Below are 576,716 nucleotides of genomic sequence, written 5' to 3' on the forward strand. Positions count from 1 at the left end.
CGTCAGGGATGACGTGAATCTACAGGGCTTGAAACGAGAAGGCCTGGGTGAGGTGCAAGCTGTAGAAATAGCCCATAATTTTTCATGACAATGATTTATTTAAAGCTAATTTATTTTCCACATAATACTATAATATATTCCAAATATTGGTCTGCTTAGTTGGCCATGGCACCAGCCATACAGGCCGACATGTAAGCAGTTTGAATTTACACTTTCAACCCCTAAAGTCTAGCAATTTTATTATACATTGCTCACCCATAGCCTTTAAATACAGCATTTTGTTAGCTGATTTCATGCATATATGGTGTCAAAAGTTCTACTGAATGCTACAGGTACAGTAGGTTATCATTGCTGATAGTCGCCAGATTGTTAGTAAAATGAGAGCAGAGTCGACTGTTATGAGTCAGTGTGTTGACTGCAGTGCTAAGAACCATTAAGAATTCAAAGGAAAATGGCAAAGTTTTCATGGTAAGAATGTTTATTAACTTGTGAATAATGTGAATAACAGGAGCAAAACAGCACAGTTCCATGAGATTATTCATAAAAAAGTTCTGTCTTTAGCATTGATTTATTCTATAGAAGAACAGCTTTATGTAGTTTAAAGAAGACGTAATAAATCTCACAGCTATAAATATTTCTGTTGAAAGTGAAAGGAATAAGAGGTAATCATTTTACAACAAGAGAATTCTAGACAGCTCTATTGAACAGGACTAATGGATTTAAACATAAGGAGTGCAATATTTGCAATATTTGATGTTCTTCTTAAGGCCAGTCACAACATTTACAAGAATCAACAAAGACCAGGCCAGGCTGGCATTTCTGCAGGTATGTGTTTCCACGGAAGCAATGGAAGTAAGTGGTCTCATCAGCAGGGTTGGGGTACAAACCATCTGGTTTACCAGCACAGAAGGAGCTGAGGGGGTCGGCGGTTGTGGTAGGTCCTGGTGTAGTGGTGGGTTTGGGAGGGAAACCTGTGAAAATAGAGAGGACAGAATGAATTTCAGACTGCTTTATCTACACAAGTATGGCTTGAATGAAATGTTCTGCATCATCACATGATTATCCTTTCAAAGTGTTTATTAACCTAATGAGTTGCGCAGATGGTTGACAAGAGGGTAAGCTCCTTGATAACAGAAACGGCCAGCAAAATCGTCCAAATCTAAGGTGTACACTGAGGCTCCACCCAAGTTCATGGAGTTAAGCCACTGCACCTGTTTAAGCAAATGTCACAGAAGAGTAGTCAGAATAAGGGGACAGCTGTCAAACCTTGCTTTGTCTTACATTTTTCTGCATATTTGACAGACAAACATTCATTTACCTTAGCAGCAAAGCTTTCACGGTTGTCATAGCCCACCCAAGCATTTCCTTGAACTGCATAGGGCACCTTCTGCTCCTCAATCCATCCCAATGTGGCACTTGATTCCATGGGGCAGATCTGTGGACCACAAAACATTCCATGATCTTTGTGTTGTTCCGACACATCTTGCAAAGTCAAACTTCAAAATGATTGGACCTAGATTTGGTGAAGTGTTACACTTAATGTGATGTGAATAAAGTGGTTCTCAGCTGGTGGATCGTGTTTTGATAAGGTCACAGATAGCAGGGAAAAAACAATGCTAAATGCAAATATTAAAATGCAGTTTACCATTTAATTGTGCATAGTTTGGACAGCGAAATAAACAGGCTTACAAGGTAGAGAAAACGCTTCCCACATCTTTTGTTGTTGACATCATAGGCTGAGCATCAAATCAAACTTTATGGTATTTTGTTGCAAATTTATTTGTCACTTGGTAATATGGCTAATACTGAGATAATATTTGGCCAAGTGTTTGTTCCATGTGTTAAGCGGCTTTCACATGACTCGGAGGTGTGAAAATGGAGGCGGAGGTGTGCACAGTAATCATTGAAAACCTGTATTAAAAAAAAAAAAAAAAAAAAAAAGAGTCCTGGCAGTTGCTTTGATACAGTACTTTTGTTGTAGAAAGCAATAAGAGGAATCATTTATGTAAAGGTATTAGGATGTTCTTGCTGATTTTACATTAGTTAAAACAACTGCGGTCTCGGGAGTTTTGCAAACAAATAAGTAAATATTTACGTATAAAAATCAATTATGAAACATTCTTTTCAAGAAGTTTGAAAAAAACAGAATTTGCATTTATGCAAATTGTCTGGTAATCATTGGCTGACACTTCGAAAGGTCATTGGCAACTTAAACAGAACATTGTCCTGTGGTTATTTTTTAGGTTTTATTTGTATAACCATAAACTAACCCTCCTAGAACATTGCAGGGATGCTTCAATCTAAAAGTTACTCAAAATAAGCAATCCGCTACAAATTACTAATTACTTCCCTAAAATTTTTTTTTATCAGATTACTTTACTGATTACTTAATGTAAAAAGTAAACATATTACTAATTATTTCCTTTTAAGTTACTTTCTAAATAACTTTTCCTAGAAAAGTTTTTGGTTTTCCCCTCAAATTCAAAATGTCTAAATTTCCTCATTCATTGTCGCACATCCTTCAGCTGTCACAGACACCTACTATCTAACAGACATACATACAAATTAATATTTTAAATGTGTTATACATATTACTTTAGTGCAAGTAATGTACTTAAAAGCAATTACTTTAATTGAAAGTCAGTAACTGTAATCTGATTTCAAGAATTTAAAATGTAATGCATTACATTTCTTTTTCTTGAATAAAAATTAATTCGATTACAGTAACTAATTACTTAGTAATCGGATACATCCAACAGTGTATTTGGCAGTGTTGATGCGGGTCATATGGAAGCCAGTGTCATGTTAATAATTATGCATATTGTTGGGCCTATGCAGTTCATGGTAAAATTAATGCATTTCATGTTTGTTCTTAAGGACATTTTTGTTACTTCTTGTGCAGTGCTGGGTCGACACTTCATGTCTTTGTTGTTTGTCCAAACAAGTTGAGAACCACTGATCATATATTTTCATATACTTTTGGGACTAGCTAAGTAAATGTGAAGTAATGTGTTAAAACCTCATAATAGGACCAGTATCCTGCATCACGTGTGTAGGGACCGGCACCAGCAGGGCCATTGGCTGGTGCACCGAGACCTGTGTCCGCAGTTTTGAGTGTGAATGTCCGTCCGTATGTGGGGAAGCCAACGAGCACTCTATCAGCAGGAGCGCCACCATTCAGCCAGTATGTCACAGAGGCGTTCTAATGAAGAGAGTGAAGATTTTACATTGGACACTATTTTAGATTTTGAATGTGAATTTATGGATGTCACACTTACAATGTTCATGTCAACGTCATTTCCACTGTCAAAGGAGCTCCGGTAAAGGGGGCTGTTGTGTCCTGTCACTGGATCCCAGTGGCCGTGGTATTCATGGGTCATGATGCTCAAGAAGTCCAGCAGACTATAATGACGGGAAGATTGAGGAAGTTTTGCATACTTTATATGTGCATTCACCTTATTTTAGCTTGATGGAACTTGATGGACCTCAGTTGTAGCAAACTTACCCTGAAACTGCAGCGATCTCATAAGCATTTTCAATAGTGGACGTAAAGGCGGCAACTCTGCAAGACAGCACAAAAGGTGTTTTCTTCAAGTCTATGGCCTCCTGCTCGATTGCTAGCCTCAATTCCTGGGGATTTTCACACAGAAGAGACAAAGTCAGTCCCAAAGTCATAGAAAGTAAAAATTACAGAGACAGAATGAGACAGTTCACTCAAAAATAGGAAACTTCTGTCATCATTTATTCAACCTCATGTTGTTCCAAACTAGTATGAATTTCTTTCTTCCATGGAACTCAAAATGAGATGTTTGGCAGAATGTTAGCCTCAATCACCATTCACTTTCATTTTATGGGAAAAAAGATGCATCATTCTGCTTAGTCTTACATCTTTTGTGTTCCATGGAAGAAAGTAAGTAATACAGGCTTGGAACAACATAAGGGTGAGTAAATTATGACAGAATTTTTATTTTGGGGTGAAATATATCTTTAATGCAAGCGAACAAAATTAGTAACATTTATGAACATTTATAGCCTTCTCACCTTGATGAATGTAGTAAACCTCTGCTTGTCCTCAGGTGGGCTGCCATTGTGGCCAGGGTATTCCCAGTCAATGTCCAAACCATCAAAGTTGTGGGCACGCAGGAACAACATTGCAGAACGGATAAAAGCCTTGCGGGTTTCTGGAGTCGACACCATTTTAATAAATCTGGAGTGCAAAGAGTGGCAGAGTAACTCATGTTTAATGTGTTGGCAGAGGAAGCCTTGATTACGATATAAATGAAAATTTGAAGCAGTTTTGTAATTATATCCATTTACTTTATTGACTTACAAAGCCAACATACTGTTATTGTACAAATTTGGATTAGAGTGTTTTCGAAATCCCTAACCTGGCCAAGACCAAATTGTACGAGACTCTAACCCCTCCTAGAGCTTTCAAGCAACAGCACATACGCCTCATCATTACTCAGCATTCAGCCTATTCTAATTCGGGTTGTTTCAGTGTATCTTTTCTAGCTGATCAGATTACCCAAAAATCCAAAATTCCCATAAACTTCCATTGAACAATTCTGACTATAACTGCTCCTAGGACTTTCAAGCTATTTTCTTTCAGCCCGGTCTGACATAGTATTTTTTTTCTCCGAAATAATCATGTTTTTCCGTAGAGAACAATCAAAAGTGCACACTATTACAGTTTATATATATATATATATGTATATATATATGTATATATATATATGTATATATATATATACATATATTAGTATATACTATATGAAAATTATTTAGTTCAGATTTTTGTGTTTATTTCACAAATTATAGTGAGAAGGTGGATATGTATACACTGTATGTCATATGTTTCAAGTTTTAGGACATGCACATGATGTAAACTGTGTATCACTTACGGACTAATGCCATTGACTGTACCTCCAACAGACAGCATCGTCTTCAATTGAGGATTTCTAGAAATTAGATTCAAATATAAATGCTCAAAAACTCGAACTTGATTCATGGACCACCAAAACCTTTAAAATCTTGATTCATGTTAGTTAAATCTTGTTCGTAATTACAATGCACTGTAATGCTTGTTTATTTACTATAGAAACAGCCTTTGCTTACACATTTTTCAAGTCGTTTAGTGACTTGTACATGATTTCATCATTATATTCTATGGTTGTGAGCTCATTTTCGGGGCTGATGGTGGCCAGAGAATAGATGACATGAGTGCAGAGGAAGGGATCAACATTCTCCGGGGTGAACTTCCCATTGCCAGGTCTGTATTGGGCCCAGTTGGCCATGTAGCACACCAGCTTTGTAGAGGCCACTATAAGAAATTCTGATATTAGCAATAGTTCATAAACCATAATCCATAATTTTCTTTTTTTTTTTTTTTTTTTTTTTTTGACAAAGCATCAGTGAAAGAGTTTTAGTGTAATGAAAAATGTATTGATAAGTGATTCTTACCAATCTGAAGTGTTAGCAAGAGTCCAAGCCCTACACAAAAGACAACATAGTTAAGTATAGAGTAAACTGTTCATAGTAAAATACAATATCATTTAATATAAGTATGGAATGTACCTGCTAAAAGAGTTAATTTAGTCATTTTGATGTTGAAGCCAAACAGGTATTCTTCAGAAATTGAGCTGGAAAAAATGAAATAAACTATAAATCAAATTACATTTTTTTCACTAGCCTGCCTTAGTACATTTTGCACAGTGGAACCTTCATGGTTGAAAAGAGCAAAAATTAGCTGTGTGCAAAACCATATGAATATAACTTACTATTGCAAACTATTACAATTATTAAAGTAACAATTAAACATTGAATAATTGAAAAGCTTTTCTCTTTACCTGTGTCAGCTGCACTGAGACTGAGCTGTTAATGCTCATGCATATTTATACATTATTAATAGCTCCAAAGTACAAGCGATAAGTGCTGGCTTCATCATTTTTGGGCAATAAATTAATAACTAGTCATATAACTGGCATGTTGCTGTACGGTGTGATTACCTTTGTAGTAATGACATTTTTTTATCACCACAAAATGTAATATCCACAATTTTAAAGAAGATTAAAATATGCAATCAATGTGCTCAGCAATCAGAAATCAATAAATCCGGGCAAAAGATTATCAGATTTAGTTTTATATTAATTGTATAAGGGATAACCTCTCATTTACATTAAAACTGCCTAAACCATTGTGGCAAAAAAAAAAAAAAAAAAAAAAAAAAAAAATGCTTTTACCTGAAGAGTCACACAGAAACAAGTACATGCATATTGTATAATTTAAACTAAGAATGTGTGTGTACAGTATGACAGGCATCTAAGAATCTTTGCTTGCCAATATAGGCCTGGTGGTGGTGTAGTGGACTAAAGCACTGAACTGATAAGCAGAAGGTTGTTGGTTCAATCCCCACAGCCATCACCATTGTGTGTTTGTCCCTGTAATAAGGCACTGTAAGTTGCTTTGGATAAAAGTGCCTGTCAAATGTAAATGTAGCCCTAAACATACATGTGGAGGTATTGGTATTTGTGCACTGTGAATGATTACACCTACAGTATGTCCACTGTTTACAGATAATTTACATGATTCTTTAGGCTTATAAAATACTTTACATGGCATATTTTAGCCAGCATGTACGTGCTGGGTTGTGCATATCTGCATTTATGTGTGCAAAAAATATGCCAATAATTACCAGACATAGTTTCCTCAAATACAATCAAATGGTTTTTTTTATTTTTTTTTATTGAAGAATATTTACAAATGCTGCATTATTCACATTTAGTCCACAGTGGACAGGCTCAGCCTTTACAACAACTGGGGTACACTGTAGTTCAATGAGACAACTTGTTGACAACCTGAGTGACCTTCAAGGTAGCAATCTGCAAGCTTACATACAGCCATTCTGTATAGTGTAAAATGAGACATTACCGATCTGAGAACAAAGCCTGGCAATGGAGCTCTGGATCAACAAAAAAGGAAAGTGTACACAACGTGAAACAGCAGAATGATTTCATTAAGGAAAAGGTGGTAAAAAAGAAAGTCATTGGAATTTTACATAGTGCACACATAATTTGATTACAAAATGCATGTAAGCATAAGAACAAAACAAACGCAAGGAGAAGAGGACATTCTTGTCTAAACAGTACAGTAGTTTTGGTTTTGTAATCCTAGCATGACTTTTGAGTGCTTCTACATGCTCACATATAACTTTTACTCTGCTACTACCAGTGTTTGGTTCTAGAACCACTAAACAACTATTGATGATGCTTTTTATGTGTGACAGCTTCTGACTAACACTGTTCTAAATGCAAATGAGTGATCATGAAGCATACTTTACAGTTAAAATCACGTAGACAAAATATGGAAGGAATTATTGGATAATGATGTTACAGAAAGTGTTGCAGATGATGTGTAAAAGTGATTAAGCAGCTCAAATCAAACAATTCTTACACATACAGTAATAGTGTTCTGTCAAGGTGAAAATAGCAATATTTACAGTAACAATTTATTCAAACCACGAGACATTTTCCCTTGAAAGTAACATATAAAATGATAATACATTAATTTAGCTGAAGCTGCCCTCAAAGGTTCCTAAATAAAAAAACAAACAATTAAAAGTATCATTTTAAATGAATGAAAACACCCCTTTCAATCGGCGTCAGCGAAACTACAAAGAGAAAATAAAATACAAGAAAAAAAATCTAACATTTATAGTGTTGAATTTTACCTTCTTGAACTGAAGGAGCCTCTGAAAGTCTGTATTATTACAAATAAAAATGGACATTAGAGGGATGTACAACTATTTTATAATAAGCTGTTGATGCCACTGTGTTGAAATAAAAATGTAAATGACCTGTCTTAAATAAATACAAATTATATATATATATATATATATATATATATATATATATATATATATATATATATATATATATATATATATATTCAGGGATGCAAACTCATGAGAGGTGAAAAAGGTGAGAAAGTCATAGCAGGTGTCCCAGATGTATATTTTAATTTGATTTGTTTGTTGTATTGTAAGCTTTTTTATGTTGTATTTAAAGCTTTTTTTAAGCATCTAATGTAGAGAACACACACAACAGTTCTTCTGTTTATGATGTCTCAGTTGCTTCTGTCTCAATGTAATCCCAGACTGACTCGATGTTCATTGAGGGGCTCTGTGGGGGCCATGGTGTCTTTTTTTTAAGTGTCTAACGTAGAAATGTAACCAAACCTGGGCAAATCACCTTCAGAAAAGGTGGCTATAGCTGAAAAGCGAGTAGTTTGCATCCCTGTATATAGGTTTTCAGCCAACAAATGGCTTCACGTGTACCTTGTAGGGAAGCAAACAATACCTTATTATACAGTATAACAGGATTATGATTAACTTGGATGTCCATGAACGTTATCTTCAGCATTGTTCAATGTCCAGTTTTATGCTGTTTTAATGTGAAATTTGTGCCAAGAAATTAAATCACAACCCATGAACGTCATATTTATGTAACACTTGAGAAACAGACAAATGGCAATAATAATGACTTAGATAACACAGAGTGATAACTTTGACAAGCCAAGCCTCCTTTATCAGCTTCTGTTGTACCGCCTTATTCATCTTTAAAAAGTAGAACAATAAGGGAGAGGCAGAATGCTACAATCATTCTGAGGTCTACAAAGATACAAAACATTATTAATAAAAATAATGGTCAGCTCTTGCCTCCAATTACATTACATTACATACAATCACAAAAAATAATAAATAAAACAATAAAAAAGTAAACATTCATTTGGATCATTTTGCAGTCCACATACTGTAATGAAGTAGCAACAACGTTTAAAAAAAAGGATATTTGCGTTTTTGTCCAGTATGGAAATTTCACCAGTACACATGTGTATTTACACCAATTAGGGAAATCAAATCTTGACCATGTTGTTTGTCTGTGTGACATGGTTGAGGCTAACCATGTTCAAGAAGTGGCAACTAACCGATTGCTGACATAACCACTGCTTAAGTTTGAGTTTCCATAAGGCAAGCTTCTTGTGATAAAACTTATAACACAATCAAAATGTCTCAAAGACTCGCTTGTATTCTACAACCAATCATCCTTGTAAAAAAGCCTTTTTATACAAAATAATTGAATGACTTTCACTCTTGTTTCGCTACTCAACCATTAAAATCCCTCTCATCAAAAAAATCCCACCCCCCACAGCCCTGCCTCTTTTGAGGAAAACCTGCTCAATTATCTGTAATATTTTTGGGAAATGCCTAGTCATTGGCTTAAATCACAGTCCTAACAAGCCAATGAGAATGAGTGCAGTCAACCCCAGAATTGATGCGGAGAGGGGCTCAAAAGTGGCAGCTGTGTTCTGGACCATCATTCCAGTTCCTGTGGATGAAACAGACCAAAGACTTAAAGGGATAGTTCACCCAAAAGTATTAATTTTCTAATCATTAACTCACCCTTATTCCTTCTTAAACTCATATGACTTAATTTCTTCCATGGAACACAAATGAAGATATTGTGATGGAGATATGAGGTGAATGTATTGATACAATGCGGTCCAAACGTTACATTTACACTTCCTCGCGCTTGACGCATGCGCAGAGCGCGAGGAAGTGTAATCGAGCTTCAAATCATGATTGTGCTGAAGACTGCAGATTAATAGTGAAAAAGGAGATACATTTTGTTCTGTTTCTCACTCAGAAATGATTATATCTCTTCAGAAGACATGGATTAAACCACTGGAGTCATATGAATTACTTTTATGCTGCCTTTTTGGAGCTTGGAAGTGTTGGGCCCCATTTACTTGTATTGTATGGATATATTCTTATCATATCTCCATCAGAAATATCTTTGTTTGTGTTCCACGGAAGAAAGTCATAGGAGTTTGAGATGGATTACTGGTGAGTAAATGATGAGAGAATTCTAATTTTTGGGTGAAATATTCCTTTATTTAGTACTTAATACTAGTGCCAGAGTTCCTTTAACATGCCAAGCCTATGTTTTCTTGGAAAGCAGTACTTCCTAAAGTAGTACTGCTTTCCAAGTATCATATACCTGAGTCTCGAGACACAATGGTCTCATGGGCTGCTCCATCTCCACCATCTCCCCAAGAGCGGATCTCAAGAACCACATAACCATTGTCCTTCGGTAGTGGGAGACTGATGGATGTTTTGCCTTTCTCCAGTATCTTCAAAGCAGACTTTCCTTCATGCTTGTACAGGACCTAGCAAAATAATATATATATATACAGGGTTGGGAGGGTTACTTTTGAAATGTATTCCACTACAGATTACAAAATACATGCTGTAAAAATTAATTTGTAACATATTCTGTTAGATTACTCAAGGTCAGTAATGTATTCTAAATACTTTGGATTACTTCTTCAGCACTGGTAGATTTTTTCACTTGTTTTGACTATAAAAACTCTGCCAGTACAGTAAGACAAAATACACGTTAAAAATAAATTCTCTGAAAAACCTAAAAATCTTATGCAGTTGTTTCTAAAACAAGATAAATCAAATTGATCTTGTTCTAAGGATTTTTAGATATTTTTACAGGAAAACAATACAAAAATGATTATCAAGAATACTATTTTTGCCCTAATATCAAAGGTCTTACTAGAAAAAATGAAAATAAACGTAAATTTTCTTGATAAAAAAAATATGATCGTGCCTGATAACGTGCAATTTCTATGTCACAATGTTTCTGTGACTGTGTCAAACGATTATCTAGATCTCAAGAGTGATAACAGAGAATCTATCTGAGAATCAAGAGCAAAATTTTATTGACATGTGTTTTTCTGATAGTTCATTTACTTTGTAGAGTTGGTATATGACATGCTATCTTGACAAAAGATGACCTCAATTCTGCAGCAGATCAGATATGAGATATACACATGATATCACCTGTTTTTAGAAGTTTAATAGTTTATGTTTCATAATTTGTTAAAGGGCACAAATTAAAGTTGGTGGGTTAATTTAGCAAAATAGTGACAACACATGTGTCCCCTTCGCACGTGGCTGCCCATTTATTAAGTACTTACCTCAGAGGTATGAAATTATATATTTCGTCTTTGATCAAAATGACTGAATCTGAGCAAATATTCGGATGACATACAGACAGATGACCCAACACAAACATACATGCAGCCGTAGTTTCAGGTGGCTGTATATGTCACTCACTTTGTAGCCCAGCACAGCAGACTCATTGTCCAAGGATTTAACATGATCCCATCTCACAGTAACCAAAGAACCATCAACCTTCCATGAGACATTACCCGGAGGACGGTTAGGGGCTAGATATGAAGAAAGGAGCAAAGTAAGTCCACAAAGCACACTGTAATTTCCACGAATTGCAAATGTACAAGTTAAAGTACATGTAGGATTGCTGGAGGAATTTGAGACAAAATGTCCAAGTTAACAATTGCTTGGGTCAAAATCAAAGCATTTAATTAGACTTTAGATCAAATTTCTGCGATTGTAACAGCAATCTGCAAAAGTAGGTTAAGCGACCAGATTAAGTGACAGTTTATTTCCTTTACAGGGAGGAGGATGAAAATTAAGACAGAAAGCTTGGAGTCAACTGTAGAGATGGCGGGTGGACATTTCATTTGGCAATCATATTCTAGGGAGGTCTTCTACAGAAAAATTGCTATTTAAGATTTGTAAGCAGTTTGCAAGAGCTTACACAAGCAGGACATGGATCAACAACCTTTGTGGTTCCTGGAACAACATTCTTATCAACCAATCACTGCTCTCTCATTTTAGAGTTAGGGTTCATGTTAGGATTACAGCTATGATATCTTAATAGGCATTTTGTTCCAGAAACAGCAAAGTATTTTGATCCAGAAACAGGTCTTACTTGTGTGTATCACATTGTGCTAGGCTACCACCCCTCCTGCAGTCCCGGAGCTTGCAAATGATCTTACGGGGTTTTTTGGTGATGACTGTGGTTCTTGGGGAGGGTGGGCCGGTGCCAGCACTGTTGTAGGCCAGTACGGTGATGTGATAGAGAGTATTAGGTCTCAGGCCCGTCACCCGAGCTGTGTTTTCAAGTCCTGCCGTTCTCACCCGGTCTGCTGCTGCTTCCCGTTCATGTTGCCGCCAGTAACGGATCTGTAACCAGAGCAAGACAGCGAAGAGGACATTCTCAATCCTGATACTATGTATTGTTAATATCAAAACAGCCAGTGCGTGAATTCTTTACTCAAAACTTGCATAATAGTCGGTAAACAAAACTGATAGAATCATATATTTTGTTTCTGATGGACAGATTATAAAAATGTATATTCTATTATGTTAGTCTATAGACTGTATAAATTGTAAAAATATTAAGGTTGATTGCTGGATTGCTGTTGGCTTATGTTCAATGACACTTTTTGTGTCTTTGTTTATTCAATGCTTTAATATGGGAAAAAATTGGAACTTTTCTAACAAATATTGACATGTGATTATTTGAAATTAATTAATATTATAATCATATTTAAATTGACAGCTGTAAAATATATCCTTTGATACCACTAAATTTAAGACAGTGGTTTTATCTAAGGCTGGGTCATGTGTCTTATCTAAAGCACATGTTTGATGCTGCTTTATTTAATCTAGACATGCTGATCATAAAAGGGAACAATCTATATCAAATAACAGCACCTCTATTAGGCAGTACTTTGCCAACAATGATATAGAAGTGCCACCATACGACCTTCAACTCTGTCATTCTATATATGCTGACGTTTGGGTCATTGACAAATAAGGTTGTTCAAAGTAATAAAAATGAGTTAAATCACGTGTTAATTTCAAAGAAATTAAATCTTTGTTTACATTGGTTTGACAAATATTTGAGAAACACTTATAGTTTTTCTACAAATATATATATATAGATAGATAGATAGATAGATAGATAGATAGATAGATAGATAGATAGATAGATATACACACACACACTACCGGTAAAAAGTTTTGAAACACTTACTTATTCTTTATTATAATTTTTTTTCTTCACATTTTAGAATAATAGTAAAGTCATCAAAACTATGGAATAACATAAATGGAACTATGGGAATTATGTTGTGACTAAACAAAATAAAAAATAAATCAAAACTGTGTTATTTTAGCATTTTCAAAGTAGTCACCCTTTGCCTAGAATTTGCAGAAATGTACTCTTGACATTTTCTCAACCAACTTCTTGAGGTATCATCCTGGGATGTTTTTTAAACAGTATTGAAGGAGTTCCCATCTATGTTGGGCACTTATTGGCTGCTTTTCTTTATTATTTGGTCTAAGTCATCAATTTCAAAAACATTTTTTTTAATTATTTTTTTTAACATTTTTATTACATTTTAGTTTTATAATGAAATAAATTAATATGGTGGCACAATTATATTTTTGTCTACAAAACTAATTTCAAACATTTTAGCATACGCCTTCAGAACAAAAGATTTTTAAGATCATGAGAAACATTTCAGTCAAGTATTTCAAAACTTTTGACCGATAGTGTATATATTATTATTATTACTATTTTCTTTTTATTATTATTTTTTACAAATATCATGAATTTTTGAATCACGAATATCAAGATGTTTTCTTAGGGTTACTCCATTTGACCTGAACAAAATGTGCCTTTTCATAAAACGTCAAATTGTCTGATATTTTACTCATCACATCTTTGACCCATTTATCAATCTGCTTTTAAAATTACAACCCACATACAAACATAAGATTAAAGTAAAGGAAGAATGTTGTTTGTTCTGACCTCATAACCCCGAAGAACTCCATTAATGTTAAAATGCTGAATGGGGTCCCAGGACACCTGAATTTCAAAAGCGGTCAGTGCAGTGGCGTTAATCCTTCTTGGGGACACGGTAGGTTCTAAGGGAGACCGCAATATATTAAGATGACAATCAAGAGATGATCTATGAGGAAATACAGGGGTCATATCAAACAAGGTCCACTTTTAATGACAGTTTAGTGTTTTTGCGTCAAATACAGCCATAATTTAGTTTTTAATGAACACTGTCTCGCTCTGTGACTCTTAGAATTATGTAAATGCCCTCTTCACACGTGCAATGAGAAATAGCACTTTTCTGAGCATATGCATGAGTTGCGGGTGTGTTGTCGGTTCTAATATATTTTTTCACTGCCTTATCCTTCAAAAACAGCCTCTTTTCAAAGCCTGCTTTGCATTGTGTCAGGTTCACAAAACAGTCCACACTCAAATGTGCCAGAAAAAACTATTTCCACTATTCTATTATAGATACTATATTATTACGGTGACTGGAAAGGCTATGTAGCTGAACACTGAATAGGCTTCGTTAATGTAAATGTGGGCAGTCATGCACCTGTTTATTCATCTGTCTGACATTAGAAAGTTGGGGAAGTTCAGAACGAGCCGTCTTTGCAGCTTGATTTCAATAAATGGTCTTTTTGGACAGGTGAGGAAGTTTTGAGTTCTGAGAGTTACAACATGTTATAATGAACTCGCTTATTTCAAATTATCAAGTAAAAATTTGATTCCTCATGATATGACCCTGTAAACGAAAGCTGAGTTAACTATCTAGGTCTCTAGTGGTTTACACTGTAAGCAATCCCACCCAGAATATAACAGAAAATATGAGCCTCACAGGGATAGATTTATAACACATCAAGCCTTTAAATTTTTTTATTATTTCTCACCCTCTTCCGCAGAGTGCACTACAGCAATCTGGCTGAAGGGACCTTCTCCTTTCTTGTTGTAGGCCTTGATTCTGACCTCAAAGGGACAGTAGGCGGACAGACTCTCATTGCTGTAGACATATCGTGAAGACTCCACGTGTGGCACTCTTACCACCGTCCACGTGGGCACGCCTTGTATTCTGAAGGCCAGGATATAACCAAAGCCATCTCCATTCTGATACTCCCTCGCCATGGGCTGTAATTCATATCAGGAGAAAACGTTTTTTGCTCCGCTATGTAATATAAGGTAAAGGTTGTGTAATAAAGCCAAATTGTTTAATATGTTAGCAATTCTTGCTGCTAAATACAGACTTACAGTCATTAAGCAAATCTAATATAAAATGAAAGCTACAGAGGTCCATGACACTTACTGTCCATGTTATGATAAGTTCATTACGGTTTCCTCCACCTCCACCAAGTCCGCTGGGTGCCACGGTTGGCGCTGCACCACAAAATACACATCAGTTTACAGTGAAACACTCTGCTCTAATTTCTGTTCAATACTAACAAATTTGCAATGGTTGTCTGACCTGCTTGTTTGGTTCGGACTGTCTGGGAGGGCATGCTTGGTTCTCCACTACCCAGGATGTTGCTGGCAATGACCTGGAACTCATAATCCATCCAGGGTCGAAGATCTGTCACACGTGCAGCCTCAGCATTTCCTTCTATGCTTGTTGGGTCTGGAGGGGCCAATTATACAGTATGTAAAGATTCAATTAGTGAGAAGGACGCTATCCATAATGCTCTTAAAAGTCGGAAATGCACAAGAGAGTTATATTTAACATCATATCAGGGTTCCCACATTTTTTAATCAATGAATTTCCATGACTGTATAAGCATTTTTTGTAGAGATCACTTTAAAAGATTTGTGTGTCTGTTTGAATGAACAGATTTAAAGGAAAATTTCGGGTTGAAAACAAGTTCAGCTCAACCAACAGCCTTTGTGGCATCATTCTGGTTACCACAATTTTTTTTATTTGTCCCTCCTTTTCTTTAAAAAAAATCTAAATTTGGTTAACAGTGAGAAACTTACAATGGAAGTGAAATGGGCCAATTCATAAATATTAAAATACTCACTGTTTCAAAAGTATAGCCACAAGACATCAAAATTATGTGTGTTAACATGCTTTTAGAGTGATAAAATCGCAAACTAACCATTTCTGTGTAAAGTAATATCCAATTTTACAACTTGGTTGCCATGACGACGTGACGTCGTAAACCGTAAACCCTAAATTACCGTAAAAACTACGATTTAAACAACTTTATGACTCAAATAATATACCAGTTTTAAAAGATGGATTAATGTAAGTTCTTTTATAAAATTATTTGCTTCACATTTCTGCCTTTAAACCCTCCAAAAATTGGCCCCATTCACTTCCATTGTAAGTGCCTCACTGTAACCTTGATTTTTGCTGTTTTTAAAGAAAAGGAGGGATGAGTCAAAATAATTTTTTGTGGTAATCAACATTATGCCACAAATGATGTCAAATGAGTTACATTTTTTATTGAACCAGAAGATTTCTTTAAATGATTATACTTATTAGTCTACAAATGTCTTCAATAAGATCCTCAATGGACAGACTGATGTTTCATGCTGGCTTTTACTCACAAAGAGCAATATCAAAACAACAAAATATTATATACTAGCCTATATATTAGAAATAGATAGAAAAATCCAATGACTTCTCTTTTTGGAAATCATAGTTTTTTTTTTACATTTCCTGATATTATTAAGCTTTCCATCACTGTTTTTACCCTGTCACATGTTTTGATTATAAGATGTCTTATAATCTTATATTATGCAAATTGCTAATTCTTATGCACAATAAAATAGTTCTCTTTCGGGCATTATGCAGCAAGTGAAAAGTGTGGTTGTATGACACCTGAGTGGCCCGTAACCTCACCTGTCCTCATCCTCTTCCAGTCATGAGTCTTCGCAGTGCGGCCAATGATGACATATTTGCCAATGGGACTATGGTTGTCATATCCACGGCTCCATCTTAACTCAACAGATGTGTCATTGAAACTTGTCACCACTAAACCTCCAGGAGGACCTGGTGGGCCTGCAAAGAGAGGGAGAAGGGGTTGAGTCTCAACTTTCAGCTTCCAGAGAAAATCTACAATAGTTTTCATCTTCTCTGAGACACATAGCAAAATAAATGATTAAAGTGGCTTTGTTGCGGATGCTTTTGTTTTTTAAAACTACCCTGCTGAATAAACAAAAAACAAAAAAACAAAACACACATCTTAAACCATCTTAAAGAAATAGTTCACCCCAAAATGATCATTAAATAACCCTCATGCCATCCCTGATGTGTATGAATTTCTTTCTTCTGCTGAACACAAACAAAGGTTTTTAGAAAAATATATCTCAACAGGGTCCAAAACTTTGAAGCTCAAGAAAGCACATAAAGGCAGCATAACAGTAATCCATTTGACTCCAGTGGTTAAATCCATATCTTCAGAAGCAATATGATTGGTGTGGGTGAGAAACAGATCAATATTTAAGTCCTTTTTTACTATTAATCCTCCTCCCTGCCCAGTGGGTAGTGATCTGCACGAAGAAAGCGAATCACCAAAAACAAAAGAAACTCTTAAGGCCCAGGTATACTTTGTTTTTGCGTGTTCTGGATCAGATCACACCTGGCCGACTGCGTTACATTTGTGAGTATACTTTTCTGACCGCGAGTGAACACGAACGCGTTCGACGCATTACAGCACTACAGCTGCTTTGTGATACTCTTTTAGTACAGTCACTGGCCAGCATATGCGCAGATGACGTGCACAGCCGAGGACCGCATACGTAAGTCAAGAAAATCTAGGCGGTGCACGGTCAAGCCATGCAGCTGTACTGATGATGCAATTTGCGTCACACATACTGAGTACGGAATAATCCGCAACACACACACCTGAAGTATACTTTGGCCTTTAGGTGAAAAGAACGCTTAGAAGGGCTGTTTGAAAGTGGAGATGTATAGTAAACTTGCATTGACTTGCATTGTATGGACCTACAGAGCTGAGATATTCTTCTAAAACTCTTTGTTTGTGTTCAGCAGAAGAATGAAGGTCATACACATCTGGGATGGCATGAGGGTGAGTAACTGATAAGAGAATTTTCATTTTTGGGTTAACTGTTCCTTTAAACTTGGTCTGTTTGCTGGTTTTAGAGGGAGTTTGGGCACTTGTCAGCTGGGTGACCAGACTAGCCAGGCTGGAAAACCAGCTAGACAAAGCTGGTTTAAGCTGTTTTTGTGTGTGTGTGTTTTCAGCAGAGCTGTATGAAACAAGTTTATGGGTATCACATCCCGATCTGCTAAGCTTATATTTCATGACTTGTTGATTCTCACAAGGCAGAGCGATGACCGTTGCCAGAAATGATCAAGTTGAGCTAAAATGAAAGAAAACAGAGAGGTCCACGTCAGCCCTCTAAACACTGCTCAGTCAGTTGGAAGTCCTCACCCCTCACAACCAGCTTGGCTGAAGCCACTGCGCTGTCCACCACCGTCTGGGCTGTGCAGGTGTATGTGCCAGCATGACTGAGCTGCCCGTTGACTATTACCAGGTCACCAATTGTCTCTTTCTGCAGAGAGTTAAAGAACGTTGAAACAGTCAAAAGTAAACTTTATTAAAAAGGAGTATTATCCCAGCTTAACTTCACAAGAATTATAACTGTTGTTTTTATTACGTGTTTAATCTGTGGAAGCTTCATGTGAATTTAAATGGACTGTGCATTTAAATTTAAATCCCGTAGCTCACATAAACAAGCGAATAAATAAATAATACAAATAAATTACTTTTAAGTAAATCCTATTTATGCTAATCTCGGAGTTTGAGAGGAGCCTGTGCTGGTATCTGAATATAAATTCAGATGGTTTTACTAATCTTGCTAATTTTAAACAGTAAGCACATAACCAGATTTTCACATTTAATGAAGAAAATGAGAGTGGTGCTTGCCCATTCAAAACCCGCCACTACAATATTTGTATGCAGTGGGTGGCAGTTGCTAAGGTGTTCTGAGTGGTTTTAGCTTTTTGCAATGTAGTTGCTAGGGTGTGTTTGCTTACTTACCCAAGTCAAAAGAGCCCACCAACAAGTCTCTATGACATTTCCTAAATATGGCTCAGGCCCCTTCTTCAGTTTTAGTGTAAGTAAATTGTAACTCTGATCACTTGAAAAAAGAATAGTACACCGTTCCTCGACAAGCCGCATGATTTGATACATCATTAATGTCCACAGCAAGTGGTTTGATGGCAAAAGATTTGGGACGAGTTATCCACTGAAGTTTATTACTTAGGGTTAGGGGTTTGTTTAAAGCAATTATAGTGTTGCTTACCTTGTGTGTTTGGTTAGAAAACAGGATGGTAAATTCATCAGTTCTTTCTGATAGAAGAGCCAACAACCATGCACTCTGTCACAATTTTATAAACTAATGCCGAGCAGTACAAAATCAAACTACTATGACAGATTTAGTGTACTCTGTGCATGGAGTATTAGTATTCAAAGGCTCTTTCAACAACTTCAGAAATACGTGCTCACCCCCTCCATGCGACGATAGTGTCCATTTGGTACCTCCAGATCCAACAGAACCCCATTGAGATACCAGGTGAAGGTGAGGTCCATAGTAGGGTCATGTGATGCGTGGCATTGCAGGGTGGCATTTTCACCTTGATTGATGTCAGCATTAGAGGGCGCTAATGTGATTTTTGTGGCATCTGTTTGGGAAACCAGGTAGAGCAGAAAAAAACTTTGAGATATAACTTTGCATTTACATGTACAACAAGCACTGATAGCTACCAAAATCAAGTCATTGTAAAGAACTGTTTTCATGGAAATCAATAAACCAACACTGCAAACACTGTTATCATGTTACCTCTGACAGACAGATGTCCTGTGCTGTTGGCTTTGCCCAGAAAGTTTTCTGCAAAGCATGTGTACTTCCCCTCATCTGCCCGACTAATGTTGAAGATCCACAGAATCCCATCTGGAGTGACTGTTATCCTGGAGAGAGTTCATAAAATGGTCTTTCTGAGAACACAGCACCTACACACAAACTCACAAAGCCATTTTTTGTGTGTGTTAATAATGAAATATTCAGTTCACTATTCTGTGTGTGCAAGGCATTGAGGAGGTTTCTGAAAGTATTTTAATACCGTTAAGTCAGTGGTTTGCAACTAGTTTTGCTTCAGGACCTAGATTTTACATTGGGTATCAAATGGCGATTCAACACAGTACCAAAATTGTTTAACGTAGAAAGTAAACAAAAATGTCCTTAAAATATCTATTTATTATACGCTTACTGAGCACTTTATCAGAAACACCTGTAGACCTACTTATTCTTGCAATTATCTAATCAGCCAATCGTGTGGCAGCAGTGCAATGCATAAAATCATGCAAATACGGATCAGAAGCTTCAGTTAATGTTCACATCAATCATCAGAATGGAAAACAAATTTGATCTCAGTGATTTCGACCATGGCATGATTGTTGGTGCCAGACGGGCTGGTTTGAGTATTTTGGTAACTGCTGATCTCCTGGGATTTTCTAGCACAACAGCCTCTAAAGTTTACTCAGAATAGTGCAAAAAAAAAAAAAAACCTCCAGAGAGTGGCAGATCTGCGGAGATCAGAATGCACAACACGTTGAACCTTGAGGTGGATTGAATATAACAGCAGAAGACTATGTCGGGCACTTTATTAGGACCATAGTGTTCCTAATAAAGTGTTCAGTGAGTGTTTGTATTTAGCCTATAATTCACCACACAAACCCACTGTGGTCAGCAAAAGCGATGTTTATCGTTGCTGTACGTGTACCTGTATTTAATGTAATCTTGGATTCATTTTCTTTTGCCATGCATAGTGTTGTTCATGTTGGTCTAATTTAAGTGAAAAAATGAATTTTCATCAGAATTCATAGAGTTTGATTGAACGCATGGCCTTCGACATCAACAACAAAAGTTATTGGAAGCACTAATTTTGCTACCCTAACTATGCACAATTGTATGCTTAGTTGTGTTTTATTATTTGCATTTAGCATTGCTTTTCCCTGTTGTCTGTGACCCTTTCAGAGCAAATCTGCGACCCACCAGAGAACTACTGAATTAAAGCGAAAGTGTGTAATTTCTGCTAAACTAGTGCCACCGAATGGAACTGCAAAATTAAACATTGTTTTCAAAACAGCTTTCCGAATACAGCCCCAGTTTGCAGTTAAATGAGCAAACAGATAGTCCCACCCCCAACTCACGCCATTGGTTGAGTCACTATTGCTGTGTAAGGTCTAGATGGGTCGCTTAAAACAATCAGGGGAATTTTCATAGCGCCACAGAGACACAGTGTTTACAGTTTTTGAGAACTTTACCTACAAATGGCTTACATATTATTGTCTCTATATATTAAGCTGGGATAGGAGAAAGTATTTTAACACTGAAAAAGCTACACACTTCAGCTTTGAATCATAAAGTTTGTGCTACGACTGTGTTACCTGCTCCTATTGGTCAGAAGCTCTGTGCCACGGCTCCAGAAGAGAGTGGGTTTTGGCGCCGCTCGAGGTTTACACTCCATTTTAACCTGTCCTCCACGGGCAGCAGGGACTAGCTTACGCACTGGATTTAACCTGAAGTCTGGAGCCTGGACTGAAATAGGGCGATGGACAGGGAGAGCAGGGAAGGAAAGGGACAACCACACAGCGAGCCGTTACGGGAGAGGTTTAATCACAGATCACGCTACAACTAGGGGGTTAAGGCAAAACTGGGTGGATAGAGGCTGATTTGAAGTGTATTAAGGTAGATAAAAGGAACAATATATCAATGCTTATATACAAATTTTCTAATTACAATGCTTGCAAAGCAGAAATGTATTGATACTCCTCAAAATATTCTGGTAAGGGATTTGTACTAAACTCCATTTAAAATCTAACTTACAGCAATAATCTTGTTTTAATGTTTCCAAACTAAACTGTGATTCGTCTTTTCTTTCTTGCTTCTATTTTTCCATATAGAAGCATTTACACTGCAAAGACTGTGTCATGTTATTTGCTGATTTTCGAGCACAGTCGACAGAAAACAAGATGCATACTGAGTGATTGAAAACAGCAAAGTGGCTCTGATACTCCATTTCATTCGCACAGAACCAAAGTTTTAACTTACCTAACACTTTAATACTACTCTTTTGCTGCCTTGCAAGCACTGCTATTTTCTTCTTGAAATGTAAATGTAGTTTATTCTATAATTTGGCTTTCATGATGAAATTCAAGGTTGCAGATTTGTGTTTTTGCTCACCTTGAACGCGGAGCTCAGCGTTTGAGTAAATTGTGCCGTGTTTGTTTTCGGCCACACACTGATACATCCCTGAATCCTCCAGGGCAAGGTTACTGATCCTCAGTCGCCCATTATTGACTTCCACACGGTCCTGCATGCAGGTAAGTGTAAAATTAAGAGGTAACACTTTACAATAAGGATTGTATTTGTTAACAACACTAGTTAAAGGAATAGTTCACCCAAAAATGAAAATTTGTCATTATTTCACACACCCTCATGTCATTTCAGAGCAGTGTGACTTTCTTTCTTCCGTGAAACACAAAAAGAGGAATTTTTAAAATACTTCACAGGGTTTATTTGCCACATAATGAAAGTGAATAGTGAACAGAAAAGGAAAATCATGGCTTGACTAAAGTCACTAGCCACTCATCATTTTCACTAGCCAAAATCCCCTGCCTTGCAAAAACTGATAAAGGTAACTGGAGACTGTAACTGCATGCATTTGTTTGGAAATTTTATTTGAACGAGAATGAAATGAGTATTAACAGGACACAGACCTAATCATTTAAGTCATTTCCTGGAATATCTGAAGGCAAAAATGACTAGTTAGAACAGAAGGAAAACCTTGTCATTAATTTTCCAAAATGTATGGAAGTCCAGATTTTAACCCCTTTATTCTAAATTGTACTTTCCTTTATGGAAGTTTACCATTGTACTTCCATTGTTTAACAGTGGCATTTATAATAATAAAGCCATAACCACAGGCAAGAACATGGATGGCTCCTCATTACCATGGTTAAGTCAATGTAGATAGTCTTTCCAAAAAAAAAAAAAAAAAAAAAAATTGCATTTTTAATTTATTATTAATTTTTAATAGCATTTATTATGAAAAAATAGGCTTAACTTAGAAACCTTTAACTACAACTTTAACTACAGTTTTAATAAAAATTAAGTCTTAAAGATTCACCCAAACAGATTTAATATGAATCTAAACCAGTTACTAATTAATGTTACTACAGTAAAAAATATGATACATTTTAGTACGAATGATGATGTGTATTTTAAAAAGCCTTGTAATTGATGTTTGTCTCCTCCTCAGTGCTTAATGCTCAGTAAGTTTTGTGGTCTCTGCCACGGTATCGTGCGAAGCCTGACTGACTCAAGTTCTGCCTGTTTTAATAAACAGCTGGTCTTGATAACCAATTTAAAAGCTCTAATAAAGATTTCACATAATTAATTTGACAACTTGATCCATGCATCTGGCACTGTCAGTACTGGGATTTTGTTAGTCAATGGATAAATACATGAATCTGTATATTTAAGTTAGCATGATCAAATGGCCGTATAGTAACGTTTTTGCCTCCAATACAAGGAGTTCCAGGTTCTAATCCTCCTTAATAAAACTTTTGATTTTAACAAATGAAAAGTGCACCTGTATGTCGATGGATGTATATATTATGAGCAGGGACATCTGAAATCTGTTTACATTATGCTTTGCGGTTTACTGGAATGGAGCGCAAGTACAGCACGCACCGGCATGCACGAGAGGACGTCGCCTCCCACTGTCACTCAGTGCACTGATAACAGCTATTAATGGGAAATAGCAAACTTTCAACATCTGCCGCTACCCACACATCTACTGTATAAACATATTTTACTTCAGTGCAAAATTTTCCATTAGATGTTTATCTATGATGCTTAACTGTTTTTTTTCCAGAACTCTATGAGATACATGTGAAATGTTCCTTACATTAAGCCATCAAAAGAATAGTGAAGAAAACAAATCACCTGTCCTTGCGCTCAGATGCCATTGTCTATTTAAAGCCCTAATTTTAAGTTAAGTGTAAATATCAGTTAGCAAGTTAAGACTTTCTAAAACTACCTGAGAGCAGAGATAGACTGAACAACCTGGCACTCTTTTCATTTCAGAAATGTTATGGTGATTTTGCCAACAAGAAAACTCCATATATTTAAACATGTATTATTTATATTGTTTATATGAAGGCTTTGTTTTTGTTTTTTTGTTTTTTTATAATGTATTGCTTGATTCAAATAATATTTGCATTTGAAAATAAAAAAATTATAAATTAGCACTGTTAAATATCTAAAATGTTTATACTGGATATTATCCCCACTACAAACCCTAATTGGTCAGGGGGTCCTAAAATAGTTCTGTGCTCGGGGCCAAAATTTGGTGCTACGCCCCTGCAATCAAGTACACTGCATAGGTTGCACATTCACCACTACAACCAGCAGAGGGCCATACAGGATTTCTCCTCTCTCAATATCTCACATACTTTCAGTTATAAAATATATAATGAGAAGGTAGGTTATTCACTATCGCACCTCACTTCCCCTGAGACACGAAGAGTTTTCCAAAAAAGAGTTAGCATATATCAGTCTGAGTCTTGACAGCTAGAAGTCCTGTTCAGTTCTGATAACACACACAGAGTTTGATTACGATCCAACCACAGTTGTGCGAGTGTGTGTGTGAACACTCAGTATGGCTGACCTGTGTGCTGAGTGGCTGTCCGTTACGGAGCCAGCGGATGGTGGGTCTTGGTTTTCCCGCAGCGGCGCAGCTCCACTGCAGCTCAGAACTGATCTCCACCTCAGAGTCACTCATTACCTGCAGCCACTCCGGCTGGGCTGGGGAACAACAATACACCGAATTTTTTCTAAAGTCGAACTAGAGGAAGAAGACTGCTTATCTTTTTAAATTTATTTAATAAAAGAAGCATGAAGTCAAATTAAAGGTCCATTGGAAAATCATTACTTCTTTCTTTTCAAATCAAAATTGGAGTTTTATGGCTTTTAGTCCATGTCTGTTTGCTTTGAGGATATCTATAAGGTAGTGCACTAGCAGCAATAACAAACAGCAAATAATTGAGTTAGACTAAAGCTTTCTGGTCAATGCATAATATATTGAAGCATGCATACTATTCACCAGCTGTAATTCACTTATTCACCAGCTCTATTCACTAAGTCTCCAACTTGTTACCCTTTGTACAAGAACCTGGTTTTACTCTTTCAACAATGCATGTATCTACTGTCGATACACTGGACAAAGCCAGGGTGAGCACATAATATTGCCATAACTGAGATGCAATAGGAAAATCACATTGTATACAGTCTAAAATTTACCATTCTCACATGTTTTGGACACTTACCTTCCATTATAAAACATGTTCATGTAATTTCAGCATTGCACATTTGTGTCTATGCCTGGAAATAGCTGACTGGTGCTGACGTTATGCCTACCCTGCACAGAGATTCGTCCCTGATGTGTCTCCCGGCCCTCTGAGTTATAAACCTCGCATTCATACATGCCCTCATCATCAAAGTTCAGTTCAGGAATAATCAGGGTGGGTCCTTCTGCACTGGCTCCAACCTTAGGGGATAAAACCCCATCCAACTTCCTCCAGCGGGTTTTAGGAATGGGACTAAGTGGGGAAATCAATGAAAGAGGGAAAGAGAGTACGTTAGGGCAAAGTTCTATTTTTATAGCTGTGGATTATGTTAAACTGATGTAGCAGTGTTAAAGAGGTCATGTCATGAGGAATCAAAATTTAGTTGATATTTTGACATACACAGCCTGGCCAAAAGAAAAGTCGCATAAACGAATATTTCGTTGGATCACATCTAGCTTTGATTACGGTGCGCATTCGTCATGGCACAACCTTATGCAATGTCACAACATTTATATCTGTGGTATCCGTGGTTTTTGGCAGAGATTTTATATTGATGACGGGAGAGTCGAACCACTCTGTAAAGTCTTCTCAAGCACATCCCAAAGACATTCATTGAGGTTAAGGCCAGGACACTGTGGTGGCCAATTCATGTGTGAAAATGATTCCTCGTGCTCCCTGAACCACTCTTTCACAATTTGAGCCTGATGAATCTTGGTATTGTTGTCCTGGAATATGCCCGTGCCATCAGGGAAGAAAAAATCCACTGATGGGATAACCTGGTCATTCAGTACATTCAGGTAGTCAGCTGACTTTTTATTGCCGCATAACGTTGACCAATTGAAGCAACCCCAGATCATAACACTGCTTCCAGAGGCTTGTACAGTGGACACTATGCATGACGGGTGCATCGCTTCATGCGCTTCCCTTCTTACCCTGACGTGCTCATCACATCAGAATAGGGTAAAAAGACCACATGACCTTTTTCCATTGCTCCACAGTTCAATCTTTATGCTCCCTAGCAAATTGAAGTCGTTTTTTCCAATTAGCCTCACTAACAAGTGGCTTTCTTGTGGCCACACAGCTGTTTAGTCCCAATCCTGTAAGTTCTCGTCGCATTGTGCGTGTGGAAATACTCTTACTTTCACTATTAAACATAACTGTGAGTTCTACTGTCAATTTTTTACGATTTGACTTCAACAAGTGTTTTAGTGATCTCCAATCACGATCATTCAAGATTTTTTTCCAACCACATTTCTTCCGTGAAGCTGACGGTTCACCACTATACTTCCAGGTTTTAATAATGCGTTGGACAGTTCTTAACTCAATTTCATTGATTTCAGCGATCTCCTTAGTTGTTTATCTGCTTATTTAAATCCAAACAGTGAATTTTTTTTTTTTATTTTTTTTTTGGCCAGGCTGTGTATAAGAGGTCATAGTATTATAAAAACATACTGTAAGTTTCAGATTTCAAAACTTCCTCCAGGCCAAAAAGAACATTTATTGTTTCCATCTTGCAAAAATGACTCATTTTGAAATCCACCCCATAGTAACATAGTTGTACATTTGAATATCCTCGCCTCCACAACATATGTTACAGTCGTGGTGAACTGATAGAGAGAACGGCTGAGGTACTTCAACAAAGAAAGTTTTCACCAATGAAAAGAAGAGGATGTCAAGTAAAATCCCCAGACGTTGTTCTGTTCCTGGTTGTGGAAAAACTGCATCTCAGCATAGCCTTCAAGTATCCTAACATTAGGAATGAGGACAAAATTTTGTTCTGCACATTTCTCTATGGATTCTATTGAGCACCATTATGATTTAGGCTTTGCAAAGTAACTTATAATGTGCCAACTATATCGACATGACAGTAATGCTGGTGAGCAGGGACTTAAAACAGTTCAATGAACGAAAACGAAAAACGAACAACATTTTTAGCAGAACGTAACCGAAAACCGGAACAAAGTGATTTTCAATTGTTCCGGAATGAAAACGATATTTTAAAATGCTGGAAACCAGTTATAACTGGTTAATTTTGTTCCGATATTTTTTTCATGAAACTAAAGATCAAACAGTTTATCACAGTATATTTTTGGAACTACACCACTTCATGTTTTTTATATGGGTTAGTTTAGGGTTTCTATTGTGATAAATTGCTAATTTGTTTGTTTATTTTGAGCTTGTTTTTCTGGACCAGATTGCTAGCTTCTTTTGTGAGATCTGGCAACGCTGCAATTGGTATTTCACCCACCCCTTAGCGCAGAGTACAGTCATTTTAAAAATAACATTATTAACCGTTCTTTTATTTTGTTCTAACTGGTAACCATTTGGAAAGCAGGCTGCGGTTTTGAACCGGAACGAAAAAATACAGTTTTTGCTCAGAATGAACCGAAATGAAAAACATTCCGTTTTTAGTCCCTGCTTGTGAGTAAGACTGTTTCTGTCTGTGTTTGTTTAATATGTAAAGAATTGTATAGTCAGCCATTTTTATCACAAAATAAATCATGATCAGGACTCCAATGCGACACGTGCTTATTACACATTTACTTACAAAAAAAATAAAATAAATACATAATTGCTTACAAAATATTGATGTGAGATTAAATGATGTTATTATGTAAGAAAAACACAAAACACAGAGTGAAATGAAAGACAGTGATGTAGTACAAGCTAGTGGCTGCCGTCTCTTCTGTGTTGTACCAGCCAGGACGTCTCATATTTTTGGCTGAAACGAACATATTTAAGCAGGGAAATGAGTCCGCCGGTGGACATCACATATTTCCCATTACACAGGATGCGTATTGAAGTGGCCACACTATGGACACCCAGGTCGACCATCCATTACAATTTTCACTGGACTATTTTCACAGTTCTCATATTTATATACTGTAGCATTATTGTATCACCATATCTTGTATGCCTAATAATGTAAGTATTCAGGAGCAACAGTATGCTGACTTTATTCAGTTTTCGATTGTTATTTCAGTCGGAACAACTGTAGTAGTTTGATTGCATGCTTCACATTACAGTAATTGGGACATATAGCTGTTAATGATTGCCTGGACTGAGTGCTTTTTGGGGGTTTTGTAAATTGCTTGCATGTTTTCATTCTTTTATTCTTAGAAAAAAACAGTTTCACAAGTGTTTTGGCAGGAGGTGTTTGCATTGCAAATGTTAGCCAATCATAACAAAGTAGAGGTGTATACTGAAATCTTAAAGGGGACGGCACAGAAAACCGAGCGTTTCAGACAGAGGGCCAGAGACAGGGTGGAAAAAGGTAATTTAATACTATATCATTACTGTTTTGTGCAAAAACCTTTACTAACATTATAAGTGAACCTCAAGGAAAATAATAAAGTAAAAAAAAAAAGCATGACAAACACCTTCCATGAAAACTAGTAAAAGATTCAAATGAAAGTGTATCTATGAGTTGAGGTTGGACTTACTTGCCATAGGCAAAGCATTCCAACTGTGTGGTCTGTCCTGCTAATGCATATGTCTCAGCGGGAAAACGCACTCGAATGTTTGGGGCAGATTTTCTTAAGTTCACTGTAGAATAAGGGGGAAAAAAGAGCACTGTATTGTATTAGCATAAACAGTATATCAATGGAGACTCTTATTGGGCAACAGTGCCAATTATTTAGAGAAAGACATATTTTTTTAAAAGTCATTCTGACAACATCAAGTGCACTACATGGCCCAAAGTATGTGGACATCTGACAAAATAAGGCACATTTTCTCCTGAAAATGTTTGGTATTTTTGGTGCCAATTGATGGTATGGTTGTATGCTTGATTTTATTCACCTGCTAATAATGGGCGCAGCTGAAAAAGTCAAAATTGCTAATTTGAAAGGGGTGTCTACATAATTTTGGTCATGCAGTCTACATGAGTTTACTGGCCAAAGCAATGCAAATGTGTTTTGTTACTTTTGCACAGTCACTTTGTTACTTTTGTTTTGTTACTTTTTCAAACTAACCGTCAGGGTAAACGGTGAGCTGGATGGCTTTGCTGAAGATGCTCTTGGTACTGATGTCCATGTTGATAGTGGTGAAGCAGAAGTAGTTGGCCGTGTCATTGGCTCTTGCATTAGCTAGGTATAAGTTACCAGTCACCTGCGACACAAACCATCTGCCCCCCTCTGGCTGGATGAAGTTGGGAAATTCATTGATGAACCAGCGGTAGGACAAAGCTAGGAGTCAATAAAATGGACAGAAGATTTACTGTTTGCTGATTTGCATACATTGGCAGTTGATAGTGACTCACTTTAAAGCTTAAAAAGGACTCAAAAATATTAGTGTGACTCATGCATCATATTCCAAATCTTCTGAAGACATATGATAGGCTTTGGTGAAAACATCCCAAAATGTAATTTATTTTAGAGTGAAAATCTTGACTTTGCCATAACTCTTCTATAAATGAGAGAAACTTGTTCACTATGTCTCATGCTTAAAGGAATAGTTCACCCAAAAATGAAACTTCTCTCTTTATTTACTCACCCTCATGCCATCCCAGATGTGTATGACTTTCTTCTGCTGAACACGAATAAAGATTTTTAGAAGAATATTTCATATCTTAAAGTCCTCAAAAAACAAGTGAATGGGTGCTCCAAAAGCACATAAAGGCAGCATAAAAGTAATCCATACGACTCCAATAGTTAAATCCATATCTTCAGAAGCTATATGATAAGTGTGGGTGAGAAATAGATCAATATTTAAGTCCTTTTTTTTAACTCTAAATCTGCACTTTCACTTTCACATTCTTCTTTTGTTTTTGGCAATTCACATTCTTACGTGCAGGGAGGAGAATTTATAGTAAAAAAGGACTTAAATATTGTTCTGTTTCTCACCTACACCTATCATATCACTTCTGATAACATGGCTTTAACCACTGGAGTCCAATTTATTATTTTTATGCTGCCTTTATGTGCATTTTGGAGCTTCAAAATGTTGGTACCCATTCACTTGCATTGTGAGGACCTACAGAGCTGAAATATTCTAAAAATCTTTGTTTGTGTTCAGCAGAAGAAGAAAGTCATACACATATGGGATTGCATGAGGTTAAATGAGAGAATTTAAAATTTTGGGTGAATTATGCCTTTAAACCATGCAAAAGCAAAAACAGCGCAAACTCTCACGTGAACTAAGTAAACTTGCGTGTGAACACATGAACACATAATAACTTTAATTCTGTGCTGTTTATCACTTCATCGTATGCCTTTAGAAGACTTGGAATATGACAGACGAGTTGCATGGACTATTTTAATGACACATTTGGATGTCAGCTGCCGCTGTATGGACATTAGCAAATGAGACATCCTTTAAAATTCCTCTATTTGTGTTCTACAGAAAAAAGAAAGTCTGTTTGTAAAAACATGAGGAGTAAATAATGACAGAATTGTAATTTTTTTGGTAAGCTATTTCTTTAAGAATGACTACAATGTTTTGCTAATTGATAATTTGTTGGTCATACCTGGGTAATGAGCAGGTGGTTGACAGGCAAGAAAGGTTCCAGTGCCCTCATGGACAGTCTGAGGGCTTCTACTCTCAGGGGGGAAATCACGGAGGTCTAGAAAGCACATGACAATAATGCAATGGTGATGTGCGCAATTTTCACTCTCGGAGTAAGGTAATCAATTGGTTTGTACTTACAGCCAAACTTGAGGTTAGCAACACGGCTAACAATGGTGCCACAGCGGTTGATGGCGAGACACTGGTACGACCCACCATCTTGCCCATGTTGCGGGTTATTGATCACAAGGTTTCCCGCGACCAGCACATAGTGTGAATCCTCTCCGACAGCTACATCTGTGCCATTCACACGCCACCTGGCAAAAACCACACTCAGAATCTCATTTCAATACTCATAATAATAACTCTGTAAATTTGGGTAAACATACTAAATTTTTATGGAGACACTGAAAAAAATGTTTTCTTGATATTTTTACTTCAAGTAAATTTATCAGTAAAAGCAAAACTGCATTCTCAGAGAAAAAAAACATTAAGTTAATTAATCAAGCTTCTTTTTCTTATCCCAATAGCAAATTGTTTTTTTTTTTGTTTTTTTTTTGTTTTAAGAATAAATCTAACCAAATTTAGAGGTTTATACTTATAAAAAAAATTCAAGAAATATTCTCTGTAAACAAGTCTTATTACCCTTCACAATTTGTAAGTAAATTTATCTTGTTTTAAGGATGTTTAGATATTTTTACTGATAAACAAGACAAAAATTATGACAAAAATGTAGTATTACATCAAATATATTCAAAAAAAGAACAGGTCATATTAAGTAAATTAGGTCCTGTTTTGTTTGATAAAGTGTAAATTACAAAAATGTGATCCTAATACCTGTACACAGCAGCAGGGCTGGCGCGAGCCTGGCAGCTCAGGGTCACCTTGCCTTCTGGCATCCCCTCTGGGTAGATCAGACTAGACGGCTGCTCCTCAAACACTGGCCCACTGTTGTGACCCGACACACACACATCCCCACCTGAAAAAACCCCCCATACAAACACACACAAGAAAGATTTTAACAAACATTTTCACACCTCAGCAAAAATGCTTGAAGTAAAAAAAAAAATCTTTATTTGAGTTATGGTACATTATCATACTTATATAGGAGTGTAAAGGGGTAAAGGATGGGCAAAGAGGAGGCGGGAACCGGCAAAACAGTCAATATAAACTTTAATGACAGAAATGAAATAAAAAAACATAAAACACATAGATGCACACACACACAGCGGCCACATATGGCTATCACTCTGACTACTCTGGCATGTTTGGCTGCTTTTTAAGGTCTCTCTCAGCCATCACTGTAACAAGAAACAGCTGTTAGAAATTACACCGACCAGCTTGACGAGCCACATCACTCCCTCTCTCCCGCAAACAGACACACGCCCACGCCCCCATTCCCACAACATCTGGCCTGCCAACTCCCCCCCGTTTCTGGAGAGAAAGTCAGCTACAGCCATCTGTGCCCCCAGACTGTGGATCACCTCAGATTTTAATGGCTGAAGTGCCAGGTACCAACGGGTGATCCGCGCATTGGTATCCTTCATGCGGCGGAGCCACTGGAGTGGGGCGTGATCAGAACAGAGGGTGAAGGCCTGCCCCAGCAGGTAGTAGCGGAGAGTAAGGATGGCCCACGTGATTGCCAGACACTCCTTCTCAATGGAACTGTACCTTGTTTCCCTAAGAGAGAGGGAAACAATATTGCGGATAATGTACTCCTCCCCCCCCCCCCACCTCCTGTGACAGCACTGCCCCCAGCCCTCTGTCAGATGCATCTGTCTGCAAAATAAAGGGGAGAGAGAAGTTCGGAGCATGTAAGAGCGGTCACACACAAAGTGCAGATTTTACTTTTAGAAAAGCCTGTTGGCACGACTCCGTCCACTGGACTGGATCAGAAGCCCCCTTTCTAGTGAGATCAGTCAGCCGGCTGTTGGCGTCAGAGTAACTAGGCACAAACCTTCAGTTGTAGCCAGCCAGCCACAGGAACTGTCTCACCTCCTTTTTGGTCTTGAGCCTTGGGCAGGCCACGATCGCTGCGGTTTTGTTAATTTGGGGTCGCACCTGCCCATGACCCAAGTGGAACCCCAGATACCGAACTTCCACCTGCCCAATTGCGCCCATCACGAGCATCGCCTCTAATTCTTCCTGAACTACCTTTATTTGTGCTCAGGAAGGCCGTAGGGGCAGCTACGAACCACCAGCCCCAGGGTGGTCTTGATATGGTGCTCTATTAGGTTTATACGACTGGGGAGAGTCTGCGAATTCTGCTTGCAACTTGGCCACGTCCGTGAGCTGCGACTGTGAGAGGTCGTCTCCACATGGGACCGGGGTGAACTGATTAGGTTTGAGAGTCACCTCCGGCCCAAGCTCCGCCCTCTCTGGAACTACCGTCGCCAAGGCCACAGGGGCCGCCTCCCTCCAAGACTTTAGGAGGTTGACGTGGTAAATTTGATGAGCCCTGCCTCTATTTGTTCGCTTAACCTCATAATCAAGATCTTCGACCCGCCGTGTGACCTCAAAGGGCCCTTGCCACTTGGTGAGTAATTTAGAGCTTGAGGTGGGCAGTAATACAAGGACTTTATCTCCCGGTGCAAATTCTCGTAATCGTATTCCCCTATTATAGAGCCGGCTTTGCTGTTCTTGAGCTTGGAGCAAATTATTTTGTGTTAAATGCCCCAATGTGTGTAGTTTTACTCTAAGGTCAAGAATGTACTGAATTTAGTTTTTGCTCTGTGAAGACCCCTCCTCCCAAGTCTCCCATATGATGTCAAGCAGGCCACGTGGCCTATGCCCATACAGGAGCTTGAAGGGGGAAAACCCCATGGAGGCTTGCAGGACCTCCCAGACCACAAATAATAGTGGTTCCAACCACTTATGAATCATGTTTTTCATGGTTTTATTAAACCGTTCCACCAAGCCGTCCATTTGCGGGTGATACATGCATGTGTGAATTGATTTAATACCCAATAATACATACAGCTCGCGTAGTGTATGTGCCATAAAGGTAGTGCCTTGTTCGGTGAGGATTTCTTTCAGAATCCCCACCTGGGAGATGATTTTGAAGAGTGCCTCCCCAACACTATGTGCTGAGATGTTGCACAGGGGAACCATGTCTGGATATCACATTGCACAATCCACCAGGACTAATAAAAAGCGATATCTGCGTGCCGACCACTCTAATGGCCCGAAGAAGACCATGTCAATTCTTTCAAAGGGGACCTCAATTAGTGGTAGAGGGCGCAATGGCACTTTTGGGGTGGCAGGTGGATTCACTAACTGACATTCACGGCACGCCGCACACCACCTGCGAACGTCTCTGTGAATGCCCGGCCCAAAAAACTGGGCTATTATTCGGTTGAGTGTTTTTTCCTGTCCTAACTGGGCAGCCATCGGATTATGGTGAGCCGCCTGGAAAAGAGTTTCCCGACGGCTCTTCAGTACTAATAACTGGGTTGAACTTTCTTTTGTTTGAGTGTCCTGCATCACTCGATACAACTGTTCTTTGATAATTGAAAAATATGGGTATGCGAGCACGATGTTAGGGTGGAGCTGTTGATCATCGATTACTCTCACTAGGTCAAACGCGTGTTTGAGGGACTTGTCATGTGACTGCTCTAGAGGGAAGTCCCCTTCAGGGAAAACACTAGGGGTGGGGACTCCCTCCCTTGCGTCATTTTGACGCAGATGTAGACGGCCCTGGCACCGCCTCTCCCACCACAGCATCGCACGTCACACACTGAGACATTATTTCACAGGACCCATCCACACATATTTCCCTCAATAAATTCTTAAAATCAGGCCAATTCATCCCCAAATTCAATGGATGGGTGAGGCAGGAATTAACCATGGCCTCTACTCTATGCTTTCTCCCCCTGAATAGTATCTCAATGGTAACCACCGGATAAGTGTGAATATCCCCATGCACAAACCGATGCCCATGCTTCCCTGCCACACACCTGGGACTGGGCTCGCCAACCTGGGAGGGATAGCGGAGAGACAGGGTTAGCAGGGGACACGGGTGAGAGGGAAAACAATCCCCTAACCAGGGAAGAAATTTGGGCATGGGACCTAGGGCAGAGATGGGACAGAAAAAGGACAGGCAGGGGTGGGGTTTGGGTGTAGGAGAGAGAGAGAGAGAGAGAGAGTGAGAAGAGAGAGAGGGAGAGAGAGAAAGACTCCGGTTCACTGCTTCCCAGGAATGCCATCATGTAATCCTCAGCCAGCTGGACAGCTTCCTTCAGCGATGCCGGACGGTGGCACTGGACCCACTTGGCCATACCACGGGGCAGCTGGGAGATGAATTGTTCCAGTACCACCTGATCTACGATGTCTCGAGCGCCGTGGGGTCCCTCAGCCAACAACCATTTCCGGCAGGCGTCACGGAGTTGCTGCGCAAACGGGCAGACGTGCCTTTCCAGCCTCAAGGAGCGGAAGTGTTGACGGCTCTGTTCAGGGCTCCGGCCGTCCCGCTGCAGGATGGCTCTCTTCAGGTCATTATAGAAGAGGAGGTTGGCTGCGGGAAGTTGTTGGGCGGGAAGTTGTTGGAAAGCAAGTTGTGCTTCCCTGGAGAGTAGTGGCAGCAACCGGGCTGCCCACTGGTCATGCGGCCTTCTCCACACCACGGCCATCTTCTCGAAGAGGTCGAGGTAGGCTTCGGGATTGTCGGCGGGCCCCACTTTTACTAGGGTAACTGGTGGTACAGTCGAGGTGGGCTCTGGGGTCGCAGCAGCAACCCCCTTGTGGGTGATCAGGCTCCAGAATGCCTGTCTGTCTTCCGCTTGGGCCTGGAGCAGGAGTTGAAAATGCTGTTCCTGCTCCAGTCGCAGCTCGACGAGGGCTTGGTGCTGGTTCTGCTGGATGCCGGCGAGGGTCTTGATCACTTCGCCCAGTGATGAAGATTCCATGATGACGTATCTCCTCAGAGATGTCCTGGGTTTCGGTACCAATGTAACACAGTTCAAGGTTTGGTATGGAAAGGAGGAGACGGAGAGCCGTGACATAGTTCAGGTAAGGCTTTATTTTTCTGCCTTTAGCATACTGTTAGCACTCTTCTCTGTGCTTTTCTTAGCTCACTCAGGTCAGTAGCAAAACTCTCAATAAATGTAAAATTCTTAATGACATAAACTTCTTAAACACTCAGAAAACACTCCAATGCTGCACTCTCGTATCGCTCTCCCTCTGACTTCTCTGACATATTTGGCTGCTTTTTAAGGTCTCTCTTCATGCCAAACAAAAACTGCATATTTGTACTCAGAGTGGGAGTGTGCTCTACCCAGGGAAAGTCAGCAGGGGATTCAAGCTGTCAGATATAATTGCAAGCACTCAGCTATTTTGACAGAAGAGAGGGTAACTAGGGAGTTTGAAAACATACAGTAAAGTCTCCAGGTAGCCGTGAATTCATCTGACTGATATGAATTGGGTCAGATTTAAGTTTGTATTATATATGACTTTGTGTTTGCATTTGTGTCAGTATGTGTGTTTATACTTTGAAATATATAGGTGTTTCATTACATATTTTAGGACTGTCATAATATATGTGTTATTAATTAGTTTTCATTGTTAAGGTGATGATACTCAACTTTTTCCTCAAGACCTGACAAATTTCCTGTCCATGATATAAAAAATTTGATGTATTGTTATGTCGTCTTCTACAGTTAAGATCTTGAGTGTTATGTTTGATAGCAATCTTTCCTTTAAAAATCACATTTACAATGTTTGTAGAACAGCTTTCTTCCACCTACGACACATGCTCTCTGTTTCTGATGCTGAAAAGCAAATTCATGTGTTCATGACCTCGAGACTTGATTATTGCAATGCACTACTGGGGGATGTCTTACAGGCACATGGAACAAACTTCAATTGGTTAAATATGTAGCAGTTAGATTGCTTCCTAGAACTAAGAAATATGATCATATCAGCCCAATTTTATCATCACTACATCAGAAATCTGTTAGGTTTCTAATAAATCTTTTAAATCTGCTAACTACCTACAAAGCTATGAATTCTCTAGCTCCTAAGTACTTAAGCAACCTTCTATCATGCTTTAATGTGTCACATTCACATACAGTTGGAAAATTCTGACTGCTGATAGTACCTAGAATAACTAAATGGGGGCAGTGGTAGCTCAGCGGTTAAGGCTCTGGATTACTGATCAGAAGGTCAGGGGTTCAAGCCCCAGCACCACCAAGATGCCACTGTTGGGCCCTTGAGCAAGGCCCTTGACCCTATCTGCTCCAGGGGTGCTGTATCATGGCTGACCCTGCACTCTGACCCCAGCCTAGCTGGGATATGTGAAAAAGAAGAATTTCACTGTATATGTGCAAATGTGTGATGAATAAAGAAAATTATTATAATTATTATTAATTATAAATCCTCAAAAAGAGGTAGATCCTTTTCCTATTTGGCTCCTAAACTATGGAATAGCCTTCCTAGCATTGTTTGGGACTCAGACACACTCAGTTTAGGTATAGACTAAAGACTCATCTCTCAAACCATAGTTAAGCTGCTTTAGTCAGGTCTACCGGAACCGAAAACACTTCTCATATTCCATAACTCTGCTTCCAAATAAAGTGAATGGCATCTACGTTAATATTATTCTTTTTGTTTCTATGTCTTATCCTCAGGATACATACATTACTTGACCCTCTGGGAGCCAAAAGACAAATAATGTTAAGGCATGATTTTCAATTACATTTTTCAATGAAACTGCTTAATGAGGACTCTAAGGCATTTAAGACATTACAGACATTAAAACATCATTCAAGTGCTAAACAAATAAAAAATGACTTGACTTAATGTGTGATTTCTGATGGAATCTGAGGGGGAGGTCACTAAGGGGGCTTTCACACTGGGCACGTTTGCTGCGGTCCGACTCCAAGTTCGATTGTTCCCGGTGCCCCCCGCAGCGTTGGTCTGGTTTTACACTCACTTGATTCTATCGAACCCGGTCCATTTGTGTTCATCTTACATCATCACAAACACACATGGTGAACGCAATGTGTTATTTTGGTCCCATTATGCACAGCATAGTGAACGACAACTGCGTATATGTGCGCTTCATGGCGTAACTCATCAGATGTCAAAGGGAAGGCTCGCAAATGGTGTTTTTTGAGGAGACAGCTGATTGCAAGGAATTAATTTGCATCTTTGTTTACACTGCACGCTAACTCACGCTCGTGTCCAAGGTGAAGTTATCGCCACTGTCATCTCCTATTATACCCTATAATAGTATTTATATATAGTATTTATAAGTTGTATAGATAGATAGACAGACAGACAGATAGACAGACAGTATTTATAGTGTTGATTGTACTTGTATGTCATTGTGGTGTCATTACTTTTTTGGGACTTTCAGGAATGTGTGGATCCTCGTGTCTTGTCGAAACTAATGATGTCGTCATTGGCTAAAACGCATGCACAGGTTACTTTACTTCCTGAACGAGTGCACACCCGAGTCCGAGTTGCTTTCACATTCACCTGAATTGTGCTGCAGTTCCATTGCAACCGAACTCAGACCACCTCCTACAGGTAGTCTCGGGTTCTGTACCGCGGTGCGCTCCCCAGTCCGCATGACATCTTTCACATTACCAATTTTTCATGCAAACCGTGCTCTGTTTCAAACTAAACTGCCAGTGTGAAAGCACCCTAAGAATGAATTGATGCCATTTATTTGCATGCACTGTTGTTTAAGTGCCTGATTCACTAAAAGGAACTATGCAAATCACATTACGACACAAACACGGCTCAAAATTCAGTGCCGAACACTATTTGCATGGTGCAATTCCTGATCGGTTTTGGAGGATGCAGAAGACCACTGTTATCTTGCATACTTTACTGGACTGTACAGCAATACTCCACCACTGTGACCATGTGCCTATATCTGTATGCCCAGTTTTAGCACTTTTCTCCATCAGCGAGTTCACTGGTTCATATAGTCCTGGAGTGCATTAAGGTAAACAGATTTGGCATACTGTCCATAATGGATAGGCTCGAGCACATGAATGGGTTTGAGCTCTGGGGAGGTGGAGGGATGCCTAGATGGAAAATCTCCTCCCTAACTTTTGTTTGGAGCCTTATTTAAAAAATTTACAAAAGCATCTTTAAAAAAAAAAAAAAAAAAAAAATCTGCAACATTAATTGCACCAGGCAAATAGCGCTTAGGCTTGTTAACAACATGCAATCTATAATAGGCCTAATTTACAAAGAAAGTAGGAAAAGAATGACAATGACAATGACTTATATACACAGTGCAGCTCAGGTTTTTACACTGAAAAACCACACACAAAAGTTCTGCAAATGTTTAATGAATTCACCCCTAAGTGCGTGTTTGTGGTCTTTGATTTGTGAATTTATAATTCACAAATTGAATCCACTGGAGTGCTGCATGCATAGGCGTGTCTGTAGTACTTGTGTGTATGTGCGTGTGCTCACATGTTTGAGTGTGTGTATACAGTGCATCCGGAAAGTATTCACAGCGCTTCACTTTTTCCACATTTTGTTATGTTACAGCCTTATTCCAAAATGGATTAAATTCATTATTTTCCTCAAAATTCTGCAAACAATACCCCATAATGACAATGTGAAAGAAGTTTGTTTGAAATCTTTGCAAATTTATTAAAAATTAAAAAACGGAAAAAAAAATCACGTACATAAGTATTCACAGCCTTTGCCATGACACTCAAAATTGAGCTCAGGTGCACCCTGTTTTCACTGATCATCCTTGAGGTGTTTCTACAACTTGACTGGAGTCCACCTGTGGTAAATTCAGTTGATTGGACATGATTTGGAAAGGCACACACTTGTCTATATAAGGTCCCACAGTTAACAGTGCATGTCAGAGCACAAACCAAGCCATGAAGTTCAAGGAATTGTCTTTAGACCTCCAAGACAGGATAGTATCAAGGCACAGATCTGGAGAAGGGTACAGAAAAATGTCTGCAGCATTGAAGGTCCCAATGAGCACAGTGGCCTCCATCATCCGTAAATGGAAAAAGTTTGGAACCACCAGGACTCTTCCTAGAGCTGGCCGCCAGCCAAACTGAGCGATCGGGGGAGAAGGGCCTTAGTCAAGGAGGTGACCAAGAACCCGATGGTCACTCTGACAGAGCTCCAGCATTTCTCTGTGGAGAGAGGAGAACCTTCCAGAAGAACAACCATCTCTGCAGCACTCCACCAATCAGGCCTGTATGGTAGAGTGGCCAGACGGAAGCCACTTCTCAGTAAAAGGCACATGACAGCCCGCCTGGAGTTTGCCAAAAGGCACCTGAAGGACTCTCAGACCATGAAAAACAAAGATTGAACTCTTTGGCCTGAATGGCAAGTGTCATGTCTGGAGGAAACCAGGTACCTATCATCACCTGGCCAATACCATCCCTAGAGTGAAGCATGGTGGTGGCAGCATCATGCTGTGGGGATGTTTTTCAGCAGCAGGAACTGGGAGACTAGTCAGGATCGAGGGAAAGATGAATGCAGCAATGTACAGAGACATCCTTGATGAAAACCTGCTCCAGAGCGCTCTGGATCTCAGACTGGGGTGAAGGTTCATCTTCCAACAGGACAACAACAAAGGAGTGGCTACGGGACAACTCTGTGAATGTCCTTGAGTGGCCCAGCCAGAGCCCAGACTTCAACCCGATTGAACATCTCTGGAGAGATCTGAAAATGGCTGTGCACTGACGCTCCCATCCAACCTGATGGAGCTTGAGAGGTCCTGCAAAGAAGAATGGGAGAAACTGCCCAAAAATAGGTGTGCCAAGCTTGTAGCATCATACTCAAAAAGACTTGAGGCTGTAATTGGTGCCAAAGGTGCTTCAACAAAGTATTGAGCAAAGGCTGTGAATACTTATGTACATGTGATTATTTATTTATTTATTTATTTATTTTTATTTATTTATTTATTTATTTATTTTATTTTATTTTATTTTATTTTATTTTATTTTATTTTATTTTATTTTTAATAAATTTGCAAAGATTTCAAACAAACTTTCACGTTGTCATTATGGGGTATTGTTTGTAGAATTTTGAGGAAAATAATGAATTTAATCCATTTTGGAATAAGGCTGTAACATAACAAAATGTGGAAAAAGTGAAACACTGTGAATACATTCCGGATGCACTGTATGCAGTTTTGGTGAGACCCACTGGAAACTAGGGCAATGAGAGAAAGGCAGAGGAGGAGAGATGAGCTGAGAAGCAGAGCTGGCTCCCCAGGAGGTATTTTCGCTCTGGGATTAGAGTGAATTTCAGTGGTGTGTTGGCTGCCTCCAGTAATAAGGATAAACAGCTCAAAACTGCCACTTAAGTTATTTTCCACTGAAATCTCTGAACAGCTCATCACACAGTCTAGTGTAGCTACTGATGTGTAATAGACTAGAAACCCAGTGATTGTGTTGTTAGCCAATTCAACTTGAATGCCTGCCATTTTTGCTCTATACATATGTGTGCATTTCTTTCAATGTCCATTATACCATTATGCTGTTTTTACTATAACTAAACACTTACCCTAATAAGTAATCTAGTTCTAGCAAAGACTGGAAAGGAGCAGTATACACACTGAGAGTCACAAAAATGGCAGAGCTAGCAGAAAACGTGCAGTTCAAATCTGATTGGCTGATTGGCCAGTCTGCCTGGTACAGAAGTCGTGTTTACCAGGTACCAGGTTGAAGCAATAATAACTGAATGTGCCAAAGTATGCCTGGTTAGTGGCATCAATGTTTGAAGGATAAGATTTTTTTGTATTTGTGTGGGAGCGCAACAGTCTATCTAAATATCCCATTCAGACGAATTGATTTTCAACGCTATCTTAGAAGCCTTTAAAGACAGACCTACCATGAGCCATCCATCTGCCTTATTTCAATGTCATTGTCTTTAATAGCAGTATTCCTGTTGAACAACTACATTACCCAAGCTCAAGCAGAGAAAGCTTCACCAATCAGAGAACCGCCGCGGCCAACATCGCCTGCAAAATAAAACTGGAAGCGACTACCCACTCCCATGATGCACTCTGAGTGATACAAACGAGACAATCTCCCTGCACTCTTAAACTACTTATATTTTTGTGTTTATCGGAATGTTTTGCAATAAACATTAACTGTATTGCTTTTATACTTATAATCAACAACCTAAATCAACAGTTTTATATATTTCCTAGATTTTATATTCAAATACGTAATTCGCATTTCTTCATGGGATTGTAGTCTGTGCCCTCATGAAGGATGGTAAGTACACAGACTACACAGTCAGATTTTCAAAATACTTTTTTGCTGTAAAACAAAGTCTGTAATGTTACGATTCACCTGTTGTAGGTTGGTTTGGTTCATGTTTTACAACTCTTTAATGGAGAATTTTTTGAAAAGTGTTGATGAAATCCATGGTAAAAATACATCCGGAACCTAGGCGGCTGAAAAAGTGGGCAGGCACTGTTGCAGGCACTCTATATTCCATTTTATTTATCTGAGATATGTCAAGGGATGGGTTTATTGATCCTAAAGTACTGATACTGCAGTTGTAATGAGAATATCGATCCACACATAAAAAATATTGATCCTGAAGTTTTTTTTACTCTAGTGATTTTATTATTTATTAACCATGTCAATTAATGCATAGCTTTAAATTAAAAAAATTATTGTTCAAACATAAGCAGCAGTGCTTGGCTGACGCAATGACAGAAAAACAGAGAAACAGCATCTGGAGTTAATTCACACTAAATAATGATGAAACTGAATGTGACATTTATTTAAATGAATTTGTGTGATGTTTTTTTAATAAGTTGATTTAAATGTAAAGTTGTTAATACTTTGATAGTGTTCCGTAATTGTTGTTAAATGATAAACAAAAACAGAAGTCCGTTTAGGCCGATAAATGTTGAAAGTTATTTTTTAAATATAATATTAAAAATGACACATTTTATCCTCAGAAGTCGCAAAAAGTTTCTATTTATTAGAGCTAACGGTATTGGTATGGGTGATATTGGCATTGACAGTACTTGATATCAGATCAAAAAGAAAGTAAGTGGCATTGCCCATCCCTAGTTATGTCTGTGAAATACTGTAATCAGTTTATATAACTTTGGTTGGCCATAGGTCTGAATTCTAAATGCAAAGTCTTCACACATTTCAACTAATTTCTTCAGTGTTTTTTGGCATCATTATTTGAATAGGATTTTTTCCTGGCAGGCCTATTATTGTCGTATGAACTATATTGGCGGTCACACTAGGCTTTGAGCATGCACATTTTTTTTCGGACAACGCAACGAAACAGGATATTATGTGACGCAGGAGGGCCTCTGGTGTAAGTAAATAATACATCACAAATAACAAATACTGTATAATGTTATTTTTAAAATGTTAAAATATATTGTCTACTCACTTTCCTGCAACAATAAAACACGCAGCTTTGAAATATTCTTTGTATTGAGCCAAATGGTCAGCATGTGATGTTTTGATCTTTTTTTGGTCACGCATCCTCTCGTCATACCAAACTTGAACTTTCGCCTGCAGCCGAATGCAAAATTTCTTTACATGAGCTTGCGTTTTGGTCTCCCGCATTCGGATGCATTTGAATGGGAGTGAATGGAATGCAAAGTGTAGTGTGGCCACCCCTTATTTCAGATAACCCTGCCCCTAAACAACACATAAAAACAAACTGTAAACTGAGGTTGCTCACTTCACATGTAGGCCACACAGTCTCTTCCTGTCTCAGTGGGGGGTTCCTGGACAGAATTTGTTGCAAAGTGGACCAGACTTTATGCCGCTACTCAAAAGTGTGGCTCTAGACTTGAATGTGGTTTGAAAAGTTAATTGCATTACGGATAAAACCACATTTTTATTCATGTTTAATAGGGCCTAGATTTCTTTGACCATCATAAACACCTCTCAAGTAAATCAAATCCTTTCTGCCTAGTGATCTAAAATAACATAATGAATAATTCATCTGAATTCTTGGCTCCCCACAGATGCAAAATCCTAAAACCATGTACGCCAGACACATTAGCTGCCATCAAAGTGACATGGTACATTTCAATGATGTTTCAACAAGGAAATGGTGGAGCAGAGAGAATACAGAAAACAACTGGGTGAGTGCTAACGAAATGTCCCAAATGGGGGAAAGGGCGAGACCACTAAGCATACTTTCAAATGGGATCTTCAGTGAGATGAGATGGTAAGAGACAACAGATCAGACCATACTTACCCTGTGCGTAGCTCAGAGCCAGAGAGCTGAGAGACAGCAGACACAACAGACTCGTCATCCTGCTACTTCAACCACACCTAGATAAGCAATGGAGGCCTGTTGGCTCCTGGGGAGAAAGAAAAGAAGCCAGATGACACCCCTTAAAAACATTTAAATGATCACTTCCTTTGTTGAGATTGAGGCTATAGTCAGGAGACAGTTTTATTTTTAGGTGAGCTTTCTTGAGTGGATATAAGCTCATGGTTAATTTGGTTTTGTGTCTGACTCATACAGACATGTTTCTGCAATCCTTTCTGTGATGAAAAAGAGGAGATAACTTTAAAGGAATAGTTCAGCAAAAAATTTATATTCTGTCATTATTTACTCATTTTCATGTCATCTCAAACCTGCATGACTTTCTTGTTTCCATGGAACACAAAAAGTGAATTTTGGAAGAACATACTGGCCACTTTTTTCAGTAAATGAAAGTGAATGAGGACTGGGCTGTCAAACTCTGAATTAGCAAAAAAGGCACCAGAAAAGCATGATACAAGTGCTCCAAACGACTTGTGAATTATATTCCAAGTCTATTATAGTCACCCTATAACTTTGTGTGAGAAACAAACTGAAATATAAGTCTTGGAATATGGCGCAGGAGTCATTTGGTCTACTTTTATGGTGCTTTTGCATCCTTTTTTAAGCTTGAAAGCCTCAGTCCCCATTCATTGTAATTGTGGGGGAAAAACAACCAGTACAACTCTTCAAAAGAGAAAATCATACAGCAATCCATTTACTCAACATCATGTCATTCCAAACCCATGAGGGCTAGTATGGCTAAATTTTCATTTTTAGGTTAACTAATCCTTCAACAGCATGGGTTGCAAACCTCCACTGGTCTCTGTTCACATATTATTTGGGTCCGAACCACGGTCCGATTACATCATCAACATGAGTACAAGCGGCAGCTGTTTACCACTGTAACTAAGTAACAACTCCAGAAGTCGTCACTGTGTTAAGTATTAAAGTTTGTCTCTTTGGAATTTCCACGAAAACTTGCCATCCACAGAACAACACTTGTGTTTGTCTGCCGCGGATGCATTGAATGTGCAATGATGTGACGAATTTTAGCGTTTGTCTGCCGTAAGCCCACGGGTGCATTGCAAGAGATGTGAAGAATGTGAGCTGCTCTTTTAATGGTATTTATTTGGACATAAGCAGGTATGTAAAATGCATTATACCACAACAATTGTGATCGCGAGCCTGCAAAGACGCAAATTATACATCATCACAAGCATTTCACTTCTGCAATTTGGTATGGTTGTGTTCATCTCAGCAGCGAAGAGTACAAGAGTTCAAATGAACCATACCCCAGACCACCTTTTCAAGCGGACTCGGGTGCGGTACGCAGGTGCACACATTAAAGGAAAACATCGTTCACATTATCTTAACGAACCGAAGTTTGACTTCATTCAACCCGGGGTGCATTCAAAGTCACTGTTGGTTGATTAAGATTTAAATGAATAAACTTGTGCCTCCACTGGACTTGTCTGTTTAATAAAGTGGCGCCAACGACCTACTTTTTCCAACAAGTAGTGATGTAGCATCAAAAAACACAATATTTATATTTCTCATATTTAGGGTTAGAAAAGTTTAAACATTTAAGTGGATCAGTTCATTCTTACGGCTCATGTAAATGAACCGGTTAAAATAAACAACTCACCGATTCACTTATGTGAAACGCTGCGAAGTCCAATTCATGTTAGTGAATCGGTTCGTTTGGACAGTTAATGTAAATGAACCAGTTCAAATACACATTGATATACTGTAAAGTTGATAATGATAACACAACAGAAAACAAGAAACACGAGTCTTTAAATGTAATCAGGTTTTAAAGAGTTTCTCTTGTAGTGTGCCCTGGGAATTAGCAGTTTATAAAAAATGTGCTGGCTAAAAGATTCTGCACTACTTGATGTGCATGTCCATGTCATAATGTGTAGGCATGCAGATCTGGGTGGTACACCACAGTAAATGCTTGTATGGGAAGGAGAAGGCAGTTTGTCATGGAATGCACAAATTACCAAAGCTACAAATTCACAAAAGGCCATATACAGTAAATCAAAGTGTAACAAGAAACTCAAACACACACATATAGCAAATAAACTTTATCTGCAGTTGCCCAGCATGCCTAACATCTACCATACAGTAATCTCTTAGTACTTCCTTTTCTCTATAAAAATTCATATTACTTGTAGGACCCAAGGACTGCCTCAGGCAATGGAGCTTTACTGCTGCCCTGACATCTGCTAATGGGACTAAGGCCCCAAAAATGGATTTTTACCAGCAGGTGGCCTGTTTAAGTCAGAAGTCTGTGTAGGGACTTCACAAAAACACATCTAAGGAATTTTTGATTAGTCTACATATCTCCTTCAGGTTCTCTTGGGTACCTTCTTTAAAAAGACTGGGTTATGCTTTCTTAAAAGGGAAGCACAAGAAATGAAAGAAACACAGAAATTCTAATTTTTCAAACAACCAAAGCATTTTTTTTTTTTGGCTGATACAGCAAGTAATATCTTTAGGGTCAAAATATTCTCAGAGCCCATCAAATTGGTATTCAGTGAACCAATCCAAGCCTGATCTAATATGTATGGATTAGTGTCCCCAAGTCATGGCCTTGTCACTGAATAAATATTCAGTGTTTGCAATCCCAGTTTGCAGATAAAGTTAGAACTTGATAGCTGGGTCTACAACCGCAGTGGTGGGTGGAATTATAATGATGATTCACGCTGGAAAAGCACATTTCTATTCTTTGCAAAAAAAAACAGATGTCAAAAACTTATTTGGAAACTACATTGGGTTCTGGTTTACTGCATTGCATTAAAGGTGTCTCTTTTTCCAATGCCTAAGGAAAATTTCTAATTTCTTTTTCATGTAAATATCAACTTTGTCTAAACATTTTTAGGAGAAGTAAAAAAATAGAAACAAATGAGGCAATAGTTGATATACAGTAAGAGTATTAACATGGAAAGCATAGCCCAAATAATTTGGTCTTGGAAGAGTTTGATCATATTAAGTTTCTAACTTTTGGTATCTTTGCAAATCTGAGCACACACAGTTTGAGATATTGTTGAGATCTCATATGAAACTCTAGCGGAGATGCATGTGAGATTTCTAGGGTATTTTTCCTCAGGAGGTGCTCCCCATTTAATCTAATTTCTGTCTAGGTGAGGAGAAACAACTGAGTTTATTAAAAAGAGATCTGTTTTGTTGGTATTCTCTAACAAGAAAAAAAATCTTATGAGCCATTCCATAGCAAATCTAAAACAATCGGTCAGCTGGTTATGTAAACAGTGGTGGTTTGACACCATGGGCATCCTTTAATGAGTATTTATGTCATGATTAGCAGTTTGTTGTGATTGTTTGCATGTTTGCGCAGAGCAACGAGTCATCTCCTGTGACTGTTTGAACAGTGACACAAAGCTCGAACCTATTGTTTTCACACTGAAAATCTTGGGTACATTAAATCCAATCATTACAATGACTATGCCATTAAGTCTAGAGTCTATGAACCAAGACAACAAAGCAGAGCAGAGAGCATAATTAAATTTTAAACAGCAATGTGTAATTAACAGATACTACTGAGTGTTTACTTAAGCTGATGTATTGAATACAGAAATGAAACAGAAGGCAGCAGGTTGTTTATTTCATGGGTTTTCAAACTTTTTGATAGCAACTTTTTGACCCCCTATCCTAAAGAATAAAGGCAGATATATATTTTGATGTATAAAGCAAACTTGATATTATTAAGACAACATGTAGTTTACAAACTAAATTAAGGCAAATTAAATAATTGGCCTTTATATTGTCATTGTGCTTAAGACAAAAGAAATAAAATATCTGTGAAATATTTATGCTGTTTTATTACTGCAACAACTAATCGCTAAAACAGATAATAGTCGATAATGAAAATAATCGAAAACAAATTTCATTATCGATTAGTCGGATATGTGTGGCGTGCATGGAGAAACTCTGTCAGTGACATCATTTTACAGTAGTGAAAAATTAGTTTTTATGATAAAACTTGTTTGAGGCAAGCTGAAGCAGAAAAAAACACGATCCAAGTTGTCCAGCGCACGGTAGCACTTTATTCACTTAAAAGATCATAAACATTCAGTTTAATGTTGGCCGGTTGTGAAAATGGGGTGTCACTGTTCTTTTCTGCATATCGCGGCCACCTTCAGCATATCGCAGCCCTCTTCAGCCAGTCGCAGCCCATTCATGTCAAAGGGTGAGGTGAGACAAAGGGACCCAAACGCGGATGGGAAACAGTCAATGAGTTTATTAACAAAACGTTTGTAATCAAGGACAGGCACACCCGGCACCGGCTGCAGTGATGAGCAGAGTCAAAAGCTATAACCGCTCAGTGGGCTAAGGAATGAGTGAGTTAGTATGATGAGTGTGTGCATTGTGGAAGTCAGGAAGAGAAGAGAGAAGAGAGTCCATTGAAGCTAGTGTGGTGCGAAGCAAAGCCCAGGCAAGTTTCTCATGCGGGCAGACACTGAGGAATCCTCCTCAAAGGGAAATGGGCGACAGTACAGGCGAAGGTGAACAGGAAGGTAACCACACCTCTAGATACAGGCAACCAACAGACACACGAGCAATCTCCGACTAAACAAGAGAGCACGGTTAACACTTGACAGCAAACAATAAACTGGCAAAGAAAGAGGGAAAACACAAGGAATAAGTAGGCAGTGCAATCAGTGAGAAGCAGGTGGAACAGGCGAGTAAATCATTGCCATGATCAGCGCCTCCACGGGAACGATCAGCATTCTCATGGAAACGCTAATCACGCATGTCGGCTCCACCTGTGAGACACGAGGGAGAGAGAAAAACAAACAACAGTGTGAGCCTGCACAAATGCCAGAACCGTGACAGTTCGGCATAACACGGCGGCCCGTTTCAGCTTATCGCCGCCTGTTCAGACCCGTTTCAGGGCTGGCCCACTGGGAAAAGTCCCGGTTCTCCCTATGGCCAGTCCATATATACACACTGACGATTCAGCATCACACAACATACAGTATATGTAAAAAAAGATATATATATATTATTACATATTATCTCCAAAACAGCTCCACGTGAGGCATTATAAGGCATATAAATCCATGTTTAAAAATAAATAATAATAAAAACATCCCCAACACTAAACCGCTGCCCACCCTGGTTGCTATTGCTAGGATAATTTTGGACTTTGTCATTGTTCAACAATGCAGTTTAATTACAAAACAAAATAAATAAATAGAAATCCCCCACTGAATGTTTGACAAGTTCAATTAGTGATAGCTAAACTATTAGTAGTTAAATACTAATTGTTAAATCATTAGTTCAATAAAAAAAAAAAATAAATAAAACATATGATTCTGCACCTTTAAAGACTTGCCATAGCTCTTTATACCAATTCATTTACATATGCAAATTTGACGTCTTACGTAATAAATGACATCACGTGATTAGCTACTTTTAGTAACATTTCAGCGAGCCTTTGGTGACTTCCCATGAGAAATAGTTGGCAACACTGCACACACACACACACACACACACACACACATGCTGATGCAGCGCAGGAGATAGCAGTCCAAAGTAACAAAGGTTATTGTACTTCTTCAAGAATGAACAAAGTGACATTGATGAGCAGGTTAGTTTATGAAACTGGTAAAACTGCGCAAACTGAAAAATTAGAAATGGCAACGTTTATTATGCAATTTCTCTGTTTGTAGGTCTTTCATTCAAACTGTCAAACCACAAAACAATATACTTGTAATTGAAAATAGGCTCTATGAAAAATACATGTACACAACAGATGATCCAGTGATGACTAACGTAAATAATCTTTGTCCTTTGATAATGATTTGTGTCGAATTTAATGAAAAACTATGCAAGTTACGCTCCGTGGCACTTCAGAATGTTGACACTAGCGTTGGCGGTGTACCTTTTGGAGAAAATAAATAATTGTTTTCAATTTTAGAATGCGTCATGTCGTCCGCCAGACACGTCCGGGGTGCGACCCCCTTTAATTTACCCTGCTGCTCACACTTTATTAAAGTTGTGTTGAGAAACATGTCTGAAGAGACAAAGACTGTTGTGCAACGAGCAGCCCAATTTACATCTGAAAAAAATCCAGATATATATCGATAATCATCAGAAAATCTTCCGATTACCGATGCGTGAAAAAGGCATCGATCCCAAGCCTATTTATTAGGTCTCTATTTCCCTGCTGAAAAAAACTGCTTAAACCAGCCTACACTGGTTTGCTGGTCTTAGTTGGTTTAAGCTGGTCTCCCAGTCTGGCCAAGCTGGTGCACAGCTGGTCAGCTAAACACCCTCTAAAACCAGCAGAACAGACCAGCCTGACCAGGCTGGGAAACCAGCTAAGACCAGCAAACCACATTAGGCTGGTTTAAGATGGGGTTTTTTTTATTTAATTTTTGTATTTTTTGTACAGGTTTATCTTTCACAACTTTAAAAAATTGTTGCTACAAAAATTACACATTCCATTTTAAACCCAACACTTTTAACAATGGCTTTAATTTTGTTACACTTTATAGCTGATTAGGGCCCACAAATCCAACACATCAGGTCTTGTTGACCCCACTGACATGCATAATCTTAGGCCTGTGCCATGCATTATTTAAGCATTGCCTTTCCCAATATTTCACCTAGCTATCACTCACTGAGGCGGCAATAATCAAATGTAATGTTAAATGAGGGTTCGAGTGCTGCTATACAAAAAGCAAAGAGCACACGTCTTTATCTTGAAATAAGCCTAAAAAATAATGCAACTTAATATGTGAAAGATTTGACAGTCATAATTATTTTGAGCGTATATCTGCTGGCAGTTTTCTGCTTGAGTGTGGCGCATAAAGAAAACTACACCACCAATTTAATTTAGCTTGTATACATAGAATATTGTGTGGCTGTCCAGGGCATATACTGTATATTGAGCTGTCACCTACAGGCTGATATAATATACCTTTGGATTACCTTACTGTCACAGTCGCTCTAATTGGTGCCAACACAAGGGAAAGGAAAGCACAGACAGACACAGGGGAAAAGTGCTGAGGTTGGGTACAGCATATGGCCTTAGACAGCAGAATGACAGCAAGTGTTGAAGAGAACCGACTTTCGTGGATATCTGAAACCAGATCTCTGTAGCTCAGATTTCACATTTTCAAAGATCAGTACTAAATTGAGACACAATTCTTGTGAATTTGCTTCATCCACATGACAGATACAATTTTGTAAAGCCTGAACCCTCTCAATTGAGTTTAAACTGCACTGTGGTGCCTCTGCACTGTGAAGTTCTTTTCTGGTGTACTAAAAACAACATATAAAGTGTGGGCAGGAAGGTTGCCTCATGTTGGAGACCTTAAGACACATAACAAAGACATAATAATGCATACCCAGCTGAAAGAAAAACAGCTTAAACATGCATAAGTTGGTTTGCTGCACTTTTCCAGTCTTGTCAGGCTGGTCTGTTTGCTGGTTTTAGAGGGGTTCTGGGTAGTGTACCAGCTGGCCGATCAGCTGATTTTTTCCCTATCAGAATATACATTATAATATATACATTATGCATACATTCAGTACATAAAACTACAGCAGCAGCCTGCGCAACCCCAGTTTCAAATGTCTTAATGTGTATCCATGGCACTTAATTCCTCCTCTGACCTGCAGATACGTACGGTAGTACCAGTCTGGACATTGAAGGCCACAGCCATGTATCAAACTCAAGAGAGAGTATAAGAGGGCAAGAGACCTGAGGAAGACAAACAACCTCAAGTAGACCCTCTAGCCCTCTGGTAACTGCAATATTAACAAGATAGTCTGTGAGTGTTGACAGACAGCCAATATAAAATGTCCTTTAATAGCCTGGCTTACTTCATAGAGGACGATGATATGCTTGTCCTTTTGAAATGGGACCATGCTGAAATTTGGTGACTTTCAAAAGGCTGATTATTTCATGGAATGATATTTCAAACATTGATAAATCTAATTCTTGTTAATTGACGTGTTAACACTAAAACTTCTTATTAGTGATAGTCTGATTAGGGCTGGGTATTGATATAGATTTCGATTACGATTTCGATACAATATCGATATTGATTCATGTGGGTATATTTCAGTTATAATGTCCCTTTTGCTTACACATGAAAGAAATTATCTCCCAGCTAATGCTGTTAATTATACAGGGGACATTCTAACTAGGTACATTACGAAAATATTAATTTGACAAATTAAATTTTATAAATTTTTTATCATTTTAACCAGTTGCCGAACATGTATATATTAGTCACATAGCACGAAATTTGGATGCAAATGTGAGTGATTTCCTCTCATTGTAGTAGAGTGTTGTGTGTAGAGTAATTTAACAATCCAGATCGTTCAAATAAAGATCCCAATGCATCAGAAAATCGATATTTTTGCCCACCCCTAAGACTAATAAAGACTTATATACTGTTTTGTCCAGTCCAATTAATCAAACGATATGTGGCTATTTCGAAATGATCAGCATTAGCTGATTAGCAAAAGAGTTAAGGCTCCGATAAACTCACAGCAAAGTTCTTGTTCGTTCTTTGCTCAGAGCTAAAAAGGTCAAAGAAATCTGTTTGCGAAGATTCGGACACTGCCATCACACTGGCGTTTAGAAGAGCATTTTAATATGAGATGCACACTGACAACAAAACCAATGAGACATTAAAATGAGTTATCAGTTACAACATTCTATCAACTGAATTAACATGAGATCAGTAAAAGAAGCTGTTTTAACCACTCAAGAAGCTGATTTTTTAAAGTAATATATATGCAGCAGATTTTGTGTAATTTATCATGTTTACATTCCGCATTCATGGTGCTAACACTAACATGTTATTTGTGGTTATAATATTCACCAGTTATCTTCTGTTATTGTATTTTTATGATTAATTTTGTGACAAGAATCCACATAAGATAATAAATATAGTTGTTTTTTTTATTATTTTAATTTTTTAAGAAAGACATGCATACTACTGTAAAGGTGTATAAAAGGGTGAAAAAGGTGTATAAAAAAAAAACAAATGGAACAAATGGCGTGTAGGTGGAGCACTGGGTCACATCCAGGGGTGTAGATTCCAGGGGGAGGTAACCCCCCAATAATCAAAACAAGCAAGTACAACCCCCCCCCCCGGCACCCCCAATTCATATAAATATGAATTATTTATACCATGATCAATGGAAACATGGGCAATGGCAGTAAGGTGTTTAATTGCCGGCACAAAGTTTTAGTGTGCATCTCATATGCTTTTATTAAAATGATGTATAGAGAAAAAAGTGCAGAAGTAATACAACAATAATAATACAATAAGACAACTGTTGCCAATCTCACAGTGAAGTGCAATAAGACCCATTAAAACAGATGACGCGGGATACTGTAGACGGCCGTACCGAGGGAGACAGCAATTACGATGCCCAGTGATTTCAATTGAAGCATGGCATGTTCTCACCCTCAGATACAGCATCTGCAGCAGGGCTGCCTGGAGGAGAACAATGGCTCCTCTATGTCCCATAAGTACTCATTGCAGGACACAAAACAGAGGCTCATCTGTACTGGAGCACTTCACAGTAGCGATCAAAGAACCATTTACCACCTCCGCGGTCACATACAGGCCCGTCCATTATTTCTCATGCCCAGATCTCAACAAGAGCTCCATAACCCAGCAGATGTGGCAGTTCTTGACCTTTACCACCCTCTGAAAAAGACTTTTGGCCTTCTGATCTCTGCCCTTCCCAGTGAACTATCCCTCTCTATTTGATCAGAAATTTTTATTAGTAATCCCATTAAAAGCTGGACTGTGAATTCTGGACTGCTGAAGGCACTCATGACCTGGATAAGTGCGGATCAGGGTTAAGTAAGTACACACTCTTGTGGATGAACACACTGTTCAATTAAATGTGACACTTCAGTTCAGATTCAGTTCAAGGATAATTTTTCAGCACTTTGACAGGAATGTACTTCCAGCTCCCATACTAATATAATTTTCATTTCACATTAACACAGATTCTCACTTCACTGTGGATGCAGCTAATTTTCATTCTCATCCATGATCTATGAAATGACTACTGGGTCACCTTCGTTAAAAAAATTTTTAAGCTACCACTTACACTGAAATATTTAGAAGGAAACACTAAAGAACTAAAAAAGTACAATGGTAATTACAGTAGAGGTCTGCAACTTGAACCAGGCTCGATGGGACCTGAGAAACCACGGGTTTCGGGCCGGGTTCAAGGCAGTTTTTCAAGTATGACTTCGGGTTAGTGTTTGTGTGTGCACTCTCAATCACAGACAAGGGCAAACAGACGAGTTAGTGTCTCGCTGTTTCTTCAGACACTGTGTCAAGTTAAAAATAATTTAAAGTTTAAAAAATGTATGTCAAGACCTGTGTTCTGTTTCCTTCATTGTGCTGCATCTACCTTGTTTTTAGCGCAGGTTTCACAAAGATTCAACATTCTGAACAAGTTCAGGCTACAAAGAGGTGACTGTTACATTGTTTCACATGATTCCAGATTGTTCTGCACCAAGCAAAGTTTTGGCACTTGATAAATGGAAAGCCAATGTGTTTTCCTTCTGCTCTAGTGTGCTGAGGGGTCTTGTTAAAACGGTATGTTTACTGTTACAATACGGTTATGAATGTTGTCTACAATGCTTACATAAAATCCAGCCTATTGCAACAATACTTGCTTGGAGACAAAATTATAAAGAGAGTGAGCGATTTCAGGTTCGGGCTTAAAATCTGACGGTACCGTTTGGGCCGGTTAGGATCGGGTCACACGGTCTCAGGTAAGGATTGGGTTTCATTGTAATGCCCTTTAACATACAGTTGGTCAAATAAAGGGCCAGCCCCTTCTAATTTGGCCCTGTTCAGGTTAACTGTATCTTCACTCTACCAGACCTATTTGAAACCAGCCAATCTCGGGTAACACCTCAGTTATTCCAGAATTCCTAATCAAGTCCATTTTATCTGTATAGTGTTTTTCACAATACATGTTGTTTTCACATTTGGGTAGGAATGCAATAAAAGCAACAAAACTGTACAATGTGAACTTGTAAAGTTGTCATCTAGAGCTATTTGTACCTGATTTGACCTTTAAAAATTACTTTTATTAGTGTAACACAATATACTGTAAATTGATTCCGTTATATTAAATAATACTGTATTTGATTTGAATAAACATTAATCCTCCATAGCAGAACCAGACCCAGCATAGCGGAATTGCAACGTTTGTTTAAACAATACCTTTTTTATATATAAAATATTGGTGGTATTGATGGGAAAATTGCATATTGAATGTCACCGATTTTCCCATAGACTGTCAATGTTTTCTGAAGTCACACATATTTCACCCCAAAACAACATATTCTTAAAAATCAAAACTTTTATAATCAGTGGCCACCTAAAAATAATATCAAAGTGGAAAAAAGAAAATACATCATCAATCTCTATGCTTGGGTTTCTAAGCTTAATTAAGCTCTTATCACATTTAATATACATTTTAAGGTTATTTGACTTTTTTTTTTTTTTTTTTTTTTTACAGAACAGTTTTGAGCTGTGAGTAATTTAAACAATCATATTTGCTCTGCAATATGAACAAATCCAGATTTACAAGGTTGCCTGCATGGTTAGAAATAAGAGAGAATAGAGGTTTATTGATTTTAGATGTATTTTAGGTCCTAAACTTGAAAATGCAGAAACAAATCGCATGGAAACCATAATATTTTTAGGCAGAAAATCAGTTCTTGGAACTAAATAGCATTCAGTTGCAACAGATATGACATAGACTGGTAATCAAAAGAGTAGAAGTGAAGACTAATCAAGCATAAAGCATGAGTGTATAATCTTGGATCTCCCTTTATTACCCAGCTATCCGAATCTGCTCAATCACTCAACCTCATCTCCTTCCGAGCCCAAAGAGGTAATTTGAATGTTTCATGAGGCTGTGTGGATATAGCACTCGCCCTCATTCCATGACATACTGAAGCTATATTTACATGAATTATTTTACAAATCCTTCTAGGTCATAAGCCTGTCAAAATCAGAGCTTGGTTGAATCAGCATCACAGAGTCCAAGAGCTGCTGGTGTAGATTTCTGAAATACATAATTCCGTTTCTCTCTCTCTCTCTCTCTCTCTCTCTCTCTCTCTCTCTCTGTCTCTCTGTCTCTCATTTTTGGCTCTGGTCGAACACCTGAGCACACTGATCGAGCTGCTTGTAGCCACAGGCAGGCCAGCATTAGCAGTCTGATGTGTGGTTTTCTACAGTGCTTCACTGAGCTTTAATTTGCTGCTGCTGCTCTGTCTGTCACTTTCAGGTTTAACCCCTGGCCATGACTGTCCCCTACCTTCAAAACACCTTTATATCACTACAACCATCACCAACAAACCTGTGTTTTCCAAGATGTGGTTGGACCAAAATTAAAATTCAGGCAGGTCATGTTCAGTTTGCACAGTCATGCTTATTAAATTAACATCTGTAAAATATGTTTTAGTGTGTCAAATTGTATTGAAAAAGAGGTAGGCAGAGATGTAAGAGCTCAAAGCCAATTCAATGCTTACAGTGAGGGTCTAGCACAAGGAAAACGCTGAAAGAAAGTGGAAGAAAAAAAATGAGTGAGCACAAAGACTCAAAGATGAACCAAAAGCAAAAACACTGAGATGCATAGTACTTCAAGTGGAGCCGACACTTATCAATCAGATTATACTGATAAGAACAGAAAAATACCCCAACACATTAAGCGACAAGTCTCTCATTCCACTGGGCTGAGTCACAGAACAAGGCGGTTAGTGACCTTGGTGAGCTTGGTGAGTTTATGTGCATGCTCAGAATTTATGAATTGAAGCAGTTTGTTACAGCACTAAATTCAGACTCAGGCTTACACTCTTTAATCTTTACAACATGTTGCTGAAGAAGATTTAATTGCAAATACAGTACATTTTACTGTTTTCCTTTCAATGTATTTAAACTCCCTGAACAATGGAACAATGTTTTGGGGCTATAATACAGACATATAATATACCTCCATAAATGTATTCCTATATAAAAATGTATTTTTTGTTATACAGTCTTTTAAGTCTTCTTCTTGTGGAGTTTCCCTTACAAAAAAGTACAGTGGTACAGTTTACCATGGTATGCCATGTTGATGTTATCACATTAATACACTGGCACATGATATATACCATGATCCTGAAGAATTACCATATTTATATACCATGGTATTCACACGGTACTCCATGTACTTTACTTGAGCCCCTGCGCAGAAGTCAATGCATCTCCTTTAAGTGAAATAAATAGAAATATTTTATAAATGCATTTATGTTCAAGGTTCAGTGTACTAAGATGTAAATTGTTGTTGTGTTCAGTTTAATGTTGCCACCATAATTTACCTTTATTAATAAACCTTTATTATTATTTTAATTTTTTTTTTTTTTTTTGTGCCAGACAAAGATTAATTATTATTTTAATTAAAATAATATATAATCTGATTATTAATAACTGCACATATGAGGACGTGTTCGGAGTGACCCCCCCCCCCACCAGATGACCGAAATATTCCAAATATAATTCCGGTAGACTATTTATTGCGCAATCCTTTGATGCAAAATACTTTATGGGACGCTTTCTATACTTAGAACAGTCTAGACAAACGCGCTTGAGACGATACCACATTAGATCACAAAAACTGAGAAATTATCGGAATATAAATGCTCATGTTAATTGAATCGTTTGAATGACAATGTATTTGAAACCGCTTTCTTACCTTTGAAAGAGCAGCTATGAATGAGGACGTGCTCGCAGTGTCTCTGCCTCCTTCAGTGATGCTGCTGATGCTGGACGGATGCTGCGCGCCTCAAACGCCCTGCGTCAATAACAGAGACTTGGCTTTTCTAACGTTGCAAGATTTTTTTTTTTCTCTTGACCGAGCTTTGCAGCCCCCTTTCGCAATAAGGATGTGTCGTCTGTACGACACGGGATCTCTTCCTCACTCTCTGTCTCTATCTTCCTTTCATAATAACCTAAAATCATTCTTCCTCCTCCCTCCCACTCCATCTCACTCTCCTACCACGTGCCAATCTACCTCCCTCTCCCCTCCCTCTCACTGTCTGCTTGCTTCAAATGGAAGATTAAGACAAATGCAATCCAAGTAAATTAACCTGTTTTTTTCTTTAGTGGCACCACAAAGAGGGTAGCTTTTCACAAAGGAGATAAAGTGTGTACCCTTCCCCCAACACACATACACAGATGCACTAACACACCCCTTCACACCTCTCAGATGAAAACCACATGGCATACAGGCTCACACCTCATTGTCTGAGTTCTGCTTCAATGAATTAGAAAGATTTAGATAACACATGCTGCATATAAACAGTTGCTGACAGTAGAATTGAGCATTAATGAAAAACATTAATAGCTACTTATTTTATTGTAGAATGCTGAAATTAGTTTTGTTTCTTCCTGTAGAAAAATTACAAATGAGATCACTTTGATACCTCAGTTGTTTCTCATAGACATTTAATTGAGAGAATGGATATTGCTTCTCCAATTTGAATTAATCTCACATGTCTTCTTATTGGGTTTTAGAAGAGATCTTAATAAAGTGTCAAAATATATTTAGATTTGATCAATGTCTGCAATTAAAGTTCATTGATTTTAATATGAATTTAAACATAAAATTCTTCCAGGACCAAATGATACAGTATGTGCTATCCACATTCATTTTTATAATACTACACTCTAACTGAGGACTTGTTAACTTGAATTGTTAAAGGAATATTCCGGGTTCAATACCAGTTAAGCTCAATCGACAGCATTTCTGGCATAATATTGATTACCACAAAAAGTTAATTTTGACTTGGCCCTTGTTTACTTAAAAAAAGAAGAAAAAAAATCTGGGTTCCATTGAGGCACTTATAATGGAAGTGAATGGGGCCAATCTGTAAACGTTAAAATACTCACTGTTTAAAAATTATAACCACAAGACATAAACAATATGCATGTTAACATGATTTTCATGATGATGTAATGTCAACAAACCCTAAAACAACTGTAAAAATTCAGATTTAAACAACTTTACAACTCAAATAATACATGAGCTTTAACAGAAGAATTAATGTAAGTGCTTTTATAAAACTATAACCTTCAGATTTCTTCCTTTAAACCCTCCAAAAATTGGTCCCATTCACATCCATTGTAAGTGCCTCATTGTAACCCAGATTTTTTTAAACAAAAGGAAGGACGACAAATGCTGTCGATTCATCTTAACTAGAACTGAACCCGAAATATTCCTTTAACTAACAGTGTATTAAAAATGTGTTTTAAAATTTATTTTAATTTCTCACAAGGAATTTTAGAAGAAGCATTTGATACTTTAATGAAACAGATAATAGAGAACTAAATTAAGTCTCCTGATCTATAAAAGAGCAACTTCTAGTCTGAGCAATAAAATTAAAAGTAAACTGTCACAACTTTTTTTATTTACAATACTTGTTTTCAGTATATCTGAGAGAAGATGAGAAATGTATTTTGAGGGACTTTTGTTGAAGCCTAATAATTTTACTCAAGACTGACGACTGAATGATGAATAATGTGCATTAGTCCAAGCTTGGATTATTACTCTTTTTAATAAATGACAAGTGCCAGAGGATCTATTTTTTAAATAAAAGAACGAAGACAGACAGCAAATAGATATGCCATTCAATTTCTTTCTCTATTTAATTGGTTTTTGAAAAATTGTACTATATAGCACAAATATATAGACATGGTGTGATTTAAAAACTAGTTTTAGGCAAAGGCCTAAACCAGTAATAAACTAATCTGGAAATTGAAGTACAGATGCCTATGTGAAAGAACAAGAGAAAGAGAAAAATGCAACAACAGATGCTTGGCACAGATGAGGAAAAAGAGATTTGTTAATTGATCACGTTGCCTCGGTATAAAGTCATGAAAGGAGAGATAGCTGTCTGACATACTGGAGTGAAATGGTTTTTAAATTAATTTATTTGACAAGATTCCAGGAAGTTCCAGACACCTCATTCTCCCCCTGCCTGGTTGAACACATCCAAGAAGATTTTTCAGTGCCCTGGTCCCCTGGGACCGACACTGTCCATCTAAGCTGGACCTCATCAGGCCAGTACTAAGAGCCTGTAGCCCCATGACTGACTGTGTGTCGGTCCCTGCTGTCGTATTAATTTTCATTTTGACTGCTGGAGCCTCAACAAATCTCATCAATGCTGTCATGGACATGGCAGTGTGTATGTGATTCAGGCACTGAGCCCATGTGTGTGTGTGTGTGTGTGTGTGTGTGTGTGTTTGCCTGGCTGATGTGATACACCATATCCTGATTTTCTTTGTTCTGGCCATGTAATGAATAGCTATTGATGCCAGAAGAGAAGCTGTCAGTGTATATTTGCATGTTGCAGAAAAACAGGGATCTACAATTTTTTGCTAAAAATGAAAACTTATAACACTAGGCACTTTGCCAGAAGGAAAACACTGGGCTACTATACACACACTATACACTGTTTACAGATATTGCGTAGGCTAGATCTTTTCTTAAAGATTCATATTTAAAGAAATCTCTTTTTTTTAACTCTTAATTAAGAGTATGTCACATTTAAGTGTTGTTTTATCAGTGAGAAAACATGGAGGATGCCAGGGTCATTCTTGCATATTGCAAATATGCATTAAATGATTTCTGATACACTGAACACGATAGCTGCATTTAGAAAATTTTATAAAACCTTTCATTTACTACAGAAGCTGTACTCTCCTATGCCATGTTGATAGTTTATATCTCCTCCTAACTGAACTCAGGTATCAAAATTATCTCCAAGTTTCCCAGTTGTAATTACAACTTTCAAGTCAGAACCTCGTATTTACGATCATTCTGATAGCACATGAAGGCAGCAGTATTCTCCATCAGTTTGGTCCAACCTAATAGTGGCCGTCATGTTAAGATTACATAACTAGGTGAATACAACCTACAAATACTTTGTTCACCCCTATTATTGTACAATTTTGGTTGTGAAATAAATTAATCATGTGTGACAAATACACCTCCAAATAAGGTCTTTCTACAATTGCGTACATTTGCATCGAAAACTTTTGTTTTGCATGATGCTGCATCCATGCCAATAGGTGTAAGTATAAAGACCAGTGTCGTAACCAACATGATCACACGGTAAGTCATCATGTTGCTACCTAAGGTTCCAGTACCCTGACATCAAACCCATTCTGCCGAGTTACTGACAAGCGGCATTTCCCATCAGACATTCCCTATCTGTCACTCACTCGAAGTTGTGTCGATGTATTGACACTAGGGGTCACTCTTGGGAGCCTCGAACACCTCTGCTTTTTGAAAAAAGGCCAATGGGAATTGGCGAGTGGAATTTGCATGCCACTCCCCCGTACATACAGGTATAAAAGGAGCTGGTATGCAACCACTCATTCAGATTTTCTCTTCGGAGCCGAGCGGTTGCATTCAGTGCACTGAATTCAGTTCAAACTCAGATCTCTTTACCATTCACCTAAAACTGCTGGATTTATGGTGCATTTCAGTGGCTTCTCCCCCTCTGCACATGTGGAGTGCAGAGAACGCCCCTGGGCGCTTCGGCAGAGCAAAAGAGTATATTCTAAAAGAGTATATTTTCTTTCTAAAAGAGCGGCACACACGGAAACATCTTTTTAAAGATGCCTTTCTGTTTGTGTGTTATTCCTGGTTGCGGTCGTTATTGCTCCGCTTCTGACAGCCACGTTCGCTGTCTTACATGTCTGGGCGCTGCCCACACGGAGACATCGTTCGTGGATGGGTCTTGTCCTCATTGCGAGAACATGACCATGGCAACATTGCGGTCGTGGCTTGCATTCGTAAGAAAGCAAGCAACCCCAGCGGCTCCCCACCTCTGTCCTTCTACCTACGGGTATGAGGCCGTGCCAGTTAGCACTGGGGGCGATTTGGGGACCTCAATGGGAGCACCTCCGCCGGGTAAACCCCCACGGACCTCCCATTCCCCAGCATGCTCGCTTGCCCCGGTTGGGCTCACGGATGAGACCGCCGGCTCGTCTCATGGCGAGTTAGAAATCTTATTCGGAGCCCGGGAAGACGATGAGTTATCGAGCGCAGCATCGGAGAGCGGGCTCGTCCACTCTGACACGGATGCCTCGGCTGGGCTCCCTCCTTCGGGTGTGGTCGCCCAGTCTCAGGCCGACGTGGAGATGACGGACATGTTTTCCCGGGCAGCCGTGAGCGTCGAGCTAGAGTGGAACCCTCCACTATCCCCTGAACCCTCGTGGCTCAATGATTGGTTCCTGGGCCCAGAGTGCCACTCACTGCCAAACCCTGCCCCGGTCCCTTTCTTCCCAGAAGTACATGAGGAGCTGACAAGATCATGGGGGGCACCTTTTACCCCCAGGTGGATAAGGCGCACGCGATGCACTTGTGCCCGCAGAGCGCCGCCACCTGGCACGGGTGCCCGAAGCTCTCGTCCAGGGCCTGTAGGTTTACGTCGTCCCTGACGGCTAAGGCCTACGGTGCTGCTGGACAAGCCGCCTCTGCCCTGCACGCCATGGCTCTCCTGCAAGTTCACCAAGCCAAGGCGCTAAAAGAGATGCACGAGGGTAGTTCTGACCTGGAATTGATGCAGGAACTGCGCTCGGCAACCGACCTCGCTCTCCGGGTGACGAAGGTAATGGCGCGGTCTCTCAGGCAGGCGATGTGGTGGACAGCAGAAAGGAAGCGCTGTCTCCAAACAGAGGATCGCCCACTGGATCATTGACGCCATCGTGATGGCATATCATGCTAAGGATATGTGGCCCCCCCCCCCCCCATGGTGCTACGAGCCCACTCTACTAGGAGTGTAGCGGCCTCCTGGGCCCTGACCAGTGGCGCCTCTGGCAGACATCTGCAGAGCAGCGGGCTGGGTGACACCCAACATCTTTGCGAGGTTCTATAATCTCCGGGTTGAGCCGGTTTCGTCCCGTGTGTTTTCAGGTCCGAACAGGTAAGTTCCGGGACAGCTGGCCTGGTGTACCGCTTGCGTATAGTGCCTTTCTCCTCCCATGAGGTGAAGACGTGCGCCTTTGACTCCCAGTCATGTTCACAAGTTGTGATCCCTGGATGACTTTCCTCCTTAGCCCTGTGGCAGACGAGTTTGCAGAGAAACTCGCTGCCGGCCCAGTACATGTGCTAACTAAGCCCTGTACTGGGGAAGGTGCTCCACATGCGCTGGTTCCCCATAGGTAACCCCATGTGATATATCTTCCGCTAAATCGTTTCCCTGTCGGTAAACTGCATCTTCCTTGGGCAGAGGTCCCTCTGCCCCCAGTCACCATGCTTGTAGAACTCCTCCCCCCTCGGGTAGGACCTACCATGCGACTTCTCCACATGATATACTTCCGACAAGACTCGGTAAGACCATGTGACGTATTTCCACTTGAAATACCCCCCCTTCTCTGGGCGGGGTGTGGTCTCCACTGTGTCTTCCCCTTGGGAGTGACACCCCCCTGACATAGACATTTATGGCCCCCAGTTGGTTAACAAATTCCACTCTTTTGGGGAGAAAAAAAAAGAGGAAAAGTGGCCACGGCTGGGCTAGCCTGTCCCTATTTGTTGGGCAGTCGACTTGTTCCCAAAGGACAGTTCGACGCTCATAAGAGCGTTGGGGGAGGTTATGTGACAGCCTGGTGCGCTGGCTTCGAGGCACACAGCGGTCTTCCCGTCTCGCACTGCCAGTCCACGTAACACAGTTCAGCTAGTTGTGGCGTTTTGTATAGGGACCCCTAGTGTCACCACATCGACACAACGTTGAGTGAGTGACAGATAGGGAACGTCCTGGTTACTTTCGTAACCTCCGTTCCCTGATGGAGGGAACGAGACGTTGTGTCCCTCTTGCCACATCGCTGAACTACCCGCTGAAATGGCCGGGATCTTGTCTCGGCTCCTCAGCACAAAACCTGAATGAGTGGTTGCATACCAGCTCCTTTTATACCTGTATATCCGGGGGAGTGGCATGCAAATTCCACTCACCAATTCCTATTGGCCTTTTTGACCTATTGGTGTCCGGGGCTCCCAAGAGTGACCCCTAGTGTCACTACATCGACACAACATCTCGTTCTCTGAATCAGGGAACGGAGTTTACGAAAGTAACCAGGATATTTTTGCACCTGTTCAAATGTGTTTACCTTCTTCTGTGGCGTGACTGATTGCATGTTGCGTTAGCAGAATTGGAGACCCGTGTTCTCTTCTCACACTGAATCAGGAAGTAAATGTTTTCACTTAATCAATAACGAGCATGATTTGGAGGTTCATTTTTCCCTTCTAAGATTACATTATGACTCCACGGATGGTTAAGTTTAGGGTTGGGGTATGGGTTTAGAGTTGATAAAATATGAATTCCTCTTCACTGTATTAGATCATTAACAACTAAAAACAACTCACTTTACTACTCGTTTTTGACGCACCTCTGGACATTTCACCCGGAAACTGGAGCTCACACGTGCCCATAACTTCAAAAACACGTTCGGATTCAGCCACTCGTATGCACAGACCAACGTATCTGAACAAATTTTGACCTACTGTCGTCAAAATCACTGTTCAGTCAGTTTGGTCTTAACTTCCAGCGAAACATAAACAAAAAAATTACTTAGTAAAAAAAAACGACTGTATTTCTGGAGCACCTTTAAATTGAAAACTGAATAATAATAATAATAATAATAATAATTATTATTATTATTATTTTTTTCATTTGTTTGTTTGTTGATCACTCTGGACCCAGCAAGGAAGTTCAGAGATTAGCAGTACTAGTGGAATAGAAGCATACTTTAAATATCACCACTGTATTGCACAGTGAGTTTTGGTGTTAAGACAGCATGTAAATATATAAATGTAATAGTATGCTGATAGTGTTTCTGTCTAGTTGCTATCACTCCAGGCTTACTGTATCGGCTGGCTCCAAACCCTCTGAAATAGAGCAGAGCTCCATCTGTTGCTTTCAGAAGGATCAATATTTGTAATTTCTAATGATGTCTAAAAGCTCTGGGTAACTCGAGCATTTTGCCCAAGGCCCCACTGCTTGCCTTCAACTGCCACTAAAGAACAACCCTTTTTGTCCATGCAAGGTCAACCAATATCTCTGCTAGACAGATGAAAATGCTCTGTTATAATTGTGTACAGGGGCGGGTTTACTATTTCTGAGGCCCCAAGCATCCGACCAAGCCAGGGCCCCATTTCGAAATATAATATAAAATAAATTAATCCTATCAACCACTGTAGTCAAGTACATTAAAAATGTTTAATGAAATAAAAATCTTGTTAAAGATAATGCATGCATGTTTTCCAGTTTTTCCACAATACAGTGATAAAAAAAAAAATATATATATTTACCAACATATATATTTTTACAAAACAAATTTTTTTTCTTTTTTTTGTGTGTGTGTGTGTGCAAAACCTCCTACTTCACCCAGTAACATTTTGGAATTCAGTTGTTATTTATTATTATTATAACCCAACAATTATTTATTGTTGTCCAGTTTGTCATTATAATATGATACAGTATTATTATTACTTGAGGATTTGTTGTATACAATAGTAATATATTCCTGTTTTATACACTTTACTTTCACCTGGAGTTTATATTCTGATGCTGAGGCTGTATTTTATGTAAGCATCGTAGGCAACGTTCATATTGTAACAATAAACATACAAAGCATGGCGGCCCCTCAGCAGACTAGAGCAGAAGGGGAAAAAAAAAAACATTGCCGTTTATCAAGCGCTGAAACTTTGCTTGTTACAGAACAATCTGGAATAATGTTAAACATTGTAACAGTCACCTCTTTGCAACCTGACCTTGTTCAGAATGTTAAATCTTTGTGACACAAAACAATCTAGACACAGTGCAATGACTGAAACAGAACGCAGGTGTCTCGGCATGCATTTTTGAAACCTGAAGCTCTTATTAACTTGACACAGTGTCTAAAAATGTGCCAGTCCTCCGTGAGACACTGAAGAAACAGTGAGACGCGGTGCAGCATGTATGGACGTTCATCCAGCGCGTTTACACAGGAAAACAATGGAAAAACAGAGTAGATGCAGGCAAAAACACGTTTTTTATTTTTTTTTTCATAAATTACAAACCCGAACCCCACTTAAAAAACTCACCTGTCCCAACCCCGGCGGCTTCTAACGTGAACTGCTCTAAGATCGCTGACAACAGCGTATTTGCACATGTACCCAGAACGTCATGTCACCCCTCAAGCGTTTTTTGCAGAGCTTTTCCACTGGGGCAGGGGCCTCCCTGACATCCGGGGCCCCACGCAATTGCACGGTTTGCGTGGTGGTTAAAACCGCTACTGATTGTGTAGAGCTAATATGGGAGATAAGAGTGTTTTGTCTTATACAGGCTGAATGTCAGCTTCTTACAAGGAATATAAAGCCACGGAGAACCATAATTCAACTCGCAAAGAAGATATTTCATGGTCTGCGTTTTTATTTATCAGTTCAATAGATGAGTGAGTACTATATAGAACCAAGAAAAACACTCATGCATGAATGAATGAATGAATGAATGCAAACACCCACATGACATACACATAAATGTTCTTGGCTAATATTTCTCTTTGTTGAGTTCTAAATATTTAGTCTCCATCCTCTGTTATTCAGATGTCCAATTGATGGAGCCCTTTTCATTCGGTTCCCTTTTCCTCATCTCCAGGCAAAGGGACAATTAGCATTTAGATAGAAGTACTCTAATAGCACAGACAGCGGCTGGATCTCTCTCGAAAACTCTTCAAACCCTGGGGATGCAGAATCAGCACAGCAGTCTAAAAGAGCGCTGCTACTCTTACCTGAATGGAGGCACCTGGACACAGTCCTCTAGGGGCTGTCTGTCATCTCTCATAGATGGTCATCTTGGCCCCAGGCTGTATATGTGCATATGTGTGTGTGCATGACTTGATCAGAAGTCCTACGGCTCTGTCTGTCAGTCTGCAATTGCCTGTAAAGTAAACATTTTCACAGTGCAAAAAAACATGTACTATGTTTCAAATATGGTTCATTACCTTGCTAAAAAGACCAGCTTAGACAGAATATAATTCCCATGGTGGTCTAGACTGGTTTATGCTGGTTTCATGCTGGTCTATGTGTTCCTCCTTTGTAAGTCGCTTTGAATAAAAGCATCTGCCAAATGAATAAATGTAAATGTAATTGTCTAGCATAGCCATGCTATTAAGGTTTCATTGGAAAGAAGCTGAGAATACTCAAATCTCAAATCTCCAAAAATAACCAAAACTATGAAAAATAATTCTGTTTACTGCCTGCTTTCTGTTAAAAACCATTGCGTATTTTGAAAAGGGCACAATCTGTAATAAACCTAATTAAGAAGGTGCGTTTGTGCTACACATGCACTACAGGGGTGCAACTGTTAAAGCTGAAGTATGTAATTTCTGCACCACTAGTGCCAACAAACAGAACTGCAAAAATTCCCCCACCCCCATCTGCCATTGGTCAAACAAAGAGGTAGTCCCACCCCCAACTCATGCCATTGGTTGAGTAACATTGTTGGGGCTGGTCTAAGCGGGTTGCTCAAAAGCAATTTTCATAGCGCAACAGAAACACAGTTATTTACAGATTTCATGAAAATTAACCTGTGAATGGCTTACTTACAGTTGTCTCTGCATATTAATCTGGGATATGAGAAAGTATTTTATCACAGAAAAAGTTATATACTTCAGCTTTAAAGGAATGTTTTAGGTTCAGTACAAGCAATGGCATTTATGACATAATATTAATTACAACAAAAATAATTTAGACTTGTACATTGTTTATTTTGTTTATTTTTTTAATTGCAGTTTCAATAAGACACTTACAATGAAAATGAATTGGGCCAGTCTGTAAATGTTAAAATACACTGTTTTAAAAGTATAGCCACAAGACATAAACATTATATGGGCTAACATGATTTTAGTTTTATCAAAATCAGGGATTTACCAGCGTTACGGCATTTACTAGATTGTAGGGTTTACTGGCGTTATGTTGTCATGAAAACAATTTTTTTAAATTGGATATAACTTTACACCGCTAAGTTTAGTAACCGATTTTATCACACTAAAATCATGTTATGATGTATAATGTTTACATTTTGTGGCTATACTTTTGAAACACTGTGTATTTTAACGTTTATAGATTGGCCCCATTCACCTTCATTGTAAATGCCTTAATGTGCCCACAATTTTTGCTTTTTTTAAATAAACAAGGGACGAGTTGAACCATTTTTTTTTCTTTCTTTTTGGTAATCAACATTGTCAAAAATGCTGTTAATTGAGCTTAACGTGTATTGAGCCTGGAATAGTCTCTTAAGTGAATTTGCCCCTCAGAGATTATTCACTCTAAAACTTGGCTTCAAAATAAGACATAAAACTCTGACGTGAATTCACAAGTGGTCAGCCAGTTTGCTGTTTTATGTCTCGTGCTCAGAATGTACACCATGCTCTATTTCTTGAATATAACATCTCACAGTTTATCCCAGTCAGTCTCCCTGTTGTTCCCGGCTGGCGCATACAATGCTCAGACCAGTTTGAGCATCTTCATCTTTAGAATGTGTCAGGCCGGGCAGCCTGCCATGGAGCAACAAATCCCTGAGCTGGGAATTGTGGATGCGGTCTTTGGCAGTCCAAATACCATCTGCCAGCAGGGCATATTGTGATGGCACACCAGGGTGCTGCCAGTCTGTAGTGTAGCACGTGACGTGATATAGAGTCAGCACACACCTGCGACAAGACAACTGGAACAAGCAACAAAAATAAGATAATACATTTCTGTAGCATTGTGTTTTGACTCTGCATCAGAGTGCATTAGCACCACAGATGCACATGTGCAACTGTAATGCATTTATATTGACTTATTAGGCATTTCTACCAAGCTGATGTGAGCTTGCTGTTCTAGTAGTTTATAAGTGCCTTGGATACAGAATGAGCTACAGGATTTTGTGTTTAGGGCATTCAATGTGAATATTCCTTGAACAAAATTCAATAAAAGTTATTTTTATACAATTGTTATAAAAATAATATTGAAGTGAGATCTTAGGATTTTTTTTTTTACTGCTGCTATGCCTCTTACTCATCAATGTAATCATGACATGGCTGTGAATTTTCTAATAATGTAAAAAATTCTATAAAACAGATTCATATACAGGGTGCTGATTGGTCAATACAGTGTTCCATGAATAATCCACGAATGACTAAAAGCAATGATGGTGGACCAGCATAGCCATACTGTTAGGGTTTCATAGGAGAGCTGCTGAGAATCATCAAATCTCCAAAAACAGCTCTTAAAGGGACCAGTGAAAAATGTATCATCATCTACTCATCGTCATGATGTTCTTAGTCCATATGAAGATCTTTAAAATGCCAAAAATGCTCTCGACTACTCCAAGCATCTGGCTATTTGCCTTGTTTTAGTGCTCTTTTCCATTATTTGATCATCATTTGACAAATTATTGCTACACCGTTAACAGAAAATGTCAACAAACATCTAATATAGGAGGCTAGTTGTCATACTTTTACTCCAGTGAACATTTCTCAGGATAAAAAAAGTGAGTTTCGGTATAGCCACACACCTTAAAGTCTTGACAACAGAAAAACTATTGAATAACCCTTAAATGCATGAGAATTTCACCAAACATTCTTACATATTTGGGTCTTTCACTCACTGAGCACTATGGTCATAATACAGTGCCCGACGTGGTCTTCTGCTGTTGTAGGCCATATACCCCAAGTTTTGACATGTTGTGGATTCTGAGATGCTATTCTGCTCTCTGCAATTGTACAGATTGGTTATCTGAGTTACTGCAGCCTTTCTGTCAGCTCGAACCAGTCTGGTCATTCTCCATTGACCTCTCTCATCAACAAGAAGTTTCCGTCCACAGAACTGCCACTCACTGGATATTTTTTGTTTTTGGCACCATTCTGGGTAAACTCTAGAGTCTGTTGTGCGTGAAAATCCCAGGAGATCAGCAGTTACAGAAATACTCAAACCAGCCCATCTGGCACCAACAATCATGCCATGGTCGAAATCACTGAGATCACATTTGTTTCCCACACTGATGGTTGACGTGAACATTAACTGAAGCTCATGACCCCTATATGATTGATTTTATGCACTGCACTGCTGCCACACGATTGGCTGATTAGATAATTGCATGAATTAAGTAGGCGTACAGGTGTTCCTAATAACGTGAGTGTATATCTATACAAATGGATCTACAAAATTCCCAGTGTCTCATTTTCAAAATATTTTCAATACAATTAGAAAATAATAGACTGAAATATATTTTGATATATTCTTTGATGTTTTATTTTTCATTTATCAAAGAGAAAAGGCAAAACATCAGGAAAAATCTAGAACAGGATTACTTTCACACTGAAATTTCTTGAGACGCAACTGGCTGTAAAAAACATATTGAGCTGCACATAACACATAAGACACACATAAGCTCAACATAAGTTACACATAAGTATTTTCTCAGGCACTTATTGAGTCTAAATAGACGCACAACTTATATCATTTCAGTAGTACACGCAAATGGCAATAGTCATGTCATACTGTTCATGTGTTGTACTTGCTTTAGTTTACTTCCATGTTGTTTCTTCATCAAATAGCAATGTCAAATATAAATCAAGTCAGTGCCACCTTGAATAAGAAATAACATGTATAATGCGTATGTGTAGATGCATATGGAATACTGATAAATCACCATTGTTGTTAATTAATTGTTGCACAAAACATATATGTGATATAGTGTTTATTTTTAGGAATAAAGTACTCATTCCTGTTGTAATAAACAAAGAAATAGATATTATGTGATAGTAAACGTATACAGATATGAAATAATCATAAAAATATCATTTATGAAAGTGCAAATAAAATAAAATAAAAATAAATAACGACACTCTTACATACCTAAGGTCTCTAATGACCCTATAGACTTTTGGTACTCAATCCATTATAATATTTTTTTCCTTTTGCAATTTTGGCTTTTTGTGTGTGTGTGTGTGTGTGTGTGTGTGTTTGTGTGTGTGTGTGTGTGTGTGTGTGTTACACTATTTACAAGAGAGAGTTTGAGGAATAGTAAAGAGGTGAGGGCACAACTCCAAAAAATGGATGAGGTACAGGGGGTGGAATGAGGTCCCGGGTCTCTAAAGACACGAGGTATGCGTTTAAGCGTAAATACAGCTTTCTTTCATGCTACAATGTACAAACAAGTAAAAGCTATGACACTTAACACCTGTTTACCATCATTGTGCAGAATCCATAGCAACCATCTGTTATGACATGGAGTACTATCTTTTAGCAGAAAGATGGCACGTAATGAATGTGCGAAATGAAATGTCTCTTTAATGGACATTTGCGACCTAGTAACTAAAAAGCAACAAGGCTGTGCTATATTGTAGTACTCACGTACCTTATTTTTAAATTGAAGCATAGAACAAAATTATAACAATTATACATTTATGAATATATTCACACATTTCTGGAGCGCATTGTGGATAAACCGACTCTACTTTGAAGCACACTTCAATAGCCATAGGCACACTTGACTTCTTGCATTTTTAAGGTAGCTCCAGGACAGACTATGGGTAATTATCTAAATCTTTTGTAGAGAGATCTGTGTTCATACTGAGGTCAAGATAGATTACAGAATTAATCATGCACACAGAACTCATATCTGTCATTGTAAGCAGCATGTGCAGATGGTTGCATATGTAATTTGAGTCTGATTAATTCTGCTCTTTTGATGTGTGTATTGAAAATGTAATAATTTTTTGACATGAAAAAAGGAATGGACCACGCATGGCCACAGAAGGAGTGGAACCACAACAGATGAGCCGCCCGGGCCCTAAACATTCTCCACCCCTTAGCTCTTATCACAGTGGATGAATCCCAAGGGACACGACTCATTAAACCCCATTATCTACATAGAGAGAATATGAGAGAGCAGAACCATTGATCCGACAAAGGAGGGGGGAGGAGAGATGGCTATCATCTGTTGGCTGATCTTCCTGGGGAGGCTGACATTTTTGGTGGTCCTCAGAAGCTTGGAGGTGACTCCGCTTTGTCATAAGACAGCTGCTTTGTGTCCAGCTGATGTCGAGCTTAGAACAAATCTCTGCCCATCGACCACTTTTCAAATGGACATTGACTTTCACCAGGCCAGACACCCGTTTTACTGATCTCAACCACTAAAGTGAAGACTTAATTGTGGAATGAGATGAATTTCCTTTCAGTATGGTGCTATGCAAGAATCACGCCAGATGAAAGTGATGTGCAAGCTCTGTGAACCGAGGATCCGGAGAGACAGTGGCATCTCTGGAGTCAAAGAGCTCCAATGCAGATCTAAGAACCCCTCTCTGTGACAATTAGTGAGAATGACAGAACTGCAGAATGCACTTTCTTTCCATGCACATTACATGCAATCACAAATCTTGACAGCCAGATGTAAGAAAGAGCACTTATTCTTTTCTATTCACCCTTACCTTCAACAAATAACATTGTTGATCAACTGCATGTTTTGTGTTTTGGATGCTGCTGTGCTAGTGTCCCCACCAGGCCTTTTAACTATAACCAGCAAGCCTTCCTTGGTCAACCAGCATGTTAGTGACTTCACAGACAGTGTTTATTTGTACGAGGCTCACTTTTAAGATTTGGAATGGCTTCCAAACTGCAAAAAAAATAAAATAAAAAAGATTTCTGGTTTAATACAAATTAAGATGAATCGACAGCATTTGTGGCAAAATGCTGGTTACCACAAAAATGTATTTTGACTCGTCCATCCTTTTCTTTAAAAAAACAAAAATCAAGGTTACAGTGAGGCACTTACAATTGAAGTGAATTGAGCCAATTTTTGGAGGGGTTAAAGGCAGAAATGTGAAGCTTATAATTTTATAAGCGCACTTTCATTAATTTTCTGTTAAATTATTTTAGCCGTACAGTTGTTTGAATCCTCATTTTAACAGTCATTTAGGGTTTGTTGACATTACATCATCATAGCAACAAAGTTGTAAAACTGGCTATAACTTTACACAGTAACCCACATTTGACTTATTTTAAATAAAAGGAAGGGCAAGTCAAAATACATTTTTGTGGTAATCAATATTACGTCACAAATGCTGTCGACTGAGCTCAACTTGTATTGAACTCGGAATATTCCTTTAACCACTATTTGTGTCTTGTGTTCTAGTGAAAAACATGATAAATATACCAAACAAAATGACATAAGATATTAAATCTTGTTGTCAGAGAAATAGAACAAAATTTAACAAGGTTTAAGCTTATAAAAAAATGCCAAAGGTGTAAGAAATTTAAATCAAAGGAAAAAAAACATTTCTTACCCCATTGGCATTTTAGACTTAATATATTGCATCATTTTGCTTCTTAAGAATAAGTATCTTTCTTTAATGTCAAAATACAATACTGACAAAGAAAATTATATTTTTGCAGTGAAAATCACAATTACGGAAACTTGCCTTCATGTCTTCCTACATGGCCTGATCAGGCACAACTTTTAACATCAAAAATAATAAAAATGTTTAACACATATTTGCTTTTCCATGGTTCAGCTGAACTGTATTAGCAGGTTCTGTTTTGTCAAATTATTTTTTACATTTTATTTTATCATCCAATTTTACCTACACTTTGATACAGTCGATTAATAATTTATACTGATAATAAATATTAAAAAAAAGCTCAAGAAGTTTAAAGTTATAACAGGTAGAAATAAAATATGCCATAACTTACGCTTACATCCGAGAACTCAGTTATCCAGTGACTTAGAAATAACCAGATGACAGTGGAAGTAATGAAATGCGTATTTGAAAGATTAATATCTCTGACTTTGAGGACCCTTAATTAATTATTAATAGCATATGTATTTATTTTAGAGCGCCTCCCTCCCTTCTTAGTGGGATGATTAGTAACTCTTCACTTCTTTATGCTCAGTGGTGATGGTACCCGTGGCACCACCCCGTCACGGATGGAGAGAGTGAAGAAAGTGTTGGGGGAGGGTGGTCTCTATGAAATGTGAGCTAATTGACTTTCAGTGGCATTCACCCATTGTGCCAGCTGAGGTAGTTCATTCTGATCCGCTTTCATGTGGCCTGAGGGACCAGAAAAACGCCCATCCTCCCGCTTCCCCTACAGAGGTAATGTGGATTTGGGAGAATGGATGGATGGATGGATGGATAAAATGATGGAAAATAGGCAGAAAGATCTGAACTACAAGCTTTGGATAATTCCACATCTTTGTGCCATGAAGGATGTTGGTGTCAGCTAAGGAGCTATAGTATTTCTACTTGATCTATCCCATAAAAAGTACTTTCATTGGTGGAACCTGACAGTTCAGGTTGATTTAGTCAGATTAAATAAAATTTTTGACTTGAATAAAATCTGTTAATTTAGATGTTACCATATGAAGTACATTTTTGGGTTACCTGAAAAAACTCTTGTGAAAAAAGTGTACCGTTAAAATCTTTTTTTAACTGAAAATTGTGATTTATGTGGTAAATCAACTAAATCAACTGGTTTTATTCAAGTCAAAAATATTTAACATTAATGGATCAACTAGTAATCAGCCAACTATCAATCTCCACCTTCGCTTCCACTTTCACATTCTTCTTTAGTTTTTGGCAGAGAATTCATTGTAAAAACTTAAATATTGATCTGTTTCTCACCCACACTTATCATATAGCTTCTGAAGGTACTGGAGTCTTATGGATTACTTTTATGCTGCCTTTGTATGCATTTTGGTGCTTCAACATTTTGGTCACCATTCACTTGCATTGTGAAGACCTACAGAGCTGAAATATTCTTTTAAAAATCTTAATTTGTGTTCAGCAGAAGAAAGAAAGTCATACACATCCGGGATGTCATGAGTGTAAATTATGAGAGATTTTTCATTTTTGAGTGAACTATCCCTTTAATGTATCAATTGCAGGTTACCACTTTTTACAGTGTACTTATACTCTGTCATGACTGAAAAAAAGACACTAGAGGCACCATTTGGAGAACCATGACACTGAAAAAGCATGTTAACCTGCAACTGTTAACTCAAAGATATATTTCTAATTGATCTTACCCATAATAATTACTTTAATTGGTGTAAGCTAATTTGCAATGTGTTTTGAACAGATTAAATTAAATGTTAGACTTTATTAAAACCAGTTGATTGAATTAGATTGTAGAGCCGAGGAGGGCGGGGCCGGGCTGGAATGAGACACACCCGGTCCCCAATCAGCCTGATGGGGCGCGCGAGGGATAAGGGCGGCCGGGGACGACAGTTCGAGAGAGAGAGAATTGCAGGCAGCTGTACTGTGTGTTTTTGGTTGTGTGTTTTGTTTAAATTGTTTATTAAATTATTATTTAAGTTGTCAAGCCGGTTCTCGCCTCCTCCTTTCCACTGAACCCCCTTACACTGGTGGTTCTGATGTAGGCTGGCGAGGGCTTGGAGGATCTCCGCCAACTGGGAGGACTCTACGGGACGACCTCCATCCATCTTCGACCCAAACTTCAATCCCGGGTTTCGGCACCAGTGTAAGGGGGTTCAGTGGAAAGGAGGAGGCGAGAACCGGTTTAATAATATAAATAATAATTTAATGAACAACTTAAACACAACACACAACCAAAAACACACAGTACAGCTGTCTGTAATTCTCTCTCTCTCTAACTGTCGTCCCTCTGTCGCTCCGTGTTGGCCTTTCCCTCGCCATTTTGTGTTGTTGTTAACTTTATCCCTCGCGCGCCCCATCAGGCTGATTGGGGACCGGGTGTGTCTCATTCCAGCCCGGCCCCGCCCTCCTCGGCTCTACACTCCTCCCGGCGTTGCCTCAGGCCGGGGAGCCCCCGGCATGACGTACATCCCCCCCACCCTTCCTCTCGGGGGGGGGGGGGGGGCTGCCTTATGCCCCGACTGCCGGCGGGTCCCCCCGCCTTCCTCGACCTGGGAGGAAACAGGAGGGGAAAAAAACAACAACAACAACAACAACACAAAACGGCGAGGGAAAGGCCAACACGGAGTGACAGAGAGAAAGAGAGGAGAGAGAGAAAAAGAAACTCACCGGTTCTCTGATGCGCCGTCGCGTGGTCCTCGATCACTACTCCACCCTCTCAGGCGGACTGCAGCCGCTCCTCCCCGGGTGGACCGGAGTCAGACCTCTGACCCCCAGCGGACAGAACGCCCCTCCGCGTTCCCGGGTTTCGGCACCAGTGTAAGGGGGTTCAGTGGAAAGGAGGAGGCGAGAACCGGCTTGACAACTTAAATAATAATTTAATAAACAATTTAAACAAAACACACAACCAAAAACACACAGTACAGCTGCCTGCAATTCTCTCTCTCTCGAACTGTCGTCCCCGGCCGCCTTTATCCCTCGCGCGCCCCATCAGGCTGATTGGGGACCGGGTGTGTCTCATTCCAGCCCGGCCCCGCCCTCCTCGGCTCTACATAGATGTTACCACATTAAGCACATTTTTATGCTACCTGACAAAACATATTTACCTTTTCAAAAAGGGCAGTTTTTTTGAGGAACTCACCTCTAAATTCCTGTAGGAACTCTAAATCAGAATCAGAATCAGAATGAGCTTTATTGCCAAGCATGCTTACACATACAAGGAATTTGTCTTGGTGACAGGAGCTTCCAGTGTACAACCATACAAAAACAATACAAAAACAGCAGCAAGATGTAGACAATAATAATAATAAAAAAAAAAACTAATTATACACATATACGTACAGACACACACATACATACATACACACATACACATGGGTAGTGCAAATCTAATATAATCTGTTATGTACAGTGTAGATACAAATCTGTTATGTACAGTGCAAATGTTTTTTTTTTTTTTTTCTCCAGAGGAATGAAATGGCAGAGGAGGTTGGATGTGTTGGATAAATATAATAAAGACTAAACTATGTATTGCACATAGTTATTGCTCAATGGGGCAATTTAACTGTTCATGAGATGGATAGCCTGAGGGAAAAAACTGTTCTTGTGCCTAACAGTTCTGGTGCTCAGAGCTCTGAAGCGTCGGCCATAAGGCAACAGTTCAAAAAGGTAGTGGGCAGGGTGAGTGGGGTCCAGAGTGAGTTTTCCAGCCTTTTTCCTCACTCTGGAAGTGTATAGTTCTTGAAGGGAGGGCAGGGTCAACCAACAATCCTCTCAGCAGTCCGAACTGTCCTTTGTAGTCTTCTGATGTCTGATTTCGTAGCTGAACCAAACCAGACAGTTATTGAAGTGCAGAGGACAGACTCAATGACTGCTGAGTAGAACTGTATCAGCAACGCCTGTGGCAGGTTGAATTTCCTCAGCTGGCGAAGGAAGTACAACCTCTGCTGGGCCTTTTTCACAATGGAGTCAATGTGGGTCTCCCACTTCAGGTCCTGTGAGATGGTAGTGCCCAGGAACCTGAATGACTCCACTGCTGCCACAGTGCTGTTTAGAATGGTGAGGGGGGTCAGTGTTGGGGTGTTCCTCCTAAAGTCCACAATCATCTCCACCGTTTTGAGCGTGTTCAGCTCAAGGTTGTTTTGACTGCACCAGACAGCCAGCTGTTTAACCTCCCTTCTGTATGCATACTCATTGTCATCTCGGATGAGGCCGATGACAGTGGTGTCATCTGCAAACTTCAGGAGCTTGACAGAGGGGTCCTTGACGATGCAGTCGTTGGTGTAGAGGAAGAAGAGTAGTGGGGAGAGCACACATCCCTGGGGGGCACCAGTGCTGATTGTACAGGTGCTGGAAGTGAGTTTCCCCTGTCTCACAAGCTACTGCCTGTCCGTCAGAAAGTTGGTAATCCACTGACAGATAGACAAGGGAACAGAGAGTTGGTGTAATTTATTCTGGAGTATAGCTGGGATGATGGTGTTGAAAGCCGAACTGAAGTCCACAAATAGGATCCTTGCATATGTCCCTGGTCTGTCCAGATGTTGCAGGATATGGTGCAATCCCATGTTGACTGCATCATCCACAGACCTGTTTGCTCGATAAGCAAATTGAAGGGGATCTAGAAAGGGTTCAGTGATGTTCTTCAGGTGGGCCAACACCAGTCTCTCAAATGATTTCATGACCACAGACGTCAGGCCGACAGGTCTGTTGTCATTAAGTCCTGTGATTTTTGGCTTCTTTGGGACGGGGATGATAGTGGAATGTTTGAAGCAGCATGGGACTTCACACTGCTCCAGTGATCTATTGAAGACATTTCCTTATCCTTTGCTTGCAAAAGACGCAGCTCACATCATTTTTACAGATCTTAAGTGCAGGTTGAGTAGCAGGAGGGGGAGGAGGGGGGTTGCAGGAGGTGTTGGTGTTTGTGTGAAGTGAAGGTCAGAGTGGGTGTGGGGTGTGAGATTGGGCCTTTCAAATCTACAGTAGAACACATTCAGGTCATCAGCCAGTTGTTGGTCCACCACAGGTTTGGTGGCAGGAGTCCTGTAATTGTAAGTTGTTTCATGCCACTCCACACTGATGCAGGGTCGTTAGCTGAAAACTTGTTTTTCAGCTTCTCAGAGTATCTTCTTTTAGCCACTCTGATTCCCTTATTCAGTGTGTTCCTGGCCTGATTGTACAAGACTTTATCCCCAACTCTGTAAGCATCCTCTTTGGCCTGACAAAGCTGCCTGAGTTCCGCTGTAATCCATGGTTTGTCGTTGATAACTGTTAAATAAGTCCTAGTAGGAATGCACATATCCTCACAAAAACTGATATATGATGTAACAGTATCTGTGAGCTCATCCAGATTGGTGTCTGCAGCCTCAAAAACACTTCAATCAGTGCAGTCAAAGCAGGCTTGTAGTTCCAGCTCTGCTTCGTTGGTCCATCTCTTTACATTCCTTAATACAGGCTTAGCAGATTTTAATTTCTGTCTGTAGGTTGGAAGAAGGTGAACCAGACAGTGATCAGATAGTCCCAAAACTGCTCTAGGAACAGAGCGATATGCATCCTTTATTGTTGTATAGCAGTGATCCAGTATATTTCTGTCTCTGGTGGGGCATGTAATGTGCTGTTTGTGTTTAGGCAGTTCACGTGTGAGGTTTGCTTTGTTAAAATCCCCAAGAATAATAATAACTGAGTCCGGGTATTGTTGTTCCGTGTCTGTGATTTGATCAGTCAGCTGTTGCAGTGCTGTGTTCAAACACGCGTTTGGTGTGATATACACACTCACAAGAATAAACGAGGAAAACTCCCGCGGCGAGTAGAAAGGCTTTCAGTTAATAAAGAGCGCTTCCAAATTAGGACAGCACACCCTCTTTAATGTTGTTACATCTGTACACCAACTTTCATTGATTTAAGAGCATGTTCCACCGCCTCTCGTTTTCCCCATTAACTCAGCGATGCGATCCGCTCTGAACAGCTGAAAGCCCAGCAGATGTAACGCACTGTCCGGAATGGCTTCACTCAGCCAGGTTTCTGTGAAGCACAAGGCAGCAGAGTTTGAAAAGTCCTTGTTTGTGCGGGTGAGGAGATGTAGTTCGTCCATTTTGTTATATTATTGTATATTATTGTTAAATACTGTCAACAGTAACCCCATCATAAGGGAAAGGTTTTGAGGCACTTGTAAATATGCACTGAATCTTCTTAAATACACAATAGGATATTTGAGGCACCTTTTAAAAGGGTGCCTAAGGATTCTTTCGTAGGTTCTGTGACAATCTGCAGAACCCTGAACGGTGCCTCAATTTTCTTATCATTTTAACAGTGAGAGTATATTGGCGCACTGCACTCTGGTCAGATGCCTTAAGTGATATTAATTATTGAGAGCTTGCTGAGTGATGGAGGCTGTGGCTTTTAAGCATGGAGTACTGTCTGACGTTTAGGCCTGACTGGTTTGACAAATGAACAGTAAAACGATTACTCACAGCAGTTTTTTGTTTTTCCTCTTTGATTAATGATCAATGGGTGACAAATGTCACATGTCCCTGATTAATTGTTGAAAGGTAGAAAGATACATTTATCAAACATAGCATCACTGGAATGCCTGGCACTCACCCAGTTCCTTTGCTAAAATTCCTAGATTTTCCCTGTTTGTGTACAAGAGGTTGGACAAATGTGATTTGATGGTTTACTGGTGAGACACATATATGTAGTGGATATTTATAAAGAGACACTCTGCTTGATAAGCACAAACACAGAAGCTGGGGTTTAATATAGTGGACTGGAGAATGACTGAGTGCACTCATAGAGATTGCACATGTGACATGCCATAGAGTCTAGAGCAGATGTCATCTGACAGACAGTGACAATCAGTTTTGGTCGTGTATTTGAGAGTGACCAAAGAAAAAGTTTGGAGAACAAGGCATGATATATACAAGGGCTCTTCAACTACTTTCTTGCTGGAGCCAGATTATCCAGATGAAAACTTGGCAGGGGCCCAAAAAAAAATCCGTATTCATCTTACTGTAGCTAGCACTTTCATCGCAAGAAACATGCTACTTAAAAAAATAAATAAAAACACCCTTAATACTGTGTGTTTATTTATTTTAATATAGGCACTCTTAACTAACAAATAATTTTTGATCAACTAAACTAAATTAAACTAAACTAAAATTAACATAATGATCATTTTAACATTTTAGGGCTGTTGTTTACAAATGATGAACATTTACATCTGCTAAAGCCCTCTCACAATATCAACTCATAAATAAAAACAATGGCCTTATAGGACTGTCATGTTTACTTAAGAATACATTTAAATGTCATTTTCTTTTTGAAAAAAATAAAATAAATAATAAATAAATAAAATGTTTATTCTTTCATTTTCTCCTATTCTTTCAAGTATCTATCAAGTATCATCCTATTCAGTGAGGGAAAAATTAGTCCTGTAAATATTTTGAATTTGCACACAATAGCCAGTGCAGGAGCCAGATATTTGTGAGGATAATAATTTTTTTTTTTTTTATCAAAACGCACAGTGATGTCTAAGACATTGGCTTTATTTTCTGTTATAGCATAAGTTCCTGTACAGCTGCTTTGAAACAACATTGTGAAAAGCACTATACAAATAATTTGACTTGACTTGAATTGAGTAGTTGATGATGTTCATGATTGAGAGGGCTGACTCACAGCTGTACAGTACAGTATATAGAACCAAATATAATCAGGATATCTGCAGGTTCAGTTTCACGTTATCACTTTTTTTTCACAAGCACTACAGACCCTGAACAGATGAGACATGCTTATTTGACACTTCAAGAATAGTGAAAGCAAACTTTTAAGTGCATTTTCTTTGAACGTTCGGTTTTCATCATCAATTTCTGTTTTGTTCCCTAAGATGTGCATATGTGCTGAAAACATTTTTGTAACAACTGCGGTGATTACATTTTTTTACATCTTTTGACGGCACTCTACTGTACACAACTAGGCAATTTATATAAATACATTTGATTGAAAAAGATGTGATCAAATGCTCACCTAAATGGTGCTTCCATGTTTAGCAAAGCAGTGAAACTGAACTATCGGCAGAAAAGCTTAAACACGCTCCGGTCTGGACAACTGATGATGGCTGAATGCTGTTGCACGTGGCATTGAGCATTGTTAAACTCACAACTGATCGCCGTGGCTCGTGCCTATGAATACTGAGTTATGTGCAGAGAGCGCTCTGGTATTTTAGATGGCGTGGCAATTTAATCAAAAATCAGTCAGAGGACCAGATAAAGATGATTGGCGGGCCGGATTTGGCCCGTGGGCCACCAGTTGACTAGCCCTGAAATACTGTATACCCATGATTTTCTTGTTTCAGGTCTGTTTGGTGGTCTACTCTAGACCTCTGTGGATAAGAGATTTTGGGAAAAGCTATTAGCTACACAATGTGACTCTCAACTAATTTCTTTAGTCTGACACCCTTATTAGAATGGCTGGCATTACATTTCAATGTGCATTTCTCTTCTAGTGCTTTTAGATGTTAGTGCTGCCTTTGACACCACAGATCACGAAATTCTCTTGGATAGGCTTGACAATTATGATGGCATTTGTGGACAGGTATTAGCTTGGTTTAGGTCCTATTTATCCAACCGCTACCAATTTGTCAATGTAAGCGAGGAATTGTCAGATCAAACTAAAGTGAAGTATGGAGTGCCACAGGGATCAGTTTTATGGCCTCTGCTATTCTCCTTATATATGCTTCCCCTGGGAGACATTATCAGGAATCGTGGAATTAGTTTTAACTGTTATGCCGATGACACCCGACTTTATATTTCCTCAAAACCCGATGAAATTTAAAAATTCTCCAAGTTAGTAGAGTGTATCAATGATATCAAAGACTGGATGGCCAGAAATTTCCTTCTACTTAATTCCGACAAAACAGAGGTACTAATTATTGGACCAAAAACCTCTAAAAATAAGCTGCAAAAATATAATTTGACTCTCGATGGATGTGCTGTCACATTGTCGTCTACTGTGAAGATCTTAGGTGTTATATCTGATAGCAATCTGTCCTTTGAAAATCACATTTCCAATGTTTGTAGAACAGCATTCTTCCATCTCAGAAGTATTGCTAAGTTACGACACATGCTCTCTGTTGCTGCTGAAAAACCAATTAATGTGTTCATGACCTAAGACTAGATTATTGTAATGCATTACTGTAGAGGATGTCCAGCAGGTTCAATAAATAAATGTCAATTGGTTCAAAATGCAGCAGCTAGAGTGCTGACTAGAACAAAGAAATATGATCATATTAGCCCAGTTTTATTGTTGCCACATTGCTACCTGTTAAATTTCATATGAATTTTAAAATTCTGTTAAATACTTACAAAGCTTTGAATGGTTTAGCTCCACAGTACTTAAGTGACCTTCTATCATGCTATATTTCATTACGTTCACTACAATCACAAAATTCTGGCCTGTTTGTAATATCTAGAATATTAAAAATTCATAAAAGGAGGTAGATCCTTTTGCTATTTGGCTACTAAATTATGTACTAGTCTTCCTAACACTGTTTGGGACTCAGACACACTCTCTCAGTTTAAGTCTAGACTAAATACTCATTTTTTCAGCCAGGCACACACCTTTTTTTATCCATCAACTCATAGTTATGCTGCATTAGTTAGGTCTGCCGGAACTGGAAACACTTCTCACATTCTATAATCCTGTTTTAAAGTGAATGGCATCTACGCTAATATTATTCTATTCGTTTCCCTTTCTTAACCTCGAGATACATATCCTGAGTTTACCAGAGCCAGCCAGATCCAGCTCCGGTCATGCTTGATAGCCGACTTCCACTACTACGTGTTGCTGAGTGAGGACGACTAACTGCAGCCAGGGCCAGCCAGATATCACTTCGGTCTACTATGATGGACTTCACAGAGGATGAACTGATGCCAGCACCAGCTGTCAGACATGGGATACTCTACTGGACACTACATGAAACTTGGACTTAAGATGGACTTCACCGGAAATTAATCTGCCACAAGCCTACAGTCGAACTGCAGTGCACATCACTGACCTCTGCCTGCATCACCTTGGTCAAAGGATGGACTACACTCTTAAAATGGAATAAATAGATAATCAATTAATTACCAACTTTTATTTACCCACAGTTATTCTGGTTTCCCCCAAGGTCATTTTTCTCCATTAACCAACATCTTTTGGAGTTTTGTGTTCCTTGCCACAGTTGCCTCTAGCTTGCTCACTGGGGGTCTAAATGCAAATATAATTTACTTATTTATTTATTTTATTATTTATTTTGAGGCAGAATTTGCAATAATGTTTTTTAAACTGCACTATTATAACTCAAAGATATTACTATATTACAGCTTCTTTTTCTGTTAAAGCATAATTTTCTATAAAGCTGCTTTGAAATGATGTGTGTTGTGAAAAGCGCTATACAAATAAACATGAATTGACATGCATATAAGCAGTCAGTCACTTGGACAGTTAGAAAGAGAGCATCATGTTTAACTGGAGCGCAGTGGCAGACTGGTCATTGGGAGAACCGAGTGAGCCGGACGCGAAATGGGGCCGCATGGGCCGCCGCGTTGTGCAGAACGTGCCACAAAACGGCGCCACGATATGCGGAAGGGGGCAGCGATATGCAGAAAAGGATAGCTAACACCCCCACCCAACAACATTTGGGCCAGTTTCTATGTAAAATCCCGGGCAAAATTTTCTTCCCAGTCTGCCCCTGCTGGAGTGTTTCGTGCTAAATGAGGACATTGGGACAGTCAAGGGGCTTTGACTGTTGACTGGTGATATAACAAATAATGGCATTATATTCATGTTGTATAGCCAGAGGGGAACTGGCTCCCCCAACTGAGTCTGGTTTCTCCCAAAGTAATTATTATTATTATTATTATTAACTAACATCTTATGGTGTTTTGTGTTCCTTCCCACAGTCACCATTGGCTATGTCACTGGGGGCCTAAAGACTAGGGTTTAAAGCATGATTTTCAATCACGTTTTTCATTTAAACTGCTAAATGAGGACTTCACAACATTATAGATATGTATTTAAAGCTACAGACACTAAAACAGCCCATTTGGAACAGGGCTACAAAACAGGGGTATAAAGGCATGGTAGAATAAACGATCTGTGAGGTATTTTGAGCTGAAACTTGACAGACACATTCTGGGGACACCTAAGACTTACAGTTGTGCTCAAAAGTTTGCATACCCTGGCAGAAATTGTGAAATTTTGGCATTGATTTTGAAAATATGACTGATCATGCAAAAAAAAAAAAAAAAAGAAAATGTCTTTTAAGGATAGTGATCATATGAAGCCATTTATTATCACGTTGTTTGGCTCCTTTTTAAATCATAATGATAACAGAAATCACCCAAAAGGCCCTGATCACAAGTTTACATACCCTTGCATGTTGGCCTTGTTACAGACACACAAGGTGACACACACAGGTTTAAATGGCAGTTAAAGGTTAATTTCCCACACCTGTGGCTTTTAAAATTGCAATTAGTGTCTGTGTATAAATAGTCAATGAGTTTATTAGCTCTCACGTGGATGCACTGAGCAGGCTAGATACTGAGCCATGGGGAGCAGAAAAGAACTGTCAAAAGACCTGCGTAACAAGGTAATGGAAATTTATAAAGATGGAAAAGGATATAAAAAGATATCCAAAGCCTTGAAAATGCCAGGCTCAGTATGTGATAATATATGGCTTCATATGATCACTATCCTTAAATAAAAGACAGTTTTTGTTTTTTGTTTTTGCATAATCAGTCATATTTTTGTCTTTTGTAATCTCGATGTTCCGAGAGAGAAGCGAATGGGATCCAGACACAGTATTTATTAAATGAAGAATGCTAAAGTATAAAAAAAAAAAAAAAAAAAAAAAAAAAAACTAAAGATCACACACCAACAATACATCCAAGAAGGACAAGACCAGACAAAGAACACAGGAATCAAGATGGCAAATTAACTAACTAGGCACACCTTGACAACATAATGACAGAAAACAAGAAACAAGATTTCAAAATAAGAGTTCACACACACCAAAAACCAAAAAAAAAAAAAAAAAAAAAAAAAAAAATATATATATATATATATATATATATATATATGTGTGTGTGTGTGTGTGTGTGTGTGTGTGTGTGTTTAATTTTTGTGATTTTTTTTAATAATCTTTAAAAGCATTTATAGCTTTTTCTACAAAAAATATAAATAAAAAAATTATGACTTAAAAATGTCAAGTGGTGTAACCATAAAGCAAAAGGTATAAAAATACTTTCTTTGCACTTTAAATACACGTGAGTGTACACAACTTAATTATTCATTTCCAAAAAGGTTTTCAAACATATTTTTCTGGGTGATGAAGGTAAAACATATTTGTATGTAATATAATATTTTTGAGTCACAAATATCAAGAATTTTTCTTATACTCCATTTGATCTGAACAAAATATGCCTTTTCATAAAAATGTAACTGATAACAAATACCTGATATATATAGATATATATATATATATTAAGGGGTCTTCTCTGTTTTATTTATTTATTTATTGGCACATGACAACAGAATGACTACCTACATGTTGGTTACACCACCTGACTTTGAGTTAGTGGACAAAAGTTTCAAATATAAAGAATATTTGAAAACATATTTATTGACTGTTTTTTTATTTTTTTATTTTTTTAAGAAATAATAATAAAAGATAATTTCAGACATCACCTGTCAGCCAACTCTAGAACATGCATGCGCATTAGCTATACAAGCCGGGAAAATTGTGTTTTTTAGCATAATATGAGGTAAAGAATCACAATTTATGATACCAATATTGTCAGATTTTATTTCTGATTTGAAATATATTCTTGGATCGTAATCTTGACCAACCATATTTGAGATTTTGGTCTTTCTCCATTCAAGCAGATAGGAGCTGCACTGGCATGACTGGAAATAACCTCTCGAGAGCATTCCAAAATATGGCCGGTAGTGGACTGATTTGCTAGAAAGACTTTGCACTGGTGGCCTGCATCATATCTACTCAGCTCTTAACACTTTTCAGCTCACAAGCAGCTTTGTCAAACGATGTCTGAATTATTGAAACAAAATTCCAGAATGTATTTAAAGCATAAGTAAGTCCAAGCCAAGCATGATTTTCAGTGTTTATTAGTAGTTTTAGGAACCATCTTTTTTTCAGACTGTCTCTAAAGTGGTCTACTGTCCTGAGACACTGGTGGTTTTATTATTCATTTAAAGCAGAGGTAATGTTTGCAGTTTATAGAGAGGAAAAACACATGATGTCATGTGAAATATGGTTCCCTAAACCAGAGAATAATCAATAAACACAAATGGGTGCACTCAAGCATCGTGAACATGGATGAGTTAAAGTGTTTTTCGGATGGAAATCCTGATAACATGTAAAGTTCCTTTGATGTATTCTCAACATACATGTATCTTTCAGTAAACAATAGATAAGAATGTTCAGCCAGTCTGACTCATTGAGAGGTTTAAGTTCAGTCAGTTAAATTCAGTTCCATTCTATTGTTTAGTAATTAAATCCAATGCCATTGTTAAACTCTCTAGAGGCCTTGTATACTGTCACAGCAAGACCTTCGGCTCTGGCAAAATTAAATAAGTAAAAACATAACACATCAGTAAGGGTTTTGGCTATGATGTCTAGACCCTTGATGGAGGCTAAAATAAATTAGAGAGTTACTTGAAATGCAGGGAGAAGTGTGGGAGCACTCTGCAAGATTACATGAGGTTGGAAGATCAGAACAGGTTGTAATGTGACACCTGACATGAGTTTGTGTTACAAAAAAAAAAAAAAAAAAAACATCTGCTGTGTTTATCCTAATTGTCCCTGGTGTAGAGATAGGTTGCATTTGCAATATGGACGGAGTTAGGTAGGAAGGCAATATTGCACATCAGAATCAGAGATGGTACTAGGATGCAGTCTTTAAAGTGGGCAACCGGCCGTGATCTGAATTCACTGTATTAGTAACATCCTTTCTACATTTTGTCTATTTTTGAAGGCATAGCTTATGATTTTCCAAAATGTTTTACTTTGGAAAAAAAAGAAAAAAAGAAGAAAAAGCCATCTGAAGGAGCAATTGAGAATAAATATATTCCTAAATTAATTTATTTATTCCAAATTGTGGCTCAATTTCTACTAAGAAATAAGCATTGTAGTCACTAAATCTTTGCATGGTCATCGAAAAAGCTCACTTGAATTTGTTGTACATCATTAGAGATGACGTTATCGTGCCTGGAAAGCCTGTCTGAAACCAGTGTTCACACAGAACGAGTTTTTCTGTCCGTCTGCGCTGTTTTGAAATTGTTTGTCTATGTAAACATGCTCTAGATGGACATATTTAACTGTTGTGCTGCATCTCGCTGTTTTTATCTTCAGCGTTTGCACATGAGTGCCAAATTTTTAAAGGAATATTCCGGGTTTTATACAAGTTAAGCTCAGTCGACAGCATGAGTGGCATAATGTTGATTACCAAAAAATATTTTGACTCATCCCTCCTTTTCTATAAAAAAAAATAAAAGCAAAAATCGAGGTTACAGTAAGGAGTGAATGGAACTGAATGGGGCCAATTTTGGAGGGTTTAAAGGCAGAAATGTGAAGCTTATAGTTTATATAATGCACTTAAATGAATTCTTCTGTTAAAACTTGTGTTATTGTAAATTTATTTAAATCACCATTTTTACGGTCGTTTTATGTTTACGACATTACGTCATCATGGCAATGAAGTTGGAAAATTGGATATAACTTTACACAGAATAGGTAAGCAATTTTATCACACTAAAATCACGTTAACACACATATTGTTTACGTCTTTTGGCGATACATTCAAACAGTACGAATTTTTATGTTTACCGATTGGCCTCATTTACTTCCATTGTAAGTGCCTCACTGGAACCCACATTTTTGCTTCTTTTAAAGAAAAGGAGGGACAAGTCGAAATAAATTTTTTTTGGTAATCAACATCATGCCACAAATGCTGTCAAGCCTTAAGTTTTGGAGAGGCATTCCCAATCTTGTATTTTTTTAAATATTTTTTGTCAAGGTTCAAGGACTGATGACGTTTATGTGCATCTCTTCTGTTTACTGAATCTAGCAAAAGGGGCTCCATTGACCCTAGATGGAATCTCCTAATCGAAAACCATAGAAAACCCTGTTCTTATAACTGAACAACTAACTAACATTTATTTGCGAAAGTAATTACCGGATCTTATCTAGAACTAAGGGCATCAGGGTAGCTTCAAGCTCCGTCCATGGATATTTAAGCTAATGGTGTCCGTGGGAGATATATGTGACAGGTGTTTAAAAGGCCTGGTTTTTCTTTCAGACGGCGGAAGGCAGAAGACATTAATATTTACCAGTCTAAGGGGGGTCAAGGCAGAATGTATTCATTTCCCCTGAATAAAATATGTCTGTGGTGCACTTTTTCCTGTGTCCACAACAGATTTATCGTCATAGGCTTGTTAATTTCACTACTCGGTTTTGTGCCTCCTGCCATCCGAGTAAAAGAGGGAAGTCTTATTGGCTACATTAAGCTGTGTAAGTCATTATGGACTTTGGGATGAGGGGAAAATCAATAGGAAGAGCTGTTGATCATTGAATTGTTGTGTAGATTTTGACCTGGCCAGTGCAAATACGAGCGGGCACTTTACTGGTGAGATAGAATAAAATTGGAAATCTAAATTGAGATCTATATCTTTTAATTGTTTTTTTTTAATCTAATTTGAATATGAATAACATAAATATGACTTCAACTTTTAATTGACACTCTGAGTAAACATTTTTGAATTCAACATTTACAAATACTATTACCAGCATAAACATTTGGGTGACAAGTTGAATTGAAACATTAAGATTAATTTTAGAATTTCTTACTGTTACAAATTTAATGTCATTGTTTACACTTTTTCAAAATTTTATCTTTAAAAAAAAAAAAAGAAAAAAAAAATTAGTTTCCAGATTTTCTGCTGGCGGACCCGCAAGAAAAAAATTGTCAAAATATTAATAACTACATTCATGACCAACACAAAATAGGTATCGTTTGAAAGCTTAAAATCTTAACTTTACAATGCATGTAGGCATTATGACCTAATCTGAACAGGTGCTTCCAAATTTGCAGACAAATCAGAAGTGTTCTGTTTTGATAATTTATGAAAAAATGTGCATTGTACATGTTATTGTAATCAGTAAAAACATCAAGCTCATCAAATAATCATGTGTCATCTGTTGTTGGAAAGTTCTCAAAGAGTAAAATCCAACCGGCCCATTTGTTTTAATCACAGATAAAAAATATAGCGAGTAATAGCTTAGTATATGTCTGACATTTATGTTGGTGTTGCTTATATGCTGCGTTTTCGCTAATAACTGCATGAAAAATAAACCGATCATAAAATACCACATACCATTACTTAGAGGAGGTGATTATTTTTCAAACGAGCCCACATGCAAGGTAATTTGAAGATAGATCATCAGATAATCCACACGAAGAACAATGTTACATATGGCCACCAGGAGATGGCGCTAAGTAAATGACACAAACTCAATGATTCAGACTCATTGAGTCAAAAGGCACTCGTTCTGTGAAATCTCATTCCTAAAATCATGTCTCTATGCTAAGCAAACCTTTAGTCATTGTGTTTTATGTGTAATTAGTTCTTTTGTACAATTATTATGTTTTCTTTGTTTGGAGAGACTTTTGGATACTTTGAGATGTTTTTGTACACTAGGATAAATTATATTTGTAATGCTATAACTTTTGATTGCTTTGTCATATCAACACAAAATTTTTCTCAGTACAGTAACAAAACAAAAGCAGTTTTTCGGAGCCAACTTATTTACACCCAGAGATATATAATGTAAAATCAGAAAAATTAGGGGAAAAAAGCACAATTTAGCTCAAGTTATTTGTGGTTTTTCAGCAGTTTCTTAGGCAGACCCTCCTTGTTTTTGCTTTTTCTGTTTGTTTTTTTCATGTCGAGTTATAAGCCTTTCATTTTGGGTATGCCACTGAAACAGGAAATCTTAAAAACAAAACACCCTCAGAAAGTTTTTTTTATTCGATTTTCATTCCAAGATTTTTAATGTGGTCACAAATGTTTGAAGACTATACATAAGAGTCAGTAAGAATGTGAAAAATTTTCAAAACAAAGTTGCAGGTTTTGATAAGTTTATCAAAAGCACAACAAGAGTAAATGCAGTAATGAGGCAAGGACAGATCAGAAGGTTGAGAAAATGACAGCTTTAATTGAAAGAAAGGCGTCTTGAGCAGATTAAGTTGCAGCATCTCATCATACACGCATACATGGTGAACATAATGATTGGCCATATTTCTATGGCCAGATTTACAGAAAAACACTGTTAACCTGCATGATATGCAATTTATAAAAGCTGCTTTGATGCACAAGTGGCTGAAAAACACAATATATTAACTTATCCTGGACATAATAATAATAACCAGCAAACCACCATAGGCATTTTTGCTGTATTTAAAATAAAATAAAATTTGACATGGGGTCCGTTGTGGAAATTATCATCAATCTTGTTTTACGGTAACGAAAATATGTTGCCAGTTAATAAGTACACAATGATCTGACATTGGGAGAAAGACAGAGTAAGCAACATACCAACCAACAAATATATAGTAGTATATATTTAATTAACTTTGCCAGTCCACCACAACTGGTACAGGGACAACAATCTGTGCAGATGTTAAAAGTGGCTGCAGAAGTTCAAGGCAAGGTGGGGTGAAATGGGTTCAAGCCAACTTTGAAATTCCATCTCTGAATAGCCTTGATGTTACGCTGCGACACTCACAAAGCTACAGTCTGTGAGCACACTAGAATGTGTGATCTAAAGAGTTGTCTTTGTATGTAAATCACTATATGAACTCGAAAAAACTGGTAGACTAGGCCTACTGTGCAGTAAACAGAATAGCAAAAAGGCAAACGAGGATAGTATTGCTTTGAGGTATTGGAGAAAGCAGAATTGATGGAACGGTCAACAGTGTGGCCCGATGAACTTCATAAACACATATTACATTAATGTGAAGGCATTGTATAAGACATCACAGCCCTATCAGGACGTTACGACCTGATATTCAGCCCTTTCAAAGAGCAGTCAGCTGGGCCTAGTCGTGCAGTAATACATGAACAGGAAATGATAAAACATTTCTTTTGCGTAACACAATTCAAATGTTGTTTACAAAAAGGTTTCTCCTCAGTAGGTTTGTGCAGAATGCTACAATGGTACAATTCTACAGCATTTGCTATTTACATAATCAATAATGGTGCTTTCAAATAAGGACATTAGGGAAAATCGTTTAAGAAGGTTCAATATGTCACCTCGAATCCAATAAAAATGGCAAGACATAAAAACAAGTCTCTTTCAAATACCAAAGGCAACAGCTAAGCCACCCATTTGGCTGAATTCAAATCCAAACCTGTGCATGGAGTCTTCCATTTTGGGATGCACCAAAAGCTTTTTTATTATGAATCATTATGGATTCAGATACTTTACTGTAATACAGTAAACCTGCAAAAAAACAAAAAAGGAAACTGATGACTACATAGGTGATTAAAAGATTGAGGCCCTATTCGAGAAAAATAAATACATAACTTTTCCATTTTTGTTATGTAAAAGTTACATTAAATACATTCTAATATATTAACACAATAGCTGTGATACAACAACAACATTAATACTAAAAAGAGCAGCACAATTAACAAATAAGACATACCCCCTTTCATAGTGATATCAAATTGAATAATTTTACATGGCCACAAATATGGTCCTAATATAGCTTGATCTCTGAAGTTTTTTATCCTACATTACGCAGAGAAGCTTTCACAATGTGCTAAAATCACAGCTGAGTACCTCATATCAAATTAGCTGTTGCATTTGGATGTGCAGTCATCAATAAATTATAAATATATTAGTCCCTATTATTTTTTACAAATAAAATCTATAAATAGTGTGGGATCCAAAAGTCTGAGACCATTAGTTTGCTTCTTTTTCTAATTGAATACAAAATGTTTCATTATAAATTAAATTATCAGCATAGTGATTTGAGTGAAAAGCTGAATTGAAAAATGAACATTAATTAACATGAAAACCTGATGATCCGTTATCACAGCATGATTTGACAATGTTCCAAATTTGCTTATATTTGATTAGTGACTTGAAATAGTGTTCTACATCCCCATTTTTTTTTTTTTTTTCCAGGTTTAAAGCAAAGGGCAAAACCTCCAGATTTTCAGTGTGATCGCAGACTTTTAGACCCCACAGAGTGAACTTGAGAGAGAATGTATGTAGTGCAGAAAAAAGTAATGGTGGTAGTGTGAGAGCACAAGCTATAAAACAACCTACCACCTTGAGTGGCACTAGAGTTACAGTGGCATGTTTTTAGGGCAGTGTCTCAGCCACGCTCCAAAGAAAGAGAATGCAACACTAGATAAACCCCTTAGCTGGAGTTGCCAGTTACAAACATATATAATATCAAATATGTACACTTCTCTGCACTGCATTTTGTAGCTACAATATTTACTTCTGGGATGATTGAGTAGTGAAACTCTAAGGGGCTATCTCCTTGTATTGAGTCTTTCTTTCATTCTTTCTATTTTTTTTTTCTTTTGACAACTGTATACTAACAGTGAATGATTCCCAAATGCTTAGTTCTTAGTTCGGTGCTTATGGCTGATACTCTATATTGAGTTATGGATACTTATACTACCTCAATACCCTTAAATGACAATCCACCAATGTGTTGATGCACCCCAAACTTTTTTAGACTCCCTGAATAAATGTATTCTGACACCAAGATCTTAACAAAGCAGATTAAAAAAAGAGTGTAAAAAATTAATGAGAAACAAATGATATAAGTTTAACAAAAAATGTATATATCCTTGCGGCTCTTCTTAGTACAACCTCTCCATTGTCCTGTGCACTAAAATACTACCATGCTTCAAAATGATGTATTTGTTTCATTATTTACAAGTGACGCCCTCTAACCTCAGCCTATAAATATTGGTGGCAATAGTGGCATTTTATAGTTGCAGCCAGTGAAAATAAAAGCATGATATCCGTTCAGTTATAGTATAGATCTTTTCAAGGACCACAGGTTTTGTTTTTTGCAAAGTCAAAATAAACAAAAACATGAGATTATAAAGTCCAATTTCAACCCAAAAGCAAGATGTGATAATACCTAGTGCATAGTTTTATATTGCACAGCAAGCTGTGCCAGCACTCTATACAGAATTCATGTTTTTGGACGCATCTATCTGCTGGATCATTCACTGCGGAAATATCAATATGATAAACGTATTTGCCGACATTCTGCAGTTGAGTCGACCCACAGTTGATATGTCACAGGACTGGTGCTTGTATCTCCTTTTCTTTGATGCTAGCTACAATGAGTTGGAGGGACGGGCCAATTAAAGATTTTCAAAATAAAAAAGAAGAGCATAAGCCACACAAAAAGCTTGAAATTCCCACATTTCCACCCCATGGCCCTAAAGAAACACTAAAGTCTGTGTGGGGCATGGGGACCCAGGTGATACTCTGAATTCCTCAAACACAGGCTCTTTAACAGTTTCCAAACAACAGCCGGCTCACCTGCATTTGTTTTTTCCCTCCCATCCCTTGTTCAGAAGGATCATGCACTCCAGTGCTTTTAATGTGAATACTTTTTAATAATTCTCTCTGAATATATATTTATTTGTATGCTTGTAGTGCCACCCTCCGGCCTGCTGGGGGTGCCGTCCCTTGGCCAGGGTGCTATGCCAGAGAGTAGATGGCATTGACAGGCGATGTGGCCTCTGAGCTTTCGTTTCCCTCCGTCTCCTCCTTGTCCTTCTTAACTGTGTATTGGCCAATGAAGGAGCCATCCTCATTGAACTGACCATCTCCTCCTTCACCATAGTCTACCAGACTGTCATCACTCTCTTTTACGTTCCCATCCAAGGAGGTTTGGCTACCCTGCAATGGCTTGTTGTCCTCATCGCTACTGTTGGGGGGAAGATAAAAAAGAAAAAGTCATATATTTTCAAAATTTTGTAGTTGGTGGATTGCCTGAACGTCTAGTTAACTAATCGGTCCCCATTTAAAATGGCTGGATAAGGGTCAACCAGACCCAATCAGAATACGTTTCTTAGGGGGCGTTCACACAGGACATATTCTTGTGTTCGAAAACAGCTGGATGGAGCGAAATTAGAAATTCTTCCCACCTTAAGTCCCCTCATGCTTTTGGGTATCCGATAAGGGAGAAACATGGCAAAGAATATCAAAATGTAAAATTCCGATTTTATCAGACATTGAAATATAATGAGTTTTTTCGAGGTTGTACTTGACAGTTTTGCATTTTCTTCCATATCCTAAATAGCATAAAATATTCTAACTGATCCTTGCTGTGAAAAACATCTAAAAAGACACTTTTGAACAATACCAAGGAGAAAAGAGAAATCTCAAGGTGAAATAACCACAATACATTTATGACCAAAGAAGATGACAAACACTTTGCTATTTACACTCTCTGTATTAAATCATGTCTATAAATTATGCATCTTTCAGCTCCTGTCCTGTGCATGCCCTATCACATGCTTCTGGTACTGTAATGGACCTCTGCTGGGGGGTAATTTTGTCATGCACTGTTCTACATTAATTGGTGAAGCACCAGGAAATAACAAAAAAGAAAGCAACACTTTTCAGATCTTAAAATTCTATTATAGAGTGGAGGTCTATCTTTGTTTAATGTAATATCTATGGACCTCGTTGTAAACTGACCTACAGCAGGTAGGCTGTTAAATGGAAATGTTATAAATGAACTACTGTATCCCCTCACAAAACATGGTTTACAACCAGGCTCCACAATATCACCCATCTCTATGGATCATAAAAATGCTTTTACTAACTGCATATATCCTCTCTATAAACAAGAAGCATTTCTGTGTCATAAAAATGTTTAGATTACTCATAAAAAGTATATTACCAGATGACATGGTTCTCTGCATGCGCCATGGCAACTTGGAAATCATGTCAGTTATATACAGCTATATATATATATATATATATATATATATATATATATATATATATATATAATTATTATTATTTTTTTCAAAAAGGAGCATTCAGTAAATCTTGCACTATCCGACCAAACAGGAACTATAATTTGTTTTTACTTAATTGATCAATCCTCACACTCATAGTATCACCTTATTTTCACCTCGAAGAGTTCTACAACTGAAAATCCTCCAAACCTGTAGTTCACCTTTTACATAATTTTATGAAGATTATATGATCACATCATAATAAGCTTGTAATGGCTTTTTAGTGTTAAGAAAATGGCCTTTTTTTCTTAACCATGCTTAATGCAGCGCTACGCCTTATCCAATTTTCATGAGAGCACTAATTCTAAGCACAATTTTCATGCCAGCATAAAGCGCAAATGGGCGTAGGTGAGAGTGTTTGCACTGTCCGTGGGTGTATGCGCGCAAACTGGAGGTGTATTGTATGTAAATGAAGTGGCTCTAAGTGCAATTTGCTAATTTCCAGAGAAATAGGTCATTGCGCTAAGATGTTTGAGAAGCACGTCTAATCTCAGCACAAAGTCTAAAATCAGTTCCTGCATTTGCAGTTTGCAGATTCCACCAGCAGGTGGTAATATAGTTAATGTCCAAACTTTGAAAATTTGTGTTAAACTTTCTAGAGGTCATGGTTTATTTTTTCAATTATTATTATTATTATTATTATTATTATTATTATTATTATTATATTTAGGCTTGTAATTATGATCTAATTTATATTGGTATTTTTCCACCTGTTGCCAGTGGGAGACATTGGAGAGGGTAACATATTTGGATTTGGTATTATTATTTTTTTTATGTTATTTTGATTATATTTTTGTTTAGTTTCAAGTGTAATTTGAATTTAGAAATATTTTTGGTTTACTTTTTTCATGTTTCAATAAATTAATGTATTTTTTCAAAATCAAAATTGACCGATAGAAGTGAAGTGCGTGCCAAAATCCCTCAATCCACAGCCTAACCTGAAAGACCAATACAATCACTGTTAATACTAGCCATGATTTGTGCATTCATACATACAATTTAACGGAGCCTTCATCCAAATCCTGACGAGAACCACTTTCCCACGCATATAATAGGAGCGTGTCACTTTCATAGAAATATGCCTGACATTCAACAAGGATGCAGTTAATCCACAAAAGAATGCAAGTCCGTATTTTAATTCTTCTAATTCATTGCTTAGTCCATTTACACTACCAACTTCTTATAAATATGTTGTCTTTGTTTATATTGCTTGTTATTGACAGGCAATGGACTATATAATAGGATGCAGACGATGCAATAAACGGAGAAGAAGCTCCTAATTTAATTGCACTTGACCCAGCCCATTAGCGTTTTGCATGCACAATTTTGCCAAACTCGCTTGCGTCTAGACTTAGCGCATACTTGCACAATAATACCAAAAACAAAAAACCAAACTAGCACTCTTAAAATAGGGCCCAAGTAGTATATAAGTTAAGTTACTAAATTCACTACAAGACTAAATTGAAATATTGTGGCAAAATCAAATCACATTATAATTAATGTTAAAATGACAGGTGACAGGAAAATAAACAGAATTAGTGTGTCTCGTGGGTCTAGGAGTTAATCATACTGTAAATGTACCTTATTTATGTCAATCGATTACAATACCAAATGGCAAGGACATGTATTAATCGATTAAGATCATACACATAAAGCAATAATTGCTTTAGTTCATAATTAAGAAGTCCAAAGCCAGGTGAAAATAGAGCCTCGGTTTCATACCTTTCCCTTTCAAGGGACCTTCAGTGGAACAACAGGAATGGAAAACACCCGAGAATAACAAACGTTGAAGGGAGAAAGGGTGAGAAAGAAAATTATGAATAAAACAAAACATTTATTTAATCAAAGAGGCATTAAGAAAAGAAAAACAAAGAGGAGAAAGAAAATGATGCATTGAGGATCTAAATTTGTAAACATCCTCGAGCACTCAATCTGTTACAAATTTTTGTTTGTTGATGTTCTAAATGAGACATCCTATTGAAACTTTAATTTAACATAGATTACTGGCAAACATCGAAGGGTTCTAATCTGCAGCAGAATTGTCTTTTCTCAGGTTGTTGGAAATGCATTTAGAATAAGAATGCCAAAAGGTATTGTAAACTCAATGAACTGAGAATAAAATCCAACATTTTGCTAGTCCAGTCCTTGCATGCATACTTGTAGTTCAACTGGGTTTCTTCTTAACCAAGAAGAATAATTTCTGTGTTACATGCAAGAAAATATTTGTGCATTTGAGGATGGTTAACTATTATTGAATATACTGCGATTTCCATTGAACAGCATTTCAAGGGTGTTAAACTTGTGAGGAAAAACCTTGATCCCTTTGCAACTCCTGAGGAATTAATAAAACCCTGACATCACAGAATTGGCCTTTTAAAATGAGAACAATCGTGATTATGTTTTTATTGGATGTGCACAAAATAATATTTAGGGGGAATAAAAAGGTCCAGTACTTTACATGTTATTTCAGGTCAAATCAGTTAATATGTGTTCCACTTTACTCTCAGAGATGTTTGGCTTTTTATGGACCTTAATAGAGAGGATGCGTATTGTTTTAAGTGGTACACTTAATGTTTACAGCAGTTACGCTGTAACCTAACAAGCCGAGATGCGATAAAGCAACAAGCGATAAAAGCTCTCTCTCTTCCATTTTAATGTGTTGAAATGTCCATTGGCGCGGAAGAAATCTGCTCAATCGTATATATGGACAATCACTGTTGGAAGCATGCAAACTATATTTCTGAATGCCCAAAGTATATGTATACTGAGTGGATTTATTACACTTTCGTTAAAGGAATATTACAGGTTCAATACAAGTTAAGCTCAATTGACAACATTCGTGGCATAATGTTGATTACCACAAAAAATTATTTCAAGTCGTCCCTCCTTTTCTTCAAAAATCAAGGTTACAGTAAGGCATTAGAATGGAAATGAATGGGTCCAATTTTTGGTGGGTTTAAAGGCAGAAATGTGAAGCTTTTAATTTATAAAAGCACTTAAATGAATTCTTCTGTATTCGTCTTGTATTCTTTGAGCCGTAAAGTTGTTTTTGCAGCAGACTACTGTTCTAGGCGGTTAGTTATTTATCACTGACGTAATATTTGTGGATATTGCTCTTGCGAGAGCAACAGTGTCACACACCTAAAGTGTTTAGCAGGGCTGGGTATTGGCAACCACAATACGATATGCATTGCAATATCATAATTTGATTGTGATTGAAACTGTGTCAAACACTTAAGAGAGACTCAATGTGTCAGCAAGAAAAAAGTATCAATACAATATCATGAGAAAAAGTATTGTGATATATTGATTACAGTATGATTGTGTCAGCACAGTTCTAGTGTTTAGTCGCCAGCTGCAGCAGTTATGGGTCGCCCGTGTGCTTTTAGCAACTGCCCAAACACTATGAATTGAAAAAGTGTAACAAGGACTCCCATTGGAATCTCAAGAGACACTCAAATTGTGGCTCGTTGCGCTGCATCACCTCTGCTTCTGTGTATCGTTGCATGGACATTGTGTGAAAGTTACCGGGATAACAGGGTTTACGGCGTTACGTCATCATTGTAACAAAGTTACTGTATAAACCCTTACAGAAATCTAGAGTTACAATTTTTTTGCCACAATTTTGCAGCTCTCTATTTTCACATGAAAATTAGCTTGTAATTTGCCGCAAATTATTGCCAGAAGTTTGCAGCTCTTCAATGGTAGTGGTGGACCTGCAGAAAACCTTTGGCAACAACGGAAAATTTGCCACTACTGGCAAACACTTCTATGGCAAACCTGTGGCAACAATGAAGAGTTGCCGCAAAGCTAATTTCCATGTTAAAATAATGAGTGGCAAATTTGCCATAGGGGCTTGCAAGAATACTTGATTTGTATAAGGGAAACTTATACACAGAAAAGGTTAGCAAGCAATTTTATCACACTAAAAACATGTTAATATGCATACTGTTTACATCTTGTGGCTATACTTTTGAAACAGGAGAGACAGGTCAAAATTCATTTTTTGTGGTAATCAACATTATGCCACAAATGCTGTTGATTGAGCTTAACTTGTATTGAATCTGAAATATTCCTTTAACCCAGCTACAGCCTAGTCAAAAATGAAAGCATGCAAACTGCTAATGAAATCTGAATTAATATAGAAATATGTAATGATTTGACTGAGTCCACCAGAATCTCCATCACTTTCGGCAGATTTTGAAACACTTACGACAGACGTCACTGCCTTCAGCTCACAGTTATTGTTGTCTGGTGTTTTTTGCTCCTCATTTGCATAAAGTTGACCCCTTTTTCTTTTTTTTTAAAATAGCCAATAGGCTTTGATTACTTCACAGCCATGAACTTGATTTGCTAATTGCTACTCAGATGCAGGTGGTATTTGGGGGAGGGACATTCTCATTCTACAGAGCATTTAATTGGACAAAAATCTGCATAGTGCAAGATGCCATCTATATTTATTTATTTATTTTATTTTATTTTTCCATGAGAGAAAAACTGTAAAGTTTAAATGTGCATATTTGTAAAAAAAAAAAAAAGTAAATTTTGGTCTTTATGAGTACTCTAGCTAGCTAACAAACATACATGGACTAAAAGCCACAAAACTGTAATTTTGATTTCATAGGCTCTTTAATAATCAAGTATGTTCTGATTGGCTATGATTAGCTGTGTTTCCATCCAACAATTTTTCTGCAAATTTTGAAAATGCGTGTAAGAAATCCTGAATGGAAACGCTTGACATGAGAGTAAACTCTCAAAATTCGCATAAAATTGAATGCGCTAGGAGGAGGTGGATTTTCTAGAGTTTCGCATTAGTTAAAATGCGCACTAAAGTGGAAACATCTTATTCGCATGAACGATGATGTGTCATGACCATTTGCGATGGCAATGCACTCGTTGAATGGTATAGGTGTGCGAGAGTTTTACGTGACTGGCTCAACAAAAGCCCCGACCATGGCACACAATTCTTCAAACGTAGTCCTGGTTAGTCAAAAATGCTTCACCCACAGATCGTCAATAAAGTGGGTCCTTACAATCCACCAGAACTGTTTTGAACGCAGGTGTCCCAGGTATGTGGAGGCTGTCGGCGAATGGGAATAGCCATTTGAGCTATTGCACTTATTCTGTGACGTCTGGCAGCATTTAATAATGTACAGTTGCTTAATTACAGCAATGTATCTCTCCCAGAAGCAAAGAGGTTGCTCAGCTGCTCCATGAAAAAAGGCGGTTTCCCTCAAAATAATGCGCATTTACAGTTCACAGGAACATGCGATATTTAGCATTTTCTTTAGTCTAATTTTTAGAAATGTGCTTTAAAAATGCAAAACATTTTGATGGAAACCCAGCTATTGTGTGACCTCGTACAGCATTTTCACTTTTAATATGGACAGACTACTTGTTGCGGCTAACTTGTTGTGCTGTGACTGGTTAAGACCCAGTGCAATATTTACTCACACAACTGCTGGGTTATGTCCAAAAAATGAAGGACCAAGAGTTTAACACCTTTGAAGAGCATGATCACTATTTAGGCAGCAGCTTTAGTCCCTGATCTGTCATCCACAATGTATCCAATGACATGCTCAGGCTCAGATGATGTGCTGAAACCAAATACCTGTTCTCGTTCCTTAACAACCCAGCCGCCAATTTGAAAGAGGAGAGGAAAGAAAGGGGTTCATGAAGATGGAGTTGACCACATCATTCACATGTTACATGGAGAGAGAAGTTAGCGCTAGAGCCACTGTTAAGTGAAGAGGGAGGGCTTAGCATAACTTAGCATTGCTAGCATTAGCACATCTGTGGTGTTTGCTAAAAAGAGTTTGCATTAGGTTTAAAGCACACCACTTAATATCACACAGCTGTTAAACTGATGGAAGACTGTCGTGACATGACGAGTAGTTTTGTTCAAATGCTAGTTGGCAAACTTGTTAAAGCATGTTTTTTATTCAGTGGTTAAGAGGATTAACCGAAAACATAAAACGATGTTTTGATCAAATGTACAGACACGTTGAATGTTAACATAGGCAGTGTTGGAGATGCTTGTTACAAAACAGGCTACTTAAAGTATTTAAAGGGATAGTTCTCCAAAAAGTGAAAATTCTGTCAACATTTACTCACCCTCATGTTGTTTCATACCTGAATGGCTTTCTTTCTTCCGTGAAAGAATGTTAGCAGAATGTTAGCCTCAGTCACCATTCACTTTCATTGCATCTTTTTACTTACAATGAAAGTAAATGGTGCCTAACATCTCCTTTTGTGTTCCACAGAAGAAAGACATTTGTGTTTGAAACAGCATGAGGGTGAGTAAATGATGACAGAACTTTCATTTTTGGGAGAATTATCCCTTTAAACTACAGTCAAGCTACCCTTTTGAAAAAGTAGCAGGCTAGATTTTTGGCAACACTACAAGTTACTAACAAAAAGTAGCTACATTTAAGCTTAAGTAAGCTATATTTTTTTAATTATATAATTGTTAGAAATTTGAGGAATATCTGGTTTTTCACACTACACTGAAACTACTTGGAAAAAGTAGATTTTTATTGGACAAGCAACAGTATTATTCGAACAGCTAAGTTAGAAGTGTCGCTGCTTCTTCAACACTGCGTACAGTAGGTAACATGACACTTATTTGCTTTAGCAAACTAGACCTATCTGTGCACACTTATAATTTAATTTGTCATTTGTAAATGTGATGTGTTTCCTGAAGCTTCCACTTATAATTTTCTTTACTCTGTGACTAGGTTGCAATATTCACACCATCATGAAAGATGTGGGTTATACAACAACTTGGAAGGACGCTCAAAAGACGATCTGTCATATTTGCCAAATGACAGGTTGAAAAACTGCAGAGTTGCACGCTGATTTCTCCCTTACACATCCGATCAGACATAGGATGAGGCTTTATCACACTTTGGGACTTGAAGTGGAGATCTGTCTGGTTTAGAGAGCAGAGGTAGAACTGTACACGGAGGACACATTTACAGTAGCCATGATTGCTTTTCTTGAATCATAAGGCGCACACTGGATATTCTTTAACAGCAAGGCAACCACAGTTTCCTGAGAATCTGATGTTTTGCTTTTTAGCCAACTGCTGGCCAGAGTACTGACAGCTTACTTTGTGCTTGAGGAAAATTACAGCCTCATCTAAAATGTTTTCCTGAAAAGCATTCAGGTTGGTTTATGGAGCTTGTTATTTAGCATTTGTTTTGGTTTACAAGGTTAGTCAACCTGGTCTCACAAAAACACATTACTATACCTACATTTGCAAAATGATTTTTATGTGGCGCATTGTATGAATAATGTCTGTTTCCTGGTGAAATGAACAGAAGAGGCACTGATGATTTTTACATGGCTCGTTGTATGTATAACGTCTGTTTCCTGGGGAAATTAACAGAAGAGGCACTAATGATTTTTACGTGGCTTGTTGTATGTATAACGTATGTTAACTGGGGAAATTAACAGAACAGGCACTAATGATTTTTACGTGGCTCATTGTATGTATAATGGCTGTTTCCTGGTGAAATGAACAGAAGAGGCACTACAACAACAATGACCTTTATTCATTTTCACACAAATCACGAGTAAAATGGACGATTATTTGTTCATTAACACTTACTTTTCTCTCTGTTCCTCACACAATGCTATATTATGACATCTAAGCACTTTTACAACAGCGCATGACTTGTAAGGCGATACATTTTTACATTGGCATTACATAGCCAACTACATTTACAAACTCATTTAGGCACGATCAAGTAGCGTGGTAGCTCAACTTAAGCATACGGATCCAGAATGTGAGCCAAAAGTATCATAGAAGCGCCACAAAATATCGTGGTTGCTTCAGCAACTGCATTTTTCCTCTCACATTTGTTTTGTTATGCTATCTTTTAGGTTTAGGTTAAAGATTTAGGGTAAGGAGGTAGATGTTGTTGATTTAAAACTTGATACAGCATTAAACTTTAAAACCTCATCTGTTTGGGAGAAAATTTCACTCGCTTTTATCGCTACAAAGTGGACGTTTCACCTCGGAACTGCCGCGATCCATGTAATGTCATTCTGCAAATATGTTGCCAAAGTCATGTAATTTTCATGAGATCAGGCTGAGGTTAGTTGTTATTTTTGTTAAGAATGAAAAAGACTCATGTCCCTCTGCAAGGTCAGAGCTATTTTCTGGACCTGTAACAGGTAAAACAAAGGGATTCATCAACAGGTTCATCATCATAGTATTGAGTGTATTTAAACACTTAAAAGCCCTTTCCCTCTCGGTGAACCAGAATAGCTTTTTCCTGTTCATCGCTATAATGGTAGAAGTGATCAATAGTGCAGACTTACTGATAATCAAATGATCCGTCTTGGTCTTTATGGTCAACAGGATCTAATGGGAGGTCTTTCTTTTCTCTCACTGAAGAAAAACAGACAAAACATTATTAGCATAAGTTAATCATCTGCTGCATCAGTGAATCCAATCGTGAAATCCAATCAGTTTGATTTACAAGAACAGTTTATTCGTTTTAGCATCACTTGTTCTCACTGTGAAAAGCAAACTTAAAGGTGATGTGTGAACCTTTTTTGTTGCAATACTTTCTCCTATTCAAGCTTAATATGCAGAGACAACTATAAGTATGCCATTTTTTGATTCCCCCAAAAAGTTTAACACTATCACAATCAGTGATGGTTAAGTTACTAAATAAAGTAATCCACAACAAATTACTAAGTACTTCTCTAAAATTATAATTAGATTACCTTACTGACTGCTTTACTGAAAAAGTAATCACATTATTAATTACTTTACTTTTAAGTTACTTTCTAAAACACTTGTCACAAACATTTTTTGTTTTGTATTTTCTCCTTGTTCATTGTTGTACACCCTTCAGCTGTCACAGAAATGCAAACAGAAGTACATATGAATTCACATTTTAACTGTATTACACATAAATAATATTTTTTAGAAATATCTGTTACCCAAGTAATGTACTAAAAAGTAATTACTTTCAATGAATGTTAGTAACTGTAATCTGATTACGGGAATTTAAAATGTAATGTGTCACACTACATTTTGTGCATAAAGTAATTAGATTACAGTAAATAATTACTTTATAATCTGATTAAACCCAGTACTGTTCACAATGTCTCTGTGGCACTATCAAAACATTGCTCTGTTTGTTAGAGCATCCTGACCAACCTGACACAGGAACATTGACTTAACCAAATGGCCTGAGTTTGGGGTGGAACTATCTGTTTGTCCAACCAGTGGAAGATGGGGACAGTGTACAGGGAAACGTCTTTGAAAACAATCATTATTTTAATTTGGTGACACTATTGCTGCAAAAATGTCACACTTCAGCTTTAACTGCCTGTAGTTTACCTGGGTATTTTCCTCCGCGACTCCTCTTGATGAAGCAGACGATGAGAAGGATAAGAACCAATAGAGCGACGGCACACATCAGCCCAATAAACCAGCCCTGAGTAGCAATGTCCTCCTGCTCTTTGTAAGCTGTTCACAACCAAACACACAACCAAACACACACACACACACACAGAAGGCAAGGAAAAAAGAGAGGTAAATAAAAAGTTTACATTTTGTAACAGAATACCCCTAAACAACAACAGCCGAAACTAATCCCACAGATTATTTTAAATCTAAAGAGCATTTTCTCTTCCTGCATGACTGACTGAATCAGGAGAACAATATCTGAACACACTAACACCAAATGGAGACCCTAATAAATCTCACTGACTTTCAGCAGTATTTTGACAAGCATCCTTTATCAAAAACACATTAGTGGAGAGAACAGTGGATCTGGATTTAAATTACCCATACTTATCCTCTGACAATAACGAGAGCACAGGGCACTCTCTCTGTTAACAGTTATCTGATGAAAAAGGAAACCAGGTAAAGCAAGCAGCTCAGTTTAACCCCACCATCCAATATATTCCAACTGATTTTTTTTTTTTTATAGCTGTATCTCACAAAGCATATGTAGTCCCTCATAATTTTATCATGTCATTTTTGAATGTGCTCTAATTATGTGTGCCTTTTCTCTCCATTTAATAGAAATATGGGGTTAAAAAAAAGTCTCCACTTGAATTCACCTTAAATTGCCTCACAATAATAGCGGATGCACTTCTATGGAAAACTGTCAACTTGGGACCAATCATTGATAGCCTTATACAGTATCATAAAGTTAATGGTTCGGATAATTATGAGCTCAGTGTAAACCTAAGTTGCACTGAAGTTGCAAAAAAAAAAAAAAGAAAAAAAAATACTATTTCTACAAGAAAAAATATTTCCTCTGAATATTGCGACATGATTTAGTTAAAAGGGAGACTCTCAGGGACACTTAGTTGCTTTTTCCTATGAAAAAGGAAATGCCTAGAAATAATACTTATTTACAAATATATAAATAAACTGTCCTGCAACATAGATTTTTAAAACTAACCTGCATCATATAGAAAATAGTCATCCAAAAAGACTTGTGTCAAAGAATTTGAAAATTTCTGTATTCTACAGCAAAATGCCATTTACAAGGACTCTTATCATGTTGAGGATCAATATCGCATTGAGGATGCTGTGAGATTTAATCCTACTTACCACACCTGAGGCACAAAAGCAGGCGTCAGGTGAAGACAGTTGTTGCTAGAAAAATAACTGTTTGCTCACCCTGCTGAAACGACCAGCTTAAACAGGCATGAATTTCCAGGCTGGTCAACCAGCATGGTCTTTCTGGGGAAGCTGGTTGACCAAGGCAGTCTTGCTGGTTAAGCTAGTTAAGAAGCATACTAGCATCCCATGCTGGGGACCAGCATCTAAAACACAACATATGCTGGTGACCAACAATGCTGGTCTTTTCAAAAAGGCATAGATCTGGGTGATGACACAAAACCAATGAAAAGATCCTCAAAGAGAAAGAGATCCTCAAAATACGTTTATCAAGCATCACAATCTCCAAAAACATTTATATTTATTCATTTGGTAGGCACTTTTCTACCAGTTCTACCAGTTACCAGCTAAAGGAACCCATAAATAAACAGAAACATGACAGAATGCCAGGGCAGTCTCATGACGAAGATGTCACCGTAGGGACTTTTTGCCTGTATCATGAAAACGTCCTTGCCATTTAGTTCACAGGCTCAGCAATCTTCAGATTTATGTGTTTGTGCAATATGTTTTATTCTACTTAAAAATATATTAGTTTAGTTACACTACACTATTAAAGTGATATTACGAGTTCACTGGTTCAAATGGTCCTGTAGCGCATTAAAGGGATAGTTCACCCAAAAATGAAAATTCTCTCATCATTGACTCACCCTCATGCCATACCAGATGTGTATGACTTTCTTTCTTCTGCTGAACTCAAACAAAGATTTTAAAAGAATATCTCAGCTCTGTAGGTCCATACAATGCAAGTGAATGTTGGCCAGAACTTTGAAGGACTCCAGTGGTTAAATCCATATCTTCAGAAGCGATATGATAGGCGTGGGTGAGAAACAGATCAATTCTTCAAGTACTTTTTTACTATTTATTCTCCTCCCAGCCCAGTAGGTGGCGATATGAATGAAGAATGCAAATAGCTAAAACCAAAAGAAGAAGAATGTGGATGCGAAAGTGGAGATTTATAGTTAAAAAGAGATTTGTCAACATTGCGAAGAAAGCAGACGCTTTTATATCGTTGGGATGTGATTGGCAGGCCTTGATTAACAAGCTCCTCCCGAACTTACATTTGGAACTTTATTTAGATCCCCTAACCCAACCCTATCCCTAAACCTATCCACTTATCAACAATATAAAACATGTAACAGGCAAGTAAATGTAATTACAATAATTTTAATTACATTACACAATTATATAGATATTTTCGAACACCCAAACCAACCCAACCCCTACGCCTAAACCTAACCTAATCGCAACAATATAAAATATGTAACAAATAGACACAAGTACAGTCAAAATAATAAAAACTGAAAAATCATTCCAAACAACTACTTCTGCATTTAAAGTCTTCTGAAACCATATGATAACTCTGTGTGAGGAACAGAGTGAAACTGAAGGTTTTAATTGCTGAAAATCTTCCTCTCCATCAAAAAACATACATCCAAACATTAGAATGAATGGCACAATCGATCACAAGACATGCGAGAACCAATGGAATTTGACATCACTGATTTCAAAGCTGTCGTAATGCTTCTTGTGGTGGCAAGTTTTTAATATTTAAATGAGTGCGGGTCGGGATCTGACTGTCATGTCGGATGGGATGCTGATCTTCAAATAAAGACCTATGGTGCTTTTCTCATTATTTGAGCCACAGATCGGATAGTCAGAAAACTCCATTTATGTCCCATTGCAATCAAAATAAACATTAAATAATAATGTAGCCTTGGGTAAAGTATTGAAATCCTCTGTAATGAGTTGAATACGGCACCAGAGTGAGATTTAAATAAGGACATTTTGGTGGTGCAGGCAAAAAGTCGATATTATGACGTATCGTTTTAAGAGTGTTCCAAAGTACACTTGAATACACTGTGTTGAAGTTCAGCACTAGGTGGAGGCCACATGTTGAACCTTCTCTTAGTCCTCCCTTGTGTCTTGCCCACCCCCTCACCTCTGCCTGTCTCGAACGTGACATAGTCGCTGCTGATGGAGTGGTGCTCATGGGAATACACCCGCAACCGATACTTGGCCCCGGCCACCAGCCCTGCCAGCTTAATGGGAGGCTGATGGTTTACTTGTACACGTCTCATCGACCCATTACCTTCAAGGGGAGACACAAGAGAGGTGGCCATCACAGAGAAAGAGAGGTCCACTAAGCAACTACGCTGAGCGAAACTAAGCACACGACATTGCCCTCTTCCACAAGATAGTGGGTCATGTTTGTTAAATGAGAAAAATCAGTGCATCCCTCACACTCATTTACAGTTTTATATACAGTTTACAGTTTTATATCCCTCATACACACATTTATGATAGAGGGCAATGTGAAAGTGAATATTTTCAGCTAGGAAGGATCATTCGTAAAGGGATACATCCAAAACTGATCATTTACTAACCCTCATATTGTTCCAAACTCATGTGTCACTTTCTTCAATGGAAAACAAAAGGAAATGTAAGGAAGAATGTTGGTCTCGATTACCATTCACTTTCAGTGCATCTTTTTGTCAGGGTTTTGGATTGATCTGTCTATCTTCCTTGTCTGCTGTGTTTGTGTCTGTGTTTGACAGCTCGCCACACGGCCGGTTTACCTTCTGTTTGACAGCTGTCACGTGGCGGCGCACATGTGTTGCCATTCGGGTAATCAGCGCGTCGGCTCGTTTCTCTGATTGTTGTCACCTGTTTGTTCCTGTATTTATTTGCTTCCTTTCCTTCATTTCTTCACTGGATTCTGTTCCTTTGCTCACTACTCTAGTCAGCTCATGCGTTTTGCTTGTAGTGTTTGTGTTTCATCGCTATTACGGATCCAGTTGGACTATTTCTTTACAGTTTAATTCTGTGTAATTTAATTTCCCTATTACTGGCGGCTAACTCCGTCAACCCTGTGGATCATTTGGAGATTACAAATGTACCCTTCAGTTTTTCTGTGTGTGCCAGCCCAGCGTGTGCAAGATTCCTCTATTCTCAGTCCTCGGGAGGTGGCCGGCTTCAGAACATTCCTCTCCACATCTCACGCTCATTCCTAGCATGCCTAAAGTCTCTGACTGTTCTCCCTGGTTGACGCAGATTAACTTTCAGAAGACAACCATCGAAGCCTTCATCTTATTTATGTTTTTTGTCTTGTTTTCCCCTTCTCTGCATCTACAATAAATAATGGTTATTGCATCTGCTATTGGATTCAGCCTCCCTTCTTCCAGACCTTGTCACTTTTTCCATGCAATGAAAGCGAATGGTGATTGAGGCTAACATCCATTCCCGATGGAATCAGAAAGTCATAAGGGTTTGGAAAAACATGAGGGTGAGTATGTGATGAAACTGAGATAGAATTTCTGAAAATAATATTTTAAGGGATGAGAACATGGCGCTGGGAGCAAATATACTAAAATATCTTTGCTCGGCACACATTAAGGTCTGGCACCAGTGATCAGTGATGCTTGTTAAAAGCTTTAATGTTAAATTGCTGCTTAATATCTCACATTGGATTTGCTATAATGAACACCAGTCTAGAGTGGAGGGAGATGCACCTTGCCTCAATTAACCAGAGACCTCATCTAATCTCTGAGGAAGTTGAAGAGTGGAGATAAAAACCCTGGTGCATTGTCAAAAGGTGGGCATGATGTTCCAAAGAGGTTCCATGATGTTTATAAGTAACCCATAAACATCATGTACCATGCAACTCATGGGTATCTGAATATGCCACATATGAAAACTGTGACCATTTACGCATTCAAGCATACAAGCAGCCATTTCATCTTAAAATATGCATTGCAAAGCATTTTAGTATCTGAGAGTGCCATTCTGAAGGTGAAACTGCATCCTTATGAAGCTGAAGCTGGAAAAAGGCCTTTTTATCCATTTAAGACAATTCATATATATTATCCATATATTGCTACACAATGTAACCTGACTAAATAAATAATTAAAAAGCTTTCAGTGATTTGTTTTTTAGCTTTAGCATAAATTACAGTACTTGCAAGGCAGTACTGTTGATATGAACAATCTGGTTAGGGTTTGAGCTAAACCGCTAACCCCATGTATTAAGCTTCTGCCATTAATTCAGCAAGTTAACTTAATGTACATACTCCATTCAGACTAAGTTTTGTAGATAACTTCAGCATTGGGTGTGCTATTTATTTTGGGATTTTGTAAACTTTCTACTTTTTGAGAAAGTTAAGATTTAATTTGTCCAGTTGTTTTATGTCCAATTAAAGCATCATACTATTTGCATACTGAATTCCTATTGGTCTTCTTTCTTACATCTATTTGGATACTTAATTCTGATTTGCCTTTGCGTTATGTGTTGATTCTCTCACTCAGCCGACAGTGAAGAAGAAGAAAAACAAGTGTCATGACAACAGCAAAGCAGCTCTGATGCAGCATTTCATTTACACAGAGCCAAAGCCTAAAACACAAATGTACCTAAAACTTAAACATTATTCTTTTGCTGCCTTGCAAGCACTGGTATTTCCTTCAGGAAATGCAAATCTAGTTCTAAAGATGTGTTTGTAAATATAAAAATGTTAACTGACAGTTCCTGAAACTTCTTGAATCGCAAATTAATTGTGATTAATATTACTTACTATTAATATTATTTTGTAAATATCAATAATACTTAATATTATTTTATAATATTAGGAGCCTAAAATATAATCATCCCCTTCATAAAATATATCTATTTTCATGTATAAAACCGATTTACACTATAACAGAAAACAAATAATTGTGATATTATAAAGACAACACGATTAAAGTCATGATTTTTGTAGTATTCCTCAGAGAACGTAACAACATAAGAATTGGATTCGGTCATTTTTGTGGATGAAACTCCAGTATAGTATAGTATAGTGTGGTATAAAATTAATGTGTTAAACGTAATAAATTAATCTCTCAAGTTAACGGTAACTTTGAAAGTCCTAAAAATGCATTTTGTAATCATTAAATCTTTTTTTATATGGACACCATAGTGCCCCCTTGCAACCCCAAGTTGGAAACCCCCTGTCATAGGTAGCAAGTACAGGATTCCTTGATATTGGGTATGGAACATTAACCCTATCTTTATCCTTCTCTTTCTGAAACATTTCCACCCAAGAAAGAGAAAGAGAAAAAACAGAAGCCCAATGCAAGGGGTATCATTCAGATTTGCCAGGCTCTTCAGTATATTGGATGGGGCAATCGTGGACAATATGAACTATGAGCCAAGCAGCAGTAGGCAGCCAGACAAAGAGCATTGCTTGAAAGCCAATGGCTGGGGTAAGGGTGGAGCGAGCAATCGCATCTGATAAGATAACTAAAGGACAAAGGAGCAAGCGAGAGCGAGAGAGAGAGAGAGAGAGAGAGAGAGAGAGAGAGAGAGAAAGTGAGAAAGTGTGAGAGAGAGAGACTTTTGTATAGGAAAACACACTGCAGACAAATACAGTTACATGTAAACATTACATATCTTTCCATGCTGTGACCGGCTCACACATGCATGGGCACAACAAAACATTGGTCCAGTGCAAAGAAACAGGCTTTTCGATTTGCATCTACGTATGTACCTGCCTAATAAACTGAGAAAAAAATAACAACTTGGTTGTTTTCTGCCTTAGTTTAAGTCTAAGGGTGTCTCTCCCCCTCATAGACTCTCTCCCTGTTCTAAGCCACCAGTGAGAAATAGAGCTTCCTAAAGGGAACATGCACGATGACACAAAGCAGCAAGCAATATTGCACCTAGACATGATATTAGCATCTATCAGTGAGTAACATGCTGGAGAAATAAGAACTGCTTCAATAAGGTGCTAAAATATGGTAGATTAAAAAATAAATAATATACAAATACTTTGAAAAAAGAACATTACAGAGAATCATAGAAGGGAGATCTCATAAACGTTGAACAATTTCGAAATAGCATTTACAGTACCTCCCTTTCAAATAAACTTAAGCTCCATGTAATGTTCATTATGATGTTCTTTAAATTTGGGCCAAATTAAACACATTATGAGAGGACGATTTGGGTCTCCAGCATGCCCAGTAAAATCTACTCTGTTCCCTTTACAAGCTCTCCGTAGGTGTATCTGGCTCTTACTGTCCAGTGTGAACTCTAGCACAAACTCGCTGCTGTCAACGGAGAAGTTGTGCTTCCAGCTGACGTTAGCATAGTCATTGTTAGCATCCACGGTCAGATTCCAGATCTTTACATTCGGGGCTATGTAGAACAGGTGGGAGAGGAGCACACTGGAATATTTTGTGGTTAGGCTAGGTTACATACAGAATGCTTAAACTTAAAGTCCCCATGAAATCTAAATTTGACTTTAGTGTCTTTTAGTTGATGTTTGTTTGCTTTAAGGATATCTATATGCTAGTATACTCCCAAAGGCCAAAGTATACTTCGGTTGTCCGCGTTGCTGATTGTTCCTCACACAGAATGCGTGATGCAAATTCATCATCAGCACAGTCTTCACGGACTGTCCGCGCACGGCCCAGATTTTCTCCACCCGTGGACAGTCCTCATCTGTGCGCATCATCGGCTCATGGGCCTGCCATTGACTGTACTGAAAGAATATCACAAAGCAGTCGTAGTGTGCATGCTTCGAACACGTTCTTATTCACTCGCGGTCAAAAAAGTATACTTTGAAAGGCAACATGATCGACCAGGCTAAACAAAGTATACTCGGGCCTTAAATCTTGTAAATCTTGCAGATTTACACATTAAAATTTTCTTTCGGGAAAAAAGTTACAAAATGTTTATGACTCATCTTACACTCAGGGGCCTATACAAAGTTTTGTCCAATGAAATGCTTTCTAGAATGCATGTAGCAAATCATGGATCATGGCTGTTATATAAACTACATTCGGAGCCCCTTGTGGACAGGGAGGGAATTTGTTTTCTGAAATATCTTTGCGTTCCCTCACAGCAAGTTTTGTGTTCCCTTGCAATAACTTTTGCGTTCCCTTGCAACTGTTGTGGGTTCCCTCTCAATAGCTTTATTATGAAATTTAACCATGGTTCTACTACAGTACCATAGTTCAACTATGGTATCTGTAGTAAAATCACACTAATCACAAAATTTACCATGGTTTTACTACAGTAACCATATTTTAACCATGATATTTGTTCTAAAACAGTAATAATGCAGGAAAACCTAAAGTATGGTAATAAAAAATCATAATCATTCTGCCAAAAAAACCTGGTTAACACCATGGTAAATTTGTGGTACAAAAAATTGGTTACCACAGTCATGGTTACTGCAGTTTTACAACACTGAAACCATGGTTAATAGTAATAGTTACTGTCGTAAAATGGTGGTTACATTTCATAAGAGATGGATAAAGCTATTGCGAGGGAACCCAAACTTATTGTGAGGAAACGCAAACTAATGCAAGGGAATGCAAAACCTTTGCGAGGGAATGCAAGACTATTTTTAGAAAATAATTTCCTTCCCTGTCTTCTAAGGGGATCTGTAACTAAAGTCTATTTGCTATTTTTTAAAAAAGACCGTTGCCCTTAGATATGTCCCAAATTTCCTGTTTCAATAGAAAATACTTCCAACACAGGAAGAAAACTGCTTGCTAGGCCATTTCATGGGGTCTTTAAAGTAGTTCAATACCACAGCTACAAAATGTTGGCAATATTTGCTCATTTGTTTGATTTTACTTATAAACTTCTAACGTATTTCTTCTAATGTTTGCAGCTTGTAACACGAAACATCTTATAGACTACCCTCATAGTTGAGGGTGCAAAATCATGCATTTAATTTTCTAAAGCAACTAAATATCAGGCTATTTGTAAAGCAGATGTCAATATTAATTCTGAGTAATCTGAGTATTTTGCGTCCGCAAGGGCACAAGGCAAACATCAATCATGCCCCTGTCCTACATGGGCCGCTAATTGAGTCAAACATAAATAAAATATGTAATCTGAACAGACGGACACACTTTGATTTCATCTACGAAGCTGCAGTGTACTAAGCTATTCCAATGCACACAGGTACCCAGCATTTTCCAATCCACTGTTTTATGAGTGACAGGCCGAACAGGAAGAATTGTGGTGGAAGCTGTCGTAGTTGTGGTAGTAGTAGTAGTAGTAGTAGTAGTAGTAGTTGTGGTAGTTGTCGTAGTAGTAGCGGTAGTAGTAGGTTTGGGTGGAGCAGCAGTTGTAGGGGCTGGTGTGGCTGGTTCTGGGGCAAGTATTGTTGGGATTGGGGTGGTGGAGAGGGGAGGGGGAGGGGGAGGAGGAGGGGTTTCGAACATCACTGCATCTGTAAAGTTAACCGCTGAGAGAGGAAGAGAACAGAGAGAAGTTTAGGTGGAGGATCCCAGGGTTAAGTACAAGAGAGACAGAAGAGCTGAGAGATGCGAGAAAAGACAGAATAAGAATGAGTCTGTTCATGGAATTCCCACAATTCCCTTTTTCTAAGTCTTTATATAGTTAAAGAGTGTGGCTGTGTTCGGAATTGAATACTTATGTACTGCTTATTGCTTACTGCACAGTATATACTGTATTCTGCCAACTATTTTTTTTTTTTTCATTTTTTTTTTCATTTTTTTATGTGAAACATAATATTTATAATAAATAAGTTTCATGTCTTATCAAACCAATAGAAGCATTTACATGTCAATGAAGCCATAATTTTTTAATGCTGGTATTGTTTGTTTTGCTGATCCATGAAAATGCTACAACAGCCAGAGAGAATTTTATGAGCATGACCATCAACTAATGTACAGTTCAATACATTAAAAATACTGCAAAGCTGGCATAGAGGGTATTCTATAATTGGCAGTTGAGCACCACCATGGGGAAAAACGGTGTCACTACAGACCAATGTGCTTGCAATGTTATATTCCCATAAATAAAACTGCAAAATTCAAAAGTATTCTCAAATCTCTCTGTTAACATTATGACAAATCTGGAACGATTCAAATAACAAAATAATATCTACTAGGACTTTATATACAATACATTTTCAGAGCTTTTAACTTATACAAAAAGAGAAGATGTGGGGAAATCCATTAGAACACATAGTGGATAGAATTATTACTATTCAAGATGCGTATTTCATAATGAAAAGAAGTCACTATTGTGCATCTTTGCTTACTAAGCTTTTGCCTTGAAAACAATGTTACTTCAGAGTACCAGTAACAAGTTCAAACCCCTAATTCACAATCGCTCAACATGTTTCTCCAAGACAGACATCCAAAACATGAAACGTGAGCAATCAACACTGTGTTGCAAAGGATAAGCCAGCCAGACCATGTGTCAGAGAGCCCTGGAGCGCCATACCAAGACAGGGACATAATGAATGTGCTAGTGGATCTTTAGCTCAGGGGTGTGGTTTCCAGTAGTGGTCGACTGATATATCGCTGAGGCCGATAAATCGGCTGATATTCTGACTTTTTTCATTATCGGCATCGGTCGATACATTTTCCCGTTTGGCCGATATTTTTCTTGAGGGCGCCAAAAATCGCCTGCTTGCATGTGAAGCGACTGAGATATGTAAACGACCAGTTCGTTTTGTTGTTACGTGCCATTGTGTTACTACAATAATAATCAGAGCCGCGGCAGACGCGTTTGAGCTCATAATGTTAAAGTGTTCGCCTGTTTCATTCTCCCTCTCTCTCCTCAACAGTTCCCTGTAACTTTAACTGTCTTGTCTAATAATAAAAGACAAATATCAGTAAAACTAATATAATATATACCATCTGCAAATAAGCATATATCTCATTTAAACAGATGTAATAAACCAACCTCACACAATTCAGCATCCTGTGGAGCGCTCATTTATTTACCTCTAAAGCACGTATTCTATCAGCCTCTCCTCAACAGTTCATCAGCCACCCTGCTCTCTGGATATCGGCATCGGCCATTAAAAAACCCATATCGGTCGACCACTAGTTTCCAGCCAATCAACAAACAGATCAGTGCACTCTTACCTGTTTGTGTCCAACCGAAACGGAATAAAATAAATCTCTGACCAAAGAAGGTGGCACAAGCAGAAGCAGCAGCGTGCTTTGAGAAAGCAATGGTTTGTGACTTGTGGCAAGCTGATTCAAGGTTTATTCTTTTAAAAAGTGAAGTAAAACAGTCATTATCTGCAAAAATGTATTGTAAGTGCCTCACTGTAACCTTGATTTTTGCTTTTTTTTTTTAAAAGAAAGGAGGGACAAGTCATTTTTTGTGGTAATCAACATTATGCCACAAATGCATTTGATTGTGCTTAACTTATATTGAACCCAGCATTAAGACTAGCAAAAAAATAAAATAAAATGCTTCTATTATTTTTTCTCATATTTAACTCTTAATGACTATGCAAGCTATTGCCATGATTCAACAGGCTAATAGTGCAACAGCTATCCTTAACTACAAAATTCTATTGATTCAGTATTCGTGAAAATCTGCCATAAATATTGGCAGCAAAAAAATACTAAAAATAAATATATAATAATAATAAAAGAACATTGAAATTTGCATTTTATCAGCACAAATGCTTGAATGCGTGTGTGTGCTATCTATCTATCTAATCTAGTCTTAATTTAAAAAATACATTTTGATTATTTACTAATAAAAAGCTTAACCAGTGACAATTTAGTATTAACTAAACAAACCGATAAATTGGCTTGGCTTAGTGATAAAATGTAGTAAGCACTGTTCTCTTCACAGCTTGGTATGAAAAGCAATAATCTTATTTTTCTTTAAATCTCAGAGGAGATGCTCATTAAGCAATATGATGGGATGATGAAACCCGTTTTCAGATATCCAAAAAATAGAGTAGGCTTTCTACTGTGTAACAATTTTAATATTCATAATTTAAAAAAATCTCCTGATACTCTTCAGGCTATGTTGGGAAACTAAAAATAAGTTTTGTCCGCTTCTACTTAACGTCTGTATCACGGCACACCCACAAGAGGTCACTGTTTCTCAAACTATAACAGCAAAGTGGTTCAATCTGCTTTCTCAATAGATTTCATTTCAAAATGATGAGAAAAGCATGCTGGGACATGCCAAGCAAGTCATCTGGCAGGAAGTGATGTGAAGGCTAAAGTAGTGAGGTGCCATCAGGGATTATGGGTTAAAAAAAAAAAAAAAAAGGAAAATCCCATCATATTTACCTTAAAGCAGAGCTACACATTACTTTAACCTTATTTGTATAGCTATTAAGGCATAATAAAGGAATTTTACCAGCATCACAGAGAAATAAAACTATAATCATCTACACTGAGAGCAGATTCAGTGACTTCACAAAAAGGCAGTGAGTGTAGCCCATCCCTGAAAGCACACATGGATGAAGGCAGATGGACAAGCAGAAAAACTGAGAGACAGATAGGGACAAACATTAGTAGACAGTGCAGCTCTGCACATTTCATTAGTGTTTTCCATCAGTGGAAATTTTAAGTGTTAAAGGTGAAGTGTGAATCAAGTAAGTCCTTGGTAGGTTATTTTTCTCCAAAAAGTATCAATCAAAAGTTCAAAACATTGCTCTATTTGTTTGAGAATCCCGACCAGCCTGACACAGCAACTGACACAGCAACATTGGTTCGACCAATTCAGTTTGGTGATGCTAGAGCCACAGAAATTCCACACTTCGCCTTTAAGTAAACAAATACATCCTAGTATGGATAAAACTATCTAAGGGTGTGTTCACACTTGTAGTTCGGTTCTCTTGGTCCTCTTGGTCCAGACCAAAAAAGAAAATGATACATTTAGTCCTGGTTCGCTTAGCGTTCACAATGACATTTTTAACACCGAACCTAAAGATACGAAACAAAAGGCATCAGGAAAAAGTCACAACCTGATTGGACAGCTTTTATAACGTATATTTTGCGACGGAACTTGCCGAACATCCAAAACAATACTGGCTGCTGGGCGAAATGCGCTCATTCAATTTATATATGTATATATGGTGGTATTTTTACCAGCTGAGAACAAATGAAGAGCTAATAAAATGTGTAAAGGAGTCAAAACAGCGCCAGGAATTCCTCCATTGCACACACAAGCGAAGATATGCTGCAAGGACCGCTGACAGTGGTTCCAACGCCTGTACCGAATTATAATGGGCAACATAACTCCTATGATGAGAATAACCAAGTATGCTTGAGGTCAGTTTTAGGCAAATTACTTCCTGTTTTTGGTCCATTTAGACGTCTTTGGTCCATGTTGTGTACATATATCAATCGAACCACTCCAGAGATCGTTTGGAAGCGGACCTAGACCCACTATTCAGGTGGTCTCGGTCCGCTTGTTTGGTGCGCACCAAGGTTCGGATGGCAGCGTTCACACTTGTTCAAATGAACCGCACTAACAGAACAATCGCACCAGAGTTCGAACCAAACCTGCCAATTGTGAACACACCCTAAGTAAGGCTGTGGGCTATTGCTGTTTAGCTAGGAAGCTCAGTTGAGACCATGAGTTTTAGTACTGAGCTGCACTGTCGCATACTGGAAAAAGTGTATAGACTGGGAATTTGAGATAGAGAGAAAGATAGACAGAGACTGAAGCAGGGCAAGAGATAGACGAGCAGGCAGGCAGTCCATTCCCCCATTACCTACAACTGTAGAGTCAGTATCTAGGGTGCCTTCAGTCGACACCAGAGGAAAGACAGGTGGAGAAGAGGGGGAGACAGGTGAGAGCAATACGAGAAGAAATCAAGAAGTTAAGAGAGAAACCGACAGAGTTAAAGACACCATAAAGCACAAAATCACAAAGTGTTTCCTACAGACTTCTGTTTTTGCAACATTTTTCTTTTTTAATTTAAAATCAAATGTGTATCTTTAAATTGTCATATGAACAACCAGTCAGCAACTATACTGATTTGATACTATGTTTTTTAAAATTATACTAAGTTTCACAAAACTACACACAAAACCGTTGCTTCATTTAGAGTCAAACATGACTGAAAGTAACAAGATGTGGTTCAGTAAGTGAATCAGATTTTAATTTAATAACCGCTTGTGAGTTCGTTCAGTGATTTGTCAGATTCAAAGGAAAAAAAGTGAGTCTTTTCAAGCGATTCAAAAGAACCAATTCATAGAGTCATTCTTTCATGAATCGGACTACATTAGTCCATTTGGTTTTGCGTGCAGCCAACAAAGACAGTAGTAAGACACCTTGTCTTGGCTTTATTTCACGGTACAGAGTTTTAAAGGGATAGGTCACCCAAAATGAAAATTCGATCCTAATTTACTCACTCTCATGGTGTTCCAAACATGTATGACTGACTTTATTATATGGAACACAAAAGGAGATTTTTTTATGAAAATCTCCCTCTGTTTTTTCAATACAACATGAGTAAATAATGCCTCACTTTAAAGCTTTAAAAAATACCTAAAAGTATAATAAAAGTAGTCTATGTGAATCCTGCATAATATTCCAAGTCTTCTGAAGGCATCCAATGGATTTTAAGTAACTTTTCAGGGAAAATCTTGTCATTCACAGTGACACGTTTTCATGCAAGCTTGAGATGTTTATAGCACAAAACAATGCAAGTTCTCACGTGATGACATAAGCCACTGTGAACAAGCTCCTCTCATAGCACTTCAGAAGACTTGGAATATAATGCATGAGTTGAATAAAATTATACTTTTGGGACCTTTTTTAAGCTTTAAAGTGAGTCACTATCAACTGCCACTGTATTGAAATTATATTGTATGCTCCTTAAACATCTCCTTTTGTGTTCCGCAGAGAAAAAAAGGTAATGGGGATTGGAAACGAAATGAGGGTGAGTAAATTATGACAGAATGTTTGTTTTTGGATGAACTATTCTTTTAACTCTAAAAATATGTTTTCTTTTCCGTGGTGCTGTAGATTCATACCCCTGCAGGAAACACAAAGCATCAGGAAAAAACAGTGTGAATGAGACAGAAAGTATTACAAGGCGAGATTAAGAAGGAAAGAGAACAACAGGGTGGAGTGCAGACAAGAACATCCAACGATTCTGCTCTCAGATTCACTAACAGTTCACACAAACAGTACACAGCACAAGACTTTGTTCACTAACCTTCATTTGCAAAATGTGGCGACTCCACAGCGTACACCTCTCCTGCCCCAACCTGCGTGCGAGCTGCTAGGTAGAACTTGTAGCGTGTGAAACGGTGAGGCACATTCATTATGTACTCCGTCACATTGGGTGGAAAACTCTGGACCTTCCTCTCCCCCGCTTGAGTCCCATTCACTGGAATAGAACAGAATGGAGAAATTTTGTGAAACAATAATAACAGGAATCCTCCACTAATGAAAGGTTTAAGATAGTTAGATCCAATTTAGTTAGTTTGGGGTAATTCCAACCCAGAAAATGAACTTTGTATGTTTACAGTGGCTAAAGCCAAGTATGTATGAATGTCATTGCATTAAATAACAAAATATAAAACCAAGTGGCAGGATGCAAAAAAAAAAAAAAAATGATGTTAGTGCTTTTCTCATAACTTCACTTTTTTATGCCATTTTTCAATTACTTCTGTTAGCCATTTTTCAAATATTAATGAATAATGTCAGTTCCCATCAATTTCACACAGGTTTCCAAGCAGAATAATTACTATTTACAGGCACTGTTTGAGCTTGTGTCTGAAGTTTGGTGTAAGGTGTGCTCACCTGTGTGGTACTGGAGTGTGTATCCAATTAGGATACCATTTGGCTCGAGAGGCTTGTCCCACTTCAGGTGAACCACGTCTGTGTGCCTCTGAATCTTGAAGTACTTTGGAGCCCCTGGCTCTATGAAGAGATTATGAAAGCTATTCATACTCAGTATCATATATTAGATATCTAATCATAGCTAGACATTAAAATATTAGTAATAAAATACACTAAAAGTCACTGAAGCAGGTGAAAACTTTATACGATGTAAAGCACACAGTGTATGGTGACTCCTACCTCCCTCCTTGGTGTAAAACTCCACAGTGTTGCTTTGTGGTCCCTCGTATTCTCTATTAGCCACCACCATGTACATTTTGTATTTGCTATAAGGAAAGAGTTCAGTCAGAATGCCAGATGGATGGTCTGCTGTTGTGAAGAAACCTTTATGCAGCTTTGTCTTGTTCACCCTCTGGCCCTTTATCAGGCTGGCCTCCCGCCAGTAGTACAACTGAAATTGTGATGATAGACATGCTAGTTGGTTCTGTTATCAGATCTGTAAATGTTGTCAATATTGCCTTGTAAAAGCAGAACAAGTAGCAGATGTGGCCAATCACCTTGTACTCCCTAAACTCTCCATTCACAGTGCTGGAGTCCACAGGGGTCCAGTGAACATTTACTTTTGTGCTGTTTATCTTCGACACTCTAAGTGCTGTTGGTGCAGCGGATGGTTCTGAGAATGAAACAAATAGTATCAGTGCAAATAAAAACAGTAAAAATGCTTAACTGATAAAAGTGTGGTTAATGTAAGTGAAAATTTACAATTTCCTGAAAATAAACCCAAAATAAACCTGACAGGGTAATTAGGACCATAAATTAATCAGAGAGGTCTTGAATCACCCTGAAATGGTTTATTTTGCAATAATTGTGGGCTAACTGTATCCTGCCTATAACACACCTACTTCAATAAAAGGGCATGAAATATTGATTTTAGTCAAAATTATGGCTGTCAATCAATTCAAACTGAATCTAATTAATCAAATTAATTACATGATATCGCGATTAATTAATCAGATTATTCACATATATAAATATTAGCAGAAAAAGTCCCCCAAATAAAGATAATAATATAAAAATAATTAGCAAAAAAAATAGCAAAATAATTATAAATTTAATATGAAATATAATGATTTAGATAATTAAAAGACATGACATTATTGTGGTAGATAAGTAAAGCATTGATAAGACAATACAAAGAGTGAATTTAAAAGTCAATATGTTTGGTTATTTCCATATCGTTACTATAAGACTTTCACTGGCCAACAGCTACGTCCACAGCAATCCATTTTGCAACTGATTTCATCAATCTATCCAAGGTAGATTTAAGAGATGTTCTCACAGGATGCGTTCTTGCAATTGTCTGTACACGTTTGGAGCGTCTCACTGTGGTTGCATCACATTCAATTGGTTTTCAGCATCTCTAGCCATACATGCCACGTTTTTAGGACAGTGTGTCAAGTTAAATGTAGTTGGAAACTTTAAAAAACACTCGAGACCCCTGCACTCCACTTCGTCCAGCTATTTTTGACCAGATTTTGGTTAGTTGTCTGTACAGCTGCTCGTTGCCTATACAACTGGAGCTGCGCTTACTGCCCCTACTGACTGAGACTCTCAAAAACAAGGAGGTGGCACTTGAAGGTTGCCGTTGGTAGGAAAATTCCTTATTATGTTGGAGTGATTAATTGCGTTTTGTTTTTGTTTTTTTACGCATTATTTTTTATATAATTAATTGCATTAAATTAACGTGATAAATTGACAGCCTTAGTCAAACTAATTTTATTATGTGAGAAGAAAGACACCATGGAATGCAATAAGAGACAATAAAAGTAGTAAAACTGTGGAGGTGAGGGTATGGTCGAGCATTCGTCTGGAAAGAGAGTAAGCGGTAAGGGTTGTCACCTGAGATGAACTGCTGGTAATTGCTTGTTTCTGTGTTCGCAGTGAGAGATGGGGGAAATAAAAGGGGTATGACCTCAGAGTGTAGAGGATGAGTGAGACAGACACCCGAAGCTATTAGTGTGTTGGCCGCTGCCATCTATTATTTGAGAGGCTGAAGCTTCACCGTTACGCTTTAGGCAAACGTGTTTTATTTTGGGTGCATCAATAAAAAATGACATTCCTGAGTTGGAAACACCATCTCCCGCTTCCTCATTCCATTGAACACGTTTCAACAACCATGCAGGAAATCGGTTGCATGGGACAGCGGTCAATTATACACTTTAACGGTCATTATATTAAAAATATTTGACTGCAGAGTGCTGCGATTGACCAGTCAGAATCAAGTATTCCACAGAGCCAAAATATCTGTACTTACTGTCTTCCCCAGAATAACCAATGACTACGTTTGACTCCGGACCATGTCCAAAGTCATTCACAGCTTGTATTTTGATCTCATAAGGAACATAGGTGTCTGCAGTATGAACAACGTGCTTCGCTTTGGTGGTGGTTATGTTGTTCCACTCATCCTCTGTGTCTTTCATTCTCCAGCAGAGCACATATCGCAGGTTTGGCCCATTCCTTTCAGTGTTCTGCAGGGCCTGTGTAGCATACAGATTCATCAGCTTAGAGTCACATCTCTCTGCTTTTTTAAGATTGGTTTTACAACATGTGTCTGGTCTTTTTACCTGCCATGTGATCTCCATATTGTTTTTCTTACTTCCCCAGCCTTTAAGATTACTTGGGACAACATCAGGAGCTGAAATACAGCACCACAAGTTAGTAAATGTATCAAAACCTAGTGAGCTGCCTGTTGCTAAACTAATGTCACAATACTCAAATATGCATTTAAACTCATAGCACACACACATATTTGGGAAACATAATACATTTTTAAAAGGGCTGTCAATCAGTTAACATTTTTAATAGAATTAATTACATGATATGCTGATTAATTAATCAAATTAATTGCAATTAATCAACATCACATAATCAATATTTTCAGAGAAAGGCCCCCAAATAAAAATAATTAAATATATGATTGAATAATTATATTAAAATGATTATACTGTAAATATAATATATCTAACAAATAGGCCTATAATAATTCAGATAATTCAAATACATTACATTATTTTGGAAGACAAGTACAACACTGACAAATACACTATAGCAATATAGCATTGTTTATTTCCACTTCATTGAACATTAGCCTATCAACTGGCCTACTAACCAAAGCAATCCATTTTGCAATTGAAACTTATTTTAAGGGCTTTTCTAAGGTCTATGTACATATACATCAGACGGACACTTTTGGAGCGTCTCACTTGGGTTGCGTCTCGTCATAAACACAGCGTTTTAAGGACGTGGTGTCAAGCTAAATGTAGTTTGAAATCTCTCGAAACCCTTGCATTCAGTGTTGCGCTCCCAGCTGTGTTTGAACGCCTGAACATGACCTCATCTTGGCATGTCTGCTGTCACTAAGTGTGATTTGTTGCCTGTACAGCTGTGCATTGCCTGTTCAGCTGGAGTTGCACTTACTGCACCCTGCTGAGTTGGACTCGTGAAAACAAAAAGGTGGTCCTCAAACTTGAATTGCTCCGATGGTAGTAAAAAATTCCTTATAATGTTCCCTTTTAATGTTTGTGTCATTTAATCACACTGAATAAGCACGTTAAATCGACATCCACAATCTTTAATTAGATAATTTTTTTTATTGATAATTTTCAGTATTGAATGATGTACAAGTATATTTATATATATTTAACCAACAATCTCTAATACCATAATTTCTTATCCTTATGCTGTGCATTCTATTTAACTGAATACTTACGAGCTCCACTGGTCTGATAGCGTGCAGAGGGGTGGCTGGGTTGACTCTGGCCCACAGCATTGATTGCAATAACTCTGAACTGGTAGTTGACAAAGGGTGATAGCTGCAGGTTAACTGAGTTTAGGTTGCCATCATGTGTAGACAGGTTCTGCCACTTCCCCGGCTCCCACCTGTCCTCTTCAAATTGTACTAGGAAATCTGTAGTAATGTATGAAGTAGGGTGTTAAAGGCGGGTGTTTGAATAAGGTCAAGTATCAATTTGTTTTATTGGTCTTACGTGTAACAGGGCTGTTGTTTTCATCCCCAGGCACCCAGGTGAGTCTGACACTGCGAGCTGATGGGTCAGATAGCTCAAGATCCTGAGGGGGGTCGGGTCGACCTGCAGGAGGATAACAAGCTAATCAGGCATGTTAACTTAAACAAGCACTTGCTACTCTTCATTTCAAAAATAAACAATCACAATATAAAAAAGATATTGATTATTAGATCCTTTCATTGGATTTTAGGAATAACTGTCCTAGATATGTTACCTGCAGAGGCACTACGATTTGAGGCAGATGAGATGTCATCCTCTATGATGTAAAGGTCAAAGGGCAAAGGGCAAGGGTTAGGGTTATTAGTAAATAAATATAAAAAAAGAAAAACACTAAAGCTAAAGCAGGAGCCATACCTTAGTATTAATCTTCAAGAAAACTATTTAAGGTGCTACATTTTCATAACAGAAAGTATTGTAGTGTTAATTTGAAAAGTAAAAGAGACAGAACTACAAGTTACAAAAGAAAAATAATAGTTTAGGGCAGTTTAATATTCTCTTGATATGTCACATGTTACTAACCCACATGTCCATATCTATTTAGTAACCATTATGGAGTGAGTCAGTACCTAGCCATTAGCAACGTGAAAAAAGATTCATACAAATGGAACTGACAACATTGTCAAAAGCAGTTTATCAGACTGTATAGTAAGTGTATGTATGTGTGTGTACCTATAACTGTAAGGCGAGCTGAAGCAGAGTCTTCATCTATTTCAGTTTTAGAAGTGCATGTGTAGGTTCCCCCATCATCTGGATTTATATTGGTAATAATCAAGGATTGATCATCCTTTTTCAACCGGCCCCTAAAACATGCAGACATTAGACATCAGATTCAGGATTTTTCAGCTATTACTCCATGTCTTTTAACTTTGAAGCTATCTATTTATATTCTAATGTACTCCTAAAATTTGAAAAAAATATACGATCTTTCTTTTCCAGGAAAACTGACATAAAAATATTGATGACTCATCTGGCACTCACTCAGGGATGCATTCAAATTTCTTCCCAGTAAAATGCTCTCTAGAATAAAAATGTCCTTCCCCCTAAAATTACCTGCAACCAACTAGCAATAGCAAGTAGCAAATCATGGTTCACATCTTTAATGTAAACTAAAGGCTATAAACCAATACTTTGGCAACGTCACTTTGGTCTATTGGCTATTTAAAAAACAAGGATGAGCCCTTCGTTATTTCTCACCCCAGTGTCAGCTGTTCAACAATGATTTCACTGGGTCTTTAAAAAGTAAAAAAAAATTAAAGATAAAGAATTTATCCTTTTAAAGTCTAAAACAGTAAATAATGATAATGTTAGATTTAATTACTGTAATATTAAGTATAGTGTTATGTTGTATTACATCCAGCTGAAGCTTAGAGGCTTATCATCTTTCAGCCATGTGACTGTAGCAGGGAGGGATGGATCATGTTTTTCTTGACAGTCAAAGCGAACCGTGCTTCCTCTAGGTTTGGTGACATGCTCTGGGACTCGCACTATCCTTGTAGGCTCTGGAATGAAGAACAACACACATAAATATCAAATATGAGGGCATTCACAGGTTCACGCATGTATAATAGGGTTGGGTATTGATACAGATTTCCTGATTCGATTAGATTCAGATTTTAAAGCTTTTGATTCGATTCCAATTTGATTAGAATCCAATTCATTTAGGTATATTTCAGTTATAATGTCCAGTTTGATTAAATATAAAAGAAATTCTCTCTCAGCTAATGCTGTCATTTTTATACAGGGGACATTCTAACTTGGTACATTATGACATTTTCTGTACATTTTATTATTATTGTTTCGTCATTTTGGCCACATGTTTACATACATATTCATACTGTTTGCAAGTATTTACAGTACATTGACTTGTAGAACAAGTGCTCTTTAAGAATACCAGCAATGGTGCTATGTTTGATTATAATTAAATGTTTCTATTGTTTTTTTTATTTGAACAACAACTGATTGTAAAAAACAGAAAGGGTATTTTAGAGACATTATTCAATTACAAATGGATTGCTTAGATCTCGTCTTTGGACACACATTACATGGAACAAGCCAAACCAAATTTTTACTCTCAAAGTTTTCACGCAGTGAAAGGATCTGGATGCTGAACTTCTTCACTGGTGAGTGAAATCTGAACATTTACCAGCCAATGGCTAATCACTGGCATTTTCAGTTGCACAGCACAAAATTTGGTCACGTATGCAATTGGTTTATTTGCATCGATCTTGTGATTTAAGAATCAATATTGGGATCATTCAAATGAAGATCGTAATGCACCGGAAAAGCAATATATTCACCAACCCCTAATGTATAACATGCAATGTTTGATTTGAATGTTTAATAATGAACTGCAAGGCATTATTGTTTCTGGTTAGTCTGAGTCGTACCTTTGACCTCCAGGCGCACCTGATTCTCCATCTGGCCCAGGATGTTGCTGGCGACGCAGGTGTATGTGCCCTGGTCTTCTGGCCGAGCTTGTGTGATCTCCAAAGTACCATTGTGGTACAGTTTGTACTGACCACCATCCAGACCACTGCCTAGGCCATTCTTAAACCTGAGCACACACACGTATACAGTATGAATTACATTAAATTCTCTTATCTAATCTCTGTTTGTCTAATCTCAATAAATCAAAGTCAAGCTCACCAGCGCAGTGAAGGGATTGGTGAACCAAAGAAAGGACAGTCAAGGAAGGTCCTGTTATTTTCAATGACTTTGATCAGCTGGTTCTTTGGGCCTAGCATTCGTGGAGCCATGTCTATGACGATGCAACAACAACATTTCACAACCTGTGTCTGAATATTATGTATTCTGATTGACTCATGATTGAATTATTTCCTACCCAGGATGTTGACAAATGCATTGGTCAGTAGGTAACCATGCTCGTTGGAGGCATTGCACTGATACACTGCACTGCTGCCAATCTGCACTGAATTGAATATTATGGTGTCACCAAGAACTTTTTGGTTTGGGTTTGGCAGTGAACCTAAAGTTACACAAAGAGAAGAGAAAAGGATGCATCACTGTTTTGATTTGATACCTTAAAAAGGTCTTATGTTATGATAGCAGCTAAAATATCACGTTACTAAGTAGTATCACAATACCGCTAATGTTGTTTGGATACATTGTTGGATGTATGGGCTGAATGTAGTGTCTATTCTGTTCTTGTATTCATTCTTGTTGTTTTTCGCCAAAATATTATTGTTACTGTATTAAATATAAAACTATTATTATTTAAAAATGGTATAGTTCTGTATTAGGCCACGGCCATTTTTATTTAAAAATAGTATAGTTCTGTATTAGGCCTTTATGAATATTCTAAATGATGTGCAGAAAGCATGGATTAATCAGCTGTGAGCTCGAGAAGTCTTCAGCAAGAGTTAAACAGGAAAAATAACCTTTATTTTCAATGGAAAACTACTGGTATAAACATTTACTTATTATATAATTATTATAGTAATGTTATTGTTGCTAAAGCTGCGTAAACATGTGGTTAGACACAAAATAATATTTAAATAAGTAGCTAAGAGACCAAAAACATCACGAGCTGGCTTTAACCTCTTGCGACCCCGTGTCCACATGTGTGGACATTGTATTTTGGCTTCGCTTTACGCAACACATAATTTAAATACATTTAAACCAACTGAATACTGTTCACAAGACTCTAGACAGTCTTTTAATGGTTAAATATATGGCGCACCGAGTCATGTGACATAACAGCATGGCGTTGATTTCCTTGAAGTGCTTCTACTGGCGCAGAGCCAACAAAAGCACCTCTGGTAAGATAACTCTTTTTGTTTTTTTATTGAAACCATTTTGGGTGTAAAGAATACATTGTATATTGAATACATTGAATACTCTAGTTTTGTTTGATACGCCGCTTTCAAACATTCATTCATTGTTTGTGTGTCAGCACGCTGATAAACACGACATCCACATACATGGATTTTGGGACATTATTCCCTCAAAAGTTTAAAAAACTTTAGTTATTTTGAATAACTTTCCACATTAACACATCTGTGGGTCATTTCGCTTCATTTTTATATAAATTTTATTATATTTGATTTTGTCATCACTGTACAATATGGTTCTATTCATTAACATTAGTAAATGCAGTCCTATATTTACTGTGCATTTTCAGATTGAGGATCAATGGGTTCTTCCAAAAGCTGAAAAATTTTGCTTTCAGAGGCTTTATATGGAGTTTAGATGAAAGTAAGGTGCATTTCGAACTGCTCTGAGACCAGTGCAGACAAACAGCACACTGGAGGTAAAGTCATTCACTAAATAGGGAGCAAGGGAGCATCCTATAGCTCTCTGTATGCAGTGCATCACTGCAGATATTGTTTGGCAGAAAGGGAAAATGGTAATCAGTACATAGATTCAGAATTTATAATGTACAATTTCATTTTAACATACTTGGCAGTGATTTGATGATACTGGCCAGTCCTTTGAATCAGAATTATTAATGCTATCTTTCTATGTTATGTCTGCAATGTCTCCAAAACATGAATAACCAACACTGCTGAAAACATAATAAACAATTTGATGAAAAGAAATCTGACTTTCTATAGCTTGGTATTATTTAAAATGTCACAACTTAGTCCCAATGTCCACATATGTTTATTAGGTGCTACTAGTTACAAATCAAAAAGGGAAATGGAAAATGCACAAAACAGTCAAGCTCGGGTCTCAGGAGGTTAATGTAGCAGTCAGAAGTAATTTAAATATGTAACAAACTAAATTCATGATAAAAAGATACTAAGGTATGATATTTGGTAAGTACAATTATTTTAATTCAGACAGATGGGATGATAGAGTAACTGGAATAGCTCTGCAGGGCTTCAGCAATAGAACTGGGCTTACTGTTGGTGCTACCCTTCGTGAAGCTCGCGTCCAGTGTAGACAGGGTGTTAAGAAACACAATACGGAGGTTTGAAACTTAAACGGATTAATGTGGATGTGACCTTAATTTCTTTACTTTTATGTAGCATTGCCATGTATTCCAGTGACTCTTTAATTTCACAGAAAACTGAAGGAGGACTTTGCTCTATTACAATAATACCATTTGAAAAATACTGTGGTATACTGTGGTATTTTAAAGCTTGAGTTCCGCGGTAGCACCGTAGCACCTGTATACCGTGCAACACTAGTTCTACAACAAGAAAGGAAACCACTGACTCACTCTCTATAGGTTCCCCATTTACCAGCCATTGGATAGTGGGTTTAGGGTTCCCACTGGCACGACACACTAATCGTCCACTCTCATCAGGAGCAAGCACCAGATTGGTGGGCTTATCTAGCCAATAAGGAGCAGCTGTACACAGAAATAAGGAATAAGTAGAAGTAAGACCAAAAAACAGTACCAATCTCATCAACAATACACATTAATCATCTCTATGGCTCACCTTTGACCTGAACTTCAACCGAGTGGCGAATACTGCCGATCTTGTTGCTGGCCATGCAGGTGTATCCACCAGAGTCTTCTTCGGATACATTGTGGATGCGTAATGTCTTATTAAAGTTTTCAAGCTTGACTTTTTGTAATGGCAGGTCTCCTCCTCTTTTAAACCAGTTAATGGTAGGTGTTGGGCTGGGTGAGTAGATAAAAAAGGAAAGACAGGTAAATTTGTATGTTGTTAATGATTTGATTAAATCAGCAAATAACATGTAATCACGAACTAATGCTAAAGAATGTTGTGTTTTTTAGTCGACACTCACACTCCAGCTGCTATACACTCCAGAAGAAGCTGCTCTCCTCGGAGGACCATCTTGGAGCTGGATGACCCCTTTGGAGACAGAAAGCTAGGCTGGGTTTCTGGCACATTACGTGCTGTGAAAAGAAAGGACACACTTGGTAACATGCTCTGAGAAAGACATCCTTTAAGTTAGAAACTACTACATACAACTTTTAGGGTGCTTTCACACTTGGTTCGATTGCTTGGACCAAACCCGTTTATTTCCTCCCCCTCCCACTGGTCTCTGTTCACATCGTATTATTTGGGTCCAAACCGCAGTCCGATTACATCATCAACGTGAGTACAAGTGGCAGCTGTTTACCACTGTAACTAGGTAACCACTCAAGAAGATATCACTGTGTTAAGCGAAGTGTTAAAGTTTGTCTCTTTGGATTTACCACGAAAACTTGCCATGCACAGAACGACACTTGTGTTTGTCTCCTGCGGATGCATTGAATTTGTAATGGTGTGATGAGTATTAGTGACTGTCTTCCGTGAGCCCGCGGATGCGTTGCAAGAGATGTGATGAATGTGAGCTGCTCTCTAAAGGGGATTTATTTGGAGACAAGCAGGTATGAGAAATGGATTATACCACAATAATTGCGATCACGAGCCTGCAAAGATGCAAATTATATGTCATCAAAAGCGGTTCACTTCCGCAGTTTGGTACAACAGCAGCAAACCGTACCAGAGTTCACATGAACCATACCCCAGACCACCGTTTCAAGATGACCCGGGTGCGGTTCACGGGTGCGCACCCGAGTTTGGAAAACAGTGTTCACATTATCCAAACGAACTGAACTTTGATGTCATTCGACCCCGGGTGCGCACCATAAGTGCTAGTGTGAAAGCACCCTTACAAACACTCTCAGGAAAAATGGTGGTTGAACCCTCAGGGGGACCTTTTCTCTATCTCTAGTTCAAATATAAAACTTGTTTTGGGTACACAATTGTACCCTAAGGACCTATTGTGTACCTTTTAAAGGTACATTCATATGTTTTGTTCCTCTGAGAATAACAGAAAAAGTACTTTTTTGTATCTTTAAGGGTACAAATATCCAAAACAAGGGTACCACAGTGATGGCCTTGTACCTTAAACAGTACCTTTTTTTTCTGAGAGTGAACAATGAGTAAGAATTGTTGCTCTCTCTGCTGTAAAGACCAGCCTAACCTAGATCTAGCTGGTTTATGTGGTTAGTGCTGGTCTAGCTGGTGGACCAGCATAGCCATGTTGTTAGTTTCAATGGTCACATACACAATATGTTATTTATTTGATTAATACATAGTCTTGATTAATCACCACTAATTTGTCTTACAGTAAGACAGCTATTTGGTTTCTAACATTGCAAATACAGGAAATATTTTTACCTCTTTCTAGTATTTTTATATTTTTTTTATTTTCATTGAAAAGGCAAGAAAATTAATTAAATGCTGCATTTCCAGCGAAAGAAGTACATTTGTTACAACAACAACAAAAAAGGTCTGGACATATAAAGTAATTTATTTTAAACAAATAAAACAAAAATACATACGTTGTTTTGTAAAACAACTCCATCATTATTATTGTAAATTCATTTGAAATTCATATACATAACATAAGCATAAGAGAAGAATTACATAACTGTGACAACAGACAGATGGTTAGTTGTGGACATAAACCTCTTTTTATGTGCAGACACAGACAACTGTCTCCCTGAGGAAGACTTGATGAGCATGGCAGTATTAATCCCTATTGTAATGTATATCTAGCAGTAAGATTAGTTTTGCCTGCAGCTATTAGAATTGCGAGCAGTGCTTGTGTAAAGGGAGTGACAGCAGCCTTTGTTGGTGACATTAAGTGGGAGGAGAATGCATGGGAGATTAGACCATGAAGCTGCCAGAAACACATGTTCCACGCCAGTGTCACGTGTGTCTGTGGTGACAGTGGTGCCAGTTTCCTGTCAGTGGGACATCACAATGCCTTGATGGAGACTATGGAACTACATTTCTGTCAGGAATCAAGATAGCCCTACAAAGCTTGTGTCTGACAAAGAACCCTGATCTTTACGATATTTTCATAGATGGAGATTTACTGTAGGTGAATCTCATGAAGCCTAGATAAATGAACATTATTTTCATGTTTGTTTATATTTTTTTTTAAACTCAAAGCAGAAAGCATAATCTTTTAAAATTATAAAGTTTCACTTTTCTTTTTTTAATATAAGGTATTGATACATCATGGTAGTATTAGCTGTATGGTAATGTTTTTAATTTAATTTATTAAAAAAAAGAAAAATACAGTCTTTACAGCAGAGAGAGCAATGTCTCAGTTACTGTTGTAACCTCTGTTCCCTGATGGAGGGAACGAGACGTTGTGTCGATGTAGTGACACTAGGGGTCACTCTTGAGAGCCCCGATCACCTCAGATCTTTGAGAAAAGGCCAATGAGAATTGGTGAGTGGAATTTGCATGCCACTCCCCCGGACATACGGGTATAAAAGGGAGCTGGAATGCAGGATTCATTCAGGTTTTGTGCTGAGGAGCCGAGACAGGGTCCCGGCCATTTCAGCAGCTAGTACAGCGTTGTGACACGGGTCTGCCAACAGGGAGACCGAACCGCGGAATATACATTACCAGAGTAATCGGCACCTGTGGAGCACCTATCCCAGTACAGGGCATATTAGACCCCGTAGTGGGGCTGGCTGCGAACTCCTCCGCCGAGTTCGTGAACCATAGGGCTAGGGAGGAAGGAAATCCAGGGTCCACGACTTCATGAACTCGACTGAGGGTAAAGCGCACTTTTTCGCCTCAGGGGAGGGGAAAGGCGCTATACGCAAGCGATTCACCCGGCCAGCTGTTCCGTATCACCGAACTCTACCTGTTCGTACCTGAAAGAACACGGGACGAAACCAGCTCAACCTGGTGATTGTAAAATCTTGCGAAAGTACTGGGTGTTGCCCAGCCCGCTGCTCTGCAGATGTCTGTTAGAGAGGTGCCATTGGCCAGTGCCCACGAGGACGCCACACTCCTTGTAGAGTGTGCTCGAACCTGCAAGGGGGCAGGCACGGCCTGGGTCTGGTAGGCCAATGCAATGGCATTCCCTTTCCGCTCTACACCAAAGCAGACAAAGAGCTGCTCAGAGCGTCTAAAGCTCTGCGTGCGATCCAAGTAGGTGCGCAAAGCACGCACCGGACACAGCAACGACAGGGCTGGGTCTGCCTTCTCCCGGGGCAGCGCTTGCAGGTTCACCACCTGATCCCTGAAGGGGGCCGTGGGAACCTTGGGCACATAGCCCGGTCGGGGTCTCAGGATCACTCTGTCGCTGACAGAAAATGATTGCAGGTCCCTCATCCTCTTGATGGAGGTGAGCGCAATCAGGAGGGCCATCATTAAGGAGAGGGCTTTCAGCTCGACTGACTCTAGCGGCTCAAATGGGGCTCTCTGAAGGCCCAGGAGGACCACGGTGAGATCCCATGAGGGGAAGAAGCATGGCCTGGGAGAATTAAGCCTCCGGGCGCCTTTGAGGAACCTGATGATCAGGTCGTGCTGTCCAAGGGACATTACCGTCGACTGCGTCGTGGTGAGCCGCTATAGTGGCTACATAAACCTTCAAGGTGGAGGGGGACAGCCGCCCCTCCAGCCTCTCCTGCAGAAATGAGGGCTCTGACCCGACTGCGCATCTCTGGGGGTCTTCGGCTCGGGAAGAACACCAATTTGTGAATAAGCACCACTTTAGGGCACAAAGTTGCCTGGTAGAGGGAGCTCTGGCTTGAGTGATCGTGTCTACGACTGCTGGTGGTAGACCGCTTAGACCTTTCGTGTCCCGTCCAGGGGCCAGACATGGAGATTCCAGAGGTCTGGGTGCAGATGCCAGAGGGTCCTTCCTCAGGGGAATCCGCAAGGGAGGTGCTGTCACGAGGAGCGTGAAGTCTGATAACCAAGTCTGAGTGGGCCAGTATGGGGCCACGAGGGTGACTTGTTCCTCGTCCTCCCTGATCTTGCACAGGGTCTGTGCAAGAAGGCTCACTTGGGGGAATGCGTATTTGCGCAGCCCCCGGGGCCAGCTGTGTGCCAGCGCATCTGTCCCGAGGGGGGCTCCCGACAGGGAATACCAGAGCGGGCATTGGGAGAATTCCCGGGAAACGAACAGGTCTACCTGTGCTTTGCCAGATCGACTCCAAATCAGCTGGACCACCTGGGGGTGGAGTCTCCACTCTCCGCTGAGTGTTGCCTGCCGTGACAGCATGTCCGCTGTGGCGTTGAGGCTGCCCGGGATATGAGTGGCCTGCAGTGACCTCAGCTGCTGCCGACTCCAGAGGAGGAGATGGTGGGCGAGTTGCGACATGCGACGAGAGCGTACGCCGCCTTGGCGATCTATATATGCTACTGTTGCTGTGTTGTCAGACCGGACCAACACATGCTTGCCCTGGATCAACAGCAATAGCCTCCGCAGGGCGAGTAGTACAGCCAGCAACTCTAGGCAGTTGATGTGCCAACCCAGACGTGGTCCTGATCGGGAACCGGCGACTGCATGCCCGTTGCACACAGCACCCCAGCCCAGTTTGGAGGCGTCTGGACACTTGCTGTAGGGGAACTCCTGCCCATAGAAATGCAAGGTCTGTCCAAGGGCTGAATAAATGGCGGCAGAGCGGCGTGATAGCTACGCGATGTGTGCCGCAGCGCCATGCCCATCTCGGGACACGAGTCTGAAGTCAGTGCTGAAGCAGTCTCATATGCATCAACCCGAGCAGCGTGACTGCCGCTGAGGAAGCCATATGCCCCAGGAGCCTCTGAAAGTGTTTCAGTGGAACTGTTGTCCTCCGCCTGAATGACTTCAGGCAGTTCAGCACCGACTGCATGCGCTCGCTCATGAGGTGTGCTATCATTGAGACTGAGTCTAACTCCATACTGAGAAAAGAGATGCTCTGAACTGGGGAGAGCTTGCTCTTTTCCCAGTTGACCCGAAGCCCTAAACAGCTGAGGTGCCTGAGTGTGCTAGAATCAGCCAGTCATCAAGGTAGTTGAGTATGCGGATGCCCACTTCCCTTAACGGGGCAAGAGCTGCCTCTGCGACTTTCGTGAAGATGCGAGGGGACAGGGACAGGCCAAAGGGGTGGACCTTGTACTGATAGGCCTGGTCGTCAAAAGAAAACCGTAGGAAGGGTCTGTGTCGAGGTAGAACCGAGACGTGAAAGTACGCGTCCTTCAGGTCTACCGCCGCGAACCAATCTTGATGCCGGACGCACGCCAGAATGTGTTTCTGTGTTAGCATCTTGAACGGGAGTTTGTGTAAGGCCCGGTTCAGAACTCGCAGGTCCAAGGTTGGCCGCAACCCACCGCCTTTCTTTGGTACGATGAAGTAAGGGCTGTAGAACCCTTTCCCCATCTCGGCTGGAGGGATAGGCTCTATCACCCCCTTGTGTAGAAGGGTCGTGATCTCCACATGCAGGGTGGCGGCATTCTCGCCCTGCACTGAAGTGAAGCGGACGCCACTGAACCAGGGCGGGCGCCTGGCGAACTGAATCGCGTAGCTTAGTCGGATGGTCCTGGCCAGCCACTGCGACGGGTTGGAAAGCGTTAGCCACGCGTCCAAGCTCCGGGCGAGGGGCACTAAGGGGACGATCGCATCTGACGTACCTGGGGGTGGGGCCTCACGGCAGGGAGGAGCAGGCAACGCCACGTCGAGGAGCGTTGCTTCGACCCGAGGCGGCTGCGCTGAGGGGGACCTCAAAGCACTTACCTTGCTCTGCGTACCCAGCATAGGGCGGGTTAGCGACTGAGGAGGAGGGCCTCTTGGGCCGTCCTCAAGACTCGTTACAACTGACTGGCCATAGGTGTGGCTCGGCCGGGCTCGGGATCTTGAGCCGCGCCGGGGCAAGATGTGCTGGATGGCCTCCGTGAGCGGCACCCCAAACCCAGGAACCAATCATCAAGCTGCAAGCACTCAGGGGAGGCTGGAGGGTTCCAGTCCAACCCAATACTCGCGGCGGCCCGGGCAAGCATGGCAGTCAGCTTTGCGTCGGCCTCAGACTGGGCGGGCAGACCCGAAGGTGGCAGCCCAGTCGAGTCCTCAGCATCTGACATCGCCAGTGCGCTTTCCAATGCAGCAATCGAAGACTCATCCTGCTCGCGGGCCCCAAAAGAGACGTCAAGCCGGCCATGAGACGGGCTGGTCTCATTTCAGAACCGGACGGGTGCAAACGAGCATGCTGGGGAACGGGAGGTCCGCGGGGAATTACCCGGCGAGACCGCGCACATTGAACTCCCCAAATTGCCTCTAGTGCCAGCCGGGCCGGCCTCACACCCATGGGTAGAAGGCACAGTGCGGGGGGCGGCTAGAGTGGCTTTCCCTCGGAAGAAGGAAAGCCGCGACCGCAACGTTGCCATGGTCATATCCTCGCAATGAGAACATGAACCATCCACAAATGCTACCTCAGTGTGATCGCCACCCAGACACGTGAGGCAGCGCCCGTGGTCGTCGGAGGCGGAGAGATAACGACCGCATCCAGGAATCACACAAAGACGGAAAGGCATCTATAAAAAGACGCGTCTTTAAAAAGACATTCAACGTCAATGTGTGTGCTCTAATAGAGAAAATATACTCTTTAGCAGGAATATACACTCTTTAAGCGCTGTCGAAGCGCCCAGGGGCGAAATCTGCACTCGTCATGCAGAAGGATAGAAAGCCGCTGGAAATGCGCCGTATATCCAACAGCATACGCTTCTTAACAGGTGAATGGAACAGCAGTAGTATTCAGCTCGCTGATAGTACAACCGCTCGGCTCCGAAGAAAAAATCTGAATGAATCCTGCGTTCCAGCTCCCTTTTATACCCGTATGTCTAGGGGAGTGGCATGCAAATTCCACTCGCCAGTTCTCATTGGTCTTTTCTCAAAGCTCTGAGGTGATCGGGGCTCTCAAGAACGACCCCTAGTGTCACTACATCGACACAACGTCGAGTGAGTGACAGAAGGAGAACAATGCTTACTCATTGTTCACTCTCAGAAAAAAAGGTACTGTTTAAGGTACAAGGCCATCACTGTGTTTTAAAAGAAAATAAATAAATCAGTTTTTATTTTACATATAGAAAATGAAGCCTTTCATTAAGATTTTTTACACTGTGTCATTAAATAATGAATAATTAAAAAATCTTAATGAAAGGCTTCATTCATTACACACTTTTTACCCTCCAATTCTCAATACCGCAATGCGAAAAAAAAAAGATGGTCATTATGATGCTCTCGTTACCGCAACCTGAAAAAAATGATATATTCTTTAAATTGTAAAGTATTTATAGATCATAGTAGTACTCCCTTGGTACTGCCTTTCATTTTGCATGATTAAATTATAAAACAAATAATTGTACAACAGCACAATAATAAAAAAAAAAATTTAAACGGCTGTTGTGTTATTAGAATAAAAAATTATTTGTGGTCCTAAATGCAGGCATGATTTTCTTTGTGCAAAACATAACTTGATATTTTTTTTTATTGATTTCAGGTTAAATATAAGAATTACCCAACTGTCATAAAAATAATACAGAAAATCTTCATGGTTCTCTTTAAAAAAAAAAAAAAAAAAAAAATGTTTTGTGCAATATCTATATATATATATATTATTTTTATTTTTTTTTTTATTTTTTTGAGATTACATTTTCTTAACAGGCTTCATGAGAAACCCCCATTTTCTTCATATCCACTACCACCCTTACAACCTTTGATATATGTAAGGATTTGCATATGGTTATCACTGGATTAGAGTTGCTGAAATATTAATGAACACAGAAAGGTCTCTTACATCTAGCCTATCCTCTTACTTACATTATCATATCTCTAACGAGCTAGGTGATTAGGATAATTAAAGCAATTACAAAAGAAAATGTGACTATTGGTCCCTCAGAATACAGCCAGGGCTGAAATGTGTTTCACCTTGTGATTAAACTATGAAAAAAAATTAGCAATAGGACGTTTCTTATCTTATCCCATTAAACATCTTATTAAAAAACACACACAAAGTAACCTAAGCACTGAGTGATAAGTTCTGCTGTCTATAAATGCTATGTTAAGCCAACGTCTTTGCTTGTGTATTATATAACACACAGTTAATGCATTTCCTCAGGTGTGTGTGGTTAGAAACAGAAGCACTAGCTCGGTTAAAGTGTTTTTTACTGAAGCGCACAGACAATAGGCTAGCTGTGTGTGGAACTCACCACCATACAGGTCAGTGGAGTTGAGAAAGGTGTCATTATAAGGCTCCTCTGTGAATAAAGTTGCATTTTATGAACACAGACACCAATACAGGAAACATAAAATGCACTGAATTGCAATTGGGATGATAATGCAGTTAAAAGCTCATAATTTTTTTTTAACTACATGGCTGGTCTTGGTAGTCTGCTCTATGGATGCCCTGAAACAAAGACAGTCTGTAAAGGCGGAAGGGGGATGGTCCCTCAAATCCTAGCAGACATTATGAAAGCTGATTAGATAAAATGAATCCCTTTGGGGTCTTGATGAAAGTATCACAAAATAAATACTTGACTTTGGTAAACCTGTGATCAATAAACAAAAAGAATCCAATCATTTGTATGGATTAAAGGTGAAAAACATCCTGCAAATAAAATGCAAAAAGACAATATATAAATGGCCTCTGGCATACTGCAGTTTTACTTCCTTACCACTAGATGGTAATATTCACATTCACCTTGCACTGCAGCACAGCAATAGCTCAGAGGTACATCATACTAAGGATGACAATGGAAAAACAATATCCTGATTCATCAGAAATCTCCACTCACTTGTTAGCACTTTAAGGATGAAAGGGTTCTTCTGCTGAATGGTGTGTGTGAACTCGAACCGAGCGTTGCAGCTGTAGTCTGTGCTGGCATCCTTCGCCAAAACATTGGAGAAGAATAGGTCACCATTCAAGCCCATTGAAACCCGCTTGTCCTGCGCTATAGGCATAATGGCTGCAGATATAGGAAAAAGGAGAATTCAGTCTCATTTGTTGCAATAACATTTATGGACATGCAATAACCGACAAGTAAAGTACGCAGTAGCGGATTTAGGCATGGGTGACATGTGCAGTTGCCCAGGGCGGCATCTTGCGGGGGGGCAGCACGAGGCACCCACACAGGGTCAAGAACTTTGAGGGCATGTTGAAGCGGGTTTTGCCCAAGGCACCATACAACCCCCCTACCTACAGAAGACATGGATTAAACCACGGGAGTCGTATTGAATACTTTTATGATGCCTTTTTGTGCTTTTTGGAGCTTCAAAGTTTTGGACCCCATTCACTTGCATTGTATGGACCTATAAAGCTGAGATATTCTTCTAAAAATTTTTGTTTGTGTTTTTCAGAAGAAAGAAAGTCATATACATCTGGGATGGCATGAGGGTGAATAAATGATGAGAGAAATTTCATTTTTGGGGGAACTATTCCTTTACCGCAGGCTTCGACTTTATCACTGACATGTACAAGAGTTAAAAATCACAAACACAGTCAAGAAGTGTGATATGTGTATTATACATTGTATATTGTGCATTTGTGTGTGAGTTTATCTATGCTGCATGACTCTGGGATTGTTGAAACGTCTCAGAGCCATGCCTGTTTCTGCTCTCTCAGCTTTTTGTCAGGTAATGCAGATTCGCATACATGAATTAGCTCAGCACTAATGCAGTAACAGACACTGCTGACACACAGAGAGAGGAAGAGATTAGAGTGAAGGATGGTAATATAGACTAAAGGTAAAAACTGAATGAAAAGATGGCCCAGACAAGGGGTAATGTTGTCCAATGAGACACAATCAATCACAGGAATAAGTAAATAGATGGGAACATAATAATTTACATACATTTAAACTTATATTTGTCCCAGTGAAATGTGTGAATAAAGGTAATGTTCTTTGTCATTACAGGTCTTTGTAAGACATCGTCGATATCCGACTACATCGTCCTATCGCCCAGCCTTAATATACAGTAGGTATGTATATATATATGATTTGTATGGTTCGCCACCCACAGTTCGGTAAGCATTGGCACTGCGGTTCACCTCAAGTTCATTGTCACATTTTGAGCACATGGTTTTGTGAAGAAAATAAAGCCCCGCCTGTGTTTTACGTGGGTCAGCTTGATGACATCACTGTTCTGCAAGCGTTGTGTGTAGTTGAAAATGGTAAGTGGAGAAAACGAGCCGCTGATAGAGAAGCCCCCTGCGTTATTCAGGTCTCCTGTCTGGAAACATTGTCTTTTTGCAGTCACAACAGCAATGGTCAAAAAACCTTTACAAAACAGGCACTGTTTGCAGACATCGTTCGACGCGAGTGCTGAATACTGGTAATTACGCTGAAATCACTGGGAAAAGATCTGGGCACAGAGCCGCAGATGAGCCTAAACTGCACACACTCCCTTTAGTTTTTAAGCAGGCACTCAGTGCTAATTCGAACAGGCATAAAACAATAACTAAAGCGATTGAGGTGTTCACTGCCAACGATATGTTTCCTTACTCTGCTGACGAAGATGTGTGATTTCCAAGAATGATTAACACACTCAAACTGCATCACAACATCCCTCGTATCCATTTTAATAGCAAAGTTTCTTTTATAGCTACATAGTACATAGCTTATATAGTACAGCTTCTTGAATATTGAATATATGTGCAGTAAAGTTTGAAATGCATTTTATGTTGATGCATGTAGCGCAATAGTGCAGGTATTAAGTTAAAATGTTGATTTAGTAATTAGAGAACATTTGTTTTTGTTTTTTTCTGTTTATTTTTAAGACCCTAACGAAAATTAACCATGGTTTTCCTGTAGTAATATTTTAGTAACCATGACTGCTGTCACCATGGTTTTCTTTGCAGAAATCATGGTTTTGATACAATTAACCATGGTTTTACAACAGTAATACTGTAGTTTCCATATAGTAACCATGATTATACTATATATTGTAAACATGACAGTAACCATGTTGATTTTGTGGTTACTATGTTTTTACTACAAATACCATAGTTAAACTTTGATTACTGTAAAACAATGATTTTTATTAAGGGCAAACCTGTTGAAGTGTTTGTTACCAAATAGAGTATTCTCACTTTGGATTTGGCAATAATATTTTTTTTTTTCTGAACATGGCAAATGCTGAACTGTACCGAAACCATGTCCCTAATTTTATATATATATATATATATATATATATATATATATATATATATATATATATATATATATATATATATACATACACTGGTGGCCAAAAGTTTGGAATAATGTACAGATATATCTGTTTTGGAAGGAAATTGGTACTTTAATTCACCAAAGGGGCATTCAGCTGATCACAAAGTATAGCCAGGACATTACTGATGTAAAAAAACAGCACCATCACTATTTTAAAAAAGTCATTTTTGATCAAATCTAGACAGGCCCCATTTCCAGCAGCCATCACTCCAATATCTTATCCTTGAGTAATCATGCTAAATTGCTAATTTGGTACTAGAAAACACTTGCCATTATATCAAACACTGCTGAAAGCTATTTGGTTTGTTAAATGAAGCTTAACATTGTCTTTGTGTTTGTTTTTGAGTTGCCACAGTATGCAATAGACTGGCATGTCTTAAGGTCAATATTAGTTCAAAAATGGCAAAAAAGAAACAGCTTTCTCTAGAAACTTGTCAGTCAATCGTTGTTTTGAGGAATGAAGGCCATACAATGCTTGAAATTGCCAAAAAAACTGAAGATTTCATACAAAGGTGTGGTTCCCAACCCTGTTCCTGGAGGCCCCCCAACACTACATATTTTGGATATCTCCCTAACACCTGATTCAACTCATCAGCTCATTAGTGGAGACTCCAAGACCTGAATTTGGTGTGTCAAAAAAAGTAAAAACACAAAATATGCAGTGTTGGGGGGCCTCCAGAAACAGGGTTGGGAACCACAGGTGTACACTACAGTCTTCAAAGACAAAGGACAACTGGCTCTAACAAGGACAGAAAGAGATGTGGAAGGCCAGATGTACAACTAAACAAGAGGATAAGTACATCATCTAGTTTGAGACATAGATGCCTCACATGTCCTCAGCTGACAGCTTCATTGAATTCTACCCGCTCAACACCAGTTTCATGTACAACAGTAAAGAGAAGACTCAGGGGTGCAGGCCTTATTGGAAGAATTGCAAAGAAAAAGCCACTTTTGAAACAGAAAAACAAAAAGAAAAGGTTAGAGTGGGCAAAGAAACACAGACATTGGACAACAGATAATTGGAAAAGAGTGTTATGGATCTTAACCCCATTGAGCTTTTGTGGGATCAGCTAGACTATAAGGTGCGTGAGAAGTGCCCGACAAGACACATCTATGGCAAGTGCTACAGGAAGTGTGGGGTGAAATGTCACCCGAGTATCTGGACAAACTGACAGCTGGAATGCCAAGGATCTGCAAAGCTGTCATTGCTGAACGTGGAGGATTTTTTGATGAGAACTCTTTGAAGTAGTTTAAGAAGTTCTGAACATTTTTTTTCAAACTGTAATAGTAATTTTTCACGTTATTAATATTCTGACCATACATTGTGATCAGCTGAATGCCACTTTGGTGAATAAAAGTACCAAATTCTTTCCATAAGAGCAAAATCTGTACATTATTCCAAACTTTTGTCTGCCAGTGTATGTAATTGTGGAAATGTTAATATTTTTTACCATGCATGTTATTATCTGAAGAGGTCTGACTCTTTATGTGATAATTACATGTAAATTGAAGAGTAAAACTATGTAATATAACTTGTATGTTAGAATTTACACAATAAACAAAAAGAAAGAAATCCCAGGAAGAGATGTGCAAGACTCACAGCTGTCCATCCAAAAGGTTTCTGGAGGGGGGAGGCCTGGAGGTGGGTTGCAGGGCAGGACGAGTGAGGCCCCCTCACGCACAGTCACCGGCTCCAGTACCTCCTTTGGCCACAGCGGAGACTCTGAGCAATGGTGACAAGTGCAAATAAATCACCCTATGAGAGTGATGCATTGTGTAATCTGTGTGGATATTACTGTTAATTCACCCCCAAAATCAAAATTCTGTCACTATTTACTCATTCTCATGTTGTTCCAAACCTGTACGACTTTCCTTCTAATGAACACAAAAAAGATAAATAGCAGAATTGCTCTTTTTAATGCAATGAAAGTGAATGGGGACGGACAGTCAAAAAACACCATAAAAGTGTTATATTCCAAGTCTTACAAAATCATATTATAGCTTTGTGTGCTAAATTATACATTTGAATGACATATTCAGAAGACTTAGCACAAATTGTATAGACTACTTTTATTGTGCTTTTTTGTCATTTCTGGTGACAAAGGAATAGCACACAAGAACAAAAGTCAAATGAGTTTGGAAAGACATGAGGGTGAGTAAATGATGACAGAATTTTCCTTTTTGAATGCACTATTGCTTAGTACCCTGATAGCACACATACATCACCCATATGTCTATTTGATATGTGTTTAATCTGGAAGATGTATTTTTTACATCGTTTGCTCTTCTGCAAAACGTCTATAAGACTTATGTCAATTAGTATGTCACAGAAGTCAATAAGACATTCAGCAGATGTCTTTGAGATGTTTATGATTTAGAATGTTTGTAAATCTGATCTTTTTAAGATGTTTATCAGATGTTAATTAGATTGTATTCTTTCCAGATGAAAAGATCTAAAACAGACATCTCAGAGATATACATGTGCTATCTGGGTTGTTTGCTGCTATGTGCATGTGTGCATATGTTGTGTAAAACTATGAGAATAACTGTGCATACTTGTTTGTGTTTGTATGTGTGTATAATATGATTTTAATATAGAGTTCACTAGCCCTCACTGGACACTCGTAGCAGGATTTTGTTGGAAATTGCCGTGCCAAAGTCGTTGGAGGTGAAGCACTGGTACTCTCCTTCATAATCTTCTGGTTTTCCGCTACTTTTGATCTCCAAAGTTCCTGAACGTTTCCTCATGGTGACCCGTGGGTCCTTCCCCACATTAAAGAACTTCCCATTTCGCCGCCACTGAAACCTGCACAGACCGTTTACACACAGGATGTCAGCCAGTTTGATGCACTTTATGTAACAGGTTCCATTCTTAGCCAATTACAATGATGAGAAAGATGGATTCAGGGGCGAGATTCAAGAAAACATCCTAAAATTTTACTTAATATTAATGGATGTTGAGCCATGTTGATGTGCTTTCAAATCAAGCTGCCAACAATGGAGAAATTCATAACAAATCAGACTTTAAAAACTAGTAGATTGTGTGCTTGGAGTTGACTGGGTGCCATGTACTAACCTACTGAATATTCTGTGAGCATGAACAGTAAACTGAGCACATTATTAGACTACAATAGCTTTGCTGGGCCAGGCTGAGTGGAAGGTTTTGTAAAGCCAAACAAAAACATGCAGTCTGAATGGCCACTCTGTGTCGAGTTGGTCAGGCCTGCTTTATACAAACAAGCACAAGGGACCAGAGCCAGAGTAAGTACCCCAGCAGATCAGATGGCATGAGAAGGGTGAAAAAGGGAGGGAGGGGAGGTGGACAAAGCTGGCAGTGCCACAATCAGGTTGGGACATTGGGTGTCACTGGTCTTTGTCGTGCTTTTGCTAATGGCCGTCTGGTTTAATTAGAGAGCAACAGAAGAGGAATAAGTGATAGGAGACTGACACAGAGTAGGACAAAGGACAGAACTGAGTGACAGGAGAAGAGAAAGTATGAAACAAAATTGGTTTTCAATTTCACTTTAGTTTTAGGTAGCTTTAATGGTGCATAATAGTTTTATTTCACCCTGCCAAAAAATTATGTTATTAGTCCATATTTTTGTCTTTTTTTCCAGTAAAAACATCTAAACATTCTTAAAACAAGAAAAATTTACTTCAGAAGCAAACTGAAAAAGCATAATCTTGTTTTCAGAGAAACTTTCAGAGAATTTATGCTTAAACATGAAAAAACTATTTGCCAATGTCATAAGAATAATAAACTTAATGGAATGTTCTGGGTTCAATACAAGTTAAGCTCAATCGACAGCATGTGTGGCATAATGTTATTCGGAAAAATAATTTCGACTCACCCCTTCTTTTCTTTAAAAAAAGCAAAAATGTAAGTTACATTGAGTAATTTTACTCCATTTTCGCTCGACTTGTAATGTAAAGTCATAGTTTCAGTTAAGTTTGTATTTTAGTTAAGGAATATTTTTTTCCCTGCTAGTTCACATCTTTGTAATAATTTTAGTTAACTATAATAACCTTGAAATGTACATATGAGTTGCAGAAAGAGATTCTGTTTTGAAACAGTAACGGTTTGCTGACAAACAGGAAATGTAAAAGTGCCGATAGATGGAGACAAAGAAAGAAGGACAGAAGAGACAGAGAAGACGAGACGCCTCAACAGTACAAAGGAAAAAGTTTTCGTCCATTCTCACGTTGGCACTGGGTTCCCCTTGGCCTCGCATTCAATGATGATGTTATCTCTGGGGTCCACAATGTAGTCCTTCAGCGACTGCTTCACAATGGTAGGGGGCTGTTTCACTGTGGTGGAGGGAAGGACAAAGAGAGAGAGAGTCTTATCTGACCAGCACTGTGGCAGAACACTCAAATCAGTGTTACACATAAGTCCCTATTTTTCAAAGCACCAATTTTGGTTCCATTCACTCTTATAGTGACATACATGAAATATTCGCAAATTAAAGATAAAATAAAGAATTGAACATTGAGTGGTGTGCAAAACCTGCTGCCATGATGCTAGGGTGTTGTGCATGGTTGCCAGGATGTTGCTATGTACTGTCATTACTAAGGTTTTCTGATTTAGCATGTTGCTATGTGGTTGCTAGGGTGTTCTGGGTGGTTGTGAGGGTGTTACTTACTGGCCCAAGACAATAGAGGCGACCTCCAATTCTCTATGATATTCTGTTCCGTGGGCCTTGGTCTATAGGTAAGTCTACGGATTTTCATCCCATTATATCATCCACCAGGTAAAAAGTCCTATCAAAGGTCTTAAAAAACGAAGTGCACACTTGACCTCCACCAGTCGCACAATTTGAGGTTTTATTTGTGTGTACAAACTCTTCAGGGCACGCAACTTATGCACTTAAATGTAATACTTTAGGCTGAAATATACTCAACACATTCTGTGAACACAATTTCTTGCACAGTTGCGTTTTAAAGTGTGTCAGACCCCAATTCATAACATGCAAGGACGCATTGCATTCTCAACGTAGCCACAAGGGGTGCTATAGCAGACATTAGTGTGAACTGTCCTTGAGTTTTCTCTTTCGATTCAACTGCAACTGCAACAGTTTGTAGAGAATATTTCTGAGCAAGTAAGTTAAAGTAAATATATTTATAGCAACCTACCTGAATAATAACAGTAATAATCCAGTTTAATGGCACAGACTTCTGAAGGGAACTCTATTGCCCCCTTGAGTACTGACTGAGGTTTGTTACTACCACAGAAACTCAAGAACCCACATTGTGAATGTTCGACTGGACTGCACATTGTCAATGCTTTGGCTACGTTAGCAGTTAGCCAACTAGCCTTAGCAAGCACCACTACTTAGCACAAATGGACAGAACTCTGATTGAAAAAAATATCACCAATCACCATGACTATGATACTATGCTGATGGCAAAGTCTTATTTGTAATTTTGTTAGTCATTAGATTGTTGCAGTCCATGTAAATATTAGCCTCTGCCTTTGCCAATTCATATGTATTAAGTTGGGTACATGATTAGCGGCATGATTCTGGAATACTCTGCTCTACTTCTAGCTGGCTGAGATCTGTGGTTATTCTGGCATGGATAACAAACCCCTGAAGTAATTCTCCCTCTTAAAGACACAGCCTGCCAAAACGACATGCTCTAGGGCTTACATTAGAATATTAATAAGCATTAATAAATTATGGGCATTATCATTTATCTGGAGTAGCAGACTGAACTTATGTGCTCTCTTGAGCATTGTGTTTAGGGTCTTAAAAAAGTTCTTCTGGACTTTATTTGCTCTAATTGTCAAAAGAGATATTTAGATTTCCGATCTGATCAGTTATGCAGTAAGCTGTATTAAAACCAGGCACTAATTTAATGAGCAAGTTAATCTGTGTTAATGAAGCACTTACGCTCTTGCTGGATCTTTGCTGTTAGTTCCAAGGAGGAGCGGAGAGACAAAAACATTAATTGTTGAAAAAGGGAACATGAAAAGCAAGTGAAAAGACAGAGAAAACAGGGTACATGGGAGAGCTTGTAATGACTTGTTATTATTAAGACAAAGCAATGACAATAATTTGGATTAAACGATTAAAATGGCTTCAATTTCAGACTAGTCATCTATTCTGCCCTACAAAGACAAAATGCAAAACCGGTAAAAATTACTTCAAAGCTTTTTGGTTGTCCGGCCAAGTTGGATTATAAAAGAGTCTCACTCTGTTTTCTCGGGATCTGAGCATAGTTGAGCCAAATCAGTTTCTTTCAGGACAAATCGAAGTCTACTGTAAAAGACCTGATTCCAGGCATTACTCCATTATAACAAAATGATGTAGTTACTGCATTTTGTCTTTGTATGGCAGCAATGTCATAACTTTTATAAGACTATCACATTTATATTAGTCAATGGCTGCTAAACAGAAAAATATGTTTCTTACAGTCATTACACATGGTACTATGTCTCTTTTAAAGTCCCTCTGAGGCATGATTTTTTAAATCAAAAGGAGAAATTATATATTAATGTTTATTTTTTTCTGCAAAACAAGAATATAATAATTTTCAATCCTTTTATTTTCCAAAATGTTGTACTTTGAGAGAGTAAAGCATGTGTCCACTGCAATAGAAAATAGGAATAAATATTCCAGAGGTACTGTATAACATGTTGAATTATGGGAATTAACATGTTGAATTATGGGAAAGGGTCAAATGTAATCACCGATGGTGGTTTGGACACCCTGAATGGTTAAAAATAGCTCTTAAAGGGATAGTTCACCCAAAAAGTTCACCCTCTTGTCATCCCAGATGTGTATGACTTTCTTTCTTCTGCTGAACACAGTGATTTGTGGAAGAATATTTCAGCTCTGTAGGTCCACACAATGCAAGTAAATGGGTACCAAAATTTTGAAGCTCCAAAATGCACATGAAGGCAGCATAAAAGTAATCCATTAGGCTCAAGTCCATCTCACTCACACCTATCATATCACTTCTGAAGATGTAGATTTAACCAGTGGAGTCTTATGGATTACTTTTATGCTGCCTTTATGTGCATTTTGGAGCTTCAAAATTTTGGTACCCATTCACTTGCACTGTATGGACCTACAGAGTTGAATTATTCTTCTAAAAATCTTCATTTGTGTTTAGCAGAAGATAGAAAGTCATACACATATGGGATGATATGAGGGAGAGTAAATGATGAGAGAAGTTTCATTTTTGGGTGAACTGTTCCTTTAAAGATCTGACCAAACTTCAGAGGGTTAATACAGTAACACCAAAAAATTAACAAATATACTTACCTGTTTATGGGTCGCAGGCGAAGCAGAGAGAAAGTTGCAAATAAAAAGAGAGAGAGAGAGGGGGAGAGAGAGAGAGAGAGAGAGAGAGAGAGAGAGAAAGAGAGATAGAGAGATTAATTTTAGGACAATTCTAAAAAAGCAGTACATCATAGCAAAGATGAATCACTGCACTGTCACATTAGCAAATCATAATCTGTGCATTTTTCTTCCCCCAGGTGGCAACATATTTAATCTTTGACTGTGTTCCTTTGTCTGTCTGTTAAAATGACAGTCCCTGTGGGGGGTTCTCTCACATATGATAATAACCGCAATCATTGTGATGTATGTTCTTGGAGGACTCAAAACTGGGTTTCGCATTTGTGCCTAGCTAATTAAGGAAATATGACCTTCATTCTCTGGTTATAGCACCTCTACCAAGAACTATCCGAGTGTCCCTAGTGCTTTTCATAGGAGAGCGACAGGTGCATCTCTGGCTCTCTGCCATTCATCATATGGCATCAATCATAGCACTAGCACATATGCAAGGTCACGGGGGATGGGGCATCATGAGCAACATATGTGTTAGTGTGTTTGAGCGGATGTGTGATGAGGTCAAAGGTCAGCTGGGAGCTGATGACAACCCTTGTCAATAGAAATCGTGTTGGGAGGGGGGCATATGGAGAGTGAAGGGTCATTAGGGAGATAATGGAGAGATGCTAAAAGTCATATACATGCAATGTCACATGATCCTATCCAAAAGCAATCTAGTAACACCTAAACAGATTGTAGAAGCATTTTGGAGTTTTAAAGACAATCCAGGCACTTTATGGCAATACATGAAAAACTAGATCAAATACATTGATCTGATCTATTGACAAAACAGAAAGTTCAAGTTTTGAAATTTAGTTCATTTCTTAATGCATTATGCTTTAACCAAAAAATGTGTTTCTGCAGATCGACTGGTCAGTGGGTTAAATTTTTAAGGAATCCATCAACTGATAAAATGTTTACCTTCAATGCACAGCAAGTCGGTTTGAATAAAAGCCAAATGAAAAATTACAATATTAAGTTAACTTCAACCTAAGCTAAAGTTAAGAAGCTAAAGTTCAGCTAAATGTTTCATTAAGCGTGTTTACATGCACACCAGTACGCTGATAAATACCAAAAATCAGTATATTAAAAAAAATCTGACAATGCAAATAAAACCGCATTTGCATGAGATTTGAAATAATCATGTTTCTCTCTGCTTTTGACATCAAAACATAAACAGTCTTGTGCATTTGTGTACATTTGATAAACCTATAAAAACTTTGGTAAAGGTGTTTACATGCAATGCAAAATCAGTGTAATGTGTTAAAAACTAAATGTGCAAAGGAAAACCGTTGTCAGCTTATTTGCATAATCGCTGTAAGATCATGCATGTCAACGCTCTCATTGTCCCTCCCATATTAAAATGTATCAAGTAAAATTCAAATGTAATGTTCAAGTAAATGACTCTGTACATCATTAATGAGTACATCTTTGCAATGTTAGCATCATAACAAAGTATGTAAATAAATACATTAACATGGTACTTCATTATTTTAGGCCAGGCTTAAAATGCAACAATTAATTAATTAATATATGATACTGCAGAGAACAGGGGGTCCCTGCTCTGTCTCTTTCTCTCTTCTTGGCCTTAAAAAGATTGAAGATCCCCATTTCAGATGGTGCTAATGTGCCATATTCTACAAGCACCAGGACTAAAGACAGAGTATAAGTGTCCAAATGAAGACATAACCTAACACTAATAGTGTGATCAGATGTCATCTCCCAGTAGCCCATGTTGCTGATACATTCAGAGAGGTCAAGAGGTTAGAGGGGTTTTATGAAGTGCTCAGAGGCAGGATCGGTGCTCCAATCCATTCTATCTACACAGATCAATAGAGGTTCACACAGTCGGGATGAGAGACTGCAGTAAAAACCTGAGAAAGAGGAAGTGAGAGAGAAGATGCAAAAGACGGAATGCGAGAATAAGGGAAAATGAGAAGAAAGAGAGAGGAAAAAGCGAATGATGGTGTCTTGGGAATACATCAGAAGAGGGGGAGCTGGGGAGGTGCTGACAGCTCCTGGTCAGAACGAATCTCCCTCTATTGTTGAAGACAGTGAGCATTGAGCGCCTCTGGGCTGTCTCTCTCTGTATGCACTCTCAAATCATTTTTCATAAGAGCTAAAGCCAAATCTGGACTGCTACTGTTATGGAAACAGATGCAGCTAGATAACAGAAGGGAGAGTGGATTTATTGGTTTCTTTGTGTAAGATTCGTTGTAGGATTCATTGGATTTTTCACATTTATTGCAGGAATTTTCACAGTTCAAACAAGTTAAAGGAATAGTTAAAAAAAAAAAAGAAAAAAAAAATCTGTCATCATTTACTGGCCCACATGTTGTTCCAAACCCATCCGACTTTCTTTCTTCCATGGAACACAAAAGGATCTAAATCATTCTTTTAATGGTGAGACTACTATTCTAGGTGAATATAATTCTGGTTGTGTGCAATCGACATAATTCTGATATTTTAAAATATTGCACAGTTGTAAATGGATGTCACTACTATTACTCTGCACTTAATGACAAAATCAAAACCCATTACAGCCTCAATGAGTGGTTTGAGAACCTCATCAAAAACATGCATATGTGCAGTGTATATAATTTATGTTGTGTGTGTTAAAGTGGTACAATCTTACTATGGAGCTCTGCATGTACAGTGTGATCGGGGTGGGGATTATGGGTGAATGTATGTCCACTGTGTAAATTGTATAAAAATGCATTTCTATAAAAAAATAATAATAATAATAATTAAAAAAAAAAAAAAACATCCGTTGCCAACCCACTGTACAATAAGAATATGGATTACTGATACTGATTGCAATAATAATTTTACTGTGAAAAAAAATAAATTTATTAGTATTTCTTCAGTATATTTGTCTTGTTTTCCAGTAAAAATATCTAAACATTCTTACAACAAAATACATTTACTGGAGAAGCAAAATAACATAATATGAAAAGCTGAAGTGTGTAACTTTTTCGGTTTTAAAATAATTTCCTCTGCTCCAGCTTAATATACAGAGACAACTTTAAGTAAGCCATTCATAGGTTAATTTTGTCAAAAACAGTAAACACTGTGTCTCTGTGGCGCTATGAAAATTCCCATTTTTAGCAACCTGTCTAGACCCTACACAACAACACTGACTCAACCAATGGTGTGAGTTGGGGCGGGACTATCTGTTTGTTCGATCAATGGAAGATGGCAGGAATTCAGAAAGCTGTTTTGAAAACAATGTTTATTTTTGCAATTCCGTTCGGTGGCACTAGAGGCGGAAAGAATTACACACTTCAGCATTAAGTCTTGTTTTCTTTTTTCCTCAGAATTTCCCTCATTACAACCATGAATTAATATCTTATGTCATTTTTATTCTCAAGTAAATGTATCTTGTTTTAAGGATGGTTAGATATTTTTACAAAATAAGACGATAATACTGAATAAGAAAATATATTTTTTTGCAGTGTAAAAACAGTTATGATTATTTGAGATGTAATGATGACTTACGGTCTAGTGGGACTTCAATTGGAGCCGCCTCCTTTGACAGCAGCAAGATTATTGACAACACTGCCAGTGCCGCCCACCGCCCTTGTGTCCTCATCTCTCACCTCCGATTGGCTGACCCCTCCCGTCCCAGCTTCCTACAGACTTGCACACTTTCAGTCACGTCTTCTGACCTGTGAAAAGAAAACCAATAAACCATTTAGGAACTTTACTGCATAATATGTATGGACATTACTTGGACATTTAGAGCTTTCCTATGTGGTTGCTAAGGTGCTCAGAGATGTTTTTAGCATGTTGCTATGCAGTATCTAGGGGCATTGCTAGGGTTGCTTACTGGCCCACCGACAAGTTTCTGTGATATTCTAGTCCCTAGATTTGGCTCAGGTCCCTCTTTTGATGTACAGTATGTCACTTGTTTTATCATCCGTTGGGTAAAATCATAAGTCTGATCACTTAGAAAAGTAACAGCACACCTCTCCTCAGTAAACCGCACAATTTGAATCAACCAAAGCTAATGAATCAACTGATTAAATATTACCAATAATCATGAATATCATAAATTCTTTCACACATTTGTGTGCTTCAGTATGTGCCTGCTGTGTTAACTAATGCAGGCGTGGGCAATGTGTGCGGAGGTTTTCAGCTGGCCTACATTTACCATTGACACTAGCATTCCCTAGAGCCAATGGCTTTTTTCACAGATTTTGAATACAGCATTACTGCTGCCAGTGACATACTACGCCAACACAACACACTATGTGAAGCTAAACACCTACACATGAAGACAACACCAACATCCCAAGCTAGCAAGAAAAAGACAGTGAGGACTGTCTTTAGGTCGGTCTGTTTTCAGAAAGGGTCACTGAACCCCAAGATAGAAAAAAATTAATTTGATATGCACTCCTGAACAGACTGATGAAGTGTGTTTGACTTTGAAACAGACTTTAAAGTGGTAGTTCACCCAAAAATGAAAACGATATCAGAATTTACTCACCCTCATGTCATTTCAAACCCCATATGTCTTTCTTTTTTCAGTGGAACGCAAAAGGACACGCTAGTCAGAATGTTAGCCTCAATCACCATTCAGTTTCATTGCATCCTTTTCCAATACAATGAGAGTGAATGGTTAAAATGAGAAGCTCAGTCATTTTCATAACACCTCCTTATTTATTCCGCGGAAGAAAGAAAGTTGCACAAGTTTGGAACAACATGAGGGTGAATAAATAATTACAGATTTTTCATTTTTGGCTGAACTATCCCTTTAACTAATACTGTTCTGGCTGTACATCAATGCTCTGGAAGCTCTGTGTCTCTGCACCAGTACATCTGTCAAAACCTGACTTCAGAGGACTGACAGTTTCCCCAAACCTCCTGTATTCTCTCTCTCTGCCTTGAATAATTGTATACACACTCGGAAGGTCAGCGACAGACCCCTCCTTCCAGAAACTATACTTAGTTTAGTTGTTCATTCCTCCATTATGCAAATGCTTAGCCATACCCTGTAATTCACATGCCTTGGGTGGTCTAAGTAGCAAGACCCTTTATTACTTGCAAAAAAGGCAATTTCAGGGTCATGATCGGTGACTGGAGCATGCCAAATACCTCAACCCATTACACTGCTCCGTTTCTCTCTGTGCTCTACTAAGCACAATAGTGAGTCTGGAATAATGTGCTCAGATATCTAATCAAGTTGTCTAATCAATCAGATATTACAAACCGAATGTTCTTTGTCACTTTTGCATAGATCAAAAAAGATTTAAAGTGCGAAATGAAATAAACAGAAACAGGAGATGGATCAAGTGGAACAAACTCTTTCACAACACACTGATATGATCATTATCAAATATGCACACACATACACACATAGGCTGCCATCTGCTGCATGAGCCCAAAGCACCTCATCCACCCCAAGGGAACACTACACATTTTTCCTCTTCATGTCACTCATTCAAGATGTGCTAAAACAGATTGTAACACTAAGGGGCGATTTCACTAAACAGTACTAACACATGGCATTTTGGTGCAAATCCCTGCATCTTATTCACAAACCACTCACAATTTTTGAACATGCGTGGAATAGGGCTGTGTCGTGAGTCATTTTATGTAGTGCCCAACCGATATATCGGTATATATATATATATATATATATATATATATATATATATATATATATATATATATATCGGTCGGCCGATATTATCGGCCGATATTAGCCTTTCACCGATATATCGGTATCGCCGTATATTTTACCGATATGCGCTGATATGAAAACCTTTTTTCAGAACATATAATGCAGAAAACAATGCTTTAGAATTGGTGTCATAGCGTAGTTTGTCCAGCAGAGAGCGCTCCAACTCCATTGTTTACAGAGCTGACTCTGAACTGACGGTGGCTCTGCAGACAGGGCAGAGTTAAACAGTGCGGATTTGATCATTCTATTCTAATTATATTTCTAACTAGTTTGTGAAATACATACTGGAAAGTTAATAAAAAATTACCCCATCATTTTATATAACTAATATAATGTTAACCTTGTCCCTGACAACCATGTCACTCATGTTTATCACATCTGTTTGTTATGTGAATTCAGTAATGTAGCAGATTGAAAGGTAAACATCAGAGCATCTTTTTGCAGCTCAGCAGACAACGGTGTGGTGGTGGATTGTGTGTGGTGAGTGTTGATTTCACGCTTCGCTGTTGCCTAGTTGGTGAGACACAATGCTGGAAAGTAAATAAAGTCCATCTTTTACTCTCCATGACGATGAGCTTATTGCTAACTAGCTAATCACGTAGCTACTTTCATACCTTTTCAGAGTGGAAGCTAATGTGTTAACATGTATTCACCAAGCTGTTTTTTTCAGGATTCACAGTTTGGTACCCCCTTCCACCGAACAATTCCAGTCATTACATTTACAAAATGTAATATTTAAAAGTCTGGTTTTCCAGACATTGAAATAGGATACGTAATAAAAGTAGATTTAATAAATAGTATATTTGCCCAGTGTAAATAATAATATATAGGAACTGTTTCTAAAATAAATGAGGGATGATAAATACTAATACAACAGGCTGGAAAAATAGAATTTATTCATTTTAATATCCTATATATATTTTTTTGAATGTGTTGAATCTTGACATCGGGCGACGCACCCTAAAAACGGCACCGTTAGATCGGTTTCATGCTGAAGAGCCGCTTAAAAGTAAGCTTTTCTCTCTCTCTCTCTCGTAAATGTAAACAAGTGTAAATGCCAACATCATCATATATGTTGAAAGGACTGATGCCTGTCAACCAAAACATGAGCTCATTGATGTCATTAAATGAGTCTGCTTTTTTATTCCATCAGTTACTCCTGGTCGGAGACTGCCGTAAATATTTAGTTTATACGTAGGGTTACATCTTACATAAATTTAATGGTGCAACGCTCAAATATTTATTAGAGCGTAAATTGTGACTTAGTGCCCCTTTACGCCACAACTAGGCTAAGTTGTAACGTACGTATAGCTGGTGCAACCGGACCCTGATGTTTATTTAGCTATTTATTTTATTTTAATGTATTATTTATTTAAATGGTCAGCATTTGACTGATACTAAACAGTACTGATGTTTATTTAGCTATTTATTATATTTTAATTTATTCTTTATTTTAATGGTCAGCCATTGACTGATACTAAACAGTACTGATGTTTCTTTAGCTATTTGTTATATTTTTATTCTTTATTTAAATGGTCAGCAATTGACATACTAAACATACAGTACTGATGTTAATTAAGCTATTTATTTTATTTTTATTTATTCTTTATTTTAATGGTGGGCAATTGACTGATACTAAACAAACAGTACTGATTTTTATTTAGCTATTTATTATATTTGTATTTATTTATTTTCTCAGTGTTCATTTCTAGAATTTGTTGACAATGTATTATAATAATAATGTCAAATGTTCTTTGATAAAAATATTTGTTTAAGCCTTCTGAGTACCTTTGCATTGTCATATCAGTGCAAAATCGGTGCACAATCCACATATAAAACGTCTGTTTTCATTCCAGCTCAAAAATTAGCTATATCGGTAATCTGTGAATTTTCCTTCTCTAAAATTGTGATCAGAATCGGTCTCAAAATCCCATATTGGTCAGGCTCTAATTTTATGTGCAAACATGTCTTTGACCTTTCTATATAAATTAGGCTTATTATAGATTAATATAATAATAGCATAAAATAAAATAGCACAAACAGTGTTGTATTAGTTCAGAAAACAAGTGGTAAATGGAATTTTTATTAAAAAGAGATATTTGAGATTATTTATCCAGACGCGCTGTACAGTTAAGTAGGAAGTTGAGCGCACTTTTTGGATTTACAGGTTAGGGCTGTGCCGATACAATGATATATCTATATATTACAATATTTTTTTCCACAATATTGTATTGATACTTTAGATCCCTTTATTGATTATTGTATGATCTACTGTCTATCAGTTCAACAATGATGAAACGTATCATCTAAGTAAGCGCAAACTCCAAGAACAGCGTTTCTCAGTGCGGTCAGAACCACTTCTTTAAGCCGAGAGACAGGCATGTGGATCCAATCGTGATCCATTTATGATATCTAGATGCATCCCGATATAATAAATCATGAGATACATATTGCAAAACTTGTTTCAGGTGAATGGATCAGTCAGTACGTATACATTCACCGTTATAACCGTGCTACAGCTGGTTTTTGCATATTCGAGCTACAGTCTTCATCTGTCTGTCCGAATATACATGCCACAATGTGTAAAAGAATATTTGAAAGAAGGACGTAAGTGTTAAACACTTGTGTTTTTTTTTTATCTGATTTTGGTCTGTGGTCTGTTGTGGTTTTTGTGGTCTGATAAGATGTATACATGCTGGACGAAGCCGAGCTACAATCAGATTCTCTTGGACTGCAAGTCAGACTTTGCAAAAATCGTACTGGAACGATTTCAGTTTAAAAAATCATTCATTTTACATTTTAAAAGACATTTTAAAAAGATGAACCTGAAATCGAACTTTTAAAGTGCATGTAAACATGCTGACAATAAATGATGATGTACAGTCCTGGTAAAGTATGCCATGGTAGTCTGCTGTATTCTCCACAACCGAGGACTCAGTACCAACCCGTAAGCTGGGGTGATTGTGCCATTTAAACTGCCTTCAGTACTGATTTTCTAGGTGTGTTTGTGCTGTTGCATGATTTGCATAATCCTTTAGTGAATCAGGTGTTACAAACAAAGCAGACAGAGAATGCAGATAAACAATGCAATCAGTGGGCACAAATCATTCTTAGTGAATTGCCCCTGCACTGTGTGTGTCTGTATAGGCGAATTTGAAAAGAGACAGAGAAAAAGATAATATTAAGAGTAAGAGAAATTGAACTCGTCTCAAAAATGCCCTTCATCCTGACCGTTATTCCCATCATAACAGAGTCCAGGTGGTTAGAAATAGAGACAGTCTGAGGCCTGGAGAGAAGATGGAGATGAGCCAGAAACAAACTGCCAGAGAGGGTACAGTCAGCCCAGGGTTCCCAGCATCATCTTATTTCTCATTCATGCTCTTTCAAAGAGCCAAAATCACTTCAGGCAGCCAGGAATCCCATAAGCGCTTTTACAGGAATCTACTACTATTTAGTTCACTATCAACATTTTAGCACCTTAGTGTCAAGGTAAAACAACATGCCATTATTAATACTTTTGATACATCCACAATTTTATATAGCGTGCATGCCCTGAGGAGGAAGAGTGGGTTCTCTGACAGGCTCAGCTGTCTACAGTATGAACCTCCCAATATGTTGAATGTCAGTACAGCAATAACGTAACCCATATACAGTAAAAAGACCTGAAGTAACCAACCTGTGCCCTGCCAGCATTTCTTGTCTCACCCCTAACGTAATGAGACTTTTCAGTTCATTCTAATTAGGGAACAGCCAAGACAATTAGTCAGTTTTTTTTTTTTTTCTTTTAGTTTTTATATATTTAGTGGTGGTACTTTAATTAGTGTGCTGTGCTTTATCTGTTAAAAGGTTAGCATGGAAAAACCCTTTTGGAGAAGCTGCGTCTTTAAATTTATCCTATTTGCTTCAGCCAAACATATGCAGATGGACATCGTGGAAGTACATAATACATAGTACATTGGCAGCAACTCTAGAAACACACAGGATACTTGACACACAATTGATTCCTAAAGAGTTTGGAGTTAGCATGTTGCTAAGCTAGTGATGCAACAGTACGATGAGCATAAAAATACAAAGTACACAAATATTCAACACAGTCTCATGACAACTTATAATCATTCGTACAAGATGGTAAAATCAAAAGATATCGTACAACTTGACATGTATGAAAAAAAACTACGTTCATTCCCAAAGAGACCAACCAATCAAAACACAGAATTTCGAATCGATACAATACAGGAGTCAAAGTTTAGTTAAGCCTCCTATCCAAAACTTTATTTTAAGAAAGGAAACGTCAGTGAACAAATTTGGTTACTCATTCGATATTCATTTATGCAATACAAATGACTGTATGTAAATAACCTGTAATACACTTCCCTCATCTCATTCCAAACCCAGATGTTTTCTTATTTTCCTTTAAAAATCATGGTTCATTTGGGGTTTGGGTAAGGGGTTAGACTTAATGGATAGGTTTAGGTTTGGGTTAAACTTAGGAAAAATCACAAGAACGCTTATTCAAAACGCAAATGTTTCTCTTTCTTTCGTGGTACACGACAGTGGTTTTCCCAATGGTTAGGATAAGGGTTTAGGCAAAGGGTTAGACTTTATGATTAGGGTTAGGTTTAGAGATAAACTAGGAAAAATCATTATAACATTTTTCATTGGTTTGTTTCTTTTCGTCTATGGGAGTAAAAATTTTAAATTTTGTATGAGCCAACTCATCCAATTTCTTACGATTTTGCCATTTCGTACTATTATTACGACTTGTCATGAGATCGGCTTGCAAATTGTGGGTAAAAATAGTAACAATACTTTTTGGTAATTCTAAGTATATTTATAATTGACATTTCTCTCTCTATGTCAGCCATCTTGGATGGATTTTTGTATGCATTATGGGATTGCCTTCTCCGTGAAGGATACCTTTGCATAGTACATAGTACATAACTGTAAGTAAACTAAACATTATACTGTGATGCACTTGGAAAAGCATATTCAGATCACAACTAGACCCTAGATAACTCCACCGCCTTGTTAAATTATTTTCAAATTAAAAGACCTCACATTTAATTATGTTAACACCAGCTCATCAGCAGCATTCTGGAACTCATTAATATTATATAATTAAACAGCCTGCATCCTGCATTCTGGCTTCATGTTTCAAGTTAGTTTCCATTCATCAACAACCAGATGAAAGGAAAAATTATCATTTTTTGCAACAGAAATTTCCTATTCACACACTGTAGCAACAGAAACATTCAGATGGAGCATTTTAACCCATATGTCTTGTTAGAACACAGCTGAAGGGAGTGAGGTGGGCTTAAATGTGGAACTGAAAAGCTGATTAACAACATAATGGTCCTGAAACCCACTTCTGCTCCATCAGCATGTGAGTGGCTATAGTGTCAGACTCTTCACTCGTTAATGGTCACGGTTATCATAGCCTATAAGTGTATTATGGTCACAACAGCCACCTAATTCAGTGGCAAACGTGAAAGATATTCATTTTGAAACAGTTCTAAAGCCAGACAGGTGAAAAAGGTAAGACATTTACAGGTGTTCCAAGAAATATTAAAAGGCGTTAAGTGCCCCTTTTTAAGTAATTTTAATAAATAAAATGTCAAATATTTAACCCACAATTTGGGCAAATTAAGAAAAAAGGAGAAATATTTTAGATATACAACACAGCACTTCACCAAGTGCTAATATTTATAAGACCAAAAATAAGGAAATGGTGCATATCGCTGAAAAATACAAACAAAATGGCACTGTGAGGGCAAATGTCTTTGGTGCCACTGAAGGTTAAAGGCCATACAGACTGGGTCTCATTTCCCTCCCTGTGTCCCCAGTGAGGTAGTAGAGCCTCAGGCAATCTTCCCATCCAAAAACATGCACACACACACACATTACCCATACTCCCACTATAAATACTCGCATGCCCATCACAGCCAATTACCCTCAGTGGAGCTGTGCCTCTCCGCCCAGACGCCCCACTCCTCCTCAGGCCCTACCACTGAGACAGGCTCTGAGGATACTGGACTACAAGCCCCCTACAGCTGTCACTTACACCCACCATATGCATGTTTTAACACTCCATTTTCAATACGATAAATGTTTAACTTCTCTTACCTGAGGGCATGTTAAGAATGAAATGCCCAATCCCCATGCTTACACTGTCACATACACACAGTACACAGCAGCCATATCACCCTGTAGCTCAAGACCGGTTGCCCACTGAAGCTAAGCAGGGTTGAGCCTGATGAGTACCTGGATGGGAGACCTCCTGGGGAAAACTAAGTTTGCTGCTGGAAGAGGTATTAGGGAGGCTAGCAGGAAGTGCTCATCCTGTGGTCTGTGTGGATCTTAATGCCCCAGTATAGTGATGGGGACACTATACTGTACAAAAAAGGCACTGTCCTTCAGATGAGACTTTAATCTGAGGTCCTGACTCTCTGTGGTCATTAAAAATCCCAGGACACTTCTCAAAAAGAGTAGGGGTGTAACCCTGGTGTCCTGGCCAAATTCCCCATTGGCTCTTATCACTCATGGCCTCCTAATAATCCCCATCTATGAATTGGCTGTATCATCTATCCTCTCCACCAATAGCTGGTGTGTGTTGAGTGTACTGGTGCACCATGTCTGCTGTTGCATCATCCAGGTGGATGCTGCACACTGGTGGTGGTTGAGGAGAGTCCCCTGTTCACTGTGTGAAGTGCTTTGAGTGTAGTGTCAGAAAAAGTGCTATATAAATGTAACATTCATTCAAATATTACATGTGATAACATACATTGATGAATGCTCATATAGAGACATATCAGGGCCATCTGATTGTAAATCACTTTAATCAGCATTGCCTAATATCAAGTTTTATAGAATGAAGAATGAAAATGTGTCATAAATGTGGCAGATAAGTATAATGTATTATTACACAGCCCTCTGAAATTTTTTATTCCGATTGGTCAATCGCAGCATTCTGTGGTCAGATATTTTTGTCAAATGACTGCTAAACTGTATAATCGACCATTGTCACAAACAACCGATTTCTTACATAGCTGAGCTAGTTTCATGTCTCTCATATTACTTCTCAAATCATTTTTTCATGTATTTTATCTACTTATTGATTGATTGATTGATTGATTGATTGATTTGGAAAGTAGCCAAAATAAGCTTCACATTGGGGTCCTGATAATCTTGTCTGGGTTTAATTTGCGATAATGACTGTAGATTATCCCTTGGTTATAAGTGTTTATGAGAATATACAACTAACTATAAAGTATTAGTCACCTATAATGTATTAAAGGGGTTATGTCATGAGGAATCAAATTTTCCTTTATATTTTGGCATATAAGAGGTCATTCTACTATAAAAACATACTGTAAATTTCAGAACTCAAAACTTAATCCCCAATGCAATAAAATCATTTATTGTAACCAAACTGCAAAAATGCCTCGTTCTCTACTTCCACAACTTTCCTACGTCACTAGGTAGCCCATTAATTCATGACCACCTCTACAGCGAAAAACATCAACCATTACTTTACATCACCGCCCACTGGCGCTCCATTCGTACACACAGAGAGAGAGCAGGACAAACAGGCCTAGTGTGGCCTAACTATTCCTGAACACCAAATGGGACCCATCTGGACTATTTTGAATTATTTTTGTATATAAACATGCACTAGACAGACGTCTTTAACCATTGTCATGTATCTCGCGCCGCTTTTAAAATACGCGGTGTCAAGTTACAACTCTGAAAAGGAGACAGCATCATCAGCTGCTGTGCCTCTTGCTGTTTTGAGCACAAACGCGTCTTGGATATATTCTTGTGGCCATCTGCTTTTTTAAAATTTTTGGTGTATGAAAACATGCACTAGATGGATGTCTTGGATGACCAATTTGATCCGTTTCCAGGAATGTGCGCCTAAGTGCACGATGGTACTGTACATTTTGGGTGTGCGCGTCTTGTTTCAGCATGCCATGAACCATGTATGTGGGTTTTTTAGGCTCATATCAGCATGGATTGCTTGATAACCAGTCAATACAATTCAAGCTTTGCAAAGGAACTATTATAGAACAATGAGGCAGTAAAAACACTTGGACCAATCGCAAAACCATAAGTAAAGAGTTCCATTCATGAATATGTCTAATGTAATGACTGTTTGATAGTTAATACCACTTACAGTAAGTGAACAGTTTAATATATTCAGATGCAGTGTGTTGGATGTGCATAAGTGTAAACCCTGAAATTTTGTTTTATAATGTTATGGAGCTTGTTTATTCTCTACTGATTGAGTTTCGAATATGTTTGTATTTGAGGGGCTGCACGACGTTGAATGTTGAAGTTTTTAGGAGGCACTTAGGCTAAAACAGAGCGTTTTAGACAGAGGGACAGAGACAGGGTGAAAAACTATCATATATTACAAAATTATGACTATTTTATTGCAAAATAATTAAACTTTACTTACATTATCAGTGGACCTCAGGGAAGATAATAAAATTATATATATTAAAAAAAGAGTATGTCATGACCTCTTTAAGACTGCTTTTCTTTGCATTCTTAATATATTCATACACTTAAAACATAATGCACTTAGTACATAAAGGCTTCACAGTAAGTGTTACCAATATTTTTTAACAGCTGCTTGGGCTAAATGAAAATTATCATTAGATTAAAATTAGATGGAAAGCATCAACTTACACAAAAGTGCTGGAAAATGTGGCCACTTTCAAGACTGAAGATGGCAGATGCTTCTAAGACCTGTAAAGACACAAATGACAGGTTTTAATATAGCTTCCAAACATACATGTGTGTTTTGTACACCTACAAAGTACATTAATTTATTATCAGTGCTCTTATTTAAGTTTTGAATCAACGTAAAGTACTGTGCTGACTCTCAGTTAAGTCACACAGAAGCAAATCGTGTAGTTTTCTGCCTGCAGGCATTAGAAGCTTTACTGGAAAGGTAGGTATTATATTTCAATTCAGCATAAGATCTTTAGCATTCAAAATACATCTGTGGTCTTGAGGACTGCTGAGATTACTGCATAGTGGACTGCATGAGATGCTGTGTAATCTTGACCTCTAAGAAATGGGAGCTTGACCTCTGTCAAACAGAGGTACTATACAACAAACCCCTTCCTGACATAATATTGAGAGAGGAAGTGAGGAAGAAAGTGAGAACGAGAAGGGAGAGAGGGAATGAGAGATATGACTGATGTGGAGAGATAGATAAAGTGCTGATGGATGGGCAGAGTGAGGCTTGCTGACGTTTTGTTCTTGTGGCACGTTGCACAAACTGATCTCAGTGGTCTCGAAAGACGCTGAGTAGGAGAACATGCAGAAAACGCCCTCAGAGCTCAGAGCCAACACTGTAAAAAATTATATGATCAATAAGTCATGTCAACTTATTTGTTTCATTGCTTTAACTTAAAATAATTTGAACAATTTGAACTTGATTTTATAAGTTGTACAAGATTCAACTTGATTTTTTATGTCAGTTTAATATCATTTAAATTTAAGGGGGCCCAACAAAGTGTAATGATCTTAACAATTTAAGTTCTGTCTTACTGGCATTAAAGCCACCTTTTCACTGCATCTGACGTGGAGAGTCGTGCAGGGGCTGCGTTGAGCTCCGACCATCTGCAGACATTTTGAGCTTTGTGACATTTATGTGTTTTGTTCTTGTTTTCATGTCTTTTTTTTAAGTTTAGTTCCTGTTCAGGTCATGTGGTTCCATATCATGTTATTTCCTGTTTCCCTGCCATGTCATGTGATTCCCTGTTTCCATGTCAAGACATGTGATCATCCTGTTTCCCTCCATGTTCATGTGTCTTGTTTTCATTGGTTTATTGTCTTGTTAACTTGTTATCAGTTCTGGTTTGTCATTGGTTTAAGTTTATTAGTCTTGTTATCTTGTTTATAGTTCTGTCTGTTCATTGGTTGTCTTGTTACCCATGTCCATGTATTTATACCCTCATGTTTGCCATGGTCCTTGGTCAGGTATTGTGTTTATGCAATGTTGTTTGGAAGTGAAGTGAAGTGAAGTGAAGTGAAGTGAAGTAGTCAAGTCTTATGTTTTGTAGTCATGTTTCATGTAAATAAACTGCACCTGGGTTCTTCACTTCATCATCTGCCTGTCATTGCCAGCATCGTTACAAGCTGTGGCTGCTTTGAAGTATTTCAACTTGTGCGACTACCGTATACGACTGCCCAACCGGAAGTGGAGTATTCATTCAAAACTATCAGCGTGAATGAGAAATATCAATGGATTTGACCTAAACTTTATTCTTTTTTTTATTTTTTTATTTTTTATTTGGAATGCCCAATTCCCAATGCGCTCTAAATCCTCATGGTGGCTCGCCTCAATCTGGGTGGTGGAGGATGAATCTCAGTTGCCTCCGCGTCTGAGACCGTCAATCCGCGCATCTTATCACGTGGCTTGTTGAGCGCGTTACAGTTCCATTATATGAATAACAGTTCATCACGAGCGCCACTAGGGGGGAAATACGACATTCGCACGTGAACGTTGGAGACAGTGAAAACAGTTTGGCTGTGGGAACATGGGTTAATGTGCGGAAGTCTTTGTACAGCTTAATTAACATAATTGGGGTCCTTTCCATTCAAGAAAAGACAATCATCAGACAATCTAGACATAAGACTAAGTTTAATACGTGGAGAGTTCTAATGCAACCCCAAACGAGGACCAACAGACAGACGATGGCGAACTAAACTAACTGTTGGACGAATACCTAATTTTTCACAAACAACTCATGACACAGCGATCAATGTGACACAGAGGACCTGCTTGGGGAAGAATGTGAATGAGGTGAGTGAATGCTTATCTTACAGCAGTTTAGAGAGATATTCATTAATTTCGACAGGAATATGAATATACAGATCAAATTTTCCGTTCATTGACATTATTTCATTTTTTATTTTTTAGAAGTGTGTTTTCCCTTTGAGTAATGTATTTTATTGTAGTTAACATATAAGACAGTGGCAGGTCTGTTTTGTCTCATTAACACTGCATATCCTAATGCACAGATCACATATTCTGACACATTCATGTGTCCTGGAGGCTTGTTGACCGTTGAAGCGTGCATTCGCAGGCGTTCTACTGAGCAAGCTTAAAATTTTAAGGCAGCAGTTAAACTTACATTTTTAAGTTGAAGTAGGTGAATTTTTTTTACAGTGAATATGCTGTGTGTGGATGTGAGACTTGGGGAAAGCTCGTCTGTGTCAGTTAATTGGTAACCATCTGTGTTGGGCCAACTTGATCAGGCCAGGAAGGTGGTCAAAAACACTTCTGCTCTTGTTGATGAAACCTTGAGGAAACCAGTCGGTCACACTAACATACACAAACAGCCTCTTGATCACACTTTGCTATACTTCTCCCAGGAGATCACAGAAGGTTCTTGCTACTCTCAAAACAGTCTACTAAATCGTGTTTGCATGATCCCTTAGTTCTACATCTATTGCTTGTTTGTGCTTTTTTGTGACCTTTGACTGTCCATTACAGAGTACTTTGTCCCAAAGATACATTTTGAGTTTTATGCAGTAAAGTAAAAAGACAACATTTAAATTATTATATAAGCCAACATTTAAGTGATTATATCTCAACAATAGTTTGGAGTAGAAACATAATAATTACAGTATATTGTTATAGAAAGCTTAGACTTTCCTTCTTATGATGCTTAAAAGTGACCCACAATGATTTTTGTGCACATTCCTACTATGGAAGCATGCCAGCTTTGAATTAAACCAGTGTGCTTTAATTAAACGCCCCTACAAGGGGCCATCATGCTAGGCATGGAGACAAAAACATGCAAAATTATTGGACAAAAAATACTAGATATGCTAAGCAGACCTCAGGGAAGGTAAGATGGAGGGGACAGGCGAGTGTACAGAGCTGTGCAGATCTCATGGTTGGCAGGAGCAATGGCTCAATGTTGCAGAATGACCTAGTTCTACCAGGAGAGAGCATAGAGAGAATAGATGTGGGGAGGGGGTGGCACAGAGTGAGAGAGATGGGGAAAGGAAAAGGTAGAAAGTGGAGGAGCTGAATGAAAAGTAATTCGGTGGAAAGCAAGAGGAAGAACCGGGGAGAGGGAGGGATGAGGATGGTGGGAAAGGACTGGAGTAAAAGAGGTGTATCTCAAGCCCTGAAGGGAAGTGTGCCGTTCAGTCACAGATAAATCAATCCCGCCTTTTCCTGATTAGAGCCGGAACTATTCCTCTTCCTCCTCCTCTTCCCACTCATTGCTGTCAATTATTACCTGATGTAAATCCAGAAATAATGTACACCTGCAACACACTCTCTGTCTGGCAAAATCCTTTTTGAAAGTGAGCATCACTGAGAACTAGTGAGTACTCTGAAGGGCACAGAGCATTACTGTCAGATATGCACATTTGGCAACTTACACAAAGGTATATGTCACTGCCACTTTATTTTGAATTGTTACTCAGCAAAATTCAAGTTTGTACTGCAAATCAAACTTTTGTGTCAAATATTCCCTTGCTGTGTCTTTCATTTAAAGGGATAGTTCACCCAAAGATGAAAGTTAATCTGTCATCATTTACTCACCTTCATGTCGTTCCAAACCCATATTACTTTCTTTTTGCTGTGGAACACAAAAGGAGATGTAAGACAGAATGACAGGCTCAGTCACCATTCACTTTCATTGTATGGAAAAAAGATGCAATGAAAGTGAATGGTGACTGAAACGCACATACTGCCAAACATCTTTTGTATTCCACGGAATAAAGAACTCTTGAGTAAATGATGACTTTTTTTTTTTTTTTTTTGTGAGCTTTTCCTTTAAATTTCATTGCATGAAATTAATTGTACATTTGTAATGTGTTAAAATATAAATATAATTTACTTTTTTTTCATTTTTAAGGCGTAATTTAAAATCATGTTTTTTTTTATTAAACGCACTATTATGTCTCAAAGACATTATTATATTACAGCTTTTTCTGTTAAAGCATAATTTTAAGCATAATGTAAAGCTGCTTTGAAATGATGTGTGTTGTGAAAAGCAATATACAAATAAAAATGACTTGACTTGACTTGTTCTGCTCTATAGCCATTGTGTTTTGTCAGGTAAGATCTTAACCCTCCATTACCCAAGCATATAGATTGATTATGTGTATTCTTTTTTTCTTCCTTGAATATGTTTTTAGGAAGCTACTGATTACAAAAATCTTGATTTATAAGCATATTTTGATTTGTGGTGACTATTGTGTGGCTTTAGCGAGCTGTAACATTTAATATGCAATTTTGCCCTCAACAAAACTGTTATTGTGAAACTGTTCAGAGTGTCAGCTACTGTTATGTGTATTTTTATGCTATTTGTTCTTGCCAAAAGAACATGCAAACGCATAAAACCTTGAAAGTGACACATTTAACAACTCCATCTGAAAAAGTTACCCTGAAACATAAATTCTCTTCTTCTTTGGGGTGTTTTCAAACAACATGATCATACGGGAAGTCGGCATGTTTTTTCTGAGAGTTTTGGTATCCTAGGATTGGCCACATTATGGCGAATCACTGACAAGCAGTATCTCCCATCAGACATTTTTGCATCGGCTCCAGAATGTTTACCTATCCATGTGAAAGCGACTGGAAGTGCTTTGCGTCAACAGCGTGGGTGACCCTGGTTCGGATCCCGCAATTAAACCAGGAAGTAATCACGTTCGCATAATCAGTGACTAGTGCGATTTAGAGGTTGCATTTTTCCCTCTAACATTACAGTTTCATTCCACTGATGGTTAGGTTTAGGTTTGATGTTTTGGTTGGGGGTACGGTTTATAAAATATGCATTCCTCTTCACTGTATTACAGCCAGAACAGGTGAAAAAAAAAAAGCTTGTTTTTGGCACCCCTCTGTGGACATTTCACCTAGAAAATGGAGCTCACACATGCCCATACGCCCAACAGCACTTACTGCTTTGGCCACTGAAGGCAGTGTTTTAAATTTTGGTAAGCACAGATCGATTTCATCTAAAGAAAAGTTAACCTACTGTTTCCGATTTCACTAGTCTAGTCATTTTGCACCCACTCCCCTGCCAAACAGGAGATGAAAGAGCTGTTGGGATATTCTGCCGGAAGCTGCCAGATGCTGACCTACTCTACTGAAGGTGGCACAACTCCTTACGGCAAGGAGAGGATCTAGGTCATGATATACTGATGAGCTTGTAGAGAAAAATAAACAAATTGAAAAACTAATTATTGACAGCACAGCACTAGTTTAAATGACCTGAAGGTCTTGTGAAGACTTAATTACATTTAAGTCAATGACATATTTAACTTCCTGATTCATTACATGCTTTGAATCAGACATCTAATGGGAGATGATCATCTGTGGCCACAAACAAGACACAACAAGGCTGTTTTTATCATTCTGCTTCATGTCCAAAACATGCTGTGCCACAACTGAAATATTTAAGACCTCCTTCCTTTCCTGTATCCTTATAGAAGACCACCCTCCTACACCCTTTCAGCACGGCTTTAGTCTCCTTCCATCTGAAGTGAAATTGGATTCTGCCTAATCTCCGACAACACTGTTTCCTCTCATTTCCTCCCAACTGTTAAATTCAGTATATATCCAATCTAAAAAGGTCACACATTCAGTGAAAATCTTCTGTGATGTTTTTTGTATTGATTTAATATTTAACTCATTTATTCTGTTTTAGTGGATTATCAAAATCTGTTTTGCCATGTGGATCGCCTGTAACTCAATAATACGAGATGAGTTTATGCCTCGGGAGAGACTGTGATAGGTGGGCTTCAAAGCCCACCAAGCACATACCCAAACCCAGCCTTCTTGAAAACCAGCTTGCTTAATTTCATTCATTTATATAAATTCATACAAATGCTTTTGAGTTCCTTCATTTCTTTTTTCTTTCTTGCTCTTTTCCTTCTTGTTTGAACACACCAAAGCAACCTAATAGCTTATTATCCAAACTGCATCTCACTTCCTGTGAGCCCCCCTTGCCCGAGTCCCCACCATGGCCAATGGTAGACGACCTGGTCGCTAGGGCTCCTTAGCAACAGCATCAGATGAGGTGTGTGTGTGTATATGTGTTTTTGAGAGCAGGGCTTGTCCCAGAGGGGGTGTGTACTATGCCCATTACCAAGCCAGTGTGTGTGTGTTTGTGTGATGAGGTGGCAAATTGTTGTTTTTATAGTCATGTCTTCAAGAAAATGGGGCACAAATTGTACAGACTTTGTCTGTTAGACACTGTTGTGTTAAAGCAAACTTTAACAAAGACTTACAAAGGCATAAAAAATGGAAAATTAAAATGAAAATGGTGTAAATTGTGTAAGCCGCACCTGTGTGCTGTTGCCAGGATACTAAGTAATAAAGGTTCATTAGAGGTGAACAGCTACGTGTTACTGACAGGAGCTGCACAGAATATGCTGGTAATAAAAAATAAAAAAAAAATACTAGGCTGAAAACATACCAGACAGTAAATTTTTTGAATGATTTCCCCTTTTTTAAGCATTTCAGGAAGAGCCTTTGTGAATTCAGAGATTATTTTTCTAACACCATTGGCAAATTCTTGTTTTAAGCATGAACCGCTCTAAATTCTGCTATATTTATTTGAGGTAGACTGATTTATCGGTTTTACTGATTAATCGGTGCTGATAGTTGCTTTTTGGAACTATTGGTTATAGCTGCCGATAGGTTTTTCATAATTTCAAAATAAGAGTCCCTGGTGTGTTTCAGGCTTGTTTATACTTAAAAGTCCTGTGTTATGCACCAAATAATTTGTTGTTATTATTAGGATTTTGGTTAAAAAAATAAAATAAAAAAACTGCTGCTGGGATTTTATTCATTTTGGACTCTTTGTCTTTGCCCACCATAGTAAAGCAAAAATAAAACAATTTGATATTCTGTAAATTGATTTTAAAAACTATTGGCCAATTAATCAGTTATCGGCCTTTCCCACCTCCTTAGTTATCGGTATCGGCAAAATCCACTATCGGTCGACCTCTAATATTTCGTTTAAAATAAGCTGTGTGGTAGTGGCGTAGTGAGCTAAAGGACAGAACTGGTCAGCAGAAGGTTGCCAGTCCGACCCCCACAGCCACCACCATTGTGTCCTTGAGCAAGGCACTTAACTCCAGCTTGTTCCGGGGGGATTGTCCCTGTAATAAGTGCCCTGTAAGTCTGCCAAATGCATACATGGAAATGGAAAGGTGAAAGAAGAAATAAGGGGTAAGAATAAAATATTTGTTTGAAGTATAGAAAGACATAAACTGGTAAAGGCTACATCCTTGTGCTTTATGTTTTTTACATATGTATTGAGAGGTCAAACACAGGCCATTCATGAATATTTAATGTACACTGATTCCAGTTTACCCTGTGAAGCACACAATAAACCCACTGCTATCGACAGCATCAGAGAGGATTTCCAGATCATATGTATATAGTAATATCTTAACTCCCATCTTTCCAAGGAGATGGACTGACAGAAAAGTATCTAATTTCCTCTTCCTTAAAAACAAAGGTAAGATGCACAGCATTTAGCCGGTGTCAAAAATAGCTGCTGGAACTAATTTCCTGGATGGGTCCATCTGCCTGGGGTTACCGTAGTGATTAAATACACTCTGAATCTCTCAGTGGTCTTAGCTATGCCATTCCACCTCCAGGGACATGTGTACCCCACCCATCCCTAGCTCTACCTCTTTTTGGTGTCCTTTAGCCACCCTTCGCTAACACTTATCATAAGGAGGGATTGGGGAACAGAGTGAAGGGTGTGAATATAGTCTCTAGGGACTCTTGCACATTGGCGAATGATAAGAATGGGTATTAGTGTGTGCATATGCATGTGTGTGTGTGTGTGTGTGTGTGTGTGTGTGTGTGTGTGTGTGTGTGTGTTTGTGTATGTGTAAATGAGTGTGGGTGTGTGAGAGATGGGGGACTGGGAGATGAGCTGCTGACAAATCCATTAATTAAACCTCAGAAATCCATCCATTGCACAATAACAACTACAAGAAATGCCCCTGGAGCTAATTTAGGAGGGTGGGCTTTTCATTCTTTTGACATTATTCTGGACACACACTGCCATTAATGTTGTCGAGAAAACCAGCTAGTGAATGAGATGGAAATAGAGAACATGTCCCAAAGAACAGTTATGATGATTTATCCTCAATGATACAAAATTTGCATCTTGAAATTTGTAGTAGGATCACAATTGCACAATGCCAGTTTATTGTCATTGAGACACATGACAACCACTAAATGCAAAATGCACTGACTTGTACCAAAGTCTTTCTAGCAAGTCAGTCCACTGTCAGCCATCTTTGGAACTCTCTCGTAAGGCTATTTCCAGTCATGCCAGTGCAGCTCCTATCAAAATGAATGGTAAAAGACCGAAATCTCCTAAACGGTTGGTCAAGATTATGATCAAAGGACATATTTCAAATTAGCTGTAAAATCGAACAACACTGTTATCATAAATTGTGCTTCTTTACCACGGATTATGCTAAAAACCTAAATTTTCTCAGCTTGTATAGCTAATGCGCATGCATGTTGTTGAGTTGATTGACTGGCGATGTCTGTATCTAAAAGGTGATTGGCTATTTCACCTGTAAGGCAAGACTTCCTTTCTACATCCATTGACCGTTGGCTGCCATTGGGCATTCCAATTTCTCCCATTAATTTTAATAGAAGTGGCTTATCTCTGCTAAATAATCTCTGCTTGCAGCCCAACAGGATTTTCGACTCAATTAGGACACAACTATAAAAAACAAAACAAAAAAATGTGTTATGCATTGCTTTATTTGAACTCCAAACAAAGAGACAATCCCCAGTAAATACTACTAATTACTGTGTTTTTCCCCTCAGATGAACTTAATGGTTCATGAGCTGGTTTTCAGGCCCCTGGAGCATGGCTGAAACTGAGGGAAGCTGAGCTTGGTGGGAGGCTGCAACCCCGTCCTAACCATTCTGATTGAACCTGTTCCAAATGCCACAGGGTCAAAGCATTTGGTGCATTCAGGCACTGAAGATAATATATGTGCATGATAATCACTGTGCTTTCTTAATTCTAGCGTTTATGCTAAAATCTAAAGCCTCAAGATTCACTCGTAAGGAGCACAGTCAGATCTAAAGACAAAGAGCAGATTTATTTTTTTACATTTATTTAAAATCATACTGGCTGTACTGAACTGAAGTCTGATTAATCAGACTTATGTATTGTATATTCCATGCCAGCCTCTGTTGAAGTTCATGTCTGTTTCACCACCTACTGTTGCCTTTTGGGTCTGTGACTGTATGTGTGAGGCAACATGAGGTCATAATTTAGGTCAGTGGTTTTTAAAGACATAAATTGTCCCTCAGAGTTTATTCCTCACATTTTTAGTGCATTTTATTGGCATAGCACATTCTGAAATGTAAAACATTCTAAATGGTGACTAGATTTTCATGCTTGCGATGTGTTTCATCAGAGATTCTGTCGCTGTCCATCATACAGCATCCATAAAACAAGCTTTGACAGCTTCAAGCTACAATAATGGCTAAGAACGGATCAAACTGGAGGAAAAGAGAAGTCTTTGATGGTGTACTAATGCTGTAGACTTTTCCTCTAATCCCACAGCCAAGCAGACGAACGCTCTTTAGATTATTTTGTCTTCTGATGATCTTGGCAATAAAGAAACAGTAATAACCTTTCGGTAGAGCTGCGCATTTAGTCATAAAATCAAAACCGCAGCATGGTCTTCTGTCACGATTTCTGCGTTCTTCAAAGTGAAGGGGTGGCGCACTGTTCTGTCTTTAGTAGTCAACTACACATACTCAAAGCATGCATGATTCTCAAAAAAGCGTATTTTTGGCTGTCTCCGAGATGTTACAAAAATTTCTAATCGCTAACTTTTAATACCAGTGTTCTTTTCATTAACTAAATCTAAAATGAAAACTAAATGAAAACATTTTTATTAACTGAAATAAAAAGAAAAACTATCATGTTTGGAAAAAACTGAAACTAAACTAAAATATTTTTTCTAAAATAAAATAAAATAAAAATAACCTCAAATTAATTTTAGTTTTAGATACACAATACTGTATATTGTAAAATCTGAAACATTTACAATCTGCCTTCATTAGATATGAAAATTAAACTGAAAATGAAAAAAGTCACATCGTAAGCATATTTTAATTATATCAGTAAACACTTTGGCAGCCATAAAATACTAAAACAGAAAACTAAAATGAAACTAGAAAAATCTAAAAAATTACAAATTAAAAAAATAATTAAAACCAACAGTCCAGGAGTGAAAACTAAGGAAAACTAAACTAAATTGGAATGACAAATTGAACAAAAACAAAAAAAGAAATAAAAACTAAATTGACATTTTAAAACTATAATAACCCTGTTTTATACAAATCTACCAAAAAAATCTACTTTCAAGTTCAGGCAAGACTGATCTCACTGTGAATCCGGCAACAGTAGGTTGAACATTCTTCAGCTGAAATCAGTTGAAATTCAAATCACTGCCCCCAGTGGCTGAAGCTGGAAGTGTTATTAAACGTATGGGCACGTGGAAGCTCCAGTGTCTAGGTTAAATGTCCAAAGGGTGGTACCAAAAGTGAATTGTAAAGTAAGTTGTTTTTAGTTGAAAATGATGTAATACAGTCAATAGGAATGCATATTTTATTAACCATGCATCCTAACCCAAACCCCAATCCTAAACTTAACCATCAGTAGAGTAAAAATGTAATCTAAGAGACAAGATGCATCATCCGAATCACGCTCATCATTGACTATGTAAATGCGATAACTTCCTGCTTTCCGTAGGATCAGAACCCCTGTCTCTGAGGCTGCTCACAGTAGCACTACAGGAAAGGTAAACACAGTTGAATTGACACAAAGATGTCTGATATAAGATGTTGCTTGTCAGTAACTCTGTAGAATGTGGTAAACATGTCTTGTTCTCACGGGATTATGTTGTTCAGGTACAATGTGAATGCAAAGAGTACTGGGTTCTTTTCACACAGTCCACTTTTTGGTCAACAGAGAGAGAGAGTTCTTTTAAAGACTCTACTCTTATTATCAGCAGTAGAACGTGGACAAAACATGACTTAATTTGGACACAGAAGCCATTTTTTGCAAGTTTGTACAGGCACACACCCTGATGAACATGAGAGCTGCTGTTTCATGGTGATTTTTTGCTTTTCTGACTTGATGTCTAAGCAGAAGCAATATTAGATGTTACAGTAAATGTTAATTATATTGCAGTCAAAATAATCACAATAGAATTTTTGGCCACATTGTGCAGCCCTATTTTTCGCTGTTCTTTGTATGGTTCTGAATTAGTGGTAAGACATCAGGGTAATGCACGTAATAATAAATTGCATCACATTAAATTACTCATTCACTAACACACAGCAGGAAAAGTCATGCAGTTCAGACCTAATTCTCTAGGATCCAACAACTGTTTCCCATCTGGGATCCGGGCATCTGGCTTCATATTCTCTTTAAATGTCAGCTCTTAGAGTCTGCTCTTAATGTAGCCTACCGGTAAGACATATGCATTACTAACATTTTAAAACAGAAGCACAGGTCTGGAACTGCTGACTAACAGCTGAAAAATGTCGATCCATGTATGTATGTGCATGTTTGTAGCAATTAGGCTGCATATGATAGTAGTTCTGCTGAGACTGCCACAACAGACTATGTAGATTCACTGAGCACCACATGGGAGGCAAATGTGCTTAGCCAGTGTTGACACAAAAACAAGGGAAAAAGAGTAATACGCTTTATCAGCATCACCAGGGATCTCTCATTATGGAAAGCAGCCGGTTTTTTTTAACGTAAGTTTTTATTTCTGAAATGATAACTGGAAGCCACTTGCGGAACCGGCAACATAATGAAGTCATGCACACATGACGACACTGCAGTAGCATACTACGGTTTCAAATGTTTATCGTTGCATAATGAGCACTGATAAACTATCTTATAAAATAGCAGGCACTCAGTATTTAGTGTAAAGTATATTGCATAGTATGCTATTATTCCATTACAAACATAGTTCAGGTGTGTGTTTGGGCAGGAATCGGTCTGATTGTGGTGTTGTGGAGTGTGGGAGGAGAAAACAGTCTTTTTAGCATCAGTTTAAATATTTACAGTGAAAGGCAGTCACTGTCCATTATCTGCAAGTACATTTACCTCCTCCTGTTCAGCACACACAAAAGGATGGACTCTGCTGCCCCTCATACAGAGACATGCATAAGCCTATATACGCACACAGATCTACACAATCAGCCCCCTGTGTTCCATGTCTGGCTGTATGGCTTATTCAACAATACTGATGATATTACGTCATAATGTCATTGTCATGAGCCCGAAAAGAAGTTTCAGCCTTCCTCAGGTGCATTCAACCAGAACTATGCTCTACATGTTTCTGGATGTGTTTTTGTATGCCCAAAGGTTGGAATAAGCCACAAAACAATATTTTGAATAAGGTGCGTCACCAACCCTTTTGCAAAATGACACACTGGCCATTTTTCCAATGTGTGCAGCAGAGTTACTGATGGCAGAACAAATCCTAACATGTCACGATCAGCTACATATGAATGCTGTGTGTATCGGCTCAATGAAAGCTACACATCTAAGTCTAGACCAGACTGATCTGTCAGTGAAATCAGAAACAGTGTGTTGAATTTTCTTTAGCTAAAATTGTCTGTTCTAACCAAAATTCGAAACACTGCCCCTGCCCCCCAGTGGCCAAAGCGGTAAGCGTTGTTGGGTGTATGGGCACGTGTGAGCTACATTTTCCGGGTGAAATGTCCAGAAAGGGGCGAAAAAAGCAAGCTATGAAGCTAATTGTTTTCAGCTGTACAGGTTGTAATACAGTGAAGAGGAATACATATTTTATAAACTGTGCCTGCCAACCCGAACCCCAAACATAAACCTAACCATAAGTCAAGTAAAGTGTAACGAAAATGCAAATCACTGATTATGCGAACGTGATTACTTCCTGGTTTCAACATGAGATCCGAATCCAGGACTCCCACACTACTGACGCAACGTGCTTCCAGTTGCACCACAAGGAAAGGTAAACACACTGGAGCCAATGCAAAAATGTCTGATAGGAAATGCCACTTGTCATTGAGTCAACATAATGTGGCCGATCCTAGACTTCCTGTGTCAAGTTGTGTAGAGCAGTGGTTTTCAAACCTGTCCTGGAGGCCCCTTAACACTACACAATTTGGATGTCCCTCAATCAAACACACCTGGTTCAACTTATCAGCTCGTTAGTGAAGACACCAAGAAGTAAACTGTGGGTATGTCAGAAAAGGGCGACATGCAAAATGTGCAGTGCTGGGGGGCCTTCAGGACCGGTTTGAGAACCACTGGTGTAGAGAGTGAGAACTAAGCCATTCGTAGGTTGACTTTCCGAAAACACTAGCCTCATCAAACAGAATTGCAAAAATAATGACAGATAGTTCCACCCCATACTCATGCCATTGGTTGAGCTTATGTTGGGATGCTACACGAGCACAGAGCACAGATTCACAGTGTTACACTGTTCAGGGAAATCAACCATCAAATGTCTTACTTATAAAGTTGGGATAGGAGAAAGTATTTTAACATCAAAAAAATGACACGCTTCACCTTTAAGTTCACCATTGTAAACTTACATTAACACAATAAATTAAATGCTCCTTTTGTTCACATTAGTTAACAAAAGAAAGAAAATAAAGGGAAAGAGAGAATTGAGAAATGATCACTGACAAAAAAGAACAAATAACACTTTCATTAGTGTGCTGTAATTGCTGTGTAATAATCTGTGAGAATAAAAAGTGAGAGCTATACTAATCACTTCTTGTTAAATGGTTGCAATATCTTACACAGACTTTAACCACACTGAGACAGAGACAGAAACACAACATGGCACTAAACACACTCATCTATAGAAAACAAGAGGTGTGCTGGTGTGTGTTGGTGTGTGTGCTTCTGTAAATAAGAGTGTCACACTTGACTTGTGGTGGATGTGCGTCTGCTTGATACACCCGCAGCTAAACACTTCATACATCTTACTGACAACTCTGGTCTAGTTTTAGGGTTCGAGATAAAACAAAGACTCCTTGTCAGTCTGACAGGAGTAGAGATGACGTTCAGTGTAAACATGGATGATAACAATAGCCACGAGACAGACAGACAGAAGACTTGTAAATAGGCTTGTCACGATTATTAAATAACCGTCTGATTTCAGTTATTTGATCTAACCGTGGTTATTTGAGACAACCGTGATTACTGGGCATTCAAATTCACTTAAAACGATAATGTAATGGCAAATGTTCCTGGTTCATGCACACTGTATTAATGACACGCAGTGACAAAGAGGAGACGCACACTTAATCTATTTCTGTGGCGTGATAAAATTATTAAACAGAATTTCAAAGGTTTTGCTTCATGACAAATTAGGGCTCGTGGGTTTAATCAGAGCATTAAAATAATGTGTGAAAGTGAATAAATTATGAAATAAATATTTTACTACTACATAATATAATAAAAATATAATAAAATATATATTAAAATTATATTTTATTTAAAAAATTATCAAATATATGAGTTCAAAAAAACAAGTGTAAATGTAAGATTGACCAAAACTAAAGTTGACCAAAAAGAGAGAAATATTTTATTTAGAAATATTATTATATTTATTTTATTTTTCATGTTATTCATTCATTTTTAAAGCCTTAAAAAGAAATCATAGTTTATCCCTATTTTATTATTTTATTTATATATTTGAAGTTAAATATGTAAAAGTGACTCCTTAAGGTGTATGAAGTACACATGCAGAAAAAGCACACTTTAATAAATATGACAATTATATGACAATTAATCGTGAAAGCCCTTAACGAGACAATTAATCGCCACAGCCCAAAAACAGACTAACCATCATAATCACGATTATTTGTTTGCCAAATTTCATAACTGTGACAGCCCTACTTGTAAAATACGTAGAAAGAGTGTGAGAGGGCAATATAACAGAGTTCAAAAAGTGTCGTGGACAACAGGGAAAAGACAAAATGCAAATAATAAAATGCACCTGACTAGAGATTTGAAAAAACTACCAATTTTCAATATCGACTAGTCAGTCGGTTGTTTGAATAGTTGACTAGATGGTGTTAGGGATAATAATGTATATTATAATAATAATTAGGCTCCCTTATGTTCACCTAACCACGATCAGATGCGTTTCACAGGGATATACAGATGCTAAATGCAGCACTTCAACATGGTAACTAACAGATATTCAACAATTAAATAGGGTAAATAACTACAACATCTTATTGCACAAAACTATCAAAGTAAGAAATAAGAAAGACTCCAAAACAGAGCGGCACAAAATCACTTATGCGTATTCAATGTAACCGGAGTGTTTCAGGGTGATCCTCGCTGCACATTCAAAAGCGCAGAACTGCTAGATAATTTTGAGGTTACCAATCTAGTTCACAACATCCAGCAGGTTTAAACCTTCTATACTGCAACAATTTATTTAAGCGGTGTCAGGCAGATTCAACAAAAGACTTTCATCTCTCCACCTCACAAATAAGGGAATATTACTTTGATATGACATTGATCTCCTTGAAATGTATTGCTGATGCAGCGCTTGCACTTCAAGCTATCATCACGTGAAAATGCTCTCTAAGAAGTTGTCTCTTCATTTATTTGAGAATTGGGTGTCCCATTAAAACCACCACCACCACCACCAAAATATTAACGTTAGTTAATAATGTTAGCTTTCACACAAATCACGAGTAAAACCGCAGAATGGCAGTTCATAAACATTTACTTTTTGCTTCCTTTTTCACACAATGCTATCTTGTGACATCAAAACACTTTTATTATAGAGCATGAAAATGTAAGGCGCTACATTTAAACTTTTGCATTACACAAACCAACCACATTTACAAGCTTGGTCAAGTGTGACCAAGTTGTGCTGGACAGGGGCACAAGTCCAGAAAATGACTTTGTTGCTTCAGCAATTGCGATTTTCATCTCATGTTTGTTTTAATTACTCTTTCGGTCACGTTTAGGTTTAAGGTTTAGGCTGGGGAGGTAGGTTTTATTTATTTAAATCTTGATAGAGCATTACGTTAAAAACCTCACTAAAGCACCACACATTCGACATTTCACCTCGGAAAAATGTCGCCACAGTCATTTTCATGAGATCAGGACCTGCAGTGGAGAAGTTTATGGGTGACAGATCATGCAGCATGAAGCCCAGTGCCACTGCCAGCTGAGAAAGATCAATAATCTCTCATCTACAGTAGTGCACATCAATAAGTCTGACTGTAATATTTAAGGAAATGACTAAATCACAAAATCAGTCAACACATAAAATCACATGCAACATGCAATTATAATAATACATTATTCAACATATCATCTACAAGTGGATACCCTTTAAAAAAAAAAGCAATATCTCAAAGCCCTGTTATTAAAATGGTGTGCAGCCACCGTGACAAACCAAATTCACAGCTCAAAGGCACACAACGCCAGTATACTGTCAGAGAGATGCATAATGACAAACACTAAATGCAGTTTGACTTGTAGTTCAATCAGATTGCTGGAACGTTTCCAAGTTTGCCAATCCCGCCATTCAAAAATGTATTAACATAACTGATAAAGTCACAGCATCTAAACATGGCAGACCAACAAAGCCCAGCGTAATGCGGTTAGCATGTGGCCTAAAGCATCAGAAGTTAAAATGAATGAAAGCGAGCAAAGAGACATACTGGCATTCCTCTCTCTCCTTCCAGAAACAAAAAAGGGCAATTATCAGCCTGCATTACACTGTGTCTGCCTTTGAATACAGGTACAGTGACAGAAAAAACTGTTCATTAAACCACTGAATAATACATAAGAAAACAAATCCAATTTACCTCTCAGGCAAGGTCTCCGGTTCTGATAAGTGTGAGCTGGCCTGTCATGTCTATTAGAGTAGATTCCCCTCTCATTTGTGCCGCTTGTTTGCTCAGTTTTAAATCCTTAGACTAATAGAGTAGGTCACTGTGGTGTACTGTCTGTGCTATCAAGAGGCAAAGCATGTGTGTAGTTCCTTAATGATGTGTCTTCTGGGTGCTGTTATCTTTCAGTGCATCCTTACCTAAAGCTCTTACTAACTGTCTCTGATGCTCCCTCCCTCTCTCTGCCTCCCTCACACACTGATTCCCCATCTGCCACCTCCCACTCTGGCCTCTCCCCGCCCAGCTCATGAATAATAAATAGCCCTGTGGGCAGCCCCTGCCCCCCTTTAAAAGATCCAAACACTTAAACGCATACACAGGCAAAGGAACACAAACAAATGCACACGACATATATACATGTAACCAGTCGGGCATGCTGTCCTCCCCCACTCTGAGTGGGCGGCTCTCGGGTCACATCACCTGCTGAGGTGGCTTCTCAGCTGGAAGGGATTTAGTGTTTCTCAGGCTGAGCTGGAAGCCTATTTTCCTCTGCGCTTGACCTCTCCACTCAGACCTGCATCTCACCCTAGTGTACATCTGGACCCCCTTTCCAACCCCCCCAAAACAGCCTGACCTTGTGTCACCTACTGACAAATCAATAAAATGTCAACAACATGCAAATGCTCACTGTATATGATTAGGAAACCTAATATGGACAGAGATCAATGGATGCCAGTGTCAGGCAAATAGTGAGAGTGAGAGATAGAAAGTGAAAAAAACAGTAAGTAATAAAAAAAAAAGCAAGAAAAACAGTGAGTGATTAAGACATCTCATTCTTAAGCCTAATATATACTGCCGGAGACGGGAACCGGAAACTACACAAGAAAAAGTAATTAAAAGACAATTATGCACTATAATGACCATACAAATTTGAAATCATTGATAATTGCAAGCATGTCACATCATTAAAGGAATAGTTTACCCAAAAATAAAATTCTGTCATTTACTCACCCTCACTCGCAATGGCAATACCATGTTGTATGGACATGAACCATGGCAGCTCCATGATATTCTTTAAAGAACCTTGTAATACAAATACCATGGTACATTAATATGCATAAAATCATGCAGATATGGGTCAAGAGCTTCAGTTAATGTTCACATCAAACATCAGAATGGGGGAAAAATGTGATCTCAGTGATTTTGACCGTGGCATGATTGTTGTGGTGCCAGACGGGCTGGTTTAAATATTTCTGTAACTGCTGATCTCCTGGGATTTTCACGCACAACAGTCTCTAGAGTTTACTCAGAATGGTGCCAAAAAAACAAAAAAAAAACATCCAGTGAGCAGCAGTTCTGCTGACAGAAGCTTCTTGTTGTTGAGAAAGGTCAACAGAGAATAGCCAGACTGGTTCGAGCTGACAGAAAGGTTACGGTAAGTCAGATAACCACTCTGTACAACTGTAGTGAGCAGAACAGCATCTCAGAATGAACAACACTTCAAACCTTGAGGCGGATGGGCTACAACAGCAGAAGACCACGTCGGGCACTTTATCAGGACCATAGTGTTCCTAATAATGTACTCAGTAAGTGTAAATCAAAGCACCAGGGTTTTACCACCTGATACCATCTAAATTAGAAATCTCACCTCACAAGATGTGGACAGGTCCAAAAAAATTACCATATCTTATCACAGACCATCTAAAAACCAAGAACTGGAAAGCACATGTGACTGACAGCTTAACTCTAAGAAGGACCCTCCAAGGTGGCTTTGCAATTTGGAAGGATTTAATTCTCTATGTAACCACATAGAATTACGATAAGGGGAGACCCTTAGTGACTGCCAATCTATCAGTAGGAGTTTAACAGTACTCACAAGCAGTGGTCGATTTGTAAAAAATGTTCAAGGGGGATGGTGTTGTTAAAGATGTTGTTAATGTTCTCAGAAATGTAATCTTTGTGTTTCTTGGTTTCATATTGTTTTGAAAAACTTTCTTTGAACCTTGAATACATGAGAGTATAACCTCTGGACACCACATGACATTTTTTACATTAAACTCCAGAAACAATATCAATATGACTTTAAACTCAGAAATTGAAAATATGTTCATCATAGAAGAGGTGTATTGAAGTAAATGGCTTGTGTGAATTGCATTTTTTTTTTTTTTTATGTATTTTTAATTTAATAGATCTGGACAAAAATGAGCCTTACTTCATTGACCTTTAGCACACATGGCCATAATATGCACCTGTTACCCTTTGTTATTGTATTTTATGATGAATTTTGTGAGAAGAATCCACATTAAGATCGCTCGCCAACTGTCACAGACACACATTTTTTCTACTCCAATAACTGAACTATAAAGCAAGTTTGGGCTGTTTCTCTGAAGGATGCTTAAACAATGGTGTAAAAAAGTTGTTCTACACACAAAAGTGTTTTATGACTGAAACCCTGAAAATTGGTTGAATTAAAAACATGTATATGTTGTAACTGTACACTCATCATAGCAATATCTTACCTTCTGTTCTCTTATTTTTAATGAAAGACAAAATATTTTCTTGAACTGTTCTCTTGGCCATTTCTGAAATTGTGCGAAACTTTTGAAAACTTGCATTACCTTAAGTTTCATGTGAACACTAGAAAGGACAAATCAACCCATCGCTAAACTACAACATACCTGTTTCAGAAATCCAACGTCTTTTCGCAGTGGAGAGAGAGCTCACGCACTCATGGCGTTGACTAAATTTTTAGACTGCATGACTAAAGCGACACCCTGGCAGAATATTTCCAAACTGTGCAAGTGTCAAGTTTAATTAATCTAATTGTGGGATTTCACCTATAGAAAACTTGCAACCCCACACATGTCAAAATCTAATTCTGACCAGCTAGTCGCCCTTATTTAAAGACTGTTATTTATCAAACATAGAAAATTCTGTATTTTACTTGCATGATTAGTTCTAAGTAATACATGACACAACTGATCTAAAGGGGATGGTAAGGGGGGACAGTGGTTTTACAAGGGGGATGCTTTTTGGTATTTCTTGCAACAAGGGGGATGGCATCCCTTCGCATCCCCCCTCAACTCGAGCCCTGCTCACAAGGACAAAGACAACAGCACAACCCCTAATTTCAATGCAAAGAGAGATCAAACACTGCAGAATTTTCTCTCCACTCTGTCTTGCCTCACAAATCAAGGAATGCTGAGATTAAACAGTGGAAGTGTATTTGCTTCTGGCCACAAACATGTACAGTCCATACAGAGTGAAGAGCAGAATGGGTGTCCCTTATTGTGGGAAATGTTTCACATTTTTTCCTTTCCACTGACGTCTGTTGTGGGGGCTCCTATGTAGGCAGATGCACAACAGAGGGTAGAGGACTAAATAAAAGGTTTGTTTGAGTCGTTTGTGATTGGCACAGCAATGAAGAGTTTGAAGATCTAAATAATTCTGAGGAAACAGAGAAGACCATTAGAGTGGGGAAATATAGTTTATATAGTGAATATAGTGAATGAATATGGGAGTGAATATAGTTTAATGCATTTAATCAGTGTCAGTTAAAGCCGAAGTATGTAATTTCTGTGACACTAGCGCCACCGAATGGAATTGCAAAAATAAACATGTTTTCAAAACTTCTAAATACGCCCCTAATCTGCCATTGATCAAACTAACAAATAGTCCCACCCTCAACTACTGCCATTGGTTGAGTAACATTGTTTGGGTAGGTCTAAACAGTTCACTCAAAACAAAGATACATTTTTGTAGTGCCACACAGACACAGTGTTTACAGTTTTCGAGTAAATTAACTTATTAATGGCTTACTTATAGCTGTCTCTGCATATTAAGCTGGGATTGAAGAAAGAATTTTAACACTGAAAAAGTTACATACTTCAGCTTTAATAGAATGGAACAATTCTTTGTTGTCCATTCCACTGCTAAAGTGATCAAATCTTATAAAAACTTTTTCTTCAATAGCCATTATGACAGTCATCTTGGACTTTTAACTGACACTTATTGAGTTGGATGCAGCATTACACAAAATGTTTTTTGTTACGGATGCCAAACGCAGTCATATTTGTCACCCGCTATACATTGATTTCACAACTGAAAGTATAAAAAGTAATATTTGACTAGTCATGTGATGCAACATGATGACCACCATCAGTACGTTTATACGCACTTTAAAGTCTGGCTTTAGTCGGACTTAAACAATAAGGCCACGTTCACACTAATATGTTTTCATTTGAAAATGCATTGATTTGTAACGGTTACGCCTCTCATCCATACTGGAACGCCGTTTATCCTCCACTGAAAATAGAGAGTTTCAAAAACGTTCTCTATTACCACATACTTTGTAAAACAATGACATTAGGAAACAATGAAACCATCTATTGAACCAGTAGTGTAAGGATTAGTGCCTTACACTACTGTCCGACAATAAATCAAATAATTATAAATATAAATTTTAAATATAAAATGTAGGACCTATAATAAATATAATAATACAGATTTTCAGACTGAAATATATTGTATTGTTGTGGCAGAAGAGTAAAGAATTGATTAGAAAAAACAAAAAGTGGCTTTAGAAGTCAATGCAGTTTAGAAGTTGAATTCCAATATCACTGAACTAGCCTACATTCGACAGCAATTCATTTTGTAAATGAGTATGTCAATCAGTCCAGATTTCACAGCATGTTTTTTGTGTTCAATCTGTGCTATTTTTAATTATTGGTCTATGAACATGTGTGCCATACAGATGCTTTTGGAGCTTCACTGGTTTTCAGCATAATAACACTGAATTTTTAGGATGTTCTGTCAAGATAAAAGTAGTTGCGACTTCGAAAAATCACATCTCTAGATGCGTTCTGTTGTGCTTCATCCAGCTGACAAGACGCATTCTTTGTGACCAGCTCTAAATCTTTGGGTACGCTGCTTGTGAGGTTTGTTGAGCGCTGACTGCCCCCTGCTGACACGGCTCCTAAAAACACAATGTACATGTACTTCAAGCTTCACCTCTGATGGTAGAAAAATACATACTTTTATTATGGAATTTACATATGGGGCATGGGGGGATTGTTAATTGTGTTCATTTTTAATGCATTATTTTTATATAATTAACATAAAATTAGCGTGTTAAATCAACTGCCCTATTTTAAACATTTGGCAAAAGTACTATTGTTTTTAGAACCTTTTAAAGTGGAAAAAAGTACCTTAGGGTTAATAAAAGTTTTTGTACAGCAAATGTTTTTAATCCAGGCATTCAATATATGTCTACTGTATGTAATATTAATGTGCAGTAATTAAATGCCATGAGTGTAGTTTAATTTAGTGACTGGTTTTGAGGTCAAGAAACCTGTATTCATTTGATGCCAACATGAAAGGCTCTGAGCAAACAAAAACATTCTTGCCATATCACCGTGCCTGAGCATACAGTCACAAAGGGACCGTCTTTCAATTGCTTTAGGTGTAACGCTAATTGTATTGTTTAAATATTTAAACCAGCACTCGAGCAACAGAGAGACAAAGGGAGAGGGAGCAGGAGGGGCACGGGTTAAAAAGAGCGAGAGAGCGAGAGGGGGTGGAAGAAAGAGAAAGAGATGACAGGAAAAGAAATGACAACAGAATATGACTGTATTTGAGAAGGATAGAAAGGCTCTTGTTATGTCTACTGTATTATTATTATTTGTGGAACTCCGGGTCATGACAAGACCTAAACAAAGATAACTGATAGTGGAGCATCATGGCTGTTTGAGCAAAGTGAGGCGTCCTTTGTATTTTTGTTCATGTCGGGGGAAAATGAAAGATGGAATGGGGCAAACTGGATGTTCCACTGCTTTTTTGTTTCTCATTTCCCAGTAATCAACAAGGCGGCTCATTAGAGACTAACAAGAAGTCTGAAGAGCACACTGGGAGAGGCAGGGAGCTGCCAAGTGTATGAGTGAGGCCATGGATAAAAGCTGTCAGTAATGAGCTGAAACTGGACCATGTGAGCCCCACTGGAGCGAATCCCACTATGACATGTTCTGTCGTGTTTTCTTGAATAAACCAGGGGATTTCTGGCACTTGGTTTTGTAGTAAAGCAACAAGGGTAGAACAGTTTGTATAGTAAGTATACAAAAAAAAACGGTTATGGTATAGTTTCAGTAGCGAAATAGTCAGCATAGTAAAACCCTCTGCAAGAAGTTTAGTCCATTAATAAGGGTGGGTAAAAATACAGATTTTCTGATGCATCACAATCTTCATTTGATGATCTCGATATTGATTCTTAAACTTCAAGATCGATCTTTTACTCTATGTGCAACTCTCCACTACATTAACATTTAGTCATTTAGCAGAAATTTGCAACCAAATTTTGTGCTATGCGACTAGAAAGTATTTGTTTGGCAGTTGGCTGGTAAATGTTTACATTAAACTCACCAGTAATTGTGTAGTATAGTAGTGGAATATGCCGAGCAAGATCCTTTTGCTGCATGTTGAGAGTAAAAGTTGTTCCGTGTAATGCATGCCCAAAGACGAGATCCACATGACCCATTTGTCATTGAACAATGTCTCTTTCAATACCCTTTCTGTTCTCTACAGTCAGTTGTTGGTTAAAAAAAATAAAATAAACATTTAATTCTAATCATGCATGGTAAAGATAAGATAAAGCCATTTGAGTCCTCTCTCGTTAACATGCGCTCATCTGCAGAAGCTCTTTACTGAAATCTTTTGTTAATGAGACAGTACCGGTTTTAGCATGTGTTCAACAAATCAATGTAAATACCTGTAAACAGTACAAATTATGCAATTAAACAATAAACATGTAACAAAAACAAATGAAATATAATATCTTATTTATTGATTGAATATGATTTGTTCATTTAAAAAAAAAGCCCAAATGTAACCAAAATGATGAAAAAATATAAATATAATTAGTAAAATTTATATTTTCATAATGTACCTAGTAAGAAGGTCCCTTCTATAATTAACAGCATTAGTAGGGAGAGAGTTTCTTTCATATGTAAGCAAAAGGGACATTATAACTGAAATATACCCATTTGAATTGATATTGAATCGAATCAAATTGAAATCGGAATCAAATCGAATCGAGAGCTTGTGAATGAGAATCAAATCGAATCAGGCAATTTGTATCAATACCCAACCCTATCCATTTATGAACCGCTCCTGTTACAGCCATCAAAGCGCCACATTAACATTACATTACAATACGATTACTGTCAGATGTTAAATCCTCTGCTGTGAGTAATGTTCCTATATTTGTGAGGTATTGTGGAGAGATTAAAGTCTTTTGCTGATTCTGTCAGACACTGCTTAAATAAATAGTTGCAGTAAGAAAGGTTAAACTGCTTGATGTCATGAACTAGATGTGTACCCACAATATTATCTTGCAATTCTGCGCTTTTGAATGCGCAGCGAGGACCGCCCTGAGACTCCCAAGCTCTCTGTTTACATTAAAGTGTGTGATTCTGCATTCAGGATGCACATAAGTGGTTTTGGGCCATTCTTTATTGGAGCCTTTCTTATTTCTTACGTTTCTTACTTTGATAGTTTTGTGCAATAAGATGTTATAGTTATTTAGTCTTTTTATTTGTTGAATATCCGTTAGTTACCATGTTAAAATGCTGCGCTTAGCGTCCGTATATCCCTGTGAAACATATCTGATTGGGGTCACGTGACCATTACGGAGCCTATTTATACATTATTATCCTTTACACCGACTATTCGTTCAAACCACTGACTGACTAGTCGATTATTAAAACTGGTAGTGTCCAAAACATTAGAGATTTGTTTATAATTTTCAACCAACTCCAACTGATGCTTCCACATCTATGTCTGCTAGCTAGATAGTGTTACCTTTTGCAACAATGTTCAATACATCACAAATATCTACATGTTTATGTTTGTGAGGCATAAAACACATGCAAATGATCAACAAAGGCAAGATGTAATGGCAACGTGGCATTTCCCCGATAGGGCAAGTGACACTTCCATAAACTGGCCCAAAAGTCTCCCAAGCAGGCTCCAGGCCAACCTGTTCCTGTTAAGCAACTATTATTAAGTCTGTTTTAACTGATACAAACCTAAAAGAGCTGTAAAAGTGTGTCACAATTTCCTCTGATCCTGTTGATTAGGTCTGGGAGCTCTTAAGGACAGCTGATCTTTCGTTTACCAGGTCCATGCCTCTCCACACACATTCTGTCTTTCCCTGTCCCACACTCATTGATCTGAAGACCCCCTCTCCACTTATCCTGCTGTGTACAGAGCATGGTAAGAGAATCAGATTAATGTCAGTTCTTCAGAACAGCTGCTACTGAAGGCAAAGCAGATAGATCCTTATTTGTCTTGTGACTCTTGAGACAGTCCTTTCTTTCTTCCATGAATCAATCCACTCTCTTCTCTCATTTATTTAACAGCCACATAAAGTGGGAAAATCAAAGCAAGAATAAAGAGCATTTCTATGACCCGAAACAACATAAATTTTTCCGGATCAATTATATTGACTGTACTCCAGATACCCTGAAGCACCTCTTGAGGGCAAAGAATCACTTTAAACTAAAAATGACTCCATTGGCTTAGATTTGCAGACACTGTTCCATGCTTTAACTGAAAGATTCATGAAAACTGTCAAACTTACATTGAAAATACAGCTAAAAACCTGATTCAAAGGCTTCATAAATAGTAAGTGTTTCATGAAAAGGGTCATGACATCATCAGTCATGTAAAGCATTAAATAGTTGAAGGGTCAAAGGTTAAGCACAAGTCCCTTGTCCAACCACGGAGCAGATGTCAGGTAGGCCGCAGCCTCGGACACAAATAAAATCACTCTAACAGCAGGGCACCTGGCTGTCTGAGTTTCCCCAGTAGGCCGCCAGCACATGGGTTAGCTCAAGCAGAAACACGGGCAGACTCTGTAATTCAATGAAGACCCTAAACAGCAGGGTTATTAGAGAATGTCAGTGTTTGGATCAGAATGTACTAGGTGATTATAGACTGTTTCTCTGAAGTGTTACTCAGGAGACATGCAAGGATCGTTTAAAGGTGAAGAGGAAAAAAGAGAGAGAGAAAAGGATAAAGAGAGCGAGTGATAGATACTGAAATGGAACTGCAAAAATAATCACTGTCTTCAAACAAATTCCAGAAAACTCCCTCGTCTTCCATTGGTTGTACAAACCAATAGTCCCATCCCAAACTCACAGCATTGTTCAAACCAGTGATGTTGTATTGGGCTGGTCGGGCAGCTCAAACACACAGATTACTGGTTTGAAAGCACAACAGAGCAACAGTGTTACACTTTAAGTTGAAATCAACCTACGAATGGCTTACTTATAGTAGCTGACTGCATATAAAGCTAAAAAATACAACAAAGAATTTTAATATTGACAAAATTACACACATCAACTTTAAGGTAAATCAAATATGCAATTTTGTCAAATTTTGAGATAGATTGATGTACAAAAGCGCATGAAGTAACAATCTAAATTATCAGAAACATATCAGAAACATGTATTTCCACTTATGAAAGTGGCCAGACCAGAATTGAAAATGTCAAATTCAATGTAGGCCTGTCGCGATTATTAAATAATCATCTGAACATGCTTATTTTATCTAGCCACAGTTATGTGACATAACCGCGATTATTGTGGACTTTAAAATTCCAATCATATTTTACTGTCCAATTAGGGGAATTTTAAGTGAATATATAAATTCCATGTTTGTGTGTATAATATAATATATGATATGATATGATATGATATAATTTAAAGGAATAGTTCACCCAAAAATGAAAATTCTCTCAGCATTTACTCACAATAATCGACTAGTGGTCAATTATACAGTATGTCTTCAGAAGCGATATAATCAGTGTGGATGAGAAACTGATCAATATCTAAGGCCTTTTTACTATAAATCTATAAATCTCTACTTTCGCTTTCACATTCTGAAAATACAATCAGTTCTTGTAGTCAATGTGTTCAATGCAGGAGAAATGGTCAGGAGTAAAGACCTGAGCGACTTTGACGAGGGCCAAATTGTTATGGCCAGATGATTGGGTCAGAGCATCTCTGAAACAGCAAGGCTTGTGGGATGCTCCCGGTCAGCAGTGGTGAGTACCTACCAACAGTGGTCCGAGGTGGGACAAACCACAAACTGGTGACAGGGTGTTGGGCACCCAATGCTCATCGATGCAGGAGGGTGACAAAGACTATCCCGTCTGGTCTCAACTGACAGAAGGTCTACTGTGGCACAAGTAACAGAAAATTTTAATGATGGTTATGGGAGAAATGTGTCACAACACACAGTGCATGGCACCCTGCTGCGTAGCCGCAGACCGGTCAGGGTGCCCATGATGACCCCTGTCCACCTTCGAAAGCATCTACAATGGGCATGCGAGCGTCTGAACTGGATCTTGGAGCAGTGGAAGAATGTTGCCTGGTCCGATGAGTCCCGTTTTCTTTTACATTACTTGGACGGCCATGTACGTGTGCGCCGTTTACCTGGGGAAGTGATGGAACCAGGATGCACTGTGGGAAGCCGGTGGAGGGAGTGTGTTGCTCTGGGCAATGTTCTGCTGGGAAACCCTGGGTCTGGCCATTCATGTGAACATCAATATGACACATGTACCTACCTAAACATCATTGCAGACCAGGTACACCCCTTCATGGCAATGGTATTTCCTGATGGCAGTGGCCTCTTTCAGCAGGATAATGCATCCTGCCCCACTGCACACATTGTTCAGGAATGGTTTGAGGAACCAAATTCCCCAGATCTCAATACGACTGAGCATCTGTGGGATGTGTTGGAGCAACAAGTCCAAACCACTGTGGCTCCACCTTGCAACTTACAGGACTTAAAGGATCTGCTGCTAATGTCTTGGTCCCCGATACCACAGGAAACCTTCAGGGGTCTTGTAGAGTCCATGCCTCAGCGGATCGGTTTTGGCAGCACGCAGAGAACCAACAGCATATTAGGCAGGTGGTCATTATGTTTTTGCTCATCAGTGTACATTAAACCATTGGAGTCTTATAGATTACTTTTATGCTGCCTTTATGTTCTTTTTGAAGTTTGAAAGGTCTGTTCAGCATTCACTTGCATTGTATGGACATACAGTGCTGAAATATTCTTCTAAAAATCTTTGTTTGTGTCCAGCAGAAGAAAGAAAGTCATACACATTTGGGATGGCATGAAAGCAAGTAAATGATGATAGAATTTTCATTTTTGGGTGAACAAACCCTTTAATAGCTATTCAGATTACAACAGTGTAAATGTAAAATGGACCAAGAATAAAGTTGGCCAAAAAGATAGACATATATATTAAGTATTTGGAAATATTTTTATATTTAAAATATTATTTTTCATGCCATTCATAATTTTTTTAAACCATAAAGGAAATAATATATCCTTAATTTATTATATGATTACATGTTAAATATAAATAAATGACTTTTGTATGAAGTATGACAGTTAATTGTGAAAGCCCTTAAACAGGCAATTAATCATCATAATTGCAATTATTTGTTTGACAGTTAATCGTCAGCCAAATTTTATAATCGTGACAGCCTTAATTCAATGTGTTCTTTGCTGTTCACACTGTCATCTGAAAAAAAGGAGAAAAAATTGGGCTGACATTCAACTGTGGTGTGAAAGTACCCCATATGTTCACACTTCGATGTGCCCTATGAAGCAAACATTTGTGGGCAAGAAATTGGAAATACATGGATCAGCATGAAATAAGCCACATCAGGAGTGTTTAACTGTGTCAGCTGAAGAGTCAACCCAGGTCTTGACATCTACTATGTTAAGCCCTCAGGTTGTGGTCTAGTTTAGTCTCCAGACCTATTTTACATCTATACTGACAGAAGACTGAATCAGAGTGTGTGTTAACAAAAACCCTTCCCTACTGTCACACACAGGCCCTTGACCCCTTCCCCCACCCATTCTGCAGGAGTCTCTATCAACAGGAGGTGTTGTCGTTTCTTCAGTTAATTGCTGGCGGACCCCCGATCTGCCCTCAAGAATCTGGACAAGGGAGGAAAATCTTTGGTCTCTCGCCAGAGCACGTGTATCCCCCCCAAACACACACACACAGTCACATACACACCAATGTCTATGAATACAATGGGACAAAGCAGCTGGGGTACAGAACCACAAGGAAGTCCTGCATACTTAATTACAAAACCAAGACAAGCCATCTGTGGCATAGGGCTCATCACATCTGCTTTAGATCAATAACATGCACGAATATAGAAAGTTGATTTTCTTTTATTCAAAAGATATCCAACTACATCCATTCAAAGCTTCCGATCTAGGCTTTGTCATAACATGCGGTTTAGGCCTACAAACTGATCTGCTACGAGAGGCCTTTGATAAGTATGTAACCTCCCAGTGGGACCCAATGGACACCTGTTTTGTATGAAAACATTGATAGCGACTTGTAACTCTTAACAGGTCTCAAAGGGGCTGATCTTCAAAAAGACAACATAAATTTAGGGTATATTCAACTTGTTCAGCCCCTCTCAAAACAACATTAAGTCAACATCTATGAAGGATCAAGGAAGGACAATACTGGACTCTGCAGTCTTTTTAAAAGGCACTAATTAGGGTAAATTATCTTTATTACATTATCTTTCTGGCAAAATGAGAGAACAGATAGAAAAAAAAACAGGCCAATTTATCTGGACAAAACATAATAAAAGTCACTATAAAAAACAAAACAAAAGAACAAACCTCACTTTAAAACTAATTTGCTTATGTGGAAAAATCAAGATGTGCTAAATGAACTCAAATACATTCTTTGCACCATATTTAATCATACCCATCTATCCAAACAGTGTTGAATGGTGAACAAAAATAATAAAAAGAAACAAATAAAAGCAAAATAAATAAATAAATGTTATATATATATATATATATATATAAAAATTTAAAATGTATAAAAAAAGTAATAGACAAGAGTGCCATCATAACCGCAGTATCATCCTCCTCAGAGCTGTGGGAAAAGCTCAGGCCAGAGATGTTACTGCTTGCCATAAGGTTGCTTAGATGCATCAAATTACAGACACTCCCCTCTGTGAAACACCTGCAGGCATGGTTATTATTTCAAGGAACAAAATGCTTGTGCCAAACCAAGGTTATCACATCTCAGCTAAATATACGGAACAAATACGGGCATTCCCATGAATCATCAAAATAACAACAGAATACTTTAAAATGTACATTTAATGCCAATTTACAAGGCTAATTAAATGATTAAATGTGATAAAGGGAGTGGGTTACACCTTACTGACTACAACAAGCAGGTCACTGTGTGTCTGTAGACATAATGTGCAGCACTGAATCTGACCAACATGTACCAGGCAAAGAGATCCCCTGTGCCAGGTTATTTCTAAAATCAACACTTAAAGGAATAGTTCACTAAAGAAAGAAAATTCTGTGATTATTTACTTCATCATGGCCTTTCTAACCCACATGCTATTATTTTTGTCTGTGGAACAAGAAAAGAGACTTTTTTATAGAATCCCCCGTTTTTCCCCCGTTCATAAAAAAATAAATAAAAAAAATGCCCTTTTCGGCTTGACAATGAACTGTCATTGAATGCAGAAGTGTTCAGAAATGTTCCTTTTGTTTTCCACAAAGGTTTCAAATGATATTAGGGTGAATAAATAATGAAAAAAATTCATTTTTGGGTTATCTATTTGAGACGAGGAGGAGGGCATGGCTGGGCCATGAGGGTACACAGCCGGCGCTGAATCAGCTGATCAGCGGGAGAGTGAGATTAAGGGGAGCCGGAGATGCTGGTTCGAGAGAGAGAGAGAGAGAGACGCATGTGGCCGCACTGCATGTGTGTCTGTGTCCTTATGTTTTATGCTGTTTTAAGTTAATTTATATCATTAAAGTTTATGTTGACTGTTCAGCCGGTTCCCGCCTCCTCCTTGCCCTTCATTTAACTGTTACACTATTCCTTCAACAAACATAAGAATGTACACTCACTGAGCACTGTATTACGAACACCTGTACACCTACTTATTCATTGATTATATAATCAGCCAATTGTGTGGCAAGTGCAATGCATAAAATCATCCAGATACATATCAGGAGCACCATCAAAATGGGGAAAAGTTTTTATCTCAGTGATTTCGACCATGGCATGATTGTTGATGCCAGACGTGCTGGTTTGAGTATTTCTGTAAATGCTGATCTCCTGGGATTTTCACACACACAAAAAAAACATCCAGTGAGCGCCAGTTCTTCAGACGAAAATGCCTTGTGGATGAGAGAGGTCAACGGAGAATGGCCAGACTGGTTCGAGCTGATAAAAAGGCTATGGTAACTCAGATAACCACTCTGTACAATTGTAGTGAACAGAATATGGGGCACTTTTTTAGGACCATAGTGTTCCTAATAATGTGCTCAGTGAGTGTATATTAGCAGTATAAGGCTAATGTAATTTCTAGAAGATCTGTCAGTCAGTGATTTTTAATGCAGTCATTGCCTAGTAGCTCAAGTAAATACCTTGAATATTATGTTAAAGGTGGTTTTACTCTAGAGAATATTCCAATTTCACATACAGAGACACATTAAGCCTACTGTGAGTTACAATGTGCATGATAGAGAGTGACATGCAGGATTCAGATATTAAATAGATCCCTGTGAAAACACCATCAATGAATTAATCACATTTTATTCGACATACTCACATAAATGGATAGTGCTGTATATATCATTTTGTGTTACTGTTAACATAAATCTTTTATGGGATACCCATCCCCCATGTAAGCCAGCACCATGACGAGCAACTGAGTTACAGTGAGTAATTTGAATTTCATTATCCATGCCTTCTTCAATCAGAAATGAGCCCTGACATTAGAAGCTAACCTGCAATGGTGCATTAGGTCATAAACACATTCACCTTCTGGGCGAGGTACAGTCACCCACATAAAAGCCAAAATGCCTCCATGCGATGCTTATGCACATTACGACCTTCAAAACAGCGCTGGTGACACCGACCTTTAGGTTACAGCCCTGGAGATGGAAAAATAAACTGCATATCACAACCTCTGCGAGATAAAGAGCAATCTGTGTCATCTACCGGCAATCACAATGACAAACAGTTCAGTTGACTTGCCTTAAAAGGAAATGTTACATTAATTAACAGCAATGCTTGGAGATGAGTATGAGAGATACAGTGGAGAAGAAACTGAGTCTGATGCTTGATGGACACCCCAACATTAACAAACCCCCACTTCCTGACCTTTGCTGAGATTAGCCATTTAGCATTGCTCAGGATAGGACTGTCTGAACATATTAGCCACTAGCCCATGGTGACCCAATTAAAACATCATAAATGAGGAGCTGCAGCATGTAACTGGGAGTCTAAACAACCTAAATGACATGACTGAAGAGGCCTTATTTGGCCTGAGGTCAAAATTAGCCTGTAGTGTGGGGGACACAGCTGACAAGGCTAAGCTAACAATGAAAGAAGGTATCGTAGTTGCCAATGTGGGATGAATGCTGAAATTTTGAATGATATGAGCATTGGTACAAATATTGTACCAGATATTAAACACACATCGCAGAGACATCAGCTTTGTTTCCATTTTTATCTGGACAAAGCAATTTTTTGGTTTGTTCTTAAAGTGGTCATGACATGAGAAATAATTTTTTCTTGATCTTTTGACATATAAGAGGTCATTGTACTATAGAAACATACTGTACGTTTCAGAACTCTAAACTTCTTCTTCACTACAAAAAGAGAATTTGTTGAAACCAAGCTGCCAAAATGACTCATTCTCTACTTCCTCTACATTGTGATGTCACACTGTGGTAGACATTTGCACCTGAATGCCTCCACAACAACACATCAGCCACTGCTTTTCCTTATCACTTCGTAGCCCCGCCCCGCCCCGCCCCGCCCAGTAGCGGTGAGCAGTGAGATGGCAAGGGGAGAGAGCAGGTCAGTCAAGAACAGAGAGCCAATCACAACAGTGGGCATTTACTGTCAAGTCTCAAAGGAGAAGCAATGCCAAAACTAAGCGTTTCTGACAGAGGGTCAGAATAAGGCTGGAAAATGATATTGTTTTACAAATAAATGACTACTTTTTGAACAAAAACATGACTAATATTATAACATATTAAAATAATAAAAAGAAAAGTCATGTCAGGACCCTTTAAAAGGACCCTTTTTTTTTATCTCATTTTAAGATGTTTATCAGGTGTTTCTGAGATGTGGTAAGATCTTAAATTACATTTACATTTAGTAATTTAGCAGATGCTTTTATCCAAAGCGACTTACAAATGAGGAACATAACAAGCAAATTGTTGTAAAAAAGTCAACAACATCAGTAGTATCGCACTGGCAAGTTCCAATGGTAGCTAGAAAAGTAAACTAGAATGCAATGCTTTCCTTTTTTCACAGACGTTTTGATGATGATTTGCTATTTGGGTAGTGTCTGGTATTATTTGAAGCCCAAATATGACGATACAATCAGGGAGTTTCTATTTGCTGTAGGCTAACGAGTTTATGATTTCATTCAGCAAATGTATGAATGAATAATTAAACACTCCCCGTTTTTTCATTTAGCTCAGTTCATGTCAATGCAAGCTACATGCATTTGAATGATCAGCAGTCTGGCATGTTTAAATGAGTGTATGTCAACAAATCCTAGGTTTATTAAAAATTAAAAGCAAAAATGTAGAGGGAAAAAAACAGTTTTCCCTAAAACTTTGACTTTGCTCATAAAGATATGAATAATTCATTTAATTTTTGTTCTAAAATGTTTCTCAATAGCTCACAAGGTTCATATAAGGAAATTTAATAAAGCACTGATTCATTTTAAAGATAAGATTTTCCATTTATCATAATCCCATTTAAGCATGACTGCTGTACTTCAAGACAATGGACTCTTTAAATTAAATAAATAAATAATAACTATATGTTCTGCTGCTTTCTTGGGACGTTATTTTAAAGGCCAAATTAGCAGGAGCTGTTGTCTCAGAGGTTGGATACTTTCCAGTGCATACTACATTATAGGACTGCTTTCCTTTGTGTAGCCTGCATTATCTCTCTGCAACCACTTTGTGAGGTACAGATGGAAGCGTGTGCAATTTGGCTGGTTTTTCCCTAAAAAGTCCTCAGCATACATCTGGCACAGAAAATCTTTATCTCTCTCTCACTTACATCTGTGCTGTCTGCTAATGGTTAACCGAGGTGAGGTGAAACATGAAATGATTTCTACAAAAACAGAGTATTTTTAAGAGATAGCATCCCACAGAAAAGCTTCATACTGTGTTATGTCCCCTTAATACTGTGGCTATTACATAAGACTACCATTGGGTTAATTGGATATTTGTTTACTTATTCATTGTCTAGCAGTGGTGGCTCGTCAGCTGTAGTTGCTCGTTATTTTATTATGTTTCTTGACATCCCCCACTCTGAACTGTGCACACACACACTTTTCATCTTCCTTATCATTATTTGCTGGCATTAAACACAACTTCCTAGCCTCTCTTTGCACTCCTGCCCGTCACATCACCATATTTAACACATTCCACGAAACACACTTCAGTACAAATATGGTCAGATCTGAAAAAAGAAATAAAGAAAAGAAATGTCAGTCAAAGATTGTTTTCTTCAGTTTCTTTATCTTACCAATCATTCCCTCCCCTTTTATGTCAATCTGATCCCCCTCTTTATTTCACTCTTTCTTGGCCCACTTTTTACTGAACAATGGAGACAATCGGGCGTCCCCTGAGGGCAGAGGAGGGTGAGTTTAAATATCAAAAGCCCACAATGGATACCACACCAGACTCCAAGGAGCTCCTTAACCTGGCCCCCACTCTCCATCTGCTTATAATGGGAGAAATGAGGGAGGAAGGAGAGAAAGCAAGAGAGAGACAGAGAGAAAGAAGACACTTGCATCACCACAGTGACAGACTTTCGTCTCTCGCCTTTTTCTTGCTTTTTTCTCATTGTTTTGGGTGACTAGGTCGCGGTTCTCACTGTTAGCTGTCAAATGATGCTCATCACACATCCCACCCCCTAAAAACCACCATCCCTCCTCAGATAGAAGCCAACACACACATGTTAAGACATATGAGGACACAGACAGCCCTCCCGTCTCCTTTTCTGACACCTCCCTCCCCTCCAGCCCTGAGGCTTATGTTTCCTGCGAGGAGTCTTAATTTTGTCATATCATGCTTTTTCATTAAAAAACCCTATGCCCAACTGCCTGTCACAGATACAGAAAGCACAAGCTCAAGGTAATTGTATGGTGATTGTACAAGACCATTGACATAAATGAAGAATCATACCTGTAATATCCCTGAGCTAGGTGTCCCAACTGACTTTACCGTCAGTTTTTGTACACTATCTGAAACCACACTAATAAGAACACATTGACCATTTTTAAGCTGTCATGAAGTTCTGTAGTACGTTACATGACATTTGTCATGCCTAACGATATCATGTGCACCTGGAAATAATAACAAAGACCTCCCGTGGCCATTCTATGGTTGTCTTGACAACCTGACCCCTACTCTATCAGAGTCTATAAAAATGTCTTGTTATTTGCCACTATCCAACAGGAATACTCATATTTGTCTAACTAATGCATTTTGGAACTGATGTAGCTAAAGATGTATGTGGGTCAATACAGCGCAACAGTCCTGCCCACTTTTTCAGTCGTCTGTTCCATAAGTATTTTTTCCATTATATTTTTTAATGGTGATTTCATAATATCTTTCATAAACAAGTTCTAAGCCTTGACCAACAATGTCTGAGGTACAGTGCATCCGGAAAGTATTCACAGCGCTTAATTTTTTCCACATTTTGTTATGTTACAACCTTATTCCAAAATTGATTAAATTCATTATTTTCCTCAAAATTCTACAAACAATACCCCATAATGACAACGTGAAAGAAGTTTATTTGAAATATTTGCAAATGTATTAAAAATAAAAAACGAAAAAATCACATGTACATAAGTATTCACAGCCTTTGCCATGACACTCAAAATTGAGCTCACGTGCATCCTGTTTCCACTGATCATCCTTGAGATGTTTCTACAACTTGATTGGAGTCCACCTGTGGTAAATTCAGTTGATTGGACATGATTTGGAAAGGCACACACCTGTCTATATAAGGTCCCACAGTTAACAGTGCATGTCAGAGCACAAACCAAGCCATGAAGTCCAAGGAATTGTCTGTAGACCTCCGAGACAGGATTGTATCGAGGCACAGATCTGGGGAAGGGTACAGAAAAATTTCTGCAGCATTGAAGGTCCCAATGAGCACAGTGGCCTCCATCATCTGTAAATGGAAGAAGTTTGGAACCACCAGGACTCTTCCTAGAGCTGGCCGCCCGGCCAAACTGAGCGATCGGGGGAGAAGGGCCTTAGTCAGGGAGCTGACCAAGAACCCGATGGTCACTCTGACAGAGTTCCAGCATTTCTCTGTGGAGAGAGGAGAACCTTCCAGAAGAACAACCATCTCTGCAGCACTCCACCAATCAGGCCTGTATGGTAGAGTGGCCAGACTGAAGCCACTCCTCAGTAAAAGGCACACGACAGCCCGCCTGGAGTTTGCCAAAAGCCACCTGAAGGACTCTCAGACCATGAGAAACTCTTTGGCCTGAATGGCAAGCGTTATGCCTGGAGGAAACCAGGCACTGCTCATCACCTGGCCAATACCATCCCTACAGTGAAGCATGGTGGTGGCAGTATCATGCTGTGGGGATTTTTTTCAGCAGCAGGAACTGGGAGACTAGTCAGGATCGATGGAAAGATGAATGCAGCAATGTACAGAGACATCCTTGATGAAAACCTGCTCCAGAGTGCTCTGGACCTCACACTGGGGTGAAGGTTCATCTTCCAACAGGACAACGACCCTAAGCACAGAGCCAAGATAACAAAGGAGTGGCTACGGGACAACTCTGTGAATGTCCTTGAGTGGCCCAGCCAGAGCCCAGACTTGAACCCGATTGAACATCTCTGGAGAGATCTGAAAATGGCTGTGCACCAACGCTCCCCATCCAACCTGATGGAGCTTGAGAGGTCCTGCAAAGAAGAATGTGAGAAACTGCCCAAAATTAGGTGTGCCAAGCTTGTAGCATCATACTCAAAAAGACTTGAGGCTGTAATTGGTGCCAAAGGTGCTTCAACAAAGTATTGAGCAAAGGCTGTGAATACTTATGTACATGTGATTTTTCTTTTAATATATATATAAATTTGCAAAGATTTCAAACAAACTTCTTTCACGTTGTCATTATGGGGTATTGTTTGTAGAATTTAAGGCTGTAACAGAACAAAATGTGGAAAAAGTGAAGCGCTGTGAATACTTTCCAGATGCACTGTAAGTAAAAACATTACAAACATTGATTTGAAGCAAAAATATATTAAAAAATTTGACAAAAAGACAAAGGCAAAAGGCTGTGTACTTGACGTCTTTGATGAGGGTGTGAAATATATACAATTATTGATTTTAGATTGTTGATTATGAGTATAGTTCACAAAATATTAAAATTTTCTTGCAAAATATTCAGATAATATATTTGCAAATATACATTAGTAGTTTAAGAGTGTAGAAAAAAACAACTTGGCATGGGTTGTTTGCCGTGATTCTCTGATTGGTGGACTATCCAAGTAAATGGGGGGGAGGGGGGTGCAAATGGTGTCATAATCAGATGAAGATTTTAAGGTGAATATTATATGGAGGTTTTAATGAGTAAAACGTACCTCCCTAACCTAAAACTTTAACCTACACCTAAACAAATAGTGATCTAAAATAAGAGGTAGACAAAAATCAGGCATCCTTACCCTTAACCAACACCTAAACCTAACCGATAGTTTCCAAAAACAAAATGAGAAATGTGCTGAAGCAACCACATCTCACGTGTCAGCTTGCATGCCTGACTGGTCATGAACCGCAGTCTTCCAAGACCAAAGTCCAACACTCTATGAGGTGAGCTAACACAGAAGCTAATCACACTGGATTAAGTGTGTAAATGTAGGCGAGTCTGTAATACCAGCATTCAGATTTATAGTTTTTCAAATGATGCATTAGAGTAAAAGTGTTTCGATATAATAACATAGCAGTGTGTGAGTAACAGTGCGAAAAAGGTATTTATAAAGTTATAATCAGCGGTTGAAGTCGTAATTTGTGTGAAAGTAAATAAACACACAGTTGTTATAATACCATTTGTGTTAATTTCACCAAGAAACTGTGGCTAAACATGGAAAACTGCATGTAAAAGTCCGTTTTCAAAAATGTAGTTGTAGTAACATTCATTATATGAGACTAGGTTGGAAAACATAAATGGGATTTTCTACATCTGGAACCAGACTATTGCACTCTATTACGGTATCTCTGAAATAAATGATTCCCTGTTTAATGTTTTCTTCATTGTTTAGGGACAACAGGGGTTTTGAACTCTTCAGGTTTAGATAGGAAGATCGCAGGGCTTGCTGGCTGTCTGTGATCCTAAGGGATTTGAGGATCTAATGAAGTCTTCACACTCTTGCACAAGTCCAAATGTGAATGTGTCATATCAGATGATTCCATTACTAATTGGATCAGAGGGTTATTGATTTTCTATTAGGGATGGGCATGAGTACTCGGGTACTCGGTCGTGGCAGCAATGATCGATCATGAAAACGATGATCGATGGTGATCATGCATGATGTGACTTTTCACTTAATTCGAAATTCAGTGACAATTACCTGACAACTAAACACAAACGTGTCAAAGAGGGAGCTTATTTTTAATTTTAAGATTGATTACGTTGTGATTTTGAGGGGTACATTGATTGTCAGAGATGTCTCATAGCAACCAAACTGATATGCAACGCTGCAATGCTATCATTACGATAATCAAAAGAGAGTGTAATTAACCATGTTTTGAACACCTGTTGCTGCAAAATGTTTGCTAAACATGTTTTATTATCATTTAATGTAAGAACTTTGACTCGTTGATGATATTATTTAATAAAAGTGAATGTTTGTCACTGACTGTAAACCTCCCTGCCCTGGGTGCCGAAATGTTTGCATGATTTAACATACACCTGCATCTCAACAAAATGGGAGTTGAAGATTTCCGCACAAGTTTCCAAGTTAGAAGTCCGACATAATGTGCCATTCCGTTGCACTTTCCCCATTTGAAAGGTGGAAATTCCGACTCTCCGAGTTTAATGGAACGCTTCATGCATCATCACAGCAACAACAACACGGAGCATCATGGATTTCCCCACAGGAGCGAACACTTGGGGAGACACACACACACACACACACACACACACACACAAGGTGTATGGCAGTGGACTCAACGTGCTGAAGCAGCGCATATACAGCAGGCGAGTGTTTCAAACAGCTAGATAGAGTGCAGCTAAATGGAACAGAATGCAGCGGCTTCAAAACTGAACTTCAACTTAACTTGCATATTAAAAACGTGATGGTTATGGCGTCTCCTGTTAAGCCAACCTTCACATAATGACAAAATATGATGCATTTTGATTATGCAAGTTTTTTTGTACATTTTGTAGCAGCTTATTTTATAACAGCCTATACTAATGAATAGACGATACACTGGAACAACAAGATGCAGTGCAGCAGCCAAAGACGTTTGTCAGACATGTAATTATATATACAGTTATGTACATGTCATTGCCCCTCGAGTACTCGAGTAGACAAAATGACCAAAATGCCCATCCCTATTTTCTATAAGACAAAAATAACTGATAGTAATCTTTTAAAAAACAATTTAGTCATATGGTTTTGAATAAATATACAGTATTTCATGTGGGACAGTGTTTGGTATCAAATATTTAACATTTGTACTAAAATATAAATATATTTCTCTTTCATTATGAAAGCAACATGGAAATAACCAATTTTAATAAAAGTCTACACTCATTTACTGACATACTGTCAAGTCACTCACAATGCAGCTTTGCTACATTGTAAGTGTGTCTTCAACAAGGTACACAAATACCCGCTAGTGCTCTCGTAGGCTAGTTAATGGTTACCATTTTCAGCTAATGTGTACCATCCACTCTCCAGCTGTTTTTACTATGAGACCTCAAACATCTGTCATTCGATGATTTCTAATGGCTTTCAGCCAACAGAACATGTCCCGAAAGAGTTCAATGGAGCTATGGGGTCTGTACTGTCGCTTTAAAGAGAAGTCTTCTGTTAAAAGATTTCCTGCTTTCAGCTATAAACAATACTTAAATCAAACAAAATAACATTAAAGGGATCGTCAACCCTATTTCAACATCACGTTTATTATGTACAATGTAACACCTATGTCAACACATGTGATTACAGAATTGCTCTGATGTCTGTGTATTGTTGGAATGCTAACAATGAAACAATGTCACAGACTGACTTCTGTGGGCCTTTTAAAGAAAATAATATCCACAGCGTCAAACATCCATCTCTTTGCTTAAAATAAATATTTGAATATAACAATGACAGTCAATTGGAGGCTATTCTTGTTTAATTCATGATACTTCATAAATCTGTACTTTGTACTATTTTAAGGAATATTCCGGGTTAAATGGAAGTTAAGCTCAATCGACATTTGTGGCATAATGTTGATTGCCTTCTTTTCTTTAAAAAAAAAAAAAATGGCAAACCCTTTAAAGACCCTCCAAAAATTGGCACCATTCACTTCCATTTTAAGGTAAGTGCCTTACCGTAACCTTATTTTTATTTAATTTTTTTAATTTTAAAGGAGGGACGAGCCGCAATTAATTTTTTAACATAATGCCACAAATGCTGTCCGGAATATTCCTTAAAGGTGCACTCAGTAATTTTTTCCTCATTAAAAAAAATTTAGCTCCTAAAGACATGAATTGTAATTTTGAAATATATGTAGGAGATCATGACCCCTCACATTAAAATGAAGACTCCAGTCATATCAGTAACCTTATAAAAGCTGATTTATTTTACATGGAGATGGTCCACACATGAGGGCTGCCATGTTAGAATCACATGACCAGCCGAATACTACTTGCTTAATCTCAGTAACTGTCCTGTTATTTGACACTTTCACTCACTGATTAATGTAATCATGGCTGACTGTGAATACTAAATTTCTACAATGGCATCTGAAACTGAAAACTATTGATTTTAAATGATGCTGCATCCAAGCTGCTAGGTGTCAGTGTAAGTCCAAGAAGACACAAAGACAAAAGTTACTGAGAGCACCTTTAAATGTTGATAAAGTGGTTGATTGCAGTTCATACTCTTGTACGGTTAAAGAAGGTGGTTATGGTTTATTGTCCAGCTTCAATATATGTGGAGGCTTGTAAAAAAGATTGCAGTATTAGTTCCTTCTGTGTTAATGATAAAACTCCACACAACTGACTTAAAAAACAAGTAAACTGAATCAATCCTGGTGTCAACTTATGTTACACCTGAAGGTCTGTGATCCTTATAATTACACCACTAGAGCAAAACCACACATACATCCAACATAGCACCAAATTGTATTTTTCCCATGTCCATAGCCAGACTGATCTCACAGTGAAATCGGAAACAGTAGGTTGACTTTTCTTTAGCTAAAATCGGTCTATGCTTTCCAAAATTTGAAACACTGCCCCCAGTGGCTAAAGCGGTAATTCAGTGAAGAGGACTGCCAATCCTAGGGTACTGGAAGCACTGTGACTCCTGCAGCTCAACTGGAAGAGTATTGTACAAGCGACACCATGGTCACGGGTTCCTTTACAAGCTGAATATATACCTTGAATGCCTGTAAGTCGCTATTAAAGCATCTGTAAAATACATAAATATTACATAAAGCCAATAACATAAACACACAAACACTCCATCATTAATCTCATCACTCTCCTTGTAATTCACGTAAACTGTCACTGACAATATTTCCTTTTTTTTTCCATGCTTAATTTATGCGTTTTTAATCTATTACATCAGTTCCTCAGGGAGAACTCTGCCCTTGATACACTCGAATGACCCAGTGCTTCAGAGCAAAGTCTTTCTAGCAAGTCAGTCCACTGTCTGCCATCTTTGGAACGCTCTCGGGAGGCTATTTACAGTCATGCCAGGGCAGCTCCTATCTACTTGAATGGGGTGACACCGAAATCTCCAAAACTGTTGGTCAAGATTATGATCAAAGAACATATTTCAAATCAGCAATAAAATATGATAATATTGGAATAATAAATTGTGCTTCTTTACCTCATATTATGCTAAAACACGCAATTTTCCCAGCTTGTATAGCTAATGTGCATGCGCGTTAGCGAGTTGATTAACAGGCGATGTCTGTATCTAAAAGGTGATTGGCTCTTTTACCTGTAAGGCGGGACTTCCTTTATATCCGGTCTACATCCTTTGAATGTTGGGCACTAGAGCTTCATGGTTGGGCGTTCCAATTTCATTTAAATAGAAGTGACCCATCTCTGCTAAATAATCTCTGTTCAGAGGCCTGTGCAGGTGCAGGACTGCTGGCTTCACAGAGCCAGTGGGCACCCTAGGGGTGGAGGGCACCATGTGTGCCCTGCTCAAAGTCACTGAGAGAGATAGCACAGCTACAGAGAGAAGCACACAGTCACTGGAAGACTGTGCTTGATAAGAGCACCCCATCAAATCTCCTGACTTTGCCTTAAATGCATTTAATTGCATTTTATGCATGTGTAACAAAATATTCAACATTCTAAACCATCCTTAGAACAGCTGCTTCCCAATGAGTATCATAGGGTGCCATACTTTGAAACTGCAAGAATAAGGATGCACATGTATAATGCACTACAACCTGCAAAGCTTTGATGTTGCACATCAAAAACACCATCATAAAAGTCAACCAGGTCATTGTTGGCAAGGCAGAGGTGAGCGCAAATATAGATCAAACAGAACATGAGAGACTGAAACAGCACTTAGGGTGTGGCTATTGCAAATAAAGGTACAGACAATATCACACATTTACGCTTGTTGTCGGACATTCTAGTTACTGAAGCACTTAAATGCTCAGTGCATCAGACAGGAAGGGCTTAATAAGGACACAGCAGTGAGTCATGCAGTGAGACACGTGGTTTATTTCATGTTCTTTATAATGAAATTAAGCTAAAATCCCTGCTGTGTCTCATGAAAATGATGACTAACAGTGGCAGAAAGCAGGCCAAGAACAATTACTGTATCTATCGTTTGCAATGATTAGGCTACTTCAATTCTGTTTAAGGCTAGTTGACATTAAATACTTTTGAAAAGTTGTCCTGTGGTGTGGCAGGCTATAATCAATCAAAATTATCCTAAACAGCAGTTTGGTCATTGTTTTTAGGGTAACTGACAAATAAGGTGATAAAGGAGGTGATAAAAATTTTATAAAAAGGTGATGTAAAAAAAATCTAGTTTAAAACACACCAGTCAAGTTTGTAGAAATTCAATCTTTGTGTCCAGTTTGGTTTCATAATTAAAAAAATAAAAAATGTGTAGCACAATTATTATTATTTTTTAGTTTTTTACAAAAAATAAAACATTTATGACTTTAATGTCACAGTAAAAGGTGTTAAACAATTTAATCATTCATTTCAAACACATTCTTGTTTTCAAACTAATACATTTATTTTATTTTTTTACAAATATCATGAGTTTTTAGGTAAAGGATATCAATAAGTTTTCTCAGGGTTACACCACATGACCTTAACAAAATGTGCCTTTTTAGAAAAGTGTCAAAATATTGGATATTATATTTAAGGGTCTAAAGGGGTCCTTTTCTGTTTTATGGTTTTTATCAACATAAACAAGAAAATGGCTACCTGCAAGTTGGTTACACACCATACTTTTATTTGGTATTTGAAAACAAAATTGTTTCACTTCTTTTAAAAATATATATTAATAAAAAATATTCTGTACCATTATTCATGCCAACATACCCCTTTTTTCACCCAATTTGGAATGCCCAATTCCTAGTGTGCTTTTAAGTCCTCATGGTGGCGTAGTGATTCGCCTCAATCCGGGTGGCGGAGGATGAATCCCAGTTGCCTCCGCGTCTGAGACCATCAACCCACGCATCTTATCACGTGGCTTGTTGAGCATGTTGCCACGGAGACATAGTGCGTGTGGAGGCTTCACGCTATCCACCGCGGCATCCGCACTCAACTCACCACGCGCCCCACCGAGAACGAACCACATTATAGCGACCACGAGGAGGTTACCCCATGTGATTCTACCCTTCCTAGCAACCAGGCCAATTTGGTTGCTGAGGAGACCTGGCTGGAGTCACTCAGCATGCCCTGGGATTCAAACTATTGAACTAGCGAACTCCAGGGGTGGTGGCCAGCATCTTTTACCACTGAGCTACCCAGGCCCCCACAACTTTCAGTTTTTAATGAGACTGAATTTAATTGTATTTATTTTTTTACAGTCTCACGACAGTTTTACCACATTACATTTTTGGCTTTAAAGGGATAGTTCACCCAAAAATTTGGAAATGTATCATTTTTTTTAGAAAAATATCTCAACTCAGTTTTTTTGTCAATGCAAATTAATGGTGGCTAGAACTTTAAAGCTCCAAAAAGCCCATAAAGTCAACATAACAGTTATCCATACAACTCCAATGGTTAAATACATGCCTTCAGATATTCTTCTAAAAATCTTTGTTGGTGTTCAGAAGAAAGAAAGGCTTACACATATGGGATGGCATGAGGGTGGGTAAATGATGAGAAAGAATTTTCATTTTTGGGTGAACTACACCCCAGAAAAAAAAAGAATATCAAAATGACTCAGAAATTGAAAACATAACGTTAATCACATAAGAGGTGTATTCAAGTAATTGTTTTGTGTGGATTGCCTTTTTTAAGTATTTTTGAATAAATAAATAGATCTGGATAAAACAATAACCTCATATTAATTGAGAGACTACAAGAAACAACTGTACTATAAAAAATTAAAACTGTCACACCCCACAGGACCATTTCAAATTAGCTAGTGAAGAGTTGATGGTGAAAAAGAAATAGTGACCATTCACAGTAGATTTCCATTTTTCGCTCATATAAATTAGACAATCATTTAACTTAGCCCCTTAAACTCTGTTGGACCCGACGGTGGGTCCAAAAGGGGGTGCTATATCGCGAAAAACGTTTACGCTTAAAATGTTAAAGTCTCCGTATACATAAGTCAGGCATATGTGGCATCATTTGAAAGCTTAGAATCTGAACTTTCAGAGATAACCATCACTTCTGCATTTTGGTTACTTAAAATAACAAAATAAGGCCTTTAAACATTTACATTGAAAATTAGCGCCCCCTAGATGTAATGGGGTAAAAGTGTTTATATGACAATAAAAGTCCTTCACATAGCACCTTTCTGAAAAAATTAGACCAATTTTTTGCAATTAGTCCACAGTACGTGTGAATGGTCAGCTTTTAAATTTGAGTGTGAAAAATTGCGGGAGGCAGCCCAAAAAAGCACCAGAGTTTAAGGGGTTAAAATCTTAATTCTGAATACAAAAAAAGTCCATGGCTTACACATGTGTATCATCAACTACGGTTAAATTCCAGATCTACCTGATCTAATGTCTCTAATAAGGCCTCTTTAGTGATCACTATGTGAGTTATTCTTGTACTGGAGGGCAAAAAAATCTATATAGATGCAGCAAGTAATTCGTCCTTCTTGTTTTAGTTCAGCCTGCAGTCCATAACTATCATTTGCCTTGACTCAGCTGAACCCAGATGAAGAGCACTTTAGGGCTTTAACAATCTTCCATTAGTGTTCCAATCAAGCAAACAGACACAAGGCCCTGGAGCTGTCTCCCAAAACATACTGCTCTACAATAAAACCAAACAGTTCAACTGACCCCACTGTTTCGCTCTTTCTCTCTTTCTTGCCATCTTTAAGATTGAAACTCTCTCACACTGCCCTGCCCCCTCCAAAGAAAGCTGCTGTTTCATAGCTAAAACTAGCACCTCTGGAAACAAAAGCCAGAGAAAAGGTGAAGCATCCCACTGCAGTGTGGGAAAACTGAGAGTAGGTGAATCTGAGCCATGGAGGTGGGGAAAGATGGGAATGCTTTTGGAAGGAATGAAATGATGTATGTCAGGCCAATCATGTCATAATGACCTTATTTTAAATGCAGACAAGTATATTTAAGCAGGGCCATAACCAGCATAGATATTGAGGGCAATGCAACCTCAATATTTAGAGTAGTGGTTGATTAATATAGGTTCTTCAATGGCCGATTCTTATCAGTCTTATACATGTGGGCTTGTGCCAATGTAAAGTTTCCTTTTAGTGGCAGAAGGAGCTGAGAGGATAGCATGTTTCTCTAATGCTGTTTTAATTGCAGGCTCAGTGTGAGTATCCACAGGATTGTTCCATAACTAACATGTTGCCAAGTATAAGGATTTCTTCAAAAATTCACCATATGGCAGAAAACATCTGTATAGGTGGTGAGGGGCTATGCAGGTAAACGCGTGTGGTTGGGTGTTTGTGGCCAAAACCTCTTAAGGTGTCTACACAAAATATAGAGGTCAGTTAACACTAGCCTATTAAAACTCAGAATATTTCATATTAAATTACAAATGATGGCATCACTTTTACCTGGTAGTTAACTACAATGTAAAATTAAAAAGCAGGTAAATGGGTGAAATATCAGCATCTAGTGGTGTGTTATAGTCATTGCAACTTTAAGGGAACAGTGGGAACTACTGTAGATACGAATTGAAGTTGTGAAAGTGGGCTTGATGCAGTTGAATTACACTATACAAAGAGTATCCAAATAGTACAACCAACTGTTTTAATACTAAAACATCAGCGTTGTCACATACATTACTGTCATATTGCATTTTGTAAATGACAGTTCTGATCTAGCTTCATTCAACCTTTTGTTGCATACTCATTTTTGTAGCACCATACCTGTTACCAGTTTAACTGCACATAGTACTGTTTGCTGAGACTAAGAGTAAGAAATCAAAGATTTTTTCAGATATTGTTAGCATTGAAATTTATGTATGACCTTTTTGAAATTCTTAATCACAATAGTCAAACTTTCTGGTTGACAAAAGTTATGATTAGACAGATCACATTGCACTAACTGCTGAATGCAATGCCTGCGTGAATGATTGGAACACAATATGACAAAGACTGCTGAATGGAGGGGTGACCTGTCCATCTCTGGATCATTCAGACCCTGGTCCAACTCAGTGGGAATATGGGCTCAGACCAAGTCACATGGACACAGATATCATCTGATGTAAGCAGCTTTGCATCTTTAATTCATGATGGGAAAAAATGAGTTGGGTTAGTGGGCTAATTCAGCTGCTCTGAGGTTCCCGAGCTCAAGTCAAAGATTAAAAATGGAAACCTTGTCTCAGCAGGCCTGCAGCTTGCACATATACAGTGATACAGTCAAAGATCAAAAGGAATTACTGATTGTTCAAGCCAAAAGGACGGAGTCCCAGATTGATATTCATGTAAAATATGACAAACACTCTAAATCAGAATGGTATTTCCTTACAGGCAGACAGACAGACAGACAGATGATATATAATCTGTATGACCCCAGTGGTTAAATCCATGTCTTCAGAAGTGATATGATAGATGTGGGTGAGAAACTGATAAATATTGAAGTCCTTTTTTTACAATAATTCTCCACTTTCACATTCTGAAAGTGAAAGTGAAAGTGGAGATTTATAATAAAAAGGATTGAAATATTGATCTGTTTCTCACCCAAAGTGACTGCATCACTCCTGAAGTCATATATTAAACCACTGGAGTTACTTGTAGCCTTTATGTGATTTTTGGAGCTTCAAAGGTCTGGTCACCATTCACTTGCATTGTATGGATCTACAGAGCTGAGAAATTCTTGTAAAAATATTTGTTTGTGTTCAGCAGAAGAAAGAAACACATCTGGGGTGGCATGAAGTTGAGTAAATGATGAGAGAATTTTCATTTGGGCCTACATCATCTTCTTCATCCTATCCGTTACAAACCCAATTTAAAACACATTTAAATAAATATTTATGTTGCTAATTTATGACTATGATGATTTGAGAAATTATCATAAATTGCTCTCTGAACCCTAAATGTGAAAGTTATTTTACCCATACACAGGCCAAGCCACACATCCTAAGAAATACAGAGAGTACTGTAAATAATATTACAATGCAAACTTTACCAACCAAAAGTGACATGTATGTTCCCCCTGTCGAGAAACGCAGCACAAAATGTTGTTCCTGTTTGCACAATATCCTTGAGCTAAAACAATACGAATATGTGCAAAAGAAACGCACTGGATGGGGCGATGACAGTGTCTCTCCGTGGAGCATCCTAGCCCAACATGCAGCTGCATCATCGGCCTCAACAACTAATTTGACAGCCTTATATTGCCCGAGTGTATTAATCTAGATTTAACAACTCGTGACTTTAAATGAAGCTGTGATAATATATATATATATATATATATATATATATATATATATATATATATATATATATATATATATATATATATATATATAGGCCTATGTGTGTGTGTGTGTGTGTGTGTGTGTGTGTGTGTGTGTGTGTGTGTGTGTGCAGTTACTTGAGATTTTGCTCGGATCTTCATAAAACAGATACTGTCATCATTTGCGCAGAGCAGTAGAAATAAAACCGCATCCCTCAAAGATGCGCAGATGATGAAGCGCGCGGGATGACCGATGATTACGCGACGCGTGTTTACTGAAGCAGCACTCGTATTAAAGAGAGCACAAATCTTTATTTTTATTTATTTATTTATTTATTTTTATATCAGTGCGCCGGTTTTACCTCATCTGCAACCAGGCCAATTGCTTGTCATTCGCATTAAACGTGACGCCGCTATAGTGATAACATGTCATCTCTTACCTGTGTAGCTGCTGGTTTGGCCACATATGATCCTGACTGATTCTCCCACACGCGCTGTGTATTGAGTAGTTATTGGGTATTGAGGTAGAAGGCGGGTAATATCCTCCCTTGCTTCGCTCTGACTGTCTGCGACCGTTTCAGCAGAGCGCGCACCCGTGCCCACGCTCGCTCCTGTGTTCGTAGAGAAGTGTGATCCGGGATAGGGCGCGCCTCCGGTTACAGCTGGACAGGTGTTCTTGAAGCACGCGATCATCTGCATTCATGCAGCACCTTAATAACGTCACACAAATTAAGCATTAATTAAATTCTACGTGATTAATAGGCCTACATCTATGAATAATATAATAAGCATATTATAATTGTAAATCATGTTATTATTTAAATTAAATGCAATTTAAATTAAATATAATTTTATTCATCCTAAAATTAATAAAATGATAAATTATAATGATATAAAAAGTATATCATCCTTAATATAATTCAACTTATTATTTTTGTTGTTAAAAATATTTACATGAAAAATATGAAGTATTAAATGCATTTTTAAAATAATAAATATTAACCCTTAAACTTAACTTACTTCGGGTACTGGGACTTCACCCCCTGTACCTCATCCATTTTTTTTTTTTTTGAGTTCTGCCCACACCTCTTTACTATTCCTCAATCTATCTCTTATAATCAAAAAAAACAAAAAACAATCCAAAATTGCAAAATAAAATAAATAAATAAATAAATAATAATAATAATAATAATAATAATAATAATAATAATAATATTTTTGTAATGGCTATGTACCAAAAGTGTAAAGGGTCATTGGAGACCCTTTGTATGTACTAGTGTTTTTTTTAATTTTTTTTTATTTTATTTTTTTGCTCATCCATAAATTATACATATTTTTTATTATTTCATATCTATATAAGTTTACTATTACAGAATATTTCCTTGTTTATTAAAAGTGAAATTATTATATTCACACAAATAAATATTATATCACATTGATTTTTTTGTGAATCAGTGGTGAATTATCAGTATTCCATATGCGTGTACACATACATAATATGCATGCTATTTCTTGCTCAAGGTGGGGCTGTTGTTTCAGTGATTGACTTGATTTATATTTGACATTGCTATTTGATGATGAAACAACATGGAAGTGAACTATAGCAAGTGTAACACATAAACAGTATGATAAGACTATTGTCATTTAGGTGTAATATTGAAATTATGTAAATTGTGCATTTATTAGGACTCAATAACTGCCTGAGAAAATACTTCTGTGTAGTTTATGTGTAGCTCAGTATGTAGCTCATGGAATTTCAGTGTGAAATTAATGAATCCTGTTCCAGATTTGTCCTGATTTGTTGCATTATCTCTTTGATATTTGAAAAATTAAACATCAAAATATATCAAAATATATTTTCTTTTTTTATTTTCTAATTGTCTTGAAATATTTTGAAAATTGTACACTATCTGGGCATTTTGTAGATCCATTTTTTATAGATATACGTACAGAGTCTCTAAAGACCTGAATATTTAAGAGTGTTTGGTGAAATTCCTATACATTTAAGGGTTAAATAATAATATATAAAGTTTTAAATATAGACCAGCCTGAGGAAGAGGGCTTCCCCAGCTGAGTCCAATTTCCAAATTTGTACTCCTCATTATACTAAAACGTTACATATAGTCTTTCTTCGACACTTTTGCCTTTGACTTGCTCGCTATTCTTTGTAAAGCTGTTTTGCAATAAACTGTATCCTACTGTGAAAAGTGGTATATAAATGAAATGAATTAAACAAATTAGAAATTTGAAATTTGAATATTTAATCTGTTGAACTGCAACATAAGGGACACAAAGAAAGGGATAGCAACACATTTCATTTAAACACAGCTCATAATTTCATAAAAAATGCAAATGTGTGGCATTAAATACACATTCGTGTTTGCTCTGTTTTGCTTACAGTTTTTTGATAGGATTATTCAAATGTGTTTTAAAGTCTTATATGTACATTGTGTGCAAACACACAAATACACACACCACATATTTCAGGTGTGTCTCTTCTGTATGCCATCCTGTCTGTACCTATAGGGAAAATTACTGGGATGGATTATTCAAAACAGTATTTGTATCATGATAGGCTGAGACAGTTTCATTATCAAGTCAACCTATATTTTCAGCACAGGTGCTCTTTGATAGGGCATTGCTTTACAATATCCTTTACAATATAGTGACACACTGGCCCAGTTCACTGTCACACATGTAAATAAACAAACTATGCCCTTGCATGCATATGCCCATTTAGGAATATTATAAGTATCACACATGTGCATAGTGTGAAGGCAGACACATAGGTACAGTATGACTATTTCACATTAGTTGCTCTCTAAACACTCTCTCTTGATTAGAGACAGCTGATAAGGAATTACTTTCCACTATGGAGGTAGTATTAAAGTGATAAGTCACCCAAAAATGAAAATTCACTTGTATTGTTCCAAACCTATTTTTTTCTTCTTCTTCTTCGGTAGAACACAAAAGGAGAGGATTGGCAGAATGGTCACACATCTTTCTTGTTTTTCAATCACTGAAAGTGAATGAGGTCGTATGAGGCCATCAGTCCCTAACATTCTGCATATAATTGCTTGTGTGTTCCACTGAAGAAAGTAAGTCATACAGGTTTGCAACAAGATGAAACGATGACAGAAATGTCTTTTTTGGGTGAACTGTAAAAATGTAAAGATGCAGCTAGAGGATTAGGAGAGATTGGAGATGCTTTCTGGCAGGTGCCTCATAATTACATTTGGAAAATTTTCGCAATTACTGATAAATCACCACTAGAGCTAAATTTTGTTCATATTAACAAAAAAAAAAAAAAAGGTTGATGAATGATTAACCCTGCACTCAAAAAAATATTTTTATATATTTTTTAAATTCACACATTTCAGTTCCATCAAATTAAATTTGGTATTTTAAGCTAACTGTAATTAATAAAACGTATTTATTTTATTTTATTTAATTTTTTGATAAAGATTACTCATTTCAATTTGATGGAATTGTGTTATGAAATTGAAATGCGTAAATCTTCAAATAAAAAAACTACTTTCTTGCATAAGTAGGCCTAGACCAACACTATTAAAAATATATGCAGACAGTTTTCTCTGGAAAGTTTACAGTTTACCTATGAACAAATCAACTGGGAGCTGGGAAATCTAATCTTGTATGCAACCTGCAGTTTTGTTCCAGACTCCCCAGCCTTCCAAATGTCAGTCCTGCATACTAAACCTTAAAGACAAAGGGCTGCAGTGTTATTCGCACATTACATAGAAATATGCCAGGCCACTGGCAAACTTAGCTGTGATGTTTGGAATACAAAGTAAATCTAGATGTCATGGTTTGCACTTGGTTTATGCCAAGGTGATACTCTGTACAGGTCAAACTTCACTGCAGTGTGTGCTTGAATAAATGGCATGAATAAAATATCTTAAGTTTATAGTTTCAAGCATTGTTGCAGGTCAGTGTTACATTTATGAAATGTCTGTCGCAAGATTGTAGATTCTGTAGCCAAAAATAAATCTCAAATAATGTCACTTTACTGCCACTTTAGTTTTTTATTTTATTTAGTTGCATTGATTTTTTCCATTTTCCCATAAGCTACTTTACACATGCACAAACAGGGGGCCCTCCATCAGTAACTGAGGCATTTTTTTTTCTTTTTTTTTTTTTTTCAAAATGTCCAAATCCTTATTTTATTATATTTAGATTTATTTTAAATGGAATTGTTTCTTATTTAAATACTTAACATTATACAGAGAGATCCTGCATATAGGCCTATACATTGTTTTAGGCATTGACAAACTATTGAGTAAACACTTTATTATGCAAATCTGTAAAGAGCAACTTTAGATGAACTGCCTCTTTCATTCTAGTTTTTTTTAAAAAAAATTTATTATTATCTTTTACTCAGAAACTTTACTTAACATTAAACAATTTAATCAAAATCTGTCTTGAGACTTGTATCCTATGGGGTTTTAAGTGTCCATCCTTTTAGCATTGATTAGTAGGCAAGAGGACTTCACTCTTATGAGTAGTTATGTAGTTGTGTTATGGACAATCATGGACAATGCTCTAATTGCCTCCATGGCCCTGGTGCACGTTCTTTCGCGCTAGTTCTGTCCAGCTCTGCTGAATTTTGTTACATTCATCCCCTCTTAAAGGTTCTGTGGCTCCCTCTAGTGGGTATTTGCAATCTTACATCCTGGGTAACTCATTCGTATGGAAGCAGGTTTCTGCCACAGTTGATTAACAAATGTGATTCTGTACAGTACAGTAACGCGCTACATTTACTCCGTTACTATTACTCAAGTAAATTTCTGATGAAAATGTTTTACTTCGTTATAATGGATAGCATTCCTGTCGTTACATTACTGATTTTAATTTAATAAGTGTTAATAAATGTGTGATTTATTGAGATTTTTGAATGGCACTCTTACACAGCGGAACTTCACTCGAGTGGCGTTCAACACTACAGCAGCAAGCGAGCAAGACAAACTTTCTTCACTTCATTCAATGCCTTAATTTTTCACCAAGACAAGGATATATTTCAAGATTAAAGTTGCAGCTCCAACTTATGAAAACACGGTGAGGTAAGTTTTAGAGATTGTGGCAATGTGGGCTTGTCTGTGTCATGGTGATACTCATTTATTTTCAGCATGAATCTGTAACTGTGGGCTCTTATGACCTCAGTTTCTAAGTTTACATTTATATATCAGCACTGCAACATATCAGTGCCTACTGTATAACTCCTTGTAAGCATCCGTGTTAAGTGCAAATGTTTTGCCCTGCCTATCGCGATTGTGAGCATTTTTGCACGTGCAAGGTTGGCACGTGCACAGCGTTTAAAAGATGCAGGCAGGTTTGTCTTATGGACAGCACGCTTCCAAACACAGAGATAAGGTGCAATTTACCCTTAGTGTACAGAATTAATTATCTAAATTATTTCGACGCTGACAATGCTGGACCGTCACTGAACTAAATTCATGCAGGACGTAAAAAGCTGTGAAATAATGACAGAAGGCATGAATAAATCATGATTTTGCTTCAGTGTATAATTAAACATTATATATAATTTGGTGACTGTGTGACATTGTTCATGTCTTTCGCCATAATAACTACTAGAAAAAGGTTTCCAAACTTCTCTTCTAACTGACAGATTCGTCCAAATTTGAGAAGCATCCTTAAAGTGATAGTTCATCCTTTAATTAATATTATATCATCATTTCCCCACTCTCATGTTCTTCCAACCCCGTGAAACTTTCTGCATTCTGTGGAACCCAAAAGATGTTAGACAGAATGATAAGGACTGACAGTCTCAGTCACCATTCCCTTTTCAAAATATGGAGGGGGGGGGGGGGGGGATAAATGATGATTAAGGCTAACATTCTGTCTAACATCTTATAGGAATAATTTTTCCAATATTGAAAATTCTCATATCAATTACTCACCCTCATGCCATCCCAGGTGTACATGTTTTTTTTCTTCTTCTTCTGCTGCTGAACACAAAGATTTTTAGAAGAATATTTCAGTTCTGCTGGTTCATAGAATGCAAGTGAATGCGTACCAAAACTTTTAAGTTCATAAAGCACATAAAGGCAGCATTAAAGGAATTCAAATGACACTGGTTCAGTCTATGTCTTCAGAAGGGATATGATAAGTGTGGGTGAGAAACAGATCAATATTTAAATCCTTTTTTACTAATAAATCTCCACTTTCACATTCATCTTTTGTTTTTGATGATTCAATTCTTTGTGCGTATCACCACATACTGGGCAGGGAGGAGATTTAATAGTGAAAAAAGGACTTTATATATTATAAAGTTATAGATATTTATCTGTTTCTCACCCACATCTATCATATTGTTTCTGAAAATCACTGGAGTCGTATGAATTACTTTTATGCTGCCTCTGTGTGCTTTTTGGAGCTTCAAAGTTCTGGTCACCATTCACTTGCATTGTATGGACCAACAGAGCTGAGATATTTTTCTAAAAATCTTCATTTGTGCTCTGCAGAAGAAAGAAAGTCATAAATATCTGGGATGGCATGAGGGCGAGAAATTGTAATTTTTTTTTGGTGAACTATCCCTTTAATTTGATGCATGGATGAAAGAAGTCATGGGTTTGGAATAACATGGTGGTGAATGATGACACTTTCAGTTATTTACAATAATATTAATAGTATTATTATTATTATTAATCATTCTGTAATGCATGATAAATGTGTATTATGTACTGGAATATAGGAGTGTAAACATCCATTACGTTAAATGTGAAAGTAACTAGTTACTCACTACTTGAGTACTCTTTTTATTGGATACTTTCTTACTCTTACACGAGTAATTTTTAACATTATTACTTTTATTTCTACTTGAGTAATTATTTTTTTAAGGTAATTGTACTTTTACTTGAGTAAAGTTTTTGGCTACTCTACCCACCTCTGTGTACAGTAAGTCATAATAATGAGAAACAGTAGCTATTTAGTCATTATAATGAGATGGTATTTCATATTATTGAGAAACTTTCTCATGATAATGACTTAGTATCACAAAATAATAAGAAACTTTCTCGTGATATTGACTTAGTATGTCATAGGCTACTATTGAGAAACTTTTCATAATAATGAGAAACTTTTTTTATAATCATGTTGGCTTGACAATCCAACATACTGTTATTCTACAGACTTGATTTAGGGTTTTTCCAAAATCCTTAAACCAAGACCAAAATTATTAATTGTAACTCCTCCTAGAGCTTTCAAGCTACATCCACCAAATTTGGCACAGACCTGTTCTGACTCAGGTTGCCATGTCTTTTATAACTGATCGGATTTATGGTTTTCATGTAAGAGTAACCAGTCCTGCTCGACCTGCTCTGAGCGGGATTCGAACCAGATCTCTGGCATGGGGGGCCTATGCTAACAAGGAGGCTAAAGGCTACAGCCCCTAGTGTCAGTCACTAGTGCGCCTCTTGAGGCCAGGGGTGTGAGGTTTACACACTGCATAGCTTCCTGCCAGCTGGCTACTGTTACATAGGGGTGGGCGATATACATGATAAACAGGTCGAAATTTGGATTGTCATCTCCACGTGGCAAGAAATGTGCACAGCATTCTATTCATGTTACACATACGCAGCACATATTCTGTCGGAGAAATGGAGGAGGAAGGCAGAGCCCTACTGGTACCTCAAATCCCTGTGAATGAGAAGATGAGGAGGAGGTTGTGAAGAAGAAAAGATGCGTCCTCCGTTGTGTGAAATTGGTTTGGCTTAAGAAAATGCGATATCGAGCACGCGAGTCCAGCAGGCTTCTTGTTTGTGCTTCAGAGACAGGAGAGCGCAGAGCGGGATCACTCGCAGGATTTCTCTCAATATCCCAGCACAAACCACAAAACTTATGTGATCCATATGAATTTTGTTACATTAAAGCGCTATGGAGGAGGTCAAATATCTCAAACGGCTAGAGAGCCTGACATTCTAACCACCACTGATGAGGAAAACAGCTAAAACAATGTGTCATGCGGCAATAATTAAGTGTCATACAGGTTTTGTAAACTAGGCATCCTCACCTTTAACAAAATTCTGTTCGAATGATGTTAGATATTAGGAAACAAATCTACCATGTTTGCCTTAAGATATTCAGATATTCTCTATAGAGATGTTTAAAAAATTAAGAGCTTAATTAAGAGTTTATTTTCATTTTTACTTAGGCTATGTATTATTTCTTTGTCGAGTTTCTTGAGGAAAGTTTATTATAATAAGAAGTATTCTTGTCAACAACATCAGACTGAAATGTGGTATAATGTGAAATTTAGCATTATGGTAAGATTGATTTAAAACCAAATAAAAAAAAATTCCTTTTTTCCCCTTTGACTATGTTTGTCAAGTTCAAAATAAAGAGAAAATTATTTAAAATGAAGTAGTTTTCATTTATAAAGTATTCCATTCACTGACTGGAATTATTAAAAATAGGCATCACAATGGTTTTTTTAATATATAAGCCGATTTTTAATGATTAAATATATATATATATATATATATATATATATATATATATATATATATATATATATATATATATATATATTGAGATATATATCATCATTATTTTCCTGTAATGTACAACTGAAAATCCCCCAAATCACATAGACTTGCATTGATGGAATTTTCAAACAGGCCAAGACTCTGTAATGGAATATTCAGGATTTCAAACTCAAAACTAACTAACTAAATAACTAACTAACCAACCAACCAACCAACCAAAACACCGACCACCTAGAACAGCCTAGCAACAACTAGCGACCAGCCAGAACAGCCTGGAAACACCTAGCGACCGGCAAACCTCCACCTCCCCATCTCCACCATAATATTAGTCCTGTGCTCAAGCCCCTTCATTATGGACAGCATGCCATATCTGTTTACCTTAATATGCTCCAGGCTTATATGAACCAGTGAACTGGTAAACTTATTGTATGTGGGAGTGATACACATATTTGACTTAAAGTGATATTTCACCCAAAAATGAAAATTCTCTCATCATTTACTCACCCTCATGCCATCCCAGGTGGCTTTATTACTTTCTTTCTTTTGCTGAACATAAACGAAGATTTTTAGAAGAATATCTCAGCTCTGTAGGTCCTCACAATGCAAGTGAATGCTGATCAGGTCTTTGAAGCTCCAAAAAGGAGATAAAGTCAGCATAAACGATCCATCAGACTTCAGTGGTTTAATCAATGTCTTCTGAAGCGATCCAGTTGGTTTTGAGTGAAAACAGACTAAAATATAACTCCCTTTTCACTGTACATTTTGCCATTGCAGTCTCTAGGCACGATCATGGTTTCAAACTCTATTAAACTTCCTAGTGCTTGACGCATGCACAGAGCGCTAGATGGCACTATAGGAAGTGTAATCCAGCTTGAAATCATGATGGCCAAGGAGATTGCTGTCAAGATGTACAGAGAAAAAGCAGTTACATTTTTGTCTGTTTTCACCCAAAACCAACTGGATCGTTTCGGAAGACATTGATTAAACCACTGGAGACTTATGGATTACTTTTATGCTGACTTTATCTGATTTTTTAACCATCAAAGTTCTGGTCACCATTCACTTGCATTGTATGGACCTACATAGCTGTGATATTCTTCTAGAAATCTTCGTTTTTGTTCTCCAGAAGAATGAAAGTCATACATATCTGGGATGGCAAAAATGTTCATTTTTGGGTGAACTATCCCTTTAAGGGGTTATTGACCTAAACACATTTGGATGTGAACTAACCCTAACCCTATAGGTTTTTATTATATATATATATATATATATATATATATATATATATATATATATATATATATATATATATACTTATGTCAGTAATTTAACACTTGGTAATGATGGAACACATTTGGATATGTTGAGCAATGTATATGAACCATTGTCAATATGGGAAATAAGAATGTGACTGGTAAAATGACTATGCCCTGGGCCTGTCCAATTAGACCATGCGATGGCTGTCAGTACTATTAACGATTCCCCACTATACAGTATTTCATCTTTCACAACAGACAGTATGGTTAAAGACATCCTTTGGCTTTATCAATTATCCCTAAAAATGTACATGCCTTATGATATATCTGTAACTGAATTATCATACATTATACCTATATGCTGCCCTGTTTCACTCTTACTCGCCAATTTGTAATTAAACATTTTTATTTATTTTTTTTAAAATCACGTTTTTGTGTGTGTGTGTGTTGAACGTCGGTTCTAATAAGCAGTTCAGTTTTAATACACAGATACAGAAGGTTTTTTTATCCTACTGCAGAGACTCATGTCAGGCTCTATGGGATGCTGTTACCTATTTCGGCCACTAGATACCGCTATTGTCCCTCTCAACCTGAACCCTCTGTCTTTACATATTCTCCAATGAGAACTGGGCTTTGACGTGAGCTTTGACTGAGAAGACACCGAAAACCACAGTAAAGCGAGTCGCCAATCAAATAACCCGGTCAGTAAACAGAGCGAGAGTGAGAGAGGATAAGAGCGTGTCTCATTTGGATTAAAATAAACGCTTTCGTCATTTGGCTCTGGTCAATGCACTGAACACGGGAAAACGCCGCCTGATCGCGATCTATCAAACAACACAACAATTCAGCGCACCGATCCGCCCAATAATAAACGAAAAGGACTATGACCGCACACAGTTTAGCGACATAGGCGATGCAAGAGGCCGTGCACACGGTATGTGATGTGATCTTTCCTTTATTCTCACAGAGAGCGCGCAGGTACAAAGGTTTCTTATTTATGTACGATTAGATGTATTTTACGCAGCAACAGTGAATTCTCCTAAAATCGTTTGAGCGTGGAGTGTGCTTCCCAATACAGCGCTGCTTTCAGTATAATGTTGAATGGCTGGGACGTTCCTACAATTCGGTTCCTTTTTGGGGGTTGAAACTTTTGACAAATCGATCATACTTTTGTAAGTATCTTCATGTTTAATCATTAAAGGGACTTTAACAGGTCAAGCTTAATGACTGAAAAACAGGGTCAGTGTGGACATTCACATGGTATAGCCCCTACATGGGCTGTAAATAATATTTTGCTTACATATTTGGAAACTGACACTGGTTTTTATTTCTGTTAACATGACTATATAGAAATGTTAATTTCCACAATATCTTCCTTTAACAGAGTGGACATGTTATGCATGGTCCCACATGACTAACATCACAAAAGAAAGAAAAACATGAATAAAACAGACGAGTTACACACTTCAAATGACTCCAACATTATTGTGCTGAATGGCTGTTGTCATCTCCAGTGTGTGACGTAATTTCATAACAAAGATTGTCAATTAAAGGTCACTGTATCATGACATAACAGAGTCATGAACAAAAAAACCTCTGCTATCAGTGTTAAAATCACACATTTGCCACCAATGAATACACGTTAGTGAGAGAATGTAATTCTAAACATGGAAAAAAAAAGGTAATCTTTGATTGGTCAAAGATATTTGATGTACAGCTCTGGGGTAATGAGGAAATGACACTAGTGCAATAAATTAAAATGATTTCAGTTATTTAAAATTTGACTTTTAGCTCCACGGCATTGTGTAACATTTTAAATAGTGTTTATTCTTTTTATCAAGCCTATTCAAATTGTAATCTGTTGAAATAAAGTATTATAAATACCATAACTTGTATTTGGAACGTAAAAGGCAACGAATTGCAGAAATGACCCAGCTGCATTGACTATTTATAGTTGTGGTTATTATTCTTATTCTAAGAGAAAATGTTTTAATACAAATGACTTGTAAACTACAGCATGGATATACTGTAAACAAAAAAGGGCATGATGATGTCTGTTACTATCCAATGACTTGATGTAATACATTGCATATGTTAAACTCAGCATCATGACCATTAAAGCAGCCATGTTTCCTTGATCTTTTGACATACAAGAGGTCATTGTACTATGAAAACATGTCATGAATTTAAAACTTCCTCCTTACTGCTAAAAGAGCAATTGTTGAAACCAAGCTGCCAAAACGACTTGTTCTCTACTTCCTCTATATTGTGATGTCACACTGTGGTAGGCATTTACATCTGAACGCCTCCACAACAATACATAAATGCCTACTTTACCTTATCACTTCCATAGCCCCGACAGTAGTGGTGAGAAGTGAGATGGCAAGAAAAGAACAGGAGAGTCAAATCCAGATAGCCAATCAAAACAGTGGGCGTTTACTGTCAAATCTTAAAGGAGAGGCAGCACCAAAACCAAGTGTTTCTGACAGAGGGTCAGAATGAGGGTGGAAAATTATCATGCTATAGACCTATCTACTCAACAAGCAAAAACAAATTTTTGTCTCAAATAACTAGAGTACATTTTACAGCAAGTTATTTACATTAATTATGATGACTCAAACAAAATGTCAGCTTTTGAATGTTACTAATGTAAAGAGGTTTTTACAATTGGAAGTGCTGGGAAGATGTGAAATGGATGTTTACACTGCCATACAGTTTTTCTATACATGAAAGGACATATATATATATATATATATATATATATATATATATCTCTACAGGAAACTCAGTTGGGATTAAGCATCAGGGCCAACTTGATTCAAGATATCAAGCCGAACACAACTTGTGATGATAATTTGCAATGTTTTGTAATTAAGAGACTGTCAATCATTTATGATTTAAGCCTTGTTTCAGGATTAGGTCCTTTTATGTCCCTTTCATCAGGAATTTCTGTATGCATGTTTCATCTCAACACTACAGTTTGGAATTAGGCCCAGACGTTCACCTGTTTTTTTTCTTTTTTCTCAGTGTGAATAATGTGTTGTACCTCTGAAACCACCCACATATTTGATGCTCAGACAAAGCTTCAAGTGGGGGAGACAAGAACAGCCAGACAGGTGTGAAAAAGGGCAATGTCACTTCTGAAGCAGGAACTGGAAAATCCATGGAAACTACGTAGAAACTAGCTGTGATGTCTGAAATTGAAAGATATTCTTGGCTAGTCGGTTAGAGGTGCCATGCGTTTCGTATAGTTATCTTGCTGTGGTATTTATAGTTGCTGTGGTCCCATTTTTCTAAGTTTTTCTTTATTAAAAACACGGGCTTGCGATAATGGAATGATTTTAATACTTTTAAAAAGTAACATTTATGGTGACACAGATAGCAGAGAATAGATGGGGTGCTTGAGTATTACTTGGTGTGTGTACATGCGTGCAGAGTGCTCTGGGGCTCAAGCACCCACGGAAAAGCACAAGATATTCCCGATTGGGCGATTACCTGAGAGATGAGACATTTCAGTAAGTTGTACTGTATCTTTCAACATATCCTCTTATGTTCATTCATGTTTTTTTCATGCTATAAGTCATAGAGAGAGAGCATTGTGCCCCACTCCGATTAAATGGCCAGCTAACGTGATCGGTCACACTCGGCATTAAAGTTTCGTAATCAAATTGACACATAATTTCAAAGCTGAGACCAAAATAGTGTTTCTCCAAAAACTACTTCCGACTCAAATTATGGAGTGTGTCAAATTTGTGGATATTTAGTTAATGGTAAAATAGTAGGCTGTATATAATACGCAGTCTAAATTCAATTTGGAACAATCTGTGGGATAGACAGTCTATTTTCTTCCAACTGGGGATGTTCCGCGCGCACCGATAACATCATCAGAGGATTATTGCATCACATATCGCATTATCCAACAACTTACTGCATTTCACATTTTCCTCCACATTGTGCAGCCCTAAGCCTTAGTCACCTTTCATTTTAATTGTGACAGACTAAATTTGACTGTTCCACGGATGAAAAAAGGTCATGCGGTTTTGTAACAACAATTAATTTTCATTTTTGGGTGAACTATTCCTCTGATGGTTAGTTTTGATTTTAGTCAGTTGACTGTTTGTTTTGCATTCACCACAGTGATTTGCTTTAGACTTTCTCACCGAATGCCACAGAGACAGAATGTTAACTGATAGTCCGAATGTGCACAAACTCATACAGCCATCTGCCTGTCAGGTCAAAATAGACCTAAACCAGCATACAAACAAACCCACCGCACAAGCCCAGATCAGCTGGCACAAGCATAAGTGCACACCCTGGGCATGGATGAAGCCATGATATTTGTTGGGGATGGGTGTGTTGGGGGAGGGGTGTAAGTGGGGGAAAAGGATGACAGCGGTCTCTTTGTCTCTCAGAGCCGTGTGAACATGTCTGAGTTGGCCCTGCCTCACGTGACGCGGCTGCCCTCACTCCTCCCTGTCCTTTGTTTGGCCAATCTGGGAGCCACCCCTGATTGAATGGGATTATATCCCAGCAGGGGATTGATTCTGGGGGCCTGTATCTGGCTGGCCTGGGGTCCCTATGGAACAATGTAGATCCACCAGCCTTGCCACCCCTTCTGTCTTGCCGCTCCCCTCCGGCCATAGCTCAGTCATGAGACTCTGCGCTGGAAGGCCACGGGAGGCCGGTGCTCCTGGGAATGGAGGACAACCTACAAAATGCTGTCTAAAAGGATACACATTTATATTTGTACAATCCATCTGTTGGCATGTTATAATTGTGTATTCTCTTAAATCCATGAGTTCTAAGATTGTTTGTGCACTTGACTGATAGTCCCAGAGCTAACATATTGTGTTGAGTCTTCTCTGTTTATGCAGGTCTTATGCAGAAATTAAACAAGTGCCTAAATGAATCACTGATGAAGGGCCTAAGAACATCACAGTCAAGTCAGTAAATACTTCTCTCGAATGATCTGAAAAACAAGTTTTGTTTACGTTCAACTTATTTAGATGAAAGTCTTATCCAGAGAACGTTATCCAGAGGCACACTGGTTTTTTGAATGCCTTAGAGGTCAAAATATGGAGCAACGGAGGGGTCCAAGAATGTCTGTCAGACAGATGCTTCTTTTGTTTTGGTGCCACTCTTTTGCCGTAGGGTGTGAGAATTTCCTACAGTTGTGTTTGTGGGTGGAGGAACGGACCCCCTGCCACTGTTGCCATATTATGAAGAAAGCGACAGGTCACAAATGGTCAAACGCTTGTGTCTTCCACCACATCTAACTTTTGCCAGACCTTTTGGTTAACCTTTTAGATGAGCTGTGGCCCATAAATCTTTATACAAGTGGAATACCTTAAAACATTCTGGGGTCTAAGACTAAATCCAAGACTAAACCTAGTTGAGCAGCACGTCTCAGCAGGACTTCTGGTCGATTTTAATTTTGAGCTTAGCATCTGTCCAGCTGTGGCTCCGCAGGAACTGACTCTTAATATGCCACATCAGTCTTTGAGCTAGGGAGATCACAGCTCCCCCCCCCCACCACAAAGGATCCGTCCTTCTGCACTGATGACTTTGCCAAAAGAGAGAGAGGGGGGATCAGCTTGGCTCTGTCTTTTGCTGAGCAAGCAGAGACAAAAGAGCCAGATGATCAGAACCAAAGACAATCAAAGCCAGAGGAACACCTGTGGGCTCCTCTAAACACAAATCTAGCGTCTGTGACTGAACACGTCACTTTGATCCATATGTGATCTGAAGAGGTTCAGTAGATTGTCATGTAGTTACGGATTGTTTACCCGACCATTTGTAGTTATTAGTGGTGTTTGCAATTAAAATTGCTCAAACATAGGGTTGGGCATTTGAACAAACCCCAAAGTATTACACTTTGGCACATAAATCAGCCCACACATTTGTGCTGTGGACATGAATGCGTGCCTTTACATCTTATACCGATAATGCTTAATAAGCTGGCAACGTGTCTGGTCATGTAAACACCTTAAACAGGTTTACTTTATCAGGGAAAGGTCATAAATGTTTTAAGGAAAAACATATTCTGTTGGCTGTAAACAGAAGATGATAAAAGGTTTTTATACATATGTTGCAATCTATGAGTGGTTGTAACAAGAGCACATGTTTCTTATTCTCCACCCTTATCTCTTCACAGAGCCCAATGAACTTGTTGTGCAACCCGTAGTACCGCCAAGCTCCTTCCTGCGTTCTTCTTGTGCACTGCAGCACCCCCTATAGGAACATGTCTGCAGCGCAAACACAAAATGATAGGGAGCAGCGTTGGGGCTGTCTAGAATCTCTGGGCCTCAGCCAGAGGGAACTGGTCCTAGCGGAAGCACTGCAAATGGAATACGATGCCCTTGCCCGCCATCGACAGGACAAGGGTCCAGGAAGTACGCTACCCGCAGACACCAGCAAGTCGTCCCCCTCGAGGAGTGAGCCCTCCATGCCTAGACGTGTTCCCAGTCCTCCTTGGAATCATTTGCAACAGGGTGTGTCAGGATCTGACCCCATCCTCAATCATGTTCAGCCCGGGGTGTCGAACCTCTCACGTTCTGTTGGCGAATCTCACAGCTATCGTAAAGAAACTCAATACATTCTGGATGAATGGGAAAATGACTTTGAGGGAACGTCCCAATTGCTAACGAAGGGACTCCCACCTCTAGATGAGCCTCCACCGGTGCCGCCCAGAAACCCCATCCCCCAGAATGATCCGTTCATTGTCCATCGAAACTCATCTCCACGGGATGTGAATTTGTTCACTCCAGAGGTGGACCAGCCCAAGCTTTCATCCGGAGACACTCTTAACTACGATAACCTCAATGACTCTCTGAGCAAGCTCAATGTGGATTGGCCATCACCTCGAAGCCGAAGAGTAAATGGGGACAAATCAGGGAAGGCGGTAGCTCGCAGCAACACTCTTCCACCTCAGGTTCCCCCCCGCAGCTATCTTCCAGTGCAGAAGAGCACTAGAAGCCAGCGCAGAGTGTCAGTTGATCCGGTGAGCAATCTCTCGTATTGGCCTAGTATTTCTTGAAACTTTAATACATATTTAATATTTTATTTCCAGTGGTATTCATTAAGTGGGTTTGTATGGCTAAGTGTAATTTCTGAGAAAGTAAATTTTCAACAGAATTAGCTGAAATATTTCACTTCATGAAAAGGTTTAACAAAATGGTTTTATCCTGTGTTGACACATTTCCTCTTAAAACGTGATGTTAAATAGCCATTAGCATTTAGTTTACGTCACAGCCCAACAAAACCATGATTTGCTACTTACTATTGCTTGACAAAGGTAGGTAACTTATTGGACAGATTTTCAGTGTATTTTCCCATATTTTATTTTATTTTTTTCTTCTCAAGATGAGTTGATATTGGTCCATTGTCGTGGAACGAAATACATTTATCTGCTAAAAGTTTATTTACCAATATTTAGGAGAAAACTTTGTATATAGATAGCCTCAAGGCTAATAGACTAGAAGCCATAAAGCTTTGCTTTGAGTTTGATTTCATGGTGTATTCTATAAAACATTTTATTATTTAAGAAAAAAAGAAAAGAAAAAGTTAATCACTTACAATCATTTGTGACTTTTTTTAAATTTATTTTTACTTTTTTAAGGTGTCTCTGGGGACCAGGCCTAATGGCTTTGGCTATGAGCTCTTTCAGGTATCAGAAGAGAGGGATGAGGAGGTGGCAGCCTTCTGTCATGTACTTGACTTGTGAGTTACTGCTTTATATGTTTTTCTCACCAATACCTTTCATATCTAGTTCCGAAGTCTTGAACTTGAATAGTATAATAGAGTATCAAAAAAATGAATAATGATGGAATAAATATCAGCAGTACTTTGTTACATTTCAGTTATATACTGTTGCTGACTTTGTGTTTTGTTTCCAGTTGAACACAATACTTTTTTATTAGGACCGTGCATTAATTTTTATTTAAATCCTTTCCTGTTTTCGTCAGGTTGCGATCGGCGTACCCATACAATGATTGCTCAAAAAATGCAGGCTTTGTGTGGAGCCCATGTGTGGCACAGGAGGAACTACAGCAGGGACTGGGGGTCAGCATCAAGGTCACCGTTTACAGCGACCACTTCAGAGAGCCGCTCACCTTCTCTTGTGATGGTAAGAGCTGAACTGCATTCAAATATCTGTAATTTCACAATGAGGTCAATCCAACCTAGTTTGAAGAGAACCGAATATAAAATGAGTGGATTTAAATGAATAGCTCACCCAAAAAGGATAGTTCTTATATTATATACTCACCCTCATGCCTTCCCGAACCTGTGTGCTGTTATTTTTTTTTTTTCATGGAACACTAAAGGAGAATTTTTTGAAGAATCTTTACATGGCTTTTTCAAGACAATACCAGTTCATAATGAACGTGGCTGTCAAGCTCAGCAAAGGGGAAGATTAGTGAAAAGACATAATTTTGATCTGTTCTTTATACAAAGCTATCATATGGCTTTAGAAGATTTGGAATATAGAACACAAGTCATATGGACAACTTTTATTGTGCTTTTATGGTGTTTTATTGTCGTTATTAGAGCTTGACATACAGTACTGTGCAAAAGTTTTCGACAGTTGTGGAAAATGCTGTATAGTGAGGATGTTTTCAAAAATAATGCCGTGAATAATATTTATTTATCAATGAACTTCATACAAAGTGCAGTAAACATAAAAACAAAATCAATATTTGGTTTGACCACCCAGTGCCTTTAAAACTGCACCAATTCTCCTAGGAAGAATTGCGCACAGTTTTTCCAAGGCTGTTCCGGACATCTTTGAAAACTTGGCACAGTTCTATGTATTTAGGCGGTCTCAATTGCTTCTGTCTCTTCATGTAATCCCAGACTGACTCAATGTTGAGATCAGAGTTCTGTGTGGGCCATTATATCTTTTATAGGTGTCCTTGTTCTACTTCAGTTTGCAAAAGGAATGTTTGGAAATCTAAAATTGATATTTCTTATTGACGCACTAAAGCAGAAGATAAAAAATAACCATCTTAAAAAAAAATTTTTGTTAAATATCTTAAGTACATAATACTTTATCAAAGTATTGTACAAGGTCACCATGAAATGTTATATTAATCACAGCATACAGGTTTGGTATGACATGAGGTTGAGTACATGATGACTGCACTTTCACTTTAGAGTTAACTATTCCTTTAAGATCATAAATATTTAAACATTCTGTTCAGCTCAGTCTTAATTTTGGAGCCATGTTGACACCATGACACCACATCCTGAAACTTTTGGACAGGCCCAGTCAATCTCATTGGAAAAACTGGAGAGGCTCTGGCCCCTGAATTCTCTTAATAGCATTACACTGAAAGGGCATTCTGCCAGCCATCTGTTTTGTGTTCTCAATTAAAAGAGCCAGCTTTTTATTCACTTGCCATGGAAGAACACTCTAAAGCTCCCTCCCATACACACACACACAATCACAAACAATCACACACACACACACACACACACACACACACACACAAACAAATATGGCCTCATGCAGAGCGATTAGAGAAGGGTTCGAGAAATCTGTAGTGAACATGTTTTCACTCTCACTTATTCACTGTGCTTGTTTTTCTATTGTTTTTCATTCGTTGGCTTGATTAGCCTCACAGATGCCCTTTGCCATGGCAACCTGCCACTGTATGATGAATGTGGGCTGTGGTGCCATTCTTACACGAGTCTCTTTCTAGACCATGAAATATGCTAAATGTGGGTGAAAAAAGGTCAACTCAAAATAAAATTGGGGCTTATAAAGATTAGCTGTAGTGCTAGGTAGTGATATTTACTTATATTTATTCTTTCACACCCTTTTTTTTATTATTTTTTATTTTATTTGTGGATTTAGTACATTTGAAGGTGAAGTGTGTAATTTGTTCACCACTAGTGGCACCAAATGGAATTGCACACAAAATTGAAGCAACTAACATACCAAGCTCCCAAACATGCCATCATCTGTAATTGGTCAGACAAATGGATAGTCTCACTAGATATTCACACTGCATTGGCAGTCAATTGGAGTCAATGTTGCTGTGTCAGGCTGCTCAAACAAGCAGAGGAATGTTGAAAACACCACAGGGCCTTTCTGTTTACATTGGGAAATTAATCTACAAAGGGCCTACTTATAGTTGGCTCTGCACATTAAAGGAATATTCTGGATTCAGTACAAGTTGAGGTTGATTGACATCTTTTGTGGCATAGTGTTGATTACCACAAAAATAATTTCTTTAAAAAAAAAAAAAAAAGAAACAAAAATCGAGGTAACAGTGAGGCATGCACAATGGAAGTGAATGGGGCCAAGTTTTGGAGGGTTTAAAGGCAGAAATGTGAAGCTTGTAATTTTATAAAAGCACTTACATTTAATTATTGTTAAAACGTGTTTATTATTTGAGATGTAAAGTTGTTTAAATCGTCATTTTTACGGTTGTTTTAGGGTTTGCATTATGTTGTCATGTCAACAAAGTTGTAAAATTAGATAAGCTAGTAAGCATGTTAACATGCATATTGTTTAAATCTTGTGGCTTTACTTTTGAAGCGGTGTGTATTTTAACTTTTACGGATTGGCTCCATTGACTTCCATTGTAAGTGGCTCACTGTAACCCAGATTTTTGCCTTTTTTAAGGAAATAAGGGACAAGTCGAAATTATTTCTGTGGTAGTCAACATTATGCCACAAATGCTGTCGACTGAGTTTAACTTGTATTGAACCCGGAATATTCCTTTTAAACTGGGATAGACGATAGACTTGTTTTAACTTTTTAACTTGTCTTAGAAATTGCTCATTTTGTCAATGGAAATGTTACCTTAAGTCAACAGGTTTAGTTTCTTTCCTTGCACAGTCCTTTTTGCCATGTCCTTTTTCTTTGGGTCCATTATCAATACTAGACTTCCAGAAATAAAATTTAAATGAGCTTGTCCTCAGGATTCACATTCTGAAAACCCAATTCAGCCCAATTCATTACTTAGAGTAGAGAAGAAACAGGTGAGAGAGAAAGAGATGTTTTCTCTGAAATGTGCTCCCACTGTGACCGCAGTGCAGTACATCTGCCCAGTCAATGTGTAATTTATGGGAAGGGTGGATTAACCTCTTTATGGTTCATCCTTATCTCTGCTCATTTGTTTTACATCCTCCGTGAAGTGACGAACATTAAAAGGACATTTCCCATTTTTCTAGCTTGCTTACTTTTTGATCCAGCGACTGCATTCAGATTAGTAGGTGGTTGTTTGCTGTATCAGCAGTATATGGCAGAGTGTTGATTTCCAGGAAGGGCTGCACAGAGATGTCACTAATTGATGATACTTTATTGATCCAGCTATGGATAAGCCAATACCTTTTGAGACACACTGTGCACTTCCTGTCTTTCTTTGTGTGACCAGTTTGAATCCACTGCCTTTTGTTACCAATAAATATAACTGACTTTTATTTTGACAGTAGTGTTTGGGAAGCTACTTTCCAAGCTTCAAACTTTTCATAATTGAAAGTAGTTAAACAGTTAAGCGACCCTTTAGAAATGCTACAGTACAAGATACTAACATAAAATAGCTAATGGAAGCTACACATTTAAAGGGGCAACATCTTTTTAAAGGGATAGTTCACCCAAAAATGAAAATTCTCTCATCATCATTCATCCTCATGCCATTCCAGAAATGTACGACTTTCTTTCTTCTGCTGAACACAAAGATTTTTAGAATAATATCTCAGCTCTGTAGCTCCTTACAATGCAAGTGAATGTGACACACATGTGAGAGAGAAAACATTCTAGGAAAATGTGTCATTGGCTCAGTTTGCTTGCCTGTAATGTGACAAAAATAGCAGTTTATGGTTTTGTCACACTACGCCACTACTTGTTGAAAAAAAATGATTCCTTTCTGAAAAAGGTACACTGTTGTGAAAACAGCTACTTTCAAACTGCTTGAATTTGCTAGTGTTTCATTTAGTTAGTTCCTCCTCCAGTGCTGTTTGATTAGTTATTTTATTGTTGTCTTTAATTTCTCATCATTCAGGCCCAATTTATTAGGAATGTAATGTAATGTTATTTTATTTGTTTTCTTTAATTTTTCTTTTCCCATAGGATCCTCCACCGTAGACCTGCTAATCTATCAGACTCTCTGCTATGCCCATGAAGACTTGGATATGATTGATGTGGATGACTACCTACTAAAAATCTATGGCCAGGCAGAGTTCCTCAAAAAGTAAGAATTGAGGATTCACCAGATCACTGTCTGCTGCTTTGTTGTACTTCTGATGTTTGGGGTTAGGGTGTAGGCCTTTGCGGCCCATGTTTTGATATACTGTAATTGCCTTGCAAGGGCTGACTCAAATGACTCTTTGCTAATCCCTGCCCCCCTTGGTTACTGTTGCTAGGTCTGACAAGCAATACTTTGCTTGTTTTGCTGCTTTCAAAGATGAATAAAGAAGTGAATGTTACCTCACAAATTATTAAATAACATCTGGATTCCCTGCTTTAAAAAAAGAGCTTAAACCACGCTAAGGTGGTTTCTTGTCTACTGCTGGTTTAAAGTGGTCTAGCTTGTATCTCCCAGACTGACCAGCTAACAAGTGCCATAAACTCCACTAAAACCATAAAAACAGACCAGAACCAAACAACATGGTCAGACCATCTTAAGATGAGCTGTTGGATTAACCACGCCCCCTTTTTGTTCCACAAAACCCTGCACTCCAAAGATATCAAATGAGCTTTATTGAGAATGACACGAGCAGAAACAGTTGTCAAAAACAACAGTAGAAAAATAGCACCCTCAACTGACAACTGTTATGAGCAACATGGCTTAAAAATGGCAGTAAGCCCCAATAATTCGCTGCAACTACAATACTATGAGAACGTGCAAAATGATTGGCAGGCAGAAAGCATCATTGTCCGTGGCCCACGGACACATTTTTGTTTGCTGTTTTAAGAGTCTAGAGCTGTCACAGAGACCAGTGAGGTATCTCAGGACACTTATTTCATTAATATCATTCAGGGAGTAGTACAAATTTTTTTTTCATATCTTTCAATGAGAAAATCACTTACAGCACCTATAATAGTGCATTTATATCTACATTTTAATTGTATCTGGATGATGAAACCTGTCTAGAAATTGTCCTGGTCCAATTTTACTCCAAAATCAAAAGAAACAAAAATAAATTATATTTTTCATATAGACAATTAAGACAATACCCCCCACCCCACGAAACAGAATACAGAATCACGATTCATGTCTGTCCATTCTTTATAATACAGACTTCTTGTAGCTCCAAAAGGGGTGTCACTTCCACTCACGGTTAAGGTTATGGAAAGGGTTAGGTTAGGGGCTCCCTTTATCTTCGATGGTGATTTGGAGCTCACGCCCCTTTTTGGAGCAATGCCTGCAGCTATACCCTTTGTAAACATAATGTTTGCGCTTATATTAAATGCAAGTATAGTTGTCAGAAACGATGCAATGCTTTTTTCACACTTTCTTTTTGTTGTTATTCTTTTTGCAATTTATTATCTTGCATTAAGACACTGACATAATGATTGATGTTTGCAGTAGAGCCTGACTGATTTTAGAGAGGGAAAATTCACTGATTACCGCCATGGTGGCCGATATATAACATTTTTGAGCTGGAATGAAAACAGACCTTTTCTATGTGGATTTTTCACCGATTTTGCACTGATATGACTATGCAAATGTACTCAGAAGGCTGCTTTTTTAAAATATTTTTATCAAAGAATATTTGACATTATTATTATACATCGTCAACAAATTCTAGAAATGAACACTGAGAAAATAAAGAATAAATAAAAATACAATGAATGGCTAAATAAACATCAGTACTGTATGTTTAGTATCAGTCAAATGCTGACCATTAAAATAAAGAATAAATAAAATAAATAGCTAAATGTATATTCTGCTATGCAAGTTCAGGGGAAACTTTCAATGGTGGAAAACCAGACTTCTAAATATTACATTTTATAAATGCAACGACTGGAATTGTTCGGTTAGAAGGGGGTAAAATACGGACGTTGTTTATTTTACTTTCCAGCATTGTGTCTCACCAACTAGGTAATGACATAGCGTGAAATCAACACTCAACAGACAAAATCCACCACCGCACTGTTGTCTGATGAGCTGTAAAAAGATGCTCTGATGTTTACCTTTCAATCTGCTACACTGACAAACTATAGCTGCACTGACTGCAGTGACAAACTATAGCTGGCTAACAGCAAACAGACATGAGTGACATGGTTCTCAGGGACAAGGTTAACGTTATATTAGTTATATTGAAAAGAGAAAATGATGGGGTCATTGTTTAAGTTTCCAGTATGTATTTAACAGACTAGTTAAATACTCACCGTGATGACACCGCTGAACTCCACCCTGTCTGCAGAGCCACCGTCAGTTCAGAGTCAGCTCTGTAAACAATGGAGTTGGAGCGCGCTCTGCTGGACAAACTATGCTATGACACCAATTCTAAAGCATTGTTTTCTGCATTATATGTTCTGAAAAAAAGTTTTCGTAGCGGTGCATATCGGTAAAATATACACGATACCGATATATTGGTGAAAGGCTAATATCAGCCGACCGATATATCGGTCGGGCACTAGTTTGCTGTCATTCCAAACAGCATTTTTGCGCCCTTGAATGGCAGTGCGGGAAGGGGACACCTCTCGAAGGGTCTTTCCAAATGGAAGTAAGAAAATTACTTTTTTTCATGAAAGGCCCTTCCACAAGACTGTTAGCGAAGGGTACATTCATACAGTAATGCCATGCTCCCCTCAGAGTGCCCACATCAAGAGCTCTGTCCTTCGGAGTGAGTAGGGCAAAGGGATGATCACTTCTGATTGGATTTCGCTCCATGAAATCAGAGACCCTCTCCTCGAAATCCAAACACAATTGATCAAAAGAGACACATGTATAACCAAGTGAAAATGGCAATGGGGCCTGTTAATATGCATCTTAACACATCTTATTACCATGAAATAAACAGGTCACATGCACACACACAGCAAGAGTGTGAGAGTGAAGTCCAGACTTGAACAGATTTTTTTTTTATCTGTCAAAATGACAGACTGAATTTGGAATTATCCATCAATGTTTTAAAAAAATTGGTAAATTAATTTTTGGTTGACGCAACACCTGACATGTTGGGTTAAGTGATTGATTGTGCCCCACCAGAAATAATGAGCCTGAGACTACTGTTTCCAACATATAGGATGATGAACTACCCTACATGTTACAAGCACTTCCATTGTAAGACCATTTGAGCTGCTTTGTGGGCTGAAATGGGGTGATTCCAAAGAAACAAGCTGAGCCTTAGGTTTGCGGTTTGTGGTCTAAATACAATCTTGTCATGTAACTTGAGGGCCTTCAATTGTGGTTGAATAAAAACAAGCTGTGCTTATGTCTGTGGATGGCGTTAACCACACTGGGTTTCCCCGTGACAAAACCACCATTTTGATGCGACAGTAACAATTGGTCACCCATACATACACACTTCCTGTTTTTGATTATATAATCAGTTGTATTTCTGTTAAAGGGGAAAACCAACTGAGTTGTTTAAAAATGTATATGGCAGCTATACTTGTTGCTCTGAGAGTGTGTGTGTGTCATTTACAGGAGGGTTATTACAGTTTTCAAATTGTATCATTTTTATTTCTATATTTTAAATTTATCCTTTCAATTTAGTTTAGTTTTCATTTGTTTTCACTTTATGGCCATTGGCCATGTCCACACGTTTTAGTTTGAAAAATCAGTTTTCCGCTTCCGAAGATATCGTTTTCCAGAGTATGCAGTAATGGGGAGTATTTTCAAACTACTCCAGGAAAACGCTGTTCTAGTGTGGATGAGAGGCGTAAAAGTAGCGTAATGCATTTTAAAAAGGAAAACATATTATTGGGAAGGTTTTCTATGACTGTTAGTGTTAGTTTAGCTTTAGTTTTAAGTGCTTTCTAGTTTTAGTTTTTCAGTATAATTAGTTTTTATTTTAATTTTTGTATTTTATGTCTGCCAAAGTTAACGCGGTAACTGATTTTATTTTTATAAATATACATTTCTCAGGGCTGTCTAGGGGCATATTTTGTGTTTAATAAATGTGGGTTGTAAAGGTTTCTAATATTGAAATATATTTTAAATTTGATTCATTGGAAATGTTAATTTTTATTTTTTTTATATAAAGATAATAACACTTTTGCAGCTGGTTGTTTTTTACTGTGGGTGCAGCTGTGTGGTAGGAAGCATGTTCCTTCCTGATAACTGTATGCTTGTGCAGGGCTGCGACAAGAAGGGGCATTGTGTGTGTGACTGTTTTCACACAAGTAAAATACATAAGCATCAGTTACAGAACAATGAACCGCTTCAATCATAAAAGCTGCTGCAACAATGAAACAATAAACCATAATGCCAATGGTGCAGCGGAAATCATGTTGTAGTACAAAGCTGGTAGAAAAATCTGTAAGATGTTTCTGTAAGATGCTACGTTACAGCATCTTTTTTTTTTTTTTTATGTTCATCGTTTTCCTTTACTACCTTTTTAACGTATTCCTAGGTTATCTTGTTCCATGTTTCACAATGTTTACTTTACTCTGGATTCGTAACTAATTCTGGATAGTCAGGTTTTTATATTTTACAATTGTAAACACTGGTTTAATGTTCTTGCATATTTACAAGGTTTACAACATTGATTGGACAAGTACAGTACTCCAGTTAACACATTTGCTTTCACTGTTCGACATGTTTCTTTCATATGCTAATACTAAAGCTGATATGCCGATACACAGCTCGTGACTGGTTAGTCATGGAAACCCTGAAAATATCTGGGAATTTTAAAATGCCTGGCCTGGAAAAGTCATGGAAATGACTATAATGATATACAGTATAACATTTTCAAGTTATGCTCTGCTCTTAAATATTTCATTGGCAAGAAATTGCTCATTGTGAGTGCTGTCTTTTAAAATCTTTATCAGTAATCCTAGCGTCTGGAAAGTTCATGGAAATGCATTGGCCAAAATGTTGTGGAAACCCTTTATATAAAGCACATAAATAGTGCACTTATTATTCAGTTTATGATTTGATTGTCTGCTGCTCTCAGTTGCAACTTTTTCTAGAGCAGGGCTTTATAACCCAGGGTTAAAAAAGTCATTAACCCAGGTGTAGTGTGAAAGCCATTTGGTGTACTAAAACATGTAAGTATGGATCAAATTATAGATTTTTATTGCCTTAAATGTCTTTTACAATCCTTGTAACTGGTACTCACATCTCATTTAAATGTGTTTTGAAGTACACTGAGGGTATTTAACACTGAAGACCATAGAAATATGGAAATAGACAGTATGATTTTTGTTTTTATGGTAAATTTTCTTTCTCCCTACTCACTATGAAGCACTTAATTACTTTCAAATACCGTCCTCCTGAGAGTCTCTCAAAGTTTGCATTTATGGACCAGTAGATGAAAGCAGTCTAAAGTTTTTTTTTTTTGTTGTTGTTTTTTGCCTTTTCTCTTTTTGCAAAGCAATCAGACTCTGGTGAGCTTTGAGTACATCCAGCAGTCTTTGAAGTTCGACTGGGACATTCAACTCTGTCTTACCAAAAGAAGTTCTGTGAACATGGAACTCATTCGAACGGTAAGACGAAAGTTGACTGCAGATGACCCAACAATGTGTTTTCCTCCCGTTCAAACAGTTGAAACAGCAGGAAACGCCTGTAGGAAACATTTTTAGATCTCTAAAACCAGAAGTCTGCATCGAGGATGTATTTGATTCTGGATGGGCTTTATGAAACGTTGAGTCACAGTTTTGAGTGTGCGCTATTGACATCTTGCCTTGAACCCTATGTTAAAAATGGTAAACATTTAAAAATTGCAGCGTACACTGCCCCAGGCATGTTTCTCAGTCATTCAAGCTCATTTGGAAACTTCAGAAACTATTTCTTACATATCTACAGGCAGTAAATGAAAATACCTTAATATGTCTGGTATGTGTGACACCTAGATGGAATCTTTTTCTTTTTCTTTTTTTTTTTTTTTTGAATTCTTGGATGTTTGCATCTTTTTTAATGGATGTTGTTGTGTTGAGAACAGATGGAGGATGATGAGACTCCATCCACCATGAACCACAATATTGTTCTGCAAGAGAGGCCAATCAAACAGACTGTGACCAGGTGAGAGTGATGGAGAGGCAATCAGGAGCATTAGACCATTATATTTGTTTGGTTTTAACATCTACGCTGTCTGACAGATCTAACCCCAGACCCACTTTATATTAGGTGTCTTTAGCTACTATGTACTTAAGCATTTGATGCAATGTACTTAGTATGTACATCCATGTTGTCGCATTGTACTTGCATTTAAGTACCTGCATTTAATCTGTAGTTACACTGTTAACCTTACCCTTAAACCTAACCCTACCCTAAACCTAAACCTACCCGTACCTCAACCTCAGTAGCAGGAAATGTGAATCTTGTGAAAATTTTGTAGAACAACAAATTTTAATATTAGTACATAGTAGTTAAAGACACAATATAAAGTGGGACTCTAACCCCTAACCGTTTGTTTAACACAGGGAGGCGTTGACTCTACTCCTGGACACCTTTCACAATGAAGCAGAGTCCTTCCTTTTATCGGAGGTAATTTTATTACAAACAGTTTTTGCTTCATGAGAAATAAGGACTCGTGGGTTTAATCAAAGATTATTAAAATAATTTATGAAAGTGACAAAATTAGGACAAATATTTCACTATTGCATAATATCATGCAAAATAATAAGATATCATAATAATAAAAAATATGTATATGAGTATCTTATGAGTTCCAAAAAACAACAGTATAAATGTAAAATTGACCAAAACTAAAGTTGAGCAAAAATAGAGACTTTAAGTATTTAGAAATATTTTGAGATTTAAAGCATTATTTTTCATGTCATTCATATAGTTTTCACGATCCAATCATGTCCTCAATGTTCAGTATCCTGTTTTACACAGTAATATGTCATATTATGAAGTAAAATGGGTTGCAGACTGTCTTTCATGTTGACATTGAAATCAAATGCCCTGTAGGGCATTTAAAACTGCCTTTCCTCCCTCTCCCTCAAATGATTTACTCTTGTTTGGGGTCGCTTGCAGGTGGAGTTGCCATTGCATGTGGAGCGGTTAGTGCAGTCAGTAAAGGCCCTGTGCAGCTCCCTAGCAGCTGTTGAAACACCTGACATCACTGCTGCCCTCAACCAGCTGCCAGCGTGCCCTTGCAGACTGCAACCTAAAGTGCAGAAGGTGGGATCAAACACAATATTGGATAAAGAAATGTTTCAGAAACCTGATAAGCATATATCAGTGCTTTTCGGTTGGTTGCTCTAAAGTGAACACAGACGCATTGCTGCAAATCCTCAGTTTTAGCTGCTGTTTCTAGTTCCTCAAATGATTAGACAGACATTTCTTTGCTTTGCTCAAACCACTAACCCTTGAAACTGCTAATCTTGCTAGAAATATGTTCCAGTCGTGCATGCTTTTTTTTTTTTTTTTAAGGGTGAGGGTTTGTACCAGTTTCATTTCCACTACACTACAGAAATGACACTTTGTCTTTTATAGGAGGCATCCTTATGTGTTTGTATGTTTCTGTTTGCCTTCATAGGATGTCAGTGTCTTGGCAAAGAGAGAAAATAGAGGTACGGCAATGTTTAAATACATGTTTTCCCTGGGTAACAGGGATTTAAGGTTATAAAGATGAGATGCAAGTATAGTTTTTGTTGAAGTGTGTTTATGTAGCATCCTGTGTCGAGGAAGTCTGTGATATCCGATAGGAATAAACAGGAAGGATGCGCAGCCGTGTGCAGGACGTGTGCAACATTTAGTACTCCCCCAGACCCTGTCCCAATTTACATTTTAAGTGAATTGCCACTCCATCCAACACATAAATAATAAAGGAACAGCTGGTTTTAAGACTCTGGTAGCTACAGTGGAATTGGCCTTTTTAGAGTTTTAAAATCTCATCAGATTTTTATATTCATGAAATCAGAGGTAAATGGAAAGTGTTGTCATTGCAGAGTGGGGCTTGTATTACCCCTATTCTTAATGTGCTTTACCCTGCTTATTACATGACAAATTACCAAATAAGTACATAAATGGACATGGAATATTAATAGCTTTGTAAGAAATTGTCTGTTTTGGGAAATGGTCAGTTATACAGGTCACTATAAAAATATTTGACCACAAAATGTAAAAATTATATATAATCAGAATTAATCATCCATCAGAGCCATGTAATGATTACAGCACAGACTCTGACTATGGATTATGACCCTTAATAGAACTTTTTTCTTTTCTTTGCAGCAAAAATAGTAGAGAAGTTGACCGCAGTCATCTTGGATCTTGTTGAGCTCTACTGTAGCACTTTCAATGCTAATTTTCACACCGTGCCACACAGCAGCAGAGCCACAGCCCCCATACAGGAAGCTGGAATGATCACCAATGTCCTTTCTTTTAGCGTGTATGCAGCTCATCGCATCCCCATCACATGGGCTGCCAGGTAGCGATTCCTTTATCAATTCAGCTTCATCAGATTGGGGAACAAACGCATAGTCCCCCCCTCATGCCATTGGTTTAGCCAATGTTGCTGCGTCTGGCTAGTTGGGATTCTCAAAGAAAAGAGCAGTGTTTTGATAAAGTGGCAATGTTTACACTTTACGAGGAAAGCAGCCTACAAATGGTTTACTTAAAGTTCTCTCTTAACAGTCGGTTCTCGAAGGAAAAATCCCATTAATTTTTTTCCATAACCGAAATGATTTTCAATGATAACTTGTAAACATTTAAAGACAGTCCAGCTCTAAGGTTGATAAATAGGATGTTCGTGGCTTCTAAATATTTTTTGGAGGTTTTAATTAAATCCCCATGTGAGAAATGAATGGGAAAAATAAATCTGGAACCAAAAGGGATGAAAAAATGAGCGGGCACTGTAGCTCTCATGTAGTGCCATATGGCTAAAAATGGCAATTTAGAGCATTTTACTGTCAGAGATTTTAGCCAGTGAATATGAAAGTGGACCATATTGTGGGGTCAAGCGAGTACAGATTTGCAGTGTTAAACGTTTAGTTTGTTTTGCAGATGCAAACAGATTAGCAATCTGGAATTACAGGTTTTTGAGAAGGCTTTCCATGATATCATCTTACATGCTGCGTTGCGCCTTTATATGAACCAGAAACTGAAACTAGAACAATATTCAAAACAATAAGGGAAATAAATGGATGTTAGAATTTTTATTTCTTTTGAGGGCTTTGGAAATAAAACAGTAGGAAACGTAGGGGAAGTTGAGGCATCCGAAACGCAGCTGTACACCAGCTGTCCATATTGCTGATCCCTTTGGTAATCCAGGCGGATTATTTGCCGTTATGGTGGACAGAACTTGAGAATTGCAGACCCTCTTTTCTCTCCCTTTTCTCCATCTACACCCATAGCAATATAACTGAACTGCAGCAATTGCTCCCAGCAGCATGGAGACAGATACTGGCCAACCCTACATTTCATTACACCTCGCCCAGTCATTCAGTGATAAAGTAATATAGCCCCCTCTCCTCTGTGTATAACGGGAATGGTCTCTCCCGCCCACTGACCTGGACTAATGCTCTTTGTCTCTCTGAAACTGATGCTGACTGGAGAACAAGCCACCACAAAGGAGCGTGTATGGGAACCCAGCTTGACCTTTGACCTCTAGAGGCCAGGCGGAGGGCAGGCTGGGCACCAGGCACCTGTGTAGTGGTGATGGAGGGCTGACGCTCTCTTGAATGCCATCTGCTTTAAGCAATATGAGGCAATCATGCGAGAGCACTTCTAGGCTGATCTAGGATCAGCTTCCTTTACTCCTATTCAAACTTACTCATTACAAAAAAGGCACAAATGTGATCTCGGGGAAAGGGCAGTTTCTTTAAAGGGATAGTTATCCCAAGAATGAAAATTCTGTCATAATTTACTCATGTCATATTCATGTCATTTCAGACCCGTTTAGTTACTTTCTTCTGAGGAACACAAAAGGAGATGTTAGGCAAAAAGTTCAGTCTCCGTCCATTTGCTTTCCAACGAAAAAAAAAAAGATGCAATGCAAGTGAATGGTGACTAAGGCTAACATACTGCCTAACATCTATTTTTGTGTTCCACTAAAGAAAAAAGGGTTAAAGAGTAAATGAAGACAGAATTTAATTTTTGGGTGAACTGTTTTTTTTTAAACATTATCTTGAGGATGTTTAAATGATTTGTAAAGAACAATAACCAGAGTTTTGCCACTAGTTTTTGTAATGTGATTTTTCATCTGGAGTGTTTTATGGATCTTCAGATCAGTATTTCAAACTTGTTACAGTAGCATTTCACTCCCTTGTTTTCCCTCCCTCCATTCCCATTTAGCTTGGGAATGTTTCTCCTTCTATTTAAATCAGCCTCCGGAGAGATCATTTCCCATTTAGAACTCTCCAAGAGCTTCAATTTGGGATGAATGATGTAGAGAACATTGGATAATGTTGGGATTAGGAAGACAGAATCGAAAAAGGTAGCAAGGTTTCCACAACCATTAACTGAACTTGTTAAACCAAATTTAAACACAAGTTTGATTTCTCTTGAATAAAGTTAACAGCTGTGCTGGTCACATGGGAATTGTGGCTTTCTCAAGGTCAAAAATGCCACAGAGTAATGGCAAGAATATGTCATTTATTAAAGCAATAATCCACGAGAGGCACAATACAAAATAGAGAAGCTGTTCACACCGAACATATATATATATATATATATATATGTCTATGGTAGAAAATGCTATTTCTATGGTAAATTCACTATAATGCACAGTGTGCTATTGCTTTTATCAAATGGCAGCAATAGCAATATAATAAATGACACAAACGTTCAATTAACAGTTACATTTGTTATTATTAATAGTAATTTAAATGAAACATTCTTTCGCCAAGTAATATACAGTAGTTCATTATGGGAATTTACGGATGCCAAGCAATGTAGCAACTTATCGCACTAATGTAGAATGTGTGCTCACAGGTGTGTTTATAGTTATTTTACAATGGCTTTGAATGTGGTTCATCCAATACAAATTTAGAGTTGGAACTATCAGTGTTACAACAGTAATTTAAATGCAGTTACAGTATATGACTGCTGATCTTCATTTTGTTCTTTATTTTTTAAGCTGCTCTCTTGATTCACCACCAGTATTCATGTTTTATTGAAAAGCCAGTGTTGTAAAATGTCCTCTATTAGCTGCCATTTGCTGTTCTCACTTTTTCTCTCTTTCACAAACACATCCACAGTTATGAAAATTTCTTCCTGTCCTGTTCTCTCACCCATGGTGGGGTGGAGCTCTGTGCACCCCAGCACACCAGTAAACAGTCAGTCAGCAAATATCTCTTCCACTTGGTGGTTTGGGACCAGAGGTGAGCCTATAACCAACTGCAAACACATGCTACACTCTTACTTATACTTTTGAACGTATATGTGAAAGTTATCAGGACAAAGTCACATGTTAGATCTAGGTTTGTTTACCTAGTACTTCAGAGGACTGTTTCAAAATAGCTGGTCCAGCTCAGCTTCCTGTGGCTATTTTCTGTACTCTGCCCCCTTATTGTAGAGTCATGGTATTGTCTTAGGGTATTTTTGTAGACAATTGTCATTTATTTTCTCCATCCTGCTCAATATATTTTGACTCCGGTATGTAGGTGTAAATATACTGTTGCAACACAAAGCGTAGGTGTGAATCACTCTCAGAACTCCTTCCTCTCTATGAATGTCTTTCGAAATAAACAAATCTATGCTTCATTTGTGAAAACTGGTTTAAAAGACGATCTGTCATGTTTTACCACAAGAATTTATTCTGCAATGTGAACACACATGCGGGAACCTTTTTATACTAGATAGAAACACGTTGCCATTTCAAAAACACTGAAGTGCCTAATTCTAATATTACCCATATTAGACACTGGTCTGAATAGGCAATGCTTCTAAATACTTGTGTACATTGTACATTAACCTACCTTGGCATATTTATTAGAATTAAGCAATGACATAAAATAATGATGAGGCCTAATACCTCGCCATTGCTCCACTGGCTGATTTTGCTAAAGCTGAAGAAGATGTCTGTTTTATAGTGATTAATCTGGAAAGCATCACATTCTGATTAAAGGGATGGTTCACCCAAAAATGAAAATTCTCTCATAATTTACTCCACCTCGTGCCATCCCAGATGTGTATGACTTTGTTTCTTCTGCTGGACACAAAGATTTTTAGAAAAATATTTCAGTTCTAGCTCCATACAATGCAAGTGAATGGTGACCAGAACTTTGAAGTAATCCATACGACTCCAGTGGTTAAATCCATGCCTTCTAAATCAATATGATTGGTGTGGGTGTGAAACGGATCAATATTTAAGTTATTTTTTAATATAATTCTCCACTTTCAATTTCACATTCTGCTTTTGTTTTTGGCGATTCACATTCTGTGTGCATATTGCTACCTACTGGGCAGGAAGGAGAATTTTAAGTAAAAAAATGACTTAAATATTGATCTGTTTCTCACCCACACCTGTCATATTGCTTTGGAAGACATGGATTTAACTACTGGAGTTGTATGGATTACTTTTATGCTGACTTTATATGCTTTTTGGACCTTCAAAGTTCTGGCCACCATTCATTTGCATTGTGAGGACCTACAGAGCTGATATTTTTTTCTAAAAATCTTCTTTTGTGTTCAGCAGAACAAAGAAAATCATACACATCTGGGATGGCATAAAGGTAAGTAAATGATGAGAACATTTTAATTTTTTAACTATTGCTCTAGCATCTGTTAAACATCATAATAGATCACATTTACCATCATTCTAAATCATAAACGTCTTTAAGACATCTGCTGAATGTCTTATTGACATCCGAGAGGAAACGTCTAATATATGAATTGCAGCTGAGCAAACAACCTTTAAAACGTCTTGCAGAAGTAAACGAACACATCAAATAGACCGGGTGATGTACGTGTGCTATCAGGGTATTAATCAACCGCACAATTGTGAGGAACGTTGAGTTAGACTACGTATACAGTAAAATACAGTAAAATCACTGAATTGGGTTAAGAACACGTGATTGGAATTGAAAATGTCAGAATTCTTTTTTATACACCGTCATCCAAAATACTGATCTATGTCACATATGAAGGTAAAAAATAAATACAAATAAAAACATGCATTCAGTTGTGTTGTGAACGTAATTTTTGTTTCAGACAGGAATTATATTATTATTATTTTTTTTTCTCCATCTATTTCAAAATATAGAGTTTGCTTCCCCATCCAGATCAACCAGTTGCCAAGGGAGTCACAGCTGACCGTGACGCTATACGCCACCCCTTTACCGCCCCCTGCCGGGGCGGAGGAGAAGAGCAAGCAGAAACGCAGTATAGAAGCTCTTGGCTGGGTCACCATGCCCCTATTCAACTTTAGACAGTAAGAATGGATCTGTCAGAGCATTGAGTGCATCTTTTTCTGGAGGGCATGAAAACAGACTCTTTAAGCACTAGAGTTCTGCTGATACTCACCTCCTACAATAAACCAGTTGTGGCGATCATAACAGGCTGACTGCTGCAAGTCTACTGCGGCCTACAAACACCACACACACTCCAAAAAGCATATTTTAGTGTATGTCAATCTGAGTGTATGTCAAAACAAAGGGTGAAATAACTTTGTAGCAGCCAAAGACAAATATCTAATGAACCAACTGTAGAGTAGTCAAATTATATGTCTTTTAATCTAGGTCATATGTCATTAGTAGTATACTCAAAGTTTCATGCTTTAAGGGTGACGTCAACTATGACTTCCATGAAGTTTGAACTTTAAGAAACAAGTTACTCAACAGCTGAGCTGTAAGAGCTGTTCCAGTTCTTTGGAAGGTTGACATGTTTGTTTTAGGATTTGTTTGAGTAGTCCATGTAACATTACTAGCAAATATATTTACCTTTTCTCATAAGATAAATGCAAAATGTATTTGTTAGTTCAAGTATGTATGTATTTCTACTCCATCCTTGTCCATATCCTGTTGTTGCTTGTTTGCGCATCCATAAGCGGATGTTAGGTGTTGTTTTAAGTGAGGCTGAACCCCCCCCGTTTTCCCTTTTCCTCAGTGTTCTGACGTGTGGGAGGAAGCTACTAGGTCTCTGGCCTTCAACTCCAGGCAGTGGAAACGCTCGGTCCAGTATGCCCAACTTCAGCCAGCCAGACAGCGTAATCCTCCAGGTTCGGTCGATTGTGTAATCTTACAGTAAACTATTTTTTGCTTATCTTGATCTGTAATATAGAACAGATAAACCTTACTCACCCATTTTGAAATGCACTGCAAGCTTCTTTTCCTTCACACATTTGTCTGTCTTTACCGTTAATCGGGTTAATCTGCCTTTTATCCTGGAGACTGCAATGTGCCAAATAGGCTATTATCAGGTCTAAGGATAAGCCTACCTGTTAAAACAAACCATCTCACTTTTTCCTGTTGTCCAAGGTTATATGCATACCTTCACCATGTTTATAAGAGAAAAGTGGTATGTTTTTAAAGGCATTTGTCTTGGTAGATAAAGGATTATTTAGTTTTTTTCTCCAATAGTGAAAGTATATTCCATGTTTGGCTCGTAGCTTTGCCAGTAATAAGGTCAGGCAAGTGTGCTAGTGGAAATGTAGGAAGGGATTGTCCCTCTGCCTGCTGAAGATCCTAAAAGTAGGTCAGATAGCTCTGCAGAGAGAGAAAGAGCAACACAAAATTCTCACCGCTTCTGTACACATCTACAGTATACAGACCTCGGTAAAACGATATGCACAGAAAATAAGCTAAAAACACAACTAGATGTCAAACCATTTTTATGGTTTTGCTCTGATTGTATTTTTGTTGTAGAGCTAAAAACACAAAATAATTTGTCCTAACTATACTCTTAACAAAATTAAAGGTGCTGTAAGTGAATTAATTGTTTTCATGAAAAGGTATGCAAACAATTGTCCTACTCCCTGAAAGATATTAATGAAATAAGTGTCCTGAGATATCTCACCAGTCTCTGTGACAGTTCTAGACTCTGTAATCGGCAAACAAAAATGTGTCTGCAGGCTGCAGTCTCTGATGCTTTCTGCCTGTCAATCATTTTGCGTCTTCTCATAGTGTTGTAGTTGCAGCGAAATATTGAGGCTTAACTATTTTTATGCCATGTTTTTCATACCAGTTGTCAGTTGAGGGCACTATTTTGCTACTTTTGTGTTTGACAACTGTGGAATGATGATCATCTTCTCGGTGTCGGTCTATTCGGTATCTTTCATGTGCAGGGTTTTGGAAAGAAGGTGCGTGGCTTATTCAGCGGCTCTGCTCGTGGAAACTCCAAAACGGCAAAATCGCTTACACCACCATTAATATTTATTTTAATGTATATGATTTAAGTCTCACAAACCTTTAAAGGGACAGTTCATACCAAAATAAAAATTGTGTCAACATTTACTCGCATTGTTCCAAACCCATATTACTTTCCTCTGTGGAACACAAAAGGAGATCATTCAAGGAAGGATCAGTCACCATTCACTTTCATTGTATGGTAAAAAGATGAAATGCAAGTGAATGGTGACTGAGGTTGTGCTGTATGTGTGTTGTTGCTTGCACTGGCAAATACCATTCAAGAGATGTGGTCTATTTATTGTTTTGAATTATTTATCAGTACCCAGTCTCTCTTTCTCTTCACATCCAATTCATACTGCAGACTCACTAGTCAGATAAAGTATAATATAATTTGCCATGGCACTGTAGATTTATCAGTGGTGCAGTTCTGCTGTTGTTGATTAGGGGTGCAGGAAACACCACATACATTCTCTCTCACACACACAAACACCTGAGACCTGTCACCCCAGACCTCCCTGTGCACACTGAGTCACTTCCTCCACATGCATTAATATCCTGTGTAAACACACTAAGACGTGACATTTTACTGCCGCTCTCTGTAACGACACCCCTTAGGTTTGCACATTATACCGGTACTAAAAAAGTAATCATCATTTCAAATTTTCAAAGTGTTGCTACTCACCACAGTTTGCCAGTTGAGGCAGTGTTATGTGAAGCATAAAAGTTAATGCATTGACATTTAAAATAAATTACAGGTGTTTTAATTATTGCTGTCAGTCGATTTAAAATTTTAAATCACATAATTTTTTATAGTTAACCGCAGATTTTGAAAGTGCTGAAATTTGACACTAGAGTGAATATATACTTCTTTTTCTGTCAAAATGCATTTATTTCCATCTTAGGAAAGAAAACAAAACAATATGTGACAACATAATGCTTTAACATTTTCCAAACAAAGCCTTCCACAGTATAAAGATAGAAATGCACTAAAATAGCACCAATTCAAGTAACATTAAATGTTTCCCATAGTCTAATTGTGAGGTTGACTAATTAGATGAACTAGTCCCCACATAGGTTGCATTTTCATTCATGTCAGGGCATCAATGCAAGCGCCGCATTGAACTCAACATGAAAAGTTTACTGACAAAAATGTCTCGTTCTGCGTTTTGGTGATAGTTAAGACTTGACGTGCTTCTGTGGTAATTAAAATCCCATCTGGGCTTGTTATATACATCAAATAGCATTAAGAGGTCCTTTCTCCATCATTTTATCATGGAAGCACTGTTGTGTGTGTGTGCAAAGATTATTTTATTTATGGAGATGACAATCTCCGTGGCTCTCTCATAGGAGAGAGCGTAACGGTCAACTAGCGTGTTACGATCATACCACCCACAGAATGTCTAAGGGGCCGCTGTGTTATGCCATTTTATGCAAAGCTTGTAGGCTCACCTTGGTAGAAGGGCACTGGTGTGTGTGTGTGTGTGTGTGTTGTGAAGTGTGCATCAGTATAATGACTCCGGGCAGACATATTACAAAGGTTCTGCCCTTCCAACAAGTGTTTATGCTGGTTTATGTTGTATTAACGTAAATGCACTAACCGCGATTTAAGAAAAATTAATGCGTTAAACTTTGTTCACATGCGTTAACACGTTACTTCTGACAGCTCTAGTTTTAATGCATTTACCGAATTTGATATTATAACTGTTTCATTCTGTAATGCGTCTATAAATCAAATCCAGATGAGCGTTTGCACTCTTTGTATGGCAGAATTTAATTATTATCAAAGCTCAACAAGTATGACATATCGTAGTTTTGTACAAACATTAATGAGAGGACTTTCTAGGCTTTGTATGCACTTAAAGTTTGGTATCAATTCAACCCTTCTCCCCACTGGTACTATCTTGTATTTGTGCAGTAAATCACGTGTGCACATGGTTTTCTCCTCGCATGGATCGGGCCTCTGTAAAATTCCCACCCTCTGCTCAGGCCTCCTACCAAACAAACTCCGTTCTTCTCTCTGCTGTCTCCGTGTGCCAAGCCTGCCCATGGCAGTGCCAACAGGGCTCTTTTGTGCCCGAATGGCATGGCTTTGTCTGAGGGCAGTGGGCTGTGCAGTTAAAACTGGGAGAAAAGCCTGGTCCTGTGCCTATTCAGTAGACTCTGCCCCTCTTTAATGTGCTGAGACTATTCAGGTTATTCAGTATGAGATGGCAGGTCAGTCAGTTCCTGCAGTCTGCTCGTTCAGCTGCCCCACCACCTAGATGCATCTGGGGCTAATGGCACATCTGGGAATCATTAAACTCCTGCCTAACGTGCGCTCGCTCTTCTTAGCTTTTCTCCTTGTCCTATCCGTCGCTGCTATTCTCTCTATCTCTCACACTTTCTCTGACCCCATTTTTCACATTCTTTTCCCACTTTTTTTGTTCACACTTTTCATTGGAAATTCTTTGTGATTGTTCGAGATTTTCACTCCTAGCCAAGTCCCGCTTTATCAATCTAGCAGTTCTACCTCATTTTGTTCTGGGGGTCAGTGGCGGGATGCTAATTGTTTTGTCCCGATGTTGTAAGTTATTCAAAAATACATTACAATTCCAGTTCATGAAAAACAATTAGTTTTCAGTTTCTGAGTTCAAAGTCATTTTGATATTTGTTCTGGGGCTTGGAGTAAAAAATGTCTAATTGGTGTTACCATCCAGATACAGTTTAAAAAAAAAAAACAAAAAAAAACTCTATTTCTTGAAAAAAGAAATGTTGGCATAAAACATTTAGAATAATAATTTGTCATTATATCTTTAAAAAAAAAAAAATGTTTTACAATATTATTAGCATTTGAAAAACTTTTGTCCACCAAATCAAACGCCACATCCACACTAATCCATTTAAATTTTAAAACCTCCATTTTCAGTTTCTTAAAGTTTTGGAGAGAGTTTTTGAAAGTCTCCATTTTCGGTGGAGGAAAACGGCAATCTCAGAATGTAGACATGGCAAAATCAATGTGTTTTCGAATAAAAAAAATGACAGATTTTTTGACATTTTTATGAGAAGGCTCAACTTTTTTTAACATGATTTTTTTTATTTTTTATTTTCTCCCTAATTTGGAAAGCCCAATTCCCAATGCGCTATAAGTCCTCGTGGTGGCGTAGTAACTCGTCTCAATCCGGGTGGCAGAGGACGAATCTCAGTTGCCTCCGCGTCTGAGACAATCAATCCATGCATCTTATCACGTGGCTTGTTGAGCGTGTTACCGTGGAGACGTAGTGTGTGTGTGTGGAGGCTTTACGCTGTTCTCCGCGGCATCCACGCAGAACTTACCACACGCCCCATTGAGAGCGAGAACCACTAATCACGGCCACGAGGAGGTTACCCCCATGTGACTCTACCCTCCCTAGCAACCGGGCCAGTTTGTTTGCTTAGGAGACCTGGCTGGAGTCACTAGTCGGCACACCCTGGATTCGAACTCGTGACTCCAGGGGTTGTAGTCAGCGTCAATACTCGCTGAGTTACCCAGGCCCCCTTCAGGCCCCATTTTAACATCTTTTGATGGTTATACCACTTGACATTTTTTTAATTCAGTAAATATATTTGTTTTTTTTTGTAAAAAAGAAAAAAAAAAAGAAAGAAATTAAACATCTGTTTTAAACTATATTTTTCATTTTTATCACCTCTGACAACCTTATTTGTCATTCACCCCATAGCTGGTATCCCAGGCTGGTCTGGTTTGCTGGTTTTAGAGGGGTTTTGGGTACTTATCTGACTGGGAGACCAGCTGGCCGACCAGCTAAACTAGCTTAAAAAGAAAACAACTTGGCCATGCTGCAAGACCAGCTTAGACCAGAAAACCAGCATAGGCTTGTTTGAGATGTTTTTATCAGCTGGTTTGAAAAATAAATTCCCTATTACACAGTGCTGATGGAGTTTATAAATAGAGCTTATGCTAAATTGCAATGCATATTCAGTGCAATGCATACAAACAGTCCCACAGTGAACATTTGGTGTGAAGGTCATGAAATGTATGGTAGATTTCAGTGTTCATTAGTTGCAGTGTTCTGCTCTGCTAATGGGTGAAGTGTTGAAGATTCTGAGAGGCATATGGCAATAATGACTGGACTGATTTCAACTGGCACTGACAGATGCGTAAGTGTGAAAACAGACCCAGATGTATCAATCATGAACCAGCATTTAAAGCCTTTTCCACTGTGCTAATATGGTTTTCTTGTTTTGAAATCGGTTTTTGTTTCCTCCCTGTCAGTGGATCCACGTGGCTGCAGTTTCAGTATGTCTTTAGTGTTTTTGTGTGTAGTATCTCTGGCATTGGCGTTCAGTTGAACTTTGCATGTTGAAGGTGAAATCCTCAGCTGCTCATTGGGCCAGATCCCTCCAGGAGATTTGTAATAGCTTTTAATGCGCATGTTGAAACAGTTGCCAGTCATGACTGTGATCTTCAGCTTTTGCTTTGGATCATAAACCTCCCACTTAAACTTTTACCCCATCTTTACCCATGAGCTGGAGAAAATGGACATGTGGTAGTTTTGAAATCTCCATAACCCTTCTATTAACTACAGTCTGCTATCTGTAATTTAAAAACCACAGAATAGAATTAAGCATTTTTCTGAGCCATACAGTGAAGAGTCCAATTAAGTCATTCATTTTGTGCTGCTTTTCTTTTAGGTGGACTTTCCCACTTCTTCATTCGAGGTACGCTTTAGCACCCCTGCTCCTGCAGAGTTCAGTCCCAAGTACGAGTTCTCCCTCCTGGACCAGGTTAGCCAAAGGCAGCTACATGATGTCCTGCACAAGAAGTCTCTTTTCTGGTGAGTTGGCTGTCTGATCTCTTGATGCTAATTCTGCATCCTGACCTAATTATGCATTTTCATAGGGCTGGGCGATACAGCTAAAAAATGTATCGTGGGGTAATGTTTCATATCATTTGGTATCGATAATTATTGATACATTTTAATAACCTTTTTTAAACAAAGACCAGTAGAAAAAAGGTTTGAATTTAACCACTGTATTTTTAATTTACCCACTCTATTAAGGCAAACAAAAAAAAATAATTTGTCTTAACAGTCAAAAACAAGCACGGCACAGCACTCATTTTCGCATGTGTCCGTGTGTTCTGATGTCACGTGGCGATGGCGCAACTGAACCCCACAGCAACGCAACTTGTTATTGGCTGTTTGCTTGTCACTCATAGCACGCTCCTTTATCAAGCTATATGATAGGCTGTTTATGATCCAGGGACGGCGTACGCTTGAGGGTTGTTCATGCAACCAAACTTCATGTCTGTATACATTTTAATGCATTTAAGTGAAACTATCGAGCATTATATTGAATATTTTTTTATATCTTTATCAATAAAGGTGTACCGTCGATAAATACTAATACCATTTTATTGCCCAGCCCTACGTTTTCATACTTTAATGTGTTTTAGTTTAAAAAAAAAGGGATTTTCTCTTCTATGTTAACACCTAAAATGCTGTATATAATTACTTTGATTCACATATCATAGCTCCTAGGATATTAAAGCAATATCACATGAGCAAGGGTGCTCGATGACCCCACATTAGCATGGCTGTGATTTGGCTGCAGGCACGAGGCCGGCATTTGTGCTTGAAACTACTTTCTTACGTCACAGATCAGGATCTGTCATTGCTAGTTCAAAAGATGAGCACAAGCCTCCGTTACTAATTTGGAAACGTCACTTTAGAACTAGTAACAACGGCTTGGGCTGTTTCTAACAAGTTATTGGAGAAACAAGGATGTGTGTGTGTGTGTAGGAGATAGAGAGCATGAGCGTTTGAGCTTGTGTGATTAACCGTGTATGTTGCGACTCCCAAGCAGTAGTGTAGTGTGTAGTGAAGTCAGCTTGCTGAAGATAATGGGAATTCTGGTCACATACATCCGATTTTCTCTGTGTTAAAATGGCTGTCCGAGCGGGGGTCCCGCCCCCCCCCCCCGTGTATTTTTTGGTAGTTGTGCGCAGGAGTCATTCACTATAGAAACCGTTCTCTCCTCCACCATGATGAATATTTACATCATTCGAAACACTGTTAAAACTCTGTTAAAGGTAAGAACCTTAAGTATGTTTTTTGTTACTCCATCTATTGTGTTTTGCATTACATAGAGATGGTGACGGTTTGGCTGCAACAGATAAAGAGGTTTTTTGTGTGTGTGTGAGTGACAAGTTATTTAAAGAGATAAAGGTTATGACAGCTGGGTCATCTACAACATAGGAAGTGACTATGTATAACTACAGTCTGGAGATATCAAACAGCCAGCTCGTGTTCTCAAATTTTTTTCATTCATGTTTCAGCGACACTCAGCATGAAAGCTCTTTTCCGCTCCCAAATGAGGATGTCTCAGGTTGGACAAATAATTTAGAATGATGTTGAGGAGCTCATCTTAGTCACACATGAGAGGATGAGACACACTGCTGTGGCACAGCCCCCCGGATGTTTGCCGGGAGGCATAACACCCTGCATTCCCCTCTTCCCTTTGTCCTCTATGTCCCTGTCTGCCATCCCATCCGTCCTGACAGTGGGAGGAACAGCGGCATTCATGCACTGTCAGAAAAGTCAGGATGTGACAACAGTAGTATTGGAGAGATCAGACGCAGGGGGAGGGGAGCAGAAAAGGGTAGCGCACACACACTATTAAAGGGATCGTTCACCCAAAAATTGCCCAAACCCATATGACATCCTTTCCTCTAAGGATGCAATGTAAGTAAATGTTGACTGAAGCCAACATCCTGCCTAATATCTCTTTTTGTGTACCATGGAAATAAGTAATACGGGATTGTAACAACTGTTGTGAGGGAATAAAAAAATGACAGAATGTTTTCATTTTTTAGTGAACTATCCTTTTAAGGCTGGAGAGCTAATGGGAATGGAACTACTCCTAGGCCAAGTAGTGGAATACTTATATTTGGCCTCTATAGAAAAAATACAAAAAATTACAGTAGTGTTTTTAATGTTAATGAAGTATTGTAATATAAACATTACTTTGAAATAAGTGTCTTTAAAGAGAACAGCGGAATTAAGCAATATTATGTATGTCTCAATTATTCTAAGGATATTTGGTAATGGAATGAATTCTAAAGGAAGAAAAAGAGAAAGGGGAAACATTTGTGCTATTTTATACACCATATGTGTCGTTTATCTATAAGCATTTATAATAAACATCATAAAACGCATAGTTCCCATCATGGATGCTGATTGGTCAATACAGCATTCCAGCTGTGCTAAAATGCACAATATAGTAACAGCTATGATGCAAATCATTTGTTCATCTAGCTACCAAGTGTATAATCATACAGAACCATAGAACCCAACTATTAACCATTGTTTTTCATGTCAGAGGCTATATCCTTTAACATAAGGATGGCACATATTAAATTTGCTTATCAACATTTAAAACGATTTTTTTTGTCTTTTTAATATTTGTATTATGCAGTAACTGTTCTATAAGAGCTATAATCAGTTGAATTCGGCCTCTTATGCCTCATGCCTTAGGCTTAAACATAACATATACATTCATTCCCATATTTATAGATACAGTACCTGTTAAAACACACTATACTCTACACTATATATCTATTTTTTTGTACTGGATTAAAAAAAAACGTTATTCATTCTTACTGGTTTCATGGATCAGCGCTTTATTGGTTTTCTTTTCTCCCCATATAATATAAGTGCTTATATGGTGTTCAGAAGGGCTTGGTGCTCTACAGTGCTCACTTTGTTGCCTTCAGCTATAGACAGCTGATGTGGATATCCTCCCCAGTTGGCCCTATTCCTCCCTCGATCTCAACAATTTTTTTTTCTTCTCCTCTCTTCCTTTATTACTCAGACTCTGTGGAGCTCTGAAACATTTGCTGCAGTGTAAAATCTGGAGCTGTACCAACCTGGAAATATTCAGTCATAAATTGTCTCCAGATCCCAGATCAAAGGTTGAGTGTTTGAGCTGGGTGTAAACTCTATGATCGGCCTTGTGTCAGCAGATACTGTGGTGTGTGTGGTATGTATGTATGTATGTATGTATGTGTATGTATGTATGTGTGTGTATGTATGTGTGTGTGTATATATATATATATATATATATATATATATCATAAATCATAATTATCATAATTCCAGTGGGTCAGAAGTTTACATGCGCTAAGTTAACTGTGCTTTTAATCAGCTTGGAAAATTCAAGAAAATTATGTTAAACCTTTAGCTTCTGATAGGAGGTGTACTGAATTGGAGGTGTACCTGTGAATATAATTTAAGGTCTGCCTTCAAACTCAGTGCCTCTTTGCTTGACATCTTGGGAAAATCAAAAGAAATCAGCCAAGACCTCAGAAAACAAATTGTGGACCTCCACAAGTCTGGTTCATCCTTGGGAGCAATTTCCAAACGCCTCAAATTGCCACGTTCATTTGTACAAACAATAGTACACAAGTATATACGCCATGGGACCACGCAGCCATCATACTGCTCAGGAAGGAGACACATTCTGTCTCCTAGAGATGAACGAAGTTTGGTGTGAAAAGTGCGACTCAATCCCAGAACAACAGCAAATGACCTTGTGAAAATGCTGGTGGAAACCGGTATACAAGTATCTATATCCACAGTAAAACGAGTCCTATATTGACATAACCTGAAAGGCTGAGCAAGGAGGCCTACAAACCTGACACCAGTTCTGTCTGGAGGAATGGGATGAAATTCCAGCAACTTATTGTGTGAAGCTTGTGGAAGGCTACCTAAAATATTTGACCCAAGTTAAACTATTTAAAGGCAATGCTACCAAATGCTACCAAATACTAACAAAGTGTATGTAAACATCTGACCTACTGGGAATGTGATGAAAGAAATAAAAGCTGAAATAAATAATTCTCTCTACTATTATCCTGACATTTCACATTCTTAAAATAAAGTAGTAATATTAACTGACCTAAGACAGGCAATTTTTTCTACAATTAAATGTCAGGACTTGTGAAAAACAATTTAAATATATTTGGCTAAGGTGTATGTAAGCTTCTGACTTCAACTGTATACAGCTCTGGAAAAAATTAAGAGACCACTGCAAAATTATCAGTTTCTCTGGATTTATTATTTATAGGTATGTGTTTGAGTAAAATGAATATTTTATTTTATAAACAGCTGACAACATTTCTCCCTAATTCCAAATAAAAATATTGTCATTTATTTGCAGAAAATGACAACTGGTCAAAATAACAAAAAAGATGCCATGTTTTCAGACCTCGAATAATGCAAAGAAAACAAGTTCATATTCATTTTTAAACAACACAATACTAATGTTTTAACTTGGGAAGTGTTCAGAAATCAATATTTGGTGGAATAACCCTGATTTCCAATCACAGCTTTCATGCATCTTGGCATGCTCTCCACCAGTCTTTCACATTGCTGTTGGGTGACTTTATGCCACTCCTGGCACAAAAATTCAAGCAACTCGGCTTTGTTTGATGGCTTGTGACCATCCATCTTCCACTTGATCACATTACAGAGGTTTTCAGTGGGGTTCAGGTCTGGAGATTGGGCTGGCCATGACAGGGTCTTGATCTGGTGCTCCTTCCACACCTTGATTGACCTGGCTGTGTGGCATGGAGCATTGTCCTGCTGGAAAAAACAATCCTCAGAGTTGGGGAACATTGTCTGAGCAGAAGGAAGCAAGTTTTCTTCCAGGATAACCTTGTATGTGGCTTGATTCATGTGTCCCTCACAATCTGCCCGATTCGAATGAGTTAGCGGTCATCCCAGACAGTGGAGAGTTGTTTTCGCCCCCTCTGCCGGTCTGTAGCTTTGTTGTCCACAGTGTCTGCTGCTTGACCTTGTTCTTATGAACCGCCGTCTTTGAAATTTTAAGGATGGAAGCAAGCTGACGCTCTCTGTATCCCTCTGCCAGTAAAGCCAGAATTGAACCCTTCTTTTCCTCACTGAAAACTTTTCTTTTCAACTCCTTTTGGCATGGTCAATAGTTCCTTTTTTTTTTATTTTATTCCAATGACTTTTGAGGTACTACTAGCTCTGTTTTTGCCATCCAGCTGGTCGTATTGCAAGAGGATAGTGATTACCACAGCAGTGGTTTTTTATACTTTTCCTTGTTAAATAAGATTTGATTCAGGTGATCACCTAATCAGTACCTCATTAAGGACAATGAGGTGTGCTTGTGTTGGAATTCAAGACACTGGAATGGCTGCCATACATGTTGAGATGCTGATTTAAAAAAAAATTGGAGTGGTCTCTTAATTTTTACCAGAGCTATATACTGTGTGTGTGTGTGTGTGTGTGTGTGTGTGTGTGTGTGTGTGTGTGTGTTTTTTATTTTTATTTATTTATTTATTTATATATATATATAAATACACACACACACACACACACATACCGGTGAAAAGTTTTGAAACACTTGACTGAAATGTTTCTCATGATCTTAAAAACCTTTTGATCTGAAGGCATATGCTTAAAAGTTTGAAATTAGTTTTGTAGACAAAAATCTAATTGTGCCAACATTAATTTATTTAATTACAAAACTAAAATTTTATTTTAAAAAAAGGTTTTGAAATGGATGACTTGGACCGAATAATTAAGAAAAGCAGCCACTAAGTGCCCATCATATAGATGGGAACTCCTTCAATACTGTTTTAAAAGCATCCCAGGGTGATACCTCAAGAAGTTGGTTGAGAAAATGCCAAGAGTACATTTCTGCTAAATCTAGGCAAAGTGTGGCCAATTTGAAGATGCTAAAATATAACAGTTTTGATTTTTTTTATTTTGGATTTTTTTTTAGTCACAATATAATTCCCATATTTCCATTTCTGTTATTCCATAGTTGTGATGACTTTACTATTATTCTAAAATGTGAAAAAAAAAAAAAAAAAAGAGTAAGTGACCCTAAAATTTTGAACGTGTGTGTGTGTGTGTGTGTGTGTGTTCAAAAGTTTGCATACCCTGGCAGAAATTGTGAAATTTTGGCACTGATTTTGAAAATATGACTGATCATGCAAAAAAAGTTTTATTTAAGGATAGTGATCATATGAAGCCATTTATCATCACATAGTTGTTTGGCTCCTTTTTAAATCATAATGATAACAGAAATCACCCAAATGGCCCTGATCAAAAGTTTACATACCCTTGAATGTTTGGCCTTGTTACAGACACACAAGGTGACACACACAGGTTTAAATGGCAATTCAAGGTTAATTTCCCACACCTGTGGCTTTTTAAATTGCAATTAGTGCCTGTGTATAAATAGTCAATGAGTTTGTTAGCTCTCACGTGGATGCACTGAGCAGGCTAGATACTGAGCCATGGGGAGCAGAAAAGAACTGTCAAAAGACCTGCGTAACAAGGTAAAGGAACTTTAGAAAGATGAAAAAGGATATAAAAAGATATCCAAAGCCTTGAAAATGCCAGTCAGTACTGTTCAATCACTTATTAAGAAGTGGAAAATTCAGGGATCTCTTAATACCAAGCCAAGGTCAGGTAGACCAAGAAAGATTTCAGCCACAACTGCCAGAAGAATTGTTCAGGATACAAAGAAAAACCCACAAGTAACCTCAGGAGAAATACAGGCTGCTCTGGAAAAAGACTGTGTGGTTGTTTCAAGGAGCACAATATGACGATACTTGAACAAAAATGAGCTGCATGGTCGAGTTGCCAGAAAGAAGCCTTTACTGCACCAGTGCCACAAAAAAGCCCGGTTACAATATGCCCGACAGCACCTTGACACGCCTCACAGCAGTGACGAGACCAAAATAGAGCTTTATGGTCACAAACATAAGCGCTATGTTTGGAGAGGGGTCAACAAGGCCTATAGTGAAAAGAATACCATCCCCACTGTGAAGCATGGTGGTGGCTCACTGATGTTTTGGGGGTGTGTGAGCTCTAAAGGCACGGGGAATCTTGTGAAAATTGATGGCAAGATGAATGCAGCATGTTATCAGAAAATACTGGCAGACAATTTGCATTCTTCTGCACGAAAGCTGCGCATTGGACGCTCTTGGACTTTCCAGCACGATAGTGACCCTAAGCAAAAGGCCAAGTTGACCCTCCAGTGGTTACAGCAGAAAAAGGTGAAGGTTCTGGAGTGGCCATCACAGTCTCCTGACCTTAATATCATTGAGCCACTCTGGGGAGATCTCAAACGTGCGGTTCATGCAAGACGACCAAAGACTTTGCATGACCTGGAGGCATTTTGCCAAGACGAATGGGCAGTTATACCAGCTGCAAGAATTTGGGGCCTCATAGACAACTATTACAAAAGACTGCACGCTGTCATTGATGCTAAAGGGGGCAATACACAGTATTAAGAACTAAGGGTATGCAGACTTTTGAACAGGGGTCATTTCATTTTTTTCTTTGTTGCCATGTTTTGTTTTATGATTGTGCCATTCTGTTATAACCTACAGTTGAATATGAATCCCATAAGAAATGTGTTTTGCCTGCTCACTCATGTTTTCTTTAAAAATGGTACATATTTTACCAATTCTCCAAGGGTATGCAAACTTTTGAGCACAACTGTATATACACAGTTGAAGTCAGAAGTTTACATACACCTTAACCAAATACATTTAAACTCAGTTTTTCACAATTCCTGACATTTAATCATAGAAAACATTCACTGTCTTAGGCCAGTTAGGATTGCTACTTTATTTTAAGAATGTGAAATGTCAGAATAATAGTAGAGAGAATTATTTATTTCAGCTTTTATTTCTTTCATCACATTCCCTGTGGGTCAGAAGTTTACATACACTTTGTTAGTATTTGGTAGCATTGCCTTTAAATTGGGTCAAACTTTTTGGGTAGCCTTCCACAGGCTTCTCACAATAAGTTGCTGGAATTGTGGCACATTCCTCCAGACAGAACTGGTGTAACTGAGTCAGGTTTGTAGGCCTCCTTGCTCGCACACACATTTTCAGTTCTGCCCTCAAATTTTCTATCGGATTGAGATCAGGGCTTTGTGATGGCCACTCCAATACCTTGACTTTGTTGTCCTTAAGCCATTTTGCCACAACTTTGGAGGTATGCTTGGGGTCATTGTCCATTTGGAAGACCCATTTGCGAACAAGCTTTAACTTCCTGGCTGATGTCTTGATATTGCTTCAATATATACACATAATTTTCCCACCTCATGATGCCATCTATTTTGTGAAGTGCACCAGTCCCAGCACCAACATGATGCTGCCACCCCCATGCTTCACGGTTGGGATGGTGTTCTTCGGCTTGCAAGCCTCACCCATTTTCCTCCAAACATAACGATGGTCATTATGGCCAAACAGTTACATTTGTTTCATCAGACCAGAGGACATTTCTCCAAAAAGTAAGATCTTTGTTCCTTGCTGAGCAGCCTTTCAGGTTGTCAATATAGGACTTGTTTTTCTGTGGATATAGATACTTGTCTATCTGTTTCCTCCAGCATCTTAACAAGGTCCTTTATTGCTGTTCTGGGATTGATTTGCACTTTTCGCACCAAACTACGTTCATCTCTAGGAGACAGAAAGCGTCTCCTTCCTGAGCGGTATGATGGCTGCGTAGTCCCATGGTGTTTATACTTGCATACTATTGTTTGTACAGATGAACGTGGTACCTTCAGGTCTTTGGAAATTGCTCCCAAAGGTGAGCCAGACTTGTGCAGGTCCACAATTAGTTTTTCTGAGGTCTTGGCAAAAAAACATAATTTTTCCATGATGTCAAGCAAAGAGGCACTGAGTTTGAAGGTAGGCCTTAAAATACATTCACAGGTACACCTCCAATTCAGTACACCTCCTATCAGAAGCTAATTGTCTAAAGGCTTGACATAATTTTCTGAAATGTTCTGAAAAAGTGAACTTGGTGGATGTAAACTTCTGACCCACTGGAATTGTGAGATATATATATATATATTATACTGTATTTATATAATATAGCAAATAATATGTGGTGGCTGTAGTTATTTTATTCTAAAAATGTTTGGTCATATTGCTCGTACTTGGGGCTAGGGGTTTTACTTAGGTTTTACCCTGAGTATTAATCTTCAGTAAAACTTAAAAATCTAATCGTCTTTCTTGTTGTCTACTGCTTTTGTTTCAGCAAGCACTGATTATGAAATTTACTATTATTACCTAGATGTTCAATCCAATTAGATTGTTGTTTCATTTTACTGATTGATTAACAGATGGACCTCAGCGTTGCCTTGGGCATCTATAGCCAGGAATCAATACTACTCTTCCAATCCCCTGTGAATTGTGGAATATGTAGTTCAAAGTGATAGACATGTATGAATGTTGCAGTAAAGAGTGTGTGTGTGTCCATATAAAGCTTTTAGAACTCTTCCCCCTAATATATTGAGCTTTGTGATGACTCCATATGGTTATGGCCCAGCAGGCACAAAGGTAATCTGATACAACAGCCCTACCCTACGGCTGTCATCCCTAGAGGGAGAAACCACTGCCCTAACATGGATTTATTATCCTGCAGGAAACGCAGGCATAGTAGCTGAACAGTGTTTTACAGGTACTGTAGTTCATGTATTTAAGGACTGACTTGGATAGCTAATGAGTTTGTCATTCAAATGAGCACACTGAGCCAGTGTTCACCGATTAGATATGACCTATGCATGGCAACGCCCAAAAGAGCACCAATCATGACTTCAGCGCATCATGTTTGCAGTTTCTTTTTCATACCTTTAATTAAGGATGAGCACTATGACCAAAATCTTAGATCACAGTACGAGTCATTTTATATCACTAACAATCCAGGATAATTCAGTGAATTAAATGATTAATACATGAAGGGTACTTCATCTCCCTTAATTATTTTCTTTTTACACAGACCAAAAGTTTATTCATAACTAGGGTTTGGAACTGAGAGCTGGACGTTAAGAACCGGAATCGTTAAGGGGAATCGGATCTGGAATCGTTAAATTCATTATAGTTAATTTGTTTTAAACAGGGATAGGAATCGTAAGTCTGGCATCAGTCCAAAAACAGCTTCAAATTATGTAACACGAGTTAAAAACAAGAGACAGTAAAACTAATATTGTAAAACGTATAGTTCCGGTTCTGAAATTGGAGGAGCCTCATTCAAAGCCGTTGTAATAATGCCGATATACAGACGGTTAAACTCTATATCAATGGGGAAAGTTGAGATGTTACTCAGCAAATGTTAACAATTAATCTTTTTGTGTTGTGCCCTAACATCACCTCTTAATAACAAGTTATTCTTCATCTCGAATTTTTTGGGGCACGCACCGCTTGGTATTTTCCCTTTTCTCCATGTTTCTTACAATAACAATTAAGTAAGGTCCTGCTCACTGATAGCCATTGTATAAACGGTATATCAACATGACGGTTTGCAAATTTCTACTATCATATGATATATACCGTCATATCTCCCAGCCCTAAATTTAAGCATGGGTGATGTGTTGCTCAGTGAATGTACAGGCTAAAGCTTAATTACTCCTCATTTCTCTGTAAGTGTTAGTCAGTTCTCCATATTTTCAGTGACTACTCATGAAAAAACTCTTCTGTTTACCTTGGACTGGAGCCTTTTGGAGTGTTTACCTCCAGAAGCAGACATTAGGATCTTACAATGTCCAAGCCAGGGTCCGCTATGTCAGTGTAATCAAAGAAAACTTGCATCTTATGTTGTGCAGAGATTCAGTTGGGTTATTTTTTTTGCTGTTTATTGCAGACTTAGCGGGTAGCAGGCACTAGTTCTTGCTTTTGTCTTTTACCCGGTTTCTTTTGAGCTCTGATACAGTGTTGTACATGATATGGTTGGAAGCCATACATAGCTGTGCATCTGGATACAGCATTAAAGTCTTCCCAGACATCACTGTTATGCTTCAGCTTCCAAAAGAAATGTCTGCTTATGTATTTACATTAGCTACCATCAGTGCTGAGTGAAGAATGTTTTGGTTTCCTACTTTTTTGCTGTAACTGTTTCATCAAGAGAATTATTTTAATCAGCTAATGTTCTTTTTCATTACTCTCTCGCCTGTCTCTCTGTCCAGGTTGAGTCCAGAGGACAAGCGTCTGCTGTGGGAAAAGCGTTATTTCTGCCATGTGGAGGCCAGTCGTTTGCCGCTGGTCCTGGCCAGTGCTCCCAGCTGGGAGTGGGCATGTCTGCCTGACATCTACGCACTGCTTCGCCAATGGGGATGCATGAACCACCTGGACACCCTAGGCCTCCTGAATGCCTCGTGAGTGTTGTGGTAACCATGGCAACAGCTAACTCTGTTTAGCCGGAGGCTAAGTGGAGCTTGACTGTCCTTCAAGGGCTGGCAGTCGAGCTGATTTGAGTAGATGAATGACCCTTTAGATTTGTCCAGTAGAACACGTGGAAAACAGAAGCCAGTGTACAGAGTATCCAGTGCCCTCTATCTTCAAGGAATTGTTCACTTAAAAATGAAAACTGTCGTTCCAAACCCTTATGACTTTCTTAATTTGCATGAATATGCTGGTCCGTCTTTTCAAAACAATGGCAGTTGATAGTCTCTCACTTTAAAGCTGATGTATGTAACTTTTTCATTTTTAAAATACTTTCTTCTATCACAGCTTTATATGCAGAGACAATAACAAGTAAACCATTTATTGGTTAATATTCTCAAAAACTGTAAACACTGTCTTTGTGGCGCTATAAAAATTCCTGTGTTTGTTTAGAGTGACCCACTTTGACCCACCCCAACAGCGCTACTCAACCAATGGCGTGAGTTGGAGGTGGGTCTGTCTCTTTGTTTGATCAACGGTAGATGAGGGGCATGTTCAGAAAGCTGTTTTGAAAACATTATTTTTGCAATTCCATTCGGTGGCGCTAGTGTTGCAGAAATTACTTACTTCAGCTTTAAAACTTCAAAAAGGACCCAAAAGTATCCTTAAAGTAGTCCATGTGACTCAGATGTCATATTCCAAGTCTTCTGAAGGCATCCGATAGGTTTTTTGATGAGAAACAACCCAAGATATACGTTGTTTTTCAGTGAAAATCTGTGAGAGAAGCTTGTGCACAGTAGTTTGCATGTACACGTGAGAACTTACATTGTTTAGCACTTAAAACAACAACAACAAAAAATGTTTTGTACCCCGTAGAGTTAAGAGGTTAAGCTAGGTTTGTTTTGACATTTTTCATCTAGGTTTCCAGATCAGGAGTGCAGGCGCACAGCTGTACAGTGGATGGACTCCATCTCAGATCCTGAGCTTTTGGACTTCCTTCCTCAGTTAGTGCAGGTAAAACAGGCCTTGGATCTCACTTCCTTCTTTTCATCCTCTCGTTTCATTCCCATACTGTTTTTTTTTTTTGTTTTTTTTTTTTTTTTTCCCAAATGCACTCTCTTTACCAACCTTGATCTGTTTATATCCTACCTGTTTTTTTAATTACCTTCCTCCATTTTTGTTCTCTCACCCTATGATCTTTCTCCCTTCCACCACCAACCAAACAATTTCTTTCTCACACTTTCTCTTTGTGTTGTACAGGCTCTGAAGTACGAGTGCTATCTGGACAGTCACTTGGTGCGGTTTCTGCTGAGAAGGGCCATTGGAGATGTGCGCGTCGCTCACTACCTCTTCTGGTGTGTCCTCTCCCCTCAGATTATTAAAAAAAAAAAAAAAGGGCACATATATAAAACACATATACTGAAAAAATCTGGTCACACTGGCTCACATTCTTACATTCACAAAGTCAACGTTAGGGTGGTGTGCTTATGTTATGCATGTGTTTGATAGAACTTGGAACTTTGATCATAGCTAATGAGATTAACCTGTCATCACCATGAATGTTGGCTGCATTGTACAGTATACACATGAAAGCCATGCACAGAGATTTATCACCTTCTCATATTGATATGGTGGTATGGTGTGTAAAAAAGTGAGTGTATGAGATCAGCTCACAGCTCCATCTGCTGTTCAGATGAGGTAACTGTCTCTCCTGAATCAGTCAGTACCTACAGTTCAACCTCAATCCTTGAACTGCGACTTCACAGAATGAATATCGGCGGCTTCAAAAGTTGTGGGTTCAAACCCTGCAAGTGGCGATCTATGTACTTGTATGTCCTTGAGCGAGGAATTACAGGTTCTGGCACTGTAAAGGGGCGTTCACTCATTGTCACTGAGTGTCTGTGCTGTTGGTTTCTAGTTCTATATGCATTCCATCTCAACTGCAGTATCCAACCGTATCACTTTCTGCACTCCTATTGCTAACCCCTGCATCATGTGACTGCTCATTTGTAGAAAACTTGTATTGTATGTAGTAAGTTTGTCATGGCTGTTTATAAAAAGACATTGCTTTTGTAAGTTTTTTATTTTTTATTTTTTTTTTATTTTATTTTTTATTTTTTTTAATTTGGCATGCCCATTTCCCACTATTTAGTAGGTCCTCATGGCGGCGCGGTTGCTCACCTCAATCCGAGTGGTGGAGGACAAGTCTCAGTTGCCTCCGCTGTGACAGTCAATACACGCATCTTATCACGTGGCTTGCTGTGCATGACACCACAGAGACTCGCAGCATGTGGAGGCTCATGCTATTCTCCGCGATCCACGCAGAACTTGCCACACGCCACATTGAGAGTGAGAACCACTAATCGCGACCACGAGGAGGTTACCCCATGTGACTCTACGCTTCCTAGCAACAGAGCCAATTTGGTTGCTTAGGAGACCTGGCTGGAGTCACTCAGCACACCCTGGATTTGAACTCGTGACTCCAGGGGTGGTAGTCAGCATCAATACTCGCTGAGCTACCCAGGCCCTGCTTTTGTAACTTTAAAGCAGGCAAAAACTACCTATAATCATATATGATCACGTCATAAAGCCTTTTGACACTATGCTGCTTTTGCATGACAGCACTTACTGTATACAATTAAATTTATTAACTTCTGCGGATAACCATAAATGTTACAATTTTTTGCACTGGCAACGGTCATTGTCACACATGTCGTCAGAAATCTTCAATTCTCATTGAAAATAAATGACTTTTGATCACTTTGTCACAGTAAGTTGCTGTATGTGTGAACACCCCTTAAGTCACAGTCAGGGTAAAAGCACGAGTTAATAAAATGACTAATGTTCTCATTTGTCTCTCTCTTTAGGTTGCTGAAAGATACTCTTCAGGACTCTCAGTTCAGTGTGAGGTATCAGTACCTGCTGGCCGCTCTGCTCTGCTGCTCTGGTCGTGGTTTGAGGGAGGAGTTTGATCGGCAATGCTGGTTGGTCAACATTCTGGCTAAAGTGGCCCAGCGGGTCAGAGATGCCTCCCCTTCATCCAGACAGGTCAGTGTCATCATTCATCTCTTAACTGTTTAAATTCAACATTTGCTCGGCTTTCGATTTTCCATTTCATCATGGGAACAGCTAATACCACAGATTCATTTGCTAAAAGGAATAGTCTTCTAAACTCCTACTTTTGTTGATTGTGGCAACGATTTTACTATTTTTTTTTTTTTTTTTAATCTTGAATGAACAAGCTACAGGGTTCTAGGATCAGTGAAAAATATCCTGGAAATGTTTTAAATTGTGATTTCCAGGCCTGGAATAGGCATGGACATAAATAAAATCTTTACGTCATGGATAAACATTGGATATTTTTATAGTTAATATACGTTTTTCTAGTTAGCTCAGCTCTAGAATATCTCATCAGCTAGAAATGGCTCTAAAATGATTTCTAAAAATTCCTATCCTTAATCATAAACAACTGGAATGTTATGGAAAAGTCATTGGTCCAAAAGGTGGATACCCTGAAAAGACTGAGCGGGTAATTCTCACAAAACTGGTCATATTTTACGCCAAATCAATAATAATAATAATGAAGTATTATATTTTGCATGAAGAAAAAAATCCCTGCATTTAGGACCATTAAGTTTTTGTCCAATGTGACATTATTTTTTAGGCACTTCAGCACATTTTACCCCCCAATTCTCATTACCATAACATTTGACATTTTTACCATTCCAATAGTTTTGAATGACGTAACACAGTCATTTAAGTATTACAGTTAAGAATAACAGTGTTTTTTTTTAATTTTTTTTTTTTTTTTTTTTTTTTATTAAAATCAGCAAAAATGAAAGGCAGTACCAAAGGACTACTTTGATATATAAATAATTTACAGTTTAAATAATATCATTTGTTTCACATTGCAGTAATGATAATATCATAATTATTTTATTTATTATTTTTTTGCTTTGCGGTATTAAGATATGGGGAGTCAAATATTCATAACTGTCATGAAAACAATGTCATAATGTAAAACATCGTAATGGCCCTAAAAGTAGGCATCATTTTCTATATTCAAAATATAATTTTTTATGTTTCTTTTGATTTTGGAGTAAAATAGGACCAGGATATTTTTTTGAACAGTTTCCCTTGAGTGTTGGTCACTAAGTGTCACTGTAATGTTCTTCAGACCATCTGGTCAGCACATTGATTCTTGTCTGTTTGTTTTTTTATTTATTTATTTATTTTTTTGTCTGATGTTCAGGCTATTCTCCGTGAGGGTCTGGAGGAGGTCCGAGAGTTCTTCTCTATAAATGGCAGCTGTCGACTTCCCCTCAACCCGGGCCTGCTCGTCAAGGGCATCAACATACAGGTACATACAGGATGTTTCTTTATATAAATCATGTGAAAGTCAATGTTGTGGTTCTCTGAGTCATCCCAGTACTCTTACTCTCACTCAATGTAGTCTTGCTCCTACTTCAACTCGAATGCAGTTCCCCTTAAGCTCTCCTTCCAGAACCAGGATACTCTTGGAGACAACATCAATGTCATCTTTAAGGTATGTCCTTTACAGCTCAGTGCCACAGATAAACGGATAGTTCACCCAAAAATGAAAATTCTCTCATCATTTACTCACCCTCATGCCATCACAGATGTGCATAACTTTTTTTTTTCTTCTAATGATTTTTAGTAGAATATCTCAGCTCTGTAAGTCCTTACAATGCAAGTTAATGGTGGCCAGAACTTTGAAGCTTCAAAATGGACATAAAGGCAACATAAAAGTAATCCATACGAATCCAGGGGTTAAATCTATATCTTCAGAAGCGATATAAGTGTAGGTGAGAAACGGATCAATATTTTAGTCCTTTTTTACTATAAATTTTCCTCCCTGCCCAGTAGGTGGCGATATGATAAAAGAAAGCGAATCGCCAAAAACAAAAGAAGAACTTGAAAGTGAAAGTGAAATTTGAGATTGATAGGGAAAAAAAGGACTAAAATATTGATCTGTTTCTCACCCACATCTATCATATCGCTTTCTGAAACGGATTTAACCACTGGAGTCTTATTTATTTTTATGCTGCCTTTTATATGTTTTTTTGGACCTTCAAAGTTCTGGCCACCATTCACTTGCATTTTGAGGACCTACAGAGCCATATTCTTCAAAAAATCTTTTTTTGGGTTCAGCAGAAGAAGGTCAAACACATCTGGGATGGCATGAGGGTGAGAATTTTCATTTTTGGGTGATCTATTCCTTTAAGTTAGGTAGTTTGTTAATTTTTGTCTATATCATTTATGGTCATGTGCTCTCTCTCTCTCAGTCTGGAGATGATTTGAGGCAGGACATGCTGACCCTGCAGATTATTCGGATAATGAATAAGATCTGGATCCAAGAGGGGCTGGACATGAGGATGGTGATCTTCCGTTGCTTCTCTACTGGGCGGGGCAGAGGTAAAAATCCATCTCCCATTCTGTTTATGATCCTCCTCAATAGACATTGGGTCTGTTCCAAAAACCTAGTGAGCTGTCTCCTGTCTACATAGGCAGGTGCCTTCTATGGCAGCATTCTAGCTAAAATGGAACCTCATAAGTGACTGATTTGGCACACACTCCTTTGGCAGCAACTTTGCACACCGCACAAACAGATCTCTACAGCAAAGAGTAGTCAGTTTTCTTTTATTTTTATTATCCTTTATCAATACTTTTCAGTATTGAATGAATTATAAGTATGTTTATAATCAAAATTTTAATCTCGTCGTCTGCCGTCTTGAATTTATTTTTTGCCGAACTCATCAAGGTGCATTCTTGCCTTTTCCGTGAAGGATGCTGTACATGTGATAGTGTCTTAGAAACTAGCTTTTGAAACAGAGATAACATCTGATCTGTTAAATGATTACATTATCCATCTGAATTTTTTAAGGGTGTGTTTTGAAGCAATTTCATAATTCCTCATCTCTGCTCTTGTTTAGGCATGGTGGAAATGATTCCCAATTCAGAAACCCTAAGGAAGATCCAGGTTGAGCACGGAGTGACTGGTTCCTTCAAGGACCGGCCGCTGGCAGACTGGTTGCAGAAACACAACCCCACTGAGGAAGAGTATGAAAAGGTGGAACTCTTGCACTTTTTAGTATCATCATACTACATTTAGACTCATTTGCTAAACCAATATGTACATGCACACAGTTTTCTGCCATGAAATAAGCTAAAATATCAATGGTTGCTTGAGTTGCATTGGGTTGCATCATGTTAATTATACTGCATAAGCTAAAATTCTTAATGTGCTTAGAGCACATTTAAGAATCCTTACTGGCCTTAAAGGAATAGCTCACCCAGAATGAAAATTATGTCATCATTTACTCATGTTGTTTCAAACCCATATGACTTTCTTTTTTCTGCGTAACACAAAAGATATATTTTAAAGAATGTCCTTATCATTGATTTCCATACAACAGCAGTTGACAGTGACTCACTTATAAAGGGATAGTTCACCCAAAATAAAATTATCATCATTTATTCACCCCCATGCCATCCCAGATGTGTAAGACTTTCTTCTGCTGAACACAAATGAAGATTTTTATAAAATATCACAGCTAGGTTCATACAATTCAAGTGAATGGTGGCCAGAACTTTGAAGGTCCAAAAAGCATATAAAGGCAGCATATAAGTAATCCATATGACTCCAGTGTTTAAATCAATGACTTCAGAAACAATATGATAGGTGTGGGTGAGAAACAGATCAATATTTAAGTCCTTTTTTACTATAAATATCCAATTTCACTTTCACATTCTTCTTTTGTTTTTGGTGATTCAAATTCTTTGTGCATATCGCAACCTACTGGGCAGGGAGGAGACTTTAATATTGATCTGTTTCTCACCCACACCTATCATATTGCTTCTGAAGATATGGATTTAACCACTAGAGTCATGTGGATTACTTTTATGCTGCCTTAATATGCTTTTTGGACCTTCAGAGTTCTGGTCACCATTCACTCGCATTGTATGGACCTACAGAGCTGAGGTATTCTTCTAAAAATCTTTGTTTGTGTTCATCAGAAGAAAGTCATACACATCTGTGATGGCATGAGGGTGAGTAAATGAGAGAATTTTTTATTTTTGGTTGAACTATTTCTTTAAGCTTTAAAAAACACAAAAGTGTCATCAAAATAGACAAAGCGATTTAGTTAAAAACTAATTCTGCTGGTCTGTGTTTTTTTTCACAGGCGGTGGAAAACTTTATCTATTCGTGTGCTGGTTGTTGTGTGGCCACCCACATTCTGGGCATCTGCGATCGTCACAACGACAATATTATGCTGAAAACAAGCGGACACATGTTCCACATCGACTTCGGCAAGTTCCTGGGCCATGCACAGATGTTTGGCAGCATCAAACGGTAGGAACACAAAAAGAACATAAGAGTTGAAAGCCTCATGTAGGAGTTCCTCTGCCCCAGATTGTGATTGTAGAAAAATGAAAGAAATACAACAAGACCTCTTTTTCACATTGCTGCAGTATAAAGGAACACAGGAATGTTTTTGAACTACACCAGCTGTTGATAGTAAATATTATCACAGATTTGAATCTTTCTGTAATTTGCAGGGACCGGGCTCCTTTTGTGTTTACGTCCGACATGGCGTATGTCATCAATGGAGGTGACAAGCCATCAAGCCGTTTCCATGACTTTGTGGACTTGTGTTGCGAAGCCTACAATCTCATAAGGAAACACGCACACCTCTTTCTCAATCTGCTCGGCCTGGTGAGCACTCCGATTACACCCAATACTGCTAAGATTTAAAGGTGCACTCAGTAATATTTGGGATTATGTTGTGTGGACACTTACTGGCGTAAATGCAGCATTATGCAAAAATAAGTTACCGATACCATTGTAAAAATTTGCAGTTTGCAGTCAGCCATGATTAATTTATTTCACTAGTGAAAGCGTCCAATTACAGGAGATTCTGAAATAAATTAAGTCATATTTGACTGGTCATGTGATCTCACATGGCGACAATGTACGCCTAGCACCATATGGAAAATAAAGCAGCTTTTTCCTATACTTATACGACTAGTCTTCATCTCATGTGACTGTACATCATTTAAAACATATTTTTCAAAAATACTGTTCAGCTATTTCGTTCTGTTTAAAGGTTTATCAATTAGCAAAAAAATACTGAGTGCAACTTTAAGGATGGGGAATTTTGTGTTATTGCATATAACTATACTTTTCCTAGATTTTACTTTCTTTTTTTTTAGTTGACTGAATCCACAGAGTGGCTAAAGTGGTTTAAGAAATGTTGTTCTCTGGCCCTCTTGATCATTTGCCTATTATTTGAAAGTTTATTTGAATTGCATTGTATTGTTAGAGTCTTAGATTGTAATATTATCACTGACCCTGTGTATGTGCAGATGATGTCCAGTGGTATTCCAGAGTTGTCTGATGTGGATGATTTAAAATACGTTTATGATGCTCTACGACCACACGAGTCTGAAGCAGATGCCACCATGCACTTCACCAGGTGGGAACTTGCAGACACTGTCGCTCTTGCCCATTAAGTCCACAAATGGCTATTTCATATATGCAATGCATATACAGTATTGTGCAAAAGTTTTAGGCGCTTAAGATGTTTCACAAAAACATTTGTCTTAAGATGGTTATTTATGTCTTCAACTTTAGTGTGTCAATAGGAAATATACATTTTAGACACCCAAACATTCCTTTTGCGAATAGAATAGAAGAACAGGGAGCCCTGCAACAAATGGCATGGGCCACAAAGAGCCCCCCACACCACAGATTTGAAATTTTCTGAAGATTACGGCAATGGTGCTTGTCCATGCAAAACATGCCACCACTATGCTAGAGTATTGTGGGTGGTTGCCACAGTGTTGTATTGCAGTTGCTAAGGTATGCAGTTACTGGGTTTTTATGGGTGGTTCCTTTGGATTGCGTGCTGGTCGAAGTCAAAACAACCCAACCCCAAGTCTCTGATATTCTAGTCCATAGAATGGTTCACTCCATCAATTCAAGTCTATGGGATTATTTTCACCTGCTTTATCATAGTAATAGTGATGCTTGTCTTAGGACTTTAAAATGTAACTATGTGTATCAGCGGCTCAAATTTATTCTTGAAACTTTACTCGTAAATTTCACTAGCTTATAAGTCATTGCTCGCTGGTCCACTTTTCTGACTCTTTATCTGAATCATGTGCCCCATTCTAGGCTAATTGAATCTAGTCTGGGCAGTGTGGCCACTAAGCTCAACTTCTTCATCCATAACTTGGCCCAAATGAAGTTTGCATCCTCTGAGGAGCGCCCTGTACTGTCTTTTGCTCCACGTGTCTACACCCTGAAGACTGACGGCCCAATTCGCAGCCTGTTTGTTTGCAGACACATCAAAACCTACTCCCCAAGCAAGGGCTACGTAAGTGGACTGCATTGAAATTCAAGTGCATTATAGTCCAAATGCATTTAAAAGCATTCATATTTAATAATCATATTTTTTCTTCTCCATGCAGTCTTATGTTGTAAAAGTAGAGCGAGAAGGTCAACAGGGAGCAACATTAGTCCAGAGGACCTTTGAGGAGTTCCATGAACTTCACAGTAAACTACAGCTCATAGTCCCTTCCTCAAAACTACCCAGGTACACTGTTAAAATATTTCATAAATGTGAATTACACAAAATTAAAACACTTTTGTCAAGTCATCACTCATGTTTTTTGTGCAGCATACACCTTGACATTAAGTATATATTTAGTCTGAAAACAGTGATAAGTTTTTAAACAAAATGAAAGCTGGGCAGTGTAAATTTCTTCCCAGACTACCAGCATCCCAAATCAATCGCCAGCAGAGTACAGAAGGTTATATATACCACTGGTTCTCAACTAGGGGGTTGGGACCCACTAGGGGGCCTCAGCACACTTCCAGGGGGGCCACAAGATCTCTTAAAATGATTTAAATTAAGGTAGATTATTATAATTTTTATATAAAATTATAATTAAACTTACTGAAAATGCTACAAATGTAACAACTCTCTTCAACAGAGAGTGTTTTAATCTCTTGAGGCTAGTAGTTTTTTTTTTATTATTATTATAAAAAAAAACAAGCTTTGCCATCGTTACAGTAGAAGTATTAGAGGAAAGATCTTATAATAGGTATATTTTTATAATATAAAGATCGAATAGCCTACATGGGGGTGGCCTTCGGATATTTTCTCCCACAGTGGGGGGACTTGGAGTCAAAAAGGTTGAGAACCACTGATCTATACAGTACATTTGTCAAATGTTGAAGTGCTCTTCAAGTAATTAATTCCCTCTCACGATGTAATGTTCCCACAGCTTTCCCAGCCGCTATGCGATTGGTCGATCTCGAGGGGAGGCCCTGGCAGACAGAAGGAAAGAGGTGCTAAATGGATATGTTTGGCATTTGATCCATGCTGCTCAAGAGGTGGCACAGGTAACCTTTGGCCTGATTTTCAACGTTGTTGTTTTTGTTTTGTTTTTATTTACTTATAAAATATGATAATCACCATCACATGTGAAGTTGAACAAATTTAAATTCATTTCTTTTTAAAGTGTGAAATACAAGCTTAGAATCATCACTAACCACACTTAATAATATTTTCTGAATAACCATTATAACCAATAGAAAGTTCACACCCTGTTGTAAATGCTGCAGTAAGTTTCACATTGACTGGCATGTTTCTTGTAACTCTGCCTCATGTTCTGTGAAAACAGACACGTGTTGTCTGTAAACAGACTTCCTACATGCCTATATCAGTATTGAGACAAGACTAGCACTGCCAGCTGCCAAACTGTGTACACTTTCACTTTCTCTATTTTGTGCTTCAGGGTGCATCTCAGGAATGCAACCAGATCGCATAGCATTCATATTCTTGCAATGCTTGTAAATATGAAGTTTCCCTTTAAAACAAGTCAGTTTTCTAAGTAGGCAATAGGCATAAAGGTACAGCTCCCATCTACTTGAATAAGGAAAGACTGAAATCTCCAAAACTGTGTGTCAAGATTACGTTTCAGTAACAAAGTCTGAACTCGGTGTTATCTTTGTGCTTCTTTTAGCTCAAATCATGCTTCAAAACAGTGTTTTTCAGGCTGGTCTAATGTGCTTGTGCACTCGAGTAAACAAACACTATCAAAAAGGCCCCTTTATAATGTCTCTGCCCCTGTCACATTATTCTTTAGCTTGTTTAAACGCTACTGTTTATTTTGGTGCCTACTTATGAGTTAATAGTGTTACCCTCTCCTCTTTCAGTGCGATCTCATCTACACCTTCTTTCACCCTCTACCAAGAGACGAACGGGCTGGAAGTGTAGGAACTGTTGTAAATACATTTCATAATAAGCCAGCAGGTACATTTCCCTTCGTTATTTGTTTTTCTCTCCTTAAAACACTCATACTCACATAAACAGACACACCTATCTATACCCTATGATTATTTACCAAAGTAACAACATGTGAGGATGAATCAGCCCACTTATACATGCTTTCATATATGATGGATTCAAAGTTCAAACATTTCAGTCTACCATCATACCATATCATCATGTTAGTGTAATGGAATAGAAATTTTGGTCCAATCAGCTACATTGTCTCTGTGAGCACTCAGTGTTTATATTTATCTACTAGTGACATGTGCCTGCAGTCACACAGCATGAGGTCAGTGTGGTCAGTATGCAGAGTTGACCTGACACAAGTTAGGAAGCTCTTCTAAAATTCACTCCCTACTAGTTAAATATTGAAAGAGTCATTATGAGTAAAAGCTGCTCTGTTGCAGCCATTACAGCTACAGTGCTTTCAAGGTTGACCAGATCAGTGGAGTGATTTTGCCAAGTAGGACATCCTTGTTGGTCCTGGTACAACATTCCGATCAACCAATCAGATTTTAGGGTTAAGTAAAAGTGTAGGGTTAGGCATAGGCTCACAACGTATCTACACTGTAAGCGAGTGGAGTGTCATGATGCATCAAAACTAGAATGTTCCCATTACAATCTACAAGTTGTCTCCACTGGATGCGGCTATTTTGGCACATTGCAAACATTTTCTCAGTTTATCTGGGACTGTGATTTTACTTAATATCACACTGTATGTGTGAATTGCATTTTCATGTTCTAGGGGAAAATTTGTATTAAAATGAATAGATTTAAATTTTTTTCCTTTTTTTTATTTTTTTTTTAATATTTTTTTTTTTTTATATGAAGGTCACATTAAAACTGACTTTGAAACTTGTTACCAGGCATTTATCATTTAATTTTTTGTACTTTAAAAATACCTTTTATGTATTATGTAGATTTTACTGTTTTAGTATTGTCCCAGTCCCAGACTTTCAATAGTAAACTATTCCAATTTTGGTAACACTTTATAATAATGTCCCATTCGTTAATGCATTAGGTATCATGAACAAACAATTAACAATAAATTGTTTACAGAATTTATTCATCTTTGTTAATGTTAGTTAATACAAATAAAATTGTTCATTGTTAGTTCATTGTGCATTAACTAATGTTAACAAATACAACTTTTGATTTAAAAAAAAAAAATATTAGTATACATTATGTTGAAATTAACATTAAGATTAGTAAATGCTGTAAAAGTAAAGTGTGAAATATAAACAATTTCAATATTTTTGTTAAAATGATTTCAATCAACTTTTCAAAACCATGCCAAAGATGTGACGTCATTTCCACCACACCAAACAATTTTGGCCCTTACTTTATAAAGTTTTTCAGAAGTTAGTGTACTTGTAAACCAAGTTGAAAAAGAGGAGCATGCTTAAAATGAAATATGAGACAAGTGATGTTTCGAGAAAACAAGTAAAAATCAAGGTAAATATCACTTTTGAGCAGAGTATTTTTATTGGCCAGTTTTTTTTTTTCCAATCAAACTGTAATTTTGCGAAGTATGCCAAAGTTTGTTTTAAAAATTGCATAATTTAAGTGTGTGTATTTGGGATACATAAAATGTTAGCTATGAAATTAGCCTTAGCAAGAAAAATATGTCAACCATTTTATTTCAAAAACAATTTGGCTGGCCCCAAAAATGAGTGAAAGGATGTTGTAATTAGATAAGGTTTTTAAGATGAATGTTAGTTGGATATTTTAATGAGTAAAATGTACCTCCCTAGCCTAAAACTGTAGCCCAAACCTAACCAAAAGTGTTCAAAAAGATAAATGAGAGGTGAACAAAACAGACATCCTTACCCTTAGCCAATGCCTAAACCTAACCGATAGTATTTTAAAAGCAAATTTGAAATTTGAAAAGCACACACCTTATTTTGTGTCACTTCTATGGCACTTTCCTTTCACTTTTACTCCGAGTGTCCTTGGCTGGGTCTCCAAGTCCAAAGTCCTACACTCTATCAGGTGAGCTAAAGCGCAAGCTAATCATGTTGGAATATATGTGAAAATTTAGGTGGGTCTGTAATACAAGCATTAAAATGTATAGTTTTTCAAATGATGTGTTAGAGTAAAAGTGTTTCGATATCATAACATAGCAGGGTGTGAGTAATAGAACGAAAAATAAGTGTTCATAAAGTCATAAACGGCCACAGTACCCGTGATTTGTGTGAAAGTGAATACAACGCACAACACAAGCAAAACTTAGAATACGGCACGTAAAACTCAGTTTTCAAAAATGTTATAGTCATAGTAAAGCCCGACCGATATGGGATTTTTGAGACCAATACCAATTTTAGAGTGGGAAAATTCACCGATTACCGATATGGTGGGCGATATAGTTAATTTTTCAGCTGGAATGAAAACAGACCTTTTCTATGTGGATTTTTCACCGATTTTGCACCGATATGACTATGCAAAGGTACTCAGAAGGCTGCTTTCTTAAACAAATATTTTTATCAAAGAACATTATTATTGTACATTGTCAACAAATTCTAGAAAATGAACACTGAGAAAATAAATAATAAATAAAATAAATGGCTAAATAAACATCAGTACTGTTTATTATCAGTCAGTTGCTGACTATATTAATATTGCCGAGACAAGAGATAAACAGCAGCAGCAGTGTTACACCATATTCTGCTATACAAGTTCAGGTGAAACTTTCAACAGTGGAAAACCAGACTTTTAAATATTACATTTTATAAATGCAATAACTGGAATTGTTCGGTGGAAGGGGGTACCAAACTGTGAATCCTGAACAAAACAGTTTGGTGAATACATGTTTACTCATTAACTTCCACTCAGCTGACAACAATTAAAGTAGCTACGTGATTAGCTAGTTAGCTATAAGCTTGTTGTCACGGAGAGTAAAAGACGGACGTTGTTTATTTTATTTTCCAGCATTGTGTCTCACCAACTAGGTAATAACATAGCGTGAAATCAACACTCAGCAGACACAATCCACCACCGTACTGTTGTCTGCTGAGCTGCAAAAAGATGCTCTGATGTTTCAATCTGCTACATTTACTGACTGCACTGACAAACTATAGCTGGCTAACATAAACAATAGCAAAAATAAACATGAGTGACATGGTTGTCAGGGACAGGGTTAACGTTATATTAGTAATATTGAAAAGGGAAAATGATGGGGTCATTGTTTATTAACTTTCCAGTATGTATTTCACAAACTAGTTAACAACTTACCGTGATGACACCGCTGAACTCTGCCCTGTCTGCTGAAACCACCATCAGCTCAGAGTCAGCTCTGTAAACAATGGAGTCGGAGAGCGCTGTGCTGGACAAACTACGCTATGACACCAATTCAAAGCATTGTTTTCTGCATTATATATTCCAAAAAAAAGTTTTCATATCGGCGCATATCGGTAAACATATACGGCGATACCGCTATATCGGTCGGGCACTAAATCATTGTAACGTTCGTTATATGAAACTAGGTTGCAAAAATAACATAAATGTCCTGTGATGCATGTACGTATACCATTGGACATTGTTGTTAGACAAATAATAAAAAACTAGTTAAAGTGTGAAAAATGTTTTATCAAGACTCATACTTTTTAGAGTGCTAAAAGTGCCCAAAGTTAAGAGACACCCATAAATATCTTATGACAATACATCAAAGCCAGCTTGTAAAGTTTCTGATCTCTGGTCTACTAATTTAAATCATCTTTTATATCTAACCATAGGCAATACTAACATCATAATGTAAATTTTGAAACCAATTTCCGTTGCAAATAAAGCGCACAGTTATTTGCCCATTTTACTTGAAGTCTTGCATCATGCTTCACAACTGATTAATCTCTATAGTGGACATTCTGAGATGACTACAATGTTTCTAGTGTAAACGTGGTGTAAGGACTTTGATTCTTTAACAGGAATGTTGTTCCTGGGCCAACAGAAGATGTTGATTCAGGAACATCCAGGTCGTACATTGCTAAATCACAGTGTCCTATCTGATCTGTGATTATAGGCCTCAACAGGTTGATGTCCTGATAGTCTGGGCTGAAGGCTGATCTCTGGAAATCCAATCACTTTATTTACTTAATCCAACTTAACTGTACCTTGTAGACAGATGGACCGAAAGATGCGCGCGCACACACACACACACACACACACACACACACACACACACACACACACACACACACACACACACAATTAACTGAATTTACGTAGACGCACATCTGTCCAACACTAAATCCAGTTCCTCTTCCTCACCAGATGTGTCTTGGGCTCCTGTGCCCGGTAAGGTGGCAGGTGAAGTAAAGCTCTCGATTTTGTACAAGAGCGACAAAATTTTCATTATGGTGATGCACATCAGAGGCTTGGTGAGTCTTAAATACCAGAACAAAGGGATTTTATTTTTACATTTACCATATGCATTTGTACATAGAATGACCCCAAAATGTATTTGGACACTTATTAATGTCATGTTGGAATTACGGTAAATACAAGATGGAAACTCGTGCCTAAAATGGCATATCAAACAGAAAGATGAGTTCGCTAACTTCAACTGTTGAGCCCGCTGCTATATTGACGTGAACGCTTTTTACAAGTTGTAATCTCCTAATTATGGTAATTCCGACAAGACGTAAACACACCATTAATCCACACTTAAAAATGTATGAATTTCATTATATGAATATGAATGAATATGTATGGATATCAATTGGCATCTGCAAACAGATGATCTCTGAAATGCTCCAGAAACCCTTTTTTCCTAAACCATTTCTGGAATGAATTTTAACCAATTGGTGCCAAAGTAATTTTTAGTGGATGTATGAAGTCAGTTCCCCTCAGGTTTACATTTTTCAAGTTTTCATTGTCAAGATTGAGTTGGTGCTATAGTGTGACCTCACTAATGCATTTTGCATCTTTCTTTAGCAACCTTTGCAGGACGGAACAGATCCTGATCCCTACGTCAAACTGTACCTCCTCCCTGACCCCCAGAAAACCAGCAAGAGGAAGACTAAGGCAGCCCGTCGCACATGCAATCCCACTTACAATGAAATGGTGAGGAAACATCACTAGGCAGAATGTAACATGTTTGACAGTTGATTTCAATGACTGACATAACTTCCTCCCATCTTCTCTTGGTAGCTGGTGTATGACCGGATACCACATGGTGACTTGCAGCAGAGGACCATTCACTTGCGAGTACTGAATGAGGGAGCATTCTGGGAGAACACCCTGTTGGGTGAAACCATCATCCACTTGAAAGACCTCACACCAGGCCATCGCTGCGTGGATTGGCACCAACTGGGCACTAGAGGCTTTGACATAAACCGTTAAAAGAGAATACCGAGACTGGCGTGTGCATGTGTTTGTGTTTGTCTTTGCTTATGGGTCGGGGAGTTGGAGATGCCCAGCTGCTCAGAAGGCTGTTTCCCCCAGTGGGGGTGTTTTGTTGTTGATTCTCCAACCCAGGAGACGTGTAGATTCGGTGATGGAATGTCATCACTTGATACTGTTCTGGTGGGGTAACGTGCACCATGTGAACCAGACCTTGGATGAAAGAATGCAGTTTTTGGTAACAATGGGACAAAAACCATTTGGTGACACAAGGATTGGCAATGACCAAGAAAGGACATTTCAAGATGAAACTTACATGCACCAGATTTTTGGGGTGATTTCTAGAAATCTGTTTACAGTTTGCTGTTCATATTCACGAAATTTTAAAGCCCCATTTTGTCTTCTTGAGAGTGCAAATTTAAGTTATTTTCTTTTTAAGATGTGTCTCTATTGTGGCTCAATTTTGAGCCATGTTGTGTCTTGTGACATAAGTTGTTTCAGATTTGGCAAAGGTTTATCTAGAAATTAACAATGTGAGGCTGCTTTTGTACTGTTAACCACTGGTAAGTTTGCATTGCCTATGGCAGGAATTTATCTGATCACCAGGAAAAGGGAAAAATGCTTGATAGTCTTTGGCTTCAAAAAGAAATTTGAAACTTGGCTAATATAACCACTGCAGTGGAAATGACAGTTGTACAATTATTTCATACTGATAGTTTGCATATTTACTGATCAATTTACCTATATGGTTTTGAGGACTAAAGAAACAAGACTAATTGTATGAATCTAGACCTAAGCTGTTTTGTCATCAGCAGAGTGAATGTAGATATATATACAATAATTGGGTGCAACCAAACCATGAATTGCATGTACAGTATATTGACAACAGAGACAACCTCTGAGGAAAAAGGAAACATAAACGTCTAACCTTTCTTTCTTTCTAAAATTATGGCACAAACTTTATATGCTGGGAAGGCTTTTGAAGGGACTTGACCTCAGGGTCAACAATTTTGCCTTGTTGGTATATAAGCATTATCTACACATGAAAATTTATATTTAAAAATAGTTGATTTGCATGTTGTGAAATTTGCTACTGGATAAATATTGCACTTTTGCATTTGTTTGTCAAGTACAATGAACTCACTTTTTTTCCAAGTTTTATTGGTGATTATAATTTTTTGTTTTGGTCAAAGGAAATGAAATTAAAGCTTTACACTGTAGTTCCATCAGTATTTCCATTGCTTCTTATGTAAAACTGCATGTAAATTTAGTGCTAAATATACCACAGGAGCTTCTCTTTTCCCTGAGAAACTTGTCCTGGGAAACACTTTGCATTCCAATTTGCTTTGCACTCAGTTTGATTTTGAGGAGAAATACCTGATAGCTGAATGACAGGTCTAAGGTATAATGGGGGAAAAAAAGAAGTGATTTGTTGTTTGTTTGTTTTTATTATTATTATATCATTGGGTTAGAACTTATAGGAAAAGTATGAGAGGTTTTGAGCAAAACTACATCACAGGACCTTTTTTCATTCTTTTATTGAATTCATACCTTGATAAATAAATAACTTGCCAGTCAAAAGTTCAACCCCTGTATGTCAAGGTGCTGTAACAATCATACCATATTCACAATAGCACCATCTTTTAGGGATAGACTTACCATCTCTTCAATGGCATGTACTAAAAGCTATAATTGTCCACAATTATTTTGTCTACTGATATTTCTTGGAAAGATATTTTTTCAATGTTTCGTCATCAGAACGATCCAAAAAACTTTAAACAACCGCATGTCTATCCCTCAGCCTCGATGTCATTCCCGTCAAAAATCAAAGATGGCGCTGCCGTGAATAAGGTGTAATTCTAGTCTGATCATCCATGAGCCAAATTAGTCCATTTTCTGTGGCTCTTTCTAACCAGACAAACATGTCCCTTTCAAAAATGTTGAATTTACAAGTAGTGAACTTTTATTTAAAATTATGAATGGTAAAAAAAAAAATTTTTTCCCTCAAGGGCACTACTGTGTGAAGTTTAACATATGAGAAATGATTGTACCATTGCATGCCAACCCATGAGCAAAACCGATTGTTCGAAAAGGGATCTTTTTGATGTGAATGTGCAGAGTGTGGGTATAAAGGTATAAAACTTCAATAACATCAGTGACCCTTATTTAAATAACAAAAGAGGATGTAAGGGCAACAAATAGGATTAGCACACTGTAAAAGCTGAGAATATAATTGTGATGGGATTTATGGATAGAAATGGGCTTTATCCCATTTTTAGACAAAATGTGTAATGTGTTCTAATTTCAAACCATGTGTTTTTTTTTTTTTTTTTTGTTGTTTTTTTTTTTACTTTATTTGCACTTAATAAATGCACAGGAAAGCGGATTTGAAAACAGTGAATGTTTTTGCCTTTGCTGCCTATAGCCTATTTGCCTTTGTTGGGTTTTGGACACTCATTGCCTACTAAACCTGTAGTACAATATGGTGCAATTAACAATGACAAATGATGAAACAAAATACAAACGCTAATCTTTCTCCAGTAATTCCCCTTTCCCAGACATGTACAAATTTCAGTTGCATAGCACTGACTGCTACAATCCGATTTACTGAGTGAGACAACAGTGACTTTATCCCATATGCCATTTTGGCTACCATAACACTGAGGTAAGAATTACATCAGGCCTGGGCTTATCATAAATGCTTTTAATTGCTTGTCTGTGAAGTGCATGTTCTTCCACATTACGAATTATGATTCGGACAAATCTCCAGAGAATTAAGATGACAAATGTCTTGTTCATCCATGCATGCCAATGCATCAAATTATAACATCCCACTGTGAATACATTTAATTAGGATAACCTGGAAATAAAATTAAGCTCTCTTCTCACTTCACAAACTAGTCTGTAAATGGACAGACAAAAGTGTTTTTTAAATGAAATGCGTGGCATGGGTGTGATTCAGAAAGTACTGTAATGAAGACTAGCTCATAATGTGTTGTTGAAATTTAATTAAAAGCAATTGAAGGGACATTGCACATTCTTCAGGTTATCTGCATAGTCAAGCCCATTATAAACATTAACCCTGTACCGGAAGTATTCTCCAAAATAGTCATTGCACAGACCTAATTACAAATGGATCTGTCAGATATGCTCGAAATCTCACTAGACTAGATTAGTCCAAATGATTTCCATTTTGCGGTTTAATCAAAACTCCCACAGAAGAAGGCAACAATATGCGACTGGACGGACACAGAAGATTTACTTCATCAGAAGGGGTTTCTGTATGTATTGCATGGTCATTGCGTGACATGCACTGAATATCTTATCTACTGTTACACACGTCTCACAAAGTACCACGTGTTAGGGTTGCCACCCGTCCCGTAAAATACGGCATAGTCCTGTATTTAAAGATAAAATGATTCAATGCGGGGCGCGATTTGTCCCGTATTTAAGCTGGTAGATGGCTTCACAGTGAAATCGTTCAAGATCGCCAATTTAACATTTGATACAAGTTGTAAAATTTGCCTACTGTGGGTAAGGGACCGTCTGAAAAGTCCACACATTGTGCCAAAACGTGCTAATACTGTGGGGGGTGTAGTAAGGGACCGTCTGAAAAGTCCACAAATGGTGGTAAAACTGTGGAGTTTTTTTTCTATATAAATGTTCAATAAGATCCATGTATGAATACAATCATAAAGACAAGTACAGGTGAAGGAAAAAAATAAATAAAATTAAATTATAAAAAATATGTATAAACCATCCAAAATGTATACATAAATAGGATAAAGACAAATAATTGAAAAAATTTAAATAAATATATTTTTAACATATAAATGATGTATTATATATATATATATATATATATAAGTCATGGGTCAGGAAAGTTCTCATTTTAGCATATAAGAAAGGATATACAATTTTTATTAATAACACATATTAACTCCCCCCCTTTAAGTTCCCTTATTTTACAACTTCAAAAGTGGCAAGCCTACGTGAGATCGACATTTTTACCACGGTCCCTAAGCTTGCCAGAGTTCCGGGAGTTTAGACACGCTCCCTTACGGCCTTTTTCTGATGAAATCTCTCAGCTTTAGCTTTGCGGCTAGCTCAGACGATTGGGCGAAACGGGGACGTCAACGAGCCTGAACACGAAGTTTTCATATTCAAAGCGAAAGTGGTTTTGTCGTAAACCAAAAAGAGATCGTTTAGGCTCGATTTGAGCGATATTGCCGTTTTTGTCTCTTCAAGTTTGTGTTAATTTTCCTCAGAGAAACGCAGCGGCTGGGCTCGATTTGAGGTGACGTAAAACTCACAGTTGAAGAGCTTACTCTCGCTTCCCTCAGACGACAAAATGGCTTTGGTTTCGACCTCTGCTTTGGAATTTTACTCTTATTTCACCTCAGAAAGCCTTTCCTTTCCTTCTGTCGTCACTACAATCCCCTCAAGCCGAAATAAGTGGTGTTATTTTCCTCAGGACAGCACAGTTGGCGCTAACGCTGCGATCAATATGGACGCTGATGGTATTCGCTGGCGCCGGGTCGGACTCTATGCCATTTGAACGACATGGACTGTTTATTTCACCCCGGAGAAAATTTATCAGTGCACATATATGGTATTAAGGGCTGAAACTATGGAAAATGGAGCATTTGACTTTTCTCGTAGCTAACATTCAGCCAAAACTTAAATTGTGATAATATTAAAGATTACAAGCTGCGTTAGCCAGCTCATTCTTATAAGGCCATATCTGGGTTTTGAAAACAAAAACATTCACATTAACCTTCAGAGTAATCTCCCTAAACCCAAGCACTTTTATGCAAATTTGTCAGGAAACGTGGAGCCATTGCTAAAAGAAGTAACTGACGTTAATGGTTAGCTTAACAAAGTTCTATTTCCGTTCAGTTTATGTAGTTCTAATCATTTCATAGGAGTACACATGTTTAGAAGAATGAGCGCACATGGACACTTTTCTGAAGCGGACGCGCGCACCACGCGTGACGGCAGTGATGACAGCTCGTGGATCAGCGTGTTCTCTCTGGTCTCCAGGCCTGCGTGGTCTCTGCTGCAGAGATATTTACCGGGAAGAGCCCAGACAGCTTTTGATATGAAGTCAAATCTAGATATTGGAAACTCACTGATGGGGGGTCTCGGTGAGACCTCTCTGAAAGGTACATATCTCCACCTCCAGCATGAAAATGCGGCGTGCGCGTCCTCTGAAGACCCTGGGACTCTGGCCTGGTTAACTCAGGACTCGTTGAGTGAACTGGGGATCCAGAACACCGCACAGAAGGATTTCAACATGCAAAGGCAGGCATCTGTCGGATACCTTGGAACGGCGAGAAATTTGCTCAGCCAGGTGTTATTATACGCGCCCTCCAAGCAAGAAAAAGTGCGCACGGCAAGCGAGCGCGGGAGTACGGAAAGCGGATGCGTCTGGTGCGCGGACACGGTGTCAACGCGCTCTGCTAACACCTGGTGGTTGGGTGGATTTTGGGGCCCCGATGATAGCCCTCAAAACTGGCTGCTAAATGTACCACAAAGCAGACAAGAGACTGATACGAGCTGGCAGCATCGTGGAGAGCATCACAGTGTTGGCTATTGTCAGAGTCGTGCAAAGGCTATCGTTACCAAGACGACAGAACTGTGTGTACGTGGCACTGATGGGGGATCAATGCACAATGAAAGCACTGGACCCTTGTGCTCCAAAGAGCTGGCCCACAATGAAAGCCTACACATGCCCAAACCAGACTCCCTCCCAAACTCCTACCAGCTGCCACTAGATGAAGAGTATCAGAATGTTTTTAAACTCATAGTTTGCAGTAGAGCCTACAGTGAAGTGGCAGTTCTAACCCCGGACCAAGACAATGGCTACTCTAGCTTGGAGGAAGAACACTCACTTAATAAGCTTCGTAAAACAAAACTGCTTTCTGAGGAGCATGTGTTGTCGGAAACAGGCTGTCATCTTGCCTCTGAGGAGATGTCATTTCACAGTAACACGACTGGGAATGAGTCTGTGGAACAGGCTCAGAGTGAGTCTGCCACCTACGGAGAGGAAATTAAGCAAAGTGAGGAAGATGCTGAGTTTTTTGACCCTGAGAAGACAGCAGAGACATCAGCTCCAGCTGTCCTTGAAGACTTACCCATTTTGCCCACACCTCACTGTCAAAACAAGGTTATCGCTTACATCATGGGCAGCCCTTGCAGTGGGGAATCTGAATCGGAGGATGAGGGTGATTGGGACAGTAATGATGATGATGGATTTGATAGTGAAGGCTCATCCCACTTCTCAGAGGCTGAGGACCTGGATGACAGTGATGATGAAACTGAGGAGGATTCGGAAGAAGATGAGGCAGACACTGAGACAGAGAGACTGTGGAATTCTCTGTGCCAAAACGGGGATCCTTACAACCCTCGAAACTTCACAGCTCCGATAAGGACAGCCTCCAAGCCTAGCCCTGCTACGGACTCCTCAGTCTCAGAGTCTCCTCCAGCACATATGTCCTCCCACCTTTCACCCCTTCCTTCGCCCCCCTCACTTTCAGAGAATGAGTCCAGTGAAGAGGCCTGTGAGATGGATGAGGATGATAATCAGAGACTATGGAACTCCTTTAGTTGCTCAGCTGATCCCTACAGTCTTCTCAACTTCCAGGCCCCCATACAGACTCAAAAGCCCCCCAAAAGGTGCCGTAAAATGACATTACCAGGAATCCCATGCTACAAGAGGGAGGAGGCTGAGGAGAGGTTGGACAGTGGATTCTCAGAGATTTCCCTTGTGCCATGCTCAAGCAGTGCCACGAGTGTTCAGCTGAAAAAGGTTTGTTTAATACAAGTTTTTACCTCAAGTAATGCATTACATTCACACTAACTCCATACAAGTTCTTGTTTGAAAGTGCCTTTGTTTGATCTTTCTGAATGTTTTTGTGTGTGTGTTAAAGGAATAGTTCACCCATAATCTATCAGGGGAAAATCCCCCCCCCCCCCCCAATATGTGCATCATGTCAGAACCCACTGTCAAACATTTTATTGGATTGTAATTTTTCTACTCATGTGAGAACATTTTATTCTTTTGACACCCTTGAAAAGGTTTTTAACAAAGTCAATCCAAATTTAATTTGAGTGATTTCAGTAAAAATGTATCTTAAACATCTTTAGTTTTTCCCCCTACAATTTTAAATAGCCATAGATGCTGGCATGGCATTAAGAAACAAAAAAAAAAAAAAAACACCCAAAAAAATTACAATTCGCTCAGCATTTCATCAACCTTATGCCATCTCAAACCTGTATGACTTTCTTCTGCGGAACACAAATGAAGATATTTTGATGGAAACATGAAATTAATATATCCATACAGTGCAAGTCAATGGAGTCCAAAATTACCAAGCTCCAAAAAGGACATAAAGTTAATTCCTAAAACTCTAATGGTTTAATCTATGTCTTCTAAAGCAATACAATTGGTGGTGGGTGAGAACGGATGGATGTGTCAAGTGCAAACAAGCTTCAAATCATGATTGTGCCTAGGTGACTACAGATGGCAAGATTCATAGTGAAAATGGAGTTACATTTTGGTCTGTTCTCACCCAAATCCTATCATATCGCTTTAGAAGACATTAACTAAACCACAAGTCATGTCATATGGATGACCTTCATGCTGCTTTTATGTCCTTGTTGGACCTTGGAAGTGTTGTACCCCATTGACTTGCATTTTATGGATATATGTTTACATCATCGTTTGAGACGGCTTAAGGGTAAGTGATGAGAGAAAACCAGGTAAACTATTCCTATAAGTATTCAAGGGTGGTGGCTTAAGAACACCTCTCTATTGTGTCTGGAATGGAAGAATGAATTAGATGGAGATAATACTCCTTCCATGAATCATAAAGTTCATATTACTTTCAAAGTTATGCTGCAGTTACAACACAATGTGTCTGACCATAGCCTGTACTTCTACTTTGTGAGTGACTGTATCATTATCGGCCTATAGTTTTTTTGTTAAAATTGATATCAGCCAAAAAATTTAATATTGGTGTATCCCTAGTGCAGCACATTATTTTCTATAAGTCGTTTTGCCTAATTCCCCTGCCTGTGATGTGATGCAGTGGTTCCATTTTGCTGTCTCTAGGGAGACGAGAGTTATTGCTCTGACCATTGCTCATTATCACTTGATGGTGTGATGCATTTCATGACTCTGGTAGCTCTCTAGTCATTAGCGTTGGTCTGGGGATGATGGCACTCCCAACCACTCAGATGGAGGGCATCGTAAACAAGGAGCTATCACTTACTCAACTTACACTTATGGTATTTTAACAATTGGTTGGGGGAATTATGTTACATAGCAACAGTAAGGGAGTAAGTCTGGAAAGGGAGATTAGAAATAAAGTTCCCGCCCATCTCTTTTACCCTAATCTGTTTTTTTCTTTTTTTCTTAGAGCATTGGAACTTAATGTATCTGTGAATCCACTGTAAAGCAAAGCAGACACACATACAAACATATGGGAATCAAAATTTGAATGTTTTTTTTCTCTTTTGTTTTTTTTGGATTTAACATTGCTTTACCTGTGGTTTAACAGACACTGTCATCTAATGGTGGCACATTGATTGCCTTCAAGAGAGAATATTGAAGCACTTGGTTTGCAGAGTTTTGATGGCACAGTATACACCATTATATAAAGTGTAACAAGTGCAGTAAACATATTGCTGAACACTAGATGAAACTTTGAACTACTTGTCTGTTAAACTCTTTCTTTGGTTGCATTATAAAGCTTGTTTTCCTTTTACAGGTGAAGTTTGTGGAAGATGTAGAGGAGTTCTATGCCAGCAGCGATGAGGACCGCCATGGCCCTTGGGAGGAAATTGCCCGGGACCGCTGTCGTTTTCAGCGGCGTGTTCAGGAAGTTGAAGAGACTATTAGCTACTGCCTTTCTCCAACTTTCCGCCTGGTCATTTTTCAAAGACTCTTCAGTACTAGTTAATTAAAAGCCTTGTTTGTTGTTTCACAATTAATTTACACAATTAATAAAAACTTTATATATATATATATATATATATATATATATATATATATATATATATATATATATATATATATATATATATATATATATATATATATATATATATATATAGTTAAATTCAGGGCATCAGGATGCCCTTAATTGTTGTAAGGGCTCACAAGTCACAAATCCAATGAACTCCCAAGGTTTCTGTCCGGGAAGGACACATTACCTGAGTTTTTGCTGAAGGTCCACATATGTTTTGTGCGCTGAGTTGTAGTGTGGATTTTGGAAATATGCATTTTGTTTGATTTATCTTTTCCACATGTCACGCTGTACTTTCTTCACCTTACTACAGTAGTTAAGCTTTAAAGAGAAAAAAAAAAAAAAAAGGAAACAGATTATTTTATTGCAGGATTCTCACTTAGTGCAAAAAAAAAAAAACGCTAAAAGGTTTGAATAGCTGTTTGTTTACTTTGGTGGTTTTCCCATGCCTGTTGGGAAATTGATTTAATTGACTAGGTTTGGTAAACACCTGTAAGAAAATTAGTCAAGCTCTAACATCACTCAAAAAGCACCTCTACTCAACCCTACTGAATTGATGTTCTTCTTGTTCTTAAAACTATTAGTTCAAAAGTATTTTTTGGGGAAAAAAAGAAATTTACCTATGTGAAGTTTTGTCTTTGCATTCCCTAATGTTTTCATCTAGCAGGTCTTCTTTCAAACTTTTGTAACCTAAAAGCCAAAGATAACATACTTCCCCTCTGGAATGGATCACTAAGCCAGGCCTTAGTGTTTGAAGCTACAGGAGGCATACAGGTTAAATGATCCTCCAGAGTAGTGGCACTCATTTCTCACATTGAACCTAGTATTTTTGCTGGAGCTGAGCAATGCCTAAATCAGTATCTGTTCCTGTATTAGAGTGAAGATATATGGGCATGGGCCTTAAGTGCAATGTATTTGCATGATCCTAAATGAAAAAAAGTTTATTTTCCCTATCACTGTTTAATGAAAGAAAACTATGTGTGTACATCACTGTTGTGTAACGGGGGGTTTCTCTGGGCTTTGACAGTGGCAGCTGTGACTAGCAGTAAAATCTTGATTATAAAGGTGAAATGCAGGGACAAAATGCATGTTTTTGATCTGAACTATAATATGCTTGATGTTGAAGCATTAAGGTCATTTGTTAATCAGTATAATTAATAAAGGCATTTTATTTTTGTAATACATTTTAGGAAGCATCTGTTATGGGATTTGTGACAAAAGAGACTAGTCCTAATTTAACATTCAATAAAAAGTAATACTAGAAAATTGTCTGATGTGTATTCTTGATATATTCATATTGTAATTTTACACATGACTGCATCATCTTGATATAGTTGTGGCTAAAAATATTGGCACCCTTGGTAAATACGAGCAAACAAGGCTGTGAAAAATATGTCTTTATTGTTTATTCTTTTGATCTTTCATTCAAAATATTCACAAAAATCTATCCTCTAATGGATATCAAACAATTGCAAACAAAAGTTTTATTATATGTGGCACAATTATTGGCACCCTTTTATTCAATACTTTGTGCAACCTCCCTTTTCCAAGATGGCTGCTCTGAGTCTCGGCCTAATGAGGTTGGAGAACACATGGCAAGGGATCTGAGACCGATTCCTCCATACAGAGTCTCTCCAGATCCTTCAAATTCTGAGGTCCATGCTGGTGGACTCTCTTCAGTTCATCCCACAGATTTTATATGGGGTTCAGGTCAGGGGACTGGGATAGCTATGGCAGAAACTTGATTTGTGGTCATTGAACCATTTTTGTGTTGATTTTGATGTGTGTTTTGGATCATCGTTCTTCTGGAAGATCCAACCAGGGCCCATTTTAAACTTTCTGGCAGAGGCGGTCAGGTTTTGATTTATGAGTCCATGATGCCATGAATCCAAACAATATATCCAGGACCTCTGGCATAAAAACAGCCCCACAATATTAAAGATCCACCACCATATTTAACCATGGGCATGGGGTACTTATCCATATGGCCACCTCTCTGTGCGTGCCAAACCCATCTCTGGTGGTCGCTGCCAAAAAGCTCTATTTTTGTTTCATCGGACCATAGAACCCAATCCCATTCGAAGTACCCGTAGTGTCTGGCAAACTGAAGATGCTTGAGTTTGTTGTTGGATGAGAGCAGAGGCTTTTTTTTTTGAAACCCTCCGAAACAACTTGTGATGTAGGTGACATCTGATTGTAATTTTGGAGACTTTCTGATCACCAGATTCAACTAATTTCTGCAGTTCTCCAGCTGTGATCCTTGGAGAATATTTGGCCACTCGAACCATCCTCCTCACCATGCCTGGAGACAATATAGATACATGTCCTCTTCCAGGCCGATTCTTAAAATCTCCAGTTAATTGGAATTTCTTAATTATTGCCCTGATTGTGGAAATGGGCATTTTCAATGCTTAAGCTATTTTCTTCTAGCCACTTCCCATTTTGTGAAGCTCAACAACCTTTTGCCGCACATCAGAACTTTATTCTTTGGTCTTACCCATTGTGGTGGATGACTTAGGGAATTTGGCTTGTGTGTTGCCTCATATTTATACCACTGTAAAACAGGAAGTCATGGCTGAACGTTCCTAGTCACCCAGGTGTACTAAAAAAAAATAAAAATAAATAAAAAAAATATATATATATACATATATATATATGAATGGGAATATACTTCAGATATATTTTACTCATAAGAATTTCTAGGGGTGCCAATAATTGTGGCAAACATGTTTTGGAGGAAAATATTTATTTAATTGTGAGACAACAACATTTTTCCCGAGTGACTCTTTTAAGTTTCTTTCAATGAATCGGTTAAACGAGTTAGCAAAACGACCTGAATCGACTCGCGATTCAGTCTGAATTATTTGGACAGTTTATACACGCGCTGATTTTTAGAAGAATATTTCAGCTCTTTAGGTCCATACAATGCAAGTGAATGGTGACTAGAACTTTGAAGGTTCAAAAAGCATATAAAGGCAGCATAAAAGTAATTTATACAACTCCAGTGGTTTAATCAATGTCTTCTGAAGCGATCCAATTGGTTTTGGGTGAGAACAGACCAAAATGTAACTCTTTTTTTACTGTGCATTTTGCCATTGCAGTCTCTAGGCACGCTCATGATTTCAAGCTCGATTTCACTTCCTAAAGCTTGACGCATGCGCTAGGGAGTGTAATTGAGTTTGAAATCATGATCGCTAAGGAGACTGTAGATGTCAAGATTTATTGTGAAAAATTAGTTACATTTTGGTCTGTTCTCACTCCAAACTGATTGGATCCCTTCAGAAGACATGGATTAAAGCACTGGAGTCTTATGGATTACTTTTATGCTACCTCTGTGTGCTTTTTGGAGCTTAAAAGTTTTGGTAACCATTCACTTGCATTGTGAGGACCTACAGAGCTGAAATATTCTAAAAATCTTTGTTTGTGTTCAGCAGAAGAAAGTCATACACATCTGGGATGGCATAAGGATGAGTAAATGATGAGATAATTTTCATTTTTGATTAACTATTTCTTTAATGGTTTCTTGGTGGTAAATAACTGATGATAATTTATTTTATTTTTTGGGGTGGTGGGGGTGAATAGAGAGAGATAGTCTTCATAGGCCATAGTTATATTAATGTTGCTTAACTATATTAGTTCTCCAGAAAAAGTAAAAAACACTACTCTCAAAGTGACCATATTTGAACACTTTGGTGCCGATTTGTTTTTTTTTGTTTTTTTTTTTTTGCACTTTTTGTGATACAATTTTGTATTTAATAATTTAGAGATATCAAATTTTTAATTGTACAGGGCTATGAAAATTAGCTTGATTATTATTAGTTACTTAATATTTAAAGAGCAGAAGTGTTGGACAGTTACAGGATAGCATTCTCCTCTCTTTAGAATAAATCAATATCAGGTTGAAAAGAATTACGTGTATATTCGCTATTTCACACACTAGGGGGCGCAGTATTTGACCCTAGAGAGCACAGTATAGAATTTGTCACTAGAGGGCGTAGTATACCATTTGTTGTTTCAAAAAGATTTGACAAAGGAACTTATTTGTAGTATTTTTGTAGACTTGACAGAGTAAAATTAAATTAGTAAGTATTTTAGCTATATTTGAGTGTATGACACATTTTAAATTTAAACTATCAGTCATTATATTGTGCCCTAAATTCATGCAGAAATAAGACAAAAATTAGTCCCAGAGTCTTTCTGTACTTAATACTGTCACATTTTGTGGCCTGAATGAATCTGACCTACAACAAGTAAAACAGAATGTAATTGCTGTTATCTTTTGTATTCATAGATGAATGTCAACACTCTGAACACAACTGACAAGGGCCTCTCTGCTTTGTTATGTGTCTGCTGCAGTCGTGAGCGTGTGGAATGTGAGGTATTAGAGTAGATTGAATCCAGCTGTAGATTCAGCAGCTGAAATATGAGCAAGATCACCTGCCACCGACTCCTTTCTTACTGTGCTGGGAATGCGCTGCTCTCTCTCTCTCTCTCTCTCTCTCTCTCTCTCTCTCTCTCTCTCTCTCTCTCTCTCTCTCCCCTTCTTCTTCTTCTTCTTCTTCTTCTTCTTCTTCATGTGACATGCTACACTTCATCTAAAACAATTTTAAACAATATTTTTATAATTTTTGTATAATTATTATGCATTCAGTTCTCACAACCTAATATTAATTGTCATGCTACATGTTTTTACGCAACATGATCACACGGGAAGTCGGCATGTTGATTCATAAAGTTCCGGTACCCTAGGATTGGCAACATTATGCCGATTTGCCGACAAGCGGCATATCCTGTCAGACATTTTTTGCATAATTTCCAGTGTGTTTACCTTCCTTTGTGGCAGGACCGGAAGGGCAGATCAGACCCGGGTTCTGATCCTGCATTGAAACCAGTAAGTAATTGTGTCCGCATTATCATTGACGAGTGCGATATTGGAGGTTTTTTCTATATTAAATTTTTACTCCACTGATGGTTTAGGTTTGGGGTTTGGATTGGTGGGTACAGTTTACATAATATGCATTCCTCTTTACTGTATTACAGCCTGTACAGCTGAAAACAACTCGCTTTTAGCACCTCTCCGTGGACATTTCTCCTGGAAAATGAAGCTCACACGTGCCTATTTGGCCACTGGGGGCAGTGTTTTGCATTTAGGTAAGCACAGAACGACTTTAGCTAAAGAAAAGTCAACCTACGGTTTCTGATTTCACTGTGAGATCTGACTTCAAAACTATTTACTGCAAGTGAATGGCAAAAAAGCTAAAAGGTGATTACAAATTGTGAAAGCTTTTTAAAAATCTATTTTAAACCATGTCAAATTATTATAAATGTAATAATTGTGTCAATGGTAGTATTTGTATATTTTTTTGAAAAACATTTAATGCATTTTGTACAAAAAAAGTATTTAATAACTTAAAATGTATAAAAACACTTTAATTGCTTCTTAAAAAAAAATGTGTGTACACCATTTTTTTGGGGGGGGGGGTTTGGGTGATTTGTCCCCTTTTTCACCCAATTTGGAATGCCCAATTCCCAGTGTGCTTTTAAGTCCTTGTGGTCACATAGTGATTTGCCTCAATCCGGGTGGTGGAGGATGAATCTCAGTTGCCTCTGTGTCTGAGACCACCAACCTGCACATCTTATCACATGGCTTGTTGAGCGTGTTGCCACAGAGACATAGCGTGTGTGGAGGCTTCATGCCATCCACCGCGGCATCCGCTCAACTCACCACGTGCCCCACCGAGAATGAACCACATTATAGCGACCATGAGGAGGTTACCCCATATGACTCTACCCTCTCTAGCAACCGGGCCAATTTGGTTACTTAGGAGACCTGGTTGGAGTCACTCAGCACACCCTGGTATTCGAACTAGCGAACTAGCGAGTTCCAGGGGTGGTAGCCAGCATCTTTACCACTGAGCAACCCAGGCCCCACCGTGTGCACAATTTAAAGGTGCACTCAGTAATTTTTGTAAACTCCTAAAGACATGAATTGTAATTTTGAAATATGTGTAGGAAATCATGACCCCTCACATTAAAATGAAGACTCCAGTCATATTAGTAACCTTATAAAAGCTGTTTTATTCTACATGGAGAGGGTCCGCACATGGGGGCTGCCATGTTAGAATCACATGACCAGCTGAATACTCCTCGCTTAATCTCAGTAACCGTCCTGTTATTTGACACTTTCACTAATTGATTAATGTAATCATGGCTGACTGTGAATACAAAATTTCTACAATGGCATCTGAAACTGAAAACTATTGATTTTAAATGATGCTGCATCCAAGACACTAGGTGTCAGTGTAAGTCCAAGAAGACACAAAGACAAAAGTTACTGAGTGCAACTATAATCTTTAATTAAAAAAAAGTTTTCAATTTTTTTTTTAATGTTTATTTTATTTATTTATTTATTTACAAATATCAGCAATTTTTTAGTCATGAATATGATTTTTTTTTTTATTGTTTTTTTCAAAACACATTTTTAAAGAAATAACAGTAAAAGCTTTTTTCTTTTTACAGACTCCGGATGTTTAAACCACTTAGACATTTTTTACTTTAACCCCCAGAAAAGCAAAAAACAAAACAAAACATCAAAATGACTTTGAAGTCAGAAAATGAAAATATGTTCATCATAGTAGAGGCGTATTTAAGTAATAGTTTTGTGTGAATTGCATTTTTAATGTATTTTTGAATAACTTAATAGATCTAAAAAAAAAGAAAAAAAAAAGAAAAAAAAAAGAATAAAGGTCACGTCATTGACCCTCTTGTATTTTAGTATTTAATTTATAATTTAGACAACGGTTTGTATTAGTCTCTTAAACTGTTTGAACCACACTTTTGGAGTATATTTAAAACATTTTTTTTTTATAATTTTTTTTTCTTTAATTAAAACAGCCACTGTGATGCTGCCACCCACTGTTCTGCACTGTACTCATCAGCATAATGTTCCTCCATCTCTCTTTCTCTCTCGCCCTCTCTTCGTTTTCTCACAAGCAATGATTGACAGCTCAGAGCGAGTCATGTGACATTTAAATACCCAGGGATTTTACAGTGAGCATGCTCCGTAATGCTCTCCCTCCCCTCTCCATTATTCCAATCCGCTGTCACTCCCTCCTTTATCCATCCTTTCCTGGGAGGGGGATGCTGTTATTGTACAGCATCTTACCGTGTCTGCCTGCACCAGCTAGTCTTGTTGCTGTTATCAGTCAGGTTGCCTCCATACTGACAATACAGACTATTGCTTTTCTTTGCTGTTTGATACTATCAACTGATTCATTATTTTGAATTGTTAATATGATTATATTATCATTGTTATATTTTTGTGGACATATCAAGAATATTTAAAATATCTACTGTCAAGAAGAGAAGCGCTTGTAGCCGTTGACAGGTGAGTGTTGATATCTGTATTTATAGTGTGTGTTTTTGTTACCGTTATTCCTGTGCACTTTCAAGAAATGTGTTGTATGGCATATCGTTTCTTTACCAAACATCTCCCATTTTTGAGTATTTTCACACACTTATGTTTAATTCACATGGGAAGTTTTGTGTGAATATTTTATAAGCTTAGAGATTCTTTTGCAGCACACAGATAGGCTGTACATCATATCCAGCATGCTGAATGTTTTGATCTGGTTGGTCCTCGTTGGGGACATGCATCATTTTTTGGGGTGTTGTCCGTGGTTACAGATGCTGGGGTCTCACCAGATGGGCTTTGTGGTCCTCTGTCCCCCCAGAGTGCTGCCACCTGTCTGTCTTTTATTCCCTTTGCCTGTCTGTCTCTCTGCTCCTCTCTGAATGCTGGGTTTGTCTGATTTAAGCAGAGCTGTGCTATGCCGTCCTGCATGCAGAGTAACCCAAGGCAACATTTGAGCAAATCTAAGCGTCTGAGCTTTGCCAAGCAAGAGCTTTTTGGATAAACTGCACTTAGATTGAGAGGATAAACTCAATTGACTTCAACTGGCATTCTGTTTAGTGCCAGGTTGGGTGTTTGTGATTTTTATTCGGATGAACGCATACAATCTTTAAAGAAATGAAATTCAGATGTCGTATAAAGTGAGACAATAGAGTTGTTACTTATTGTTATGGCTATTCAAATCCAAATAATTTGGGGTCTCTTAGATTAAAAAGCATTTAAATGGATTTGTGATGGCCTTTCATGAGCAAGTGGACTGGTCATGGTGTTTGTGTCTGTGTGTGTGTGTGGAAAAGAAATGAATGCAGTGCTTTGCCCCCAAAAAGACGCATCTGTTCTGGAAGCTCACTAGCTCTCTGTCCTTGGTACCACACGCTGATATATCTGTTTGTGCTGTAACTCCCTCTCCCTCTCTTCTGTTTATCTGCCATGTGATTGGTTTGTGCAAAGGAAATGCACTTTTGGTTTCTGTTTCTCATTGGCCGGAGAAAAAAGCTGGTTGCCGTTTGTGTGAAGCTTACACAGTTAAAAAAAAGAAAGAAAAAAAAAAGAGGGAGGGAACTGTGTGCAACAAAATGACAAAATGTGAGAAATTGTTTGCATTGGCATAATATTATTATCGCCCATATTTAAACTCTTTCGTTCACTCTCTCTCTCACTCTCTGTTCTCAGTCTCTGTCTCTTAAATGCAACAGCTCCTCTCTGATGCAGCACTGATACTCTGAGTGCCCAAGGCGAATACTGAGTAGTAATGCGGCGCTTCCATTATGCTGAGGGTTCCACTGCAGAACCCAAAACTTCTCCTTTTGACCATGAAATACTACATATGCTAGCACACCTCTGCATTACTCCATTGAGATGTAGTTCACACCATGCCATTTGATTTCTTTTTATTGTTTTTATAGGCCCAGACGTAATCTGCCGCTGTTTTTTCCACATTTTCTTTTCTGATTTTGGGGGAAAATCTGTAGAATACTGTGGAATGGATTTAAAGGAATAGTTCTCCTAAAATGAAAATTTTATCATAAATCTTTCACCCACATTTCATGTTTTTTCTTCTTCCTTAAACCAAATTTCTTTTCAAGGTAACTCAGTCCACTTGTGGCCATCTTGGGAACACTCCAGGGTAGATGTGTTTAATGGATACAAGCAGCATAAAAGTACAGCTCTTGTCTACTTAAATGGGGAAAGACCAAGATCTCCAAAACGGTTGGTTAAGATTACGATCAAATATCATTTTTCAAATTAGCAGTAAAAACTGTCAACAATGGGATCATAAATTGTGCTTCATTAGCTCAGATCATGCTAAAAACCACTGTTTTTCAGGCTTGTGCAGCTAATGCGCATACACGTTTTCAAGTTAACTGGCAGGCGATGTCTGTATCTAAAAGGTGACTGGCTCTTTTACCTGTAAGGTAGGACATCCTTTTTGACACCCAACACAGGGTGTTCCAATTTTCCCCATTCATTTTAATAAAAGTGGTCCGTCTCAAAACAAACCAAGTCTCTGTGTGAAACAATGGAGATGTTAGACAGAATATCCAAGCTTTTGTTGGCCATGCAACAAAAATGGATTTCCCAGTTCCTTAACAGTTCCATTAAAGATTCTTTTAGTGATTTTGTGGAAGGAATATTTGGAAATAACAACAATGCACAACATTGCATAACATAACGGTTCTTATTACATTTTCTAGATTAAATTAACGAAAGACATTACTTTCGTCAGTAAGATAAGTTCAGTAATGGCACAGACTGATGTAGTAGTGTTTTTGATTGACTGAAAGAGTCTGCTCAAAAAACGAATTCATTCAGGAACCTTATAACATTGGTAATTCGGTAATTGATTCACTAAAAAAGTTGTCACATAAGAGTCATCTATTTGGGAATTGGAGTACACTGGTAGCGCTGTATGTTATTAAATCTCAAAAGAATCGGCTCATAAGATTCATTCATTCAGAATCGGACTACATTGCTCAAGCTGTGTGTTTCACTCTATAATTCAGTAGCAGGGCAGCAGTGGAGCTGTGTTTTTGTTTGCTGCTCTGTCTGCATCGGTGGAAAATTGTACATTCAGAATCTGTTTATGGAACTGAAACTCATTAAAGTGATAGTTCATCCAAAAATTAAAATGATCTCATCATTTACTCACCTTCATGCCATTCCAGATGTATATGACTTCTTTTCTTCAGCAGAACACATTTGAAGAAAAAATATCTCAGCTCAGTAGGTCCTTATAATACAAGTGGATGGTAACACGATTTTTGATGCTCCATAAAGCACAGACAATCAGCATTAACGTCATCCATACGACTCCAGTGGTTCCCGTCCCTGTGGTAGTCAACTCCACACCAATAGAAAAAGACTGCCACTTTGCAAGGATGTTAATCCCTATTTGGATCATTTGGTGGTTGCTTCACCTACCCTGCATCCGGATTTAGTTAATCAAATCAGCAACTTTGACCAAACCTGGTGAGCGTGTGAAGCTCTATAATGTTCTCAACTCTGAGGTTCACGTGGTACCCAGACAATGATAGCATGTTTGTGCAAGTGCCCTGATGTTCACCTGCTGTGACAAGCTATTCAACTGGAATGATTGAACTACTCAACTGGAACTAAGCTATTCAACTGAAATGATTTTGGACTATGTCTATCTTTAACCGAGAACCTGGTAGATCTTATTATCCCAGTTGGATCCCTGGTCTCTTCAGAGCTGAGAGTAGATGTTGCACTGAAATCACTCTCTTTTCCAAGGCCAGTATAGTACATTGTATGGAGTGTCAGACATGCGTAGTGTTGTTCGAACTATTGGTATTTAATTCCCTAAATAGTTTACTCATTTATACCCATAATGTACTCTAAATTAGTTTACAACTAATGGACACTAAATGGCACAACATTAAAGAAGTTTTGAATTCAATCACTCATTTACATTCTCTCCGATGTGGCATTCACTATGTAGTGAACAGTGAGTGAGTGATGAGCCTTATGAAAAGCTTTAGCTGTAATGGAAACAGATGTGCACTGGAACAGATGACACTTTTGTTTATCAAATGTTGTCATGTCTTTGTGACATCACAAAGGCTTTCATGAGGCTTTGCTTTGCTATGAAAGTTCGTTGTGTTATTTTTCAACACCCACACAACAAAGAGGCATGAATAATATGATTTTGACAGCAATGTAAGTGACAGCCACATCTGTTCCTCCAACCGTAATGGTTTTGCTTTTATTGTTACATAGCAAAAGGAACCGTTTTACATACAATAAAAGCTCATATGGTTTAGCCTGGTTAAAGGAGTAGTTCACCCAAAATGACAAATTTGTCATAATTTGCTCACCCTCATGTCAATCTAAACCCACATGACTTTTTTGTATTATGTGGAACACAAAAGCAGACTTTTTTATTAACATTGAGTTCCGTTTTTTCAGTACAAGAGCAGTTGATGGTGACTTGCTGTACTATAAAGCTTAAAAGGGACCCAAAAGTATCATAAATATGTGAATCCAAGCTCTTCAGACAGAATTATCAGCACCAGGATATAGAACCATTAGGATTTAAATGGCATTACAAATCCTACTTTCTCTGTAGAATGGTTGAGCAGTGTGGGACTAAACCAGACTCCAAGATGGCCCGCCTCTTCTCCCTCAGGACTAATTAGAAAGCATTTTAGTCTCTATTCCTTCCTGGGCGATGACACACCACAGTATTTACCCAAATGCAGTTCATCACTAGCAATTGTGTGGTAGACACAACACAAGCTTTTATATAAGTGTGAGTATGCTAACATTATGTGAGTTTGCTGATGGAAGTCTTTTATCCATTTGGAAGTCTCTTTAGCTCTGAAGGTGTGATGGAAATGATGGAAGTATTGCAGTTCAGGTTTACAGAGATGTCATATCTCACTCTGTCATCACATGATTGCTCAGTCTTCACATTGGTGGCCTGCGGTAACACTGTTCACACGGTCCTGGAACATCATATTCTTGCCTTGCTAAAGTGCAGAGACCCCAAAACATGAATGCAGACTTAATTGGACAGGCTGACATTTGCAAGTACAGCGATGTGTTTGGGTGTGTATGGTCACTAACTAGAAAATCAGGTCACCTTTAAAAAGTTTCAACAATGTCTCAAGCTTTCAGAAAAAACAAAAAACAAATAAAAATGTTTTCTTTCGTAAAGTTGAAACCACAAATGGCAAGGCAAGAAAGCGGCAGCACAACTTATAAAATCACTTTCTGCAACTTGTCATGTGGAAGACAAAGCTGTGCATGATGCTTGTGTTGACACCCCAGCACGAGTCATGTGGAAGCCGGTTAAAACTCAGACTTAAAAGTTATGAACATTTGCTTTTCCTTTAGCTGTGGAACTCTTTAAAGTACCTTTCAAAAGCAGATTCTTTCTCAATTAGGGGCTATTACCACCGAATGTTTTTTTAAATTGTTTGATTGTTTAAATCTATAGATGGATGTCTTTGACTGTTCTCGTGCATGAGCGCCGGGTTTTAAAGATACCTTGTCAAGTTTAATGAATTTGCATCTGGACACATCAATGAAAGTTAATGGGATATGTTTACATCTTTAAATTTCTCAAAATGTATAAAGTTTACTAAAACAAGAACAACAAAATTGACTGTAAGGTTAGTGGTTTCGAACAAACTCATAACCAGAATGTTTGAGGAATATCAATAAAGAGTTGCAAGCACTGTAGGTACATACACCGATCAGCCACAACATTAAACCCACCTGCCTAATATTGTGTAGGTCCCCTTCGTGCCATCAAAACAGTGCCAACCCACATCTCAGAATAGCATTCTGAGGTGCTATTCTTCTCACCACAATTATATTGAGCGGTTATCTGTTGTTTTGGTGGCACGAGAGGAACCTTCACAATATTAGGCAGGTAGTTTTAATGTTGTGGCTGACTGGTGTTTATCTTTGGTTTATATTCAGAGCAGATGTAAACAGTGATATTGAACTGATTTAAGAACAGGAGCAAGTAAATACAGCAGCGTTTGAACACATGACTAGTCATGGGTTTACCCTTTAGCTTACCCTTTAGCAAGGCTAAATCAGATACTTTGACAATGACTGCACAGAAGAAGACTGTGTATCTTTTGCCAAACATACTTGTGAACCCCTTTCACCAATAGAACACAAAGCCTCCCCCAATCTCTTTTATATATTTGAATCCTAATCCCTACAATTTACACAGACAAAAATCAAGCCGCAGGACCAAGTCTGAGGGAATTAGGACAGCAAGAAAAGACTTCAAATGGCAGCCAATAGCCTCTGTAGTGCCTGACTCTCTCTACGGTCTACTATTTGCAATAAAACCTGACCAGCTGGTTTAACAGACTGCATGAGTATTACACATTTTGTGTCTATACTTGTCATTTGTTCCACATTTTTTGTTGATTTGCAAATTCAGACCGCAGTCTAAATTCAATATGATTTTTTTTGGGCAAGTGTTGTTTTTCGTTATTCATCTGGCCAACACATTTTCATGGACAGGGATTTCTGTTCAATATCAAGAGAAAAGAAAGAGATTCAACACATTCTCTCTGAGTATTTTGGCTGTGCTTTTTAAAATTCAGATCTCTCTCAAGGATTCAGCTTATTGCATAACTCATGACCAGTTCATAGTGCATTGCAGGACAATGCAGCATACAAAGCTCCCACTGAGTTGGAGAGGAGGAAATGCAGTGCATTGATATAGTGTGTATCGAACAAGTTCTATTTTTCTGAATAATCAATAGTGGCGGCAAAAGCGAGTTGTATTTTTAGTTGTAAATTATGTCGTGCAGTCAACAGGAATGCATATTTTATTACCTCTACCCCCTCACTCAAACCCCAACCCTAAACCTAACTGTCAGTGGAGTAAAAATGTTTATCTTAGACAATATGCCTGCAGCATATTACCTGCAGCTATCGCCTGGTTACCCACTGAAGCTAAGCAGGGTTGAGCCTGGCTAGTACCTGGATGGGATACCTCCTGGTGAAAACTACAGTTGCTGATGGAAGAGATGTTAGTGAGGCCAGAAGGGGGCACTCACCCTGCGGTCTGTGTGGGTCCTAATGCCCCTGTATAGTGGTGAGGACACTACTGTAAAAAGGCACCATATTTCGGATAAGATGTTAAACAGAGGTCTTGACTCTCTTTGGTCAAAAATCCCAGGGCACTTCTCGTAAAAGAGTAGGGGTGTAACCCTGGTGTACTGGACAAATTTGCCCATTGGTGTCAATCCATCATGGCTTCCTAATAATCCCCTATATATACATGAATTGGCTACATCACTGTTGTAGGATTATCCACAAACGAAGCCATCAAATGAACACAACACCAAATTCTACAGATCAGAGAGAACCCCCACCAAGCCATTAGAGAGTCATAAGATGAATCCATGGCACCTAAATTGCTGAAGGAGGCCGTCGCTACCATTCCTGCTTAATCTCAAACTAGGGTTTGTAATGACAGAGCTAACCCATATGGACAACCCTTCTTTGTTCCACAAACTTAAACATTCTGTAAGACCAAATGGCCAAGTAAGACCTTGTGACCTGAAATGCATAAATCTGCGGCAATCTACGGAGACTCGTGAAGGAATCCATGAATGTTGTACTTTCATTGAGTCAGCCCTGTAAAATGTACAGAATGCATTTAGATCCACAATGTACACAATACCTAGCCTTGCTAGATAATTCTGAAAATTACTTTGACCTGTGATTACTTTTATATCTGACAAATTAATGATTATAGCCGATGTACCTTTTAAAATGTGTAGTGATTTGTAATCACTTCTAACTAACAAATCAATGAGTATAATCTTTAAATCTTGTTCTATTCAAGGCTTCACCTGTTAAAATACCACAACAATCAGGTTTATCATAACATGTAATGTATTATCCATGTTGTAAAACCAATGAATTAACCAGTATGATTGGTAATCAGGGATTTTCATGTTTTGTTACTTACACATGTAATATTTATGAAAGTATGTCACATTTAGTATGCAAATGCTTGCTTGTGTACGTAGAGAATGTTGATGACAATGAATGTCATGTCTCTTGCAACGCTTCAAGATATAAAAGTTCATGATTAAACATTCACTATTTTTGAGCTGGAATTTTGCACGCAAATAATCGTAAATCAACTCTGAAAAGGACAGACCAGTCGACCATGTGACTCTGAAAAGTCATTTCTGATTGGCTCAGGACACCTTTTGGGGTGCGGCCAATTTCAGTTCAAATGTTTCCAAAACAGGAAGAATGTGCTTCTTCTCTCTTGCTTCTGCTTTCTTGGAATCCTCTCTTGGAACTGCCACTTTTGCCTCTCTTCGGCTCTATTGCTTCTTCCTAATCCTCCGTGCCATGTAGAGTCCAAGGAAAACTCGGGACACAAAAGTCCCAAGGAAGCCTCTCACTCTCTGCTCTATGGTTCAGACATCCAACGGGAGTCATGAGTCCTTCTTGCAGAAGGCCTCACTTCATCCAGACAATAACTATCCGATCATAACAGAAGTCCAAAACATAGACGGAACAAACTTTCTACAAAGAGCCAAAGAACCAAGCAACACAAAGTACACAATGCAAGGAAATGCAACAACACGCAAGTACATCTCCAGACTTTTGCTCAAAGTGCTGGTGTATTAGTTAAATACTTTGGGTAATCCGATTGCAAATCGATGTAGACTCAAAGGATAAATGGTTCTTAAGGCATTGTCACCAGACTCCATAAAGTTCATTTTCTCTATATTGATCATTTATTTCACATTCTGTCACTACTCACCAACCTATTTCATGTTGTATGTATTAGATTAGTTATGTTTAAAATAGCAATAAAGTTTGTCTGTATTTATAGATAATTTGACTGTGGTATATTTTGATAAATAATCTCATCCCTGTTTTTAAAAGATTTTGCTTCAAAGCTATACCTAAATATGTGTAATATTATTTTCAATAAGCCATGAGAATAATATTACTCCAATAAGAGAATTAATCATAATTGCCTTATTAAAACTAATTCCTTACAATAGAAATTGTGAGCGGATACAACGAGATGTTATATTACGATTTTAATGGTGGAGAATTTTATTCAGACAAATAACCTAGTTATTTGTCATTTATATAATTTATAATGGTTGTCGAACGCGACTAATTCCATTATACATTTCCTTGCATATTAATGTAGAATAGTAATAATTCCTAGCTCACACATAGTTTTCCTTCCATATAATGGTGGGGGTACGAGGGCACTTTAACCCATCCCGTGTACATTTATACTACCGAATTTCCTACATACATTGGTGGTCGAATGCGGCCAAGATTCGTAAACAAATTAATTATTTACATATAAATTCGCTACACTGTATTCTTCTCACCACCAATAGCTGCTGTGTGGTGGGCGTTTTGGTGCACTATGGCTGCCGTTGCATCATCCAGGTGGATACTGCACACTGGTGGTGGTTGAGGAGTGTCCCCCAATACTATGTAGACCACTTTGAGTGCCCAGAAAACCTCCGAATTGCACTCACCACTTTTTATGTGGACATGATAACTTCCTAGTTCCCATGGGACCAGAACCCATATCTCAGAGGTTGCTAGTGCAATGTGCTATTAGTAGCACTAGTGGGAAATGTGATCATGTTGAATTGAGGCAAAATGTCTGATGAGAAACGCAGTTTGTCAGTAATTTGGCAGAATGCATTTTATGGTACATTTTGGAAGCAACATGTAGATTTTCCGTGCGATCACGATGAAAACATTAGACACTTCACATTTAAAAAAGCATGGACCCCAATTTTACATTATATTTTGTAGTGTGGATGTAGTGAATGTGTCAGGCTAACCTGAAAAGAACAAAACAAAGGTTGTCAGATGACATAACAACACTTTTATGTTTAGGGTGTGGCCTTGTTCTGTTCAACTATTCAACCCATGCCTTAAGACATGAGACACAAAAGAATGGTAACACTCTGAAGCAAATATTCATGCTCCACAGAACTCCCTGGTTTGTTCACAGACAAGACATTAGATGGGTGTGTGAGTGTGCTATGTATGAAAAGAAAAAAGATAAAATAACTCTTGGGGAAATGGAAGAAACAGGACTGAAAACGTAGAGATGACATACCTGCATTTTGCCTCATATTTGATGTACGCCTACCAGGACAAGAACAACAGAAACTTATAACTTACTGACGTAGCATTCTAACTAATGCTGCTATCGATAATCGCCAGTGAAGCTGTAACCCCCACTGATTTTTATGATATTTAGCAACAGGCTTCTTCCTACTGGATAATTCTGACTCATCATATAACAACCATACCTTTCAATGCAGACAAGGTAAGTAACTTCCTGTAATTTCATTCTTATCAGTCTGATATGTTTTTTTTTTATTTTTATTTGCACTATGTATTTATGAGTCAAAATTGACTTATTTACTCTCTTAATGCACATTCCTGGTCTTATTGTGCACAATTGAACTGCATGTTGGCCCAATTAAAAAAAATATCGGAATCATAAATCAAAATGGAAAACAATAGGCATAGCGCTATTTAAGCATTGTTTTAGTAAACCTGCATTCGGTCTGGATCTATTCTGGTATATGTAATACTCTTTTTTCACGATTTAATTGTTTTGATTATCCATTTATAAAATCAGGTCCCCTTCTACATTTTTTTTTTCTTCTTGATGAATACCCTGTTTCACTCTGAAAAACGTCACATTACGGAAGTAAAATGGTTTGCAAATGGCATTTTGAGTTGACTTTAAAGATAGGTTAGCAAGCCATAGGCATAAAACATTTTATTTAATATACATAATGATGTTTAAACATGTTCAGTTATATAAATATCTCAGTCAGCATTTTTAAATGTTGGTCTGATATATTTTTATATTGATCCATAGCCACGTGGCACCAGTATATATTCATTACTTATAAGTACTGCAAGTATGCAGTATGTTTGTAACCTTATACTCAGGATTAATTTAGGGGGGCTTAATATCATTTAAAAATTAACTATTGAAAAAACAATATCTACTAATCTGGAAATTGACATGTCTGCCTCAGTGTCTCTGGTAGTTATGGCCCTGATCATTAAATTCTGTTGATTTTGCAATCAGATGGCTAAAAGAGAAATTGTAATAGAGTTGGTTAGGTGAACAAACTTCCAAATCAGTGTTAATCTGAAAGCTGTAACATTGGTTTATCCAGCCATGTGTCTCATTTTCATCTTTGGAAATTATAGTCATCTCCTAAAGCTGTCTCATCTGAAAAGCAGCACTTGCTATCCTAACAGACAGACAGACCGTATAATATCATCTTGAGGGTGGGATGCACTGTGAAGTATGATTGGCAGTCTGTGTCAGCAGAGAATGATGGGATCTGGGTTTATGGTGGCTTGCTAGTTAAGCTGGAGGCGTTGAATCTGCTTCCCACAATAAATGATGCAGACAGGCCGTGACGTAGCTGGGTGCGCTTTCATGATGTCATGAGTCTGTGAGTTACAGGATGCTGCAGCCTTTGATTGCGATAAGGGCAAATACATTTAAATTTAATCTCTCTCTCTCTCTCTCTCTCTCTCTCTCTCTCTCTCTCTCTCTCTATATATATATATATATATATACATACATATACACTCAATGACCACTTTGTTAGGTACACCTGTACACCTACTTCTTCATGCGATTATCTAATCAGCCAATCATGTGGCAGCAGTGAAATGCATAAAATCATGCAGATACGGGCCAGGAGCTTCAGTTAATGTTCACATCAACCACCAGAATGGGGAAAAAATGTATCTTAATTATTTCGACCGTGGAATGATTGTTGGTGGCAGACGGGCTGGTTTGAGTATTTCTGTAACTGCTGATCGCCTGGTATTTTCACACACAACAGTCTCTAGAGTTTACTCAGAATGGTGCCAAAAACATCTATTGAGCAGCAGTTCTGACGGAAAAGCCTTGTTGATGAGAGAGGTCAATGGAGAATGGCCAGACTGGTTCGAGCTGACAGAAAGGCTACAGTAACTCAGATAACCACTCTGTACAATTGTAGTGAGCAGAATAGCATCTCAGAATATATAACACGTTGGACCTTGATGCGGATGGCTACAACGGCAGAAGACCACGTCGGGCACTTTATTAGGACCATAGTTTTCCTAATAAAGTGCTAAGTGAGTGTACAGCATATAGCAAGTTATATATATATATATATATATATATATATATATATATATATATATATATATATATATATATGTTTTTTTTTTTTTGTTTTGTTTTTGCTTCATTTTACTTTATTTTGGCCTTTTATTGACAGGAACAGTTGGCCTAAAGAGGTCTGGAAATGATGCAAAATGACCAACATGAGCACCACGGCTCAATGTCATGACGCATGTGCAAAAACTGCTAGGCATCTGACCCCAGTGTATTATTTTAATATGCTATTCAAGGCTTTTAGCTATTGCATGCATTGCAAAATGGCAGCATTACAATTATGAGGTTGTTAAACTTGGGAAAATAACAGTAATTTAACATTTAATGGAAGCACCCTTTCTTTGTCTATTCTGTCTCTCCCCTTGTGTTTGGGTGATAAAAAACATGGGTGGACCAAAGGAAGAGGTGGGTGGGACCATCATTGGTCAGCAGGACCAGTAGCAGCCGCTGATACATAATTGACTTGAATATGAGTGCCTACCCTTCCTCCACTTCCATACAAAGCCCCATGCTGTGATTGCCTCCTTTTGTTAAGCTGTCTTTCCTCTTTGGCACCCTCCTTGCCACGTGCCAAGTGTTTTTGTCACAGCAGATGTCTGACACAATCTGCTCTAATCTCTGCTGTGCTTCCTTGATGTGACTGGCATATGACTTTGTAACCTGTAATGTTGATCCATTACAAACACTCCAGTTTCATAACATAATAGTAGACTATTTATAAGACTATTGATTGAGCTAATGAATTAAAGATATAAAGAGTCAGTTTAATTAAAAGGGGCAGGCAGAGGACGAATCTCAAAATGGATCTTTCCGAAATGTTTAGACACTGCTCACACAAGGACACGTATAGTCAATTGAAAGGGTGTGCATTTGTTCTGGTCCAAGCTAATGAATTTAGAAACACTTTAATAAGGGCCAGCATGAGGTCTAATCATCAAAGATCCCAAACAACACACTCACTAATTAGATTAGAATAAATCCTCACGTATCTGCTGCAGAAAACAGTTGCCTGTCTACACCAATGAAACTGTGAAAGAAAGCAAGAAAAAATGTGAGCTTCCTTAACAAAACCCTTTTGCCTGGATGAACTTGTGGGACAGCTGAAAACTGATGCTACTGGAATGTTTCTTTTCCACCATGAGGCTTTAAGCTGGATTCACACTGTGCGATTTTGGTCACAATTTTGCCATGTAAAACAAATTTCGGGGATGGTAAAAGATTTTGCTTGACATAGGGCAAAATCACTAATCTTTGATTGCTTAAGGTCGAAGTATACTTCGGTTTTCCATGTGCCGGTTTGTCTTGCACACCGTGAGCGTGATGCAAATTTCGTCATCAGCACAGTATGCATGGACTGTCCACGTAGAGCTTAGTTTTTCTAGACATGATGACAGTCTGCATCTTTGTACATTGTCCGCACATGCATAGATTATCGCAAAGCAGTCGTAATGCGCATGCGTTGAACGAGTCCATATAGGCTTGCGGTCAAAATAGTATACTTTTAAAGGCAATGTGCTTGACCGTGTGTGAAATGGAACAACACACAGAAAAACAAATTATACTCTAGCCTTTAGTGTGACATGCTCACAGATGGCTTGAATTGTAGCCTTCGGTGAACTTCTGACAGTGTAAGGAATTTTGCTTTGCAGTCGTGCAATGTGACTGCTCCTGTGATGGCCAGTTGACACAAAACACCTTGTCAACACTGTCAATTAGCCGATTGGGACCAAAGTTTTGGCTACGATGGGTGTTGTTCAGTCTGACATAATGTCACACAGTGTACTTCGGCTTTTACCCCAGATCTCACTGGGATCATACAGTCTTACAAGCAACAATCGAAAGGACCGTAAAAATCGTACAGTGAGCACCCAGTTTTAGGAGAGGTTTGGTTTTGCATGCTGAGAGGCCTGCTGAGTTAATGTCAAACTATAGCCATAGAGGATGATGAATCATTGGTTTGAATCTGATTTGTGTGCTTAAGGTTGCGAAATTGTGTGCCCTTGCTCCCAGCTTCCTCAATTTGCTGTGTGTCACCGTCCTTCTTGGCTGTCCATCCTCATTGTGGTACTGTTATATAACTGCATCTCCCTAAACAATGATTCTGATTTAGATGTTGTCTTTAATACTGCCCATGATTTATGCTTTTTGATTATGTGGCTGTTTGGGAGCTTGCCTTCTTGTTATCTTTCCCTGAGGGCTTTACGCTGTTAATGTCTAAAGCATTGACTCTGGCTGTTTTTATAATAACGTACTACCATACTACTTGTACTATTTCATCAGTATGCAGTTAATTTACACACTGTGCACAGTGTGTGAATTTTCTGATAGAATAGAATACTTATATTACCTATTAAATACTATTTTACTTGACTTGATCTTCCATTTCAAGTTATTTTGAACATCTCTTTATTGTCTCTTTATTTGATCAGACTGCCAAAAGTTGAAATTGCATTAAAAATGCAAAATAGCCACATTTATTTGTAAGGTGATGACATGATGCCACTTGCTGAATTAAAGGAATATTCCAGGCTCAATAGAAGTTCAGCTCAGTCGACAGCATTTGTGGCAAAGTTTATTTAGACTCGTCCCTCTTTTTCTTAAAAAAAATAAAAAATAAAAAAAGCTAAATCTGGGTTACAGTGAGGCACTTACAGTGGAAGTGAATGGGGCCAATCCTGTAAACATTAAAATACTCACTGTTTCAAAAGGATAGCCACAAGAAATAAACAATATGCATGTTGGGGGCCTGTGTAGCTCAGTGGTAAAAGATGCTGGCTACCACCCCTGGAGTTTGCTAGTTCGAATCTCAGGGCGTGCTGAGTGACCAGCCAGGTCTCCTAAGCAACCAGATTGGCCCGGTTGCTAGGGAGGGTAGAGTCACATGGGGTAACTTCCTCGTGTTCGCTATAATGTGGTTCGTTCTCAGTGGGGCGCGTGGTGAGTTGAGCGTGGGTGCCGCGGTGGATGGCATGAAGCCTCCACACGCGCTATGTCTCCATCTCACAAGCCACATGGAGGCAGCTGGGATTCGTCCTCCGCCACCCAGATTGAGGCGAATCACTATGCGACCATGAGGACTTAAAAGTGCATTGGGAATTGGGCATTCCAAATTAAAAAACAAACAAACAAAAAAAAAAACAATATGCATGTTAATATGATTTTTGTGTGATAAAATCGCTGACTAACCAGTTATGTGTAAAGTTTAATCAAATTTTCCAACTTTATTGCCATTACGCTGTAAACCCAACAATCCTTAAATGACTGTAAAAATGATTTAAACAACTTTACAGCTCAAATAATAATAATAATACATTTTAAAATAAGAATTAATGTAAGTGCTTTTATCAAATTATAAGCTTCATATTTCTGCCTTGACCTCCTTAGACCCGAGTGTGACTGCTCTGTGGATTTTCCATTTTCCTTTTTGATTTGTTTCATTAAATTGTTCATTATGTTTCCAGGAGTGTTGGTTATTCATGTTTTTGAGATGTTACAGACATTACAGCTGATTTTCTATAAAGCCTGCAGCCTGAAACTGAACTTTTGGTTTTAGGATTGAATGCACTTAGCTGCATAGAAAGCTATAGGATGCTCCTTTTTCTCACTATTTAGTGAAAGACTTAACCTCCAGTGTGCTGTCTGTCTGCACTGGTCTCAGAAAAGTTCAAAATGCACCTTATTTTCATCCTAACTCCTTATAAAGCCTCTGAAAGCAAATTTTTTCAGTTTTTGGATGAACCCATTTATTCTCAATGTGAAAATGCACAGTAAATATATAGGAATGCATTACTAATGTTAAGGAATAGAATTGTATTGCAAAGAGATAGCAAGATTAAACAAAATGTATATTAAAATGAAGCTAAATGAACCACAGATGTTTTTTCTACATTTGAGGAAATGTGGTGCCAGTGTCCACATATTTAGACATCATGTTTATCAGCGTGCTGATGCGTGAAAAATGAATGGATTTTTTTAAAGCAGGTTTCAATGAAAAAACGTAAAGATATTTCTTACCAAAGGCACTTTTGTTGGCGCTGCATCCATAGGAGCGCTTCAAGGAAATTGAAGGCATGCTGTTGTGTCACGTGACTCGGTGCGGAAGAAGTTAACCCTTTAAATGACAATCTAGAGTCTTGTGAACAGTATTCAGGCAGTTTTTATTCATTTAAATTATACGTTGCATATAGCCAGGGGCGTAGTTTTCAGGGGGGATGGGGGGAGGTAACCCCTCCAATAATCAAAACAAGCAAGTACAACCCCCAATATTTATACCATGATCAATGGAAACATGTAAATGCTTCACGTTGCAACCCCCCCAATGTTCAAGCCAAATCTACACCCTTGCATATAACGAATCCAAAATAACAAGTCCTCGCATGAGGCCGCGGGGTCGCACAAGGTTAAAGCCTTCAAAATTGGCCCCATTTATTTCCATTGTAAGTGCCTCACTGTAACATCGATTTTTGCTTTTATAAAAGAAAAGGAAGGACGAGTCCATATTATTTTTTGTGGTAATTAATATTATGCCACAAATGCTGTCGATTGAGCTTAATGGGTATTGAAACCGGAATATTCCTTTAAACATGCAATGTAATGAGTTCATAAAAGCAATGTACTGTAGCATACTACTGAAACTCAATGCATAAACCATACTGTTTTGACTATTTTTAAAGAAAATTGGTGGCAGTATACATATATAGGATGAAGTTTGCAGAAAGCAGTGTGCTAGTATTCCATTACGAACATAGCATTTGAATTCTGACCAAGCATATATATTTTTAAAAAGCACTGTTTAAATAAGTTTATTGAAAAGAACTTCCACATGCCTGAAATAAAAAGTAATAACCTCTTTCTCTTCCTTCCTTCCTTTTTTATGAGCCAGACTAAGACTTTTTTTAGTCAGCACTCCAAGTTTCAGAAGTCAGTGGCAGCCTAAGAAGGATTTGAGACATTAGACGGACTTGAACGGAAAAGAGGACAAGTGTCTTCCATGTATTACTGCTGCCCTACTTTGATAGCATGCTTAGCTCTTTAATTGCTCCAGGAAAATCTGCCCTCACTATCATTTAGCATTTAATAGAAGGCTTCGGCAATCTGGAGTGGGTTAGATGTTCATTTCTGAACTAAGGAGAATAAAACAAATGAAAAGTACACTGAGTCATAAGCCCCTGTGACTATATGTTATCAGAAGGTGTGATGATTTGTAGGATTCTGGGAAGTTTTTAGGGGAATGAGGGCATGTTCACTCCTCAGGGAGGGAATCCAGTGCACAGTATGGGAGAGGATGCTGAGCAAGAGCCATCCTCTCTGTTGCACAGCCCAGAGCGGAAGAAGAGAAGCAGCGAGTTATTTCTAAGTATAGAACTGAAACCACTGGAGCTTCATCCCAATGGGCACACCCACAGCCAAACAGCCTTCCGTGGTGACATCCTCTGGGGGACAGAATGGGTCATGGGCTCGGTCAAAATTGCCCCTATAACTAGATTAAACCAGACAATCCGAATATATGAGTCAGCAGAGAATGTAAGAACTATTTCAAGAACTAATTAGCTTAATCCATGAATCACTACACATCGTTCTTTGCTTTGCCCTCCAGATGCATCTGTCCTCATTTGCTAAATATTTTACTTCTTTCATGGCATAGAGTATATGACAATGCTAATATGGCTTCCAGTTGAGTTGAAATGGGGTATCTGTTGTAAAAAAAAAAAAAAAAAAATCTGCCACCCACAGTCGCTCCACTAGGAGAATCTATAGTAGCTATCCGATACTTCCCTGCTGGTTAGCTGGTCTCTCAGCCTGGTCAGGCTGGCCAGTTTGCTGGCTTTAGAGGGGTTTGGGACATATTTCAGCTAGTCAGGCTTGAAGACTTACTGGCTGACCACCAGCTTGATCAACTGAGTAAGACCAGCTATTACCAGCAAAGCATTTTAGACTGTTTTAAACTGTTAATTCCTTCTGGATCACCCCTTGGGTCTCTTTTGGTCAGATATCCACTCTGTCCTAGGTTAGTATTTTTATAATGTCAGTATTTCCAAGCTTTCCAAGCTCTTGTCAGCATTTAACTCATGTCTCTTAGGCCCTGAATGGTCTCTGCTCATCTGTCCTGATTTACCACAGCTTCTCTCATAGGGCATGGGAAAACAGCATGATCTCATGTCATCAGAGCCATTAAAGTCAAAGGATCACTTCCCATAAATGGATACATTTCCTACATAACAGCATCACCATCAAAACCACAGTCTCTCTTGTCTAGATCAACATATACATTTTTAAAGATGGTTGAAGGATAAAGTTTTTTTTAAAAATGTATTTTAATTTTTTTATTTCTCTTTAAACAAAGTCAGGCTTTTCTTTGTGTAGTACTTTGATCTATACCATGGTAATGAATGATTAACTTTTTAATATACCATGGTACAACATTCCATGGTATATGGCATTCCATGGTATGGCATATTATTCCTATATGTATATGAATGGTACTACAAGGTGGGTAATTATCATGAAACCTATCAAGAAAATGGCCTGGTCTAATTTTACTCCCAAAATAAAATAAAATAAAATAAAATTTAAAATTATATTTTGCATATAGAAAATGAAGTATGTTTTTTTAGTGCCAAAAAACAATAAAGCATTTTTGCATCATAGGTCTCTATTGGCACAGCCTATTATTTTTTCTAATTTTAATTTTAAAAATAATTGTTCAACAGTGTCTTTTTACTGTAATACAGTAAAAGAAAAGAAAATGACATGACCGATGTGTTATGGTAATGAGAATCATTATTGAAAACAATGGGATAAAAAAAAGTAAAATGCCCGGACATGTTACAGTAATAAGAAATGGAGGGTAATGTGTTTAAGTGTCCCGAAAATAATGTCAGAATGCAAAAAAACGAAATGGTCCTTAATATAGGGATGCACCAATGTATCAGCCACCGAAATTTATCGGCCGATTATGGACCAAACTAAAACCATCAGCAAATAGGTTTTAAGCAATGTTTTATTTATAATTAATTTTCTTCACACTTTGTAAAAACTCTGAATTCAAATGCAGGAATAATGATAGCCAGCAAATGTATAGGGTTGTATAGGGTTAAGAACATGTAATATTTAATTTATAACCATTCTGCTTCTCACATTAATGAGGAAAAACCGTTGTTACAGACGTGACAGCTGTAAAAGCAGCACTTACCTATCCATGATGAGGTAAAACCATCCAAAACGCTTGGAAACCAGCAAACTTTGACTTCTTAGATACTGGTATTGTATCCATTAAGGCTACACGATTGATTAAGATTAAAATCGTAATATGGTCTTGCACTATTACTAAACCTTGAAAGATTAAAAATAGACTGCATTCAGCGATTCAGTCAGTGCTTCAGTCAGCATTATGTAAGCAAGTGGCGCCACCTAGTGGTGTGTATGGCTTTATCCATTATACCACAGTTGAACTTAAAAGGGCGTTTTGTTCATTTGGTAACTTTTTATTTTTGTGGAATTGTCCAACATATGTATAATTTGAATTTGTTAGGTTTTTTTTTACAGTACAGACATGTAAAATGTGAGTTATGTTGTTTTAAACTGCAAAAACAGAAGTGCAAAAGTTTTTTAGAAGTACAAAATAATCTTTTTTCACATCATGCTATGATATTTAGTTATTTTTCATGTTTATCTTCTATTTATTTTTCATTGTGGCTCTCTTTAAAATTTTGGCCTGTCATGTGTTCAACAGATCCAATCCATATTCAATGGAAATAGTTTATTTTTAGAACAATATAAAGCCTTTTTACCCCTTTTGTATATTTTTAAACATAATTCCTGACCAAAACAGAGATCTGATGACAATTTAAGGTAAGTGGCAAAATAATGGTATCGGGCAATAGTTTTTTTTGTTAAAATTTGCATCAGTATCTGCCCAAAAATTTCATATCGGTGCAACCCTACTTCATTTTCTTCATGCAAAATCTAATTTTTTCATTACTTTGGGGTTAAAATGATCAGGACAGTTTTTTTGACAGGTTTTGTGAGAATCACCCAGGTACTTCAAAGAATACCATGGTGTCCGAAAAACATGGTAAAACCATGGTACTGTACGCTCTGGTACATTTTGTTAGTTTCCTTAGTAATTATAATTCTAAATGGCCATATAGTTATAGAATTATATTTTCAAGGCAATATTATCTCTAAATGCAGCATTGTGAGTATTTAAATGATAACTAACTTGGATCTGTTATGTACTGAATGTTACCGTGGAGCCCTGTTTCATGATGTAATGGTGTTGTTGTCATGGGGTTGTGTCACATAGAGGCACTAGCTTGATAGATTTTAAATAGAGTAGATAAAAGCTAATTGTCTTCTAGCAGATAAAGTCGAATCTTCAGGCTTAGTTCCCTCTTCCCATTGTAGTCGGTTTGTATGGGCTCTGTCACTCGAATGACTTCCTCAGTTATTAATACTCAAATGACTACTAAATGATTACTAGAAAGGCCAAATTAAAGGCTGACATTTTCTAATGTTGTGGTATTGCCTAACTGGCCTAAATAATAAGTTAATGATGTAAATGAAGGATGAACAGCACATGATGTATCAGCTTGAAATGTTTTGATTTAAATGATGAATCTTTTGACAGAGTGGGTACATCTTAAGGAAAAGTAATGATTATGAAACAGATAATACCGACACTGAATTCTAATCGGACGAGCCATGTTTTAAGCTGTTGTAAAATTACTGTGAATGCAAACCGGTCAACACACTTTCTATATTAATGTGTCCGGTTACTGCATTGGCAACTGCAAATAGTCAGGAAGGATAATAAACTATATTACTTGGCAGAAGCATTATTTATTCTGATAATTATTAATAATAAATAAAGTTTCGTTAAATTAAGTTTCAGTTGTTTAGTTTAAAAACTGTTTATTGAATATTGGCATTTTTATTATAGTTCTGTTGCCTTAACAGTATGGTTACAAAGCTTAACAATGCTGAATTTCTGCTTTGCACTCTTCTAGACCTGAGAAAAATGGATTGGATGGATGAATTGCTTGTTAGGTTCTACACCCTTGTAAGGGTGCTATATATCACCAAACTGTGGAATGGTTGACCTTGTCACCTGCAGTGTGATAAGAAGGTCTTTTTTGTGTCTTCTTGTTTTCTGTTAAAATTAGGTGAGACCAGTTAGACCAGATCATGCGAGACCAGTTATGAGAGAAAAGAGAGAGGCAGTTGGGAGAGCACACAACCTCCGCAGAGCTGTGGAGATCCAGGAACAATAGACTTGTTTTACTTGAACAAAGAAGATGTCATGGTATTTTCCTTCCATTCTCTCTGGGGCAGAACACTCTAATTTAGTTACAAAGCAGAGTAATATCATACACAGATGTGTTGTGTAGGTTATGGCCAATAGCCAACTTTATTCGCAGCAATTCCCTTTTTACACACTAACAGACACACATGTTGGTTCACTATATTAGGCGATTCTCATGAAATCTGCCAAGAAAATATCCTGGTTCTATTTTACTCCAGAAAGAAAAGCAGCAAATCAGAAATGGAAAACGAAGCCTATTTTTAGGGCCATTAAGATTTTTTACATTGTGACATTATTTTCATAACAGTTACGCACATATTACAACCCCCCCCCATTCTCATTACTACAATGCCAAAAAAAAATAAAAAATGGTCATTATAATATTCTCATTTCCGCATTTCCGTGAGAAAAAGTTATATTTAAATGACAAAAGTATTTATACATCATATAAGTACTTTCTTGGCACTGTCTTTTATTTGCATTGATTTTAATTTTTAAAAAATCATTTTACAACAGTAACTTTTTTACTGTAATACCAGACTGTGTTAGGGTAATGAGAATCATCAATGAAAACAATGAGAACAGTTAAAGAAACATCTGGACGTGTTACGGTGTCCTGGAAATAATGTCACAGGAGAAAAAATCAAAATGATCATAAACATAGGCTTTTTTATTTTCTTTTTGCAAAATATATACAGTATATTTATTTTGTGTTTTTTTATTTGGTGTTAAATATGACCAGAACATGTTCTTGACAGGTTTCGTGTGATTCACCCATCACAATCACGCAGCGATATGAAGGAAATTATATTTTCTTAAACCTAACCCTAATCATAAACCTAACCCAGAAACCTGCAGTTATCAGATTAGATATATTTTATATACTGTAACATATTAAACATTTTGGCTGATTTATGAGCCTTTTAAATAGTGTTGATCACTTGAAATATAGGTTTTTGACATTTCATTCAGTTAGGCCCTCACAAGTATAACTAAACCACACACACACACAATAGAAAGCCCAGTTTATTGCAACAGGGAAATGTCTGAGTTGTTTTTGTTGAGGCTCTAGATAGAGTGCCATTTGCCACACTTGTACTGAGAAAAAATGCCATTAAATATGAAAAAGTATAACCACACTCCTAAAAGGCCTGCAGTAGCTCTGCATAGATGTTGGCCATTAGAGCCACAGTCATTTGTTCTCTCCCACCAACACAGTGACTTTACAGTAGTGGATCTGACAACACTGCCAAGCATTCATCTAGCGAATCTCCGCTCTCTTTCTAACAAAACGGATGAATTACTTCTTCTCACCCGCAAAAATAAGGACTTTGCAAATTCAGCTGCATTGTGCTTCACGGAAACCTGGATGAGTGAAACCATTCTGGACAGCACATTACATATACCGGGCTTCCATCTGTTCAGAGCAGATCGCACCACAGAATTAACGGGGAAAACGAGAGGTGATGGAACGTGTTTTTACATCAACGAATGTTGGTGTACAGATGTAACAACGCTGAAGAAGATGTGCTTTCCTAATTTAGAGGCACTCTTCATAAACCATAAGCCGTTTTCCTTGTGTATTCTTGTGAATGTTTATATTCCTCCACATGCGTGTGTGAACGCAGCGCTGCAACAGCTGGCTAATCAGATCACAGACATGGAACAACAAAACCTGGACTCACTTATTATTATTCTTGGGGCAAATCTCACACGTGAACTACAAAAATACAGACAGCACATTACATGCCCCACCACAGACAGAAATACACTGGATCATTGCTACATAACAATAAAGAATGCATATCGCTCTGTCCCTTGAGCAGCTTTGGGACTCTCTGATCACTGTCTGGTTCAACTTCTTTCGATCTACAGGCTGAAACTAAAATCAGCTAAACCTGTAGTAAGGACTGTAAAGGGATGGACCAATGAAGCAGAGCTGGAACTACAAGCCTGCTTTGATTGCACTGATTAGAGTGTTTTTGAGGCTGCAGCCACAGACCTGGATGAGCTCACAGATACTGTGACATCATATATAAGTTTCTGTGAGGATATGTGCATTCCTACTAGGACTTAGTTAACATACAACAACAACGAACCATGGTTTACAGCAAAACTCAGGCAGCTTTGTCAGGCCAAAGAGGATGCTTACAGAAGTGGGGATAAAATCTTGTATAATCAGGCCAAAAACAGACTGACAAAGGAGATCAGTGTGGCTAAAAGAAGCTATTCTGAAAAGCTGAAAAAATAGTTTTCAGCTAACGACCCTGCATAAGTGTGAAGAGGCCTACTACAAGACACCATCCCCCAACACTGTAGGGAATCAACAGTTGGCTGATGACCTAAATGTGTTTTACTGTCGATTTGAAAAGCCCAGTCTCACACCTCACACCCACTCTGATCTTCACAGCACACAAACATTTACACTTCCTGCAACCCCCCTCCTCACCTCTCCTGCTACTCTACCCACAGTTAAGATCTGTGAAGAGGATGTGTGCCGGGTCTTCCAGAAACAGAAGACAAGAAAAGCACAGACCCTTGTTTCACCCACTTGTCTAAAATCCTGTGCTGACCAGCTGGCCCCCATCTTCACAGAGATCTTAAACAGATCACTGGAGCGGTGTGAAGTTCCCTGCTGCTTCAAACACTCCACATTCATCCCTGTCCCAAAGAAACCCAAGATCAAAGGACTTAATGACTACAGACCAATTGCTCTGACATCTGTGGTCATGAAGTCATTTGAGAGACTGGTGTTGGCCCACCTGAAGGACATCACTGAACCCTTTCTGGATCCCCTGCAGTTTGCCTATCAAGCAAACAGGTCTGTGGATGATGCAGTCAATATGGGACTGCATTACATACTTCAACATCTAGACAGACCAGGGACTTATGCAAGAATAATATTTGTTGACTTCAGTTCGGCTTTTAACACTATCAACCCACTCTCTTATGGACTAAATAACCCAGCTCTCTGTTCCTGCCTCTATCTGTCACCAGCTTTCTGACAAACAGGCAGCAGCTAGTGAGAATGGGGAAATTCACCTCCAGCACATGTACAATCAGCACTGGTGCCCCCCAGGGATGTGTACTCTCCCCACTACTCTTCTCCCTGTACACAAATGACTGCACCAACAATGATCCCTCTTTTAAGCTCCTGAAGTTTTCAAACAACACTACAGTTATCGGCCTCATCCAAGATGCCGATGAGTCTGCATACAGAAGTGAAGTTGAACAGCTGGCCGTCTGGTGCAGTCAAAACAAACTGGAGCTGAACACACTCAAAACAGTGGAGATGATAGTGGACTTTAGGAGGAATACTGCATTGACCCCGCTCACCATTCTGAGCAGTACTGTGGCAGCTGTGGAGTCATTCATGTTCCTGTGCACTACCATCTCACAGGACCTGAAGTGGGAGACCCACATAGACTCAATTTTGAAAAATGCCTAGCAGAGGTTGTACATCCTTCGCCAGCTGAGGAAGTTCAACCTGCCACTGGCGTTTTTTTTTTTTTTTTTTTGTAAAACATTATCATTGACCAAGGACTGAAAACGGTTTAAGGAACGAAAACAAAAACCAAAAAGGAACAGAATTTTTTCCGGAGTGAAACGTTATTTTTAAATGCTGGTAACTGGTTATAACCAGTTAATTGTGTTCTGATAATCTTTTCATGCAACTAAAGGCCAAAGGGTTTATCACAGTTAACTTTTTGGAACTACACCACTTCATGTTGTCTGAAAAAAGAAACATGTGCTTTGATCCTAATTGCCTGTTGTAGATGTTGCATTCTCTGAATGAAAATTTTTTTAACAGCTATGTATAATTACTACATATACGTACATGCATGGCTAATCTAAATACAAGGAAAACATTAGAGGTAAAAGTAAATTTCTCAGTTGTTTCCAAGTCTTCACAGAATTATTGTTAGATATGATGCATTAATACAGATTTGATGCTGTTGGGTTTTGACTGAGAAGCAGATCTGTAAACAAAATTATACTTAACTGTTAATTAAATGCTTGTTATGATTTCTATGCCGATAAATCTACCACACACAAAAAAATTAATTGCTTATTTTGGCTTGTTTTTCCAGACCATGTTGCTTGTTTCTCTTGCGAGATCTGGCAACACTGCAATTGGTATTTCACACACCCCTTAGTGCACAGTACTGTCACTTTAAAAAGAACATTATTAACCGTTCTATTATTTTGTTCTAACCGGTAACCTTTTGGAAAGGAGGCTGCAGAACCTCTGAACCGGAACGAAAAAAATACTGTTTTTGCTCAGAACGAATGAAATGAAAAGCATTTCGTTTGTAGTCCCTGATTTTGACAATGGTGAATGTTGTAATGTGATGAACTATGGTATATCATACTCTGTTGAATATGTCTCAATGAAATTTTGATATGGAGGTAAAGTTGATCATTTTTAATTGTCTCGTTACATGAGTTCAATCTTTTCTGCACTGTATACAGTAGATGACACTGTGGCATAAAAGTGAACATATATAAACAATGGTTGAATATAGGAACTATTGCAGCTGACTCCACAGCACAGGGGTCCTGCACTCTTTCATCACTCTTCTTACTCTCTTCTAAAATCCCTTCTCTTCTCTCTTTTCCTTCACCTTTACCTGGCACTTTCCTAAAAGTAAGATGTAGGCTACTAATCTGCTTGCTGGCAAACTGGCAGAGGAATTTCAAAAGAAATGAGCTCACTTGACTATCATTTCCCTCAGCATTACAACTGAAATCAACTGAAACACTTACACTATGGACAATATCAGAGCCCAAAATTCATTTCTGAAGGGGGGGATTGCCCCCAACAATGCCTTATATTGTTGGGGATTTTTTCCACTTCGTAATCATTACACTATTTTATCTAACTGTTTCTATCAGTTATCTCATATGGTATCTCATTGACCTGTTTTTCTTAATTATACCTTTTATTTTAAACAACTCTTATGCATTATGATGCTTCTTTTCAGTCACTTGTTTCCCAGCAAGGCGCAATGTAATCTATCCGGTAATGTGCTGACTTACATTTATTGTTGTTCTTTGCAGATACTTTATTATGTATTTTATTTATTTTTCTATGTTATTAATGTTGTATTCTTATTTTAAATGGATACATTTTATATAATACATAACAATATAACATCTTTATAACATAACTAGTATGTGCCTCACCTCGAAGCTGTTAACGATGATGATGATTCTTTTTCGCTCGCTCCCTGGTCCAGTTCTTAATGGCAAAACTGGCACGAACAAGTAATCAGAAAAGGAAGATGAATGACTTAAAGCTGCTATTGCGAGCAGCCCCCTCTGTTGGTCAAAATAAACAGCACACAATTAACCTTGTTGCCGGTAGGCTTCAATAGGGACTTTCTTGCTATGTATTTTCACTTAGCGGACTGTTTTGAATGCACAATAAAAACGGGGACATTTCTGGGGACAGCTCCAGTCCAGACTGTCAAAAACTGGGACTGTCCCCGGAAAACAGGGACGTTTGGTCACCCTAATTCAGGGTGAACAGCCCTTAACAGTCCAGTTGTGTTCATTACTCATTCACACTGTACATGCAGACCTGATTGGATGTTCTTGCATGAGGGCCTCTATGACATCATAACATGCACAGGCACGCGAGGAACAATGAAGGCAAAGGCACTCACAGAGAAAAAGAAAAGATGATCAAACAAAGAAAAGAAAGGCAGCCTAATCACAACTCGTATCTCACACAATCTTACATGCCTTTCCTGTCTTCAGTATGGATTTTAGCCTTCCTCAGATGCTCAATCAGGCACTCTCTTATGGCCGGCCACAGTGCATCTGACCTCAGCCCTTTCCCTTTATTAAAAAAATGTTGCCGTGGCTTACTCTCTCTGGAAGAACCATGCTATTGCTGGAGGAACCAACTTGTGGGAAAATGAAAAGCACTGTGTTTCTGTATGCAAGTATTATTATTTTTAAAATGAAAGCTATCTGGCATGTTATATATTTTTACTCCCAAGCCTACCTTGCTGAAAAAAAGCCTAAGCTGGTTTGCTAATTTTTTGCTTGTCTTTCAGCCTGGTCAGGCTGGTCTGTTTTGCTGGATTCAGAGGGATTTGGGGGACTTTTCAGCTGGTCAAGCTGGTCGGTTTACTGGTTTTAGAAAGGTTTGGGGGACATTTTCTGGTCAGGCTGGTCTGTTTTTCTGGATTCAGATGGACTTGGGGGACTTTTCAGCTGGTCAGGCTGATCGGTTTACTGGTTTTAGAAAGGTTTGGGGGACATTTTCTAGTCAGCTGTTTTTAGAAGCTATTTTGGCCACTTTCGGCTGGTCATTTTTCTGATTATTGAGGGATTTTGGCCACTTTCAGCTGGTCAGGCTGGTCTCTTTGCTGGTCTTAGAATGGTTTTGGACACGTTCCGCAAGTAAGGTTTGTTCTGGTTTTAGAGGGGTTTGAGACACTTTTCAGTTAGTCAGGCTTGTGGAGACCAACTGGCAGACCAGCTAGACCAGCCTAGTCAGACTGAGAGACAGGACTGCTAGCCCGTCTTAAACCTGCTAAGGTTGCAAACCAGTTTTTTTTTTTTTTTTTTTTTGCTGGGTATTCATGTTTCCTATTCACGTTCCTCATTGAATCTGGATTGGAGGGAAAATGTGCTTTTCTTAAATTCTACCCTTCCTCGGAACCAGGAAGGGATTTACTCAGAGGTTGATGAGTGGAAGAAAGAGAGAAAGGAGAGGGGAAATGATTGTCTGAGGGCCACCGGTGGTTTCAGGTTTCACCTTCTTTACCTTGGAGCTTTTGATACTTTGCTTTCTCTCTCTCACTCACCCTCTCGTTTTCTTTCTCTCTTTCCCACTCTGCCAGCCACCCCCCTTCAAACCACACCAAGCTTCATAAACGGAGCATACTAACGGGAAAAGGAGAGGGAGGCAGTGAAAGGAGAGCACCATAAGGACTGAACAGAGAGGATTCTCGGCAAAGAAAACTCCTTGCAAGGTAGGTGATCCTGTTTCTTTGACGGATCTCCAGCTGGGTAGACAAAGAGATGGGAAATCTTGTTTCTTGCTTTTTTAAACACTTTAGAGTCTTGCATTTGCTCAAACATCCCTTGCTTTCTGTTCTATGATTTTGCAGTTGCTAGCTACAGCTCAGATTTGAGGTAATGAATGGGTGCCTGTTTGTTTGTGTGCATGTGTGTGTTCGATAGTGGAAATGTAATACAAGGTGTCTAGACAGAGATGCATACTCTAGGTTGTTTTGATACATTTTCTGGAGACCAGAAGAGACAAGGTCAAAATGTATACGATCTTAGAGATATCTTATCTTGCGGATAAAGGGTAATTATGCAAGGAATGGGCCTATTAGGCAGTGATTCTTCATCATTGTTCTAAGACTGATCAGCATGACTTAAATGTATGTGCAGCTCTAGGGTAAAGGGGAATGCATAAAGAATGGACTTCTTCTGGCAGTGATCCTTGTTTTAGGAGTGACCTAAAGGACCAAACAAAGACATGCACAGGTAGAACCACTGACTCATAAATTTTGACTCATCTTCAAGTGGGCTTCCAGTCAGCAAAAACAGATGAAGAAGAGGTTAGGACAGATGTTTTCTGAGGTCACCCAGATGTCCAGGTGTACAGCACTCAACAGGAATATACCCTCATCACTTTAAACAGAGCAAAAACAATAATTACAGACACTTCCTGAATGGGGATTCACCGTCTTCCACTACTCTTTTCTGGCAGGGAGAAAGCACCTGCTTTTTTGGAATGTGGTATATGCCAACATCTGGAAAACAAAAATTTTAAAGACTGGAAAAAGGGGATAATGCTGCTGTATGTTGTTGATATACATCATGCCATTCTGGGTTTAAACCTCTGATTAGCATAAGCCACAAGGCTGCTTAAAAATTTAAATGGGACCATAAACTCCTGAGCTTAATTTTAGCGAGCTTAAAAGCATGAGCTTAGTGGCGAGTGGTGGAGCTGTGGTCCTGGTGCGAATTTTAGACTTGCTAATTTCTATGCTATATTTGGATTTTAGGGGAAATGCAAAGAAGCTAACTTGCAATTGGCAGGCTGCCATCATCTGCAGAGAAAACGTGCATTAAACTTTGAGGGTTACATAAAAAAATTAATAATTACGAAACATCCCGTTCAAACCACTTGCAAAGCAGTGCTAGCAAACTTTGGGTTATAATAACCATTCTCCGCAGCCACCTTCACTGAAATGGATAAACACCTCTTTAAAGAGCCACCCTAGAACAACATTGTCTGTAATTGCATGAATACACTAATTGCAAGTAGATGATGCTTGTATCATTGTTGCTAAGGCATGAAAAGGATAAAGTCAGCTGGCATAAAGTTGGTTTTCAGTGGCAGTCATCAGATTGGCTGCTCTCTGGACTGGGCTGGCGTCCCTTGATGTGACTAGCACAAGGTGAATAGTTGCCTCAATGTCTGGATGGACAGACTTGGCACTGTCCAGTGGATTGGGAGAGGTGAACAAAAAGCTTGAAGATGACAGACAGGAGAGGGGAAGAATACCCCAATTGTGTCCAGTGTCTGAGGAGCTTTTCAGTGTTTCTGTGTGGGAGTATGATGTTTATCTGAGTTTGTGTTAAATTAAAGCTCATTTAGACACACCTCAACCCAAAATACCCTTGCAAAAAGCCTCTCTGAGGACAGTTTTTAATTTCTTAGAAACGTTGTGACCACTTTGAATTTTTTGAATTTGAAGCTGTCAAATTTACAAGAAACTGTCCAGGTCCCACAGCATTTCACCCCAAAATTATGAGATATTGAATTTTGCATAAATAAAGTGAAAACTTTTTTTTTTTTTAAGATTGTTAAGATTTCTGCATTTGTAAATTGTCATTACTGTAATGTGAAAAAAAAAAAAAAAAAAAAAATAAAATAATATATATATATATATATATATATATATATATATATATATATATATATATATATATATATACATTTTAAAAAGTACATTTGTGAGCATACATCTCTCATGTACCTTTATATGCTGAAATAGCAAGCTATTAGTTTTGATTATTTGCACGTTATTACCATGTTTTTTGTGTGTGTGGACATTTATCATGACAATACCATGGTTTTGAATATGAATATGGTAATCATTCAGTACCATGCTATACTGTATATCAAAGTACCATGGCATTACCACCTGACACCATCACTGTACCATGGTAGTGCCATAATACTGTTATAAAAGTTGTAAGCTAAGGAATTTGAAGTCATTAAGATTCTAGACAGAGATTCTAAAACAGAAGCCATGGCTAAATAAAAGGCAAAATACTGTTGTTTAACAGAGGACACAGTCCTGATAAAACGCTGACTCTGTGAGATGAAACAGCAACTTGTATTGTATGTTCTAGATTTACCATGCAAGGCCATCAGGGGTCCTAATTAGCCCCAGCTTTATTAGCTATAGCCAGTATCCATAGGCGTATCCCCCATAGCAGACACACACAGCGTAAATTAAAGCCTTCAGCTTGTCTGTTCACTGTCTATACAAGCCACTTACTCCCACTTCTGTCTCTGGAGCATCATTTAGATGGCTAATATGAAAGAGGGAGAGAGCAAAAGAGCAGGGTTGGGGTACAGGATGTAATATCAGGCAGGGATTCAGGAGAGTGGTTTGACTTATGGTGGTTTGGTGATATGGGTCTTTGCACTGTGAACCGCTATGGCCATTTTAATTGCTCTTTGAGTAGTCCCATACTCTCTTTCTGCTGGGCTGCTCTCATAGCATGGAGATATTTTTGGCAGGTGTCCAAAGGGGGAGCTGTTATGACTATTATGCTACACAAAGCCTTGCTGTACATGAGCGCTGGTTCATACTCATTCAGAGACTCCAGTTGGATACAACTGTATTGTTTTCTTTTCCTTAAAGACCGTCTGGGGAAAAGAATGTCCCTAAACCAGTGACTGGAAGTCAGGTTCTTTGTACTGGACCAGTGTCGGAAAGGAACTACAAGTAGCGAGGCTACTAACTTAAATACATTTTCTGGTTTCAATGCAAGTTAAGCTCAATTGACAGCATCTGTGGCATAATGTTGATTACTAAAAAAATTAATTTCCATGTGTACTTCCTTTTCTTTAAAAAAAAGGCAAAATAAAGGGGGCCTGGGTAGCTCAGCGAGTATTGATGCTGACTACCACCCCTGGAGTCGCGAGTTCAAATCCAAGGCGTGCTGAGTGACTCCAGCCTGGTCTCCTAAGCAACCAAATTGGCCCGGTTGCTAGGGTGGGTAGAGTCACGTTGGGTTAACCTCCTCGTGGTCGCTATAATGTATGGTTCTCGCTCTCAGTGGGGCACGTGGTGAGTTGTGTGTGGATGCCGCGGAGAATAGCGTGAAGCCTCCACACATGCTATGTCTCCACGGTAATGTACTCAACAAGTCACATGATAAAATGCGCAGATTGACAGTCTCAGACGTGGAGGCAACTGAGATTCATCCTCTGCCACCCGGATTGAGTCACTACACCACCACGAGGACTTAGAGCGCACATGGAATTGGGCATTCCAAATTAGGGAGAAAATAAAATCTTTTTTTTTTTTTAACAAAAATAATACAAAATTATGTTGAAAATAAATTACATTTTCATTTGATTCAAGTTTTAAAGAATTAATTTATTGTTTTCCGAACTGGGGTGGACACCTGCGAACCACACCCAGATCCACTTGGAAAACTCTTGTATACTTTGCAGTTGGTATGAATGCAATCCATGTTAAATTGTGGAGCTACTCACTACTATTGATAGCATGTAATTTGCATCTTCACCATGTCACATTTATTATAGTATAAAGCATTTCTCATTGCTGCTTGTCTCCTAATAAATTGCCTTTGGAGAGCAGCTTGCATTCTATGCATCTCTTCCAAAGCATCCATGGCTAGGGACACATTTCCCCAAAAGCAAAACAGCCAGGAACGGTAACATCCTTCCAGAGTAAGATAAGACTAATCATGTTGCTTGCAGAGACATGCTAATCACACCCCAAGTATGTTGCCTGAGGCAAAGGGAGGAACAAGGCTGGAGTTAAATACCTGTCTGATGAGACGTCAGCGAGATAGAATGTACCATTGTCTAAACATGGCCGGATGTCTTCGGGAGAGAGGTGTTGACATTTTTACCTCGCATACAAGACTCATACAAGTCACAAATACACACACAGGCATATGAGACACACACAAGAGATGCTCTTTCAGAATCCAATCCATCTGGACATAACTGTTTGTAATAATTTTCAAGTCCAGGGAGAAAACCTTTTAATCATTTCCTCTAAACTGCTACTAATCTGACCTGGTCACTGGAGTTCTAGATGAAAAATTACAGAGAGCTCATTATTTTTATTTATTTATTTATTTTTAATCTCATTCTCTGCACATGTTGTTACTGAGTTATTGCCAAGGAATAGTTTTACTTATGAAAACAGAGAGTTTGCAGTCTATTTGTCAAGAGAGACAGCAAAATTGCACTTGCGATATGGCCACAGGGTGTCAATGTTAAACAAATTGAAGAAAGTGTGCATGTTTCACACTGTTTCAAGAAATTTCAACTTATAATTTTACAGTATACCATATATTTCTTGACTGTAAATAGTAGCTACATAGGCTCACACAATCTATTATTTTATGCATGTTTTATAAAGGACTTAGCCGTTATTTCATGATCTTTGAGGTAAGTTAATTCTTCAAAGAAAACGTACATAAAATAAGACCAACTAAGTCTTGTTTGATAATTTAGCTCTTTTTGAAGTGAAGTTAAAATGAAATTTTAGTGTACGTCAGTAACATTCTGTTCTCTCCTGCACCTTAGGTCACTCTCTGGTTATCAGTGTTTAAGCGCAAGCTCAGGCCTTTCTAGGGATACTAAACTTAGCATCACTATCAATAAGATTAAGGGTTAGGGCTCTTTGCCCAGTGGGTTAGTCCACTCAAGGTAAGTGGCATGTAGCCACAAATAACCTAAATTCCTCTTGTTCATGGAACTTGCCCATACCTGTTCCTTTTTAGTCTCACTAAGACTAGGACTAAATAGCATGTCTTTCTCCCTGCATCATATTAAACAACCTTGTGGTCCAATCTACACTCTGATGGCTAATAAACGATAGTTCAACCAAAATGAAAAAAGATGTCATTATTTACTGACCCTGATGTTGTTCCAAACCCATTGAACAACATCAGGGTGACTGAATTAGGGTGAAAGCATGGTTCATTTCAGAATTCAATAATATAAAGTTATATATAGTTATATTTTTAATTAGGGTGACATTCCCTTACTAAAATTAACTATACCACAGTAACCACTAAATTAACCATAGTTACTACAGTCAAAGTTACTTCAATATATCTATGGTAAAACCATGGTTAATTGTATGAAGACCTTGGTTTCCACCAACACAAACATGGTTACTAGAGTCATGTTTACTACAATATTAATATTGTAAACCATGGTTAATTTTCATAAATGATGAACAAATATGGTGACAACATTTCATTAAACTTAAATTTATACTTAATACACACAAATAAACTAGAAAACACCCTATTTTGCATATGAATCAAAACTGTCATAAAAAGCAGCAATACAGTAAATATTTCGCTTCAGAAACGGAATCACAGAATCATTTATGTAAACTTGTTCATGTACATGAATCGTCTGAAAGAACCGACTTACTAAAATGAATTGAAGCTCCCAACGCTAAATATAAGGGAATTGTTTATTTTAACCAGTTCATTTACATGAACTGTCCATAAGAACGATTCACTTAAATGATTTGGTTTTCTCTGCACTATAGGAGACAGAGGACAGTTTAAGTGAGCGTGTTTGAGTACTCCCTTGATTCCTTTGCTGCATTCGCAATACATTGAAATGTACTGGAAAAGTTTGGGGATAGTTCACCCAAAAATAAAAAAAAATTCTCTCATCATTTACTCACCCTCATGCCATCCCAGATTTGTAAGACTTTCTTTCTTCTGCTGAACACAAACAAAGAGTTTTAGAAAAATATCTCACCTCTGTAGGTCCTCACAATGCAAGTGAATGGTGGCCAGAACTTTGAAGGCCCAAAAAGCGTATAAAGGCAGCATAGAAGTAATCCATAGGACTCCAGTGGTTAAATCCATATCTTCAGAAGCGATGTGATAGGTGTGGGTGAGAAAAAGATCAATATTTAAGTCCTTTTTCACTATAAATTTTACTTGCATTTCATAGACCTACAGAGCTGAGATATTCTTCAAAAATCTTTGTTTGTGTTCAGCAGAAGAAAGAAAGTCATACACATCTGGGATGGCATGAGTGTAAATGATGAGAGAATTTTCATTTTTGGGTGAACTATCCCTTTAATGTAGTAGCGTCACTACTTTTAGTTAATTACTCACTAACCCTGTACAAATCACACTGAAAACTGAATTGAAATGTTATTACAATCGACTGTTTTTTGTTTGAATTTTTGCTGTTTGTATGCAGGGAAAACAGGTGTCATTCATGTCTCTGTACCCTACAATCTGAGAAGAGATGGCTGTGTTCATGTTGGTTTACAGATTAGTGGTAAATTACTAATTAATTGTCTTGAATGAAAACAAAGGATTTGTGATGCTGGAATGTTTTAATTGGCACTAGAATGGGGAGATTTTGGGGGTTTTGGAGACATTGGACACCAGGCAATGAATCAAGCTGCTGTGTGGTCGGACAAATTACGATAAATAACATTCCCCAGTGGACCTCGCCCTAGCCTGCGTGTGCCTCAGATTATCTTGGTGTGTTGAAAGGGCTCAACGTATGTGTATGTGTGTGATTGTTTGTGTGTCCAGAGAGACTGGCCATCTGTGTTGACTCACCCTTGAAAAAGGCACTGAATTTTAAGGCCAAGAGCCGTGCCAGGTTTAAGCCTGACCTTGGTTTGTGCAGAGGGCAGTTAAGAGTTGAAAGCACTTTTGAGCTCAAACAAACTTCTCGTTTAGAGACATCACAGACATAAATTAACTGGAATCCAGACCACATGGATTCTGAGAAACATCCCGCTGCTGTGCTCAAATATTTGCTTCTGGTTGTACTGTAGATAGGATGTTCTACAAGATCCATGTCACGTATTTAGTATTTGTTCCTGTACGGCTACTTTTCTGAACAGATTGCATGCTTGCTTGTGTGTGTGTGTGTGTGGATAGACATTTGCATGTGGTTATGCTTATGTAACCAGAGCAAACAAAGTGTCCTCACTCATTGCTTTGTCCCTCTACCGGCTTCTCTCTCTCTCACACACACACCATCCTATTTCCAATATATATGTGTGTTTGTGCAAGGCTAGAGAGCCGGCACTAACTCCATGGTGACCAGGGAAGCATAAATAAGCCACCTGTCTAAAAGTTCTGCAGTGCTGGTGACAGTACACGCTTTAAAGCAAGTCTGTGGGAACTCTCATATGTAGAGACCGTCAGCTGCTGCTTTTATTAAAAGGGTAGTTCACCCACAAATTCTGTCATCATTTAATCACTCTCATGTTGTTACCAACTCTTATGACTCTCTTTGTTCTGTGGAACACAAAAGGAGATGTTAGGCAGAATGTTGGCCTCAGTCACTATTAACTTTAATTGCATCTTTTGTCCATACTGTGAGAGTGAATGGGTGAACTGTCCCTTTAAGGTCAGCTCCAGTTTTGGGGAGTAACTAACTAAAAACAACGACACTATTAACAAGCTACTTTTTCCAATGAGTAGTGGTGTAGCATGACAAAAATTCAAACACACTCTTCTAAACTGTCTTCTCTGTCATATGTTTCATTTGAATTCTTTCCAGTAAATCGGTGTAAATGTAAATGAACTGATTAAAGCAGTGATTCACCAATTCGAATCCCCTGCACAGGTCCTAGGTCCCATAGGTTTTTTTTATAGTGAAATATTTAGGATAGTTAAATGATATGGTTTATTACTATGTTTTTGACTTGTTTATATAAATAAGGGTGTATTCAATTTTTTTGTGTGTGTGTGCATGTATAATTTACTGTAATTATATCTGTTTAATGCTGTCACCCTGTTTGTGATGAATATTCATTCATTTAAACAAAAGCAAAAGTTGTTTTTGTGCCAGAAAAAAGTCTCTAATTAAATCATGAGTTATAAATTGGATATTTATACCTGTAGGTTTAAAAAGCACTGTATTTTATAGTGTATATTCACCATCTAAGTGGCTAAGAAATTAGCATGTTTACATGCATGTTCTTACACCGATTATGCTTAATAAGCCGACAACGAATAAAGTTATGTAAATGACTTAAACGGTTTTATTTGAGTTTTTTACACAATGGTAACCAAATAATCATTAGACTACAACAATAAAAACATAATAGCATTCACCTATGAATATTAAAATAAATAATATTATATACATAAATATTCTACACACACACATACGCACCTACACTTACAAAACAACTTTACATAAATATAATGGTCCATTTTAACTTACTTAACTTTTTGGAACTTTAACTTTTTGGAGCCCAGTTGAATTTTATTATAATACAATATCATACTGAATATTTATTATTATTATAATGAAGACTATATTTGATTTGTGCAATAGTAATATATTTCTGTCGTATTTACACCACATTCACCTGGAGCTTTTATTTTGGTGAAACATTAAAAGGGCAGTGTGTATATGCCAGTTTACAATGTTGCTCACTACAAATCTGTCAAAAAGCTGTCACCTCCTTATTTTCTGTGATACCTTGTCCAGTTTTTAGATTTGATTAATACCTAAAAAAAAAAAAAGCTTTATAGATTGCTATTTTTGCTGTGTTTTTACCGTGAGCAGCACGTCTGAAGCCAATCCAGCAGCAAAATGAATTCACGGATATCACACACCAGCGTTTAACTTCTCACACAATACAACAACTATTTTAGACACTTATTTGTTGCACTAATGGCACTGTAATTTCCCCCCACAAATTTCCCTCTCAGATAGACTTAGTCAAAACTCTGCATTTTATCATTGAGATTTTACACTGTTTTACAGAGTTGTGATTATGTGGATGACGATTAATGCAAAAAACAAAATAAATGTTCAAGTATATGTTTATATAATGTCAGGAGTTTTGCATGAGTGGACTGCATATTGTGACCAAAATTATCCAAACAAGTTAACATTAAGTTAGTTTACCTGTGAACACCACTGTTTCTTGTTGAACGCACAACAGAAAAAGGGTGTCTCTGGGAACTTAGGCACTATTTTTTACATACCCACCAGATGCCACAATTTATTGGTAAATCCAACGTTGAAAAACCGATGACCGATTAATCAAAAAAGTGTAAATATCCAAAGAAAAAAACAGGTAAATCTCATTATCGATCGATCTCTTGTTAGCACACTTTTTAAAAAAGAGGTTCTATTTGCATCAAGTCTTTGTGACTGTGGTTCTATTTAGACCACTGAATACGACAATAATATATTAAAAGACAAATTCTTATCCTGTTAAGAGCCAGAGTTTTGGGATGTTGTGGTCTTTTTTATGTCTGCCTCCCTTGTCTTGAACTTAAAATGTTTGGGAGAAGGCAGCCAGAGTGTCTGATAAGATGGAAGGGGTGTCACTGAGGAATGTGCAATGATACGACTTGGACACTCAAGCTATGTCCGGGTATCTGTGTGAGTGGAAACAACATTTTGGAAAACAACAGGCCACAATGTAAGCACTAATGGGACATGCATGGCCATCAGACGCCAGGATGAGTTATGAGGACAATCTTCATTAAGAGTTTGTTTTGGAATGAAGAACTGGGACAGAGGACTTGTATCTGAAAACTGCAACCATTTCAGGGAGTCAGAGGTGGAAAAGGCAAAATGTTCATTTTGAAATGTTAAAATACTTAATCCATCTTCAGCTTACTATGGATACATTATAACTATACAGTAACTATAACTATAACTAACTATACAGTAAGTAAGCCATCTGTGGGTTGATTTCACCAAAAAGTGTAAACATTACTCTATTTGTGTGAGAACCCCGACCAGCCTGACACAGCAACAATTAGCGCGTTCACATGTGCAAACTTACACCGATTATGTTAATAAGCCGGCAATCTCTAAAGTCATGCAAACAACTTCCATGTTTTTTTTTTTTATATCGGGGTAAGATCATAAATGGTTTAATAAACCTATCGGCATACATAGATTTTTGCCCATTACCCTGACTTTGCTCTGCATGTAAACACGTGAGTGCCGTTATGGAGGCTTATTCAATGTGCGCATATCTTGTACGCATGTCTGTTTACATTTTGTCGTCAATAGCAGATAACATGGTGATTTCAATTGTCATGTAAACACGGTTTTCTTGCATTGTCAGATTGTAAAATAAGCTGATTTTTGTTAGTTATCAGTGTATTGGTTTCCATGTACAGTAAACACACTCATTGACGCATTGTCAACTCATTGATTTTTTTTTTTTTTTAGGCCGGACTCCTTGCTTGTTTGACCAATGGAAGACGAGATAATGTTTGAAAAAAACTTGTTTGAAAATAGATTTTTTTTTTTTTTGTAATTCCATTAGGTGCCACTAGTGGCACATAAACACAATTCACCTTTACCTAAGGCCGAGTACATGTTTATAAAATGTGAAGAGAAAATTTAGAATTTGTTCCCACTCTTTTGTACACAGCTGGGAATTTTTTTGGAGGACTGGTATAATGATAACTCCAAATAATGTAGCGATCACCACAGTTGTGAACAAACTGTAATTTTACCTTGGGATTGTTGAACCAAAGAGCAGTGTGCTTGTTGCCAAAAGCCACGCAGACACATTCGATTATAAACTGTTGCTGGTAATGAGTTGTAGTAATGGAGCAACCTTCAGAAACATTACATCCTATTACACACAACTCATCCCATTCTGACCCAAGTTTTATCCTGAACATATCGGGCCAAGAAACAGAATACAGCTCATTATCATAATTATAAGGTGTGTGGCGTAACACTACTAATAACACTTCTGAAAAAAAGATCTGAGTTGGTTTGCTGGTCTTAGCTGGTTAAGGTGGTCTAGCAGGTCTCCCAGCCTGGCCAAGCTGTTGCTCTGCTGGTTAAGCTGGTTGGCCAGCTGGTCTTGCAGCCCTAACAACTGGCAAGTACCCAAAACCCCTCTAAAACCAGCATACGGACCAGCCTAACTAGACTGGGAGACCAGAAAACTATCTTAGACTAGTTTTAGATAGTCTGGGGTTGTCATTCCAGAAACAGATTACTTTGTCATCATCATTGACCTTCTACTTTTACTACAAAGATGTCACAAGAAAATATTATGGCTTGTCTAAAGATGGAAGCCTTTAATGGGGCTAAAAGCTCCGTCTCATTAGGAAAATGAAATCTAATTACAGATTAATGTCTTGGCCTACACTTTGAAGCTTTTGTGAGTAAAACTATAAAACACTAGCATATCTAATCAGTGGTTTCCTTTAACGTACAGCAAACAATCCATGCATGAAGTGTTTGGACAGCTTAAATCTGAGCTGGTGTGCTGGTCTTAGCTGGTTTAAGTTGGTCCAGCAGGTCTCCCAGCCTGGCCAAGCTGGTCCTCCACTGGTTTAGCTGGTCGTCCAGCTGTTCTTGCATGCCGAACAACCGACAAGTACCTAAAACCCATCTAAAATCAGCAAACAGATAGGCTGCATCCAAAACCAGGAAAATACAGAGGTAGGAAGGGACCAAGGCACGTCCGAATCCAATGTTTGCGTCACATCCCATCTACTGAGATACCTTCATCTGATCGTTTTTGAAGGCAGCATAGATGTATCGTTCGCTACCTATGAAATCCCACAATCCTGTGCATATGGATCCACAGCGGTTGAGCTGAAGTAAAAAAACATTAGGCCGAAGTGTCAGTTGATAGCCATGCTGAGTATAATTTTTTTTCCACTTGTCCAACTTTTGATTCCATTTCTAGTGAGAAAGTAGTATTGTAGTTATTAAATATTTGCTTGGTTATCACCAAAACTCTCTTGACTAGATTAATAGTCTGTTGTGGTTTGGCTGAACTGAATGAATGCTTACATCCGAGATGTGACATAGTGTTGCCTCAGAAGCCTGTCCGAAACCAGTTTCCGAAGGTACCTGCATACGCAAACGCTGTCTGTTAAGTAATTGACTGATAGGTCAGTGAGGCAACAAGGTAGCTACCTTTGTATTTGGATTCAGCCATAGTCTGAGGTTGTCATTCCAGAGACATTTTACTTTGTCATCATCATTGACCCTCTACTCTGGCTACAAAAATCTCACAAGAAAACAGTATGACTTGTCTAAAGGGCAAATAGGGCTAAAATCTCAGTCTCATTAGGCAAATGAGACCTAATTAAAGATACATGTCTTAACTTTTGCCTACACATTGAAACTGTTGTGAGTAAAACTATAGAACACTAGCATATCTAATCACTGGTTTCCTTCAACTGGTTTCCTTCAACCTACAGCAAACAATCCGTGCATGAAGAGTTTGGACAGGGCATGATTAAGCTACCACAAACCCATGACAACGAATGGCTGACATAGTCCATCTAAACCTCAGATGAATTGCCCTACTTCACCATGTTATGTAACGTTCTGCAGCCCATTAGCACTGAATCAGTCGTACAAAGTAACGGAGGGGTAAGAACAGTCTTTGTTTTGATAACCCTTGAGGAATGAGTGGCAGAAGTCCAGTGAAAGGGTTAAAGGAGGGGCTGCCACCCCAATCAGAGTTAATGATTAGAGTCAAAACAGAACTGCAGAAGTGAGGGAGCGGGCAGGGGTTGTGCTCTGGGAGTGCGTGGGGGGATTCGTAGGGGAGAGAGTTAGAGAGAGAGAAGCAACTGTGCTTAAATCTAGCTGGCTGCCTCGCTGGGAATGTAATCCATATGTGCGCGCGTGTTCAGCTGCAGGAGAAAGATATTACCCGCAAAGAAGTGATTGTCTCTGCTTTTTTTGTTTGAATTCCACTCATACCGGCCCCTGGATCTTGGCTCTGTCAAGAGCCAACACAAAAATAGAGGTATAGCGAGGAGAAAGTTGGAGAGAGTGAAAACAAATGCGAACAATAGAGAACTAAATGATAGAAACAGAGGACTCAAAGGAGGAGGGTGTAGTGAGGTAGGTCAAGTTTTGGCTTTGTTTTCTGACTAATGCTGGCTTAGATGCAGAGGTGGCACTTTGTGCTGGGCTGTTTGGACTATGTCTGAATAGGAAGCAAGGGGAGACCATGTGTATGTTTGTACAGTATGTAAGTGTGTGTGCAAGGGAAAGATGGACAGATGGGGGCGTGGAGCTTCTGTATGATCCAGCAGTCTGGGACATAGTAAACGGCACACTAATATCTTACAGCAAAATCTGATGAGAGTGCATGGTATTTCCTTAGTGGAATGCTTTATGCTGTATGCTCAAACCTTGTATCGCCTGAATAGCTCTCCAAGGAGGTAAAGTGTTGCATTGATGGAACAATGAATGGTGTCCATTGGATATGTATGTTTTTATGTGAAGATTGTGGTCACCTGCGATCATTTTTGTTTCATGGGCACTCTTTTTGGCAATTTGGTACCAGGCGCAAGTTGCACATTCACAATGAGTTTCTTGTGTTCCAGGACAAGAGAAGGGTATCAGGTTTTAAGAGTCACCTCCCATCCCTAACCCGCACCTGCTTGTTAAACATTATCAAAAATGGCTCACCCTGTTTATGTTTACTAAAGATATATTCTCAAAAAAATGTTTGCTTACAGAGATTAGTGAACAAAGTGGGAATCATGTTTTCCCCTCATTGTCCCCCAATGAGGAATTTGTGTTAAGGAAGAGTTTGCTTGCAGACATGAAGGACAACTTCCAAGTGTTGATTACTCTTGAGAAATACAGGACCGGCTGGAGTATTTTGACTGGAAGAATTTCTCTCACGTAAGTTTGCTGCAGTTCACTTGCAGTAAAGTTTGAAGCTTGAAAGTGTAGTCAGGCAAGAACAACCTTTTGCAGTGTGGAACAAAATTGTTAGCGGTGCAAAACTTAAAGGAATATTCCGGGCTGAATACAAGTTAAGCTCAATCAACAGCATTTGCGGCATTATGTTGATTAATACAAAAATACATTTCGACTTGTCCCTCCTTTTCTTTAAAAACAGCAAAAAACTAAATTACAGTGAGGCACTTACAATGGAAGTAAATGGGGCCAATTTTTGGAGGGTTTAAAGGCAGAAATGTGAAGCGTACCATTTTATTAAAGCACTTACATTAATTCTTCTGTTAAAACTCTATTATGTATTAATACATTTACCTCAATAAGAAAATAATGTAATCATATTACTTTTAGTTACTTTTTGATTGCCTCAAGATTGCTTATGTTAATAAAGTCGAGAGAAAAGCAATATGTTCTCGAATACTTTTAATCATGCCTTCTGAATGCAAACAAACCGTGTTTGAGTAATGTAGCTATTATTATATACATATAAAAAAAATAATATGAAAAACAGGTGCAGTGCCTCCTTATTAGGAAAACAGAATATTTTAAAATGTAGAACAACTCAGCGTTTTTAACCAAATCAGGTGAGTCCTCTGTCTGTTACAGAAATTGGTTTATTTTCTCATCAAGCAAATACAGTTAGAACAGATGCACTGAATTATTTCTTGATTAACATTAAACAAAATCTGACAGGATATACCTCAGATTCAAAAACACTACCAAGTTAAATTCTGCTGTGCATTGCAGTTGGCATGTAGACTAATTGGCACTGACCATTCATTAACTTCCGACTGCAATAGGTAGATCACAGGCTATCTTCTTCATCATCATTACTATTATTATTATTAATGCAGTGCCTCCAGTGTCTGTCCTCTGCTTGCTCACAATCCACAGTCAAACAGTCAAACATCGCCAGCTAACGTTTATGGGTGATTCTATGTTTATGTTTCAGGAGGATTTTAATGACAAAAAATAAATAAATAAAATCTTGTTTTAAAGAATAGATCGAAATAGATTTAAACATTTTTAGCATCTTGATTTACTTATTCCTACTCTCTGTGAGTTTTAAAATGTTACATTTGCTAGTATTTTTCCCTCACCCATACTTTTGAACTGTTCTTAACAATACATTTATAATAAGTATCAAAATCAAATAAATTAACCATTGCACTTTTCCCCTAATAATGTTTTCAATTAATTTGGTATTCGTGTGTACAATCTGGATTTTTTTAACAAAGAAAAAAAAGAAAAGAAATGCTGTCCCAATTACAGTTGTCATTACAACATGAACGCATTTCAGAGAAAAAAATTTAGAGATTCAACTGATGTTAAGAAGGAAATGAGAAGTCACAAATTTTGACAGTAACCATGTACCGGAATACTGGCCGTTAACCGGGGGGAGTGGTTGTTTCTCTGCTTCTGTTCCTGCTCCTGTGAAAATGATCGACAGCCGGTCGGATTGCGAAATTAGGCAACATTTATTACTAATTTTAGCTATCCTAGCTAACGTGAGTTTTGTGTGAGTCTTACCTTTAAATGCTTCTTTAAATTATATGTTGGGTCTTTGGAAAATGGTATGACCTTGTTTGCCTCGAGAGCACAGTGTTGATGTGAGACAGATGTTATTTGCGCAAGTGACAGTAATGGCGCCAGATTCACGTGTCACAAGAGAGAACCAGAAGAGATCTCAAGCGCACATCTGATCATATCTGTATTCTGTACTAAAGCTAGCAGCAGTCAGGAGGATCTTTTTTTTTATAAATATTTTTTTCAATCCTGCTAGTAATCCCAATTTTTACCAAATGTAACTGTAATCTGAATACGTTGGCTTTTTATGTAACTGTAACGGATTTCAGTTACACAATTTTTGTATCCTGATTATGTAATGCCGTTACAAGTATTCTGTTACTCCCTAAGCCTGCCTGTTTCACACCACAAGCAACAGTAGCGCGTAATGTGTATTTTTTTGGTGCCCATATTAACCGGTTAGAGTATTCAAACAGGGGGCGTGAGCTGTGCAGGAATGTACCAAATGCAACAGCTGGCTTTTTTGTGCTGTGCGTAGTGCATTGAACTGAAAATGCACAACAAACCCATTTAACCAAATAATCTTTTACAAAACAGCCTTTATTAAAGCAACAAAGTATTAGAGCGAACTACTCGCCTTTTGTTTGAAACATTATATCTGTTGGGCTTGATGCAAGTTTCACACACAGTGGCAGTTACACAAACACACTTTCTATTCACTAAAACCGAATGGCCTAGGTCTAGATGATTTAAGAAGTTTATAGCTACACTATGGGGTTGGTGATCCCTTTCGTTTAGATTAATCACCATTTGGATGTAATGTGATCCCTCACTTTGTGTAAATTAGATTTCACAATGATCAAGTTGGTAATAATTCTTAATAGCTCCTGAAAATCATTAAAAAAATGTATGGTCGTTATTCAATGAAATATTTACTTTAGTTGAATATTTTGAATTACATTGAACTTTAACTTGCAAGTCCACCTAACCTGAGGTACCTGTATCTGCTAAACCTTTTGTTTGTCCTATCATGCCATGAATAGGACTCATCCCCTGACAGTGTGCTGACAAGCTTTTCATGATGTCATTGTGGGCAAGACCAACTTTCCTAGAGGCTTAGTGCACAGAGCACGCCACCATAAGCCTTGAGAGGTGAAATCTGTTGTTTAGAATTTGTGTTGATTTAAAGTGCTCTAGTGCTGGCACGAGACGTCTTATTGGTTTTAGGCTGACAGCTTGCCAGTTCATTTCCTGTCCTGAACACTTACCAAATAATACACATCTTTGGAGAAGAGAAACGTGCTCGTTGGAGGTAGTATAATAATCAGGAATGTTCTGGGAACATCCCTGTTCAGCTAGTGTGAGTGTGAATGTGTGATGACTAGGACTTATCTCTCAATAAGGATTTGGAGGTAGAAAGGTGAGTGCACATTTAGATGGTTTTAAGAGCTGCCCGAGGTTTTCAGGAGTGTGGAATTTAGAACTGAAACAGACATTAACCTGGTCACAGAAAGCATCTTTGAACGGACCTTTGAGTTCTACCAGTGTGTTTTTGACGGTAGTTTTTAATAAGCTCCGCATTCCAAATAAAATGCTGAAATACTTGCATGCTGAAATCTCACTGGAGAAGGAATTAATGTAAGTGTTCACAGCTGCTCAGACACTAAACACACTGCATTGACCATCACACACGATCTGTGTGTGTATGTGTGTGTGTGAAGTATGACAGAGAGCACAGTGACACCTCTCGTTCATTCTGAAGCATGCAGCACCTGCAGACTGTATATTATTTCAGTAAATGGCATCCTCCTTCTGTTCAATGACCACACTTGGCCATATCGAGGTTTGTATTTGATTAATTTACAAATTGTCATTGATTTCATCTAAAAAATGTCACATCCCCTAAAATTTTGCTAATAACACTATACTGGAGTATGGTACTGATCTCACAGAGAAATCAGAAAGAGTTGACCGATATCAAAATCGGTATACGTTGACTGAAATTTCAAAACACTGCCCCCAGTGGCCAAAGCAGTAAGTGTTGTAGGGCATATGGGCATGTGTGAGCTCCATTTATGTCCAGGAGAGGTTGCCAAAAGCTAGTAGTGAAGCAAGTTGTTTTCAGCTTTACAGGAAGTTATACAATGAAGAGAAAAGCAATATTTATAGATTCTATCCCCTAACCCAAACCCAAACCTAAACCTTAACCATTAGTGGAGTAAAAAAGTAATGTTAGAGGGAAAAGTGAAACCTCCAAATCATGCTTGTCATTATTTATTCAAATGTTGTGATTGCCCGGTTTTGAACCCTAATCTCCCATGCAGCTAATGCAACATGCTACCAATTACACAAGGTGGAAAGTTAAATACATTGAAACCACTGCAAAGGTGTCTGATAAGAATGCTGCATGTCAGCGCGTCGGCATACATTCGCTGATCCTAGGGTATCGAAACTATCGGAAACATCATGCCGACTTCACGTGTGATCATGTTGGATATTTTATTAGTACCGGTATACCAAGCAACCCTAAAAAATATATATACTTGATATTTTATTTTCTTGTTTAATGCATAAATCTAACAAGCTATATAATTTTTATAGTACATTTATCCCTGTTATCTGAATTCCACCTCTGCACTTATCGGAATAGCTCACATAAAATGTGGACATGAATGACTTCACCCAGTCTGAAACAAAGGTAACACATGTTGTGCATGTTTTCCAGAAGTCTGTCTGCAGCATCTCTCATGTTCCACTGAAATCGTATTGGTTATCACAGAGTGGCATCTGTTGCATCTGCTTTATCTTGGCCTAGTTCTTCTGTGACCTGACACAGGAACAGATGCACAAATAGGACTTCTGCTGTATGGCCCAAGACCAATCTGATTGGTCTGCGAGAGATCTAGGTTGCCATGTCACATCCCTGTCCAGTCTCCAAGAGTAGTTTGTCCTTTTACAGATTTCCCCATGCAGTTTTAAAGCCCCTCTGCTGTTTTGTAAACGACAGTACTGATCTCAGATCTGCAATAAAGGATAAATCCCATTGACTGATTTAAACCCTACAGACAGCAGGCAATCTAATTGCATTTTTATTACCTGGATTATTGTGTTCTCCTCAAATAAGCACTTATGACATCTCTCTTAAGGCACAACCGGCCTACTCTGAGAGCCGAACTAATTCTTATTATGTCAGCATTTGATATGTGCTATACACTGAGAGCATGCTAATTAGCACAAAGCTCGCCACAACATGCTTAATCTCCTAAATGAAAATAATTGAATGAAAAAGATTTTTCAGACCAAAATACATCTTCATATGTGTTGCTCAGGAGATGGAAAATTTAAATTAGCACTTGTTTGCAGAATCAGCTCAATTCAAGATGTAAGTTTCTGTCAAAATACCGCGGTTACTACAGTTGCTGTTACACAGTATTGTAAATCTGTGGTAACATAGTATTAGCCACCGTTGTCATCAAAAAAAGACTAAATTAAATGACAGAAAGATTCTGAAAATGGCATACACTATTTAAGTGTTCATTTATTATGGTTTAACAGTAGTAACAGACCATGGAATTTTTGCAGAAACTAGGTTACCATAGTAAATATTTTGTAAGGGGTGTCTTGTCTGCTTGTATTCACATGATTCATTGAGCTTAGTAGGCTTTTTAGTAAGCAAATTCTCTAATAAACCTTAGTTAAACTGCAGTTTTATTTTTTCTATTATGTCTGGTTAATTTGTATTGTTGAATTGTGTTGACTTTATTTCTGTACAGTTTCTTCACAATGAGATTTATATTCCAAATGTTATCAGCAGTTTCTATTTGGCCTCGGCTCTACAGTGAGAATGGTTTGTGTTAGCACAAGGAGGATATTACATGAAATAATTATCCATGCCGTGGGTGTATTTGAATCCCTTTCAACTGAAGGCCAGTTTTCTACACTTATCGGTGAGTTATTACAGAAGTGTTTACGTAGAACTCACTGTAACTTAAAGAGCTGTGGAAACATATAGAGGAGTGTGTGTTCTAGATTAAATTCTGTCATCATTCTCTCACCCTCATGTTGTTCTGAACCCATATGACTTTCTTTCTTTCCTTTTTGACCACAACAGGAGATGTTGTCAGAATATTAGCTTCAGTCACTATTTACTTTTCATTGCATCTTTTTTTTAAAGATGCACTGAAATTTCTTGTGTGAAAATGGCAAAAAATATACTAGTTTCGGATTTCGGCCGAAAATCTTGTTCGAAAATTTGAACAGAAACTGTTCAAAAACTGTTTAAATTCCGGTATCAGAATGTGTTTCTGATCATTTCGGAACATAATTACTTTTTTCCATACAGTAAATGTGAAAGAATAAACATTCTGCCCACTACTGTACATTTAGCTTTACTTGCAATTGGAGTTTTAAAGGAAAGGGAATTTTATAAACCAGTAGTGATGAGCCAATATGAAATGTTTTGTCTGATACCAATTTTAACAAATAACAATTAGCCAATGCCGATACAGATATTTTGCCACTTACCTTGTTTTATCATCAGATCACTGTATTGCTCAGGAATTGTGTTTTAAAAACATACAAAGAGGTACAAAAGCTTTTGTTCTAACAATAAGTAATTTCCATTCAACATGGACTGGATCTGCTGAACACATGACAGGCCAAAATTTTGACAGAGCCACATTGAAAGATAAATAGAAGATAAAAAATATAAAAAAATAACTAAATATTATAGCATGATGCTTGATGTGAAAAAAAAAGGTTATTTTATACTTTTTAAAAAAATTTTCACTTCTGTTTTTGCCGTACAAAACAACAGAACTCACATTTTACATGTTTGTACTGTATATTATAGAACATCACAAATTCATATTATGCAAACATATTATGTTGGGCAATTGCACAGAAATGTCAACCACATGAATTCAAAATAAAAAGTTACAAAAGGAACAGAACGCACTTTTAGGTACTATAGTGGTGTAATGGATAATGAAAAATGCCATCCAGACCGCTAGAGTGTTCCGCTTGCTTACACAATGCTGACTAAAGTGCTAACTGAAGAGCTGATTGCAGTCTATTTTTAAACACAGCCTTTCAATCTTTTGTAATCGCGCAAAACCTTATTGCGATTTCAAACCTAACTCAATCAATCATGCAGCATTAATCATACAGATGTCTCAGAAGTCAGCGTTTTGGATGGTTTCCCCCATCATGTAGCCTATAGGTAAGTGCTGCTTTCACAGCTCTCACGTAATGACTGTTTCTCCTGTGAGAACGAGAAAGAATACAAATTAAATATTACATGTTCTTTGGAGTGCCAACCCTTCTACATTCTGTGGCTATGATTATTTCTGAATTGTGCATTTGAATTCAAAGAGTTTTTACAAAGTGTGATGATAATTAATTATAAATGAACCATCGGATTTTCATATCGGTGTTTTCATGCTTAAACCGATTTGTCGATGGTTTTAATTTGGTCATTAATTGGCTGATAAAAATATTGCTGCCGATACATCCGTGCATACCTAAAACCCAGTAAACTGTTGCTTTACTAAATTCAGTCTCAAATGTATTTTAAAAACTGCTCTCGATCACTTTTCTGTCACCTTGGGGAACATGAACCATGTGCTTAACAATATTGTTTTATCAAACTGAATTGTTTTTTATTGGTTGGCTTCCTTTGTGGCAATATGTTTCAGGTCTACAAATCTAATTTAAGCCTGGTATTAACTAGCTTGTTGAGCTCAGAAAGAGTGCACTTTGGACTCCATGCAGTGTCTCTGGTTAAGCAGACAGAAGATATGTGGTTATGAAATCAGGTAATGGTGTTTGTCTATCAGAGTGGCAGGTCGGAGGCCACATTCTTTATATAATGTGTTGGTGGCTTGTGTGTACTTACATTCTTTGCCTTGACCCCACACTCTGTCTTAAGCCATGTCTTGTGGTTGGGGATTTGTAAACTCCCTTGTGTTCCTAAAAGGATCTTGTCTCATACTTAATCTGCTCTTGTCTTAAGAGTATAAATGGTCCTTGATGGACGCTGGTTAAGTTTATGGATGAAGCAACCCAGTCGCAAAAGATTACAAAGAGACGAAAGACAACATTAACAGCTACCAAAACAAATCTGTTACATTAACTTTGTCCTCTTGTCCTTGAGAAATGATTCCTCTAATCTTATATTTGTTTTTTCAAAAGCTATCATTTACAGAAATCTGTTGATATTAAAGGAATACTGCTCAACTGTGCCCAAATATCTTTCGAAATCACATCTGAAGTTAAAAAAGTTAGTGCATTTTCTTTCTGTTCTGTCTGAAATATGGTAAGGTGTTTTTTGCCACCAGTTGATGTAATTGCACACAATAATATTATCCTTGCTTTGATTTAATGGAATAGTTGACCCAAAAATGAAACGTCACATTTATTTTTGTTCCATACCCGTTTGTAGTCTTTCCATGGAACACAAAAGAAGAAACTTTGAAGAATGTCTATGCCGCTCTTATTCATGCAATGAGTGCAATGAAGGACTTTCAAGCTCCAAAAAGCACAAATGGTATCATAAAGGTAGCCCAAACCACTTGAGAGTTATATTTCCTGTCATATAAAGACATACGATAACTTTGTGTGAGAAACAGACTAAAATTAATGTTGTTATTCACTGAATATCTTGATCTCAGCCATAGCTTCCTCATATTGAAACTTTGTCATGCCCCGATTGGTTACAAGGCACATCAAGAACCAATGCCACTTGGTGTTACTGACATCAGCCTATTCCTTTAATGTAATATTGCTGTTATGTGTGCAGACAAATTAATCAAAACAAGAAGTAGCAAACAGACAAAAGGAAAAACATGAGGCCCACAAACATTGGGTCAATAATGTGATGCTTTGTTTTTTTTTTTTTTGTCGGGATCTATTATGCCATTCAAATAAACATTTAAAATGCAATTTTACTTAAATGTCATTTTACTCTATTGTAATGAACAGGACATTTTTCAATTTCTGAGTTCAAAATCATCAAAATGATTTTCTGGGGCTTAAAGAAAAAAAAAAAAATAAAGAAAAAAGTGCATAGTGTAACTGTCCAGAGACAGTAAAAAATAATAATAATAAAAAGTAAAAAAAAATAAAATAATGTGGTGTAACCATCCAGAGGCAGTAAATAATAAAAATTTAAATAATAATTAATAAAAGTCTCATTAAAAGCTGAAATTCGTGAAAAAAAATATTTTTCAAAAAAATTATCAAAGTCAGGTGGTGTAACCAAAATGCAGGTAGCCATTCTGTCATGTGACAAAATTGCTTTAGACCTTTATGATGTATGGGAATCTTTAAATATACTGCCTGGCAAAAAAATAAAAAAAATAAAAAAAATAAATCACATACTGTAATATTTCTTTGGACCGACTTTAGCTTTGCTTACGGTGCGCATTCGTCATGGCATTAATTCGACAACCTTATGCAACGTCACAACATTTTTGGCTGAGATCTTGTATTGACGACGGGAGAGTCGAACCACTCCGTAAAGTCTTCTCCAGCATGTCCCAAAGACTTTCGGTGGGGTTAAGGTCAGGACACTGTGGTGGCCAATTCATGTGTGAAAATGATTCCTCGTGTTCCCTGAACCACTCTTTCACAATTTGAGCCCGATAAATCTTGGCATTGTCGTCCTGGAATATGCCCGTGCCGTCAGGGAAGAAAAAATCCACTGATGGGATAATCTGGTCATTCAGTACAATCAGGTAGTCAGCTGACTACCACATAACGTTGCTGAGCCTAGACCTGACCGATTGAAGCAACCTGAGATCATAACACTGCCTCCAGAGGATTGTACAGTGGGCACTATGCATGACGAGTGCATCGCTTCATGCACTTCCCTTGTTACCCTGATGCACCCATCGCTTTGGAATAGGGTAAATCTGGACTCATCAGACCACATGACCTTGAATTGCTCCACAGTTCAATCTTTATGCTCCCTAGCAAATTGAAGTTGTTTTTTTGATTAGCCTCACAAACAAGGGGCTTTCTTGTGGCCACACAACTGTTTAGTCCCAATACTGTAAGTTCTCGTCGCATTGTGTGTGTGGAAATACTCTTACTTTCATTATTAAACATAACCTTGAGTTCTACTGTTAATTTTTTATGATGTGACTTCACCAAGCGTTTTCTCCGATCACAATCATTCAAGATTTTTTTTCTGACCACATTTCTTCTGTGAAGCTGACGGTTCACCACTATCCTTCCAGGTTTTAATAATGCGTTGGACAGTTCTTAACATGATTCCAGTAATTTCAGCGATCTCCTTAGTTGTTTTCTTTGCTTGATGCAGGCCAGTAATTTGCCCCTTCTGAAACACAGTAACATCTTTTCCATGACCACGAGATACGTCTTCCGACATGGTTGTTTAAGAAATGAGAAGCTACACACTGCATCAGGTAGGGTTAAATGAAGTGTTGCCAGCTGAAACATATTAATCACTGCAGTAATGATCCAATCATAGGCTCTTAAGTATCTGCTTATTTAAATCCAAACGGCAATTTATTTTTTATTTTTTGCCCAGGCAGTGTATATTCGCAATTTTTACATATTACACAATTTACATTTCAGAGCGAGGGGCAGATTTTTATTGTCGGTGTCATTCAGTGGATTTGAAGATTTGTTGCCATTTGATGCTGCTGGAGTATTTCATGAAATGGAAATATTAATATCAACACATAAAAGGGCACACATGATACAAGACTATAATAGGGCAGTTATAATCCTATCTATAATAATATAGGCTTATGTGATTTCACAACACTTTTGTCTTTCAAGGTGGAGTTTTTTTTTTTTTTTTTTTACCCAACCGAGGGATTACATTACCCATATCTTCCTTAATCTGATTTTACTGTAGCACCTGCACCTCCATCAACACTACCCTGATTTGTGTTTTAGGCAAGGCTGCTAATCCCAGCTTTATTCATTCTGACAATTGTAACTGTAATCACAGGCCTTCTTGATGTGTTTGTGCTCCTGCCTCTGACCTTTTTCCCAGGCACCTATTGTTTGTTTTATTGAAGCACCTGGATGTGACAGCTATCTGGCTGAAATCATAAATTACACGATGATGAGTGTTATCATAAAGCAGTGTGTTTTATATTTGATTGGAAACATAAGCGCATATTTATCATCACACATAATTTGAAGAAGTCTGGACATTCGCCAGATCTCTTCTTGGGTAAACATGCACGGTTCCACCCAAGGAGGTCTACCTGTATAATAACTAGAGAGAGCTTTAGCATTCCCTTTCATCTCAATGGCAGTTGCTCGGCTGGCGTATGCCGACCCGGAAGTATGCAAAGTGTACTGTATGCTTACATCTTTGTGAGCCAATCACCTGGGTGTAAATGCCATGTGACTAATTACTGTAGAACCGTAGGAAAATTGTGTCCTTACATGACTGATTGGCTGATGGCACCTCAAGAACGGACACAGACCCAAGCCCTTCACTAGCGATTATCTTGAAATGTGACATTAAAAGTAGCAGACAGGAATAAATAGTTAATTTCACATTTTTAGGAGGTCTCCTAAATCATACACTGGTAGAACTATATATTGTGATTTATATGTTTAAAAACGTTTTGTCAGAATACATAAATGGAAAAAGATGCCTTTTGCCTGCGAAATAGAATAGTTCCGGCATCTACCAGCAGGGGATAATTGCCTATTCACATTTACATTTATTCATTTGGCAGACCCTTTTATCCAAAGCGACTTACAAAAGAGGAATAATACATCATAAGCGATTCATTTAAAGGAGACAGTGGTATGAAAAGTGCTGCATAACAAAGTTTCACTAGCATCAGAATAGTAGTATCCAAGACAGATTAGAGTGTGTGTGTGTATATATATATATATATATATATATATATATATATATATATATATATATATATATATTTTTTTTTCATTTATTTTTTTTATGAGTGAATGGTTAAGTGCTCATGGAAAAGATGTGTTTAAAGCAGTTTTTTGAAGACAGCGAGTGAGTCTGCTTCACGGATGGAGTTGGAAAGGTCATTCCACCAACGTGGTACAGTGAAACCGAAAGTCCGGAAAAGTGTTTTGGTGACTCTTTGTGTTGGTACAACAAGGCGCCACTCATTAGCTGACCACAGGCTTCTGGTGGGAACGTAGCTCTGCAGAAATGATTTTAGGTATGTTGGAACAGACCCAGTGACTGTTCTGTATGCCAGCATCAGAGCCTTGAATTTGATACGTGCATCAACCGGCAGCCAATGAAGAGAGACAAGGAGTGGTGTAACATGCTCTCTGTTTGGTTCATTAAAGACCAGACATGATGCTGCATTCTTTTTTGCAGGGGCCTAACTGTGCGTACAGGGAGGCTTGCAATGAGAGCATTACAGTAGTCCAGTCTAGTTATGACAAGTGACTGAACAAGAAGTTGTGTGGCATGTTCAGAGAGGAAAGGTCTTATTTTCCTAATATTGTAGAGTGTAAATCTACATGATCTTGCTGTCTTTGAGATGTGATCTGTGAAATTGAGTTGATTATCGATGGTTACCCCTAGGTTTATGACAGATTTGGAAGGCGTTACTGAAGTTGAACACAGCTGAACGGTGATGATGTATTCAACAGCAGGGTTGGCTGGAAAGACGAGGAGCTCAGTCTTCGCTGGGTTAATTTGCAGGTGGTATTCCTTCATCCAAGCCGAGATGTCTGCCAAACAGGTAGAGATTCGAGCAGTCACCATGGTGTTGTTGGGCTGGAAAGACAAGTAGAGCTGTGTGTCATCGGCGTAGCAGTGGTAAGAGAACCCATGTACCTGAATGATGGGTCCCAGTGATGTTGTGTATATAGAGAAGAGAAGTGGCCCAAGCACTGAGCCCTGTCCCTAACCTTAACCCTAAGTAGCTGATGTGACTTGGACACCTCTCCTCTCCAGGCTACCTTAAAGGACCTACCTGAGAGATAGGACTTAAACCAGTCAAGCACAGTTCCTGTGATGCCCAGAGTAGAGAGGGTGGAGAGTAGGATCTGATGGTTGACTGTGTCAAAGGCTGCAGAAAGGTCCAGTAGAATCTTGATGGCCTGTTTCAGCGACTCAGTGACAGACAGCAGGGCAGTCTTTGTGGAATGTCCACTTTTGAAGCCTGACTGATTGTCATCCAGCAGCTTGTTCTGCGAGAGATAGGCAGAGATCTGACTGAAAACTGATTTTTCAAGTATTTCCGCAATGAATGTGATGAGAGAGACTGGTCTGTAGTGTTCTACTTTTGTATTGGTTAATTACAGGTTTTTTAAGCAGCAGAGTTACTCGAGCCTGTTTAAATGTAGTGGGAAATATGCCTGTAAGTAGAGATGTGTTAATTATGTGTGTGAGGGCAGGTAGGATGGATGGAAAGATGCTTTGGAGAAGGTGGGAAGGAATGGGGTCAAGGGGACAGGTGGTGTGGTGGTTAGAGAGGAGGAGTTTAGAGACCTCAGTGTCAGTCAGAGGAGAGAACATAGAGATAAAAGAGCTGCATACAGGAGGCGGGTGTTTGAGAGGGTGTGGTGCTGAGAATGTATTGCTAATGACTGTAACCTTATTAGTAAAAAATGTGGCGAAGACTTTTGCTGTAAGTGAGGTGTCCGGCAGTGGAGGGGGAGGACAGAGGAGTGTGTTGAATGTTCTAAATACGCTGCGAGTGTCTGTGGTGGTGTTGATCTTGTCCTGTTAATAGGAAGTTTTTGCAGATTTAACATAATCTGAAAATGCAAGCAGAGACTGATACTTACCCAGATCTGCTGGATCTTTAGATTTCTGCCATCTCCTCTCAGCTGCCCTGAGGTCAGTCCGATCTTCACGAAGAACGTCAGAGAGCCAATGGCTGGGCATTGTCATATGTGCTGGCCTAGAGGAGAGAGGACAGATGCTGTCTAGACAGGTTGTTAAAGTAGAGCCTAGTGTGTCTGTGGCAGTGTTTACATCCAGGGTGGAAAATACGTTTTGTGTGGGAAGAGAGGTAGAGACAGCAGTGAAAAGGCATGTGGGTGAAAGAAATCGGTGTTTACGGCAAAAGGAAACCAAAGTTGGAGTTTGTTTTAATATAGATGGGAGAATCATGTTGAATTGAACAAAGCAGTGATCAGAGACATGCAAAGGAGTAACAAGAATATTTGTGTTGGTACACTTACATGTAAAAATGAGGTCCAGCTGGTTGCCTGATCTGTGAGTTGCTGAATTGCTTAGTCTTTCCAAGTCAAACAAGGCCAGAAGAGCATGAAGTTCAGTGGCCTGGGGCTTGTCTTGGTGTATGTTGAAATCTCCAAGAACCACAAGTGACCTGCCATCTTCAGGGAAGGAGGACAGCAGGACATCCAGCTCCTCAAGAAAGTTTGCCAGCTGACCTGGAGTGCGATAGATGACAACATTTATTTTTGTGGGTTGCATTGTAGAAATAGCATGGAATTCAAAAGAAGTATTGTTACATAGAGAGGAGTGTTGTGAAAATGTCCAGTTGTTTGGAATGAGCAAACCTGTTCCCCCACCCCTGAGAGAAGGAGAAGTTGTTGGAGAGAGCAGACGGTGTTGCTGTATCCTCGGGACGTATCCATGTTTCTGTCAGTGCGAGGATGCTGAGGGTGGACTGTGTGGCGAAGGCTGGAATGAAGTCAGCTTTGTTAACAGCTGACTGGCAGTTCCAGAGTCCAACCAAAAATGAGTGCGGAGCAGGTGCAGAAATGCAAAGTGTCTGTAGGTTATGTGGGTTGTGTTGTGTCCTGCGTCTAGATCATGTAAACTGTCTGTAACAGATAAAAAGGATGTGCTTGAGGGCACATGTTATGCATGGAGTAGACATATGTGAATGTATAAGGAAAATAGTAAAATAAATTTTTAAAAAAGGTACTTAAGTGCTATGGTGAGTGGTGCCTTGTCGGTGTCCTTGCTCGGTGGACTTGCACAGGTAGACTCGCTGGTCTTTACACAAGTAGATCTTCACATAAGGAGGGCTTCACACGAGGGCTGCCACTTCCGCTGCTGCTTCAGCATTCACGTCAAATATATACACGCCACTATCGGGTCGTTAAGTGAAAAAAGCTGGACATGCCTTAATGCTGCTTAGCACAACAAAGCTAGTCATGTGGGTAACCAAAACTAAGGGTCACGCAAGATGACAAATGCGGGAACAAACGCGACTTCAGTACACCGTAAACAAACAATGCTAAACTTTAGCAATAAATAATACTCTAAAACAAGTGAAGCACTGTTTAGAGACACACTAAAAACAACGCTAGTTTCACACACAGTAAACAAACAACTCAAAATCTAGCATTGAATACGCTAGGACAAGTCAAAACAATGTAGCAAACGCACACATGCTTAAGCGACGTGAGTTCAACACAGTAAACAAACAAACATTTTAACCAGACAAACCTTGGAACCCCTTGTTTAACCTAAAATTACAGGAATATTATGAGCAATGACTCTCATAGTTACGAAAGAAAGTATTGCTCAGCAATGTTCTGGAAGGTGTATAGTATTGTTTGACTTGGACAGGAAAGCACAGAGCCCCTCTGTATTAATATTTCCAATTGAGAAAGCAAGAGAAAGAGAGAGACAAAGAGAAAGGTGGCGGAGGGAATGGGGAATAGATTTGAGCTTCGGCCAGTAAAACCTGACAGTGGGCACTAATCACTTGCCACCACCGTGATGTTATCAGGGTGTGTCTGCAAGATTTACCAGCTGCTGGACAGCAGAATATGTTTTCGTGCCATCCTACAAGACTGATACATTTTGAATCCTGGGTAGTGGTCGACCGATATGGGTTTTTTAATGGGCGATGCCGATATCAAGAGTGCAGGGTGGCCGATAGACCAATACAATGCCGATATATCACACAATTTAATATAGTAAATAACAAACATAAAATTGCTAAAACTCTTATTTAGCACTATATTTACTCAATTTCACACACACACACACACACACAAAAATATATTGTATTTTAAGTGGTAGATAGCAGATTCTTAAGATTTCTCTTTAGTCATCAAATTTTAGTAATTTATTTGCACATGAAGAAATTGTTAATATATAAAAAAGAAGGAAATAACAGTACACACTGTAGTCCAGCAACCATGGATGGCATGTCCACATTAGCAATTTATGCATTTACTCAAAAAATACAGAATCAAACCAATTGTACATACAGTGCATAGTGAATAAGACATTTAATTATAGCACACGTGAAGCGCTTTTACCTTGGGCTACATCGGAAACGTAGGCAGCTGACTTGCTACCTTGCTGCCTAATCAGTTAATGGCTTAACTAACAGCTGTTTTGAATTAATGGAACTGTTATGGAAACTGGTCTCCGAACAGTTATTTTTATCCTACCTCCATATACACCCTCCGGAGGCAGCATTTTACAGTTTTCGGACACAGCCATGAAGTTTCACTCACGTCCTCGTGCAGATCCAGCGCGAGCCTCATTCTCCTGAGAGTTTAAACGGCCTTGATCACCTGTTTGGATTGTCACAGGTCAGAATGTCATGATTTGTGAATGAAAGGAACTTTTGATCCTAATCCTGAAGTTTTTATTCTGACTGATAGAATACGCGCTTCAGAGGATGATATTAGACGAACGCTCGACGGGACAAAAACACTGGATTTTCATGAGGTTTGTGAATTACATCTGTTATAAAGAGATATCTGCATATTTGCAGATGGTATATAATATATAGCACACCGGTCTATTATTGTAGTAACACGATGGCACGTAACAACAAAATGAACCATGACTGGTCGTTTACATGTTTCAGTCGCTTCATATGCAAGCAGGTGATTTTCGGCGCCCTCAAGAAAACAATCGGCCAAACGGGAAAATTTATCGGCCGATGCAGATAATGAAAAAAGTCAAAATATTGGCTGATTTATTGGCCTCTGCGATATATCGGTCGACCACTAATCCTAGGTACCTGTGAATTCGTGTTTTCATATTATCATGTAAACTTTGTGTTTTTTTATGGCCAGAAGCTGGTTTTAAGCATGTGATTTATCAGCTGTGGGTGAGCGTGCTTAATATTCCATGATTTGATGAGTCTGTCGCAGGCTTTATGAAACTACTAACAATCAAAATGATAAGTTCAGTTCATTGTGATTAAGTTTTAGTGATGAGCTTATTTAGAATTTTATAGCTTTAGGATTTCATTACTTCAGTGCTTGCAACATACAGTAAACCTTCTCATTGCAACAGGGCTAACTGAGCATTTAAGTTAGTTATTAAATGCTGCTGCGTTAAATGAAAAGCAGTTTAATGTACAACCTCATGCTACACTGAGCACAATACTCAATGGGATAGTCTTGGAAGAAAGTCTTGTGAGAAAGCCCTGTCAGCAGCCTTTTTCCACCAGAGTGCATTGATCCAATGAGTCTTAACAATCAATACTTACCGCAAACCCCCCCCCCCCCCTTCCCTTCATTAATTAGACACAGGTATATTTCCCCACCTCTGCTCTTTTATTTTATTGCTACTGCTTTTTCTCTCTTTCTCCCTGTCTTTTTCTCTTTCTATTTCTGCAATCCTGGGCTGGAGTGGCCATAGGGAGCACCTGGGCTTTTTGCTGTGAGCTGTTTGACTTATGGGAACAAATGTAAATGCAATTTGCATAGACTTAAAGAGGGAAACATTACAACATCATCAGACTGCCACAGTGGCAGAAAATCTTAATTCAAAGGGATAATTATTCCAAAAATCTGTCTGTCTCTCTGTCTGTCTGTCTGTCCGTCTGTTCTATCCATCCATCCGATAATGCAATATTTTGTGATATACACTGAACCAAAACATTAAAATGACCACCTGCCTAATATGCTGTTGGTCCTCCGAGTGCTGCCAAAACAGCACCGACCCACCGAGGCATGGACTCTACAAGACCCTTGATGTTGTCCTGTGGTATCTGGCACCAAGACATTAGCAGCAGATCCTTCAAGTCCTGTAAGTTGTGAGGTGGACCTGCCGTGGATCGGACTTGTTGGTCCAGCACATCCCACAGATGCTCAATCAGATTGAGATCTGGGGATTTTGGAGCCCAGGGAAACACCTTGAATTCTTCATCATGTTCTACAAACCATTCCCGAACAATGTGTGCAGTTTGGCAGGGCGCATTATCCTGCTGAAAGAGGCTACTGCCATTAGAGAATACCATTGCCATGAAGGGGTGTACCTGGTCTGCAACGATGTTTAGGTAGGTGGCACATGTCAAACTGACTTTGCACATGAATGGCTGGACCCAGGGTTTCTCAGCAGAACATTGCCCAGAGCATCACACTCCCTCCACCGACTTGTCGTCTTCCCACAGTGCCATCACTTCCCCAGGTAAACAGTGAACATGTGCACAGACATCCACGTGATGGAAAAGAAAACGGGACTCATCAGACCAAGTGATCTTCTTCCATTGATCTAAGATCCAGTTCCGACACTCGCATGCCCATTATAGGCGCTTTTGATGGACAACGGTTATCCTGGGCAATCTAACCGGTCTGCGGCTACGCAGTCCCATACGCAGCAGGGTGCGATGCATTATGTGTTGTGACACATTTCTCCCGTAACCATCATTCAAATAATACTTGTATTTTGAGTTTTATTGTTAATATGAGTTCAAAACGTCTTGTATTTAGCAACATACAACATTTTGATGGTGAATGGTTTCAAAACAGTCAAATTCACCCAAATATGTCAATTCTGTCATCATTTGCTCTTACAAAAAGAGATGTTAGGCAGTACTGTATGTTTGGGACTGACCTCATTCCCCATTCACTTTTGTTTTATGGAAAAAAAGATCAGCATCAACATTATCCAAAATTTCTCCATTTGTGTTCCACAGAGGAAAGAAAATCATAAAGGTTTGGAACAGCATGAGTCTGAATAAATTATTTTTTGAGGGGGGTCATTATTTGGGGGTGGGGGGTGAACTTAACTTACGGCCCCAGATGTCTATAATGTAAAATTATTTAATGACACAGATTACTCTCAATACTCACGCAACAATCAGATATTTAAACATACATGACAGAAAAACATGTACATGGCTCCAACATTATGCAAAGGAAATATGTTCTGTCAGCATGCATAGACTCACACATTATCAGACTGTGTGGATGATCTATGTGTGTGTGTGGTACCTTCATTAATGACTCCTCTGTCATCCTCAATGTGGGATGAGTCATTGCATGTGAGAGTGAACATGCGTGTGCTATCTCAGGATTGCAGCTGCTAGGAAAATATCTGAAATGCCATGTTTGCTCTTTCTCACGTCCTCTAAAGAAGAAAGTACAATATAAAATGACTTTGAGCTATTTAAACGGTGGTGTACAATATTGTGCCATCACCATTCACGATTCATCTTGACTACAGTCTCTTTGAAGTAATTTCAAATGCATTATATCTGTGTGTGTGTGTGTGTGTGTGTGTGTGTGTGTATGTACTGGGACATATTCTATGTGAATGGACATCAGGAGGACACTGGCTCCATCTTTGCCATTGAAATAGACTCAGTGGAAATGCTGCTGTTGTTCAGAAAACAACAAATGAACACGTGTCAGCGGATCGCTTTGTGGTTCGCTGTGCGATACTGCTGCTGCAAGTTCATTGGAGGCAGCACTCGAGTCTAATTATTCATTCCCCATATCTCCCACCTTCCTTTCATCCCTTTACCCCCCTCTCCTCACTCATGATCTGGCAAGTGAGCAGGCTGGCGGTAAGGATGTGGTCGTTGTGATGTGGCAATTGTGATGCTGCATGCCGCCACCATCTTGGCGATGCTGAGGTCAGGGGAGAGGCTTGTGATTGCATCATCTCATAGCATTGAGAGAAGAAATGAAAACACACACACACACACACTGATGCACAGGCACATATACACACATCAAATTCATCATTGTATTCTGTCTCATTACCATCTTTTTAATAAATTGGAGAATGACATCACAAATACCTTTGTCAGCTTAACTGCTATTCTGGATTTTTTCTAGATTAACCCTCACTGACCCAAGCATTGATATTAGTGATGTATTGTATTTTTTTCTACTTAAAAGTGTGTTATAAGCCATTGGCTACAAAAATGATGTCTATTATAGCTGCCGAAATTAATGCGTTAATGCATGCAATTAATAAAAAATGTTTAACATGTTAAATTTTCTTTAACGCGATTAACGCATTTACCAATTTCACATTAGATTCTGGTTGGGATAGGGCAGAACTTTTGTGATATGTCCAGGGCCATTACACTGATGCATACACCACAAACACACATACAACAGTGGTTCCGTGTCAATGGTCAAGTGTTGGAGAAAGGACCTCTTAACCATTTTTTTTTTTTTGTACAAAACAAACCCAAATGGGACCTGTGAAAAGCTGCATTCACATGACAATTTGGATGAAGTATCATTTACGTGCACAGTGCCAGAACTAAAAGTTAAACAAGACCAATTTTGCAGCACTTTTCACATGAACCTCAAAACAGCGGCAATCATGTGAATGCTACTTCACGGTTGCTGTAGCAAAGCAGGGGGGAGGAATTGGCTGGTTATCAGGTCCCTGTTAGGTCCCCTGCTGGTAGATGCAGGAACTACACCCTCCGGTGCCTAACAGCTTGTTTCCCTATTGACGTCCATTCAAAAACAATCCATGTATTCTGATAAAATATTTTTGTTTTTACTAGAAAATATTTTATCGCAAACAGTTTATTACATAGCTCTACATCTTTTTCCGGTCACCAATTTTGTTTTTTGGCAGTCTCCTAAAAGAGTTTACTCAGAATGGTGCCAAAAACAAAAAACATCCAGTGAGCAGCAATTCTGCGGACGGAAATGCCTTGTTGATGAGAGAGGTCAATGGAGAATGGCCAGATTGGTTCGAGCTGACAGAAAGGCTATGGTAACTCAGATAACCACTCTGTACAATTATAGTGAGTGAAATAGCATCTCAGAATGCACAACACGTTGAACCATGAGGCGGATGGGCTACAATAGCAGAAGACCACATCAGGCACTTTATTAAGACCAAAGTATTCCTAATAAAGTGCTCAGAGTCAGGTGTGTTCTAAGGCACAATGGGAATCTTTAACTTTGAAAAGCATTTCCAGCAAGCTAGGAGGCTGAAATGTTGATATGTTGATACCACACTTCTCAGATATTCTCTAAAGTTTCATTAAGCTACATTGAAAATCTATAAATTACTTAATGAGTGCTGTTGTGTAAATTAAATTAATGTTTACCGCTAAGGCACACTGATGCATTTTTGCGGTTGGAGATTTAAATAGTATTTTCCTGCCAATTTGTTAAAAAAAAAAATATAGTTTTTTTGTTATTTAGTTAAAAGAAGTATTATTTATTGCTTGAAATGTGTGGTGCAGTTTTGGTCCATTGGGGTTAATGGGGGTCTGTGAGACAGTTCTCCAACTCTCCAGTCCTTTCTGATGTAGATATGCTTTATCAGACCTGTCTGGTGCTATGACAGGGGAGATGAGAAGCTTACGACTGCTGTGCCACGCATCTCATTCCTGTGTATACAGTATGACGGGGGAGTGAGAGACTGTCATGTCTAATGCTGGATCTCAGCTAAAATCAGAATACCTGTCAGTGTGCGGAGCAGTAGCAGTTAGAACATGATGGTTTCATGTATCGGAGCATGCTAAACCTGACATCATGCCATATCATCTGTGATGTTTTATAGTGAGGATGTTTTAAAAAATAATGCAATGAATAATTTGTATTTATCAACTAACTTCATACAAATGAGAAGTTTTACTGCACTAAACAAACAAACAAACAAACAAACAAAAATCTATATTAATATTTGGTTTGACCACCCTGTCCCTTTAAAACATCAACTCTCCTAGGTACACTTGCGCTCAGTTTTCCAAGGTTGCTGGCAGATAGGATGTTCCAAGCATCTTGGAGAACTTGACACAGTTCTATGTATTTACATGTTCTCAGTTCCTTTTGTCTCTTTATGTTATCCCAGACTGATCTCGATATTGAGATCCGGGCTCTGAGTGAACCATCTGTTGCAAAACTCCTTGTTCTACTTCTATTCTATTCTATTTGCAAAATAAATGTTTACACACTAAAGCAGAAAATTTAAAATAATTATCTTAAATATATATATATATATTATATATATACTGTATATACAAATCAAATATACTTTAAATCTGTGTTTTTCTGGTGGGGTGCAAACCAAAAAAATCGGTTGCACATCTGTTTTGACAGGGTCACGGACAGCAGGGGGAAAAAAATAATAATATGCAGCAAAGCAATGCTTTGTGAGGATAGAAAGATAAATTTGTTTGTCAACTTTTAAATAGGAGGAGAAAACCCATATACTGTATTGTGTTGTCAAATGCGTATGTTCAGTCAAAGTCTATATTATTATTATTATGCCTGAAATTCAGTTGTCACATGTAACATTTGTCACTTATACAAATAGAATATTTGAACAAGTGTTTTTTCCATGTGTTAGGCCAATAAATCACACTTGCTCCTGTTGTTTAGGCATTAACAAAATTGTCAATTTTTCCTATTGTCAGATAACAATATGGTCACACACGAAGTCAGCATGTTGTTTCAGAGAGTTCCAGTATTTTTCGAATCCCGCGTTGAAACCAGGAAGTAATCGCTTTCGCATAATCAGTGACAAGTGCGATGTGGAGGTTGCATTTTCTCTCCTAACATTGCATTTTTACTCCACTGATGGTAAGGTTTAGGTCTGGGGTTTAGGTTGGGGGTTTAGGTTGGAGGTACAATTTATAAAATATGCATTCCTCTTCAAAGTATCACAGCCTGCACAGCTGAAAACAACTCACTTCACAACTCGCTTTTGGCGCCCCTCCATGGACGTTTCATCCAGGAAATGGAGCTCATACATGCCCAAACGCTTAACAACACTTACCGCTCACTGGGGGCAGTGTTTCGAGTTTCGGTAAGTGAAGCATTGGGAGTTTACCTAAAGAAAAGTCAAACTACTGTTTCCGATTTTACTGTGAGATCTGTCTGCAGGTAACCTAAACGTGCTTCATGTGGTAACGTCGAAATTAACTGGTTTTATTTAAGTCAAATATATTATTTTATAAGATTAAATCAACCTGAATACATTAGGTTACACCAACAAAAGTAATGTTTAGGGTTAGATCAAGTAGAAATATATCCTTGAAAATAATGACACATGAAAATAATAATACCATGAACTGTGCAGGCTTAACCATGTAAAAAAAAAAAAAAAAAAAACAATTATAGCATGTTATCATTTTTATTTTTTTTTATTTTTTAATGGTTAAGCCCGCACAGTTCATGGCATTATTATTTTCATGTTTGATTTTAAGGACTTTTTTTGGCACTTTTGTAAGACTAACAATTTTGGTACTGTGTCAGGTCGCCATTTGATATTCAGTGTAATATCTGGGTCCTGAACTGAAACCAATTGAAAACCACTGCTTTTGCTATCTATTACATTTTCAAATCCAGGTTTTGATGGTGAAGATTCAGTTATGACTCATGATTTATAAAAACAAAAAAAAATATGATGTTAGATTTCCATCCTGACTATCTAAATGAGTAGACATCATAATCGTAATCATAATTCCACCCCCGCACAATACATAAATCGCATATTTTCTGTAGCTTTCCCAGATGATCTTTGAGTGGGCGCTGTTCTTGGAGACAGCACAGATACGAACCATTTTGGTCCCACAAGCGCAGATGACAAACTGACTCTGGCTGACCTTCACACTCTCACCACAAGGACGATTTTAAATTGAGTGTGTAGCTCACAATACTAAGCGCAGCACTGAAGGACAGTTTTAATAGCACAAGCACAGCAGGTAAATTGTTAGCAAATGGATATGCTGTTTAGACTCGGTAGCTAACAGCATGCCACGTGTCGTCTTGTACAGCAAAAACCAGACACATTACAGTCTTGTGTGGTACATTCCATACCAGCTCTGTGCCTTAATGTTGAATGAATGCTTTCTCTTTATATTCAGGGTTTATGGAGGGATCATGGGTGATAAACGAATGCTGAGCTCTTTCAGCACGGCACATGGATTAGCAGAATCTGCAATCTGGATGCAAACAATGACGTGACAAATTTAAGAAGTCTGTAGGGTTTAAGTTTTAAGTTTATATATTCAAGAGTTCATTTCAAATATTCATTACTCATGGTTATGATTGTAGTTCACCCAAAAATTACAATCCCATTGTCATTTCTCACCCTCATGTCTTTCCACACCTGTATGACTTTTTTTCATCCATTGAACATAAGAAATTTTGAAGAGAGTTGATTATGCTGTTTTTTCCTCACAATGAAAGTTAATGGTGACTGAGGATTACATCTCCTTTTGTGTTTCATGGAAGAAAGAAAATCATGTATGTTTTTAATGCATGAGGGTGAGTAAATGAAGGCAGAATTTTCATTTTGGGTGAACTATCACATGGAGTTTAAATACAGCAAAAAATGAAGATGTAGATTTAAAATACAGGGTGCTGTTGACACACTGGTGGGTGGGAAGGGGGTATAGTTAATCCCCACAGAGGGGCAGGTAAGCTGCTGTCTTGTGTTTGTGTGTGTCCCTGTTACATCCACTCACAGTGGGGTACGAAGTACGGGGACCATCTGGTGAGACTGTTTCTATAATGAAAGCCCACCAATAGAGAACTTTACTCAGAGGGGTAAAGCTTAAAACTAACCTCAGCAGATGACTCTGAATTATTTTACAGACCTGTGTGGATGCAATTTGTTATTAGTAATTAATTTCAAGACAAAAACTAGATTTTTGCCTTTGTCTAAAGAAATTAAAAGTGGTGCTTGCCCTTTAAATCTTATAAATTTAAAGTGAGCCTAACAAGAGGCTATTCACAATTTTGTTAATGTGAGTTAAAGGGATAGTTCACTCAAAATTTAAAATTCTCTCATGATTTACTCACCCTCATGCCATCCCAGATGTGTATAACTTTCTTCCTTCTACTGAACACAAATAAAGATGTTTAGAAGAGTATTTTAGTTCTGTAGTTCCTTACAATGCAAGTGAACATTTTGAAGCTCCAAAAGGACATAGGTGTGGGTTTTAAAGTCCCTTTTTACTATCAATCTCCAATTTCACTTTTACTTTCACATTCATCTTCTTTTGTTTTTGGCGATTTGCATTCTTTGTGCATATCGCCACCCACTGGGCTGGGAGGAGAATTTAGAGTAAAAAAAGGACTTAAATATTGATCTGTTTCTCTCCCACACCTACCTGTATCATATGATTTCCGAAGATATAGATATAACCACTGGAGTATTTTGGATTATTTTATGCTGCCTTTATGTGCTTTTTGGAGCTTCAAAATTTTGGTACCCATTCAATTGCATTGTGAGGACCTACAGAGATGAGATATTCTTCTAAATATTTTCATTTGTGTTCAGCAGAAGAAAGAAAGTCATAGCCATCTGATATGGCATGAGGGTGAGTAAATCATGAGATAATTTTCATTTTTGGGTGAACTGTTCCTTTAATAATGTGATTTTTGTTTGTGTTTTGTGTATAACTGAGACCAGTTACTCTGAAACTTTGAAGACATGTAGAGACATTGAGAATAAATTTCTTTCTAAATTGTGTAGTTAATTGTTAGTGATCTGAAACAATGTATAAAAAAGCAGAACCACCAAACTATCGGTATCAGCAGATGTTGTTCTAAATATTTGGATATTAATATCAGTGCACCCCTAATACTTTCATCTGTTTTATCATCTGCTGGCAAAAATTGCCTAATTGTTTAGAAAAGCAACAGCATCTCTCCTCAAAAGCAGCACAATTTCAGATAGCCTTTATGTCCATAGCACAGATGGGACAATTTACATGTCAAATTTTTTTATACTTCGGGTTAAGGGTTTGTTCAAATCCCTAACTCTAAGTGTGAGCAATAGCAATAACGATGCTTACCTTAGCACTAATAATAATGAAGTTCTAATAACTACATTAATGTCCTATTAAATCACTATTCTGCAGTTGTATCCTACTGCTACCCAAGAACAGGCAGAAATCCTGATTTAACGCACAGATATATGAGCCATTAGAGGGGGAAAATTGCCAGTTTTGTATCTGTAAACATGATTAAAGTCTATCTGACATGAATATACATTACAATGGGACATTTTACTATGCCTTTCCATACCTGGGCCCTGACTTAGTGGTTTTAATGCTGAGCTTGTCTCCGTATGAGATATAGATCTAATTATTTTCGTGTGTGGTTGATGAGTGTGTATCTCTGAGAAAGGTTCAGGAAAGGGTGGACACAGAGAACATCCACCTGGATAAGTGGGTAAGACCTATTGTTTTTGCCTTGATAGGGCCATGGCTGTCATGGGCGTCCCGGGGGAGTGCTGGTCATGACTTCTACTCTGTGAGGCTTGGGGGGTAGCATCTACATCTCAGTCTGATCACTGATAGGACACCCCACGTGTGAGCAGGAGAGAGATTCGGACGAAACCAGTAACCAAATAAGCTGAGCCGAGCAGATCTAGATGGCAAGAGAGCCAGAATGAGATATAGAGGTTGAGCAAGGGACAGCGAGAGAGAAAGAGAGAGAGCGTGAAGCTGGCTGGCAACAGCACACATGCTCAAGGAGAGAAAGGAGGACAGCAATTATTGTATCCAACACTCTACAGCTCCAGCAATAAAGGCTCTCTGCTCTCTGGCATAACAAACCTGCTGTTGTCTCCCTTTTACTCTGTCTCTTTCTCCACCTGGCCTCACATCAACACTTATATGATTGATTTGGGGGAAAATGCTGAAGTTCCGCGCGGACCGGCGAGTCAGGTAGGTAAGGCAGGATGTTGGGAGCGAGGGAAGGGTGAAGTTTATAGCGTCAGAGCTGTCAGAAAGGGAGAGAATTGCAGCAGTGTGAAGGGAAACTATGAGCTGGAGGTCAGGCAGGACTGCAATGCAGTGTTGGAAGGAGACATCTGGGTTTCTCCTGGAAATGGCATGGTAGCTTGTATCTCTGAGGTTAATTTGTGGGTCTTGTTGCCTGCGTTTATGTTGCCACCTCTGTTGTGGATCTGAATGTCATTCCCAGTGTTGGCAGCGACATACAGTATAGTGTGGTGTCTCAGTTTGTTAGAACCCACGTGTTGTGTTGTCAGACTGTTTCCATTTCCATTTATGCATTTGGCAGACGCTTTTCAATTGATTAGCAATCATAATCGATGTTTATGAGCCTCAATATGTTTTTTGCCTCTATATAGGTTTATAGGTTACGCACAAGCGAGCAAGCTCAGTTGCAAGTCTCTAAAGGACCACGTCGGAGCGTGTACACGTGTGCACACGCACCTCAACCTGATTTCAGTGACTAGGTTGTTGTTCTAGATTTGTCTTAACGTTTGTCCTCTGGTGTTATATGGAGCATTGAGTTCAAGTTTGTGTACCTTTGGTGTCAAGAGGTAGATGCCTTCAGCATGAGTGTATTCTTGGCTTGTGTTGCTAGTTCTCAATCAGGTTGAGATGTGTGTGTGTTGTGTGTCTGTATACTGAGACGGAACAGACTCTGAGTTCTGCTTGTGTTATCCTTAAGTGGTTGATGCCAAGAATTTGGCATGTTGCTGGCCTGCACTTCAACAGCCCAAAGATCTTTGAAGAGCTCTGGCTACTATGTGCAGTTCATAATAACTGTCAAATGAACTGTCAAAATGAATTTAAAGTCATCAAACGGGGCTCTACATCCATGTTTTTGGTCTCTTACATTTAAAACACAAGAAATGGACCCATTATTAACCCTAACAAAAATCTATGGTATCTTGTTCTATGTATAAACGCTGTTCATACTTTACCTGCGTTAATAAGTAATATCCTGGGTAATCAAGTTTGCAGATTTCAAACTGTACATTTGTAAAGTGTGAGTTAATGTTCTTATTTGCATATTTCCGATGTCAGTAACATTGACTGGACAAATACAGCATGCAACTTGTACACCAGTGTTCACAACATGATCACACTGGAAATCAACATGTTGCTTCCAAAAGTTCATGTACCCTGAAATCAACCCCATTTTAAATTACTACCAAATTAATAACATGCACCATCCCCTATCAGACATTTTTGCATCAATTCCAATGTGAACACATTTCCCAAGCTGATCTTAGAGAGTAATCAGCGTATTGGTGTGCATGTGAACTGGCTCATTGACATCAATGCATCTAATACGGCCATATTTCATTTGAGATCCTGTTTCAGTCTGTTCAGAATTTAAATTTGTAGGTGAACTCTTGCTTAATGCATAGTGTGAAAAGCATATTAAAGGTCCTTGGATCATGTTAGCTTAGTACTGCTCAAAAAGAGGGGCTGTGTTCCTCATTTTTAATTTGCTTTGGGTAAAAGCGTCTGCTAATGAATAAATGTAAATACGTGTAAATGTAGTCATGTCTGATTTAAATATATGGAAGCTGGCTACATGATTTAGAGGCATTGCAATTAATTAATGCAAAACTTATTAACTTATTAAAAATTTATTAACATTTATCCTTTCCCTTACCATGTGAGCAATCAGAATTACTCTTATAATCTGTATAATCTTATAAAAACAGATTTATACTTTGAGAAAAATAGTAAGTGTAAAATTATAAAGACAATATGTTGCTTGCAAAATAAAATAATTGCCATTTACATTTTCATTGTAATAAAGTCAAAATATTATTAAAATATCTGTAAAATACTATGCAGTAGAGGTCGACCGACAGTGGATTTTACTGATACCGATAACTAAGTTGGGCAGTACCTGCCGATAACCGATTAATCAACCGATTTTTTAAAACTGATACTGAATGAAAAAATAACACTCAAAGTAAAATTGTGCTGAATTTTATTACAAAAATAAACAGTACTGACTGAACCATGAAAATGTTTTGTACTTTTTAAATGAAATATATATATATATATATATATATATATATATATATGAACTAATATTCAAATTTTAAAGTCGTTAAATTGACGTTGTTTCCGTAGTCCACAAGAGGGCGCAATAAATACATTAACCATTCAGCACCATTATATTATTGCATAGAACATTCCTATCCTGGCTGTTAAAAAAGAGCATTTCATTTTCAACTAATGTGCATAAAATAAATAAATAAAAAGTCTATATTCTCAAATGTTAAGTCAAAAGTAAAATGAGGGAGGGAAATGCTTCAATAGACAGTTCACATGGTGTTACACTTGCACTGATTCCTACTACTCCAGACACTTTTTCAGTACAGTTGTATGTAGAGTAGCAATATTCACAGATAGCAGTGGTATTTGGCTGAACTCTGTGGTGAGGCGGCTCAGACTATGAGCCCAGGCCAGGGGCTGTTCAAAAAGACGGAACACAACAGACTGGAACCTAACGTGTGGATCTCGAGACACACATTTCCAAGTTGAACATCTTTCCTGACAAAGCATTTAAACAACTCATTGCTTAATCTGAGAAATGCTTATAATAGAGCAAGACACAATGGCCAAAGACCACCACCAACTGTAAGGGGCTGTTCACACTGAACGCTTTTGTAACCATCCATTTGTTTTTCTATGTAAACGTGCGCTAGACCAACGTCTTTGTTTCCCTTTGTTTTTGTTTATTCAGCGTCTCGTGCTGGAGCGCTGTTATTTAGATGATGTGTCTAAAAATAACTTTAAAAGCATATTGAGACACCTGCTTTCTGTTAAACTGTATTTGTTGCGCTGTGTCTAGCCTTTTTTAGTGCAAGAATGTGATCGAACTTACAGTGCATCCAGAAAGTATTCACAGCGCTTCACTTTTTCCACATTTTGTTGTTACAGCCTTATTCCAAAATGGATTAAATTCATTATTTTCCTCAAAATTCTACAAACAATACCCCATAATGACAACATGAAAGAAGTTTGTTTGAAATCTTTGCAAATGTATTAAAAATAAAAAACGAAAAAAAAAAAAAAAAATCACATGTACATAAGTATTTGAAATAAGACTGTAACATAACAAAATGTGGAAAAAGTGAAGCGCTGTGAATACTTTCCGGATGCATTGTAAGTCATCCTATTACAGTGAGGATAAAATGTTTTAATTGAAATCAGATGCGTTTCTGATTTGTTTATACGTTTCTCTCAGCTGCATGAAGATATTAATTTGCTTTCTCACGTCACTAGCTTTAAATATGCAACTTAGCTGGCTATCGAATGCATAAACGTGACCAGCTGGATATAAACTAATGCAAATAGGTGGTAATAGATGGTAACAATCGTGACATTTAAACATTTGGATAGGACTTGCGGGTATTTTTGTCACATTGTTCTAACCGCTTGAGGTTAGCTTTAATGTTAGCATGCTCACAGCCTTGTCAGAAAATGTACTGCTGTTCTCTACTAATGCAGCATCTAGTCAACAAATTAATTACTTTATGATGATATGACAATGTGTATTGTAGTGTACTGTATACATACCTTTTCGTTGTTGGTGTTTTAAATCCGTATCTGAAGTGTTCCACTCCATGCAGGGTGTATTCTCACATGTCAAAACAAACACCACAAGGCATCAGTGAAGTGAAGTTTTTATTTTGCCTCTAGAGGCCGCTCACATACTGTATAATGACAGCGGACCCTTCACAGCCGCTCCAGCACCAGACACAAGGGGGAAAAACTATCGGTGTGGATTTCTGCCAATAACTCCAGAAATCTGTTATCGGTGCCGATTAATCGGCAAAGCTGATATATCTTTCGACCTCTACTATGCATTAAATTGTAATTACTCGCTCGCTTGAGTGTAACCTACAACGCTATATAGAGTCAAAAGATGTGTGGCGGCTCATAAACATTGATTATGATAGCTAATCAATTGAAAAGCGTCTGCTAAATGCATAAATGGAAATGGAAACTGCCCAACAACACAACACATGGGGTCTACACACTCTTAGAGTAATGTTAAGTGTATAAACCTGAAAAAGAACATTTTCAATTCCAAAGAAACATATTTGTAATTGTCTTTAGAAAGTGGAATGAAACAGTAATAATGTCTGTTTTCCATTTTTTTTCATTGAAATTTTCCACGGATACCCTAGCACCCTCTTGTGGGCCCACCAGGGAATCCCAGACCCATGTTTGAAAACCCCTGGTCTAAACAGTACTTCATTCTGTCTGTAGCATCACTGAAATGACTTCTCATGGCCTGGATCTCGTCTAAATGATAGTTTTGTTTTGATGTCTCTGAGAGATATAGGTTAACGAAACCCCTACAGAAAACAGGGAAAATGTATTTGCTTACTCCCTCTTCAACAGTTGTGAAACTATTAGCCAGCACAGCAGTGAAAACACTTGTAGGATTTACACCCAAGAGAAGAGATACAAGTGTACATCCACAGGGAGTACACACGAGCTGAGGGCAAAACAAATAAAATTTGTGGCAGGATGTTGAACTAAAGCTGCAGTCATACACAAAACTGTTTTCTTACAAGAACAAAAGACATGTCAATTCTGAATATAGACTAATTAGAATATGTTTGTATTAACTCAAACATGCTATTCATCTAGAACTAAACGCAAACACTTACATGCTTAACACGCTCTTCCACATGTGCTGACAGCCATTAATTTCCACAATAGTTGTCTAACATGGACTTACAAAGAAAGTGGCTGTGTATTGATTGGACCTGATGTTGTAATGTTGAATTATTAATAAAGCAGGGCTGTGCCTGCTGTGGTACTGGTTTGAAGCCACTCGAACGAGTTGCGGAACATCTTTAACAAATGGAAAACTAAGTCCAGTTACTTTTGACTACGATTCTACCAGAAATACTTTGTAAAGGGTTAAACCAATGTGTTTGTTAATCGGCCTGAAATTTAAAGTTCAGTATTTCTTTGTCTTTTCAGTCAAAATGACCCTAACGGAACAGCTGGATTTCAGCAAGTGATCCAGACCCACCTGGAAGAGAACAGACAGATCCAGAAAGCCTTGCTGTGAGTTTTCTTCTTTTGTTTATTCATTTGTAAATATGCTGCTATTTTTATGCTGTCTTTGTTGAATCTGCAAGATGCTGGGGTTATAGCATCATAAAATATATTGTTAGAAGCAGCCCATACATTTTGGACACACTTAATTATTTTTGACACTTAGATAACACACTCCCAAGTGTCTTCTTGCAAAACAGTTATGGTTCATGAATTGCTACCATTAAAGTCTGGGTATGGCATTTTCGGGTTTGTGCTAAAAAAAAGGGGACGACTATTAACAGGTGTACTGTTTCCATTTAGTTGAAAGGGGTGATTTCTACTAGTTTATTTAACAGCATTTGAGAAAAGAATAATCCAAAAGTATGTTGAAACCTTTAAGCTTGGACATTTTGAAAATTGTCAAAATATTACAGTCTCGTTTGAAAGCTTAGAAGCTCTACTTTCCAATGTATGCAGGCATTGTGATCAAAACTGAACATGTGCTTTGAAAATTTATAATAATAAAAATTGCACTGTACATATTTTTGCAATCAGTAAAAATATTAAACTCATCAAATAGCCATATGTCCTATGTTGTTGGAAAGCTCTCAAAAAGTAGAATACAACCAGCCCATTTGTTTTACTCACAGACAAAAATTTTGCGAGTAATAGCTAAGTATTTGTCTTTGACAATTATGTTGGTGTTGCTTATATGCTGTGTTTTCACTTATAACTTCACAAAAAATAAGCAGAACATAAAATACCATTGCTTAGAAGAGGTGATTATCTTTCAAACGAGCCCACACACAATGTAATCGGATGCATAGATCATTAGATAATCCACACAAAGCACAATGTTACATATAGCCACCAGGAGATGGCGCTAAGTAAATGACACAAACTCGATGCAGACTCATTGAGTCAAAAGGCACTCATTCTGTGAAATATCATTACTAAAATCATGTCTGCATGCTATGCAAACCTTTAGTCATTGTTGTGTTTGCATGTGTAATTAGTTCTTATGTGCAACTATTATGTTTTATTTGTTTGTAGAGACTTTTGGATACATGGAGACATTGTTAGACACTATGATAAATTATTTTTGTAATGCTGTAACTTTTGATTGCTTTGTCGTATCAACACAAAAATTGTTGTTACATTTGACATGATTGGGAATAAAACAAAAGCTGTTTTCAGAGCGAGTATTTTTGTCGAGTTATAAGCCTTTAATTTTGGGTATGCCACTGAAACAGGACATTTTTAAAAACACCTGCAGAGCTTAAAGGGTTACGGAATAGTTCACACAACAACAACAAAAAAAAAAAAAAAAAAAAAAAGAAGAAGAAGAAGAAGGAAAAAAAAAGAAAGAAAATTTGGTCAAATTTATGTCATTTACTCATTCTGATGTAATTCCAAACCCGTATGACTTTCTAGTTTTTTGGAACACAAAAGCAGATGCCTTTTTCCCATACAATGAAAGCATACAGTGACCAGGAGCTGTAAAAAAAAAAAAGAAAAAAAAAAAAGGAAACATAAAATTACCAAAAAGAGTTAATTCAACTTTATTCCACACTATATTCCAAGTTTTCCGGAGCAGTACAATCACTTTGTGTAAGGACTGAATTTAAGTGTTTAATCTCTAAAAATCTCCTCCAGTGTAAAATCTCATTTGTGTTTGTGTATATTCAAATTTAACATGTCAAGGCGTATTACGGCAGATATGACATCAGTGACGGCAACTGCCATTAGTTCCCGCATGTCTCTTAACCAATCACGACATGCCAAGTTTGAAAATGCAGAAGCGCAAATTACATTTGAAAGCTACGGGGGCAATTGTCAGTGAAAATTCAATTAGTTCCTCTTTCAAAGCTATCATATGGCTCTTTTATGGAAGTATTTTAATGACAAATGTCTTTTTAAAAGTATTCTAAATTGCACTAATTGAAAATTAAACGCATTTCATTAACAGTGCTTGCAATATGCATTTAGATTTCAATTAGTGCAATTCAGTGTGCTTTTTGGTTTCAAAACATTTGTCATTAATATACTTCCATACTTCAGAAAACTTAAAATATATTGCACAAGTCATATGGGCTACTTTTATGGTGTTTTTTAGTCCTTTTGAGAGCATTTTATTAATTAAACTTGGACTGAATCAGATATCCTATAAGTGGAGGATAAACGTTTCAGGGTTTCCTTGATTTCCCCTATAAATTTTGTAAAATGGTTCTCCTGTACAAAGACAATGCACTTACCTCTCCCAAGAATCCTGCTCTCCATAGGATCAATACAATATTGAGTCGAGAGCCAATAGCACATTAATAAGGGCTGATGCCATTAAAGCAGAAATCCTTGAAGAGTTGTATTAATTTCCTGCAACAACACAGGAAGCCAGTGGAACATAGATCTCTGTTTGCATCCCTGGTTAAATTAAGGCTGCATAATTAGTGCAAATATGTTCTTTGCGTGAGTATAATGTTCTAAAGTGATAATTGTTATTTTTGTGTGTGTGCTCGCATAGAGCGCTAATGATGGAGCGTTTGTAGTGTCCTCATCCGATCTGTGTGTGCATTCTTTGTTCCAAATGTGTTTGTGTTATGGTTTTTTGCTCTGGAGAGACTGATAATGACTTATGTATGCCTATAAACTATGACTGCGGAGGGTTACGTTCACTACAGTGTGCTTTCAAAGCTGGAGCTTTAATCCTCTGGGAATTAGTTGTAAATTCATCTGTCTTGCTGGTCAGTGGATCGAAAGTTGTTGGAGAGGACCTGGGCTGCCCAGTAAGGAGATCAATACAATTGACCCAGGACTGTAGGCCTGCATCAACCAACAACTCTCTCTCTCTCATTTTCTCTCTCATTCGCCACTCCAATCACATTCTTTGTGAACCATCGCCTGTTTTTAAACTGCAACCTCAGGGGTGCGGCCTTGCGCCTGTTCGAGTTGGGAATAAAAATAGCTACTTCCTGTGTGCCTGTGTGCTTCTTTCCCATAATCCCTTAGGTTTTCCCTTAGTGCAGTTGCTCGGTGTATTGGTTTGAAAATGATTTTTCTGCATTGGTGCAGAGTGAAAAGAAGTTTGTGATACAGTGTCGGAAGCAGGGATGGCTCACTGGCTATGTGTGTGTGTTCACAGGAGTGCCGATTTGGAAATGAACGGCAAAGCGGGTAGCAGGGGGCGCTTGAGCAAAGCCAACGAAGCAAACAGCAATGCCAACAATCTCAGCATGGTTTCTGAGATGCCTCCGGATGGCCAGAACCATGCACGGGTCAGTATAGTTGCTGTATGGGATGAACTATTATCCAGCCCTGCAAGAGAGACAAGGAGGCATTGGACACTTTTGTTATGAAAATGGAATATACTCTGTTTAAAAAAAGTAAAATAGTTTTGTAAGGTACATACGTATTTATTTAAAGGTGATGTGTGTAATAAAAATAAAAATACTTTGTCTTATCTAGATATGTAAGCCTCATTGTGGCTCTGTAGCACTATCAAAACATTGCTCTGTTTGTTTGATCACCTCACCCGGCCCGACAAAGAAACATGGGCTCAACCAATGGCGTTTAGTGATGCTAGTGCTGCAAAAATTACACACTTCACCTTTAAGTTTGCTACTTAAACATTCCACAGTCTTGTTGACTAGCTATAATGGATGTCTTTGCACTGTTATTCATTCCCACTGTCATTCATTAACCAGAATATGTGTGTTTACCGTTGGTGTAATCATGTAAACACTCCTTCGTGACTCTCCCCAACAGGGTATGCACACGCCTAAGAGAGCCGCCACGTTTGGGAAGCGCTCCAACTCCATGCGGCGCAACCCCAATGCTGAGGTGAGCCGGCAGGGCTGGCTCCACAAACAGGTACTGTTACTCATCAATACCATCATCCACACACACACACACACACACACACACACAAACAAACACACTCGCACAGTCCAAAGCCATAACTCTAGAATCTATTAATGTCTGGACACTTAAAGGGATAGTTCACCCAAAAATAAAAATGATGTCATTGTTTACTCACCCTAATGTTGTTTCAAAACCATATGATTTTCTTTGTTTTGTTTTTTGTTTTTGTCTTTTTTTAATTCAAAGAGGAAATACATTTTTATGGGTTTGGGACAACATTAGGGTGAGTAAATTATAATAGAATTGTCATTTTTGGGCACACTATCCCTTTAAAAGTAGGTGCAATGACTTTATTTTTCTCTTGTCTTGTTTTCTATGGTGTAGGCAAGCAGTGGTGTGAAACAGTGGAACAAGCGCTGGTTTGTGTTGACAGATAAATGCCTCTTCTACTACAAAGGTGGGTTCATATAGAGGTTGTGTATGTAAATGCTGATTTATGCCTAAGTACAGGCTTTTATAGATTTGGTTAAACTGAACACTCCAAAAAGTTACCCACAGCTCAAGTTGTATGATTTGACTGTAGTATTTCAAAAGCAGTCTGTCCTATAAAACATGCATTTGAATTTAACCCTTGGCATTGTTTTACCAAAAATACTATGGAATGCATGCAGATGGTGTGCTGCCAATAGTGAACAAAGCTATGATGACAGTTTACCATGAGAACATTTGTAAATAGACCTGTTTTCCTTCTCATGGCCTTAGGAAATGATATTATCTGTGTTTCTTCACTAAGAAAAGTAACATGGCATTAGGACATGTATAGTAAATCCATGGCATTCTTTAAAGTAACTTGGAGTGCAATGTAAATAGCATGGCTTATGAGTATGGTAATCCATTTAATACCATGGTATATATTTAAGTATTACCGTCTGATATTATCACTGTACCATGGGACTGCCACATTTCTGTAAGGGTTAAATTGCCCAACAGTAGTTTGTTTATGTTCTGAGCTCAAAAGACATGTTTGGACATGTTTTTGTTTCGTCCTGTCTGTCATTTCTCATGACAGGATGTTATGGTAGCACTTGGAGTTTCACATAAACATGAAGAATCCAACATGTGGCCTGCCTTCTAACTGAGACATGCATAAGATGGCAGTAATTACATTTAATTTGCTTTAGGCTAATTACATGTTATTGCATGACATTTAAATTTGCATATACTGTAAATTCTGCTAGTTTCCCATATTGCAAATAAAGTAATGACGCTTAGCTGAATTCCTAAAGAGGGAATAATTTGAGACCTAGGAGTATTTTAAATGTTGGCATTAAAACATCGCAAGTGTATGTTGGTGAGTTTGAGAATATTAATGCTGAATGTTGAAAGCATTTTTTTATTTTTTATAATTATTCCTAGTTTAATGTGCAAAGACAACTACAGTCTAAGTGAGCAATTTTGTAAGTTTATTTCCCCAAAAAATGTTAACACTGTGGCTCAGTGTTACTATCAAAACATTGCTCTGTTTGTTTGAGCATCTTGACCAGTCCAACACATCAACATTGGCTCAACAAATTATGTGAGCTTGGGGCCGGACTATCTGTTTGTCTGACCAATGTTAGATGGGGGGAGTGTTATTATTTGTGTGTGTATGTATGTATGTATGTATGTGTATGTGTATGTATGTATGTGTGTATATATATGCATATATGTGTATGTTTGTATATATGTATATATATATATATATATATATATATATATATATATATATATATGTGTCTTATTGTGTATTCTATATATACTTTATTTTCTATTAAATTTATATATATATATATATATATATATATATATATATATATATATATATATATATATATATATATATATATATTTATTATTATTATTTATTAAATGTTTTCTTATTTTCTATTATTATCTATGTCTTGTTGCTGTTTTATATTGTTGTGCACTGGAAGCTCCTGTCACTTGGCAATAAAGCTGATTCTGATTCAGATTTTTGCAATTCAATTTGGTGTCCCTAGTGATGCAGAAATTATGCTGCGTTCCATTCAGCTCAAATGTAGGATATTCCTACTTGATATCTCTGATCTCCGAACATAAGGGCATTCCATTGCCAGATGCTCTGAAGATAACGTCTAAGGAAACAAAATTGCAATGCTCTCGTTAACTTAGCAGGTGTTTGACTGTAACCAGAGACGTCTCCTAGCAACCCAACTGATAAACAATGCTGCAACGCTAGCATTTGTGCTACAGGTGTACGATTATGAAAAGAGAGAATAATATACAATGTTTTATACACCTGTTTCTGCAGGCGTTTGTTAAACAAGCTTTAATATCAAATAATGAGGAACATTTATTGACAATACTTTATAAAAGTGAATGTTTATCACTTACTTTGTATATCACCCTGAGTGCCAACATGTTTGTGTGACGTCAAACTCCTTCATCTCGGCAAGTTGAAAATTTCCGCACAAGTTTCCCAGATGGAATTCCGACTTCAAGTGCCATTCCATTGCACTTTTCCTTGTAGGAAGTTGGAAAATCCGACTTTCCGAGTTGAATGGAATGCAGCATTAACCTACACACTTTACCTTTAAGTATGTAGTGAATTAGTAAGTGAATTGTCACACCCTCATCACACCCTCTTTAAAAACGGCATCTGTGATGTGTGTGATGGGGATAAATGACTGCTTGCTGTCTTCTGTAGACCAGGCTTGAAGGTCAGTCACAGCTCACGCATGGAAAATCAACAACATCCAAAGGCATAGAGGAGGATGCTGTGATAACTGCCACGCACCCGCTATGTGTTAACAGAGACGTTCCCCAATATTCTTCTGTCATTCCAATTCCAGCACAGGCTGAATAATGGTCCAAGGATTGTCTCTACACTGTTCACATCTGCTGACCTGCTGCTATTTGACCTACAGCTGCTGCCATCTGGAGTTTTTAAGCCATCAAGAAACCCTCTGGGAAGGTCAAGAGTAGGGTCATCAAGAGAGATCTGGTCAATGTGTTGCAGAAGGTGTTATTGTGAAATAACACCCTAGTAATACAGTAATTTCAAAGGAAGGTGATTTGCTTGACAGGAATGTCATTCTATTTTGGATTTGACAGATACTAGAACTCTTCAAACCTCTCTGTCACCCAAGCCCCACATTCTCATAGTTAAATTTAGAGTACATAAGCAGATAGTGTGCTTTCCAGAATGAGGGGGTTTGCACTAGACATGTTGGCAAATAAAAGTTTGCCCTGCAGGTGCTGAAGATGTGCATCAGCTGGTTGTATGTCCAGCTGTTTGCATGAGGTTGCGTGTCCACCCCCTTCCGTGTAGACGCAGTCAGGTTCATGCTAACAGCAACACACTAGTTCACTGGCTTGTCCCTTAATGTGAAAATATCCCCTTGCAATCTTTTTCTCAAGCTTGTATAGCATGAATCTATACCCTCCCTTTTAACTTTCCCTCTTTTGGTCTTTCTCGTTCTGTTATTCCAAGGGTTCTCAACCTTTTTTTTTTTTTTTTTTCAATAAAATAAAGAAGAATTTAAGTCTACTATTAGGACCCTTAAAATTTTGGCGTTATTTGACAGTTAAGCTAATTTTACTTATTAATTCTCTGGGAAAACTTTACAGTAAGGTTCCATTTTTTAACATTAGTTAAAGCATTAGGTATCATGAACTAACAATGAATAATACATTTTTTACAGCATTTATTAAGCTTTGTTAATGCTAGTTAATAAAAAAATTAAAAAAATTATTGTTAATTTATGTTAGTTCATAGTGCATTAACTTATGTTAACATATACAATTTAAAAATATATATATTACTATATGTTGAAATTAACATTAACCAATATTAATAAATACTTTAAAAATATTGTTTATTGTTAGTTCATGTTAAAGGGATAGATCGCCCAAAAATAGAAATTCTCTCAGTCTCATCATTTACTCCCCCTCATGCCATCCCAGATGTGTATGACTTTCTTTCTTCTGCAGAACACAAAGATTCTTAGAAGAATATATTAGCTCTGTAGGTCCATACACTGCAAATGAATGGTGACCAAATCTTTGAAGCTCCAAAAAGTATATATAATAGGTGTGGGTGAGAAACAGATCAATATTTAAGTCCTTTTTTTACTATAAATTCTCCTACCTGCCCAGTAGGTGGCAATATGCACAAAGAATGTGAATCATCAAAAAACAAAAAAACAAACAAAAAAAAAACAAAAACAGAAGAATGTGAAAGTAAAAGTGGAGAATGATAGTAAAAAAAAAAAAGGACTTAAATATTGATCTGTTTCGCACCCACACCTATTATATTGCTTCTAAAGACATGGGCTTAACCAGTGGAGTATTATGGATTACTTTTATGCTGCCTTTATATGCTTTTTGGACCTTTAAAGTTTTGGACCCCATTTACTTGCATTGTGTGGACCTACAGAGTTGAGATATTTTTCTAAAAATTTCCGTTTGTGTTCAGCAGAAGAAAGAAATTCATACACATCAGGGATGGCATGAGGGTGAGTAAATCATGAGATAATTTTCAGTTTTGGGTGAACTATCACTTTAATGTTGTTATCTAATTTTAACAAATGGAACCTTATTAAGTGTTACCAGTTCTCTTTAATTCTTATTTCTGTAATGCAACATATAGTCTCATTCTCATTACTGTATCTTGAAAAAAATACATTTAATATAATTTTTAAAGATAATTTTAAAATATTTTTAATTATATTTTAATAATTAAAATTTAATATAAAATGTTTTAAAATTAAAACTAAGGTAAAACTTTACAATAAGGTCCTATTTGTTAAAATTAGTAAATGCAGTGAGTATCGTACTAACAATATGCTATATATTTTACAGCATTTATTAATCTTGGTTGATGTTAATTTATAAAAACACAATTGTTTGTTGTTAGCTCATGTTAACTTATGTAGTTTACTTACAGTATATTAACAACTAAAACCTTATGGGATTATATTATTGTATATTATTAATGTATATTATTTTCGTATTTTAAATTATTAAATTATTATTAATTATGATTTTAATAAAAGCATTGAAAAAAGTTTTATTTTATTTTTTTATTATTGATTTTTGAATGACAATATTCCATTTGGGTTTGTGAACCCCAGGTTAAGTCATTCTGTTGGCATATCTCTCTATGTGTCTCTTACCAAAACGAGCACTGTTCTTTATCTTTGCGTCCTGTTTCTGTGCTGCATTTCAGAGGAACATTCCTCTCTGTCGGTGTATTTTTGTCAGTGATTTGTCTTCATCTTTGCTGAAGGTGTATCTTGTCCTTCCCTAACTTTTTGGATAGCAGAATATAAATCAAAATGTATTATGTAATCACACTGTTTTTTTTTTGTTTTTTTTTGTTTTGTTTTTTAAGCTTATTACATAATCTTGATAATACAGTGCACTTGTCAGTGATGCTTTGTGCATTGTTAAAAAGCAAGGAGCATTTATGATGCTACTATTCATTCTCAGGACACGTAGTTGTGGTTTTAGATCCATTGACTGTATTTGTGTGCTTATGTGTGTGTAGCTGGCCATAGTTGACATTGATACTGTGTGAGGTAATGCGAATATGAGAAACAGTGTACTCAAAGTCTCCCAATGTCTCAAAACATGTCAGACTTCCTGTAACATTCATTCTTCACTCACTCTCAATGTTCTCAGTTTTCAAACACTGAACACTTGTTTCTCTGTATTTGCACACCTCTGACATTCCATATCAGAAACAAACTTCTTGTTACTGCAAGTCATTTGTGTGAAATCAGTGATTTTGTCTACTGTGCACTGTAGTGTGAATGTAACCACATATTTAGGATTGGGGGGACTCATAATTTAAGAATCAACCTTTGAAAAAACCCATATCAGTCGACCAGTAATCTGAATATCCTTCTTTTGAAGGATACAAATGCTCTGAAGATCTCCTGTCCTCTGATGGCCTCTTTATCCCCTCAAGTTTCCCATGTGCTGGAATAAGGGTGTGTCCTCCAGGCCTGTGTTATGGTACTTGGTACTTCCTCCTTTGAACTTCTACCTTACTGTCTTCCAAGAGAGCTTCTCCCTATGGCAGAAATCCCATGTATTTGATGTTTGGTTTTCTAAAGGGAGTGAAGACGGCCTCCTGGCCCTGCTTGGATATGCATGTCATGGGGGTTTGTAAGGGCTATAATAATAAAAAAAGAGTTAAAGGCTGTTCTCTTCTTCTACATAGACCTACCTTCCTTCTGTTTTTGTATTAAGAAAGCGTTGTGTTGGTGCATTCTGTCCAGAGACAGTGTGTATGATAGGCTTGGAGAGACCAGGGTATAAAATTAACACTTGCTAAATGTGAATAAATTGGCTTTGGTAAGTTACTCGCAAGTTGGCTGAGAACTTTATTTATTTCTATATTTGCAGTGAAAAGACCTCAAATAACAATAATTCAAAATGTAATGATTAAATAATTATATTTAAATAATTATAAATACACAGTTTTTAAAAAAAAAAAATATAAGGTTCTTATTTACAATAATGTTCCATTCGTTAACATTGGTTAATGCAATAGGCATCGTGAACAAACAATAAATAATATATTTTTTACATAATTTTTTATATTTGTTAATGTTAGTTAATAAAAATAAAATTGTTCATTGTTAGTTCATGTTAGTCCATTAACTAATGTTAACAAATACAACTTTTGATTTTAAAAATGCATTACTATATGTTGAAATTAACATTAACTAAGATTAATAAGTATTGTTCATTGTTAGTTTATGTTAACTAACATTGTAAACTAATGTTAACAAATGGAAACTTATTGAAAAGGGTTACCAAATGTAATAATTCAGATAATTATAATAACATTTAAATATAAAACAGAAGTTGGAATAATGTACAGATTTTTCTCTTATGGAAAGATATTGGTACTTTTATTCACCAAAGTGGCATTCAACTGATCACAATGTAAAGTCAGGACAGTAATAGTGTGAAAAATTACTATTACAATTTGAAAAAAATGTTCAGAACTTCTTAAACTACTTCAAAGAGCTCTCATCAAAAAATCCTCCACGTTCAGCAATGACAGCTTTGCAGATCCTTGGCATTCACCCAATGCTTCCTGTAGCACTTGCCATAGATGTGGCTGTCTTGACGGGCACTTCTCACGCAACTTACAGTCTAGCTGATCCCACAAAAGCTCAGTGGGGTTAAGATCCATAACACTCTTTTCCAATTATCTGTCGTCCAATGTCTGTGTTTCTTTGCCCACTCTAACCTTTTCTTTTTGTCTTTCTGTTTCAAAAGTGGCTTTTTCTTTTCAATTCTTCCCATAAGGCCTGCACCCCTGAGTCTTCTCTTTACTGTTGTACATGAAACTGGTGTTGAGCGGGTAGAATTCAATGAAGCTGTCAGCTGAGGACATGTGAGGCATCTATTTCTCAAACTAGAGACTCTGATGTACTTATCCTCTTGTTTAGTTGTACATCTGGGCTTTCCACATCTCTTTCTGTCCTTGTTAGAGCCAGTTGTCCTTTGTCTTTGAAGACTGTAGTGTACATCTTTGTATGAAATCTTCAGTTTTTTTGCCAATTTCAAGCATTGTATAGCCTTCATTCCTCAAAACAATGATTGACTGATGAGTTTCTAGAGAAAGCTGTTCCTTTATTTTACCATTTTTGACCTAATATTGATCTTAAGACATGCCAGTCTTTTGCATACTGTGGCAACTCAAAAACAAACACAAAGACAATGTTAAGCTTCATTTAATTAACCAAATAGCTTTCAGCTGTGTTTGATATAATGGCAAGTGATTTTCTAGTTCCAAATTAGCAATTTAACATGATAACTCAAGGATAAGGTGTTGGAGTGATAGCTGCTGGAAATGGGGTCTGTCTAGATTTGATCAAAAATGACTTTTTTCAAATAGTGATGGTGCTGTTTTTTTTACATCAGTAATGTCCTGACCATACTTTGTGATCAGTTGAATGCCACTTTGGTGAATTAAAGTACCAATTTCCTTCCGAAACAGCAAAATATGTACATTATTCCAAACTTTTGGCCTCCAGTGTATATACTGTGTATATATATATACACACTCACGTGAGTGTGTGTGTGTGTGTGTGTGTGTGTGTGTGTGTGTGTGTGTGTGTGTGTGTTTATTTGGCTGGGGGGCAGAGGGAAATTCAACGACAGAACTTTCTCCAGAACTTGCGACACATACAGTATGAGGAATATTCCTCTTATGGATTTTTACAATATTGTACAGAGACATGAGACTCTCTCTCTCATTTTGCATGTGAAGTTATGAGTTACACAAAGACCTGCAATGACCTTACAACAAACATTCAAGGAAAAACAGCTACATTTTATTTATTTTTATATAAAAATGTCACAAAATACAGTTTCATGGCCAGTAAGACATATTTATGGCTGGTAAATTTTCTTAGTTGTCAGGTGTGGCATGAGCAATTTCTGTATTCTCATTAGCCTATTTGTTGGGTTATAGTCACAATACAGAAAAGCTAGTAAACTTAAGACCCATTAGAGCTCCATTACCCTATCAAATTAGATTTTATAACACATTTTAAATCTTCCCAGCCAGGGTTGCAATTTAATCACAAACTTTAAGAACATCTGTGCATGAGTCTGCCCTGAGGAGAGGGGCAACAGTAATGGTTCTTGGCTGAATCAAGCTTTCCTGGTACAGAAAAGCAGTTTTAATTATATTGGTGAGTGTAGCAAGGCCTTTGGGGCAATATGAATCAACCCTGTTGACTTTGCCCTCATCTTTCTGGCTAATTACTTCACACTGCCTCACTCACTCTTCGTTTTGCTGGTATATAGAAGGCAGCATCCAAACATCGACTGTGGCTTTTGCCCTTAATGTTTATTTAAATCAGAAACATCTTGAGAAGAATCTTAGACTGCTCCACATTTCAATTATGGGCCAGAGGGTGACCTCTAGGTTGATCCAGACCAAAGGGTCAGAGTTTGGCTGGTTTGTTGGTCAAGTTAGCCCCTGCTGGTAGATGCTGTAACTACATCATCTGGGTCCTGTTTCTCCATAAACAATAATGAGCTTTTTGTTTTAGTGTTTTGATTATAACTGAGACCAGTTACTCTGAAACATGAAAGACATGTAGAAAAATAGAGAATAAAGTTATTATTTACATTTATTTTGACGTTGCGTAATTATTTATCAGTGATTTGAAACAAGGTAGCATCAAAAGTAGAACCGCCAAACACTATTGGCAGATGTTGTTCTAAATAATCGGATATTGGTATCAGTACACACATTTTGTATCTATGCATGATCCCTAGTTGTAATACACTTTGCAGCTACTGTACAAACAGATGGATCTACATTCAGCACACTTAATGCCACACAGCTGAATTTATGCTTGACAACATTAATGAGCAACATTAAGCAACTGTCAGCGGCAAAACAAACACACTCCAGGAACTCCAGGAAGTTCCTTTACTTCCTCGGTTCAGTGGCTCACTGGGAGAAGAGAGTCATTTATTTAAAATCAGCAAAACTCAGTGACTGGCCATATCCCATACGTCTTCGTGGCTGCCCTTAATAACTTGATGATGGCGCTCTGTTTGGAGGCACAACACACTCTTATCACCCAGCTTCCATCTGCCCAGCTGTGTTGGGCAAAAAGTGTTGGCAAACAAGTGACAGCAATTTAATGCCTCGATTAGTATTCTGAACACGAGAAGATGATGAAAAATGGCTCGCTGTTGTCGTCACTGCAGATATTTGAGCCGTATGCCAAGTATGAGAAAGAGAGGGTCATAGAAAACGAGAAAGAGGAGATGAAACTTGGATGAAATGATAGTGAAATGTGAGAGCAGATTCTTGGTAATGATAAGTAGTGTATGTTTACATAAATAAGTATTGGTTGTTGCTTAGTTACACAGGTCTAGAATCTAGTCTAGTCTAGTTTTCCTGGGCCACATCTGAGAAATTAGGCAGGCCCGCATAGAATTTGCACACTCAAATTTCTACAACATTAGCATGTCAGTCGTACACTAAGTTCTACACATCTCCCACCCCTTGCACTCACGTCCACATTAAAATGCTTTTGTTTGAAAAAGCATACTTTTTTTTTTAGGTGACACCTCTCATTTCAAAAACGATCTCCATTTCCACATACGTTGAAAAACAGTGGCATTAATTTAAATTAAAACAGATTTGAGTGGATATACTATTTATTGGTTATTATTATTATATTATTATATTTTGTATCATTTGAGTGCAATACTCTCAGCTCCATGTAACAGATTTTACCATGTTTAAAGGTGCACTCATGCCATGTTCACGTCATGTCAGAATTACTATAATAACAAGATGGCAACTCAGAGATTCTACTGGGAGCTGTTACGTCTTAGGACCTTGGATGTTATTTGTTTCTATAGCAACACTCATAACGCCAAAACGACTTTGTTGTTGATAGCAGCAAAATATTTATAACTACAGTAATTCTTTAAATCACCTATGATCCGATGATGACTTCTTTTTGATTTCTAACTAATAGCACCTTATAAACATACAAAAAATATGTTTTTTTCTAGAGCAAATAGATTTCCAAAAAATGTATTTCCACATATGTGGACAGCAGGACTAAGTTGTGAACTTTTTAATAATACCAAGCTATTGAAAGTTTTTTTTTTTTTTTAATCAGATTATATATTATGTTTCCTGGAGTGTTGGTTATTCATGTTTTTGAGACGTTACAGACATTACATCAGAAATTAGCATAATTAACTATTTTGAATTAATTCAAAGTAATGGCCAGTATCATCCAATCACTGCTAACCATGTTCAAATAAAATTATACATTATAAATTCTAATTCTATTTACTGATTAACATTGTCCCATCATGTCTGCCAAACACGTTGAGTGGTCCAAACATTATCTGCAGCCTGAAACAGAACTTTTGGTCAGATTTAAGGAGTGAATGTATTTAGCTGCATAGGAAAGCTAAAGGATGCTCCCTTGCTCCCTGTTTAGTGAATGACTTAACCTCCAGTGTGCTCTCTGTCTGCACTTGTCGCAAAAAAGTTTGAAATGCACCTTATTTTCATCCTAACTTCATATAAAGCCTCTGAAAGCAAAATTTTTTAGCTTTTGGATGAACCCATTGATTCTCAATGTAATAATGCACAGTAAATATAGGATTTCTTAGGAAACAATTTGCTAAAGTACACATTAGTGTACATTGTGTTTAGCAGCGTGGCGTTTTGCAATAAATCGCTCCAATTTTTAAAATGTCATATAGGATGAAACAAGAGACTCTAATCTTTTGACTCAATATAAAAACTTAATTAGGTTTCTTACCAGATGTAGTTTTGTTGGCGTTTCTACCAAAGACGAACTCTGCTGTGATTGGCGCCATGTTGTTTTGTCACAAGACTCCGTACGTCAAAAACAGAGTCTTCTGAACTGAGATCAGTCAGTTTAAACGAATTTAAATTATGCGTTGCATATAGCGAAGCATAAATACAATGTCCACGCATGTGCACGTGAGGTGGGATGAGGCTATATGTTGTTGCAAAATGATTAATAACAAAGCACTCCAGGTAATAATGGCATAACAAAATGGCATACCAAACAGAAGTACATGTTTTCGACTTTTAACTGTTGAGGCCGCTGCCATATTATTCTTTTTAATTACATGACGTCACTACTGTCAAGTCGGAGCTTTCATAGGATTCTGAGTTTACAACGTCTCATAATTATGGTAATTTCGACTTGATGTAAATGCACTATCAGTAATATTTTTGTATTGCAAAACCAATAGTTTATCAGTCCTGATGTCCTTTTTTTTTCATGAACAAAAGTGTCTGACAATAGGATTGTAACCTAGATAACATTAGCATTATTCGACAGGTCATGTGATCTCAACATTGTGGCCCCCATGAGGCGACCCACTACGTGTAAAAAATTACTATTTACCTTTAATTTCATTCCACAGTTTTCCCTTGAAAAATCAGCAAGGTCTTCTGTAGACCATGGCTACAATATTTGATGTCAAATCAACAGATGGATACTCTGAGAACTTGGTTTAAAGTCGAGTTTAAAACAGTTACAAAACAAATATAAATATTCAACCCGATGTAAATATTTCCTCTGTGTTTGTATTGACAGTACAGTGAATGATTGCCAGTGTGATTGTGACACATACATGTAAATGTATGTCTGTCTACTGTATATTTGTATAACAATATATTTTTGTATATAGTGAAGTAAGATTTATTGCAGACAACAGTGCCGTAACCACATTTTTAGGATTGCGGAGAACTGAATATAATAAAAAACAACAACAAAAAAACAACATATCAGTTGATTACTAATCTAAATATCTGAAGGGACATACCCCACTCAGTGTATAGTTATAACCCTGAAAGACAGGTGCAGCAATGTTGATGCATAATAGTTTTTCATTTGTTTGTGCAAGTAAATAGAATATTTTGTTGTGGAGATAACAGACGTATGTTTCTTTATCAATATACGCTTCTTATTTGAGATGGGTCTGTCTGTGTTCAGCCGTTGTGTTTACAGTAATCAGGCTCTGATTGGTTCTTTGGTCCAGGTAGAGCTGGCTGCGAGCCAGAATTCCTGCAGCACTGAGTCACCAAGGGCTGATAGACATCTTTTAGCCATTCTCTCTCACTCTTTCTCTCTCTCTCTCTGCTCTACCCACTTCTAAACAGCACAAATATAACCTGCTCCACCCCTCCCTTCTCTCTCTCCCTTCCTCTCTCTCATTCACACACACGCACAGTGCTGTCAGAGCTCACACGCGGGTGAGTTCACTGCATTTCCCCAGCAGCAGCTTGAAAGCAAGAGCACACTGGATCACCGTTGCCTTCATCGCTGAAAATTTAACGATGTGCTCCATTATTTAATCAGCCGGAGTGCTCCTCTCCCCAGCTGAGTACTGCTGCTCGTGGATAGCATGTGTGTCATTAGTGTTGGTTTGAACAGGGATAAAATGGATGTCTATTATGGGAGTCACCTGCCGTTTACCTGGATTTACTGTTGCTCGTCATATCCAGTGTAACAGCGCTTATCACATTTAGTCAGCTTTTTTCATCTAGGTTGGAATGATATGATACAGATCTTCTATTTTTCCTCTTTGAATGTTGTCATTTTGCTTTCTTTTTTAAATTGCCAGTAATGTTTTTTTCTCCATATTCTATGTTTTTTCCCCCATGCAGACGAGAAGGAAGAAGGGGTTTTGGGCAGCCTTCCTCTCCTCAGCTTCAAGATCGGACCAGTCCTTCCATCGGACAACATCAGCCGAAAGTTTGCCTTTAAGGTTGGTGATCTCTGAGCTGTTTTGTTGCAGGTTGCTGTCGGGACAGGGGAGGGGAGGGGTAACAGGTAAACATGGTATTCAATGTCAGGGTAAGGCATCTGATCATAGTCAACTTGTGATTCCTGTGAAGTGTGGACAGTTCAAGCTGTGTGTTTGAATTAATCATGATTAAACAAGGTCAATACCACAAAACCTATATTTACTCTGAATGCACACACACACACTTAAGCAGTGGACTTTGCATCTTTGAATGTGTTTAAACACCATGTGCCAGAAGCACAAACATCATGTCAGATATTATTTTCATCATGATCCCTGGCGGCTGAGTTTGAGCGGACAGATCTTTAGTTTGTGCTTGTATACAGGGTCCAAAAGTCAGAGACCACTAGTGAAAAGTCTTCTGTTTTGCATTGTTTTTTTTTTTTAATTTTCTAAAACTTTACATTTAAAAATGATAATATCAGTGTAACAATCTGATTGAAAATTTGCACTTGAGCTGGCATGGACTTCTCAAATTTGTGCAAAACATGATGATCCATGTTATCCCAGTATGATTTGACAATGTGCCAAAGAGCATCTTGTGTGCTTCAATGGAAGCAAGGAAATCTGACCTTTTGTACAAAGGCGTTAACATGGTCATTGTCTCAAATTTGCTTACATTTGATGAGTGACCAAAAAATCGAAAGTTTAAAATTGAAACATTTTATTAAAAACTTTAAAAGTTACTTCTGGGTTTTAAATGAACTAAATCCCACATTTTCAAAGTGGTCTTAGGCTTTTGGACCCCATTAAAGTATCTCTGCTATAAAAGATCAGAGCCATTACCGTGTGGACAGTATCTATTTCATTCCAAGTTTATCTCCCAACATGACTTTATATAATACATGCCCCTAGAAAGATCGTCCCATGCAGTACCACAGTGCTTTTGCCCTCTAAAAGACAGTTGCTGTGATTTTTTTTCTCATAATTTAGAAAATAAGATTGTGTTTGTTCTGCATGTGAGCCTCTATTAGATTTGTATCTGAATTACTCACAGAAGATGTGTTTTAAACTGTGTTTCAAACTATAACATGCAGTTGTATGTGTGCATGTTTGACATGTTGAGAATGTGGGACCGTTATGTGTTTGGTAACTGTGTTTATGTCTCTTTTGCCTCTGGCTGCATGGGGCCCCTAAGGGCTGGGCTGGAGATGTTCAAAAATCTTTTGCTATGTCTCTGCAGGTCTTGTTAGTTTTCGAGTAAAACAGCTTTGTTATGACACCTGGAATTTAAACTGACCAATAGGAGAGAAGTGTGCAAGAGATGAGACGTTGATGACTTTTGACACTAGTTTTAAACTGATAGGGAAGGTGGACTCTAGGGCTGCAACTAACGATTATTTTGATAATCGATTAATCTAATGATTATTAGAACGATTATTCGACTATTCACGATTATTGCAACAATTAATCATTAGCTCTTAACTGATTATTTAGCTTGTGCCCCGACTTAAAAGGTTGTGTTGAACGTGCTTACTAACAATAAAGAGGACAAAATCATATTTTAAAAATACCTCTAAATGGCATTCGATAAATTACAAGAAAAAAAAATGTTATTCAGTTTAATTCAGTAAAGAAATTCACTGCTAAAAATCCTATTGTTATCAAGTGTTTTTGTCTTGTTTTCCATTTAAAATTGTCTAAAAATCCTTAAAACAAGATGCATTTACTTGAGAAGCAACATGTAAGATATTTAGACTTGCTTTGAGAGAATGTTTCTTAAATATAAGTGGATTTTGTATATACCTGTATTTTTTCACTTGGTTATACATCTGCGAGTGCAGTAAAGACAAAATATACTTATATTCAAGATTTATTCTCTAAAAGCAAGTCTAAATATCTTATATGCTGCTTCTCAGGTAAATGCATCTTTTTTTTTAAAGGGTTTTTAGATATTTTAAAATATTTGTATTTTTATATTATATTCAACATTCTCAGATAACAATTTTTTCTTCTGCAGTATAGCTGCTAAAGATAACGTACGTTGTTTTAAAGGAGTTTTAGATATTTATATTGGAAAACAAGCCAAAACTTGTTGCAGTGTATAATGGGGCAAAGACTACTCTCTCTCTAACCTTTCTGTTCACTTAAATCCATCTTTAACTCACAAAAAAACAAACTCTTTCTTATTAATAAAGCTGCGTATTGCTAATTTTCTTCACAATAAGAAATGCACAGTGACACATATATTATGATTCATTAAGTCGCGAGCCATCACGTTATATTCTAGCTGCATTAAGTGTGACGCGCTTGAGGGATGAGCGTCCCCGTGCCAGAGTGTGCCTCAGCCAGGTACAGTTTCAATCTCTCCCCCTTAGATCTGGACATTCGTGTAATTCATAGAAGAGGCACTGACTGCACAGAGAAATGCCAGTTTCGGAGTTTGTAGTTATTTACATGATCTGTTTCCATATTATTTGAACTTTAATAAAGCTATAATGCAATAAATATAACTGCATTAAAATGTAACGCCAGGGTGTTTCCTTTAAAGACACTCGACACACAAGTTTTGCTTCAGCGGAGCGGCAGCTCCACTTATTCCACAAAGAGAGTGCTTCTGTATTTACTTATTTGGTATTTTGCATTATAATTCCCTCACACTTTGCAGTCTACATCACCTGAAGCTGTTTGGAAAGTTTAGAGTGCATCTGGACTGTGAGGTGTGTAATTCTTCCTCTCCTCAGTCAGGCGCGAGCTGCAGTGCTGCTCTCACACGTCATCATCAGAGTTTAATGTGATTTCATGTTACGTGAAATGAGATCAAACGACTATTCGACAACGAAAATTTTTGTCGTCAATTTTTATTGTCGACGTTGTCGATAATGTCGACTAATTATTTCAGCCCTAGTGGATTCTAGTGTCATATTAATAATAATTTCTGATCATTTAAAATTTAAGCTTTTAAATAATAATAATAATAATAATAATAATAATAATAATAATAATACATTTTATTTGTAATGCACTTTTTCTCATACACAAAGTGCCATTTGAGCTTTTTAAATTTTAAGTTATATTAAGAATATTTAAAATTGCATAGTTTTGAAGGTGTAGTATTAATTGGTATGGATAAATTCATGAAGTTAACAATTGTATATACTGCACTTACATAGAATATTTGTTCCCTACTGTTAGGATTTTATTGTATTATAAGACCCCTCCTGGCATTTTATAGTACACATGTTAAAATTTTGATTATTGAAGAAGAAAAAGTGGGTTGTTCCTTTTTTTGACCATGAGATCATGTTTATTTTTAAGCTTGCTACTGTAAATGAGTTAAAAGTTCTCAAAGTTTTCATTTTTGTATATTGAAAACGGTTTTAGTTTCACACATCTTCTTCTAATGTTCATCCCCTGTGGTAATGAAATTAGACAGAAGCCTTAGAACGGCATTACAGCTTCAATAAAACCCATTTATGCTGGTCCACGTGTTCTTGAAAACATATCCAAAGCTCTTCAATGGACTTTCCTACAAAAGAGAGGCTATATATTTCAGAGACATGTTTGTGGAACAAAACAAACTATCATTCACAGGGATCCCATAGCCTAACCTAGAGGCAAAAGGTGTACATTGTATCCAGTACATAGACCCCTGCACTGTAGTTTCGGTCTAAAGCCACGTCAGCACTGCAATTTTATGACAGCTGCAATAAAAATCATGTCATGATCATATGTGTCATATATATATCTCTGAAAATAGCTCTGTGCATTTTTTGAATTTATTACCTGACTTGGTGTTAATGATTAAGCGGGAAATACTGAGATGGTGTGTTTGTGTCGTAGCTGAAACCATGCATGAGCGAGAGAATAGGTGTGTTTAGTCAGCCATTCTCCAGCTCTGTGATAGTGAACGGTTATATGTATCATGTTGCCCTCACAAAAGAACCTGAAACACTGACGCAGTGCATCTCACCTTGGTGTAATGCTACTTCTTTTATGAAATCTTAATTCAGTGTGCCATGATCAGAACTGGTGTTTTGCCTCTGGCAGCAGAATATTCTTCTGTTTCATGTAGGGGAGTCTAATATTCTCTGGCTCTGTGTTGCGTGTGTTGTGTGTGTGTGTGTGTGTGTGTTTGTTTAGTATACTTTGGGGCTAAAACTCAATTGTCTTCAAAGGTAAAAATAATCCATAAATGAAAAAGAAATTCATATTTTCTTTGTAATTATTTATTAATATTCTAAAATGTAAAAGTTTTTCTTTAAGGGGTAGGGTAAGGGTTTGGTATAATTAGTCTATATTAGTAGTAATTAGCTTTATATAAAAACAATATAAGTCTATGGAATGACCACATTTATATACATATATACATACATTTGTGCTCAAAAGTTTGCATACCCTGGCAGAAATTGTGAAATTTTGGCATTGATTTTGAAAATATGACTGATCATGCAAAAAAAACTGTCTTTTATTTAAGGATAGTGATCATATGAAGCCATTTATTATCACATAGTTGTTTGGCTCCTTTTTAAATCGTAATGATAACAGAAATCACCCAAATGGCCCTGATCAAAAGTTTACATACCCTTGAATGTTTGGCCTTGTTACAGAAACACAAGGTGACACACACAGGTTTAAATGGCAATTAAAGGTTAATTTCCCACACCTGTGGCTTTTTAAATTGCAATTAGTGTCTGTGTATAAATAGTCAATGAGTTTGTTAGCTCTCACATGGATGCACAGAACAGGCTAGATACTGAGCCATGGGGAGCAGAAAAGAACTGTCAAAAGACCTGCGTAACAAGGTAATGGAACTTTATAAAGATGGAAAAGGATATGAAAAGATATCCAAAGCCTTGAAAATGCCAGTCAGTACTGTTCAATCACTTATTAAGAAGTGGAAAATTCTGGGATCTCTTGATACCAAGCCAAGGTCAGGTAGACCAAGAAAGATTTCAGCCACAACTGCCAGAAGAATTGTTCGGGATGCAAAGAAAAACCCACAGGTAACCTCAGGAGAAATACAGGCTGCTCTGGAAAAAGACGGTGTGGTTGTTTCAAGGAGCACAATACAACGATACTTGAACAACAATGAGCTGCATGGTCGAGTTGCCAAAAAGAAGCCAATGCCACAAAAAAGCCCGGTTACAATATGCCCGACAACACCTTGACACGCCTCACAGCTTCTGGCACACTGTAATTTGGAGTGACGAGACCAAAATAGAGCTTTATGGTCACAACCATAAGCGCTATGTTTGGAAAGGGGTCAACAATTATTGTGCTCCTTGAAACAACCACACTTGGAGAATTGGTAATATATGTACCATTTTAAAGAAAACATGAGTGAGCAGGCAAAACACATTTCTTTTATTTCTCATGGGATTCATATTCAACTGTAGGTTATAACAGAATGGCAAAGTCATAAAACAAAACATGGCAACAAAGAAAAAATGAAATGACCCCTGTTTAAATGTCTGCATACCCTTAGTTCTTAATACTATGTATTGCCCCCTTTAGCATCAATGACAGTGTGCAGTCTTTTGTAATAGTTGCCTAGGAGGCCCCAAAGTCTTGCAAGTGGTATAGCTGCCCATTTGTCTTGGCAAAATGCCTCCAGGTCATGCAAAGTCTTTGGTCGTCTTGCATGAACTGCACATTTGAGATCTCCCCAGAGTGGCTCAATGATATTAAGGTCAGGAGACTGTGATGGCCACTCCAGAACCTTCACCTTTTTCTGCTGTAACCACTGGAGGGTCAACTTGGCCTTTTGCTTAGGGTCATTGTCGTGCTGGAAAGTCCAAGAGCGTCCCATGTGCAGCTTTCGTGCAGAAGAATGCAAATTGTCTGCTGGTATTTTCTGATAACATGCTCCATTCATCTTGCCATCAATTTTCACAAGATTCCCGTGCCTTTAGAGCTCACACACCTCCAAAACATCAGTGAGCCACTACCATGCTTCACAGTGGGGATGGTATTCTTTTCACTATAGGCCTTGTTGACCCCTCTCCAAACATAGTGCTTATGGTTGTGACCATAAAGCTCTATTTTGGTCTTGTCACTCCAAATTACAGTGTGCCAGAAGCTGTGAGGCATGCCAAGGTGTTGTTGGGCATATTGTAACCGGGCTTTTTTGTGGCATTGGCGCAATAAAGGCTTCTTTCGGGCAACTCGACAATGCAATTCATTTTTGTTCAAGTATCATCGTATTGTGCTCCTTGAAACAACCACACTGTCTTTTTCCAGAGCAGCCTGTATTTCTCCTGAGGTTACCTGTAGGTTTTTCTTTGTATCCCGAACAATTCTTCTGGCAGTTGTGGCTGAAATCTTTCTTGGTCTACCTGACCTTGGCTTGGTATCAAGAGATCCCCGGATTTTCCACTTCTTACTAAGTGATTGAACAGTACTGACTGCCATTTTCAAGGCTTTGGATATCTTTTTATATCCTTTTCCATCTTTATAAAGTTCCATTACCTTGTTACGCAGGTCTTTTGGCATTCTTTTCTGCTTTTCACCCTTTTTCCTCCAAATATAATGATGGTCATTATGGCCAAACAGTAAAATTTTTGTTTCATCAGACCAGAGGACATTTCTCCAAAAAGTAAGATCTTTGTCCCCATGTGCACTTGCAAACTGTAGTCTTGCTTATTTATGGCAGTTTTGGAGCACTGGCTTTTTCCTCGCTGAGCAGCCTTTCAGGTTATGTCAATATAGGACTCGTTTTACTGTGGATATAGATACTTGTCTACCTGTTTCCTACAGCATCTTCACAAGGTCCTTTGCTGTGGTTCTGGGATTGATTTGCACTTTTCGCACCAAACTACGTTCATCTCTAGGAGACAGAATGCGTCTCCTTCCTGAGCTGTATGATGGCTACGTGGTCCCATAGTGTTTATACTTGCGTACTATTGTTTGTACAGATGAACGTGGTACCTTCAGGCATTTGGAAATTGCTCCCATGGATGAACCAGACTTGTGGAGGTCCACACTTTTTGTTCTGAGGTCTTGGCTTGATTTCTTTTGATTTTACCATGATGTCAAGCAAAGAGGCACTGAGTTTGAAGGTAGGCCTTAAAATACATCCACAGGTACACCTCCAATCGATGCCAATTAGCCTATCAGAAGTTAATTGACTAAAGACTTAACATCATGTTCTGTACTTTTCCAAGGTGCTTAAAGGCACAGATAACTTAGTGTTTGTAAACTTCTGACCCACTGGAATTGTGATATAGTCAATTAAAAGTGAAAAACAATGTAAACAATTGTTGGAAAAATTACTTGTGTCATACACAAAGTAAATGTCCTAAACAACTTGCCAAAACTATAGTTTGCTTATATGAAATCTGTGCAGTGGTTAAAAAATGCAGCTATTGGATTTTGACAGAGAAGAGGTATATATACAGTATGGTCTAATTTAAGCACTTTAAAAATCTACGATTAACTGTGAAAAATCATGTGATTAATCGCAAATTAAATATTGTAATTGGCTTACAGCACTGTGTGTGTGTTTGTGTGTGTGTGTGTGTGTGTGTGTGTGTGTGTGTGTGTGTGTGTGTGTGTGTCTGTGCTTGCATTTATGTTTTAGAGGCTCTAACAAACCCCTCTTCACTAGGCTCTCTCTGGTTATTTTTTCTTTCCCTCTCTCATATTCCTATGTCCCAGTATAGTGCTGCTAAAATATTAATAAATGCTGGTTGTGTAACTGCTGTGAGGTTGAGACTTTTCCCACTTATCTCTGAGGGCTGAACAGCAGAAACATGAAAGATCAGGAGGTGAGTCTGACGACTCAAGCCATCAAACATACAGCAGAGGAATCCTTTCCTGAGGGACAAATCCTCAGCCATAGTCAAGCCAGGCCTGTTTTCAAAGTACGTGGGGTACGCAGATAAGGCCAGGAAACGGCCAGGCAGCTCTCTGATAGTTTGTAATGGATTTATGATAGACACATCTCCTTGCGTTTGGGCGGGCTGTGAAAACAGAGTTTTGCAGCCAATCAGGAAGAGCTGGAAATTTTGGATTCTACCTCACACCTTCCATTCTCACCTGTCTCTACAGTCCCTGCTGCCTGCGAGAGTAGGGATAGGTCACAATCGGTTTTTTGTTTGTTTGTTTGTTTGTTTGTTTGTTTATATATATTTTAGTAGCAGTGCTTTAATTTATGTGCTGACAGTGTGCTGTGCATTTGCTGTTACCTTGCACGGTAAAACCCTCTTTGAAAACACTGTCGCTGCAGCCATATCCATTTAGATTGATGTCTTTGCCATTTGCATGACATCTCACACTGTTTTGTGAGTGTCATACATGAATGTGGCATTTTTAAGACAGCACGAGAAGTTAAAAAGTAGTCAACTTTTAAAAACACATCTTGCGCATTCTGTCTCGAAGTTTTTAAACGCAAAACGCGTCTTATGAAAAACTCAAAAAATGCAACTAATTTGGGTCAGATGAACCTGAAACCAGACTAATTTTACAGGGCTTCCTTAAGACCAGTTAGTCCACTAGTTGTTTGGGCCAACGGCTGACATTTTGAAAACATTTTTGCACATCCCTAGTCCTGAGATCACTCTTCCCAGCAGCCCTATGCTGGTTTTCTCTGTTTTATTTGCTGGTTACTTTTGTTTCTTTCTTATCAGACATGGACTGAAGCTGAAATCAGAACTCTTAGAACAGACAGACACCGCCTCCAGAAGTGAGTTTTCAAAGTACAGGGATAGACAGAACACACACACACAAGGAGCCGTCCTGCTCTGTATGAGGCCTAGTCATTACAGGTTACTGCAATCATTCATTTTGCAGCTCACACCCATATTTTTCCTTGTTGGTGCTCGTGCTGTTGCTGTTAACTGTTTTGTCAACATGTTGGAGAGCATCAGGCTGCAGCTGTGGCTGTACACTCCCCACTAGGTTGCATTTGTCTTTGGCCGGCTGTGTTGTACAGCAAACTACAGGTCGAATTCACCCAACAGTTGTACCACATTTGCACTTTACTAACTGCCTGGAATCTAGTTTAACCAGGTGCTAAAAGCACTAAAATAGCACTGCACTGTATTTAAATTAAATAATTGTCATTCTTTTCAGTGCAAAAGCCCTCCTTTTAATGTAAAATAGGCGTTTTATTAAAAAAACTCAGCAATTATTGCCTGGTGCAATTAATGTTGCATTATTACCAACCACGGAAAGCAGGCGGTAAATTGAATTTTATTTAAGAGAAGTTTGTGTACATTTTTATTGATCATGGGGGCTGTAATTCCCAAAAGATGTGGAATAAAGCACAACAGTCTGGTTCCAGAAGTAAAAATCCCTTTTATTTTTTCCATAGGCAAATTCTAATTTTAAATTATATTTATATATTTTTTTAAGACAGACCACCATGAGCTCTAAGGTTTTTAATCAATGGTATATGCATAAGTCTGCATGATTTCAACTTTTTGTCAGTTTTTAGAAATAGTGTTTAAAAGCAGAATCCGTGGTGAAGAACTACACTTCCCGTGAATGTGAGCTTCATGACATTCAACAAATAATGTAGGTGAAGTAAATGTCATGTGGCATCATACTTTCCCGAGAGCGTGTTTATCCTTGCAAATGCACCATCCATGCCCCCTGGATGTCATGATCAGCAAACATAAGGATCAAAAACAGGAGAGTTCAGTCAATTACAAATTCTTGGATGAGAAACTACCTGTGTGCAGGTGCTTTGAAAAAGAGGGAAGACACAGGAAAGCAGAGGGCTGTCATTTTCATACCTACCGAGACTTGACTGTCTGCTTCTTTCTCAGAAAAAAGGCAGTGAATTGCCCTGTTCCTCTGTGTTTACATTGAGCTGCTGTGGGCGTTAGCACCTGCTGTCCAGCATAACATGTCCCACATTATGTCTCCCTCTCAGAAAAACTACTGTTTGATGTAATGGGTGTAGACAGGTGGACTGCTCACTCTCTGAGCTTTTTCTCCCATATATAACCCTAGAGAGCTTTTGCTTGAATTTAGGGATTAAATGGGAAGAGATACAGTTATAAGAAGAAAACACACAAAAATCAGCACAATGTTGTTCCTAAGAATACAAGAAACATACAACATTTTAAAAATGAAGCCATTACACTTACTTCATTGAATTTGAGAAAGTTGTTCAATCAATTTAATTTCTTTCATTCATATTAAGTTTCACTGAGCCAACATAATTTATTTATCTATAGTAGTTTTAACTCAACTTCATTAGGTTCATCAAACTCAATTTAATCATTTTTCAGGAGTGAAGGCACACCTATAAATATGCATGAACCTCAACACAGTCGAAGTGTTTTTTAACTTTCTGTTGTAAATAATGTGTGTGACGAGTATGATGGGCCAAATATACACATATTAAAAACATCAAAAGAAAAATCGAAATATTTGAAGTAAAAAAAACATCTATTAAATCGTCATAACATTAGGTGCATAGAGAGTGAAAAGAGATACAGGTTGCAATATCACTATTCATATGGTGAGATATACTGTAGAAACATACAGTTACATCTATGGAGTGGATTTTTCAATGTTGCTAAGGCCATTGAGGGATTTGCCAGAACAAAATAGTAAATAAATCCCACCTAAAATGTAGCAACAGACTGTGTTGTGGTGTGAAAATGGGCCAGTAAGGAGAGCAGAGAGAGTTTGTTTAATGTATATTATACCCAAAGGAAATAACCTGCAACAACTTTCATTGTGGCCTGCTGAAATAAATGCCACTGAAACGGGATCCAAAAAGCAGTCACATCAGCAATAAATGGGGAACTCTTGGAGCTTCGGTTTAGACAGCTTACAGCATAAACACGACAGTCTTCTGCCACAATGTGCTGAATTATTGTAGCTAATGCTGCCCGGGCCACACATCCGTGCCAGTGCCATGGGAGACGGAGAGCTCTTGGCACTATTAAAGACAACAAAGCAGACTCTGATTATGGCAAGGCCTGCATAGCTTGACCTTCTTTTATATGCAATAAAAAAGGCCAAATTGAATATCAGGCTTATCAGATCATCTGCTAGTCTAGTGTGTTGCCATCATTTGCATCAGCAAAGGAGGTCGTCATTATAATACGAGATCCTACACAGAGCAGTATACTATGGAAATGTTCTTCGTTTTTCCCATTTGTAAGCTTGTTCCCTCAGGCTAGTTCATCCCAGCCTTATTGTTTTTTTACGATCAAGTGACATGCTGGTTGATAGTCTCTCCTAGCTGGCTATGGCCTAAGCCTGTGGTTTTACTTTCTTTTTATTTTAGAAGAGCCTTTTGCCATATTTCATTGATAGCCACCATAGTAGATGGTGAAAGGAAATCAATTGGAACGGGATGAGAACGTGATCCAGGCCGGACTTGGACCCAAGACTCCCATCAGCAGCCACCGCTCCGACTCCTGCCTGTGAAAATTTAATTCTGTGTGAGAAATCCCATGTTCCTGAGAGGGCCATGCTAGAAATTTCACATCACCGTCCAATGATGACAGACGTTTTCAATTAGGTTATAATTAAGCCTTGTCTAAATATAGACGAGCCCTTACATACAACATTATGGAAGATTTCAAAGTCACTGGCTATTGGTGTATTCGGCTCTCTGAATTGTAAAGAAGAGAAGGAGGCACCTGTGTTTGGATAGAGGAGGACCTGGTAGTTAGAAGATGTCCCGTAAAGATAGATAGTTTCTGACATATATGACGCCAGTGTAAACTCAAATGTCTCCTTTAGACCATAAATATGTCTACTAGATGCACTTAGATTCAGGCTTCTCTGCCAAGCCACTTTTGTGGAGGTGATGTGCAAGGCATTGAAGCATAACAAAAACCTGTTTTTTTACTAATTGGTTGATTTAGGAGAAGTTTTGTGGGGACAGTTGAACTGTCTAGATCTCAATATACACTATTGTTTTACAGATAACCTAAAAATGTACTTCTTGTGGAAACATCTAAATTAACTGAAGTCAAATATATTATTTAATGTCTAAATCGACCTAAAATCTTTAGGTTTAACCAATGAAATCAACTTTTAAGTGTCAGATAAGTTAGAAAAAGCAACTAAAGGAAACAGCTGCCTGTATCCACTTCTTAGTGTAGAATAACTCTACAACCTTGCTTAGTGTCTTGTAGAAGTAATATTTTGTATAATATTAGACTGAATCTATGTACTACTGACAACTTAGCAAATTAGTACCACAGAAAACACATCAGTTTAGGGCATCATTTGTCAGGTGTCCTCATGAAGCAATGTCAAATACCTCTTGCATACTTTGAAATTTACGAATAGGTTCACAAGATTTACTTAAAGAAAGATGTGCCAGACGGTTACTTAGAGGGCAAAAAAAAAAAAAAAGGTTTTATAGCGGGCCAGCTACATTTAAGATAAACAAACATATACAGTGCCAACTCTGAGCAATTTAATAATCTGCAGAGGAACAATGGCACAGAATTTGCCAAGCCCTGAAATGAATCAATAGTGGGGGAGTGTTTGATAGTTTCCTTAGGGAGAGGTTCTGTCATAGGGGAAGAGGCATTCTCTTGGCAGGTATAAAGGTAAGACAAGGACTTGCGACAGCATAGTGGTTTCTGTGCCAGACATCTATAAGTTGAGTAACCTTCGCAATGCAAACAGCACATTTTCAGGCAAACTTTTGTTTTGACTCTCTATTTCCTGTGACATCAGTTGCTCTGTATCAGTTTCAGGGTGGTTTTAAGCATGCACACAACATACAGTTTATTGAGTGAATAAACAATTAGTGAAAGAAGATGAATAGTTATAAATTAGAGCTAAGGTTTTCATCCATGCCGTCTTGTTATTCTGGTTGATTGGAGTCATTTTGATTGCAGAAAAGTCTCATTAAACGTGTTTGCCTGATGAAGCGCTGGAGTCTCTCTAGTTCTTTGTCCTTACTAGACATTTCACATAGCAAAGATCTATATCTACTGTATAGCGCTGGGCAATTTGGCCAAAAATATGATCACAATATATATATATATATATATATATATTCATATCGTTTGATATCGATATTTATAACAATATACATTTCATACCATTAGTGGGAATGGAAATGAATGACCTTAAGAATGAATGTAAACATAACATGTTTGTTTACAAGTAAGCTTCACAGGGCAAGCTACCTTTTAATTCATCATATTCAGTGGATGTTTGACTCTTCTTAAATTTAAAGTTTCTGACCATGTTCTTTCTGGTTTTGGCCTGAAAGCTGAACGAGTACTCGATTAATCGATTACTCGTGCACAAACCCAAATATTAGCTGGATAGCTAGTTAATTACTCTTAAGTTTATCACTGATATCAAGGATTTTTATTTTTCCTTTAAATATTGAAACATTTTATCACCCATCCCTACTATTGCATATGCGAATGTAAATTTTGGGTATTCAAAACTAATCCTCAGTCAAGTTTTGTCTATTGAAAATATAACTTGCAACTGTAGTTTAGTGCAGTTAAAGCTAAAGTGTTTCATTTCTGCACCAATAGCTTCACCAAACAGTATTGCAAAAATAATCACTGTTTTCAAACAGATTCCAGAAAACTCCATTGGTCTTCTATTGGTTGTACAAACAGATAGTCCTGCCCCTTACACCGCTGTTAAAGCCAACGTTGCTGTGTTGGGACTGGACAACCCCTCAAACAAACAGAGGAATGTTTTGATTGCATGACAGAGACAGTGTTTACACTTAGCTAAAATCAACCTAAAAATGGCTTTCTTATAGTTAACTCTGCATATTTAGATGGGATTACACACATCAGCTTTAACTATTATTTTTTCAATTGTATGAAACTAATGTTGGCACTCTCTCAGATGACTAGGTGTGCAAGTTGTTGCCTCACTAGAGACTAATTGAGAGAAATGGCAACGGCAGAACTACTTAATTATATCAACATTGTATTTTACTATAGTTATATTTTTGTAGCTTCCAGTGATTATCGGGTTTCATAAAGCATGACACACCCTCACCATTCAGTAGAACCTGCTGTGCATGGCCAGTCTTTTCTCTCCTGTAAATAAAACTGTCATGCTATAAAAATCTGAGGTTGTGTCATGGGCCTTCTGCATTGTTGCATTCAGAGTCAAAGGTCAAGTCAAGAACATTAGATATATATACTCTGACTGGATCTGAGCTTGCAATGCCATAGCAGTGTTGCAATTAACTGTGTAGTGGTTTAAAGTGTATGAGTTCACTGAGAAATAATTCAGTGAATTCAAATACAGTGTGACCTTACCTGAAAAAGTAGGATTATTTCTAACTTTATCCTCTGTATAGAGTAGTTAAGCCATTTGTCATCGTATTTAAAAAAAGAAAGTGTCCCACTTTATGTTTTCACCCTATTTTCTATGCCATAACAGTTATGATTAAGAGTATGTTGGTTTATTGTGTATGTACCCTGAAAATTCTGAACTTAAACAATTTAGTTATCTTTTTTACAATTTGTTTGTTTTTCACATGGCTGTCTACAGAATTTCTTCCTCGCTGCCTCAATGACATTTTAGTATTTGTTCACAAATAACTCCAAATATTTTGTATTGCCACCATGTGGTGAAGCTTTGAACTGCAGTATTTGGACAAGAGTGTGTAAACAATCAGTTTTCTTTGTTATTCACTCATTAATTTTGGTTTTGGGGTCTAGTCTCACATATTCACACCTAGCTTTTACATTGTCAGGTTTATATTGGGTGTCTTTGTACATTATATAGCTGATATATTTTGTATTTAACCTGCTCAATAACAGCATTAGACAACATTTCTACTAACTGCCATCTATTTCAGGTATTAATGCACAATTTTGACAGTTCGATTTAGATAACTCACTAAATCTGACATGTTAACCACATCCTAAAGTTCACCTTTACATCTGATCTAGTCATTCTTATGTAGTCTCTTCTCCTCTGTTCCCAATATCCCCCCCATCTCTGAGGATCCCTGAGTGAGTTCTTCAATGAAGAGCCCCTTTTAGTAGGTATTTCAGAGCACCTCTTTTTGCTCCTAAGACTGCATGACTTAAAGTGACAAGGTCAGACCCATATGGTTTCGTTCCTAACATGAGCTGATGGTAATGATTAAGAGAGCTGGGACTTATAATGCCACAAATACTCTGTAGAAAATCCTACATGTATTAAAGGTGCACTCAGTAATTTCTTCCTCATTAAAAAAGTTTAACTCCTAAAGACATGAATTGTAATTTTGCAAAATATGTAAAAATCATGATCACTGACATTAAAATGAAGACTCCAGTCATATCAGTGACCTTATAAAAGCTGTTTTATTCATCATGGAGAGGGTCCGCACATGGATGGGGGCTGCCATGTTAGAATTACATGACCAGCTGAATACTACTCACTTAATCTCAGTAACCGTCCTGTTATTTGACACTTTCACTCATTGATTTAAGTAATCATGGCTGACTGTGAATACTACATTTCTACAATGGCATCTGAAACTGAAAACTATTGATTTTAAATGATGCTGCATCCAAGCCGCTAGGTGTCAGTGTAAGTCCAAGATGACACAAAGACAAAAGTTACTGAGAGCACCTTTAAGCAGTCACACAGAGGATTCAATATCTTTGTGCGGTGCTGTAATCATGTTTATTAAATCAAAGTAACTGAAAGGAAGGAGTGCAACTTTTAATAGTTGTGATAGCATGTCAAGCTCATTAGACTTGAACTTCACCTTTCAGCTAATGTTCTTCAGATACAGTAACTTTGTGAGTCTGGTTTTGCATGTCCTATTCAAACCTATTTCCATTATTCTCCAGTGATGTTCTGCATGTTATAAATCCAAGGAGAATATGCAATATGCAAAAGTCAGTAGTAGACAGAATCTCATTTGATTGTAGCCGATTATAGGTATGACTTTAGGTGAACAATGTGCTATTGCATGACTGATTTTATGCATGCACGGCAACCTTATTCAGACTGCTATGAATCTCAAAAAGGTCTCAGTCTTACAGTCTTAACATTCTTGCAGACTGTTATTTAAATGCAACGATGTTGTAACTTGAATGAACTGTTTTTGCATGTGCTTTGTTGGGTCTGTTTTGCATGCTCTGTTTTTGTGGTGCCAAGTTTACAGTTAAGTCGCATAATGGGAGTGGCTGTTGGACAATGGCAATGCGATAATACTCCTTTTTTCTTGTTCTCTCTCTGTTTCTGTTGCAGGTGTGGTGTAAAAAAGAGGAAGAGGAGGAGGAAGATGAGAGTGAGGATTTAAAGGGCAGTATTGCATTCTGTTTGCAGGTGGAACACGCAGGCACTCGTACATATTACTTCAGTGCAGATAGCCAGAAAGAACAGGAGGAGTGGATCCAAACCATGAGTGAAGCTGCCAGGGTCCACGTTCCAGCCACACCTAGGTACAAACACACGTGCACTGTAAAACACACTAGCAGCAAAAGACCACGTCGGGCACTTTATTAGGTATAGTGTTCCTAATAAAGTGCTCAGTGAGTGTATATGTCTCCACATGTAGTTCTGGAGGGTGGACTCTAGGTATAAATTTCATCTAAAGTAAAAATAAACTTCTGATGGTAAATTTTCCACTGAGGTAAAATTTGCTTGAAGACATGCAATTTCACAAGTTCATACAAGCTCACATCACTTACTTTAGCGAGGACCAGACTATCATTCTTGTAATTCAATTTAAACCATGCAATATTGCAGTTCCTAATTAAAATACTGGCAAACTAGTGTTTTATTTACTCTGCAAATTTGACTCGTTTGGCACTTGACAAGTGATAATCTTGGTCCCTGTGTGTACTCCTTTATAAAATGACACATTATAAGGCAGATCAAAGGCATTGCTGTACTTTTTGCTCTAGTTTCTAACGACTTTTTTGTCTCTCTCTCTCCTGCTGTCCTGCAGAAATAAATCTGAGCCCATCCGTGCAGCAGACCAAACCGACATGGTAGCCAAAAGACTCGAACCCAGCTCTCACACAGAGAACAACGGCCAGAGACCAGACCACCACGAGCCTGTCAAACACGAGCTCAACGGAGGAGAGACCAGAGACACCACACCCAGCACCCCAGTGACCCCAGTGACCCCAGTTACCTCTGTTATAGAGGGCAGGATGAGGGAGAAAGGGGGACCTGCACCCCATCACCCCAATGGATGGGGTAACTATGGTCCTCCCAACGGTTCACGATACCAGTCCCAGGAGAACATGAGGGACATACGGGAGCCTCAGGAGAATGTGGTGATGCGAAGGGGCTTTGTGCCCAGGACGGCACCAGAGAGACTTGCCCAGAGGAAGAGCTCCATGACCCAGCTGCAGCAGTGGGTGAACCAGCGCAGAGCCATGGTACCTCAGGATGACCTGCACAGGTGAGAAAAGCAAAGGGATGCGGATGAAGGCTAAGGGGTGAATTTGTTAAACAGTTGTGCTGTATTTCACCGCAAAAACCGGTGTCTTATTTACTAACCACATTTCGGTACTAATCACATTGCTTATGCTCACAACATTGAACAAAGAACAAAAAACAACTCCGACAGAACAGGACACTGAACATTCAAGGTACAGACAGCATACATAGAACATAATGGTATTTGGGCAAGTAATGCTGTGAAAATTGTAAATATACAGTACCATGCAAAAGTCTTTGGCACATAAGATGTTTTACAAAAACATTTGTCTTAAAAAACTTTTTATATCTTCAGCTTTAGTGTGTAAATAGAAAATATTCATAAATAATGTTTTGGGAGTAAATAGGACTCTCAAACATTCCTTTTGCAAATAGAATAGAATAGAAGAATAAGGAGCCTTGCAACAGAAGGCATGGCCCCCACAGAGCCCCCCACTGAACATCGAGTCAGTCTGGGATTACATGTAGAGACAGAAGCAATTGAGACAGCCTAAACAGAAGAACTGTGGCGAATTCTCCAAGAAGCTAAGAACATCCTATCTGCCAACAACCAAGAAAAACAGTGACCGGGTGTAACTAGGAGAATTGGTGCTGTCTTCAAGGCAAAGGTGATCATGCCATATATTGATTTAGCTTTTTTATGTTAACTGGACTTTGTGTGACGTTAATTGATAAATGAAAACTATTAATGGCATTATTTTTAATAAGAATTAATAAGATTAATAATACATTAATAAGAATTCCTCGCTATGCAACAGTACTGTATATTGTAAATAAGTTAATATTATAAATATTGTTAATAAGTATACTTGGGTTAAATGTATAAATGTGCAAAAACACACATGCATATGCATTTTAAAATAATTATAAGAATAATTAAAAATGTAATGTATATATAAAAAAATACATAAATAATAATAATTGTATTTGTTATAGTAATATAAAATAAAAAATAAAATAACATGATAAAAGTATATAATAATAATAATAATAATATTGTTAAACAATACAAATACAATTAAAGAAAATTTAGTGCATTACCGTGAATATTTTTCTTTCTTCAGTTACTCCCTTATAATAATTTGGGCACATTAATAATTACATTGTCAAAGATCATTGTCATTCTTAAGTCTCCTTTCTACTGTATGTAAATTAGGCTTATTGTAGACTGCGCCTTATTCACAAATGTCAGCACAATTTGCCTGCCGCTAATAATATTGCGATGTTACCACCTGCGGAAAGCAGGCAGTAAACAGAAGATTGTTTATAAGAAACTAATAAGATAATAAATGACTCTTTCAGCAGGCGTAATTCATGCTTTGTGCATTCCCCCTAAGAGTATGCATTGAAGGTCAGCACTTTATTGCACTTATAAGCTCATCCTTTTGTCTGTCTTCTCAGTCCATCCAGGTACTACACAGTAAACCGCGGTATGTCACCAGAATTGTATGGCATTTACGGCGGGCCTCCGTATGTGGAGGAATATCCCCTCTACCCACCCGGTGTCCGACCTGAGAGCATATGCTCGATGTCAGCTGCGTATGACCGTCCGTCCCCTCGCTGGACTGTGGAGGACAGAAGGAGGTCATTGCGAGACGGACCCCTGTATGGCCAACCTCGAGACCCTCAGTGGATGATGGGACCCCATGGCCCTCATCCTGGCTATTATCCCCAGTTGGACTCGGCTCAGAACTCTATGAGACGGCTTTCCATACAGCCACGGTCACGGTCGGTTCCCCGCTCGCCTTCCTCTTCATCAGGAGGACCATATTCTCCTCACAGCTTCGCCTCACCTGCCCGATCACCCAGCACCAGGTTTGATCGGGGGCCTGGCCGACTCAGAGAAGAGGGTATATATGCTGATCCCTCAGTCTACGGCCTGCGCCGGTCACTCAGCTCACCCAAGGTAAAGCACTAAGCCACTAAGCATCCATAGAGACAGCAATTGTTGACACGCCTAAAACATAGCCACAGCATCTTAATTGAATGCGTATGTTTACAAATTATTCAACATTTCTTGCTGTAATTTAAAAGTGAAGTGTGTAATTTTTTCTATGACAAAATACAACGAATACCTTCTTCTGTCACATAAGTAAGCCATCCGAAAAGTGTAAACACTGTGGCATTTTCAAAACATTGCCCTGTTTGTTTGAGCATCCCGACAATACTCATCACAGCATTGACTCCAGTGGCATGCGTTTGGGGCAGGACTATCTGTTTGTACAACCAATGGCAGATGGGCTGGAGTGTTTGGGAAAAAAGACGTTATTTTTGCGATTCCATTACACACCTCACACACTGTAATTCATAATGTGAGTGTGTCGTCAAATTACCGTAATCAATACCTGTTTCAGTATGATTTCCCTGGAGATCGCCGCTCCTACAGTCAAGGAATGTACCATTATAACTACCCAGCATCCCCCTCTCTCCATAGTAAAATGGTAAGTCGAGCTTTTAAACAGTTGTGCATGTTTTTATCTTGGCACAATCCAATAACAGCCTCATCAATCGAGAATCCGCAAATCAAATGATACTGCTAATTTGTGTGTACCGCAGATCAACTGCACTAGCATGAATGATTGAATGCATGTTGGTTGTCTGTGAGTATGAGCGTGATGTATTTTTCTTTGCTGTGATCAGCATGTGTGTGTGTCTTCTCCTATGTTCCGGCCTCTGTCTCACCGTCTGATGCTTGTGCTGTGTGCTGCTGCTGGGTTTCACCCACTGGCCTTTGCTGCTGCTTCACTGCACACATAAGGAGGACATATTAGACCTGCAGCTTCAGAGGAACCTGGAGTATCTAGATCAGCAGGTAGGAGACTTAACCCAACAAATGAGTTTCCATGCTGACAGTGCATTTACATACGCTCCAAAACCTAGTGAGCTGCCCACCTAGGCTCCTGATTATGCTGCCTTATGCCACACCTTTTTAAATGATCCTTCCTTATAAAGCATCTCATTTTGGTGGAAATCTAAGACATGGATAATGCAATCCCAGAATGCATGGCTATGAGTTTGGTAAAAATGTTGTTTCAAGATGTTGGAGTCGAGCTATGTCGATTATAAATGTGGTAACACTTTACAATAAAGATCTAGTTGTTCACATTCACATTTAGTAATTTAGCATCCACTTTTATCCAAGGGGACTTATAAATGATGAACATAGCAAGCAATTTGTCATACAAAAGTCAACAATATCTGCAGTATCACACTGCTGTTTTCTCAAAGTGGCTGGAGTAGTATGGAAGCTAGCACAGAAGAAAGAGACAGACAAGGAATATATACAGTATATACATTTTATTTATTTATTTAATTTGTTAAATAGTAAGTGCATTTAGTGTGAATTGGTTTAGTGCTCTCGGAACAGATGTTTTTCAGCAGGTTTTTCAGCAGGAATGTTGAGATGGTTTCAGCAGATCTTGTGGAGGTTGGAAGCTCTTTCCACCACAGAGGAACAGAGAAAGTGAATGATCGTGAAATAGACTTTGTGCCTCTATGCAACGGGACCACTAGACACCGTTTGTTCAATGACCGCAGAGAGCGAGTTGGGACATAGACCTGGAGGAGTGAATCTGAAGAGTGTGCTGTTCCATTGGCTGTCCTGAAGGCCAGAGTTAAAGCCTTGAATTTGGTGCAGCCAGCTACAGGTAGCCAGTGAAGTGAAATCAAGAGTAGGGTGACGTGAACCTCTTTGGCTGACTGAAGACCTGACACGCTGCTGCGTTCTGGACCATTTACAGTGGCTTAAACATGCTAGCTGGGAGGGCGGCCAACAGGGCATTACAGTAGTCCAGTCTTGAAATCACCAGAGGAAGATGAGAGAAGTGTTCAGGGGAAATCTGTTTAAAGGAATATTACAGGTTCAAAACAAGTTAAGCTCAGTTGGCAGCAATTGTGGCATAATGTTGATTACTGCAAAAATTAAATTAGACTCATCCCTTCTTTTCTTTAAAAAAAGCTAAATTGAGGTTACTTCGAGGCACTTACAATGAAAGTGAATGGGGCTAATTTTAAAGGCAGAAATGTGAAGCTTATCATTTTATAAAAGCATTTATATTATTTATTCTGTTAAAACTTGCGTATTATTTGAGCAGTAAAGGAGGGACGATTCAAAATAAATGTTTGCGATAATCAACATTATGCCACAAATGCTGTCGATTCAGCTTACCTTGTATTGAACCCTGAATATTCCTTTAACCAATGTTAATAAATGCTGTAAAATTATTGTGCATTGTTAGTTAATTTTAACTAATGTAGAAATTTTAACTAATGTTAACACATTCAACCTTATTGAAAGTAAAGTGTTACCATAAATGCTATATTTGTCATGGTATACTTTTTTGACTCTATTTATACGACATGCATAAGCCATGGTTTACAGATTACATGGTTCCTTAGAAGGTAGCTCACTAGGTTGTAGAACACGAATCAGCTCACTAGGTTGTCAAACAGAGCTTTTGAATCACATTAAGGAGAAAGATGATTAGAAGAACTGACTGAGTCATGTTTGGATGCCCACTTCGAGATAACATAAGCAACCACGTCATAAATGTATCACAGTCCTCTCACACATTTCGTGAGGTCCACCCCCACTCTCACTGTCCTCTACTCCCTATCTCCTCTCTGTGTCAGTTCTCACACTGAGCTGAAAGTGTTTCCTAATTTTCTAACTGAGCATGTGGAGTTAACAGCACAGGCTGAAATTCATTGTATATCTGCTGTACCTTCTTTGGACGTCGCAAGAAGAAACCAGGTGTACGTCAGGGTTGCTCATAGTTAAGGTCAGGCGTATAGCTAGATGTACACCTGGTGAATGATGGTGTGTTCTACCCTAGGTGACAGAGGGTGATCACCTAATTGGCATGGTAACCAGAATGGTTGAACGTTCCTCTCCTCAAGCAAAGCTTTTCTCACAAGTAAGAGAGATGAGAGTTTTTAAGGGAAGCAGGCTTCTGTCATACCTTGGAGTTCAGCCCCTTTCCAGCACAGCAAGGCTCAAATGAGGCTTTTCTGAGGCTATAACAGAGCCTGCCTCTCTCTCTCTGCTTCCTGGTGGATGTGGCATGCTGGATGTTTCGATAGTGCTTTAGCATTAAGTGCTAGTTTTAAAAGCTTTAACCTTTAGGTTAAAGGGATAGTTAAACCAAAAAATAAAATTGTGTGTCATCATTTACTCACCATCATGTTGCTCTTAAACCTGTATGACTTTCTTCCTTGGAACACAAAAAGAAGATGTTAGGCAGATGTTAGCGTTAAAGTGGATGGTGACTGAGACTAACATACTACATAATGTCTCCTTTCATGTCCCGTGGAAGAAAAAAGTTATACGGGTTTGGAACAATATGAGGGTGTGTAAATGTTGACAGAATTAATTTTGGGGTGAACTACAATCTTCAGTTCCTCTGATTTTTGGTTGGTTGAATATTATTTATTTTTTTCGCTTTATTTTTGTGAATTCCTTCATTTCCATTGCTTGTTTGCCCAGTGTCACATCTTCCATTGTGTGATTATTATGTATTGTGCTGTCTTGCTCTTGTCCTCTGTGTATGTGTCATCTGTGATGTCCCTTTCATCTCATTCCATAGAGGAAGGAAGCCATGGGGCTAATAATTGACACAGCATTTGGGAATGGTTTTTGTTGCTCATTAATGCAAACAGCATATTGTCATGCAATAAAAAATAATTTCTCTTTAAAATGTGCAATTTTTTTTTACTTTTGTTTGAAGTCAAATGTTGTTTAATAGTTGCAATTTTTCATATAAACTGATGGACTGTGAACCAAAAGACTTATTTTCAGTAATGTTCCTGTTGTGTTCATCTCCCTATCTGATTCTAGGTGCCTCCTTTCCATGATATGTACAGTGACCTACATCCCACACTAAAGCTTAATGAGATAGAGACCAGTGTAAGTCCTTATGTCTGTTCAAAGACATAATTTATAACTTGGGTAAAAAATCCTTGTCAACCACATACTGTAAGTATCTTAATTTTTTCTCTGTACAGAAACTCCTGGGTCGTCTGTGTGAGCATAGTCAACTTCTGAAAGAGCAGGAGGCTGTAGTTCATCATTTGCGAATGGAAAAGGTAACCAAAACGTTAAGTCCTCTCATTTACTAAGCATACAAAACACAGATTTCTGAATGGGGAGCTCAGTGCTACTAATAGAGTAAGGTGCCAGGAAGATGGACGATGTCAGTCCAGATTTTGATTAGGTTGTTTCTGCTGGTCATTGCTGTTTTGCCCCCAAACTAAACTAGCTAAACTGTATTAGCTAAGGGGCACCAGGTAGCAACTTGTGTAGTCTGATCCTTTATGTCTATCTATTTGTCTTTGATAAGCTTGTGCACAGAACAGAATTATTACATGCCAAATTCAATTGACCTCAAACCAGGGGTCTTTAACAGAGGGTACGTGACCCCTAGGGGCACCATGGCAGTACTGCAGGGAGTCACCAATTATTGTTTGATCTTAATTTTGGTGGGAAAAAATCTCTATATATATATTATATATATATATATATATATATATATATATATATATATATATATATATATAAAAAAAAAAAAGAGTAAAAAGTTAATTCCATCTAAAAGCTAAAGAATTTAAAGTTCAGTTGAATGTTTTCTTGACCAACTCCCACAGTAGTATAGTGCCACAGTGTTTACAGTTGCTGAGAAAATACACCTAAAAATGTCTTATTTATAGTAGTCTCTGCATATTAAAGGAATAGTTCACCCTAAAAATTAAAATTCTTTCATCATTTACTAACCCTTATGCCATCCCAGATGTGTCTGACTTTCTTTCTTCTGCACAACACAATGGAAGATTTTTAGTAGAATATCTCAGCTCTATAGGTCCATACAATGCAAGTGAATGGTGGCCAAAACTTTAAAGCTCCAAAAAGCACACAAAGGCAGAATAAAAGTAATCCATAAAACTCCAGTGGTTTAATCCATGTCTTCTGAAGCGATTCAACCGGTTTTGAGTGAGAACAGACCCAATTGCAGTCTCTAAACATGATCATGATTTCAGTCTTGATTACACTTTCTAGTGCTTGACGCATGCGCAGAGCACTAGATGGCGCTAGGATGTGTAATCATGATCGCCAAGGAGAATGCTGATGTCAAGATTTATAGGGAAAATTAGTTACATATTGATTTGTTCTCACTCAAAACCGATTGGATCGCTTCAGAAGATATGGATTAAACCACTGGAGCTTCAAAGGCCTGATCACCATTCACTTGCATTGTATGGACCTACAGAGCTGAGATATTCTTCTAAAAATCTTTGTGTTCAGCAGAAGAATGAAAGTCATACACATCTGGGATGGCATGAGGGTGAGTAACTGATGAGAGAATTTTCATTTTTGGATGAACTATTCTTTAACAGGGATAAGAGAAAGTAAAACATGCAAAACGTTACACACTTCAGCTTTAAGTGAATTTAAAATGTACAAGAAAATGCTCTGTATTTAATTATTGATTATTTTAATGGCTTTGTAACAAACATCATAACAATGTATGTGAACTATACACATATTATTATAGGCCAAGCTTAAATCGCAACACTCAATTTTACTGCTACATCTCTCTATAGACCAAGAGATGCTTGGCCTTAAAAAGGTTGAAGAACCTTGCTGCTTTAACTATCTAATCCTACCTAAAAATAATAAAATAAATGTCCTTAATCACTTAACTTCATTCTGCAATTTCCAGGACAGCCTAGAGGGGGTGCTGGTAGCCACACATCAGGAGATGGAGCTGTACAGGAACCAGCCGTTGGCCATGGATAAACTTCAGATGAAAAAAGAAAGTCTGCAAAACAAGCTGATTAATATCAGGGGAGAGCTGTCACAGGCTTCAAGTGTAAGCCACCAATTATACAGTTTGATGCAAAAACCTTATCACATATTCAAATCAGCTGATATTCTTAATGGGATAAATGATTAAAGGGAAAGTTCACCCAAAAGTGAAGATTCTGTCATTCTGTTATTTACTCACCTCCATGCTGTTCCAAACCTGTGTGACTTTCTTTCTTCCATGGAATACAAAAAGGAAATGTTAGGCAGAATGACAGCGGCAGTCACCATTCACTTTCATTTGATGAAAAAAAAGATGCAATGAAAGTAAATGGTGACTGAGACTTACATTCTGACTAACATTTTTTGTGTTCGACGGAAGAAAATGCATACCGGTGAGTACTCTCATGAGGATGAGTAAAAGATGACAGATTTTTCATTTTTGGGTAAACTATCCCTTAATTCTTTGGTTGGCAGTTTTTCAGATACACTGATGCCATGTTTGAATTGAAAAATGTGTAGAAAAATGTGAAGTTCTTTGCATGAAGGGGCTGGTTTAAGAGGTCATTAAGGACACGTTTATTAATCTTCACAGACTCTGACCACCACCCGAATGGAGTTTGAGGCTTTGGAGGACGAGGTGAGCTCAATCCATGGTGACCTGTGGGAGCAGCTGAACGCTGGAGGGCAGGTATGTCGGGTTCCCAACCCGCATTTGTGTCATCAGAGGCATTCATGTTGTCATCATCACCATTATAGTTAGTTACCAGGAAACCTTGAACTCTGTTAAATAACTTTTTTATTCTTCCATTAGACTAATTATTTTTTAATGAGCACATGCAGTTATGACCTCTTGCAAATGACTTCCACACAGATGAACTTCATTGGCACTGACATGATATATGCAATCAATAATTGAATGCCATGCGATTCGCTCATTAGTTATTAATAAGGAGCAATATTCATTTTACGAATGATCCTGACAGCACTCTTCAATAATGCATCTTTTCTGTTTCTGTTTCCTCTCCTGATCTCTTTTTATTTGTCTGTCCTCCTCTATTTTCCTTTTTTTCAGAGTGAGCTTGTACACAGGCACATTCAGAAGGAGTTTTGGAGGGTTCAGGATGTTTTGGATGGGCTGCACAAGAATAACCTGTCCCGTGGCACGGACACTGCCAAGCACAGAGGTCAGATGAGTGCATTCACTCTCACCATACTGCATGGCATCCCAAACAGCTCTCAAAGAATAAGTAATAAAGAATGAGAGAAAGCCATGTAAATTGTAGTTTTGATTGTATACATTTTTGGAATACAACAGCAGCAATGTAGGACATATTACAAAAGAGAAGATTAGGTTGCTTTTGACATTTTATTGATTTTATTGGAAAGGTCAAAAAGGGTCTGTAGGTCCTTAACTCTATTATATGTGTCTCGCTCTCTTTTTCTCCAGTAGCCAGTGGAGCGTCTGGATCATTCAGCACAAACAGTCCTGCAAGCCCTTTGAGTTCAGTGAGTCTAACAAGTCCTCTTAGCCCCTTCTCTCCTGTCCCTGGCTCTCAGGCCTCACCTACTAAACAGCTGGCCACAGAGGTAATTCATACATATATTACAGGTATAATAGCAAATAGGACTTGAATAGATTAGGAATTTGTATTTCAAGGTGAACTGTGTAATTTTTTTCTGTGAAAATACTTTCTCCTACCCCAGCGTAAAATGCAAACTAAGTAATCCATTTGTAGAATGTTTTCCACGAAAAGTTTTAACATTCTGACTGTGTGGCAATATCAAAATATTGCTCTGTTTGCTTGAGAATCCCCTCCAGCCCACACTGGCTCAAGCAAAGGCATCATTTTGGGGCATGACTACTTTTTGACTAATGGAAGATGAGAGAAGTACTCAGGGAAACCAGTTTAAAGGAATATTCTGGATTCAATACAAGTTAATCTCAATCAACAGCATTTGTGACAATGTTGATTACCACAAAAAAACAACAAAAAAAAAACAAAAAAAAAATCCCTCCTTTTCTTTAAAAACAGCAAAAATCGAGGTTACAGTGAGTCACTTACTGTATGATGGATGTGAATGGGGCCAAAGTTTGGATGGTTTAAAGGCAGAAATGTGAAGCTTATAATTTTTATAAAAACTCAAATTAATTATTTTGTTAAAACTTGTGTATTATTTGAGCTGTAAAGTTGTTTAAACCATAATTTTTACAGTAATTCTAGGGTTTACAGTGTTACGTCGTCATGGCAACAAAGTTGTAAAATTGGAAATAACATTGCACAGAAAAGGTTAGTGAGTGATTTGATCACACTTAAATCATGTTAACACGCATATTGTTTACGTCTTGTGGTTATAATTTTGAAACGGTGAGTTTTTTTAATATTTACGGATTGCCCGTAAACCACTTCCATTGTAACCAACTTACTTCCATTGTAAGTGACTCACTGTAACACAGGTTTTTGTTTAAAAAAAAAAGTAGGAACAAGTCAAAATTATATTTTTTGGTAATCAGCATCATGCCACAAATGCTGTTGATTGAGCTTAACTTGTGTTAAACCTGAAATATTCCTTCAAAAATATTTAAAAGCAATTCAGTTTGGTCCCACTAGAGGTACAAAAATTACACTCTTCACCTTCTTTTGTCACTCTTATTGTATTTCTCTTCATTTACTCATCCTAAAGCTTAGTATTTAGGTTTGGAGGAGTTTCTATTTTTGTTCGTACAGAACAGTATACATTTTCCAGGTGCAACCCTAATTCAAGGTCATTCACATTGGCCCTGCTAGGCTCATTTAGAAAATATCATCGGTCTTTGATCTTTTCAAAATGACTTTCACTTTGAAAGAACACAATCAACATGACAAGATATAGCACAATTAGCTTAATTAGGGTTTTAACCTTTATGACCATTAAATGGGATACAAATGTTCTTTTTGTGTCTAATACTTGTCTTCTCAATGGTTCTGTGATCCTGTTTTTTACTTAGCTCTAGTGTCTCTTGAACGCTTGACCATGAGTGTTTGCTAGTATTCATAGGTGACCCACTACCGCAGTGCTACGTTACCAGAGTTTTCTGCCTTTTCTGAGTTCTAGTATGTATCATTTATTCAGAGAAATGTGCACCTAACTGAACTGCACATTTCATTTTTAGCCTTCTGATTACTTGCCCCAAATTTTAGATCACAAAGATTATTGTGGTGAATTCACTTGTTAATATCAAATGGGCTAAGCCTTTTTAACCCAGCTAGCAGTGATTTGCAAATGGGGCAAAATGCATAGTAAATATGTGGGTTGTTGCCATAGCTGTGTGCAGGTCAGTTTTTATTAGCATTTGTGGTGAGGGTTCCATGCCTATATGCTTCCCATGATACTCTCCGCCCTCCACCTGGCTTAGTCACTCCTGATGCACAGCTCTTACTCCACCTCTCCATCTCCTCCCTTCTCTCTTCCTCCCTGACTCTGCTCAATATCTTTTCTATCCCTATCTTTCACTTTCTCTCTCTTGCCCACTTCCTCCTCCTCCCCCACTGTTTTCCCCTCTCCCATCCTACAACAGGAGGTTGGCCCTCCACGACCTCCACTTCCTAAATCTTACCGGCCCCTGGAGTCCTCCCAGTCCTTCCCCCCCTCCATCCCTCCCCTGCCCTTAGACAGCAATGCCTGGCTGCGGAGCATGGGTCCCCATTCAGACATCCACCAGGAAGTCTACAAGGACGACGCAGAATTCCACAGCAGAAAGGTATATCAGAGCGGGAGCAGCACTACCAGAACGAGGAAAAACCTCTAATTCACATCACAATTCCACCATGTCCTGTGTCCATTTTCACACCCATGTCCACAATCATTTCAAAGCCCCCCAGCCCATCTTTCCGTTCACTGCCTAGTAACTTCATTTCATCCTTTTCTATATGCTTCATTCATCTTTCTTGACATCTTGTTCTGTTTGCTTCCAAATGTGTAATATTGTAATTTATTACTTTATCACAAACCAAGAGCCAACACAATATAGTTGCAACATTTTTGAAAATTCTCCCATACGCAGACTTGTCTACATTAGTTGTGTCATTTCTGTGCATATTAATGTATGTCGTTTGTGCTTGCTTGTGTCTGTGTTAGTGCTGTGTACATGCAAGCTAATGTCAGTGCTGTGGTGTTTAAATACGTGTCCACTGCTTTGACCTATAGCCCCATTCGGCCCAGACGCCTCATGCACTTCAGGCTAATATTCATCACGCTGTTGAGAAACCTGAAGAAGCCCCCATTGTGCCTCTGTGACTCCATTCTGTGCTGAGTGTTTTATTTCAGTATGCTAAGAAAAATGTTAGCATATTGAATTTCTGAAAGCCGTGTTAAATTAGGGTGCTTGTGGGAAATGGTTCCCTAGTACAAAAATTTAGGAGCAGGCCTTAATGGAATCATAAATTGAAAATAATCTTAATGGGATCCAAAAAGATTTGACTGAATAAACTGAAAATCTGAACAAATAAACTCTGTATCCAGTAGAATCTTATGTTCTTAGTGGATTCATATTTAATCCCATTCAGAATGTTTCCAATTTATGATAATGTATGAGGCCTTAATGATAATATAATCCTTTTAGGGTCCTATCGGATTGTTGGTTTCAAACCCTGGATATTTGACTATTGTTTACATTTGTTATGTTCTGTTTCAGCACAACTACATCTCGCAGGGAGAAAAGACCAATGACTTTGAAACCGAGCAGGACAGGCAATCCAACCAGAATAAAGGTAAGAGGAAATGAGAGATATTTTTCTCACAAGAAACTTTACTTACAATCTTCAGAACACATTTGTTGGGGATAAATCATCTAATCTAATTAGAAACCTTGCAGTTATATTATAGATATACACTCATTGAGCACTTTATTATTTTAAAATTGTACAGAGGGGTTATCTGAGTTACTGTAGACTTCTGTGAGCTCCAACCAGTCTGGCCATTCTCCGTTGATCTCTCTCATCAACAAGGCGTTTCTATCCACATAACTGCTGCTCACTGGATGTTTTTTGTTTTTGGCACCATTCTGAGTAAACTCTAGAGACTGTTGTGTGTGAAAATCCCAGGAGATCAGCAGTTACAGAAATACTCAAACCAGCCCATCTGGCACCAACAATCATGCCACGGTCAAAATCACTAAGATCACATTTTTTCCCCATTCTGATGGTTGATGTGAACATTAACTGAAGCTCCTGACCTGTGTCTGTTTGATTTTATGCACTGCACTGCTGCCACAGGATTGGCTGATTAGATAATTGCATGAATACGTAGGTGTACAGGTGTTCCTAATAAAGTGCTAAGTGAGTGTATACTGGAAAAAAAACAAATTGTTTTGCAATAACACTATAACACATACAGTATTTTCACATTATAGTTACACATTAATCAACTTTTTCCCTGTGCAGTTGGAATCATTCCACCCAGGACCAAGTCGCCTTCAGAAGACAAGAGTAATACTGATGTCCAACGGAGAAATGGGAAAGTGTCCAACGGTCACATTTCAAGGGTAGGTTAAATTTGTGCTAGTAAATTCTTTATGCTGTATTCAGTAAAAAAATAAATACAAAATAAATACCCATTCTTCAAAAATAGCAATACGTTTTTTCAAGATAAATAAAATAAACTATAAATCCCACATGAAAATATAGCAAGACTCATTGGTTTTGTGAATGTTAATGGGTTATAGATCCAAAATAAAGGTCTATTAAGTGTCTGGATCAGTTTGGATAAGAACATGTGGCATTATGTGTCCATTTGTGTCACAGGAGAGGCCAAAGAGTGCTGTGTTCCCCGCAGAGGTGAAGTCTAAAATGAGCGTGCAGGAACAGAATGAGAGGATACGAAGGAACCAGAGTAGTTCCGTAAGAGACAAAAGGCGCAGCCTCAACCTTTCCAGCAGTCAGCACATTGACGGATTAAAACCCTCCACCAACTACAGAGTGGTTAGCTTCTTAATTTTAAACCTCATTTTGTGACAGTGAACTGAAAGAGTGCTGTGTTTTTGCATAGCTAGCTAGTTAGTTTAAAGGGATAGTTCAACCAAAAAGGAAATTCAGTCGTTATTTGCTCACCCTCATGTTGTTTCAAACCAGTATGGCTTTCATTCTTCCTTGGAACACAAAAGATGTTAGGCAGAATGTTCAGGTGTGACCACCTCAGTTACCATTCACTTTCATGGGCATCTCAACAATGTTAAAAATGTATCCTCATGTGTTCCACAGCAAAAGAAAGTCAGACCGTTTTGGAACGACATGCGGGTGAGTAATTAATGACAGATTTTTAAAAGTTTTTAATGAACTATCCCTATAATTCTTCTATTTATAAGGGTAAAATGTAGCACGTGACAAATATTTACATACTGTATATAGAAACATCATCTATATTGAATTCATAAGCTTTTTTATGATTCTAAGTTTGTAGACACTTAACTTTTGATTCTGTTTTGAGTCTTGCAAAGCACTCAGCCTGCTAGTCCTCTTTTTAAGCAGGTCCGGAGGAGAGTGACGGCAGATGAGGTGGATATTAAGGGTCTGGAGGCAGCAGTGAGGGGAGAAGGTGTGGAATCACCCAGGCAGGAAATCGCTCGCTTGCGACGACAGGTGGAGCCTGAACACTATGACCTGGACATCAGCAGAGAGGTTAGAGGTCACATGGCAGAACTGTACATTGCACCATGGACAACTATTTTTCTTTTCTTGAAACAAAAAAAAAAAAATGTTTTACAATGTTCAGCATTTTACTGTTTAAAAATAGTTGTTGTAACTTGCAAGGACATTTGAATTTGAGCAGAGGTGTCTCTGACCCCATTTACGCCTTGTGCTTAAATTTACATTTTAAAATGGATTGTTTCAGCCATGTTCTGATTGGACGAGCCACATTCAAAGCCATTGCAAAGTGACTATAAACTTACACCTATGAGCACACATTCTATATTAAAGGAATATTCCGATTTCAATACAAGTTCAACTCAGTTGACAGCATGTTGATTACAATAAAAATATATTTTGACTTGTCCCTCCTTTAAAAAAGCAAAAATTACAGTGAGGCACTTACAATGGAAGTTAATGGGCCAATCTGTAAATGTTAAAATAGTGTTTCAAAATTATAGCCACAAGATGTAAACAATGTGCCTGTTAACTTGATTTTAGTGTGATAAAATCTCTTACTAACCTTTTCTGTGTAAAGTTATATCCAATATTACAACTTTGTTGCCATGACGAGGTAACGCCATAAACACTAAAGCGACTGTAAAAATGACGATTTAAATTTTACAGCTCAAATAATACAAAGTTTTACTAGAAGAATTAAAGTGCTTTTATAAAATTATAAGCTTCACTTTTCTGCCTTTTTTGTCACCAAAAATTGGCCCCATTCATTTCCATTGTAAGTGCATCACTGTAACCACGATTTTTGCTTCTTCTTTTAAAAAAAAGAAAAGACAGGACGAGTCGAAATTATTTTTTTTGTGATAATTGACATTATGCCACAAATGCTGTTGATTAAGCTCAACTTGTATTTAACCTGGAATACTTATTTAATGCACCAAGTTGCTACACTACAACAGCAAACTCTTAAAGTAAACATAATGAACTATATTACTTGGTAAAAGAATAGTTTATTCTGATTATTATTCATGTTAAATATAACTGTTTATTGAATATTAGTGTCTTTTGTCATACTGCTATTGCCGCTGTTTTATAAACAGGATTTTACTATGGATAAGGGAGTTTTAGGCATTCCGCTTTGTATTGTACTTATGACTGCCCTTTTCCCGTGCAAAAATTATTGCAATCCACGGCCTCTCGTGGCTTATTGCTTATTGAGTTTTTTATTTTTACTTGTTTTAACTTTGTGCTTTATCAACATTCAATATCAGGTGTTTGATAGAGGTTTGAACATCTAAAGATTGTTTTACTCTACTTTGTTTACAGTTGTCCACCCCAGATAAAGTTCTGATCCCTGAGCGATATTTAGATGTTGAGCCCAGTACACCACTCAGCCCTGAAGAGATGCGGGAAAAACAAAAGAAAGTGGAGAGAATCAAGACACTCATTGCCAAATCAAAGTATGACATCACGTCTTGATCCACAAAGCATAATACTGCAAACTGTAAAAAACCTGTTTTACCTACCTCTGAAGACCTATAGGTTTTGTTCCAAAACAAGGAACAAATAGTAGGTAGGAAGGTAATAGTAGCCAATCATTCTGATGAAAGTTTTTGTCTTCGGCATTTCAGAATATCCAGATTAACATTTGAGATTGCTGTGATGATATTGATAATATTCTCTGAGCCAATAATGTGTACACATAGCTTGTTGAGGCAAAGTCACATGACTTTTTTGATGCGCATCACTATTTCTATATAGATTCTGTTGGAGTATACACTCACTTAGCACTTTATCAGGAACACTATTGTCCTAATAGAGTTCCTGACGTGGTCTTCTGCTGTTGTAGCCCATCCGCCTCAAGGTTCGACGTGTTGTTCATTCTGAGATGCTATTCTGCTCACTACAATTGTACAGAGTGGTTATCTGAATTACTGTAGCCTTTCTGTAAGCTCGAACCAGTCTGGCCATTCTCCGTTGACCTCTCTCATCAACAAGGTGTTTCTGTATGCAGAACTGCCACTCACTGGAGGTTTTTTTTGTTTTTGGCACCATTTTGAGTAAACTCTAGAGACTGTTTTGCTCAAACCAGCCTGTCTGGCACCAACAATCATGCCATGGTTGAAATCACTGAGATACATATTTTTCCCCATTCTGATGGTTGATGTGAACATTAACTGAAGCTCCTGACCCATTTCTGAATGATTGTATGCATTGCACTGTTGGCACGCGATTGACTGATTAAATAATCACATGAATAAGTAGGTGTACAGGTGTTCTAAGTGCTAAGTGAGTGTATATTGGTAAATGTGTTTTCTTCATTTACTGAATGAAAAATGTATCCACCTCAAGCGAGCGTTTAAGTTTTTATCCTGGTTTTGGAAAGTTAATTCGCATCTTGGTGTTTCCATCCAGCATTTTTGATACAATACCCCAAAATTCCCATAATAATACAAGATAGGAAACCCTATGTGATAGGCGTGCTCCAGATGCAAAGGCTGTTCCAAAAGGTAGGCAGTAGACATAATTATGTTGCCTTCTAAGATACCTAATTTTGACCAAATTTTAAGGCAGCATCACATGTATGCTTCACAGAAAAGGCAATTTGAGAATGCACTGTGGTGAGCTCAGTGAAAATCAAAGATGACAGACTAAGCAAGAGAAATAAACTCAAGTTCATTCAATACTTCAATACTCTAATTAAAAATGAAACATTTTTCCCTATATTAGTGTGTGCTAAAATGTTTTTGCTTATTAGAGTGTCAGATACTATAGTTATCTTAGCAACATGCTAACACCAAACTTTATTGAAAACAAATGTACACTGGTGGCCAAACGTTTGGAATAATGTAGAGATTTTGCTCTTTTGGAAAGAAATTGGTAGTTTTATTCACCAAAGTGGCTTTCAACTGATCACAAAGTACAGTCAGGACATTACTAATGAAAAAAACAGCACCATCGCTAATTGAAAAAAGTAATTTTTGATCAAATCTAGACGCCCCATTTCTAGCAACCATCACTCCAACACCTTATCCTTGAGTAATCACGCTGAATTGCTAATTTGGTACTAGAAAATCACTTGCCATTATATCAAACACAGCTGAAATCTATTTGGTTTGTTAAATGTAGCTTAACATTGTCTTTGTGTTTGTTTTTGAGTTGCCACAGTATGCAAAAGACTGGCATTTCTTAAGGTCAATATTAGGACTAAAATTGCAAAAAAGAAACAGCTTTCTCTAGAAACTCATCAGTCAATCATTGTTTTGATGAATGAAGGCTATACAATGCTTGAAATTGTCAAAAAACTGAAGATTTCATACAAAGGTGTACACTACAGTCTTCAAAGACAACGGACAACTGGCTCTAACAAGGACAGAAAGAGATGTGGCAGGGCAGATGTACAACTAAACAAGAGGATAAGTACATCAGAGTCTCTAGTTTGAGAAATAGACGCCTCACATGTCCTCAGCTGACAGCTTCATTGAATTCTACCCGCTCAACACCAGTTTCATGTACAACAGTAAAGAGAAGACTCAGGGGTGCAGGCCTTATTGGAAGAATTGCAAAGAAAAAGCCACTTTTGAAACAGAAAATAAAAAGAAAAGGTTAGAGTGGGCAAAGAAACACAGACATTAGACAACAGATAATTGGAAAAGAGTGTTCTGGATCTTAACCCCGTTGAGCCTTTGTGTGGGATCAGCTAGACTGTAAGGTGTGTGAGAAGTTCCCAACAAGACAGCCACATCTATGGCAAGTGCTACAGGAAGCGTGGAGTGAAATGTCACCTGAGTATCTGGACAAACTGACAGCTAGAATGCCAAGGATCTGCAAAGCTGTCATTGCTGCACGTGGAGGATTTTTTAAGGAGAACTCTTTGAAGTAGTTTAAGAAGTTCTGATTTTTTTTTTTTCAAATTATAATAGTAATTTTTCACTTTATTAATGTCCTGACTATACACTGATCAGTTGAATGCTACTTTGGTAAATAAAAGTACCAATTTTCTTTCCATAATTGCAAAATCTGTACATAATTCAAAACTTTTGGCTGCCAGTGTAAATCAAGTCTGCTGCCAATATGGAGCATTCCAAATCAGTAGCTGAGATTCCATTTCTGCCTTAGAAGGAAGCTGTCTTTGTAGATTGTAGACAACAAGGCAGCTCACTACAGTTTTGAACAGAGCGATATTGTTTATTTTCCTTCTATGTTAATGGAAAATCTGTGTCCTTCTCTCTTGTCTCAGCATGCAGAATGTGGTGCCGGTTTTGGACGGGCCGGTGGAGGGACCAAGTAACCCAGAGCAGCAGCTTCATGAGCAGGAGAAGCGGATTGAGATTTCCTGCGCACTGGCCGCTGAGGCCTCACGCCGTAGCCGCCTGCTCTCCGGTGAGGAAGCCTGCCGCCTGGAGGAGCCTGGGCGAGCTGTGACCCCAACTGTCTGACCACTATCTGACCTTTGACCTCGCTGTCACAGTCACATGCCCTCAAATGTCACATGTTTCTCAGTGTCCTAAAATGCACATTTCACCAAACTTCAGTGCTGAGGTTACACTCTGATTAAAGTTACTACTTTGATTAAAATGAGCTTATTCTAGGTTTTGATAGTTTTGCAGTTTACAAAAATTAATGATATTTTATGTATAAATGATGTACATATATGCACTTGGCAGAAGCTTTTATCCAGAGTTACTTGCAGGGTGCATACACAGAATTTTATCAATTTGTATGTTCCCTGGGAATTGAACCCGTGACCTTGGCAGTGCTAGCACTATGCTCCAGATGAGCTACAGGAGTACATACAGTAGTTGATATGTGTATATACAGTGTATTATATAATTTAATTTGAGATATTTAAAACAATCTATTCCAGCATTCACATATTTGTGAAGCTCTTCAGTAGCCTCTTAAATGTGCAACCTCTGCACTGAAGCACACTGTCTAGTTCCATCATGATTCACTGGGAAAGAAATGCTCAAAAGTGAAAATAATTCACTTGAAGGATTGAGTAGGAATCTATTCAGGTTTTCTACATCAGAACAGATAGAAGGGTATGTGAAATAATAATTGACAAAGGCAGAGAGAACATGCATTATCAGTAGGAATAGAAGGATCATTGTTGAGAGCCTTATTATTTTTGCCTTATTTTTACTTATTGGTGCAGCTCAGAGCCAGTTTTTTAATTTATCATTCCTTTGCTCTCAGTAGTTTAAAAATAATGGTGGTAGTCTTTAGATTTATAAGAATTAATACATTGCAAAACATGTTAGTTAATGCTAATGTTAGGATCATGCATTGAACTATTTAGAGAATAGTTCCTTCATAGTTTTCTTTCACTTCATTTCATACATTTTATGTCAGAGAAACAAGTAGCATGGATCCTACCTCATCATTTTACCTGTTGGCTTGTGGCTCTGTGAGAGAACAGTGCATAACCGCCTCTCTGATCCACTGCTCCTTTTTCTTTGCTTCATGGCATACTTTTTGTTCGATTTTCCTCCCCATGATACAACTGCATTGCAGCCCAGTGCGTCCCCAGTCCCCCTGCCTCCCCAACCAGCCTGGTCCCTCCCCCTTCTGCTGACTACTCTGACTCCTCCCACATCATGAAGGTGTGAAGGTGAGTCCCGCCCACCACACAACAATTCCCACCCCCTTCCCTTTCACCTCTGGATCCTTATAAAAACTGTCCTGCTCATTACTGCCCTTGCTTTCTTTTACTTTCAATATATAGCTGGGTTCTCAACTGCAAAGACGTAGTTCTAAAAATCGTCACAGTTCCTTTGATTCCTTTGAAGTTGATCTATACTGGGTTAAAAAGCATCTTGTAAACACAGTTTAACATTTCAAATGCACATGGTTTTATTATGTAATTCATAATGAATTTGTTTTATGGGTTTAGCATCTTTGTGTGGCAGAGTATTAAAGCTTTTACACCATGCTGTACTGTTAAACAAAATGCTCTGTATGCCAATTTTAGCTGGTGATCTCATAAATTACTTATTGATCTTGATTAGCTGCATATTTATTACAGGGGTTTTGGCAGCTCCACAAAGAGGCACCTCCAAATGTGCTGACTGGCTTTAATTGGATCCTCTATTTAATTAGTATATTTTCCAATATACCCTCACTGAGCACTTTACAACACTATGGTCTAATAAAGTGTCCGATGTGGCCTTGTTTTTGGCACCATTCTGAATAAACTCTAGAGACTGTTGTGTGTGAAAATCCCAGGAGATCAGCAGTTACAGAAATACTCAAACCAGCCCATCTGGCACCAACAATCATGCCACGGCCGAAATTACTGAGATCAAATTTTTTCCCCATTCTGATGGTTGATGTCAGCATTAACTGAAGCTCCTGACCCGTATTTGCATGATTATGCATTGCATTGCTGCCACACGATTGGCTGATTAGATAATTGCATGAATAAGTATGTGTACAGGTGTTCCTAAAAAAGTGCTCAGTGACTGTATATGTCTTTAGACTCCGAGAAAAGTAAACCCATCATAAACTGCTGCAACCAGACGACTTTCACTCCTTGTGGAATGTTTGTTGTATGATTAAGATCTAGTGATGATGACAACCATATCAAGCTTGGCTTACTGTGTTAAAGAGCACTTTTCTCCTTGCAATAGTTGCTTGAAGCCCAACTGCAAATATTTTGGCAAGAACTGTTTTTGCAAAATAAGATTTCATCTTATTATTTCACCCAACAGTTCACCCAACATAAAAATTATATCATAATTTATTTACCCTCATGCCGTTCCACACCCGTATGAGTTTCTTTTTTCTTTGGAACACAGTAGGAAGAATTTTAAAGGATGTCCTATCTGCTGATTTCAATACAATGAGAGTTTATAGTGATTTGCTTTAAAGCGACTCCATGTGACTCCTACGCCGTATTTCAAATCTTCTAAAGGCATGCGATAGTTTCTTAGTTAGAAAGAACCCGAAATTATTTATACAGTAGTTATTTTACAGTGAAAAAATTCATGGGAGAACTTGCAATGTTCACAAAAGAACTTGCACTGTTTTTGCTCTTTAAATGAGAACCCGACATTCCTCAAAATTCCTCCTTTTGCGTTCCTCAGAAGAAAGTAAGAAATTCGGGTTTGGAATAGCATGAGAGTGAGTAAATGATGACAGAATTTTCTTATTTAGGTTAACTACCTCTTTAAATGTTTGACCAGAAATATACTCTATGCAAGTGCACATACGCAAACAGTATTCAAAGGGGCGTAGAGTGTACAAAAAATAAATAAAAATCATGTTGACTTTAAAGTAATATTCCAGGTTCAATATAAGTTAAGCTCAATCGACAGAATTTGTGACATAATGTTGATTACCACAAAAATACATTTCTACTTGTCCCTCCTTTTCTTTAAAAAAAAAAAAAAAAAAAGCATTAATCTGGGTTACAATGAGACACTTACAATGGAAGTGAATGGGGCCAATCCGTAAATGTTAAAATACTCACTGTTTAAAAAGTATAGCCACAAGACGTAAACAATATGCATGTTAACATGATTTTGTTGTGATAAAATCACTTACCTTTTTTGTGTAAAGTTATATCCAATTTGACAACTTTGTTGCCATGACGACGTAACACCATAAACCCTTAAACCCTAAAACGATGGTAAAAACAACTAATTCACGTTACAGCTAAAAAAAAAAATAATACTTGAGATTTAACAGAAGAATTAATGTACTTTAAGTGCTTTAATAAAATAATAAGCTTTACATTTCTGCCTTTTAAAACCTCCAAAAATTGGCCCCATTCTCTCCCATTATAAGTGCCTCTCTGTAACCTCGATTTCTGCTTCTTTTTTTTAAAGAAAAGGAGGGATGAGTTGACATTTTTTTCTGCTGTAATTAACATTGTCACAAATGATGTCGAATGAGCTTAACTTGTATTGATCCTGGAATATTCCTTTAACTATCATGCTTAACAAGATTCTCCTCAAATTGTTACTCTGCCATGAGAGTAATTGACCTGAAAAAAGAAACTGACCAAAGAAAAAGAGTGCTAATCTGTTAATGTCCACTATAGCACCCCTTTTGGCATGTTGCATTATTAATTATTAAATAATTAATTAATTGTTATTAATTTGGAGCTTGCATAGCTAGAAGCGTTTGCGTTCACATACTTGCATAGAATATGTTTCAGGCCTTAGCATCACTTTTGGCATGTTTTTCAGCTGTTCTTTGTACAAAAGAAATACATCAGTAATTTGTTCTTTTGTTCTCAAATGTTCCCAGCTCAAGCTCTTGCAGCTGTGAAATTTGATGGTGAACCCTTCTGAGTGTCTAACGGATAAAGAAAAGACGGGAAAAAAGAAAACCAACAAAATATGTTTTGCCTCTGCCAAACATTTTATTTATTTCGTTTAACACCATGCAGAGAATTATTACAGCGTGTTTGGAGTGGAGTCTGTGGGGTGTTTGTTCATTATCGAGGTTATCTGCCTTTCTATCTCCATGCATTTCTCATTCAAGGCCTTTTTGAGGAGTGTAACACATGGCAGAGCTACATTCTGTAATTCAATTAATCAACTGTTTTGACTTGGCTTCGGAGGATGGCAGTTATATTACAAAAGCTAAAAAACTAGCCAGGAAGTGGAACATGTTTACAGATTCATATCTGCTCTTGGTCACATTACAGTGACTATATACAGCAAATTCATACTACAAACACTGGGTACAGCCGCTCAGGGTGGATTCTGCAGACATAAGTACGTTTGGGACAGGAAAGGGTGTGTCCGGAAGACCAAGAAAGACCAAGATGTGACTGGAGGAAAATAGTCATGGTAAAGGAAGTTGTAGTTTTTGACAGGAAGTTGTGAATCCAGACCAAGGACTACAAGAATGTTGTCGAGCTTCGTTTAACTGTAAGTCATTACTAGAGAGATTTGGAACTACTGGTATGGTAATTATCTGTATTCAACACACTAGACACAATCAACCACTGTGGATTTATCTTGGGACGATGGATGGGAGCCCAATGTGATGTATCTTAGAAAAATCACAAACTGTAGATGTGTCCATCACTGTCATGATCCAAAGGAATTTGAAGATGTAGGTGAAGAAGCTCTCGGTATTGGGCACCTCCGCTCCATCTCAACAGAGGAGTTCAAGGCCAGACTCACTGTGACTCCTCCTGGCCTCCTCCTTTCCAACGCTCCTCTGTTTCTCTCTCACTATAGGGCTTGAAATCCCTCTTTCTTGCCTGTCAAGTACAACATGTCAACATTTCAGTTTATTAAACCATTGTAAGGCCTTTAATTACAGTGTCTATCTAGGAAGAAAGCATATATATGTTGATATGACTATTACTCTAATCTTTGCATCAAAGCCATGTGGACTCATCGTAGTGCTTTTACTGCTAGGACAGTAGTTACCAAATGATGGTACCTAAATACTTGTGTGTGTGACAGAATCTTGAATGGTAGATATCAGAGAACAGAAAATTGGAAGTGTCCTTAGATGTGTAAGTCTGCTTGTTGAAACACAATGTGTGTTGATGCGGGGCCAGCAACTTGCATTACAGCCTGTATATATTCTGACATTAAATTATGTGACCTGTTGCCCCAACAGAATATACAGTAAAGCCCTTATTTGTGGATCATTGTGCCATTTGGAGATTCATTTGGCTATTTTTTTCTGCTGTGGCACGCTTTTTCTGTGTAAATATAGATAGTACTTGACATAGAAATAAATGGAACAATATTTTGGATTATTTTTCTATCACTGGTAATACCTTTTACCTCTGTAATAATCAAGCAGCTTGATTACAATATATCGTGAAGTAAAGAACAATTTGCCAAACCATATAAATCTCCTGTTTTGTACTTTGGTTCAAGTCCTATTTAGATAGCGTAAAGTATCTGTGATCTTTCCCCATATCAAAATGCCATGCAAGTTGTTAGCCCATACTGTGCTTTCTGCTTGTCTTTTCTTAAGTAAACTCAGTTTGTCTTTGCTCTAACTCTTAACTAATCACTGGCCTCCGTTTGTGTATAATATTCAATTCTGTGAAAATTTGTTTGACAGAACTGTTTTTTCTTTCTCCCCATGAGAACAGTCATATTATCATGGATATTGTTATTGTGCTATATTCCAAAAAAATCCCTGAATCAAGCTATTAACACAGTACGTGATCTGAAAGAGAATGGAATTCCAGAGACGCTGATTACCCATCAGTTCTTCCACTTGGCAAAAACAGCCCTGAAGGCAAAGACAGAGATATATTTTTATTGTTTTTGAGAAAGAGAAAAAAAGATCATCAAGATGCATCACATATTTTTCTATGAGCATGGACCTTTGATGTATAAAATGAGGTTTCAATTGGTTAAATTTGTAAAATGATTAAGAGTGTGTAGCATTGGTAAAGGGAATACCGATCAAGGCTGATATATTTTTAATTTATTAATTAAAACTCTAAAGCATCATTTTGAAGGCCTTGTTTAGAAGTCATTTTTAAGTGTTATTTTCTACGTAATTGGACAAAATGGTAAAAGTTGCAGTTGAACAGTAAAAACTGTCTAATATTTGATAAAACTTGTAGCATATAAAGTGGGATTAACAAATACAAAAGAAGCACATTGGTCTGTGTAAATATTTTTAAATCAGAATTCTGTACAGGTATGTCTTCATATTTACAGTAATGCTATTTTAAAGAAAAAACAGAAACTGCTTAAGCTATGCAAATCAAACAAAACAATACTTAATGTGCTTGCTTTAGAAGTACCCTCATGCAATAAAGTGAATGTATTTAAAATTCATGTCTCTCTTCTTTAGTCATGTTTGTACATCCACATGTTAAAAAAGGAAGGCAAAAAGTGCATATCGGAATGATAAGGAATACATATTCGATGTAGGATTTAAAACACACATCCATGAAATAAAAATATAAAAATAATGATTGTGTTTATGATATTGATTAATGTTATTGATGTATCACCCATACATCAATATGGCCGGGCCGTTCAAACAGCATCTGTCTGCGCTGTTTTGGAATTTACTATTTATTTATTTTTTATTAAAAAAATTATGTACATATGCACTAGATGGGTATCTTTGACCATTGCAATGCGTCTTGCTGCTTTTTCAGCATCTCGTGCCATGAGCGCAGCATTTTTATAATGCTTTGTCAAGTTAAAATAACTTGACAAAGCATCTCAAGACACGCATTCTGTTCCATTCGTCAAGCTTTTCTAATGCAAGTACACGTTCTGTTTGAACGGCCCATGTTTTAACACAAGACTACATTCTGTGTGAACTGAATTGCTTAGTGCTTGCATTTCAAATATACAGTATTTTAATTAATCCTATACTTCATCAGTTTATTGTTCTTGTAGAAGGTTAATGTCTTGGTCTTGTTTAGTCAGTTGGCAATGAAATGCTCCATAATGAAACACATTGTTGGGCAATTTTGGTCAATGCACCATTCCAAGATGTTTTCACAGAAACCTTAACCACCCATATGACCACAATCATTTCCAGGGAAACTTTTGGAATCAATTCCATTTGTTGCATTTACATTTAACATTTAAGAAGAGACTTTCTTGCCAAATACGTATAAGGATGGAAAAGAACATAGTGGAGCTACAGAACCATGACATTTTAAATAATGTTGAAAAGGTAAGTGCGAGGGTGGGGCATGGATGTGGCAAAATCAAATGCCATGCTAAGGTAGTCAATAGAGGGATATGAGGTTAGGATTGAGTATGTGAGGGCAGTAGGTGACGGTTTTATGTAGATGGGTGAATGGACAGAGATGACTGAAAAATAAGATAAAGTGATAAGACGCTCTATGTCATCAGGCAGAGCATTCTCTCTCTCATCATTCTAATAGGCTTGGTTAATGTTTACCACACAGTCGGGTTCAAAAGTCAAGTATTTGTGTGAAAGAGTAAAGTAAAAACAGAGGAACTAAAACGGTGATCTGGGACAAGAAAAGAAACAGAGAGAAAAACATGGTTGCAATCACAGAGTTTCAGAGTGAGTGTCTTTCCTTTACATAAATTAAACACATTATGGATTATATAGTAGTTCTTTTGGGGTTAAACTGAACAAATAAGCACTGGAATGCTAATTTTGCTTCTTAACTGTAATTTTAAGAGATAGTTTTAGTTTTCAAGAAGAAAATGTCTATCAGAGGGAAAAGGGAGTATTTTAGACCTTTAGCTAAATATCTATTAGGTTTCCACACACAGGTCCACAATTCGAATTACTCTGCTATTTGCTCTTTTCTTCAAAAATTGATTGACTGACAAATCAATGATTTTCAAGAATGCAGATACAGCCAAGTATCATTCTCTGTTTTGATTGGGTTTTAGAAATCGGTGTAGGTCTGTCAGGATTTGGCGTGTTCTTTGTGCTGTTTGGAGTTCTCCTGTACTTTGACTCTGTCTTGTTGGCGTTTGGAAATGTAAGTGCTATCTGATGCTGCCACAGAGTACATTTTTTTTTTTTTTTTTTTAAACATGAAACAAGAAGCTATCTAAATATTTAGTTGTTTGCAACATGAAAAGGTTTGCTGAAGGACAGTTCACCCAAATGTGAATGAATTCTGTCATTATATACTGTCACTTGTAACCATATATATCAGTACTGTGCAAAAGTTTTAGGCACTTGGGGAAAATGTTGCATTGTGAGGATGTCTTCAAAAGTAATGCCATAAATAGTTTTCATTTATCAATTAACATCATACAAAGTCCAATAAACATAAAAAAGCTAAATCAATATTGGGTGTGGCCACCTTTGCTTTTCTCCTAGGTACACCTGGACACAGTTTTACTTGGTTGTTGGCAGATAGGATGTACCAAGCTTCTTGGAGAATTCAACACAATTCTTCTATATATTTAGGCTGTCTTAATTGCTTCTGTCTCTTCATGTAATCCCAGACTGACTCGATGTTCAGTGGGGGGCTCTGTGGGGGCAATGCCATCTCTTACAGAGTGCCCTGTTCTTCTATTCTAATCTTTCTATTCTAATCTTTTCTATTAAAAATAATGTTTGGGAGTCTAAAATGTATTTTTCCTATTGACACACTAAAGCTGAAGATATAAATATATATCTTATATATATATATATATATATATATATATATATATATATACACACATACACAATGTATTTATACAACATTTAGTTCTGGTCCTCGAATCTGATTGGACGAGAGGCATTCCAAGAGTGCTGACATCTCAGACCATCAGCACTGGAACACTTTACTGTTTGTATAACTCACAAAAGCAGTACAGATGTGGAGGAGCAGCTAGATGTGTGAATTTACACTCATTACTGGGACATTATAGATTTTAGCAAGCAGGTGGTGACAAAAGTAAGACTTGTGTGTTCTATGAGTGAGTTGAGCTGATGTTGACAAAAATGCATTGTCAGTCAGTGTGTGAGTTTCTTTGAAGTCATCCGGAATTATCTACCACTCCATGATTGCTCAGATTACTACTACACTATAGCTGAGAAATAGAGTTCAACTAACAGCTTCAGCATTACAGCCAATCACAGCTGAGTGTTACAACAGAGTAATCAAAATAAGAGTTCCCCAAGAAATATACATTAAGGAAACTTGAGTCCTCCATGTTTTCTCTCCGTTAACAAAACACTTAAATTTGAGTGAAATACTCAAAGGACAATTCCGATGACATGTATGGCAACATCCCTCCATGATCGGAGCACACCACTACCACACTATAGCTGAGGAATAGAGTTAAGCTAACAGCTGCAGCATTACTGTTCATCACTGCAACAAACGCAGGCAATCACACGCTCAGTCGCTCTCTCTCTATTTCTCTCTCTTTATCTCTCTCTCTCTCTCTCTCTCTCATACACACACACACAAACACACACGTCTTTATTTCTCCAATAACTTGAGTGAAACAGCCCAAGCTGTCATTACTAGTTCTAAAGTATGGGTTTCACATTAGTGACAGAGGCTTAGGCACATCTTTTGAACTAGCAATGGCAGATCCTGAATCTGTGGTGTAAGAAAGTAATTCCAAACACAAAAGCGTTTTCTGCGACAGTCCTTAGTTTTTCCCTACTTATTTATTTACTTGTTCATTAAACTGTGGCATAAAAGCAATATGACACTCACAATCGTGCTGTGTTCTCCATCTATCAGCACAGTTCCTAAGGCCGATTTACAGCCGTGCTGATAGATGGAAATATAGCACTCTTGCCCGTGTGATATTACCTTGAAATACACTCACTGAACACTTTATTAGGAACACTGTGGTCCTAATAAAGTTACCGACATGGTCTTCTGATGTTGTAGCCCATCTGCCACAAGGTTCAACATTTTGTTCATTCTGGGTTACTACAGCCTTTCTGTCAGCTAGAACCAGTCTGGCCATTCTCCGTTGACCTCTCTCATCAACAAGGCATTTTCATCTGCAGAACTGCCGATCACTGGATGTGTTTTTGTTTTTGGCACCATTCTGAATAAACTCTAGAGAATGTTGTGTGTGAAAATCCCAGGAGAAAATCAGTTAGAGAAATACTCGAACCAGCCCGTCTGGCATCAACAATCATGCCACGGTCAAAATCACTGAGATCATATTTTTCCCCATTCTGATGGTTGATGTGAACATTAAATGAAGCTGCTGACCCATATCCACGTGATTTTATGTATTGCAATGCTGCCACATGATTGGTTGATTAGATAATTGCATAAATAAGTAGGTGTACAGATGTTCCTAATAAAGTGCTCAGTGAGTCTGTGTATATATATATATATATATAAACTCAGCAAAAAAAGAAATGTCCTCTTACTTTCAACTGCTTTTATTTTCAGCAAACTTAACATGTGTAAATATTTGTATGAACATAAAAAGATTCAACAACTAAGACATAAACTGAACAAGTTTCACAGACATGTGACTAACAGAAATGGAATAATGTGTCCCTAAACAAAGGAGGGGTCAAAATCAAAAGTAACAGTCAGTATCTGGTGTGGCCACCAGCTGCATTAAGTACTGCAGTGCATCTCCTCCTCATGGACTGCAACAGATTTGCCAGTTCTTGCTGTGAGATGTTACCCCACTCTTCCACCAAGGCACTTGCAAGTTCCCGGACATTTTTGGGGGGAATGACCCTAGCCCTCACCCTCCAATCCAACAGGTCCCAGATGTGCTCAATGGGATTGAGATCTGGGCTCTTCGCTGGCCATGGCAGAACACTGACATTCCAGTCTTGCAGGACACAGAACGAGCAGTATGGCTGGTGGCATTGTTATGCTGGAGGTTCATGTCAGGATGAGCCTGCAGGAAGGGTACCACATGAGGGAGGAGGATGTCTTCCCTGTAATGCACAACGTTGAGATTGCCTGCAATGACAAAAAGCTCAGTCCGATGATGCTGTGACACACCGCCCCAGACCATGATGGACCCTCCACCTCCAAATCGATCCTGCTCCAAAGTACAGGCCTTGGTGTAACGCTCATTCCTTCAACGATAAATGTGATTCCAACCATCACCCCTGATGAGACAAAACCGCAACTCGTCAGTGAAGAGCACTTTTTGCCAGTCCTGTGTGGTCCAGCGAAGGTGTGTTTGTGCCCATAGGCGACGTGGTTGCCGGTGATGTCTGGTAAGGACCTGCCTTACAACAGGCCTACAAGTCCTCAGTCCAGCCTCTCTCAGCCTATTGTGGACAGTTTGAGCACTGATGGAGGGATTGTGCGTTCCTGGTGTAACTCGGGCTGTTGTTGTTGCCATCTTGTACCTGTCCCACAGGTGTGATATTCGGATGTGCCGATCCTGTGCAGGTGTTGTTACACGTTGTCTGCCACTGCGAGGATGATCAGCTGTCCTTCCTGTCTCCCTGTAGTGTTGTTTTAGGCATCTCACAGTATGGACATTGCAATTTATTGCCCTGGCCACATCTGCAGTCCTCATGCCTCCATGCAGCATGCCTAAGGCACGTTTATGCAGATGAGCAGGGACCCTGGGCATCTTTCTTTTGGTGTTTTTCAGAGTCAGTAGCAAGGTCTCTTTAGTGTCCTAAGTTTTTATAACTGTGACCTCAATTGCCTACCGTCTGTAAGCTGTTAGCATCTTAACGACCGTTCCACAGGTGCATGTTCATTAATTGTTTATGGTTCATTGAACAAGCATGGAAAACATTGTTTAAAACCTTTAAAATAAAGATTTGTAAAGTTATTTGGATTTTTACAAAATTATCTTTAAAATACAGTGTCCTGAAAAGGGGACATTTATTTTTTTGCTGAGTTTATATATATTTATATTCAAGATATATAGATATATTCAGTTCAAGATTAATGTACCCCCTTGATATTTGTACAAATTTGTTGCAGTAGGGGGAAGTCAGTGCACCAGCTGTACGGGCAACACGCCTCGTCAAACCAATGGGCAGGCAGTACAGCCTTCCACAGACAGGCTTTTGCATTTGAAGACAGCTGGACCGAGCACAACATATTCGAAGGATCTCGAGGCGTGTTTTTCACAGTTTCAAATTACGTTTAACTCGACACAGCATCCTAAACACACAGCGCTTATGGAGATGCTGAAAACAAGCGAGACGCGACACAATCAAAGACGCTCCAAAACATCTGTCTGATGTACGATTACATAGACCAACAATCAAAAAATAGCGCAGAGTAGGCAAATATTAGTGTTATGTTCAATTAAATGGAAATAAACAGACAATATTTTGACTTTTACTGCCACTTCTTGTATTATCTATATATTCATGTCTATTGTCATAATATATGTGTATAATGTCATGTATTTGAATTAATTAAATTATAATATTTATTATATTTTTTATCATTTTAACCTTTATGTACTAAATTGTCTTTATTTTGGGGCCTTTCTCAGTAAATATTGATGTGATTATTTGATCGATTAATTGTCACATCATGTAATTAATTTGATCACAAATTTTAATTGATTGACAGCCGTAATCTAAGATATATATATATATATATATATATATATATATATATATATATATATAATAAAAAATAAAAAATAATAAATATTTCAGCCACATGCAAATTTTTTTTACCTTTGATATAATATTTATTTTTGTTATAAATGTTGCTTGCAAAATATTTAATTTAGTCTGAATACTACCTTTAAAAACATTTCACTACTTTTGAAAGGCCATCTTGCAGAAACCATGTGTACCACCAGGGGAAAAATTATTTTTGCTCTCTCCATCAGATTCTGTTCCTGTCCGGCCTGGCCTTTATCATTGGCTTGAGGAGGATTGCCCACTTCTTTTTCCAAAGACAGAAGCTAAGAGGCTCCACCTTCTTCCTGGGGGGCGTGGCTTTAGTGCTACTAAGATGGCCTCGTATTGGCATGCTGGTAGAAAGCTATGGCTTTGTTCTTCTGTTTAAGTTAGTAACACTTTTATATCCTGTCCTTATATGCTCATGGCAGAAGTGAGCCCTTATATAAGCACTACTATAACTACTGTACACATTTTTGGAACTTGGAGATTTTAGTCTTTACTACTGAACAACTGTACTCTCCCTTTTACAAAAATTTAATTATGTGTTGTTACAGGTCATTCTTCCCAATGGCTTTTGGATTTCTTGGAACGGTCTTGAACATACCCTTTTTAACAGCGGTATGGAACGAAAGCTGTTTTCCCACTTGATTTAGGGAAAATCAAATTAAGACCTAATAATTTCTTTTTACAAATACATATTTAAACATTTAGTGGCAGACAGATTACTTGAGAAAAAAGAGAAAGACAACGAATGGGCGTCTTCCAAATTCTAGTGTAAATGGTTGTTTAGACTGAATATCCCCTATTGTTTCCATTCTCTCTTGCAGATTTTTAACAAGTTATCTGGAAGCAGTTCCTCAATGGTATAAGAGTAGCTGTCAAGAGATGCTGGAAATCTGCAAGGTCGGAAGATACTGTATTTACATTGTTTAGAGCATCAAATTGAAAAAAGACTGTATTTGCAACTGCAATGCACTTTTTAAGGAATAGTTCCCCCCGAAAGGAAACTTCTGTCATTATTTACTCACCCTCATGTATTCCAAACCAGTATGACTTTATTTTTTTATTTTTGTTTTTTTGTAACACAAAAGGGGATATTTTAAAGGATGTTCTGTTCACTAATTTCCATACAATAATACTTGACAGCACCTAAAAGTAGTCCTTGCCACTCATGCCTCAAATTCCATGTCTTCTAAAGCCAATTAAAGTCATTATTCACTCCCAGATCAAATCACTGATTAACATTGACTGCTTTTTGTAAGCTTTAAAGTCACTATGAGTCACTATCAATTGCTATTGTATTGAAACTAGTGCTGTCCGTCGATTACAATTTTTAATTGCGATTAATCACAGATTTTAAAAGTGATTAATTTTTCATTATTTATAATTATTTTCTTGTCAAAATGCATTTAATTCCATCTTAGGAAAGAAAAGAAAACAACATATAACAATATAATGCTTTATTAACATTTTCCAAACAAAGTCTTCCACTGTACAAAGATAGAAATGCACTCAAATATCACCAATTCAAGTAATATTAAATGTTTCCAAAAGTCTAACTGGGAGTTTGACTAATTGAAAGAACTAGTTTCCCCATAGGTTGCATATTCATTGCAATGGGCATTAAATCTCTTAAACTCTCATCCTCCACAATATTAATCTGCCATTAGACTGTGGCTATCTTCTTTGTTACAGCAATCGTGAAGCTGTGTTCATGATTCGTGTCAGAGCATCGCTTTGAAATCACCATGAAAAGCACTTGCAAACAAAAACATCTCATTCTGAGTTTTGGTTATAGTTAAGATTTGGTGTGCTTCCGTGATAATTAAAATGTGCCTTAGGCTGAACAATGCTTTATTTCTGTCACAAGTGCCATCTGGGCTTGTTTTTTATATCAAATAGCGCTAAAATCTCCTTTGTCCAACATTTTATCACTGACAGGGAAGAGCTGTCAGAGATTTTTTTTTATTTACTGAGATAACAACCTCTATCATAGGTGAGAGCGTAATGGTCAACTAGCTAACGTGTTAAGATGGTACCGCCAAAGTCTTTCTAGCAAATCAGTCCACTGTCGGCCATCTCTGGAATGCTCTCACAAGGCTATTTCCAGTCATGCCAGTGCAGCTATTATCTACTTGAATGGAGAAAGATCAAAATCTGACCGCAAAATTGACCAAAATCTCAAAAATGGTTGGCCAAGATTACGATCAAAGAACATATTTCAAATCTGCAATAAAATCTGACAATACTGGTATCATAAATTGTGATTCTTTTCCTCATATTATGCTAAAAACGCAATTTTCCCAGCTTGTATAGCTAATGCTCATGCGCGTTCTAGGGATGATTGACAGGTCATGTCTGTATCTAAAAGGCGATTGGCTCTTTTAACTGTGAGGCAGGACTTCCTTTCTACATCCGTTGACCATTGGACGCTCAGAGCTCCTTGGTTGAGCGTACCAATTTCTCCCATTCATTTCAACAGAAGTGGCCCATCTCTGCTAAATAATCTCTGGTACCGCTCATAGAATGTCTATGGGACAGCCACGTTATGCTGTTTTATGCTAAGCTTGTAGGTTGGTAGAAGGGCTCTGGCGCTGTTGTGTGTAGGTTTGTGGCATGTGCGTCAGTGTAATGACTCCGGGCGGACACATTTCAAAGGTTCCGCCCTTTACACAAGTGTTTATGCTGTATTAATGGTAAATGCTTTAATCGCAATTAAGAAAAATTAACACGTTAAACTTTTTTAATTAATCACATGCATTAACGCGTTAATTCTGACAGCTCTAATTGAAACCAGTGAATGGGAGATTCATTTAAAATATCTTGTGTTCTGCAGAAGAAAGAAAATCATATGGGTTTGGAACGACATGAGGGTGAGTAAATAATTTAAATTTTCGGGTGAACTATCCCTTTAAACATTTTGTTTTTGGTAAAACTTTACAATAAGGTTCCATTAGTTAACAAAATAAGTGAACATACTAACAATGAGCAATACTTTTACAGCATATACAAATCTTAGTTTATGGTAATTTCAACATATAGTAATACATTTTTAAAATCAAAAGTTATTTATATTGACATTAGTTAATGCACTATGAACTAATATTAACATCTGTATTTTTATTAACTAACACTACAAAGATATAAAAAAAAAATTGTAAAAAAGATATTGTTCATTGTTAGTTCATGATACCTAATGCATTAACTAATGTTAACAAATGGAATCTTATTGTAATTAAAAATGTTTTTTTTTTTTTTTTTCTGTGTGGATTGTGGTATCTGATGCATGATTGTATATGGTCTATTTTATGTTATTTTAAAATTTTTGTCTGTATTTAGGTAACCTTTACGTAAATTGTGTTGAATAAACTTACCTTAACATGTCAAGTGTTGCATTCAAGAATGTTTATTTATTTTAAAATGTAAATTTTTTTTTTTTATCTATTTAAATTTAAATAAATATTTTTCTTTATTTATATTTAAATAAATATGCAACAATATTTGGATTTTATGAGAAATAGGCCTGCACTCAATCACTTCCTTCTTAAAATGCACATGAACTAAAAAAAATAAATGATGCTGTGCAGCTTGTTGACCTGATCTTGGCCCTGCATGTTATGAATACATACTTTAGAGGAGTGCTTTTCCAATCATCTAACTTCTAGTCCTTTCTTCTCCTCCCAACTTCAATGAACTACCCTAATATAGAAAATCAAATGAATGGTATTGAATTGAAAAATATAAAGGCTTTGTTTTCCTGGAATGTTGCGGTGAAGTGGATGGGTGGTGGATCCACCTTAGGGCACAGAGACAAGATCAGAGGCAAAGAGGGGAGGGGGATGGGGGATCTATGGGCCATTTATTGGCAATGTATTCAGCTTTTTCACACAAATACACACACACACAGTCTTTTTAGGAAATTATACATCATATTAAAAGGTTGCGGCAGTGCATATACCGATGATTGACCAATCGCAACGCAGGGATCCCTTCAGAGTAAATTCTCCATTCTAGTCAGACCCAGAATCACTTTGCATGTGCTGCTGTAGCCAAGCACACAATTAGCCACTGCTGTAATCAATCACGCGATAGTCAAGTATGCTATCCCTGTACTACACCTTTTGACTACACCTTCATTCACTTCAATGAAAGATATTGTTTGGTCAAGGTGCTGGCAGAAATGAACGCTAAAGATTTGGAAGCAGGTCTACCTCATTCCCTACTCTAAGCCAAGCTTATTGTGCAGCACCTGTGGGACAAAAACAAAAAATGACTGAGATTATCTAGACTTGCCCACAGGTGTACTGCAAACTTGGATAGAGTGGGAGGAGTAGCTGCTAGCCCTACAGCACGTTGTTCTCCCAAGATGTTATTCTAGCCCTGGCAAGTACACACAACACATTTTCTGCAATGCTTCTGAACGTGCATAGGCCTATGGCTCAGTTGCTAACCACAGGACAGAGGATCAACACATGGAGATAGAAGTAGAACACCCAAAAAAACTACAGTCAATTCACCATCTGGATTTACGTGCTGCACTGGAGCCTAACTTGCTAAAGAACTGAGAACTCAGAACTGAGTCCTTCACGCACCATTCAACAAGATTAGTGAATGAAAGGGGCAGCCCCCATTCTGTGCATGTCTGTGCTGAGGTGTCTATGACGCAGGTAATATCGTTGTATAAGAAACATCCTGGTTACTTTCATAACCTCCGTTCCCTGATGGAGGGAACGAGAAATTGTGTTGATGTAGTGACACTAGGGGTCACTCTTGGGAGCCCCAAACACCTCTGCTTTTTTTAAAAAAGGCCAATGAGAACTGGCGAGTGGAATTTGCATGCCACTCCCCCAGACATACGGGTATAAAAGGAGCTGGAATGCAACCACTCATTCAGGTTTTGTGCTGAGGAGCCGAGACCAGGTCCCGGCCATTTCAGCGGGTAGTTCAGCATTGTGGCAAGAGGGACACAATGTCTCGTTCCCTCCATCAGAGAACGGAGGTTACGAAAGTAACCAGGACGTTCCCTATCTGTCACTCACTCGATGTTGTGTTGATGTAGTGACACTAGGGGTCCCTATACAAAACGCCACAACTAGCTGAACTGTGTTATGTGAACTGCCGGTGTGTGATGGGCAGACTGCTGTGTGCCTCATAGCCAGTGCACCAGGCCATCACGTAACCTCCCCCAATGCTCTTATGAGCGTCGAACGGTCCATCAGGAACAAGTCAACTGCCCAACTATAGGGACAGGCTAGCCCAGCCGAGGCCTCTCTTCCCTCTCTTTTCTCCCCAAAAAGAGTGGAATTTGTTAACTGACTGGGATCCATAAGTGTCTGCGTCGGGGGGTGTCCCTCCCAAGGGGAAGACACCGCGGAGACCACACCCCACCCAAAAAGGGGTGTTAATAAAAATACAGATGTTAATATTAGTTCATAGTGCATTAACTAATGTCAATATAAATAACTTTTGATTTCAGAAATGTATTACTATATGTTGAAATTACCATAAACTAAGATTTGTATATGCTGTAAAAGTATTGTTCATTGTTAGTATGTTCACGTTCACGTATTGGGCCGGTCAGTGAGTTTCTCCGCAAACTGCCAGAGGGCTAAGGAGGAAAGTCATCCAGGGATCACAATCTGTGAACATGACTGGGAGTCAAGAGCACACGTCTTCACCTCAAGGGAGGGGAAAGGTGCTATGCGCAAGCGGTACACCCGGCCAGTTGTCCTGGAACTTACCTGCTCGTGCCTGCCAATACACGGGACGAGACCAGCTCAACCCGGAGATTGTAGAACCTCGCAAAGGTGTTGGGTGTTGCCCAGCCTGCTGCACTGCAGATGTCTGCCAAAGAGGCGCCACTGGCCAGGGCCCAGGAGGCCGCCACACTCCTGGAGGAGTGGGCTCGTAACCCTGCTGGGGGTGGCACGTCCAGAGCCTGATATACCATCACGATGGCGTCAATGACCCAGTGGGTGATCCTCTGTTTGGAGACAGCATTTCCTTTCCGCTGTCCGCTGTCATCGAGACTGAGTCCAACTCCAAACCAAGAAAAGAGATGCTCTGAACCGGGGAGAGCTTGCTCTTTTCCCAGTTGACCCGAAGCCCCAGTCAGCTGAAGTACCGGAGCATGAGGTCCCTGTGTGTGCACAGCAACTCTCAAGAGTGAGCTAGGATTAGCCAGTCATCGAGATAGTTGAGAATGCGGATGCCCACTTCCCTTAGCGGGGCAAGGGCTGCCTCTGCGACCTTCGTGAAGACGCGAGGGGACAAGGACAGGCCGAAGGGGAGGACCTTGTACTGATACGCCTGGCCTTCGAAGGAAAACCGCAGGAAGGGTCTGTGTCGAGGTAAGACCGAGATGTGGAAGTACGCATCCTTTAAGTCTACCGCCGCAAACCAATCTTGATGCCGGGCGCTCGCTAGAATGCTCTTGGCGTCAGCATCTTGAACGGGAGTCTGTGCAAAGTCCGGTTCAGTACTCGTAGTTCCAGGATTGGTTGCAACCCACCGCCTTTCTTTGGTATGATGAAGTAAGGGCTGCAGAACCCTTTCTTCATCTCGGCTGGAGGGACAGGCTCTATCGTGCCCTTGCGCAGAAGGGTAGCGATCTCCGCATACAAGGTAGTAGTGTTCTCACCCTTCACCAAGGTGAAGCGGACGCCACTGAACCTGGGCGGGCACCTGGTGAACTTAATCATGTAGCCGAGTCGGACGGTCTGGGTCAGCCATCGCGACGGGTTGGAAAGCATGAGCCACGCGGCCAAACTCCAGGCGAGGGGGACCAAGGGAATGATCACATCAGACGTACCAGCGAGTGGGGCCTCGCGGCTTAGCTCGAGGTGCCACATCAAGGGGATTCAAGCCCCGTGGCCGTGCTGAGTCCAGGAACATCGAAGCACTTACCTGGCTCCTGCCGCCCGCCATAAGATTGGCCAAGGAGGGGGGAGGAGGAGTCTCGTCCCCGTAGTCCACCGGACCCAATCCCGTGTGGGCGTGTTTGTGCCACAGCTGGGTGCACAGGGGCAGGGGGACCACAGCTGGAGCGCCATACCTGCAAAGATGGGACGGTGGACGGTGTTTGTGACGACAGCTGTGCTCACCGGACATGTGACCCAGGGAACAAGAAAACCGCTCTTTTGTTGAATTTTTGGGTACAGCAGCCTCTTGGACATGCAGCAAAATTAAATGAAAACAAAACAAAATATTCTCCTCCCGGCCCTCCACCGGGGATGGAGTTCCAGAGAAGTGGGTCTCCTTGCCCCTGGTTCGCCCATCTCAGGGGCGCTTTGAAGCCTTCCTCGGGTGAAGCCGTGAGACGGGTGGCTTCTGCTTCCTGTGCTGGGCTCCACACCGGGGCCAGGCCACGGGGGCGGGCTGCGGCCGAGCCGGTGTTGTTGTTGCAGGAGGACGCCCTTGGCGACAAGCAGACGGGGTGCGGAGTCTTGAGCCACGCCGGGGAAGGATGTGTTGTATGGCCTCCTTCTGCTGCTTCACCGCCGAGAACCGCTGGGCAAAATCCTCAATGGTGTTGCCGAATAGGCCAACATGGGAGATGGGGGCATCAAGGAACCATGCCTTGGTAGCCTCTCGCATCTCAACCAATTTGAGCCAAAGGTGGTGCTCAGGGTGGACATCGCCTGCCAGAGAGACCGCGCCGTGACCTTCGTCATCTGGAGAGCGAGGTCGGTCGCCGAGCACAGTTCCTGCATCAATCTCAGGTCAGAACTACCCTCGTGCAGTTCTTTTAGTGCCTTGGCTTGGTGTACTTGCAGGAGAGCCATGGCGTGCAGGGTGGAGGTGGCTTATCCAGCAGCACCGAAGGCCTTAGCTGTCAGGGACGACGTAAACCTACAGGCCCTGGATGGGAGTTTCGGGTGCCCGTGCCAGGTGGCGGTGCTCTGCGGACACAAGTGCACCGCGAGCGCCTTATTCTCCTGGGGGATCACCGAATACCCCCTGACGAGGGTAGCGAGAGCGGGGGAGCTGAAAGACTGGGACCGGGCAGTAAAAGGTGCCACCCACGATCTTGTCAGCTCCTCATGCACTTCTGAGAAGAAAGGAACGGGGGCAGGGCGTGGCCGTGGGCGATGCCCCAAGCCCAGGAACCAATCGTTGAGCCGTGAGGGTTCAGGGGAGAGTGGAGGGTTCCACTCTTGCCCAACGCTCGTGGCCCCCCAGGATAGCATGTCCATCATTTCTGCATCGGCCTGGGACTGGGCGACCATTCCCGAAGGAGGAAGCCCAGTCGATGCCTCTGCATCTGACTGGAGGAGCCTGCTCTCCGATGCTGCGCTTGATAACTCGTCTTCTTCCTGGGCTCCGAACAAGAGGTCGAACTCGCCCTGAGACAAGCCGGCGATTTCGTCCGAGCGCCCGACCAGGGCAAGCGAGCGTGCTGGGGAATGGGAGGTCCGTGGGGGGATACCGGTGGAGGTGGTCCCATTGAGGTCCCCAAATCTCCCCCAGTGCTAACCGGCACGGCCTCATACCCGTAGGTAGAAGGACTGAGGCGGGGAGCTGCTGGGATGAGACGTGACCGCAACGTTGCCATTGACATGTTCTTGCAATGAGGACAAGACCCATCCACGAACGATGTCTCCACATGGGCAGCATCTAGACACGTAAGACAGCGATCGTGGCCGTCAGAAGCGGTGAGATAACGACCGCAACCAGGAATAACACACAAACGGAAAGGCATCTTTAAAAAGACATTCTGTGTGTGCCGCTCTTTTAGAAAGAAAATATACTCTTTTTAGAATATACTCTTTTAGTTGTTTCTGCCGAAGTGCCCAGGGGCATTCTCTGCACTCCACAGGTGCAGAGGGGGAGAAGTCGCTGAAATGTGCCGTAAATCCAGCAGATGAGGCGAATGAAATTCGTGGATGAATTCAGCTTCAATGAATAGAACCGCTCGGCTCCGAAGAGAAAATCTGAATGAGTGGTTGCATACCAGCTCCTTTAATACCCGTATGTCCGGGGGAGTGGCAGGCAAATTCCACTCGCCAATTCTTTGTGTTTGGGGCTCCCAAGAGTGACCCCTAGTATCACTACATCGACACAATGTCGAGTGAGTGACAGATAGGGAACATGAATTGTGCCTGAAGTTTGCAAGAACCACCGAGTATCCACTTCCAAGCACATGTTCTATATCTGCAAGTGTATATAAAGGTAATCAATTTACTCCCATAATTCTGTTCTCTTATCATGGCATGCACTTATAAATACTCTTACACATACATCTGATCATGATCATGTATTGTCATGACAGATTGTCATGTTTGTCTTGACAGTTAAATGTGTGTTGGAGTACGTGCATGTGTATTCATGTGATGGTCTGTTTGAAATCTTTGGATTTTGTAGTTACACTGAACAACATAATGGTGTGAGTGCAATCAGGGACCTTATCAAGTTTTTGCATTTTCTATGGACTTGATAATGTACATTTTTGACCCTGCAAATGTATTCATATTCAGCCTGTTGGATGGTGCAGAATTCTATATTTTTCCTTTAACTTGAATACAAAAGTCACACTCCATTCATTGCTTTTTGGAAAAGGAGATCAGTAGCCTTTACCTTCTTTAATACAAAATAAAAATGATACAAATTTCATTCGTTTTTGGTGTCAGACATTTGCACAACCTGTGAATAGCATAGGTGTAGAGCCGATAACTGATGCTTTTGAAGGCTTAAAGTGTCTTTGAAGTTTGTGTGTGTGTGTGTGTGTGTGTGTGTGTTTGTGTGAAGCAGTGTCTTTATACAATATGTGTTTGAGAGAGAGAACGTATGAACAGGAAACACATATAAAGATAAAGATAAATTTAGTCACTGAAACTCCTAAATTGATTCTCTAAGAAAATATACATAATTCTGAAAATACCATGTAATAATGCCAGCTATTGGTTTCTAAGTGTATTGCTTTCTTTCAGAAACTAATTGTGCTACAAAACATAAAAAATTATGCTACTTACCATAATTTTGATGTTGTCAGTGGGTATTGGAGTTGCATACCCCTCAGGGCATTTTTAATATTTTGAAGGTATTTTATGGCCTATTTTTTAAGGTTAATATATTTTTTATTTATTTGCAATAACTTCTTAGAATGAGATTAGATGAATATTCTGGGTTTAATACAGGTTAAGATTATTTGACAGCATTTGTGTCATAATGTTGATTAATGTTGAGTTGATTGGCTCAGCAGTTAAGGCTCTGGGTTACTAATCAGAAGGATGGGGGTTCAAGCCCCAGCACTGCCAAGATGCCACTGTTGGGCCCTTGAGCAAGGCCCTTGACCCTATCTGCTCCAGGGGTGCTGTATCATGGCTGACCCTGCACTCTGACCCCAGCTTAGCTGGGATATGTGAAAAAAAGAATTTCACTGTATATGTGCAAATGTGTGATATATATAAAAAATTATATTAAAAAAATTATATAGACTCGTCCCTCCTTTTCTAAAAAAATTAAATGAAATAAAAATGAGGTTACATTGAAGAAATTGCAATGGAACAATTATACATGTGTGTAATGTTATATCCAATTTTACAACTTCATTGCCATGATGACATAATGCTTAAACCCTAAAACAACCATAAAAATGTCTAATTAAACAACTTAACAGTTCAAATTATACAAGAGTTAAATAATTAATGTAATTTATCAAATTACAAGCTTCACATTTCTGCCTTTAAACCCTCAAAATTGGCCCCATTTACTTCCATTGTAAGTGCCTCACTGTAACCTCGATTTTTGCTTTTGTTTTTAAGAAAAGGAGCAACAAGTCAAAATGGATTTTTGTAGTATTTAACATTATGCCACAAATGCTGCCAATTGAGCTTAACTTGTATTGAATTTTCCTTTAACTGTATATTTGTAAACTATTTATACACTGTAACTTATGAATAAGAACAGTAATTTAATGTAGCATTTTTTAAACCTATGTGTCATAAATCTGTATGTATTTCATACTGTACGTAACAGATTTTTCTCTTTAAAAAAAATAAAAGTAAAGATAAATAAAAAGTGAAATTATAAGCCATATCATTGCTACATCATGAGCCCCTATTAGACATGAGATGGAATCCTATAACTGACATAGTTTCATTTCTGAAGGATATCTGATATCACAGCTTTCTTTGTATGTCTAGATGAGACTTCTGAAGAAACAGCATCCCGGGATCTGAGGGAAACTGATACTCATCAAACAGTTGGACCTGCTAAGATCTCAGGGCACTTCTTGAAAGGAGTAACCAATCCAATGTTAAGTGCAGGTCCTCAAAAGAGCACATGGTGGTGGTTTCCGGACAGGACTTACTCAAAGAGGAGGCAGAATTTGGCATACTACATTCTCAATTCCTTAGGCCTTCGCTATGGGAAGAGAGAGCAAAACATGCTTGCAGGATTTGAGCAGTCTGTAAAATCACTGTCACTGACCTCTGATCCAATCTTTATATATATATATATATATATACACTACCAGTCAAAAGTTTTGAAACACTTGACCGAAATGTTTCTCATGATCTTAAAAATCTTTGATCTGAAGGTGTTTGCTTAAATGTTTGAAATTAGTTTTGTAGACAAAAATATAATTGTGCCACCATATTAATTTATTTCATTATAAATCTAAAATTTAATTTAAAAAAAAGTTTTTGAAATTGATGACTTGAACCAAATAATAAAGAAAAGCAGCCAATAAGTGCCCAACATATAGATGGGAACTCCTTCAACACTGTTTAAAAAGTGTCCCAGGGTGATACCTCAAGAAGTTGGTTGAGAAAATGTCAAGAGTACATGTCTGCAAATTCTAGGCAAAGGGTGACTACTTTGGAGATGCTAAAATATAACACAATTTTGAATTTATTTTGGATTTTTAGTCACAACATAATTCCCATAGTTCCATTTATGTTATTCCATAGTTTTAATGACTTTACTATTATTCTAAAATGTGAAGAAAAAAAATATAATAAAGAATGAGTAAGTGTTTCAAAACTTTTGACCGGTAGTGTGTGTGTATATATATATATATATATATATATATATATATATATATATATATATATATATATATATATACTGTATAGTGTCAATTCTTTGAGAATTTACATAAAGGTAAAATGTCCTTGTATTAACAGAATTCTGTGTGAAAATTTTATAACCTGATAGCCATAAGTGTTTGACATGACTAATCTTGACTAAAACATTGCTGGAATAGTTCATAGTCTTTAGTAAATAGCTGTAATGATAACTGTGACACGTTTTACAGGTAATAAATAAACCATGCCTTATGGGATTTTGCGTTGCTTTTGATGTGAATGGGCCACACACACACATACACACATTCTCACACACAAACACACACACACAGTCTTTTTAGGAAATTATACATCATATTAAAAGTTGAGGCCGGCAAAAAAAAAGTAACCGGTGGTGCATATACCGATGACCGACCAAACGCAATGCAGGGATCCCTTCAGAGTAAATTCTCCATTCTAGTCAGACCCAGAATCACTTTGCATGTGCTGCTGTAGCCAAGCATACAATTAGCCACTGCTGTAATCAATCACGCGATAGTCAAGTATGCTTTCCCTGTACTACTCCTTTTGACTACACCTACATTCACTTCGATGAAAGATATTGTTTGGTCAAGGTGCTGGCAGAAATGAACGTTAAAAGTTTGGAAGCAAGTCTACCTTATTCCCTACTCTAAGCCAAGCTCATTGTGCAGCACCTGTGGGACAAAAACAAAAAAGTACTGAGATGATTTACACTTGCCCACAGGTGTACTGCAAACTTGGATGGAGTGGGAGGAGTAGCTGCTAGCCCTACAGCACGTTGTTCTCCCAAGATGTTGTTCTAGCCATGGCAAGGACACACAACACATTTTACACATTTTCTACAATGCTTCTGAACGTGCATAGACCTATGGTTCAGTTGCTAACCTCAGGACAGAGGATCAACACATGAAGGTAGAAGTAGAGCTCCCAAAAAACTACAGTCAATTCACCATCTGGATTTATGTGCTGCACTGGAGCCTAACTTGCTAAAAAACAGTCTTTAGTCATTTAGTAGACACTTTTATCCAAAATGACTTAAAAATGAGGAACATAGCAAGCAATTTGTCATACAAAGTTCAACAACATCTACAGTGTTGTACTGCCAAGCTCTCAGGGTGGCTAGAGTAGTATAGTTGGTAGTGCAGAAGAAAGGGACGGAAAGAGACAGAAGTATATATATATATATATATATATATATATATATATATATATATATATATATATATATATATATATAGCTTTGACGTAAGCATGTTACGCTGTTGTGGCAGCGACGCCTGAACTTAATGCGACAACAGCCAAGCCTACTCACTTCAAAACATAAACAGTGGATGACGTCCTGTTTTATAGTGGAAAACTTCACGTGAACAAGATGCGCTCGGATTTGTAAGAGATTGAAAAAACAACAGGAGAGCAAGAGCAGAGAACAGATGGCTTTAATGCTACCTTTATCTGTAGTCAACTGCATTATGTTTGTTACTTTTTCATACCTGTGCATGATCATATGCATGCTTCCAATAAACAATAGCACTTGAAACTATTGTGTATGGAGTTTTCGAACACTGATTTTAAATAGCAATTCATTCAACACTGTGACTCGTAGGATAGTACTATGTACACATGACGAATGTAAAAAGTGAACTTACTGTATAACCTTGAGATAAAATAAAAACATCTTTTTTTAAAAGGTGAAAACAACTGTGCAAACAAGACACACAGTGCAAAAAGGTAATACAACATTTTTAAGCACTGAGCTGTAGAACGAGTGAACTATATACATAGAAAAATGTAGCCTACAAATTATGTACATGATAATCTTTGAACTTAAATGATTTTTATGATCTTTTAATCTCTTGTTGTTTTGTTTTATTTTCTTTATTTTTAATCTACGTAGTTTAATGTCATCAAAGCCTAACTTCACGAGGCATTTAGACTATTTGTACACCTCATTTATGGTTAATGTTTCAAACTCACGCTGCATTTTTTCTTCTCTATAAATACTCAGCAGATCCTGCATGGGAAACATCTGTCCATCTATCTATTTAACCTGAAAAACCTACAATAGCAACAACTCAACAAAAGTTTTAACAAAGTTTATTAACCAGACTTTTAAAAATGGCCGGTATCTGCTGTCTGATGGCTAATGATGCATTTTTCTTGACCAATGAGAAGCGTTTGCTGTTCTGACTCCACCCAAATAGTTCCACTTTGCAAGGAAAGTACCATCTTAGGAGCAGGTACTAAGAAGATTCCTGATTTGGTTCAGGTTTTAGTTCCATGTGGAACTAATTAATGTAGTGGAAAAATAACGAGAACCTGAAATAGTTACAGGAACTAGGAAAAGTACCTGCAGTGGAAAAACAACTTTAGATGCAAAGTCTAAATCTATTCATGTGGCCACTGGCAGCAGCCCGACAACCAGCGACTTCTAAGATAATATCTCCCGCCCTCACAGAGACTGAAGTTGATCAGAATGCCGAGAGGCAAAACTTTGCAGCGGCATAATAATTATTTGATAAGGTGTTGTGTTCAGATACCAAAGAAAGTGTCCAATCCTTGGTTTATGTAATAATTACATGCATGATAAGCACAATACTCGCTCCTGTTTACCTTATTATGTTCATGATGTGCACTCACTAAGCACTTTATTAGGAACACCATGGCCCTAATAAAGTGCCCGACGTGGTCTTCTGCTGTTGCTCATCTGCTTCAAGGTTCGCCGTGTTGTGCATTCTGAGATGCTATTCTGCTCACTACAATTGTACAGAGTGGTTATCTGAGTTACCGTAGCCACTCTGTCAGCTCCAACCAGTCTGGCCATTCTCCATTGATCTCTCTCATCAACAAGGCATTTCTATCCACATAACTGCCGCTCACTGGATGTTTTTTGTTTTTGGCACCATTCTGAGTAAACTCTAGAGACTGTTGTGCGTGAAAATCCCAGAAGATCAACAATTACAGAAATACTCAAACCAGCCCGTCTGGCACCAACAATCATGGTCGAAATCACTGAGATCAAATTTTTTCCCCATTGATGGTTGATGTGAACATTAACATTAATGATTTTATGCATCGCACTGTTGCCACACAATTGGCTGATTTGATAATCGCATGAATAGGTAGGTGTACAGGTGTTCCTAATAAAGTGCTCAGTGAGTGTGCTGTTTATACTTTAGTTTATATTTATATTATTGTTATTTATTAATGTTATATTTTATACCATTTTACCATCAAAAAGTATTTCACCCTATATTTCCTATGAACAAACTCACAGTCCAGACAGAGCGGCACCGTTCTGCTTTGCGGCACATGGCACTAACAAGGTGTTTGGTTTCAAATGTGCGCTGTGGAGCCTACAAATTTAATGCATATTGTTTTTTCTCTTAATTTACTAATAGTGTTTATGTTTAACTTATTTGCTACAGTCGTTTAATTCCACACACACCCCTACATACTTACATCTCTGCTTTCATTTAGCCAGTGAATTAAGTGTTGTGAGTTGTGACAATAAAAAGGGTTTTTCTCATATTCAAAGAAGCCTTTGTGCTGTCTCTAACCGGACATCCTGAGGTACACCGAACCAGAAAACTTATCTTAATGGTATAGGGCTACCAATAAAAGTTGTCATAGTAATTCATGATGGCATGCTAAACTAAATTTTGAAAATATAAAAGTATTTTGTAAAAGAAAATTGTGTTTCATCACAAATACTTCAGTGCTGTGTCGTCAATTTTCTGCCTTATTTAAACTGGTAACGCTAAACCACAAGTTTCCACTGACTCTATATGGCAATCATCAAGTGTTTCCGTGGTTGTTTTTTGAGGGGGGGTTGATTAGGACTGTGATACAAATATTTAAGATCAGTGTAAGAAGAAATTGGAAAACCTAACAAATTAGTGTTCGTGTCCTAAATCATTATGTGGATTATACACCCTGTCTTCATTATTATATCCTGTTTGTTTCTCAGTGTGCTGGAAGGTAGGACACATGCCAATTTTTATTTTTGTAATATATTTTCAAATGTCTCAATATGAAGTTAAAACCAAAAATATATATATAATACAATACAGATATAATAATATAAATTGTAAGATTGTAAAATAACATAACTTTAAGGAAAATAAAAGCATGCAAATGGTAAAATTGCAAAGATTAAACGACCAATTCTAGAGGCAATTCTCACTTGCAGCTTTAGAAATAAGGAATATGCTCAGTCATCCAAATAACTAATTTAATTTGTACAGACATAAATTACATAGTAATGGCCAAAAACATGTGTGTTGATGTCAACAAATTACTGCTTTGGAAGAAAGGAACAATTTAGGTGAACAATGCCAAAGTTGGAACTTTTTTGGTAGTTTGTGGAGCACAGATAAAATGTTTTACTCTCACCCTTTGAGTTTTTGTGATTCTACAACCCTCCTAAATATAAATGTATTTCAGCAATATTATAATTTCATTGCGATAATTACAGAGCTTTTAATTATACATACCTGTAAAAAAAAAAAAAAAAAAAAAGTGGGACAGATCATCTGCAAAATTGGGACAGTCGTTTTACAGTTTTTAGTTTAAAGCAAATATGTTTGATATAACTGAAATACTACAGAACAATTTTAGAGCATTTTCTTCTAATAAAAGTAATGGAAAGTGAAGAAAAAAAGTGATGCTTTGTTATTGGTGCAAGATGGTCCACCTGCCATGACCAGCATGATCAAGGTTTGACCAGGTCAGTCTCAGCCCCACCCACTGGTAATCCAGCTGATCCATAGATCATCTCGGACCAGGCAAGTTGACTAAAAATGGCCAGCTGTGTCTTGCTAGAAACCATGTAAAATTAGCTGCAATCAGAAGGTTAACATTGCTTGTCTCCTTATATTTAAAGGGCAATCACTCATGAAATTTGTTTGTCCCACTTTTGCTGAACCCACCCAACAAATTCCAACAATATTTTGATATTTCTCCAGCAACATCTGCAGCTAATATGGGAGCCGCTGCAAACAGCTCCACTACAAATGGTGAGATCTCACGGCAGATTAAAGTGCCTTTGATTTGCAGTCTAACTTTAGAGAGCAAGTGTAAATGCCATCATTGTAAGACCTAATAATATTTTTTGAAAATGTCAGAATTTTGAGGTTATCATGCAAGATATTAATGGTACTGATGCTTTAAATGAGAATTAAGTTTATTGTTGTGCATATACAGTATTTGTCAATTTTGCTTTGGCCATAAAGGCAATGTACTTTCTGTGACGATGCAAATTTAAAACTCATAAAAAAATATTTAATAAAACTAACTGAATATGAATTAAGAATTGTGCAAAACACTACATTGCCTAGATTCTCTGTGTGTTGAATGCATGTATTTGTTATGCAAATTATGTATATTGACTTCTGCAGGGAATGAAGAAGCTTTAACAAAGGTGAATCAGCCTTCAAGCAGAGGAGACACAGTTTGGTAATTTCAATTGTTAATGTTAAATCTAAACTCATGCAGAAAATTAGTGTACAAAGATGTATAAACACTACGGTTACTGTTAATTAATTACTCTTAAATTCCTTAGCAGTTGCATTTATCCTATATTTACTTGGTAACATTACTTAACATTAGTAAACATGAACTAACAATGAACAATTCTTTTACAACATTTAATAATCTTGGTTAATGTTAATTACAGCTAATACATTTTTTAAATTAAAAGTTGTATGTGTAAACATTAGTTAATGCACTATGAACTAACACGAACTAGCAATGAACAATTGTATTTTTATTAACTAACATTAACTAAGATTAATTAATGCTGTAAAAAATGATATATATATATTGTACATTGTTTGTTCATGATACCTATTGCATTAACGAATGTTGATGAATGGAACCTTATTGTAAAGTGTTACCATTTAATTCTATATGTCCATACTCAGTAATCTGTATTCTCGAGTAAAAATAACATCTGGATATGGTAAAGTGCATCTGGACATTATGTGTGTCAATAATGTTTAAGCTATCACATCAATAAGAAAAGCCTTAAACTATATAAGGGGAAGACACTTAAATCTACATTAATTTTACAGTACATGGAAGAAACTGCAATAATGTTAATCCTTCAGGCATTAAGAAATGAAAAATTTATTACAAAATGCCCTTAAATAAATAAAAAATATATAAAGAAACTTTGTGTCCTTAATATTTTTATTATGCAGTAACCCGTTAAGGCACTTGATAATGTGCTATATTGTGATTATAGTCATGGTTGAAGGTCCAATAGAATTAAATATCTTTTGAAACATTTCTTGTATTCACTACATATTTTAATCACTTGATTATTTAAATCTTCATTGTTTTTAGTGCCGATCTTAATCCTTTGGTGTATGGCATAATCTCTTTCCTTGCTGCCATGGTTCTCATACTCCTGATACTTGTGTTTAAAGCATTCAGTGCACGGCATGGTGGTGAGTATGATCGTTTTACTGTTAATTTATTTCTAAATATCAAAGTAAAAAGCTGTGTACGCATTTAAAGACTATATAAAAAATTTTAAGTCATGTAATGCTTGTCAGGTCTTATGATATCATCATTTATTCACCCTCACATCATTTCAAACCTGTAAGATTTTCTTTCTTCTGTGGAACTCAAAAGGAGAAATTTTGTGGAATGAAAAAAGAGCGACCAGAACATTCTACAAAATCCTCCTTATGTGTTTCACGTAAGAAAGAAAGTCATACAGGTCTGGAATGACATGAGCGTGAGTAAATGATGACATAAATGTCATTGTTCTTTAGAGGATGCACCTATCTTTATTTATTATGCATGTGCTTTTATGTTTTTAATTCAGGCATTACAGGAGACACTATCCACATGAATACTGAGAGAGGAGAATCATTGCCTTTGAGCCAGAATAATGCATTAAATGTTTGCCCTCCTTCAAACAACTGTAAAAACACACCTTTTACATTTTTCATACTATTCGTCCATTTAGGCACTCACACTAAACTTTGCTCTTGTCAACTATTAGGTGCAGATGATTCATCCTCTACTAGCTCTGAGAGCTCAGAAGGCTCGGTAAGTCATTTGAAAACTTCTCCCCCATGCCTCTGATGGTAGTCCATTACGTGTTTTAGGTGTATTATGCACCATTTCAAGCATGTTATTAGTCTTCCTTCACATGTTTTCTTTGTATCCTTTTTTGGATGTCAGGTTGCAGATCTTTGCTCTAGTTCTCAGAGATATGTGAGTCCCCAAGGCCGTCGTAAGACTTCTGACTACATAAATGTTTCAGAGGGTACTTCATCTGGAAGAGTGGACTTTAAGACAGAAAAAACAGGCAAGGGCTATGTAAATCTCAAAGAACCCCGAAAAAAGGTCACAAAAGAAGGCAGGGAGAACTGTGATGATGGCAGCAATGCAAGCGATGAGTCTGTAGTGAATTACTCAACAGTTGTCTTTACTAAGTAGACAAGTAAAAATAGGTTCAAATGAGATTTCTTTAATATTTCAGTTGATTCTCCTAGACAGAAATGAGCAAATGGAGACTTTTCTTTCAAGGTGCACTCAGTATTGTTATCCTCATTAAAAAAGTTTTGCTCATAAAGAAATGTTAAAAGGGGTCATGAAATGGAGAATCAAATTTTCCTTGATATTTAGACATAAAAGAGGTAACTTTACTATAAAAACATACTGTAAATTTCAGAACTCAAAACTTCCTCTCCAGTCTAAAAAGAGCATTTTTAGTTGCCACCCAGCTGAAACATCTCGTTTTGAAATCTGTCTGTTCATGACATCATGACACATTGCTCATTTGTATTTACACATCTCACAACATGTGTCATCGTACTCTTGGCCCTTCCCACTCGCAACTCAAGTCAAGAGACAGGCCTTGTATGGCTAACTATTCCTAACATAACACCTAAGGGGACCCATCTGGACTATTTTGGATTACTTTTGAATATATTCATGCACTATACAGACTCTTTGACCGCTTGATACATATATCATACCAATTTTAAAAGACATGGTGTCAAATTACAACTCTGAAAGGGAGAAGCAATTCTCTTTCATTGAGCTGCTGCCTCTTGTTTATTTGAGCACAAATGCATCGTGGATGCATTCTTTCGCCCATCTGCGCTATTTTTAATTGTTGGTGTATGTAAACATAGGATGTCTTTGACGATGGACAATGGACTTCTTCGACCATGTTTCCGCCTCAGTGCGCCTTCAGTATGTATGTGCATAATTTCATCGTGCTTTGGACTATGTATGTTTTTTTTGTTTTTTTTTTTGGCTCATGTCAGCATGGATTGCTTGTGAACAGAAAAATACAATTCAAGCTTTGCAAAGGAAGTGTTATTGAAGGAGGGGGCAGTTAAAAACACTTCAAAAATGTAAGTAAACCATTTAATTCATGAATATCTCAAATGTCATGTCATGGCTGTTTGATAGTTTATGGTGCTGAGTGTTAACAGTTGTGCTTGAGATTAACAGTTTAATATATTCAGATGCAATGTGCTGGATGTGCATTATGTGTAAACACTGAACACTTTTATAACGTTGAAGGGCGTATTCATTCTCTTCTGATTAATTTGCTGAATCGGAGGGGCTGCATGATGTTAGCCAATCAGAACAGTGGGTGTTTACATTGAAGTTTTACGGAGGCGCTTAGGCCAAAACCGAGAGTTTCAGACAGAGGGCCAAAAACAGAGTGGAAAATGATCATATATTACTAAATTGTGACTGTTTTGGTGCAAAAAAAAACTTTCAGAACATTATCAATGGACCTCAGGGAAGATAATAAAATTATAGAAAATAGCACTTCATGACCCTTTTAAATGTTTAAAATCACATACACTCACATTCAAATGAAAAATGTCTCAGTAACACTTTACAATAAAGTTCCTTTCGTTAACATTAATTAATGCATTAGGGATCATGAACAAACCATGAACAATATATTTTTTACAGAATGCATTCATCTTTGTTGATGTTAGTTAATAAAAAAATGTCCTGGTTACTGTCGTATCCTCCGTTCCCTGATGGAGGGAATGAGACGTTGTGTCAATGTAGTGACACTAGGGGTCACACTTGGGAGGCCCAAACACCTCTGATTTTTGAAAAAGGCCAATGGGAATTGGCGAGTGGAATTTGCATGGCACTCCCCCGGACATACGGGTATAAAAGTAGCTGGTATGCAACCGCTCATTCAGGTTTTGTGCTGAAGAGCCGAGACATGGTCCCAGCCATTTCAGTGTTGTGGCAAGAGGGACACAACGTCTCGTTCCCTCCATCAGGGAACGGAGGTTACGAAAGTAACCAGGACGTTCCCTATCTGTCACTCACTCGACATTGTGTCGATGTAGTGACACTAGGGGTCCCTATACAAAACGCCACAACTAGCTGAACTGTGTTATGTGATGGCCTGGTGCGCTGGCTACGAGGCACACAGCGGTCTGCACGTCTGGGTGGGCCAGTAGGGTGCTACTAGGACGATCTGCTCCTTGTGCTCCCTGACCTTGCACAGGGTCTGTGCAAGTAGGCTCACTGGGGGAAACGTGTATTTGTGTAGTCCAGGGGGCCAGCTGTGTGCCAGCGCGTCTACACTGAGGGGTGCCTCGGTCAGGGCGTACCAAAGCGGGCAGTGGGAGGATTCCCAGGAAGCAAACAGGTCTACCTGTGCTTGATCGAATCGACTCCAAATCAGCTGGACCACCTGGGGGTGGAGTCTCCACTCTCCCCTGTGCGTAACCTGTCATGACAGCACATCCGCTGCGGTGTTGAGGTCGCCCGGAATGTGAGTGGCTCATAGCGACTTGAGGTGCTGCTGACTCCAGAGGAGGAGACGGCGTGTGAATTGTGACATGCAACAGGAGTGTAGACCGCCTTGATGGTTGATGTATGCTACCGTTGCCATGTTGTCTGTCTGGACCAACACGTGCTTGCCCTGGATCAACGGCCGGAACCTCTGCAGGGCGAGCAGTACTGCCAACAACTCGAGGCAGTTGATGTGCCAACGCAGCCACGGGTCAGTCCAGGAGCTGGCAGCTGTGTGTCCATTGCATACAGTGCCCCAGCCCATCTTGGAGGTGTCCGTCGTAACCACGACGCGCCTGGAGACCTGCTCTAGGGGAACCCCTGCCCGTAGAAATGCAAGGTCGGTCCAAGGGCTGAAGAGGTGGTGACAGATCGGCGTGATGACAACGCGATGTGTCCCGTGGCACAGGGACTCGAGTCTGAAGCCAGTGCTAAGGGGTCTCATATGCAGCAACCCGAGCAGTGTGGCAACCGCTGAGGATGACATATGCCCCAGGAGTCTCTGAAAAAATTTCAGTGGAACCACTGTCTTCTGTCTGAACACCTTCAGACAGTTCAGCACCGACTGTGCGCACTCGTTCATGAGGCGCACCATCATCGAGACGGAGTCCAACTCCAAGCCGAGAAAAGAGATGCTCTGAACCGGGGAGAGCTTGCTATTTTCCCAGTTGATCTGAAGCCCCAGTCGGCTGAGGTGCATGAGCACCAGGTCCCTGTGTGCACACAACATATCCTGAGAGTGAGCTAGGATTAGCCAGTCATTGAGATAATTGAGGATGCGGACGACCACTTCCCTTAGCAGGGCAAGGGCTGCCTCTGTGACCTTCGTGAAGATGCGAGGGGACAAGGACAGGCCGAAGGGGAGGACCTTGTACTGGTACGCCCGGCTCTCAAAAGCAAACCACAGGAAGGGTCTGTGTCGAGGTAAGACCGAGACGTGGAAGTACACGTCCTTCAGGTCTACTGCCGCGATGAATCTTGATGCCAGACGCTCGCTAAAATGCGTTTTTGCATCAGCATCTTGAACGGGAGTCTGTACAAGGCCCGGTTCAGTACTCACTGGTCCAAGATTGGCCGCAACCCACCGCCTTTCTTCGGTACAATGAAGTAGGGACTGTAAAACCCTTTCTTCATCTCGGCCGGAGGGACAGGCTCTATCGCACCCTTCCGTAGAAGGGTAGTGATCTCCGCACGCAAGGTAGCGGCATTCTTGCCCTTTTCCGAGGTGAAGTTGACGCCGCTGAGCCTGGGCAGGCACCTGGCGAACTGAATTGCATTGCCAAGTCGGATGGTCCGGGTCAGCCATCATGACGTGTTGGAAAGCGCGAGCCACGCGTCAACACTCCGGGCGTGGGAGACCAGGGGGATAATCACGTCAGATGTACCGGCAGTTGGGGCCTCATGGCGGGGTGGAGCCTAAGGCGCCACTTTGAGGGGGCTCGAACCCCGTGGTCATGCTGAGTCCAGAGACATCGAAGCACTTACCTGGCTCCTGACACCCACCATAAGATTGGTCGAGGAGGGGGGAGGAGGAACATTGTCCCCGCAGTCTGTCGGAACCAACCTGGTGTTGGCATGTTTGTGCCACAGCTGGGCGCGCAGGGGCGGGGGGTCTGCCGCTGGAGCGCCAAACCTGCCAAAATGGGACGGTGGACGGTGGTCGTGATGACGGCCGTGTGCACCTGACATGTGACCCAGAGAACAAGAAAACCACTTTTTTGTTGAAGTTTTAGGTACGGCAGCCTCTTGGGCATGCGGTGAAAAATGAAACAAATGATTCTCCTCCCGGCCCTCCACCGGGGGATGAGTGGTCTGTCTACCAGCTCTGTAGAGGCGGGTCAGGGGCGCTTCGAAGCCTTCCTACCGTGAGACGGGTGGCGTCTGCTTCATGCGGTGGGCTCCACGCCGGGGCCGGGCCATGGGGGCGGGCTGCGGTGGAGCCGGTGCTGTTGCTGCAGGAGGACGTCCTTGGTGATGAGCAGACAGGGTGCAGGGTCTTGAGCCGCGCCGGGGAAGGGTGTGTTTAATGGCCTCCATCTGCTGCTTCACCGCCGAGAACTGCTGGGCAAAGTCCTCGACAGTGTCGCTGAACAGGCCAACCTGGGAGATGGGGGCGTCAAGGAACCCTGCCTTGTCAGCCTCTCTCATGTCAACCAGGTTGAGCCAAAGGTGGCGTTCCCAGACCACTAGGGTGGACATCGTCTGCCCGAGTGACCGCGCTGTGACCTTCGTCGCCCAGAGAGCGAGGTCGGTCGCCAAGCGCAGTTCCTGCATCAATCCCGGGTTATAACTACCCTCGTGCAGCTCTTTTAGTGCCTTGGCTTGGTGTACCTGCAGGAGAGCCATGGCGTGCAGGGCAGAGGCGGCTTGTCCAGCAGCACTATAGGCCTTAGCCGTCAGAGATGACATAAACCTACAGGTCCTGGATGGGAGCCTCGGGCCTTATCCACCTGGAGGATCACCGAATACCCCTTGGCCGCCCCACTATCGAGGGTAGTGAGAGTAGGGGAGCTGAAAGATCGGGACCGGGTAGTAAAAGGTGCCCCCCATGATCTTGTCAGCTCCTCATGCTCTTCCGGGAAGAAAGGAACCGGGGCGCGGCGCGGCCATGAGCGGCGCTCTGGGCCCAGGAACCAATCATCAAGCCGCAAGGGTTCAGGGGAGAGTGGAGGGTTCCACTCTAGCCCGACACTCATGGCTGCCCGGGAAAGCATGTCCGTCATCTCCGCATCGGCCTGAGACTGGGCGACCACACCTGAAGCGGGAAGCCCAGCCGAAGCCTCCGCGTCAGAGTGGACGAGCCCTCTCTCCGATGCTGCGCTCGATAGCTCATCACTTTCCCGGGCCCCGAATAAGAGGTTGAACTCACCCTGAGACGAACCGGCGGTCTCATCCGAGAGCCGGACCGGGGCAAGCGAGCGTGCTGAGAAATGGGAGGTCCTGGTGGAGGTGGTCCCATTGGAGTCCCCAAATCACCCCCAATGCTAACATGACGCGTCCTTATACCCGTAGATAGAAGGACCGAGGCGGGGAGCCACTGGGGTGGCTTGCTTTCTTACGAAGGCAAGCCGCGACCGCAATGATGCCATGGTTATGTTCTCGCAATGAGGACAAAACCCATCCACGAACGAAGTCTCCGCGTGGGCAGCGCCCAGACACATAAGACTGCGATCGTGGCCGTCAGAAGCGGAGAGATAACGACCACAACCAGGAATAACACACAGCATCTTTAAAAAGACGTTCCGTGTTTGCCGCTCTTTTAGAAGTGAAAATATACTCCTTTTTTAGAATATACTCTTTTATTTTTTGTTCTGCCGAAGCGCCCAGGGACGTTCTCTGCACTCCACGGGTGCAGAGAGGGAGAAGCTGCTGAAATGCGCCGTAAATCCAGCAGATGAGGTGAATGAACTCAGCGGATGAATTCAGCTCAATGAATAGAACCGATTGGCTCCGAAGAGAAAATCTGAATGAGTGGTTGCATACCAGCTCCTTTTATACCCGTATGTTTGGGGGAGTGGCATGGAAATTCCACTCGCCAATTCCCATTGGCCTTTTTTCAAAAAGCAGAGGTGTTTGGGGCTCCCAAGAGTGACCCCTAGTGTCACTACATCGACACAACGTCAAGTGAGTGACAGATAGGGAACAATTGTTTATTTATTGGACACAAAATAAATTAATCAGTAACACTTTACAATAAGGTTCCATTCGTTAACATCAGTTAATGTTTAGATTAGTAAATGCTGATTTGTAAATTCTGTAAAAGTATTGTTCATTGTTAGTTCATGTTAACTAATGTTAACAAATGGAACCTTATTGTAAGGTGTTACCAATTAATCATAGCTGACTCCAAATAGTGATTTTCTACAATGCCATTGATAACAGCAAACATTTGCTTTTGTGCTGCTTGGTGTCAGTAAGACCAAGACGACTGCCAAATTGGCCAGCACAACATAAAGCAAAAATTACTGAGTGCACCTTTAATTCTCCTGCTTCTCAGGATTTTCTCCTGAGAAAAAGACCCCAGTCACATGTGTTTTCTTGAAAAGTATCAGAAGAGATCTCAACATTTTCTCAAACTACATATGCTCAGATATGCCAAAATACTAAAGTCAAGGAATCTCAACATGAACTGAAACATTTCTCATCAAAGTCTTCAAAAAACTAATTATCTGAGCTCTGCTATCCATTTTAATTTTATAGATCTATACTCTCACAGCTGTCAGCAAATGTCTATTTATTTATTTTTTTTTTTTTTTCTCCTAAAAGTGAATTTTACGACAAACCTCTGAGACAAAGTAACTTAAGTTAGTATACTTACAGGAATAGTTCACCTAAAAACGGTGATCATCATTTACTAAAACCTCTTGTCTTTCTGTCTTTCTGTCTCCTGCTGAACACAAAGAAGATTTTTAGAAGAATATCTCAGCTCTGTAGGTCCTCACAATGCAAGTGAATGGGTACCAACATTTCCAAGCTCCAAAATGCACAGCATAAAAGTAATCCATAAAAATCCAGCGGTTAAATCTATATCTTCAGAAGCGATATGATAAGTTTGGGTGAGAAACAGCTTGATATTTAAGTCTGTTTTTACCATAAATGATCCTCCCTGCTGAGTAGGTGGAGATATGCATGAAGAATGCAAATCGCCAAAAACAAAAGAAGAAGAATGTGAAAGTTAATGTGGAGATTGATAATAAAAAGGACTTAAATATTTATCTGTTTCTCATTCACACCTATCATATCCAGGGGTGTGAAAAGTACTCGAAAATTATACTTAAGTGAAAGTATGGATACTGAGTGACAATTTTATTAAATTAAAAGTCCAAGTATCTAACCAGAAACATACTTGAGTAAAAGTAAAAAAGTACCACATTAAATTGTACTTAAGTATTAAAAAGTAAAGTAACATAGCAAGAATGAAAACAGATTTGATGATGGATTTTTGATGGAAACTTTGCTTGGTGAGTGGGAGACAAAGGAGACATTTCATCTTGTATGAATCCTTACTAACTCCACTAAAGGAAAATAATTCACTAAGGTTGGGCCTAGGGCGTGGTATTGATACAGATTTCCTGATTTGATTCCGATTCACAAGCTCTCGATTTGATATCAATTCATATGAGTGTATTTCAGTTATTATGTCCCTTTTGCTTACCCTTTAAGCTTTTTAAAACTGAACAAATCAATGTATTTAATCAATAAATATGATACTATATTGAATATATTATATTTTGTTACATGTTTATTGTTTAATTGCATAATTTGTGCTATTCACAGGTATTTACACTGAGTTGTTGAACACGTGCTAAAAACCTGCACTGTCTCTTTAAGGAAACCCGGCATTTCTGTAAAGAGCATCTGTAAATGATCGAAAGTTAACAAGAGACACAAACGGCTTTATCTCATCTGTGCTATGCATGATTAGAATTAAATATTAGCTTTTTTGTTGTTTTTGATCAACAGCTGACTGCAAAGAACTGAAAGAGTATTAAAAGAAACATTATTCATTGACAAATCGGTTGCAAGGATCTCGTCTTTAGACACACATTACACGGAACAACTTTTACTCTCAACATGCAGTGAAAGGATCTCGCTGCTGAATGCTCCACCACTATACTACACAATCACTGATGAGTGAAATGTAAACATTTGCCAGCCAGTTGCCAAATATATACATTTTTAGTCATACAGCACAAAATTTGGTTGCAAATGCAAGTGATTTCCTCTCATTGTTGTGGAGGGTTGCACATAGAGTAAAAGATCGATCCATGGCTTTTGAGAATCGATATCGAATCAACAAATATATATATATATATATATATATATATATATATATATATATATATATATATATATATATATATATATGTATTATTTTTTATTTTATTATTTTTTCAGTTTTTTGCCCAGTGCTAGTAGGACCACAAGTGGTCTTGCTCTAATGACTGAGCTTTGGACCGTGCTCGCTGCTGAGTCATGTTCACCCATCTTCTTCTGCCAGTGATTGTTATAATTTGTATCAGGCACAGGTCAAGGTGCTGTGCGTTGTGGTAATTGATGAGACGTGATGTCGCTTCTCAGTGACCAGTGACCATGTTGTGACCAGTTACATTTTATTTTAAAACGGAACTAATTGGCGGACTAAATAACAATTAACTTAAACTGGGCATCAGTGCAATTCCATTGGTTTGTTAGTATTAAGGTAAGACAGAAGAAAATTACCTACAAAAATTTATTTTTCAGGTCTAAATAAAATTGTAAGGAGTAAAAAGTACTATTTTTATTTGAAAATGTAATTAAGTAAAAGTTCAAGTATTCATTTTAAATTGCACTCGAGTAAAGTACAAATCCCCAAAAATAATAATTAAGTATAGTAATGAAGTATAATTACCCAAGTACATTACACCCCCGATTATATCGCTTATGAAGATATGTATTTAACCAGTGGAGTCTTATGGATTATTTTTATGTTGTCTATGTTCTTTTCAAAATTTTGGTACTCATTCACTTGCATTGTGAGGTATAATCCAGTGCATTTTTGAACTGCGCTTCTCAGTACATTTTTCACATTGTAAAACACCACATCCTGTCAGGAAGGAACCAGATATGCATCTGTTAAAGACTAACAGTAATAAATTACTACTTTAAATGTGCAATCATCAGTTGCTATGATATGAAAACAAACATTCCCCCTTCTTCTCTATTGACTCTTGCGTTTCCCCAGTTAAGCAACATTTATAATTTAGGGCCCGGCGGAAACAGTAAAAATCTCACAAATGATAATAAACAGGACTGTCTCTCAGGGACATTGTTTTACTCAAAGCATGAGCACTTCTAGGTGCAACATTTACATTTCTAAATTCCATTCCATGTTTACCACTGCTGTAAAGCACCTTTTTAGATTTTATGTTCATGTTGTACATTAAAAAATGCAGACTTTAAGGTGGTTCACTAGATTGCACTGGCAATATCCGGCCACAAGGTGGTATCAGTAGCTCTGAATGTGTTGTTTGTAAGAAAGTAGCTAACTCGTCTCAAGGCCATTCCATGCAAATGCATTTGACACAGTGGTGTAGCAAACAGTCAAACAGTGATACAGTGAAAGCATTCTAATATGAAGCTGTGTTATTCTAAAATGCACTGTTGCTCTCACTTGAATGCAGTGTCTATTTATAGTCAGTTGCTACCTTGTGTGCTTTGGGTAACCTTATTTAGTGTACTTTTCATCATGCATCATACAACACATTAAACCAAATTCAACATTATAGCATCATCCTAATTCACTATGGCAGAACATTTTTTTCTGTGATATAAACAACCCTAAACTGCTGCTGTTTTCTTGTGCAGATGCCAAAGCTGATCATTTCAAGTCACTTGAAACAGTATGTTTGTGATGTACACTGATAATACCTGAAAAGCCTATAAACATTAGCCTCTCCATTTTATAAAACACAGATGGTAAAATAATTAGTGGAGACTACAAGGTTCTCTTTTTAGTTTAATGAATTGAATGAATTACAAAGATAAAGAAATGTGGTGTTCCTTTCAGTTACTTTGATTTAATAAACATGATTACAGCACCGCATAAAGATATTGAATCCTCTGTGTGACTGCTTAAAGGTACACTCAGTAACTTTTGTCTTTGTGTCTTCTTGGACTAAAACTGACACCTAACGGCTTGGATGCAGCATCATTTAAAATTAATAGTTTTCAGTTTCAAATGCCATTGTAGAAATGTAGTTTTCACAGTCAGCCATGATTACTTTAATCAATGAGTGAAAGTGTCAAATAACAGGACGGTTACTGAGATTAAGCGAGTAGTATTCGGCTGATCATGTGATTCTAAAATGGCAGCCCCCATGTGCGGACCCTCTCCATGATGAATAAAACAGCTTTTATCAGGTTACTGTTATGACTGGAGTCTTCATTTTAATGTGAGTGGTCATGATTTACTACATATATTACAAAATTACAATTCATGTCTTTAGGAGTTAAACTTTAATAAACTATTACTAACTCTTGACCAACACAAAGTAGGTATCGTTTGAAAGCTTAGAAGCTCTACTTTACAATGTATGTAGGCATTATGACCAATTTGCAGACAAATCAGAAGTGTTCCATTTTGATCATTTATAAAAAATAAAAAAAAATTGCACTGCACATATTATTGTAATCGGTAAAAACATCAAACTGATCATATAGCCATGTGTCATATGTCGTTGGAAAGCTCTCGCAGAGGAGAATACAACCAGTCTATTTCATACCAGAATATACCAGAATAATAGCAATATATATACAGAATGTGCACACAGCACATAATATACTATTTGGCTAAAAAACACGATAGCTTTCCTGGATCAGATGACTTTTTTCTAAAAATGATGTAGTATGATATCCAGCATCATGGAACGCCAAACTAATTGTATTAGGATTAAGATTGCTGCAACCAGAGGTGGAAGTCCTCCAAATATGGGCAGAAATTACATATGGCCACCACTAGATGACGCCAAGTACATGATACAGACTCAATGATGGCTCAAATGACACAGAATGGAACTGAAATAGATCTCGTTACCTATGCCTGCATGCTTTGGAGAGAGAGAGCATACCTTTAGTCATATATGTACAATTATTATGTTTATTTGTTTGGAGGTGTTTTGGACACTAGGATAAATTCTTTTTGTAATACTAAAACTTTTGATTGCTTTGTAGTATCAACACAGAATTGATACTCATGTACAGGTGACATGATTGGGAACAGAAAAAAAAAACTTTTAGGAGAAGTTTTCAGAGCAACCTCATTAACTGAGATATATAATGTCAAATCAGAAAAATATTTTATATTATAAAAATATTTATAATTTTTGGCTCAAGATTTGTTGTGCTTTTCAGCAGTTTCTTAGGCTGAGAGCCTCAAAATTTATCATAATCTATATCATTAAAATATTTGAAACGTTTTCTTTAAAATGGGACCAAACACTTTAAGCATTTAATTTTGGGTATGCCACTGAAACAGGAATTCTTTAAAAACACCTTAAGAGCTTAAAGGGTTAAATACAATCCAACTTCAATTAAACATTCATCGTGGAATGGGTAAAAGTACATTTGTATGGGTAAACATAATTAATTTATGAATTTAAAGACACTATGACATCTTTTTCTGATCTGTCTTGACATATTTCCTATTGAAAAAGCAAAGCAAATAGGCCAGTGTACCATGATTTGCTACTTGGTCATTGGTGGCAGGGGGAGGGACATTCTCATTCTAGATCACTTGATTGGACAAAAATCTTTGTAGTGCTACACAAGTCATCAATATTTTTGGTCTGTTTTTCTTTATTTCCCGGAAAAGACAGACTGTACATTTTAGTTAAAAATAAATTTAAATGTAATAGTATATGAGAATATAGATGACCTCAAAGCAAACACACATGGACTAAAAGCCATAAAACCCTAATTTTGATTTCATGGGTTCTTTAAAGTATTTGTCTTTGTGTATTTTATATATTACAAACTTTGTGTCATAAAACCTTTGCTAGGCCTATGCTTTACACACACTGCTTGCATGTGGTTCCGTTTGGAATTTGAAATTCAATTCATTTCATAACAGATGCTAAAGTGACTTTTCAGAAGGGTGATCCATCTTTATTGGCAGTACAACAAAAGAACTCCGTTCTATTGCTCTTATCCAACTAATAATGGCTGTCTCTGTTCCTTTATTACATTCAGTACTCAGCTGAAATTGTATTTTGTTTACTGAGCACATCACGAGCACAAATGCATGACATTCCGTCCAACTTTTTTCATTAAAAAATTATCATTATAAAATAAAATACAAAATAATTACACAAACATTTTCACAGGCTTTAAACAGAACTGTTGCACAATGCAAGCTGATGATATAAGGTTTTCTACCACTTTTTGGCACTGTCACTGAGGTTTGACATGTCAGATTTGGTGGTTTGGTTAAACAATATGTGTTTTAGAAAATCTCCAACACATGACATTCTTTGTGTTGCAGTCAGAAACAAACACCCATACTGAATTCCTTATTAAGTTGGCGTGGTCAGTTTTTTTCCTTTTCTCATAAAGTATACAGTGTTATAAAACTCTTTATAAAGCATGCAAATGGCTAATTCCAGTTCTGCCATTTTCACTAAATGCAAGCAGAACTTTGTGGTTGTTCATCCATTGCTTATAAACCAATGTCATCTATTTAAGTTGTTACAGTGTAAACAACTAATGTAACGGTGGTGAAAGAGAATTAAAAACAAAGAGCAGTGTGACACAGAACAAGTTATAAGCTGTTGTCATTGATAAAATGCCTTTATGACTAAAACAAATAAAACTCACTGTGTGTAATGAAACTTTCATTACTAACACCTCAACAAACTCCTCATCAACCTTTAATCCATTCTTTGTTAAGTTTTTCCATATTTAGACCGGGGCAAGTTGTCACATGGTGAAGTCATATTTCCAGCAGTGGTTTTGTATTTTGTTTTCAAATACCTAGTTTAACACTCATTCATCAACTTCATTCATAATAATTTTGTAGATTATTTTTGTATATTACTTTTTCCATTTGTGCTGTTACCTTAGTCTCCCCTATATAATGTTGTTCTTGTCTTTGTTTAAATTACATTTTCTGATTAGCAAATTAACCTGGGCTATAAGGATCTTACTCATTTTGTTTTCTAATAAGGTGAAATATCATGAATAAAAATAGATGTGAAACGTATTATCATTACATTAAATCATTTATAATTCTCATTAATAAGCTCATGAATGTTCCAAACTTGAGAACCTGTGTGAGTGTGCCATTATTTTTCCATTTATTTCCCAGTATCTTACACAAACAGCATGAAACATCTTTGAAACATCAGTTTAGAAGCATTCTTCCGCCCTGACATTATTATTGTTTTATCATTGTCATATGTTAGAGGAGAGAAGCAGCATGTGACTCTTACAGGAATTGTGTTAACATGCATCTGAGACAAGAAAAAAATACAAACAATCAAACAAACTTTCTAACATGAGATCTTTTTTATTGTAAATGGATAGTTTTTAATGACAAACACTGTTAATGTTGACTGTTGCTATAAGTATTTTAAAAATAGCAGTTCCTTCAGTTCTTTACTCATCTGTACTTTTGGACTGCACAAACTATATTGCTGTTAGATTCCTTTCATCAATATGTGCCAAGCAAATCATTACATTATTTATTTACTTATGAAGTTAAGGCAGCACTTAGAATATAAAGTATACCTCCTTCCCTGTATGTACAGTATATACTGTATATATATATATATATATATATACACACACACTCCATATACACTCACTTAAAACTTTATTAGGAACACTGTGGTCCTAATAAAGTGCCAGACGTGGTCTTCTGCTGTTGTAGCCCATCCACCTCAAGGTTCTACGTGTTGTGCATTCTGAGATGCTGTTCTGCTCACTACAATTGTACAAAGTGGTTGTCTGAGTTACCGTAGCCTTTCTGTAAGCTCGAACCAGTCTGGCCATTCTTGGTTGACCTCTTTCATCAACAAGGTGTTTCTGTCCACAGAACTGCCACTCACTGGATGTTTTTTGTTTCTGGGACTATTCTAAGTATACTCTAGAGACTGTTGTGCGTGAAAATCCCAGGAGATCAGCAGTTACAGAAATTACCAGCCTGTCTAGTACCATCAGTAATTTTTTCCCCCATTCTGATAGTTGACGTGAATATTATCTGAAGCTCCTGACCTGTATCTGCATGATTTTATGCATTGCACTGCTGTCACACAATTGGCTGATTAGATAATTGCATAAATAAATAGGTGTACAGGTGTTCCCAATAAAGTGAGTGTATATTTGTGTTTGCATACCAAGAAAAGTGAACTTTTTTCTTATGTCTTTTCTTTTTCTGAAGGTTGTTGATATTTTCCATCCATGATTTCAATGGAATGAGTCAATTTTTCAATTCAAATCTAAATCTAAAATAATGTCAATGGACCACCTCACAAATAATTAATTTCCTATTTTGTAGTACTATATCCTGGTTGTAGACTCCTTTTGAGCAGGAAAAAATGCAACCTTACAATGCCGTACAATACAAAATGAGAAACTGCTACCTGCTGAGAGGCCTCTCACTTTAAAGATTGTCTTGAATAAATAAATAATAAAATCCATTACTTCTGGGTTTCTATTCCTCTTGTTATTTCTTTTTTATTCATGTTGGAAATAAAAGAAAAAAGGTGTTCTATCCTTTGTCTGCATGGGCTGTGTGACTGACATCACTTTGGATATTGTTTTGATATTTTTCAGAGAAGCAACTTTGGTCACTTACTTTTTGTGTCTGTAAAATAATACAGTTATAAGCAGAAGTCAGCCACACACTAGTGTAATTGTAAGTGCAGTGCCAAAAGAGATGATTGCACTGTTGCTTTCTGACATAGCAGAGATCTCTGGATAACTTTTAGGAGTCTGGTCCTCATCCTTTGACTGTCTTCCTGCTGTCTGTGAAATGCAAAAATGTGCTGTGAAATAATCAGTTTTAGATTATGTAGGGTAAACAGGAACTAGCAATGGCATATACAGTATTTCGTAACATGTGACTGAAGTGACGTTTAATACATTCTTCTGCTGGAGATAAAGGAGAGACACTTGTTTGACATCTGATATCTGACTTTTATGTGTTTATGTTAACGCATAAGTGCCGTTTATATGTTTTTAAAGAGTGTGCATGTACGTGTTGAAGTATGTCAGGGCAACCCGAAGTCTGATGTAAAGGGAAACCAATCTATTGCAGCGTATTTATCTACACATAAACAGTGCATGCAGCCTGTCTTCAGCAGCTTTCTCATATTAAATGGCTTTCTGGTGTATGTGTGAATAAGCTTTTTTAATTTAATATTCACAGAAGTTATTTCTCCCCCTGCCTAACGTTATTAACGACAGCGCAATACTGTTGAACCAATGATATTCGAACGATGGATGTGCGACATAGTTATAACGGTTTCGGGAAACAATCGTGACTAGTTAATTTCTCCAATGATGCATCGTACTATGGTGGATAAGCAGTGAGTTATGTTGTTGTACGGGAAACGCACTCCTGTTCATTCAAATTTAAAAGCTTGTTATGCTCCAATTTACAGTAATTTCTTTAATCCAAAAGTACCCAAAAGAGTGAGTGATTCAATGAATATGGTCAATAGGGTCTTTGCCACAGTCAACATTGTAAAAATGTTTTGTGAGGTAACCTAAAAATATGATTCATGTGGTAAGATCTAATTTAACTGGTTTTATTTATTTCAGAAATGTTAATTGATCTGACTGAATTTACCTGACAAATTAGGTTACACCAACAAAAATAATTATTATGGGTTAGATGAAGTTAAAATAGATTTTTAAGGTAACAATTGAAGGTTAATACTTTTTTCAGTGAACATTCTAGCTGATTTAACCTAACTTTGCAAGTGTGTGTTATTTAACCCTGGTTCCAGACTGTTTTGTAATGATATATATAGTCATAAAACTGTATGCTGACTATAAAACTAAGCCTATTAAAATATTTCCCAAAAAGTATATACTCATTTGATTGCAATTAAGGTAAATTTTTAAACATATTCCTTTGATACTAATACACATGCACACACATGCTGTTTTAAACAAACTTACCTGGTGTTCGGCAAAGAGGTTGAGTGGTGGATTCAGGGTAATCCTCTATGTACTCCTCCTCACAGTTCCAGTCCACAGGCTTGTCGCTCTTAGTCATCAGACTCATGTACATGCAAATCACTTCCTCAGCTTTCTCCAATGCTTCCCTGGGCAAGGTCATGTGGATTCTTTCAAATTTTGCTGGGTTATTCTGTAGGTTGTAAGAGAATATGATGTTCCTCCAGTAGAATTTTGGTATTATATGCTACAATGTATTGAACTACAATAATTGGCAAATTGATAGGAACTGGTACAAGTGTCATTGTGAACATATAGTTATTCGCTTATTTAATTCAGATATTTTAAGTTAAGCAAGGAATTCAGTCACGAATCCATCCAGTACTTTGACTTTTGAAGTTAAATACATTTTATGGGTAGGGAAAACATATATTCCAGGGTATATCATATTAGCTATATTTAACCCTCCTGTTGCATTCAGAATCTGCATACACCTTTTGCATTTGCAGGTCGATTTTGACCCGGTGAAATTCAAGCTTATACATTTTTCATAACCTGATGGTTGTCATCTAAACTATATTGTAAGTCATTAATAGGTTATTAACTGTTCAGACATGTAAAGAAGATTTCTATTTTTCAGTTAACATGCCAAAAATATCAAAGTTATTAATTAATATGCCATTTTTTTTTAAATAATAACATTCAAAACATGAAATTGACATTTCAAAATATACATTGTCTACAGCAAAACCAGTGTTATACATGTGAAGACATCCTTTTTCTGTGAAATTTGATCTAAATATAATATAAAATGTATATTAACATCTACTGTGATAATTACTTTTGATTTGAATGAATTTCCTATTACTCATAATTGCTCAATACAACTTGGTGGTCAAAAGTTATGAAACCAATGTATTCTTTTCAACTAAACATTATCAAAACAATTGTACAACTCATGTATAAAACATTAATACTTCTTTACTATGTTTTAAAGTCAAATCTATTCTATTTACTTGCATGGACTGCCGAATGTTGATGCGTGAGTATGCTGCAAGCTGGTTCTGCATCAGATGGCTTCAGAATAATATGTGGACAATTTCCTTTCAAGCCCTATTTTGACCAGTGTGCGCATTAAATTTTGCTCTTGCCACAACCCCTTTAGTCAGTAGTACCTTTGGATTTAATTTATTTGTTATGTTTGTTACATCCGTCATTTCTGTTTTGTACAGGAATAAGTGTGCCTGTGTATGTGTGTGTGCATGTTTGTAAACAAGATGCAGTCCCAGTGAGAGACCAAAAAAGTGTGTGAGAGAGTATGGGAAAGAGGTGAGATGAAAGTGAAGTTTTTATAAGTAAAAATCTAATTCATGGCTGTACAAAAAAATTAACATTATAGCATGTGTAAAGCCACAATTGATGCCAGGGACCCATGAATGCAAAATATGTAACAATTTGTTTTTAAAATGGTTATCTCTTACACAGTTTTTTTTTTTTTTTTTTTTTTTTTTAATCTGATTAAAAAAAAAAAAAAAAAAGTGTTGTGTATTTTGATAGTCTTAACAAAGTCCCAAAGTTTGGTTCCAGTTCTAAAAAAAAATATGTAGTATGTGGGAATATACATTTAAGAATGAGTTTAAGAATACATTTTTTTTATTATATATGTATCAGACTTGGTAGTTTAGAGAAGCAACTATAATAACTGTATTACACTGTTAAACAGAGTTGCTAAGTGGAGGTCTCTGCCAGATACTGTTCACCTTTTTGTGAGTCAAACAAGAATGGCTTACTGAAGCTATCACCTTTGGTATGTGTTGGCTCTTGGTGCCACTGAATTGACGATCACCGTTCATGATTTAATCATTGTCTGAGTCAAATGTAAATATAATGGCTTAGGTGTGGACCTTCTTTTATCTTTATGATAATGAAGTAGTCTGAGTGATATAGTTATGCTGACTGGACTAAGGGCTGGTGAAACTCCAGGGTCTGGGGAGGGTTCCTACAACTGCTTACTTCCTTTGTACACTTTGTTACAGTCATCAACTGAGTTCTTTTTTTTTTTTTTTTTTTTCTCATGGAAGGACAGCCCCCTAAATATCTTTTAAACTACAATGTATAGCTCATTGTTTTAGACTTGATGTCTGCAGCACCACACAGCACGTTCTCAATAAAGAATTCTGCTGAAGACGTATCAGAGTCTTCTGGTCTTCACTTCTGAATTTCCTACAGGTATTTAAAAATTATTATCGACCTCTCCTGGGTCAAAAATGATTCGAACGCAATAGGAGGGTTAAGGGACTGTTTTTTTTCCATGTGCACATTTTAGTGCATGCTGCAGCTAAAGACAAACTATCTGACCTTTTTTTTATTTATTTATTTATTTATTTATTTTTTAAAGACACCACAGGCATTCTTCTGTGATCTAATAATAACTCCAATCAGATGTGTTTTTCCAAACTTTGAGACATACTGTATTGTAGTAGAAAATACCTTCATGGCCTTTGGCTGATACAAATCACATTATTAGCATGTGGTCGAATTAACTTCATGTTGGCAGAGGTAAGACATAACTTCCTTATTACCAAAAATAGATATACAACTATAAACTCTAGGGCTTACATTTTGGTTTAAAAAAAAAAAAGTTTAGTAAACTATTTTATAAAGACCATTGTGTCACGGAATGAGGACCCAAATGCAGGAATGAGTACAAATAATTTTATTAAAACAACTGAAAAGAGAACAGGTAACAACTCACAGGGGAGAAAAAACAAATTATAAACTAGAAATAAATATATATAATAACTAAGACCAACCAGGAAAAAGACAGGAACAGACTGACTAGTAACACAATGATATGACAAATACAAGAGGGCACAATATAGGCAAGTCACATAATGAACAGGTGAAGGCAATTAACATAACAAGGACTAAATGAGGGAGAGTGACAAGGGTAACGAGGCGGCGGCAGGGGGACGGACGCACGTGCACCCCCAACAGACCTCTTGGCATCTACATCCGACAGGACTGATGGACTGGCCCAGGGAGTGGGCAGAGTACCAAGAGGGCAGAAAGATCAAGGAGGGGGTGGGTTGGGGAGACCAGGGGGACGGTCTGGACCAGGCTGTAAGTGAACTGGAGGCCTAGATGGACCAGGAGGACAGGGCGGAGACGAAGAAGGACCCGGAGGCCAAGGCAAAGTCAGAGCCACTGAGCAGTTAGTAAGGTCAGTGGCGGCCACAGAGGACTGGACAGACTGGTCGGTAATCGTAGGGGACAGGACCGGGTCCGGCAGGTCGATGAATGTTGGGGACAGGACTGGGTCAGACCAAGTGAGGACTGCAGAGGGCTGGTCAAACTGGGCAGGGACCTCAGAGGGCTGAACAGACTGGTCAGTGGTCAATGGGGACAGGACTGGGTCAGACTGGTCGATGACCACTGGGGAAAGGAACAGACAGAGCAACAGAATGGTAGCTGGCATCTGACGGGTGCTGGTTACTGAGCAACAGACTGGTTGCTGGTGTCTGATGGGTGCTGGCTACTGGGCTGAGAAGCATACTGGTAGCTGGTGTCTGATGGGTGCTGGTTACTGGGCTGAGTAACCTTCTGGTAGCTGGTGTCTGATGGGTGCTGGCTACTGGACTGAGCAACAGACCGGTCGATTATGTCAGAGACATGCTGGCCACTGGACTAAGTAAAAGGCTGGTAGCTGGTGTCTGAAGGGTGCTGGTTAAAGGCTGGTCGACGGCCACTGGGGAATGGACAGAATGGTGGTTAGCGGCCGCTGAGCCAGGGTTTGGTTTGTGGTGGCTGCTGGGCAGATGGTGAGGTTAGTTGTGGCCACTGAGAGTTGGACAGGGTCAGACAGGGCATTGGTGGCCACTGAGAACTGGACAGGGTTCAGACTGTAAGTGGGTGGCCGCTGGACAAGGTTCAGACTGGACAGCTGCAGACAAAGGGTCCTTTGTGGCTAAAGTACTCTGGGCTGACTGGATGGTGACCACTGGTGATTAGACAGGATCGGTCACAGGAGACCGGACAGGCTCGTCGACAGCCACAGGGAACTGGACGGGCTCGTCGACGCCCGTCCAGTTCCCTGTGGCCTCATCTCCATGGCCGTGAGCGCTGGCAGCAACTGGGGAGCAGCCTCCGTGGCCATGAGCGCTGGCAGCGACTGAGGATCGGGCACATTATCGGCTTCCTTCACCTCCGGACAGTAGGAAACACTGCAGTAGGAACTGGCAGTCAGCTGTGGCCTCCTCCGCCTCCTGGCGGTCAATAGCAGACAACTGAGTCACCTTTTGTTCAGCTGCATCCATTGCCAGTGAGGTAGTATTGTTGACCTTGGTCTGGGATGAAGGAAGTCCTATGAGGCACAGGCTGAGATAAACTCATCCCATTTCAAGGCAGACTTGATCGTAGTGGCAAGACCTCCCTTCACCTGTCTCTGGGACACAGGACCTGATGGGCTCATTCAGACCAGCTCTAAACAATTACATAAGGCTGGCCTGATTGTGACCCAGACCCGAGGACAGCACCTAAAACTCCAGCGCATACCCCCTCACCGAATTTTCCTCCTGCCAGAGTCAAAAGAGTTTCCTGGCCTGCTTGGCTCAGTGTCATGGGAAGTAGTGAAAAAAAGAAATACTAATTCCTGCTGAGTCCATGTTGGTCAGATCATTATATCACAGAATGAGTACCCAAACGCAGGAAGGAGTGAAAATAAAAATAATTGTATTAATATAAGTGAAAACAGAACAGGTAACACAACTCACAGGGGTGAGAAAACAAAACAAAAAACATAAACTAAAAAAGTATAATAACTAAGACCGACCGGGAACAGGAACAGACTGACTAGTAACAAAACTCACAAAACAATCTGTCAAATACAAGATGGAAGACAAGGTCTCATTTGGAAGGATGCGTCCTCCGGAGGTCGCATTTGTCAGCTGCATATGTCATCGAGGCTGTCTCATTTCAGAAAAGCCAGTAGGACACTTCGAATGCAGCCTTCGAATGCGACCTGCTTTCACGGGAATTCGGAGAATGCATGAGGCGTATCCTTCGTGGGCACTCACAACCCACAATTCTTTGCTTCAATGGAAATGTCTAAGAAAATAATGCCAATTTGCCCGTAAATATGATGTTCAAACGCAAGGAATGTTAATTCCCAAGTTGAAGTACCTCAGTAGATGGGTGCAGAGTATATAATATGTATAATTATATTAATATATAATTAAAATAACATATTAGACTAAAAGTACAACTGTAGAATCTATTTTCTTTTCTCTTTACATCATTATAACTCTCCTAAAATGTACCTCATACATTCCCTTCTAAAGGGACTTTGTTACCTTCTCTCTCAAAGCACTGGCGCTTGTTAAAGAGTGGCGTGCTGTCATAGCAACCATGATACGTTCCGTTTGTCCTACGAAGGCCATCTCGTTTAAACGAGGCTTGTTTAAAGGAGGACACTTGGTATACTGCAGCCTTCAAAGGACGCGTCCTACCTAGCATGCAGCCTTCCAAACGAGACACAGCCAATATATAAGCAAGGCACATGAGGAACAGGTGAAGGCAAATAACATAACAAGGACTAAATGAGGGAGAGTGACAAGGGCAATGAGGAGGCGGGGACAGGGAAGCACACGGCTAACAGAAACACAGACACATCCAATTACACATACACACAACAAACACACACAAACAGAAAGCAGACAGAGACAGAAGGGCAGACAGAAACGGTGCACTGTGCAAGCCTGTCTCTTGGTTTGTCTACCATGTAAATACAAAACAGTGCATAATGTTTCTTGGTCAATTATTTAAGTAAAACTGCCAAGACATTTTCAAATCAGCTGTTTTGTGATGTTTATATAATTTTTTTTTATCACTTTTCAATTGGAATTACTTGGAATAATTACCATTTTTAGTGTAGCTTGCCTAAAGCATATAAGATTTTGTAATCAGTTACAATAATTACTAACAAAGGGCAATTCAAAGAAGGACCACAAAATAATTACTATTAATTTCTTCAAGATTGAAGAATACTTGTGTTTCATTTGTATTCATTTGTGTGTAATTACTCTGTTACATAAACCTTTTCATATAAAACATAATTTCAATCTTAGGCAACACAGCGAAAACAATTAATGATTTAATTACCTCAAATTCCTCATTGATTGGAGGGATGCATCTTTGGGAGTAAATGTTGTAGATCAAGTTCTTCAGTGAATTAGTATAACGATAGTTGTCAGAGTCCTTGGCATATCTAAATTGTGTATTGAGTAGGTCCAGTATTTGAGGGAATGTTGCTTTAACATAACACACAACACTCTGGAAGAGACAAAAATATGAACGTTTTCTTTTAGCAACCACAATAAACATTTGATATCATCATACCAACTATACACACGTCAAAACTTTGTAATATACTGTGTAGCGAATTTGGTAGTATAAATGTACACGGGATGGGTTAAAGTGCCCGCGTACCTCCACCATTATATGTAGGGAAACAGTATGTGTGAGCTAGGAATTAAATTAAACTGTCCTTATTCTACATTATTATGTAAGGAAATTTATAATGGAATTAGTCGCTTCGACAACCATTATAAATGAGATAAATGACAAACAACTAGATTATTTGTCTGAATAAAATTCTCCACCATTAACATCGTAATACAACGTCTCGTATCCGCTCACAATTTCTATTGTAAGGAATTAGCTTTAATAAGGGAATTATGATTAATTCTCTTATTGGAGTAATATTATTCTCATGGTGTATTGAAAATAATATTACACATATTTAGGTACATTAGGTACAGTGAAATCTTTTAAAAACAGGGATGAGATTATTTATCAAAATATACTACCATCAAATTATCTTTAAATGGGGAATATGAATAATTAACCATAACTCATTATAATTAATTATAAATATTTGTCAATAGAATTAACTTGATGTAGCTGAATTAATATTACAATCAACTAATCTGTTCGTCCAGCGAACACTTAGTATTCATCATCTATCAATCTCTCAAAAAGTATATTTTTCATGGCCACAGAAAAATAACTCTTTCTTAGCATGTAGCTGTGATCAACTCGTTAAATTGACATTGATGTACAAGCAGAACAGAATCAACTCGCAAGAATGTACTCAAAAGCTTTATTTAACTAAATCACGAACACATAACTAATCTAAACAAACACATACACACAAATCACGCATACATGGGAAATGGAAAAGTGAAAGTGAATGAAACCGGAACAGAACAGGGGAAAGAAGCTATGACAAGAGTCATTTAACCATCTGAAAGAACCATCAGTTTCTTACTTCAAAGCACCTTTGTTAACAAAGGGGTTCACAGCTTATACTAAACCTCTGTTTAGTTAGTTAATTGTACAATACTTGCAATGCCTTGGCTGTTGAGAGAGAGCCCGGATGCAGTCTCAGGAGAAAGTCTTGATGGTTCCTTGAGTCGATGGTGTTGAAGTTGCAATCAATTTCTTCCGTGTTGAATGAAGAAATGATGATGAACTTGCGGTGTTAGTTTGACTCTGTTATGGTCAAGGAAGTTACACATGGCTTGATGTGTTTGAGGCCTGCTGGCCCACGACCTCGCGGTCGGACCGGGTGTTTCCGGTCCCACACGAACAGCAACCATGAGCAGAAGGGAGAGAGAGAAGAGGGAAGAGAGCAAGAGGGGGAGGTCACTCCGACAGTGCCCTTTAACTCCTGAGGGAGGTCACTCCTCTCGAGTTTGGCATGACCAATTTTCCAGCGGGAAAAGTTCCTTTGTTTGGAAGACTCATTTGCATGATTGGAGTAAGCTAGCAGTTTGTGCCCCTTTATGTTCTGATTAATATAACAAGCATACAATGCATGCTATAAAGGGGTGCTATACTCCAATGTTTAGGGCATCACACAAGGATTAATTTGATAGGAAGCATGATACCAATAATTTTACATTATCTAGTGGCTCTGTCATAAAGCATGCACAAAACGGTATACAGTACAAAAGACACTATTTGAGACAGTAATAATCATACACACAATGTCCTGAGGATATGCATGTTCATTTATAGAACAGTTTGTCTATAAATTAATGAAGAAAAGTCTGTTTTATGGGCTTTATGTGTCTTTCCTATGGGGGAATGGAGTGAGTTACTTCTTCCCACATTCCTTTGCTTCGCATGTGGCTACCTTCCCCCACCTGGAATGTCTCTGAGGTCCACTAGTTGCTGGACCAGTAAGAGCTGATAATGATTAGCGGGAGAGCAGACATCTCGGAGTCTGCTTGGGCCTACTTGGACCTTTGCTTGTTACGATCTTGAGATGTCTGTTGGATTATTCATTAAATAATGAATAACTTGTTCTCCCCTAGTGCTCACAGTCAATTTGAATGCTAATAGGGCAACTCAAATCTGCGCAGCAGTGCCTTTAGCCACCAGGATTTTCTCCATCTTACAAATAAGAGAAGAAGTGTTCACTATATTTCCTAAAATGCACTGCCTTAGAATTAATTTAAAATATCAACACTTATGCCAGTGGTTTGCTAGATTGAGAACCACTGTTTTAGTGGAAGCTTTATATATAAAGAAATTGGCAGCAGGCCAAAACAAGTAGCAGGGAAAGTCCCCTTAGGGATAAGTGTCTTGCTCAAGCAGCCAATTAAAGCTAAATTACTCCTGGGTGCGTTTTTTATTTATTTTTTTATTATTATTATTATTATTATTATTATATTTCTGAGTTGGTACTTAAAATGTTAGCAGTTAGGATACCACCATTCTCACGGTTGATCATCAAAGAAGCATGCTTTTCTAATGATACAGTTCAATAGGTCAGTCATAGTCAAATATCAAGGATATCTGGCTACTGATTCTGTCTTTACATCACAGTGGGGTTCAAAAGTCTGCATCCACATTGAAAATCTGGGACTAAAAATCTAATTTAAACCTGGAAATGAACAGACAGCATTTAAGATTTTGTATTATTTCTAGGTCACTAATTAAATAAGCAAATTTGGGACATTGACCATGTTAACTCCTTTGTACAAAAGGTCAGATTTTCTTTTGTTTAGGAGTTTCAATTGAATCACACAAGATGTACTTTGGAACATTTCAAATCATGCTGGATAACATGAATCATCAGGTTTTGCACAAACTTGTGGAGTCCATACCTGTTCGAATGCATGCTGTCATTAAAGCAAATGAGGGATTAAATATTTTCAATTAAACTTTACAATAGTAATGAAATAATTTTTACATTTGCAAAATAGAAAAACTTTAGCTAGTGGTCTCAGATTTTTGACTCCATTATACAGTATATATAGCACAGATATTCCCCAAAAAGAAGGTTGCAAAAGAATCATCAGTGTTATGTGATATCTGATCCTTTAATATGTCTAATATGTCAAATTAAAGGGATCCCACAACATATATGTTCCCAGAGCGCTCTTCAAGCTGAGATCATTCACTCTTAAAGGAATAGTTCTCTCTTCATTTACTCACCCTCATGCCATCCCAGATGTGTATAACTTTCTTTCTTCTGCGAAGATTTTTAAAAGAATATTTCAGCTCTGTAGGTCCTCACAGTGCAAGTGAATGGGTACCAAAAAATTGAAGCTCGAAAAAGCACATAAAGGCAGCATGAAAGTAATCCATATGGGATCCAGTAAACCACTTAATCCAGTGGTTAAATCCATATCTTCAGAAGGGATATAATAAGTGTGGGTAAGAAACAGATCAATATTTAAGTCCTTTTTTACCATAAATCTCCACTTTCACTTTAACATTCTTCTTTTGTTTTTGCCGATTCGCATTCTTTGTGTATATCGCCACCTACTGGGCAGGGAGGAGAATTTATCCCTATCATATCGCTTATGAAGATATGGATTTAACCACTGGGGTCTTATGGGTAAATTTTATGTTGCTTTTTTGTGCTTTTTTGAGCTTAAAAATGTTGGTACCCATTCACTTGCATTGTATGGACCTACAGAGCTGAGATATTCTTCTAAAAATCTTTCTTTGTGTTCAGCAGAAGAAAGAAAGTCTGGGATGGCATGAGGGTGAGTAAATGATAACAGAATTTTAAATTTCAGTCCCCTTAACATGACGGATGGTTTTATAAATTGCCAACAGCATGTTGTTTAAATATGAGGTTTTCACTATCAGACAGAGGGCCAAAAACAGAGTGGAAAATGATCATATATTACTAAATTGTGACTGTTTTGGTGCAAAAATAACTTTCAGAACATTATCAATGGACCTCAGGGAAGATAATAAAATTATAGAAAATAGCACTTCATGACCCTTTTAAATGTTTAAAATCACATACACTCACATTCAAATGAAAAATGTCTCAGTAACACTTTACAATAAAGTTCCTTTCATTAACATTAATTAATGCATTAGGGATCATGAACAAACCATGAACAATATATTTTTTACAGAATGCATTAATCTTTGTTGATGTTAGTTAATAAAAAACCGTCCTGGTTACTGTCATATCCTCCGTTCCCTGATGGAGGGAACGAGACGTTGTGTTAATGTAGTGACACTAGGGGTCACTCTTGGGAGGCCCAAACACCTCTGCTTTTTGAAAAAGGCCAATGGGAATTGGCAAGTGGAATTTGCATGGCACTCCCCCGGACATACGGGTATAAAAGTAGCTGGTATGCAACCACTCATTCAGGTTTTGTGCTGAAGAGCCGAGACAAGGTCCCGGCCATTTCAGTGTGGTGGCAAGAGGGCACAACATCTCGTTCCCTCCATCAGTGAACGGAGGTTACGAAAGTAACCAGGACGTTCCCTATCTGTCACTCACTCAACGTTATGTCGATGTAGTGACACTAGGGGTCCCTATACAAAATGCTACAACTAGCTGAACTGTGTTACGTGAGCTGGCGATGTGTGACAGGCAGACTGATGTGTGCCTCATAGCCAGTGCACCAGACTGTCACATAACTTCCCCCAACGCTCTTATGAGCGTCAAACGGTCCATCAGGAACAAGTCGACTGCCCAACTATAGGAACAGGCTAGTCCAGCCGTGGCCTCTTTTCCCTCTCTTTTCTCCCCAAAAAGAGTGGAATTTGTTAACTGACTGGGAGCCATAAATGTCTGCGTCGGGGGGTGTCCCTCCCAAGGGGAAGTCACTGCAGAGACCACACCCTGCCCAAAAAGGGGGGGGGGGTATTTTGAGTGGAATATGTCACATGGTCTTGCCGAGTCTTGTCGGAAGTATGTCATATGGAGAGGTCCCATGGTAGGTCCTAACCGAAGGGGGAGGAGTTTCTACAGAGCATGGCAACCGGGGCAGAGGGGCCTTGCCCAAGGAAGATGCAGTTTGCTGCCAGGGAAAGGATTTTGCGGAAAATATCACATGGGGTCGCCTTCGGGGAACCAGCACATGTGGAGCACCTACCTCAGTACAGGCGCACACGTACTGGGCTGGTCAGCGAGTTTCTCCACAAACTCAACTGCCCGAGGGCTAACGAGGAAAATCATCCAGGGATCACAGTCTGTGAACATGACTGGGAGCACACATCTTCACCTCAAGGGAGGGGAAAGGTGCTATGCGCAAGCGGTACACCCAGCGAGTTGTCCCGGAACTTACCTGCTCCTGCCTGCCAATACACGGGACTAGGCCGGCTCAACCCGGAGATTGTAGAACCTCGCAAAGGTGTTGGGTGTTGCCCGCTGCTCTGCAGATGTCTGCCAAAGAGGCGCCACTGGCCAGGGCCCAGGAGGCTGCCACACTCCTGGTGGAGTGGGCTCGTAACCCCGCAGGGGGTGGCTCGTCCTGAGCCTGATATGCCATCGCGATGGCGTCAATGACCCAGTGGGCGATCCTCTGTTTGGAGACAGTGCTTCCTTTCCGCTGTCCACCAAAGCAAACAAAGAGCTGCTTAGAGCTTCTAAGGCTATGCGTGCGATCCAAGTAGATGTGTAAAGCTCGCACCGGACACAGCAACGCCAAGGCTGGGTCTACCTCCTCCTGGGGCAGCACTTGCAGGTTCACCACCTGATCCCTAAAAGGTGTCGTGGGAACCTTGGGCACATAGCCCTGTCGGGGTCTCAGGATCACGTGAGAGTAACCCGGACCAAACTCCAGGCACGATTCGCTGACAGAGAACACCTGCAGGTCCCCTACCCTTTTTATGGAAGTGAGTGCAGTCAGGAGGGCAGTCTTCAAAGAGAGTGACTTAAGCTCAGCTGACTCCAAGGGCTCAAAGTGAGCTCCCTGTAGACCCCGAAGTACTACAGAGAGGTCCCACGAGGGGACGAGGCGCGGTCTGGGGGGATTCAATCTCCTAGCGTCTCAGGAACCTAATTATCAAGTTGTGCTTCCCCAAATACTTAAATCTACTGCATCGTGATGAGCCAAATAGCAGCTACATACACCTTAAGGGTGGAGGGGGTCAGCCGCCCCTACAGCCTCTCCTGCAGGAAGGAAAGCACTGATCCGACTGCGCATCTCTGGAGGTCTTCGCGTTGGGAAGAACACCACTTAGCAAACAGACACCACTTCAAGACATACAGGCGCTTCATAGAGGGAGCCCTAGCCTGAGCGATCATGTCTACCACCACGAGTGGTAGGCCTCTTAGGTCTTCCACGTCCTGTCCAGGGGCCAAATGTGGAGTTTCCAAAGGTCTGGTCGCAGGTGCCAGATGGTGCCCTGTCCCTGAGGAAGAAGGTCCTTCCTCAGAGGAATTCGCCGGGGGGGGGCTGTTGCGAGGAGCGTGAGATCTGAGAACCATGTCTGGGTGGGCCAATAGGGTGCTACTAGGATGATCTGCTCCTCATCCTCCCTGACCTAGCACAGGGTCTGTGCAAATAGGCTCCTTGGGGGAAATGCATATTTGCATAGTCCAAGGGGCCAGCTGTGTGCCAGCACATCTATACCTAGGGGTGCCTCGGTCAAGGCGTACCAAAGCGGGCAGTGGGAGGATTCCCAGGAAGCAAACAGGTCTACTTGTGCTCGACCAAATCGACTCCAAATCGGCTGGACCACCTGAGGGTGGAGTTTCCACTCTCCCCTGAGGGTAACCTGATGTGACAGCATGTCAGCTAATGTGTTGAGGTCACCCGAGATGTGAGTGGCTCGTAGTGACTTGAGACACTGCTGACTCCAGAGGAGGAGACGGCGAGCGAGTTGTGACATGCAATGGGAGCATAGACCGCCTTGGCAGTTGATGTACGCTACCGTCGCTGTGTTGTCTGTCCAGACCAACATGTGCTTGCCCTGGATCAATGGCCGAAACCTCAACTCTAGGCAGTTGATGTGCCAACGCAGTCGCGGGCCAGTCCAGGAGCCGGCAGCTGTGTGCCCATTGCATATGGCACCCCAGCCTGTCTTGGAGGCATCTGTTGTAACCACGACACCCCTGGAGACCTGCTCTAGGGGAACCCCTGCCCGTAGAAATACAAGGTCGGTCCAAGGGCTGAAGAGGCAGTGACAGATCGGCGTGATGGGCACGCGATGTGTCCCGCGGCGCCATGCCCATCTTGGGACTCGAGTCTGAAGCCAGTGCTGAAGCGGTCTCATATGCATCAACCCGAGCGTTGTGGCCACTGCTGCGGTTGCCATATGCCCCAGGAGCCTCTGAAAAAGTTTCAGTGGAACTGCTGTTCTCCGTCTGAACGCCTTCAGATAGTTCAGCACTGACTGTGCGCGCTCGATCGTGAGGCGCGCTGTCATCGAGACTGAGTCCAACTCCAAACTGAGAAAAGAAATGCTTTGAACCGGGGAGAGCTTGCTCTTTTCCCAGTTGACCCGAAGCCCCAGTCGGCTGAGGTGCCGGAGCACAAGGTCCCTGTGTGCACAGCAACTCCCGAGAGTGAGCTAGGATTAGCCAGTCGTCGAGATAGTTGAGGATGCGGATGCCCACTTCCCTTAGCGGGGTAAGGGCTGCCTCTGCGACCTTCGTGAAGATGCAAGGGGTACAAGGACAGGCCGAAAGGGTGGACCTTGTACTGGTATGCCTGGCCTTCGAAGGAAAACCGCAGGAAGGGTCTGTGTCGAGGTAAGACTGAGACGTGGAAGTACGTGTCCTTCAGGTCTACCGCTGCGAACCAATCTTGATGCCGGATGCTCGCTAGAATGCGTTTTTGCATCAGCATCTTGAACGGGAGTCTGTGCAAAGCCCGGTTCAGTTCTCGCAGGTCCAGGATTGGTCGCACCGCCTTTCTTCGGTACAATGAAGTAAGGGCTGTAGATCCCTTTCTTCATCTTGGCTGGAGGGACAGGCTCTATCGCGCCCTTGCGCAGAAGTGTAGCTATCTCTACACGCAAGGTAGCTGCGTTCTTGCCCTTCACCGAGGTGAAGCGGACACCGCTGAACCTGGGCGGGCGCCTGGCGAGCTGAATCATGTAGCCGAGTCGGACTGTCCAGGTCAGCCATCGCGACAGGTTGGAAAGCACAAGCCACACGCCCAAACTCCGGGTGAGGGGGACCAAGGGAATGATCATGTCGGACGTACTGGCTGGTGGGGCCTCACGGTGGGGCTGAGCTTGAGGTGCCAAGTCGAGGGGATTTTAGCCCCATGGCCGTGCTGAGTCCAGGGACATCGAAGCACATTCCTGGCTCCTGCCAACCACCATAAGATTGGCCAAGGAGGGGGGAGGAGGAGACTCATCCCCGTAGTCCACCGGACCCAATCCCGTGTGGGCGTGTTTGTGCCACAGCTGGGCGCACAGGGGCAGGGGGACGCCGCTGGAGCGCCATACCTGCAAAGATGGGACGGTGGACGGTGGTCATGACGACGGCTGTGCGCACTGGACATGTGACCCAGGGAACAAGAAAACCACTCTTTTGTTGAATTTTTGGGTACCGCAGCCTCTTGGACATTTGGCGAAATTAAATGAAAACTAAACAAAACATTCTCCTCCTGGCCCTCCACCAGAGGATGGAGTGGTCTGCTCACCAGCTCCAGAGAAGTGGGTCTCCTTGCCCCTGGGTCGCCCGTCTCAGGGGTGCTTCAAAGCCTTCCTTGGGTTCTTAGCGGCCGGCCGTGAGACAGGTGGCATCTGCTTCCTGCGCTGGGCTCCACGTCGGGGCTGGGCCATGGGGCGGGCTGCGGCGGAGCCGGTGTTGTTGTTGCAGGAGGACGCCCTTGGTGACGAGCAGACAGGGTACGGGGTCTTGAGCTGCGCCAGGGCAGGATGTGTTGTATGGCCTCCGTCTGCTGCTTCACCGCCGAGAACTGCTGGGCAAAGTCCTCGACGGTGTCACCGAATAGGCCAACCTGGGAGATGGGTGCGTCAAGGAACTGTGCCTTGTCTGCATCTCACATCTCAACCAAGTTGAGCCAAAGGGTGGATATCGCCTGCCCGACAGACCGTGCTGTGACCTTTGTTGCCCAGAGAGCGAGGTCGGTCGCCGAGTGCAGTTCCTGCATCAATCCCGGGTCAGAACTACCCTCGTGCAGTGCTTTTAGCGCCTTAACTTGGTGTACTTGCAGGAGAGCCATGGCGTGCAGGGTGGAGGTGGCTTGTCCAGTAGGCCTTAGCCGTCAGGGATGATGTAAACCTACAGGCCTTGGACGGGAGAATACAGGCTGTTCTGGAAAAAGACGGTGTGGTTGTTTCAAGGAGCACAATACGACGATACTTGAACAAAAATGAGCTGCATGGTCGAGTTGCCAAAAAGAAGCCAATGCCACAAAAAAGCCCGGTTACAATATGCCCGACAACACCTTGACACGCCTCGCAGCTTCTGGCACACTGTAATTTGGAGTGACGAGACCAAAATAGAGCTTTATGGTCACAACCATAAGCGCTATGTTTGGAGAGGGGTCAACAAGTATTGTGCTCCTTGAAACAACCACACCGTCTTTTTCCAGAGCAGCCTGTATTTCTCCTGAGGTTACCTGTGGGTTTTTATTTGTATCCTGAACAATTCTTCTGGCAGTTGTGGCTGAAATCTTTCTTGGTCTACCTGACCTTGGTATCAAGAGATCCCCAAATTTTCTACTTCTTAATAAGTGGTTGAACAGTACTGACTGGCATTTTCAAGGCTTTGGATATATTTTTATATCCTTTTCCATATTTATAAAGTTCCTTTACCTTATTACACAGGTCTTTTGACAGTTCTTTTCTGCTCCCCATGGCTCAGTATCTAGCCTGCTCAGTGCATCCACATGAGAGCTAACAAGCTCATTGACTATTTATACACATTGACTATTTATACACAGACACTAATTGCAATTTAAAAAGCCACAGGTGTGGGAAATTAACCTTTAATTGCCATTTAAACCTGTATGTGTCACCTTGTGTGTCTGTAACAAGGCCAAACATTCAAGGGTATGTAAACTTTTGATCAGGGCCATTTGGGTGATTTCTGTTACCATTATGATTTAAAAAGGAGCCAAACAACTATGTGATAATAAATGGCATCATATGATCATTATCCTTAAATAAAAGACAGTTTTTTTTGCATGATCAGTCATATTTTCAAAATCAATGCCATTGATGCAAACTTTTGAGCACAACTGTAGCTTATTTTAGTCCATTGATCTTTGCATCACAGTTTCAGTGCCCCTCTGGTTTTAAACATGATCACTTGGAACATGTGTTTCAGATCAATGTCTCAGATTTTGTGGCATGGCAGAAAGATCTATGTTACCAGAATGTCAAAGTTCACATTAGGCTCTTCCTGCACTTCATATACTGTGCATTACGATTGACAATGTAGTGAAATATCCATAGGAATGTTGAGTAATCCATATCTGCCATTATATGAACCAACAGGAAACATGCATACCAGGTTCTGGCGTTCAGTGAAGGTGTAGGTTATTGAACAACCATTTTGCAACTGGTTCTTAATCTGTCAAGGAAAACATTTGGGGTAAAATTATTCAGCACATTGCCGGCACATGTTTACCACATTATCACAATCATTTCTTAATACTTTAATGTTTGACTACATAACACTCCAAAAAGAACGTAAAGGCAGCATAAAAGTAATCCATAAGACTCCAGGGGTTAAATCCATATCTTCAGAAGTGAGATGATAGGTGTGGGTGAACCAGATCAATGTTTAAGTCAATTTTTGCTAGAATGTGAAAGTTAAATTGGAGGCTGACTATATTTATAGCAAATATTGACTAAAATATTTATCTGTTTCTCAACCTCACCCATCAAATCGCTTCTGAAGACATTGATTTAACCACTGAAGTCATATGGATTACTTTTATGCTGACTCATGTGACTTTTGTAACTTCACATTTTTGGCACCCATTTCCAATTTCTCAGGACCAAAAGAGTTGAGAAATTCATCTAAAAATCTTCATTTGTGTTCTGCTGAATAAAGAAAGTCATACACACCCGGGATGGCATGGAGGTAAGTAAATGATGAGAGAATTGTCATTTTTGGGTGAACTATTCCTTTAATGACTAAAAATGTGCATTAATATTTCTGGTACAGTATATACTGCTTTGGGTGAAGTTAAATAAAGCAAAATAGTTCTTACCAGACGTCTTAAACTCCGGAGATGGTCCTGGGTGACAGAGTGCTTACATGGACCTGGCACACCAGCACAGACCAAATGAAAGCACAAGATAAGGAAGAAGCAATGATGCCTTACCTGCAACCAGACAATGTATATGATTTAAAATATGATTCTATTTATAGAATCACTAAAGAGATACAGTACAACTTACACAATAATATAGTATAGAATACTGTAAAAAAAAAAAAAAATGTAAAAATTTGCTTAATGGTAAATTAACTGGTTATATTCAAAAATATTTGACATATTATATTATATATTATATAATATGATTGAAAAAGTTATTGCATTAAAACGTGTGCCACTGTGAATGAGCTTCTCTAATTCGCCTAGAATGAATGACCTTAATTTCAGGTTGGATAGCATATTAGAACAACAAGCAACTCATATGACATGGGTTGTGTGTAGCAATGTAGGAGGTACAAATAGTATAAATAAAATGGTTGAACAGAGAGTTTTTGTATCTTTTATGCAACTTAGAATGCACTTTTCATACACAGGTACTTATATTACATTAATAACAGTGACAAACCCCCTGGAGCAAACAGGTGTTGGGAGGCTTGAGTACTGTAGGGTAAATTGTCAAGTAATTTGTTGATAGATAAGGAATGTAACCCCATTAACTCCCCAATTCTTGAGTTACTTCAGCCTGGGTTTGAACCTGTATTCCTCATGATTCTAACTGAGATTAATAACCCTCTAAGACATCTGCGCTGTTAAGGCGCTATCATTATATTTCAGGACTATTTAAAGTGAACAAGTGGACAAAAAAAGACAAAAAAATATATTTTCTCATGGTCATCCAAGGTAATCTCCACAGGAGAGCTACAGATTCAAAGTTGTGTGCTACCAATCTCAACAGTTGAGTCCAAGATAAAGTCCTAAAAGAGCATATTCATAATGGGGATTTTCTGACCGATAAATTCTATTAAGCTACCTCAGCAGAAACGGAAACAGTGGGCAAGAGTGCAGTTACTCTTATTTTATAAAAGTAAGTAAAGTTGTTAGTAAAAGTAACTGCAATGGATTTATTTGATAACTTTCCCAGTCATGTATTATACAGATAAAATCTTAAGAAGTTGTGTATAAATTGCCAAGGAAATTTGATATGCCAAGGAGACAACACACAGTCTGTTATCATTCCATAATTTTCAGCTTTTGACATATTATTCTTTTATGGGGCTAGACCTGTGAGCCGATTTGTGATTTAGGAAAAAAGGCAACACAAAAATCATACTATCATTGAATTAATTGTAATGGGGTTCAGTATGGGCAAGGAGGAAGTGGGAACTGGCAGAGCAGTCAACATAACTTTAATGACCATGTCTCTCTCTCTCTCTCTCTCTCACTCTCTCGCTCTCTCTCTCTCTCTCTCTCTCTCTCTCTCTCTCTCTCTCTCTCTCTCTCTCTCTCTGGTGCCTCCGGCTCGTCTTTATCCCCCTCCTAGCTGATTAGGACAATTCAGCAGCAGGCATGCATCCTCACAGCCCGGCCACGCCCTCCTCCTCATCACACTAATATAAATAGATCCTTTCGAGGGTCCACAATTAGAGTATCTTTTTAAAAGAATATTCCAGGTTCAATACATAATAAAAGGAATAAAAAGGAAATAAAAGGAATATTTTACCCAAAAATTATAATTCTCTTATTATTTATTCAGCTTTATGTCGTCTCAAACTCATATTACTTTCTTCCCCAGGACACAAACAGAGATACACCGACCAGCCACAACATTAAAACCACCTGCCTAATATTGTGTAGGTCCCCCTCATGCCACCAAAACAGTGCCAACCAGCATCTCAGAATAACATTCTGAGATGCTATTCATCTCACCACAATTGTACAGAGCGGTTATCTGAGTTACCGTAGACTTTGTCAGTTCGAACCAATCTGGCCATTCTCTGTTGACCTCTCTCATCAACAAGGCATTTCTGTCCACAGAACTGCCGCTCACTTGATGTTTTTTGTTTTTGGAACAAAGCTTCTGGCCATGGTCGAAATCACTGAGATCACATTTTTTCCACATTCTGATGGTTGATGTGAACACTAAATGAAGCTCCTGACCCGTAATCTGCATGATTTTATACACTGCACTGCAGCCACATGATTGGCTAATTAGATAATCACATGGATGATTGTTGGTGCCAGACAGGCTGGTTTAAGTATTTCTGTAACTGCTGATCTCCTGGGATTTTTATGCACAACCGTCTCTAGGATTTACTCAGAATGGTGCCAAAAATAAAAAACATCCAGTTCTACGGATGGAAATATTGGATCGCTTCAGAAGACATGGATTAAATCACAGTTTATGCAATACTTTTATGCTGCCTTTATGTCCTTTTTGGAGCTTGCAAATTGGTCACAATTCACTTGCATTGTACGGACAAACAAAATTCACATTTCCATTAAAATATCTTTGTTTTTGTTGCGCAGAAGAAAGTCATGCAAGTTTGAGATGACATAAATGTGAGTAAGCTAAATGACAAGAGAAATATTAGTTTTGGGTGAACTATTCCTTTAAGCTCAACTGACAGCATTTGTGGCATAATGTTGATTACCACAAAAATTACTTTCGTCTTGTCCCTCCTTTTCATTTAAATAAAAAAATCTGGGTTACTGTGAGGCACTTAAAATGGAAGTGAATGGGGCCAATCCGTAAATGTTACAATTCTAACCTTTTCTGTGTAAAGTTATATCCAATTTTACAACTTTGTTGCCATGATGAATAAATGCCGTAACCCTAAAACAATCGTAAAAGCAACTTTACAGCTCAAATAATACACAAGTTTTAACAGAAGAATTCATGTAAGTGCTTTTATGAAATTATAGGCTTCACATTTCTGTGTTTAAACTCTCCAAAAATTGGCCTCATTCACTTCCATTGTAAGTCCCTCACTGTTACCTCGATTTTTGCTTTTTTTAAAAGATTTGTGGTAATCATTATGCGACAAATTCTGTCAGTTCATCTTAACTTGTATTGAACCTGAAATATTCATTTTCTTCTTGGCACTTTTCTAACTATTGAAGGAGTAATGCGGAAAGTTACAAAACATGATTATTTTTTCTTGCGAAGCAGTAACACAGCTGTATTTAAATTCCTATGAAATAATGATCCCTATTATGGCTCTGGGAAATCCTGGGGTATTTAACCATTAAAGTATGATAACAGCAACCAAGCAATCAACATTTTAGTCAAGAAAACTGGCAAAGCTTGGATTTTTTTACTTTGCAGACTATTGCCTAAGGGCAGCCAAACGGAGCAATTACATTTCTCTGACCAAAGTTTTTAAACTCCATGGCTTAAGAAAGGTGCCCCCTGTTTTTAAATGGTTTGGCAAGCTCACAGTGAAATAGCTCGATGGCCATAAATCAAGAAATAAAAGTCTATGGGAAAACATTTTCAGCAACAATATTCAATGTCAGAAAAATAGTATTCTGAAGTTTCACAAGAAAGTGATGTAATCTAGGTTCCTCTGAGATCTTCAGTTTATGGGTACAGTGCAATGTTTCCTTATCAAGTATCTGGTCAAGTATTAAATTAATGCCAAAGTTAGTGATTACTTTGTTTTTAATGTTATTATTATTTGATTTTGTGCTCTTGGTTTAATTAGTAATGTTTTTGCTAATCAGACCTAATTATACACATACACACAACTTCATAATCCAACAAGCAATCATTCCATACATCATGCAGAGATGGAACTGAATGCTGGGTTGAGCAATTCAATTCAGCAATCTCTTCAATGGAGCTTGCCATCATATTAAATAAATGTTCCTTAACATTCATTCTCTGAACATCAAGCAAATGCCAACCGGACTTACCTTGGCTTGGTGGGCTGTAATATGTGTGTTCATCTGGCTGACCTGAGCAAGTAGAAACGAATAAAGTCCACATGTAGATTCATTGGATTAACCTTTTGGTTTTGTGTTCTGATCTTAATGAAGATAGTGTTTGCCCTCTTGAAGATCTCTGTGGGCTTCAAATGTCCAGATATTGATCCGAAATCTCTTGAAATGTATCTGCGTGTGAATATCTGAGTTGTTTGGGAGCTGAGGCATGCCACCTTTAGAGGTTGAATGTTTCAAAGTGTCTGGAGTCTATGGTGAACCAATAAAGTGAGCTGTGGTAAAGACCTCCTCCTCTTCCTTTCCCTTTTTCAGCACTCAAACCATTTCAACATCCTTCAATTTTATTGATAAAGTGAGCTCCCTCCAGACCAATAAACAATTTAAATATATATGTTTTTGCCTCTCGAAAGTTACATTTGTGATCTGGTCAATGTCCCACAGGTAAAATTAATTATTTGCTCATTCTAGTAGATGATCATGTTGTTAATTTACGAGCTGCTATCTTTAGAAACCTGTAGGTCTCTAATCTAATTTCTTTTAGGTACTGTATAACTGCTACATGGGATCTTAATGTTAAGGGCTGATATTAAAGGAAAACTTCACCCAAAAATAAAAATTCTGTCATCATTTATTCACCCTTGTCATTCCAAACCGTACAACAATCTTTCTTTTGTAGAAAAAAAGAGATGTTTAGAAGAATGCTCTTTTCCCTAGAATGAAATTGAATGAGGATGGGGGCTATCAACCTTCAAGATATCCAAGTTTTCTGAAGACATATGATAGAATTGGGAGAGGAACAGACTGAAATTTCAGTTGTTATTCACTGATAATCTTCTCCTCCGCCATAGCTCTAAAATCGAAATTGTTCCTCCATATATTTAAATATGGTGTAAACAATTGACTTCAATAACACCAAACAAGTGTCTTGTGACTGACTACAATGTGGCAATTTTAAATATGAGGAAGTGTAACTAGATTTTAGAACTAGATTTTTAGAATAAATCTGATTTTAGATTCTATAAATGGCTTTACAAGACTTGGAATACAGCACACAAGTCGTATGGACTACTTTTGTGGCACATTTATGGTGCTTTTTTTGGTCATTTTTGAAGCTCAACAACCTCCGCTCTCATTCACTGTCATTTTATGGAAATAGCCAGCATATTTCCACAGAAGAAAGAAAAACATACAGATTTGGAAAGACAAGTCTTTTTTTTCTTTTCTTTTCTGTGAACTACTCCTTTCTTCTGTCTTCATCACCTCTATAGGAGTTAAAAGGTGTTGAGAGATGTTCACCACACACACAGTGTCTCCAAAAAAGTATTTGGACACTTAAGCCACACTTAAAAACGAATCAATCTCTTTATATTATCATGTCCATTGGTTTGTCGTTGTTGTTGTTGTTGTTGTTTTTAAGTTATAGCACAAACACTTTTTTACAGAAAACATTTCACATTGGACATATTTTTGTTTTATTTTAAGGCTAAAATTATTTGGACACTTTTCTGAGTGAGTAACTTGTCCATAGATACATTTACATTTACATTTACATTTATTCACTTGGCAGACGCTTTTATCCAAAGCGACTTACAAAAGAGGAAAACATAAGCGAATCATCTTAGGAGACAGTGGTATGAAAAGTGCTGTATTACAAAGTATCACTAGCATCAAAATAGTATTCAAAACAGAATAAAATGCAACAGAAATGTTTTTTTTTTTTTTTTTTTTAATGACTGGTTAAGTGTTCATGGAAAAGATGTGTTTTTAGTCGTTTTTTGAAGACAGAGAGTGAGTCAGCTTCACGGATGGAGTTGGGAAGGTCGTTCCACCAACGTGGTACGATGAAGCTGAAAGTCCGGGAAAGTGCTTTGGTGCCTCTTTGTGTTGGTACAACAAGGCGACGTTCCTTAGTCGACCGCAGGCTTCTAGTTCAATTCATAAATGATTTTAGGTATGCTGGAGCAGACCCAGTGACTGTTCTGTATGCCAGCATCAGAGCCTTGAATTTGATACGTGCATCAACCTGCAGCCAGTGGAGAGAGACAAGGAGTGGTGTATCATGTGCTCTCTTTGGTTCATTAAAGACCAGATGTGCTGCTGCATTCTGGATCATTTGGAGGGGTCTAATTGCACATGCAGGAAGGCCTGCAATGAGAGCGTTACAGTAATCCAGTCTAGTTATGACAAGTGACTGGACAAGCAGTTGTGTGGCATGTTCAGAGAGGAAGGGTCTTATCTTCCTGATATTGTAGAGTGTAAATCTACATGATCTTGTGGTCTTTGAGATGTGGTCTGTGAAATTTAGTCTGTTGTCGATGGTTACCCCTAGATTTCTGACCGATTTGGAAGGTTGTAGTTGCACCCAGCTGCACAGTGATGTTGTGTTCAACAGCAGGGTTGGCTGGAAAGACAAGGAGTTCAGAATTGGCTGGGTTGAGTTGCAGGTGGTGCTCCTTCATCCAGGCCAAGATGTCCGCCAGGCAGGCAGAAATTTGAGCAGTCACTGTGGTGTCGTTGGGCTGGAAAAACAAGTAGAGTTGTGTGTCATCAGCGTAGCAGTGGTAAGAGAAACCATGTGCCTGAATGATGGGTCCCAGTGATGTTGTGTATATAGAGAAGAGAAGTGGCCCAAGCACTGATCCCTGAGGTACCCCAGTAAGTAGCTGATGTGGCTTGGATACCTCACCTCTCCAGGCTACCTTGAAGGACCTACCTGAGAGAGGAATTAAACCAGACAAGCACAGTTCCTGTGATGCCCAGCGAGGAGAGGGTAGAGAGTAAGATCTGATGGTTGACTGTGTCAAAGGCTGCAGAAAGGTCCAGCAGAATCAGGACTGATGATCTGGAATCAGCTTTCACCCATCTCAGTGACTCAGTGACAGACAGCAGGGCAGTCTCGGTGGAGTGTCCACTTTTAAAGCTTGACTGATTGTCATCCAGCAGCTTGTTCTGTGAAAGATAGGCAGAGATTTGATTGAAAACTGCCCTTTCAAGTGTTTTTGCCATGAATGGGATGAGAGAGACTGGTCTGTAGTGTTCTATTTGTGTGGGATTAAGTGAGGGTTCCTTCAGCAGCGGGGTTACTCGAGCCTGCTTAAATGTAGTGGGAAAAGTGCCTGTAAGTAGAGATGTGTTAATTATGTGTGTGAGTGCAGGTAGGATGGACAGAGAAATGGCCTGGAGAAGGTGAGAAGGAATGGGGTCAAGGGAGCAGGTAGTGGGGTGGTTGGAGAGGAGGAGTTTAGAGATCTCAGTGTCAGTCATAGGAGAGAACATAGAGACAGAAGAGTTGCATACAGGAGACAGGTGTTTGACAAGGTGTGGTGCTGAGAATGTATTGCTGATGGTTGTAACCTTATTAGTAAAAAATGTGGGGAAGACATCTGCTGTCAGTGATGTGTCAGGCGGTGGAGGGGGAGGGCAGAGAAGTGTGTTGAATGTTCTAAACAAGCTATGAGTGTCTGTGGTGCTGTTGATCTTGTTCTGGTAATAGGAGGTTTTTGCAGATTTAACGTTATCTGAAAAAGTTGCAAGCAGGGACTGATATTTACCTAGATCTGCTGGAACTTTAGATTTCCGCCATCTCCTCTCAGCTGCCCTGAGGTCAGTCCAATGTTCACGAAGGACGTCAGACAGCCAGGGGCTGGGTGGTGTAGCACGTGCTGGCCTAGAGGAGATAGGACAGATGTTGTCTAGACAGGTTGTTAAAGTAGAACTTAGTGTGTCTGTGGCAGTGTTTACATTAAGCGTGGTAAATACATTTTGTGTAGGAAGAGAGGTAGAGACAGCAGTGGAAAGGCGAGAGGGTGAGAGGGGATGGAGGTTATGGCGAAAGGAAACCAATGGTGGAGTATGTTTTAATGTATATGGGAGGGTCATGTTGAATTGAACAAAGTAGTGATCATGTAAAGGAGTAACAAGAATATTTGAGTTGGTACAGTTACGTGTAAAGATGAGGTTCAGCTGGTTGCCCGATCTGTGAGTTGCTGTGGTGTGTAGTTTTTCCAAGTCAAATGAGGCCAGGAGAGTATTCAATTCAGTGGCCTGGGGCTTGTCTTGGTGTATGTTGAAATCACCAAGAACCAAAAGTGGCCTACCATCCTCTGGCAAGGAGGACAGCAGGACATCCAACTCCTCAAGACAGTTTGTCAGCTGACCTGGAGGGTGATAGATGACAACAACATGTATTTTTGTGGGTTGCATTGTAGTAATACAATTAATGTAATGAACTACAGTACACATATGGTTACTCTGCCAGGACACCTGTGTGAACTTGCAGGGAACTGACTTTATACAGTACATCCAAAAATCACCTTGACACTAGGCTCAGAAAAATAAAGTTAGTTCTGAGAAAAGGTCTAACACCATTTGTTTGCGGATGCCGCAATTGTTTTGATAATCTGTAGCAAATTCAATGACATTCAGACACAAGTCTGACTTAAGTGTCTAAAATTGTCCAAATTTGTTTTATGGCCACTGTAAATAGTGTTTTACAAAATTTCTAATTGTGCCAATTAAGTCTTCAACACTCAGCCAGACTATTCATTCTCATATTTATTCCAGATATTTAATTTTGATAAAACAGATGTTTATATATTACACAATACATTGAATTATCAGCAAAAAGTAAAAGTTCGCTTCAGACTCATCATGTGCCAATAATATATGTCATTAGCCATTTATAACCGAGCAGCACAGAGGAAGGAATACCAGACCACTGACTTCCTTCTCACAAAAATACCTCAGAAAATTCTAAGAGTTCACTTACTCTTATCTAATTACATTGCATTTAAACTTTAATTCTGTCTCTGCTAGAAATTGGAGACATTACTCTATTGAAATAAGCTGATTCATGCCACTTATATCAATTAGATGATCAATGACCCATTCTTCAGTTGAGACATCTAGTCTGAAGGATACATGAAAGCATAAAGGATAGGAAAATGTGAGGTCATGTAGACATACTGAGATGCTGCTAGAAATCAAGATTCAACATTTTTTATTTTTTTATTTGGTTCCTTTTTAAAATGTAATGTCTATCATTGAGCTCTGTTTCGTCAAAGGACTCATCATACAGCCACAAAAAAACAGTTAGTCAACTTTACATGCTAGAATATAAAATTTTTAAATTTTAAACATACGTCTTATATAAATTCTTTGTGGATATCTTCCATTGCCAGAGATTCTTGTGTACGCATAAGAACAACTAACTGAATTTCAATAACTCAAAAATGTTAAGCTATTGAATGTGATTTTTTCAACCCCTAGATCAGCAGTCACCTTTATTCTTTGATTCAAAAGGTATTTGATAAGTCAATAAAAGTCAATAAAGTGATTCAGTTGGAGACCTACGTATATATTAAAATGACATTATACCCTTGCTTGCAAAGATTTTGATTTTACTTTGTTAATAAAAATAGAAAAATAGAACAGAAAAGTAGAAAATATAAAAAGTGTAAATGTAAAATAAAAATATTAGGGCTGTTAAAATGTTTCAAATTAATGGCAGTTAATGTGATGTTTTTTTTTTTATTTTTTATTTTTATCATTTTATTATTTTTAAATTTATTTTTGTAATAAATGCCTTAACATTCAGAATCAGAATCAGCTTTATTGCCAAGTGTTCTCACGTACACAAGCAATTTTTTATTTTTTTTTGGTGATAGGAGAAACAAGAGCACACAGAACATTACAGTGAGACATAGAATATAAAATAAGGTAAGAGTATAAACAGACATACAAATAATAGGACATATAACAGTATGTCGTATGTACATGTACAAGTGGTAATGTATGTGCAAGGTAGGGGTATGTACAGTTATTGAATTAAATATGTGAATTTACATATGTACATAAGATGTGTATTTACATAATTGCACTATGCACTATAAATTCAATTTAGTTTGAACAAAAATCCTGTATAATATGAGCTAAAGCTTAGCTATACACAGATGAGCCAAAACATTATGACCACCTGCCTAATATGATGTTGGTCCTCCGTGTGCCGCCAAAACAGCGCCGACTCGCCGAGGTATGGACTCTACAAGACCCCTGAAGGTGTCCTGTGGTATCTGCTACCAGACATTAGCAGCAGATCCTTCAAGTCCTGTAAGTTGCGAGGTGGAGTCACCGTGGATTGGACTTGTTGGTCCAGCACATCCCACAGATGCTCAATCGGGTTGAGATCTGGGGAATTTTAGGGCCAGGGCAACACTTTGAACTCTTCATCATGTTCCTCAAACCATTCCCGAACAAAGTGTGCAGTTTGGCAGGGCACATTATCCTGCTGAAAGAGGCCACAGTCATCAGGGAATACCATTGCCATAAAGGGGTGTACCTGGTCTGCAATGATGTTTAGGTAGGTGGAACGTGTCAAATTGACGTCCACATGAATGGCCGGACCCAGGGTTTCCCAGCAGAATATTGCCCAGAGCATCACACTCCCTCCACCATCCTTGGCATTCTAGCTGTCAGTTTGTCCAGATACTCAGGTGACATTTCACCCCACGCTTCCTGTAGCACTTGCCATAGATGTGGCTGTCTTGTCGGGCACTTCTCATGCACCTTACAGTCTAGCTGATCCCACAAAAGCTCAATGGGGTTAAGATCCATAACACTCTTTTCCAATTATCTGTTGTCCAATGTCTGTGTTTCTTTGCCCACTCTAAACTTTTCTTTACCAACCTGAACATGGAGTCAAAGCAAAATATAAATCACATTCTATTAGTGAGTAAACTGTGTTGCTCATCTCCCACATGAATATCTTCACACCCCAGTAACCATATGCACATGGGTCACACATGTGCCGTCTCTTCCAAGAAACAGAGCAAATCCATAACAGGCCCAAAGTATGTGTGTTGTCAGTAGATCACTGTACTGCTCTCCATTTGGGGTGCTGAGCTGGATATTCAGCCTTAAAACTGGAGCAGTGTTTTGCCCTTTTTTTTATTTGAGCGTGGTTATTTTGCACACATAAGTAGCTGACTTACAATGTAATTCATGCAGAAAGGGACATAAATAATAGCAAAACATAAATACATCATTGATTACATTCCTAAAACTTGTCCACAAAGCCTTTGTACTTTAAAGGGATAATTTACCCAAACATACAAATTCTGTCATCATAATCACTCATCCTCATGTTCCAAACCATATTAAAAAAACGAAAGAATAGCATGAATTTATTTTCCTCATGGAATGACAGCCTCAGTCAACCTTAACTTTTATTGTATGAAAAAAAGATACAAAGAAAGTCAATAGTGACTAAGACTAACATACATCTCTTTTTATGTTCCATAGAAGAAAGAGGGTCACACAGGTTTTTGAACTATTCCTTTAACATTTTCATTGACAGTGGTTGAAAATTGACACAGATTGTCGATTCCTCTGTAGTTCTGACTTTTTGAGATCAGTAAAAGGGATCAAACCCAAAACCTCACAGCTTTACTGTATGTGACCAAGATTGCAATTGTGTTTTGTATTACATGTTGCACAAAACAAAACCCTTTGAACTACACATACAGCTAACATCAGGCTGCTTTGGTAGTAACTGTCCAAAATTAAAAGTTTTGCTCACTCAGTACAGTTGAATGAACAGAGATTCAAAACTGAAAACTGAAATCAATGTGAATATTTTAAAGCCACTGGATCAGTTCTGAACAGTGCTGGAATGTGTTTGGCAAGAGATATTTTCAGGCACCATTATCCACTTTTATCTACTTGTTGGGTGTTGTTTTGCCTCTGCAAGCTTAAACAGATTCATTATTATTACTTCATGAGAGTGAAACTGTAAAAGTTCCACTTGACCCTAAAATGACTTTGAAAAATTACTGACTTTAATGCTTTTCTATTTCTTTCTCACACTCTTTCTTTCTAACTTTTCTCTCTCACACACACTTTGCCCTCTCTAACTTTAAATACCATCTGGTATTCTTTTGGCTTTTTAAATTTCTGAAGCAGAGGCACATTGTCACATGACTTCCCAACATTTGTTGAATCGCTTGGATGCTTGAGAAAATATATGGCACACCAATGTTCCATTGATCTTGGGTATTTATTAACAGGGTTGGGGAGTAACGGAATACATGTAACCGGATTACATATTTAAAATACAAAATATAAGTAACTGTATTCCACTACAGTTACAATTTAAATAATTGGTAATTAGAAAAGTTACATTCAGAAATTATTTTGAATACTGAAGAGATTACTTTGTATTTTATTGTCATTTGTTTCATTTAATATTTAGTCCTTTGAGATGGAAAACATTTATACATATAAACGATGCGATCCAAAGTGCATTTGAACAGCGGTGAAACACTTTCTTATGATGTGTTACATTCATACGAGCAGACAGAGAAGTAAGTTTGAAGTAAGTTTGGAGCAGAAGAAATAGAAATAAACCTTATTATTTAGGTTTTTCAGAGAATGTATGTTTAACATGTGTATTTTGTCTTACTGTACTGGCAGAGTTTTTATAGTCAAAACAAGTGAAAAAATCTACCAGTGCTGAAGAAGTAATCCAAAGTATTTAGAATACATTACTGACCTTGAATAATCTAATGGAATACATTACAAATGACATTTTACAGCATGTATTCTGTAATCTGTAGTGGAATACATTTCAAAAGTAACCCTCCCAACCCTGTTTATTAACCTTATTAAGCTGTTTTCAGGGATTTACGTAATAACCACACTGACTAATATGTATGAGTGATGAGGTGAGAGGCTAAAGGTTTGCGTCTGTCAGCCACAAGGTTTGGATTTAAGTTCTACACCTTTGCTGAACAGTCCTGGGCTTTTGGGACTATAGCTCCAAATATATATTCTCTAGCCCCTATCCCTTTCCCCCATCCCCCATGAAGCAGCGGACATGTGTGAGTGAGTGCAGAAACAGTGACACTGTCTCTGAGAGACAGTAATATCAACAGGGTTCCCATGGTCATTAAAAACCTGGATGTATCATGGAATATTTAATTTAAATTAATTATCCAAATTTATTTACTTAAATTACATTGTAAATTTAAACATTTTAACGTTTTCCTAAATATTGATGGCAATATATGTGAACAGCTGGACTAGGTTGTAAAATTGTTAATATATAAAAAGTAAAAAAAAAAAAAATGTTTCCAGGAGTGTTGGTTATTCATGTTTTTGAGACATTAGACATTACATCAGAAATTAGCCAAATTATTTCTGATTCAAATTAATGGACAGCATCATCCAGTCACTGCCAACCATGTTAAAATAAAATTATACATTAAAAATTCAGAATCTATGTACTGATTACCATTGTCCCATGTCAGCCAAACATGTTGAGTGGATCAAATATCATCTGCAGCCTGAAACTGAACTTTTGATAGGAAGTTTGGATTTAATGCACTTAGCTGCATAGAGAGCTATAGGATGCTCCCTTGCTCCCTATTTAGTGAATGACTTAACCTCCAGTGTACTGTCTGTCTGCACTGGTCACAGAACAGTTCGAAATTCACCTTATTTTCATCATAACTCCATATAAAGCCTCTGAAGCTAAATTTTTCTGCATTTCGATGAACCCATTAATTCTCAATGTGACATTAGTGTACATTGTGTTCAGCAGTGTGACATTTCACGATAAATCTTTAAAAAATGTTAAATGGCATATTGGAAAAACAGAGACTCAAACAGGTTTCAATGTAAAAACTTAATTCAGTTTCTTAACAGATGTAGTTATGTTGGCGTTTCTCTCAAAGACAAACTCCGCTGTGGTCGGCGCCATGTTGTTTTGTCACAACTCATTATCCCTTTACTGACAGCACAAATTCTCCTGAACTGAGACTATGATTCATTTAAATTATGCGTATAGTGTAGCCAAAATACAACGTCCACGCATGTGTACGCGGGATCGCACAAGATTAAATTATTTAAAAAAATCCTTATCCAGTAATCATGAATGACTGGAAAAGTCATGGAAATTAATGAGATTCTAGAAATTGCTTGATGTTGATGCACCTCAGTGGTGATACAAGTCTACAAATGCCCCTGTTGACATCATGTATAGTATATGTACTATATACAGTATGAAATGTATACTGTATGCACGTGTAGTTCATATGATATGGCTCACAAAATGTATGGGTACATTTTAGAAGAAACAACAAAGACAAATATTTTGTCCCTGGTGATGCGATGGCACTGCCGACACCTGACAGTAGCTATGCCTGCTACATCTGGTCATTTATCATCCCTGTTTATTCATTTTAAAAGTGCACGCCTAGTATAAAGATTTCTCAGTCTTTTCCTCACATATGAATGTATTTCAAAACAGACACATAACCACAGACGTACCTGCTACCTGTCTACACAGTCTTAAGAGGCACCTTTCAAAGATTCTTGAAAATAAGAATCTCTCACATTTCTCTCATGTTTCTGTTTAGATTTTAGGAACTCTCAAAGCTAGCATTGATTGATTTTAATTGGCCTAGAAACTATAGAATAAAAGGAATATGTGCTTTAAAATAAATAAAGAGGTTCCACAAAAAAGAGGTCAAAGTCATTTGAAAATGATTAAATAAGCCACGGACTTTCCTCACATAACCGGTTATGCACTGACTGCAGTGCATCTGTAGGGGTACATGGAATTTCATTGAAACAGTATTGGGTTTCAGATGATCCAAGTTCCTTTCCCACTGTGCAAGGATGAAATGCTGAAACAAAATCGTCTGAGAATGGTCTTTTTTATAATGTCCCTCAGTGTGAAACTACACGAACTGAATTTTAAAGTTTGATTTACCTGAACACAGAGAGGAAAATAAAATAACATTGTTTTTCGGTGAAAAGAATGAACAGAGATTTATGAGTGGGACAGAAAAGAAAGACATAAAAATATCACCATATTTTCTTGGGATTACTGTAGTCCTTTTGACAACCTTCATGGTCAGATCTACTTTTTTTGTTGACGACTGTATGTAGGTGGGGGTGGTAATGCAGCCACGATGTGGTTGTTTGATAATTCAATCATCTGGAGTCAATTACAGCATTGCCATATGTACATGTGTGTATCTCAGGGCATTTGTCAAGTTTTCATACCTAAAATTATTTTGTGTCCTAACCATGAAATCCTTTAGTCTTATTGTTTTTAATTACATTATCACACATCACATTATTTAACCAAAGCAGCTCTGGACATTTACTTTTCTTGGTGTTTTCAGTTAGCTTTTTCTTAGCAAGCCACATTCTTCCAAAAAACATTGTTCCTAAACTTAAAATAACATTGAGCTGGTCTAAGCTGATCATGAGCTGGTCCAAGCTGGCCATTAGCTGGTCAAGCTGGGTTTGGAAGATAGCTGGTTGACAAATTTATGACCAGCTTGGACCAGCTCATGACCAGCTTAAACCAGCTACCATGTCCCAAAAGCTTTAGCTGGTTTTTCCACTAGGGAAGTGTGGTTCCCAAAGTGTGAGGAGTGCCTCACAAGGGGTCACTGCAGAGGAGGTGCCTGGAGATGGTGGAATTGGAGAAGTCCATTAAAAAAACTAGCTATATTATTATTATTATTATAATTATTATTATTAAGCATAATATTTGAAGTATGCTTCCAATCCAATTGATTGTCAGTTGTGCAATTGATTGATAGCCTATATTTTAGCTGGACTGCTGAGTCTGTAGAGGACAGAGACTCTCAGTGAAGAAAGATGGCTGCCATACCAGTTTGTTTTCTTGTTGTACATTTTAAAGTGTTAAATCCACAGTTAAATCCCCTGCTTTTGTGAGAACAGGGGTTTCCTGCATTGAAAATTTTTCACCGGCCTCCAAAACAAAATTTCAGCCGCCAAAGTAAATATATGATATTCAAATTCATCTTGCTTTTGCCATTAATAAGCGCTAAATATGCTTCTCATCCAGAACGTGGATGAGTGCGGGGTGCTTAAAGACTGGTTTCACATGAGTGTTGTGCGATCCACCCAGAATCAAATGCTAGACACACTCTGTAATATCATACTGTATCTCTGGAGCAGGCAGATGCAGGTTCGCACACGTCAACCAGGCTTCCCTCGATGTGATTTCCGGTGACAGGATAGCACAGAGCGGATCACATGACTGTCTCATTAAACTGAGCTTCTCTCAATATTGTGGCGTAGACGACAAAACTTCTGCGACCCATTTGAATTCTTCATGAGATGATTCTATTTTAAAGTGCTATGGAGTAATTCAACCATTTCAAACGGCTACAGGACTGACATACTGAACAGCTCTGACAAGGGAAAGAGAAAACACCTGCTCTTCACTAGCATCAGTTGCAAGACTTTTCACATCTACACATCAACAACACCCTTACTAACATTTATTACTGTAATCTGTAACAGAATTTTTCATTACAACTGTGGAAATTGTATTTAAAAAGTTGTGTTAAATGTGTTTAGGCTATTATTTTTAACAAATAAGCAGTTTACTTTTTAAGAAAGACTAACTACCTAACTAACCACGGTAATGAGGAGTTGTCCTATGGTAAACTATGGTAAAAAAAAAAAGGGCCATGTACAATGCAGAATAAAAGTCTGGACCTTTATAAATTATTAACAAACTCATGTGTTCTATTTTAATACATTTCCTGTCCTGATTATTTTTGAGAGGAAACAAACTGGCCTGGTTTGGCGTCAGATATTCTTATAACCTAGGGTGACCAAATTCCTGCTTGTAGAAAACGGGACAGCCCCCTCCCAGCAAAAATGAAATTGACGTATCCTTATCTAGGCGCAGATCAATGCAAAGTAGAGGATGCATCTGCATCTGTAACTGTTGTCACCTAGGACTTATCGCTGGCAACAATTTTTCTCAATGTGCGCTTGCCTTTCGAGAGTTTATCGTAAAATGCAGAGCAGTCCAGTCCTAAATTAAGACATACAAAAAGCATTGCCTTCATGACTGTTACACTGAGTCGAGATTTATCTGGTGTCCATGCTGCGTTCATTAATGAGAACACGTGTTCTACAGATGCAGATGTCCCAGGCAGGCATAAAACAAACTTGGCTAAGACTCCGAAGTTGATGGTCTTGCTCTCCAGCTCACGAAAAACGTCTGTCCATTACTCAGACATGGCCGTCTTGTTCATGTTCCACTCAGTGATGCGACAAGTGACAATGTTTTTTGCACAAGCCCACTCATCAAAGAGTGTGGTTTTGTCAATCAAACTGAGAGCGGGGTTCTGGAGTAGAAGTGTTCAAGGCTGCTCTGAATGTCTTTCCACTCTGGGATTTCTCTCAGTAGGGCCCACACAAGTTTTTCTGTGTTATCCGATTTGCGGCTCCAATTTTGGAGGTAATCCACTGATGCTGAATAAAAGTTTCTCACTGCACAAAAGCAATCATCTGCTCACATGTCACCAGCTTCAACCAGGGCATCCAACTGCTTTTTAATGTCAGAGGGTATGAATGACTCCAGCCTGACCTGCAAGACTTTTCTCAGGTCATGAATGTGCAAAGCTATGGCCGTGAACAACAGAATGATAAGCAAAATGTCCTTCACTTGCGTGCACCTTGTCAAATTTGAAACTTTGCTTAAAAAAAAAAAAATCGCTAACATTTGGTGTGGCACACTTTTAGCAGCATCCATATGCTTTTTTGTATGAACATGCTGCGCGATATCGGTGCGGCCTCCATGGGCGATGGAAAAGCAAGCTCCACAAATCTCACACCTCACTTTACTAGGCTCTGTCTGTGACTCCTTTTTTAGAAATGTAAACTCTTTGAAGATCCTCATTAAATGTACATGCACGCTTCCTTGACATTTTCCAGCCACAATTTAATCACTTCACTAACTGGACGTCCATTGATAGTGGATTGTGATTGGAAAGTTTAATCCAATCATGTACTTCAAATAACACGGTGTGATTTTATTGGTTTTACATCCCGTATCTCCTTGGCTACCTTTGATTATAATCCTCACGTGACTAAGAAAGCCACATAGGTGATAGAGAAATTTTAGGAGAGGGTAAATACAGGAAAAAACATAATTTTTTCATAATATGTCGGGACACTAGGAAAAAGTGCTTAATATGGGACTGTCCCGGGAAAAACGGGACATCTGGCTGCCCTACTATAATCTAAATGATTCCCAAATCTTTAAGAGTCTGGTAAAAGGAAAACAACATCTGTTTTGGGGAAGGAAACAAAAATGTCCTCTATAGATGCACATTTCCCAAATCAATAAAGTGGTTTACTCATAATTATTATAACTATCCCTTTAGAAATAAGGTGTTAAGTTCATTTGACTTCCCACAGCACCTTGAAGTACAAAAACTCTGTTGAATTCAGAGGTTTCTAGATGCTCAGATGATCACATAAATAATATTCATTACAAACATGAAATGCAACTAATTATCTTAAATAGTAATTGCAATTACATAAAAAAACTAAAAAAAACTAAAAATTGGCACTGGACTAGTGGGATGCGGGCCTTGGCCCGCATGCCTACAGTAGCATGGTACTAACTGATTAGCCTATTAACCTAGCATACTCTAATTCTGCGTTCCATTCAAGTCGGATGTGGGATATTTCATGATCATGAAGGTATTCCATTGTTAGATGCTCAGAAGATAAATAGTGTAAAAGCAAACAAATCTGTAATGCTCCCGTTAGCTTAGCAGGGGTTCGAATGTCACCAGAGACATCTCCTAGCACCCAACTGATAAACAGTGCTAGCATTTGTGCTACAGGTGTACGATTATGAAAAAAGAGTATAATTTACCATGTTTTGAACACCTGTCTGTGCAAACATTTGTTAAACGAGATTTAACATCATGTAATCTAGGAACTTTTACTCATTTATCGATATTATTTAATCAAAGTTAATGTTTATCACTTACTTTTTATATTTCCCTGAGTACCAACATGTTTGTGTGACGTCATGCACCTTCAACTTGGCGTTGAAAAGTTTCCAAGTTGAAATTCCAACTTCAAGTGGCATTCTATTGCACTTGTCCTAGTAGGATGTTGGAAAATCCGACTTTCTGAGTTGAATGGAATGCAGCATAAGCAAGATACTACATAATCACACTATCCTTAAAGAAATAGTTCACCCAAAAATTATAATTCTCTCATCATTTACTCATTCTCATTTGACTTTCTTTCTTCTGCGGAATGCAAACGAACATACTTTGAAGGATATATGATGTTTTGTCCATACAATGCAAGTCAATGAGGGTCCAAAACTTTCAAGCTCCAAAAAAACAGACATAAAAGCAGCTAAAGGTAATCCTTACAACTTGAGTGGTTTAATCCATGTCCAGGGGCGCATAATGCATGGGCTCATATGGGCTGAAGCCCAGGGGCCTACAACTCCAATGGAGCTCAACAACTGGAAGGGGTCCTCAGCGGACCAACGAGCCCATGGGCCCAGAGGTAACTTAAAGTGCCCCTGTCCATGTCCTCTAAAGCGATACGATCCAATTTGAGTTAGAAATAGACCAAAATGTAAATATTTTTCACTATAAAGCTTGGCATCTGCAGTGTCCTTGATGCGCTCGTGAGAGAAACTCATTCACACTTCCTAATGTTGTGCATGCATCAACATGTTGGAGTGATAGTCAACTGTAATGTGGAAGCATGTGTACAGTAATGCACATACATTGGTAATTCAGCACATACAAATTGCTACTTGGGTGAGAGGAGAAATCTATAAGAAATGTTTAAGAAATGTTAAGCTTTTCGAGAAATGTTCATTAAGCAATTCTACAAACTCAAAGATACAAAAAACAAAACAAGACAATGATATCTCTTATACAACAAATGTTTAATACATTGAGGTAACCGTATCTTCCATGGCTCCACGTCTCAGGAACATTCTGGTTTTGGAGGTTGTTCAAAACCAGCGCAGCAGTCAGCACGTTTGCTGTGGCTCTCATGAGACATTCTCATTTCATGAGAACATCTAAAAAACAATAATGCACGTATTGTCATTCAAGTGTTTTCCTCGCATTTAGTATCTGCAAACCTGTAATGTCCTTTCAATGGACCAAGTTCCCCTTAACAAATTCAAATAAACCGTTTTCTCACAGTACTGCATGACTATAAGACTCTGTTGAATTGTTAAGATTGTCATGCTGGGTAAAGATCAACAGATACCATATTGTGTGTCCATGAAAATAAATGTATGCATGTCTGTCAACAAATCTGTGAATAGACACTACTTTGTGTTTGCAACAGTGTTAATGTGGTAACTGTATACATGGTTAGAAGACTATGCATTCTTGGCTGTTTTTGAATACTGAACATAATGTGTTTCAATTCAACTTGTGGTATGTTAGAAACCCTCAGTAGCCCTATTTGAACAAGACTAGTTTTCCCTCAGGAGAAACTAACTTGGCACCCTCTGAGAACTCATTTTGTATAAATAAATGCCTGTTCTTTCAGTATCATTTTTTTATTTTTTTTTTTTTTTTTTTTTTACACAACCTCGGTTAAAATTCTGATGCAAATAACCTACCTTTTTTTGGCTAAATTGAGGGTCCTCTGATAAATATATTCCTGTCCGGACAGTAATGTCTGTGATCGGGGAATCATATTTTTTCCTCATTTATTTTATTTGTCCTTCATCAAATACTGTAACTAAAGCTAATGCAGTTATGTCAGAATTATTGTATTTATGAGATGAACATACATGAATGTCATCACAATGCTGTAATTTTGGGAAACTCACAATGTTCTTTTAGCTTCGACTTTGGAGCTGTCAATTAAAGAATCATAGTGGAAGCGAATTAGTATTTGTCAAAATTAATTTTAAGTGTGTATATTGACCAATACAAAGTGTCCAGAATTGAGAGCCCATGGAGCAAAGATGGCAGCATGCAGGTTGTGTGCTTCCTGGCTGTATGCACCACCCCTATAATAGCTGGAGGAAGCTATCCACTAGCATACCCATTAATTTCAATATCAGTTGCTTGACTGGTCCTCAAGGTTTGGCTGGTTAGCACAGTCAAGCATAACATCAGTAGACTTTACCTCTACTGAATCATTTCCTAGTTCATATCTTCTTTGTCATGTCATGCCTTACTTGATTGTTCTCAGATGTATCTTTTCAATTATTCTTGCTTTCCCATTAGTCCTGCCAGTATAAATTGTTGGTTCCCCTGTTTTTTGTCAGGTTTTGTCTTGTAGTAGTTGTTATGGTTAGTGAGTATTTAGGTCATGGTGTAGCTTTAATGGTTTCATCATGTGTTGGATTCTTGCATTTTAGATCTGCTGTGTTTAGGCTGTTACTGCAATAGTAACATCTGTATTGGTTAGACTTTAGAGTTGGCACGATTTTGACAGATTGTTTTACACTGTAGATGCTGTGATCTGTCCCATTCCCAGGGTTGGGGAGTAACGGAATGCATGTAATGGGATTACGTATTTAAAATACAAAATATAAGTAACTGTATTCCACTACAGTTACAATTTAAATAATTGGTAATTAGAATACCGTTACATTCAAAAAGTATTTTGAACACTGAAGAGATTACTTTGCATTTTATTGTCATTTGTTTCATTTAATATTTAGTCCTTTCAGATGGAAAACATTTATACATATAAATGATGCGATCCAAAGTGCATTTGAACAGCGGTGAAACAATTTCTTATAATGTGTTACATTCATACGAGCAGACAGAGAAGTAAGTTTGAAGAAAGTTTGGAGCAGAAGAAACAGAAATAAACCTTGTGTAAATTGTCAGCTTTACGCTAAGCTAAAATGCTATTTCTAGCCATTTTACATGCACGTTACCAGGCACGATATTATTTTTTTATCAAGAAAATTCACGTTGGATCATAATTTCTTTTTTCTAGTAAGACCTTTGATATTAGGGCAAAAATGGTATTCTTAATAATAATTTTTTATTGTTTTCCTGTAAAAAATATCTAAAAATCCTTAAAACAAGATCAATTTGATTTATCTTGTTTTAGAAACAACACTGCATAAGATATTTAGGTTTTGAGAGAATGTGTTTTTAACATGTCAAAACACTTCTTGCTCCTGTCTTACTGAGTATTTATAGTCAAAACAAGTGAAAAAATCTACCTGTGCTGAAGAAGTAATCCAAAGTATTTAGAATACATTACTGACCTTGAGTAATCTAACGGAATACGTTACAAATTACATTTTACAGCATGTATTCTGTAATCTGTAGTGGAATACATTTCAAAAGTAACCCTACCAACCCTGCCCATTCCTTATATAAAATGTCTTCAATCAGATGATTTATCTTAACTAATCATTTATCAAGCACGTGTTTCATTGAATTTAAAACTAAAATAATTCTTACATGAGCTTCTTAAAGTAATGGTGTCTATATCAGTCTCACAGTTTTTGCAGTTTTACCAAGCATGTTTTAAGCTTTCTGAAATAGTATACATCATCCATGGCTTGGCTTGACTAATCTTATCAAAGTGGCTGATCGGAGCCATTCCCTGGAATGTTTGCCATGTGACAAACAGCTCAGAGCTCTTGCTCCCCCAACAGGTGGATAACGAAACATAAAATCTGTTGGCTGATTTTAATATGCAAGATAACTGTATTAGATTGTTTTTTTTTTTTTTTTTTTTTTTATATATATATATATATATATATATATATATATATATATATATATATATATATATATATATGCTTAATGCTGTTAATTGAATAACTAATATAACAAGTATTTTTGTCATGATTATTAATAACAAAATATTGGTTCTGAAGATACTGATCAAAAAAGCTTCATAATTCCCAGACTAAAAAAAACACCCTATAGCAACTTACTTCACATTCACACAGAGGCTACATCAAATTCAGACTTTACAGAGACAGCATAATTTTTTCCTTTATGCACTGTGTCTTATATTTTGAAAAGCACCTTGGACACTTTTCTGCATATTTTCTTCTCAATGCAATGTTTATCTCATTACTAGACATTACTAGAGCATGTACATGTGTGTTTGTGTGTGTGTGTGTGTGTGTGTGTGTGTGTGTGTGTGTGTGTGTGTGTCGTCAAGCAGACGCCAGTAAAAGATGTCAAAGGTCATCCACTAGGTTTGCTATGTCAGTGGAAACAGCTGACGTTCCTACCCTGCTAAATACACCATGAAATAACATTAAGCTCATAAGTTTAAATCAGGCTTTAAGGGTGTTCAGAGAGAGAAAGAGAGTGACATGAGTTCAAAGACTTCAGCAAAACAATGTCAAACAATGACAAAGTGAATTTTGTTCACACTATTATATTAAGAGATCTCAGAATTATAAAGCTCTTTTGGACCTACTATGATTAGAAGGGACACCAGGATGGACTGACCATCTTAAGCTGTGTGGCATGTCCCAGTGTTGGAATGCAAACACAGCTGCAGAAACACATTTCCTGGGCATGACCTTGAGTTTTTTAACCCCTTCTTTTACAGAGCTGTAATGATGCAGTCTGCTGAAGGCTGAGCCCTGTAGTGAAAACAATACATTTGACTAGTCAGATTTTCTAAATATCATGTGAAAGGGCACACACTAACATAGAGCTACAGTACGAATATGAGCAGTTTTGATTGGCTACCATGGATCACTTTTACACTCTTCATCTGACAGTAAAGATGAAGCAAAGACATTTGAGGAAGTCCACTGTAATTTGAAGTTGTTTTTGAAGTTGTATATTACTGTATTACGATTTACTTAGGGATGTCAATTCAACATTTTAATTTAGTGTGATTAATTATATAAAAAATAATGCATTACAAAAATTAACACAATTAACTATGAGCCCTGACATATATGTAAATTATGTAATAAAAATTACATATTTTCCAACCAAGATCAATTCAAGCTTGAAGTACATGCAACTTCATGTTTTTACAAGCCTCGTCAGCAGGGAGCAGTAAGCACGCCACAACAAACTTCACAAGCAGCACAGCCACAGAATAATGCTGCATTTCCATCAAGTTGGATGTGGGATATTCCTACTTGATATCTCTGACCTCCGACCATAATGGCATTCCACTGCCAAATGCTCGGAAGATGGCGTGTAAGGAAACAAAAATGTAACGCTCCTGTTAGCTTAGCAGGGGTTTGACTGTCAAGTCAAGTCAAGTCATTTTTATTTTGTAGCTCGGAGGAGGGCAGGGCCGGGCCAGAATGACGCATGCCCACATTCCAATCAGCCTGATGAGGCGAGCGAGGGATAAAGGTGACCGGAGACGGCAGTTCGAGAGAGAGAGAGAACTATGGGCAGCTGCCCTGAATGTGTTTATGTTTGTGTGTTTTTGTTTAAGTTTATCATTATACTTTATTTATATTGTCAAGCCGGTTCTCGCCTCCTCCTTTCCCTTATAACCCCTGTACATATTTGTATAGCACTTTTCACAACACACATCATTTCAAAGCAGCTTTATAGAAAATTATGCTTTAACAGAAAAAAAGCTGTAATATAGTAATGTCTTCAATTCATAATGTGTGTTTAATAAATTAAAAAATAAAAAAAATTAAAAAAAAAACATGATTGTAAATTGTGCCTTAAAATAAATAATATAAATAATTGTATTTATATTTAGACCCCCAGTGATCAAGTTTAAGGTGACTGTGGCAAGGAACACAAAACTCCATAAGATGTTGGTTAAAGGAGAAAAATAACCTTGGGGGAAACCAGGCTCACTGTGGGGGCCAGTTCCCCTTTGGCTAAACAGCATGAATATAACGCCAGTATTAGTTATTTATGTGTAGTACAAGTCAGGATTTAAAATTAGTAAACTAAGACTGTCACCAGAGGTGTCTCCTAGAAACCTAATTGATAAACAATGCTGCAGCGCTAGCATTTGTGCTACAAGTGTATGATTATCAAAAGACAGTATGATTTACCATGTTTTCAACACCTGTCTCAACAAATGTTTGTTAAACAAGCTTTAATATCATGTTATGTATGAACTTTGACTCATTTATCGATATTATTTAATAAAAGTGAATGTTTATCACTTACTTTGTATATCTCCCTGGGTGCCAACATGTTTGTGTGACGTCACACACCTGCATCTAGGCGAAATCGGAGTTAAAATTTTCCGCACGAGTTTCCAAGTTGGAATTCCGACATCAAGTGGCTCTCCATTACACTTTTCATAGTAGGAAGTTGGAAAATCTGACTTACCGAGCAGCATAATAAAGGCCAGGTTGCATTTTTGACAGCAGGGCAAAGCACAACAGAATGCATTTCAAGATGTGATTTTCAAAGTTTTAACTACTTTTGAAAACCAGTGAGACACTTCAAAAGCATCCGTCTGACGTGTACAGTACATAGACCGACAATTAAAAATAGCGCAGATGGAACCTGTGAGAACAGGATAGATTGAATGGATTGCTGTTGACTGTAGGCTTGTTTAATAAAATATGGTAATACAAAAAAAAACTAAAAAACAATATATTAAATTCTAAAGCCACTTTTTGTTTAGTCCAATCAATGCTTTACTCATCTGCCACAATAACACAATATATTTCAAAATGAATATCTGAAATATTAGATTTATTTTGAGCCCTACATTTTTTTGGGATTAGTAAAGAATGTATTATTTATTTTGAATTATCTTTATTTCTTGGCCATTCTCAGCAAATGCTGAAATATTAATTGTGATTAATTCAATTAACTGATCGGCATGTCATGTAATTAATTTGGTTTAATGAAATGTAATCGAATTTTACTTATTTATTTAATGCATATATTTTTAAAGGAATATTCCAGGTTCAATACAAGTTAAGCCCAATCAGCAGCATTTGTGGCATAATGTTGATAACCAGAAAAATTTATTTTGACTTGTCTCAAGAAGCAAAAATCTGGGTTAAGAGTGAGACACTTACAATGCGAAGTGAATGGTGCCAGTTCATAAACTTTAAAGTACACACTGTTTTAAAATTATAGCCACAAGACATAAACATTATATGTGTTTACATAATTTTAGTGTAATAAAATCAGGGATTTATCAGCGTTACAGCGTTTTTCGGATTACAGGGTTTACCGGCATTATCTTGTCATGACAACAAAGTTGTAATTTTGGTTATATCTTTACACAGATAATGTTAGTAAGTGATTTTATCACACTAAAAACATTTTTACATATATAATGTTTATATCTTGTGGCTATACATTTATAACACTATGTAATTTAACATTTATGAACAGACCCCATTCACTTCCACTGTAAGTGCCTTACTGTGTCTAACTATATATTTTTTTAATTTATAAATTATGGGGAGGAATCAAAATTATTTTGGCTGTTGATTAAGATTACCTTATACTAAACCCAGAACATTCCTTTAAGGGGGAAAGAATGTTTCAAAACTTTTGAATAACTTTTCTGTCCTCATTTTTGTCACCCCTTCAAAAAAGGGTTTGAAGGGCCTGAATGCACACACACAGACAAGCTCCTTTTGGGAAGTCATTGTTATCTGAAATTGTCTTCTGGCATGCAATCAGAAGGACCAGAACATTATAAAATGCAGCACAAAAAGGGAAACCTTTGCATCTCGCTAGGGTTGCCAATAGGTAGCAGTAAATTACCAAACCAGACAAGTCTGAGACTACAGCATTAACAGGGCTGTAGAATTAGTGACAGCTGTGTAAACTGACCTGGCCATCCCCCAGCTGAGTTCACTCTTATCCCCCTCACCTAGCCTGCTGGTATCCTCAAACCTAGGTCAGCTATTCATTGCTAACCTTAACACTTGGAGTACACAGGTCCAGCTTCCATACCACTGTTCCCTCAAGTTCTGCACTCGGACCATGCCGGTTCACACACAAACATCAAAGGTAGGTCTTCTTTTTCCTTTCCTGCTGCGTGAAGACTCCCAGTAAATTAGTCTTATTCAGAATGCTTGTAGAACTGGGTTACACGCAATCTTTAAAGACAAGACCTGTTGGCTGACTCTACACTGTTAGGATGGATTTACTTTAGTGTGCTAGTGCATAGATTGTGTATACATGACCCCATCCCCCAAGTGTTGATTTAGTATGGAGGACAATAGATGATGTGTGGTTATCGTGTCATATTCCTGTCTTAAACATAGCATGTTATATTTGGTAGTTTAATCAAGCTGTCAACATTAATCCAGATACATTTGAAAACTGTGTTTGTTATTTCGAAACGCTCTCCATCCACACTGCCGTTTTAAGCATTTTCCAAAAGCTGCTCGTCCACACAAAAACTAAAACGTATGAAAACTGTTCCATGTACGGTCTGAAATGCAGTTGTCCTTGTGTTCTGTCGCCGGACAGCAATTCCAAGTAAACTTCTGGTTGCATTTGAAGGAAAGCAATGTGAAGGTTGTACAAAGTACCATATATCTTTAACAATGCTAACAACAATGCGGGCCGCCATCTTGATTGATTTGGGTTGAATGGATAGCATGACTGCATCACATGACAAAAAATACATCATCGTTTTCAGATATCTCTGTTTGACAAAAAATGCTCTCTCAGTGTGGACGGACAAGATGCATTTTCTTTTTTCTTTTTCTTTTTATTTCTTTTTTCATATTTATCCCCTTTTCTCCCAATTTGGAATGCCCAATTCCCACTACTTAATAGGTCCTCATGGTGGCGCGGTTACTCACCTCAATCCAGTTGGCGGAGGACAAGTCTCAGTTGCCTGCGCTTCTGAGACAGTCAATCCACGCATCTTATCACATGGCTCGCTGTGCATGACACCGCAGAGACTCCACATGCGGAGGCGCATGCTACCCTCCGCGATCCACGCACAACTTACCACGCGTACCATTGAGAGCGAGAACCACTAATCGTGACGATGTGGAGGTTACCCCATGTGACTCTACCCTCCCTAGCAACCGAGCCAATTTGGTTGCTTAGGAGACCTGGCTGGAGTCACTCAGCATGCCCTGGATTCAAACTCACGAGTCCAGGGGTGGTAGTCAGCGTCAGTACTCGCTGAGCTACCCAGGCCCCTGACAAGATGCATTTTCAAACTAAAACGTATTAGTGTGGATTTTAGATCCTCTTTGCAATATTCTGATCTCATAGTGACTCTAAAGAATTTATCAGTATGGAAAACCCATACTTTCTTGCTCAAAAACCTAGTCAGCTGCTAAAGTAAACACTCTTAACAAAACTCAAAAATTCTGTCTTGGTTCTAAAGAAGACTTCAAATAAGTCCATCTTCCATGTCCACATAAAACCAAATGACAGATTACAGATGCTAGTCACATTATCACAGAATTGAAAATGCATTTAAAAGTTTTAAAATGTATGGGGGGCTCAGGTTTTAGTCTAAAGTGTATGAACTCTCAAACTGTAATTAGTGATGTGTGTAGCTATTAAGGGTTTGTGTGTCTGGGCAACCATAAAGACATACCCTGAAAGGTTAAATAAACACTGGTGTGACAGCCATCCAGGACTCTAGACTAAGAACTCCTGCAGACAGTTATAAAATCCTTGGGTTGAGAGACAGAAAGGAGGGCAATGCTAAGTGTCACGCAAATTTTCAGAAAGCTCAGATACCTATCAAATAATTGAACAAGTAATTTATTGTATAAAATGGTGTAATGTGGATTAACTTGTCTTTACACTCCATGTTTTATGCAAAATGAGACCCTATTGCATAATATCATAAATCCACACCAATGTATTTAATGTGTACATCCATGTGTACATCCATCCTATGTAACACAATTTTTGTTCCTGGGTAATAAGTGTTATTTCCTAATTGCTAATGCCTCAAAAGTACAGAAAATGACTGTTATTCCCCACAAACTTTGCTTTTGTGACCAAGACTGTACCTATGAAATGTACCTATTTCCAATGAGAAAATGGGCAAATTTGTGTCTTTTCGTTCACATAAAGTCAACATATGAATCCAAAATCCTTCTTTATCTGTGGTCCGACGAAGACACCGGCTTTGACCTTTGCCTCAGACAGCTTAGGGAAGAAGTCTTGAAGGTACTTGAAGGCTGCCGACTCTTTATCTGGAGCTGAAAAATTGTTTCATAAGGCCCAGTTTGATGTGCAGTGGTGGCATCAGCACCTTCCGGGGGTCCACCAGTGGCTCTCACTTGACGTTGTTCCTCCCCACAGAGAACTCGGTCCGCTGTGGCCCGTCCCGCCTGTGGTAGTGCACCTTGATGTCCCTGCTGTCCCAAAGGCAAAGATAGCAGGGAAACTTGGTAAAACTGTCTTGGAGACACTTCAGGAATGCTACCATTTTGAAGTCTCCTATGACCTCCCAGCCGTACTCATCATACTTTTAGGCATACAGCGAGGTCTTGATGCTGTTGCAATCCTCTTTGAGGTGCACCGAGTGATCCAGGGGAAGAGACGGGTACTTGTTACCATTATGGACCAGCATGGCTTTGAATATTACTTTAGTATAAATACATGTTAATTTGGATTCAAATGTTGTTGTTTTTTCTGACTTTATGTGAACGAAAAGACACAAATTCACCCGTTTTCTCATTGGAAATAGGTACATTTCAAAATATCACTGTCCTGGTCACAAAAGCAAAGTTTGTGGGGAATAATAGCCATTTTCTATGCTTCTGAGGCATAAGCAATTAAGAAATAACACTTACTACCCAGGAAAAAATAAAATAATAATAATAATTGTTACACAGTGTAATTCTCCTTGTCTTCTATAGATGGCTCTGTATGACACCTTAATAGTTTTGACCCTGATGGGCTTCAGTCTCAGTGCCGCTCCAGTAGAGTCGGACCCTGCAGCATATGGCATGGAGAATTATGATGTGGACTCAGACACATGGGATCTGAATTCTTATGGAGAAACTTATGATTATGACGACCTGGATGAAGAGGTGAGGTTGCAGGAGCTAAATTGAAGGGCATGGGGGAAGACAACTAACCATAATACTTCTCTATAGTTCTTTGAAGCAGTTATGTAACCCTTCCATTCAATATGTTTAAAAAATGTTGTGCCTTTCCGACTGAAATCTGTTCCTTTTTTAAATAGCCAATAGCCTTTGTTTACATATCAGCTTCTTGTCATTGCTAATCAGAGGCCGGTGGTATTACGGGGAGGGGAAAATCTTATTCTAGAAAGCACTGGATTGGACAAAAATTTGCATAAGCCCCTGCAAACAAGATGAGTCATCAATATTTGGTCTATTTTCCTGGAAGAAAAAGACTGAAAATTGTAAATGTTTATGTTATTTTTAAGGAACAGTTCACCCAAAAATTTTTAATTCTGTCATATTTTACTCACATCCTTTCAAATCCATATGACTTTCTTTCTTATGTGGAAAATGCCTTTTAATACAATATACCTTATTCACGGTAGCACCATTGTTGATTTTTAATGGGAATGACAACGAGGCTGTTAGGGATAGACTTACATCTCTTCAATGGCATGCACTGTATAAAGCTGAAGAGACTGTACGTTTATCACTCACAGCCTCGTTGTCATTCCCATCAAAAGTCAAAGATGACACTGCTGTGACTAAGGCACTGGATAGTGCCTTACTGTATTTTAAAGCTTAAAAAAGAATCATAAAAGTAGTCCATACGGCGCGTGCGTCTTATTCCAAGTCTTCTGAAAACATACAATAAAATTTGGTAAGAAACAACCAAAAATGTTACCAATGGTTCACTAAAAATCTTGATGTCCGTTGCACTTTCATGAGCTCTATTAGATAAGCTTGTTCATAGCGACACGCAAGTTCACGCAAAAACTTGCATTGTTAAGCACTAAAAACATCTCGAGTTCTCACGTGAACTCGCGTTCACTGTGGACAAACTTCTCTCACGTGCCACTGGGGAAAAACTTCTCTCATGCGCAACAGATGTCAAGATTTATAATGCAAAATAACTTAAAATTCGTGTTGTTTCTCATCAAAATTTCTCGCATACCTTTAGGAGACTTAGAATATGACACAGGAGACACATGGACTACTTTATTATACTTTTGTGTGCTTTTGTAGACTTTAAAGGGATATAGATGGTAGAGATAGTCTCAAAGATGATTCAATTTTGATTTCATGGGGTCTTTTAGAAAATAGTAGCTCATTTTTTACTTGTTTACTGTCTGTGTGGATGTTGTTATGTTCTGTTTTGTCATTACTCCTCACAGATTGAGGTTGGGACACTGGCCCCTCCTCCAGCTGTCACTCAGCCACCTGCTATAGTCCCTCCTGAGAACTACGTGGAGGAAGTGACACTGCCACCCCGCTCGACAAAATCACCTGCACCTTCCACTCTAGACTTCCGTGGTCCTGGACTGTTTGGGCCTGAAACAGGATTAGGTAGATGAATCATTGGTTGACAGTTATACATTTTTTATTTTGCGCCCTCTAGTGGCCTAAAACGACATAACACAGTCTTCTCTCTCCCTACTGCAGGGATGCCGTCCTGTCTGCTGTGTGTGTGTATCAGTGGCAGTGTGTACTGCGATGACATAGGGCTGACTCAGATCCCCCCTCTCCCCAAAGACACGACACACTTCTACGCTCGCTTCAACATAATCACAGAGGTCAAGGCCAGGGACTTCATTAATCTAAGTAAAGCTCTAATTTTCCTTCTCATTGCAAATTTGGAGGTTGTTTTTCAAACACAGATTAACATTAATTGCATTGACAGTTAGCTATTAAAAAGTCTAAAAGTTATTTTAAAAGTGTAAGCATCATCAAATTGAATTTAAAAATAATGACTATTTGAAACAGGTTTCCCAAACACTCCCCCGTCCACCACTTGTCGATTAAAAAGATATTCCTTCCCAAACTTACATTTGAAGTCAGAGGTTTACATACACCTTAGCCAAATACATTTCAGCTCAGTTTTTCACAATTCCTGACATTTAATCGTAGAAAACATTCCCTGCTTTATTTTAAGAATGTGAAATGTCAGAATAATTGCAAACTTGCAAACTACAGTGTGGCTTTTTTTTATGGTGGTTTTGGAGCAGTGGCTTCTTCCTTGCTGAGCAGCCTTTCAAGTTATGTCGATATAGAACTTGTTTTACTGTGGATATAGATACTTGTCTACCTGTTTCCTCCAGCATCTTCACAAGGTCCTTTACTGTTGTTCTGGGATTGAGCTGCACTTTTCGCACCAAACTACGTTCATCTCTAGGAAACAGATTGAGTCTCCTTCCTGAGCAGTATGATGGCTGCATGGTCCCATGGTGTTTATACTTGCATACTATTGTTTGTACAGTTGAACGTGGTACCTTCAGACATTTGGAAATTGTTCCCAAGGATGTACCAGACTTGTGGAGGTCCAGGGGTGGATTTAGCGATTTAGGGGCCCTAGGCAAAGTACAGGAATGGGGCCCTCTTCAATGACACATATTTACATTGATTTTCTCTTAAAGGTGTTGTATGCTTTATTATTATTATTATTATTATTATTATTATTATTATTATTATTATTTTATGGAATGGTATGGAGAAAATATGACTATGTCCTGAAAGATATCGCTGAAATACAATAAGTGTCCTGACATACCTCATCGGACTCTGTGACAGCACAAGACTGTTCAAACAGCAAACAAAAATGTGTCCGTGGTTGTGTCTTTATCCCTAGTTGTGCCGGAGTGAATAATAATGTATGACAACACATTATACAAAAAACACAATCTGGCTACTATGAACTACAATACATACCACTACAATACCTTTTTTCTTTCTCCCTCTCCCTCTTTCTTAATGCAATTTTCCTCCATCAACTTGACCTTGAATTAACTATATCCAAATTAATATACAAAAAGTTGACTTTGCATGTTTTGAGAAGGCACTAATCAACTTTTAAATTTGAAAACATTAAAACATTTTCTAGATTACGCTGCTAAATAAGGCATAAGGCAATAAGCAATAAGGCAATAAGCAATAAGGACTGTTGACTCGAAAACGAGTCAACAGTCTGAGAAAAAACTTTTTTTATTTATGAGTGTCAACACCCAGATCATAATCATCATCAGGCACTGTGTATTGTTGACTATAGTGAGTGCTGGGCTCATGGAAGCAGCAGCAGGTGGCAGTGCAGGCTGTGCAGCAATCTGATGCATTGGAAAGACAGTGTTACCTTAGGAAGTCTCGATTCTGTTGCATTTTTTTCTCTCCACAAATTCAAACCAATCTGAACTAGCAACAATGTAGCTAAGCATGTAACTTGCAACAGAGTATATGGTGAAATCACATGAATCTCTCCGAGCGGTTTGGCTCACTTTCACCTGTTTATGAACTTGTGTAGATGCATAAAACCTTGGAATATTCCATTACAGCCTGGTCTGAGGGGGGAGGGGGTTGCTTGCATTGATGGTGCTGAATATAATAGCAATATCAATCATATCAGTGTTGTAACAATGATATTTAAAATTTCAGCACACATTATTTAGCATTAATGATAATAAAAAAGCATGGGGGCCCTTGGCTTCTGGGGGCCCTAGGTAGTTGCCTTCTTTTGCCTAGTGCTAAGTCCGCCCCTGCTTCACCCTAAGTGTATGTAAACTTCTGACTTCAGCTGTACACCATTGGTTGGGCTAATGCTGTTGTGTCAGCACAGAGTGATGTTTTAATACTACCACAGAGCCTTCAGGGACGTCTACCCACAAATGGCTTACTTATAGTTGACTCTGCACATTAAGGCCAGAAAGTTACTTTAGGCTAATGCAAGCGCTTGGCCAAACGCATTGCCAATGCATGGTTTGGTCAAGCATAATGTGTGTTCTTGTGTTTCTGTGGCAGTTACAAACCTTAGTACTCGAGGGGATGTAACAGATGTTAAGTTTTGTTAATTTTATGCAAAATCCTTCCTCTTTTTATTTGGAAAGTTATTGGTATTATTGTGTTATTTCTCTTTGAAATTGTTATTATTTTCAGAATATTAATACCTTCATTATTAATATATAAACATATATTTAAATGCTTCCATATTTCATATATGTTCTGTTATGTGTGAGTGAATTTTTATACAAAAGAAAAAAATTATATACACTTTATGTTTAATGTTATTAATGATTTTATTCCAGTTTGTTAGGTTTGGATCTCTAGTGAAAATGGAGCATGTCTCCTTTAGAGAGACTCATGTTCAAGTTCTGACCGTGCTCTCGCTCAGTTCACGGTTAATGCGAATGAGGAGGGGTGGATTCTGCAGTAGCTCCGCTAACAATTTAAGTTTTATTAGGGAAATACACATTTTTGTTCTGAAAATGGGATGTAATGTTACTTGAACATGAATTTGGAGTGTTTCAAGAAACACAAATGTTATTTTGTGAATGTATGTGAAACGTGGTTGGAGTGAGTGTCCTAATTAATTACTTCTGCTGGCAGGTTGGTCAAGTATATTGCAGAAAGGCCAAAAATAAGATATTTACTCCACATTCTTTTATACATGCAGAAGAAAAAAGAGGCCTGTTTGATCACTATTTGTGGTGTCCGGATTCCTTTTTCGAAACACAATGCAGAATGAAGGGAAGACCGGTTACATTGGTGCTGCAGCAACCCGGATTAAAGCAGATCATCATCGATTGCCATTGATCAACACCAGTTTGGTCGCCAGGGTTGCTGTATATCAGATGGTTTGAAGATTGCACATACTTGTGTTAAAGAAAAAGTTGGAAATTAGACTGTGCATACATCAAGTGACTATACTTCAAAAGATTGCATACAGGTTAAAAATCAGACTGTTCTTGCCAACAGAAAAAGTTAAAAAGAAGAAAAGTGGTTGAAATTGCAATGGACTGACTTAATAAGGACTTTCTATTCACATATTTAATTGCTTTTTAAATATTACTGTTTTTATTAACTGTTTCTGCCTTTATCTGTCTGTGAAATAAGTATAAGTATACATAACGTCATACACTGCTGAAAATGATGGGGAGTTTACTCAGACGCCATGCAGAAAAACTTTTGATATAGATTCCCCTGTACTGTACTGTATACACTCCACAAACTAATGCAAACAGAAACACTCATTCCAGCAGTCAAGAAAATGGTAATGCTGATTTGAGCAATCTAATTACACAGCTTGCTCAGCAGATAGGTCAGTCCATTTCAGATCAGATAAAGATGAGAAGTGAGGGAAATGAGTACACAGATGCCCAAGCTTTGAGCGTTGAAGCAGATCAGGTACATACAGACCCACTAAACTTCAGTTTATCTGGAATGAAATTGGTGATGCAGCCTGATGTCAAGGAACCTCCCTGCTTCAGAGATGTGTCTGACAAGCTGTCAGTACATGAGTGGGAGGAGCTTATGGAGGTCTACCTGAGAAAACGAGGTGTTCCTCTAGCTGAACAGTCACAAGAGATTATATCAAAATTGATGGGGAGAGCTAGAGATGTAATAAAGATAACCCTTCGTAGCAACCCTTCCCTTAAACCTGAAGACAATCCCAGGTTGGTCACAGATATACTAAAACAGCACTTCAGTGATTTAACGTATTCATCTATGCCACTTGCTGACTTTTATAGTACATTACCTGTAGCAGGAGAGAATGCTATGGAGTACTGGATCTGTCTCAACAAAGTTGTTGATTTGGCTGACTAGTGTCTGAGGAGACAGGGCCGGAGAGTTGAAGATCCCAATCGTGAGATAACCATGATGTTTGTCAAGAATTGCCCTGATCAATCTCTCTCTGCTGTTTTAAAGTTCAAAACTGCTGATAAGTGGACGGCAGCTGAAATACAAAAACGCCTTGATGAATATCAAACCGAGATAAAAGCCAGACTGCTGACAAATTCTAATCGCTGTGGCCCTGTGAGAAATGTGTCTGCTTATGCGCAGATGCCTGCCTTAGAAGACATAGCAGCATGCAAACCCATAAATTTGTCAACAAACCAGAGTGAGGTACCAGTCAAAATTTCCTCACAAACAAATGAGAACTGCATGCAATCTCTTATCAGTCTGCTTGATCGTGTGTTGAAGCAAAATGTACAAACCTTTGCTCCTCTGCCAGACCCACATAGTCAGGGATATGCAAATAAGAGACATTGCAAAGTTTGCAGAGGTAGCAATCATTCTACCGTGGCACATTGTATACGTGAAGGTTTGTGTCTGTCCTGCTTCGAACAAGGCCATTGGAGAAGAGATTGCCCAAACCTGAGTTATGGGACCAGTCATCAGTCCAGCTATTCAATGCAAGGGGCAGATCAGTTAAACTAATGGACCCACATTTGGAGAGGGGACATGTGGGTGACAACGAAACCCTCATATGTGATGAAGATTTTCAGGAGCAGTATGAAAATGCACGTGACGCTGCATCTGATGGTACACATTATAGCGCAAAATACACAGAGTAGAGCCATTTGATGATTTATTCTACACTCCAGTTACTGTAAATAATCAGTTCCAACTGAAAGGAATGCTTGACACCGGTTCCATGGCCTGTACTTTGAGTGAGGCAGCTGAACGGAAGATGATTTCTGAAGGCGTCCACTTGGAAAAGAAACCGCTACCAGAGCAAGTTGTCCTTGTAGGTGTGGGAGGAAAGACAGCACACCCAAAATGTTTGTATGAAGTCAGCATGAAAGTGTATGGGATCAGTTGCCAAGTTCTAGTTCTCGTAGTTGCTGGTCAACCTGATGATCTCATTCTTGGCACCAACCTAATAAAACACATTGTGCATCAGTTGAAAAGTGAAGATGAGTACTGGATACTTATATCGCATAGTACTTCACAGTCATCCCCCAAATGCGAACACTTTCTGAATGTTATGACAAACCTTACTTGCTGGCGACATGAAGAAATGCCCAGCAAGATCGGAACAGTCAAACTCAATCAATCAGTCCCTCTTGTCACCCAACAAGAACACTTAGTGTGGGGAAGGCTTCCCAGTAACACTCCAGTGTCTCTTGGGAGCACCATCTTAGTTGAACCTACAACATCCCAGACCATGGCAAAAAACATCATGGTGGGTCGTGTGATAACATCAGTGTGGGGTGACAGATTGGTGCCCATGAAAGTAACAAATTTGTCAGACCAACCAATCACCCTCAAAAGGAATCAGAAACTGGCTGTAGAGGACTTCACAGTCTTCCAGGGATCTGGAAAGATAGAAGAAGTCAATTCAGCAAGTCATCATACTGTAACCAGTGCTGCAAACCTAAAGAAAAGGCTGCAAAATATTGGGTTAGGTGAGATTGACATTGATCTTTGCAAAGTTAATGATACAACCAAAGAAAAACTTGTCAAGCTATTGAAGGATTACAACAATGTGTTTTCTAAGCACCCACTAGACTGGAGAAGATAAGGGCTTTGAGCATCGTATATGACTTAAAGGTGAGAGACCTTTCCAGCTGCCCTATCGGAGGATCCCTCCTGCCCATTATCAGAAATTACGAAAAGTGTTGTCTGAAATGGAGGAGCAGGGTATAATTAGGAAGTCAGTCAGTGAATATGCTTCACCTCCGGTAATGGTGTAGAAAAAAGATGGTGGTCTCCGCATCTGTACAGACTTCAGATGGCTCAATGCGAGAATGCTAAAGGATGCTCACCCATTGCCTCATCTGTCTGACTGCCTTGCTGCATTAGGAGGCAACAACTATTTCAGCACAATGGATTTGATCTCCGGTTCTTACAACATATCCATGAATGAACAGGACAAAAAGTACACTACTTTTATCACCCCCACGGGATTGCATGAATACAGTCGGATGCAACAAGGCTTGTGCAGTAGTCTAGCCTCATTCATGAGGATGATGCTCAGCATCTTTGGAAACATGAATTTTAGCAGCCTGCTCTGCTATTTAGATGATTTGCTTGCGTTTGCTTTCTACAGAGCAAGAGGCATTGGACAGATTGGAAATAGTGTTCCAGCGGCTTAAACTTCACCATCTAAAACTGAGACCCAAAAAATTTAATTTCTTACATGATTCAGTAAAGTTCTTAGGCCATATTATCGATGGAAATGGAGTTTCTGTTGATGCATCAAAAGTAGATGTAATATCCAAAATGTCAAAGTCACAGCTCATGGAGGAGGATGGTTACACGCCGTCTGCTCGAAGAATCAAGTCATTTTTAGGAATGAATTTCCACTATCAACACTTCATTCCTAACTGTTTGTGGCAGCGGGGGCGTGGTCAAGCATCTCTCCGGAGAGAGAAAGCGGTAAGGGCGCTTACACCTGAGCTAAATTATGTCTAACACCTGTCTCTAATTTCAGTGAGCACGGGGAGAGCGGCATAAATAGAGCGACACAACACTCAGTCGAGAGAGAGACTGGGTACGACAGAGCCGAGCCAGAGCAAGGATTTTTCTAGTAGTGAAAGTTTATTTATGAAAGCTGTGTTTGTTAGTGTCAGTTTAGTGTGTGAAGGTAAACTGTAAAGTGGTGTCGCCAAGAGGGGAAAATAAAGCCTCACCTGAAGAAGGAAAAACTGCTCCTCACCTCATCTTTTACACTGTTCTTCTGTAGCCAAGTCACTCTTTGCTCTCACTGTGGCTCAGAAAAGAGGCCAAGTGAAACCTAGAAAACATGGTGGCACATTCAGAAAGCTAAAACCTGATGACTGGACAGAAGAATGTGATGTTGCTTTTAACATGCTTAAGAAGAAGCTGTTAAACCGTGTTGTTCTTGCATATCCTGATTTCTCTAGACCACTGATTCTGTCAATTGATGCATCACTGGATGGGTTGGGTGCTGTACTATCCCAAGTTCCAGCAGGGGAGGAAAAGGCACGGCCCATCGCTTTCGCTAGCAAGACTCTGAGCACATCACAGAAAACGTACCCAGCTCACAGACTTGAGTTTTTGGCCTTGAAATGGAGAGTGTGTGAGAAGTTCAGCCACTGGCTCAAGGGGCATAGCTTCACGGTTTGGACTGACAACAATCCATTAACATATATCATGACCAAACCAAAACTCGACACCTGTAAACAAAGATGGGTTTCAAAACTCGCTCCCTACTCATTCGACATTAAGTATATCGCAGGGGCAAAGAACATTGTAGCTGATAAATTAGCAGAGATCCCTTTGCAAGAACAGTCAGTCATAGACTCATAAATGAAAACTACAGTAACTTACTTACAGAGGCTGATGTTGTAGAAGGAGAAGGAGTACAGAATGTGTTTCATTTGAAAGTCCAGAGTCACAGAGCAATAAGTCATGTTGAAGGTGGATCAAGTTGCCATGCACTGTGCCCTGCATCTTCAGATTCAGCAACAGTTAAGGCAATTTGCAAAGCTCAGGATGACTGGGGAGCAACAACAACGGCTCGAGCAGTCCAGTTAATACAGTCTATCCAACAGGTCGCAGCTATTGGTCAAGATTCCTTACCTATGTTCTCCCATGATGAGTTGCAAAGAGGCCAAGAACTTGATCCCATAATTTCCAAGGTCCTGCCATTTGTGACCTGTAAAAGGCATCCTTCAAGAAGAGAGAGAGAGAGAGATTTGATTCCAAAACTTTGACACTTTCTAAACAGTGAGACCGTCTTAAAGTTTAGGATGGAATAATGTACAGAGTAGCCAAAGATCCCCTGAGCAAACAGAAAAGACATCAATATGTCCTACCTCAAAGTATGAGAAAAAGAGCTCTGAATGGTATACAAGACCTTGCAGGTCACCAGGGGCAAGCTCGAACAATTCACCTGGCAAGACAGCGTTTTTTCTGGCAAAAGATGGAGTATGAAATAAAGGAAAACATCAGATCTTGCAAGAGATGCATTCTGGCCAAAACACCTGAGCCATCTGCCCGTACTCCTCTCGAAAGTATTCAAACCACTGCTCCCATGGAACTGGTATGCCTCGACTTTTGGAGTGCTGAGGACAACAAGCAACATTCTGTAGATGTATTGATCTTAACAGATCATTTCACTAAGCTAGCACATGCTTTTGCAAGCATGAATCAAACAGCCAAGCAAGTTGCAAGGAAGCTCTGGGATAATATGTTCTGTGTGTATGGGTTTCCTGAGCGAATTCACACAGTTCAAGGCACAAATTTAGAGAGTGAACTTGTTGCAGAATTATTGGCACTGTCTGGAGTTTCCAAATCAAGAACGACTGCTTACTACCCAATGGGAAATGGAGTTACTGAGTGGTTCAGCCAAACACTGGGAAATTTGCTTCGCTCATTGCCCTTGAGATCTAAAGACAAGTGGCCCCAACAAATTTAGACTCTGACCTTTGCTTATAATTTAACAGTTCACGAGACAACCGGTTATGCCCCCTTTCAACTTATGTTTGGACGTGTTCCAAGATTACCCTTGGATGTGATGTTCAAGCAGGTGCTGAAAGATCCAGTGACAGTTGATTACAACAGTTACATAACAAATTTGATGTTGCATCTTCATGAGGCAGCAGACATTGCTCAGAAACATTCTGTAAAAGAACAACGGAGACAGACTGAGAATTATAATTGCAAGATCAAAGGAATTAACCTGAACCAGGGAGATCGAGTGCTCATTGCCAATAAAGGAGAGAAAGGAAAAAGAATACTGGCAGATAAGTGGGAACCTACTGTGTACACCGTTGTCGACAAAGACCCCCAAACACACATATACAAGATACAGGACGACACAAGACACACTAAAGTGGTGCATCGGAACATGCTTTTAGACATTAGTTTCCTACCTGTGGAACATCCTGAGGATAGATCTTGTGGATTTGTGACTGTTGATCGCTCAGTAGATCTAGAGCGTGAGGGTCAGAGTGAGCATTCCCTTGATTCTATGGAGGATGAGAACCTGAAAACAGAGCGAGTTTATGGATATTGAATGAAAGTGATTCAATCTTTGAATGAAAAATTGGAGCAAAGAGTGATTGAAGGTGATGACACTTACTGTTACAGTAACGTTCAAGATGATCAAATTCAGATGCTTCCTGCTGAAAAGCCAAACATAAGCACTTCTGATTGTGACAACTTAGCTGCACAACCTGACCTGACCCACCCAGATACCCACTGTTCAGATTTACCTGTTTGTGAAGATGTGTTGGCACAAGGTCCTGAAAACACACAAGGCAGAATCACAACACGTGCTGGTAGAGTAGTGAAGTCAGTCAATCGTCTTATAGAGACCATGGTTCAAAAGTCATTTAAAATGCCCAGTCTATCTGATAGATTCAATAAGAAATCTGAGTCACTTTTAAGTCTCTTTTAGTCTCTCTATTGAGCCTGAGGGTTTATATATTATTATTATAATTTTTTTCATTTGGGTATAATTCCCAAAATTTTGTATACTATAAAAAGTATAAAGTAGCATATGTAACAGAAAAAGGTCAAGTTTGGTATGGTGTACATGGCATCGTACTTCTCTTAGAGGGTTTGGGGCTTGATCACCCTCAAATTGCTCTGAATCTGTTAAGCTCTTTTTAGTTGGAAAGTTATTGGTATTATTTCCCATTGAAATTATTATTATTTTTAGAATATTAATACCTTCATTTTTTTTTTTCACCCAATATGGAATGCCCAATTCTTAAGTCCTCATGGTCGCATAGTGACTTGCCTCAATCCAGGTGGTGGAGGATGAATCCCAGCTGCCTCTGCATCTGAGACCATCAACCCACACATCTTATCATGTGGCTTATTGAGCACGTTGCCATGGAGACATAGCGCGTGTGGAGGCTTCACACCATCCACCTCAGCAGCCACACTCAACTCACCACACGCCCCACCGAGAACAAACCACATTATAGCGACCATGAGGAGGTTACCCCATGTGACTCTACCCTCCCTAGCAACCGGGTTACTTAGTTGCTTAGGAGACCTGGCTGGAGTCACTCAGCATGCCCTGGGATTAGAGCGAAATAGCGAACTACCAAACCCCAGGAGTGGTAGCCAGCGTCTTTACCACTGAGCTACCCAGGCCCTTAATACCTTCATTATTAATATATAAACATATATATAAATGCTTCCATATTTCATATATGTTCTGTTATGTGTGAGTAAATTTTATGCAAAAGAAAAAAATATATATACACACTTCATGTTTAATGTTATTAATGATTTTATTCCATTTTGTTATGGGTGGATCTCTAGTGAAAATGGAGCATGTCTCCTTTAAGAGAGACTCATGTTCAGGTTCTGACCGCGCTCTCGCTCAGTTCGCGGTTAATGCGAATGAGGAGAGTTGAGTTTTGCAGTAGCTCCGCTAACAATTCATGTTTTATTAGGGAAACATGCATTTTTGTTCTGAAAATGGGATGTAATGTTACTTGAACATGAATTCGGAGTGTTTCAAGAAACACAAATGTTATTTTGTGAATGTATGTGAAACGTGGTTGGAGTGAGTGGCTTTATTAATTACTTCTGCTGGCAGGTTGGTCAAGTATATTGCAGAAAGGCCACAAATAAGATATTCACTCCACATTATTTTATTATTGCAGAATGAAAAAAAGGCATGTTTGATTACTATTTGTGGTGTCCGGATTTCTTTTTCGAAACACAACGCAGAGTGAAGGGAAGACCAGTTACAGGAGCAATCGAGTTACCTTCAAAAGTGTGTGCCATTCAATTGGATTTGTTATTATTGTCACATTTTGTATGCAATATGCAAGAAATCGAGGTTACTTAAGTAGTGTTTCGCCTTGAAGCTTGGATGGGAGAAAGTATTTTAAGCCTAAAATAATTACACTCATCACCTTTAAAGTTGCACTGGTAAAACAGTGGTACTAGCAATACCAGGTTCATTGGTACCCAGGGAAAACACAAACTGATTAAATGCATTTTAAAGTTTAAATTTACTTTAAGGTGTTATGGATAAATGTGTCTGTGACTAAATAGAATATAAATGAAAACAGTCATTATTTAACCTATTATGTTTGGTGCCACTAGTGTTGCATAAATTACTCACTGCACCTTTAAGTTAATCAGCCTAGAGTTAGCTAGTATTGTTATTAATTTTTCCTGAGGCTTACTCTTGATGAAATGTGTCAGTGAAAAAATAAAGCAATCGATGGAAAACAACCTTGAAGCATAATCTCCTGATTGAGTTTCTCTGGCCACTGTTCTCAGATCATATGAAGAGGATTGACCTGAGTGGAAACCAGATTAGTAAAGTGGACGAGGATGCTTTCCGTTTACTGCCTCAGCTTCAGGATCTGCTGCTGTCTGACAACAACATCCAGGCCCTCCCGGAACTCCCAGCTACCATGAAACATATTGATGTCTGCAATAACCAGCTGAGGAGTACAGGCATCCATGCAGAGGGCTTTAAGGTACACATGCGCTGTAAAAACATTTTGTTTTTCAGTACAAAATATCTAAACATCCTGAAAACAGAAGCAAAATTTCTTAAGATATTAAGTATTGTTTTCAAAGAATATATATTGAATAAAAAGGATAATTCACCCAAAAAATGAAAATTCTGTCATCAATTGCTCACTCTCATGTTGTTTCAAATAAGTATGACTTTCTTATGTGAAACACAAAAGGAGATGACAGGCTGAATATTAGCCTCAGTCACCATTTTCTTTCATTGCACTTTTTTATACAATGAAAGTGAAAGGTGACTGAGGCTAACATCTCCAGTTGTTCCATGGAAGAAAGTCATATTGGTTTGGAACAACATAAGGGGTTAACCCTTTAAGCGCTGATGGTGTTTTAAAGATTTCCTGTTTCAATGGCATACCCAAAATTAAAGGCTTATATCTCGTCAAAAAAAAAAACAACAACAAAAAAGGAGGGTCAAGTGTTTGGTATCATTGTAAAGAAAACTTTTAAAATTTTGTAATGATATAATTTATGATAAATTCTGAAACTCTCTTAGAGAGTATCTGATTTGACATTATATATCTCTGGATGTAAATAAGGTGGCTCTGAAAAACTGCTTTTGTTTTATTCCCAATTATATGAGTAAAATTGTGTGTTGATTCAACAAAGCAATCAAAAGTTATAGCATTACAAAAATAATTTATCCTAGTATACAAAAATTTCTCCAAGTGTCCAAAAGCCTCTCCAAATAAAACATAATAATTGTACATAAGAACTAATTACACATGCAAAAACAACAATGACTAAAGGTTTGCAGAGCATGCAATGAGATTTCACAGAATGAGTTTCATTCTGTATCATTTGAGTCATCATTGAGTATGTGTCATGTACTTGGCGGAATCTTCTGGTGGCCATATGTAACAGACACCAATCACATGTCTCTCTGCCCAAATATGGATGATTTTTTCCGATGACGTCATCTGATCCAGGACAGCTTACCTGTTTTCAGCCAGATTGCAAGATGCCAGATAGCCAGATGCTGTGTGCACATTGTGCTTCGTGTCAATTTTCTAATTATATGCATCCGCTTACCTTGTGTGTGGGCTTGTTTGAAAGATAATCGCCTCTTCTAAGTAATGGTATATGATATTTTATGTTCTGTTTATTTTTCATAACAAATGTGGCATAAAAGAAACACCTGTTCACATGAAAGATAAATGTTAAAGACATGTACTTAGCTATACTCGCTATATTTTTGTCTGTCTGTTTGAAAAACAAATAGGCTGGTTGTATTCTACTTTTTCAAAGCTTTCTAACAACATATGACACATAGCTATTTGATGAGTTTGATGTTTTTACTGATTGCAATAATACGTACATTGCAAAAAAAATTATAAATTATCCAAATGGATAACTTCTGATTTGTCTGCAAATTTCAAAGCACTTGTTCCATTTTGGTCATATTGCCTACATGCATTTTAAAGTAGAGCTTCTAAGCTTTCAAACGATATCTATTTTGTGTCGGTCAAGAGTGTAGTTATATTTTGAAAATTATTTTTTTCTTGTGAGCCTGCCGGTTAATAAATTACGACAGAATTTAAATTTTTGGGTGAACTATCCCTAAAATTAAATTGTCAACATTTTTGGCAATTTTTTTTTTTTAACACAATTTGATGAAGTTTGTTTAAAACAATCAAATAAAATAAAAACTGGACAATAAGAGAAAAATTAAGATTAAGATTTTTTTTGTGTGTGTGTGTGTGTGTGCCTCGTGTAATACTAATACATAAAATTTGTATTTTCATTTAGAAGTTTTTACTTTAGTTTTTACCCTGGACTTTTGTGCATTTCAATTTGCATGCTCACCAAATAATCACTCCTCCACTGACAAATGGCAAGCACAGCACAAACTGAACATAATGAGCTAGTGTCTAATGTGTCTTATTTTATCTCCTGAGCAGGAAATGAAAGAACTGCAGTTCCTGTACCTGTCAAATAATAAATTGGATTACATTCCTGTACCACTACCTGAGAGCCTAAGAGCACTCCACCTGCAGGTAGAAAATAGCTCCTGCTCTTTTCATTGCAGTTACTAATCACAACTGACAAATCATTTCCTGAGATTGAATGCTTCTCTCCTTCTCTTCATATGTCCTCCAGAACAACAATATCCAGAGCTTAAGCCGAGACACTTTCTGTAACACCCATGACATAAACTACATACGGAAGGCCCTGGAAGACATCAGGCTTGACGGAAACCCTGTGGACATCAATCTTTATGCCCAGGCTTATGTCTGCTTACCACGTCTGCCTGTAGGCACTCCAGTCTAGGAAGATGTGCCTTCCCTACTTCCTTTGTGTGTTTTTTTTTAACCTTTGTGTGACCACAGTTGAATACTATGAAGCTAAAGTATTTTAAAATGTCAATAGTAATCAATATCTGGGAGAAATTAGTAATGAGGTTTTTAGCTGCAGGCTTTAGTGGTCTTTAGTTGCCAGGCTGGATATGCACTCTGGGAATACCATTTCATTACCATAGAAGTATAGAATGCACCAAAACCTAGTGAGCTGCCTCGTTGTGTACTACCTAAACAGCGCACTTCATATGTGGAATAGTGTCTTCCAATACTCCCTAAGGAATATTCCTGGTTCAAAACAAGTTAAGTTCAATAAACAGCATTTCTGGCATAATGTTGATTACCACAAAAATTAATTTCGACTCGTCCCTCGTTTACTTTATAAAAAAATAAAATAAAAGAAGAAGCAAAATGTGGCACTTGCTATTAAAGTAAGGCCAATTTTTGGAGGGTTTAAAGGGAGAAATGTGAAGCTTATAATTTTATTAAAGCACATACTAATTCTTCTGTTAAAACTCATGTATTATTTGAGCTGTAAAGTTGTTTAAATTGACATTTTTACAGTCATTTTAGGGTTGTTGACTACATCATCATGGCATTAAAGTTGTAAAATTGGCTATAACTTTACACAGAAAAGGTTAATAAGTGATTTTATCACACTAAAATCATGTTTACATGCATATTGTTTGTCTCGTGGCTATACTTTTGGAAAAAGTGAGAATTTTAACATTTAAAAAATGGCCACCATTCACTTTCATTGTAAGTGCCTTACTGTTATCCAGTTTTTCTTTTAAGAAAAGGAGGGGCAAGTCAAAATAATTTTTTGTGGTATCAGTATTATGCCACAAATGCTTGTATTGAACCTGGATTATTCCTTTAAAGGGATAGTTCACCCAAAAATGAAAATGTTGTCATAATTTACTCACCCTAATGCCATCCCAGATGTGTATGACTTTCTTTCTTTTGCTGAACACAAACGAAGATTTTTAGAAGAATATCTCAGCTCTGTAGTTCCATACAATGTAAGTGAATGGGTACCAACATTTTGAAGCTCCAAAAGGACATAAAGGCTGCATAAAAGTAATCCATTACCAAGACTCCAGTGCTTAAATCCATATCTTCAGAAGCAATATAAGTGTGGGTGAGAAATGGATCAATATTTAAGTCCTTTTATACTAGCAATATTCACTTTCACATTCTTTTGTTTTTGGCAATTTGCATTATTTGTGCATATCGCCACCTACTGGGCAGCGAGGAGAATTTATGGTAAACACTTAAATATTGATCTGTTTCTCACACATACCTATAATATTGTATCTGATGATATATATTTAACCACTAGAGACTTATGGATTACTTTTATGCTGCCTTTATGTGTATTTTGGTTCCCATTCACTTGCATTGCGAGGACCTACAGAGTTTTAGAACATACTTCTAAAAACCTTTGTTTGTGTTCAGCAGAAAAAAGAAAGTCATACACATCTGGGATGGCATGAGGGTGAGTAAATGATGAGAGAATTTTAGTTTTTGGGTGTACTATCCCTTTATTAAAATACTTATTTTCATTAGACTGTTTATAATATTTTTCATTATTGAATTAATTGTAGTCTATATTTATAATCTTGGACTATGTGCAAAGGATTCATGCAATGCTGTTCTACAATTTGGCCTAAAGAAGGTACAGTACCTTTAGGAACAGATTCAGAAGTATTCTTATGGTGCCTTAAAATGCTGCCTACATAGGCAGTTTACTAGGTTTTGGAGAGAGCTGAAAAGAAAAAGAACAGTGATCATGACAAACGACTCTTTCACACTGCACTCGGAATCGGAGTGTAAGCAGCGCATATTTTTTTGGCGCACATATTAACAGGTTAGAGCATTCACATAGGAAGCGTTAGCAGCAGAGTCTATTTTTGCTGTGTTGCTCACGCTGAAAAAAGTGCCAGTGCACTGTTGATGGACACTATGAAGATGAATTGACATGAAAAAACAGATATTGCACAGAATAAGCATGTATTTGTGGTCTAGTGTGTTTTTCTTTTTTTTTATTATTAATTAATTACAGCTCGTAGGGAAACAAGATAAAATAAATTTAAATGACACAAAAACTAAATGTAATTATTTAAATTATTTAGCTTAAGCAGACATATGGTTTTAGCATTTAAAACTACAGTATACCCTATATACTATTAAATAGAGAGCCGGTCTAAAGGGTTGACAGCAACACACACACACAGCCCAGTGCTAACAACTGCACGTGACAGCACCTGTGGTCAGTAAATTCAAAACTTACCTCAGTCTTGTATTGAAAGACACTTATATTGAAGTACTCTATTACTCTCAACTTTTTACAGTACAAGGATTAATTAACAAAGGAAAAAACGTCGGATTCTGTACCTGGCTGCTGGTGAAGATGGTGAGTTAACATGTTGGAAGCGCGTCCTTTTTGTGAGGAAAGTACTCTTTCAACACTCAAAAGTTTTGGATGTTGTTTGAACAAAGAGATACAGCTATTTAATGGTTGTGCATAATTATTTCTGGCTGTATTATTAAGTGTGACCAAATCAAACAGCATGATCAAACGGTCTTCTCTTGTGCAAAACAACGTTCAGGCTCATCGTCCTCCCCCTTCCACTAAATAATGATGTTTAAAAATGAGCAGAGGTCATTGTGTTGGCTGTAACTACATGAAATAATTCTACAAGACTGCATTTGATTACACCAGCATTATGTCAATATGATTTCATGACGATCACGTTTGTAACACTTAACAATAGCGTACTCCTGATTACCATTTTATAATATAATTTTATTTTCTCTGAAGAACGCAGCAGTTTCTGTAGCAGAAGCGCTGCTGGTGTTAAAAGCACACGTTGTTAGCAGCAACATTGCAGTTTCAGCTCAGCGGACCATCAGTGATCCGCATATATTTGACTTGGCACAGGTTCTATGCCGGATGTCCTGATGCAACCCACAGTGGCTGGTGAACTCTCACTCACAACTACGGGGCGATTTTATCTAACTTAACAGATTAATGATCTTTTTCTTTTGAAACCCCTCTTTTATTTATTTGATTACTATTATTAACCTACTTTTATTGTGTTTTTGTTGTTGCTGGTTTTTGTATGTTTGCATTGTATCTGAACATGTTTAAAAATATAGCTGATGTTGCCTCACATAAGTCGTTAATTTTTTAAATGCGGCGCCACGTACTGTTCACGCAAGTTACGAACAAGCAGCAATGTCGAGTATTAACCAGGCTTCATCCAAACTTCATGCGCTGCTTCGGCGTGCTATATGAAAGAGGCAAAAGTTTCGCAGGAAGTCAGAGCAAGTGTGTAGCATACATAACTACGCTTGATTTGGTGCAGTGCCCCTTTTCACCACAAAAGGGCACCCTTCTCCAGTGCGTTCAGTCTGCTGTAACAGCCTCCTGCATTTCTTCAGACCCTCAGCTCCATCTGTCAGAGAACGTGTTATTTAATCTCAGCCTGTTGCTAATGCAGTCTTTACAAATGTTCTATTCTTTATTAATCATACTGTACACTTGCTTGATTCCTTCATCTTTGTGCTACCCATTGAACAGTTTTCAGGAAGTATATAGTCAGTGACATCTCAGCTGCAACTATCCGTTCATGTACCGCAGGTGGTTTCTGAGGTTACTTAGCAACTGTCTAATATTTATAGTTTGACATTTACCCTTGTGCGCAATGTAAAGATACTCCTAGGTTATTTGCACTGGATGTTAAGCACCTGTAAAGACGCAACAAATGTAATCCCAAGAGGATGAACATGGGTTTTCACACACTGAAACGAGTGTGCTTATCCTTTCGTGGCTTTGCAGTTAGGGCTTAAGCGTGATGTCCAATTGGACAAAGTGCAGCAGAGGTCTTCATTTCAAACAGCCCACACAGATCTGTGCATTTTGAATGAGGCCCAGAATTCTGTCCAAATGCTAAATTATACACAACAGTGGAAAATTACAGTTTCACTGCTGTGAGGTCTACAGTCCATTACAGAGAGAGAGGAGCATGTCAAATCTCCCAGTACGGTCAAGCTTTATGATTGGAGAGATTCCTCCTCTCCTTTTCAGCTCCATTGTCCATACCCTCCTTTCCTCTGTCGCTTCTGACTCTTTTTTTAACCTCTTTCAGGCAGCCATTGTCAGTGACTCACTTGGTGAATAAAGACAAGAGAAAACTCAAGCTATCTGTCTCCGTTTCCCCACGACTGCAGTGCAGTATTACACAGAGCATTTATGATGAGGGAGGGCTGGGGTGTTTGAAGCTGAAAACATTACCAGTGACTAATTGGTACATGAAAAGGAGTGTCTGAGATGAGAAAGCAAAGAAATAAAACGGTTTTGTAAACAATCGTTTAGAAAAAGTAGGGTTGCTTGTAAGATGGATGGGCGTGCACCTGCTTTGCCATTCTCATCTTTTTTAGCATGCACTATCTCTCTCTTTCTCTTCCGCTATGTGCTGGGTCCATGAAGGTGACCTTGCATTCTGCCTGAGCTCATCCATTGATCTCATCACTGAAAGGACCTACAGGCTTCCCTCCCACATGATTCAGGAGAGGGAGGGGCCACAGATACAGTAGGTGCATGTGCTGTGGGGGTGTATTTCATCAGAGTGTGTGTAGGTAGTAGGTGAGGAGAGGGGCTAAGGAAAGAGAAATGTTTAAAACACACATTCATCAAGCCTTGACTCCCCGAGTCATCAAATAACTGAGTTGAACCCCCATCTGAACAACACACGCACACAGATAAATGTTTTTTCTAGCCTCCCACATGCAGACAAACTCATTCAGTTGCTGTGGTATCAGAATTGTAGGGGGAACTGGTTAGCATTTTGTCAAGACTGGGCTTGTATATTAAATGTACAGTCATTCTTTATTTCCACATAAAGAAGTTTCACCCTAAAAGGAATATTCCAGGTTTAATACAAGTTAAAGGTGCACTCAGTATGTTTTTGTTCATGTCGTCTTGGACACCTAGGGGTATGGATGCAGCATCATTCAAACACAATAGTTTTCAGTTAAAGAAGCCATTGTAGAAAATCACTATTTATAGTGAGCCATGATTTATTTAATCCACGACTTAAAGTGTTCAATAACAGGGCAATTATTGAGATTAAGCCAGTAGTATTCAGCTGGACATGTGATCATAACATGGCAGCCCCCATGAGGAGACCCTCTCCATGTAGAATAAAACAGCTTTGTATAAGGTTACTGATATGACTGGAGTCTTCATTTCACGCAAGTCATCATGATTATTTACATATGTATCAAAAAACTATGGCATAATATTAATTACCACAACAACAAAAAAAGTCCCTCCTTTATTTAAAAAACTAAATTATGGTTAAAGTAAGGCACTTACAATAGAAGTGAATGGGGCCAGTCCGTAAACATTATAATTCGTTGTTTCAAAATTATAGCCAAAAGATGTTAACATAATTTTAGTGTGATGAAAGTGTAAAGTCAGTTTAAAGTTATGTCTAATATTACAACTTCATTGTCATGACAACACATCATCCCATAAGCCATTATACTCATGCAGAACAGAGATTTTATCACTCAACATATTAAAATCATGTAAATATGAATAATGTTTACGTTTTGAGGCTATACATTCGAAACTGTGAGTATTTTAATGATTATGGATTGGCCCCATTCACTTTTATTGCAGGTACCTTCCTGTAAACACAATTTTTAAAATAAGCAAGGGACAAGTTGAAAATATTTTTTGTGGTGATCAATATTATGCCACAAATGCTGTTGACTGAGCTTAACTTGAACTGAACCTGGAATATTCTTTTAAATATACACTCTCTGAGCACTTTATTAGGAACACTATGGTCCTCATAATGTGCCTGGCATGGTCTTCTGCTGTTGTAGCCCATCCACCTCAAGGTTCGATGTGTTGTGCATTTTGAGATGCTATTATATCACTACAATTATACAGAGTGATTATCTGAGTTACTGTAGCCTTTCTGTCAGCTCGAGCTATTCTGGCCATTCTCCGTTGACCTTTCTCATCAAAAAGGAATTTCCGTCGGCAGAAACCATTCTACTCTAAACACTAGAGGCTGTTGTGCGTGAAAATCCCAGGAGATCAGCAGTTACAGAAATACTCAAACCAGCCCATCTGGCACCAAAAATCATGCCACGGTCCAAATCACTGAGATCCAATTTTTTCCCCATTCTGATGGTTGATGTGAACATTAACTGAAGCTCCTGACCTGTATCCACCTGATTTTATGCATTGCACTGCTGCCACACGATTGGCTGATTAGATAATCACATAAATAAGTAGGTGTACAGGTGTTCCTAATAGAGCACTCGGTGAGTACATGAATAGTACTTTTCTAAACCTATATTTAAAATCATGATTACTCGCATGAGTTTAGATGAAAAATCCAGTTACATCTGTTTTTTTACTGTGTTTACCTAATCACTGCAAAGACAAAAGAGAGGAGAAGCTATTGAAACATCAAAGCAGATGTTGTTTCTACTGCAGGGTAAAGTGTTGTGTGTGCCTTAGCAGGAAGGGAGTGAGACAGAAACAGTTTAAAATAAAAGTAAGAAATATGAACAGAGGAAGAGAGAGTAATGAACAGAGAGATGGCTATACTGCGGGCACGAACACTAGGGGGTTGGTGTCGGCATGCGATCAATAACTGACTGTTCCGTCGACAGAGTGAGAGAGAGATAAGGAAGGAAGGAAGAAAAGGAGGGGAGAGAGGAAAGGACAAAAAAGAAATGGAAAGAAGAAAGAAAGAATTCAGTGAATTAAAGCTACTAAACTGCAGCAGTAGTTCACTTAAATGTGGTAGAGAGATGGAAATAAATTCTGAGGCCATTTTCTTTACACCACTCTTTTATGAGAGCACCACAGTAAATGAAAACACTCGTCATTCGTTCTTGTGTCCAGTATATTGCATATCCATTTTGATTGAATCTGAGTCAAAATGGGGACACACTTAATCAGATCCGGTTCGCAGAATTCAATCCAGTGCCTCACGTTCCTGTGAAAATAAAATGCCAACACCCCCTCCCAAACACAGACACACATGGTAAGGGCAACCATAAAATCTCACTGACAAAACCCAGGAAAAGGGGGTCAAGTCTGGGACAACAAAGAGGACCGCATTTGTGTGGAGATGCAATGCAGACCTATTATTGAGCAGCACAGCTTTCTCAGAATCATGGAAACGTATAACAAATGCTCCCTTCAACTCACTCTTCCTTTTGTGGTAGAGATATGCAGTGAAATCTAGGCCAACTTTTATAAAGATACTCACTCCCTCAGAAAGTAATGGGATGGGAAGAGCAGAGAAATGAAGGGGATTGAGTGAGCCAAATCCAAAAACATAATGCCCCCTCACCCCATCATAGCCAAGTATGGCAGCTAGCCATTCCTCTCAGAGGAGACATCTGTTTTTGAAGCCACGGTGATAGTTTTGTGGAGTAAGCATGTTGCTTTGCCATTTAAGGAAAGGTTTTATCCAGCAAATGGCCATAGGATGAGGCACCTTATCAGAATACTTTTCTAGTGTTGGGGAGTAGCCAGGGACGCGTGAAGTTTTCAAAGGATTGTAAATGCAAATAATTTATATCAGTAAACATCATGTAAACATCATGTGATCATGTAAACAAAATCAATACATTTACTGCAAAACTCAAAATGCTTCATTTTCCATTACTTTAACTCAACTCAGAATTTTGACTGTGTTTTCCAGTTTTATTAGTTTATATTTAGTATACAGTTATATGTTCAATTCAGTGTTGTCGCCGTAATTGATTCATGTCACCCTAATTAAATATATAGACTAAATATCAGGTGATATTATTTAAATAAATAATTAATAATAAAATATAACCTCTTTAATAGCTTCAATGTCATTAGCTACTTTTTTTTATTAACTTGTTGTGTAGCTAATATGTTTTTAAAATGTGTAGCTGGACTGTAGTTTAACTACTTTAAGTTATGAGCAGCTTGTAAAGCTACTGTTAAAAAGTAGCTTTCCCAATACTGCACTTTTTGCCGACAGATGATTAATAACTGATTCTGTATAAATAAGTAATTTAGTATAAATAAGTGAAGCGTTAGTCATTTCATGTAGCCTATATGAGAGAGAGAGAAAGAGAGAGAGAGAGAAACTTGTGCACTAGCTAAAACCTAATTACACAAATAAAAAGCAAAGCCAGCTCCCTTCATACTAATAATACCAATATACGCAAATCAGACCTCTTTGCACTCAATGGAAGTATAAGGATTCTATTAAAAGCTACTTAATACATCTTTTTTCAGTTGTCCTTCACTGAACTTTGAACATCCCATAAATATGTCTAGAAATCATAGTTTATGAAAAAATTTACTGATATTCATTGAAATGTTAAGCAATGGCTCTGCTTTCATATTTCTACAACTTACATACAGTAGGACCTAAAATCAACCTGAAAGAAAGAGTTTTTGCTGTTTAGTGCTTATCTGGTGCTGGTCTACAGTAGGATGATCTTTTTTTCGTGATGCTGGTTGACCAACCTATTTAAGAAGCCTGTTGGGAACACCAGCACATTAGCATCCCATGCTTGGAACTAGCATCCAAAACACAACATGTGCTGGTGACCATTTATGCTGGTCTTTTTAGTGGGGTAGGTAATCAAACAGATAATCAAAATAAGTAAATAAGCAAAGATTTCTTTGAAAGCAAAATGTAACATTTCTACTGATGGTACAGTGAGACAATCATCATCAGACACCCATGATAATGGAAATGTTTACCGCAAATGGTTAAAAGTCTAACCCCCCCCCCCCAATTCAAATTTCATTGAAATGAAAAGATCAATGTGAAACTATTGGAAAACAGCTCTCCATCCCTCTCTCTTTCTCCCTCTATTTCTTTACTTAAAGAGCTGATAAGGACAAGAAAAGGGATTTTAGTAAAACCATCATTATTTTTTCAAGTCAGTTTGGTGACACTAGTGACACCTAAATAAATTAGGCCTACATAAGCTACAAGATCAGAGGTATGGTTTGTGCATCAATACAAACTACACTCACCGACTTTATTAGGAACACTATACTAATACTGGGTAGGGCCTCCCTTTGCAATCAGAACTGCCTCAATTCTTCATGGCATGGATTCCACAAGATGTTGGAAACATTCCTTTAAGATTCTGGTCCATGTTGTCATGACTATTTCATGCAATTTCTGCAGATTTGTTAGCCCCATTCTCCCGTTCTACCACATCCCAAAGGTGTTCAGTTGTATTCAGATCCGGTGACTGGAAAGGCCACTAAAAAACAGTGAACTTATTGTCATGTTAATGAAACCCATTTAAGACGAATTTTGCTTTGTGACATAGTGCACTATCTTGCTGGAAGTAGCCATTAAACGACTGGTAAATTGTGGCCATGAAGGGATGCACATGGTCAGCAACAATATTCAAATAGGCTGTGGCATTCAAGCAATGATTGATTGGTATTAACAGGCCAAGAGTGTGCCAAGAAATGATTCCTCACACCATTACACTACCGCCACCAGCCTGGAATGTTGACACAAGGCAGACCTCTAGACCTCACAAGACCTCTCTCGTCAACAAGGCGTTTCCGTCAGCAGAACTGCTGCTCCCTGCATATTTTTGGCACCATTCTGAGTAAACTCTAGAGACTGTTGTGTGTGAAAATCCCAGGAGATCAGCAGTTACAGAAATACTCAAACCAGCCCGACGGGCACCTATAATCATGCCATGGTCGAAATCACTGAGATCCAATTTTTTTCCCCATTCTGATGGTTTAGGTGAACATTAACTGAAGCTCCTGACCCAATTCTGCTTGATTTTATGCATTGCACTGCTGCCACACGATATGCTGATTAGATAATTGCATGAATAAGTATGTGTATAGGTGTTCCCAGGGGCGGACTGGCCATCGGGAGAACTGGGACTTTTCCCGATGGGCCGGCCACGAAACAGGGCCGAGTGGGCCGCGACAAGCTGAAATTGGCCGGCGTGTTATGCAGAAGGGGCCATAAAACAGCGCCGCGATGTGCCGAAGGGGGCAGCAATATGCAGAAAAGGACAGCGAGATTACCAGATGGGCCAGATTACCCTCCCCCCACACACAACTTTTGGGCCAGTTTCTATGTAAAATCCTAGGCAGATTTCTCTTCCCAGTCCGCCCCTGGGTGTTCCTAATAGTGGTCGGTAAGTGTATAACAACGATACACTCTTTCCCTTTCCAGCTGGCCAAGAATTCATGAAAGCAAGATACTGATAGATGTTGTGTTTAAATGACAACTAAAGGTGCTGCTCAACAGAGTTACTGAGCCTTACAAAGATATTAATGGCTATCAATAACATAATTATGTTGAATCTTTCATCTAGTGAAAAAAAGCAACATGGTTTAATTCTTAATTTGTAACTCAAAGACCGTGCAAACCTGAATTCGCTTACAGGGGCAAAAAGACTTGTAACATTTTCTATTATCAAGCATAGTCAAACATAAAAATTAATATCACAGTCCCAGTCGGCTTTTCAGAACATTATAGCATTCATTAGGAATCCTCCACACACTGTGAGCTTTGAACACTTTTTTATCTTTTAGTACATTGCTCATCCACAGATGCTTCTCCACTGTGAGATGTATTTAATTGAATTAATCTATCCTTCAGCATGGCCGCTGAGGAAACGAGGGGCTGGTCGAGGAAAAAAACACTGCAGATGGAGGGCTGCTGTCTGCTACAGTGGCTTACTGTTGTGGTGCCAGAACAGTCGATCCCACAAATATAACTTCTAGAGGAAGTCTAGTGGACAGGCGGGCAGAGAGGATCCGTTCTAATACTCAGTCAGGATTCATCCATAAGCACAGTGAACTGGATGAAAAGTGGGAAATGGCTGTGGATTTTAATGATGGGTGTGCATGCATTAGGGTTACTCCACAATTGCACAGTTTAACATCAGTGCCTGATAATATAGATGATGGGTACGTTTTCAGTTTTTTTATTCAACTTTCAAGCAAGTAGTCCAAACATGTAGTAAATGTGTTAAGTGTGCACCTCAGCAGATTCCAGTTCAAACATGTTTAAAAATATGTATATGTATTTCCTGTAGCTCAACTGGGAGAACATGGTGCTACAGTAGCATACCAAGGTCAAGGTTCCCTCATTCAATTCCCTGGGAACACACCTAATACAAAGTATAGCCTACATTGAATGTGATGGGTTAGAGTTGCTTTTGATAAAAGCATCTGCAAAATATGCAATCATAAATAGGTTTTTAGATTGACAATTATATTCTGTACTTCTTAAACTTTGGGTATGCTGTAATTTCTGAATGAGTATGTCTAAGGAAATAAAGCTCTTGTTAGAGTCATCAGCAATTTAAGGATTATTGAAGGATTAGTTCACCCAAAAATTAAAATTCAGTCACTGTTTACTAACCCCTATGTTGTTATAACCCCATATGACTTTCTTTCTTTTTCTTAACACAAAGGGAGAATTTGTGAAAAAATGTTGTTCTCATTGATGTCATACAATGGCAGTTTATGGTGACCACCTCTTCAAGCTTCAAAAAGACACAAAAGTATAATTCAGAAGTCTAATAAATTATTTCATGAGACTCATGATGGTTATGAAAGCATACGATAAGGTTTGGTGCGAAACAAACCGAAATCGAATGTATTATTTAGTCAAAATGTTCACTGACCATTGATTTCCTGTGTGCGTTCATGAAATCTGCACGTGAGCTTTAGAGCTCTTTGCACGAGAGCAACAGTAGTTACGCAGAACACGCGAGATGGGGCATTCCAGCGATATTAACAACAGAAAACACAACATAGCTGCACACAAAGCATAGAACAGAACTTACAAACATGTATGAAAAGTTTGGAGTGGAAGAATAATGCATTTCAATGTCCAGCCTTATTTGTTTGAACCCGAGTTCTCAATCAAAAAGTGTAATGGAGGAGGCTGCATATTATGCAGTCTGTGTAGGGCACCAACTCCCTAGGGGGGCACCATCTTACCCGAGGGGGGCAACAGAAACTCCACTGGCTGCCCTTACTCAATTGTTATACCTTATTCAAGGATTCGAAAGCAGTCGCAGAACAACACAGGGATGATTAAACAATGACTGAATTTTCATTCTAGGGTGAACTATCCCTTTAAAGATATGCATGTTTTGAAAATTTAGTCATTAAGTAATATGAATTAGTTCAGTATTTTGTATTTGAGCACATATTTGAAATACATTCGGATCACATGACTATAGTCAGTCAACAAATTCAAAATCAAGTTTTGTAGGGGGGCAAATACCCTACAGCTGTCACAAAATGCAAACAGAAGTACATATTAATATAATTCATGTTTTAAATGTATTCTACATATAATATTATTTTAGAGATATGTGTAACCCAAGTATTTAAAAGTACAGTAATTAACTGTTATCTGATTATAAGAATTTTTAATGTAATTCACTACACTACTTTTTGTAATAACTAGTAATTTGATTACATTAATTAATTACTTTGTAATTAAATTACACCCAACACTGTTCACTAATATAAAAAACAAATTTGAATATAAAGATAAAGGGGTTTGTACTAGACAGTCTTTTGACCATGTAGTTATCTTATTGTCATCTTTCTTTCCTTGTACATGGACAAATGGAAAGTAAAATAGTAAAATGGCTTACATGTCATTATAGCTCCTCTGTGATTTTCTCAAACATTCTTCAGAGCGAAAGCACACAACATGATCATGAGACAGTATTGCCCTTTTAACCGTAATCATTAATAGGATGGTGCCATTGGTTTATTAGCAAGGCTGTGACCGCCCTGTGATCCAATAATTACTGCCAGAGCACCTGACAAGGCCATCACTCTGTCTCTTAACAGATCTGACCCTACATTCTCCATCCATTCCACTCCGCTCTCCTGTTTTCCAATTTAAGATTCCCTGGGCCTAGCTGCACAAGAGGCTGGGATATTTTCCACCCAATTTCTTTGGGGCTTCTGAGGCAAGGGGAAATTGCTTAATGGTCCACCAAGTCACGTTAAAGGATTGGGTGAGTTTGAGTTCGACTGACTTTGGAATGAGATCCTGGCCAGTAAAAAAGCTGTACATACCAAGCTAATAGAAATGTCACTGCAAAATGTAGTAAGAATCAAGCAGAATATCAGGACAACATGGAATCTTCCAATGTGATTTATTTGGCAGAATGGTATCTCCATTCAATTTGAAGAATTCTACTACTTTAGCTCAAATCATGAACTATTGTTCAGGATGGTCCAGCTAAAGCGCTTAAGCATTCTTGAGTAAACAGATAGCTGATGTCAATCAAAAAGGTGATTGGCTCTTTTAACTTTAAGGCGGGACAATCCCACATCCTAGCCCATACTAACAGTCACCAACATTTTCATCCCGATCCAATCCTTACTGCAACCATTGATCAACAGAGGTCAGTAGAGAGCAAGTAGCGATTCCCCAGCGCGAGAGAGAGAGAGAGAGAGAGAGAGAGAGAGAGAGAGAGAGAGAGAGAGAGAGAGAGAGGGTTGTTCATCAACATTCTAGCAGGGAGTTTTGTAAATAAGCAATCCACTGAGTGCAGCGGACTGGCTGCTGGGGCTGTCAGGCCTTGTCTCCCTGGAGTAAAAGTAACATGGTGTCTGGAAAGCTGTCACACATGAGGCCCTTCCTACAGGCATGTCTCCGACTGCTGAGTGAGACAAAGAGATACAAAGTCACAAACTAGCCTGGCAGGTCCCACAGTCATCTCCCTCTCTACATACCACAGCAGTTACATCTAATGAATACATTAACATCACATACACTATACTCCATGCAAATTAATTTACAGATGCATAAGAATTACTGAGTTAAAGGTAAAGTGTGTCATTTTTTGTTTTTAATTATTTTTCCTATCCCAGCTCAATATACAGAGACAACTGTAAGTTAACTATTTATAGGTTGATTCCCCTCAAAAGTGTAAACACTGTGGCTCTGTGTCACTATCAAAACATTGCTCTGTTTTTTTGAGCATCCCCACCAGCCCAACACAGCAACAATGACTACGTTTACATGGACACCAGCAAGCAGCTTATTGCAAGAAAGCAGCGTATTGCGAGAAAGCAGTGTTCCGGTTTACATGCACTGTATAAGAAGTGTACTCTTTACTCCAGTAAACATGCGGCTCGGTCAGTAAGCAGCTTTCTCCACAGCAATGTAATTTCCCGGCAACACTTGTGTAAAAAAACAAACATGGCATTGGAGAAAGACTTCACTATTTTATTCCCTGTTGCTTTGCTATATTTCCAGATATTTCAGTATTGTTGCTGTGTTTGTTTCCTTTAGTTTCTATCGCAACCTGCAGTGGAATTGCGCTGCAATAGTGGGGTTTCCCTTTTATGTAAAACTCTGAGATTCCCCCAGTGTACTAGCGCATATACTGTATACGAACATAAGGAATAGTCAGTATTTTACATTGGTGTGTATAACTGGGTATAGTTTATAGTGTATGTGCTTTTCTTACTGTAATCCCAGTAACGTTGAATTCTTTCAGTTTTGTTGACTTGTTGTAGTGCTCCCTCCTATGACATTTGTTCTTCAGTCTGTTCACGCACATGTGCACTCCTCAATAACCTGTTAGAATGGCGCTTAAGTTTACGTGGCCACATTAAGCCACATTCTCGAGGAGTAAACTGGATGTGTTAAACCGCTTTCTCTTAATCCCTTTAACGGCTTAAGGAAATTGCCATTCTTGTTTACATGGCGTTTCAGAATGCCACTTTCTGCAAAAACCTTGGAAAAAAACTTTTCTTAAGTGCATGTAAATGTGGTCATCTACCCGAGCAATTTGGTGCCGCTAAAGGTGCAGAAATTACACACTTCACTTTCAATGACAGTTCAAATAAATGCTACCTTTATTGGTGCCTTTTGAGTGAACTGACACAGCTTAGATACAGGGACATCGTGCAAAGGCTTCCTCAATAATGATGGACACACACGTCATTCTCTCTCATAATCACATTTTCCATCCAACTCCAACCGCACGCACACACTTTACAATGCCTAAAAATGCATTTCCTCTCTCTCTCTCTAACTCTCCATCATACACAGCCTGCTATCAATAAGAAATAATTGACTGCACTCCAACCGCTCCCTCAATCTTGCCTGGCTGGGGAAACCCTAGAAGTGAATAAAAGCCTAATAGAGTAGACACTTTATAGCACCAAGCACAATCATTTAGAAAAAATGAGGAATATCATCCCAGCCTTTGAGTAGCATACCCTTCAGACGCACCAGGTTCCCTATGGCGCTGAAAATGTATGTGTGAGTGTGGCGCTGTACCCATATTCAACAAAGTGTGTGAAATGTGGCAGTGCCGATGGACTCCTAGGTGTGTTGATTAAAACCACTCAATACTCACCTTCATCTTTGCCTCTCCCATTTCACAACTCTCTTCATTTCAGGCACAACACAAATGTCTTCTCTACACAAACCTTTTCCCTGGCACATTGGTTCCTGCTTGATCTCATTATAGCGCTAGTACTCAGTCATTGATCTGCTCTGTGTGCTAGTTATGCAAAGGTCAGAACACAGGCAGTATAGACAGGCCCTACACTGACATGTGTTCTCCAGAGTCATTCTCAGCTTTCATAAAGTGCAAAGATAATATAGATTATATATAGCATGTGTAAATTATCGTAAAGCAATAACTGAGAAATTGTTTAGGTTTATGTTATGCTGCCATGAACCTCTCAATGTAGTATATTGTGTTTGCTGTAATGGGAAACCTGTTTTTGAAGTTTTCCACTGTTTGATCTTCCTAAAATGGCAAATACCCTGCTTAAAAGACCAGTTTAAACCAGCAGGAATTTATATCCTGGTCCAAGTTGGTTAGTTCTGTTCAAACAGCATACCAATGTTTTTCACCTGCAAAGAAAAAAAATTCTGGTCAACCAGCATAGCCTTTCTGATGAAGCAGATTGACCAAAAGGAAGCTTTCTGGTTAAAATAAAGTTGTTGAATTCTTTATATTGTGTCTTTGAATGAAAAATGGGAGAAATTTGGGATAAAAATGGGAGCAACAATGGTAGCTGGCTTTTGAATAAATTAAGGGCATCTGTTTGGGATATTTAAATTAAAGAAAATGTTTCATGTTGTGCCCTTGCTCTGCCTTGAGGTAACTCAACAGCAATGCTTGACAGATTGAATTTGCAATCTAAAGTGAGTATCTGAGCAAGCCCATTACATATTTATATTTTTCTCAGTTTGTCATGCAAACTCTGCCTTACCATGATATCTAGAGGAATCAAATTATAGCTTGCTTCAGACGATTATATTTGTGGAAGTGATGGTAGGATTACATTTTCCACAAGAAGTCAAACAGGGAAGTCCAAAAAAGGTAAACAGACAGAGTGAATGACACCAAATCACTTCAACAAACCATTGTCTTGGTCCTCTTGAACCATTCACCCATTCAACATCAAGCCCTTGGTTGTAATTCTGCCATGTGACCTTTCCCTTTTTATGAGTAGTTATTTAATGTCATAACAGCAACCATCCAGCCCTTGATGCAATCCCATTTTTCCATGATTTTGATTATATCACAGTGTTTTAATGAGTACCAGTGCAGAATTCCAACATAACAGTGTATGGTGTCATTAGGGTCTACTGGACTGAACATAAAAGGTGCAGGACATTCTGGTTCCCATGGAGACCATGTTTTTTACCTTGAAAGAGACGTGAAGCCTGGCAAATAATTCCACACTGCCATAAATTGAAACAAGCCCTTTCGTGCCCCTTTATTTTACTCAGCTACTCTTTAAAAAAAAGGGAAGGGAAAAGAATGGGCATTTACGAGCGACCATCAATTACACATTTATAGGCTGTCCACAGTTCCCTAAAGCAGCCCAACAACATGCTATGATATGACCAGTGGGTTGGCGGTGCAAGGGGGGGACTACGTTTTGTAAGTATGCATGTTTCCTTATGTGTGTGTGCATTTCTATGTGTGGAAAGGAGAAAAAAGGTAATTCTTAAGGCCAAGTATATTTCTGTTTACCACATGCCACTATGTCTCACACGTGGTGCAAACTTTGCACTCTGCACATGCGCCTGGTGTTGACTGTACTAAAAGAATATCACAAAGCATTCACAAATGCATCTGTGCAGGCCGTGCTCGCGGTCAAAAGTTTATACTTTGAAAGGCTCGAGCATTAAACTGTACGCGAGACATAACGGCATGTGGAAAAGTTTAACCCAGCCTTTAAGGCCAAAGTATACATTGATTTTCCCTGCAACTTGACGCGCACACTGCGTACTGTCCACGTGCAGTCTTGTTTTTTGAGTCAGCATCTGTGAACGTCATCTGCATACATTATGTACCTGCCATCGATTGTACTAACAGAGTATTACAAAGCAGTCGTTGCGCGCTTGCGACAAATGCATCCGTACTGGCTTGCGTGCTCGACTGTGTGCGAGATGCAACGGCATGCAGAAAAATTTACAGTATACTCTTTCCTTTACAAGGGGGGGGGGTGTCAAACAGCGAATATCCTTCCTAAATCACAACTTTGCTCAGAGGGTAAAAAAAAAAAGCCAAGCTAGCTGTAGATCTGAAAATTTTCTTATCCCAAGTTGATTTGTTGCTGCTCTCTGTCCGTCCACCGTGTTTTCTATTCTAGTCACTTGCCTGGCTCTGTTGTGCATTTACATAGAAACTGCATTGGCTGATTTTTTTTATTTTTTTTATTCTGTTTAATGGCACACTGTTTAGTGTGGGTGTGTAGTCTGGAGGCATGTGGGTTGATGATGGTTGTTGTGGTGGATGTCTCTCAGGCCAGAATCTCAATATTTATAGGTGGTGACAGTAACATACATTGATATTACATTCCTACTGCAACTCACAAGAATGAATGGTTCTTTCTGTTACAATTAGAGTACTTTGCTCTTTGTATCCAAACAGAGTAAGTACTGTTAATTACCCATTTTAATCATGAGAATGTAACTATGCAAAGCATTACACCATAAAATTGTAGAGCAGCCATGCATATTTTTGTGAAAAGCAAAGAGACAAGTGTTTGAAAAACATTCATTTACTTCCTTTAAAATTCTGTCATCTATTACTCACCCTTTATGTTGTTGCAAAACCAAACCTGTATTACTTTCATTCTTTAATTTGGATGACTCTAAGTAATTCCATTTCAGACTGATTTTCTGTTCTATTTGGGGAAATCTGTCTTACATGGAGGTCCAGCTGGTTTAGTAAAGACTGGAACTCCTTTAAATAAACACATGACTCATCCATTTACCATTAGCTCTCTGAGAGTGTTTTAAATTTTTTTGTTTGATTGACTTGACTTTTACAACTTCCACACACAAATCATTTGTATAATCGATAGGTACATAACAGACAGAAGTTCCCCAGCTCTCATAACAGAATAGCTCTTGTAGGCATTTTTCTCCTTACTTTTGTCGGTGCAACTAATTATTTTTTCGGAAAGCTGCAGTGCTGCTCTGACTTTCATAAATAAGACTGAGAATATGTGAAGCGTTCAATTACATCATAATGTAAAATTTCTTTCCCACGGATGTTCCACCTGTTACATTGTGCGAAAAACTGCATATTGTTTGGAGTGACTCCCGGTTTGCCTGGTGTGCTCACTAGCACAAAATAATCATAGGGCGGGACCACAGTGTCCTCGCCAGCTCTCCTGTCCTTCTGGAGGTACACACACACACACAAATTTACACACATACACACTTATACGTACTCTCTCAGGGCTGGCCAGAGTCTCTCAGGATAGGCGCATGGTGCCAGGTGAGTTGCTGAAAGGTCAAAGCAGATAATTACTGTGCACCTCAATGCCACCGAGGACGGATGAAGAACAGAGCACTGCTAGAGCTCACACACACACATACATGCTTATAGGGCCCAGAGTGTGTGACCAGTCCTCATTAGCCTTGTGGGCAGAAAGAAAGAGAGAGAGAGACAGAATAAAAGGGATTTAAATAGAGATTTTTCATTTAACAAAACAGCATGGAGGTGAAGATAAAAAGGGATAGTTCCTCAAAAAATTAAATTCTGTCATGATTTACTCACCCTCATATAATTCCAAACCCCTATGACTTTCTTCCTTCATACAGCAGGTGAATTTTTGAAGAATATTCTGGCATCTCTTTTTCATGTAATGAAAGTAAAAAGGGACTGGGGCTGTCAAGCTTCAGGTTTGACATCAGTGATGTTTGATCACAAAACACGCAAGAACCAATGACATTTGAAGTTATTGATTTCAAACCTGATATGATTTGATATTTGATTTCAGTGAATAATGTCTTCCTCGCTCATGAATGATCCATGAAGACTGTGGAATAGCTGCATTTACACTATTGTGCCAGTGTGAGCCAGGGCTATTAACTGGTCAGCTGGGGCCAGTCGCCTCAGACCTTGAGCTGCAAGATAAAAAATTATCAATAGCTCCGCAGCGTTGCCCTAAAACCCACCTTTAATACGCTGGCCTGGTGCCAACGTCACACACCCCGCCCATTTCACAAGCAAGAGGGAAGCTCAAGCTGAGGTATTAGACTCTGGAGACTAGGTAGCCCTCAAAATGAACATGGTGGAGACTGAAGCTGCTGTTTGTTTGCTTATTTCGGTCTTTGCTTGGTGAAAGCCAGACCTGACTCAGCAAAACTCCACCTTTGACATCGACCCCTTCGCAGTCCCCAGTTGGTCTTCTTTGGCCCAAAGGTAATCGGCAGGCCAAAGGCGCTTGTCCGTTGGAGGCATGATGAAGCCCCGGAAGTGACAGTGGCCCTGGCACCACTTGAGTCTTATGGATTACATTTATGCTGCCTTTATTTCCTTTTTGAGCTTGACAGGTATGGACACCTTTGACTTGCATTATATGGAGACAAACACATTATATATCCTTAAAAATTCCTTTGTTTGTGTTGCAGTAGAACGAAAGTCACATGAGTTTGAGACAGCATAAGCATGAATAAATGATGAGAGAATGATCATTTTTGGGTAAACTTTCTCTTTAAATCAACACAATGTCTTTTCCTATCTGAGTTCTTGGTCATACAGTATATATAATTAAACTTGTATCTCAAATCCTCTCTCCCTTCTTCTTGTTCTTACTCTCCTTTATCTCACCCTCTCTCTCTCTCTCCTTCTGTCTTTCTTGTGCTGCTGCAGTCGCTGTTTGCACATACAGTAATTCAGCCTTAGTCACAAGCAGCCTCCTCTCACCCCACCCCTTCTCACTGACATGTTCTATTTATGTGATTTGCGTGCAAGCTTGCGTGTGTGATATGTGACATCATTTGAATCATACTAATATCATGCTGCACCAACATAACCCATTTTAATTCATCATCCTTTCAATGTTAACAACAACAACATGGTGGTAGTGGGGCTTGAACCAGCCCAAGATGGTTTGCTGGTCTTAGTTGGTTTATGCTGATCTTAGCTGGTTTACTCTTGTCTCCTAGCCTGACCAGCTGAAAAGCTCCCGAAACCCCTGTAAAAAAAGCCAACTGACCAGCCTGGCCAGGCTGTGTGACCAAGTAAGACCAGCCTACCAGTTTAGGCTGATTTAAGCTGGGGGTGTGGGTTTAACAGGGGTGTGGGATCTATTGCCTTAACACAATTAGAGCAATATGCATAAATGTGCTTAATTTCAGGCATATTGTGAAAACATTTCAGTCCACTGACTGCACATTTGTGCTTGTGTCCAATGACTAACTCTAAACAAAGCACAAACTGGGAGAAATCCTAGAGAAAATGGTGAGGATGCTAGAGTGAGCACCTTTCATTGTTTTGGTCTTATTGGATTGTCCTGAGGGTGGAATCAGGTGTCAGACCAATGACTGTGTGAACTTTGCAAAAGAATGCAGGCATCACCTTAAAACTGTTAAACAGCTGAAATTTTTATTCCATGTTGTTGAACCCTATTGCAATATATTTGGAGACTGTATTACATATTCATATTCATGTAGTGGCCCCAAAAATAAAAAAATCTGACACTCTTGAATAGTGGTCGACCAATATATTGCAGAGGCAGATAAATCGACCAATATTTGGTATTTTTTAAATGATAGGCATTGGCTGATACATTTTTTCATTTGGCTAATTAGTTTCTTAAGCTGCGAAAGCTCAGAGAATCGCCTGCTTGCACTTGAAGGAGCTGTCTGAAACATGTAAATGAGCAATCGCAGTTCATTTTGTTGTCATCATGTTACCACAATAATAGACCAATGTGCAACATTTAAACAGTCATTTACATTTATCAGAGCCGTGACAGATGCGTATGAGCTCATGATGTATAAAGTGCTCTGCTATTTCATTCTGTCTCTCTCTCTCTCTCTCTTCTGAACAGTTCACTGTAACTGTTAACTGTCTTGTCTAAGACAAAAAGGCATATATCAATAAAACTTCTATCATATACCATCTGCAAATACTGTATGCGGATATCTCAATTGAACAGATTTCATTCACAAACCTCACGCGTTTCTTTCTTCTCAACAGTTCCCTGTAACTGTTAACTGTCTTGTCTAATGATAAAAAGACAAATATCAACAAAAATGTTATCATATATCATCTGCAAATATCCAGATGTAGTTTAAACAGATTTCATTAACAAACATCATGAAACTTGCGCAAATCCGTTTTCTTTCAATATACAGTCACTGAGCACTTTATAAGGAACACCTGTACACCTACTTATTCATGTGATTATCTAATCAGTCAATCATGTGGCATCAGTGCAATACATAAAATCATGCAGATATGGGTCAGGAGCTTCAGTTAATGTTCACATCAACCATCAGAATGGGGGGAAAAATGTGATCTCAGTGATTTCGACCGTGGAATGATTGTTGGTGCCAGACGAGCTGGTTTGAGTATTTCTGTAACTGCTGATCTCCTGGATTTTTACGCACAACAGTCTCTATTTACTCAGAATGGTGCCATAAACAAAAAACATCCAGTGAGCTGCAGTTCTGTGGACAGAAACACTTTGTTGATGAGAGAGGTCAATGGAGAATGGCCAGACTGACATGGCCAGTTTAAGCTGACAGAAAGGCTACGGTAAGTCAGATAACTACTCTGTACAATTATAGTGTTCCTGTTCCTGTAGTCTTCCTGTTGCTGACAGCATGCTGCATGAGTGTTTGTAGCTTGCCAGCCTTCTTAACATTGCTTATTCTTTTTTTTCTTCTTTTTTTTTTTTACCTTTTTCTTCCCAATTTGGAATGCCCAAGTCCCAATGTGCTCTAAGTGACACCTCAATCCGGGTGGCGGAGGATGAATCTCAGTTGCCTCAGCATATTATCATGTGGCTTGTTGAGTGCATTACTGCGGAGACCTAGTGTGTGTGGAGGCTCACGCTGTTCTCCGCAGCATTCACACACAACTCACCATGCGCCCCACCGAGAGCAAGAAGCACATTATAGCGATCACGAGGAGGTTAACCCAATGTGACATTACCCACCCTAGCAACCGGGCCAATTGGTTGCTTAGGAAACCTGACTGGATTCATTCAGCACGCCTTGGATTCGAACTCGCGACTCCAGGTGTGGTAGTCAGCGTCTTTACTTGCTGAGCTACCCAGGCCCCCACATTGCTTATTCTTATTCTTATACATTAATCGTTTATCCTTTACCATTTTACCACGTGCTTTGGCTTTTTACGCTTTTCTACTGTTTCATCTGTATGTTTTTTTCTTTCTTTTTTCTGATTTTTTCTGCTTGTCTACATCTAGCGTCTCGACTGAGTGCATTAGTTTTTCTCCACTGTGTTTTACATGGATTATTGCATCAATCTCAGACATCTGTTGATTAGGAACCACATCGATCTCAAACACTCGCCGCTCAAGAACAACCATAACAACAACAACAACAAACAATTGTGGTAAGTCATGGTATCCACTCATGTTATTGCTTCCTTCATTACATGCCACATGTTTACTATAGCTTCTTCCATCAACAGTGAGGGATTTACATGCGATAAATGTAAGGAATTAGTCAGGTTGATGGAGGTCAGTGAGAAAGAGAAACCGGTATATACTGTTTCGGATGCGGGTAGTACAGCAACCATCACACACACTTTGGTTCCGGCTGAAGAGCCCCCGCAGCAGGGAGATTGGGTGACGTCTCGACGACATACTCGCTCAGCAAAGCGACACCACTCTCCCGTTCCTGTTAGGGTATCAAATCGATTCTCCCCACTCAATGATGCACCCACTGAGAATCATGTTGAAAGAGCCCTAATAATTGGTGATTCTATTGTGAGGAATGTAGAAACAGAGACTCCAGCCACTATTTTTAAGTGCTGGCTAATGCTAAACGTAGATTTTCTAAAATTGTTATTCATGCCGACTCTAATGATGTCCGGCTTCGCCTGTCGGGGATCACTAAAGATAATGTTAAAGAGGTGTGTGAACTTGCAAAAATTATGTCAGACACTGTAATATGCTCTGGCCCCCTCCCTGCTTGTCGTGGTGATGAGGTTTATAGTAGATTAGTGTCATTGAATGTCTGGATGTCTGAGTGGTGTCTGGAGAATGGCATAGGATTTATAGACAATTGGAAGAGTTTTTGGGGTAGACCTGACATGCTAAATAGAGACGGACTCCATCCCTCCAGGGAAGGTGCCACTCTCCTCTCTTGTAATTTGACTCATAGTCTTAATAATGATTGTATTTGACTAACTGGGGCCCAGGTCAGGAAGCAGACAAACTGGTTAATCCGAACATCTGCTAGCTGCCTTGGGACATCACATAGGTCACATAAACTACAACACATAGAGACTGTATCACCTAGATATCACATAGAGACTGTGTCTGTTCCCCGAACTACCAAACACAAAACATCTCGGTTACTGATGTAATCTCTGTTCCCTGATGGAGGGAACGAGACTTTGTGTCGATGTAGTGACACTAGGGGTTTGTTCTTGAAAGCCCCAATCACCTTTGCTTTATTCAGAAAATGCCAATGAAAATTGGTGAGTGGAATTTGCATGCCACTCGCTGCCCCGGACATACAGGTGTAAAAGGAGATGGCGTGCACCACTCATTCAGAGTTGTGCTGAGGAGCTGAGAGAGAGTCCCGGCCATGTCAGCGGTCAGTTCAGTGCCGCGGCAGGAGGAACACAATGTCTCGTTCCCTCCATCAGGGAACAGAGGTTACATCAGTAACCAAGACGTTCCCTGTCTGTCACTCACTCGACGTTGTTTTGATGTAGTGACACTAGGGTTTCCTATATGAAACGCCGCAGGCGCTGAACCATATCGCAAGGTATGGAGGAGCGGACACAGGCAGGCTGCTGCGTGCCTCGCAGCGAGTGCTCGACCACGTCGTGACCTTCCAGCGAGTTAGGTAAGGTGTCTCCCGGGTCCCAATAAGGGTGGGAGGAGGCACTTACCCGATGAAGCTACAGGCGGTAACCCTTCCTGGGGAGGACCCTATCTACGGAGAGGGTACACAGCAACAGTGGCCGAGGCAGAGCTCTGATGAGGGGAAACACAGGGTTCACCTGAGGGGAAACCGAACAGTGGAAACGCATCATATGGGATTACCGAGGGGGGAATCACCATGTATGGAGCACTGATCCCAAGTACACAGGCTCACCTGAAAAGGGGCATACCACGAGTACTGGGCCTGGCGGCATTACTCCTCCGCCGAGTTCACTACCGAATAGTGCTTAAGGAATTAAAGAGGTGTCCATTGTTCACCAGTTACGGGGAACTGTTGTGGACAAGATAGCGCACATTATCACCTCAAAAGGGGAAAGGTGCAATGCAAGCGATATACCCAACCGGCCGCCCGGCCTACCTGTTGTTACCCCGTAACACTCTGGTCAAAACCAGTTCTATGCACAGGTTGTAGAACTTCGCAAAGTTATTGGGTGTAGCCCAAACTGCTGCTCTGCATATGTCTGCTAGAGAGGCGCCCCTCGCCAGTGCCCAGGAGGACACAACACCTCTGGTGGAGTATGTCCGGACTCCTAAAGGGCACGGCAGTTCATGTGATTGGTAAGCCAGAGAAATGGCATCCACAATCCAATGGGATAACCTCTGTTTGGAGAGAGCTTTCCCCTTCTGCTGCCCTCCAAAGCAGACAAAGAGCTGCTCCGAGCATCTAAATCTCTGTGTGCGGTCCAGATAGATGCGCAGGGCGCAAACTGGACACAGCAACGACAAGGCCGGGTTTTCCTCCTCTGAAGGGAGTGCTTACAGGTTCACCACCTGATCCCGGAAGGGAGTGGTGGGAACTTTGGGTATGTAACCGGGCCGGGGTCTCAAGATCATGTGAGAGTGTACCGGCCCGAATTCCAGGCATTCACTGGTGGCAGAGAGCACCAGCAGGTCCCCCACCCTCACCCGCCACCAGGAGGGCCGTCTTCAGTGATAAAGTGCTGAGCTCAGCCTGCTCCTGGGGCACAAAGGGGGATCTCTGTAAGAGATCCCAAGAGAGAAGCAGGTGCGGTCTAGGGGGATTCAATCTCCTCGTGCCTTTGAGGATATTAAATCCACCCTGAGGTGGACCGTCTACCTCGCTCATGAACTCTACCGGGCAGAACGAGCGTGCTGGGGGCTGGGAGGTCCACGGGGCGCTTGCCAACGCAGCCGCCTGAGTCTCAACCCAGGACGGACCGGGTCGGGAAGCAGCCATGGTGGCTCTCTGCTTCACGAAGAAGGAAGAGAGCTGCGACCGCAAGCACTCAAGACAGATCTCATGGCCATCCGGTGGGGAGAGATAACAGCCACACCCAGTAGCACAAAGGTGAAAGGACATCTTTAAAAAGACGCCAATCGTTTTTTGGAATATACTCTTTTAACACCTGTGGACTCAGCCGCCGAATCGCCCAGGGGAAGCACAACACTCGATCGTGCGAGGGTGACCCCTGATATGCGCCGTAAATTCCAGCAGCAGAAGGTAAGGTGACGGGACGAACACACATGCGCTCGGCTGTGAAGAACAAGCCTGAATGAGTGGTGCACGCCATCTCCTTTATACCCGTATGTCCGGGGCGGAGAGTGGCAGGCAAATTCCACTCGCCAATTTTCATTGGACTTTTCTGAATAAAGCAAAGGTGATTGGGGCTCTCAAGAGCTAACCCCTAGTGTCAATACACTGACACAATTTCGAGTGAGTGACAGACAGGGAACTCTCACTTAATCACTTAGAAAAAACTGATTAAGAACAAACTTGAAAAAAAACTTTAAAAAAAAATTTAGATAAACATCATATAAAGGTAGGGCTACTAAACATTAGATCTCTTTCTACCAAAGCACTAATTGTAAATGAAATGATTACAGATCATAGTTTGGATGTGCTCTGTTTGAATGAAGCATGGCTTAAACCAGATGAAAATATAAGTTTAAATGTATCTACTCCCCCAGGTTATTGTTATAAACATGACCTTCCTCTGAAGGGTCGAGGAGAAGGTGTTGCTACAATTTACAGTGAAGTTTTTGGTGTTACTCAGAGGACAGGATAATTTTAAGTCTTTTGAACTAATAATGCTTAATATGACACTGTCAGAAATAAATAAAAAATCTTTGTCGTCTTTTGCCTTTGCTACAGTATATAGATCACCCGTGACTTACTCACCCGTGGTTTCCTTGGTGAATTTGCACATTTTCTATCTGATCTAGTAGTTCATGTAGATAGAACTTTAATTGTTGGTGACTGCAACATTCACATAGATAATGAAAATGACACACTGGGATTTGCATTTATCTATATTCTCAACTCTCTTGGAGTCAAATAAAATGTGACAGGACCAACTCATCGCCATAATCATACGCTAGATTTAATTCTGTCATATGGATTTCATGTTGATACCATAGAAATTCTACCACAGAGTGATGACATCTCAGATCATTACCTTGTCTCTTGTTTGTTGCGATCAGCTAATGTCACTCAATCTACACCACACTATCGTTCAGGTAGAACTATTCTTTCGACCACTAAAGATAGCTTCACTAATAATCTTCCAGAATTGTCTCACATATTCAGTAAGCCAAAAAGTCTAGAAGAACTTGATGAAAGTCAAGTCAGGCCCCCACAGTGAGCCTGGTTTCTCCCAAGGTTATTTTTCTCCATTAACCAACATCTTATGGAGTATTGTGTTCCTTGCCACAGTCGCCTTCAGCTTGCTCACAGGGGTTCCAAATACAATTATTATTTAATTATTTAATTTCTATACACTTTTTACAATAATATTTAATTAAACTACACAATGATCACTGTAAGACATTATAGATATTACAGTAATTTTTTTTGTTTTTGTTAATGCATGATTTCCTGTAAAGCTGCTTTGAAATGATGTGTGTTGTGAAAAGCTATACAAATAAAAATGACTTGACTTGACTAGTGAGCAGAATAGCATCTCAGAATACGTTGAACCTTGAGGCAGATGGGTTACAACAGCAGAAGACCATGTCAGGCACTTTATTAGGACCATAGTGTTCTTAATAAAGTGTCCAGTGAGTGTATATTACTTTTAAGCGTGTTTTAAGCCAACACCACACTATCCAATTTTTCCTCTGATTTTCAGGTGTGAGCTTTTTTATTTACATAATCACCAGCCAGGTGGATGGAGACAGAGTACGCATTAGTGTCTGTAAGAAGGAGGCTGTTAATCCCTTGACCATCAAGACATTCTGCTGAGATAATCACTTCACAAACTACTTGTAACAATGTTCACAGTTAGGGGAAAGGAGGAAGCGGGAGACGGCAAATTAAATTCAAACTGTATGTTTATTTTAAACTCAAAATTCATGCTTTGCAGCAGACACACTCAAAAACATGCTTTTCAGTGTACACATTACAGTACAGTCTCTTCAGCTTGTGTCTCATAACTCTCCCCCTTCTCACTGGCGTCCAGCTTGCTCTTAAAGCCCGTCTCCACTCTCACTGCAATGACAAACAGCTGTTAGAGACAATCATTGCCAGGTGATGATCCTTACCATTCTCATCTCCTGATCTCACTCTCCATTCACAAGCCGGAGCTCAACCACGCCCCCACCACCACACTACTATTGTGTGTTTCTGGTTTAAATTTCTTATTGTCAAATCCTCATTGTATTCTTTTTTGTAAATGTGGTTGTACAGCACATTGCACAACAATCGTTGTTTTAATCATTGTGCTTTATAAATAAATTTCACATTGACAAATTTTACATTAAACAACATCAGGCTTGTTTGAAATTATTGAGCAGAATTGGTGAGCTAGCTACAGTAAGCTCCTGACCATTTTGACATAATAGCTTAATAATTGGCCCTGATTACGTCCATTGTAAGTGGCTCTCTCTAACCTCGACTTTTTGGTCGAAATAATTTTTGTGGTAATCAACATTATATCACAAACACAGTCGATTGATCTTAACTCGTAATGAACCCTAAATATTCCTTTAAAAGTCCAAATACTTTTTGGGCCATTGTAAACACCAATCACTACATGTGCACATCCATTATTCAGGGCTGGGCTTTGGCTTAGGGTTACTGTAGGGTTAGGATTATGACAAGAAAATGAAAGCATTAAAGGCTGGATTAATTCAGACTACTAGAGGTCTGGTATAATGATGGAGGGTTTAAGATTAGTGATGGTAATGGTTGTGGTTGTTTTGGTAGGCAAAACCTCCACACCATCCTGATTAAGGGGCATGCTGGTCGACAGGATAATGCAGTGATTTATGGTCCCATTGCCTGAAGTAATGATAGCACATGGGCCATTCATCTGGGGATGTCATCAATAAAAGCAGGCTAGGTTGTCCATCAGATTTTGCCCCTCACCAGTGGAAGTGTCTCATCCCAAGAGCTCATGGAAGGATTTATATCTGCTGTGATGTTGGAGGAGATTATGGAGGGGCTTTTCTAATTCTCTATACTTCATATCAAGCCCAGGCCTCCATCAAGATTGGGCAGAAGTCATCCAACATCATAACAAAAGAACCATATTGGTTGACCAGCTTCACCAGCTTTAGGCTATGCTAGCCCACCAGCTAGACAATCCTCAAACCAGCATAAACCACCCTAGACTAGCATTGGAATTGCATTTCAGCAGTGAAGACCAAGTCTGGCCTTGAGTACTACAAGACTGATCTCACAGTAAATTCGGAAACAGTAGGTGGACTTTTCTTGAGCTAAACTTGGCCTGTCCCTATCTAAATTTTAAAACACTGCCCCCAGTGGCCAAAGCGGGAAACATTTTTGAATGTATGGCACGTTCTCCAGTTTCTGGGTAAAACGGCAACAGAGGGGAGCCAAAAGTGAGTAGTAAAGCGAATTGTTTTTAGCTGTAAATAATGTAATACAGTGAATAGGAATGCATATTTTATTAACTCTACCAACCCTAAACCTAACCTTCAGTGAAGTAAAAATATAATTTTAGAGAAAAAATGGATCCTCCGAATCATGCTCATCACTGATTGTGCAAATGCGATTACTTTGTGGTTTCAACTCAGGATGAGAACCCGGGTCTCCCATGCTGCTGATGCAATGCGCTGGCATAATAGGGCCAATGTCAGGGTACTAGAACTTTCGGAAGCAACATTCTGACTTCTCGTGTGATTATGTTGATACTACAACACAGCTTCTAAGACTGTATCCTAACCATCATGGAAGCTCATTAGTGACCGATTTAGAACACTCTGCAAAGGCAGTAACTCAAACAGAAGTCCACAGGGGAGACCTGACTTGCAACTTATTGACATTAAAGTTGCATGTTCTTAAGACATTGCTGCAATACCCTAATAGGCATAAAAATACAGAGCACACAAAAATGTTAATGATAATAACTTTTTAAATACACAAAATGTTTTATACTGTATCTACATATAATAGAAATTATTTTTATAGTAAAAGAATTTGGCTGAAACTAGGTATCTTGGGAGGCAGCATGCCTAGCTTTTGGAATAGCCTTTGCATCGGGAGCATGCCTATGATCCTTAAAAATACTGTCTCTATAGGCAGCTCACTAAGTTGTGTGAGCTGCATATGGAGCACTTGTGTGTGTTTGCAAGCATGCTATTTACTATTGTGAGCACTAGGCATTACTTAGCTCTCCTGCTTTGTAATTGTTTACTTTGTGAGATTCTGGTATTGTGGAATTATTTATAACAGGAGGGTACAAAGCACAGAGAAACTCTGCCAGCAAACACAGAATTTCTCATCAAGAAGCACAACCTCACTGCTCTTTACCACAGCAAACAAACTTCCCGCAAGCAAAAGACAGAGAAAAACTTAGCATAAGACAATAAAAACAATATCTCACTATGGTCATGAGAGGACAATGTATGGCCCTATTTTAAAAGAGTTTTATTGAATAAGTGTTGTTCTTTTGTATTGTGGCTTGGTTTGGCACTCTTAATTTGTCAAATAGAAATAGATTAACTACCCTTGTAAAGGTGACAGGAAAAGTAATTGGGGTAAATCAAGCCCAGCCTATTGATATCTTTTATAGACTGGTTTTAAGTAAGGCACACTCGATTCTCAGTATTCCTGACCATCCATTACAGAAAGAATTCAAGATGATGCCATCTGGTTGTCCTTTTAGAGTGCCAGGCGGTAGAACAAATCGAATTAAGGCCTCCTTTGTGTCCGTGGTCATTGGGTTACTGAACTCCTCATGGTCAGATTAAACTAACTGAACCATATGTTGCGATTTTGTGCAATTTGTATTTGTATTGTGTATTATGTATTTTGTATTGCTGTTGTATTTGTAATTGGGTTGTTTATGGGTATAGTGTTTTATTGTGATTAGAATGCAAGTCTGTTTTGGCATCTTGCTGCAAAAATACTTTCCCCTAAAGGGGACAATAAAAGCAAACTAACTATGTATGTGCTACTTAGTCCAAATCATATCTGTCTCCTGGGATATTTAAAATTATATTAATGGAGATGTCCTCCACAATATTTGTGCTTTCTCAAAAGACACATTGTGGTGCTTTTTAGATGGCAGTGGAATAGATCCAATTTAGATATAAATGGAAGGTTGATCACCCTATCTGTTTGTTGCTTGCCACTCTGCTCTTATCACCTCTTCCTGCTTTAATTTGGAGTGCAATACAGCAGTTTGATATTTTGACATTGCACCGCTATAGTGCTGACAATGTTTGAATCTTGCAGCCTTACTGCTGAAGCAATCTGTCAAAAAATGCTTGAAATACCGCTTGAGCAAAATGCAGATATTCTTTATCAAGGAACCAGACTGATCTCACGGGAAAAAATTGGCAACAGGTGGTCGAATGTTTTGTCTGCTAAAATTGGTGTTGGATTGGGTTGTGAAAAGTAGGTGTTATGGAACCAGGTGGTTGGGGTGGAGGGGCTGAAAAAGTAATAGGAACTTGCAAAGTCAGCCAATCAGGAAAAGTCATTTCAGAGGCAGTGCGAGTTATTACTTATTGCTAAAAAATAAAAGACAATATATTTTTTTTTTTTTAAATAATGTGCACCAATGAATCATGTGCTATAAGAACAGAAATGTGCATGAAGAAAAGGGTAAACCTTTAATTTAAATCATTAATTAAAAATACTGACAAAAATCTCTTCGTTAGTGTTGAAAATGTTTTAAATATCCAGGCTTTTTTTTCTTACCTTCAAAGAATGTTCACCTTTACTGTGGGTTTTATCTTTGCTTCCAAAACCCATGAAGTAATAAATTATTCTTAAGATCTAGATACCGTTATGACACAGAAAGCTCTGCATTCATTCTGAGAGAGATGTGGGAAAATTAAAATGAGGTTAAGGGGGCATAAAAAATGAATTAATATCTGGATAGAAAAAAAAGAGGATGAGAAGAAAAAAGAGTCAAGGAGAGCAGAATGTTAAGCAATCAACCAGAAAATGGAAGAAATGGTAATGGAGGCACAGAATTATCAGTACATCCTTTTTTCACATACCATTGCTCTTAATCAAGTAAGGCCACAAGCAAAATGTTATTGCATACTTAACAGTGTGCCTATGTGCTAAAAAATATAATGTTCAGTGGCATTAAATGTACAGTATATTGTTTCAGCATTTAAAGGTAAAGCAGTAATTTCTGTGCCTCTAGCTTGCTGAATCAAAATGAATGACAAATTTGATGATTGTTTTCAAACAGGTTGCAGGAAATCTCCCTCAGATAGTCCTGCTACCATATTTACAACATTGGTTGAGCCAAATGTTATTGCAGAACATTATATATTATCAGGCTGGCCAGGATACCCCAAAAAAAAAAGAGAACAATGATTTGATAGCACCACAGAGCTACATTGTTTACACTTTTCGGGGGAATCAACCTATGAATGGTTTTCTTACAGTTGTCACTTTACATTAAACTGAGATAGGAGAAAGTATTTAACATCCAAAAATGACACACGGGAGGACACGTGACGCCATGTGAGGTTTGGACGTGTGAATGGCGAGCTCTGCGCATTTTGCTAGTTTTAACACTTTTAATGATATAAATCGGTGAGATTCGATACACACTATTCCATAACTGTTCTAGGAGGACAATATGTCAAATAATTCAAAAGCCTCGGGCTCTGGAGACATTAAAAGACACTTACGTGCTCAAGCTGATAACCCTGAGAAGGCCGCAAGCCCAGGACTCGATTTGGTCGGGGAAATGCGGGAAATTCGGCGACAAATGTTGAACATATCAGCAATGCTGACGAAGGTCATTGCTGACTTGGAAGATCTTGCTGTAATACGTCGATTGATTACTGCCATGGAGATGAAATTCACTGAGGTGGTCACAAGAGAGTGGGAAACGGATGTCGAGAAACGGATCGATTATCTGGAGTCATCGGAGAGGGAACTAGTTGCTAATCCGCTAGTGACCAAAGTGGATTTGGAGCGCGTCTGGGAGAAATTGGAGGACATGGAGAACCGTAACCGGCCGAATTATGTCAGAATTGTCGGAATTCCTGAATTCCAGGATATGGTGAAATTCCTGGACGGGCTTTTCCGAATCTGCTTGGCATAACAGGTCATAAGCTGGAAATTGAGCGAGCTCACAGGGTTCCGGCTCAGTGATCCACTGAGGGAGACAGGCCCCGATCAATTCTGGCCAAATTTCTGAGATCATCCGATAAAGATCTCGTGTTGCGTGAGGCAAGGAGTAAAGGAAGGCTTTTTTGGAAGAACCACAGCATTTTCTTATTCCCTGACTTTGCGATTTTGACAAGAGAGAAACGTGATCGATTCAAGAAATGCAAAGAACTCTTAAATCAATGGAAGGTCGCTTTTGCACTGATGTTCCCAGCCAAATTGAGAATAGATGCTAAGGATGGCCATAAAACATTTGCATGTCCCCAGCAAGTGATGTCCTTCATAAAGTCAATGGAGTAAGTTATTTTGTGGTACTCACGTTGTAGCCAAATGGACCGACTCACTGAACATTCACTTGACAGTTCGAGGAACTGATCGCCTTTTTGTTTCTTTTTGTGCTGGTTCCGCCTAGTGGCTGGAGTTTGTTTTGTGGAGTAACACTCCTTAGGGACTGTTGAGTGGATGAATCTGCACATGAAACACCGGACTTGAGCAATGTGATGGCAAAGTTGTTGCGGGGGCTTTTGTAGGCGTGCATGGACTGTTTGAGTTTAGAGGGATGGATGCCAGTTGGTGCTGTCATGCATGGGATTAATGCGCACGTATTTCTTTTTTCTGTTTGTTTGGTTCTGGGGGAAGTTTGGGGTTTGATTGTTGCACAATGTTAGAATGTGGTCTTTATCATTTTGTTTTTGACAGACAATCTATTTTTTCTCATATGTCAAAATGTAAAATGTTAATATGAGCAGTTTGTCTCTGTCCACGTGGAATGTGAATGGGTTGGGTCACCCCATAAAAAGAAGGAAGGTTATTTCTCTTCTTAAGCGTAAGAAATATTATATAGTGTTTCTTCAGGAAACGCATCTTTCCCTGCAGGAAACTGAAAAATTTGGGAAGATATGGGGTGGATGTTTTCTTTAGTGCTGGCTCAAATAAGAGCAGGGGAGTCATTACACTGATAAGTAAGCATCTACAATTCAAATGTCTCAAACAGATTAAAGATAAATTAGGAAGAGTCATTATTGTTTTAGCAGAAATTCAGGGGCAAAGTCTTATTTTGGCTAATATTACGCACCTAACGTTGATGATCAGGGCTTTTTTATAGATCTTGAAGGGATGTTACAAGCCGCTGGCACCCCTCATAATGTTGGGAGGAGACTTTAATCTTTTGATGGACTCAGTCCTTCATCATAGTGAAGCAAAAGTGTGCAAGCCCCCTAGAGCAACACTGACGCTTCACAGGATGTGTAAAAATCTTGGTCTTACAAATATTTGGAGACTTTTGAACTAATCTGGTAGGGACTATACATTTTTTCATCAGTCCATAAGATTTATTCTAGAATAGATTTATATATATATATATATATATATATATATATATATATATATATATATATATATATATATATATATCTAAGTCCCTCATTTCATCTGTTGTTGATTGCTCAATTGGAAACATTTTATTCTCAGATCATGCCCTGGTGAGTTTGGAGAAAAGGAAATCATATAGTTGGCGCTTTAATGTATCCCTTTTGCAAAATCCTGAATTCCAACAAATTTTAAAGGCTGAAATCAATGCTTATATGGAGACCAACTGGTCCTCAGTATTCTCTGCGGGCATGGCTTTGGATGCACTTAAGAAGGTTCTTAGGGGCCAGATCATACAGTATGCCTCATTCACCAAAAAATCCAAAGCACGAGAACTCGTGGAGTTGGAAGGGAATATTAAAAGTGCAGAGGCAGTGGTGAAGCGCTGAATATCATCTGATGGCCTCAGAGAATTGACCCAGTTGAAATACAGATATAACACTATTTTGAAGTTGTAGTTTTGGCTATTCAGGGCAAGACTCATACTTTGAGTCGGGGGACAAGGCAGGAAAACTTCTGGCTAGATATATAAAACAGAGAGTCTTTTTCTACCATTCCCTCAGTGAAATCTGCTGGTGGTGAAATATTTACCTCGGCCATTGATATTAATAAAGCTTCTATAGAATTCTATCTTGATCTCTATAGTTCCATGTCTTAGTCTACTGATGAGGATATTAGAAACTCTGTGGAACCATTAGAACTTTCTAAACTGACGGCTGAGAAAAAAAAAATCTGTTGATTATGAGATAAACTTGGAGGAGCTTGCAAGGTAATTAAGGCCTTGCCTACGGGCAAGGCTCCGGGGCCAGGTGGCTTTGCCACTGAGTTTTTTAGATCTTATGCTACAGAATTGGCTCCACTTTTGCTAGAAGTTTATTCAGAATAATTAAAGAATGGAAAGCTTCCGCCAACCATGATGCAAGCTCGGATCAGTCTGATTCTTAAATAGGACAAGGATCCAAGCAAGTGTAAGAGTTACCGTCCAATTTCCATGATCCAGCTAGACATTAAAATATTGTCAAAAATTTTGGCTTAAGTAAGGTTATGACATCTCTTATACATATAGATCAGGTGGGGTTTATTCGGGGCCATAGCTCTTCTGATAACATTAGGAGTTTCATCAATATCATGTGGTCAGTGGCGAATGATCAGACTCCGGTCGCTGCCATCTCACTTGACGCCAAAAAGGCGTTTGATATGGTAGAACGGGATCTTTGGAAATGTACGGGTTTGGGAATATTTTTATTGGTTGTATTAAGTTAATTTATAGACAACTGGTAGCGGCAGTACAAACGAATGGATTAATTTCAGATTATTTTACTCTGGATAGGGGCACCCGGCAGGGTTGCTCTCTTTCCCCATTATTGTTTTGTCTTGCCCTGGAACCATTAGCAGCTGCGATAACAAAGGAGGATGATTTTCCAGGGGTGGTGGCGGGAGGTGTGGCGCATAAGCTTTTGCTTTACACAGATGATATTTTATTATTCGTCTCCGACCCTTCTAGATCTATGACTTGCCTCCACAGAATTATTAATTCCTTTTCTAAGTTCTCAGGATACAGAGTTAATTGGTCTAAATCCGAAGCTTTGGCTCTAACAATGTACTGCCTGATAACGGCTTTTCAGCCGGGCGCCTTCCAGTGGCCCAAACAGGGCATTAAGTATTTGGGTATTTTATTCCCAGCAAATTTGTGTGAGTTAATTTTGACCCTTTAATAAAAAGGTTTTCGAGCGATGTGGGCTTCATTACATGTATCTATGACTGGGAAGGTTAATGTTATTAAAATGAATTGTATTCCAAAATTCAACTACCTGCTACAGTCTCTCCCTATAGATGTCCCCCTTTCTTATTTGAAGCAATTTGATAGCATAGCAAAGTCCTTCGTTTGGAATGGTAAACATCCCAGATTACATTTCAGTAAATTGCATAGGCCAATTGACAAATGTGGGCTAGGCCTACCCAAGATTTTGTTTTATTATTATGCATTCAGTCTCAGACATTTGGCTCATTGGTTGCTTCCACCTGAGAGAGCCCTTCCCTGGTTTTGTATTGAACAGGAAGTTCTTGCCCCTATTTTGCCATTGCAAAGCCTTTCTATTAAACTAACCGGAGAAGTTAAGTTACACCCTGTTATCTCGCATTTGCACTCGGTATAGATAAAAGTGTCCAGAGTGTTTAATTCGGACATTTATTTAAATGTCGCCTTAAGCATATGGCTGAACCCAAAATTATGTATTAATAAGTCCCCTTTCTGCTGGTCAGAGTGGATTGTGAGGGAGGTTAATACACTCGGTGACCTATATGAGAGTGGCATGTTGAGATCTTTTGAAATTTGGTTCAACATTTTGGTATTCCCAGATCTCAGTTTTTTTAGATATTTACAGCTGCGTCACCTGCTCTGTACTTTTTTTGGGAGTAGCATACACCCCCCTAAAGCAACAGATACTCTGGGAATGGTGATTACTGCTTTTGGAAAAGGTCATGAGGCATCAGTGTATTACTCATTATTCAGAGTCTGGGGGATGGAGCTTTAACTTCTATCAAGAGATTATGGGAGAAAGATTTAAACTTGGTATTGGAGGAGGGAGTGTGGGCTAGGATTCTAAAAAATGTCAAGTCTACATCTAGAGATGCAAGGGTGCGCCTTATGCAATTCAAGACATCGATTCTGTTGGACCCCCTCTAGATTGTATAGGCTTGGTCTTAAAGACACACCCACCTGCTGTTGAAGCCAATCAGAAGATGGAGACATAACCCATGTTTTTTGGATGTGTGTTAAGATCCAAGAATTTTGGTTGAAGGTTCAGAGTTTTATGTGTGATGCATTGGGCACTCAGATTTCGTTTTGCCCCAGACTCTGTGTTTTGGGCAATGGGGCAGTCATCAATGTGGGGAATGAACGCATAAAAATTGGGTTCTGACCAGTGTAATGATCGCCAGACAAATTTTTATAAGGGGATGGAGGTCGGCTGGAGCGCCCCCATTTCAGGAGTGGTGCACGGAGATGGGGAGAGTGGCAGCTTTTGAGGAAGTGTCATTTAGAAGACTGGGTAACTTGGATTTGTTTGTTGGGAAATGGGGCAACTATTTGGAGTTTTTGGAGGGCTCTTGGGGAGGGGCAGTGGAGAGAGAGGTATCCGTAAATGTGTGTGATTATTATATATGTTATTTTTTTTGTGTGTGTGTGTATACTCATGTGTGACTTTAGGAATGTTTGTTGAGGGTCAGGGCAGGGTTGGGAACTGGGAGGGGGAGGGGTAATAGTGGGGGTTAAATGTTGATTCTATGTATAATTGTTTTGCTTTTCTTTTTTTATTGTATGAATAAAAAAAAAATGTTAATCACAAAAAATGACACATTTCACCTTTAAAGGAATTGTTTACCCAAAAATTATAATTATCTCATCCTTTACTCACTAGGGCTTGACATTAAGCATTGTCATTCACTTGACCAAGTAAAAAAGTTAATTGTCTGGACAGAAAAAAGGACGAAAAGAAAAGCATCCATCGCCATCATTTACAGATACTATGGATCATATTAAGATTACAGTGCAGAAAAATGGTTTAACCCAGCTAAAAAAGGCCGGCAACATGTAACCGGGCAATGTAGCTGCCACAGTTTCGATATTATTAATGACTTTAGCTACAGTGAATATAATATTTCAATCTCAATCGTCAGTTAGCAACTTATTTTCCAAGTTGAAAACATACTCTAGCCAAGTCAATCAGCTAGTCTACACAACTAAAATTAACAGGATAGTAACTTATCTGTCAGCCAAGTTAGGATGCATCAGGGGATCTGATCTTTCTCTTCATACCACACCCAGTCACAATTATCCTTCTAGGTAGGGATGAATTTCCTTCCCTTTTTAGATTTGTAACATGCTATGTTCGATTCAGTGTTTCTCTTTTTGTGTTTTGCCATTCTATCAGGCTCTTGGCCGGGCTGTAGAGGCTTGAGAAATATTGCTGCCTATTACTAGATCGCTAGTAAATTAGAAAACGAAAACTAGTACGCGGCTTGCTGCCGCTGCCTTAAGTAATGTCGAATTGAATTCTGATTGGTCAAGCAAGGCATTGTTGTTAATTTGCTGCACATTCTAACCTGGGCATTTGAAAGACACCTCTGGCTTCCAATCTACGTGGCAGCCCACATGCTCTAGATTATTATATATAATATATTATTATATATATTATATAGCAGAATAAGAATATTAACTTTTTAATAAGTGACACAGGCCTAGGCTATATCACAAATATAGCAGGTTATTTTTTTCTATTTTTGACATTTTAATCTGGCTACTTTTCTGCTCAGGCAAGTAAAGCTCTCTTTCACTTGCCTCTTCAAAAATCTACTTGTCCTGGAGAAGCAGACAAGCATTAATGTCGAGGCTTCTCAACCTCCTATGACTTTCTTTTTTCCGTAGAACACAAACAAAGAGATTTTGATGGAGATATGTCAAGCATGAGGTAAGTGAGCTTCAAATCATGATTGTGCCTAGGAGAATAAAGACATTTTGGTCTGTTTCTTACCCAAAACTGATCATATCGCTTTGGAAGACTTGGATTACACCACTGGAGTTGTATGGATTACTTTAATGCTGCCTTTATGTTCTTTTTGGACCTCAATGACTTAAATGAATACATATCTCCATCAAAATATCTTCGTTTGTGTTCTGCGGAAGAAAGAGAGTCATACGATTGCGTAAAGGTGAGTAAGTGATGAGAGCATTATCATTTTGTGGGTGAACTATTCCTTTAAGTTAAAGAAATGTCATGAAAATTTTAACCCTCTGACATCTTCAGAAGCATTTTCTTTTACTGCCACCCTTTTGTACAGCTCACCATATATTTGTTTGGTGAAGTACCAGCAGTATCTGTAGCTGTTAAAAATTTATCAAAGTGCATTTATTATTAATATGTTTTGAGTTAATTATAGAAAGACATTCCTACAGAAAGCCTAATGATATTCAGTTGTGCCAATAATTAATGAGACTGCCGATTCTCTTTGACTGTGTCCTCTTTGGTGTCACTCTGCACCTGCCGAGAGAAGTCTTCCCGCCTGCCAGTGCGAAGCTCTATCCATCAGTACACTGGCATTTTCACAAATGTCATCAGTTGTGTTCTGTTTCTTCTTTTGCCTGGCATTTCTCTGTCTCACTCTCCTTGTGGATCATCTGTTAAAGATGAAGAGTGTTATTTTTTTCTATGTTAAAATACTGTCTCCTATCCCAGCTTAATATGCAGAGACAACTATAAGTAAGCCATTTGTAGGCTGATTTTACCAAAACAGTACTTGTTTGAGCATCTTGACCAGCAACATTAGCTCAAACATTAGTGTGAATTTCTGGGCCGGGATTATCTGCTTGTCCGACCAATGGCAGAATGTGGGAGTGTTTAAGAGACCTGTTTGAAAACATAGCACCATTTTTGCAATTCTGTATGGTACCTCTTATGGCACAGTAAATACACACTCTTACATTCTTTAAAATCAATACACATCTTCAACAGCTAAATTTTCTTCTCAGTAATTGATAAAGTTTAAATATTGTTTTGTTTTTGCCTTTTGCATGATACATCTCTACTGGATTTAAAGAGGTAGTGGTGAGCTCTGATTGGTTGCTTAACACTGAAGCTGGGAATTCTCTGGAAAGCATTTCTCAGGAGAACTAGGATCACATTACGGATTCACACAAGTGCAGAGCAATAGTCGATATGTAACTTAAACACCTTTCTGTAAAATAGCCAATGTGTTTAGGGTTATAGACTTTCTTCCAGAATCCTTGTGTCAAACTGCTTCTTTTCCTTCTCATCCTGCTCCATCCATCTCATTGTGCTCCTCCCTTCTCATTCTCATTCTTCTCTCCTTTGTCCACACTCTCTTTCTGCACCACTTCACACAGACCTGCTCGCTCGCTATCTGGACACATAATCAATAGAGCAAATGCCAGGGAGAGAACTACTACATGGATATCCAATGAGCTGCCACTAGCGTGGAAAAAAAACAGATGGAAAAAGATAAAA

General features: G+C 38.5%; 10 protein-coding genes and 1 long non-coding RNA gene across 37 annotated transcripts; 7 read left to right on the forward strand and 4 right to left on the reverse strand.

The window, feature by feature from the left end:
* Positions 1-460: 460 nt before the first annotated feature.
* LOC127426299 (acidic mammalian chitinase-like) lies at positions 461-5,639 on the reverse strand. Its single transcript, XM_051673021.1, has 11 exons — positions 5,578-5,639; positions 5,464-5,493; positions 5,119-5,323; positions 4,905-4,961; positions 4,042-4,207; positions 3,506-3,630; positions 3,279-3,402; positions 3,020-3,202; positions 1,319-1,435; positions 1,085-1,211; positions 461-971 (listed from the first exon to the last, which is right to left on the reverse strand). Exons 1-11 carry the CDS (start codon positions 5,600-5,602, stop codon positions 763-765), a joined length of 1,368 nt encoding a protein of 455 aa, XP_051528981.1. The 5' UTR covers positions 5,603-5,639; the 3' UTR covers positions 461-762.
* A 2,315-nt stretch (positions 5,640-7,954) lies between these two features.
* Positions 7,955-57,928, reverse strand: LOC127426297 (contactin-2-like). 2 transcript variants are annotated; one of them, XM_051673014.1, is made up of 23 exons: positions 57,668-57,928; positions 43,850-43,955; positions 31,499-31,640; positions 30,803-30,978; positions 30,624-30,719; positions 29,131-29,343; positions 28,600-28,702; positions 25,227-25,408; positions 24,478-24,614; positions 21,987-22,116; positions 21,191-21,341; positions 19,584-19,711; positions 19,250-19,425; positions 18,173-18,293; positions 16,618-16,776; positions 15,244-15,393; positions 15,085-15,155; positions 14,675-14,909; positions 13,755-13,870; positions 11,932-12,118; positions 11,186-11,298; positions 10,059-10,227; positions 7,955-9,386 (listed from the first exon to the last, which is right to left on the reverse strand). In XM_051673014.1, exons 2-23 carry the CDS (start codon positions 43,905-43,907, stop codon positions 9,283-9,285), a joined length of 3,117 nt encoding a protein of 1,038 aa, XP_051528974.1. In that variant the 5' UTR covers positions 43,908-43,955; positions 57,668-57,928; the 3' UTR covers positions 7,955-9,282. The 2 variants fall into 2 exon arrangements, with proteins under 2 accessions (XP_051528974.1, XP_051528976.1); XM_051673016.1 differs by lacking the exons at positions 7,955-9,386; positions 10,059-10,227; positions 11,186-11,298; positions 13,755-13,870 and having other exon boundaries at positions 11,958-12,118.
* A 32,657-nt stretch (positions 57,929-90,585) lies between these two features.
* nfasca (neurofascin homolog (chicken) a) lies at positions 90,586-212,655 on the reverse strand. 14 transcript variants are annotated; one of them, XM_051673218.1, is made up of 34 exons: positions 212,510-212,655; positions 163,453-163,512; positions 152,574-152,743; positions 147,630-147,647; positions 145,941-146,046; positions 144,354-144,544; positions 143,339-143,461; positions 139,303-139,473; positions 130,514-130,625; positions 130,201-130,385; positions 129,978-130,109; positions 127,635-127,778; positions 127,439-127,550; positions 127,180-127,346; positions 126,144-126,291; positions 125,462-125,592; positions 125,007-125,048; positions 124,754-124,855; positions 124,477-124,674; positions 123,332-123,402; positions 123,022-123,244; positions 121,265-121,380; positions 120,948-121,158; positions 120,669-120,788; positions 120,079-120,252; positions 118,627-118,656; positions 114,079-114,360; positions 112,173-112,292; positions 108,066-108,215; positions 104,831-104,959; positions 103,798-103,867; positions 101,081-101,092; positions 97,192-97,209; positions 90,586-94,367 (listed from the first exon to the last, which is right to left on the reverse strand). In XM_051673218.1, the coding sequence occupies exons 3-34, from the start codon at positions 152,665-152,667 to the stop codon at positions 94,139-94,141; spliced, it is 4,131 nt and encodes a 1,376-aa protein (XP_051529178.1). In that variant the 5' UTR covers positions 152,668-152,743; positions 163,453-163,512; positions 212,510-212,655; the 3' UTR covers positions 90,586-94,138. The 14 variants fall into 14 exon arrangements, with proteins under 14 accessions (XP_051529178.1, XP_051529165.1, XP_051529166.1 ...); XM_051673205.1 differs by lacking the exons at positions 97,192-97,209; positions 101,081-101,092 and adding an exon at positions 138,718-138,765; XM_051673212.1 differs by lacking the exons at positions 90,586-94,367; positions 97,192-97,209; positions 101,081-101,092 and adding exons at positions 101,831-103,641; positions 138,718-138,765.
* A 9,844-nt stretch (positions 212,656-222,499) lies between these two features.
* On the forward strand, positions 222,500-285,870 carry pik3c2b (phosphatidylinositol-4-phosphate 3-kinase, catalytic subunit type 2 beta). 6 transcript variants are annotated; one of them, XM_051672082.1, is made up of 34 exons: positions 222,508-222,781; positions 224,875-225,362; positions 228,002-228,847; positions 229,466-229,566; positions 229,812-229,972; positions 233,927-234,047; positions 239,347-239,458; positions 239,914-239,993; positions 240,395-240,458; positions 240,954-241,100; positions 241,459-241,492; positions 242,157-242,352; positions 245,123-245,245; positions 247,129-247,296; positions 247,971-248,082; positions 253,880-254,022; positions 265,205-265,393; positions 266,321-266,414; positions 266,661-266,755; positions 268,268-268,448; positions 269,653-269,760; positions 269,854-269,946; positions 270,707-270,836; positions 271,355-271,491; positions 272,606-272,775; positions 272,982-273,138; positions 273,789-273,898; positions 274,600-274,801; positions 274,896-275,020; positions 275,715-275,832; positions 276,649-276,745; positions 281,030-281,136; positions 281,693-281,821; positions 281,909-285,870. In XM_051672082.1, exons 3-34 carry the CDS (start codon positions 228,089-228,091, stop codon positions 282,098-282,100), a joined length of 4,755 nt encoding a protein of 1,584 aa, XP_051528042.1. In that variant the 5' UTR covers positions 222,508-222,781; positions 224,875-225,362; positions 228,002-228,088; the 3' UTR covers positions 282,101-285,870. The 6 variants fall into 6 exon arrangements, with proteins under 6 accessions (XP_051528044.1, XP_051528042.1, XP_051528039.1 ...); XM_051672084.1 differs by lacking the exon at positions 224,875-225,362 and having other exon boundaries at positions 222,500-222,548; XM_051672079.1 differs by lacking the exon at positions 224,875-225,362 and having other exon boundaries at positions 222,508-223,019.
* Positions 285,871-286,041: 171 nt separating this feature from the next.
* LOC127425812 (protein phosphatase 1 regulatory subunit 15B) lies at positions 286,042-291,160 on the forward strand. Its single transcript, XM_051672093.1, has 2 exons — positions 286,042-288,911; positions 290,875-291,160. Exons 1-2 carry the CDS (start codon positions 287,034-287,036, stop codon positions 291,064-291,066), a joined length of 2,070 nt encoding a protein of 689 aa, XP_051528053.1. The 5' UTR covers positions 286,042-287,033; the 3' UTR covers positions 291,067-291,160.
* A 7,143-nt stretch (positions 291,161-298,303) lies between these two features.
* Positions 298,304-431,762, forward strand: plekha6 (pleckstrin homology domain containing, family A member 6). Of its 7 annotated transcripts, none has more exons than XM_051672089.1 (28): positions 298,304-298,519; positions 326,418-326,549; positions 371,953-372,039; positions 375,152-375,284; positions 375,775-375,879; positions 376,255-376,327; positions 389,114-389,214; positions 405,361-405,554; positions 406,064-406,525; positions 407,965-408,469; positions 408,918-409,004; positions 409,322-409,375; positions 412,400-412,468; positions 412,567-412,647; positions 414,279-414,428; positions 414,957-415,052; positions 415,437-415,548; positions 415,812-415,951; positions 417,921-418,103; positions 419,037-419,112; positions 419,785-419,885; positions 420,145-420,321; positions 420,601-420,636; positions 420,868-421,017; positions 422,311-422,444; positions 425,225-425,367; positions 426,502-426,598; positions 429,241-431,762. In XM_051672089.1, the coding sequence occupies exons 4-27, from the start codon at positions 375,168-375,170 to the stop codon at positions 426,594-426,596; spliced, it is 3,441 nt and encodes a 1,146-aa protein (XP_051528049.1). In that variant the 5' UTR covers positions 298,304-298,519; positions 326,418-326,549; positions 371,953-372,039; positions 375,152-375,167; the 3' UTR covers positions 426,597-426,598; positions 429,241-431,762. The 7 variants fall into 7 exon arrangements, with proteins under 7 accessions (XP_051528049.1, XP_051528050.1, XP_051528045.1 ...); XM_051672090.1 differs by lacking the exon at positions 298,304-298,519 and adding an exon at positions 319,545-319,560; XM_051672085.1 differs by lacking the exons at positions 298,304-298,519; positions 326,418-326,549 and adding an exon at positions 339,380-339,688.
* On the reverse strand, positions 352,061-355,926 carry LOC127425813 (uncharacterized). Of its 2 annotated transcripts, none has more exons than XR_007894700.1 (5): positions 354,593-355,926; positions 354,239-354,451; positions 353,840-353,955; positions 353,023-353,239; positions 352,061-352,823 (listed from the first exon to the last, which is right to left on the reverse strand). It is a non-coding gene; the product is annotated as an uncharacterized LOC127425813 (long non-coding RNA). The 2 variants fall into 2 exon arrangements; XR_007894699.1 differs by having other exon boundaries at positions 354,581-355,926.
* A 1,142-nt stretch (positions 431,763-432,904) lies between the features above and the next one.
* Positions 432,905-438,885, forward strand: golt1a (golgi transport 1A). The gene is made up of 5 exons (XM_051673104.1): positions 432,905-432,981; positions 433,320-433,411; positions 438,189-438,367; positions 438,537-438,600; positions 438,810-438,885. The coding sequence occupies exons 1-5, from the start codon at positions 432,957-432,959 to the stop codon at positions 438,849-438,851; spliced, it is 402 nt and encodes a 133-aa protein (XP_051529064.1). The 5' UTR covers positions 432,905-432,956; the 3' UTR covers positions 438,852-438,885.
* Positions 438,886-447,942: 9,057 nt separating this feature from the next.
* Positions 447,943-450,835, forward strand: kiss1 (KiSS-1 metastasis suppressor). Its single transcript, XM_051672148.1, is given in 3 exon segments — positions 447,943-448,021; positions 449,127-449,388; positions 450,757-450,835. Coding segments are annotated over 3 exon segments (420 nt in total).
* Positions 450,836-453,870: 3,035 nt separating this feature from the next.
* Positions 453,871-458,881, forward strand: LOC127426393 (uncharacterized). The gene is made up of 7 exons (XM_051673181.1): positions 453,871-454,010; positions 454,997-455,047; positions 455,429-455,486; positions 456,378-456,481; positions 456,865-456,963; positions 457,045-457,091; positions 457,227-458,881. Exons 1-7 carry the CDS (start codon positions 453,950-453,952, stop codon positions 457,482-457,484), a joined length of 678 nt encoding a protein of 225 aa, XP_051529141.1. The 5' UTR covers positions 453,871-453,949; the 3' UTR covers positions 457,485-458,881.
* Positions 458,882-520,544: 61,663 nt separating this feature from the next.
* optc (opticin) lies at positions 520,545-536,243 on the forward strand. The gene is made up of 6 exons (XM_051672739.1): positions 520,545-520,628; positions 521,900-522,071; positions 522,168-522,326; positions 533,715-533,917; positions 535,874-535,969; positions 536,073-536,243. The coding sequence occupies exons 1-6, from the start codon at positions 520,545-520,547 to the stop codon at positions 536,241-536,243; spliced, it is 885 nt and encodes a 294-aa protein (XP_051528699.1).
* Positions 536,244-576,716: the final 40,473 nt, after the last annotated feature.

This window comes from Myxocyprinus asiaticus, chromosome 35 (assembly GCF_019703515.2).
Source record: "Myxocyprinus asiaticus isolate MX2 ecotype Aquarium Trade chromosome 35, UBuf_Myxa_2, whole genome shotgun sequence".
Lineage (NCBI taxonomy): Eukaryota > Metazoa > Chordata > Actinopteri > Cypriniformes > Catostomidae > Myxocyprinus > Myxocyprinus asiaticus.

What these genes read in the sequence shown, in the direction of transcription:
- LOC127426299 (XM_051673021.1), bottom strand. Translation starts at nt 5,602, where the DNA reads ATGACTAAATTAACTCTTTTAGCAG. An exon ending in CTTGCTAACACTTCAGATTG is followed by an intron (nt 5,324 to 5,463) that starts GTAAGAATCACT and finishes AATTTCTTATAG; the next exon opens with TGGCCTCTACAAAGCTGGTG. An exon ending in CCATCTGCGCAACTCATTAG is followed by an intron (nt 972 to 1,084) that starts GTTAATAAACAC and finishes CTATTTTCACAG; the next exon opens with GTTTCCCTCCCAAACCCACC.
- LOC127426297 (XM_051673014.1), bottom strand. Translation starts at nt 43,907, where the DNA reads ATGACGAGTCTGTTGTGTCTGCTGTCTCTCAGCTCTCTGGCTCTGAGC. An exon ending in AGCCCTGCTGCTGTGTACAG is followed by an intron (nt 30,979 to 31,498) that starts GTATTAGGATCA and finishes GGTTTTTGCCAG; the next exon opens with GTGGCGTGTGAATGGCACAG. An exon ending in CGCTGAGCTCCGCGTTCAAG is followed by an intron (nt 21,342 to 21,986) that starts GTGAGCAAAAAC and finishes GCCCTATTTCAG; the next exon opens with TCCAGGCTCCAGACTTCAGG.
- nfasca (XM_051673205.1), bottom strand. Translation starts at nt 152,667, where the DNA reads ATGAGGACACAAGGGCGGTGGGCGGCACTGGCAGTGTTGTCAATAATC. An exon ending in AAGGGGAACCCAGTGCCAAC is followed by an intron (nt 144,545 to 145,940) that starts GTGAGAATGGAC and finishes CGGTCTGTGCAG; the next exon opens with GTTTCAGTGGCGGCGAAATG. An exon ending in CACGTTCGAGACAGGCAGAG is followed by an intron (nt 104,960 to 108,065) that starts GTGAGGGGGTGG and finishes GGTTGTGAACAG; the next exon opens with CTTACAAAGAGCAGGAGGAC.
- pik3c2b (XM_051672084.1), top strand. Translation starts at nt 228,089, where the DNA reads ATGTCTGCAGCGCAAACACAAAATGATAGGGAGCAGCGTTGGGGCTGT. An exon ending in GGCAAAGAGAGAAAATAGAG is followed by an intron (nt 241,493 to 242,156) that starts GTACGGCAATGT and finishes TTTTCTTTGCAG; the next exon opens with CAAAAATAGTAGAGAAGTTG. An exon ending in TTCTCAATCTGCTCGGCCTG is followed by an intron (nt 273,139 to 273,788) that starts GTGAGCACTCCG and finishes GTGTATGTGCAG; the next exon opens with ATGATGTCCAGTGGTATTCC.
- LOC127425812 (XM_051672093.1), top strand. Translation starts at nt 287,034, where the DNA reads ATGTTTAGAAGAATGAGCGCACATGGACACTTTTCTGAAGCGGACGCG. An exon ending in CGAGTGTTCAGCTGAAAAAG is followed by an intron (nt 288,912 to 290,874) that starts GTTTGTTTAATA and finishes TTCCTTTTACAG; the next exon opens with GTGAAGTTTGTGGAAGATGT.
- plekha6 (XM_051672085.1), top strand. Translation starts at nt 339,648, where the DNA reads ATGATAGAAACAGAGGACTCAAAGGAGGAGGGTGTAGTGAG. An exon ending in AGGGCTGGCTCCACAAACAG is followed by an intron (nt 375,880 to 376,254) that starts GTACTGTTACTC and finishes TCTATGGTGTAG; the next exon opens with GCAAGCAGTGGTGTGAAACA. An exon ending in TTAATGAGATAGAGACCAGT is followed by an intron (nt 412,469 to 412,566) that starts GTAAGTCCTTAT and finishes TTCTCTGTACAG; the next exon opens with AAACTCCTGGGTCGTCTGTG.
- golt1a (XM_051673104.1), top strand. Translation starts at nt 432,957, where the DNA reads ATGGTTGCAATCACAGAGTTTCAGA. An exon ending in TCTTGTTGGCGTTTGGAAAT is followed by an intron (nt 433,412 to 438,188) that starts GTAAGTGCTATC and finishes TCTCTCCATCAG; the next exon opens with ATTCTGTTCCTGTCCGGCCT. An exon ending in ACATACCCTTTTTAACAGCG is followed by an intron (nt 438,601 to 438,809) that starts GTATGGAACGAA and finishes TCTCTCTTGCAG; the next exon opens with ATTTTTAACAAGTTATCTGG.
- LOC127426393 (XM_051673181.1), top strand. Translation starts at nt 453,950, where the DNA reads ATGTGGATTATACACCCTGTCTTCATTATTATATCCTGTTTGTTTCTC. An exon ending in AAACAGCTCCACTACAAATG is followed by an intron (nt 455,048 to 455,428) that starts GTGAGATCTCAC and finishes TGACTTCTGCAG; the next exon opens with GGAATGAAGAAGCTTTAACA. An exon ending in ATTCAGTGCACGGCATGGTG is followed by an intron (nt 456,482 to 456,864) that starts GTGAGTATGATC and finishes TTTTTAATTCAG; the next exon opens with GCATTACAGGAGACACTATC.
- optc (XM_051672739.1), top strand. Translation starts at nt 520,545, where the DNA reads ATGGAGAATTATGATGTGGACTCAGACACATGGGATCTGAATTCTTAT. An exon ending in CAGGGACTTCATTAATCTAA is followed by an intron (nt 522,327 to 533,714) that starts GTAAAGCTCTAA and finishes CACTGTTCTCAG; the next exon opens with ATCATATGAAGAGGATTGAC. An exon ending in TAAGAGCACTCCACCTGCAG is followed by an intron (nt 535,970 to 536,072) that starts GTAGAAAATAGC and finishes TATGTCCTCCAG; the next exon opens with AACAACAATATCCAGAGCTT.